This window comes from Anolis sagrei, chromosome 3 (genome assembly GCF_037176765.1).
Source record: "Anolis sagrei isolate rAnoSag1 chromosome 3, rAnoSag1.mat, whole genome shotgun sequence".
Taxonomy (NCBI): Eukaryota; Metazoa; Chordata; class Lepidosauria; order Squamata; family Dactyloidae; genus Anolis; species Anolis sagrei.
Window position 1 is genome coordinate 114626425 of NC_090023.1, and position 490840 is coordinate 115117264.

General features: G+C 40.1%; 5 protein-coding genes across 5 annotated transcripts; 3 read left to right on the plus strand and 2 right to left on the minus strand.

The window, feature by feature from the left end:
- The first annotated feature begins 2273 nt into the window (after positions 1–2273).
- On the plus strand, positions 2274–62178 carry TMTC4 (transmembrane O-mannosyltransferase targeting cadherins 4). The gene is made up of 18 exons (XM_060769567.2): positions 2274–2381; positions 10302–10517; positions 25209–25324; positions 28912–29128; positions 32777–32864; positions 37047–37144; positions 39137–39229; positions 43633–43794; positions 45376–45578; positions 47388–47559; positions 47652–47783; positions 53331–53410; positions 54262–54369; positions 54870–55011; positions 55549–55663; positions 56801–56913; positions 61061–61130; positions 61662–62178. The coding sequence occupies exons 2-18, from the start codon at positions 10356–10358 to the stop codon at positions 61811–61813; spliced, it is 2223 nt and encodes a 740-aa protein (XP_060625550.1). The 5' UTR covers positions 2274–2381; positions 10302–10355; the 3' UTR covers positions 61814–62178.
- Positions 62179–73664: 11486 nt separating this feature from the next.
- GGACT (gamma-glutamylamine cyclotransferase) lies at positions 73665–100558 on the plus strand. Its single transcript, XM_060769565.2, has 2 exons — positions 73665–73788; positions 98147–100558. The coding sequence occupies exon 2, from the start codon at positions 98164–98166 to the stop codon at positions 98635–98637; it is 474 nt and encodes a 157-aa protein (XP_060625548.2). The 5' UTR covers positions 73665–73788; positions 98147–98163; the 3' UTR covers positions 98638–100558.
- An 804-nt stretch (positions 100559–101362) lies between these two features.
- Positions 101363–374693, minus strand: PCCA (propionyl-CoA carboxylase subunit alpha). The gene is made up of 24 exons (XM_060769564.2): positions 374547–374693; positions 356802–356885; positions 354996–355043; positions 354834–354902; positions 320613–320726; positions 317861–317914; positions 296570–296701; positions 290436–290472; positions 277256–277334; positions 269706–269808; positions 268250–268344; positions 263774–263924; positions 250763–250906; positions 249679–249753; positions 242699–242767; positions 237435–237510; positions 221875–221985; positions 218040–218142; positions 198510–198612; positions 176268–176366; positions 167953–168006; positions 122154–122294; positions 105450–105527; positions 101363–101716 (listed from the first exon to the last, which is right to left on the minus strand). Exons 1-24 carry the CDS (start codon positions 374637–374639, stop codon positions 101648–101650), a joined length of 2181 nt encoding a protein of 726 aa, XP_060625547.2. The 5' UTR covers positions 374640–374693; the 3' UTR covers positions 101363–101647.
- Positions 374694–435144: 60451 nt separating this feature from the next.
- On the minus strand, positions 435145–443968 carry ZIC2 (Zic family member 2). Its single transcript, XM_060769563.2, has 3 exons — positions 441738–443968; positions 438621–438784; positions 435145–437672 (listed from the first exon to the last, which is right to left on the minus strand). The coding sequence occupies exons 1-3, from the start codon at positions 442939–442941 to the stop codon at positions 437394–437396; spliced, it is 1647 nt and encodes a 548-aa protein (XP_060625546.1). The 5' UTR covers positions 442942–443968; the 3' UTR covers positions 435145–437393.
- A 14765-nt stretch (positions 443969–458733) lies between these two features.
- Positions 458734–467983, plus strand: ZIC5 (Zic family member 5). Its single transcript, XM_060769562.2, is given in 4 exon segments — positions 458734–458877; positions 458879–458955; positions 458958–460058; positions 466070–467983. Coding segments are annotated over 4 exon segments (1686 nt in total). The 5' UTR covers positions 458734–458839; the 3' UTR covers positions 466540–467983.
- The last annotated feature ends 22857 nt before the right edge of the window (positions 467984–490840 follow it).

The following is a 490840-nucleotide window of genomic DNA, read 5'->3' on the forward strand; positions in this document are numbered from 1 at the left end:
GCTCTTTAGCTTAGAAATGGAGATGAGCATTTTGGATCATCAGCTGATTTTTCAATCCTGGCCTTAATGGCATTGGTTCGGATGGCTTGGTCCTGGGCTGCAAGAATCAGGCCTTCTGTCTCCTTCTTCAGTGATCCATTCATGAGCCATAACCAGGTCTTCTCCCTATCAACTTTTCTTTCAATTTTGTCAAGGAAGTGCCCATGCAATGCTTTGTTGTGCCAGCTGTCAGCTCTGGCTTGTAGTGCAGTTTTCTTGTACTGTTTCTTTGTCTGCTGTGCTTTGAGATGTTTCCAATTATTGACTTCAATTAAAGCAGGTTCTTGGCTTTCCTTTACATATTCTGCCAGGGTGTGTTTTTCTTCTTTGACTGCTTTTTTTACTTGTAAAAGTCCTCTGCCACCAGACTTTCTAGGCAGATAGAGCCTATTATTATTATTATTATCATTATTATTATTATTATTATTATTTTACTGACACAAAAGCACAGTATGTCACAGCAAATGAGATCTATATGCTGGATTTCATATCACAAAATCACAAGTCGAACACTTCCTTATAAATGAAGACAGCAGATACCTTGCCTCCCCTATGGCATATTTAACAAACTTAGAGGTTCCCATTCATCGTAGGGCTTTCGCCCTGGCTCGATGCCATGTTCTCCCATCAGCTGTACTCGAAGGCTGCTACCAGAAGATCCCTTTCCCAGAGAGACTCTGCCCCTGTGACTCGGGTCAAGTAGAAACAATAGAACATGTGCTCCTCCAGTGCCCGTTCTACAGGGATATCCGTGCCAGGCTTATCTTACCTCTGTTATACAAGCACCCAGGCCATTCAGGACAATTTTATACCTCCATGCTACTGGCAGATACTAATTCAGCTACAACATACAATGTTGCAAAGTTCTGTGCAGCAGCATACAAAATCCGTCAGGGAATGACTTCTCCCAAAAGTTAACTGTGTGTCCAGTAATCTTCTTCTCTGAATCTACAATTTGGTGATGGATCTGGGCATTGAATGTTTTTACCCTGTTTCCCCTTCCCTTCTGCTCCCTCACCCATATTGTGCTTCAGTAGTTATATTTATATTTTTAATGTACCAAACATACCAAGTTTGTATGATAATGTGACTATTTCCTGTGCTGGTCAATGACCGAAATAAATGATTTGAACTTTGAAGTCGAACACTTCCCAAGCGTCTAGGACTGTGTGATGTATTTTCGAATGATGCACGCAGATCCAAGTAAGGTGGCCTTTTGCAATTGACAGATCGTGATTTTGTCAATGTTTATTGTTTCCAAATGCTGGCTGAGATCTTTTGGCATAGCACCCAGTGTGCCGATGACCACTGGGACCTCCTATGCTGGTTGATACCAGAGGCTTTGCAGTTCAATTTTGAGGTCTTGATAGTGGCTGAGTTTTTCCTGTTGTTTTTCCTCAATGCGGCTGTCACCTGGTATGGCGACATCAATATGCTTCACCCCCCCCCCCCCCGAAATTCTCATGGTGGCCTGAGAGAAGGCCTTACAGGTGCATTATTTAAACTGTTATATTTATTCAAATCATGATCTGATCACCATACTCAATATATCCCATATGCATGGGGGTATTGGGGTAACGATACAAAAGGTTTGCTAGGGTAGACCCTCTTTCACTCACTCAGCCCCCCCCCCCCCGAAACAAAATCCTGGCTACAGGCCTGCCACCAATTCTTTGCTGCTGGTAGGTGGTACTTGTGACATAAGTTCCAGTGAATCATCTGAGCCACAGAGTTGTGCCTCTGTTTGTAGTTCGTCTGTGTGATTATTATTATTAATAATTATTATTATATCAAGGTAATTCTTTCTTGGAATATTTCCAAGCTGCGTATGGTGGGGGACTGAATTCGTGGATACGGAGGTTGGGCTGCAATTCAATCCAGGGCAACTCACAGGGACAGGTATCATTCCAACACACTGTTTTGGCTGCCCTTGTAACCGTGGAATTAGGAAAGGCTGCGCTTTGCCACTCTGGCTGCGGCTGGCGAGGAGACCCCCAGGGAGAGAGCGAGGCTTTCTGTCTGTCTGTCTGCCCGCCTGCCTGCCTGCCTGCCTCCTTTCCCCTCGCCCCTCCCTCCCTCCCTGGGGCCGGCTCTTCCCTCCGCTTCGCCTCCTCCCGCTCCCGCGGCTGCCCCGCCTTCCCGACGCCACGGCTGCCTGGCCAATGAGTGGGCCGCTCCATTCGGGGAGGGGGGGGACAACAACAAGGAAGCGGGGCGAACCAATGGGCGGGGAGAGGGCGGAGGAGCCAGCCCCCCCCCCCCCGCTTGCTTTCCCATTAGACTTCGCCGGAGCCCCGCGGCCGGGAGGAGGGAGATGCGGCGCGAGCTCCTCTGCGTTGCAGGTAAAGCTGTGTCCGGGGGGCGGGGCGGGGGTCGCGCGGGACCCCAAGGCTCTGCGGCAGGAGGCGCGCCACGCGCTCCCCAGACAAAAGCCAGGAGCGAACAAAAGGGGAGAGGGAGGGACGCCTGGATCCAGGCTCAGGCACTTCGGAAGGAGTCCCTTTGTCATCTCAACTACTCTCTCCTCTTCTTCTTCTGCTCCTTCTCCTTCTGCAAGAGTTGCCTGGCGTGGCCCCGTCCCTCGGATCCCCTTCAGTCTCACTCCAGAGGGGGTGCCTTCACCCCCTGCGCTCTGCTCCGCTTGAGGGGCGGGGCTGGGCATCTTGGTGGGCTTCACGCCTTGTCAAAGGGAGGGAGGTGGGAGATGCAGCCCGGAAACTCTTCAGAGCCCCTACTCCCGTGTAAGCGTGGCTTGGCTGCCACTGAAAAGAATCGCTCCAAGGGCGCAACGGGCACAGTCCCTAGTTTTGGGGCTTCTCTGGTTTCTTCCCAAGAGAAAGCAAGAGAGCCTGGTTCAAGAGCAGGTTTGAACTCACAAGCGATGATCAACCAGACTCGGCAGGGAAAGCGCTGCTGTTCATTAAGGTCCCCCTGCAGCCTACTTTATGAATGGTTTTCATCTTCAGCCGCTTTCCAGGAAAGTGCTGGCTGGCAAAAATCTTTATAGTGGATCTTCCATCTTTCTTCCCAGATTGTGAGGAGGAGCAAGCGGTAGGAACACATCCAGGAGGTTTTGGAAGTTTCAGAAAGTGGGGGCCCTTCCACACAGCTCTATATCTCAGAATATCAAGGCAGAAAATCCCACATTAGCTGAGTGTGCACTCAGATAACCCAGTTCAAAGCAGATAAAGGTTTTCCCCTGACATTAAGTCCAGTCCTGTCCAACTCTGGTGAATGGTGCTCATCTCCATTTCTCCATTTCTAAGCCAAAGAGCCAGCTTGTCCGTAGACACCTCCAAGTAGACGGCATGACTGCACGTAGCACCATTACCTTCCTGTCGGACTGGTACCTATTGATCTACTCACATTTGCATGTTTTCGAACTGCCAGGTAGATAGAAGCTGGGCCTAACAGCAGGAATTCAACTCACTCCCCAGATTCAGCAAGTTCGGCAGCTCAGCAATTTAACCCACTGTGCCATCGCGGGCAGATATTGTGGGATTTTTTGCCTTGATATTCTGGGATATAGGGCTGTGTGGAAGGGCCCTGGGATGCATGATCCCTTCCTTGTTAAAAGCTCTTGGGAAGAAATTAGTCCAAACCCACAGACAGGATAGAAATAAAGCTTTGCTGAGTGTGATGTAGTGGCTTGAGTGCTCTGACTGCAGTTCTGGAGACCAGGGTTTTAATGCGGCCTCTGTCATTGAGATCTCCTGAGTGACCTTGGGCATGTCACACACTCTCAGCTTCAGAAGAAGGCCAAGGCATCCACGTCCCACACTTTTTGCAAAGGAAACCCTGTACTATGTTCTGACATAAGTCAGAAATTACTTGAAGGCACACAACAACAAACCTGTGTTGAACATCTTGGGTCTTACTTCTGAGTAGATGTGTAATTCCATAAGATTGCTGTCTGAGGAAGTTTCAGGTTTTAGATTGCACTACATGAAGTCCTTTCTCACCTGTGTTGCACACAAACGTTTAAACCAGTGGTTTTTAACCTGTGGGTCCCGAGGTGTTTTTGGCCTACAACTCCCAGAAATCCCAGCCAGTTTACCAGCTGTCAGGATTTCTGGGAGTTGAAGGCCAAAACATCTGGGGACCCACAAGTTGAGAACCACTGGTTTAAACAAATGTGTTGTCGAAGGATTACATATACGGAATCACTGGGTTGGGGTGAGTTTTCAGGGCTGTGTGGCCATGTTGCAGAAGCATTCTCTCCTGACGTTTTGCCCACATCTATGGCAGGCATCCTCAGAACCTCTGGGGATTCCTGTCATAGATGTGGGTAAAACATCAGGAGAGAATGCTTCTGGAACATGACAATACAGCTCAGAAACTCACAGCAACCCAGTTTAAACAAATGTATGGAAAACGGAGAGAGAGAGAGAAAGATCCACTCTGGATTGTTTTAGAAAAGAGGCACTCATATCTATTATCTGGTCTATGGGATCTGTGCAGGACACTTTATAGCTCTCATCTTTGTGTTTGGGTTTTAGTTCCTCCAATCACAATTTTGCCCTTTTCATTCATTAGGTTGGTTTTCAGACATCAAGGGAATGGTTTATTAGCATACTGCCAAGGAGGTTCCTGTTACCTCTAGTATGCCACTTCATGTATTATTAATTTCTGCCACTATAAGGGACATTGCTATAGTAACCAGGACTCAGTTTTGAACTGAATTAATACCTGCATGAGAGAACTAGGGGCCCTTCTACACAGCCATTTAACCCAGAATATCAAAGAAGAAAATCCCAAAATATGTGGTTTGAACTGGGATAGCTGAGTCCATACTGTCATATATTCCAATTCAAAGCAGATAATATGGGATTTTATTCAGCTGTGTGGAAGGGGCCTTCGTCTGGTTTGTATTTCTGACACGACTTTTTTGTTTGTTTGTTTGTTTTTTGTTTAGGTAGGACCTGGAATGCTTTCCTTATAATTGATGTGTCGCTCTCAAGCCAGTTCCTAGAAATCCATTAATGACTATTGCCTTCCTTCCTTTTTTAAATTGTTTTTGTTTTCCAAGCTCAAAAACAGAACACAACAAACTTGTTATTCAGAACAAATACCACAGAGTTGAAAAGAAGAAAATGCCTTTTGGAGTAGAGTCTGTTATACAAGGCCTTGAAAATGAAGGTGCGGGCCTTTGAAATCCACATTGCAATATTTCGGGATTTGGATAAAAGATATGTAGATTCTGAAAACAAAGAAAGCCTATACTCAAAATACTTATTCTTATATGACCTTAAGTATAGAGTAGAGTCTTGCTTCTCCAACATTTTTGCTTATCCAACAGAACGTTGGATAAGCGAAAATGTTGGATAATAAGGAGGGATTAATGTAAAGCCTATTAAATGTCAAATTGTGTTATAATTTTACAAACTAAGCACCAAAACATTATGTTTTACTACAAATTGACAGAAAAAGCAGTCCAATACACTGTAATGTTATGTAGTAATTACTGTATTTACAAATTTAGCACCAACATATCGCAATGTATTAAAACAGCTGTGGATCTGGGCTTGTGCCACACTGCGTTGGATAATACAGAATATTGGATGAGAAAAGGTTGGATAAGCGAGACTCTAATGTACTATATATCAGTGGTTCCCAACCTTTTTTGACCAAGGACCACTTGACCAGGGACCGCTCTCCAACATTAGTACCAAAAGAGTTACGAATCAGTTTTTGGTCAACTTTAGATTCAGTTTGGTTATTTGGGGTGCTGATTCAGAAAACTGCATTGGCTAGACCACATCAGCTCTAGTTTCTGATACAGAACATATGCCATCTAGTAGTCACCATCTGCTCACCTACAGAAAACCATATTTAATAAGCCTTGGTACTATAAGAGGGTTTTGCGAGACCAGTTGCTTTCATTGCAACGGTGTAGTAACATTGAGGCCACAGACCATATTTTAGTTCTTGTGGTGGTCCACAGGCTACAGGTTGGGAACCACTGCTGTGTATAAATTGACATGCACTGTATATAAACTATAGTGTGAAGGTATTCATAATTTTGTCACTTTTTTATGGTTTGAGGAATTTGGATTTCAGCAGAGATGGAAAAAAAATATTTATTTGGACTCCCATCCCCAGCATCCTCTGTCACTTCAGTATCTGTGCTGTTTGCAGGATGCTAAAAATGAATTCCAAAAGAGCAAGTTTCCTAAGCCTTGATCCTGAAAGTAGGGGAGACATATGAAGGAAGCATTTTTAGAAAATATGCTGCAGTAAGGATTAGTTTCCTGTATCACACCCACCATAGCTTATTCTCCTAACATATGTGTTTGTAAAACTCCAGACAACCATCAGATTAATGGAGTAAAAGAGCTTCTTGCTGTAGGAAGAAATTGTCTCTATAATCAGTATGTTTGGTAGGATAAGCAGGGTTTTTTTGACAGATGTGGAATTTTTAAGCAGTTGCTGCTTAAAGCTGTGCAACATATAAATGGCTTAACTGATAGTGTGGGAGAAACGATTGCTTTGTTCCCTTTCAGTGAAAGATTAAATGATTTCTGAACTCAGCACATGAAATCTATGCGAGGAAGACACTTGGGAATCAAAGTATTATTCTTGTGGCTTTTAGGACTTGAAACAACTCTCTGAATTTAAAAAAAGTGCATTTTATGTGAATGTTCTGCACATGAGGAACTCTCACTTCCTCTCAGGGGCAGAGTTCTGCCCCTGCTGTATTTGTAGATTGCATACTCTGCGCAAAAGTATGGTTCAGGTAAAAGATTGTAGAATGCTACAATCTTTTTCAGAACCCTTCCTGATCACTGCATGGAAGCTACTGAAAATATTTCATTTTGTTTTGCTCCTCTTGTTAATGAAAGATGTAAATACTTGAAAAATAAATGAATTCATTTCCCAAGCATCCTGTGGATCTGGATCTCTGGCACAACAGTCATATCAGATTGCCTGGGCCTTGCACCATGCTGCTCAAAGTGATGGTTCATGGACTAGTGTCACTCCATAGGCCATCAATTACTGTTCTAAGAAGATTTCCAGGAAAGAAGGAAGCAGTTGTAGCTGATGGATACAAATATGGAACAGTACAACTCCTGTATCCATGGGACCAGTGTTTTATTCATCCTTGTCTGCCTAAATATGTTCTCTACACATTTTGGAGGTCTTCCCTTATAGTATTATTGTGCCTGATTTCCTTTGTTTCAATATGCTTTGCTATTGTCTATGGTTCCATGTATCCATGAGAAGTTTAGGAACATATCCCCTCTCAATATTGGGTCGTATTGTACAGATCTCAGAGAAAAAAAGGAACATTCATCCATATCTAATGGCCTAAGAAGCACTCGTCTAGAATTCTTAATTTCTTTGGCCAGGTCAAAGATGCTAAGTGGTCTCTCCATTACTCCTCAGCCTGCATTGGAGGGATAGAAGGGCAAAAGAGTGATGTAAAGCATTGCTTCTCAGGCTGTTTCATGTAGGGTACCAGAAATTAGTTTTCCAGATTGCCAAGGGCCCACACTAAATTTGTGCTCATTAAATACCATTGTTTCTTTCTTTCCTGCACAGACCAACAGCCAAAGACTCAGGGACCGGCACCAGTCCAATGACCATCGGTTTATCATTGGTGTCCAGCTTGGTTACAAATTGGTTACAAATAAAAGTTACACTTTTCCAGTAATGAACATATACTTGAAACTGCATTACAATTGTAATTTAATGAGTGGTAAATTCAACCCTATAGTGATCTGGCTGTAATTTATAGTAACTGTTATTCTTACATTGAGTTGATATCTCTAAATGGTGGAGAATGAACATCATATGCCTTTGGTGCTGCCTTGGGCTTAGGCTGGATCTACACTGTCCTGTTTATTTACAGTGTTTGTATTCCGTCCTTCTCTCCTCGAAGGGGACTCACAGTGGATCAAAAAACGCATATACAGCAAACATTCAATGTACACTGACAAGACAGATAACTATACATGCATAGAGGTATATGTATAGGCTTTCCCATCTTCGGCATCTTGGAGGCTGTGCTCGGTTCCAGCCACTGGGGGGGGGTCGCTTTACTTTTTCCTGTGCAAGAGCTTTGTTCATAAACTTCCTACTTGATCAAATCGCCTGCATTTTTCTGGCTTCTTCTTATGGGTGCCTTGAATACCCCCACTTAAGCAGTATCTACTTATTTACTCCTGTTGCTTTTTTCAAAACTTCTAGGTAGGCAGAAGCTGGGCTAAAGACCAGGAGCTCACCTTACTCTGGGCTTCAAACTGTGATTAAAAGCAAATGAATCATATAATAAAAGAGTTGGAAGAGACCACATGGCCCATCTAGTCCAACTCCCTGCCATGCAGGAAAAGCGCAATCAAAGCACCCCAACAGATGGCCATCCAGCCTCTGTTTAAAAGCCTCTATTACCTATATTTAACAGTGTCAATTACACAATCGAACAATCACTCCGCAGTTTGTATTCTATTCTATTTCATTTATTCCAGTATCTACAGCATTGCCACTACAAAAGCAGGGACTATATATTGTATTATTTCATAAATACAGTACAAGTTGAGTATCACTCGTCTGAAATAATTGGGATGAGATTTTTTTAAAAAAAATTGAAATGCATGTATTTGCATATACTTAAATAATGAGATATGTTGGTGATGGGGCCCTAGTCTAAATGTAAATTTTATAACCTGAAGGTAATTCTATGAACAATATTTTAAATAATTATGTACATGAAACAAAATGTGTGTACATTGTCATATTAGAAAGCAAAGGTTTCACTATCTTAGCTACCCGTGTGACCAATTTTGAAGGATTTCAGAGTTTTGGGTAAGGGGTGCTCAAACTTTACTTCATTGCAAACATTATTGGTTCAAGTGTCCAATAGATAAATGGGTTAGTGAGGTCTTTGGAAATGTAGGAATGGGTGCAGGGAAAATAGATTAATTACAGTGGGGGGAATAGTGTATTGTCACCTGGTTGGGAAGAAGTTCATTTCATGAGTATGGCACTCTGTTTTTGAGGACCAGAGAGCCCTCATTCTTTCACTACTACAAGGCCATTGTTTACCACCCTATAGTAGTCATCCCCCAAAATAACAATTTTTATATGCATCTCTAACTCCTCCCCCAAAATAACTACTGTTTATATGTATCTCTAAGTCAAGCTCATGTATAAATCGAGGGCAGGTTTTGGGGCCAAAATATAGATTTTGATACATCAAGGGTCATTTTGCAGAGAGGAGAAAGCACTAATGCCAACTCTCAGGACCAGCCAGGCATTCAAAAAATCCAGAAATGATACTGCAGTGGAGATAGTAAAGGGAGTTGTGCTTTTAAAGGGTTTTCTCAGAATGGTTTAACTTCTAGCTGTTTACCCTGTATTCAGAATAGGTGATTGATCCCTTTTTGGTAAGAGTTTAGGCACAATGCTTACATGGACTCATGAATTTTTGATTTTTGACTACAATACTTATATTGACTTGTGGATTTTTTTATTTTTTAGTACAATTTCTACTCCAAAATTTTGTTAAATGTTTCAACAATGTAATTATATGCATGTTTACTCAGGTTTGATTGCCCTTAGTTTCAACAGACTGTCAATTAACTGTCGAGCAAGTGTAAGGAAAATGGTACTGGAATCTGTCTCAGAAAGGACCAAGCATGTGACAAAATTTCTCCCATACCCATAAGGATCATTGGGGGAGGGGGAGAGATGTAAATTTGACAAGGAGTGAGGTCCTCTGGAGGGTCAATGCTGCTCACTAACCTGTGATAGTTGCCCATCCTTGGTATATAGGAATGCAATCTAATACTGTTCAATATCTATGATAGTAGTCACAAGTCCTTTAAAATTTACTTGTGCTCCTTTGATTGCTAAAAGGCAAAAAAACGGTGTTTTCACAGCCAAACCAATTAGTGTTCTTATTCTGAGCAAGACCTTTTCAAGAACATGGGATTTTTAGACTGCTTGGAGTGTCTAATTTAAGAAGGTAGCAAATGGATTTTGAGTTGCTAAGAGAATAGATAAAAGCAACCATTTACCAAATGCACATAATGACAAGAGAAGCTGGTTGCTGTAACCCTTGCATCTGTACCCAGCAGGAAATACTTTTTATGCTGAGAGAAAGTTGATCTGTTCTTCTCTCTTCTTAGAGTACCAGTGCTTCACATAAGTAGCTAATAGCAGTATTTGCAAGCAGGAGGATTAACCAGTTTTTTACAGGCCAGAAAATTTATGGGAAAGCTGAACTTGTGTGTAATAAATGCATGTTGTATTTGTTTCAGATTTTCAACCAGCATAATGTTGGCACTCCAAATCTGGAGCAAGTATTGTACAGCATGGCGCAAGCAGAAAGCAGTCTTGACCATGACCTACCACTGTTACTCCTGCCACCTTACTGGGCAAAAACCGTTGTTGGCCTCCTATCTGTTGTCTGCTTTGTGAACAGCTATGATGGTGATTTTGTCTTTGATGACTCAGAAGCTATCATCAATAATAAGGTTAGTGACTTTTTCTTATAGATCTTTACTACTTAGTCAACTGTGATGAGTAAGAATTTATTCTAGGAACCAGACAGAAAACGTTTTGTTAATTAACAAAAGTAATTGACCAGGAGTCCTTTAGTCTAAGGCTGGATCTACATTGCCCTATATCCCAGGATCTGACCCCAGGTTTTTTGCTTAGAACTGAATTATATGAGTCTACACTGCCAGAGAATCTGGGAGGAGAAGATAATCTGGAATGAGATCCTGGGGTATAGCGCAGTGTAGATCCACCAAACTCTGACACAGTTGACTCCCATAGTCTTCATTTTTAAATATTTGCTTTTTTTAAAAAACTAAAATAGTGTGGAAAGTAGAGAGCAGGTGGGAAGCCACACTGAGGTTTCTGGAGATGCATGCAGCTTGGGAGTGGCACTGCACAGTCTCCAAGTTTGATTTTTACCCTGGGCCCTAGCAAACTGAAATTGCAGAAATGCAACTTGTCCTTTTCTTTGTCAACTTAACATCTGAACATCTTTTGATTTCTACCAATTTGATCCCTAGTACCTGAGGACTCTTGGATGTCTATATTGCCATTTGTTTCCCTGGAAGGTAATACAGAGGAGACTTGATACAAAATGTTGCAGTATAGCTTGCTCCTTTTCGCGGTGCCTGTCAATAAGTTATTTCCTTTTCATAGGGTATTCTGTTCCAATGTCTGCCAGTCACCTATTGCTATTCCATCCCTGTCAGTTTTACTCCCACTAAGCATCTCCTTCAGACATTTGTATCCTTCCATACATACATTGAATTCTTTTTTTATGATTTTTTTTGGTTGGAAGGGAGAATTCTTCAAAGACTGGAGGTTTCTTCAGCTCTGTTGATCCCTCACTCTTGGGGATCATTCCCTTTTGGCCCTGTAAGGAGAAGGATTTTCTCAGTGAGTTTCTGCTTAGTATATAGCAGAGATAGGAAATGGGTGCCCTCCAGATGTTGTTGGATTTCAATTCCCATCAGCCCTAGTCAAAATGATCAATGGGATGGGATGATGGCAATTATATTTCACAAACTCTGAATATCCAGAACTTCCCTATGTAGGAGTAAAGTGCTGTGTGTGGCAATTAATGGGTAACGGCTGATTCAGCATTTGGAAATTGCTCCTTAATGCTACAGTCAACAAGTTTTAATTATATATACATGAACCAGAAATGTAATTGAGATACTAAATGCAGCTGCATCATAGTTTTATATAACAGCATTATACTTGCGGTTCTCTACTGCCAGAAGAAATGAACAATTTAAAAAAAATACTGATTTGAAACTGTGCAGTCTTGCTTTGAAATTCACTTCATCATTTCATTTAGTGAATATAACAAATCAAGGTCTAAGACTATTCATTTTATGATTTAAAAAGTATACCCACATAGGATGGTGTAACCTACTTCAAAATATCAGTTCGGTTTGGCAACTACTTACTGAACTTTTGCCTGTTTTTCAGAATGAGAACTGAAATGAAGAGTTAATTGCCCAAATTCAGTAGTTAGTTCCAATCAAAGTACACTAGTGTCTTGCTTATCCAACATAAAGAGTCCAGCAGAACATTGGATAAGTGAAAATGTTGTATAATAAGGAGGGATTAAGGAAAAGCCTATTAAACATCAAATTATGTTGTGATTTTACAAATTAAACTCCAAAACATCATGTTTTACAACAAATCGACAGAAAAAGCAGTTCAAAACATGGTAACATTATGTAGTATATACTGTATTTACGAATTTAGCACCAAAACATTGCAATGTATTGAAACCGCTGTGGATCCAGGTGGGAGACAGACTGCATTGGCTAATACAAATCATTGAATGAGTGAAGGTTGGATAAGTGAGATTTTACTGTATCCATGTGTTAAGTGGAGGAATAGTTACAAATAGGATTTCCAATGTGTTCATTTTGAAAGATCTGGACAGATGTCTATCTCCTAACTCAGGTCTTCCCAAACTCTAGTCCTCCAGATGTTTTGAACTTGAGTTCCTAGAATATCTGGCTATTGGCCAGAATGGCTGAAGCTGTCATGAGTGAAAGTCCAAAATTCCTGTACAACCAGAGTTTGGAAGTCATGGTCTTGGCTATTCTGCCTCTTAGAGCGGTTGTAACAATATAAAGTAATAAACCCCCTGAACTCACTTACTATCCTTTGATGAATTCTAATAAACATATACATGCATTTCTGCATGTTTAGTCTCCTGTGGGAGATAACAGCTCCAGATTATATTGTTCCCAGTCCTTGTTCCTAATGATTCAACAACAAACTGATTTTTTTCCTATTTTAGTCAACCTTTTGCTCTTTCTGTATTTGTTGATTTTTCTAGTTTTCCACTTTTTATATGAAACACCTTGTTCAATTTATCTGTTTTTCCTCTTCAAAAATGTACTAAAGTTCTGGATTTTTGTGCATTGGAAAATTGAGGGTTCAGTCTTTTTTATTTTTGAATCTCATTTAACATATAAGCACCTTGAGTCTCATATTGGGAGAAGGACAGTATACTAAAAAAAAACAAGCAAGAAAACAAACATTCCTCTTAAAAGTAAGCAGCATCTCTCCTCTTCCATTGTCATGGAAATACTGGGTTGGATTTAAACTTCATCATGCTAAAAGAAGACCCACTGGACTCAGTGAGACTTGAGTTAAATATCCCATTGTCCTTGGCCAGTCTTCTCTAATTATTCTCCTTTTTCTTTCCTAATAGCCACTTTAAAGCTATTTTTTTTTGAAAAATATAAAACTATTGGGTTGCCACTAGACACAGAAACAGCTGTTCCGAAATGAATCTTAGTCTCCTTTTATTGTCAACCCAACATGCAACCTATCTGATCCTTTTTCTCTAGGATATTCAGTAGAAGAGGCAATTTTATAGATCAGTGGTTCCCAACCTGTGGTCGTCCACAAGAATGAAAATATGGTCTGCAGCCTTACTATTACTACACTGTTTTCTTGAAACCATACGGCAAGGAGAGCAACTGGTCTCGTGAAACCCTCTTATAGTGCCGAGGCAACAAGGATGTCAGGAGGGGAGAAGCTGACTACCCACAAAAGATTACTACTACCACATCAGCTCTAGATTATTAAATATGGTTTTCTGTGGGCAAGCAGACAGCAACTACTGGATGGCGTATGTTCAGTATCAGAAACTAGAGCCGATGTGGTCTATCCAATGCAGTTTTCTGAATCAGCACCCCAAATAGCCAAATCAAATCTAAAATTGACCAAAAACTGATTCGTAACCCTTTTGGTACTAAATGTTGGAGAGTGGTCCCTGGTCAAAGTGGTCCCTGGTCAAAAAAAGGTTGGAAACCACTGTTATAGATAGACATTTGTTTATAACTTGGCCATCATTGGGTATCACAGTGTGATCATTTTATGTAAGTTTTGCTCTTCCCTTTTTCTCTACAGTTGTGATGAAAGATACTTTTTGCTGGCTCCATGCCTTTTGCAGCACAGAACAACCCTCTTACTGGATTTTATTGATGTTCAAGACACTTTTAGAGATGTATTCTTGTCATTACAACCAGCTCCATGCTTTGTCTTGTTTTAAAGCCATTTATAGCAGTGATCCATCTTTTGTGTGATTTAGGAAGACAAACATTTGAACAAAGAAAGCAGCTGAGGCAGACTGTCTCTTACATGTGTTAATGAACACAATGAACTTTCCTTGAAATGATAACACCAAATGATGGAGAAAAAACCCTCTGTTCAGAATCAAACACTGCAGAGATTCTAAGCCAACAGAGGAATACTGTATATACATGATTTCCCTAGTGATTATATGCAGTTTGCAGTAGAGAAGGGAAACACATATTTTTCACTTGGTATTGTCTTGTAAAATGAAGTATATTTTTATAAGAAAGCTTTCCTCCTGCAAATGCCCTAATGACTTGTTTACTTTGAATTAGAGCTGATTCACACAACCAGTTCTTGGGCATATGTTCCAACTGTTGTGATAATATATAAAAACTGTCAGCCCAGATTGAATGAGAAGGTGATACAGCTGTCAGCTTTGTGCTCCACACAGAACCATATGTCATTTTATTGTCTCACTGTAACAGCTTCTGACAACTGATTTTGAGCCATGTTCACTCAAAAAAAAATATATCCTGCCGAGTTCAGTGGAAACAAAGGCCAACAAATGGAGTTGGTTGTCAACCACTATTTTTTAGTTCCTCCCTTATATATCAGTCATTATAAAATCCAACATCACCTGGAATAAAAAAATAATTTGGGATAAGGTGGAACTATAGACCAGCTCTGTAACATATTCTCATATGGGGCTTGCTTATACCAGAAAATACATGCTCTGCACATGCCCTCTGGTATTTCACTGATGAAAACTGAAATTTATATGGCCAGAGTGTGGATACGAAGGCAGATGTTAATAATAAGAAAGAACTAGGAGATGCTGCACTAGTTTGCTTTTGCCTGAGGCTACTGGAAGGAGCAGAATCCTGCCCCCCTTTCTCCTCTTCCCCTGCTAAGCTAATAGGGTGCAAATTACCCTTGCACTTTGAAATCAGTTCTGAGATGAAAAAAAGAAGAAAATAGGAGAAAGAGAAAATGAGACATTTTAGAAGCAGCTGAAAAAGTGGGGTGACAGAGGTTTAATTGAGATTGCCCCTGCTAAACCAATACTTTCAGAGAGGGTATGCTCACATAATAGAGCTTTTTAAAATATAAGTGACTTCACATGAAGGCCACTGAAATGCTTAGGAAGAGTGATAAACTTTCCATCAATAAAAAGTGCTGCTTGTTTGTTTGGATTGTTGCCTAAAGATGGTTCATAGAGGTACAAAGGCTTCCCAGCATTTTCAGAAATTCTCTAATAGCAGAGATTGGAACAACTCTTACGAAATAATTATAACAATAACAATATGAAAAAGCTTAATTGCAAAGACTCTGGCACAAACTAGTAAAGGTGGTCCCAGTGGTGATCGGCACACTGGCTACAGTGCCTAAAGACCTTGGCCTGTACTTAAACACAATCGGCGCTGACAAAATTACCATCTGTCAGCTGCAAACGGCCACCCTACTTGGATCTGCATGCATTATTCACTGATACATCACACAGTCTAGACACTTGGGGAGTGTTTGACGTGCGATCCAATACAACATCCAACATAGTGATCTTGTTTGTTGTGTACTAATCTTGTTGTTCTTGTTATTATTATTATTGTTATTATTTATAACACAACAACAACAACTTTATTCTTCTGTCCTTCCACCATCTCCCTGAAGGGACTCGGGGCACCTTACAGATGGCACAAAGAGCCTAAAAACAAACATAATGGGAACACAATATAAAATACAATGAAATAAAACACATTCACATATAAAAGCATCAATTCAGACTCAATCAAGCTGCAATCCTCTAACTGTGGTGGTAAATTAGGCTCTTTATATGCTTTTTTCCAGTTAGTTAGTGATGCAAGCTAGTATAGGGCACCTTCATGTGTAGTAAATTTTACAATTCAACTATGTGAAGAAGTACAGTTGTCCTCCATATCCATAGATTCTACATCTATGGACACACCCATCCACGGTTTGAGAATATTACAAATAAATATTCAGAAAGGGAAAACTTGATTTTGCTATTTGATACAAGAACACCGTTTTACTATACCATTGTATATAATGGAACTTGTGTATCCATGTGCTTTGGTATCCACAGAGGATTCTGGGTCCAAAACTCACTGTGTACGAAGGAACCACTGCACAGCATTTTGTCCTAAATCTTCTTGCTATCGACTTCACTACATTTCTGTGATATCTCCCTTTGTGTGGGTATATGTCTTTAAGTCACTTGTCAACTTATAACAACCCCATAAGTTTCATAGGGATTTTAAAGGCAAGGAATACTTTGTGTTTTGCCAGTTGTTTTCCCCTGAAATGCAGCCTAAAGTACCTTACTCGTTTTACTACAGTGTTACCTTTTCTCATAAACAAGTTGCTCCCTTAATCATTTCATTTGGTTTTTCTTGTAAAATTAACAATACTGCTATAGCCTTTTTCATAACTGAACACTGTATTCCAAGTGTAATCATACTATAGAATTGCAGAAAACTGAAGAGCCACAATCAGTTTTCTGAAAATGAATTTTCTATCCTAAACAATGTGCAGGTGTATGTGCACTTTTTAAAAACTAGAGTAATGCTCTCTAGTGGCTTTTAGAAGTATGGTTCTCCAGGTTTTGGTAAACGGCATTGGAGACAGCCACAATAGCCTAGGATTGCAGATGATCCCTGGCTGGAGAATAACCTGCCCCTGGTGAAGGATCAGTATGATACTATTTGCGGTTCTGTTTTCAGTTCCCCACAGATTTGATGAGACTTACAACTCAGTAAGGATTGCAAATGACAATTTCTTTCCCTAGGTCAGAAACAGCTTTTCAGTAGTAGAAATGTTTTTATTTCTGAAAACACAATGAACAACTCTTTACCTTTACAGGCTTGATAGCACACAGGAAATGACAAGGCTGCTGTTTTTATAGCAGTGTGGAATGACAAACGCTATCAGTGTGACATTACAGGGAGCTGTCTGAGTCCTAAAGTCAAGAGACTGGATGACTCTGGCTCTTCCAAGGAATGGTTCAGTGAACATGCAGACTACAGCATTGTGCCCTCCAAACAAAAAACATTTCCAATTGCACATTTTTGTTAGAGATTTAGCTGCAGCCCTGTTTGTGCTTTAACCAGAATGATATCTAAATAAACATGTACAGGATTGCCCTTTGAGGGACATGAAGATAAGTAAGGAGGCTGTCTGAGTGAATAAAAATCTCAAGATTTTCAGATTTCATTTTCTTCTCACTTTTTCACATGCAAGATTCAGAAAATGTATAAAGGATGCAGCAGCTGGGAGACATGTGGCAGCCTGGGACAAATGTCTGGCTGCTTTCCATTCCCATGTGTCAGGCAAACAAGGAGTATGTTGTTTAGTGTACTGGGCTGTGCTTCTGGAAGAAACATTCTGCAAACAAGTCTGTGCTGCAAACATGCTGCTTTTCAAGTCAGTTCTTGCTGCCTTCTCTTCAGAAGATGCCTCCTGGCACAGTTCCAAATGCAGCCAAACATCTCTTCCTGATGTTCTCTGTCCTGCTGCCTCCTACTGTTATCGGAAGTTCTCCAATGGGCTATAACTTTCCTCTAGGTTGTATTTACAGGTACATAAAGGATACTGTTTTATTGGATATACAGTAGTAGGCTTTTTTTGTGAAAACATGTGAATAGGGGTTGTGTCAAGTCTTGCATTTTGCTCCTAGTGAGTTGAATTCACTCCTTGCTCTAGTATTATCATCTAGATCAGTGGTTCACAACCTGTGGCCCTTGGACCACCAGTGGTCTGCAACAACTAAAATATGGTCTGTGGCCTCGCCATTACTACACTATTACATTGAGGGGGACTGGTCTTGCAAAATCCTCTTATAGTGACAAGCCTTATTAAATATCGTTTTCTGTGGCCGAGCATATGGCGACTACTGGATGGCATATGTTCTGTATCAGAAACTAGAGCTGATGTGGTCTATCCAATGCAATTTTCTGAATCAGCACTCCTAATAACCAAACCAAATCTAAAGTTGACCAAAAATGGATTTGTAACCCTTTTGGTACTAATGTTGGAGAGTGATACCTGGTCAAAGTGGTCCTTGGTCAAATAAGATTGGGAACCACTGACCTAGATAATCCACCAAAGTCTAGGGAAACTAAAACACCAGATTCAAATTTCCCCAGTGTTTTCTGGATAGATGGAAGCTATCCCGGAATAGTTTTTGTTGGGTGGTGAGGAGTGTACAGAAAAGCTAGGAAAGCCAAATTCCTGTAATGTTAGTTCATAAAATCTAGGCTGGGAATGAATTTTCTGAAATTAGCTTTAGCCCTTAAAAGCTAATGCCACACAGTGGTGTAGTAGTAAATTTTGAAGTGTAGGAACTGATAATAATCGCCATAGCTACCCTATGTACTCATGTATATGTTTAGAAATTTTAGTTGAAAAGTCAACCCCCACAACCTAGATTGACTACTGTACTTAAATTTTATCAATAAAAGACCCATCCCCTTCTCTAGATAGAGTGACAAAAGACAAGATCATAGTCTGGGAGAACCTAAAAGAAGCACCAAGTCCATCTAATTTCTCCTCAGTGGTGCTGCTTCTAGCCCCTTTTTACTGCCTAGGTATTGACATGAGGCCAACAGTCTAGGTTAGCTCGCCCACAGAGGCGGCATTGATACTTTCCCTCTTCATGGAATGGCACTCAACTTATCCTGGATCATATCATTCATACATTTGGTACCAAAACTAGCATGAGGTTAACTTATGCAAGAGTATATATTGTACTTTTCCAAATGCAGATGGTTAGATAATCTATGGCTGGATCCAGACAGGCCTTTATCCCGGAAACATCCGTGTTAAAAAAAATGTGGATGTTTCCAGGGACCTGTCCACACCCACCTTGGAAAGCATTTGTTTTCTGGGGTAGGTGTTCAGGCGTTCTTTCTGGGGTGGGTGTCCAGACCCGGAAGTACTGGATTTATCCTGCACCTTTCAAGAAGGCACGGAATAAATCCACTAACAAATTAATTAGCTACAAAACAGGTTTTCCTGGTTTGTAGCAAATTAATTCGGGACTGTACAGAACGTTGTCTGGACAGTCCTCTTTTATTGTAGTAGATCCCACAGTAAACGTCATGTCTGGACAGGACCTTTGTTAACAAGCAACTTCTATCCAGGTTTTCAGCAAACAGAATGGGTATTATTTCCCATTTCAAGGCCAAGATACCCCAAAGCTCTTTGGATTCATTAGCCATAAGTCATAACAATATATTACTACTGGGGAAATCCTTTCCCCCATTCATCAGAGTGTAGTCAGTCTCAGAGGAAAACTGAAAATGGCTGTGGCTTATGATATCACCACTCTTGTTAATCATAAAATCAGGCTTTTTTCCACACTAGACAGTTATACTACTATGATTCCACTTTTAACTTTTAGGGTTGCATTCCAAAAAATCTGGAAATGATTTGCAGAGGCAGTATAATTCTGTGGCAGACAATTCTGAATGTCCCTCTCTAAACTTGAAACCCCAATGTCGTGCAGGATAGTAGTTCCCAACCTTTGGTCCTTCAGGTGTTTGGGACAGAAGTCTCAGCCTGCTTGGCCAACTGTCAGGAATTCTGGGAATTGAAGTGCCATACACCTGGAGAAGCAGTGATGTAGGATCTTGCCATAGAAATTAAAGTAAAATCTTAGTTTTCTAGCTATGTAGCATGAAAGAGTCACTTGTGCTTCAGTCCTACAACCCATATATGCTACAAATTTGTTATTCACCAAGATGTATTACAAGACTTTGTGTTGTTTTCTTAGGTGTAAAGTAAATCCCGAAATGAGTGTTAGAATTCATTCTATTGGAGTTGTATGTAAGAAAGTGAAATCCAATTACTCCATTGATTATTAACTAACTGCATTTGCTAATAATAACATTATTGATGTTTCACAAGTTATTGGAGCATTATTAAAGAAGGCTATCATAGACTCATTTTCCCCCCAGAGCAAAATCCTGTCTCCATGTAAACATATGAAAAAATCAGTTAACTAGAAGGAGTCTTGAATTTAATTTCAATATGTCTCTGAGTCTTCTATTTGCTTTCCTTTGTTTCTTTATTTACAGATTTTTTAAAAAGCCTATAGACATTAGGTTTTCTGGCAGTAATATTCCAGGCATGATGCATGAATAATTTTATTGCTTTTGTTCTGTATATATAATGCAATTCTGGCCATTCTCCACTATGAGTAAAGTTTTTATTAGTTCAGAATAAATATAAATATGTTCTGCATTAATATGATGGGAAGAAGGAACTCTTCAAGTTACAGTCCTGTACATACTTTCTCCCGCTGAATAACATAGGACTTACTTCTGAATAAAGTTCTATAGTTCTCCCTGTACAACTAGAGCTCAGCCTTTGTGAAATATGGGAGAAACACTTGATTTAAATTATCTAAATTAAAGGATTAGCAATGGAGAAACACACATAATTCCGTGTGATTGCTATCTTCCACAAAAGAGACTTTGAGCTACAACAAATTTGGGACTAAAGGTGGAGCTACATTGTAGAGTTAATACAGCTTGATACCACTTTAACTGCCATGGCTCAAATCTATGGAATCATTGGATTTGTGGTTTTGGAAAGTCTTTAGCCTTCTCTGCCAAACTACAAATCCTAGGATTCCATAGTATTGAGCCACGACAGTTAAAGTGGGGTTAAATTGAATCCATTCTACAGTGTAGATGCATCCGTAGATACTTGGTAAACCTATGGTTCTTACTAACTACATCATAGTTGTGTAGATCAAAAGGAGCCATTTCTTGCCTAGAGAGAGCTGCATCCAACTAATGTATGGGGAAACCAATAGGCTGTTAGTGAAATAGCCTGCTGCAGTTAATGGGTCTTTGTTTCATCAGGAATATCTGTGATGGTAAGTAAAGGAAGGCTGGAGCAATGGCGTTTCCTAAGTCCTACAGTCCAAGTGTCCATTCACAGTAAATAATTACACTTTAATAGCCCTGGTTGCATCTTGTGAAATCCTGGGGTATTGTTGCCTGGTGACATTTAAAACTAAAATATCTAGGCAGGCCCGTAGCCAGGATTTCGTTTCGGGGGGGGGGGGCTGAATTTTTTTCAGGGGGGTTTCGGGGGGCTGAGTCTGAGTGAAAGAGGGTCTATCCTAGCAAACCTTTTGCATCATTACCCCAATACCCCCATGCATATGGGATATATTGAGTATGGTGATCAGATCATGATATGAATAAACATAACAGTTTAAATAATGCACCAGTAAGGCCTTTTCGCGAACCACCATGAGAATTTCGGGGGGGGGGGCTGAAGCCCCTCAAGCCGCCCCCCCCCCCCGGCTACATGCCTGTATCTAGGCAATATTAACAAAAGCAATAGTAATAATTTTGTTACCTACCTTTCCTCAAGGTTCATTGCAGTGTACTTTGGCTACAAATTCTGAAAGCCCTCCCTAACCACATATTCCAGCATTCCATAGCATAGAGCCATGGCAGTTAAAGTGGAATGATAGCACTATTTCTGGCCTCTGGTAACAGCATCTTCTTTCATGTAGGGAAGCAGAGCTGATATCATTAACCCTCTCATGTAAGAATACTGCAGTCTGTTAGGATAGGCGGGGAGTTTGGAGTAGTGGCCGGGACAGCTTGCTAGGGTTGGTGGGAGTTCTTGTCCAATCAGCTTCAGATTGGAGAAGGCTGACTGGAATCATAGTTTTGTAATTGTAGACTTGACTCATTGATCTGAGCTCTTGTCTACACCTTCTGTGCAGATGGAAATGATGTCCTTGCAAATGGAACAACTTTGAGCATCTGGACTAGTGCAGATTGAACGGAGGGCCCTTCCACACAGCCCTATATTCCAGAATACCAAGGCAGAAAATCCCACATTATCTGAATGTGGACTCAGATAATCCAGTTCAAAGCAGATTTTGGGGGGATTTTCTGCCTTGATATTCTGGGATATATGGCTGTGTGGAAGGGTGCCCAGTTAGTGCACCCAAACACACAAAGGATCTTGCCCAGATGCACTTCAAAAAAGGCAGTGTGTTTTCTTGCTTTTTGAGCTGTGCCTCATCTCTCTCCCATAAATGGTTTTAAAGAATTTCTCTCCTTGTACCGCATCTATTTGTATTATTTGTGAGCATCTATTCATCTTATTTGTGAGCATGACATTTTGGATCTGACCTATAAGTGTCAGTGTGTGGAACATAAAGTGAAGATTGATAGTTCAGCTGTATGAAAATTACAAAGAATCTCAGCCGAAGGTTGAAGTACAAGTTGATCAATAGTTGCTCTCTATAGTGTTTGTGCTGAGCTTTCTTTCATGGTTTGTCAGTGACAAGAATCTAGGGCATAAATGTTTGCAACACACAAACCTGATATCCAGGGCACAGTACAGTAGTATACATCATACTGAAATGAGAGCTGCAAATTACAATATGTTTAAGTATTTGATATTAAGTTTACAGTTTGGTTGTTTGTATATTGTTTGATGTATTTTTGTTTTGATGTAATTTGTTTATATGTCCTTTGTAGGCATTAAATGTTTGCCATGTGTTTTGGAAACTGCTCTGAGTCCCTTCAGGGAGATAGGGTGGTCTACAAATAAATTATTATTATTATTATTATTATTATTATTATTATTATTATTTTACTGACACAAAAACAAAATTTGACACAGCAAATGAGATACGTATGCTGGATTTTGTATCACAAAATCATAAGTTAAACAGTTACCAATTGTTTGTGTGATTGTGTGATGTTTTTTCGAATGATGCGCTCAGATCCAAGTAAGGTGGCCTTTTGCAATTGACAGATTGTGATGATGATGATTAGCTGGGGGCAGATTTTGAGACCAAAATTATGAATTTTGATTGGATCCATGGATATGTTAAGGGTCATTCCTTTTGCTGCCCAGAAAATTTAAAAGGCCAGAAGATTCATCACAGCAGAGAAGAGTAGAGCAAGTTGGGACTTCTTTTAGGTTCTTCCAGGGCAGGCTATACTCTTGCCTATTGCCACTTTAGTCAGAGAAGGGATTATTTCTTTTTTAGTAAGAGTTATGGTAGCAGGGGTCCCCAAACTAAAGCCCACGGGCCAGATGCGACCCTCCAACATCATTTCCCCAGGCCCTGCCCTAAACTTTATACTTAAGGTCGCCCTACACCTGAAACAACTTGAAGGTACGCAATAACAGTCCTAATTAACTTGGCTCTCTCATCAGCCAAAAGCAGGTCCACACGTCCCATTGAGATATTGATAACTTTATGTTTTTGTTAAAATTGTTCTTCATTTTACATATTGTATTCTTCTTTCACTGACTTTTGCACTACAAATAAGACTATATGCAGTGTGTATATGAATTTATTCCTGGTTCTTTTCAGACTATAGTCCGGCCCCCAAACAATCTGAGGGACCGGGAACTTTTTAAACAAAGTTTGAGGACCCCTGATCTAGACAATACATGAGTATATAGGGTAATTTCAAGTGTGTGTTGTGTTGTAATGACCAAGCCAGGATGTCATGTATTAAAATTTACTTAATTTTTATGAATTCGGAGAACTATGTTACAGTGCATTTATGATGGCCATTTAATAAAAGTTGTAGAACTCCTTTCCCAGGGAAATACAGTTGGTTCCTTCACTTTTGTTTTCCCACTGGTAGATACAGAGGGTTTTTTTAAAGAGCCACCTAGTTTTTAGTTTGTTGCAGCTGATAAAGGTTTTAATGGTGGGGTGTAGTGATTATATGTCATTATATTTTAAATGTCCACTTAATGTTGTTTTATTTCTGTTTTGTAAATCAAATAACAGTTAATTCTGTTTTTAGATTTGTGTTAGCGTTTTTTAAAAAAAATGTGTTTTGCTTTTTAAAAAAGTGCACTCCTTAAATCCCATGCTGGGAGAGAGCTGGGCCATAAATACAATAAATAAGTAAATTAAATAAGCAGAAAGCCTGGGTTTTGTGAAATTAATAGAAAGTTTAGAAATAATGGGATATCATTTTTTGGAAATGATAGAAAGGGCCTTCGGAAGCGACTGAATGAACAAACAACAACAGATAGTGCCTTCTCCATGGCCGCCTCCCACCTCTGGAGCTCCCTTCCTAAAGAATTAAAGATGGCCTTCAAGAAACAGATGAAGACATACCTTTGCTCACTGCCTTATGATGATGAGGAGGAATAGATGGTAATACTACCATTATACCTCTGATTAATAGCTGCTATCCATATCCGTGCCCTGTTTGCCCCACCAGTTCAATAGACATCTTAAGCAATGATCAATCTATTTGCCCTCAAGAAACTGGGAAATTGATGCTTCTGTTTAATGTTTGATGTTATGTTTCATGCCTGATGCTATTATTATTATTATTGTAATAGGTTGCATTTTCCATTAATTTTAGTTGTTAAGTCATAATTGGTTTTTATATGTTGGATTGTCAATTTTCATTATTATGAGTGTATTGTTTTATGTTCCGGCATTGAATGCCTGTCTTTTCTGTTTGGAATACACCCTGAAACCCTCTAGGGAGATAGGGCAGAATATAAATAAAGTTTTATTATTTATTTATTTATTTATTCCTTCATTATTATTTAAAAATCTCAAACAAGTAAATAAATATATTTCTATCCTTACCTATCTGTAGACCAAAAGCACCCAGCTTCAATGTTAGTATGGTTCTTTCAGTGAAATGAATGACTTTTTGTATGTTTAAGAATTGGAGATGAAGCCATTATTTTGTATATAATACAAAAGGGTTTTCATTGTATTTCATAAGAAAAACCTTCAAAAGTACCATTTGAAAATATCTTTGAGGTGGTTCTGTAGAGATGCAGGTTCAAATTTCTGTTCCAACCATCATGCTTACTGATTGACTTTGGGTCTCCAGTGTTGACATGAAGATTAAAAATAGAGTGTAGATGGGTGAGCTTCTTGAATGAAAGGAAACAGGAGCAAGGATGATATTATTGATGGATTAACTCACATAGAGACATGATTTATTTTTTTTTTCAAAACATGAAGAATTGGCTGTTTTGTCTCTCCCAAAGCTATAATTTTTGTTCATGAGACTGATTTTATACATTTCTATTGATTCCAGGACCTCAGGGCAGAGACTCCGATTGGTGATCTGTGGCATCATGACTTTTGGGGCAGCAAACTCAGTAGCAATACCAGTCACAAATCCTATCGACCACTTACTGTGCTAACATTCAGGTGAGCCATTTTCAGATTTTGCTTAAGATCCCTTCTGCTATTAAAAATGCAACAAAGATATTAGAAAGGAAAATAAAAAATAGAGATGATCCCTTGAGTATGAAGGAATGCTCCCTTGATAGTGATAAATATTCCATTTTGGAGTGACATTCTAAGTTGTGGAAGATTGAATTCTTTGGTGTTATATTTGGCTTCTTTAGTCATCATTTCACTGTATTCCTATTTTATTTTGAAGTATTTTTAACTGACTGTGGACTACTCAAAGTGTTTTTGCTATGAGGACTTTAAAATGCATTAAATATATAAATCTTTCTTTTTTTCAAACCTGTATTGTCACCATGTCTGAACACATTTGTCAAGAGTTAAGCATTTACATTAGAACCAACTTTGTTGGCTTAAAGAGGGGACTGCCTCAGTTTATTGGGTCCAACTGGCATAGCTTCTATCTCACTGAGAGCCAATGTGGTATGGTGGTCTGAGCATTGCACTGTGACTTTGAAGACCAGGGTTTGATCTCCATTTGACCATATAGGACAAGTGTGTGACCTTGATCAAGCCACACTCTTTCAACCTTAGAGAAAGGCATAACCCCTCTGAACCATCCTGGTCAAGAAAACCCTGTGGTTGGGTCACTTTAAGATCAGAAACAATTGGAAGGGACAAAACAACAAATCTGCCTCATTTCAAAAACAAAAGGAATTAGAAACAGCCAGTAGACCAGATATGAAAGAAATACTGAATCTCAGGATTTGAAAAATAAATTAACCAAATATATTTCGGCCCAGAAATATTTGTGTGGCCTTTTCAGGGCCTGCTAGTTCTTCAAAGATCTTCTAAAGAGGACCTTACACATACTTTTGGGTTGAGCCCTTTTTAGAAGACATCCTTACATTCTAGTGATCACATTACAGCCTGTGAAGCGTGTGGAAGGGAGGGTCTTTTTCATACTGTCCCAAGAATGCAGAATCCTGTCATTCTGCACTGTAGAATTCATGCGGTTTGACGCCAGTGTAACTGTCATGGTTTGGTGATATGGAATCCTGGTAGTTGTAGTTTGGTGAGGCACCATTACACTTTGGCAAAAAAAAGCTAAAGGCCTTGTAAAACTACAACTCCCATGATTCCATAACATTTATCCTTGGCAGTTAGAACCAAAAAGTTGGAATAGACTACAAGAGCCATCCAGTCCAACCTCTTGCCATGCAGGAACACATAATCAAAACACTCCCAATAGATGACACTTTGAGAAAGTTAAAGTGGTGTAGAATTAATGTAGTTTGACACCACTAACAGCCATTTCCCATTACAAGATGTTTATTGGGCTTTCTATAAGTCTTAACTATCAACTGTTGCTTGCTTCCATTGCTGCTGCTACAAGATAAGCATGCAAGGAAGATGGATGGGGCAATTACCAATCTTTCTCAGATAAGGTTGCCCAGTGACAGTTGGGATGATTTAATGAATAAGCCTGTGAGTGGGTAATACAGTAGCTGCAAGGAAATGGGTTGCAGCAGCATAGCTAATCCTCCCTTCTAGAGGTACTGCAATTACAAGTTTTTTGAAAAATTCTTCTAAAATAAGAAAACCAGAAGAGTGATACTACATCAAACCAAAGTCCTGTTGAGACCATCACTCTCTTCTTGCACATACAATTCTTGCAAATCCCAGCACTTCCTCTAGTAGTGGAGGTCATGTGTATTCATAATGATTGCTCATATCTGCCATGGATTTGTCTAAGCCCGCCAGATGTCACTGGATTGCAACTCTTAGCGGTCTTTGCCATTGACTATACAATTGTTCAGACTTATAGTCCTACAACATCTGAAAAGCCACTCAATTCCTACTCCTGCTATAGCTGACTTGTAACAAATACTGCAGGTTATCTATATGTTGTGCCAAGCAATACTTATACTTTAAAATAAAATTCCTGCTTCTTCCACTCCTTGCCTAGTATTTTCTAGTTATGGACAGTTGGTTGAGATTGACTCCTCCACTCCCAACAATACCTAACCATTTTATTTATTTATTTATTTATTTATTTATTATTCAGACTTATATGCCACAACTTCCCTGGGGCTCGGAGAGGCTTACAAGAACAGGCTAAAATTTAACACAATTTTAAAACAATTTAAAACAATTTAAAAACAGCAATATCAAACATCAAAGGCCTGCCGAAACAGATCTGCCTTAGACCCGTCGCAAACTAGGCTCCTGCGGGAGCAAACCTTGCCAGCACGTCCCTGACGTCATGAGACTCCGCCTCTCGCCCCGCCCCTTTCTCAGCCTCTTTCTCCGTGCCAGAGTGGTTTTTCCTTTGCTAGGGCAGCATTGCCAGCGTATTCTCTCAGTTGAATTCTGCTAATCTTTCTACCTCCAGTTTGCTACCATGTTTATGGCAAATACCCTGCTATAATCCAACACTGAAAATGTGTGTTGTGCCAGGGCTTCTTTACCATTCTCCCATTGCCAGTCACTGCAGATCCCTATCCTCACCTTCATCTTCACCTTTCCACCTGAGCGAGTGACTCTGTGAGGGAATCTGTGTCATTCCTCCTCTTCCCATTTTCTTCCTCACCAACATCTGAATGAGTGAGTGAAGAGTGCATGGCCAGGTTCTGCCACCCCATCAGTTTTTTTTCCTCCCAGCGACTGGCATAATCTCAGTTCTTATTTAAAATAGCTCATGGCAACAGCAGAGGCAGCCACAAATAAAGTAATCTGTGCATAATGAAATCTGTGAACATTTAACATGCAAGTGTGGAGGGACAACTGTTCACAATTATAGTAAGATGAGCCCCCTTTAATTGCCATGGTTGCATCCTAGGATTTGCCATTTAGGGAGATGCATGTAAAACTCTTATCCAGAAAACTCCAATGCCTTCAGAAACTATAAACCCCAGGATCCCATAGGATGCTGCCATGGCTCTTGAAGTGGAACCAGTGTTCTCAATTTGAAACTGTCCTTCATCCACCTTGGGTTTGTTAGGGTGCATTCTCTTCAAGGAGGGCTGTTCACATTACCTATTAGCCTCATTTACAGTGAGCACACAACCCAACATCCACCTATTACCACACATATTTTAATCCCCTGGATTGTAAATGAAAGTCCCTGGTTAATAAACATTAGAACTTCTGTATAAATTTCTACATTTTCAAATAAAAAGAGAAGTACCTGCTGTAAAGTCTGGCCTGTAAATCCATAACTGCTGACAGTAATAGACTGGGGAAAAAGAATCAGATGAAAAATGACTTTTCAACCAACATGTCTTTTTTTGACACACGTTTTCTATTTCTTCTTTCTCTTTGATGTGCAAGATTCTTTATGAATGATCCTTGCCAGTGTAATCACCCATCTAAAAGCTTGGAAGGTGGCTGGAAAAAAGCCAGGATGCTAATTTGCAGAGCTCATTTGGTCTGCCTTGTCTGTTATCCCAGAATCTTTTGCCATCATGTGAAATGTGATCAGCATATAGAATTGGTAGAACTTTAACTACATTTTCTCGGAAGATTTATATTAATGCTTAACCCTTCAGTAAAATTTCATTTAACCTCATTTCTAACAACAGTATTTTTCCCCCTTTGTATAGGATTAATTATCGTTTGGCCGGAGGCTTCCATCCATTGGGCTTTCATATCATCAATATAATACTCCATTGTGTTATCTCTGTCTTAATTGTTGACGTCTTCTCAATATTATTGGGTGGGCTCCAGTACACCAATAAAGGAAGACGACTAAACTTTGTTCCCAAATCATCCCTACTAGCTGCATTGCTGTTTGCTGTACATCCCGTGCACACTGAATGTGTAAGTACCTAATAACTCAAGGATTAATAACTTCTCAAAAATGCCAGGGCTCCATTAATTCTACATGCTGTTTTATCATTTCAAATACATGATGTATAAACAGTCCTCCAAGTAAGTATGTGTGTGTATAAAACATAGATTTTCTGTTTGTGTACCATCAATCTGCATGTTCTATGTAGTGCTTCAAAATAATAAAAAAATATGTTCTGACAGATGACTAATCCTTCAAAAAGAGAAATCTTTTGTGTAAGGAAAGGAGGTCAAGGGTAGATGACTTGTTGCCTCCTACACCATTTCTGCAGACCTTGGGCCCCCTGGATTTTTTTTCCCTTGGCAAATTGTAAGCTTGCAGCTCTTCCTGGAGTAAGAAATTTCCTTTAAAACAAAGAGGTAATGTCAGCATCCTATGCCTTATTTTTCCCTACAGAAGAGGCTTACAAAATACATCGCTCCTGGTTTCATTACTGGGAGTTGCACAGACTGTGGCAGGTCCCAAGAGCAGAGGTCTTGTTGAGGCTTCCTCAACCTGATGTAGGTAGTCAGTAAGACTGATCTGTTCAAAATAACTCTTCCTTGTTCAAGGCAGTATAATATGGAATTCTAGAGGGAAAGCATGTGTTGTGCTTAAAGGTGAGATGCATTAGTGACATGAAGGGCTCTCGTGACTCCTTACAATCTTAACAAGCTTTATTTGGCTTAAGCTTTTGCTAACTGCTTCCCACTTCTTCAAATGTAAAAACAATCTGAAGAAGCGGGGTGTAATCTGCAAAAGGTTCTGCAAAGTGAAGCTTGTTAGCCTTTCCCTTCCTTTTATTTGCAGCAAACTAATGCAGCTACCCCTTTGGACATTAATGGCACGCATGATACCATCTTATGATGGCTTCTCTTCATCACATAGCATGGGACCATCAACTTTCCCTGATCCCCACTACACCTTCAGTCTCCTATAATACCTGTGGGGTTGAAACCACATGGTACAGAGTACTATATCTGTTAAGGAGTTTGTTGTATCTCACTCAATTCATAGCAGTATCTTTTAGGGAAGTGTAGCACTAAAATGAGGACTCAGTATATAATCCAGCCATCCAGGTACTGCTTAATAATAATATGGAAGTGATGTGATACCTTTTCTTATTTTTGCCAGAATCACATCCCAGTAACATGTAAAGCTGGATCATAGAAGTTGAGTATATATCAACCAGTGTTAGTGTCCTGAATCAGGACTTCATAATTTTGAATTCTAGTTTCCTTCTAGCCACCAGTTGGGTGACCTTAAACCAGTCACTCTCTTTCAGCCTGACCTACTTCATGGCATTGTTATCAGGATGAAAGGAAAATGCATCAGCTCATTGATGGAAAAGTGGGGCATAAATAGAACCAATATATAAATAAATAAGGATTCACTGCCGAATCATATTTGCAGAAAATTCCTATACCTTATAGGGCTGTGTTTTGTCTTCAAAATGAGGACAATCTCTATGACCAAGGTCAAGTTTAACATGTTACTGGGATTTGATTATGGCAAAAACAAGGTTGACTTGGATCCTGTGATAAATTTAGTAAGTCCGGAAGAGGTTTATAAAAGCTCCTTTCCCACACAAGAAGCGAAAAGTATATTTGAATAGCTGTAGTGTCCCTTCAACAGTATGGGGTGAGGTGTTTGGGATTGCTGGATGATGATGTGACATTGCCCCAACTGGACTTCTATGAAGGCATTAGGGCAGTGGTTCTCAACCTAGGGGTCCCCAGGTGTTTTGGCCTACAATGCCAAGAATTTCCAACCAGTTTACAAGTTGTAAGGATTTCTGGGAGTGGAAGATCAAAACATCTGGGGACACACAGGTTGAGAACCACTGCATTAGGGGAAGGACACCTTCTCATCCCTTTGGCCCCCGGACTGCCAACTGTCCCTCCTCTGATATGCCTCAGAGCCATATACCCCAATGCATCAGATAAGCATTTTGGGTAGATAATCAGTTGCATGGAAAAGGAGTGGGGGAAACTTTTCTTTTATGAAATATAACTGTTTTAGAAGCTAGACTCTTAGACAAAGCCCCCAGTGGACTCTTATTCAGATTGCTGATGAAAGCCTGAATCCAGCTGTTAGTTCAGTGGATTGAAGAGGCCCATTGAACAAGTTGGATTTAGTTCAGTCCCATAGATCTGATAGGCATATTTGATTTGGGATTAGCAAATGTATTTATACCAAGGTCAGCATCTTCTTAGATTAGTAAAATAGTTGATTTACATGTTCTTAGACATTTCATTGAATAAGCATTAAATCTGTTCTGTAAAAGGAAAACTTCAGCATCACATCAAAACATAATGTAGCTCTTCTTTCTCTTTGGAATACTTTAAACAAAAGAAATCATTGGTTTATTGTTTAATTTCTTAATTATGCAGAATCATTGACTAGGAATGATTCACAACAATCTGATCAAAACAAACATTTTTATATCAAATGCATTTAATGACAGCTTTCATGGAAAAACAGCATTAGAGTCCCTTTTACTTCAAACCCAACACAATGAAAAGCTGCTTGTTTTGCAGTAAGAACAACCTTGATTTTCAGCATAAATGGCATGTTTTGACTCACGGTTATTTGAAATAATCTGTCTCCAGAGGTATATATTGGGTGAGGGGGTGGTTGTGTAATGGTAGATATCAACATCAGAGATTTCAGACTTTTGATATGTAAAGTGTGTGTGTGTAGGGACAGGGAAGAGACATGGTAATGTTTGTGTTTGCTTTCAAGGATGGTACATTTGAATTGGGCTAAATATATATGATTTCAAAGTGTGAGTGTATGTGCCTTCAAGGCATCAGTACCCATTATACATTTTGTAAGAGCCCTGGACATACATTGATCACATATACAATCAATGCAGAAATTGGGAAAGTTACTTTTGGGGACTATTACAATCTCAAGCTTGATACAGCCACTGGCTATGCTGTCCAGAGAGTTCAGAAAGTTGTCATAACATTTGGATGTAGCTGCACTAGTATTGCCCCGTTCTTGATGCCAGACTCTTTGACTAGCTCTGCTCTTAACCTCTTGAAATAGGTGTGAACTTCTGAATAGGAAATTCTGTTTCTGAGCTGTGCTCCTGCCTTGAATTTTCACATAATCTGAGTCCGGAAATATTGTGTAGAGATTCTCTTATAAGTGCGAGTGATAGCATATATACCACATAATGCTGAAGCTAACCTTGGGGTGTGGAGGGGTATATGGGGGTTATTTAAACAATTTTCCTCTAAGAGCAGAGGACTTCAATAGGGAGCCCTCTTCTAGCTTGTTTTCCATTTAAAATCAGGTATATATATGGAAACTGCTAAACATACAGTCAGCTTTTCCTGGGACCTCTTCATCTGTGAACAAAACTTTTGTTTTGACTTCTAATGCTGGATAGAGAACTCTGCATCTTCACCATGGATATAATACTACTAAAGGTGATCACTCCTAAAGGTCCGTTGTTTCAGAAAACTGGATGATGTATTTGCTCTCATATTTGAAATCAAGGGGACTTGGTGTCTGAATGAATTGTGCTCACAATTCACAAATTCGCTTATAAAGGAATGCATGTATTATACTTCACTCTTTGCCTTTTTGGGGGTTGATTTTCCATTCCTCTTCCTTTTCCCTTCAAGATTGCAGGGATTGTTGGCAGAGCAGACCTGTTGTGTGCCCTGTTCTTTTTGTTGTCTTTCCTTGTCTACTGCAAGTCGTTTAGAGAAAGTAAGTACTTCAACACTATCAATTTTGAATATATTTGATGATACAAATGAAAATAATATATTTGTTACCCCCTCATAGTTACCTAGAAATACGCAAGCCTAGTTTGAAGGCACAGACTGGTTTCTACAGCACATATTTACACACTTCCAACAGTTCGGTTTTCCTTAGTTTTCTGCTGCAATATTTGTTCTAAATTGACTCACGTTTGCTTTAGGTTATTTGAATTTATCCTGGATACAAGTAGGAACATGCTTAGATCAAACCTGTTAGCTAATTTAAGCAATGAATGGGAAAAATTTAGCCCTTGTGTCCATTTTTCTGCCTTCCAATGCCCCTAAGGTAAAAAAAAAAAGCCAACAAAAATGATTGCAAAACATTTTATTTTTTCTCAAAATGCCCCAAAACTATTTCCATGTGGAGTAGTAGACATTTTAACATGTTTGGTGTTTCCCTGCCACCCCTGGCGTAATTTTTTTTTTTTTTTTGGTGTTAATTTCTTAAATTAAAAATTGCCTTCTAATATCTCAGGTGTCCTCAAGGGACCCAGGGAGACTAAACATAACCATCCGTAGAAGGTATTTGGGGACAAAAAATTGAATATTATTTTTGGTGGGAGAAGTTCTACCCTTCAGGTTCTACTAGATGTCTAGTGTATCCCCTTAACCTTGTACAGTTATCTATCCCTGATTTAAGGAGTTGCACCAAAATGGATCACAATAAATATTGCTTATCAAAATAAATCACAATTTGGGGAATTGGATCAGGAGAACAAAATGTTTTTTTTGCAATACATAAATTTAAATAAATCAGCAAAAATGATATAATAGCACCAGGATACATTCCATAGTAAAATGAAGCCATTGAAGCTTAATACATAAAGAGTGAAATCTGAAGCTGCAGATTCAAAGAAAAAGAACAAATCTAACTGTCACTGCTAGCGGACTCTGACTATATTCTGAGGTGGTCAGTCTCACCTGGACAATTGTGTTCAGATGTAGTTGGAGCAGGTTCAGGAAATGGCAAAAAGGCTGATAAGAGATATGAAAAATAAACATGTAAGGAAAGGCTGAATTAGTTGGGTGAAAAGAAGGGATATGATTGCAGTCTTCAAATACCCCAAGGGCTGTGACAGAGAAGAGGTGGCAGGCCTGTTCTTTGATGCCCCAGAGAGTATCACCAGCTCTAATAGTTTTAAGTTACAGGAGAATAGATTTCAATTAAACATAAGAAGGACATTCTTGATAGGAAAAGTGATTTGGCAATGGAACCAATTGCCTATAGAGATGGTGGTGTTTTCCTTCTCTGGATATCTTCCAAAAGTCTGAAGAGTTTCCTGCTGGGGATATGCTAGCTGAAGGTCCTGCGTTGATCACAAGGTTGGAGTCAATGGCCCCTTCCAGCTATGTTATTCTATTATTCTAACCTTATCTAAGCAAAGCAGACAGGGTGCCCCCCCCCCCCCCCCCCAAGATTAGATGGCACTCAGATGGCTTCCTCGTCTCTACTCTTGAGAACACCAAATACAGCAAGGATCCTGGCAAATAGCATTGATAATAAGTTCTCCCCAGCCTCCTGAATATTATGGCTGATGGAGCTGGTCTTTCTGCAAAGTACATTACATTACAGACTGCATTCCTCAGAAACTCCCAGAGCTGTGTGTTCAAGCGAGCCCATAACCCAAATAGACCTCTGTCCCACCATGACTTCATTGGAGCATAAAAGTGTGTTCAAGTTGGGTGGCCTCTCAGTATGAGTTTAATCTAGTTCTGTAAACTAGATTCTCTTATATAAAGTGACAGAAACACTTGTGGGTATTTTGCTTTTGGAACACAAATCAAATGTTTGCTGCAATTTTTTGGCACCCATTAAACTTGTGACCATCTGGTGAAGGTGGCAGAGTGCCTTCCCACAATATGGTGTACCAGTTTAAACTAGATTCAGGTGCCAGCTAGGAATGAGTTCCCCTTTCTGACAGGCAATTGTGGTGGGAGAAGCAGCATAGCTGGTTGGGGGTGTGCTTCGTTAAACTGATTAACACACTTGGCACGTGTGTATCTTTGGAGTATTAATTGGCACTCCTTCGTTGCTTTATATTCACACTAATTGATTACTTTGATATGCTGCACTGCAGTGTATATTGTTTTTATAACTTTGTATGTTGCCCATTCTTGGAACAGCACTGAAGACGTGTATGCACATGTGTTCTTAAATTTTGAACATCAGTGAATCAAGTTTCTACAGTGCGTCTGGTTATCAGCTTTATCTGGGCCTTTGTGTTAAATGAGAGCACATTAGAGCCCTAGAATCTTAGTTCTGAATGAGAAAAAAAATGCTCTGAATTCTTCTGTTTCATTTTCTAAAAATATACCTGAAACCAGAGTTTGAAAAGTTTCTTGTCCCACTTGTAATATTTTGTAACTATTCATTATTTATTTAAAGCATTTATATTCCTCCCTTTTCACTCCAAAGGGGACTCAGGGCAGAGCACAACATATAAACAGCCAACATTCAATGCCGGGACATAGATTATACATAAACATTGAAAACTAATGTGGGTATAGAAGATCTTGTTCAGTTCCAGAACTCGCTATAGATATAAAGAAATGCAAACAATCACCGTTATTAAATGGGGGCATTGGGAATGCACATGCTTCAGTGTGTCCGTATTCACAATTTAGCCTTCGACTAATACACATCAAGACAATCAATCTGTAAATCTTGGTTGTGAAAAAAAAAATTTTTAAAAAACAACAACCTCTGATTCCTGGCTTATTGTTTTTATAAGCTCTTTGAGTGGCATTATTGAGGAAAAGGTGGGACATAAATAAATAAAAGAAAGGAAAAATGTCCCATTTCTCCAAAAAGTCTTGTTAATTCATTTTATTTTTTTAAAAATCTGAAAGCCACAGTCCTCTGGCCTGAGATACAAGATATTGTCCTCTTTTCTGCCTCCTTGATATCGTAAAGTTCACAATAGAAAAGCAAGGCACAGCAAGGAACACATGGCATTGATCTATCACTGTTTAGTGAAGCCATATGCTTGGTACCATATTGGGGAAAAGGAATAACCCACTAATTCTGGAAGGATCTAGAAGACTTCTGACTGGACAAGGCATTATTTCCACCATAGGTTTGCTCCCCTGATTCATAATCACCCAATCATATCTTTTTTCTATATTAGAAAAGTTGTACACAAAAGCAAAGGCAGAAAAGGGAAAAATAATTGAGAGTAGTGGCTTGTATGTTGGATTAGGACTCTGGAAGACCAGGGTTTGAGTGTCTAGCGGTAGACTTTGGCCAAATCACACTCTGTCAGCCTCAAAGGAAAGCAAGACAAACTGCTTCTCAAACAAATAATGTCAAGAAAAACGCATGATAAGTTCAGCTTAGGGGCACTATAAGTCAGAAATGACATGAAGGCACAGAGTAGCAGCAACAATGGAAACAAGTTTGCTTGTTTGGGTGTGCACATGTGCAAGGAATACAGCATAGGAAAAGGCATCTTAAAGGCTAGTTTAGGGCCCAGTGGCTGACTTTAAAAGGAGATGAAAGAAATCCATTCACAGATCATTAATGTTGTGTCTGATTTGGCTGCAGGTACTAAATTTTGCATGAACATTTTCTTTGGACTTGCCATGTATTTGTACTTGGCTACCCATTGCAGACTATAGCATGCAAATCCAGCCATACTGAGCCTTTGATATCTCTACTATCTGAAGTAGGAGATTTATAAAGGTGTGAAATAATACATCATGAAAATATGTGGGAGTATTGCTGTTGAAAAATAGGAAATCAGCCTGTGTGATATTTTGTTTCATTAGGATCTGTTTTAATTGTTAGATCATTCAATCTATGTTCAAAATGTGATTACCTCCTGGAAAGCATTTCTAAAATTTGCAACTACAAGCTAAGCTGTGATAGAACCTAACAGAATGAACCAAAACAGAGTGTACTTTCTATTAATACAGGCAGAATATTATTAGCTACATAGATACATATATCTCACTGAAAATTTCTACAAAGAAAGACATTTGCTTTTCTACCCAGAGAACCTGACATAAAATGTGACTTTAAATTATAGCTCTTATTCCAAAAATAACCCCTTTCTACCTAGTACCCAGGTTTAAACAGTTGTAGACATTGTGCGTATATGTTCTTTGTGTCTTCTTTTGAAATTGCTAGGTAAGGAACGGTCCCATTTTTCTACAGCCTGGGTCTTGTTGAGTGTTCTTCTCGGTGCTACAGCCATGCTGTGCAAAGAACAAGGGATTACAATACTGGTAAGTTTTCTAATGTGCTGAGCTCAGTTCAGTAAAATCTGTCCGTATGACAAGATGTGTATTTCTGATACATATCCTTTGTATTATTTGGGTTTGTGTATCCCTTGAGGTTCCTTACTAAATGATTATATAATTCGTAAAGTGCATGACCTCAAAAGTTCCATCAGCCAACCCTCTTACCTGACTCTTGTTCACTTTAAAATTGGACAAAGAGCTATATTTTAGGGTTTGTGAAGAATTCAATATGTCTATAGCCAAAGTGAGCAAAATGTAGTCCAGGATCTCTGTGCTGTTTTTGCAATCCTTGGCCCCCGCGGACACACTTTTTCTGCCCCCACCCTAAGCCTCCAAAGGACTTTGCCTGGAGATCTTCATGGGTGATATTTCATCTTTTAAATATGGTCTTAAGTAACATGAAAAATACCTGTCTTTTGAAAGCAATAATTCAGACCTAGCTTCAGTATAAGGACATCCTCTAAACCATAGGTGCAGAAAAACAGGCCACTGGGCCCTAAAATTCAGCCCCCCTCATCCCAATTTTAAGATTTTATTTTTTTTTAAACTTATAATAGGTCAAACCCACTGTATAAAGTAAGCCAAGTGTCCATATTTTCTGAATATTTTATATAACTTGCAATAATTATTTTGAAATCATTGTTATTTATTTATTTAATGTATCTCTGTATCATCTCCCACCTGAGAAAGGTTCCTAAGGCAATTAAGAAATAAAACAATGCAACAATAAAGAGAATTTTAAAACATATTCAAATACTTTTTTCTACTTCTAATAACAGTCCAAGAATCCAGTTTAACACAGCTAAGTAGCAGTTTTAGATATTGAATGCAATGTACAATAGTATTGTTTTTGTTGCCTGCATTTATTTATTTATTGTGTCAGAAGCAAATTGAGGTTACAGTTGTAATGTATTTAAAAACACAAAGAAAGTTTAAAACTTGGCATTATACTAAATGTCTTTTGACCAGTAGCTGGCCACTTCGAGGGCCTCTGGTGTCGCTGTGAGAAGGCCCTCCATTGTGCATGTGGCAGGGCTCAGGCTGCATTGTAGTAGGTGGTGATTTGCAGCATGTTGCCTGCAAGCATGCTGCAAGTCATCTGCAATTGCCTGCAAAAAAATAAAAAAAGCTTGAATGGGACCAGTCTAACTTGCTTGTGTAGGGAGTTCCACTACTACAGAGGAAACCCTGTTACATGTACCCACCAACACCTAATTTCACATGGTATTGAGAGATGCCACAGAGTCCCCTTTGAAGATGTCAGGTTTTTGGCAGGTTCATTTGGCAGGTTCATCTTTCAGATTTCATGGTCACAAGTCTTTTAGAACTTTGTGTATCAAGACCAGCACTTTAAATTGAGGTTGGAAGCCAGTATAGTACTTGTAGGACTATATTCTATATGGTTCCCAGAGTTATGCCACCCAGAGAAGGAGATGGTTCCTTTTTTAAGTAAGTCTTAGTACTACACCTTAATTTTATTTTATTTTTAAAGGAACCATTCCCAGGAATACATAGCACTGAGTTTGTTTTTAGGTGCTTATTTTAACCTGTTTTGTTGGGCATGTCCCTTTGTAAGCACTCCCGAGTCCCTTCGGAGAGCTGGAGGCAGAGTATAAAAATAAAGATGATGATGATGATTATTATTATTATTATTATTATTATAAAAGGCCTTTTGTCTGGAAAGAAAAATAGCAATTGCCTGCTGATCTCCGTAGGTGATATTTCATCTTTTAAGTGTGTATGTAACATGAAAAATGCCTGTCTTCTAGGTTGGTGGATATCCTGAGGTGCTGCTGGAGTTTCTCTCCTTCACAGAATAATCCTTGACTTATTAATGGGTCATATAAAAATCCATAATTCTGTCCTCCAAACCTGCCCTTGATTTATACTTGAGGTTGACATATATACGACTATAAATTAAATCAGATTATTATCTTTCTTTGGTATTCTTACTTCCTTTATTTTCTCTTATTGTAGGGTTTAAATGCTCTTTTTGATGCTGTAGTGATTAACAAGCTCAATATTTTGGAAATCCTATTGAAGATACTTCGTAAGGATAAGTCATTGGAGGTGAGTCTGTTTCACTTTAGTTGGTGTCCTCACATGGTTAAAGTTTAAATGTTAACATTTGTTAGCGTAATGTTCTCATCTATACTGTCACTTTCATGCTTCAATAGATACTGTTCTTTCACTGAACAAGTAGGCATGTTAGAACTTAAACATAGAGCACACCGTGAATATTCAATAGGCTTTAGTCATGCAAATCCCTGTGGAAAATGAGTTACAATTGTAGTACACCCAGCACTTCTCTAAACTATGAAAATGAAATCCATTAAAATAGCTGGCCATGTGGGTCAAGAGGCTTTATATTGGAATAATGTACAGTATATACTAAGGTATAAGCCAACCTGAATATAAACAGAGGCACCTAATTTTACCACAAAAAAATGGGAAAAATCATTGACTCGAGTATAAGTTGAGGGTAGGAAATACAGCAGCTACTAGTAAATTTCAAAATAAAAATTGGTATCAATAAAATTGCATTAATTGAGGCATTGGTAGGTTAAATGTTTTTGAATATTTACTGTATTTCAAAGAAAAACAGTAAACTAGCTCTGTAAGTGGAAAAGTAGGGTCAACAAAAACAATATGGTATCAACAATAACTTAATAATAATAATAATAATAATAATAATAATAATAATTTAAAAACTTCCTTTGTATCCCGCCCTATTTCCCCCTGGGGACTCAGGTGGGCTTCCAACATAGTAACAGGCAAACATTCAATGCCTATATAAACAATGCAGAGCTAGATATACATGCATTTTCCCCTGAAACATTTGCAAAGCCTCTCTCTCTCTATGTGCATTTCCCTCACGCGATATTTGCAAGCTCTATATATCTATGTTTATATCTATCTAGAAATCTGTCTATGTGTGCGCACTTCCCCTGCCAGTATTTGCAAGCCCTATATATTTATATTCATATCTTATCTAAACATGTCTATATATATATATGTGTGTGTGTAATCCTTTCACCTGTAATATTTGCAAGCCCTATATATCCATATTCATATATACATGTCTAGACATCCCTCTATATGTAGATAATTATATCTATATAGGATTTGCAAAGACTTGCAGACACGTGAGTGGGAAATTGATATATAAAAATAATGTATACAGATAAATACAGATATACAAGTACATGGACAAAGACCTGCAAGCATATGGTTGGAAAATTCATTTATAAAATTAAGGTAGGTAGGTAGGTAGGTAGATAGATAGACAGACAGACAGACAGACAGAATATATCGGTACATAGGGATAGCAAAAGCTTGCAAGGGAAAATGCCTATGTATATGTAGGAAAGATTTACAAATATTTCAGGGGAAAATGCTTTTATAAGGTTAATGGATGTGTGTGTGGATGGTTTGCAAAGACTTCAGGAGAAGCATGCATATATAGAAATATATTTATAGATCTATAGGGCTTGCAAAGGCCAGTGAAAACTTCCAAGGGAACAAAAATGCACATATAAAGTTAATACATTTAGATACACAGAAATTAAGCTTGCAAAAGATTTCAGGGGAAATGCAGATATAAGGTGAATAAGCATATTGCCCAAGGAAGAACAACATTTCCCTCTCTCTTTTGTAATAATAATAATAATAATAATAATAATAATAATAATAATAATAGATATTACAGATTTGCAAGAGTGTTTCTCTATTTTTCTTACCCTCCCACCCATGCAATCTTTTTCTTCTTCCTGACTTGCAAGGGATCTCCCCCTCCTCTTTCTCTATCTTAACAAAATAAGGGTTTCCAAAATGGGCAACTCAAGCCTGGGAGGAGAAGCGGAGTGAGGGAGGCTTTGGAAAACAAAACACATTCAGTTAAGGGAGGAGAGAGAAATATATCATATACAGTGGGAGGGGAGAATATTTAGTCAGATACCAATTGTATAGGTTCTCCCACTTAAAAAGATGAGAGAGGTCTGTAATTGACGTCATAGGTAGACCTCAACTATGAGAGACAACATGAGAAAACACATCCAGAAAATCACATTGTCTGATTTTTAACAAATTTATTCACAAATTATGGTGGAAAATAAGTATTTGGTCCACAACAAAAGTTCATCTCAATACTTTGTTATATATCCTTTATTGGCAATGACAGAGGTCAAACGTTTTCTGTAAGTCCTCACAAGGTTGGCACACACTGTTGCTGGTATGTTGGCCCATGCGGATCTCCTCAAGAACAGTGATGTTTTGGGGCTGTTGCTGGGCAACACGGACTTTCAACTCCCTCCGATGGTTTTCTATAGGGTTGAGATCTGGGGACTGGCTAGGCCACTCCAGGACCTTGAAATGTTTCTTACAAAGCTACTCCTTTGTTGCCCTGGCGGTGTGCTTGGGATCATTGGCATGCTGAAAGACCCAGCCATGTTTCATCTTCAGTGCCCTTGCTGATGGAAGGAGGTTTCCACTCAAAATCTCACGATACATGGCCCCATTCATTCGTTCATATATATGGATCAGTCATCCTGGTCCCTTTGCAGAGAAACAGCCCCAAAGCATGATGTTGCCACCTCCATGCTTCACAGTGAGTATGGTGTTCTTTGGATGCAATTCAGCATTCTTTCTCCTCCAAACATGACAAGTTGTGCTTCTGCCAAAGAGTTCTACTTTGGTTTCATCTGACCATATGACATTCTCCCATGGAAATGCTCTCTGGAAAACTTCAGTCAGCCCCCGGACATGTACTGGCTTAAGCAGGGGGACATGTCTGGCACTGCAGGATCTGAGACCCTGACGCTACCATCAGTGTTACTGATGGTAGCCTTTGTGATGTTGGTCCCAGCTATCTGCAGGTCATTCACTAGGTTCCCCCATGTGGTTCTGGGATTTTTGCTCACCATTCTTGTGATCATTTCGACCCCACGGGGTGAGATCTTGTGTGGAGCCCCAGATCGAGGGAGATTATCAGTGGTCTTGTATCTCTTCCATTTTCTAATTATTGCTCCCACAGTTGATTTCTTCACACCAAGCTGCTTACCTATTGCAGATTCAGTCTTCCCAGTCTGGTTCAGGGTGACAATTTTGTTTCTGGTGTCCTTTGACAGCTCTTTGGCCTTCACCATAGTGGAGTTTGGAGTGTGACTGCTTGAGGTTGTGGAAAAGTGTCTTTTATACTGATAACAAGTTCAAATAGGCACCATTACTACAGGTAATGAATGGAGGACAGAGGAGCCTCTTAAAGAAGAAGTTACAGGTCTGTGAGACTCAAAAATCGTGCTTGCTTTTCCACCATAATTTGCAAATAAATTTGTTAAAAATAAGACAATGTGTTTTCTCATGTTGTCTCTCATAGTTGAGATCTATTTAAGTATATATGGTAATTAAATTCTTCCAAATCTCCTTTCTTGGTATAGTAGAGTAGGTAACTCTGTATTTGAATTTTCCCCTCCTTACCCTTAGCTACCCCCTCACAGTCAGGAAGTTCTCCCTAACGTTCAGATGGAATATCCTTTCTTGGAGTTCGAAACCATTGTTCCGAGTCCTAGTCTCCAGGGAAGCAGAAAACAAGCTTGCTCCCTCCTTCCTATGACTTCCTCTCACATGTTTATACATGGTTATCATGTCTCCTCTCAGCCTTCTCTTCTTCAGGCTAAACATGCCCAACTCTTTAAGCCGCTCCTCATATGGCTTGTTCTCCAGACCCTTGATCCTTTTAGTCGCCCTCCTCTGGACACATTCCAGCTTGTCAACATCTCCCTTCAATTGTGGTGCCCAGAATTGGACATAGTATTCCAGATGTGGTCTCACCAAGGCAGAATAGAGGGGTAACATGACTTCCCTGGATCTAGACACTACTCCTATTAATGCAGACCAAAATCCTGTTGGATTTTTTTTGCTGCCACGTCCCATTGTTGGCTCATGTTTAACTTGTTGTCCACAAGGACTCCAAGATCTTTTTCACACATACCGCTCTCAAGCCACGCGTCCCCTATTCTGTATCTTTGCATTTCATTTTTTCTGTCTATTGGCTATGATGATGTTTCCCTGTTTTCACATAAGATGCGAAATATAAATGCAGTTGTGAATTGCTCATACTGTTACGTATTGCTCCAAGACTGATGGCTTCTAGATGAATATCAGTAAGGTTGCCCATGCCTTCCTGGTCCCAAACAAGTATCCTGTGTTGGTAAAAGCCGGATGGCTTTCTTTTTGATTACACTATGATGGTAGGATGCAGCTTTCAAACTTTTTTCTTTTTTCATATATTTTTATATGCAGAAGGACCCTTGTTGTGCCAGACACTGTGGCTGTCATTTCTTTTTCTACCATTTTCCATCCCAACACATTTATCTTGCAGGGCTCCCACCACTACTCCAGTTTTTAGCAAAGGGTTTCCCAAGTCTTAACAGTTCTACCTTTCTCCTTCCTTCTTTTCTTTTTCTTCTCTCTAGAGCCTGGTGGTTTTTAAAAAAGGACTCCTTTTCAGGATGACACTCCTGTTATCTGGAGGAGCCACCGCACTGTATGTGCGCTGGCGAATTATGGGCACAGGACCTCCAGCATTTACTGAAGTGGATAACCCGGCTTCATTTGCGGATAGTCCACTTGTAAGGGTAAGTTGCCATTGCATTGCTTTTCAGTAAATTAAAGAAAGGGCAAGGAGAACAAGGATCAATTCTGTGTGTGTCTGCTTTAAATTCCCTGATGACTACTACAATTTATGATGACTCCATGAATTTCATAGGGTTTTCTTAGGGAAGAGAACTCATAGGTTGTTTTGCCAGGTCTTTTTTCTGAAATATAGCCTATGACAACTGTAATTTCTCAGCAGTCCCTCATCCAAACACTTTGCAGTACTGACCCTGCTTAACTTCCAAAACCAGACAGGATCTGCTTCCTTCTACGTATTTAGGCTCATCATTGATAGAACAGATGTACTACAATGTGTCCAGTTCATTCCCTGGTAGTGCCAAAAGCTGTCTGGAGAACCGCTGTGAGTCAAAGTCAGTAGTACTAGACCAGATGGACCAGTGTAGCAATGGCCTGTGTGGACTAGTTGGTTTGCCATAAGGTAATTTTGTCAGATGTTGTTTACTTGATAACCCCTCCACAAAGGTTATTCTCTAAGTGTACTGGCTGTTCAGTTCTATGAGTTGTACTTGGAAAGTCTAGGTATGCTGTTGTTGTTTTAAACCTTGCTATAGCCACTCTTATGTTCTGACAGTCTCCTGAGCTGACTTTCCCTTAGTTGCCTACACTGTACAGTTAGAGGATCCAGAAGCTATTTAGATAATTTAGACAGGATGGTACTGATTTTATTGAACTTGTCCTAATCTTACAAACTTGGACAGAGTCTTGTGTTGGTTGTATCTCATTTATGCCCAAAATATCCATTTTCAGTGTTACTTTTAGCAGCCATTCTAGCAAACTGCATTATTGGGGGATGAAGTGGGAAACAGGTCTATTCCATAAGCCATGCTGTAAAACTAGACCACCAACCTTTTAAAACCACCTCACCCCACCACCATCTCTTTTTGTGCCATGACTTTTTATATTGTAAGCTGGGAGCCAATTCTGTTTTTGTTGTTGCTATTTGGGCAAATTGCATCTAAACGTAATCTTTTGGGTTATGGAGCAGGAGTAAGATTCTGTGAATAGTACACATTGAAGTACAAGATGTTTAAGAGTATAGCGCATTCCATAGTCCAAAGTAGGGAAGCCCCTGACTTGTGTAACCTTCCTAAAAACAAATCTTCCTTGGAATACCAATATTTATCATTGGACTTGCTGTGGAAATATGAAACCATGGATAATAACAAACCCCATTGAAATAAGTGACTGTAAGTGGAAGCATGCCATAGAATTGTACTTGTGAACCTAGATAATGCCTAGAGAAAACTGATTTGGGGGGGGGGGGAGTGGGTAAGTGAAACCACAGGAGCCGATCCTGCAGATATGGGAATCTTTTTGTATTGAATTTGTATAATGGGGATTGAGGATAGTGGTGTAATGATTCCACTCAGGTTGTGTTGATTAGTCTAAATATGGCTAGACTTTGCCAAGAGTTCTTTGTTTAGCTTAAACAAAAGTCTTAATATCTGCAAAAGTAGTTGTAAAATTTTATCTCTTCCTCCCTCCCAGCAGCCTCTTAAGTTCTGTATAAAGTAAATGTTTGTTTTTCCTTTGACTGACAGGCTATAAACTATAATTACTACTATTCGTTGAATGCATGGTTGCTGCTGTGTCCCTGGTGGCTGTGTTTTGATTGGTCAATGGGCTGCGTGCCCCTTATTAAATCAGTCAGTGACTGGAGAATAATTGCACTAGGAGTTCTTTGGTTCTGCCTAATTGCTCTGATGTGCCAAGCCTTGTGCTCCGAAGACAGCCAGAAGAGAAGGTAAAAGGCATTGTTGAATTTTAAATCTCTCGTTGGTTTTGTAGGCATTATGTTCTTAAATGTAGAACTGTTATTTTGCTTTCTTGCTTTCTTTTAATGAATTGTTGGAATCAATACACCTTTGCCAATGCAGTTCAAATAAATATTTATAGTGCAGACTAGCATTCCCTTCCCAATTTGGTTCCATCATTTTTAATGCTGCCTCTGGAGGGGGGAAGACTTGTAAAATAAAGGGGGTATGGATGGTTGCTTTATCTTCCCCCCCTGAAATGGCATTTTGAAATCCTTAACTCTGTAGGGGGTAAAAAGTAATTTGAGGCCAGAATGAAGTGTAATTGACGGATGTTGTTTTCGTCACCTCTTTCAACAATGTTCCTTTTGTAAAATAAATAAATAACTCAATCAACTTACAATAACTTTTTTAAGGAAAGAAAAGAAAAGAAAAGAAAAAAAGCATTGGTTCTGGCTGTTGATTTAAGAAATAAATAAATACAATGTTGTTCAAGAAAAAAATGCCATTTTATTAGTAAAAATACATGGAGAAAGTTCTCTCGTTTCACGGAAATGAAAGTTAGTTCAAGAAGAGAAGTGGTACAATCATTTCTGAGATGATGCTACAGGTGTCTCTATGATAACGTTGTATAATTTGGGGATCAAAGATATAATTTTCTTAATTGGGCATTTCTTCATCCACAGCAGGAACATTCTGATTTTATTTTGATTTTGCCCTTTTAAAAATGCAAACACATCACCTAAATATGGCATGGATTCATCCTATGTGGTCTTGGATGAATAATGAAAAAGTGTCATGGTGCCACAGCTTCTGTGCTCAAGTTGAACCACTCTTGAAGATTAATTCTTCAAGATTATTAACAAAGTAGATGTATTCTTGGCCATTGATTTCTTTTACAGAAAATTTGGTACAAGAGGGAAAAATAATAAGCCCCTTCACCACAAAAAGTGGCAAACGTTTTATTCAAAAATAGCAATACATATGTCTGAAATGAAGCAAGCAGCTCATGTAAATCTTTAAGTAAACAAAAATATTTTGCATCTTCTAGAGATCGCTTTTTCCAAAATGCATCCAAGTTTCATGTCTTCTTTCACAAACCTCTGCTTTTCTTATGATTTCTATTTTTGTGGATAAAACCTATAGATTTATGCTCCCTTTCTTTCTTTACTTAGATGTTCATGCTTGCTCAGTAAGGGAATCTGCAGTCAGCTGCTATTTCCTTGTATTGTGTAAATAGACACATATACGAGTACAGTAGCTGCAAAGAGGTATAGCAAGAGCAGAATTACACTCTTCTGTAGCTCACGTTTTTATTGCATTATTTCCTGCAGACACAGTGCAGCAACCCAGTACTTTTTTTTCATGTCAGGAGTGACTTTAAAAACTGCAAGTCACTTCTGGTGTGAGAAAATTGGCCGTCTGCAAAACGTTGCCCAGAGGATGCCTAGACGTTTGAAGTTTTACCATCATTATAGGAGGCTTCTTTCATATTCCCACATGGGGAGCTGGAGCTGACAGAGGGACCTCAACCCACTCTCCCTAGATTCGAATCACTGACTTATTGGTCAGCAGTCCTGCCGACACAGTACTGAAATTTGATGTTTCTCTTCCCCCCCCCCCCCCCCCCCCCGCTTCACTACCCTCCCAATGATGATGTTGCTTTCAAAAACCTCCCAGCTAGACAGAGGATGAGGAAGAAAAGGGCAAACATGCAACTTGGTAAAATGCTTGTATAAGTAGAAACACTGTAGCAAAAAGTTCAGTATTCAACCTGTGATGTCTTTCCTGCTTTGCAGGATCCTCACATTGGGACTGGGATTTCTCATTATTCCTTTTCTTCCGGCGAGCAACCTATTCTTTCGAGTTGGATTTGTTGTTGCAGAAAGAGTCACCTACTTGCCCAGTATTGGCTATTGCATGTTGATAACATATGGATTCAGTCTGTTGAACAAACAAGTTAAGAACAAGGTATTCATAAAGTGGTCCTTATCATTGACAATTGGGGCATGTAAAAGGACCTTGAAGGAGTTGTTTTTAACATGTGTCTCCTTTTTTCCAAGAAATTACTTGTCGCTGCTCTACTGGGCCTCTTGGTGATCAACGTCTGGCGTTGTGTTATCCGCAGTAACCAGTGGAGATCAGAAGAGCGACTTTTTAGGAGTGCTTTGTCAGTGTGTCCGCTGAATGCCAAAGTAAGACTTTCCTATGTTTTTTCACATATTTTATGACAGCAATAATACATTGCATTGCCAGCATTGGCTTCTCACGATATGCATTTGAGAATCTGAGTTCTTCTTCACTTATCAGTCAGTTTGCAGTCACTAGTAATTTAATTAAGACATTCACACTGAGAATTAAAATGTTTAACTTTTCTATTTGTGCTTCCCCTGTTTCACCCCCTTGGATTGGTGACATGAACATGTTGCTCTCTTAATGGTAACTAGAAGCATAGAGCCTGGACCAAATGGTTACATCTTCACTGACAGGGCTACAGAATCCTTGTTATTGCTTGTTACTCATTTTTAGGAAGCACAACACATCCAGTTTTACTGAATGGAGACTCTTGTGAGAAGATTAACAAAGTGATCTTTTCTACTAAAATTCCAGAGGAATGTTTTCAGACGTTACAGAGTTTCTGTGAGACAGAAGTCAAGATGTAGCATTGTCTGTGTGCATGGTATTTGATAAAAAAGCAATCTTAATCTTGTAGTAGAAAATTGAACAAAAGTAAAGGAGATAACAGATGGGAAAGCTATTGTATAGAAATATGATTCCAGTGCTATACTGCTTGAGTTTAGTTTAAATAGATCAGAAAAATATGATAAGGTCTCCTGAATAGAAGGGCTGTAGTTTTATACTTTTTTGTGTGTGTCAGGGGTGCTTGAGAAACTGCAAGTCATTTCTTGTGTAAGAGAATTGGTCGTCTACAAGGATGTTGCCCAGGGGACGCCCGAAAATTTTGATGTTTTACCATCTTTGTGGGAGGCTTCCCTCATCTCCCCACATGGAGAGCTGGAGCTGACAGAGGGAGCTCATCATGGATTCAAACCGCTCATCCGTTGGTCTTCAGTCCTGCTGGCCAAGTGTTTAACCCATTGCGCCACCGGGGGCTCATCGTTTTATACTTACACATGCAGTTATGTATACACAAATCTCATAATAGCACATTTTTTCTCATCATTGATGTTTGTAAGTCCAGCAAACAAATAGTTTCCAGCCATCTGTCGATTACCTGTCACTTACAGTCCAAATGTATGAACTGTAAATACACAGACACATAAAGTTATTTAACTTAAATGGTCATGGCTTGCTACCTAAAATCTTAAGTTGTGCTTATATAAAAGGCATTTGGAGAAATGGCACTGCTTTATTTCTAAATGTAACAATCCCCAAGCAAACTTGTCAATGACAGTAAAGAGGTATCCTCAAACAAAAGCTAGAGCTGAGGATTTCTTTCACTGTTAATGAACGTAAGAGTATTGCAGATAATTCAAGATCTGTTATCATTTTTGCATACATCATATTTCTCTGGAAATCAGGTCAATCCCTGCTTTTATGCATTAATAAAAGCAATAGCAGGATATAAAATAAAATCTTTAAGAGTGTATCATATTTGCCTTCCATCAGAGTGTTACATTAGTCTCAAAAAAGCTTTGCCACCCATCTTGTTATTTTTTTTTAATAACAGTTACTTATGCAGAAAATGTGAACAGATGAATTATTAGTTTTCCCCCTACTTATGCTTTACTTTAGAAGTAGGTTACTGTCCTTGCAACCACTTCTCTCACCCACCCCCCAAATAAAAGAAGTGAAGGAGAGCGCCCAGAATCTGGTGTGTAAGACAATCAAAAGAAAGTTGTAATATAATATGTAATCTTTCCAGGTATATTTTTTAAAATAACCCTTGCAATGATTTTTCTTTGTTGGAGATTACCACTGTTCTCATAGATGTGTCTGACCATTGATTTTCCTTAATATCAAAGTAACTTTTCATCCTATTAACCATGGACACCGTTCTTTGGGTTTTTTTCTCTAATAAAGTATTTTCTGCACATTTTTTCCTTTGACCAAATTTTCAACTGTATATATTTTAAATATTTGCATTTTAAATGTATCATTTTAATGTATTTTATGTATCTGGAGCATACTAAAAACCTTACAAATATGCCTGTTTCTGGAGCAAGGTGTGGTTTGTTTTCCATGAAGTGTTGAGAGATGGTTGGATGGATTTATCCAAGCATCGTGTCTACATGATTCCACAACAACTGAAACTACTCTCAGAAATATGTACTCTGTCTCTTCTGGAAGTGTGACAATGTCATCTAGATTAGAGCAGGTTTTGAACACCCTTTCCCTTCATAGCACCCAGCAATCCTGTCACAAGCTTGTCTAGCTATTATAGCTTCTTTATCACCTGGAACAGCTCTGCCATGCAGCTGATATTACGGGAAAGGCTGAGAAGAGATACCTTTCTTTCATATTGTGTTATTTGATGAGATGTTATTAGCAAAGAGAAAAATACATGTCACTCTGATAGAGCCACTTACTTTGTTATATCATGACTTTTTTAACATCCCATTTTATATTTGATGAAAAAAGTTAGGCATTTTCCAACTTTTCTACATCACACAGTTTTTGACATGACTGGGCTTACCATTTGGAAATAGAATCATAGAGTTGGAAGAGACCTTGTGGGCCATCCAGTCCAACCCCCTTCCAAGAAGCAGGAAAATTGCATTCAAAGTACCCCCGACAGATGGCCATCCAGTCTCTGTTTAAAAGCCTCCAAAGAAAGAGCCTCCACCACACTCCAGGGCAGCTGCTAAACAGCTGTCACAGTCAGGAAAGTTCTTCCTAATGTTCAGGTGGAGTCTCCATTCTGGCAGTTTGATGCCATTGTTCTGTGTCCTAGTCTCCAGGGCAACAAGAAAACAAGCCTGGTCCCTCCTCCTTATGACTTCCCCTCACATATTTATACATTGCCATCATGTCTCCTTTCAGCCTTACATACTAAATGTTTGTCTGAAGCCTCTGTAACCAAAAAAAGTCCTTCCCTCTTACATCAATGGCAGCATGTCAGGTTGATACTTCAGTGGCAGAGGCATAAACCTAATGCAGATTTAGATTTTAGGTGAGGCCGCTATATGGGTTCAACCCTTTCCTGCCCCCAAAGTCAAATAAAGTTCTTCAAGACATCTGCAGCATGGGATTTTGATGTTCACCAAACAACCTAGTAACTGTCCTACAATAAGCAGATTTTTAAAAAATGACACAAATCTGTAAATACATCAGATTAACATAAAAGCAATTTATATGTTAGAACTTTGGCTGGAATTGAAAATGTCCCAGTAATTATTAAAAAATAACTGAAGGCTGACTTGACATTTTTTATTGGGATGTTTATTCTTTTGTTATCTTCTTAATCTCCCTGTTTTCATATGCTCCTTGGCTATATTTTGAACTGTTTCTGGAAGTCCTAGATCAGTGATGGGCAACCTTTTGAGTGTGGTGTGTCAAAATTTGCCAAAAAACTGAGCATAATTCAGGTGGTGTGTCACTTCAAGAAAAAAACCATAATTTCGCAATATTTAGTTTAAATAATAAAAAATATATAATTGTAATTCTCACTTTCTCTCTTATCATGTTGTTCTACCTCTCTTTATGTAAATAATATCCTTTTTGGGGTGTTTAATAAAAAATATAATTTTAAAAACCCAACAAAATATTATTTATTTTTAATTTAATGTAAATGTATTTCTAGCATTTAATATGCTGTTTAATGTATTTCTAATAATAATAATGCAATAATAATAAAGTAACATTGCAAAATAATATTTTGATATTTAATTTACCATTTCATTTAAGGCATATATATATTTAAGGCATATATTAAAATATTAAAAATGCATTAAATTAAAATGCATTAAATTAAATGTCAAATAAAAATTCAATTTACCATTTCATTTAAGACATTCTGAAATATTTGAGTAATATAGAAAAGAAATATTATTTATCATTTAATTTAATTTAAATATGTAACTCCTTAATATTTAGGAAACATTGCAAAATAATATTCATTTACTTAATAATTAAATAAACCAATATTATTTTGCAATTGGTTTATTTCCTTTGCAAAAAGAGAAAACTCATGTAACCAGGAAGAAAGGAACCGCGCGCAGCTGAAGAGGTGGACCCAGGAATGTTTGAAATGGGCGGAGCCTTCTTTCCAGGAGGCCAATGGGAACGGAGATACAGGGAAGAGGCATGGCCTTTCCTGCCCAGGGCTTTTACTTGAATGAAGAGTGGGCAGGGCTTCAGCCTGCTTTTGCGAGCAGTAGGGAAGAGGCCCCTTTCCACGCATGCGCAGAATTGATTCTATGGAGGCTTACTGCAGCCTGGGTTTCTCTCTATGGAATAAGTTATTTTCTTTCCTATCTATTTTTTAAAATGGCATAAAATAAATAAATAATATCCAGCAGGTGCGTGTCAGTAGAAATGGCTACGCGTGTCAGTACTGACATGCGTGTCATAGGTTGGCCATCATGGTCCTGGATGCTACCAGAATGTATTATAAATGCCTAATAGGGATCTGACTATATGGTAGCCCCTGGTGCTCCTACCAATGAATCAAGAAAAAGGTATCTATGAATGCCTCCGTTTTATTTTTCATTTATTTTGTGTCAAAAGCATTAAACAAATAAGTAAGTTTAAAAATGACAAAATAAAGGGATCGCAAGCAGCTAAATAGTTTTAGACCGAAAATGGGCAACAGTGACTGCATTCTCTGTAGCTTTAACCAGTTCTTCCTCTGTGCATGAGGCAGGGCATTGTGGACAAACATACAGATGCTGAGTTGTTTGTTCTGCTCCACAATTGCACAAAGTGGAGGATTCTTCTAGGTAGTGCCATTTTGCCAGGTTGTCTTTTGATCTGCCTACTCCACTTCTGAGTCTGTTCAGGGACTTCTACGTCACCTGTTCTTGGTTTGACCCTGGAGGAAGACGCTCATGGGGGGCCATCCAGTTGGAATTGCCTGATTTTACTGCCCACAGGGCTATTCTTGCTGTTGCTGGAGGAACATTTAGAGGAGTGGTGGTTCTCATAAAACTTTTCCTTGATTTAAGTCTACTGGGAGGAGGCTGATAGCCACACAGTGGGTGGCTTTCATAGTGTTCAACCTAATTTCTCTCACAATTAACAGCAACTTCCTGTCGCACATTGGGGGGGGGGTGCCAGTTCACTTATAAAGTATATCAACAGATGTAGGTTTAAGACATCCTCAGATTATTCCACATGTCTCATTCAGTGCTATTTTCACCTGCTTCTCATGGGCAGATTTATGCCAGATGGGGCAGGCATATTCAGCAGTTGAGAGCTGATGTTCTTATTCTGGGTCTGCACCCCATGAGCTATTAGTAAGTTTCCACAGGATGTTATGCCTCAGTTTAAGAACTACCTGTTCTTGAATTGATATGGCTTTTATAAGAAAGATTAAAGTAGGATTTTTTTAATTCAAACCATTCATTTTTGTCGTTTTGACAGATCATTATAAAATATATTATTCAGAGAAGATATCAATAACTGTACAAACTGTTTTACAAATGTATTGCTGCTTTGTTCAGTCAAGGATATATTTTACAGAGGAAAAATACAGCACTGTACACTATAAGCATCCTGTGTTATAAGAGCAATAAATGAATGTTTGGAACCATTAATGCGATTCCTACCTTTCCTTCCAGGTTCATTATAATGTTGGCAAAAACTTGGCTGATAAAGGGAACCAAACGGCTGCAATCAACTATTATAGGGAGGCGGTAAGGTATGAGTCACTTCATTAAAAATATAGGAAGTAGATGCACAATGTTGATTAACTGAACATTTGGATTGACTTATAAGAGGGAATATAGAATTGTATGTAGAATGTTCTGTAAATTAAATAAATGTTTCCTTAGTGAGCATCATATTAAATGCAAAAACTGAATGTAAATAGTGGCAGCATGATACAGGAAACACTACTTTCCATTCTTTCATCTCTCAATTCAAGTTTGTCTAAGTACTAAAAAACGGTAAGACAATTTGAATTCATTATTTTTGTTGGTGTTGTTGAGATAGGACAAATGCTATAAATCACACATTATAATGTGATATGAAAGCACGGGGGCATAATAAAATAATCAAACAGTTGGGATTACTTTTTCAATGGCAACCTTAACATTAATTGCTTGTGTGGGCTCCTGAAGGAAAGCAACAAATCGCTTTTTGAAAATTGTGGGGATTTCTAAAAATTATACAATGGGAACTTGATATTCTATTGTTAACCATCATGAGAGGCTGTTTAGCTATCAGCATTGTTAACAAAAACAACAACAACAAACCCCAGTTGACAGAAAGCAATGTAGGTAGTAGCAAAACCCATGTAGCAATATGAAAATTGTTGCAATAAGCGTTTTGTAAGAGGCACAATTTCTTGCCTATGTCTCTCTATGTCTTGTTGAGATGATGGTAATTATTTTATACACAGTTCAGGTGTTTTAAATTGCACAAGGCTGGCTCCAGTGGGAAAATGGTGAGGAGGTGGTATTGGGAGCCGTTCTTTGCAGTGACAGATATCACTCCTTCTTTCCAGTAAATTATTATCCCCTCTTTCTTTTCTTGTATTTTGAATCCCAGATTGAATCCAAAGTATGTGCATGCCATGAACAACTTGGGAAATATCTTGAAAGAAAGGAATGAACTACAGGAAGCTGAAGAGCTTTTGCTGCTTGCTGTACAAATTCAGTATGTTTTAAACATAAGAATCATTTTACTGTTGTCTTCCATTATCTAGATTCTTCCCTATTTGTGTTAAATAAGACAGAAACAATCCTGTGTCTAAATTAGCAAAGGTCTGTCCAGATAAGATATATGTATTACTGATTAATAAACAACTGGAATTCAGGATGGAACCTGTAAATAGCCTTGTCCCTGAAGTGTTCGGAAACTGCAGTTTATGAAAAATGTGGCAGCTGGATTGTTTTTTGACCTTACTTCAGTCTTGTACCAGTCTGCATTGGCTACCATTTTGTTTACCAAGTGGTGGTAAAAAAAAAAGCCCTAAATGTTTTGTGGCCAGGGTACCTGAAAAATTATTTCTTCCCATAATCTTACTCCTAGTTTAAGATTTGGTTTGGAGTTGACTTTGGCCAAAGGATGTGGAAAAATCATTTAACAAATGAATAAAGAATATTAAAGGGATGTAGTACTCTATATACTAAAATGTATCTAAACCTTCTTCCTAGACCTGATTTTGCAGCAGCATGGATGAATCTAGGAATCGTGCAGAATAGTTTGAGAAGATACGAAGAAGCAGAGCAAAGCTATTGGACTGCAATTAGGCACAGAAAAAAATACCCGGATTGTTACTATAATTTAGGCCGCTTGGTATGTATATTTCTTTATATTTTTGGTTAATGAGCCAAGAGATTGTGGAACAGATATTTAATTATGTTTCTGTGGCATACACAACATGTTTACTAGGAAATATCCTGTTGAATTCGTGGAGATTTGCTTCTGAGCAAACGTGTTCAAGATTCATCTGCTCAACTTTTTTTTTGAAATATGAGGTGATCATTTATACAGTTTATATTGAACTAGAGATACAGAATTAACAATGGGAGGTATAATAGAAACAAAAGGTTGTTATGGCTTTTTAAAATATTCTGTCAAAAATCACACTCTGTGCTTCCTATGGCAATGTAAAAGAAAACAGACAGTACACTAGAAAGGAGAAATAACTATAATAAGCAAATAAACATAAGCGGGAGAACTTAATTATCTTAATTATGGTCCGTATATTTATGGGAAACCCTGCTGTACAAATCAGCACCCTTACTGTGCAAAAAGAGTCTTCCACACTTAAAGGTAGATGAGTGAAGACTGGACTGTACTGACCTGAACATCTTCCCTTGCTGCTTTCAGTATGCCGATCTCAACCGCCACATAGATGCACTGAACGCCTGGAGAAATGCCACTGTTCTGAAACCTCAACACAGTTTGGCTTGGAACAACATGATTATACTGCTTGATAATACAGGTACAGTGCTTATGAAGTCCTATTTAAGTAAGTGATTTATCTTACATATGTGCCCACTGTGCTGCTTTGTAGAAGAAAGACTAGTGCTCCATCGGCATGGCACCCCTCTTAGAAATGCTGTGATGAGCTCTGCAGGAGCAGCAAAGCTTTCGTGTTGTAGTATCGCCACGTAACAGATTACTTTTGAAAGCTTGCTCATAGTTTGCTGTTCTATACAGGGAAGAAAGAATTGTAAATGTGAAAGTCAACATATTTGGAGATTAATTAAAATGCATATTATCAGATATTCTTGTAGAATTTAGGTCATGTTTAAAACAATCAGTATTTGCAAAAACATAACTGAATTCTGAAAGAAATGATACCTTGATTGCTTTATGCAGTCTGAACTACCACTTTGCTGTGGCTATGCCAATATATGCTTGGAGGTTTTCTTTCCCATTGTATTTACCCTGCCATTGAGATCAATGGAGTGAAACAGAATGCAAGGGAATATTCAGGGCAGAGAAATATGGTCTTTGCGTGGTTAGATGTTCAACTGCTGTGAAAGCAGATGCTTTTTGAAGCAGAAATGTATACTCAAGCCTTAATAAATAAGGGGCTTTGAAGATGAAATCAGATTTCCAGGTGGTTAGTTACTCATAATATGTCCTGATTTGTTTGACATCATTCTTTTAAAAAATCATGGACAGAGGACTAATTAGTTTTATTAATCACCCAATAAATGCTTTCTGTTGCCAGAGCTCCACCTGACATCCTTTTTTCTGGGTGGAAGATACAGAATACTAATAAATACTTTTGGATGTTTGATTTCCAGATTAGGTCCACTGCAGAAAATTGAAATATTTTTTTCAGATACTTTATTGCATGCTGCCATGTAATCACAGTACAAAAATGATGCAATTGATCAAATTGCAATCAATGCAAATACTTCATGAGGTAACAGAATGTTTCTATGAGTAACAATTTAAATCTTCCCAAATTACTTGTCTTGATATATCGATGCATTGTTTATGCAATTTCTAAGGTTGATATTTTGTCCTTTTATGTCATGGTTAATAATTATATTTATGGGAAACATTCAGCACTTTTATCTTGTCAAATATTGGTATTTGCTCATTTCTTTCTCTCTGTTCCTAGGTAACTTGGCACAAGCAGAAGCTGTTGGAAGAGAGGCTTTGGAGTTAATACCTAATGACCACTCTCTCATGTTTTCATTGGCAAATGTATTGGGAAAATCACAGAAATATAAGGTACACACATTTTTTGTCACAAATTTTAAATGAAATATTTGTAACACATTCATTTCACCATTACTTCTAGTTCAATATACCTTTCAAGTTTTTGACTATTGTTAAAAAAAATTACAGCGGCTTTGCAATATTTGTTTTTTTTTAAAAAAAAACTTTTCTTCTTTCTACAGCCTTAACACAGTTCAGTGCTATTAATAATTGTCATAAACAATACAAACAAAAAAATTCAAAAACAACAACAACACTATAAAAGGAGATAATTGTGGCAGATTAAAAACAGAGATACCAAAGGAATCTGATAAAACAAAGGCTTGCCTACATAAGTAGATCTTCACTATACAAGAAGGTTTTTATGGTGTAGCAGAATGCTAATAAAAGGATTGTCAGCCTAGTCTTATGCAGCTGAGAAATCTACAGTTTTGGGGTGTCCATAGAGTATATGAATTCCTTATATGGTTTTTTTATTGTGTCAGAAGCAACTTGAGAATATGCTACAAGTCGCTTCTGGTATGAGAGAATTAGTCATCTGCAAGGACATTGTTCAGGGGATGCCCAGATGTATTACCATCCTGTGGAAGGTTTCTCTCGTGTCTCTGCATGGGAAGCTGGGGCTGACAAACAGGAGCTCATCCAGCTCCCTAGATTTGAACGTCCAACCTTCAGGTCAACAGTTCAGCCGGCACATGGTTTTAACCCATTGCACCACCGTGGTTCTTCTCCTTATATATGTATAACATTTGGCATATTATATTGCCAAATAGGGGATTTTCTTTCTTTTTTTTAAATGGTTATTTTATTGTTTTATACCCACCCTCCCCTCCTTGTACATGCAATTTATACAACAAACTATAGAAGTTACATTTGAAATATCAATCTCAATCATAATTTTTCCACTCCACATCTTAGCTCATTCTCTAAATAATTCCTAACTGGTTCCCACATCCTCTTAATTATTGTAACCTTTTCAATTTTTTCTATATTGTTCCATTTGCAATTTGTTATTTCCACATTTAACATATTAACTATATACTTATACCAGTTTGTCAGAGTCCATTTTGTTTTATCTTTCCAGCCCCTCACTAAAACAACTTGTGCACGTGCTGTTAATTTGTCAACCAATTTTTCTTTTTGTATATTCTTCACTCCTGTTATCCTTGCATGTAGAACATTTCTATTAACTATTATTATTTGTAGATTTAATATTCTATTTGTTTCTCCTTCAATCATTTTCCAATATTCTTGCACTAAATCACATTCCCATATCCCCAAGTAGGAGATTTTTCATGTTAGTGATTTGGATCATGCATATTCTCTTCCGATCTGCCAGATTTCAGTTTCCTGAAATACCACCAGACTTTGTTTCTAGTTTCTCCTCTTTAATATCAGGAAGAGAAAACAGAAGTGATTGTGAGAACAGACTATCATAATAGCTTACAATTCATAATTTCCAGGTAAGGGATCCTTCCAGTTAACCATGCCCAGTTCTCTCAAGCTCTATCAAACAGCCAAGTTTATAGGTGGGTTTTCTTTTGTGAGGGGCTACCACTCCGGCAGGAAGGTAACAGCACTCCATGAAGTCATGCCGGCCACATGACCTTGGAGATGTCTATGGACAATGCTGGCTCTTCAGCTTAGAAATGGAGACGAACATCAACCCCCAGAGTCAGACACAACTGGACTTAATGTCAGGGGAATACCTTTACCTAACCATACCAATTCATCTTAGGGTAGATATCCTATATTCAGCAGAATAAATTGATGACAGACAGAGAAAGGGAGTGTAAATAACAAAGACTGAAGATAACTATAGAAATTTTCACGGTTGAAACAAGTTGTGGGGCTAAACTAACTTAAGATGCAAATTTTAACCCCAAGTGATATACATCAATCCTGTAATAGAGGAATATTAACTTTGAAATGGGTCTCTATTTAGTATCTTAAAAATATTCCATCTTATAGATCCTTATATAATTATAGTCTAGACTGGTAGAATGGATCACTTCATTAGGTCTTTAAGGTGAGGCATTGTTTTGTACAAGTGTGGGTTGTTGCTTTTTAACGCAGTAATTCCTCCTTACATGTTCCACGGCTGTCTTAATGAAGGAGACGGGGTTTTCTGCATCTAATCAGAAAGAAAATGATGAGGAGCTAACTAAAGGGGAAGATTAAATTTAAAAACAATTTGAGGATTGTGTTTATTACAGAATTGCCTGGCTTTGTGGCTTGGGACTGAACAAAGTACTTTACAAACATCCAAAGACTTGAATGTCCCAGAAGTATTCCTGGCATTTTATTTTAAATGGCAGATATCTTTGAGCCATAGCACAGCCTGCTGCTGAAAGCATAGTTGTTGCTTTAAAAACACAAGCTGAAATAAGCCTTGGAGAGTAGAGAAAATTGTTAGTGCTTTGTTCCTGCATATCCATAATTCTTTTGTTCTTATGAATGTTGAAACTTGACTTTACAGCCTTCACATTTTCCTGTCCAACAGGGGAAAAGCCTGTGCAGTCCACACAATGACTTATTTTGGTGCATATTTATACAAGATGCATTGCTGCAGGACACATTTTGCTATTCCGTTTGTTGCATGCTGCTACAACAAATCCAAGAATGTAGAGAAATGACATCCCAACTCCTTTGAGTTCAAAATCCATTAGATTTTAGACAAGATAAGGTGTCACAATATATTTAACACTACCTTCTGATCCTTTTGGAGAAATCCTTTGTAGTTCTTAAGCATCTGATGTAGAAATGTACTGATTTAAATCTGCTTTAATCTTACCATTTTGAATGTTTTAAACATGGCAGTACTTTTATGGCAAAACAAGAACTTGTGTTTATTGCAGATTGAGAAAAGTGGCTCGTTGCAGCTCTAATTGTAGTGATATATGCTGTTATTGGCTTTGTATCATTTGTCTTGAATGAAAAATTAGGTGTGGCCTAAACAGAATTTGTCCTGATAGTTGAACAATTAGAAGAGAACATTCTGTATTTTTCTGTGGCTGAACAGAGACACTGGGCTATTTAATGCAATGTGTGGATACACTTATCAGAGTGGAAAGTCAAGCAAAATAATATTTCAGGATATTTTAAAAGGTGACAGAGACCCACATATTAAAGTATAGCTCCATGCAGTCATGCTGGCCCCATGACCTTGGAGGTTTCTACGGACAATGCCGACTCTTCAGCTTAGAAATGGAAATGAGCACCACCCTCCAGAGTCGGATTTGACTCGACTTAATATCAGGAAAAACCTTTACCTTTTATAGTATAGTATATAGTATAATATATTATGCCACAATCCCAGTTATAGAAGAAGTTTCTCATCGAGTAAGTTTAAATATGACTTCAGTGCTTGTTTATGTCAACCTGAACTGCATAGAATTCATTTTTATTTAAAAATAAATATTTGCTTTTGCTTAACTTTATCTATTTAATGTCGCTTTTCAAAGCAGCAATTACAAAATTAAATATATTCTCAATAATGTTGTATAGAAGAGGTGTAGAGGCTTTGCAGAAATAAATACAAAAATTAGTTACTAAAATATCTAGTGATACCAATTTGTCCAGCTAAGATTTTGTTTGATGCATCAAGAATAAATGGAAAATTGAGTGAGAAACAACAACAGACAGATATCAATGGAACATATTTTGTCAAATATCTAACTTTTTCTGAAGAAAAATGTGTTGGCTCTAAAACAAAGTATATGCTCCATAAAAATTACTGACCGTGAGCTACCAGTGATGTATGTCAATCTATCTGTGTAGTAAAGTTAGCTTATCCCATTGAATTTTATTAGAATTAACTTCACATTAATGTGAGTATACTGGTTTTAAGTGGTGATTTGCATGAGCATCCGGTTTATAATGCCGTCCACAAGTGTTTTTGTGTTCTTACTGGCACTGAAGTAATTACTCCTTAATTGACAGCAACTCCCAGACAACAGCTGGATCTGGCTGTGAATTATATTGTATGTATATCCATTAAAGAAAAGTAGAAGTGTGAATGCACATGAAAAAATATGGTGACATAATCACATTAATAGACCACAGAGCATGAGGTAATTGGCAGTGTTTGCTTGTACTTGACATTGTATGCACTACAAAAATAGCTTGTCCTGTTGATCTCTTTTTTTGAATTATTCAGGAATCCGAAGCTTTGTTCCACAAGGCAATTAAAGCCAATCCAAGTGCAGCCAGTTACCATGGTAATTTGGGTAAGACATTTTACAGCTCCCCTAGTGCAAACTTTTTTTTAAAAAAAAAAATACAGACACATTGCTTGTACTTCTTTTCATGTTCATTGTCTTTAAAAAGTACTGTTTGGAGGCATTCTTTGGCCGGCTAGATTTCTATTCTGCCTGCTTGCTAAACAAATTGCCAACAAGAGAATGGAGCCCTGCGAATGGGGTCCCAAGAATGCAAAGACCGCTGCATTGTATGGCGGACCAACCAAGGCGGTGCACGGCAGCCCAGAGGTAGCTGCGTGTCAGTGGTGGCAAATTGGCTCTTTTGTGTGCCGTGCTTGCAAACCGCCATGAGCCCTCCAGATAAAAACAGCAATTTATGGCTCTCGCACAATCCGCTCTTGTCATTCCGTGGCCCAAATGTGTCCCCTCCAGCTGGCAACAGCGCAGGCTGCCACTGCACCGGTGGCCAACCAAATGTTTTAATGTTTTCTAAGTAATTGGCAAGATTGTCTATTCTTCGGCAACGTTGCTCACAAAAGCTTCTCTTTGCTGTTTCAGCTGTGCTGTACCATCGCTGGGGGAATCTTGACTTAGCCAAGAAACACTATGAAGTCTCTCTGAAGCTTGATCCCACAGCAGCTGGGACCAGGGAAAACTATAGCCTTTTAAAAAGGAAGCTGGACCAACTGCAAAAAAGGGGTGATGTCTGAGGTTGCTTCTCAGGCTTTGAATGCACAGTGCATACCATTTATTAGTAACATGGCTACTAATCACCCGAGAGAAGCATTCAGTCACACTGTCATTTAAAAACAACAGGGGAAAAATACCCTTAATTATAGCACCAGCAGCAGATGCTCAAATATTTCGTGGAGCCTGGCGTCAGAAGTAAATGATTTTTTGAAAAAATAATAATAACCCTACTTTATAAGTTTTCATTCAGAGAATTAAAGGGTTTGTGCTCCTCTTTTTACATTTCTGAAGCAGCTTTACAATATGTAGAGTATTTCCATTCTGATACCCAGAGAGCTTGCTCTAATATGAGACTAAATAAAAATAAAGATCGAGGCATATTCAAGATGATGTGTGGCGTGTGCGAACATGAGACAGTACAACAAGAATGGAAATGAATGGTCGGAGGGTTTTTTGTGTGTGGATGTTGCTTTCATGTACATTTATAAATGGACATTCCAGTGCATTGTTGTGCCCTGTAATCACAGCATCACTTAGAGCAACAAATATTGGTTTCTACATCCATGTAGAGACAATTTTTGTTTCAAAAACTTGAAGGATGCTTTCTAATATTTTGTTCTGCCTGCTGTCAATGCACAGCTTATATACCTGGCGAAAATGGAATACATCCACATATTTTCCAAATCAAGAGAAAACTTTGAATTCAAGCTTTTTATAGGTTGAAAGTCAAGCTATAACTGTTGCCATGTGGCTTAATGGGTTGCAAAAGGCAGTCTTGACATCAGTGTACTTTAAAGTAAAATGCTTTGCAAGCTTGGAAGGCTGCCCAGCATCTTGTAGTACTTGGTCTGGGCAACGGTTATTACATTCTTAGTCAATGTATATGTTTGCTCTGGTTTTTATTTGATATTTTGTTGGCAGCTACACTCATTGGGTTATCAATAGCTCAGATCCATAGGTCATGTCAGTGGTTTTTTCAACTTATCTGGAAAGGACAATGAGATTGTAATTGGTTTGTGAACTTAACATTCATAAAGAAACAAAAGTCCAGGTATGATGCTCAAAAATGCTTCACACGAAATATCTCAAGGATGCAGATGAGTGGAGGAAATGCTGCAATGAAATAGCTTGCAGAGAAGTGTGGTTGCAGTTTTGACTTTGCATTTGTACTGAAAAATCTATATCACCCTTTTAAAAACCTTGATAATATAAATAACTACTATAAACATGTTTTCCAAAGACCATTTAGGAAAGGAAAGAATTCCACTAAAATCCATAAAACCAGGTCAGGAAAAAGTACACTACTTTACTTTTTTAATTCATCCCTTTTCTAATGTTGGACACAAAATCCCATGTTGCCTAATTATTGTTTTGTCATAGTAGAAGTCAGAGGTTGTGGGATTTTAGGTTTGTAGCAGAATCTGGGAATGGAAAGGTATCTGTTTCATTTTTAGAGTATTGTTCATATAATATATGTAACTGCTGCATCTCTCAGCCTTGCCATTCTATCAAATAGTTGAGGGAGGCTGTAAAATCATTTATCTGATATTCATCTCTATTTTAAAGAGAATTAAGTCTAGCCATCAGCAGAGATCCAGGCAGTTAAGACAGTATGCATCAGCTGAAACGTGCAACTTTTAGGATGTGCAACTGGTTCAAGGATTATTTAAATGTAGGGATTGGCAAAGTACAGCCGCCCTCCAAATGACTGCCTGTGCTTGCTAGATCTGATGAGATGCAATCTAACAATATTGAAGGATTGCAGTTCACTAATTCTTGTCCTAAATGCATTATTTCGCCAAATACTTAGTTTCAGTGGTTGTAATGCAAGGTACTATGTCTTTTTAAAAATAAAAGTCTGATGGTGTACATTTGAAAGAATGAATCTGAGGAAAGTGTATAAACTGTATTAATTGTTTTGCAGAGATTGTAAAATGTTCTCTTTTCTTTTAAAAAAAAGGTTTATCATCCCTAACGTATATCACTTAACACATCATTTTGTTAAAATAAGACTTCCCATTACTAAGGATGCGGTATTCTGGAGATGTTATTCCGATATATATATATATATATATATATATATATATATATATATATATATATATCCACACACTCAAAAGCTCCACATTTGAATATTGTTGGTGGTCTGATTTGCAGATCAGCCTGGCTACAGTATATGCAAGCACTAAAAGGGGAAGACAGATGACATGGCCAGGTAATGCTTTTAATTCCCACTAGGCAGATCAGACCATAAGTCTCCTAGCTACCATGTGCAGATTAGGGGTGTCCTTGAGAAGAAGATACAGAAATCACACAGAGCTGCCATGTGCTCCTGAGAATGGGGCATCATGCCATCTAAAGGAAGGGCTAGCCTCCAGACCGATGCTTACATTCACATAGTTCAAGTGACAACCCTGGTGAGACCAATTACTCATTCCAACTCAAGAGAGAGCTACCGCTGTTTATTACATAATCACTTGCAATTTTCAGGGATAATCCTTGTGCATCCTTTTTGTGATCATTTTCAAGTTGCCTCTGGCCATCAGTGGATGTACCTGCACTTGCTCAACTGGTCCTCCATGTTCAAGGCTGAATTCAGGTTTCGTCCTCCAGAGCAGGCCAAAACAGTTTGCAAGTGCAAAAGATTGATTTTTTTTCCTCTTGCGACCTGCTTTGGCCTGAGGAATTTTTATGAGACCCCAAATATATAGGTACACAAAATAAGTATAAGAAATTAAATGTTTACGGATAACAAAATAGGCTGAAGCATCTTCTGCAGAGTCCACTGTAAATACTGCACAACAGATTTGTGTAAATGTCTGAAAAAGTAACTTTTACGGTTGCACAACTGAGCCAAGGGGACCCATTTGGTGTTGGGACCCACAGTTGAAGAAGCAGTGATTTAGAGAACCTGTTGAAATTACAGAGACTTTTAGTTATGATCAATTTAAATTCCATCTACCTCAAGGTGGATCATCCCACTTTTTTAAGAAGAAAAAAATGCAGAACTGGACACACATGCCCTCAGCAACCTGAGCTGGTGATGGACAGAAATAAAGACATTTGACCATTTATCTTCCTGCCATCTTTTTGCTCAAAAATCCATCCCTGTTGCCTGCTGCCAGTAGAAAAAATAATGAACATAATAGATTACTTGTACTTCGCCATTGCATGAAATGTGTTAACTTTTTAATTATGAAACTGTTGCCCAGTTTAGCACTTTGAATCAGTTTCAAAGGACAGCAGTAATTGCCAGATTTATGAATTGTATGCAGTTACTGGCTAATAAACCAAAACGATGGTTTACAAATCCTTATTGGACATCTTTGTCTATAAGATTTTTTTTCGTGTCAGGAGTGATTTGAGAAACTGCAAGTCACTTCTGGTGTGAGAAAATTGGCCATCTGCAAGGACGTTGCCCAGGGGATGCTCGGATGTTTTACCATCCTGTGGGAGGATTCTCTCATGTCCCTGCATGAGAAGGTGGAGTTGACAGGCAGAGCTTACCCTGCTTTCCAGATTCGAAACACTGATCTTTCGGTCAGCAGTCCTGCCGGCACAAGGATTTATTTATTTATTTATTTGGGGTGCTTCTACCCCGCCCTTCTCAACCCCCTAGGGGGGACTCAGGGCAGCTTACAAAAGGCACAATTCGATGCCTAACAATTCACAAAATACAATACAATATACAATACACAAATTTACCATATAATGTCAACAGTTAAAACTAATTAAAACAATCAAACAGTATACTAGCAGCAATAAAATCATCTTGTGGTCAATGTTCACCAATTCAAATCCGTAAACCATCTCACATCGTCATTGTCCTTTCCTACTCTGGTCGTCATTGGTTGTATTTGTCCATCTGCCAGCTTACCTGAAGGCCTGGTCCCACATCCAGGTTTTTAGCTTCCTTCTGAAAGAGAGGAGGGATGTTGATGTCCTAATCTCCCCCGGGAGTGCATTCCTCAGGCGAGGGGCCACCACCGAGAAGGCCCTGCTCCTCGTCCCCACCAGTCTTGCTTGTGATAAAGGTGGGGCTGAGAGCAGGGCCCCCTCAGTAGATCTTAAACTCCGAGGTGGGACGTAGAAGGAGATGCGTTCGGACAGGTACGCTGGGCCGGAGCTGTAAAGGGTTTTGTAGGTCAAAACCAGCACTTTGAATTGTGCTCGGAACTGGATCGGCAGGCAGTGGAGCTGACATAGCAGGGGGGTGGTATGCTCCCTGTATGACGCTCTGGTGAGTAATCTAGCCGCCGCCCGTTGGACTAATTGAAGTTTCCGAACAGTCTTCAAAGGCAACCCCACGTAGAGCGCGTTGCAGTAATCTATTCGGGATGTAACAAGAGCGTGGACCACCGTGGCCAGATCCGACTTCCCAAGGTACGGGTGCAGCTGGTACACAAGTTTTAATTGTGCAAAAGCTCTCCCGGCCACCGCCAAGACCTGAGGTTCCAGGCTCAGCGATGAGTCCAGGATCATTCCCAAGCTGCGAACCTGCATCTTCAGGGGGAGTGTAACCCCGTCTAACACAGGCTGTAACCCTATGCCCTGTTAGGTCTTACGACTGACCAGTAGGACCTCTGTCTTGTCTGGATTAAATTTCAATTTGTTAGCTCTCATCCAGTCCGACACAGTGGCCAAGCACCGGTTCAGGGTCTGGACAGCCTCCTTGGTGACAGGTGAGAAGGAGTGACAGATTTGGACATTGTCTGCATAGAGATAACATCTTAGTCCGAAACTCCGGATGATCTCTCCCAGCGGCTTCATGTAGATGTTAAACAACATCGGGGACAGATGTTGTGCCGCTGTGGGCTCTTCTCCATAAGAATGATTTGCCCTTTAGAAGCCTGGATTCTCTTAACCCTAAGGCATCCATTGTAATCTTACAGTTCACCGTTGAAAGAAGTGGGACTTAGTTCTCTGAAAATGTATAGGATTGCGCCTTAAGTCTTATTCTTCGTTTTTAATACTATTATATAATGTATTTTTTCTTTGAAGATTGTACATTTCTTTGAAGATTGGTTCATGTGTGTCAGCCATTTCTTTAATCTGGATACTTGTGGCCCACGTGATGCTATTGGAATGCAACATCCAACACACTCAGGATATATGGAGTAGAATTGATGGGATACACGATATCTTGTTGTTAACTGCTGTGAATCGCCTAAGGGCTGAGAACAGCGATATATACAAATAAAGTAAATAAATAAATAAATAAAATAATAAGCAATTCAGTAAATGCTTATTATTTTAATGTTTCAGAAGAGTCTGGCTCATTCCTACTTAACAAAAAGATTATTATATAGAAAACTATTAAAATGTCTCAAGTGGGGAGAGTGCTAGAATATGTTATAAAATTATGCATTTTGAAAGTAGACATGAGCATGAATTTTGTACAAGAAAACATTGTCTACAACATGCTGAAATATTAGTAGCTGTTTTGGTAATATGTCATTTATATGTCTATCATGTAATGTGTTCAGGCCAGATGGAACTCTATATGTTTGGGTAATAAAAAAGGCACACATAAGTTTGAAAATATTGGCTTGCAACAAATATTGTAAGATGAGCTGTCCCTGTTAATTTTTTTAAATAAAAGAATTCTGCTTTCTTTTATAATGCAGAGTTTGAAGAAGACATATTTGTAATAAAACTTCGTAGCTTTGTTATTTTGGATTTTTTTAAATTACCCGTAAAAAGAGCATTACTGTAACAGATGGAATAAGTGAAATGGGCACATTTTTTTCTAGGCAACTATGCTAGTTGTGCTTCATGTTTGGAAATCATCCCCACTCAGGTGGCCATGTTGGCTAGGGAGTTTGTGGAGTTGTAGTCCAAAACATTTGCCAAGGTTTGGTTTAGTTTTTTTTACTTACATGGTGTTTACAGATTGGCAATGCTACATTACTTTAAGATTATTAAATGTTGCATGCAGACTTTTAAAATCAAGCTGTTATTCCCCTATTTCCTGTCCCTGGGAAAGAGAAAATTGATTATAGGCAGTCACTGGTTATGAACAAGATAGGTTATGTAGGTTTGTTCTTAAATTGAATTTGTAGTTATATTGCAACAGATACATTTTTCCCCACACCTGCTCCAGAAGCTGAAGGGGTACAGTGACCAAAAAGATCTTTGGTATAAGGGAGACTTCCGAGTCTAATTCTTAGGGAGGCAGAAGATCCACAAGAATGCCCATAGCTGGCTGGGAAGAGGCCCAACTTGTGCTGCTGGCTGGCGGTGCTTCCAAGCACACCTTTGTTTCCACAAATGAAGGGAGCACCTCCACCCCCAGGGGTAGCCAATGTTGGTACAGCCACCTCCCAAACCTGTCTGACAACCACAGCTGAGGTAAGCATATGCGAAGTTGGGGTGGCCAACACCCTCCCATCCATCTTGCAGCTTGTTGCCGCCACAGCCACTCTATGGACCTCCTCCCATCCTACCTTCCTCCTGCTGTAAAACTAATCTGCAACCTGGGACTCCATGATATAGGGCAGGGAAATTTTTTTCATCCAAGTGCTAATTACTGGATGTTGGTAGATTACAATCCCTGACCAATAACCATATTGGTCTCTTCTGGTGTGAGAGAATCAGTCATCTACAAAGATGTTGTCCAAGGGACGCCCGGATGTGTTAAAATCCTGCAGGGAGGCTTCTGTCATATTCTCCCAGTGCTTTAAATAAGAAACAGCTTCATAAGATCTACAGAGATACTCGCAGGAACACCTCAGCAAGCAAGAGTCCAAAAGTGGCAGGTTAAAACCCGGGATCTCAATCAGTGGCTGAGACTGGATGAGAAACTCCCTCCTGGGCACACAGAAAACTGGGTGACTTGGAAGGCACTGAACAGGCTGCACTCTGGCACTACGAAATGCAGAGCCAACCTTAAGAAATGGGGCTACAAAATAGAGTCCACAACATGCAAGTGTGGAGAAGAGCAAACCACTGACCACTCACTTCAATGCAGCCCGAGCCCTGCCACATGCACAGTAGGGGACCTCCTCACAGTAACACCGGAGTCACTCCAAGTGGCCAGCTTCTGGTCAAAGGACATTTAATATAATGCCAAATTTGTAACTTTGTTTGTGGTTTTTTAAATAACTGTACCCTCAATTTGCTTCTGACATGATAAATAAATAACCATATTGGAAAGCTTTTTTGCTCAGGAGTATCTGTACATGGTTCTTCAAATATAAAAAACAGGCATGTGAAGGGAAAGGATTTCAATATTTGACAAGTAAATCAATCAAATAAAATGGCAGAAAGGGAATGAACTAATTACCAGTGTGGTGTAGGAAGAAGAGAAAATATTTGTGCATGTGGGGTAAAGCATGTATGTATATGAATGCACATATATGTGGCCCTAGTCTATCACACTACCATTGCCAAACCCAACCTTTGGAACCCAAAATGTTGTGCATAATACCTTACACAAAATGTTCCAGTCTCACTTGTAAGAAAGTTATGAAACATAAAACATGCTGCAATCCTACAAAGCTAATGTGGGTGTAAATCCAGAGCATAAAATGTGAGTCTGTGGTCAACAACTCAGAAAATTCCTCATCCATAATGGCCACTGGATATGCCAGCTAGGGAATCTAGGTAGTCACAAGCTGACGAATAGAAAATGGTAAATGAGTGTAACTTACTGTACTTTGTCCCTTATGGATGTAACACATTTTTATCATGGCACAAGCTTTAGACCAGTGGTTCCCAACCTTTTTTTGATCAGGGACCACTTGACCAGAGACCACTCTCCAACATTAGTACCAAAAAGGATTTTGGTCAACTTTAGATTTGGTTTGGTTATTTGTGGTGCTGATTCAGAAAATTGCATTGGATAGACCACATCAGCTCTAGTTTCTGATACAGAATACAGTGTTCCCTCTCTTAAGACAGGGATTCTGTTCCAGGACCACTCAGGATAAATGAAAATCCGCAAAGTAGGGATGCCATATTAATTTTAATATTTATACATTATTTTATATATTTTATATATTACTAGCTGTGCCCTGCCACGCGTTGCTGTGGCCTATAGTAAAACTTATCAAAGTTGAGGTAGATATCTGGACTATTATGAAAGAGAGGTACCAACCTATTCCTCCCCCTTTCTCTCCTTTCTTCCTCCTCTACCTCTTTCTTTCTTTCCTTCTTTCACTACTTGGTTTCATCCTTCTCTCTTTCCTTCATTCCTTCCCCCTTTCTTCCTTTGCCTTTCTTCCCTCCCTGTTTGCTTCCTTCTTTCTCTTTTTATTTCCTTTTATTTCACCACCATCATAAGAATAACAATAATGCAATGCATTGCCTCTGGGACCTGACACCTCTCCCATTCCCCCAGGGTCTAATAGGAATAATAATAGCATAATAATAATAGAAATAACAACCTTTACCCGCCACGTGTTGCTGTGGCCAACCTTCCCTCTTTCTCTCCTTCTTTCCCTCCCTCCTTCCTTCCTTCTTTCCTTCCATCCATCCCTCCCATATTTCCTTCTCCTCTTCCTTCTCTATCTCTTTCCTTCCTTCCCCCTTTTTCTTTCTCTTCTGGTCTCTTTTCTTCCTTCTCTCTTTCCTTCTTTCCTTCCCTCCCTCTTTCTCTACATCTTCCCCCTTCCTTCACTCCCTATTTCCTTCCTTCATTCCCTTTTTTCTTTCCTTCTCTCCTTCCTTCCTTCCTTCCCCCTTTTTCTTTCTCTTCTGGTCTCTTTTCTTCCTTCTCTCTTTCCTTCTTTCCTTCCCTCCCTCTTTCTCTACATCTTCGCCCTTCCTTCACTCCCTCTTTCCTTCCTTCATTCCTTTTTTTCTTCTCTCCTTCCTTCCTTCCCCCTTTTTCTTTCTCTTCTGGTCTCTTTTCTTCCTTCTTTATTTCCTTCTTTCCTTCCCTCCCTCTTTCTCTACATCATCGCCCTTCCTTCACTCCCTCTTTCCTTCCTTCATTCCCTTTTTTCTTTCCTTCTCTCCTTCCTTCCTTCCCCCTTTTTCTTTCCCTCCCTCTGTCTCTCATTTCTTCCTTCTCTACCTCTTTCCTTCCTTCCCCCTTTTTCTTTCTCTTCTGCTCTCTTTTCTTTCCTTCCATCTTTCCTTTTCTTTCCTTTTCTTCTTCCTTCTTTCTCTAACTTTCCTTTTTTCCCCCTTTTTCTTTACCTCTCTTTCTCTTTCTTCCTTCTTTCTTTCCTTCCTGTCTTTCCTGGATTTTGACAGGGCGGGAAGGGGGGGTGGGGTTTGGAGGTGGCGTGAAGTAAAAGGAGGTAAGATTGGGGCAGGGGAGTGATGGAGCATGGGGTTGTGTGTGTGTGTGCGGCGGCGGGGGGAGTGATGGAGCATGGGGTTGCGTGTGTGTGTGTGTGGCGGCGGGGGGAGTGATGGAGCATGGGGTTCCGTGTGTGTGTGCGGCAGCGGGGGAGAGTGATGGAGCATGGGGTTGCGTGTGTGTGTGCGGTGGCGGGGGGACTAATGGAGCGTGGGGTTGCATGTGTGTGTGCGGCGGCGGGGGGACTAATGGAGCGTGGGGTTGCGTGTGTGCGTGCGGCAGGGTGTGTGTATGTGTGGGAAGCGGCACGGCGGGGCTTGGAGTGGGCATGGCTTCCGCAGAGGGAAGGTTGGCCGGAAGGCTGTGTGCGCGCCCAGGGAACTTGCGGCTGGGCGCCAATGCGCATGCTCAGTTGTTTTGCCGTATTGTGAGTGTGTTGTTGTGTTGTTTTTCATTTTGAGTAGATATGTTTGTACCTTGTGGGTTGTGTTATGGGCATGGGAATTTTGGTTAAGTTTCGTTGGGGTTTCTTTGAGTTTTGTTGTTTTGCCGTTTTGTGAGTGTGTTGTGTGTTGTTTTTCATTTTGAGTAGATATGTTTGCACCTAGTGGGTTGTGTTATGGGCATGGGTATTTTGGTTAAGTTTTGTTGGGGTTTTTTTGAGTTTTGTTGTTTTGCCGTTTTGTGAGTGTGTTGTTGTGTTGTTTTTCATTTTGAGTAGATATGTTTGTACCTTGTGGGTTGTGTTATGGGCATGGGAATTTTGGTTAAGTTTCGTTGGGGGGTTGTGGAGTTTTGCTGTCCCATTGAACCAACCTAACAGATTTATATATATAGATTTTCTTACCTGTGCTTCCTTACCCACCTTGCAGCCCATCCCAAGGGCACCTGCCTGCCTCCCTGGCCTCTGCAGACCCCGGCAGAGCCTCCAGAGCCATGCAGGCAGCAGCAGGCCAGGGAGGCAGGCCTTCCCCACCACACCTCAGGCTGCCGCACTTCTGGGATCCCTGGCCTCCACTGGACGTAAATATTTTATATTTTATATTTTATTATTAATATTTTCAAAAACCCGCAAAACAGTGAGTCCACTAAAAGCAAACTGCGAAATAGTGAGGGAACACTGTATACGCTTTAGATTCGGTTTGGTTATTTGGGGTGCTGATTCAGAAAATTGCATTGGATAGACCACATCAGCTCTAGTTTCTGATAGAGAACATATGCCATTCAATAGTCGCAGGCATGTAGCTGGGGGGGGGGTTGGGGTTGGGGGGCTTCAGCCCCCCCCCCCCCTGAAATTCTCATGGTGGTTCGCGAAAAGGCATTACTGGTGCATTATTTAAACTGTTATGTTTATTCATATCATGATCTGATCACCATACTCAATATATCCCATATGCATGGGGGTATTGGGGTAATGATACAAAAGGTTTGCTAGGGTAGACCCTCTTTCACTCAGACTCAGCCCCCCCCAAACCCCCCTGAAAAAAACTCAGCCCCCCCCCCCCCTCAATCGAAATCCTGGCTACGGGCCTGAATAGTCGCCATCTGCTCGCACAAATGTGGTCTATCCAATGCTTTAAATAAGAAACAGCTTCATAAGACCATAGAAAACCATATTTAATAATCTAGAGCTGATGTGATAGTAGTAATCTTGTGGGTATTCAGCCTCTCTCCTCGCGACATCCCCATTGCCTTGGCACTATAAGAGGGTTTCGTGAGACCAGTCGCTCTCATTGCCACATGGTTTCAAGTCAATGGTGTAGTAATGGTGAGGCCGTGGCCATATTTTCGTTCTTGCGGACCACTGGTGGTCCATAGACCAGAGGCTGGGAACCACTGATTTAGACACTTGTATTTCTACACAATTTGTTGATAGAGTGAGATTATGAACAGCAAAGTCATTAATTGCCAGTTATATTATTAATATCACTGGACCTTGGGGGTATAAACACAGCTTCATTCCTAAATCCAACTAATAATCTGGGATTAATAACACAAAGCCTAAATTTAGGCCAACATGCTACAACAGGAAAACAATGTAACTTTCCAGTCACATAGTTACATAATGATGATGCAATAATACATTGTAACAACATGTAGCAGACTCTCCAGCATTTCAATGTCTGAAAAGCTAGCAGGGCCAGACTGAAGATGTCCTTGCTGAATGAGGGGAGCTGAAAGTATGTGAGTGCAAACCAATGCGAGATGCACAATCCCAGTATTCAAGGGCTATCATTGTATTACTACCACATGTGCCATGGCACTGCATGTTCAAACCTTTTGCATCTTTATATAGCCAAGGGCACCTGAAATGCGTTGACAGTTTCCCATCTAAGTAGTGACCAGGGCTGACCCTGCTTAGCCTCCAAGAGGAGGTGGCTTTTGAGGGCTATTTACTAGTAAAACCCTTGAAGGCCTTGTTGACACAGTCAGCGCAGCCCAGTCTTAGAAAATTATACCTTTGTGTTTTTGTTAATCTTTTCGTAAGAGCGGGAAAGAGAAATTGCGCTTCCCAGTGCCTGCTGGGCTTCCTATTAAAGAAGGCAGGAAAGGGGCGGGGCAACCAGCCTGGAAGCCCCGCCCCCGAAACGAGAAGCCGCCTTTCTATTGAGGCGCCCAGGCCCCGCCCACTTCCTGGTTCCAAAGGGCAGCGCACCGCCCGGCCGTGGCAGGAGTGCGAAGCTTCTGATTGACAGCGCGCACGCGGTTCCAGGAAGCGGGCTCTCCCAGCTGCTAAACTGGCGGGTGAGTTGCGCTGCTAAGCCTCTGAGGGGGTGAAAGAGAGATCTTAGGCCTTGGACAGGATTGGTTCAAAAGCATCACGTGACGTGCAGGGAGCGAAGTCGAGCCGGGAGGCGCGCTTGGCCGGCCTTCGCTGAACCAATCGTTTCTCTTGCCGGCGTTCGCTTTTCTCGTGCCAGCTGTGAGCCGTCACGTGACGCCAGGAGAAAGATGGGATTGGTCGAGGGGTTTTAGTATGTGCTGAATGAAATACTTCAGTTTCCTGGCGTTTATTTGGCAGTGGAAGGCCGCGGAGAGCTCTTGTCCCCGCTTTAATGCTAAAGACACGGTAAAAAGTGCTTGGACCAGCTGTCTTAAAGTGAGGCCGGGGAGGAGTGACACCTATTGTTATGTTTCCTGCTCCTTGGCAGGGGGTTGGACTGGATGGCCCATGAGGTCTCTCCCAACTCAAGGATTCTGTGATTTATCTACCGCCTTTTCTCTCTTAAAGAGACTCAAAAGGGTGAGCAGTGGTAAAATCAATATGCAAATAGAAACCTAAAGACTATAAAGATTTAAAGCACACACAACACCACAGGACACCCTGTGACTCAGTCTTAAAAACTCTTCTTTAAACGCCTGCCTATCAATTCCTGACAACTCGGCTGCTGCATTATTGACATTTATTTATTTACTTTATTTGTATACCGCTGTTCTCAGCCCTTAGGCGACTCACAGCGGTTTACAACAGAACAGCAAAAATACAGTACACGGTAAAAAACAGTAACATCATAACACCTAAACAATCCTATATAATTAACAACAATAGCCATTTACTGGCATCTCATCACTGAAAACATCATCCATTGTTCCATTCCTATGTTCATTACACTCATTGCACTAACTATTCGAACGCCTGCTCGAACAACCAGGTCTTCACTTTTTTGCAGAATACTAATAATGATGGAGCTAGTCTAATATCTGTGGGAAGGGCGTTCCACAGCCGAGGGGCCACCACCGAGAAGGCCCTATCTCTCGTCCCCGCCAGCCATTTGGAAATAGGTTTGGAAGGTGCAGAGTTAGCTTTTGTAACTTTACCTGACCTATTTGAGATAATTGCCTCCTATTACCTCATAATCCAAAGGGCAAGATGATGTTTGCATGTGCCTTCAAGGGGCTGGTCAACTTAGGATGATCCCATGAGTTTCAGTTTTCTTAAGCAAGGAGTATAATTAGATCTCCTCCCACCTGTTGGAGGAAGCAACCTTCTCAAGCCTCCTCTATATGATAGAATAATACTAATATAACTTTATTTTTGGTATGCTGCCACCATCTCCTGAAGGGACTTGGGCGGCTTACATTGGAAATAAGCTCAGTCATACAGAGTTAAAATATAACACAATAAAATACATGTACACCATCAAAAACATAGTTAAGAACACAATTCATCATACAACAACCAGTAGCCGAGCATAATGGACATTTCCGAGCTAAGGGGCGAGGAAAAGGCTCGTGCAATACAACTGTCAAGACAGGGCTGATGGCAAAAGTGCAAGAGGCAGATGATAAATTAAGGCTGGAAGGGCCAAGTCAGATTTATACAGTACAACTCCAGGCCAGAGACAATAGTAAAGTGCAAGAGTCGAGAATGAAGTTATGGCTAGAAGGGCCAATACTTTAAGTGAACCAATTAACCAAAGGCGCATTGGAACAACCATGTTTTTAGATCTTTATGGAAAATGAACAGGATGGATGCTAATCTAATTTCCTTAGGGAGAGAGTTCCAGAGCCAGGGGGCCACCACTGAAAAGACCCTCTCCCTCGTCCCCACCAACCACATTTGTGACAGATCCACAGATTGTGGTATCCATGGGGGTACAATCAATCCCCAGCAGATACCACGGGCCTACTGTATTCTGATGTGTTTTTGACAATTGGGAGGAAGGGAAAAAATCTCCCTCAATCAACGTTTATCTGTTTTATAATGTGTTGTTTTATAACCTGAAGTATATGTCTTATTTAATTTGCAGTTACCTCATCTCTATATACCTAAAGCAGTGGGAGGGGCTGCAGGTCATGTGACTGACTCAGTGACAGTATAGAATGTTCAGTTTTAGAACAGGGTGACAGGGAATGTCGGTTTAGCCTTGAGTCTGTTAGACCATTAGTTGGAGCTTGAGTCTGTTAGAGCGCAGAAGCTAATGTTAGGAACTTAGAAACTATTGAGGCTTGTGTTTTATTTGAAAGTAAACTCTTACTAAAGAGTGCTGTATAAAGCAACATAGTTTATGAAGAAACTGTTAAAAGATTATAAGCTCAAGATACAACTCCCTGAAATGTTACTGAAGTTTTTAACTCTTGGTAAGAAATGTACCTGTATCTTTACATACATGAAGTCATCAGTAAATAATCTTGTTATCTTTAAAAGAAGTCTGCTTGCATCATTGTTTGCTGAAGGCATCAAACAGAAACAAGATGTCTACATGCCCAGAGATCATCTTTATCAAATAAATTCTGCTACTTCAATTAGATTGTGATCTTAACAGATCATGATCTATACCCTGATCGTCAGTGATCCTAACAGGTCATGATCCATTATTCCCAATACCACCATTCATGGCTTGAAAACATGCATTTTTTAAAATAAACAAAAGAAAACCTTGATTTTGACATGTCATCTAAGAGACGCTATTTTACTATGCCATTGTATACAATGGGACTTGGGGTCCACAGATTTTGGTATCCATGGGAGTAGGACCAATCCCCGGCATATATCAAGGACCCACTGTATTCAGATGTGGTTTTGACAATTGGGAGGAAGGGAAAAAAACCTCTCCCTCAATCAGTGATTTTTCCAAAACTCCTTTGGGAGGAAAAAGAGAGGAGGGAGCTGTGGTTGACTGAATGTTTGCAAGAAAAGCACAGTATTGCTGGCTCCATCTGTCAATATTAATCTTGTCATATAAACCCTTCAGAATCAGCTCAGGTTGTTAAAACAAGCAGACATTTTTGCTATGTGGTAGATTCCCAAAATGTGGCAACAGTAAATGGTTTCTGAACAGCACATAATGACTATTTTCAGCATTTACACAAATTTGTTGTGCTTCTATTGTTCTTCATTAAAAGGGAAATCAGCCTGTTTAGCAAGCATTGCAAATGCTGGTTTGCTATCAGCACATGTTTAGTTTTTACATCTGTATACCTACCGTATCTAGTTGAGGTTATGTCAAAATTTCTTGGGCCAAAGGCAGTCGTGAGTTGAAAAGTTTAAGAAACTCAGGTCTAGATCAGCATCCCCTAACCTAGCAATTTCCAGGTGTCCTGGATTGCAGTTCTCATTATCCCCTGTATCTACTGGGGCATAAAAAGAAATACTCCTTACCTGCTTTCCTATGTGTCTCCTTTACTCTGCAGAAGATGCTTCAACCGTACTTTATAAAAAGGAGAATCAGTCTCTTTAGTAAACTTTGTAAATTCTGATTTGCTAAGAGTAAATATTTGCTTTTTTACCAGTTTAATATACCTATATACCCGAGGTCACATAAAAATGTATTGGGTCTAAAGGGGTCCAGAGTGGAAAAGTTTTAAAAGCCTGGTTCTTGCTGATCAATTTGGCAATGATTATGCTGAACCTTGCCGAATATAAATATGGCCTGATTTCACCTCTATTCACATATTCCCTATATATAAAAGTAAAAAAAAAAAAAAAGACTTCTATGGATTGCATACTTTGATTAACAAAGCTTTTTACAAAAAAAAAAAAAACCCTACTTTTTTTTTGCAAAGGCTTTCCCTTGTGCCTAGCTGCCCTTTCCTCATCCCCACTCTAGTTGTGTGCCATTTTATTAATATCAGCATTGGGAAGATGGTGAAGGTGAATGCTGGATAATAGCAGCATAAGTGCAGAAAAGGTAATCATTGAACTAGAAAAGAATGGGGTTTGCCTCTAGCCAACTCTATTGTAACCTTGTGTGCCTGACTACATCAGTCAGGATAAACAGCAGCTGCCTCCAGAACCTTTAGCATACATGAACAGCACAAGAGAGAGAGAGAGAGAGAGAGAGAGAGAGAGAGAATATGTAACCAGATTCGCCTACTTCACCAATTCCCCCAGTATGCTCAAAAACATGAATATATCCCATAAATCTGAACCCTACAGTTTAGAAATAGTAAGAAAAAAGTGAAAGAAAAAAACAAGATTGCTGGATATGAAATAAGCTTTCAAGTAATCTCTAGAAGGTTTTTAAATGTGCTTGTTCATTTATGCAAGACTTACTTGTTCTGGTTGTTGCACTTCACAAATGCATATTGTTGGTTTTGAATAAAAACTTCACTGAAGGGTGTTGAACTGCTCTTTTTGTATGAATATATCTCCTTTCTTTCCATGTTATTTCTGTCCCTTGTACCACATTCTCTGTTGGAAGGCATGCCAAGGAACACATCTGCTTTCTTCAATGAGATATGCATGTATTATGTGTAAAAGATCTTGTGCAGGTGCTTAAGTTATAATATTGGGTATTTTGGTATGGATAGTCTGAGATCACAATTGTTTTATACATTTCAGAAGGGTCTGATGTGCTTATTCTCTAAGCTTTGATTCCAGATACGGTCTGTTGCTGATTCCCTCAGGAAGATCAAAGGAATCGAAGAGAAGGGCTGCAAACATGTGCCTTGTGATATCACCCTTTTCACCCTCATTGATCCCTGTGTTTGAGGTTTTTGTAATTCTGAGAATATCAATATATACATTTGTAAATGCATATATTTAGGATAGAGAAATGCTGGCATATATACATGCACCTGTATCTCACAGAGTTGCTTCAGCATCTGGAAGTTACTTATATAGAAGAAAAATTTCATTTATGCTTTCAACTGCAAGACTATATATTTTATAACCATACCCATTGCTGTGAATGTGATATTTTGGCAACATCCTTTAGCATGTGTTCTTTATCAAATAAATTGTTAAGATAATATGCTTAACAATATCAATATGCTTAATTTAGGGCAGTCCCGTCCCCCCCAAAAAAACTCCAAACCATTGTTAGTATTACAGGAAGTGACCCATTTCAAAGTTATAGTCATGTTAGTCTGGATTGGTATACAAAGGGATATTGTAACACCGTTGAGAGTGACTGAGGAAAAAGAAGCTTAGAGCATAAGGTTTTGTAGGCTAAGCAGCCTCCATCAAATCCATGGTGTTGAGCTTCAAGCTTGTGCACCCTCTTCTCTCCGTCATATTTAGAAAGAAACTAAAAACTTCAATTCCTGTCCCAGATCAGCTGCATTTATTAACCAAACACAGATTAATCTTAAATATGGTTAGTTTCATAACTTAGAAAGCTTACTTTTTGGACTGCAACTTCCAGGAAACCCCCAGGAGTCATGCTGAATGGGGAATTTTGATAATTGCAATCCAAACAGTTTCCATGTCTGGGTTTTATCAGGCCATCTTCATAATCTGTGCTTGGAAATTGATTTGCTTCCATTAACTGTAGCTAAGATTAATCCCAGTTATCTGGATTCAGTCAAGACAATAAATTGTACTCAATATAAGGAATTTAAGTTTCCAAACTCCTGTTTATGGAATAGAAGAAGGGATGACCCTAAGACTTGTTCTTCTACTCTTACATTGGTTTGGCACTACATGTAGATGAATCTAAAATTTCTTTTGCAGTTAAACAGGTTGCAATTTAAGGAGTAATAGATTTATTGTGACATGAACTTCTCTGGATTGGAGTCCAGAGAATGTCACGCTAGCTAGACTTTAAGGTTCACACTGTTGTTCTTTTCATTCCTGCTTCCTTTAGAAGGGAGGGCAAAGACACCACAGACATGCCTTTGGAAACTTTAGCAGATCCAAACATGCTGCATCCAGGGTGCTTATCAAGGTTGGTTACAGAAAACCTGTAACTCCTGTGTTAAAACTGCTTATTTGGATACCAGTTTGATTGTAGACATGATCCAAAGTATTGTGTTATCTATATAAATAACAATGTAATGTCCGTTCATGGGATTAACATAACTCAAAAACCACTGGACGAATTGACACCAAATTTGGACACAATACACCTATCAGGCCAACGAGTGACCATCACTCAAAAAATGATTTTGTCATTTGGGAGTTGTAGTTACTGGGATTTGTAGTTCACCAACAATAAAAAGAGCATTCTGAACTCCACCAATGATGGAATTGAACCAAACTTAGCACACAGGACTCCCATGACCAAAGGAAAACACTAGAAGGGTTTGGTGGGCTTGGAGCTTTGGAGTTGTCGTTCACATACATCCAGAGAGCACTATGGACTCAAACAATGAAGGATCTAGACCAAACTTGGCACGAATACTCCATAGGCCCAAATATGAACACAGATGGAGTTTGGGGAAAATAGACATTGACATTTGGGAGTTGTAGTTGATGGGATTTATAGTTCACCTACAATCAAAGAGCATTCTGAACCCCATCAACGATAGAATTGGGCCAAACTTCCCACAGAGAAACCCCATTATCTACAGAAAATACTGTTTTCTGGTGGTCTTTGGCGACACCACCTCATGACCCCCCCCCAGGGGTCTCTACCCCCAGTCTGAGAAATGCTACCTTAAGGCCATCCAGTCAAACTCCCTTCACCAGGGCAAGAAGACATAATCAAAGCCCTCCTGACAAAGAGCCATCCAGCCATAGATACAGATAGATATGATTCATTCACACACACACACACATATGTTTATGATATATAGATTTGAATGAGACCCCTAAAGAAGGACAATTATGTGTTGCATGTTCCAGACAATTTCTACATCAACACTGACAAAGAAACAACAAGAAATATTGTTTAGCCACAAACATAAAGAAATTACATATATTAGAAACCAACACTTTCTTCTTACTTTATTTTCCAGATCACAAGAATGGGCCACAGCACAGCATGACAGGGGATGGCTAGTACTCTAAAAAGTCCCAAATAGCTTAATTCCACTTCTGGTCACTTCTGGTGTGTCTGCAAGGACATTGGTCAGGGATGCCCAGATGTTTTACCATCCTGTGGTTGGCTTCTCTCATGTCCCCACAAGATAATTTGGAGCTGACAGAGGGGAGCTCAACCCGCTCCCCGGATTCGAATTACTCCACCACGGGGCTTCTCAAGTTTCTTGCAGTTTCTCAAGTCGCTCATGACATGAAAAAAAAAGCTTATTTTCAGACTACTTCGATGACTCTTCTCTCCCTAAAGAAACCTGATCAAGTTTAAGGTTTTCAGGGCAGGTCTTTTTATTATAACAAACATTTGGTGTCAGTACAGAGAGTATTTTAATGGGATGTGATTGCAGTACTTAATTGTGGTTTTAAAAGTTTTTATTGTGTTCTAAAGTACTGATGTGTGGAGCCCCAGGTGGCACAGTGGGTTAAATCACTGAGCTGCTGAACTTACTTAATGAAAGGTCACAGGTTCGAATCTGGGGAGTGGCTTAAGCTTCTGCTGTTAGCCCCAGCTTCTGTCAACCTAGCCATTTGAAAACATGCAAATGTGAATAGATCAATAGGTACCACTCTGACAGGAAGGTAACGGCACTCCATGCAGTCATGCCAGCCACATGACCTTGGCGGTGTCTACGGACAACACTGGCTCTTCAGCTTAGAAATAGAGATGAGCATCAACCCCAAGAGTTGGGCATGACTGGACTTAATGCCAGAGGAAAACTTTCTTTACCTAAAGTATGGATGTATTAATATGATAGCTTATTTAATTTTTAAAAATCTTTTTTGTCATTAAGCTTTTAAATGTATCTTATTTTAATTCATGCCTTGCATCCTGTGTCAGGAGAAAGATGGGAAATAATTAAATTAAAAAAGGAATATTGAGATAATTGTTTGTGCTTTTTTGAATTCTATGCTCACTTTTCCTCAAAGCAAATTCCCACTGAACTCCATTAGACTTACTTATGAGTAGACATAGGACTGTGCTGTTAAATCTCATTTTTTCCTGGTCTACTTTGAGTAAATTAGGAGTGAATACTGCTTGCTTTGTGTTTAGTTTTAAAATGGCTAGAAATCAGCATTGGTCTGGTTTGAAGTACTGCAGAGCTTCAAATACATTATTGATTCAAGGAGTAATACTTATACCCAGCTAATTCAAGCTTAATGGTTCTAGTAAGCTTTATTTTCCCAAAGGGTGAGCTAGAGTGGAGATTAGACTTTTTCATGGTTTGGTCTATCCCTTGGTGCTAACAGTGTCAAAAAACACACACCCCAATTAATCTTAAACCATAATCTCTAAGGAAGCACAAGCAGTCAGTTATTGCTCTTAATAGAAAAGAGAAGGAGACACAAGTGAATACTGCAAGATAACTACCTATTGGATTACAGTACAAAGTTCAGCTATTGAGGAAGAAATTATCATAAACATGGTTTAAAAAAATGAAATAGAAAATCCACACTTTAAAAAAAAAACCCACACACAACCATGGCTGCACAAGGCTAATTTTTGATGTATTTTTAATTGTTCCTTTTAATAGGAGACAATGGTAACAAACCATATACTACATAATTCACAATCGTGGAAAACATTGGGGCACAAGTTTGTTTCTAAAGATTGGTGGCTTCACTGATCCTGAAAGCTATCAAGGGACTTTCAAGGGGAAAGTAAGACTATTGACCCATAAATCTGTAGCTTGGGCAGGGATTATTTGAGAACTAGGAATAAGTAGAATATTAACAGAATATTATAGCCTCTAATAATGTAAAACAGAAAGTATAAAGTGAACACATAACAAAGGAGGGTGAGACTGTAGTTTAGGAATATAAAATAATTTAACTGCTATTGCTCAAAGGCTAATGTTGGAACACGTTAAAGAATATGGCTGGTCCTGGTTGCTATAGCACAGACAAGAAGGAAACCTGGGCAGGAATGGGAGATAAATAAATGCCAGGAAAAAAACTTTTTTTTACTGTGGACATGTTATGACAGAGGGCATAATTGGGTAGTGATTAGACAATAATGTGGGTTTTTTTAGAGGGCCGTGCAAAATGTTAACAGTTGTGTTCGTTTGGCAGTGAATGTCTTTCATCCTAATGAATAGATTCCTGAAGAACCACCATATTAGGGGAAATGTTATTAAGGGATGAGTTTTCATCTAAACAATACTATATTTTCTATGCTATGCTTCCAAAATCCAAAAATCTATGGTAGATGAACCCAGAAGCTCTCTCATAATCTGCCCCAGATTGCAAATGTACCACTTTCTATGTACCACTTTCTTTATTGTAGAAAGTGGTACATAGAAAATTGTTATTTAAAATATATTCTCTTCTAGGTTAACCCCAACACTCAAATGACAGTCTGAACATAAAAATGTGGGATTGCTTTAGAGCAATACGTTGTGCGCAGTGCAATGTGTAATTTTACAGCTGAGAAGCAACCTGCGAACTGCCATTAAAACGTGGGGAAAGGATAACATTAATATAATGTTACTATCTGAAGAGAAATCCAAGTTCCCTGGAGTGGTTTGAATGGAAATTTTCCCCTCAAACAATGAAGGTGTGATCTCTAAAATATTCAAGTCGAATTATATTACATTAAAAGCCTTACTGTTAGACTTCTCAGACAAGCAGATTACTGTGGTGAATGGTACCGCACAAAAATAGCTTCATGCACTTAGGAAGAACGAATAGAACATTTTCTGGACCTAGTCCTGATGTTTTATAATGGGTATTATAATTGGCTAAAGAAGCTAGGGTTTTCTTTCTTCCTTAGTACATTTCTTATATAATGAGGATAGCCAATGTATAGGAGCTTAATTCATTCAACTTGAGCAATCCTTGCCAAATACATTTACTCCTTTTGGATAACTGGGATGGAGAGCTGCTTTTGTGATTTACTCAGCTTCCTTTTTGTCTGTTTAATTTCTAATTAATAGATTTATTAGTATGCAAATTTTCTCTCAGCAGCGGGCTCAAAGTGGCTTACAACAAAGTACAGCTGGAAAAATTATTAGTCCAAAAATTAATATATGAAACAATAATTCTATTTTTAAAAGTTAAAAAATATATAGAAAAGATAGAACCACAGAACATCCCATTAAAAGCTCCTTCTGCCACCAGAGCCAAAAGCCAAATTAAAAAGTCTTTGCCAGCTGGCAGCAAAAGAACAGAGAGAAAAGATCAACTAAACTTTCTGCATTAAGAATTTCTGCAACTTGGGAGCAATCCATCCAAAATGAGGTCTTAAAACTCAGATGAGCTCATATATTTAGATGTGGTCTTTATAGCAATCATTTTTCAAGACACAAGGCTAGTTGCTTGATTATTTATTTAGGATTCCATAGGGGTATATGTTATATAAATTTACACTAATAACAGAAGAAATCTCTGAGAGGGTAGCCATGGCAGTGTGTGATCAGTTTTTTTCTGGATACACTATGCTGTACTTGTGTAACTCTAGAAATTTTAGTCAAAAATCTACCCACATAACTTTATCTATGGGTCAGTGTGAGTGCAATACCTTAATTCTTTATCAAAAAGGGAACCATCCCTTTCACTGAGTAGAGTGGTGAAAAGCAAAAGCTTAGTTAAGCCCTATTCTTTCTCTATTGTGACCGCATCTCCGTATATGAACCCACGCTCTCCCTCCGTTCATCCGGAGAGGCCCTGCTCACGATTCCACCTGCGTCGCAGGTTCGTTTGGTGGGGACGAGGGACAGGGCCTTCTCTGTGGTTGCCTCCCGACTTTGGAACACCCTCCCAAAGACATTAGACCAGCACCCACGTTGGCAGTCTTTAGGAAGAACTTGAAGACCTGGCTATTCCGATGTGCCTTTCCTGAATAGGATAACCTCCAGCACTACGTCCCAGAAGCACTTTATTAGAGCTTAAGACTCTCTGCACATTGCACTTGCCCAGAATCCCAACATATCATCTCTTACACCCAGCACTTTTTTAACCTGTACCCTTCATTGGCCCGGCCCTGGTTTTATTGCGTAATAGTGTAGTGTTTTGTTGTTATTGCTTATGTTTTTAATTTGCTTGCATTGTATTGTTATTGTCTGTTGTTGTTTGAGGCCTTGACCTTTGTTAGCCGCATCGAGTCCTTCGGGAGATGCTAGCGGGGTACAAATAAAGTATAATAATAATAATAATAATAAAATCCCATCAATAAAAATGTGATATCCAATGATGCAGGGCAAATAAGTGAAAATAAAAGATAAGTGGATGGAAAAGATGACATAATTTTGAGAATACCGGAGCAAAACTGAAAGTAACTAATAGAAAGTTATAACCAGATGGAATCAGGTTGATCTTTATTGCAGACATGGAGGCAATGAAAATAGCAGCCTTTGCTTTCTGACTGTTGTATAAAATCCTAAAAAATAATATCTGTATGCCTGCCTATCTATAACAGTGATACCTTATTGGCCCATATTCTTCAAAATGTGACAGACTTTTTATTGTTGTCCAGTTTGCAGAGCCAACTTTCAAATTGAAAATCCAAACTGAGGTAGAATAAGGATTGCTAGAAGCAGAAAACACTTAAAAAGCACAACTCATTTGGAGATAAGTTTAAAGGCGGTAGAACACAGAGACCACACTATTAGTGAGGTAGGAATGCAAGGTAGGAACACAAGATCGAGTTAAGGCACTGCTGCTAAAATTCCAGAGGTTAAAAGGTGGTGAGAAAATGGGAGAGAGTTCTCTGAAGTAAGATTGCTAAGGTAAAAAAGGGGAAAGAGTGAGAAAAACTGTAACCCCCTGGCACTGGGTACACTTCAGCTAGTTAGACATAAGCCTGTTCCTGAATCACAAACCTAAGAAGATTTTTTTAAAAGCAGAATGATACCATGAAACCTCTCTGTGATTTCCTGGGTTCAGACATCATGATCCAATAAAGCATGTTTATTCATCAAGGGATGGAATTTATGACTATTATGTGCTTGTCACTGTCCTTCGCCACTCATATACAAGTTTCTGCATATATGAAACCACCATTTCCATTGTCATTGAAACTGGGAGACAGTAGCCAACCTAAATCTTTCTTTCCAAGCCACCCTAGACTCAATACATCAAACTTCTCAATCTGTTTATGAGTGATGCTATAAAATACATAGAAAAGATTGAACAAATGTCCCAGTTTTTCCTCCTGTTCTCTGAGGTTTTCTTCTGTCTACCTATATCTAGAATACCATTGCCCTTAAATCCATCTTCAGTCCGGTATCTCATCTCACAATGGCAGTCTCCTGTCTTCCCCTTCATAATGGAAAAGAGTTACATAAAACCTCCCCTCTATATAGACAGGCCTGAGAAGTTATCAAAACTACCCATTCAATAAAGTGAAGTAAATGGCAGCAGTTCCTTCACTTTATTGTTCAATGCATTGTCCTTCACACTGTGGAAAATAGCTACAAGTTTAGGTGTCTATGTGAAATACACATTTATCCTTTAATAACATTTCCCCTAATATGGTGATTGGTTAATTGATTGATTGATAGTTAGCTTGAGACAGTGGTCAAGAATGATGGGAATTGTGGTCCAAACCTTGGATGAGCCAAGGTTTTTAGAAACAGGTTGCTACAATTATCCTATTGGGAATTACTATCATTGATCAAGACAGTTGGCATTTAGGGACTTAGTGATGGAAATTTCTGGGTTGTCATTATTGCCTTTCCTAGTAGGACAAGATCAGTGTGGACACGAACTGGTGGAGCAGCTACTTCCATAGCATCGTAAATTCCAACATTTTCAGGCAGTACGTGTAGTTGGGCTTCATTAGCCATCAGGCTTTTTAAAGTAAACATTGCAAGTTTCTCATAGTGATCAACAACAGAAGAGTTGCCTTTAAGTATGACTAATTCACTGAAGAACATTGTACCTTGGATCTTGATAATGAATTTTGTTCCAGTTTGTGAGAAGACAGTTATTCTATATGTTTCCTTTTTATTTGTTTTCAAAGATAGTTGTATCATTCTTCTTAATGCTCTTACTGTTGCCTCTCTCACCTCTCTACTTGCTGGTGCTCATTTGCATATTTTCTGCCTGTCCTTTTGAAGAGGATATTAATTTGCTCCATTCTTGGCTGGTTTTGTTTCTTCTTTCACACATGCTTTCTTGCTTCTGTTTCTTCCTGTTCCATAACTTCTTTCTCTCTATGATTTTCCTTTGTTGGTGCCCTGTAGATACCAATCCTTCCTATACCGCACTGGCATATTTTGTTGTTGTTGCATTCTTTGCTCTACCTATCACACCAGTAGTCAGTCACAAAGTAGCCTGTGTGACAAGAGCATGTTGGTCAGTAATATGTTTAATCATACTTGTAATCTACTTGTAGTCCAGGCTGCTTGTAGTTTCTGCACTTAAACCCTAAAACTGCTAGTGAGAGAGATCCAGAATCATTCAGTGAGTTTCATTGCACTTTCAAAATCACCTCTCTGTCCTTTATGCTAAAATAGCCCTACAAAAAATCCTGATGCACACTATGAAGGTATTGAAGGATATGCCACTTATACACTATCTTTTAGTTTGTGGAAGGTTGGGGTTGTTGCCTGCAACATCATGATATGTGATTTGTCTTCAGGGTTTGCTAGCATTCAGCATGCTTTAATGTATCCCGCTGTTATTGATCTTGATGCTTAATAATGATTTCATACTGTTAGCTGCCTTGGGGACTGCTTGACCCTCAAGGTATATTACAAACAAAGTCAATAATGATCCTGTTTCAAACAAAAAAAGCTCATCAAATGAACCACCAAATGCTGGCTGGAAAGGGAGGGAAGAGTATGAAACAGTCTGTGAAAGTAAGATACTAGGCAGTGTTACAGGTATCCTCCATGTTATCATACCAGAAGTTGTAATGCTGTTTGTTTTCACAAACCAGGACTTTATAGTTTCGGAGCAGGCGACTGCTGAGAGGGGACTTTAACCTCTTGATTTCAAAGGGATAGTGGTTTCCATTGGTGCCTCCCTGGCTAATGTAAGAAAGGTGTTTTGCCATAAATGGTTCAGAGGTATTTGGTGAGGTTGGAGAGGGGTCGGCCCAAGCAGGAAGCCCGTTGTCTGCCCTGCAAAGAAAATAGCACATTACAAAATGAAAGCATCAAAGAGCCAACAGGATGCAGTCCCTGGAGTCTCTTCTGGCATGTGGGTCCTCCTTGAAAGTTAGCACTGAGTGAAGAGTGACCTTAAAACTCACTTTATTCAAACAGACCGAGCTCAGGTTTAAAGTTCAAGGCATTTTGTTTTTTCACCTGTTTCCTACAGTTTTCAAAAACTTCTGAAGAATTAATATGTAACTATATCTGGTCATTGAGCCAACAGCAAGGATTTTTTGTTCTCAAGGGAAAAGAATGTTACTGTATTTAAAAGAAGGAAGAGAGAATGTTATATTGGATTGTGGGAAACCATTTAAATGCTAGCATCTCTGGAGCCACTGCATCAGAGCACATAGGACTCAACATTTTTCCAAACTCTTATGAATCAGAACCATTTCTCACGGAGTCTTCTGTTCAGGAAGAACAGATTGAGTATAGCTTTCCCAGAGATTCAAAATACTCAGAAATCATCCTCATGGGTGTCTGATGTAGTGACACTTTAGCTTTCTGAGAGTTCAATGTCCATAAACTTTGTTTCATGTACAAAATTATTAAAATATTGTGTATTAAACTAACTTTAGGCAATGTGCATAAAACACAAATGACTTTCATGTTTAGACTTGGATCCTATCTCCCAAATATTTCATTATGTATATGCAAGTATTCCAAAATAATTAAAAAAAAATAAGGGTTTCAAGCATTTAGGACAAAAGATACTCAATCTGTAGTATATGGTGTTATAAGATATTAGGGGAAACTATATATAATCCTGAAACATTTTAATCTCCCCTTGCAAGCAGAGCAGCTCAAAATATAGGAGGTATCAATCTATGAATCTAAAGAAGTTATTCTCATTCCATGACAGATTCAGAATTAGACTAACCTTGCTAGAGTAAGCTATCTGATCTCTAGGAGAAGTTTCGATCTCCACACTTACTTCCTCCCAGATAAGTAAACATTGGCATCCACTGTTCAAGGGATGTTTGGATCCCAACTGTCAGAATCTTCTCACCAGCATGGCCAATGGTCAGAATAAGTGATCTGAAATAAAAAGAGAGCACTACAACTCCCAAATGTCAAGGTTTATTTTCACCAAGCTCCACCAGTGTTCATATTTGGGCATATTAAATATTTGTGCCAAGATTGGTCCAGATCCATCACTGGATCCACAGTGCTCTCTGGATATAGATGAACTCCAACTCCAGAACTCAAGGTCAATGCCCACCAAACCCTTCCAATATTTTAGGTTGATAAACCCCAGCAACTATTACATCCAAATGACAAAATCAACCCCACCAGTATCCAAATTTGGCCGTATCGAGTATGTGTGCCAAATTTTATCCAGTGAATGAAAATATATCATGCATATCAGATATTTACATTTCAAATCATAAAAATAACAAAATTACAGTAATGAAGTAGCACTGAAAATAATTTTATGGTTGGGGGTTACCATAACATCAGGAACTGTGTTAAGGGGTCGCGGCATTAGGATGATTGAGAACCACTGATATAGGTGATTATCTGTCAGTGAGAAGCACACATATTGATGTGCTGACTTTAACATTTAATATTAGTAGTAGTAGTATTTGGAAGTATAACAGGATATTCCTGAGCTATATATGTCCTGTCATTATCAGCACTCTTATGGTGTAAAATAGTGTATTATAATATATGGTTATTTTGGAAATAAGCTGAGTTGTAATCAAGCAAGTGTTTATATTCACTGATAGTTTCTGTAACTCTTATAGCACTCCTTTAAGAGATGGGATGTGGTTTGAAGCAAAGGTGTTGTGGCTGAGAACACATTGCATATTTTTTCAGAACTATACTACACTAGCTCTTTGAAAAGAAGACCCAGTTATAACAATTAAATAGTGATTGACCTAGTAGCTGAAACAAATGCAGAGTATTACAATCTAAGTCTGGATAAGGCCTCCATACTGTGGTTTTCCAGTCATATTTCAGCTGTTTTCTTTTCTCAGGTCACACAAGTTTTGTGCTTTTAACTTTCATCTTCTAACATGTATTGTACATACTAATATGTAATTTTTAAAAAATACCAAAACATCAATACAAAAAAACCTAAGTTGAGTTCTCCATGAGTCCATGCGGGAAGAAGACAACAACATCAATGGCTTGATGAACTCTGTATGGCATGAATGTGGCCTAAAAAAGGAGAGGAGAAGGAGAGCAAGGTAAACAGCAGCCATTTTATTAGGGATTTACCGTAAAAGCCTGTCTGCAGAGAGCATATCACAACAGTTGTTAATAGGGGCTTTCTGTATAACCCTCTGTAGAGAGGCTATCAAACCTTGAAATGCTTATCGAGTAAGCCCCTATTAAAAACAGATACTATCACTCCATTCTACCTTAGATACCCAAAATGGCATGCATACCACAATCTTCGGACTCCCTGTGTTGCTTCTGAGAATGGCTTGGACTGAAAAAGAAGGTGATGAAAGGAGGAAGGGTTACTTTTCTTTCTTTGGTGTGGGCAAAGGTGGGGTAATGGGGTGGTAGGTTTTCTCACCTCTGCATCTTGTCACTACATTCATACTGGATAGAGGTAGATTGCTTTCCTTGTTCTTCTCCCTCTGCCTTTTTTTGTAGGACAAATCCTCATTCTTTTTCCTCATTTGTATTTCTTTCCTGATTTCTATTTGTATACATATAAAATGAACAAAGGGGTGCGTCAAGGAGACACAACATCACCAAAACCGTTTGTGGCGACTTTAGAAAGCCTCTTCTGAAAATTTAAATTTAAAGGCGAGATTTCAATTGATGATGAGCAACTTTCTCATCTCCTCTTCACAGACAATTGCATTCTTTTTGCCAAAAATCAGGAAAATTTACAACATGATCTCCAAGAACTAGCTCGACTCTCAAAACCAGTTGAACTGGAAATGAACTTGAAGAAAACGAAATGGATGAAAAATGAGCAGTGTGTCCAGGGCCACATCATTATAAATGATGAAACTGAGAAATAGATTGAATATGTGTATCTTGGACAGCAAGTACAGTCAAATAATTTAGCAAATGGCGAATAGGCAAGAAAACGCAAGGCTGCTTGGATGGCTTTTATCGAAACCAGACAGTGCTAACAGATGATATGCTGTCAATAAAGGTCAGAGCAGATATCCTCAACACTGCCGTTTTCCTGGCAATGTTATACGCATCTGAAACATGGGCAACAACAACGTTAGAGGAGGAAAAACTGGTGGTGACTCAGAGAGCAATGGAAGGAAGGCATGAAAATAAGAGATAAAGTCTGCAATAAAGAGCTGCATCAAAGAACCAGGGTACGTGATGTGGTCAATGAAATCTATAAAGCAAAAAGAAGATGGGCAGATCATATAGCATGAATAAAAGACAACCGATGGACATGTCAACTAACAGACTGGATGCCAAGAGACCACAAGCGGCCCTTGAGCAAACCTCATATTTGATGAGATGAACCAGTGATTCAGCTATTCAACCAGAAATGGAAAAGAAAAGCCACAGGATCATATATTTTGGCAAATGGTAGATTTGCATGAAGCCCAGAGGAGTGGATCGACAACAAATCAGATAGGATAGGATTTGTATAGATGTAGACATTGTAAACACTCTGATAAAGAGACCCCCTTCTTCTCTTTAGTTCTTCCTAAGTATATTTCCTTCAATGCATTTTTAAAGGAAGAGGAAAATACTTGTTTGTTACATGCCCCTATGTTTTACCCTTGATTTTTACATAAGGTCAACTTATACTTGAGTCTATAAGGTAGTCCTAAGCAAATAAACTGTACCAACAGTTTGATAGACTGTCAGTTGTAGTTAAAAGAAATTGCTGGAAGAGATGACATAAAGATTTCACTCATTTTCCCAGGATATTAAACTTTAATGGCTGTGGCATGAATATTTCATGACAGTATCTTTTCAATAGGTTGTTTTATCCTGGAGGATATTGTATATTATAGGGCTGATTTGTTTCTAGGTAAAGCTGGTGAAATGTTGGGAGTATCGACTTCTCCCTCCTTTGGTTATAATATAAAACATATTTCTGTCATTGAGTCGTCCACTTCTATGGGCTACTATGTATTTTTTTTTAGATGGTTCACTATATAAACCTAAGTATCAAGTACTATTCTTTATTCTTGCCACAAGGTGGCTAAATGATCTTTTAATGCAGGTTGAAAGGGTTATTTTGTTGCCTTTATTTACATTCGTGCTTTAGCATAACATAAAAAACCTACAGAGATATACACATTGTTCCATTAGAAAATATCTAAAGCCGCAGGAGGGTAATTGCTTCATTAATAATGGCAAACATGTCATAGATAGGAGGTCAATAGGTTGGGCTATCACCTTGGATGCTGAGATAAAGACAGTGCTGAGATGGGATCCATGCCTTGGCATTTCCTGACTCTAGTGCCTGCAGTGAGCTAGGAAGAAGAAAAATTAGTAAGAGTACATCTACCCTGTAGAATTAATTGAGTTTGAAACCACTTTAACAGTCATGGTTCAATACTAGTGGTTTTTTAAAAAAATCTTCATCCTTCTCTGTCAGAGTTTTTGTGCCCCATCAAACTGCAACTCCCATGATTCCATTGCATTTAGTCATGGTAGCTTCAGTGGGGTCACACTGCATTAATTCTACACTATAGACACAGCCTAAGTGTCTTTTATCAATTGCTGGAACTTGAAAAAGTAACACTTTGCATTACAACTCCCAGTATTCCAAGCACAGGTAGGGGTCATGCATTCTGGGGGATTCTGGGAGTTATAATACAAGACATTTTTCCAAGCTCTGTTTTGCCCTCCTGAAATTCCACGGGATGTAGTATCTGTAGGAATTAGTGCCTGAAAAAGGAAATCCCTCTCATTTAGCTGTAATCTTTTATTTCGCAACCAAGGGCAAGATGGATGAATGGCATCCTTGAAGTGACTGGATTGACCTTGAAGGAGCTGGGGGTGGTGACAGCTGACAGGGAGCTCCAGCATGGGCTGGTCCATGAGGTCATGAAGAGTCAGAAATGACTGAACGAATGAACAACAACAACAACAAACTGTTTTTGAAGTAGCATTTACCAGCCGCCATTTAGTCTTATTTGGGAATGCTGTAAAACTGCTCCCTGCCAAAAGTGGTCCCTCTCTGAAGGCTGACCCAAACCACAGAACAGCCAGAGTGCCATTGTGGATTTGGAGTTAACTGTGAATTATTTTTAGAGTAGATGAAACTATTACATCTATCAAAGAAAGATGTAAAGACAGCTGCATTTGCCTGTCTTCTCCTACTAAGAACATTGAATGTGTGTCAGTCAATGTTAGGTCACCTTCTTTCAGGGATTTTACAAGTCCTGACTTGTTGTGTTTTATGTCCAGGTGGGTCAAGGGCTCCAGCCACAACCACTGGCCTTGATTTAAATGTCAATTTCCTCACCAGCTTTTCCTTTCCATGAAACAGCATGTCAGCAACTAGGAACCATAATGGAAACCATATTCCTAAGTGTTAAGCAGGACCTTGGAGACCTCGTGCCTCTCGGAATCAATTGTAACAAAATGCGCAAAACCTCTGTTCTGTTTGATAAATGAATGGGCAAGGAGGTGCTATCTGATTTCAGTTGTGAGAAGACCTCTTCCCCCAGAAAAATCTCCCCTTCTCCAAAACCTGCGTAGCTCTATATCCACAGTAGAGAAATTGCATCATGTAAATGAAGTGTATCTTCTTCAGACAGATGCTCTACTTGCAGTGGAGATTTTAAAGCGTGTTTCCATTTTCCCTTTTATATGGTAACTTATTAACTCTGACAAGTAACCTCTTGGTTGTGAACAATTTAATTCACAATTCACTTTTTCTGATTCAAAGTGAACACGAGTGCCCTAATCCCCTAATGGGAATTAATTGCATGTTTCAGTGCTTAACTCTGATCCTTTCTCAATCCCCACTGGGACAAGTTTCTTCCAGAAGGATCTGTGTTTGTTATTCAAAACACAATCTGAAAGGTAATGATTTTTTTTTTTTTGCCCTCCAAAAGGAAGCCAGAGCAAGCGAATATTAATGTTCTCTCACACCCATTTGATGTCATGAAGGGTAAACATGCAAGCTAAATGGGGATGAAATAACAGGGCAAATTGGGGAGGCAATTTGAAAATACCTCCAAAAAAGGGGGAGTATGTGATTTTGAGGGCAGGATCTTGTGAATCTTTAAGAAATAGCATCACTTTGTGGGAAATAACTGAAGTCTCAGTCAGTAGTCAGAAGAAAATGATGGGTTTTTTTAAAGACATGAGTGTTTTGATAAGATTCACCATCTCTGGCTATTTTGAATAGTGTTTTTAGTGGAATACATTATATCCGAAAGGTAAACAATATGTAAAGTGCTGAACCTTAGACCATTTTCTGGAGGCCACCTGTTTCTTTCTTTTTGATCCCACCTTTCTCCCAAGAAGATCAAGGTGGCACAAAGCTTACCTTCAGCCCCCAAATTTCTATCATTGGAGGGTAAGACACTGAAAATTGTTCACATCTAATTCATACATTTCCCTGCCCCTTTTCTAAATGCTCAACTGAAGTTGAAAAGTGACCACAAAGCTAGAAATTTTGGGGAGTGAAGAAGTATTTACTTGAGACAGGATTCTACCTGGTGAATTTTAATCTGTATTTCCTCAGTGGAATTTAACTCAGATTTTAACTCTTTGTGTCTTGTGTGTCTTTTAATAGTGTTCTCTCTCTTGTTTTAATGATGTTGTATCCCACCTCAAGCCGCAGGGAGAGGCAGGTAATAAATTGGTGGTGGTGGTGGGGTTGGTGGTTGTTATTAGAGTGGGGGAACTACATGACTATAGGTGGCCCTCCATTTCCACAGGTTCTGCAAACATGGATTCAATCTTTTTTTTAAAAAATCCTAAAAAGTAAACTCTGATTTTGCTATATGCCAAGCACTACACTTATATGTAGGCATACCATGCTGTAGACTCCTGCCTAAGCCTTCATAGATGCTCAGGCTCTCTCCAGCACTCATTTTGAGTTGTTTGCCATTTTTACAAGGGATGCCACTTTATTATGACATTGTATATAATGGGACTTGAGCATTCATGGATTTTGGTATCCGCAGGGATGGCAGTGTCCCAAAACCAAGTCCCAGTGGATACAGAGGGCCCATTGTACTCTTGCTGTGACACTCTGCAAAATGCCCCACTCTGCTGCTTATTTGAGGCCTACTGAGGCCTGCAGACTATGTATTTAAGTCTTACACAATCTAAAGAATAAGGGAAATTGAAGTTGGGTATGGTGCTAAGAATACTTTACATCAGAGGAAGGGAATCTCTGTCTCCAGATTTGGTTGATGATAAGTTCTGTCATTCCTGAATACAGGTCATGCTGATTGGGAATTGTGAGATTTAGCCCCTGCTGCATAAGAAAGCCACAGCATCAGCTGTAGGGGCGCTCCAAGTGGACAGCTTCTGGTCAAAGGACATTTAGTATAATGCCAAGTATTTTTTGAAACTTTGTATTTTTAATGCATTTTAACTGTACCCTCAACTTGCTTCTGACACAATAAATAAATAAGCTGTAGGGGACAGCAGGTCCAGTGTTTCCCGGAGAGAGGGAAGAACAGTTAACACAGATCAAATCTGTAGTGCCAATAGGCCCTGAGAATGGTGACCTCTACCCTGCCTTTGCATCTGGCATGACTGGATCGTTTTCATTATTCCTGTTCTGACGGACAAAGGCAGTCAAACTGCCCTCAAGAGTTTGCTCTCTGTGTGAGTCATTGCCACTGGAAAACCGAAGAGGTATGTCTAATGATTCCTACAGGAACAGAGAGGGAGTAATTTATTCATAACACTTTCATCCTACTCGTAGCCCCAGCCTTTCATTCGCTGAGAGTAAAGCTACTACAGATACATTGTGACCACTGCACTACTCCACCCTAAACAAATCTTTAAAACGTGTGCCTCCTCTTTGTTTTCAGGTTTTGCTCCTCCTTTGAAATGATCTAATGGCTCCTTGTCTGAATTCAGGGCCAGGTGTCTTGCCCACCTTCGGACTATACTCTGCATCTGGCAATTAGAGACCAAACTGCTGTGCTGGGGAAAACCAGAGACAGTTTCTCCTAGCAGTCCAGTTGACTGATAGCAAAATTTGGGAAAGCATCAGATGTTCTGGGCTTTAGTTCGAACCTTCACAAAGGGAGGTGCAGCTGGGAGGCAGACTGCTTTGAACAGTAGCCAAGGAAAAACATGGGAACTGTTTCATTACTTTAGTAAATAGGAGTCTCTTTTGCCCTACACTGTTCTTATAACGGAAGATGAAAATAATCACCCAGGTGTACTGCAAAATATTCCTTCCATACATGTGCCAAAAGCTAGAGTCGCAATCTGTGACTGATGCTTCCTGATGGGAAACATCAAACATTTTGGAAATATCATAAAGGCATGAAGACCCCATCTTCCACAGGGTATGAGCAGCACCCATTGTGTGAGTCTTGCTAAAGTTAGCAGATGTGATGGACAGGAAAACTGAAACCCAATCTCTGATTAAAATAGGGATGGAAATTTCCTTAGAACTATAAACTGTGTATGTGATGTTTAGTTACAACAGGAAAGAGTACTCTGGATCTGGGTAGGAATGTCCTTTGGGGTTTTACCAGACACATTTGATATTATTTATTAGATCTATCAGAGAGCTTGTGTTTACCCTCTTCTCTGAAAAATACAGATACCCACAAGTACATATACTAAGTGCAAAACCATAATTTGAACCTCACAGTAGCTTCAGAGCCATTAACTGGAACCTTGCTTTGGAAGAACCAGTTCGACAGAAACATCACCGCAGGGAATTTCAAAACATGTTGTGTGGTCAGAAAAATTGGCCATCAGAAACCACCTTAACAGGACTTGGCCACGGGAACAGAAATGGCAAATGCAGATTTCCCCCTACGGGACTGGAATGCTTCTAGTTTTTCAAGGTATTAGCATGTATAAATATGGATCCAGGAAACTGTGGTTTTTAAAAAACCATTCATACATTTAGTTCACCAGTTGCATGCTGAGGTATGTGCATGTTTGCATGTGTGTGAGTGTGAGGTCTGAGTATCACTCGTGTGCAAAAGGAACTTGTTGCATCTTAGAGACTAACTGAGAGAATGAGGCTTTTGTAGGCTAGGTCTACTTTTTCAGATGCATACACATGTATGTAATTTGTTCTAGTATATTTCAACTGTAAAGAATCTTGATGACATAAGAATTTCTGGACTTGCCATACATAAAAATGCTGGAAGTAGCTGGAAGTCCACCTTTATTTTTGAAGAACATGTGCTTTTGTGTGTGACTTACTAAAAGATTAATTCTCATCATCACCCATATATACAAATTCTTTGGGTTAGTTTGCTGAAGGCCATGATCGGACGCCCCTGCTGGAAACATTGTTTACAAAAGTCTTCCTGAATAAGAATGGTGCTAGATTCTGGGTTGTTTTAATTGCTCTTTTATCTTTTAATTGCATTTTATCTTTGTGGGTATAGTTTTAAGTCATTTCAATGCTGTCAATAGTTTCTTCCCATTTTAATATTCACCTTCTTTGGAAAGTTTTTAGCTGGTTTCCTTTTACATTGTAAGGCATCCGGAGCCTCAGTTTTGGGAGAAATCATACCTTTCAGAGTTTGTCCTAAGCAAGCAATGGCTTAAGGACAAATGGTCCCAGCTTGTCACAGAGGGCTCCTACTAATGCTGTGCTTTCAAGTTGCCACTTGAAGCAGTTGCTTAACTACTTGAAATTGGCTGTGTTATCTTAAATTGATGAATTCATATTCAAAAGCCAGGTACATAGTAGCTAAACGGTCTGTTGTAATTTTTGATAATGACACATTTATCACCAAATTAGGAAAACTGGTTGTATGAGATCTGACCACACAGTTGGGTGTTCAGAGTTCAGCTACTTCTGGTCACCGATGCAGTGGCAAAAGAGATTATGATCATGTTTAAAACAGCGCATTTCAAATTAAGATGACCATGTATTCATGGCAACTGTATGGCGTGGGCATTGCATGCCAACCCTTTTTAGTTAGGATAGTAGCTGCTATCCAGTGTATTAAGTGTTTGATTGCTTCTGGGAATTGCTTCCTCTCATTTCAGCTGTTGGGAACACTTCTGTCCATAATAACTCTGACAGATTCCATTGTGTGATCATGAATTGTAGGTTTTACCAGCAAGTTAAAGGCAGCTTGACTTCATCTGCAAACTTTCTGCTGTGAGAGCTAGCTTTTAAAGAACGATGATTATGCAAATAATACTTTTTAATGCTTGTGTTTGTTTTTTTTAGTTCCTTCAGTTAGAAGAATGGCCCGTGTCTTTGTCTATGGCACCCTGAAGAAAGGCCAGCCAAACTACCCACACATGATAAACGGTGCCCATGGGACCTCCTTGTTCCAGGGAAGGGGGCTCACAGTGGAGAAGTACCCCCTGGTGATTGCTGGGAAGTATAACATTCCTTTTTTACTGAACAAGCCAGGAATAGGGCATCGGGTCTCAGGAGACATCTATTCTGTTGATGACCAGATGTTGCAATTCCTGGATGAGTTTGAAAGTTGCCCAGATATGTATCAACGTGCTCCAATGAAAATTGAGGTGGTTGAATGGGAAGACAAAAGCAGTGCACCTGAAGTGAGACCAGGTGTGAACAGCATCCTGGAATGCGATGTGTATAGCACTAGTACTTACCAGCCAGAGTGGATACATCTCCCTTACTACGACAACTATGACTCCTTTGGGAAACACAAACTTGAATATGTGCTTCGGGAAAGCAGAAATTAAAAATAGAAGATGAAGCTGTCCTTCAAAAGATAATATGAAGATATGGAGGAGTTGAATCAAATTGCCAATACTTTCTCCTGGAATACTAATCTTTTTACAGATGTTTTCAATTGTTGGCAGGTTGAAATAGTCAAGTTTGCAAACACTAACTTGCTTAGGCATGCAAGCTAAGGTGCTTTCTGTTCTCTTGCTGTAATTTTCCATTTCTTTTTGTTTTTACACAAGGGAAAGAGGAAATATTGCCTATTTTTAAACCAGGGTATTTGTGAGGAGGAGGGCGGGCATTCTAACTCATTGTAAACTTTTTAATTGCACAACATTTCCATGAGCCAGAAAATGACTCTGGGAAGAAATCTGCTGATCAAACATAGACAAATGTTATTTTAAGAAGCTAATCAGGGAAGAATTATTGCACCTTGTAGGTAAAACTTGATCATAACTTGCTATCCTTGCATGTACAGGACATCCTAAATTTCTTAGCTGTTCTACTGAAGAAATCATGTTTTCTATTTTGCAGTATTTTCTATTTCTTTGTTAGTTTGTTTTTGGTGTTACTAAGTGATAATTTTTTTATTTTTTTTATTTCAGTTACTTCTACCCCGCCCTTCTCACCCCCAAAGTGGGGGCGGGGCTCAGGGCGGCTTACAAAGGAAGGCACAATTCGATGCCTATGTCAAAAATACATACATACATAAAAGCAATTAAACAGTTAACAGATTAAAAACATCAATACATAACACAATAGTTGGAATCCTTTATGATTTTAACACAACTCTGCACATATTTAGTAAGCACCAGAAGTGCTTAGAAACCCAGTTACTGAATTCAGAAGACATATACTGAAATGCCAACAAGAGTGACCGACTGGGATGGATGCCATGTACATCAAAACCAATGTGATGGGTATCAGGACTAATGTGTATTGGCCATCAATGTGCATTACGAACTTTGCTGGCTCTTCTACATAGTAACATTGCAGCAGTCTTCTACTGGATATAAACATTGTGCATTTGCACAATCATACTTCCCACAGGCCTAAGTTTAGTTATAAAGACTTACTGCCCCAACAAGATTCCTGTCATTGTTTTAACGGGATAACACCCATTGTAGATTGGTTGTGATGCAAACTTTGATAGTTTTGTAGTTTATACATGACTGGTAACTGCTACAATATCTCTTTTTAAAAAATCGTGTACTTTGGTATTACTTAACTTTGTATCAGCTCACTTTCTTTTAGTGACATGGGCATATCTAACTTTGATAGCCACGGTGGATACCACATCCATCAGTTGTGATTCCCTCCCTGAGCCACCTTCCTGTTTTCTAATTGGGTGTCCTTCCTTATGGTTATTCATTGACCAGGGAAATACTGAGGATGAGTCAAGCAGCCATTCTGCTCTATTGAATCTGAAGCTGCCCATCTGAGGATCCTCTCCCTAATGGGGTGTCACCAGAGGTCCAAGTAGAGGACATCATCTTCCCACAACTGGCTGGCTGTCTCACTCTCCCCCATTCTCCCTCCCCACTCCCTCATATCCTTCCATGGCCATTGAATGGTTGTAGAAGCTAGGTACATAGTAGCTAAAAGGTCTGCTGTAATTTTTGATAATGACCAATTATCACCAAATTAGGAAAACTGGTTGTATGAGATCTGACCACACAGTTGGGTGTGCAGAGTTCACCCAACTTTTAAAACAAATGACGAGAAGGCGCAAATGACGACAAAAACACGTAGATTGAGTATGCAGGATATGGGATTTCATAACTATGTCTGCTGTAACTGTATGCTTTACAATAGCTAAACACTTTTGTGCATGTTATTACTGGAATTAACATTAGACTCAGGGGTTTGATTAGATGTTGGCACGCTATCATAGATTCATGGTGTGTTATGTCTCAATAAATATGCTCTTAATCTGAACAGTTTTTTGTGTGATTTTCTAACCCTCATTTTAATTGTTTTTGAAAAGAATATTGAGCATCTAGTGGGAAGCAAACAACCCACTGGCAGACATGTTGTCTGGAAGGTTGGCAGTGTGAAAGTTGGATTACATTCTTGAGGCCATGCAGGAATCTGGATATGAAGTGGTTCTTAAGAGTGTATTCAGATGCTGATGCAATAAAAGTGGGATGGAAGAGGAGAAGATGCCTGACAGCTAGATTCCTTGCAATGGACCTATAAAGCCATTTTGTTTTCTTATTGCTTGATTGACTGATTGGCATTAATTAATCAATTTCTCTCTCTCACCAATGCTAGAAATTTGGGGATTGACAGAAAATATTATGGTGATGAGAATTCTCAGCTGGAGGGCCAATGCCATCATTCTTTTCACCTTCACATCAATCTTTGCAGCACAGATTAAAGTTATGGGACGCCTCCTTTGCCTGAAGTGTTGGTTCAAAGCCCCCTCTACTCCTACCACAATTCCTTGCTGTGATCATTTCTGGAGGGAAATATTACATCATGGGGATTGACAAAAACTGCAGTATGGTGCGGCTTATTCTATTACTAGTATCATCATCATCATCTTGCCCTTTTCTCACAAAATGAAGTCCAAGGTGGCTTCCAATAAAAATTAAAAAGACAATAAAATTTAAAACAACACATATAAAACAGATTTAAAGGCAAACAAAAGTTTTAAAAGATGAATAAAGTATCACACTTCCCTATAGAGGCATAGGTTAATTTATTAGAGTTGTGAAGAGGCTGAATAATACACTTCACTTCTATGCCAAAATGTTTCATTTTATTGATTTGTTTCATACCAGTAGAATTGTTGAAGAGAATTACAAATCTTGTATGTACAAGTATTTATAAAGGAGTGAAATCTGAGATCCAGAGGCAATTTCAAGGTGATCTCAATGGCCCCTCACCACTTGTGCAACGTATTATTATTATTTTTAAAAGTCATAACAACACTTGGGTTTACATTATTCTTTTGATATTCATCTGTGGATGACCTAAAAAAAGGCGGCAGTCCAACAATGGAAAGGTATGGAAGAAATGGTTTCATTCCAGCTCCACCAGCTCATCTCCTTCCCCAACAGTTTCTCCAGCTTTGCAGTGCACAGCTTTCACCTACAGTGAGAAAGAAGCAAGAACTACTTTTGGGTCATGCCTTTCAAAAGAAAACAGATGATAGAGTTCCATTAAAAATACACCCATAAACACATGGAAAGCCTGAAATATAAGAGGATCTTCTGGGAAACAAACATATTGTCCAGTTTTTGTACTATGCTTCTATTCCAAGCCAAAAGATTGAAGGGAAATATGTTTTGGTTTGCTTTTATGTATGTGTGTCTGTGTATATCCATCCATCTATCCCAGAATATACTTCTCCCTTTCTGTCCACCCACTGCCAATATTTTTGAAACTTGTGCTTCTCCTCTTTCCTTGCTAGGCATGCAGGAAATGGTCCCTAGGAAAACCAAGAATGAGTCTTGCTGAAAGGGACGGAAGGTGGATTGAGATGCCTCCTTCCATCCTGCCACTCCTAATAGGGTGTATCTAAAGGGGCTAACAAAAATAAAAAGGCAAAAAAGCTTAAAATAACTGATCAACTTTGAGCCATTGACACCCCCCCCCCCTCCCTCTCAGGGACAGCAAGTCTGGAAAGAGATGGTGACCCTTTATTTCCCTGAAAGGTAAGAGAGAACTGTCTATATTTCAGTGGGAAGCACCGTCCTGAAGTGAAGGAAAGTCCTTTGCGTTGTCAGCTGAAGCTGCCTACCTCCCTCCCACCGCCCACCCAACCTTGGTTTCTCTGTGGAAGGAGTAAACATTTCGGAAATAACACATTTACTTATCTCCAGAAGATGTGATTACTTCTGAAAACTGTATTTTCCAATATAAATTAATTAGACAGACCAACAAAAAAAAATTTTTCCCTCAGTATCTTGGTTTTTAGGCCTGTTTCGAGAGTTATTTGGGGCACTGATTCAGAAAATTACATTGGATAGACCCCATCAGCTCTAGTTTTTTTATGGGCGAGCAGGTGAGGATTGGTATATAGCACATGTTTTATATCTCAAAAACAAGAGCTGATGGGGGAAACTAGTGCCACTTTTGGATTCAGCAGATCAAATATACACAGAAACATGCCTCATATTTGAGGTACCAAAATGTATGTTGGCCAGTGTGATTTTATTTGACCTAAATAAATATTTAGCAGGCTTTAAATTGAATTCTGCAATTTACACAAAACCTAATAATTATGTTAGTGTGAAGATCTGTACAAATTTTATGCAGCCTTTCATTCTGTGGTCCAAGCACTTAAGCTTGTTTTAAAATGCCCTCCCCCCCCCCCCCCCATGTCCATATTTCTGCAACATGCAAGACCTCCGACTTCTTCAATACTGAAGAAATGACAAACATTTAAATTCAAATTCACACATCACATGAAAGGTCAATATCATTGAAATCTGCAGTCTGGAAACCAGGTCTGAATCCCTCATTAGCGATGGAGACCTTGGCCTCATAGGAAGGCAACGAGAAACCTCTGTGTAAGTCTTTTCAATTAATTTATATGCTATAAAGTGGATATATTGTAAAGGCTCTAAATAACAACATGTAAAGCTTCACAGATAACAAACAGGCCCAGAATCTACTAAGTAACTTACAAACATGTAACTTAGAATAAGGCATTTGTGACTCTTTTTGTATTCACAATTTCTATGTATTTCCTAGTCCATGGCCCCTTCCACACAGCTGAATAAAATCCCACATTTTCTGCTTTGAACTGGGATATATGGCAGTGTGGACTCAAGATATCCCAGTTCAAGACAGATATTTTGGCATTTTCTGCTTTGATATTCTGGGTTATATGACTGTGTGGGAGGGCCCCAGGAGATTCATGGGGACCATGTCAATCAAGAAGTGGCTAACATTCCCCTGTGTGAGTGGTTTTTTGGTATAAGAGGGGATTGCAACTAGGACCCTGTTTTTGACTGTTGCACTGAAGATCATTTATGAAAGGGAGTGGGACTGCCAGTGCCCTTCCACACAGCTATATAACTCAGAATACCAAGGCAGAAAATCCCACAATATCTGCTTTGAACTGGGTTATCTGAGTCCACACTGCCATATATCCCAGTTTAAAGCGGAAAATGTGGGATTTTAGCTGTATGGAAGGGCCCCCCCGTCAGCTGCTTCCTGGTCAAAAGGGGAACAGACTTCTGACAACTGCAAACAGCTGCTTCCAGTGGAAACTGGGAGGGCTGGGGCATGAGTCACTACATAGATACATTGGTGGTTATTAATTCATAGCTACTCAAATGAATTCCAGTCAATATTATTCGGAATAATAAAAATATAACTTTTTGGCAAAACAGCTGCAGTTATTCTAAGAATATATTTTTGCAAAGAGGAGGAGGAGGAGAAGGAGGAGGAAAAAATATCTGCATTTATCATAACTACACTTTTATGACTAGTTCTTTATACTATTAGGTAGTAGTAGCCCCCGGTGTCACAGTGGGTTAAACTGCTGTTCTGCTAAACTTGTTGACTGAAAGGTCGCAGGCTCGAATCTGGGGAGCGGCGTGAGCTTCCACTGTCAGCCCCAGCTTCTTCCAACCTAGCAGTTCAAAAACATGCAAATGTGAGTATATCAATAGGTACTGCTTCTGTGGGAAGGCCAGCATGCAGTCATGCTGGCCACATGATCTTGGAGGTGAAATGGAGATGAGCACCAACCTCCAGAGTCGGACACAACTGGACTTAATGTCAGGAAACTTTTACCTTTTACAGGTGAAAGGAGGGAACCCCTTTGGAAAGAAAAAGGAGGAAAGACAGAATTTGTAGACATGGGCAAAATAAAAAGAATAGTTCTTCTATATAAACTCTAGGCCATCATTTCTATCTTGTAGTCTATTGACCCAATTTAGAAATATAAGTGACAATAACTGAAAATATAATCTCATGATTTCTGAGATTCAATACTCAATGTTTAAAACAGGATAAAATCCAGATGCTGTTGGAGAAGACAGTGTAGAAATCCGTGATTTAAAATTATTATGGTCAGAGTTCTGAATGGGAAATACGTATACATAAGCGCAGTGGTTGCAGCACTAAGCATTGAAATCCAGCCCAACCTTGCAATCCTCACTTCCTGGGAAGCAGCCACTGCGATTGATGGGAGGGCTATTCCGCTGTTGCTTGGGAAGAAGATGAAGCTATTACCATTCCTTTCTTGTGAGAAATCTCCAGTGTGGCATGCTGAATAGGGGCCCTGTTGTAATCCCTCCTTGCACCAGAGATTGCTTGCAAAGCGGGTGGGTGCCTTTGAGAATATTGGCCAGCTGCCTCTCAATTGACAAAGGAATTGATCCCTGTTGATTGCAACAGCTGCTGCACAGTTACTTCCACAGTTTTTCCCTATACAACCCCTAATCTACAGGCTACATAGGGATTGTGCATACAGAACCATCACAAATGCATAACTCTAGGTTACACATTCATAACTACCATAGAGAACTCCAGCTGATTAATTTAATTTGATTTCACTGACATCTCACATATTTCAATAGGTTTAGGGTTGAGTCTGGATTCAAAACTGTATTAAATTGTGATGTAGATCTAAATCAGGAAAAAAGATGGCAGCCAGAATAAAATCCATCTTGGGCAACTGCTAAACAGTTACATATTTAAAACAACCACAATGACAGTTTCAGAATGGTACCATTGGTTCAAAACCGATGCCAATATTAACAATTTCTGAAGAATATTTTTATGTTTTCTTTTAAAATGAAGCTTTTGTGAAATTTGGCCTCACAAGGCTTGAGTAATAGAACTAAACCATATGACAGAAATATACCTTTCCAGTTTTTGCCGCAACCAAACTGTTCTGCATTTTCATAGCTTCAATGACACAGATCTCTTGGCCTTCTGCGACCTGGCAAAAGCAAAAACATTACATCAAAATATTAACTCTTTAAAAATGCCTGCTGAGAACATTTCCACTCACCTGCTACAGCATCTACAAAAACGAACAACAAAGACCTATAGACCAATGATTCTCTTCTCTGTAACATAAGTCAAAACCCATAAAACTGCATATGCTTAGGTTTTTCTTAATCTCCAATCTCTTCTTTGTTATGATGGATAATAAACACCCCTGCCCTATATGCTTCAACACACAAACATGACATGGGAAAATGCCAGGATGTTCTGAAAAATATACATAACATGAAGTAAAAACAACAACAACAATATATTTCAGAATTTAAACTACAGTGTAGGAAGAACAAATCACATGATATGTATGAAACAGATCACAGAATGGCTCTATACAACATGTAGTCTCAATCCAGAATGCCACACTATAACTTAGCCTTCCACATCAGGTGTTCTCTAGATAAAAGCCTTTTAAAGTGTGGATAGCAACCCCAAACAGGGACCCCATACCTTTATGTTGGGATCGTGACAAATTTCTGAGAGGGTGGGACCAACAGAAAGGAGGCAAGGGAGAGAGAAGGGAGGGAAGAAACATCCTCTTTGGAGCCTGTTTCTCCCCAGAACCCTGTTGCGTCTACTTGTCATAGAGAGAGAAAAGGGAGGGGTAAGGGGGAAGGAGGGCTTCATTGGGGACCTTGGGCTTGAGGCATGTGGATGAGTCAGGATCTTCCCTTCTCATCTTGGGAGCTCGATTTTTTTCCCTTTCCATCTTGGAAGTCTGGGTGTTTTTCCTTATCCTTCCATCTTGGGAGTCTGGGTGCCTTTCATTTCCATTCCTTTCTATTCCATTCCATCTTGTGAATTTTTTTGTGGGGGGGGGGGGGTAGGGTGTTTATCTCTCCTCATCTTGGATGTTTTGGGGGGTGTCTCTCCTTTCCCCCCCTCTCTCCATCCTGTTGGGTCTGTCACAGTGAGAGAGGCATAGAGTCTAGACTGGATTTTTCCTCTCCTCTTTCATCTATTTTGCCTCCTGACTGGGGTGTCCCACTTGTACGTCATACAACTCCCTTTCTCGATGTCTCAGCTTGGTGCTGACATATCTGCCCATGAAGGCACTGGCCATAAGAGCTTATTTTATTTCCCTTTGAATTTTTTGTGCAGAGAAGGAGAAAGATTGTTTAAAAATTACCAAATTGTTTGAAAGTTAATTTGTGATTTGTTATCAGTAAAGGTTTTATTGGTATACAAATCTCATATTTCTGGGGTCAAGTATAAATTTCTCAGAAAAAAATGGGGTCATGAGCTGAAAAGGTTTAAGAAGTCCTGATCTAGAGGTTTCATAATGTAATTTCCAGGACTGCAACCACCTGACTACGTGGGCTGTTGCTCATGGAAGCTGATATGTAAAATATCTGGAGCAGGCCTGTAGCCAGGATTTTGATTGGGGGGGGGGGGGGGTGCTGAGTTTGATTGGGGGAGCTGAGGATCTACCCTAGCAAACCTTTTGTATCGTTACCCCAATACCCCCATGCATATGGGATATATTGAGCATGGTGATCAGATCATGATATGAATAATCATAACAGTTGAAATAATGTACCAGTAAAGCCTTCTCGCGGACCACCCTGAGAATTTCGGGGGGGGGGGGGGGGGGCTGAAGTCCCTCAAGGCCCCCCCCCCTCCCGGCTATATGCCTGATCTGGAGGCATCAAGCTAGGAAAAGCTGAAATAACCCTTCTTCTATGGAAACATAGCTACACATGTTCCTAAAATGATCCTACTGGCAAGGATCTGGTGTGAATGATAAAAAGACTTGGGCAAAGAGAATTAGATGGGCCTCCCCACTAAGTTTGCCATGCTCCATTCCAGACCGCTTTGTCCGAAGACTCAATCAACCTAACATGGATTTGAATGTAACTCTATTGATATTTGTGGGTTGAATAAAGTACCTATACTGAGCTCTGACGTGTGATCACCATCTATGGCATTAGAAAAATGGATTGAGAAGTATTTTACTAATATACTGTCATGCAGAGTCTGGAAGCACTGGTTAGAAGCGACAATGTTACCAGTAATGTTACTACTCTCATCATCCCCAGGCAACTGCAATGTTGGTTGGAAATAGTGGGTATTGTAGTCCAATGTGTGTGGAAGATATCTAGGGTGAGGAATGCTGCTGTGTGCCTTTTTAATGCATACATACACCATGTTACATAAACAGATCTTTAGTGACCTGTAAGAAAATGTCCATACAATCCCTCATGTCTATGAACAGTCTTCAGAAAAGCAAAACCCATAAACATTGACTATATATAGGGTGTTGATGGGATGGGCCTCAGATATTATTCCTTATGCATCGGTGGCCACAAAGACCCATATATATACCCAGTAAACCAGCGTTTCTCAACCTGGTGGGGTTCAGAATGTTCTTTAGTAGGTGAACTATAAATCCCAGCAACTACAACTGCCAAATGTTAAGACCTGTTTTCCCAAACTCCACCATGAATATTGAGGATTTGTGGCAAGTTTGGTCCAGATCCATCATTGTTTGAGTTCACAATGCTCTCAGGATGTAGGCGAACTACAACTCCAGAACTCAAGGTCAGTGCCCACCAAACCCTTCCAATATTTTCTGTTGTTCATGGGAGTTCTGTGTGCCAAGTTTGGTTCAATTCCATCATTGGTGGAGTTCTCAATGCTCTTCGATTGTAGGTTAACTATAAATCCCAGCAACTACAACTCCCAAATGACAAAATCAATCCCTCCTCCCAATCTCCACCAGTATTCATATTTGGCATATTGAGTATTCGTGCCAAATGTGGTCCTGTGAATGAAAATACATCCTGCATATCAGATATTTACAATACGATTAAAAACAGTAGCAAAATTACAGTTATGAAGTAGCAACAAAAATAATTTTATGGTTGGGGGTCACCACAACATGAGGAACTGTATAAAGGGGTTGTGACTTTAGAAAGGTTGAGAAACACTGTAGTAAACCCTAGGAGAAAAACTAAATTAGTTAGTTTCCTGCCTTAGGAGAAAACATGTACTTCCACCGACACCCAATCTTTAAATGCAGCAGCATTACTTCAAATAATAGCCCATTTGTTTAAAACGGCTTTAGAGGAAAGTGTCACTTAAGCACCCACATTTCATAATTGTTCCTTATGACAACCCTTTGTAGCTTTCCCCCACCAACTGTGTCGCAAAACAGCAAATCCTAAAATGAGTCCCCAATATCTCTCTCTTTCCTTTTTCATTCATTCTCTTGGGCTTTGTTCAGCCTCTTTCACTGCATAATTGTATGTATCTTTTTGCCTCTCTGTATTATTTAAGCCGGAAAATGAATATCTCAGAGTTCTCAAAAATATCCTCTTTCCTCATTTAAGGATTAAGTTAGATTTTAAAAAACATTCAATAACTTTTCTAAAGATACTGATCTGGAACAAAGGCACAAAAAGATACTCGATAGTACAGTTTGTAACAATGAAAACCAATTCTAATTAAAAATCCTCTCTCTACTTTAATCGTAGCTTTATCAGTGACCTGAAATAGGGGGAAAGTATCAAACAAACCCCTTTGAATTCTTATTCAACTGGATCCATGATAATCGATTTCATCTATAAGTTCTCTGACTTCTAGAAAAGGCAAATTAAAAGCACAAAACAAAATGCAGATTTTCATTAAACAACTTTTCTCTTCAGGAGAATCCAAACTGAAACTGGTGGAGTTAAAATTAATACGAAAAAAATAATATTTAATTTCATTGTTCATTGGCTAGGAACTAAGATGCATCTCATTTCAAAAATGAAGTGTAACACCAGATTTTTGATGGCGCCTCGCATTAAAATTCTCCTGATTTCCATTTTTAAAGTTTCAACATGTACTTGTAAATAAAAAAAACTCTCTGAGGATGCCTGTTATAGATGCAGACAAAACATCAGGAGAGAATGCTTCTGGTCTGGAACATGGCCATACAGCCCGAAAAACTCACAACAACCCAGTGATTCCGGCCACGAAAGCCTTCGACAATACAAAAAGAAGAAGAATCGGAAAATTCAACTGGGAGTTAGATACAGTAACAGGCTGCTTATATAATGAATTTTAAGGACTTGGACATTCTGGGAAGGATTTCCATTGGCAAAGATGTGATGTCCATGTGCCTTTGATAGACTAATTCTTGAAAAATGCGGCCAAACGGGGAAATAGTACCCTTCTACCTGTTTTCCCTGCCTACAAGAGAGTAACACAAGTGTTATTTGTCCTTCTCTTTCCATTGGGAGGTACAATGCAGAGGGCCCTTGAAGAGATCTTTGTGAGCCTGGCTCACTCCCTTAAGACTTTTGTGAATCATCTGATAAAGACTTAATGATTGTGACAGGATGTCTTCAATGTTAGGCTTACAAAACAGTCACAAGCCCCGCAAGTCTTTTTGATAAACCCAATCGGCACTGATGTATTTCTCCACTCTGTCTAATTGGTGTAAAGTTTGCAGATCTGAGTCTCATATCTTTCACCCAGCTTGCTGCGTCCTCTCCTTTGACACCGGGTCAAGGTTCACATTCGCATCCGATTATCAAAGTGGCATTCATTAAGCAGCGGCCTGCCTTGCACCAAAATGAGTTAGCTTGAAGGGAAGAAAGCTCGGCCCATTTACTCAGCAGATTTTAGCATTTTAAGGAGGCCCAAATGTCACACAGCATTGCTACGTTCTGAAGAGTTTCAGACATCTCCAGCTGATGATTAATTGTGAGTGATGGGAAATAAAATCCAGTAAAGCCAGCTGCTTGCCATGGTCGGCAAAATTACTATAATGGATATAGGCTGCCAATTTTCCAGTTTTACTGGCAAGTCTTCCAAGTGTAATTAAGGGAAGTTATAAATGATATGGAAATCTATCAAGTCCCATTTATTTCCAAAGGACTCCTTCCCCCAGGGACTTTTATCTTCAAGCTTATAGTTTGCTTTGTTGTGCTAATGATTCCAGCCACTTCTTATTGCCATTAAAGCCCCCAATATCCCATCATAAGAAGTTAGATCCACCGGTCTTATAATGGTTGAAAGAAACAGAAAACTTTTAGAAAGTCAATGGCTTTTTATTTGGCCATTCCAAAAGCGAAGGGGGCTTTGCTTAGTTGTTGTAGGTTTTTATGGCTGTATGGTCATGTTCCAGAAGCATTCTATTCTGACATTTCGCCTGCATCAGTGGCAGACATGCTGCTACACTTTCTGGAAACTTCAGTTCAAGATGCCTTTTCAATCAAATAGAGGGGCTTTAAAATGAGCAAGATTTTGAGAGAAGGAGATATGATTTAACCACCTTTTGGAAAGAAAAATAACACAAAATATAAGCCTGGAGGGGGGAAAAGTGAGCTTTGATGCGACACACTTAGCAGAGGGTGGTGTTGCTCACTAATGTCGTTTGATTTGGAATAAAAGCATGAAAATGATGTGCAAGGGCCTAAAATTGGAGAGGTAAAGGATGAGTGCACCGTATTCCATTTCTCAATTTCATCCTTCAGAACCACAAAATGGGGGGTTATACAGTTACTGGATGAGATTTACGGGAACAGCTGTGGTCCTCCCACACAAGGGAGGACCTTCTAATGGGGACCGGTCTGTTTGGAACAGACGGAGGAGAGTTACAAAACAAGGATCCCTATTAAGGATGAGCTCTCTAATATCCCTGGCGAAAGAACAGAAAAGCAGTAGTCGGAGTGCCTTGGAGAAACCCTAAACTGCACATTTTTGCTGCTTCAAGGGCCCAGGCGCTCAAAACCTGGAGCTATTTTGAAAAACGCAAACTGTTCATAAATGGCAGGATGCAAATGCAGGAGAATCCACCCCCCTTGCTCCTCTCTCCAGCCACTGTAAAGAATACACAGGAAACGGTGCCAGTGGCATATGGCTTTCTACTGGGCTAAACATTCATACAAAAGACAGGTTCATCAGTCATTGGCGGATCTGATTTTTTTTTGAAAAAAAAAACATTCAAAAATTAGCTCCTGATGGATGTTGTTTAGAGCTTACCTGCTGCTAATACATTACTGGGGCTAGAAACCCTCATGACACTGGAATGGCAGACCATGAAATACAAGAGCCTGCAGAACATACCAGGTTTGCCAGCTTATCCAAAATAATAAATAAGCGATTTAGACCCTGTGCCTGAGACTGGGCCCGCTGCAAGGAACCCTGGGTCAGTCCTACCCAGGCCAATTAATGCACAGCATCTGCTGCACAGAAGCCGGGCATGAAGCACTTCCGAATGATTTCAGCAATTAAAAGAAAACTGTTTCCTGCCTGTTCCGACAGCAACTGTTTCAATGCAAGAGTGAGCATCAAATCATTGTGTGCGGCTGAAAAAATTAAGCTTCTTTTTTTCTTGCGGTTGGAAAAGGAGGAGGGTGGGGTGGAAATTTCTTACGGTATCGGATCGTTCTTTTGTTGCCCGACATTGTGTTTTTCTGCCAAATTAGACAGAAGGCTCCTAGAGACTTGCAAGGCCCCCTCTACTGTATCACCTTCTGCTGCACTGGGGCTCTCTAAAAAGCAGGATCAATATCAACCCCGCTGACTTGCCTGCAAAAGTTAAAAAAACCATCAACCATATTTATAACAGATCCTTATATTTTGCACACTGGTGCTAGAATAAATGCATATGAAAAATTCAAGGATCTGGACAGGGGTGAGGGGAGAGAAAACATCACAAACAACTTTGAGCAAAAATCCCCAAATGAACAAACCTGGGGACAAAGAGACAGAACTAAGCAATATCCCAATGTCTGCAAGCTTCAGGGGTCCAAGTCCTGAAAATCCTCCAATACAGTTGCAGGTACAGTACTGGGACATTAAGACTGATATCAGACTGAGATACTTTCTGTTTGAGAGCAGTTGCTCATTTTTCATGTCATGAAAAGCTTTGTATTGGGGATTTTGGTGTCACTATATGCTATATGGTCATTACAGTTTTCCTACTGCATAGACTATATTGTGTTTGTTTATACATGACAAAGTGACAGGAGACAAAAGGCTCATCACACTACGGAATGAATCCACTATAAATCCAGTTTGTTTTTTAGTGAGGCTGTGAAAGGCTTCTCCCTAAACTACAAACCCCAGAATTCTGAAGGAGGCAGCAACCGGATTTAAAGTGGATTCATTCTCTAGTGTGATGAAGTAATTTATCAGAGACACAATTAGTGTCTTATTTTATTACTGTTTCTGAACTCAAGGAATGGTGCAAAAGAAAGTCTCGATATTCATAAAGAACAGCGTTTCTCAACCTGGGGGTCAGGACCCCGGGGGGGGGGGGGGGTTCGTGAGGGGGTGTCAGAGGGGTCACTAAAGATCATCAGAAACAACAGCATTTTCTGTCAGTCATGAGAATTCTGTGTGGGAGGTTTGGCCCAATTCTATCATTGGTGGGGGTCAGAATGTTCTTTGATTGTAGGTGAACTATAAATCCCAGCAACTACAATTCCCAAATGTCAAGGTCTATTTTCCCCAAACTCCACCAGTGTTCATATTTGGGCATATTGGGGATTCGTACCAAGTTTGGTCCAGATCCATCATAGTTTGAGTCCTCAGTGTTCACTGGATGTAGGTGAACTACAACTCCAAAACTCAAGGTCAATGCCCACCAAACACTTCCAGTATTTTTCTTGGTCATGGGAGTTCTGTGTACCAAGTGTGGTTCAATCCCATCGTTGCTGGAGTTCTGAGCACTCTTTGACTGTGGGTGAACCATAAATCCCAGCAACGACAACTCCCAAATGGCAAAATCAAACCCCCTGCCAAAAAAAAAACAAACCCAAACAGTATTCAAATATGGGCATATTGGGAATTTGTGCCAAATTTGGTCCAGTGAATGAAAATACATCCTGCATATTAGCTATTTACATTATGATTCATAACAGTAGCAAAACTACTTATGAAGTAGTAAAGAAAATAATTTTATGATTGGGGGTCACCACAACATGAGGAACTGCATTAAGGGGCCGCAGCATTAGGAAGGTTGAGAAACATTGATATAGAATATGATTTAAATAACTTATCTAAATGCCCGCTACGAGTACTGTTACAACCTGATGGCAATCTGTGGGGACAGGGTCATCACTGATTGGGCTAAACATGCTTATGAACCAGGAAAAAGGGCGAGAAAAGCATGTGACTCAACGGCAGGCATGAAGCATCCATTGTACACTGGTCGTAATGCTACATGTGGATCCCCCTCTCCTTCCAAGCGGGTAAATTGTTTTGGCTATTGCTCATCCTTGAGGCTCTCCCTATCTCTGTGACTTGTTGGCGTCAGACACCTATGTAGAAAACAAAATCAGGAGGAACCAGAGACTTGACATTGTCCAAATCTGTGTAAAATAATTAGTGCCGTTTCCCCCTTTCATCCAAATTAATTTTGAAATGGGAGCTACAGAGTTGAAAATATAATTAGCGGCAATTAACAGCGCTTGACAGATGATTATTAAACTTTTTACGCCACACTCCTTTAAAGAATGAATTTCGGTAGAGCGCATCCCAGCTTTTCTGACCCTTGATTAACTAGAGGTCAGTGACGTTCCCCTGACAGCAATAAGCACCAATCATTGTACCCCCACTTATCCACAACAGAAGTGCTCCCAGAGGTTCAAGAAATGTCCAGATTCCCCTTTGGGATCGGGGCAAGGTTGACAGCCAAAGGGGGGCCAAGACACTCATTTAGAAATAGTCTGAGATTGTTGAGAAATGTTCATATGTTCAAGGGAAGTTCGCCTATATCTTAAAAATATGAAACAAAAATGTCATTGTTTCGCCAGCATATGAGATTAAAAGAAGGCAAACCCACAATTCTGCATTTCGAGCAATGTTTCTCAACCTTCCTAATGTTGTGACCACTTAATACAGTTCCTCATGTTGTGGTGACTCCCAACCATAAAATTATTTTTGTTGCTACTTCATGAGAGTAATTTTGCTACTGTTATGAATCATAATGTAAATATCTGATATGCAGGATGTATTTTATTCACTGGACCAAATTTGTCATTTGGGAGTTGTAGTTCCTGGGATTTACAGTTCACCTACAATCAAAGAGCATTCTGAACTCCACCAATGATGGAATTGAACCAAACTTGGCACACAGAACTCCCATGACCAACAGAAGATACTGGAAGGGTTTGGTGGGTATTGACCTTGATTTCTGGAGTTGTAGTTCACCTACATCCAGAGAGCACTGTGGACTCAAACTATGATGGATCTGGACCAAACTTGGTACGAATCCCCAATATGCCCAAATATGAACACTGGTGGAGTTTGGGGAAAATAGACCTTGACATTTGGGAATTGTAGTTGCTGGGATTTATAGTTCACTTACAATTGAAGAGGATTCTGAATGCTACTAATGACCCAATTGGGCCAAACTTCCCGCACAGAACCCCCATGACCAACAGAAACTACTATGTTTTCTGATGGTCTTTTCGCAACCTCTCTGACACTCCTTCACAAGCGCCTCAGGGGTCCCGACCCTCAGGTTGAGAAACACTTAGAGGGATGTTGTGTTAAATCCAACAACTCAAGCAGAAGGAGGTGGAAGTCACATTCATATTGTATTTCGTCGATTCAAAAACATGCCCTCCCCACCCGTATAAACATCTCTAAAACAGGGTGTGTCTCAGAATCATGGATTATGTGTGTGTGTGTATATTTCCGCTGGTGATACTGAAATTAGTGTGCACCTTATAATCAATAGCATCATCGAATTGAAGAATACATACAGTGTATATGATACTAAGCCTGGCCACTTTGTCCCCCAAAATAAATCAGGAACTGATTCTTTTAGGCATCAGCACCATTTTCTTTTCTTTAAGTGTTAGCGTGACAGGTAACTATGTGTACATAAAATTAACACCAAACTAGAATATCATTTGAAACGCTAACCCTTTTCTTTCTTCAACAAAGGGCTACAGTAAAAGAAAGGAGAAAACCGTGGGCTGTTTACACAAGAGTGACAAGTGCAGCTAATCAATATTTGATGCCCATTAAATTATATCACAAAACTACGTAAAAGGCGTTTTTTCCCCCAAAGTGTGACTTCATTAACTACTATTTTCCTAGGCTTTCATTGTTTTACAAAGCATTGCTAATTAACAGAGGCCATGAGAATTTATTTCAGACTTTTAAGAGCTGAACAGCGAGTCAGGTGTTAAAAGAACAGGGAGGAGGTTACAAGCAACAAGTAGTATATTAAAAATATAACCTTACATTTTACAAGAAATTGCAGCCTCCTGCGGTGAGCTTAGTGAAGTGAGGGAAAGAGAGCGGATTGTAAGGTGTTTTTCGGTTTGCTACATTTGGACATTTTGAAAGACAGAACAATGGCTGGACATTATCTGCAATCTCAGCAAGACGTTTTCCCCTAGGCTTTTAAAATTGGGTGTTTTGGAGCAGAGAGGTATTGGCCTAAAATTAAATAATTCTGAAAACAGACACCTATCATTTGACTAGCGAAATACTTCAATTTTCCTTTGACATAACACGTAAGAAATCTCCCATGTTTTGTTTTGGATGGAAACCTATTACTGCAACATATCAAGCATATTTGGGCAATTTCTAAATTAAGAATTGTCTCTAAACCATTGCAATTTTACTCCAATATGCCAGGTACTGTTCGTCCTAATGAAATGTCTTTTTCCGTTGTTCTAAATTGAAAAGAGAAAACGAGAAATAGAAGTTTAAATGTACATTAAAAGTAAATGGAAAAATAACATTTAAAAAATATCAAGTTTGCACTATAAGACATATTTGTAAATGATTTTTTTTAATTGCATCAGTGAACGTAAATGTATATAAGAACGTAAATTGATGTGTCTATCCCAGAAAAATCAATTACTGATTTATTTCAAGTTTGTTGATTTTAATAAACACTTTGCTAGTACACAGCATATTATTTGAGAACATAGAAATGATAGACCGCTCTAACAACTACCACGTCAGAGAAGCCACTGAAATCCACAAGCATGTGGACAATTTCAACAGAAAGGTGGAAACCATGAAAATGAACAAAATCTGGCTACCAGTATTTTTTTTTTTAAAAAAACCACTCTAAAATCAGGACAATGAAGAAAGAACAACACTCAAAAACAGGGGAATTCCAGACAAGAAACAATCTGTGCCAGCTAATCAACTCCCAACAAAGGATTCCCCCAGGCAGGAATCAGCCAAGCTTTGAAGCTGCAAGGCTATTCAATGCTAATGAAGGTGATCAATTCACACTTTTCTCAAACAGACAAGAAGAATTCTTCCCCCCGCCCTGGACATTCCACAGATATACAAATCCGACTTGCCTAGTTTCCAACAAGCCTCACAATCTCTGAGGATGCTTGCCATAGATGTGGGTGAAACCTCAGGAGAGAATGCTTCTGGAAAACTCACTCAACCCACTTTGCTAGTAATTTTAGCAAATTTCACTAAAGAAAAGGTGTAGCGCCTCATGTGGAAAGACAATGTTTATTAACAGAGAGAACATGAATTTCAATAACAGGAGCCACTCAACATAGAACTAGGTGGTGGAAGGCTATGAAGATATTATAGAGGCCTCTTCACCCAACTTCCATTTTATTCTTGTCATATAATTCTATATCCCGTCACCCGGAGCACCATTTTATTTGCTCATGAGCACAGTCCCGTTTGCTGACTTTCTAAACCAGGCTTTCCTCCTCACCATGGCGTGTCACAAAGCAGCATGTTAAGCTTGGAAGTTATTTTGTTTCAAAAATTTCTTCAATAAAGGGGAAAAATGGAAAACAATCAATTTAATACATATACCTGGATAACTGTAATTTCCGAACCATTGCTCTAAAAAGGGTGATCATCCTTAACAAGGTGGAGCTGTGGTGGCACCATGGGTTAAACCCTTGTGCCACTTGAACTGCTGACTTGAAGGTTGGCGGTTTGAATCCGCGAGATGGGTTGAGATCCCATCTGTCAGCTCCAGCTTCCCATGTGGGGGCATGAGAGAAGCCTCCCATAGGATGGTAACACATCCGGGAGTCCCCTGGACAATGGCCCAGCAGACGGGCAATTTTCATACCAGAAGCAACTTGCAGTTTATTCTCAATTTTCTTCTGACATGACCAAAAAAAAATCCTTAACAAGATTAAAATGGGTGAATATTCTTGCTCTAGGCAATCTGTTTTACAAAGCACAGCATACTTTGTATCTGAATTTCTTTTTGGTCTTGTTGTTAAAATGGAACGTCACTGGAAACAGAATTAAAATCAAAGTGTTTTGTCCATCGCACATCAGACATAAACATGAATCTAACAAAATGGAATGCTGGATGTAATGAGCTAAAAGAATATTCTTGAAAACTGCTTTTAGCACACAAATACGTTACTTAATGTTTGTTTGTTTACTATTGCCCATCCTTGGAAACACCAAAGGAGTCTTTCAATGCCAATTAAAAATATGTCCTACCAGTATTACTCAAACTATGAGGGAAAGTGGCACTTGCACACATATAAAGATCAGGTGAAATCACAAAATGAGATTGTCTTGTTTTTAATAGAAAACATCAGAGTTTAACACTCCTAGATGACGATCTACTTCTGTACAACCGGTCATGAACTAAAACGAATGGCACCAGATGGTAATGTGCATTCCTATCAAAAGATGCATTCTGCCAGTTCAACAGGATTGGATTAGCATCCAGATGTGCATCGGCTGTGCACAGGGATCAGAGTGCATCGCCTTTTTTGCCTTCTTGCCTGAGTTTTACAAACTCTAAAGGAGTGAGTTTTGTTAATGGCATAACAAAATATTCTTAGTTTTTGCATCTAACGCCTTAATTCAAAATGGATTGAGCTGGACCAACAGAACTGTGGGTCATTTTCTTCTATATCAAAACACATTTGGTGAAGCAATTATTTAAAGATAATTTTGGGCTTTCACTTGAAGGACAACAAACCACCTGCACATATGGTGAGAACACCAAACTGGGATCGAGGAAATGTTCCAGATGTGTACACACTGAAATGCTTAGACATTCATTTCGACAAAGAAGATGTATGAAAAACTTGTTCACACTGAAGTCTCTTTGCAATCAAAACTCAGATTTTACACAATACAAAGAAAGAGTTGTATTATGTAAAATCTAATAAAATCCTTTTTTTAAAAAAAACAACAACTCAGGTTCTCTATATCCAGCTGAAAAAAACCCATGTGTAGCTAGCAGCTCAAAAATGTGGTTTCTTGCTACAGCAGTCAATCTCAATCAATAGATGGGTACAAGCTGGAAAAGCAAGGCAGTCTTGCTATCGGTAATCAGGTATTGTTTCCTTCACATAATACATTCTTGAAATGTGTAAAATTAAACATTCTTCTAGATCAGAGTTTCTCAAAATGTGCTCCTCCATCTGTTTTGGACTTCAGCTCCCGCCATTCCTAACAGCTGATACTGGCTGAGATTTCTAGGAGCTGAAGTCCAAAACACCTGGAGGAGCAAAGTTTGAGAAACACTGTTCTAGATGGTCTAAGATTGTTTCTAGGGATCCCAGCTATTATATAGAAATAAATCCCATATATTTCAGTATAATGTGATGGCTGCCTTCTGCCTATCAATTATGAGCTCCAAATTCCTATTTATTTCAGTACAACTAGCCACTTTCAAGTAAACATATCGGTCTAAATTCAACTTCTAGTATCAATCAGAATCAAAATAATTTTACATGTGCTTCAAGCCTCCTATGGTGACCCAATGAATTTCATAGGGCAAGAAATACTCTGGTGTGGATTTGCTAGTTCCTTCCTTTGAAAAGTAACCTACAACATCTTCCATCCAAGGATTAACCAGGGTGATCCTACTTAGATTCCAAGATCAAAAAGTAATTGGATACCTTTAGGGCATTTAGGAATAACTAGTACAAAATTGCTGATTTATCATTCAGCAACTGATTCACTTTAGCTGGAAATAGTCATTGGATTATGCTATATTTTCACATTGGTGCACTGAAGTGCCCCATACTTTTCAGCTCCAAAATAAAAAATGACATGAAATGCATTATTATGCAACAGAACCCCAAAGTTTTCTTATTGATGTTAAGCAGACAATGTAATTTAAACATAAAAATAAAACACGTAAAAGCATATTGGCAAACACTTCAGACAAACAGACCAAAAGGAAAAGAATTTAGCAAAAATCAAAGTAAGATGTTAGAAAGCAAGCACAAACATAACATTTTACTCAGCCTAACATTACTCATTCCACAGTCTAAAACCCTGGCCATAATCAAACAAAGATGGTCAATCATCCTAATGTATTTCTTTTTCTTAATTAAAATGCATTCTGGAAAAACATACATCTTTGTGTAAGACACAATGTAATACTGTTTGACCCTGCTTCTCAAGATTATCATGCAGTAATATTTACCAGAGTTTACGCAGACAAAATAGGTGGTATTTCCTAAGTTTTAGTATAGCCTTCAACTCAAAACGTTTTTGCCATTTCCCAGTAATATTGTTTCACAGGCTCATTATATTATTAACTGGTAAATACTCTAGCAAATACAAAGGGTACTTAAGTACTCCTTAGGCTGCCTGAAATGTAGAGGGAAAAACACTAAATCAGGACACATTCAAACACTGGGACAAAAAGAAGAAAAAAACCCTGAATGTATAAGCGCTCCCTTCCCTTGTTCTTTGAGGCTTTGAACCGCTTCGATAATGATCCTTCTCCTGATAGACAGCCAAAACATGTAAGCTGCATTGCACCATCTCGTCGCTTATTCAGTCTGGATGGCTGATACAACCTCATCTCCTTTCAAAAAAACTTTTTGACATCAGTCCTGGAAAGGAAGGATTTACGCTAAACTCCCTTTCAACGCCACAAACGTGTTTTTGCAATTAAAGCTGCCCAATTACCATTGACAAGTCCAAGTCGGCAGAACAGAAGCCTGGGCTGTTCAAATGCTCTGCCTCTTCGTGCTTCATGCAAAAACCCACAGGCAGCGAGAAACAGGGGCGGCGGCAGGAGGAGAGAGCAAAATCTTGTCTCTTTGCTTAACAACTTGTTTGGTTTTGGGCTGCACTTCTTTTAGGATGTTTGAGTGAATGGAAAGAATGTTTTCCCCATTTTAATTTTCTGGCTGAAGGACCCAACCTCTTGCGGACTGTTCTGCTTCTTCATGTACACAAAACACACACCAGAAATATTAAAAAAAGAGACACTACAGCATCTTATGATTTTCAATCCACCTCAATATGATGAAAATAAAAATGAACAGTTCTGTCCCCAAAATATTTTTCTCTCTCAATCTCACCCTCTCTCAAAAACACAAACATATATTTGTTTAATTTTTCTGCATGAAGGAATGGGAGGATTCATCCTCCAATGACACAAAGAAACTAGCACTCAGTAGTCAATTTACAATCTTGTGAAGTATTTTATAGAAATTATCAGACAAAACATTTCACAATTTTTTCTAGGTTAAACTCAAGTGTAAGAAAACCTGTTCACTCAACAAATTTCTTATGTTGATTTCAACTGAAGCAACATGGTTAGATTCCTGTGTTCAAATGTTGCGTATGTATTTTTTAAATATCCAAATTTACCTTTAATAATACATTTCCCCCTTTGCTGGAGTATTCCATCTATTAACACAATGGGTGAAGAGATACCTGGGAGTAAATGAACTATGTGTATCAACATACTGTCTATTCAGAGTAAGCCAACACAAGACAGGAATCCTCACTTACAAAGTCCTTATGTTCACAGAGGTAAATATTAGGGGTCCAGATTTGATGAGCTTAATTGGTGCATTTAGTGGGGTAATTTATATGGCTAATTGTAATAAGTGGTCATACTTTTAAAAACAGAAGATTACTATTTATCTGGGATGTTTTTATAAACTGAACTAATATTTACATATGGTTTTCCCCTGTGCTAATGAAAAAAACTGAGAGAAGTCTGACTGATTCCTTTTTAAAAAATACTAGTAGTGAGTCGCTTAAATATTCAACAAAAAGGGGGAAGTGTTTCTTAATTATTGGTGATATAAAATGTATCTTGCCAATATCTTTAGAAGATAATGCACCACCTGAATAAATTTGTTTTCTACTAGCTGACAAAGGCTATGCACAACACCAAAATTATTTCCATTCAATATTTCTCTAAACATTAGCTGTGGATGATTTTTTTTTTTTTTGCCACCAAAATCTCAAAAGAAGCTGATCTGTATTTTCAAGAGGAATCAAAGAGTGGAGAACTTGCAACCACGAATGCTAGCAACCACAAATCACAGCCAGGGCTCTCTGTTACACGTAAGGCATTTGCATCCCTTCTGTTCACAAGCATACATTTTTAGGCAAACATTTATTTTTAAAAAAAATAAAATATCCCAGAACTGTCCTTATATTTATTATTTGTTTGGTATTGTTTCATATCCCACCTTTCTCCAGGAAACCATCTAATATTGTATACATTTAAAAAAAAACAATTAAATAATTCTATTAAAACCACAAAGTTTCATATTTTTATGTATGCTCCCGCCATGGACCCAAGTTAAAACAGCTTAAAATGTATTCTAATCTCTGTTGTCCCTGTAAGGAGTAACAGAAAAAGAAGAAAATGCTTTACCATGTCTCCTGGCTTTACGGAAACCGCCACCACCGCTCCAGGCATTGGTGACCTCACAATGCTGGTGGTATCTTCCACCACGTTTTCTGGCATGTATTTGCTCAGTTCTGCAGCAAGTTTGGTCAGGATATGTAACTTGTACTGGGAGCAAGGGAGGAGAGAATGAAAAAAAAGTTACAAAACCAAACAATATCAAATAATATCTAAATGATATGACTAATCAAATAGACACCAGGCATATACAGGCCGAGTATGCCTCATCCAAGATGCTTGGGACCAGATGAATTCTGTATATCAGACCTTTTTGGATTTTGGAATATTTCCAAATGCATAGTAAAGTATCTTGGAGGTGGGACACAAATCAAGACACAAAATTAAATTATATTTTATATACTTGAAGGTAATTTTATACAATATTTTAAAAATAGGTTTTCTACATGAAACAAAGTTTATGTACATTGAAACTTCAGAAAGCAAAGGTATACGTATCTTAGCCACTTCTGCAGATAATTTTTGGGTTTGGATCCTTTCAGATTTTGGAATTCCAAATAATGGATTCTCAAGCTGTAAACATACTGAATTTTCACATTTTTGTCTAATGTAATGTTTTGTATTTGTATGTGACTTGGAAACTTGCTTTCTTGCTTGTAATTATTTATATTTTTAAAAAAGAAAATACTGGAAGCAAAACGAGTATGGGTAACAACAACAACAACAACAATAATAATAATGTACATATCTGCTGAAATTTGGTTAAAAGCAGTGCTGTGTTATATCATAAGGTACAAAATAAGATAAACAATTAATACAGGGAGAAGTACTTTAAATATTTCAGCTTATATATATGTGTGTGTGTGTATGTGTGTGTAATTTTATCAAACAGAATGCAGCACTTATAGTAATCAATCCTTGGAGTAAAGTGTAGAGAGAAACACTGCACAAACTACAATCTATAATTTTGCAAATATTCAACAACTTAAAATAATTTCCAGCTTTGTTGTAGAGAACACACTAACTAAAAATTATATATAATGTGGTGCACTTTTTAAAAGGGAGGTATTTGAAAAGAGAGCCATTTAAATGAAAGTTTAGATTATCAGAATCCTGACCATTTTATTTAAAAAAACTGAAAACTTAAATAGCTCTATTTTCAAAACTGCTAAAAGTAGAAGCTATATTGAATCTTGTTTATTCGTCCAGTCACTTCCGACTGAAATGGACCTGCGCCACGCTATATTGAATAAGGGACATTAAAGGGACATCATCATTGTTGCCATTATCATCACCCATCAAGTTCTTTGCTCCTTCAAATAACTATTATATTCATCCTTATCAAGAAGTACACACCTTTTAAAAAAAGGAAAATAACATGATATTCTCCTTAAAAATTATCTGTAGTGTTTTTGCAATGTTTATGTGTTTTAATTATTCTGTAACCCACCCCAAGCCATGAGGAGAAGCAAGTAAAAATAAAATTTATTATTATTTATTTATTTATTTATTTATTTATTTATTTTAGCAGGTCAACAAAAAGTCTGGAATTGCTTTTTCCGCCGGGTTTGCATTTTTCTGTTTTAATCCAAAAATATTGTTCCAAGTCAAATTCCACTTACATGGCACTAATCTTTTTAGCCATCCCTAGGACACTGCTTCAGAAAACCAGTAGATGGCAGCAAGTCTCTGTGAGAAAGGTACTAGTTTTTGGCTTCTACACGCCAGTTTATTATCAAAGGTATTGATTATAAATGTTGCCTTGGAAGTGTATATAACAATCCTGTTCACTCCAACATCGGCTGGCATGGTATCTCGGGTTTTGGTTATCGTTATTTTCTAAAATTGGACTTTTAGTACTAAAAGTATGTGCACTTTTCATTCCTGTTGTGCAAATTGGCTGAAACCATGTTTCCAGTTCTGATCTATGGTGGAGGAGTTTCAAATGCTCATGGCTTTCTCTGCATTGATCTATCTGCTAAGCGATACCTACCTATTGTAGAATACGGGTTTTGCACTACATTTTCAGGCTTAATGTATTGTCGAAGGCTTTCATGGCCGGAATCACTGGGTTGTTGTAGGTTTTTTCGGGCTATATAGCCATGTTCTAGAGGCATTCTCTCCTGACGTTTCACCTGCATCTATGGCAAGCATCCTCAGAGGCAGTGAGGTACCTCTGATGATGCTTGCCATAGATGCAGGAGAAACATCAGGAGAACATGGCCATATAGCCCGAAAAAACCTACAACAACCCAGTTTTCATGCTGAATTCTCAAACGTACTGTTTTGAGCAACTGTATACTCCCGAGGATACGTATTTTTATGACATGTTCCATTGTTTTGGCATGCAGTGCTTGTTCATAAACCAAAGCAGAGGGTTTCCTAGAATCTGTCCAGTCATCTAATACAAGTAAATACAATGGCTGGACAAATGACAACTTGTTCATAATTTTCAGTTTTCTGAGTCAAAGACACCTGTGTTCTGAAGGGTGCAGCTTGAAAACATCTGATTTATGGTAAACAAAGAGAAAATGCAAGTGAAGCAAGGTTAGCTTGTCCATTGTTACCCAGCTGAATAGACTCTATCCCTATTCTTTCTGCTTTTTATGTTTTTGTTTTTTAAACAGCGCATAAAAGATGAATGTAAGTCAGGAACGGATACATATCTTAACCACATGAACACAATCCACTGAGAACTGGCACAACATCCAACCCTCCCTCCCCTCCATGCATAACAATTATGGTAACCCAGATCCATGCCTTTATGTAATGCCCACTCAGTTTAGTGGGGCTTTTTCATGGTTGCTGTCCCACCCCCCCCCCACCCCCCCACCCCGATTTATGGAGAACATATCAAACAGAGGTTCAGCAGGAGCTTTCCTTCGCCTTCCTGAGAAGTTGACTTGCCCAAGGTCTCCGAAAAGGTTTTCATGGCTACATGGGATTTGAATCCTCTGAATCCTAAACTTCATGACACTAGAGAATGAATCCACTTTAAATCTGGTTTCTGCCTCTTTCAGAATTCTGGGGTTTGTAGTTTAGGGAGGAGCCTTTAACAGCCTCACTAAACTACAAAACCCAGAATTCTGCAGGAGGCAGAAACCAGACTGAAAGTGAATTCATTCTTCAGTGTGATGAAGTAGTTGGTCTAGTTTTTAAATCACTACATCCACTGGTTCTCAGGGCTTTTATACACCTCCCGAAATTCTGCAATATATCACATACACATACAAGAAGAAAAAATAAACACAAAGGCATGACTTTTTATAAAAAGTAAAAACCAACACTAGCAATTTTGAAATAGATTGCCGTATTTGTCCATTTCAGGATTAAAAGGAGAAGGAAAGTGGCATTGCAAGGATCTTGTGGCATGTTTAAGTCTAAGTGTTTTATTTTGGCATGAGATTTTAAGGAAAGCAATATATTTCTTCAAATGCATTAAATAAATTTTCAAATTTTCAACACAGAGAAACAATATCTTTGGACACTGAGTAAAGTATCCATGTGGATAAGTCTGTTAAATCTGACAAAAAGACCAAAACAAACCAACGCATCAGCAATAGTTCGATGCCATAATAACATTTTGTGAATCTGCTTCACCACTTATTTTAAAATAATAGTATGTATTTGCCTTATATAGGCTTAAGATCAGTATTGCTCAGATAAAAATATGATCGCTTAAAACTGTATATAGATTTATTTACATTGTACATATATTCAAAAAGATCTGAAAAGAAATAAACTGGAGAAGACTAATCAAGTTCTTCATCAAATGCACATGCAAAATAAATTATTGCATTAGTTTTGGTAAAATCTGTTCTCTAACTTTCCCAACACAGCTATATAAAATCCCACATTTTCTGCTTTGAACTGGAATATATGGCAGTGTGGACTAAGTAACCCAGTTCAAAGCAAATATTGTGGGATTTTCTGCCTTGATATTCTGGGTTATATGGTTGTGTGGAAGGACCTCTAGAAACCTCCTTATATGGAGGAACAAACCCAAGTAGAGCAAAGGAGGGAAGCACATACAAGAAGGACAAGAGGCACAATAAATATTCTGAAAATGCAGCTCAAGCAACCCACACATGTGTCCTGCAATTCTTGAACTTAAATCACCTGCCCAACATAGGTTCATGTCCGTGGGTTTATATTTTCTTAAGAAAAGGGATATAAGCAAAATGGCTGCCTCCAGAATCTCTTTTTCAAATAAAGCACCCACCATCACACCATGAACACTTGTTTACACCTTAGAGAGGAGAAAAAAAAAGGGGGGGGGGTTGATGCCTTTTTATAGCAAAAGTTGCCAGAAGAATTGCTATACTCAGTGACAAACCAAATAATGTCTTCTGCTTGTTCCTTTGCTCTTGACTGTTTAGCCATCAAGATATACAAGTGCCTGTCAGCTTTTTAAAGGATATGATCCTTCAGTGAAAATTACAGTGCCACAAAAGCTTTTTTGCTTCTATTAAAATGAGTCATGTGACAAGGAAGAAAAGCTTGTAGAGTAAATTCTGCTGTCAGTCTAATACACAATCTATGCAGAGGGCATATTTATGAAAAGATACATTATAGTTAAAGGTCCTTCATTAAACCTAGACGGGGAATGTAACAACATCAAACTGCACAGTTTTGGTATCTATAGCAAATGTCTTCCTTCTACAAATCGTTTCAAAATAATAATTTAAAAACCTGCATCTTGGAACATATATCAATTTATCTTTTCTAGATGGACATCATATTTTCCACAATATTTAGCTATTGATTGCAAGGGGTGTCTTGATAAAGCTTAACCTCCAGTATAATTTTTTAAAACATGATCCAGCTTGAAAACTATGTTGTTTGTTCTTCCCAAGAACAATCAGGCCTGTAGCACTGCCTGTTAAAACGGGGAAAGGGTGAGGAAACTGTTCCCAACTGTTGTGTAATAAAAGGCTTCCTTCTCTCTGTCAACCATCACAGACCCTACCAACCATTCCGCTTTTTACTATTTTCATATTTCCCTATCTTCTGGATTCCTTTCTCTGCAGGACTCCTGCTTTCCTTGGAATGAGATGTGAGAATCAGTAAGCCAAAAGCTTTCAAATGCAGCCCTTTGTTACTGATGAGCTGTTCCCTTTCCTTTTGTATTTGTTTATTGTTCTTTAGACTGTTTTGAGGAGGGAAAATGAGCTATTGTAATATTTGAAAAGCAAAAAAACAACAGTCAACTTCTAAGGAAGGTCTTTTGGTTGGGGGCACACTTGGGGACAAATGACCTTTCTGAATATAGGGTGGCAAAGTAGTATGGGGAAGGGATCACTCTCTCTCTCAAACACACACAGAGACACACATAAGTTGTACCCCTGCTTTTCTACTGTTACCGAGCCCCAGAAAAAAATCCTCTCCCTCTTCCCAATCTTGAAAGCATTCCTTTGTAAAACAGTTCCTCGGCATTAAAAAACAGCCTGACGGAGGGGTGCCTGTGAGCTGCAGAGCACATACCAAGGATGTTAACATGGAGGCTCATCTGAGAAATGTGCTGGGCTTTGCAAGACCAAAACAATGCCTGGATCAGAAACACAGATGACTGAAAGCTTACCAATATCACCAAACCATGATCCCTCTGTAACAGTAGTAACAAAGCCTTGCATCTTTAGTTAAACTAAAAGGTGACCAAGCCTTAAAGCAAAAAGGACTCCTAAATATGGATTTTTAAAAAATGTACTTTAAACTTTGTGAAAGTGGGTGACTAACAAAGTGGCACCCTGTAAATACTGCAACAGCTGGTGGGCTTTCACAAATACCTCAAATTGAATAACTGCAGAATGAAAGAGTAGAAATGTTTGATTCAAGCAAACTACCAGTGTGCCATTCCAGGTTATGTCTAATCTAGCCATAGTGACACATGCCTTGATCACATCCTGTCTGGATTACTATAACATGTTCTATGTGAGGATGCCTTTGGAAATGGTTTAGAAATACAGTGGGGCCAGAATACTAACCAGGGGCAGCTGTAAACATCATTGATAAAACAACTGCACTGATTACGACTCATATTTACTTGAGTATAATGTGCCATTTTGAAGGTGTGCATTACAAAAAGAGGATTTGCTGACCAATGTAATGCAAGGTAGTGGTGGTTGTGAAAAGGCTTAGGGGAGCTGCGCCCCTCCATGTGGCTTTCTCACCATGTTTTTCATGTCCACCTTCAGGTTCTCACCAGACTTCTTGCAGCCATGACTGACTCTCCCTCCTCTAACCTCTGCTGGGATCTCTTGCCCAACAGTGCAAGAAGGCTTAAGTGTATGATTCTAACGTGCCATCAAATCTAATATGCATCTCAATTTTAGCAATGTAAAAAAGTTGTTAGACTCAAGAAAATATGGTAGTTTGTCTCCAGCACAACTCAAAGTGCCAGTCATGACTTATAAAGACCTATACAGCTTAAGTCTAGACTATCTAAAAGACTGCATCTCCCTAAATGCACCTGGCAAGGATGCGAGAATGAGCTTTCTTGGCAGCTGTTCATACCTCCTGAAGCAACCTTATGGGGAAGCTAGGCTGGACCCTTCCCTGCTTTCCTTTCCCCACCAGGCAAATAGAATTTCTCTCAGGGATGAATTTTGGGCCCCGTGGTCTCCTTTTTAAAAAATGCTTTTAACTTATGTATCTTTCCCCAACTATTTTTAAATGTTTTAACTGGAGTTTTTTTATGTCAGAAAGGATCCCATTCAGAAGAAAAGCAGCATAACAAATAAATCAATCCTTGAATAACATGATACGGGATATCAATCCCACCTTCCTTTATCATTGTTGAGTCCAGACGTATCCAATCAGTTCACTGGCAAAAGAAGAAGAAAGATCCTAAATAGAATACGAAACTTCTTGAAATGTAGTAATGGGTCCAGTATTGGCCTCGTATGTGTGAGTTCAAGTTGCCTGTCAATTTATGGGGATTTATTATGCAAATATTTAGAAGTTTTTTTTTCATTGTTATTCTCTGCAGTGCTTGGTACACCTTGGCAATCCCTCCTGTTGAAGTACTAACCAGAGCTGACCTTGCTTATACTTTTTCATTTCATAGATGAAAACTAGTACATAAATGCCCAAGCTACACTAAAGTGTATTCAAGATGAAAAAAGTTATTAATCAGGAAGAACGCATAAACTGGGAGAGGCTCCAGCAATTTGCTTTTGCCTAAAGTTTAGGCCCTAAACCAGGAACCATGGTGGAGCAATGGGTTAAACCCTTGTGCTGGCTAAACTGCTGACCTGAAGGCCTGAATCCACAAGATTGGGTGAGCTCCCATCTGTCAGCCCAGCTTCCCATGCAGGGACACAAGAGAAGCCTCCCACAGGATGGTAACACATCTGGACATCCCTTGCAGACAGCCAAGTCTCTCACACCAGAAGCGACCTGCAGTATATTCTCAAATTGCTTCTGACACAATAAAAAAGCCCTAAACCAACAGAGACTGTCAAGATGTTGCCCTTCCTCTCCTTCCCTCTGATCTGCTAAATTAATTGAGTGCAAGCTTTTTCTGTATTTTGACCAATGGAAATAAGCTAAAGACAAAGGATGAAAGGAGGCAGAAACTGGGGCATATTAAAAGCAATTGAAAAACTGGGATGACAGAGGATTATGTTCTTGCCAAAATCAAGACATTTGGAGGTATGTTGCCCGAGTCCTTTCCTGCATAAACTTAGCAATGCTAATGTTTCCGGTGCAAGTCTTGAATGCAATTTTTTGTGTGGATACTAATCTAGTGAAATAATTATTACCTCACAAATATCTTGTAATCATTAATAATTATTACCTCACAAATATCTTGTTGCTTGACAGAATTTATGTTCTTTCTATGATACTTGCTTACTGTATAATAGTTCGTACAGTACAGTAAATCTGAAATCTTAAACAGGATGAAGGGATGTTGGAGGATAAACAAAGACACCATATAGTTACTCCAGACTGTCCTATGTCAGCATTGATACCAGGGGCGAAGAAACCATAAATTCTCTGGTCAGAGCTAAACTGATATATCAATTCTAATTCAATTCTAAGTTCCATTAAATCAAAGGGGTTTACAAATGTTGATACCTCAGAAGATAAGCATGGCTATATCTGTTGCTAAATTTGTGGGAAAGCTCCTGATCATGATCTTGATCTAGGCTCGGTTCCAGCTCTCATGATCCCTACTAGCAAATGGACTGTGTACTTTAAAATTCTTTCACCTGGCAACTAAGGAGAGCATAGCATGCATGCCCAGTCTCTGAAAGCTGGTGCTAAACTCAATGTGTAGTTTTTAAGGTGGCACAGAACCCCTTCCCTGCTTTTGCTTTCCACCACATTTTGATGTGAATCTAATGAGTAGATGCACTTAAGAAGTTAATAAGAGGTAAGAAACCGTGCACTGGAGTGGCCAGTGCTTCATGTCTCTGGTTCAATACTATAGAATCATGGGAGTTATAGGCTGACAAAGCTTTATGTGCCAAAGAGTGCTGGTGCCTCACCAAACCTGAAATCCAGGGATTCTATACCACTGAGCCATTGCAGTTACAGTGGTGTCAAACTGCATTAATTCTACAGTGTAGATGCATGTTTAGATGGCAAACAACTGTCACCCATTTCTATTCTTCCCAAGTATTCTGATGGAAGTCACTTTAAATTCTCTTACAGATGTTCTCTTTTCACTTCAAAGTTCTCTTCATATATCTGATTAGATAGCATGGCATAAATTGAAAAATAAGTTTTTAATTTACTCAATTTATACAGTAGTCTCACTTCCAACATAAACTGGCTGGTAGAACGTTGGATAAGCAAAATGTTGGATAATAAGGAGGGATTAAGGAAAAGCCTATTAAACATCAAATTATGTTATGATTACATTATGATTTTACAAATTAAATACCAAAACATCATGTTTTACAACAAATTGACAGAAAAGGCAGTTCAATATATGGCAACGTTATGTAGTAATTACTGTATTTATGAATTTGATGTTGAACATAAATTTGGGGGGCCCTGCCTAGGCAGAGACCAGCCAGACCTTAAAAGAAGATCCGGAACACCTGGCGAGACAGCAAGATTTTTCCCTCAATTTCCCCAAATATAGTCTCACCAAGTTGAAGCAAAGCCACTAAGGTTTTATTTGAATTCCATCTAGAACGGATTACGGCTGCACTTATCTGCCCAGGAGCCGACATGCTGACTGGGCAGAGAAACATAATATTTATAGAGCTGTCAAATTCAAATTTCCCACACCCGCCTCCTGGGCTGGCTTTATTCTGATTGGTTGGGAGTATCAGCTGGCCAGGAGGAGTGGCTGGGGGAGGCTGTGCTTTGTCCAATCAGAGCGTGATTTGGCTGCTCAGTCAATGAATAGAGAGGAGGCGGGCCAAAGGGGAAACAATGAATAAATGAGTACAGTGATGAGATTATGAATGGCCCTTTCTGCGCCTGCATTGATAAGGGACCAAAGCGATGGCTTAAGCTCTCCAGCCTCGGTCTAGAGTACTGTCTTGAGTTTTGAAACAACATCTTTTGTCTGGCCCCAAAGAGCCAGTTCCACGGTCTTACAGTCCTGTAATATTGACTTGATGATGGGAGTTGAGATATCTTTTCAGGGATGGGGAAATAACACAATGGGAGAAGCAGTGACACATCCCTGGCTGCTCGCATTTGGGGATGTGTCCTTTGTGTTGAATGTTTCCACATGTCCATGGGCCACATTATCCTGGATGGTTTGGTCAACAAGACCCTCCAAAGTCCAGGAAGAAGGGGTCATTTATTTATTGTCCATGCAAATGGGTTTCTGCCAAGTCCTTTTGTTAAGGGGTTATTGGTTCAGGGAGTTCTGAAGTCCCTGGAGTCATGAGTTGCTGGTACAGTTCATTAAAAGGTTACCTTGCTTCGTATTTTATAAACATCCATCTAGATAATGGAGGATATGGGGCACATACAGAGTTCATAAATGGGTCTGTTAAGCAAAAAGTAAGATAGCAGTTAGTCTTAGAATTAAACAGGGAGGAAGATAGCACCAATTTGAAGCCAATCGGTTTACCCGCGGATACCAGGACCAGGCCGGTTTCCGTATCCGCGGTTTAAAGGATCACAGTTTCGGCCTCCCTGGGATGCTGCAGGAGTGTCCCGGGTGAGCCAGTGCAGTTCTGCAGCTCAGAAAAAGGAAAGTTCATAGGAGAAGTGAAGTTAGAGGCAGGAAAGGACACAATGTATCACTTCAGAGAGAGAGAGAAGTTGAAAGAAAGGATACTTTTTATTGGGGGATAGTTACAAGGAGGTGGAGGGCAGTTAGCAGAGGGAGAAAAAAAGAGTTCTTAGTTGATGCTATTGCTGGGGCCACAATCCTGCTGTGACTTGAAATTTCATGCTTTCAGAAACTGTGGAACTCCCTGCTGTGTTCAGATCAGTTTGAAGGCAATGGTCTCCGTGCTTGGCATCAAATTTAGCACCAAAACAGACAAGGATTCTTTCTTTCTGGACTTCGTTGGATAATGCAGAACATTGGATAAGTGGAGGTTGGATAAGCGATACTCTATTGTAACTATTTTGAGTTTCATTCTACAAATCACCTAAAAACCATGAACTGCCTTCCAACCCACAACTCTAGATTGATACATCCTCCATGACCAGGGGGAAATGTCTATGACTGAGGCCAATGAAAAAAGCACAGTGCTGCAATCAACAAGCAAACATAGGGGGTTAATTTAAAGCAGAAGATTCCAGTTTTTGTGAGATATCACCCATGTAAACATGTTCTTAGTCCTCATTTTGCTAAGAAAAATAGGCTACATCACAGAAGTGTCATTGAAGGGTCTTTTGAGGCAATGTATAGCCAAAGGCAAAGGTTCACTCATTGTTCCTGTGTAAAATAACTCTTAGTTCTGGCAGGAGGAATTGAGCCCCGGAGGCACAATGGGTTAAACCCTTGTGCTAGCAGGACTGCTGATCAAAAGGTCAGCGGTTTGAATCCAGGGAGAGGGTGAGCTCTCACCTGTCAGATCCAGCTTCCCATGTGAGGGCATGAGGGAAACCTCCCACAGGGTGGTAAAACATCGAAACCCCTGAGAAATGTCCTTGCAGACAGCTAATTCTCTCACATCAGAAGCTACTTGCAGTTTCTCAGGTTGCCCCTGACACACACACACACACACACAACCTCACTGTCCCTGCATAAAACAACTTGTAGTTCTAGCAGAAGAAACAAACTCCTCACCTAACATATCACACACAAGGGGCTGCTAGAAACGCACATAATGGTTGGAAGATAGAAAAGAGAATGTTCTCACCATGCAGCATGTGTCCCAGGAACAAAAACGTAATTAAAATAGCAATTAATTTTGCTCACACTTCCCACCTTTAAATCCACCATGTAATACATCACACCCCAGTGGGGAAAGCTCCCCAATACGGATTAAGGCTTCACAAAATAGATTCCTTCCACTTTAGGTTAAGGTTGAGCAGTCAGAGTCAAAAGCATACAGGAATAAAGCTTGTAGCTGTCCTCCTTGTGCGGAGTTACAACACAGTCAGACAAGGTAAAATGAACTGATAGCAGTTAGAAAGAGGTCTGAATAGCAGCACTCTGTACATCTGCAGTCGCTGGAGCAGCCTGTTAGCATAATGCCTTGACAACTCCATCAATGTAGTCTCAAGGTAGCTGTCAATCCGGATGCATCATTTAATACAACAGCACTCCGAGGATTTTCTTCCTATAAACCACATGACAGTGCATCTACAGCTCTATTTACACCGGCGCTTACTTCTGTTTACAAGGCTCTTGTAATTAGAAAGCATGCAACAGGCAGCAATATTATCCAGATCTCCATTTTGCCAGCTTGCCATGCAAAGTGTGATCTTGCTTCACAGAGTCATGCTAAATGACAAAAGCGCTATTTTTTGTCAGCCTCTGTGCTCAGACAGCACTTCATTTGCAGCTATCTATAATTAGATTAATGGTGTAGTGCAGCACAAAGCAGGCCCACTTCACATCAGATAGCATATGAATTAGGACAAACACTTATTTCAATTCCAGGCAGAGAAAGCAATGACTGGGGTATTTAGCATACCCTTTATGGTGGAATGAGATGTTAATTGTGTACCATTTACCTCTAAACTGCTTGCTTGTTGTATAAATCACTGGGCTAATTGATGCAGAGATAGAAACGTAGCCACAGGCAAGAAAGCAAGGGAATGAGAGCTGAAGATGGTGGATAAAGGATAATCCAGTAAAACCATATGGAGATGAGGTTTCTTTGAAACCTGCTCATGAGCTAAAGACTTCTTGAAAAAACTACAAAAAACCAGTGCCATACTGATGTGTTGAGAAAGAGTTTACCTCATTGCTTGGGAGCAGGATCTTTAGGCGGGCAGCAGTGTCAACAGAAAACTAAATGAAGGCATGTGTTCAATGAATTTGGGAAAGGGGAGGGGGGGTGGCGGCATGGTAGTCTGTTGCAGCCAAGACAAGAAAGCGTCCTGTGGCACATTAAAGACTAACTGTTTTATTGTGGCATAGGCTTTTATAGGCAAAAGAACACCTCCTTTATCAGATTCAAGAAATAGATTCAACTCTATAAAAACTTTTGCCACAACAAGATTTTTTTTCTCTTTGGTAGCACAGTTTATTTATGAACAGACGTCTTGCAAGAACTTGTGACAAACAAAAGCCAATAGGATGAAATAAGGGGGGGGGGGATTCAATGTAATAGCTTTAAATAACACTGAGAAAGTTACAAATGACAGTATCTTCTGCAGAGAAATATACATTCCCATATATAATACAGGTAATGATGTTACTTGTGTGTGTGTATACATACACACACACACTTATCACTTAAGCAGGCTAAAGGCAGCACAAAGCAATAAAGAAACCTACAAATTGCAGTATCTTCTGCAGAGAAATATAAAGTTCCATATGTAATACAAGTAATGATGTTACGTGTGTGTGTGTGTGTGTGTGTATACATACACACACACACCAGAAGCGACTTGCAGTTTCTCAAGTCCCTCCTGACACGGAAAAAAAAATCCACACACACAGTTCTCACTTAGGCAGGCTAAAGACAGCACAAAGCCAAAAAAGCCTAAAAATGGCTGAAAAATATAAAGTCCCATATATAATACAAGTAATGATGTTACTCGTGTATGTGTGTGTGTGTGTGTATGTATGTGTGTGTGTGTGTGTGTATATATATATATATATATATATATACACACACACACACACACACACATACACTTCTCACTTAGGCAGGCCAACAACAACACAAAGCAAACAAATTCTAGAAAGTACTCTATATAAATATCAGATCAATATTGCTTTCTTATTGTGGGCCTTCAAAGCAATTCCAATGTCTCGCAACCATTTCATAGGGTTTCCTTGGCAAGATAGATACCATTGCCTTCCTCTACATCTGAGGGAGATGACATAATAATAATAAATATAATAATAATAATACTTTATTTTTATACCCCGCCTCCATCTTCCCGAAGGGACTCGGGGCGGCTTATATGGGGCCAAGCCCAACAAAACAGTTAAAACATCTCACATTAAAATTCAAATAAAAAAAATAACAAAAGCAATATAATGAAATAAAAACAACAAACATTAAACAGTATATAAAATGAACATCAAAACTATTGGATGACCTTGGGGATCCCATTGGATGCCCAAGATCATCCAATGGGATTCCATGGCTTCGAGCAGGGATTTGAATTCTGGTTTCCAGGAAATCTGATGCAATATTTAAACCACTGTATCACTCCCAATCTAATGTAGCACAAAACAGTTTCATGCAAGAAATTTATTAAAAGCAAGAATGTGGCATATCACTTGCCAGAGCTGTAACTTCTCCAGATTCTGCCATTTCTCAGCTACATCTGCTACAAAGATGTTTAAATTTTGTACTAAAACAGAGCATTAATTTTTATGTTTTGATTAAAATATTTCTACCTTACTCTTTATCCTGATATCTGAGTACAGTGAATAATGAAAAAATGAAAAGAACACTATGTGTGAAAAAAAAACTGTTTCTGGTTTGAAAGTGCTATTTCCTGTTTAATTGTGCAGTATTTATTTTGAAAGTAGTTGTTCTACTCCTGAAACTTCATTTTTGCGACTGCCACAAACTATGTTGAATTGGTTAAGACTTATGAGATATTCAATAAAAAAGTATAGCAAAATGTGCTTCAGGATGCCCTATAAACGTTTTCCATGTTTTTATGAAAGAACCAATTAGGAAATGACATTTATAACCCAGGAACAAAAATCATGTTACATAGTGAAATCTGACATCATTCCAGACAAAAACATTATAATTTAAGTAGGGAAAATGCATATTAAAAAGATCAACAAGTTAAAACAGCCAAAAAGGCAAAAAACTGTTAAACCCTCCTATATGTATGCTTAAAAAAAATAAGATTATGTCCCAAAGGCTTTATATAAGCAATTTTTTAACTTGGCAGCTAAAAAAACCCCAACAAAATATTTTTACCATCAGTTTTCTAACAGTATACACTTTCTTTGTGGTCACATTATAGTGGGCCTTCAGTTTCCACAGATATTGATTCCAGAGTACAAATATCTGTGGATGCTCAAGTCCCATTATCTTTATTGGCATAGTAAAATAGTGCCCATTATATAAAATGTGTTGCACCCCAGCTGTGTGGGACACCTTTTTCATCAGACACCATGCAGGGACAAGAGAATCCACTGAGTAAAGTTTATTCAGAAGAATATAAAAGATAAGAAGAATCACAATAAAAAGAACCATCAACAATCCAAAAGACAAATCCAGAAACTCCAAAGATGTAGAGTAAAGGTGACAATCAGTTTCATGAATCAAACCACAGGAATTCAAAAATTTGGAACTACACTTTGAGTCAATACAGTGAATCAAGGCAAAATCCATACACTTGATCAAAATTATATCCAGAACTTGAGAACAAAACAGAGAATAAACCAGACCAAAAACCATGAAGACATGAACAGGCATTAAGATCCAAGAACTTGAAACTTAAACAAGCAAACATGAACAAGACCCAATATCCATAAATCTGAAGCAAGAGTTGTTCCCACTTGAAATGCAACATTTTTCTCACAAAGAGCAATTCGCTTGGAGCTGACTTAAAAGCCCCAGTTCCCTCCCATGACATCACTCCTTGTATACCTGGTTCTTCACTGCTTATCTCAAAGCCACTGGGAAAAGCAAGTCTGTCTCTCGTTCACACTCTTGCAACACAACTGCAACCACTCTGACCTAGGGAAATACTCAAATGCCCCCACATTACTCTCACAGCAAACTCTGGCAAATTCGAATGGGAACAGATTTCGCTTTCTATACCACCCTGAGAACTACCAGGATATTCACTAGCACATCTCTCCATGCCACTTCCATCCCCCAAAAACCCCTCCCTCATCCTCATCATTCTTCACAAACCACAACAAAATGGTAAACAGCTCAAATGAGTGCTAAGGAGAACCTAAGGATCTGTGAAAAAAAATGGGAGGTTACAGCAGGGTTTTCCTACATGGCGGCATAGTGCTCAGCATCTGGAAAAGTCAAGATTTTGTTTTGGAATTTCTTTCTTTTCAAACATTTTTGAGATGTGGTTGATTGAATCCATGGTTGTAGAACCTGCAGATACAGAGGCTGACTCTATTTTCCTTTCATGGAATTACTGTAGAAGTAAGAATGAATAAACACCTTATTTAAATCAGGATGGGAATTATGCAGCCCTCCAGACTGTAAATCCCAGCAGATCCCAAAGATTTATAAGCCAGTCCTCTTTTAATAAAATAGTAACTTCTTCCATACAAGTCTTTGATTCCCAAAATAAAAATCCCTAAATAACTTACTCCAATTGATTGCTCCTATTTCTTTTCCTTCTCTTTTTTCAGCTCTTGAGTGGAAACGATAAAATCCATACAAATTACGGTAATAACCCAGGCACAGATTTATGAGAAAACATTATGCTCCTTAGACACCAAGTTTAGTTTTGGACCGACCAATCAACCACAAGCTCAAGTCCTTTCTCAATCATAGCAAGTTTCAACCTTTGTTAATTATATTTTTGAGGAAGAGGAGTTGGGATGAGAAATCAACCAGCATGACTTCACAGTTTTGCTATTGCCCATTCAATTTGGAGAGAGCTTTCAGAGGTTTTGTAGTTGTCATCTTGAAAATTTGGAACCACCCAATAGTTCACAACTGACTCCAGATCATTTGTAATGATATAGCAGACACTCTTCTTCTTTGGTCTCACGTATGCCAATATCACACACATGCTCTCCTTGCCTTCTGTTTCAGGCAGGTACTCACAATTATTCATACCTATATGAACACAAATAGTCATTTCCCCTCTCCCTGAGTAACTTGAAACAATACTTCAAAGGGGTGTGGGTGTGTGCAAGCAACATTTTATACTGTTATTGATGGCCTTCGCAATATTGCTTTTTCTTGCTGCTCTGCAATGTGTGTGTATCAGTTATCTTAAAAACTTGGCCCTCACCAAATATCACTGCCTGTTCTTTAAGGCAACATGTAATGTGTTCCCCTCTGAATTGCTTTGAGGTAGATTTGCAGGAGTCCCATATACAACAAGAGTTTGCTCATGCAATAACCAGGAAGTTGAATGCATGAATCCCATCTTATTGTCCTGCAGGTTTTATAAGGCAGCTTGACAACATATCATAAATCCACTACTGAGAAACTTACCTGGTAGGTAAGTCCAATTCTATGTAAAGTTATTATGAGATAATCTCCTCCACGTGACTTTGGCTGTTGCCAAGTTTCTCTCTGAGGTAGCCAGGATAAGACAGTTTCCTGGATTATACTCAGTGTGAAACTCGCCTCTGTATTTATTTGCAGTGTTCTCACTCTTGTTCATATTCACCTTGTATAGCACGCCATCCTGCGTTTTAATCAGTTTATTAATCTGTCTGCTCTTTGTTTACCTTTTACCGCTACTCTATTTGGGTCTCTGGACTGTAATAAATCTTTGATTGGACTTGATATATCATTACATGTGGAGGTGTTTCTGTAAATAGGCCATTCAGCAACCATGTCACCAATGCCACAGCCACACAAGAAAAACAGCCAGTGTGACTGACAACCTTCTTTTGCCATCAACAGTCAGAGATCTGCTTCTTCCAACACATCATGAAGGAAACCCTTGAGAGACCACAGGATCAGTTGATTATATGAAGGCTCATCCATAAGCCATGTGCTTAGAAAGGAGGGAGTCACTCCATAAATCCTCTTCCTCCTTCATTCAGGGAAGTAGGAAGGAGAAGCCAGAAGGACATTGAGAGATTCTTGTTTCCTTCAGATTCAAAGGCAAGATGAGCAGAAACCAAAGGATCACACTTTCTGGGTTGCTGTGAGTTTTCTAGGCTGTATGGCCATGTTCCAGAAGTATTCTCTCCTGACGTTTTGACCACATCTATGGCAGGCATTCTCATAATCTCTGAGTATGCCTGCCATAGATGTGGGTGAAACAGCAGGAGAGAATGCTTCTGGAACGTGGCTATGCAGCCCAGAAAACTCACAGCAACCCAGTGACTCCGGCCATGAAAGCCAACGATCACACTTTCCTTTCCTTGCATGAGAGAACTTCATGTCTCCAGATTTTGCTATAGTTGCTTCTTTTGATGCTGGAGTTCGGGGAGGGATACCACATGCTGATTTGGCCATTTGGTGAGCAGTAGCAAGGAAGGCACTTGCTCTACCACCATTTAAGTATGGTAAGAAAATTACTGGCACTCTCAAAGAATTCTAAAAAGTTGCAAGAGGAAGTTCAAAGAAGGATAGGGATTTCAATATTTCGTATATTAACAAAAGGGTACTAATGTGTATTATCATACATGCTACTGTTGCAATTTCTTGATATGTAGCAATTATTGTTATTACAAGATGACAGCTTAATACTCAACTAATTTCAGTAGTGCTTTCCAGATGTATTGCACTCTCCTGGCACTGATGCGCAATAAAGAAAGGAATCCCCCTGTGTCTGCCATGACACTGAAGTTCAGTAGTTGAAATTTTTTGTCAGTAGACTAATGAAGAGTGGTACATAATCCTCTTTTATCATTAGCAAAGCTGACAGCTCCAAAGAAATGTGAGCTAGGGCTGGGCAACTAAAGGGACTCATGAAAATGGAAAGAAGTAGCAGCAGAAATAAACTATGTTGACTATGTGGAAATAACACCTCCCAAGTGTGCAGCTAGTTGACACAAATGGAAATGCATGGAGAAAAAAGGAGCTGTGAAGCTGCCTAATAGCCCCGTTCCTAATCATTAATCACTCCCCACCACACACACCATTTAAACTAGACCATTTATGCCTGCAGCAATAGGGTAACACAGCTATCACTTGTACGTCCACAATGCTGGTGTTAACAGGAGAAAATATATGGTTAGTTCACTGATGCTCAAGTCCCACAGCACTTGCTACCTTTAATTGAAAAAGGCAGTTAAAGATGAAGTAAATCATTCCATTAACTTAAACTGTTTGATAACATCCAATTGATAGTGTCAATATGTTATGCTAACACAATCCATCACTTAATCACTGCTGGGCCTATGTATGGAGACTGTCAGTTCATGAAATCACTTAGCTTCTTCCTCAGGCTCTCTTTCATTTAACAAATATAAGTAATAAGGACACCGCTAACACAATCAATAATAATAAAAGCTCTGTTTCTCGCAGTTTTTTCTGCACTAAGGAGGTTATATTAATCATAAAACCAATTAACAATCTAGCTTCTGTAGACGTAGGATATAAACTATGCATACAGCGAGATGTGGACGCCCATTTGCTCTCAGGCTTGCATATCTTCCCCTCCAAGAGATTCTTTGCCATAATTATGAAGCCCCAGTTGTGTCGTCTGTTCACCCCCTTTTCTGTGATGAATTTATTGCACAAGTAAGGTCTACTTATATAGTTGTATGTAGACTCTAAAATACACAAAATGGAAAGGATATGCACAGTGGGGGAAAGTACAAAATACCATTTCCAACTCTCACATTGTCATAAGGCAAGTTGGGTGTAATTAAGACATCAGATATCACTTCTTGGAAAAAATTATATCTCTGACCTGGAATTAAGAAGGATGGACAGCTGATATGCTTGGAGCCATGGTACTACCCACTAGTTGTGTCAAGTTTGAGCATGCCTTAGATTAGTCATACCACCAAGGAACTTTGCCATAATTCACAGTCTGAAAATATGAAATATGGAATTTGACCAAATACAGGGTTGAAATGCTTGGGACCAGAAGTGCATTGATTCAGGGCAGTTAAACTTGTCCGAACGCATCCACCAGCTTACTTGTCTGAACGCATCCATCCTATGTCCCACCTCGTAATCTAAGATCATCCGGGGAGGCCCTGCTCTTGCTCCCGTCAACAGCACAGATGCGTCTGGCGGGGACGAGAGACAGGGCCTTTTCGGCTGTGGCCCCCGCCTATGGCACACACTCCCAAATGAGGTAAGATCCACTTCCTCCCTCCTAGTTTTTAGGGGGAAAAATGAAATCATGCTTTTGGGACCAGGCCTTTGGGCAGTAGAAGTAAATGTATGCAGCATTTTGGAAAGACAATGACTGGAATGGCGATTTGACGAATGAGACTGTTTTATTGTTTTAATGATTGTTTTATTGCTCATGGATGTATTTTTAATCTGATTTATGTCTAATTCTAGTGTGTAATTATATGTCCTGGCATTGGATTTTTGCCATTACTTATGTGTAAACCGTTTTGAGTCCCCCTAGGGATGAGAAAAGCAGTATACAAATATTGTAAATAATAAATAATAACAATTAAAGTAGATTCATTCTACAGCATATGCACCCAAGGTTTTCTTTTCCATTGCTGAAAGCTTTGGTTTTTAACACTTTGTTTTTAAAGGAGGAATTATAAACATGCAGCCACTGTAATGCACACCGCTGTGCATTACATTCACTGGCAAAAAATATTATTTTTTGGTTTCAGGATTTTGAAAATTGAGGTGTGTATTAGATTTGATGGTGCATTAGGTTCGAGTAAATACTGGTATATAATGAAAAATCTTGGAAATGGAAGCCAAGTCTAAACATGAAATTCATTTATATTTCATACACAGCTTATCAACTTAGCCTGAAGATGCTGTATTATTAGTCAAAAATTAACTGCAAAAAACTCGTCAACTTATTAACGAGTCAATGTAAATAGTGTATAGTCATTTATGTATATAAAAAATGAATCCTACCATTGCCTGAGTAGAGAAGTGAAAGGCAAGAGTTTAGTCCTAAAATAAGCATTGGCATCTCTACTCTGTGCTCTGCTCTGCTTCTGGTCTTTTTTAATGCCCAGGTGGGAAAATGATGGTGGTGAACAGGGGCAGGTGATAACCCTGAGAAGATGCTAACACTTTCCTATCTCTGTGGAATGACCTTTGACCTATTCATGAGTCATAGAAAATCTGGATTTCTGAGTATTTTTATTTCATAATTCCAGTTAAGAGATGCCACCCTGTATGCTCAATCTGTACATGAACATATGACTTGCTTATGAAGAGGTAATAATCCTGCAAAAGACACATATAATTCATATGACTTTGACAGATTAGTTAGAAACAGAGTATCATACGTGCCATATGAGATGCTAAATGAATGCAGGCTCTAATCCCTTAAATGTATATTTAAGAAAAATGATACTATGTGCAATCTCCTGAATGACAAAAGGTGTCCTAACTGTTTTTATGACATCAAAACCCACACATATCTGGGCAGGTGAATTCAGTTTTAGTAATTTTGCCCATTATGAATAACAAGAAATAATCATTTGGTTTATAATAGATAGGTCACGCGCAATATACAGATGGAGTCTTTCCTTTTCATGAAGACAATTAAAAGGATTACAATGAGCTTTTCCTCCATTTAAAAAAAAAGCTGACATATGATGAAGATGTTATCTGGAATGGATTGGCTATTACAGTATAATTGCAATAATCCCTTCAAAACATGGTTAATGAATGTCAGATTCTTGTTGAGTAAAAAATAAGAAGAGGTTCAGTCATTTTTTACTCACCAGCTGACAAAGGATTTTACAGCAGTTTTATTAAAATAAAGAATGTCCTCAGGCTGGCCATTCTCGGCTGATTTTGCTATAACCCTGCATAGTGACTTATATTTTGTACAATTATTATAAGTGTACAAACATTAGATGCGTGAAATGTACATGTTTTCACTATGTGTCTTCATTATATGTCATCGCTCCAGAGCACACCACAAGCTTCCAAACATGAAAATAATTAGGATACATTAATTTACAAACATTATTTTGTGTTCCCTCTATTTTATCAGCTTTATACTAATGTATTTATGCAATCCTTCGGACATGAAATAAATTAAAAAAATTACAAACACAGCCTTTTAAAAATGGATGGTTGTGATGTTGTCACTTTGTTTTATAAGATGTTCCACTAACTCAAGACGTACATACAGTTACAACAGCATATCGCTCCATATATTAAAGTTAGCAGCACATATTAGTCAGCAAGTGGAGTAAATGTGGTTCTTTTCTGAAAAGACAACCAACTGTTGCAAAAAAGAAAACCCTGAGCAATGCTGATGCACTATGTATTTAAAACAAAAATATATCACTGACAGTTGTTCAGGCTCTATCATGACTGTCCTGGTTTACTAAAAACAAGGCCTACAGAATGATGAAATGTAATGGAAGAACCCTTTAATTTGGCCCACATGCAACAAAACTGACTTTTTCCTTTGGAAGAGAGAAACTTTCAGCCTTGACTTTTCAGATTTTGGGATGAGGGAAAAGAAAGAGAAATAGTTATTGTAGTGACAAGGTGGGGAACAGTGTCTGGGAAGCTTCAAAGTTGAATATTTCTAACGGCTCTATGGTCAAAGCGTATTCTCATAAGGTCATGGGATCATATTATTTGCTCCCAAACAAACATATTCTGTTTCTGGACAGAAACGTCGTGTATTTTTTTTTCTCCTAACTCACCATGTTTGCCTATTTGTCTGTGTGTACAAAGTTTGAAAACTTTTCTGTTCCTGGTTTAAACGTGTTACATCCTGTTTAATTGTGTGGTACTTAAAGTATTTGTTATACTCTAGAACCTTTTTTTCTGGCTGCCACAAACTATGTTGAATTGGCTGAGTCTTTATGAGATATTCATTGAAAAACTATAGCAAAATGTGTTGCAGAATGTCCCGCAAAAACTAAGTTTTTGCAGTTTAATAAACTTTCCCCATAATAAACCTCACCTCTGAGGATGCTTGCCATAGATGCAGGCGAAACGTCAGGAGAAATGCCTCTAGAACATGGCCATATAGCCCGAAAAAACCCACAAGAACTGAGTGATTCCAGCCATGAAAGCCTTTGACAATACATTGAACTTTCCCCATGTTTTTATGAGGAGATGACATTTATAACCCAGAAACAAAAAAGTGTCATCAGTCAACATTTCATTTTTATACCGATTTGTACTGGGATTACATTAAAAATTCTCAGACGAAAAGTGGCCATGAGTGGAAAAAGTTTAAGAAGCTGTGGTTTTGATCACACTGTTATAATTATTTGGAAATACACTGGTTTATGCTGGTTTCTGGCATATTGTGTCTCATGGACTTGGTTCAGGTTTACCTGCTTTGGTTTAAATAAAACCTTAAAATAATCAATGTATAGCTCCAGGTTGTTGTTTTTTTTGCCCTGTGGCAAACTGAAAATCCAATTCTCACTGATTATGGCACTCTGGTGATATCATTATCAGTGCTCCTAATATGAGCACTTCCACCATTCCTTGAGAAAAGCTGTAACAGTTCTTTCTTTGCTCAGTGTGGTGTAATGGTTTCAGTGCTAGATTAGGGTTCTAGAAGATCTGGAGTCAAATCCCCTCCTGCCATGGAAAGTAGTTGGCCAAACCACATTCTCTCGGGCTCACAAGTGAGAGTTCACCTTAGGGTTGCCCTAAGTCACAAAATACTTGAAGGTACAAAACAACAAAGTATCCCAACAAGCATAGACAAATCTTTCACAAATCAAAATTTAATAAACACTTCCCCTAGGCAGAATCTTCCTTGTGATTCAACAAAACCTTACTTCCATCATAGATATCCTATCATACAATACTTAAATAATAATTCAGCTTTAGGGTCATTGCAAACCACTTGAACCTGCAGATATTTACAGACATCTTGCATCCACATCTCACCAGGTGGTCACATTGGCAACTCTCAAAGCACTTTTAGATAATCACTCTTCTGTGTTTAAAGAAAGATCTTTGTAACTGTACTGAAGGTTAGCCGTCCTTTGTAATCAGCCATCCCTTATCTAGACAGTCTGAGAAACTAACAACAGTGTGCATTATACCATGTTCATTCAGTTGCCCATGAAGACGCATACACAATAATATCACGTCACCATATTTGAAAATAATCACTATTTATTAGCTTAAAATGGTGCAAATTTTGTGTTTTGATAAAAAAGTACACAACGCAGGGTCTACGTCATGACCTTGATGCACAATTATTTGTGTACCAAATTCAAATATTCAAAATATAAATTTTAAGGAGAAAAGTATATAAAGTGCAAATAAAAGTGTAACAAGAGAGTTTGCAATGCTTTCCCCCCTGCCTAGCCAGTCTCCAAATTGAAGCTCTTTCTGCCAAGCATTTCACATTAAATTATGGAGTTTTCTCAAGGGCTAAAGAAAACAGTTATTAAGTGTGTGAGCTTTGGCCGTTATTTCACAACTGAGTTAACCTCCATCCTCGGGGCAATATTTTGCAGCTGTTGTTTGAAGTAAGTCAGCTTTTTGTTTTTGTTTTCCAATTAGACTTAATTTTAGTGTATAAGAATTAAGAGCACAGTGAATGGAGAAGCAACCTATATTCAGGGAGTCATCTTGTTTTCTAGGTCATTACAAAATTAAATATGATCTTCTCATCATGATTTGGTCAATCAAAATTGGGACTGTGTTTGGGGAGACAGTAGAAAGAAGGATGGCATTTCAATGTTTAATTGAGGCTGAAATAACGGTTTTTGCATTCTGAACCAAGCAGAATAATGTCTGATTTATGCATTAGTGCCCTTCTAATGCATTTATTATTTGTTTTACTGTATGGCATATTAATGACTATCAATGTGCATATTTTTATAATATTTTACATAAATAAAATGCTATCCATTTCCACATTCTCCACAGTTCAGTCGGCCGATCAGCTTAAGTAAGGTTTGAGGCTTGAAACAAACATCTAAGCTCTGAGAGCAGGTTTTTAAGGTAGAATAGGAAAAAGGCAAAATCTATGAATATATTTAAAAGACAGTGTCAGCACATTGCAGACAGCATTGCAGACAACACGCCAGAATGCATTACATAAGGAATCATAATATGACATAAAATACTACAGATAAAATGCAGAAAAAATAAGTAATTCCAGTATTTGATATTAATGGCAGTTACTGGACAGAACGAATAAGGGAAAACATTATTGTGAAAGGGCTCTTTTCAATCATATACCTATGACCAGGATCTATATTCCAGTTAACAAAAGTTCAAAACATTTCACAAAAATATATGAGATGGTTACTTTTTTGATAAGAGTAGAGTTGTTGCTGTTTATATGTTCAGTCGCTTCTCTTTGTGACCTCATGGACCAGACCACACCAGAGCTCCCTTCCAGCTCCTTCAAGGTCAAGCCAGTCACTTCAAGGATACCATCCATCCATCTTGTCCTTGGTCAGCCCCTCTTCCTTTTTCCTTCCATTTTCCTTAGCATCATTGTCTTCTCCAAGATTTATTCTCATTATGTGGCCAAAGTACTTTATCTTTGCCTCTAATATCCTTCCCTCCAGTGAGCAGTCAGGCTTTATTTCCTGGAGTATAGACTGGCTTGATCTTCTTGCTGTCCACGGCACTCTCAGAATTTTCCTTCAACACTACAGTTCAAAGAGTCTATCTTCCTTTGCTCAGACTTCCTTATGGTCCAGCCCTCGCATCCATAGGTTACTATGGGGAATACCGCTGCTTTGCCTATGTGGACCTTTGTTGCCAGCGTGATGTTTCTACTCTTCACTATTTTATCGAGATTGGTCATTGCTCTCTTCCCAAGAACTAAACATCTTCTGATTTCCTAGCTGCAGTCTGTGTCTGCAGTAATCTTTGTGCCTAGAACTACAACGTCTGTTACTGCCTCTATGTTTTCTCCCTTTATTTGCTAGTTATCAATCAGTCTGGATGCCATAATCTTAGTTTTTTATGTTTAACTGCAATCCAGCTTTTGCACTTTCTTCTTTTAACTTGGTTATAAGGCTCCTCAACTCTTCCTAGCTTACAGTAAGTAATCAAAGTGGTATAATCTGCTTATCTGAGGCTGTTAATGTATTCACATTGATTCATGGATAAATCAAACCAGGTTTGGGGGGTTGATGTTTTTATTAATTTTTTTTAGACTTATACATGAACATATAGGGCAAATATAATCTTTCTTGAACCCAACCTAGTGCATCCACAAACTTGTCTTAGCTACAAATGTGATGATCCTTGAAAACACTTTCAGCACTACTGGCTCACATTTGTGGATTCAATTTTCCATGTCTACAATTATTCAAAAAGAGAGTGGTTACACTTTATTTTTATTACAGGAGAAACAACCAGTCTTTTCGTTAACTTGAGTTCCTCTTTTCTAGATCTGGCAAAATGATGCTATTTGCTGGGAGGTTCCTCTTTATCATTCCTTATAATGAGCCAAAATATCAAGTCTTTATGTGAAAGGTTCAATTAATTCTCAAAACACATCTTAGGCTGGCTAATAATTTAAAGAAGTGCCAGGGATCTTTAAAGCAGCCGCTTCAGTTTCCCAAACAAAAGCAAGCCACCTGAGACCCAAGAGGACAGGATATGAGCTACTTATAGCAACCAGTGAACAAGAATAGCAGGAAGGCTGCTTATTTTGTTGTTGCAAAGGCCTTTGAAGCAAACAATTTATTAAACATCATAATACTCGAAACAAAATCTTTGAAGGCAGGTTATCCTCCTCTACCCCACGTCCCGTTGTGAGAGAATTGCTTCCTTTTCCTTTTCATATTTTTTTCACTTGTGACACTGACACTCAAATTGTTTTCCTGAGCAACTTGGGTGAGCTACTCTCTCTGACATTAATAGGAATAAATGGGCCAGAGCCAAAACACAGAAAACAAAAAAAAGGCCATTTTAATTATTTCAGCACTATGGTGACATTAGCAGCCAGATGTATTTTTCCAGCAATGTGGATAAAATTTAAATAAATAAATCCAGCTCTAGGTAGAAATATAAACACACACACATATATCCCATAAAAGCACAGAAGGATTATTTTAATATGACTTTATTTTCATATTTTGACACTTTTATTATTATTCAAATTTTTCTTACTTATCACACTTCTACTTTATTTTTAAAATAGCTCACTATGTCTTCCTATATCCCACAATCTTTATATAAAATAATAATCCTTTTTAATGCAATAAGCACAACAAAATTTATCAATAAACCTATAAAGAAGTGGAAGTGAATGAAGGATAATTTCTAAATAGTTGAATTAAACCAAGCTAAAGATGATGTCATTGGAACAGAAGCCAACAATGAGGTGTCCAGCAACTCTGTGAGTGTAATTACACTGGATCAGTTTTAATTGGTGAGGCCTGTTAATATGGGCAAGCAGCTGAGGCAAATAAGGACAACCTGCCTTCTTGATCCCTGCCCCTCTTGGCTGGTTGCCCAGGTAGGAGATGCAATTTGATTTCAAATGTAACAAATTATCAATGTATTTCTCAGGGAAGGGAATTTTCCATCCTGTTTAAAACAAGTAGTTAGATAACTTCTGAAAAACCCCTCTCTGGATCCCCTGGAACTTAATAACTATGCATCAATGTCTAATCTTCCTTTTGGGGGAAAGGTGATCAAGAAAGCAGTTGCTCTCCAACTCCGGGCAGTCTTGGATGACAAACACTTCCATTACCCATTTTAAACTGGCTTCAGAGCAGGATATGGAATTGAGATTGCTATGCTCACTTTAGTGAATAATCTCCATCTTAAGGGGGAGAGTGTCCCTGTTGGCACTTCTAGATTTCTTAACAACATTCAATACCTTTGACCATGTCATCCTTCTGGAACACCTGGAGGGGCTGGGAATCAGAACCATTGTGCTGCAGTGGTTCGAGTAGTACCTCTCAGGTAGGTTCCAGATGGTGGTGCTTGCGGATAGTTGCTCCTCAAAAAAGGAGTTATGTGATATCCCACAAGGGCTATTCTATCCCCAATACTTTTTAACATACCTACCCAGTAAATTTTAACTTGTGAATTTAAGTCTACATTTCATCAGTAGATTTAACTTGTATTTTAACTCTATGTATCACGTGTGTGTTTTAATAGTGTTTTATCTCTTGTTTTAACAATGTACCCCACCTCAAGCCACAGGAGGGGGTGGGTTGTTATTATTATTACTATTACTATTACTATTTAGACAAATATTTAGTCAGTCCCAAACTCAAAGAGATACCAATAGTACACAAAATCTAAGATATTCTGTAGGTTTCAGATGAACTTCTTTTAAAATAAATCATTACTCATGATTTTGGAAACACACAGCCAAGTGGTTTAAAAGCAACAGCCTTCATGACTCAAATGAATGTCGAAGTCCAGTTCTCAATTTGACTAAGAATTAGCATAAAAACCCAAAAGTGGAAATTTATGAATTGGTAGGGCTGAAGCAATTTTACAAAGAGAGGAATAGACAACTGCAGAATACAGAGGTATAAAACTGAGAGACCTGCAGTTGTAAGTGCTGCCAGATATATATTTTATGAAGTATTGGATATCTAAATACTTAAACAGCCAAATAAATGCTAGTTGGCTTATGTTTAGTTTTGTGTTGAGAAATATGTGCATTCCAATTTCAGGTTATAACACTATAAAATATGGAAAGGTCAAAGGAAATTCCTTTGAAAGTCACTGTTGACATGTATCATGAATTGTCCTCAAGGTCTAAAAACTGAGACATATCAGGTAATACCAAAGAGCAGAGGGGAAAGATGGAAAAAATGTGTTCCTTCTCATAGCTAAATACAAGCTTATAGATTCCATGTTCATTTGAAGAAGTCATATTCACATATTAGCAATATTCAGACAGTAACGTCTATGCAACTTCCAGTGACTCCCAATGGAATGAGTCCCAAAGTCCCTCTCCTCGTTTTTGAAATTCATGTCACAGTTTCACATATCAATTGATAATTTTAAAAAACAGTATTTTTCTTTGCTCTTTTTAGGGGAAAAAATCAAGGTTAGTAATACAGAATACATCTGAGATTTCAGATTACTGTTCTTAAGAGAGAAAATGGTAAGATAATAAATAGAATGCAAAATTGAGTTAGGAATTATATGTGAACTGTCACAATGAGATCTGGACAAGACATTTTGATATTTGCCCATATAAGATGATTATATATTTAAACACTTTAATGTTTGCTTTTATAAATTTGCCATACTGTCTCGTGGTTGGAACCCAAAAATCTAATCTGTTTGGAAATACTATTTTAAAATTCAGATTTAAAATGCTAACTGGTATGTATGTTTCATCTGCTTTTTAAATTTTGTTATTTTTTTCTTTTCAGTAATGTGGTTATGAGCTTAGAATCTGCAATATTATTGTGTTGTGTAATTTTGCATGTTCCCCTACAGAACATTATACATGGATGAACTATATTTGTGTGATGGCATGGGCAGAAAAGTAAGAAGCAGGGAACATTGTGCTTTAGCTCTTCATCAAGTTGAGTGGAAGTCACATCTCCTTTCGCTGGCATAATATCATATCATTCTAAGAACCAGGAATGGGCTGAGTAATGGTTTCAGGATTCAGATTAAAATTAATCCTCCCTTGACATCCCTCCATTGACTATTTCTGATCCTTCCACAAGCCAGGTTTTATAGATATTAGGGGTCCCCAGCCATATATTTCCACTGGTCCAAGGACAATAATGCCAAATAGTACATCAGCTTGCATAGTTTTTGCATAAGACTGCATCCTTTAATGGAAATGTTCACAAACTACGTAAACTATCAATCTTGATCTCCAAGTTTATATTCGTTATTGGCTCTATTGTGGTGGTTGTCCATCAAAAGCCATCTCTTGTGACCTGATAGAAAATTTAAAGCTGAAAGATAAAGAGTTTGAGTAATAACATAATGGACGCTTTTTATGTGGCAAAGACCTATCCAGAATTGCCAAAGAAAAGAGAATTCATATACAGTTATCTTCAGTTATTTCACTTTTCCTTCTGAGTAACATGAAGAAGTCAACTGCCCAGCTAATGTAAATTACATTTACAGCTTTTAGAGCACACTATTCTAAACTGTGTACAAGGAGATCTCTTCCTATGTGTTGTTATGTTTAAGGCAGCGAGTGACTGAGCTAAGGAAAGAAAAATCATAGGGCCACTAGTCAGAACACAACTTGTTTTTATTTTGTCTATCAGATGAACTTCCTTTATTTCTTGTGCTAATTGTTCCCTTCAACCACACTATGAATTGGAGATGGACTTTTGTCAAGCTGGAGAGGCAAGGCTGTATTCACTCTAACCCTGTCTGGTACCTTTCCTGTTTTAGACCAACTGCCTCCAGTTCTAAGGACGTATTTTGGGCATCTATGCAGAACCACACACTATTGCTATGGGTTTAGCTGATCCATTGATTCATCTCTTTTCTTGCTCTGTGAGGAAGGAAATGGAATTGGAAAAGCTTAACTACTTCCTGGTCTCAGAAGGGTGCAATTAATGCTACTGCAGCTAGCATGCTTTGACATAGATCGCTGTGGCTCCCTCAATGCCGGAGTGAGACTCCGATGTTGTGTGAAGCTATGGAAGTGGCTGAAGATATTGTCGAGTTTATGCCCTGCATGCTTTTGTTAGCACTCAACAACATGTCAAATCATCACAATGCTAAAGATCTCAGTATTCCTTACTTTAACTGAGAAAATAAATAGTAAAGGGAAAGAAGACATTTCTGTGCTCAAAACCACTAAAGAGTTGGGTTTTTAAGAGCATTTAAGAGGAACAGCCCCACCCATCTGTAGTCTAGGAAGTGGGGTGGCCACTCCGGCAATAAATGATTTTAAATTCACTCTGCTGATTTGCTCCAGAAAGAAATGACATATAATTCTTTCCATGCAGCTCAGAAGAAGAGATTAATATTCAGGAAACAGGTTTATTCATTAGAATCATAGACTTGGAAGGGACCACACAGGCCATCGAATCCACACCCATCCTCCGCCATGCAGAAAAAGCACAAAGTACCTCTGACAGATGGCCATCCAGCATCTCTTTAAAAGCCTCCAGGGAAGGAGCTTCCACCATAACACCATGACTTACAACTACCCTCACTGTTCATTTGGTATCCTTCTGTTGCTTTGACTCAGCTTTTGGTTAGAAGGTTTGGAAGAGAGGATCTCTCCAGCAGATCTGTAATTATATCCAACTTATTTTGCTTTAGCACTTGCCACCGCTTTCCCAGTTCCAGGAAACTGGATTAAGACAGGACCACTGCCTCTTTTTAGTAATGTTCTTCTTTTCTCAATGGACGTTTTCCCCCTTTGACTTTGTAGTCAGAGTACAATGAAGAACAGTTGGAGTCCTTGTATTAAAAAAAGTCCTCTCTCACGCAAATGAAATAAGCTGTAGAAGATGAAAATCTTATGACACATCAAAAGCTGGGATATAAGCCATGCTAGAAGTCTGCTGTCCTGCAGATAAGACTAAGTCTGGGAACTATGGAGAAGCAAGTCCTGTCAACCAAAAAATAAATCATGTTAACCATAAAAAAAGGAGTATCAGTGATATCCTGGTGCTAAAAAATACTTGTCCCCAAGTGTTTTGGCCTACAACCCAGAAATTCCATCTAGTTTACCAGAAATCTGGGAGACCCACAGGTTGAGAACCACTGATCTAGATGTTACATTCTGACAAGTCTAAAGGCCAATATGTTTCCGAATTCCAGTGTAATGCAGTGAAATCCCAGGTCTAAAATCACAAACAGTCTATCCATATCTATTAGCAATGAGGACACCTTTAGTATACTGTTCTGTGATTAATGGGAAATGTCTTTTGTTAAGAATGATGGGGGAATGGAAGGAAGTATTTGTGCTGTAATCATTTTTGTGCAACAGGAGTGCATAGGATATGTTGCTCCCCCGATTTATGCCAGGATTTCTTGCTGAAGGTGCTTAATATTAATTTGTACATCACAAATCACTTCACTCAAAAACTAACTAAAATGTTTCATTTGTGTAGATGGTCTCTTACCCTAAATGGCATGTTTTATGGAAGCCCATTCACTACACAATGTTACAGTACTATGATTCCACTTGAATTCTTATGGCAATATTCTACAAAATCCTGTGGTATATAGTTTGATGAAGCACTAGGGTTCCATGGCAGATAATTCTAAATGCAGCCTCTAAAGTGAAAATCCCAAGATTCCCTAGGGTTAGAAATATGGGATTTGAGAGTGTATTGTGAAAGGGGCCCTGGTCTCCCAGATTCACACACACAGTGGTAAAATCACTCCACCAATGCAGGCAGGTGCTTCAATTATTTGAAGAATTTATTTTTCATGACCCTGGCTAGCACTTCCTAACTAATCACCTTTCTTTTTCATTCCCTTTGTGTGTCCCCCCCCCCCCTTTTAACAGTTAAAGAGTGAACTCATTACCCCAACACCTTATTCCTGTGCAGATGCATTCAAATAAGAATCCTTATGATCCATTAATGCTCAATTAGTCCCACATGTTTCCATTTTAATAGTTAAAACGCTATCTAATAAATATTTGGATCCCTAAATGTAACTCCATCCCTATAAATGAAAATCAGCTCAACATCCATTTACAGTCTCTGGCCCCAAGAAGAGATGGGGAAAATGAGCAGGACACAAAATGAAACATTAACAGACAAGACCTCTATCTTCCCAACCTCAGAGAGTAGGAATTAGTGGCCTCCAGTATTTTGTTTTGTTTTTACAGCTGGAACATATTACAAGTGATATTCCTTGAAGTGTATAAAACAAGTAGTTTGAATAAATATAAACAGATGTGACTATGCAGTGGGCTTTTACTTTAAATAAGAAAACAGATCGATATTCTCTACCCTTTGGGCTGGTATTTACACTAGCCATTCTTTCAAAGAGAAATGCTTCTTCGTACTGAAGGATCCCATGAAGTAACTGTCCGCACATTGCAACAAATTATTTCAAGCCCTCATTTGGAATGGATCTCAACACATTCCGGGAACCCTATAAACAAAGACAACATGTGCAATGTTAACTTTCTCTTTTAAGCTGACAGCTTTGCTCCCCCTTCTTTGGCATAATGACTTTCCTGCACAGTGTGTGTTGCCATAAAAAGAAACAGAGCCCCGTAAAATTAGAGGAACTGTTTAATATCAAATCGTTTTATCTAAGGAAGACACCAATTCCAAGGTAAACACCAAAGAAAAAGCAGAAGAATTAGAAATATTTGTTTTTGCTGCTGATTCTTTGACTTTACATTGTTCAAATAAACCCTGGCAGGTTTTTCAGTCAGCACTGGTTAGGCATTCCAGGGTGTAAAAAGTGTTTGTTCAGAAAGTTGGGCTAGAAATATGGAATACTTCTCATCTTCTGAAGAGCATTTCAGTTCTTTCACACAGGAACTACAAAAAGAGATTAGGAGAAAACCAAAAAGATTTGCGAACCAAAAGAGAATATGGTAGAATTAGTAAAATTAACAAAGTGAAAAAAAGGACTGATTTTATACACAATATTTAGGGAAGGTTGGGAGTGAAGATTCTAACTTAAATTTAGTTGAATACAATGATCAAACAGAAAGAACTTAGTGACATGTTTGCATTAAAGATAAAGGTAAAGCTTTCCCCTTGACATTAAGTCATGATTGACTCTGGGGGTGGTGCTCATCTCCATTTCTAATCCAAAGAGCCATCGTTGTCCATAGACACCTCCTAGGTCATATGGCCAGCATGACTGCATGGAGCGTCATTACCTTCCAGCTGAACTGTTACCTTCCAGCCATTTTGCTGTAATATGTTGTTTGGGCTTGGTCTCATGGAAGCCGCCCCGAGTCCCCATTGGGGGAGATGGTGGCAGGGTATAAATAAAGATGATGATGATGATGATGATTATTATTATTATTACCTTCCAGCCGATCTACTCACATTTGCATGTTTTCAAAATGCTAGGTTGGCAGACTAACAATGGGAGGCCACCCTGTCCATGGATTCGAACCACCGACCTTCTGATCAGCAAGTTCTGCAGCTTAGCAGTTTAACCCACTACGCCACCCTGGCATTCATGTTTGCATGTTTACTATTATTAGAGTCGTGAGTTAAATTAGTCATTGTCTCAGCATCAAACACATTAAAACAACAAATATATTCTAAGTTGATGAAAACAGAAACAGTTTTGATTTAAAAGACACACTTTCACAATTTTACCCACATTGATTAATGCTGTAATAAAGGAAGGGTTAGAAGCCCAACATTCTGTAGTAAACACAATGGTTTCCTCCCCATAAAAACTGGCATTAAACAGTTGACTAACACTCACTAAGACAATTATAGCAGGACGTAATTCTTAAAAGTCTTAGGTTCTAGCACAAATGAAAATTTAGCATGACATCAACTACCTATATGCTTAACTTAAAAAAAATAGCCTAATAAAATCCCAAATTGAAAGATCTTCTTCAGCCCCATCACTGAAAAAATGGGTATCGGTTCCCTTGTGGCACAGGACAGTCAGACAAGGTGGTAATTTTTTCATGTGGGGAAATAACCAAAGCTCTAGATATTAATCCAGGTTCATCTAAATGAGTTAATGTGCTGGATAGTTCGTTATGGCCTTTGACTTTTGTGAATGACCTGGAAAATAGAGGAGGAGAAATTTGTGTTTGTTTGTTTCCAACTGGCCACAAAATGTTGGAAAAATAATCCATATTCTCTGTAACTCTAGCAACATAATTTCTAGCTCCAGCATCCATGGGAACGAAATAACAGCTTTGTGATGTCAGTAGGATTGGATTGAATTGCTCAGCTAAGTTTCCCTGAGCTTGCTAGAAACCCGGGAGAAGGGAACAAGAGTGATTATGTACAGCTGAGCAAGCACAGTGCTGAAAGCTCTGACTCCTTGATATGGTGCTCACCGTTGGTGTTCTGCAGCAAAAATGTTTACCATCTGTGCCAGTTCTGAGCTGCTATGGAGCCTTTAAAGCACAATAAAAGGAGAAAGGGCAGGAGGAAAGGGAAGAGATTACTCCTAAACCAAAAATCCTGCCTTTTAGCACACCTCACAACAGAATACCAGCACACCATACCTATTGCAATTTATTTTTGTTTGTTTTCCTCCTGATTTCTTAAGAACTATTGGTGCTGAAAGAACTTTGGAGCAAAGGAACACATTGCACTTAGCCAACTGATGAATCTGTTCTGCTATATTTAACACTCATATCTATTAATATACAGTCTATTTTAATATTCTGCTGTTTTTAAAGGTAGTATCAGTCAACATGTGTCCACCCAACAAAAAGCAATCCTATACAAAGCTTTACTGGGTAAACCAAAAGGTAAAAATACATCATAAAACTGCACTGCCTTCCCCATCAGACAAAACATAAACGGAGATAGGAAAAAGAGTGTGACACTACTGTGATACCAGCATCTTCACTTTAGGTTATGATGCTATAAGAAATATATTAACATGCTGATTCAATAGCCAGGCATGCATAAAAACAGGTATTTAATGCTATTTATTAACATTATTAACTGTTGTTAGAGTTCAACATTATCCTTCTTGCACAACATATAACATGTTGAAAGAAAGCATTGAAAACATCACAATACTAATTGTGTGACATTCAACAATTTGTCCAGAGACCATGCCATACTGCTATTCTGTGTTTTCCTGATGACAAGGTATGGTGATGCAAGAAAAACAATATGTTTATTTTATTTCACATTCTTATTTGCTTTATACCTCACTTTTTCCCAGTGAGACTCAACGTGGCTGTTGGTTTTCCTATTATCTGTTGGCTTAGCTAATGGGGATGTGAGGTTTGCCAAGCTAAATAGCAGGTTACTGGTCCCATTTAAAAACCATCAAGTAAAATTTTAGGGAATAGCATAGTTAGAATCTGAGATTGAAAGAATAAATGGGCCTTTTCCCCAGCATTATTACATTTCATCAGTCATATAGGGCTGCTCACCAGGGACTAAATAAACCTCCTATTTTTATCGCCCAATGAAGAAAACATCTATTTCTGTTTTATTGACTATTCTAAAGCCTTTGACTGTGTGGATCATAATGAATTGTGGCAACTTCTTGGTGGTATGGGCATACCAAATCACCTTGTCCCTCTCTGAGGAATCTGTATAAGGACCAAGTAGCAACAGTAAGAACTGACCATGGAACAACAGACTGGTTCTAGATTGGGAAAGGCTTATGGCAGGGTTGCATACTCTCACCTAACCTATTCAACTTGTATGCAGAACACATAATGCGATGTGCGGGGCTTGATGAATGCAAGGCTGGGGTTAGAATTGCTGGAAGAAACATTAACAACTTTAGATATGCAGATGATGCCACTTTGATGGCCAAAAACGAGGAGGAGCTGAGGAGCCTTCTAATCAAGGTGAAAGAAGAAAGTGTAAAAGCTGGGTTGCAGTTAAACATAAAAAAAACCAAGATTATGGCAACCGGACTGATTGATAACTGGCAAATAGAGGGAGAAAATGTGGAGGCAATGACAGACTTTGTATTTCTAGGTGCAAAGATTACTGCAGACGCAGACTGCGGCCAGGAAATCAGAAGACGCTTACTTCTTGGGAGGAGAGTATAAAGATATCAAAAGAATATCAAGGCAGGGGGGAACAAACAATCCCACCAATTGTCCCTCCAATATAAAGAATTTACACCATTTTGGTACCAATAGAACGTTTGAGGGGATTATCTCACTAATTAACATCCGCTGCCACCATAAACAATTATACAGGAACACTCTAGCTGGTTTTGAAAATATTAAAAATGTTTTTAGACCACCAAGTATTGTGTTTTCTTATTTTCTTCTTTAAAGGGAAGCCGGTGAGGTTGAAAAGGAAAAGGGACTAAATCCACAAATGTACACTTGACTCAGGCTTTTAAGTTTCAAAATAATCAAGGAAGTTTATTTAATATAGTACAGACAGAAAGTGTAAATGCTGTTTAATAAGCTTGGCTGTTACAGATAAAATGTTCTGGTTCTTGAAAGCATGACGGTTGCATGAGAATGATTCTTTCTTTGTTACTAATATAAAGATTTACTTCTCTTTAAACACAAGTACTCTTGACAGGATCTGAAATCTCTTGCCAAGATACAACTGTAGCCTAGCTACCCACAAAACCCAGCTATTTTTTTCCCTAAATAGCTGTACCCAGTTTGCTACAGCTTACTTCGCTGGCAAACTTCAGGCAAACTGCCTATTCTTAACACGAACTCCTAAAAACTTCTGTAATCCTGCTCTAAACTCTAACATCAACAGACTGCCTGAAAAAGCCTCTTTCTTTCCCTCCCAAACAGTCTAACTCCGCCCCCCTTTAATAAACCAATCCTGGCTGTTCTAAGGCTGGCTCAGGCCTAGGCCACACCCCCTCTCTGAAATGGAGCTTTCCCTAAACTAAAATGGCTCCTGCTGCCCTCTGCCAGGCCCTCCAAAGGTAAGGGATCTTTACAGAGAGCAATGTCCAATCTCGATAAAATAGTGAAGAGTAGAGACAACACACTGGCAACAAAGATCCGCCTAGTCAAAGCCATGGTATTCCCTGTAGTAACCTACAGATGTGAGAGCTGGACCTTAGGGAAGGCTGAGCGAAGGAAGATAGATGCTTTTGAACTGTAGTGTTAGAGGAAAGTTCTGAGAGTGCCTTGGACCGCGAGAAGATCCAACTAGTCCATACTTCAGGAAATAAAGCCCGACTGCTCATTGGAGGGAAGGATATTAGAGACAAAGATGAAGTACTTTGGCCACATGATGAGAAAAAAGGAAAGCTTAGAGAGAGAATTATGCTGGGGAAAATGGAAGGAAAAAGGAAGAGGGGTCGACCAAGGGCAAGATGGATGGATGGTATCCTTGAAGTGACTGGCTTGACTCTGAAGGAGCTGGAGGTGGTGATGGCCGACAGGGAGCTCTGGCTTGGGATGGTCCATAAGGTCACAAAGAGTCGGAAGTGACTGAACAAATGAACAACAACAAGAAGAAGAAAATGAGAGCAGTGGAGTGTTAGACAAGTGTCTATCAAGCCGAAAAGAACACAGAAGATATGGGTTACTGTGAGTTTTCCGGGCTGTATGGCCATGTTCCAGAAGCATTCTCTCCTGACATATCGCCCACATCTATGGTGAAACATCAGGAGAGAATGCTTCTGGAACATGGCCATACAGCCCAGAAAATCCACAGCAACCCAGTGATTCTGGCCATGAAAGCCTTTGACAACATATTACATGGAAGATGTTTGGTGCGTCACAGGTTTGCAGCCCTGCGCTTTAACTTATTTCTTCCTTTAATCTAATCACCTATACATATGAAAAGGAACAAGCTGATTCAAAAATGAACCCTCCCTTCTCAAGGCAACAGTCACCAACAAACTTAGAAGCTAACAGGTACTCTCTTTGATCCTGATTATTACAAATTCTCTGCAGCTGTCAGTTTTTTTAAAAAAAGTACTCTTCTAGATGTGATACAGTACCTGACCTTCACTGCATGCACTGCTTTTAAATGTATCTCCTGGTCCTCTGATCCTCAAAGGCTCAATTAATAGGTAACTGCAGCAAGCCAAAAATATATATATTCACACATTGTTCTCCAGCAGCATGTCTGTATTAAAAGAAGCTAGAGGCAAATTCAGGTCAGTTGAACTGTAGTCTTTAATAAACTTCCATAATGAAGGAGGAGTACCAGACTTAAGCACTTCCAAAATTGATTTAAAGTATTTTTGCTGTAAGTGTTGCTAAAGAACAAGACAAAGAGAAGGTCTGAACAACCTCTTGAGGTTGTGGAGCTCTAGTGGCTTTCCTAGTACTTGTGGGAGCTGTACACCCCGTCCAACACAGACCCCGCTAAACAAAATTCTAGTAATTTTTTTCAGAAAGCATGATGGACCTGGTTTCCTAAAAGAATCATACTTCTGAATATTCACAAGGAGATTAACTCTGCTGGAAAACAGATTTTTCCTCATACGCAAAGCTGTCTTGCAGAATAGATGAATGAATCAGTTTATTTTAGTTATAAACAAGAGCACACACAACCAACAAAGTCAGCATCTTATCTACAAGGTATTTACAACATGTCAAAAATGTGGACTTCACTTGGTACACACAAGTGCAGCAGTAATTATTATAATATATAAACGAAAAGCAGTCACCATTTGTGTCCTGAGCTTTATAGCAGTTGCACAAAACTTAGTCACATTTAATGTGTGGTGCTCTAAGCTCAATTAACGATTTTAAATTATAATCATCACATTTCTCATCTAGAAGATTCACCACAGAAACACTGGGATTTTGGTAGTAGCAATGGAAACTCATGGCGAGCAGCATAAATATCTAGAGAGGGGGGTTAAGCAAACCTCACATGTTGACCACAAATGACAAAGAGTAAAAAACATTTCTTTCAAATATAGTTGTATATATGTTTACATACATTCCTAACAATCTCACCATTAACATCCAATTATGGGTTTTAGCAGATCTGAAGTTGTTAACACCAGGCATTTGATTCCTTGAAATTCCCCCTTATATTTCTTAGATATTTTTGAAACATACACTGTTTTTACAATACTTAAGACGTACTATTGTGAATAATTCCACTGATGAATAAAAATTAAAAATAAAAATAGAACACATTTACATGTTGTTTAACATACTGTGTTAGAACTTTTCACATCAATTCAAGCTCTAAAATGTTGGTACACTTCAGGTCTTAAGGACCACACCCATAAGCAATACTCTATTTAGGTAAGATGTATATGGTATGGTATTGTTTACTGGACTTAGTTCCAGTTTCAATGTCTGAGGACCTCTGAATTTCAAATTACTCAAGGACACTGTCTAGAAATGAATCCATAATATTACACAACCCCACCAATTAACATTCTAGAGTTCACAGCACAATAATTCCATTCTGTATTTATTTTTTGCTGGAAATCTAAAATTATTGTTCCTTGCTAGTGAACATTTATAGTAATATAGACAAAACAAAAATACATTTCCTATGTTGACGATGACTATCGAGGTATGCACCAGTGAACTACAAAATGAGAGTGCTTATATCCAGAGACACTGTTTCATAGCTTGCCTGGGGAAACATTATAATTCAGTTGGAAGATGTTCATCCTGAAGTGTTAAGAAAGATATGATTCCAAATCAAGCCTGGAGAAACCTGTTTGCCATTTTGGATACGGACATGAATTATCAGTATCTTAACTTTAGAAATTTTCTTTAGATAAAGCAACGAGGATGCACACACAACGTACAACAGAAATCTACTCATCTCCAATACTAATCTGTGCTTAACCTTCTCTACGGTTTCCATCACCCCTTTCCAGATGGATTTTGACAGGTTAAGAAGTATCTCTTCTGTCACAATATTTCATTTTGAACAGTGTGTACAATTGTTCTATTTCTTCTCTGATAAAAAACAGTAATTGATTTCTTTTATTTGATTTCAGAAGTGCCTTCATAAATAAAGAAAAATGATGCCCTTCTTTCCCAACACATTCCCTAAATGACATTGAACTAAAACAAAGATACACATATTTTTTTTCTTATTTTGTTGGTATGTATTATCTCCAAACTCATGTGCAATTTCAAGCACATCCAGATCTGTACCAGAAACGATAGCTTTTACACAGATGAATACAATCTTATTATCACTTATAATTTCAACTTATTTGTCCCCCCAAAGATACTTAGTACAAATCATCATGTAAGGACAACTGCTAGAAAGTAATAAGACTCCTGTTACAATTTTGCTTATGTGTAATGTTCTCATACAGTCAATACATGACAATAAATGCTTTGTTGTTACTCAAATCCTTTATTAACTCCTCTTCTGCCTTTTGCCCATATGGGAAAGCAAATAAGAAAAGACACAGGAAGGACAATGTATGAATTTCTGCTACTCACGTTACAATTTGTTATGCTAATGTTCGCTGTGTTTTGGACTGATTTTGGGAGATGGGTCACACGTGTATGATACTTCCTATGCTAATCAGACTTTCCACAAGAGGCCTGCCTTATCAACTTCCTTTCGAAAACATTGGACAGCACAGCATGACGACCAATACATTTGAAATCACAAGGATAATGTTCGCCAGGCTGAAATATATTTTAACTTATACACTTTTATCACACCTTTCATTTCTAGAAAAGCAACCCACAGATCCAATCTTTTTGTTCTTCTAAGAGAAAGAAACTGATAGGACTAAAGGAATAAAATCAGAATTATTTTTCATGCAGTTGTTACATAAAAACATCCCAGAAAGCAGTGAAATCTTAACAGAATTCAGCTAAGTATCTGAGAAATATAAATATACGGGTTGAACTATAAACTACATCACCTTGGGTCTCATACTAGGAGGAAGGCAAAATATCAATTAAATACATATATGCATATACATGTACGTGTAGCATGCTTGGATCTGGACATGCTTTAATTTTAAGATAGAAAGCAAACAATAGGCAGATTTCCACATTTGCCTGGGTTAGGGGCAGAGGACTCACGTGAAAGTAAAAAGAAATGAATTAAGGAATTGCTATATTTTTTACCTGCAAGAACACCTCTCTAGGAATGTCTGCGCTTCCAGCATCACTTTGTGGGTCAACTTCCACTGGAAGTTGAACGCAGAATCATACTGGAAGAACCCTAGAGAAGTGGTCTCTTTGGAAATCTCCAGATCAGTGGTTCTCAACCTGTGGGTCCCCAGTTGTTTTGGTCTTCAACTCCAAGACATCCTAACAGCTGGTAAACTGGCTGAGATTTCTAGGAGTTGTAGACCAAAATACCCAAGGACCCACAGGCTGAGAACCACTGCTCTAGATACTCCAGAGATTTCCTGAAAGAAGTTGACTTCAGTCACACTGGAGGACATAGAGATTTCCTAGAGAAATCAAATCCGTGAATAATCAAATCAGCAAAAGTCAAAACCATAAAGGTGGAGGAATAACAGTACTGCTGCTTCTCTCCCAAAGTTGTTATATGCCTCCAAGACACATGGCAATGGTAGAATAAGTCCTTTGCTGAAGTGGGGCAGGTTAATTTCAGCAGGGAAATAGAATTTGTAGGGTTCTTTTAAAAATACTTTTCCTGTCCTGCAAGCCCAATTTGGACTAGTTTTGTTTGTTTGCTTTATTTCGTTAGGAAAGAAACATGGTCAGTCTTACACAGCTGCTTAAAACTATCATTCCTGTAACAGAACCCCCTGTTTCCTGTGTATCAGAGAAAAAAATACACTTTAAAAACATTTTCCTGTGGATCAGAGAAAAATACACTTTAGAAACTGAGCTACTATGACATCAAATAGTTTTTTTGCAAAAAGAGATGGGGAAAAGTAGTTTGAGTAGTAGCTGCCTTTAAAAAAATAGCTTAGTCGAGAAAGTAGGAGAATTACACCTGCATATGTCCCTTCTCAATTCCTTTCGGCTGAGCTCTGTTTTCAAAATAACAATATGTTTGTCCAGATATTGCATCTGTGGCAAACCAAGCAAGTATGGGGGCAACTAGAAGGGTGGGAGATAGACCATATCAGCAGGGATGGAAAGAGATCAAGGCAATGACATCCTCCTAGAACAGTGGTTCTCAACCTGTGAGTCCCCAGGTGTTTTGGCCTACAACTCCCAGAAATCCCAGTCAGTTTACCAGCTGTTAGAGAGAGTATGTTGTCCAGCATCTCTTTAAACCAGGTACTGCTACTGCATGTGACATCTTAGCCCATTCACACTACAGAATTGTTGTGTTATGATTCCACATTAACTGCCATGGTTCCGGCCAATGGAATCCCGGGATCTGAAGTTTGGGAGAAGCATTTAGAATGACCAACCAGAAGCCTTTAATGCCTTACCAGACTGCCATTCGACAAGAGTTTTAAAACTGATTTTTTTTTTCAAGAATGGGCCAAAGGTGCTATACTCTTTTAAACTGAACTGTTTTAATTGCTTTTTATCTTTTAATAGAATTTTATCTTTTTAGTTTATATCATTTTAATATTGCCAATTGTTCAGTTCTGTTTCGAAGTCACTATTTTGCTTTAGCAGTGTTATTGGGTTTTTTTTTATTTGTTGGGATTCAATTTTTGGGGAAAGGTGAAATATAAATAAATATAACAAATCATGATAATTATTCTAGTCAGGTGAAAGAGTAAGTCACATCTTTTAAAATTATCTTTTCCCATAATCAAAACATTCCAGTCTCTGGTCAAATGTGGGGAGAAATTAGCTACAAATATTTCCAGATAAAAAATAAGATATAAAGAAAATGTTTCCTTTGAGAGAGGATTATAATTCCAGTCTTTTGGGAATAAATTCAAGATAAAAGCAGTTCCAAGTATAATGTGAGATTTGTGAAGACAGAGCAGTGTTATCTTATCCCAAAACTAAGCCTCGATAAGAACAGGAAGTTGTCATGCTAAAGCTACATCTCTATTTCTTTGAATGGCAAATATCATGCATCACTATTTTCATAAGAAGTCTTTGGGGAATCCCAACGAGAAAAGCAATCTCAGACCAGACACATGCTGCCTCCTGAACAATGTGGTCAAGCTCATTCCCAATCCAGAGGGGTGAAGTGAGTGATGGAAAAGCAATACAACTAGAACAGAGCCACAAGGCAGATGGTCAGTTCTATTAATCTGACCTTATTTGTCCAAGATCAGATCAACAGAATTCTTAAATGCACTGATGATTCAAAAATAATCCACAAGCCCTGCAAATCTTAGATTTGCATATTTTAGGACAGAGATGTCAAACAAATGTGATATTCATAAATGGCATGTAATCATTTCTATACAACGCAATAGTCTTACTGTCAAATTAGTCAGAATCAATCAAACCCTGCACATTCTTGCATCCATTTTAAGGTATGGTTAGAAACTTTTTTTTCACTATACTTATTATATGTAAAGAATTGAATGGCAAAAGCAGAGTCTTTGTGTGCGTATCATCCCCCATGATCTCAGATGACAAGATGCAGCACAGGCTTCATCTCTTGCTAATTAAACGAATCAATTAAGAGACTATTGTTGCAACTGTGTAACTGCTGTTCTATAGTGGCAATAACAACCCCACAGGGAGGTCTTTTACTACATTAAAATGCTGTCCTCCACAACTCCATCTGATATTATTAGAAACAGTTATTTGCGTCTTGCTGTCATATTAGTAGCAGCAGCAAATTATGGAAATATGCAGACCAGAATGGTCCCAGTATGAGATCAGGTTCGGTTTTCAGCCTCTGAGGGAACAAATGCTGAAAATTCCAAAGTTCCCCAAAGTTCATTAATGGAACTGATAAATTTACCAGCACAGCAGCCATTTAGATGCTAGGTAAGGGTCACATATTTGCATACTTTCCCGCTAAGCTGATACAATTCAACTAGATAAATTATCATATTAAGTTTACCCTCCTGAGTTAAACTGATGGAGTTCAAAATTGTTTTCGATGGTTGTCATTAATCGTTGTTACATCTTAAATGCTTGCTTTGAAATCTAATTGTGATGGTGTGCCAAGGGTCATATTAATAGCATTCCTAATGCTGAAGCCTTGTAAAAACATGTTTATTTTATCTATATTACTGAGGCTTGAAAGATGAATGAGTGAAGTGTGTTTTTATTATCAATAAAAAATAAAATTAACATGTACTTTGCCTGATTTAAACTAAGCTTATTTACTTCCATTTCATTTTGTTTATTAAGAATCTCAATTAAGCTTCAGAATAATATAAATTAATATTCTTCTACAAAACTTGAAGAAACACTTACAAAACATTTACAAATATGATAAGAGACAATAAGTGGAAAAGCTACTACACATTTTCTTCCACAGGCTACAATGGTTCAAACTCTATCATAGCCATAAATATGGCAAGATTTTACAGTTCTACAATCCTGCAACAGTAACCCATCTTTCTCCAATGACAAAATTTGATTGCAACTTCAATGTCTGTCTCCTCTTCTGAGATCTTTGCATACATAATTAAATATAAATATTTTAATTCAAGACAGCAAGAACATCTTAATGGACTCCTACAAGGGAGGCTGATCCTTTGCAGAGGATGGGTGCAGAGGTTCATAGCAGAGGTAAATACCTAACCCTTTCGCTCTCTAATGTTTACCTCCTAAAACTCTTACATTTCTCCCAGGAGGGTTCCAGCTGTTGTTTATCCTAGCAAACACACTTTTAAGTTAATGAGAAACAAGCAGAGGAAAGGTGACATGCAAAGAAGCAATTAAATAAACCTTCTTCAACTATTTCTCTCAAAACATTCCCTTCCAAAGTCACTTTTCTATAGAAGTAATGCAAATTTGTCTCTAAACAGTAGTTGTAATATATAATTTTGATGAAGTCAATTATAAAACACAACACAAAAAGATTATTGTTGGATTCTGAGTTTCATAGAAGGTGGTCTGATTTTCAGAAATGGGAAACAATCAATATTTGTAACCTGTTGGAATCAGTAGTATAGTAATGTATGTTCATAGAATTATATTTTAGTGTATTTTTACAAGATTAATGGTAATAACTGGTCTAAAATATATAATGAAATGAAATCCTGTTGGTTTCGCTTTACTTTTGGGGGGCTTAAGTCCCTGATCTCTCCCTATAAACTGGTGAGAGCATTAAGATTTGCTGGGGTGGCCCTGCTCTCGGTCCCACCCCTCTCGCAAGCACTACGAGTGGCAATGAGGGACAGGCCTTCTCAGTGGTGGCCCCTCAGCTGTGGAACCCTCTCCCTAGTGATATTGGGTAGGCCTCCTCCCTCCTTGTTTTCAGGAAAAAAATTAAGACCTGGCTGTGGGAGCAGGCATTTGGATAACTGAAATAGTGAATCGGCATAATTGTAGCAACACAAAGGACTAATCTGACTTGGTTTCATGGTTTTTTAACAGTTTTATAGTATTTATGTTTTTATTTGGTTTTGTATATGATTTATTGTATTTTTACCTGTTTGTATATGCAGCATTGAATTTTGCCATACTGTAAGCTGCTTTGAGTCCTCCTCGGGGTAAGAGAAAGCGGGATATAATTATACTAAGTAAATAAATAAAAAAATAATACTCTTGGGTTTTTGGTTCTTCTGATCAATTCCACTGTGGCTCCAGGGGCTTACTATGGAACTATATGATCACTGCCACTCTGAAGTCCACTTTTCCCACCCAGGAATTTCTGTTTTCCCATTTTATTGCACCATAGTTCAGAGCCAAATAGCAGATCTTTGCATATCAATGCTCTGAACTTTAACAATGCAATATCCATAAATATGTATTTATTGAATTGATATCCCATCTCATCACAAGATGAGAACTTAGGATATGAACATGTATTAGGCAATTAGCATACAATAACAGTCTTCCCCATTATTTTTAATGTACACAGTTACAAGTCCAATAGAAGTAAGCACCTTGGAGTAGCAAGTATTCTTCTTTTTAAAACAAACACACACACATACACACATATGGAAAAGGAATATATAATAATACTCACCACTGTGCCAAGGAACTGAATACTAAAAATTCCACTTGCATCCCGTGAAAGGCACTAAAAGAAACAGATTAATAGGCATTAGATTATATTACACAATCCGATTTTCCCATAAAGCATGACATAACATAGCACAGGTTATGAGGTTCTCAGTCACACATGTATATATCCTGACAAGGAAATGTACATGCATTACAAACTGATGTGTAATTAATGATTTTCGGTGTGCCCCAGGAAACTCCAACCTAATAAAAAATATATAAGCTATTTATATAACTTTAATATTTAAGAGGAAGGCAATGGCAAACCACCTGTGATTGTTTCTTGCCTTAAAAGACCTATGAAAGTTATAGGATCATTATGTCTTGCAGAGAGAGAGAGAGAGAGAGAGAGAGAGAGAGAATGGCAATGCTGGCAAAATAAACCAGAATAATCTTAGATTAGTAGATAGATATAAAGATAGCAGTTTCCAAATAGAAGTAGTAGTAGTAGTAGTAGTAGCAGCAGCAGCAGCAGCAGCAGCAGGAGGAGGAGGAGGAGGAGGAGCAGCAGCAGCAGCAGCAGCAGCAGCTTTATTTGTACCCCACCTCATCTCCCTAGAGCAGTGCTTCTCAACCTGTGGCTCCCCAGATGTTTTGGTCTTCAACTCCCAGAAATCCTAACAGCTGGTAAACTGGTTGGGGACCCACAGTTTGAGAACCACTGCCCTAGAGGGACTCAAGGTGCCTGGGAACAATGAAGAAACAATGAGGGTGCTAAGGATGAAGCAGATGGTCTAAGACATGTAGTCACAAGGCTGGGTAACACAAGTGATATAGCAGAGAGATGAATATGGAAAAAATATAAGGTTCTATTTTCAAGAGTTATCTCTCCATAAGGGATAAGTAAGAGTGGAAAAACTCTTGTGAGCAAAGACATAGGTTTTCTGGAAAACTGTGAAGAATTCGGGGTGGGGAGTTGTTTTGTTTATTTATTTATATTTATTTATTATTTAAACTTATATGCCGCCACTCCCCTGGGGCTCGGAGCGGCTTACAAGAATAGCTAAAATCTAACAAAGTTTAAAAGCCATTTAAAACAATTTAAAAACAACAGTATCAAACATTAAAAGCCTGTCGGAACAGGTATGTCTTGCATGCCCTGGGGAAAGCTGGTAAGTCCCGCAGGGCACGAACCTCAGGTGGCAGAGCATTCCAGACTGATGGCGCCACTGCTGTGAAGGCTCTGCGTCTGGTTGCCGCTAGACGCAAGGTCTTGACACTGGGGACCTCCAATAGATCTTGGTCCTCAGAACGGAAGGATCTCTGGGGTTGGTAGGGGGTGAGACGATCCCTCAGATACATTGGCCCCAGACCATGCAAGGCCTTAAAGGTGAGTACCACCACTTTGAAAGTGATCCGGTGCTCAATTGGTAACCAATGCAGCTGTAGTAAGATTGGTGTTATGTGGCATCTCATCGGAATTCCCGCAAGAAGCCGAGCAGCTGTGTTTTCTACCAACTTGAGCTTCCAAATCACCGACAGAGGGAGGCCAATGTCGAGGGCGTTACAGTAGTCCAGTCTTGAGATGACCGTGGCCTGGATCACCGTAGCTAGGTCGTCCCTGGACAGGTAGGGGGCCAGCCGTCTAGCCTGCCGCAGGTGAAAGAAGGCGGTTCTGCTCACGACGGAGACCTGGGCCTCCATTGTCAGCAGAGGGTCCAAAAGGACTCCCAGACTCTTTACCAATGATGACAGGCGTAGCGCCTCGCCATCCAGGGTGGACAGATGGGTGTCCCCACTGCCCGGTCGACCCAGCCATAGGATCTCCGTCTTTGCTGGATTCACCCTCAACCTGCTGGCACGCAGCCATCCAGTCACGGCCTCGAGGCACTGATGGAAACAATCGGGTACAGAGTCCGGTCGGCCTTCCATCTTCAGCACCAGCTGAGTGTCATTGGCATACTGATAACACTCAAGCCCAAAACCTCGAACCAGCTGAGCAAGTGGTCGCATATAGATGTTAAACAACAGAGGGGAGAGAATGGCCCCCTGAGGAACCCCACAAGATAGAGGGGACCTCTCAGAGACCAGGCCTCCCCTCTCCACTCGCTGTCCACGGTTGTGAAGAAAGGAGGACAGCCAGTTTAAAGCTGTCCCCCTGATTCCAGCAACAGCAAGGCGGTGGGTCAAGAGATTGTGGTCGACTGTATCAAATGCTGCTGTGAGATCCAATAGCACAAGCAGCGCTGACCCGCCCTGGTCAAGCTGGCATCGAAGGTGATCCGTGATGGAGACCAACACAGTCTCTGTCCCGTGACCCGCACGGAAGCCGGATTGGAAGGGATCTAGTCCGGCTGTGTCGTCTAGGAATTGCTGCAACTGCTCTGCTGCTGCCCTCTCAATCACCTTGCCCAGGAACGAGAGATTTGAAACTGGGTGGTAACTGGAGGGAACCGAGGGATCTGAATCTGGTTTCTTCAGCAAAGGAGAGACCACTGCCTCTTTTAAACCCTCTGGAAAGACTCCTTGCTCAAGGGAGCTGTTTATGATCTTCAACAGAGGGTCACGTAATCCCTCCAAGCAGGATTTCACCAACCAAGAGGGACACGGATCGAGGGAGCAAGTGGTCGGTCTAGCTGCAGCTATGAGCCTATCGACAGCCCCTGCATCCAGCGGGATGAACCGGTCGAGGACGGGCCCAGCAAGTGGCCACGGGGTCTCAAGTTCTCTCACTGTATCAATTGTGGCGGGGAGGTCCCGGCAAAGTAGCGAGATCTTGTCTGCAAAATAGCTCTGAAAAACCTCGGCTGGAGGGGCCTGATCACTACTTTTTGGGACGGTAGGAACCATTGTTAGAGATCGAATTATTTTGAACAATTTTGCCGGGCGAGAGCTAGCAGACGCTATCAAAGAAGCATAATATACTCGCTTAGCCTCAGTGATAGCATGCTCATAGGATTCCCTGAATGCTTCATAAGCTGATCTCGATGCTCCGTCGCGGAGTTCTCGCCACATGCCCTCCAGCTGTCTCTTTTCCCGCTTCATCAGTCGAAGTTCCTCGGTGAACCAAGGAGACCGATTTCGGCGGGGTCTGAGAGGGCGTCTAGGGGCGATCTTGTCAAGTGCATTTGATAGCCTGATGTTCCATGTGTCCACCTGCACATCGATCGAGTCGTTGGCAGGCTCCAGATCCCTCAGAGCATTCCGGAACCTACTGGGTTCCATAAGTCTCCTTGGGCGAGCCCAAATTGGCTCGGCACCCTTGCAGCATGGGTAGGCGTGCTCCAACCGGACTCTCAGGGTGCAGTGATCCGACCATGGAACCTCTATTGTGGAGACTTGGGTCACTTGAATTCCTGCGCTGAAAATCAAATCTAACGTGTGCCCCACCCGATGCGTGGGCCCAGTAGTACAGAGGGAGAGTCCTAGTGTCTCCATGGTAGACACTAGGTCCATAGCTGCTGATGAACAAGAGTCTGCATCAGCGTGGATGTTGAAATCCCCTAAGACGATAAGTCTGGGGAACCTCAGAGACCACTCTGACACAATCTCAAGCAGCTGGGATAGGCTGTCCGCTGGTGCGCTGGGCGCACGGTACACCAGCAGAAAGGCTATGCTCTCACAGGAATCCCACACCAGGCCAACACTTTCAATGCCAGAGATGCTCAGCCTCCCAGTCCGCATCTGGTGAGTGATTGCATAACCTGGAGATGTTATTTCCTGGAGTAGGATCTCATCCCCCTCTTGGATCCAAGTTTCTGTAATACACACTAGGTCAGCTCCCTGATCATTAAGAAAGTCCCTGATGGTAGCAGTTTTGTTCCTTATGGACCTAGCATTCACTAACACCAGAGTAGGAGGGGAGGAAACTGGTTGCCTGTCACAGATGTACCTGGGGATAGGCCGCAGGTTAGAGGGGGGCCGAGTCTCCCGCCGACTCAACCTCCCTCTAGTATTTGGCCTGCGCCTACCGTTGTACCTCTCCCTCCCAGAGATCGTAGGAATCCCCATGCATAGACCTACTTCTCTTGGAGGCTCTGCAGCACAGATTAGGTGCCCAACGTTTGACTGGCCATCTGAAAAGGAGATGGGGCATGGCCAATTAACAGTGAACCTGTGAGCAAACCTGGGAGCAAATGTACTCCCAGAGGGATCTTCCAAGTCAGCAGGTTCCTAGGGGAGGAACCAAACCAAGAATGATCCAAAGACCTCAATGGCGGAGCAGGTGGATGATAACATGGCACATGCTACACGGCTGTGATGGCAGATGAAAGCTGCAACAAATGAGAGGCCACCAGTCGTTGGGTTAACGATTTCACTGGATCAGAACCTCTATCTGTGAAGACTGTGTGTTGATCAGGTGTGCACTGATCTCCACACATAAATATATACACAGGTATCTTCCAAGACATATCAAAATGAATAGAGGGTGAAAAGGAGAAATGTGCCAAGAGGAAGGTGTGTCAAGCAAACCCTTGCTAGAACTGCCATACATCTGGAAATGTATGCCCTCACTGTGAAAGACCATGCAGATCCAGAACAGATCTCTATAGTCATTTGAGGCCCCACTGTCAAGACTCTACACTTGGAAGACAATCATACTTGGTCACAAGTGTTAGCCTATGATGATGGTTTAGGGTGAAAGTGAGAAAGGAACAGCACTCCCCATCATCATCCTGCAACAATGGGTGGGTTTTTTTCTTTATATGTTGGACTATTTATATCTCATTTCATATCTACAGTGTCCCTTTAGCCTCTTCTGTCTACCCAAGCTAATTCCCTCACCATTAAGTCCACTCACTTTTGTCCATTCATTCCTGTGTTAGAAATGTGGGCAAAGATTTGTGGGGGAAGAGAAAATGGATGTAGAATTGTTTCTTTCTGAGGTCAAATCCTGAACTCTAACCAGAGGGGGAGTTTCCCATAGCCTCTGGAATGCCATCCTAGAGACAATAGGACTGCAGTTTGAAACCCTTCTTCAGGATGTAGCCTACAACATAAAATATGTCTCTTGGCAGCAAGTCCTTGTTCTAGACATCACCTCATCTCATCTAAGTGAAGCAATACCTTTTTTAAAAAGCTATTATTTCAACTATTGGGTCATTTTATGCCACTCTGCTCTGCTTTGCACAACTATAAGAAAACAAAGTGGAATGTGCCATGCCTTGACATATTTCAACAGAAGTGATTAATGGAATGGAAAATATGGGAAATAAAATTTAATACAAAAATCCTGACGTTTACATTTGTAAAGGAAACAGGAATATACACTTTTCCCCACAGACGAAGAGAAACACAATCACGTTTTGGAAACTACACAGAGAACAAAGTACCAGCTGCCTACAATGAAGCAACCGCATGCCAAAATAAACAGGTATAAACTACCTGATAAGTTTTCAAAATTGGTAAACTGAAAAAAGAGACTAGATTTTTTAAAAAACTGAATACTTTCTCCCTTATTAGAGTCTGTCATAAAAGCTGGTATTAAAAACACTAATTCAAATCTGGACACCCCCCCCCCCCCTCAAAAAAAAACATATGTGAGGAAAAGAGAAATAGAGAGGAGCCATTAAGTTGTGCTCTCATGTATGTGTGCAAGAAAAAAACGTTGTTTGTGTGAAAATCAGATTCTGTTGGAATGGAATATTTGGCACAAATGTCATTCGAGGTTTAAAACTGTATTCAAAATCTATGTTGATACACATATTGGAGCAATATATCAAAGAAGATAAATTCTGGGGGAAGTACAAGGTTCAATTGAGATCTTATTGCTTTATGACAAACCTTTGGAATACATTTTCTTACTGAATTTATTAGGTTTCAATCATGACACTTTTTTTTTTCAGAAAAAAAAACTGATAACTAATTTGTGAAAATTGATAAAATGATCACTATGGAATAACCTGACACATACAAACTATGAATGGGAGGGAAGAAAGAACATAGCCAATTTAAAGGCATAAGGACTCCATTTGTATTTCAGAATTTGAAGATGTCAATTACTATTATACTAATGTTGTTATGCCATCTGTAGACGTGATGTTATTGCATCAATTTGCATCAGCTTCTGTTATCATATCAATTGTTGCCTATGGCAAAAAAATTACCTATTGCTCCATAATCCTTTGTTATTTTTGCCATGTTGTTAGAAAATGGTTAATGATTATTTAAAAAAAAACCCGGAAAAATTGAAAAATGGGCTGTAAGATAAAGCAAATGCTATTAACACCTAAAGAAAAAAAACCCTGCAAAACCCAGTGTCTTTAATCATATTAAATGTTTTGCTTTACATTACAATCATAAATAAATATCAGCTATTAAATGTGATTATGCTTTAGGCATATAAGACCAAGTTTCAACAGAAGATTGGACTTTGGAAATGAGACTTTTTTCCTGTTCCCAGCCCTTGGCTCAAGAAGCCAGCTCCAGTACATTGAGATTTCTAGAAAGTGCTTCCACATGATTTCAGCCAAAACATATTTAATTTTCCCCCAGCATAATATAATGGGAACACTACAAACAGAAAAACTGAGAGTTTCAGAGACACCCTGTTATCTGCTTCCTCAGATGTTAATGTTGCTGACTAAGATTTACATTGAACTGCCAATCCCAATTGCAGTGGCCCTAATAAATATGCAGGAATTTGGGTAATTCTACATTTTTAGTAATTCAATGGGCCTACTTTAGTTAGGACCACCAGTTGGATTATGACCCATATTTCCACCCCAGAGAGGGGGTGGGGGCATGCAGACAATATTCTGTCCAGTTGCTCAGTAGGAAATAACTTACTCTCAGTGTCCTGGCTAATGAGTACAAAATACTGTGGAATAGCTGATAAACACCTACTTTTAAATTTTATTTTACACAAAAGATTGAATACTGGTACATGGCAGAAGACAGCATCTATGGTTGGATAATATATTTATTAAGACAACCCTAATTGCATTGAAACTATGCCAGTTTTCTAGTCCTCCAGAACTGTTCCTCAGGCTGTGTAGTACAATTTCATAGGACTACTACTTCACAACTTTATAGACTTTTACAGAATGCATTACTTTTGGATGATAATATGTCTTGAAATTGATTACATAACTAAAAATCAAGGACAAGGCACCACAGGCACCCAAGCTAACTCAATCAGCAATAAGAAGTATACTAGTTGCTAAAAGACATCTGTAGCGACTGCTATTATCAGGTGGCCTAAGCAGGTTTGGACCATTATGGACTGCTCATTTCCTGGAAAAACATTACACTCTTATGACACGGTGCCCTTTTTCATTGTGACTCTGGTTGTTTATTCTTCTTTCCATAACGTTCATGTAAATAAAAACATTAAAATTCAAGAACAAGTCTGAAATATCCTTTACTTTTTATTAACTTCTTATTCGGGGAGATGAGGAAGATGGAATATCCAAGAAACATCTCCAAACTTCTGTCATTCAAGTAATATTGAAAATATTAACAGATGGCAACATAAAAATGTGGGCGGGAACTGCTGCCTGAGTTTGCAAAGCCAGTATTCAAACACAATCCACAAAAGTGCCAAAAGATAAAGAATGTTTTCATTTGTTTTGACCTATTTCATATTAGAGAGACATACTTTGGTTAGCTTGGCTTAGCTATTTAGCTATTTTTTGTAAGAGTCAAAAGTAGACAATCTATTTTGTGGTTCACGAATTCTGACATCTGATTCCATTAGTATACTTTCTGAAAAAGATTTCAATCACTGAAAAGTATCAAAAATTGAGTAACATAAAGCAATCTTCACATTCTTTATTGAGCAGCAATGTAGTGGATTCTTTCCTATTGGAAATAAGGCAGCCATCCTGATTCCCAATCCTTCCAGGTGCTTTAAAAGAACAGCCCAAATCATACTATTGAGAGAGAAAGTGAAAGACTTCCCCTCATCTGTTCACTGGTAATAGTCGAGGTGTATTGTCGAAAGTTTTCATGACCGGAATCACTGGGTTGTTGTAGGTTTTCGGGTTGTATGGTCATGTTCTAGAAGCATTCTCTCCTGACGTTTCACCTGCATCTGTGGCAGGCATCCTCAGAGGTAGTGAGGTCACAACCTCTGAGGATGCCAGCTACAGATGCAGGTGAAAAGTCAGGAGAGAATGCTTCTAGAACATGGCCATACAGCCCGAAAAACCTACAACAACCCATGATAGTCCAGATGTATGTGTGGAAAAGCTCATGTCTACAGAACAAACCAGCTTGCAGTAATGTCAGCTTGTTTCTTCTACCTTCACTACAAATGCATGCAGGCCTGCAGCCAATGTTCCAGACCCATAAAGGTATAAAAACATTTAAAAAACAACAGAAGAAGGGGATTACCTGTATACTTCTCTGAACACCATCGACACTGACGGACAAGAGGGGTGAAGCCAAATTCCACTCACCGGTCACACTAAGTTTTATTCCATCAACTTCCACCTGTTGAGAAAGCAAGGAAAACTCTTATTATAGAGTCAGGCAAGAAACAGTTCTCAAGTTCATTACTGCATACAAAGGAGCAGCCGTATCAAAACAGATGGCTCCCAAGCAACCTGTCATGTTTACCATTTCTGCCACAAAAGACAGGGTCTAACAACAGAGTCTTCTGAGCATCCCTAGGGAAGAGGTGAAGAACCTGTGAACAGCTGCCTGTGGAGGGATGCAAGTAATTTCTATGAAGTAGCAGAACAGCCATCCAACTTTGAAACTGTATCTGGACATGGTACATTTACCGTAATTAGACAACCAATGCATATGAATTCCAGTGACACTTGGCAACCTACACAACAGGCCTTGCATATAATATGCTCTCCAAGGACCAAAGAAGAACTTTCCTTATGATTTAATGAAGGGCTTAAAACATTGTTTTCTTAATTAATCTAAGTTCATAATTAATTGGAAAGTCCAGTCAAACTTTCTAGTTTGTGTCACATTCTTCAAGTATTATGCTTATCAGAAGAAGATGAGTGGGGAAAGAGGTGGGAGAAACTCTAGGCCAGAAAGATCTATCAGTCAGGAAGAAATTTCTTTCTCTATTTTCCTTACCTTCATCCTCTTCCTGAGCAAAGTTTGTTGTTCATTTTTGGCACTCATCATGGTGCAAAGACTACTGGAGATTACCTCTCAGCCTAAGGCAGGAACTAGAGCTGGGGTCTGGGATAGGGAATGGCCCTGTCTACTCTGTAAAGCTACAAGATAGAGACTGTGTGCCTAATAAAACCCTTTATCAGAAAGTGAGAGTTAAAATGTTTTAAACAAATGCATTAACTGAGTTGCTTCCTCAGTGACAAGCAAAACCACCTATGATAACATGGAAATAGCATACTTGTACTGCTGTGCTATGTTCAAGGCACCTGACTACTTTAATTAGGACAAATATAAGCAATTTAGACAGAAAAAAGGATCTCCAAATTAGAATAGCATGATCATTTCCCTTACATTGTAACAAAATAGCTTTTAATCCAGGTAGTAAAACTATTTTACATAATTGTTATTTTACTGTAATTAAAAAGCAATCATGTAGTATTTAGATTCTAAACTTTAAGATGTTCATCTTTTTTTCATTCAATGTACTTTGAACCAAGCATTCACATAGCATTATCAAGTTCAGATAGACCACCACATTCCCTTTTATTTTTCTATATAATTGTAAAATAATAGTCAGCGGAGCCCCAGTGGTGCAGCAGGTTAAACTGCTGAGCTGCTGAACTTGATGACTGAAAGGTCAGCAGTTCAAACCCGGGGAGTTGGTTGAGCTCCTATTGTTAACCACAGCTTCTGCCAACCCAGCAGTTCAAAAACATACAAATGTGAGTAGATCAATAGGTACCGCCTTGGTGAGAAGGCAACGGTGCTCCATGCAGTCATGCTGGCCAAATGACCTTGGAAACATCTACAGACAATGCCAGCTCCTTGGCTTAGAAATGGAGATGAGCACCGCCCCCCAGAGTCGGATACAACTAGACTTATTGTCAAGGGGAAACCTTACCTTTTGATCATCAGTAAATTTTTATAAGAGTAAGAACAAAATATACTGGATAAAAAGTAACATTTTAAAAAATGTAATTACTCTCCACATTATTGCAGGTATCTCCAGGGTGTTCATGAAAGATAGGCAATGGATCTTGTATGCTTCCCAGAGGTGACTGAAAACTACTAGTGTCCACATATTCATTTGCTAAGGCTGAGCTACGAGTTATTTCAAGATTTGGAATTAACAGTTTAGCCTATTTTAGCCTGTTGTACAATTACACCAGCTTATTCTGACCTATTCGTACCAAAGCAGACATACACACAACCACAACCAACAAGGTGATGTAGGATATTCCTAGGCAGCCTTACCTTCATCTGTGGTTTTGGGGTTTTCTAGCAAAATATTTCACTCACAACTCTTAGTAGTACTCAAGACTATCCTTGGGGATGACTACATTGCATGCCTGGCCTAACAGCAGTGGCGAAGCAGACTCCAAACCATCCAGTGGGGCCGAAGTGATTTCAACCCTACTGGACCACCACCTTACCTTGGGGATCCCCACTGCCACTGCTAGATGGCCACAGAGCTCCTCCAGTTAGCAACAGCAACCAGGGAGAAAGAAGAAGGCTGATGTCAGCAAAGGTGCCCAGAAACAACCAGGAGCTCTCCTAAGTTCCCTGCCATCTGCTGCAGCAACGGGAGGGTGACAGAGGCCTGATTTATTCCCTTTCCCCCATATTGTTAAAAAAAAAAAAAAACAACCCTCTATGATAAGTTTGACATAAGTCAAAAACACAGCCACAATTTTCAAGATATTTTTAAATTAATTCAATCTAATTATTTGTCAGTGGCTTCATTTTTGCTACATTCTTGTTGACATGGGTGCACTGAACTTTCAATTAGAGGGAGTAATTTTCAAAGACTATAAATAATAAACTGAAATGAATGTTACATATCAATTGGATTCTGGATGCCAGCTGTGAGGTATCAGCTCTCAGAATAAGAATATCAGAGCAAAATTGAGTTTTATTTACTGAATGCAGAGATCTTAACAATAAAAAACTGTATGAAGGGAATGTTGATTTTAAAAAAAGCTATAATGGTAAAATGCATTATTTGCTTTCGGTTGTTGACAAAACGTGGTACCGCTTTCACCCAAAGGTCTCACATTTCTCTCTTACAGATAAGTAGGAAGGTCAGCTTTAAATGGCTTTGAAGTGATTATTGGTACAATCTCAAAAGGAAGTTCAAGTACATGGGGTTTCAATCTCATTAAAAAGAACACTTTTTTTCCTTTTTGCAAACTTTCCTTTTGTTCATATTTGCACTTACATCTAAAAAAGACCCCAAGAGAGATACCCATTCTATGCACTCCTTATCCTAAGGAAAGCTCAGTTGCCTATTTATAGATCTTGCCCTTTTCTACCAAACTAGATCAAGCGTTTTATTCACTTCATGACTGCAGGAAAGAAACTCATTTGCTCTGAGTGTCATCAAGGCAGCCTTTTACCTGCTATGAATGAGACCAGAAGATTTCTTGAATCGCTGGGCTTCTGTTTCAAATGTTTTTCTACATTAAGAAAGTGATCACAATTACTTTTTCATGTGAGACAGATGCGTGCAAATAATCTGCAAAAAGCTGCAAAATAGGGGAAATGTGATCTCCTCTTCTTTGCCCAAATGGAATCAAAATACACTCATTTCAAAAATGAAAAATACACTTCAAAGTATTCCTGTGGAACACCCTTCCAAAGAAACCTAGATTGGCCTTCTCTCTTTTGTTTTTCCACCTTTTGAATTCCAGCAGACTTACAAGCAATTAACTTCCTGTTGGGGAAAGGAGACTTAATGAATTGGTGACAGATAGATAAATAGATAGATAGATATTCTCTTATTATTGCTGATATCTTTGGAAATTGTTCTTTATTCAAAAATGTTTTAATGTCATAGCTTGTTTAATTGTGATTTAACATGATAACATTTTGCATATTGGTTGAGTTGGCAATAGTTCCCCTTTGGATGTTGTTGTTCTGCAATTTCTAAAATCTCCACCAGAAAAGTCAAGGATGAGGGTTAATGAGAGCTGCAGATCAACAACATCTGGAGGGACAGTTGGTCACAGGTTGATAATGGCAATTATTTTAGAAGCCAATAGTTTTGATATTTCTAGTTTTAAAAAAATACTCGAGCAGAAATATCAGTATCACCAAAGTCACAACATCATAGGTTTCTCAGTTAGAAAACTGTACTTGTTTCATGCTAAAGGAAGTAGGTAATCCCACTCTGATGCCAATTTTTTTTCTAGGGTGTGCACACCTTTTCCTCTGCATTTACGTAAGTTGGAAAGCTCAGTGTTCCAACGAGCCTATGGAAATATTTTCACATTAGCTTTTTATCTACTACTAATATAATTAAATATTCTGAAGGTTAAACACATCAAAGTCCCAATGTGGGAAAATTATTTTATAAAACTAATCATTGCTGACTGGTTCTATCTGATATGAAAAGCCAAAACATCAATGGCAAATGACACAAATCTAGTTAATCTTCCATTGTTGAAGACATGAAAGAAAAGGACTAAGGGTCAAATTATTCATTACAAAACACTCGACACATTCCAAATGTATTACTGGAAGGGAGTGGGAGAGAAAATGTATCTTCCATATAGGAAAAGAGTTCTACATAACAAAGCTAAAAGAAGCTGAATACTACTTTTATGAAATGTGAAACAATGGTTTCATTCCAGGTATTATATTACTGGGGCTTCCCAACTGAACTGACACTAGGCTGAGGCATTTCATGTGCCTTGATCTTCAACATATAAACTAGAGTGGATATCATTTGTCCTTTCAGATATTGTCTACTAGCAACATTAATCATCCCGCACCATCTTATTATTTATTTATTTATTTGAAACCTTTCTAGTCCGTCCTTCTCACCGACTCAGGGCGGAGCACAACATATAAATATAAAGACTTTCTGTATATATTTCAGATTTCAAAATTAATGTCAAAAATACCTAGTGTGATTTTACATAGGATTTGTGTTACATTAGAACAATAAAGACAAATATCACTTAAGTAAAATAAACATTAAATATTAAATAACCAGAAAAATAAAATAAGGTATAAACATTAAACTAATCTGGGAATCTGCTATTGCAACACATCCAATGAAGTGGTTTAAAACCAGTATTAAAAAAGATTTGGACTAAGTATGTTCCAGTCTACTTGAAATACATAAAGCTCATTCCATTCAATGCCAGGACATAAATCGAATATGCACATAGATAAAAATTAAAAATATTAAAATCATTTGTCTCAACATTAACATCTGCATTGAATCTGGTAGCATGGTGAGGTTTCTTATTGCTGCCTTATTGCACTGTCTCAAAAGCTTGGTTCTTATTAGGTATACCACTATTTTGCCTATTAGACATCTTATCACTAAACAGGGGCCCCCAATGGTGCAATGGGTTAAACCCTTATTTTGGCAGGACATCTGACCAACAGGTTGGTGGTTCAAATCTGTGTGGAGCAAAGTGAGCTCCCATCTCAGCTCTAGCTTCCCATGTGGGGGCATGAGAGAACCCTCTCACAGAATGGTAGAACATCAAACATCCAGGTATCCCCTGGGCAAAGTCCTTGCAGGCAGCCAATTCTCTCACACCAGAAGCAACTTGCAGGTTTCCAACCCACTACTGACACACACACAAAAATCTTACCACTACACTGGATGTGGCCTATTTCAGAAAGGAGATCTGCCATGATTAATCAGTGAGACAGAACTGATAACACAAATCATGAACAGTGGATTTTAAATGCCTTTAAATAGATGCCATTTTAATCCCAAAGTCACCCCGAATACCTCTTGGAGCACTTATCTCCTGGTTTGTTTTTCACCTGCCTTATAAAACTTTACTCCTTCTACTTATGCTAATCCTCCACTTACAATCTACTCCATTATTTGTCTCTTTTGCTTTCATCTTCTCTACATTAATTCTGCACATTTCTTTTGATCTTGCCTGTTGGTTACAATTTTTCTACCAATTCCTCCTGCTAAAGAAATGTAAGCTATGTTATATTTATTGTTATAGAGCAATATTTTACTGATTCACTATTCTCTCCCTACTTGCTTCTGCATAATGATGATGCAAACTAAGGTCTACAGCTCCTTTGATTGAATCAATCCATCTGCAATATGGCCTTTGTCCTACTTCCTTCAACTATTCCTAGCATTGCTGTCTTTTCTAAGACACACATTTTCCCATAATATGCCCAAAAAAGCTTTAATCAAGTAATTTTGCCTTGTAGGTTTCCCATAGGAATCCAGCCAGCATGGGAAAGGAATACTGGTCTAGATATATAGTTTTTCGGTCTGATCTAGTATAGCTCTTTTCATATGCCTAACTGATCAATCAATAATCAACCAATCACTGCTACTTTGGGTATTAGGCTGTTTTTTCCCCATTAATAAAAGTTCTGTTTTGCAACAATCATAATCATATTCTTGAGGCAGTATGCAGACTCACAATGTATTTCTTTTATGTCTCAGTATATCATTTTAATATTCTTGCAATTTTGTTCCAAATATAAAAGCAATGTATTAAGCTGGAATTTTATATTACCTCCACAGGTATTATGAGGATAAAAAAATTCCTTACATATATGGTTGAATAACAAATCATAAAAGTAGTTCTTCAACAATGCAATCCTAGATGAGTCTGTTCAAGAGAAAGTCCAGCTGAGTTCAATGAGGTTTACTCTCAACTAAATGCATTATAGGATTACTGCCTAAAGCATGAGCTACTTTCTAATTTGCAGGTACAGACAATTTTGATGTACCTGAATATCCTGTTAAGATTATACTACCATCTACTTATTCTGAAAAAATGCTTTTGTACTTGATGCAGACCTCAGTAGCAATGACCTTGAAGATTTAAATCTACAAAATGCACACTATTTCCACAGAGAATATTACTTTAAATATTTTGTCATAGTTATAGTTAAGACCTCTTATTAAAGCATATGTGTAACACTAGGACTCAAAAAATAGTCAATGAGTTGGGTGTTGCCTTGCTCTTGTGATTTGCCCAAGATCTCCAATAGTCCAGCAGAGATTTGATTCCTAGTCAGTCTAAGACCCAAACCACTATACCCATGCTAGCTCTCTCTTACACATAATTAATATTTTACAAATATTACTGCCAAGTGAAATGTCCACTGGCTTATATGGGTTTCTAAAGAGATTATTTTTAAAGATAGATTATTTCACATAATGCAAAATGAACCTTTCTCGCAAGATTTGGTAAGAGCCACTGGTGAAACTCTGTTTTTAAAAAAGACTTGTAGGAATGTACAAAGGCTGTATCTACTGGTGGCTATACACCAAGAGAGTTTAATTGATTTATCAAGGATGTATCCACACTATTGTTATAGCAGTTTGATACAAATGTAACTGCCATGGCATCCTAGGGAATACTGAAGATTTGCAGTTTGGTGAAGTACCTGGAATTCTCTAGCACACTCCCCTGACCTACAGCATTAGATCTCTATGGCAGAGAGTGGAGGATAGACCAATAAAAGGTATAGTAGTGCTTAACTACAGTAGTACAGTATTATTTATTTTATTTATTTCAAAGTTTTATATAGATTCATAGAATCATAGAATCAAAGAGCTGGAAGAGACCTCATGGGCCATCCAGTCCAACCCCCTGCCAAGAAGCAGGAATATTGCATTCAAATCACCCCTGACAGATGGCCATCCAGCTCCTGTTATACCGAGCTTCTCACCTCATAAGAGGGACTCAGCCCGGTTTCCAACCATAAAAACACATACAATCGGTAAAATATCAAAATACACATTACAATAAAACATTTAAAAAGCACATATATTTAAAATTACAGTAGTCAGTCGTCATACTAAAATCGAATTACTATGTGGTGTGGATATACCATAGGTTCAAAGGCAGTACAGGCCACTCTACCTTGTTCCCCCCGCCCCCACCCAGGCTCTGCCCATGATTGGAAAACCATGAGCGGCTCCAAAGGCATGCAGCATAGGTTGCATAATGGTGCTGAGCTGCTGCTGCCACTGCCTGTGTCTGTTGGTGTCTGTGTTCAGCCCACCAAGCTGCGTACAAGGGGAGGGGGCATGTAATTTCCTCTGTCAATCAAGGGCTCTTATGTGCAAGGGGGGGGCACACATGCTCGGGTTTGGAGGTATGTAATCTCCCATCAGTCAAGGACTCCTATGAATAAAATGGACCCTTCCCAGTTGGGTTTCTTTGGAGGTTTTTTGTCAGATGTTGTAAGTTTAAAAGTAAAAAGTAAAAAAAAGTGTTTGGATTGGGGAGGGGGAGGACTGTGTGCATGCATGTGCACACTGGCTGCCTCTTGTGCCCCTGTCTCAACCAAAAAGGCAGCGGAGGCAGAAGCGCAGCAGCGGCCATTTAGGCCTCTCCAGAGAGCTTCGTAAAGGAAGCTCACAAGTCAGATTTCGGTTTGCATTTCAAAGCCAAAAATCAAAGGAGCAACGACTCATATCTTGGAAAACTCATAAGTTGGTGTGCTCATAAGTTGAGGTTTCACTGTAGTTATAGGTCAAGCAGCACTGAAAAATGCTAAGTTTTTTTAAATATAATGAACATCTAACCATATTGTAGCCTTGCAGTTCATTGTTAGAAAGAAGCTCTTCCTGTCCATGAGTAGATGATGTTCCGAATAAATGAGCTTTGATGCCTTGAAGAAAAGTAGAAATTCTGCCATTGAAAAAGACTAAAAAAGAATTTCAGTGACCTTGCTGTAGAAATCATGGGAGACGGGAGTGTCTACGATTATTAGTTAAATAATGAACATAAAAATTCAAATTTACTCAAAATGTAGAGCACATCCTGTAACCAGGAAGCCCCGCCTCTCAAACAAAGCAGTTAATTTTTAAACTCAGGAAGCCCCACCTCTCAAACAATGCAGCGCTGAAAGCAGTTAAATTTAAACAGAGCTTATCCTGAAGCAGAAGGAAACAAAATGGGTTCCTGCTTCCTCAACTTCTGTGGAAAGCCCAGCTGCCCCTTGGGTTCAGACACTGGTTTATATAGGATAACCAGGAAGCCCCACCTCTCAAACAAAGCAGTTAATTTTTAAACTCAGGAAGCCCCGCCTCTTAAACAAAGCAGTTAATTTTTAAACTCAGGAAGCCCCGCCTCTCAAACAAAGCAGCGCTGAAAGCAGTTAAATTTAAACAAAGCTTATCCTGAAGCAGAAGGAAACAAAATGGGTTCCTGCTTCCTCAACTTCTGTGGAAAGCTCACCAGACTCACCTTTGCCATGACAGTACAAGCAAGGGCAAAAAGACCTTGAGGAAAATTAGTCAATATTTAACAAGTCTTATGACCCTGGAGAATGACAGTCAGTTATAAAACTAGGCTAAAGGGATATAAATCTGAAACATTATAAAGTAACATTGTGATAATCAGACTTTAACGCGCCAACACTGCTAGTATTTACACCATTACCAAAACAGTTTAAAACACAAGCCTTCATAAGCCCTGGAAATCTATATTGCTTACTCTCTGCTCTCATCCAGCTACTTCAAGACGGCAATTTTGTCCTTCTAGTAAATTGGTTAACTCTATGAGAGACATATAACTGACCCTCATAATCTATTGTAGCAAGATATTTCACTCCTACTAACAACCAAAGACTGATACAAAATGAATTCTCTTGAAGGAAACTATGTTTTCTTAATAATAACAGTTGTATAAACACAAGGTCTTCTCTGTTAAAGGGAAACAGACATCAAAAAGCAGTAAAACATGGAACCCTAAACCCTTCTTTCTTTGAAGAAATGTGTTTGAAGCGAGGTGTTTCTAGTTATGGGTGAATGAAATGAGAATTCAGCTGCAACAAACGGACATCCAGCCCCTATGAAGGACTAATTAGATCCATCTGAGAAGCTGTGTCTACACCGCTTTACACATTTCAAAAAGGAAAGCTCTGGTCTCGTCTTTGAAAAGACTACATCAAAACAGTTAGTCACAGCTGACGTACATCCAGCCACTACAGCTAGCCAATATTATTTTCTTTTTTTGACAAAGCATTAAGAACTGCATTAAAGCCATGTTAATATGCCTGTCCTGCCCCGGGAAAAGCAATGCAATTTGGAGCAAAGAAAGCAAGTCTCAGCAGCATCATTCCCAGCAATCTCCCCATTGTGCCCGGATTTCAAAGATGCTGCCACAAGAGGAAGTCATCCAGCATATTAGCTTTGCTCAATCCAACCAAAAGCTTTAAAAAATTCAAATGCCAGCACCCAGGACCTTGAGCCCCACAACATCATAGCGAATATAGAGGAAGTCAATGGGAAACCTCTTCTGAAAAAATCTTGCCAAGAAACCTTATGATAGGGTCACCACAGATCATAAACGACTTGAAAGTACACAACAACATACCTGGCTGGGGTAACCATTAGGAAAATCTCCTACTGGTTTATTGTTACTGTCTACACAAAATGAAACATTTTTTATTGATCAGCAATTTGGCCTTATCAAGACGCACATTATAAAAACAACGTACAATATACATCTCGTCTGAATAAAAATATAAATATACAAACAAACAAAGAAAATTTCTTACAATATAATATAAAAGTAGAGATAGCCAAATGGAAACCATATATACACTATCCTAAATGTGTGCCTCAAAAGTCCTCATCCCCCTTACAGTGTACACCAATCTGAACTATATACTCTAATATCCTTTTAGATGCTTTATATAGGTAGGGAGCAACTTCTGATGTTACTGTCTACACAATATATTGACACAATCCATCTGCCTCATCATTATGCACTATGTAGAACTTTTGGGATACCACCAATACTCACCCAGGAATACCACCTAACTTCCATGGCTGTTGTGGCTCTTTACACCAACTTCAGGAATCATTCCCTAGGAATATCATTATAGGTGGCATTGCAGAACATCTAAGCATTAAGTCTGCCCATTGTACATAACTAAAATAATATCGGTTTTAGGGAGGATAATGTAGTTTCAGATCAAGGCATTTGCGCATATGGCAACAGTGTGCCAACACATTCCAAAATAATTTCAAAATCCTGTCCAAAACTGTTACCTTTTCATGACATGTATGCATATTCTTATCATCTGGAATGATGGGCAGATACTGGTTGATGAATTCCACTTATACTTTAGTGCAGTGGTTCTCAACCTGTGGGTCTCCAGGTGTTTTGGCCTACAACTCCCAGAAATTCCAGCCAGTTTACCAGCTGTTAGGATTTCTGGGAGCTGAAGGCCAAAACATCTGGGGACCCACAGGTTGAGAGCTACTGCATTACTGTCTTTCACACACATCAATCTATGCCTAAATTGTTTCACACAAGCATTTCACTTCTCAATACCACTGTGCAGCTACATGAACAGTATGGTGAAAACCTGCTGTTACACAAACTAGTTCTGTTGTGTCCCTAATACTTGTAATGATCCCCAAGCTCCACCCAACCAAAGAAGGGTCAACAGTTGCCTTTCTGTCAATTTCACTGAATTTGAAAGCCTTTGGAGCACTCTCCTTTTCCTAAGCCAGGATTGGGCCTTTCTCCAAGCAGGAAGTGAGTATCCAGTTACTTCCGTTTGAGAAATAAGATCTAAACCAGGGGTCCTCAAACTTTTTTTAAAGAGAAGACCAGGTCACAGTCCCTCAAACTGTTGGAGGGCTGGATTATAATTTGAAAAAAGCATGAATGAATTCCCATGCACACTGCACACATCTTATTTGTAGTGCAAAAAAACACTTAAAAACAATACAATAATTAAAATGAAGAACAATTTTAGCAAATATAAACATATTAGTATTTCAATGGCAAGGGTGGGCCTGCTTTTGGCTGATGAGATATGATTGTTGTTGTTGTTGTTGTTGTTGTGTGCTTTCAGGTCATTTCAGACTTAAGTTGACCCTGAGCGAGGGCCGGGTAAATGTCCTTGGAGGGCCGTATCTGGGCCCTGGGCCTTAGTTTGAGGACGCCTGATGCAACAGTAATCCCAGACCATTTAATGACACCTTGCTGTTAAAGTCCTTGGATGGTAGGGCTATGAATGTTATAAACACATACTCACTAGCAGCAACAAAACACATAAGAAGACTCGGGGGAAGAGGGCTTATAACTCTGATGTCATATCTTACTCACATAACAAATGTACTGGATTTAATAATGTCACAGCATCACATGCTTGTTCACTTGTTCTTCTGACAACATGACATATGCCACCTCTAGTCTGTAATGCTGTTCTGTATTCTACATAGGTCAAACAGGCCGATCTGTATCCCAGAAAATAAATGTGCACAGATGTAACTTTAGAAATGACCCACATTTTTTAAAAAAACTGAGAACAATTCAGCCTCCCAAGAGACTGTCACCGACCTTAAAGTAGCCACCACAGAGCAAACCAACTTTGAGGAAAAAATATTGAGTTACTATGTATAAGGAAGCTGTAATCTATCCCTCAAAAGTTCAATCAGAATAATTATTTCTTATGTCAATATTCAGTATTTGGATTTTTGAATTATAAACAGTTATGAGATGGGCCACAATTAATTATATTATTATCATCATCAGTTTTTCTGCATTTACTTTCCCTCTGACTTTATTGTCTACAATCCGAACCCTAACCACATTGACGGCATATACACCTGATAATATGAAATGCCTCTGAATTCTGCAAAGCTATATTAGCCTGGAAATTCCCATAAAGGAATATAAATTCCAGCATTCATAATTTGCAAAATCTCTGCTATGCTCTTTAAATCACCTATATTCTCATGAATGAGTCTATACATTTTAGTTTTTAAAAATTCAAAATAAAAACTGGGCTGGCTTATCCATGGGTCAATGTGACTGCTGTACCTTAACTTTTATCAAAAACTATTCCCTTCTTTGAGTAGGGCAGCGAAAGGCAAGAGCTTTGTTCATTCCAAGAGAACCTAAAAGAAGAACTGACCTCTTTTCTTCTGACTTTTTGAATGCATTGGCAGGGAAATTGCAGCAATAGCTAGGGGCAGCTGTCCCCAAGATAGTATTGTTGCTTTCCCCTCTCTGCAGAATGACTCTCAACTTACCCATAGGCTCATATCAAAAGCCATAATTTTGGTCCCAAAGCCAGCCCTAAACTTATACATAAGCAACTTATGCATGAATATATGCGGTACCAAAGGTTTCATGGCCAGAATCACTGGGTTGCTGTGAGTTTTCCGGGCTGTATGGCCATGTTCCAGAAGCATTATCTTCTGACGTTTCGCCCACATCTATGGCAAGCATCCTCAGAGGTAGTGAAGTCTGCTGGAAACTAGGCAAGTGCAGTTTATATATTTGTTCAGTGTCCAGGGCAGGAGAAAGAACTCTTGTCTGCTTGAGGCAAGTGTGAATGTTGCAACTGGCAACTTTGATTAGCACTGAATGGCTGCTTCCTGCATGGGGGAATCCTTTGTTGAAAGGTGTTAGTTTGCTCTGATTTTTCATGTCAGGAATTCCCCTGTTTTGTTTTTTTAGTGTTCCTCTTCACTTACAAGCATGTGGACAATTTCAACAGAAAGAAGGAAACTATGGAAATGAACAAAATCTGGCTACCAGTATTTAAAACTCTAAAATCAGGACAGTAAATAAAGAAGAACACTGCAAAAAGCAGGGGAATTCCTCACATGAAACAATCAGTGCAACTAACACCTACCAACAAAGGATTCCCCTAGGCAGGAATCAGCCAGTCTTTGAAGCTGCAAGGCCATTAAATGCTAATCAAGGTGGTCAATTGCAACTTTCACACCTGCCTCAAGCAGAAAGAGTTCTTTCTCCCACCCTGGACATTTCACAGATATATAGCCCTTGCCTAGTTTCCAACAGACCTCACAACTTCTGAGGATGCCTACCATAGATGTGGGCGAAACATCAGGAGACTATGCTTTCAGAACATGGCCAGACAGCCCAAAAACTCACAGCAACCTATTTGTGGTACCTTTCCCCCTGAAAACTTTTAAGTCCTAGTTTTTGATGACTCTGGATAACTTTTTTTCTGCATTTTATTGTTAGTGATAATTTTCTTCAGGAACAGGAAAAAAAACAGAATGTGCAGGGAATTTCAAATGTGGCCTTCCACTGCAGCCTCCCTCACCCCCTGTCTAATATATAATATGATAACAGACCCCTACATCGAAATACAGGGTTAGTCAAAACGCATAGGCCAATAAGCCATTCAATTGAATGGCTTATTGGCCTATGCATTTTGACTAACCCTGTACTTCTCATTTTCCTCATCTAATTTTTGATTATCTTTATTCTGAGTACACAAGATGCAATGAATCAGCAAGGAAGGGTGAATATGTTCCCTTCCAATAATAGCAAACACTGAATATAGAAAGATTATTCTTGAATGGACACTATCGAGTCCACGTACACCTGATGCCTGCCGTAAGGCTCACTTGAAATCTACTTCTTGAACTCTTGTGCTTCCTTAATGTGGCCAGGAAGACTACATGAAGGAGGTCAAGTTTCCATTCATTTTTAAAGCAACAGTGGGGGGTGAGAGGGTAGAAAGAACAAGAGATATGGTTGGAATGTATACTAGTTAAAAAGGTCGTCACCATGACACAAAAGGACATAAGATTCCAAAACAAAATGGTAAGCATGAAAGGCAAGAAAGAACAGGAAGTTGCTAAAACAGAAAATATTTCACGACACTATAAATATTTATGTGGATTGAACCCTGCAAAGCACCGGGTACTGCTGAAGCAACAACTGCATATATTTAGACAGAGAAAATGCAGACGTCTAAGTAAGCAAAATCCAAAATCTGAAGATTGTTATCCATATAAAATTATTCAGGATGTTAAAAACATTTGTTCTATTTAATTTTATTTCAAACTGGTGCTCCAATATATACAGGGAATTACTTATGTTTGTGACAAGACAATGAAGGAAAAACAACTATAATGTTGTTGTTGTTTTTTTTAAAAAACAACAACAGTTATATTATTTCAACTTTATTTTCATTCTCAAGCCAAAAAGATCATTCAGCCTTTGCTAGAAAGGAACTCACTGAAGAAACAGCTCTTCAACACTCAATTCCAGAACACACCTGATGTGCTTGTAGGCTTTGCAAAATGGCAACAGCATCAGTAAAAACTTAGCAGACTTTTTAAGCTTAAAAGATTTTGATATTCAACCTGTTCAAAGTAGAATGTGTGTATGTGTATGTATGTGCCTTCAAGTTATCTGTCCATTTATGGCAAACATGGAGCTAACAATCTCTATCTCTTTATTCATGAGACTTTTGCTATCAGGAGAATACCAAAACATATGTACTTTCTAGCTTTTCAATTCAGGGATATTCACAGCAGAGAAGGGAATAAACCAAATAAATATTGAAAGGAAATAGTGGAGCTACAGAATGAAAGCACATTTATCATTCATTCTTTCATTCCTTCCTCAACATTCTTCCTTTAAGGGACAAGAGCAGAGAAGTTAAATTGAACCTTTTGCAATATTTGGCTATTGTATGCAGATTGTATGCAGATTCAACATGCAGAGCCAACCTTCAGAAATGGGGCTACAAAGTGGAATCCTCAACATGCAAGTGTGGAGAGGAGCAAACCACTGACCACCTGCTGCAATGCAACCAGAGCCCTGCCACATGCACAATGGAGGACCTTCTTGCAGCAACACCAGAAGCACTGCAAGTGGCCAGATACTGGTCAAAGGACATTTAATCAACTACCAAACTCACAAATTTTGTATTTTGTCTGTTTGTTTGCTTTGTTCTGTTAGAAATGTAATATAATTTGACTGGTTGCTCTGACACGACAAATAAATATCTGTATTTTTCCTAGCTGCTACTACCACTAGTTTTACTATAAATTCAACATTATTTTGCTTGGCAATGTATCTTAACATAAAGATGTTCTTTATTCTTTCAAGGTGTCGACATATCATGATCTGATGTTTCTAGATACAAGTTTGCAGACAGCTCAAATCACATTGCTCTCTATGCTTTGAATGCAATTTTCCTGCTTCTTGGCAGAGGGTTGGGCTGGATGGCCCATGAGGTCTCTTCCAACTCAATGATCCTATGATTCTATAACTTTGTCTAGAAATCTCAGATCACAATTCTACTGGTACCTTAGAAAAAGGTAAGTGGGACCACTTACTGATGAATGGCGCAATAATGAGTTAAGTCTGCCATCCCACCAGAAGCTCAGAATACTTAATACCCAAAACCTTCTGACATTTTGTTTGCATTTGGAAACAAGCATAAAGAATGTATGGTAGACACCTGCAGAGGTGAGAGGATCCCTCTTGTCCTTTGCTGAACATAGCATTTGTTGGATTTTCTTAGTGAGTCTGTAAATTGTTTGGAGGTTGTGTTTCTTCAGCAGCTTCCCTATGCTACTGTATACCATACAGCTGAGGACAAATCTACATAGGGACCACCAAACGCAGCATTGCCCAAACACGAATCAAGGAACATGAAAGGCTCTGCAGGACTAACTCAACTAGAGAAGTCAGCCACAGCAAAGCACTTGATGAACCAACCTGGACACAGTATATTATTTGAGAACATAGAAATCTAACAACCACCATGTCAGACTACACAGGAAAGCCATTGAGATCTACAAGCATGTGGACAATTTCAACAGAAAGGAGGAAACAATGAAAATGTACAAAATCAGGCAGCCTTAACTTTTATCAAAAACGGTGAATGTTACAATTGGCCACCTTGATTAGCAATGAATGGCTGTTTCCTGCCTGGGGGAATCCTTTGTTGGAAGGCGTTAGTTGGTTCTGATTGTTTTGTGACAGGAATCCCCTCCCCCCCCCTTTTTTTTAGTGTTCCTCTTTATTTACAGGCATAAGGCCAATTTCAACAGAAAAGAGGAAACAATGAATATGAACAAAATCTGGCTACCAGTATTTAAAAACTCTAAAATCAGGACAGTAAATAAAGAGGAACACTTAAAAAGCAGAATTCCAGACATGAATCAATCAGGGCCAACTAACACCTCTCAACAAAGTATTCCCCTAGGCAGCAACCAGTTAGGCTTTGTAGCTACAAGGCAATTAAATGCTAATCAAGGTAGCCATTTGCAACATTCACATTTGCCTCAAGCAGACAAAAGTTATTTATTTCACCCTGGACATTCCATAGATATATAAACATCACTTGCCTAGTTTCCAAAAGACCCCTCAACCTCTGGGGATGCCTGCCATAGATGTGGGTGAAACATCAGGAAGGAATACTTCTGGAACATGGACATACAGCTCAGAAAACTCGCAGCAACCCAAAATGGGCCCTTTGCAACTGACCTCAGCTATACACAAAAGGTTTGTACTCAAATAGCTGAGTTCATGAGATTTGTGTTTAGAAATTTCCATTTATATTTTACTAGGTTAGGTACCCAGCGATGCCCAGTTTGGGTAACTTGTAATGCCATTACAAAAAGACATTGTTTATTTTGGGATTTCATTAATGGTCCCATTAGAAACTACCACTCCCATCATCCCAGGTCCATCCCCCCCCACCCAAACCATCCTCAGTACTTAAAGTTGGTCATGATAGGTATGTGTGCCAGGTTTGGTCCAGTTCCATCATCGGTGGGATTCACAGTAATCTCTGGATGTGGGTGAACTGCAACTCCAACTGTCCCAGGTCAATTTCCCCAAACCCCTTCAGTATTTTCTGGTGGTCATTGGGGAGGGTGTCTTTCTGCCAATTTTGGCCTAATTCCATTATCGGTGGGAGTAATCAGACTCTCTGGATGTGGGAGCAGTCTTGGAAATTACATACAAACATACATACATACATGAAGGGAGTAAGGCAGAAAGTAAATTCAATAAATATCAAAACGTGGAAACTGCTTCCTGGATCAAGAGGACATGATGCAGAAAGACTCTCCTGTTTCTGATTGGAAAAATATAGTGTGAAAGGACAGATTTTTATATTCACTCTGGTTTGAGCTGTGGATTCCACACAATATGGCATCAGACAGGTCACTCAGGAATAATCAAAACACAGGTAACGAGATTAAGAACATCTAGTTGATTGAACACACAACGGATAAAATGTTTCAGCCTGTGTCTAAAATTGGGAAATGTCTAATTCTGGCTGCTTCAGAGAAAAACTTGGCAACCGCCAAGGTCATGTGGGGAAGGTTGTCACTAAGTAGGAAGTTCACATAAAATGTCACTGGACTTGCTGCTAAATTCCTCAGTAGGGGGTTGATTATGTCTGCTCGGGCCTGTTCATAGAAATTGCATGACAGTAGAATGTAGTAGATGCACTCTACTTTCTGTTTGTTACATGGGCACAGTCTTTCATTATATGGGGTACCATTAGTTCTGCCCCCTTATCTCACCCAGGGTTTTTAAAATCATTTTGTGTACATGTGGCCGGCCCTCTGTCATTTTGTTATTAAGTTTAGTTCCGATGTTCTGTGTATATTGTTTGATATGCTTTGATGTTTTATATTAATGTTATGTTGTTATTTTATTGCAATTTCTATTGTTATAATGTAATTCTTGTTCGGGCTTGGCCCCATGTAAGCCGCTCCGAGTCCCCATTGGGGAGTTGGTGGCGGGGTACAAATAAAGATTATTATTATTATTATTATTATTATTATTATTATTATTACCTGCAAATCTCCCACACAGCAATTCAGACGGGAGCACATTGCACCTTGCTTTGGAAAATAGGCAGCGATATTTGACTATCATCAAATTCTCTAGATAGTTGGCTGCATGAAAAGACCCAAGTGCCCGATGGACAGGGCACTAGGGGAGCAAGATACATAAGAGCAAGAGTGCAGCTCACAAAAGGCAATGTCTCATAGTATCTGTTTGATTGATTTGAAAGCCATGTCTAAACCCAGATGAGTTAGGAGGGATGTGGAAAAGCCAATGGAGGAAGCTTTCTTAGAATTGATCTTAAACCAACTGCTTATGTACTCATCCTTGAGCTAAGAGGTGCATGAAACCTGACCCCAAACTAAAAACTCTAATCTTGATCCAATATTTAAGTGCCCACCACCAGGCTCTTATTGACAGGGATGCTTCTCCAGATTCAGGTACAAAACTTTATTACGGTCACTGACCAGCACAAAGTGGGGCACAAACGCCCTGGGAGGGAAAGGGCAACTCCCCAGTGAAGCAGTTATTTAAAAGTAGATTAGTAGACAGTTTAAAATCACATTTTAAAACACAGGATGTTGTAAGTGGTATGGAACCAAATGGGGAGGGGAGAGATCGATAGGAGGGGTCAAAAACACTGGGGAGGGCACTAGAGGGGAAGGGAGGGGCACATTGCGAGTCTAGTAGCATTTCAGCTGTAACATGTTGCTCTAACTACATTTCCAACAGGGTGTTGCCTTGTGGGGTTAATCATCACCTGTCTAATTTTAAATGCAGCAGCACAGAACTTAGCAGCACTGTAAGTTATTGTAGTGTTAGATTGTGCTTCGATTCAAGTAATAAGGCACAGGATGGGACACATCTGGGGAGCTGAAAAGGGGCCCTCAAAAACTGTGTTTACCGTTGGTCCATTTTTGATGTTAGGCCCCCAATCCAGATACTGGAAGCATACAGCAGCTGGGAAGCTATCTTAGCATTGAATATTTTAGTTGCCGAAGGTATGAACTTCCTCCCTTTAGTAGCAGTAAAACACAAAATGGCAGAACTGCTTACTTGAGCCCTGAGGGTAATGGAAGCAATATAAGCAGACCAGGACAGTCTGTGGAGAGAAAAAAGCCCCGGATATTGGAAACTTCTGACCTGTTCTAGGGTATGCCCATCAAGAGATCAACGGCAGGGGGAAAATCTTTTTTTAAATACAAGAACTTTAAATTTCACATAGTTGATTTTTAGGTCGTTCTGGGAACAGTAGTTCAGGAATTTCCTTAGTAGGTAATTTAGACCTGCCCTGGAGCATGAGATGATGGCAGCATCATCTGCATAAAGCAGTAAGGGGATTCAGCAGGAAGAGACTGCAATCCTCAGGCCATTCATAACAGTGTAAATACACAGAGAGAGAGAGATTCCGCTCCATACCAGATTTTCCGCAGATTTTTCAAGTAAAACCTACACGGCTCACTTTGCATAGTGGACAGCACAATTCTCTTTTGGATTGGCTTTAAAGGGGAATGATTTCAGTAAAGAAGACAAAAATACTTAACACAGAAAAAGGAATAACACTAGAAGAAGGAATAACTTTGCTTGTGCTTCCTAGTCTTTTGTTTGGCATGTACTCTAAGGGACTGCTCATCTTTGAAAGCACTTTTTAATGAAGAGCCTCAAATTAAGCTAACAAACAATTTGCAATGACATTGGTATTGACACTGAAGGTGGGGGGTACTCATCCTGTCCAATTTAACATCATCCCCAGTGATGTAACAAGTATCTACCCGCAATCAATGCAATCAATGACAGAGGTATGGTCCTGGTTCCTCATACAGCAATATGGAAGTTATCCCAAAAAAGACAACTGGATCACCTTCAATAAATGCATCATAGCTATACATCAGTGCAGTAAAGAATGATGATTTGGAAAGGGGCCTCTCTCTCTCTCTCTTTGACAAGACTGTTGTAAACAGTACCGTTCAATAGGTTGCTGTGAGTTTTTTTGGCTGTATGGCCATCTTCTAGTAGCATTCTCTCTTGACGTTTCGCCTGCATCTGTGGCTGGCATCTTCAGAGGTGCTGATCAATATTAAACATGAAATCTTCAGGTACAATTTGGCAGATCTCCTAAATTGACTGAACTGGGCTCAGCAGCATTCCTGTTACATTTCCTTGGCACATGGCCATTCACCACAGACACTTTTTTTCTTAATGACGGAATCACTGCTGGTTCTACCTCACAACTCCTTCTCTCATGAGGCAACCTGTATAGCTTTCCATGAGAGCACTTGTATAACTTTCCATGTGTGCCAATTTTCCTGGAGTCTACCATTCAGGCTGCAATGGGAGGAATTTTCCAAAACAACATTTAGAAAAAACTACCTATACACAGGGAGAGTTAGAACGATAAGGAAAATATTAGATTCCAGTTTCCAGGCATACTACATTCTGGTTTAACCAGTTCCGCGCTCATTGTTTTTGTTTTTTTACATAGGAAAACAATCACACATGCTATTCTCAGCCTGCAGTTTGAAATGGCACAGCACATCATGAACAAATTTACACCATTCCTTAGAAAATATGTGTCAATTCAAATTCTTTGACTACCTTGCCTTGTTTGCCCTCAATTCATTATCCAAAGCAGCCAACAAAACTGCTTGATACAAACATGTCTACACATATATCATGGGAGCCTTTTCCATCTTTGGAAAGTACATGTCACCACCCATCTACTATGCGGCTATTCTGGACTCCCTTCTCTCTTTCCTCAAAGTACCAATCAGTGTTGACCATGCAAGTACCTTCTTTCCATTCTATCTCAGCAATATTCTATCTTAGCTGCTGCCTTCCATCAGTGCACCTTTACTTTCTATGCCAGCATGACTGGAATTGTGTATGGTGAAGTTCCTTAAGGTTTAACTTGAGAGAAACCAGAGAGGAGAGGAAGCTTACATAAAACTCTAAAGGTGGTGAAGTTCTAAGATGGTAGCCATGAAACTGGGGAAATGGAGTGGATGAAGAGATGAGGAAACAACAACAACCCTTTTTCCCAAGGATCATGGTGAGAAAATTCCACTCTCTTTTTCCTCATCCTCTAAAAAAAAAAAAAAAAAGACTTCTGAACACATGAGGAAACTACTGGCATAACCCACCACACACTTTCGAGGCTGCTCAGCTCTGCGGATCCCAAAGGTGCAGGGATCCACTGATGAGAAAAGAAGCAGTAGCAGCTCATGCAATGATTGTGACTTAGCAAGAAAATTAGTAGTTCAGGCTCAGTACCCTTCCAGAGAACTCATGAGAGGCTGTAAATAGCAATGTAAAGATGAGATTATAACTTGCACCACTTAACTTTAATGGATCTTGTTAAACAGCACTGCCAATCCTACAGCATTTTCCCCCTTCTGTGTCAGCCATCTGAACTAGCAGCATGCAAATACAGCAAAGTGTGGCCCAGTTTTCACCATGACACCAAATGCTTGCAATAGGTGATCTACACAAGGGGTAGGACCATCCAAGAGCCTTTGAAATGGTATCTTCAACTAGCCCTCACCATTGTCTATGCCAACTCAGTATTAAGGAAGCTGCACCCCAAGAATTGCCATTTCAGTATTATCAAAGCACACTATCAACCCTCAGAGTATCTAGTTTCTGGTCTATGCCAGCCACTATCTTCAACAGGCAGTGAGAATGTCAATAGTTAAGACACATATATGGATTCATCTTACTGCACACTGATGATGCTGTAAGAATTTCAGCTTATTTTGATATCACAATAAAATTAATGTATGTTATTATCATTGTGTTTCTGCAGCATGTGTAAATAAATTAGTACTTCAGCTTAGTTTATTTTTCATTCCAGTTCTAAGATTTGGAAGCAAAATCAAGAATACCACACAATCATAAAATATTTACTGTTTGTTACAAATGACTGAAGGCTTACCAAGAATGTTGACCCTTGGCATGATGCTATGACAGAGTGAGCCGTATCTCCCAGCTGGACAGAAAGCTCCCAATTGTTTGCATCAGGATGAATAACAGAAACTCTACAGTAACAACAAAATGAAAAAGACTCTTTTAAAAAACCTCCAAAATATATTTCATCACAGCCTATTACTATGTTTTGTCAAAGGATTACTTTTAATTAACAAAGACTTGGGCCTTGTTCTGTAGACATCTGCAGCTGGCCCTTAACTTTTTCAGGAGTTAAGGGTGCAGGACCTTCTGTTATCCCATTCTTTTCTCCCATCCTGAGTACCCAACCAAGCAAGTGAAAACACACATATTCAATCTCATTTCTTGTGCTGTCCAGTCCCCTTCCCCCTGTTTGCCTAAGTAAGTGCATAAGGAAACATACAAGCACTCTACCTCTGTGTGCTGCACCTGTCCCACGCCATTCCCCAGATAATGCTTAAAACTGCAGCCAGACCACTATCTTTGTCCAGGAAAGGCTAAAGTGATTGTATGGATCTTTTAAATTAACCATTATTTCCATTTTGTAAAATTTATTGCTCTTGTTAATTTTATGTTTGGTTTTAAATGTGTTATTGTTTTAATGTTGTTGTATTGTTTTTTATATGTTGTATGGCAAGACTGTGTGCTTGTAAGCCACCCTGAGCCCCCAAGGGAGATGGTGGTGGAGTATAAATAAAACTTTATTATTATTATTATTAACTGCATGAGAGGCCAAGGGATGACACACAATTCCCCCAGTCCCTTCCCCTCCTCCAACCACCTGCCTGAGCAAGTAAGTCACAGGGGGACACACATTTGTCCTACCTCTTTGCACTGCCTCTGTCCATTCCCCATTGCCACTCATCCAAATACATGCATATCTTTCCAAAGATTTGACTGCTGACTAAACCTGATTTAACTGAACACAACCCAAATAATAAAACAAAATACTGATAAAACAATTAACATATTATTATTATTATTATTATTATTAATAATAATAATAATAACAACAATAACAATAATAATAATTTATATACTGCCCTATCTCCCCAAAGGGACTCAGGGCAATTTACAACAAAAGTGTTGCACTCCAGGCCAGGAAAACCCTCTGACGTTAAACACCGCACAGCTGAGTAGAAATGCAAGTGGTTTATTGGAGATATTTTAAAAGCAATAGAAGTAAAAAAAAAGAAAAAAGAAAGAAAGTACTCCATAAAAATTGGTAAATCCAGTTAGGTAGAAAGATGAGCAGGAACAAATAGTCCAGGAAATTAGTCCATCGGAGTTCATGAAAAACAAATACAGAAACTTCCAAGGTCAAACTCCAAACCTTGAATCATGCATCAAAAAGGCACTTAACACATGAATCTATCCAAGGCAAGGCTTCCAAATATCAGAAAAGATGCTTTGGCTCAATTTCAACGATGCTTCATCTGAACTATATATTCTGTACTTGGCACTTTTATTCCCTAATCTACTCATTGTCCCAGGTGGCCAGGAATGGATTTCATTTCATCCTTGACTTTGTTATCAATCTCTCTCTCAACCTTGCAGAATGCCTAACAGATTGGTTGTTTGCCTGTGCTGACTAAAAGAATGCTTTCTACCTATTGGCTCATTAATTTCTGCATCTGGGCCAGGTGCCGAGCTATTCTCAGGCTCAAAGTCATGGGAATTATCTGGTAGCAATTCAGGACCTCTTTCAGGAACCATATCATCATCCCCAAACCCTTCAGGAACATTCTCATCTGAAAAGACACTTTGAGAAGGAATCCTATTGTCATTCTCTGCATCAATAGCAACCTCATCATTAGAAACATCATTATATACATGAACCTCATTGTCATTCCCAACATCCAGAGTAATCTGATTATTAGGCGCAATCACAGGCTGAACTCCAACAAAAAGTAACAGAGCGGCAAACATTCAATGCCAAAATGGACAAAGGACAAACCAACTGGAGCGGCAGCGGCCTGGCGGAGAGTGATGATGAGACCCTCTGGGCCCAGTTTGGAAGAGGGCAATGACGAGGCCCTCCTGTATCACTTTTATGACAGGTAAGATTGGGAGTAATATTTCCATGCTACTTTTGAAACCAGTGAGGAAAATAAGAATTCTGATTTGCATCTATCTCCCCCTTCAATATACCCAGGATCAGGACTATTGCTATATAAAATATCATGTAGAGCAGGCATGGGCAAACTTCGGCCCTCCAGGTGTTTTGGACTTTAACTCCCACAATTCCTAACAACCCATTGGTGGTTAGGAATTGTGAGACTTGAAGTCCAAAACACCTGGAGGAGCGAAGTTTGCCCATACCTGATGTAGAGGGTACTCCAGTACATAGTCTTTTAGCAATATTATGGATTCCATTAAAATAGTATGGATTTAATCAAAAATTAGTTTTTCCTGTGGATCACTCTTGATATTAATAAAAAAACAGCAAGATAGAGATAAAGCTATGGGAAAAGTTTCCCATTTCCTACAGCTTTGTAACTCATCTAATCTTCCTTCCATTTTATTCCTAAAACCGTTTTGAGAAAAAATCAAGTTGCCTACTTCAAGGGACAAAAAGAAGTCTAGAAGTGAGGCAGAGATCTTAATACAAATCAGTAATATCACAAGCTGTCAAAATGAAACTTTCTGGGAGTTGATGGTCTCCCAATGCAACCTTTATATATTTCAAGAACTCCCTGTAGAAATACACAGACTAAGCAGTTTGTCCTTTCAACCTGTCCTTAAGCAGCATTCTGCCATGATATCCCAGACATATGACAACAATAGTTAGGCTGTGCCAGCTGCTTACTGTGCTAATCATACTTTCACATTGTTACCCTGTGCTCTCTTCCATCCTTTTTATTTGGCTACCTGTTCATTACCATAATTGGCCCACTTTTCTCCTTGAGTTCTTTCTCTGCGATAGTATGCCCCCGTTATCACTCAACATATGCTTAGTGATTTCATTATGACAGTAGCCTATTGCTTCCTCCTCGCCACATACACCACAAATAACGAGGTATAACATTTTCTCTACCACATTTACAGAAAGTGAAAAAGTACCTTAATTTCAATACATTCAATTGCATAAAAAGCAAAAATGCTACCATATAAGCCTACCTATAACCATCTTGCACAAACTGTACAGTTTTGTTCGGGGAGGGACAAACAATGAGGTTGAGTGTATGATATGCAATGCCTTTCCAAACCTCAACAGAATCAGCAATCTGTGTTGTCTAAAGTAATTTGTAAGGAAGTCTCTCCAGTTTAAAAGGCAGTGCTGCAAAAGACATTCTGAATGAAGGCTGTAGAAATTTACTGGCACTGTAAATAGTGGACAACATGGGTCAATGGCCTAGCTGACATAAGCTAATCTGCAGGTTGTTGTGAAAGTTTCCCAGAGAAACTAGAAAACAGACATATTACAACTCAGATGTCATTGAGTAGTAGCTTTACTACTTTTTCTAACTTTTTTTTCACTCTACATTTGTTCTGAAATTAGTTTTTCTCAACCCACTAGAATCAGATTTAACTGACCTTCTTGTGCATGATGTAGGCAGATGAAGACAATAGATGACGTTCTGTTCAATAGTTATGAGACTGTAAACCAGATGTATAATGCTGTAACTTTTTAGATTTATGTTTATGCTTGTAATGACAAAAAGTGACCCCAACAAGTGGAGCTCCAACTGAAGATTTTCAGAGAATCTGAAGACTGGGGAGCTGAGAAATGACATTTGCAGCACTTCTGGTCATGGGGCACATTGAAAGAAGCAGCTTCCAATTCTTAATGTATTGAGTGGCCGGGGGAATGCTGCTAATGTCATTTCCCAGTACCCTGAGTTGGGGTGCTCCCTGGCTGAGAAGGTAGGATGGCAAAGCTGTGTATCATAGTTATATCTCAAGAGGTAGGATTTTTAAAATAAAAGGACATATTACACATACACCCTTAGTCTCTCTAAAATAGGCATGGCCAAACTTCATCCCTCAAAGTGTTTTGGGCTTCAACTCTCACAATTCCTAACAGTCTACCCAAGCCTGGTTAAAAATACAAGACCTTTTTTGTTTTCTGTCAGTGAGAATTAAATGACTTACTATAATCCTTAATTAGGATACATTCCAAAAGGCATCAGTAAGAGAGAACTGAAAGGATTTCAGGCAAGATTAATATATATTCATGCTTGATAGTAAGAAGACATTCAAATATATTAGTGTTTTTCTTCTTCTGTTTTTTGGTCTGCTTATAGAGCTCAATATGCTTTTAGTTTGGATTCCCATGACTTCCTCCAATAAGGAAAAACATAATCTATCTTGCATTCCCCAGGCTGCTGTTGCCATTCCCCCATCCAAATATTTAAAAAGGCCAGAAGCAGTGCAGAGTGGAGAGGATAGAAGGGGTCTGTGCTTCTTTGAGGTTCACCCAGGGTGGACTAAACTTGCTACTCAGACTTAACCCAGGTTTTTTGGATTAATTTTTGATTAACATTTCTAGACTTATCTACAAGTATAAAGGATACTATTACAGTAAGAACAAGTCCTATGGGGATTGGCTTAAAGAGCTGGGGATGTTTGGCTTTCAGAGGAGAAGGTTGAGAGGAGACATGATGGCCATGTATAAATATGTGAGGGGAAGTTACAGGGGGGAGGGAGCAAGCTTGTTTTCTGCTGCCCTGGAGACCAGGACACTGAACAATGGCTTCAAACTGCAAGAAAGGAGATTTCACCTGAACATTAGGAAGAAGTTCCTGACTGTGAGAGCTGTTCAACAGTGGAACTTTTTGTCCCAATGTGTGGTTGGGGCTCCTTTTGAGGCTTTTAAACAGAGGCTGGATGGCCATCTGTCAGGAGTGCTTTGAAAGTGAGTTTCCTGCTTCTTGGAAGGGGATTGGACTGGATGGCCCAAAAGGTCTCTTCCAACTCAGTGATTCTATGATTCTAAGAAAACTGTTATTTTGTAAATAGCACCTGCAAGCATGCAAGATCTATAACAATCTGCCACCAGTATTGAACCCCTCCACCTCAAAAATTGTTTGCAGGTCCCTAGGGCCAAACTATCTGAATAATTGCATCTTTTCATATAAATATGCTCAGAATCTTCACCGAGGGGCTTTCTTTCAGCCCTGACATCCCCATGGCTGTTGTGAAGAGTCTTCTCAATAGGAGCCTCCAGGCTCCAGAATTTGTAAGATACATCAGACTAGCCTGTCAGCAACTAAAAACATTTTTATTCTGACAGCAAGGGGTTTTAATGATGTGCTGCCCAAGCCCTTTTGTTCTTGCCATATTATGTTTCAAATCTGACAAATGTTTTAAATGATTTCAATTCTATGGATAGTTTAATTACCTTTCAATGATTATTTTGCATGTTTTAATGTTATTATTTGAACTTGTTTTATTTGTAAGCCACCTTGAATGCCAAAATCTGTGGGGTGGGGACATAAATGAACAATATAAAAAAAGATAAACAAAAATAGTTGCTTCAATGGATTATCAATTCACATAGGCCTGAAACGGGGGGACTCCATGGCCCTACCACCCTGCCGCCCAGACAACTGCTGCCCCACTGTTGGTGCTTTGAGTTCAGGCAGATAACCTCACTCTTGGGGTTGCCCCTCCTCGCCTACTGTCCACTTTGACTGTTTTTATTCCATCAGCCCACTTTGGCTGGGATTGAATGTATGTTTTTAAGATGTTGTATCATACTTATATTTTATTGTACTTATATCTTAACTGTACTGTTTCATTGTACTTATATTTTAACTGCTTGTATTGATATGTTGTATTTATTGTTGTTGTATATGTAAAGTGGCTTTGAACTTGCCATAGTCTGTGAGCCGGCTTGAGTCCTCCTAGGGGTGAGAAGGGCGGGGTATAAATATAGTATAATAACAACAACAACAACAACAACAACAACAAAATTTTAAAAAACCAAAGTATGGATCATCGATTTTGCAATCCCAGGCGACAGCGGGATTGAAGAGAAACAACTGGAAAAACTGACACAATATGAGGATTTAAAGATTGAACTGCAAAGACTCTGGCACAAGCTAGTAAAGGTGGTCCCAGTGGTGATCAGCACACTGGGTGCAGTGCCTAAAGACCTTGGCCTGCACTTAAACAAAATCGGTGCTGACAAAATTGCCATCTGCCAGCTGAAAAAGGCCACCTTACTGGGATCTGCACGCATTATTTGCCAATACATCACACCGTCCTAGACACTTGGGAAGTGTCCGACATGTAATCCAATACAACAGCCAGCAGAGTGATCTTGTTTGCTGTGGATTCATCTTGTTATATTTCAAATAACAACAACAAAAACAGAAACAAAAACAAATCTATATAATTAAACTAAGCTCTCAATTTAAAAGTGATAATGTACAGTTTTCTTCAAATATCTAAGATAACTACCTAGGCTTTGATAGTTACCAACCAATCAGGAGGGAGGAACTTGATAAACAGTGTTTTTCCCCACCCCTACTTGAAAAGATTTTAGATGATGCAATGGGATGTCACCAAGAGTTATGAAAACAAGAGTATGAGTTTCTTTATTAATATTCAAAATATCAGCTGTGTGGAATTAAAGCATACCAAATCTATATTAAAATGTCGTTTGTCTTCAGACTCTCAGGTAAAAACTGGCACAGCCCCAGCCCTGTAAAAATACATTGTGTGGCACTCCACAAATACACGAAGCCATTTTTTCTGCTACACAATTACCTATTTCAGCAGCTAAATAAAAGTGATATATTGACTTTAAACAATATTAATGGTCAAAGAATAATTAAGAAATCCTTCATCATAACTTTCACAGTAGGAGGCCTGTAAGCGATCAAGAATAATGTGCTGTATTCTTTAGCCGCTGAGGTCAATTCCTGCATACAAATCTTTAGAGCGGAAGGGGGAGAGAAACCCTTCAGAAAGTGGGCCATTCATTTGAACCAAGTTCAGAGAATTTTCAGCACTGTGAAAAGATATGTTATGCAAGCACATAGATGTATTCAGTGGGGGTAGACTGAACCAGCTACATGGAGACTACAAAGAAGCCCTCCCATGGCTCATGAATAAGTCGAGGAAATGATCAGAAAAAAATAGAGAGATGTTTAGACAGATGGCCCACTTAAAATGCCTGGGACAGGGCATAAGCAATTTTAATGAAACTTTAGATCTAGCGTAGAAATTGTGGTTTTCTTCCAAAAGGAAGGGATGGGGAAAAAAAGAAAAGAAAAAACAAGAAAGGCAAATAGAAATTTAGCAGTTCACACAACAGTCCATTTTATGGTGTAAGAAAACAAAGCCTTTTCCAGCATTATTTGTTCAATAAGTTCATGTAAAGGAGGATCTTTCATAGTGCCTTTAGCTATCAAGAGGAACACAGAAGCATGCAATAGATAGATTAAAGGAATTTTAAACAGAAGCTGACTGCCAAACAACAACTAAAAAAACCCAAAGCTTTCCTATTCAAGTGCTTTCAACATTTTCCAACATAAAATTCATAAAAGTATAAAAAAAAGATAAAAGCAGAGCTTTCATATTTTTGAGAATTAAAATATGTAAAATATTCTGCTCACTTTCTTATGGTTTATAAACACATACAGACACCCAAAATATGCTCCTCACACTCATCTGCTGAAAACACCAAGTATATGTGTATATGAAAAAAAGGATATTAAACTACAATATGAATTAATTCCATCTCTTGAGCATGTATGGAGCACATTATCCAGAGCTTGCCGCAATAGGTTATTTTTGTGTAGTCACTATTCAATAACCATTGTAAAATAAGTTTTTAATTACACGTTTTCATAAAATAGCATTAAAGTGTACATCAATATACAGATGGCATTCGCTATCTCCTTCTCTCTCTGGCTGAGAACTTAATGGTGCCAGTTGATCCTTCTAAGCTTCTCCACCATATCTTATAGGTAAGGGATCCACACACACCTGTGTCTTCAAGTAACAAATCTGGTTTGTTTGCAGAATTGAAGGTCTCTAATTTCCATCAGACAAAACTAAGCCCTCTTGAGGACAGAAAAAGGGAGTACACTGGAAGTACATGATGATACCGCAGAAAACAAGAAATAGGTTTTTAATTTGCAACTCATACACATCACAGAGAAATGTAATACCCTACATATTATACATATACAAACTGCATTAAGTAATCTAATCAAATCAAATCATTGACCAGCACAGGAAATAGTGTCACATTTTCATACAAACTTGGTATGTTTGGTACATTAAAAATATAAATATAACTACTGAAGCACAATATGGGTGAGGGAGCTGAAGGGAAGGGGAAACGGGGTAAAAACATACAATGCCCAGATCCATCACCAAATTGTAGATTCAGAGAAGATGATTACTGGACACACAGTTAACTTTTGGGACTAGTCATTCCCTGACAGATTTTGTATGCTGCTGCACAGAACTTCTCTAAATGTTAATTCACAGGTTGCAGTTCGTAGGGAGCTGTCAAACCAAGATAGCAAATCAAAGTTTGGAGCTTATTTGCAATCCAAGGTCTGAGCTGGGAGAATTCACTACTTCTGACAAACCAAAGTTGGAGCCACTACTCCACCTCAAGGCACTGCTTTACCAGGGAAATGGGAATGAAAATAGAAATTTGAGTATCAAGCAGTTGGAATACAAAAAGAGCCCAGCAGCTATAACTCATGCTTCACCCGTTGTATATTAGGGAGTTCAAACAATGGCATGAAGTTCTCAACTAGAGAAGACAAGCAAAAAAATAGCCAAGACATACACACAAGGACATTCCTTAATTCAGCAAAGATTTTCCAAATTTCTTGTTGTTACATGCCCTCAATAGCAACCTTAAGGCAACCCTATCACAGGGGTATGTGGAAAGATTTGTTCAGAGCATGACCCTCAGATCCCTTCTACATGCCATATAATCCAGGGACATCTTCACATGGGATATTTTTCAGTGGTGGTAATAGATTTTTAGCAATTTTGCCAGGGAGCCCACTGGGTCCCATCACACTCTGGAGAAGTACTTCTGGGATGGCTCCATGGTGAAACTGCAAAAAAAAAAATCCCTGCTGCCAACTTTCGATAGAAATCTATTGGTCAAGCCGCTGCCTGACACCCCCCCCCCCCCCGCCTCTCCTGATGAGATAGGAGAGAAGCCAGAATGGTGCAGGGCGTGGAGTAACAGGTCCCCATGCTCCCAGGGTGGGTGCCGCTATACTCACCACATTTCATGGTGATCCACAGCTATTCCAGCTGCATGTGTGAGGAGGTCTTAGGTTATCAAAGCAGATAATCCACATTATCTGGTTTGAACTGGATTATATGAGTCTATACTGCCATATAATCCAATTCAAAGCAAATAATCTGGATTTTACATGGCAGTGTAGAAGGGGCCTCAGCGTGTAATTTTCACTCAATGCATCTCACAGGAGTTTTGTAAACATAAAGAGGAGAACCCTGCAGATAATGTAAAATACTATAAATATATGAAAATTACAACTTATTACATTATGAGCACTACTGTAAATATCCCAAATACAACGCTGAATTAAGAAGTTCATTAACAGAAGTTGCTATAAAGAAAATAATTATAGTACTTACCATTATTGTTAATTGTGATTGTTGTAATTATATTCTATTTTACAAAGTAACACTGGCCAAAATGCAGCACATTTAGGTATTAAGAAGTGTTACAGGGTCAACAAGGAAACTATTACTCCCTCTGTGCAACATGAGGACCAGAAGTCTAACGAAGAAACTATAGATCATTCAAAGCCAAGTCATACAGTTTAAAAACCACATTGTCAGTGGATCCTAGAATGAAAAAGGCATGACACCACTTAGAATTTAGCTCCTGCGTCTGCTGTCTGAAACTCACAGGTAACTGAAGGAAGGGCTGGCTCTCAAGGATTTCAGACAAAAGGCTTTTCTAGTTTTACCTAGAGACTGAACCTGGGACCTTACACACATAAAAGATGTGGAATACCACAGATCTCTTGTTCAATACTATCTATGACTGTGTGGTTTCAGATAGGAGCCTGGAGATGCTGTAGACTGAACCTGGGGTTTGCTGAATGCACAAAATGTGCTCAGCCACTGAGGTACTATTTGTTCCTCCAAATAACTTCTGCATTAGAAACAAGTAGTTTTCAAGTAGAACAATGAAGAATGGACCCAAACAGGCATAGGGTTACTAGATTGAAAACTGAAGAGGGCCCTTTTGCTTTTAAGAATCATGTATTTTAAAAACTGTTGTTTGTAATGCAAACCAGGTAACAAGCAACACTTTCTGAAATTCCCTCTTCTATACAACTATAAGGGGGAGGAGCAAGCTCCTGGGACGCAGTAAGCTCCTGTTGTTAGCTTCTGTGGGTAGATCAATAGGTAACAGTGCTCCATGCAGTCATGCCAGCCACATGGCCTAGGACTTGTCTACGGACAACGCCGGCTCTTCACCTTAGAAATTGAGATGGGCACCACCCCCCACCCCCTGAATCAGACTCGACTAGACTTAATGCTAAGGGGAAAATTTACCTTTACCTTTATACTACTATAAAAGCCACAAAGCCATCTCCAAAACCTTTTTTGGGAGATGCGGGAGGGTATAAATAAAGCTTTGTTGTTATTATCTCTAGTTTTCAAACTGTAGTACATTCAAATAAGGCAACCCTCAAGGTGACTATACCACAGGCTTTTCTTGGCAATATTTCATAGAAGCATAGAAACATAGAATCATACAATCACAGAGTTGAAAGAGACCACATGGGTCATGTAGTCCAACCCCTGCCATGCAGGAAAACCACAATCAAAGTACCCCTGACAGATGGCCATCCAGCCTCTGCTTAAAAGCTTTCAAGAAAGGAGCATCCATTACACTCCAAGGCAGAGAATTCCAGGAAGTTCTTTTTCTTAATGTTCAGGGGAAATCTCCTTTCCTGTAATTTGAACTCATTGCCCTGAGTCCTAGTTTCCAGACTAGGCTTGTTTTCCAGGCAGAAAACAAGCCTAGTCCCTCTTCCTTATGACACCCTTTCATATATTTATACATGTCTATCATGCCTCCTCTCAACCTTCTGCAGGCTAAACATACTCAGTTCTTTAAGAACTCCTCATAGGACATGGTCTCCAGACCTTTGATCATTTTAGTTGCCTTCCTCTGGACACCTTCCAGCTTGTCAATATCCTTGTTCAGAGGGCCTGTTTCAGCAGCAACTCACAAGCAATCCAAAATTACATTTGTTCAGTGGGGGCTTGCCTTTTCTTCCACTGAGCCTAAGAGAATATAACTTGCCATCTAACAGGTCTCCAGACTCATAGTCAATATTCACCCAACTACACCACGCTGACAACCCTATTTATGTGAAACAAAAGAGAGAGAGCTATTTACCCATTTTTGAGAGGAAGAAGGTTATTTGGGCTCTCTGTAACAAAACCACGTCCCAGATCAAGTATTTACTAATTTATGCATTTATTGCATTTGTATGCCAACTTTCTCCCTGTGGGGAACCAAGGTAAGAAGCTGCCTCGTTTCTGAATAGCTTATATTATCAGTGAAAACTATTCTTAAACATATTCTTTAAAATAAAACAACGTTACAAAAACGGAACATATAATGGCATTCATTTCACAACTAAACAAATATATATTCCAATAACTCTCATTAACTAACTTTTAAATTTCTCTCAATAATTTATCAATATTATGCAAATACCTTTAATTTTTTACTATTACATTTTGTAAAGAACTCTGAGGACCAGGATAGGCTTTGTGACTAGACAGGAAATATGCAAGTAAAAGAAAAGAATATAAAAAAATATATTAAACAACAAACCACAGATCTGAATCCAAAGGGGTATGACAGGACTACTCAAAACGAGATTATTCGGTAATGCTGAGAACTTGTTATTTGGTAGGAACTTAGTGGCTTCAAGGACTATGAATTTACAAACCAAGGGAAAAGAAGGATTCGGCCTTCTTTGCCTCTTTACCAGCCTGTTGTTAGCTGATACAGCTAACAAGATGCTAAATAAAAGTAGGTACTACCAATGCTTAAAAGGGGAATTTGCCCTTGACTTGATGTAAATTTCCTTTTAACAACTCACCATTTTATTCTGGCCTTGGCAAATTGGCTTCCTACTTTCTGATTTCCTTGTAATTCTCTTTTGATTTGCAAGTCTTTGGGTTACTGAGCTGAATTGTTTTGGGAACAGAATTTATACACATGTAGACACATGTATATAAATAACTGTATGTGAGTGAAGGAAGAGGGGGAAAGAAGTGTAGAATAATAGGAAAAATGAAAATAAATGTAAGATCCTTTCTGATAGCTCTATGTGTATGTATGTGTACAAGCTTTCTATAAAAATTTAAAAAATCTATCAATAATGCAATAGATTCTCAGTTAACCAGAACTCAAGCAACTGGAACTCTTAAGCAACTGGGGTAAAACAGAAGAAAGAATACTTCAAATAAAATTTAAAATACAATACAAGAAAACTGTGTCACATTAAGTTAAGTTTCAGTTTGCTTTTAATTATTATATTTTAATATTAATATCAAGTCTATACAGAGTTTGGCCCCTTCTATAGAATCCGGTTTCTGAATCCAGATTATCTGATTTGATCTAGATTATATGGCAGTGTGGCCTCATATAATCCAGTTCAAAGCAGATAATCTGGATTTAGAAACTGGATTATATGGCAGTGTAGATCCAGCTTTTATGTATGGTATAGCAAGGAGAACATTATTAGTTAGGCCGGCAGGCAACCAGAAATTAAATTTATCCAACATCTACCAATTCCCATGACTCTACTGTAATAACAATAGTTCTCCCAGTCTCTAGAAAACACAAGGTAACTTTAGGATAACCTATCAGCTTTGAAGGAAATGCATGTATGTGTTTCTTTGATTAATATGAATGACTATTCTGAGCTTACATTTTATTTAAAGGTCTACTTCTACACTGGCATATCACATTTCAAATCAACAGCCTGTGCAGCTAGAGCAAGTTAGATAAAAATACTAAATGCTCTCAGAAGAGTTCTCATGAGGGTACAACTACCAATAAATTAACTGCAACCATATGTTTGACATTTTTGGCCAAAATCAGTCACAAACTCTTGCCAAACCACTTTTTGGCAGAGAACAGAATAAAGTAGCTTTCACTTAAACTTAAACAAGGAGACTTCAAAAAGAGCTTGAAAATTAACAGAAGAAACTGTTTTAAAGCCTGCCATTAACAGAATACAGCTTAGAAAAAATTATATGAACAATGAACAGAATATATCCAGCTGACCTTGTAAAGCATATGGATAATCAAAAGAAAATTGCACTCTGGAATTAATACTAAAAAGCTAACCGTATTTAAAAGAAGCTAATACAAGATACGTGATTATAAGCAATGTAAGAGATTTTATTTTTGAAAACAGGGCTTATTAGAAGGTGGAGGAAGAAGTTGAGTATTTCTGCAGCAAAATTTCTACAACAATATGACAAAGCATACTTTTTGCAAATCTGGAAGAATTTTTTTTTACATATGGTATCAATTATTCCTTACTAATGGATTCGAAAGTGTCTCATATCTGAAAGCCACAAAGGACCACAACATACTTGCAATGTAGGGTATGCAACTCACCTAAGATGAATTTAGGCTACATATCTTACTTAGAAGTAAGACCTATTGAAATTAAAGGTGCCTACCTCTAAAAACACATGGATAAGATTACAATACTAATTATAAATGTCTGCTGTGAAATTACATTCTCTCTAAAAGGCTTGGAATTGTTTAATAACCCATTAGAGCTCATGTGAGCTTACCAATGAGCTCTGACATTTAAGAGATCGTTTTCAAAAAGTATAATACCGAGACAACATGAGACTGCAAAAATATACCCACTGTTTTAAAGAATTTAAGGGGTTAAACAAAAATGCAAAAACATTTAATGCAACAATTAAGCATGCAAAATTTAAAAAGCTGATTCTCTGGAAAAGGTCTGCTATACTGTTATCCTAGTGACAAGTTCAAAATAGAGAGGACAAGGACTGCAAGCCAAATGGTTGTATGATATGAAATTAAAATGTTTTACAGTGAACAATTCAAAATGAATTGGGAAAGGTTGGAGCAGGGGAGGGAGAAATCAATTCTCCAATGACAGGGGTGAATAGAAGAAAAGTATGAATAGGATTTGCCAGTGGGGTGCAACAGCTGCCAAATATCCTGCAGCCAAAGAACTACAATAATACTGATGAAGAGTGCAAGAGCTTTTGGAACCATTGCAAGGAGCAGAGGAGTACTCCAACAATAATGATACCATTCTGTCTCAACCAGCTCCTGCAGCAAAATCAAAGGAAAGATTCATCTGCAGCAGTATACACGCCCCACTGCAACTAAGAAATATGTATATAAATGTTCACATGCAAAATTGATTTTCCTAACAATCAGGTTCAAAAGCACTACAGAACGTGTTTCATGAATCTAAGTGTTGTTTAGATTTCCTTTTCTTTCAATTGCAGCTTCTCTGCCACATGGCAATTCTAAAAATATATTATTTATTTATTCATTCATTTGAAACATTTATATTCCGCCATTGTCACCCTGAAGGGGACTCAGGGCGGAGCACAGCATGTATACAGCAAGCATTTCATGCCGGGGCATGAAATTACTATAAATATATACAACATTAAAATCAGTTATAGCTACATTCATTAAATCAGCTATTTAAAACCATCTCAAGATACCATGCTGGCTCTGGTCAGCGGAGTAGGTTTCCTATTATTGCCTCATTGCACCGCCCCAAAGGCTTGGTCCCACAATTAGGTCTTTACCATTTTTCTGAAGGACAGGCGGGAGGGGGCTGATCTAATCTCACCAGGAAGGGAGGTCCATAGCTGGGAGGCAATCACTGAGAAGGCCCTCTCTCTCATCCCCACCAAATGCGCCTGTTATGGTGGTGGGACTGAGAGCAGGGCCTCTCCAGAAGATTTCAGTCTTCACGGTGGTTGGTAAAGGGAGATGCGTTCGGACAGGTAAACTGGGCCAGGGCCATTTAGGGCTTTATAGGCCAAAACCTATATTGTAATATTTTAAAAAAAATACAATATGACATTATTGTTCATTCGTTCAGTCATTTCCGACTCTTTGTGACCTCATGGACCAGTCCGCACCAGAGCTCCCTGTCGGCCATCACCACCCCCAGCTCCTTCAAGGTCAATCCAGTCACTTCAAGGATCCCTTCCATCCATCTTGCCCTTCGTCGGCCCCTCTTCCTTTTTCCTTCCAACAATATGACATTACATGGGATCAAAACAAATAATTAAAAATTCCCTGACATAAACCCAAGGCCTCAGGAATGATGGGCAATTCATGAAAAGCAGATATTAAAACAATATGTGTTTCCTCCTCTCTCCCCCCCCCCCCAAAAAATAGGCATATGTAAACATGCAATAATTCCCACATCACAATTAATAAATACTGTGACTTGTTGACAAGATAGTTTATTCTGGGATGACCTCTGGTGTTTGAAGGAGTTAAAGAGACTAGTGAATCTAATCATTTACATGCTATCAGAAATGAAGTCTTACAACCACTTTTATTTCTTCTAAAAAAAGTGGTTATGAAAACAATAAACTGATATTGAAAGCACGTGTGCCAGACTGTTTATCTATACAAAAAGTTGAAACTTGAAATAATCAACGGAATGCTATTTATATGCTATTTATATGTGAGCTAGGATTTGAAGAACACATTTCAACAGCAATAAGGCTCTCAAATGTCTGTAGGGAAATCTCACATGATGCCTTTCTCTGGCTTTTCTGGTTCTTTTGGACAGAAATAATCTTCACATTTGGAAGATTGGGAACATAACTTAGATGGGGAACATAATTTAGTAAGCTACATTAAATGGATATACTACGTATACTGAATGCATCCCAACACACAAACAAAATGAGCAGCTAAAGAAACCTTCAACATTAAAAAAGCAGCGGGTATTATACCAGTATGGTGTAATGGTTTGAGAGCTGGATTACCACTCTGGAGACAAGAGTGCAAATCCTCGCTTGACCATGGAAAACCATTGGTGTCCTTGGACAAGTCATACTCTCCTAGCCTCAGGGGAAGGCAAAGGAAAGGACAAATCGGAACAAATTCGGAATTGTGGCACAGCTGGCTGAGTGTCAGCTGCATTAAGATCACACTGACCAAAAGATCATGAGTTCGAAGCCATCCCGGGTTGGAGTGGGTTTCCAACCAATTGTGTAGCCTGTTGTCGACCTTTGCAACCCGGAAGACAGTTGCAACTGTCAAGTAGGAAAATTAGGTACCACCTTAAAGTGTGGGGAGGCTAAATTAACTGATTTATGAGGCCATAAAGAAGACTCCAGCAAAGCATTCCAGCGGGGAAGCATGCGGGGAATGCGGAAGTGCTTCATCAGCATCGCAGATGGACGATGAAAGCGACAGCTCCCCTGGCGGCCAGAAAAAGTTAAATAGCCTCTGTGTATGTCTGTATATGTTTGTATGTCAAAAATTGGCATTGAATGTTTGCCATATATGTGTACACTGTAATACGCCCTGAGTCCCCTGTGGGGTGAGAAGGGCGGAATATAAAAGCTGTAAATAAATAAATAATAAATACATCCTACCAAGCAAACCTCATGATTGGGTCATCATAAATTAGAATTGACTTGAAGGCACATAATAATAGGTATTGTGCTGGACTGAATTGAAATTCTTTGTTCTATAAGAAAGTTCTCGCATTGTCTAAAGCAGAGGATTTACAGCCCTTCATATGTTGCTGGACTGCAAGATCCATGATCTCTCACCACTGTCTGTGCTGGTATTGGCTGACAAGAGTTGTAGTTCAGCAATACCCGGAGGGCCCCAAGTTCCCCACCTCAATTTAGAACAGTGGTTCTCAACCGGTGGGTTCCCAGATATTTTGGCCTTCAACTCGCAGAAATCTTAACAGCTGGTAAACCAGCTGGGATTTCTGAGAGTTGTAGGCCAAAACACCTGGGGACCTACAGGCTGGGAACCAATGATCTAGAAGAGCAGATAATCCATGTCCATTCTAAAACAATTAATGTGTAAGTTTTCAGTAGCTTAGACTAGAGTACATGGACATTGATGTGGGGAGATATAAGATTATATATTACAGAAATGATGTGAATTTACAATTTATTGCAGCTTTTTGTTTTTGTTGATTTGGGTGATCTCTCCTAGAATACTTTTTCTAGGAATAGTTCATTGACCATGAATACAGAAGGGCAAAAAGACATGGAAATAACTGTGGCTATTTCATCTAAATTATCTACTTACATTTAAGTAGATACTTAACGTTTTCCATTTCTATCATTTCCAACTATGGTTTTTAATGTTCTGATTATTCATAAAGAAGAGTATATTTAAGTTTAATTGAAATGTTCATCTAATATTACAAAATCAGTCCAGAAGGATGTGGAAAGCATGCAAAATAGACAATATATATAATCTAAGGCAAATACTGTACATTTGTATTAATATTGTTAAATTGGGGGGGGGGGATCTGCTGTTTTGGGGGAAAATAATATAGCCTCGTTTTAAATACACAGCAAACTTTCCCTACCACTGGGTAATTCACGCATGCAGCAAATTGTGGATTTTTCCAAGCTATGAATGATGGGAAGCCAAGACCAATAGAGAAATTAGGAAAATAAGCTTGGCAGCCAACACAAGCAACACATAGGAAGTACTGTAGGCAATTGGGTTTAGAAGTGTAAACATTACATTAGTAGACCCATGAGAGAGCCACACCTGGAGCATTTGCTCTCCTATTCCCCTTGTCTAAACTACTAAGAAAAATAAGACGTTAGCCAATACATCAGTTGAACATCACTTTTTGTTTGAGAAACTTTGGCTACATCAAGCAAGATTCACTTGTGCCAAAATATTCCACTGGATACAGTATCATGTTCTAACATGACAACCTCAGGGTTTTTGTTTCACTGGATCACGTAAAACTGACTTGCAGAATTGGGTGGTACTCACTTGATTGTAATCCAGGCTATTGAGCAAATAGATGAAAAACTATGCAAAATCAATTAAATACTGAATAACTAAAAATACACATAACATCCACCATTCACAGTTACTTCCTGTAGGAAAACTGTACCCCTATTATCTTAACAGCACGTTATCTGCTTGACCCCTGTGATCTTAAACATTTGGGTGATTAATTTGAAAAGGGAAATCTATTGCAATTTGTGGGTTTTTTTTTCCTATGGAAAGAAATGTTTGAAAACCTATAAAACAGAAATACATTGTTGTGATTTAATTCTAAACCAAATGATGGAAACCAAAAATACACATTTCCTTTATTATAAGAGCAAAGCACACCATAGTCACACCAGAATGCTTCCAGATTTCTCATATAAACATGGAACAATTGCAGTAAAGTATTGATCCTCCTTTTCTGAAGTACACATTGGTGTATATGCTGATATCCATATAGCATCTATACTAGGAGGCTTTCAGTTGAGCATTCAATTTCCTTGGGCCATGATACTGTATATCCCCACCCATCCAGCTGCCATGCAAGCTTCAAAAAACATGCATGAGACCCTTATGCTTCTTGAGGGGGAAGCTGCTTAGTGGATGGTATGGGCATAGTGCAGCTAGACATCCAGCTCATCGAAAAAGAAGAGCAGTTATCCTGTTCCCAAATTTCCAGTGCATTCCCTGAAGACCTTGTCTTATAATTCCTATCAGGGCATATTTGCAACCAAATGCTGTCCACTCACCTCATGTACTCCCTGGCCACTAAATGGCTCTGGACATGTCATGGTCAAGCAAACCCATGTCACCATGAAGATATAGGTTTCCACCTGGAAACCTATGACTTAGTTGTGAAAGAACACGTGGATCCAGAATAAGTCTCCACACTCATTTATGGACCTGCCACCAAGGCTCTACTCTTGGAAGACAATCATACTCGGCTACGAGAGATCGCCTGTAGTAGTAATCACTCTACTGATCACAATGCTGTAAACTCTCAGCCCATGTATCCCATTCCCTTACACCTCCCTTGTGCAGCATCGCTCTACTCGAGTCAACAAGGGAACTTTACAAGTATAATTACTTGAACCTTGGGGTGCCTTGTCCTGACTCAAAATATCATCCAGTTCCAATGATAACAATACAAATTGCCTCTAGAATTCTTAAGTTTGTAGTGTGATATAGGAGGGTGCTAACCCAGCTTAGACAACAGAAAGCTGAATGCTCTTTTGATCTTTTTTCTAGGTAGCTTTTATGATTCAGAATCCCTTCAGCACATTATGTTTAAGATTGCTTGTATCTGTCAGCAGAATAAGGTAAACTGAGAAATCTTTGAAATTATTTTTTATTTTAGGTCATTTTTATTGTAGTTTTCAGATGAACAAGTTTGCATAAAAGATGGGTAACATGTATCTCTCAAATTCGTAAGGTACCTTCTGGTGTATATGAAAAGGTAAAATTACTTGAGCACATATAGCAATCTAGAAACAAGCTTACCTTGGAGTGCCCAGAAATCTTTGTGATCTAAGTTGTTCAGCCACATACAGAGACGCTGCTATAACCAGAAGCTCCTTTTTCTCAGAGTCTTTCAACTTGTGTCCTACATTTAAAATGATTTTTCAGAAATGTTAAGGTAGCATTAATGGGTGATACATATACCATTTTTTTTGTACAATTTCATATCCCATCATCTGCCTCCCTCCAAAGGTTGAAGTACTGAGGCGCCTTCTACACTGCCATTTAATCCAGATTATCAATTCAGATAATCCACATTATCTGCTTTGAACTGGATTATATGAGTCTGCAATGCCATATAATCCAGATTAAAGCATAAAATTTGGATTTTATATGGCAATGTAGAAGGGGCCTGAGAAATAGAGCATTGCAAATTAATGCAGTTTAACACCACTGTAACTGCCATGGGCCAATGCTATAGAATTATGGGAGATGGAGTTTTACAATTCCTTTCGCCTTTTCTGCCAAAGAGTTCTGATACGTCAACTACAATTTTCATGATCCCATATTATTATTATTATTATTATTATTATTATTATTATTAATACTAATATTTAAACCCTGCTTTATCTCTCCATAAGGAGACTCCAAGTGGCTTAACATAAAAGCATTCACATACAAATTAAAATATACAAATATACAAACATTAATACAGAATTAAATATAAACAGTGTTTACAAAAACATTGAAACATGGCAGTCACAGCGTTGTCGAACTGCATTAATTCTACCATGTGGAATTTTACCACCTTATGTCTATGACAACTGCTCAGTACAGCATGCATTTTATGAAATGAAATGCCCTCCGCATGAACACTATCACATTCACACACTTCTCTCATAATATATTGGCATCGTTTTATTCCTTTCCCAGTCAACTACAACTATATTTCATCAGATTTTTGGAAAAGGAGGGGAAATAAAGGAAAGTATTTCTAAATTTCAGCTGCCTAAAAGATATTGGGTCTTATTGGTCATAGGACATGCATTGTTACAAGCTACAAAAATGATGGAATATCCATAAGGCCAATATGGAAACCACAAATAACTGCTGCTTTTAAAATGCTGCTTTGTGTTGATGAAGGCTGACAATTAAGAAACATATATATGTGAAAATGAGTCTGAACATGTGTCAAGTACTATACTCCAAGTAAAAATTTAATTAAAAGTTGCCAACTGAGGTTAATGGGAAAGCTGTCAGGATATTTCAGAGAATTAAGTGAAGTTATTAAGATGTTTTATTTATTGATTACTGGTTTTTTTTAAAAAAAAATCCTAACAAAAGGGTATTTTGTGTTTTATGAGACCTACATAGTCAGATAGCATTGTTGTTGTTGTTATTATTTTAACAACCAACAAAAGAATTCTATATTCATTAGAAAAAAGACAATTTTGTCTTTCCGAAAGAAATAATCTGTACAAGTAGATATAAATTTGACATATCTAGAACAAGGGGGCTATATAGCTTCAGCTTTTTAAATATGATTTTCATTTCCCACTTAACCTTAAGGAATTCATGGCCTATTTATTGATGCTATTTGCTTTATACAGAATTACAAACAGACAATACAACAGAGAACTAAAGTATACAAATGTAAACAGAAATTACCACATCTCTAAGAGCACTCAAAATTACTGCCATAATCACAGTGGATGTGTAACTTCACCACGTGTTTTCATATCAGAGTTAAGTTAGAGTACTCACATTGATCCATGGGAAAGAAGACCCAGGTTTTTGGGATTTTTTTTTTTTTACTAACATTTCTAGACTTATACATGAGTATATAGGGTAGATTTTGTTAGATGCTTAGTAACAATAACAAATTCAGTTCACATTTTTAATAAGAAAAACATAAATACAGCTGCTGTACTAGTTGTGTCAACAATACTGCAAACAGAGCAGTATTCATTCCTGGTCATAGGGGTAATAATTTCCCCTCCGACTTTATCCACAACTGGACAAACAATTACCACCAAAACATGGAGGGGAGGTTTACATGAGCCATACCAAACTTTTTTTCAATTACAAAATTATTTGGAACCCAATTGATGAAAATATTCCCCTTCATGATAACTTATCTAACTTAAGACTTGTTGTTCTGAGTCTTCAAGGCAAACCTATCACAGGATTTTCAGGGGCGGAGAGTATGTATCAATGAAGCATCATAACCCCAGGCATTAAACAAGCATTGCTTGGCAATCACAGTGTTAAAGAAACAGGTGAATTGGCACAGTTATTTCGAATTTAACACTGTTAGATGAGTCTTCAGTTCCGTATACATTTCACTTCAGGCTATCATTTCCCAACTGGAATCCTTAAAAACAAGTTGAATTTAACTTGAAAGAAATAATTTTACCAAGTGCTGTTTTCTCAAAGTGCATAAAAGGAGGGGGAAAAAAACATTTCCTTTGTTGTCTTGTAGACATCACAGTTTCACATTCGATCTAAAATAGTTTTCAAATAAGAAATAATTTGAAAACTATTTTAGACTCAATGTAAAACTGTAATGTCTGCAAGACTACAGAGTAAATACATTTTTCCCTGTAGTTACTTTGCCAGAAGAAAGGCAAGACATAAATAATTTATATAGAGGCAGTCCCCAAATTACAAACATCCAACTTACAAATGACTCATACTTAAGAACAGGGATGAAACAACAGGAAGTGAGAGAAATCTACCCCTCAGAAGGGAAATTCACTCTTGAAAGAGTTATCATGGGGAAAAGGTGTATCAACTGAAGCTTTATCCCCCATCCTTGTTTCCACAAGTCAAATTTTTCAAAATCCAATTATCACAGGGATAGAAAGTGCGGTGAAATCTTCTAAAGAGGAGCACAAAGCACAAAGGTGTTAACCTTTCCCTATGCTATGCAAAGCTAATATATGTGCATACATATATTGGCTGGAGTTACACCGAAAAAATGTACTTATTCCAACTTAAATAGATATTCAACTTAAACACAAACCTACATAACCTATCTTGTTTGTAACTTGGGGACTTCCTGTATATATACATGTCTGTGTACACATACACACACCTTTTATGTTTAAAACTCAGTATTGGGGTTCAGCCTGAGTTTGAACTTGAACCTGATTCTCTGTTTGTTCCTCCTGTTGCTAATGAAAATATATTTACTGATGCTAATGGAAATGTACCTTTTGATGCCAATGCTCCTGAAATTAGTGGGGAAGAAACTGCTGTAGGTTTGGAAAATGCCAATGTTCCTGAAATTAGTGAGGAAGGAACTTCTGTAGATTTGGAAAATGAAAGTACCAGTGTTCATGAGAATGTTTCAGAGGGAGACCTTGAACTTTCCCTCCCTTCTGCACCTGTTAACTGTAATGACAACAGAAGGGGCCAAATTTGGGAAGACAGAAGTAAATCACTCAGTTTGCGTCGATCCTCCCGAATTCAAGAATTAAAAACATTGGCTTCAAAAAAGAAGGGCGGTTCACGGAACCAATTCTTGAATTTTAATTGCCTTACGCCGGGCTGACTGTCTCAGTTCAGGCATCGTTTCAGAATTGAGGAAGACCTTGGCAGTTCTCCCGGTTCCCTGGCCATAGTTTGGGAAGATTTCTAGGATATCAAGTACGGTTAGTGGATTGCTAACAGGTTCCAGTATTTCACAGTGAGGCTTTTGGTTTTGCTTTGTCCATTTAAATTCATGTTTGCTGATTTTGCTGTGGCTTTTGACTTGCATTTTTCCTTTATTTTGTAACCATTTTTCTTCAATAAAAAGGATTGTTTTTCACAGCCAAGTGTGGTGGATAGTTATCTTAGGGCCTCGTTCCCTGCTCTGGATTGCAACACTCACCTTTAAAGCCATCAGGATACACTTCAGGAAGGAATTTGGTGCTAATGTCTCCCTGGACAAAGCGTGGATGGGTTATCACTTCACGCAGCAAGGCAATGTTGTGTGCTACACCTGAAAGTAAAGTAACATTTAGCCTGACAAATCAACAGTTGAAATAGCTATCAACATGAATATGGAATGGTAGCAGCAAGGAATGATTTCTCTGCTGCCTACATTGCCATGGAGTATGCTTTCAAATATACTCTAGCCTGTGCTTGGTCAGATTTGTTTTGAATCCTCCACCAACACTACTCTAGTCTCCATCTCACTCATATAAGTGCGACAACTCCTTAGAAAACCAAGGGGCTGGTGTGGCTCTGCTCCATGAGAGGAGACATTCAGAAGCAATTGCGTCCACCATCCTGGCCATTTCCCCATTCCAGATGTCAGCCAGAGCTCCGACAGAACTGCCTGCCAAGGTGACAGGAAAATCCCCAAGAGCGATCAAGAATCCATCTGGGTCATGGGCGGAAAACTTAAGGAGACCAATTCAATTTAGGGAGTGGGAACAAATGTGGAACAAAAAGTTAAAATATACGTATGCTATGGACTTGAAGGAGAACTGGTTTAAAATGTTCAACAGATAGTACATCACTCCAAAAAAATTAAGCCATATGTATAAAAATACATCGGATAAGTGTTGGAAATGTGGTGAAGAAGTAGGTACATTCTATCACATGTGGTGGACTGTAAGGAAACAACTAAATATTGGTCTTTAATCCATGAGAAAACACCAAAAAAAATTAAACAAAAAGTTCAAGAAAAAACCAGAATATTATTTGGTGGGCTTCACTGATTTGGAATTACAATTGGATGAAAATGAAGACAAATTACTGACATTTATTACAACAGCGGCTAGAATCATTTTTGCAAAACTTTGGGGAAAAAAGAGCAATCCCCATGGTGGATGAGTGGGTGGATAAGGTAAAAGAGATAAGAGACATGGATGAGCTAACTTTTTTGCTAAAGAAAAATACCGGGAAACCTATAAAAAAGACAGATTGGGCTCTCTTTTATGACTATGAAATGAAAAGAAAAGAGAGAGAAACAAAGAAGAGGTAAATAAACAATGAAATAAAAGACAAGAAGATCCTGAGATTGGAATGGAAGTCATTTTATTTTATATTTTATTTTTTGTGTTTTTTTGTATTTTTGCATTTTTGTATTTTTTCTCTCTCTCTCTTCTTTTTTAGGTAGCTGTTTTGTTGAGTTATTGATTGTATTTCCTACTTTTCTATCTTCTTTCTAAATATTCCCCCTCTTTCCATGTATTTATGTGCTAAACTGTTTAATAAAAAATAATTCAAAAAAATAAAAGAATCCATCTGGGTCCACAAGCTTTCTGGGGCAGACCATCTTAATCGGTCCCTCACCCCTGCGGACGTTTGAAGACCCAGCAAATCTAAACCTGACCAGGTAGTGATCTGACCATGACTAGAATTGTGCCAAGTTCTTCCACATCACCATCATCACCCTATCTTCAACAGAAAACAAGGTCTAAAGTGTGTCCCGCAACATGGGTAAGGCAAGACACCACCTGGGATAGCCCCATGGTTGTCATGGAGTCAATGAAGTCCTGAGCCACTCCTGACAGGGCAGCCTCAGCATGGATGTTGAAGTCTACCAGCACTATTAGCCATTGAGATTTCAACACCAATCGTGAGACCACCTCGGATAGCTCAGGAAGGGAGACTGTTAAGCAGCAGGGTAGACAGCACACCAACAGAATCCCTATTCTGTCTTGGTCACCCAACTTTAGGTAAATACACTCGAACACAGTTGACTGTGGGATGGGGAAACCAGTCACGATAGACCGCTGCGACTTCACCTCCCCGCCACCCCCCAGGCCCTGCCAGCTGTTGCACAGAGAATCCTGGTGGGCAGAGCTGTGAGAGACTAACCTCTCAGTTTCATCCAGCCAGGTCTCTGTGATACAGACCAGGTTACAGTATATCTATAATAGGAACAATATTCTACAGGACAAATGAGAGTCATTTTACTTTTCTTTTCCAGTATCTTAGATAACGTTCCCATATTAAACATTATAAACAATTTTAGGTTTCCATACTATTTTCTCCATTCTTCACCCCCACTCTCCAAGCCCCAACACTGAGAGATGGCTAGTACATTACTGATATAACATTACGGTTAACTCTTGAACACGTCATGTCTCATTATATTATGAGAAACTGAACATTTGGTTAAGCTGCATTTCTCTCTAAGTTACACTACACAGTATCTTATGAAACTTGCATTCCTATTCTAATTTTACTTTTTGAAAAATCCTAGACTGTATAGAAAATAATACTAAATGAGTTAACTGAAAGTTGTTGAATCAAACCATCCATATTTAGCGTAACAAAAATCCCAGAGAAAAATGTAAGATTAAGGAAGTAAACTGTAGACATTTCTCTTGTGAATAAGGACAGCCACCTATGAAAATATTGGAACAGAGATTTTTATCCTAAGTACAAATTCAAAAGTTCTGCACACATAGCCTCCACATGTTCCAGACTGAGTGAGCACAATAATATATTACACACTACAATGGAGGAACTGAATGCTTTTTCCACATGCTTTTTCTTGCTGAAACCACTCTAAGATCCCTGGTGAGATTATAGTTGATGACTGATGAAAGGAATCTGTGTGTCTACTGAATGCCACAATATCTGAAATCAAATATTATTTTAATTATCTTCAAACTATGAGCATGAGAAAAAAAATCATGCATTTCTGCAATAAGTTCAGCTTCAACTAAAGGCCATTTTACAGAGTTCAAGGAAAAGACAAAGTACTCTGAATGAATGAGTGTCATGAAAATGTAAATTAACATTCTAGCGTGTGTGTCCCCCCCCCCCCTCCTGTAAGTGCCCAAAACACTATTTTAAGCTATCTCTGTATCAGATTTGGATGCTTATGCACACCTATTCTGTCAAGTGAATTAATGGCTACAGTGTTATAACCTCAACCACAAGGTATCTCGGACCAAAGAGTTCAGAAATTTCAAAGTATGATTTGCTGTTTAGCATGACCTCAGTGAAAGTTCACAAGGTATCCCCCATCTGTGTGAATAACTATGAGGCTACAGAAATCTGGACCCCTAGAGGAGTTTACTCTTGGCTACCTGCTGCTACCAAAACACCAGCCAGACATTAACCCCCACATTCTCACAGGATCAAACAGAGGCCAGTCCAACTATATATTACATCCATCCTGCAATGATATTTCCTTCTGCACAACTTTTCATTTTTTTCAGAAAAGATAGATTTGGCAACTGAGAATGAAGTCGCAAAAGCTAAGAGAATAATGAAATCTATCACTTTGGTACAGTTTATTCAGAATGCAAAAAGAACTGGGTAACAAGGGAAATTATTTTACAGACTATGAGACAAGAGGAGAAAAACACAAAATTAGGTTGATGATACTATGGATTTTAAACCAATTTTTGTAATTTCACTTAGCACATTAAAACCACCACTACAATAATCAGACTTTGCATCCCAAATGTCAAGAAAATATAGCTAGTTATCCTATTTTTGAATTATAATACATGCTAAGCTATAGCTAAACATTTTACTAAAAAGGAACCCAAAAACTCTGGGTTGACTTATCTACAGGTCAATGTGAGACTCTTTCTGCAATGGTGCTATTTATTTATCCATGTGTCATATTGAAATCCATAATTTTGGACCCGAACCTGCCTCTGTGATCAGCTAGTACATGGGTATATACACAGCAATGAAAGGCATCTTTATGCCAGATATTTCTGGTCCAAACTAACTGGACAGGAGTGCAAAAGTTTCTTCACTAGTCTATTGTGAAAAGCATAACACCCAAGTAATCAGACAGAATAATATTTCTAAATAAATGGCTTGGAACTATTCAGAATAATTTAGTTCTAACAATAAATGGGTACATCATCGGCAGTAAATTAGTAACAAGTTAAACTATAATGTCAGTGGACATCTTGCAAATCTACTTGTACTATCTTAGTATTTCAAATTTATATTTTATGAGCATTGTCAAATTACTGTTGTCAGCAATTGTAGGACATCACCCAGGAACCATTACCTTTCTACATATAGAATCATAGAATTGGAAGAGACCTCATGGGCCATCCAGTCCAACCCCCTGCCAAGAAGCAGGAAAATCGCATTCAAAGCACCCCTGACAAATGGCTATCTAGCCTCCAGCCTCTGCAGATGGCCATTCAGCCTCATTCTGTTCTAAACAGAATGACCAAATGTTAATCCTAAATTAGTATTTCTTGTTAATGTTTTGTGCATCTTCGAGTTACTTCTAACTTATAGCAACCCTAATGTGAATATGTTGTAGGGTTTCTCTGAGACAGAAGACTTGTCTATACCTGCCACATACCAGAGCTTCTGGATAATATCCAGGGACTTCTGGTCATAAACACAGGGTGAAGCCAGTTTACCTGTTTTACTGGAAGTTTTATTATGAAAAACCACAAAGTACTCCAGAGCTACCCTGAGACTCCAGAGCAGCGTTGCACTTCGGGATGTGTGTACAGAGTTGGGCCATTGACCCCTCCTTTCCCCCTCCTCTCTCCAGATCCTATAATCACCTTTGCTGACATTGGCAGACATATGGCAACACCTAGAAGTTCTCTGGAGCTCTGTGGTTATCATTGTGGTGACAAAAACATCACAAGTAAGGGTGACCATCAGGCCTCCCCTCTCACCACTGCTGCGTTTTGGTATCAGAGTGGTGAAAATACTATGGCAGGATTCAAAACTGGTCCAAAGCACCAGATATTGTGGCCCATGTAGATGGGCCCTAAGAAAATGCAACTTGCCCTAGATCACCAGTAAGCTTTTATGGCCAAGCACTCCAGACCCATAGTCCAATGATCAAACCACTAGACCATTCTGGTCCATTCACCTATACATAGCCAATTTCAGGTACTGGGCCAAAACATCTCTAGTCTTTGATCTTGAGTTAGACATCCTCCTCCTACAAAGATCCATAAAACTTTCCACCAGCTTTTGTACAGACGTTGAAAAGTAATGAGGAATTGACCCCATAAAAGGCTGAATGACAAGATACATCCCTGGCTTCTGCTGCAGTCATACTGGATAGTTTTTAGACATAGCTGCCAAATGTAATAAGGGATGGATACAAGATTTTAATTGGCAGCTTTTCTCACCTGCAACCTACATTCGTTTTTCTTTTCTATAAGACAAAGAAAAAGAAAAACAAAAGACAAAACTCCCCCAAAAATCTAAAAGCCAGCGAATATAATCAGAGAAAAAATATTTCATACCTCTAAAGCAACAGTTTTTCAGATAGATGCTAAATTTGAATAAAAAAAGAGTGTGTCATCAGCCTTTAATAGAGCTTAGTGTGACATACCAGAATGTTCTTTTATCACCACGTCTTTATATTTGTAATATAAATTATGTGCATTATATAAAATTAAGTAAGAATTATATGTACGTGGTGATCTACATGTCATAGAATTTAATTAGTAAAATGCAAAATAAGCTGATTGTTGTACTTCATCATTCATGAAAAACATTCTTCAGTATAAATATTTACTGACACTAAACATATTCTGTGTTGATTAGCCCTTTTTACAGTATTAAGCTTCTGTCAACTTGACATTCACAAAACGCAAATCTGCATTTATCCATGTAAACTTAATTGGTATCCTACATGTCTCTCCATAGATAAACAATTCAATATATTTAACTTGCTGAGAATTTTAATTGTGTTAAGTGGAATGGAAAGAACTTTATTTGCATAGTTATTAGTTGGGAAAGCATTAAATTCATTTTTATGAGAGATTTAAACTGCATAATGATAATTGAGCATTACTATTTTGCTAGACAATCTTAGAAATGCACTGTATGAGTTGACATTTAATAATAAGACTGCAGGAACAGCCCGGTGTTAAGGTTGGGTCAGATAAATCACATTTTATCATTTTTGTGGATAGAATTCGTTGTCAGCTGGATACCTCTACATGGAATAGTAGCTTTAGTAGCATGATAGCTTACATTGCATATAATCTATGTGACTATTCCAGTGAACAGGCTTATTTGGGACTTGGGTCCAACAATTAACAACTGGCAGCCATTTAGTTTTATGACAGTCATGAAGCTGGAAGAAATCACAAAGTAGGTCACCATATCATACCATATTGGCTAAATAACCATCTGTCAATGGTGTGGCCCTTAGCAGCTGCAATTTTCCAATCTTTTGGACCCTGAGTGAACATGGAAGCCCTTAATGCATGTTAAACTGAAAACTTTTTGTTAGGTGATAAAGCGTTTCATTTTGTTTAAATAGCTCTAACATGGAAAGACAGATATCCTAGATACAGGTCTGTACAAAACATGTTAAAGGAAAAACAATTCTTACTCCCAGCATTAGAATAACCTCCAAATAAGCCTGTTCACTGGAATACTCACGTAGATCATCATCCCTTCGAATCTTCAATTTTTACAATTTTATTCATTTGATTGTTTGTTTATTAAGAACTATATATTTTTCCCAATATGGGACCCAAGAACATTGAATTTTCAAATAAAGACATAAGGTAGCTATAAGCCTTTTATATTAATTAAAAAGGTGCAAGAGAAAGACTCCATGTGGATGGATGTGCTTTCAAAGTTCAAAATAACTTATCACCAAACTACCAAGATTGCAAGCCTGCCCATTCCTTGGAAATAGCTGCACACATTATACACTAGAAAACCTCAGGAATAGGCCACAAAGGAAAAAAATTAATGCCTGGGTAACTTGCTTCTGCATCTAGACCATGAGCTCACTTTCTTAAGTTTCATAATGGTCAAGTGGCCCTGCTTCTTAAACAGCCAAGAGCAAAAGGGGTGCTTTGAATGCAATTTTCCTGTTTCCTGGCAGGGGTTTGGACTGGAAGGCCCACGAGGTCTCTTCCACCTCTATGATTCCATGATTCTATGAAAAGAGGTTATTGAGAGACTAGCCAATGCTCATCAAGGTGGCCAATTTTGAAAAATTCAACATTCTGGTATGACGTAATATATTTTACGTAAATTCAAAAGAGCATTACAAGCAATGTAGCTATCATTTCTGTAAAAGAAAGAAAAAAATTGCCATACATTTTTCAGACATTATGAATTTGTTCATTTTTGCTGTTCCTGTTAATGTAATTTTTATTACATTTCCACAATATATACACTATCACAGTACGGCAACTAATCACAATCTAAATTTTTTCCTTATCCCATCCACCTTTTCTCCCCTTCCCAAGTCCCCAAGGTGTTAGCTGGTTATAATTGTTTTATGTCAGGAATTCCCATTTTTTGAAGAGAAACACTAAAAAAACAAGGGAATTCCTGACATCAAACAATCAGGGCCAGCTAACACCTCACAACAAAGGATTTTCCCCAGGCAGGAAGCAGCCAGGATTTGAAGCTGCAAGGCAATTCAATGCTAATCAAGGTGGCCAGTTGCAACATCCACAGTTGCCTCAAGCAGACAAGAGTTTTTTCTCCCACCCTAGACATACGACAGATATATAAATCTCACTTGGTTTCCAACAGACCTCACAATCTCTGAGGATGCCTGCTATAGATGTGGGTGAAACGTCAAGAGAGAATGCTTCTGGAACATGGCCATACAGCCTGGAAAACTCACAGCAACCCAATTATTATTATTGAAATTTTTAATTTTTAATTCATGCTGCTGACAAAACAGAGTTGAGCATTAAGAAACTGATAGCAGTGTACCAGGTTTGTTCTTCTAATTTAGCATTATTTTAATGTTATTCATAACTTTTATTTTAATATTATCTTTGATTATCTTAATTTTATGTGTGTAGCGTGCATGTTGCTGGGCTTGATTTTAATACATTTTATAATTTCAAGCATCAAGGCATCTAATTTATAACACATAAAGGAATGCAAATTCGTCACTAAATCTACCTTAAAGAAGGTAGATTTCCAGGGAGGGCACTCTGTAAAAAATTTTTCTGGAAAGGGAACAGTAGGCCAAATAGGTTTGGGAACCTTTGCTCTAGACTTAACAATTTAAAACTCCTCTAAGTGTCTGAAATAAATAGCTGAATACCCAAATTGAGTAAAAAGGAAGTGATTTTAGCAAGTCGGAATCTGCCATGCTGTAACTCATTCATAACAAGATCCATAATGACAGATGTGTCAATTAAAGAAAAATACAAATAACCATAATGCTCAAATGAAATTACTCTTCAGCTGTATCTTCTCCTCCCTGCCCCCTCCAAGATGATTTTGTGGAACTTTCTTCACTGCTTCTGCTACCACAGCTCTTCTTTGTTCCTATTTAATCTACTCTGGGTCGGGTTCAGTCTTATTTTATATCTCTTTTCCTTTCTCCCTACTGTTAACCTCCCCTACCCCCCTGGGCTTCTATTCTTTGAAATGCCTGTTTTTGTCTTCTCTTGTTCTCTTCTTCACTGTGCCCTCTAATAATAATTCCTGATCTGCACCCCAATTGTTTTCAGTGCAGCTTCTAGTCTGTCATTTATGATTGACTTGAGGGGGAGAAAAGAGAGGGGCCGCTTTGATTTACCCCAGGGTCTGTATCCCAAGCTGATCTAATCAAAACATTTCTGTGCACAGTTGAGGAGCACTGAGTGGGGAAACTATGAACTTATCCTACTCTTTTTTAAAAAATTCCAACTATAAATGGACTGAAATGATGGCTAGAATCCCAACATCATTTGTAATTGTACAGAACTATATTAGGGTCAGAAGACCTGGTTTCAAATCATCACTTCCCCAGAAACCTCACTGGTAACCTTATGCCACTTACTCCCTTAGCTTCACCTACCTCACAGGGTTGTTGCAAAAATAAAAGAGAAGGAGGAATGCTTTCTTTATTTTTTACAGCTGCCTGTAAAATGCTTTCCAGAGTGGTCTGGAAAGTATACAGGTAAATTGTATAAAGGCAAACAAAATGAACAAACAACAAAACAAGCAAGAATATTTTCTTCAGCTTCCCCTTCAGATAGTAAGATGGCCTACCAGAGTTGATAAATCAGGTGGATATGCTCTGTGATCTTAGAACACTAAAGACAAATCCCTCCTGGTCAGGCCTGTAGCGAGGGGGTGGTTTTAGGGGTTCAACCCCCCCCCCCCCCCGAAATGTTTCAGATTTTTTTAAAAAAACTGGTTTACTCATGAATTTTAACTGGTTAACCAAATCCCCATGCTGCTAAGTCTATGAGATGCAAAAAATTAAGAGTCCCTCCAGAACTGTAAGCACTATCTCAAGCAAATATTGACAATTTATTCACACTGTCATTACTTGCAGCCATAGCCGATGTAGTGAAGCAACCAAGTTGGGGGGGGGGGTGTTTAATGCTCTCATTAAGGAGGACAACTTGGTGGAGGTGGTTGACAGGGGCGGAGCTGCAGGCTATTGAAGGCTGCTCTGCCCCCTGCTGTGCTCTTTGCTTCAGTGTGAGCTAGGAGGCAGGTTTCAACCCCCCCCCCCCGAAATTTTCAACCCTCCCCAAAATGTTAACCCCCCCCCCCCCCCGAAATTGTCAACCCTCCCCGAAATTTTTTTCTGGCTACGGCCCTGGTAGGCTAATTCAAGGGATTTTTCAATCATTAATTTTAAAATATGACTTCAATACATAGTAGCCTTCTATGATCTTCTAACTAGTAGGTCTAATTTGATATTGATCAATAATCAGGGGCAGATAAGAAATGTATTATATGATGATTTAGAGCTCAAAATGGCCAAGGACCTTTATATCTTAGGGACCGCCTCATTCCTTTTCCCTATCAGTGGTCACCTCGATCCACCCAGGAAAATCTCGTATACATACCGGGTCCTAGGGAGGCACATTTGGAAGCTACAAGGCGTAAAGCTTTTTCGATCTGTGCTCCAATTCTGTGGAACTCATTGCCTCCATATATTAGAGCAATGTCAGAGTTGCGACCTTTTGTAAAGGCGCTCAAGACTTGGCTGTTTGGTTGTGCATTTAAGTAATCGGATCAAATTTTGCCATAGTCACTGCTGAATGTTTTATGTTGAATGTTTTTATGTTGAATGTTTTTATATTGAATGTTTTATATTGTGTATAAGCTATTTTAAATTGTAAGTCGCTCGGAGCACTTTGGTGGTGAGCGACTAATTAAGAAATAAAGTGATGATGATGATGATTAATGATGATGATGCCTGGATGAATAAGAACACTTTCATCTTGCAGCACAAACAACACACTACAGATAACAGAGTGCATCTCTCCATAGTGGGTGTTGCCCTGTTCTGTCCCAGAAACAGCATTACAACAAAGGTTAAAGCAACTAAAAAAGCTTTACTTCAGCAAAATGATAATAATGTAACAAACAGCAGCAAAGGAATAGTAGGTAAATCCCACAAGCAAAGCAAAAGTCTTACATCAGACATGAAACAAGAGTCTTTGCGAGGTTCTTTGGAGATGTTGGGGCTGCAAGCAAGGAAACCAGAGCACAGAAGCACTAAGTAGAATGGTTTCTGCCAGCATTGACCACTTTCCTTTCTACTAATTTACAGCCCTCAGCTCACAGCACAGGTGTTCCTAGAGTGAGGTCTGATTGCTCAGCGTCCTTGCATCAATTCTAGCTGACCTTCTCTTTACTTCTTTTGCCCTTCGGCATTCCTGAAACACAGTAACCAGCAGCATGCTTTCCTAGCCTTCTTCTTCTTCCTCAACACTTGCCCCCAAATTCCCATTTCCTACATCTTCAGCCTCCTGTTCTACCTTCTCCTCCTCAGAAGAGGAGTACGCAACAGGAGTGTCACAAGATATTGCACCACCATTCTAAAGGCCCTGCTCTCATAGCTACTTGAATTGTGTCATTTTGCACCTTTGGATGTTCCCTTGGCAGGAGATGCTCCTACAAATGACCTTGTCCGAAGCTGTCTAAAGCCTAAAAGAGTAAAATGGGACTTTTATTTGGTTTGGCACCCAATGCAGTGTAATGTTCTCATAACTGTCACTTTACAGTCTAACCATCTTAGAGCCCATTCACACTACACAGTTGTAGCACTATTGCTCCACTTTAACAACCATGGGTCCATCCTATAAAGCAGTGGTTCTCAGCCTGTGGGTCTCCAGATGTTTAGACCTTCAACTCCCAGAAATTCTAACAGCTGGTAAACTGGCAGGGATTTCTGGGAGTTGTATGCCAAAACACCTGGGGACCAACAGGTTGCAAACCACTGCTATAGAGTCTTGTAGCTGGTGAGATATTGAAGCTGATCATTCTAAAGGCCCCTCCCTAAGCTACCAATCCCAGGATTCCATGGGACATAATCATGGCACTTAAATGTGGAATCACAGCCTAATAATTTTATGCTGTGAATAGAACCCTGATTCAAGTTATACTTCTGGATAATATTTGAAGGTTTTGTATAATTTATTTTAGAATGCAGGGAGATGAGATCTAAGTCATTGAATGTCTCTCCCTTTATGCTTTGTCATCAATCCATGATGCTAACCAAATGGATCTGGGGCATCAACTATGTGTATTAGGTGAAAAGGGGAAGAATACAAAGAACAGGCATCAACCACTTAATAAACATACTCACATAAACTCTCTCAACAATTAGAGTAGATGCTGATGCCAGACATCAACAACAATCCAAAATTCCCCAGCCCAATCTCCTGGAATCACCCAAAACAATGTCACCACATCATCACCTCAGAACCTATTCAGAGGAATACAATGACCAGAGATTAAAGTCACTAATAGGTACATGAGAAACAGCAGAATCAAATTTCTTATGTTCTCGTCCAGCTCAAGTCGTCACACATAATATTCCAAAACGAGTCTTGAAGTTGAAAATTTCTTTCAAGAGCACCTGGACATGATCAGTAACCATGTCCAGGTCTTGATCACCATGTCTAGGAAGAGGATTTTGTGGCTTAAAGTTGTTTCATCTTATGGATCTAGGTCAGTTTTTTTTCATCAGGGGCTTGATCATCAATTCTTTTAAAGCAAACTAGAGATTTTTTTAAAAAAAATTGATCCAGAGAGTTACTCCTATTATCTGAAATAAGGGGTTATGAGAACCATCAAATGATCTGCTGAATATGACTGAACACCTTGTCCCTTTCAAAGTATATTCAACAAACTCATCTGATGCAATTGGATGAGGCATGGTTCTGAACACCTTTGATCTTGAAATAACACTAACTATGGGATCAAAGTTGTGGCTTTATCTTCTAAACGCCTCACAAAATTGTCACAGCACGCCAGCAAAATGTGTAAACTGCCTGGAGCTTGCTGAATGAAAGGCAAATATACATGTATTAATATGAATAAATATTATATATTATTATTTCTCAGTGCAGCTGTTAGTCTACTGTGGCCAGACTGGCACTTGTCACATAATTTCATTCCAGTTATTTTTTGTGTTAATTATTCTTGTACAAATCTTTGCAAATTTTCTATAGATACATATGGAGGATGTGTTCTAGTTTTTAACAGTTATTTCAAATGTAATGTTTCCCCAACTGTTTCTCACACATAGTCCGTGTATATGCCATTATATTTTGATGGAATTTACTTAAGGGTGGAGTTTGTTTGGCATTAATATCTAGGTATAGTATCAAGATGCAGCCAGATTTTTCTGTCACCAAAAAGGTAAGAAAGGGGTGGGAAAAAACCCAAGTGGAAAACAGGAACAATGCCAAGTTCACTGTTGTCTAGATTCAGTTTACACATCATGTGTATTTCTTTTTGAAGGATTCCATAAAAGATGGGGAGTATCAAGAATAGCAACAGATCACAAGAGATAATACCGTCTGTGCACCTTCTCACATGGCTTTCTATAGTGGATCATACACATACACAAAAACCCTAGTAATTTTGATATATCTTTTCTTCCAAATTACAAAGAGATATTTACCTTTTTCTTCTGGGGTTTTGCCAGTGCTGATAAAAACTGTCAAATAAAAAAATCTCTTGCCCCTACTGCTGCAGAGATTCAGCATTTTTGGTTGGCCATACTGTTATGAATGAATGACATCAATGTGAGGAAAGCCTTTCAAATCTACCTGCAGTCCCTAAAGGCTATTCCTTGCTCATAGCATCTGTACGCAATGAACATATTTACAAATGTTATTTTTTAAGAAAATGATTGGATCTATATCTAAGATAACTGATCTAGAGTGTATCTTTTTAAAAAAACACATGATAATCATCTTAAATTATTTGCCTCCTCTGACTAGGCATTTAGTCATGCAAGACAAGAGCATGCACAACCAAAACCACTGATTGCCAATCGTTCAAAATCATTTTTGCTATAGGGAAAACCTAAATCAGATACCAAGGAGAAACAATGAGATACAATATACTACATATATTTGAAGAAAAGCCTTAAATAGTCTTTTCCATTAGTAGCAATTATCCAAATGACTGGCAGATTAAGATTGCTAAAGAAGAAAAATAAGATTGCTAGTGAAAGTCATTTATATTTTTAAAAATCCACTTAAATATGCATTAACGAAGCATACAAAAACTGAAGATGTAATATAGTTCTTTCTTTCACATTATTTTACATGAAAGGAAAGTACTCCTAAGAAAGAGACCAAGAGGATTTTGTGTGCGAATGTAGGTTTTTTAGTGTTCTGATTTCTTTTTCATTCACGCAATATCATAACAGTCAAATTAGAAAGTTGTTGCCTAAGCAATCTTATAATCTTATACATAAATATAAAATGCCACAGCAATATGGTCATACACACCTAAACAATCATAGGCACATGTTACAAGTAATCCTTAATGAATTCAGTGGCATTTATATATAAGTAAACCTACTAACTGCGCTGAAAGAAAGAAAAACACCCAGTTCTTCTGATAGGACCATTTGGCTTATCCGATCCTGAAAGGTTATTTTGTATTCTCATTTCAAATTCTAATGTGCCTTTAAAAAAAAGTCAATCACAGGAATAAACAAATCTTCTTATTGGGATATACATTTGCTTCCATATAACCTTTTGCCCTTCAAGCCAACTCTAGCAAGTTATCAGATCCAGAATAAAGAATAAAGCACAGTGCATTGCATTACATTCATTCTGTCTTCCTGCATAAAATTCACCAACCTCAAACTATTTATTATTTTTCAGCTGGCAGATTATAAAACTGATTCTGCATCACAAATTTTAAGTTTTGTGAATCTACAACCTTTACAACAGAACTCTAAACACTGGCAATACTCAAAATACTACCTATACTAGCCATACCCACTGAAGTGGGCTTTCTTAATCTTCATTTACATTTAAGACATTTAGAAAATCAACACTATCCTTTTTTAAAGCTGCAGAAAGCAACAGAAGAACTGAACAATAATAAAGTTTGTATATTTTCTCATAACATAAATATATTACCATGCTTTACACTCCCAGCAGGAATATATTTAGCCTGGAACACCCAGAATTTATATTACAACTTTGATCCCAAATCTAAAGTTTACCAACACACACACACTCACTTTAGAACAAAGCACTAGGAAGATCTGGGAACAAAGCATCAACTTCCCAATTCACTGCAAATACTTACAATGGGAAATGTACATAAAGCTGACACCAATATTGCAGTGATTCTGAACTCCTTGGACATCTTCCAGGACTTGTGTGTGCCACCTGAGTGGCCTTGTATACAAGGATCAATGCAAGTTTGGTTTCGTACTGGTTCTTAAAGCAATCGATACTACAGTTTTTGTCACATATTGGTTTGGTTTGTATCTGAGAGGCTAGAGAAAGACTAGTCCTGCCAGAAATGGCAACAGCCCTGTTACATCCAATGCTTACTAGAGAGTGATGAAAAACATGATGTCTGCAACAAACACATAATAACCGCATTAGGAAAAATTATTTAAAACAAGCGTAATTTCACATGTGCTCAGCAATTTTCAGTAGTAGGATAGATTTCTTTAGGAAAAAAAGACATGTTGAAGCTCTCAAGTTACTAGTCTCTTCTTCCTGTATAGAAAAGGTCACATAAGCAAAAGAAGAGTGGGGGGAAGAGGAGCTTTCTACATTTCTTTCTTTTAATACACTGATTTATCGGAGTTTAGCAATGGGGGTCCAGTAGAAAGACATCAAGGAACTGGAAATCCTGCAGTGATGGAATTACACAGTTATCTCTAATGGCAAAAAGTACATTTAAAGACAGACAACTTATTTTGTTAGATGAGGAAAAAGAAACAACGCTATTGATGTGCAGTATCTAAACATTATTAGATCATTGTCCTTACTGATTAGTAAACAAATACTTATAAGTTAGCAGTTTTTAAAATTGTAAGGAAAGAACATTTAATAAGTCTTAGGAGAGCCAATGACCTTCTGCATGTGGTTTATGAGAGTGCTGATTATTCTCTTCATTGTATCATGCCTACATTCTGTAAACATTTTTATTAGTAAGCATGTCTCAAAACTTACGATTTGTTGATAGTGTCACCTAGAAGCAACAATTTCTTAAGTGTGCATTTTCATGGACTATCACATTTATATCCCATATGTTTATACTTACCCCTTATAACGTAATTATCCAGGGCTTTTTCCATGCTTTGTAAAGCTTCGGATCTGTTAGATCCATAGGTTATCAACTAAAACAGAGAGAGAGAGAGAGAGAGAGAAAGAGAGAGATTATTTTCATTACATGAATCAGTTTGACTTAAACATACTATCTATTATTTCATTTTTAAAAATATTCTAACACTGTGAATGTAAATGGTCCTGTGTTTTCTGCACCACAATTCATTTTTTTCTACGTTAAAAAATACAACATATTAATGATATCCAGTATTATGAAGCAGAAGCATGTTGATAGAGACTTGCCATGTACCTCCATTTCATATGGTAATCTGATATATTGAACATCACTTTCAGATGTGTCTTTAGAGAAGAGATTTTCATAAGTAAACATATTTCATCTGCTTTTTTTTGCTTTCCCTGAAAGTCTACAGTGTAAACTAGAGGTAAGGAACGTTTTTGGTGGGGCAAGATAACCACCTGCTACGTAAGCCACATAACATTTTGGGGAAGGACCATATCCCCTAATCTAGTGGCTGGTCTACATGCTTATGTTCAACTAACCATCTACAGAATATATTCTATGGAATAGGAGCCCCCCGGTGGCACAGTGGGTTAAACCCCTGTGCCGGCAGGACTGAAGACCAACAGGTCGCAGGTTCGAATCCGGAGAGAGGCGGATGAGCTCCCTCTATCAGCTCCAGCTCTTCATGCGGGGACATGAGAGAAGCCTCTCACAAGGATGATAAAAAAAAAATCAAAATCATCTAGGCATCCCCTGGCCAATGTCCTTGCAGACAGCCAATTCTCTCACACCAGAAGCGACTTGCAGTTTCTTAAGTCACCCCTGACACGACCAAAAAAAATCTATGGAATCAAAGCAGTCTCAACTGAACACAATAAACTACAATTGATGGTTATGAACACAATAATAATAATAAAACTTAATTTGTATCTCGCCCTATCTCCTTATGGGGACTCAAGGCGGCTCCCAACATGGTAACAGGAAAACATTGAATGCCTATATAAACAAAAAACTAGAAAATTTAACTAAATTTACAATTGTATAGTAAATTAAAATAAACAGTTACATTAAATAATTATAATTAGAAGCAATTTTTAAAAAACCAGCCAAGGTGTTATATTAATTCTCTTTCTGTTCCAATTCATCTGTGCTATGAGCTCCTTCTTATTATATGCTTGAAAGCAGAAGAACGTTTTAAGTTATTTCTTAAAGGAGAGTAAGGAGGGGGCCATCCTGATCCTTGGCTCTACACACGCCATCTCTCCTCGAGCACAGACACAAGGACTTCAAAAAAATTTAATCCTACCAAAATTTAATCCTACCAAAGCTTTGGTGCTATCCAAATTTGGACAACCTGGATAATTGTTACTGTGGTCTGTTGAAACAAACCAACAGAAAACAACAGTTTATGAAGAAATCTAAAGTTAGGATTAACCACAGTGCATGTTCAACATTTGAATGATATCAACTTCACATGGATCTTCATCTAGGAATTTGGTAACTTTTTATGGAAATCTCTTCCTCCACCCCTATATATATACATATACATACACACATATATATGTAATGCTTTCAATTATTGTATGCTATTTTTTGTATATTTTAGTTTTTATGTTTATGTTGTTTTCTTCCATGTAGGCAGCATTTATGTTCTTTTCTTCCATTTTTCAAAAGTTTATATACATTTTGCAAAATTAAAAGCTGAGAGTAAAAAAAATGGATTCATCTGAATCTGGACACAAAAGGGATCTGATCTAAAAAAACAAATTCAGTCTTTCAATATTTTTTCTTGTCTCTGCCAAGGAGTAAAGGATGGATGGGAGCATGTGAGGTCAAAGCTCTCTACAGCTCGTTCACACACAGTTTAGCGTTACATCCATATGCAGCCAGCAGCCTGTTTCTGATTATATATTTCTTAAAAATCCAAGTCATAAACAAATCTTTGGCCCAGGTACATAAATCCAAGCCTTTTACCCAAAACTAAATCAATGATGTTGGCCATTGGTATTTAGAAAAGTAATTCACCATAATAAACATGAAGAATAAGCATTGTTTAATACATTTAGATATTGTTAATTAACTCACTAGTGTTGAGACAGACCATGGAGATTACGGTGAATGGCATGGATTTTGTTACTGCTGACCACAGTATTACTGGTGCCTTCAAGAAGTCTTTTATATTCTTTTAAAGTTGCATTCTTCCAATGTAGAGCTTTTCCCTCATGGACTACAAAACCCATAATCTGATTGCTGTCTAGGTGAAGTGGAAGTTCAGCATTCTTGGGAAGTGTCAAATTGCAAAAGACTGTCCCACACTATGGGGCTACATCATAGAATTACTTCAATTCAAGTTTTCATTTGTCTGCATTCATTTTTCTTTCAAAACTCAATAAAGACATACACTCTTTTTGTCCAAGGCTTAATAAATGTAGACCTCTTAATGTATGAACAATGGGGTGTAACAAAGAAAAAGAAGTATTTTACTATAATGCAGGAATACAATTAACTATTTATTGTTGAAGGCTGTCACTGCCAGATTCACTGGAGTGTTGTGAGATTTCCAAGCTGTATGGCCATGTTCTAGCAGCATTTTCTGGTGACGTTTCACCTGTATCTGTGGCTGGCATCTTCAAGTAGTCAAGCAAGTGGAGTATATGTATCTGTGGAATGTCCAAGATGGGAGGAAAGGAACCGTTGTCTGTTAAACTAGAGTGAAGGGTGCAATTAGCAAGCTTAGAAGTAGCCTGGTCTTTGTTTCGTTTGAATTGTTTGTTGCCTAGAGGAATCTTTTGTCTGGGTAAACCCTTGATTTCTTACTGTATGGAGACTTCCTGTATCTGGATGGTTTTCCTTATTCACTTTCTTGAGTCTAGTGTTTTTCAATACAGGTAACCACATTTCGTTCATTTTCATGGTTTCTTCCTGTCGCTGTGCTTGTGGATTTCAATGTCTTCTCTGTGTAGTCTGACAAACTGGTTGTCCGAGTGGACCAGAATTTCTGTGTTTTCAAAAAATATTATCTGCCCAACTTGGTTTATCATATATTCTGCTATGGCTGATTGTAGTCTGCAGTGCCTTTCATGTTATTTGATTTGTGTTTGAGCGCTGTGTTTGGTGGTCCCTACGTAGACTTGTCCACAGCTGCACGGTATGTGATAGATTCCCGATAAGGTTAGACAATCCTGTAATTGAGGACCCCAGACCCCCTTAGTAAAAGATATACATAATTCGGGCTCCACAATCTGTAGTTCTCTCAAGGACGGAGGCCATAATGAACTGAAAATGATCTTCATCTCCCATGGTCCCTCGGGAACCACCAGGACCAGCAGAAATCCACCCGTCATGACTCTCAGAGCCCCACACACCCATCCCAACAACTACAGAACAGCAGCACGGCTTGGGCCAGTCAATGCCTGTGACCCTCCGTAGCTGCAGAGGAGAATTGCTAGCTGACTGTATTCCCTCTCTCCACCAGGAAGCCGACCCTCCTCAGCTTCTTATCAGCTTTGGCAAGACCCCCATTCTCCCCCTTCTGTCATATCTCTCCATCTCTCTCCCCATTTCCTTACTAAGCATAACTCAAAGACTGTTTCTCTTCTATTTTTATTATTTTCATTACTTTTTATTATTATTTTATTATTAAATTCTGTAAAAGGAAGGCAAATGTTCATGAACTCAAAACTGTAAACTCCAGTAACCTCTCCCCTTGACCAATCTTCCAGACACAGCATCCACACACCACATGCCAACCAGAGATCGGTCATAATCCCTAGACAAAGGACCTACCCAGATCCCAACAAGAGGACACCAGTTCACAGCCCCGATATAGCTTCTTGGAGATCTTGGACAGGAACAAGATGAAGGTCCAGAGAACTTTTGTGTATAGAAATGTCTGCTTGTGAATGTATTTTTATACTTGTACCCTTCGAGCACCTGTGCTGTACAAGTGTCCCTTTTGCACAAATGGAATGAAGTCTCTGTCATTTGCTTTCAACCTGGTGGAGTCTTCCGTTTCTTATTCCTGATTCTTTATCCACACTAGCTAGCTCGCCAGGCATTCCTCGGGGCAAATTCTGATATCAATCCCTCTTATCCTTTGCTGACCATAATATTTGTTGAATTTTCTTGGTAGGTCTGTAGATAGTTTGTAGGTTATGTTTCTTCATCAGTTTCCTTATGCGGTCAGTAGTTCCCTTGATGTATGGTAGGAACATCTCCCCTCTAGGTGGCTCTTTATCTTTATTCTGGTGGCTTGCTGATGTCTACAGAAGAGTAACTATTAGCCTGTAGAGCCCAGTTTAAGTGGTTTAGTTCACCTTGAAGGAGGTAGGGTTCACAGATTCTGTTTGCCCAGTCCACCAGAGTTTTGATTGTGCTCCTTTTTGGTTCTGGGTGATGATTTGAGTTTTTATGTAGATATCTATCAGTGTCTGGGGGTTTTCTGTATACTTTGTGGCTCAATTGTTGGTTTGGTTTGCAGGTGATTAGGACATCTAGAAATTGTACTTTTCCTTCATTTTCTTTTTCTATAGTAAATTGGATGTTAGGACAGATATTGTTGATATGGTCCAAAAACATGATTAGTTCTTCTTCTCCTTGGCTTCAAATGGTGAACATATCATCCACATAATGGAAACATATAGTGCTGCTGTTTCCAGCACTTGTTTCTCAAAATATTTCATATAAAATTTGCTGTTACTGGGCTAAGAGGGATCCCCATGGCTACCCCATCCTTCTGTTCATAGAATTCATTGTCCCACTGGATGCAGGCAAAACGTCAGGAAGAAATGCTGCTATAACATGGCCATACAGCCCAGAAACTACACAACATTCAATTATTTCTTTCATTTCTTTAAGTGGAGGTGGAACTCAAATTCTGGAGGATTACTTTCCCCTACCTCAAAAAACAAGTCTGTTATCAAAACAAAAATGTGTAATTATAGAATCCCTGGAACCAATTTACTCAAAAAGGCTGATGTTTACTCAAAAAGGCTGATGTATGTTTACTCAAAAAGGCTGATGTATGTTGAACTACATAATGTCACCAAGTTTAAAAAGAGTAAGCTCACTGAACATGAATACCTTTTCTTCTGAGTAGACATGCACAAGATGGCATCACAAGGATTGTCCAATTTATATTATCTTTGAAATCTTTAGATTTGAAACATTGCCTTGCTCACTTCTGAAAAAGGGATTAGTACTTTACCAGACCCTCTTTAAAAAATGTATGAACTCACTTTTGAAATCATGGGATCATAATAAATGCTGATTTCACTTCCCTGCTGTACACCACTGTCTACACGGACCTATAAGAAATGAAAACAAAACATTTTTAGTTTTAGTATGCAAAGCACTACTTCTCCCACTCAGATTCCAATTCATTGCAACAGACTTCAGACAACACATTTGTAATAGATGGTGTTCTTTGTGTTATGAAGTTCTTCAAAGAAATCTCAGCATTAGATTTAATCACTGCCTCAGAATACATTTATTATTGCATCAAAAATGGACCTGTTGCAATAACATTGTCACAATATACAATTCAAAAGGACTAAGTCCTCCAGAAGGGATACGAATGTTGTTTAACAGAAACTATGCTTATTTGCTTCACAGTCATTCTGATCCTCCAACTTTCATGTTTTCAAAACTTTCCTTTTCTGTCTCATCCTGATCTTAGCATATTTTTCTTCTGATGATGTCATTCCCCAACATCAGCACAGCTTTTGCCATGACTTTACTTTACAACTGATTCTACAACTCATGCGAGGGAGAAAATCACAAACACGCACATATTTATTTGAAGAATATGATATATTTAGTGAGTATTACTGTTGATTTTTGTTTTCATCTCCTGGTTTGATTTTTGCCAGTGGAACGCTGAAGTTATCTTTACTTTTATTTTATTTTATTTTTAAACACTAATTCCTGAATAAATAAATATGTTAGACTTGTTTTTGAAACTTGGGAAGCACACAATTACAACACAGGACAGAATATTCAAGGCCATGCAACATTGTGTGACAGTTTCAAGAAGAAAAGGCAAATGGGACCTGCTGGAGTGGAAGATGTGTGATACAAAATACTATGCTTCGGTTTGGCTGGGAAGGGGAGCAGGGTCTCAGAAACTCCCTTCAATCTTCACCTGGGGGAAGAAACCCTTGTAATAAAACAGCAGCTCATCTGTCTGCAGTAAGGCAGAAAGAGGTCAACCCAACGGCTGTTAGGCTTTTAGAATTTAATTTAGGCAATTATCAAGGGGCCAGATGTAGAACCTCTTGTCTACAGTATCCACATGAGGTCACACTGATGACTTTATTATCCAAATGACATCTCCTAATAGGCTTTATTCTCTGCCATGAAAACCACATCACATTTTTCTGATTTAAAAAAAAAAGATAAACTATGTTCCTACAACAGTACGATTACACGTTCATTAATGCAGGCCTCATAACTGCAATGGCAGCTGTCAAACATCTTCATTTAAAAATATCAAGATGCCCTAGAGATATTCAGCTATCAGCATGTTGGTTTTAGCCATTCCCATTGCACGGTGGAAGATAAAAATTAGAAGAACTCAAAGGTCAGGAACAAGAAGAAAACCAATGACAAGACTTCCAGGTCCTGAACCATCTTCATTCCAAAAGTTATCAGTCGCAAGTAGATGCCGAAGTAAAACAATCAAAGAAACGTGTCATATTGTTTGTAAATATCAATATTAACAACCCAAAATTTCCTGAACAGAAAATGATAAACAGGTACAACCATTTTTTCATGAAATATAATCACAAACAACTCCTTCGTTTAACGCTCAGATCTCAAAATGGTGGACAACTTGAGATTCCACAAGGACTTGGTGCTTCATTAAATATATTCCTAATTAATAAATTTGGATTGCCTGATAAAATCTTGATCAAGTGGGAAAATGTTCAGTTTTGAAGTCCATACATCAATTTTGAAAGGCCAATCAGTACATTAAAATCCATTTATTTATTTATTTATTTACTTTATTTACAGTATTTATATTCCGCCCTTCTCACCCTGCAGGGGACTCAGGGCGGATTACAGTGTACATATATATGGCAAACATTCAATGCCAATTTTCACATACAATGTATACAGACATACACAGAGGCTATTTTAACTTTTTCTGGCTGCCAGGGAAGCTGTCGCTTTCATCGTCCATCTGCGACACTGATGAAGTACTTCCGCATTCCCCGCATGCTTTTGCTGGAGTGCTTTGCTGGAGTCTTTTTTATGGTCTCATAAATTAGTTAATTTAGCCTCCCCACATAAGGTGGTACCTAATTTTCCTACTTGACAGATGCAACTGTCTTTCGGGTTGCAAAGGTCAACAACAGGCTACACTATTGGTTGGAAGCCCACTCCAACCCGGGCTGGCTTCGAACTCATGACCTTTTAGTCAGAGTGATCTTAATGCAGCTGACACTCAGCCAGCTGCTAAATAAAATTTAGCAAAATAACAAACATTCAAAAATTAGTACTGTACATTTAGATATATCTTATATCTAAATGAGAGAGCCGTGCCTATTGGTACCAAAAAGAAAATAACACTTTTCATAATTACTACTTAAATCTCACTTACCAATAAGCACCAAGCCCATAAAATCTTCAACCAAAACACCTTCTAATGAATGAACTATGAGCTTTCATTCTTTCAGACGTCACCATCACTCATATTAGTGAAAGCATTAACTAGCTCCTCATAAAGAATCCATCCTGCAATAACTACATATAAAATTATTGAACTGAAGCAAACAAGATGTTCAAGGCTTAAAGGAAAACTGAACATGAAACTAGAATGTCCTAATTTATGCATATCAACAGAAAATAACTCTAGCTTTCAAATGTACTCTGTCCTTAAACCAAAACCATGTTCAAAGCAACAAAAATAGAAAGCACAGAAGAACCATGTTGGGTCAGAGCAAAGGCCCAAGAATTCCAGAATTCTGTTTAAACAGTGACCAACCAGATGCATAAGACGCTCATAAGCATGGAATGAGTGCAAAAGTACATTTCTTTGTGTTTTTCAGTCATGAATCAAGAATCATATTGCTTGGTAACGCAACTTCTTGCTATTATCTACCAATTGCTGGCAATTCTACTCACTCTTCTCAATAACTTCACTGAGCTATTCACCACAACTTAGGTCCTTCTTCCTAATCAGTCACTGTCAGCAAAAACTCAGTTTAAATGTGCAAAAATAAGTGCCCTGCTCAAAAGGCAAGACCATGCTGAAGTGATCGTAACAGCAATGGAGGCAATACAATACAGCTGCTTTGCTTCTTTATTTAATTTCCTACCAGGGCTCCTTCTCCTTCCCATCGAAAGATGTGGTACCACCATCCAGATCCAAAAGTGCCAAAATATGAAGTGTGTGTGTGTGGTAGTGTGTGTGTGTGTGCATATTAGAATACATTATTCCACACTTGGGAGTACACGCAGCTACAATGTGTACAAAATAAAACATAAGGTACATTTATGATCCACACACCTATACCAAAAATCAAAACTCTCTCAACTTAGTCTGAATCCACATGTATAAATATGTGAGAGGAAGTGATCGGAGGAGGGAACAGGCTTGTTTTCTGCTTCCCTGGAGACTAGGATGCAAAACAATGGCTTCAAACTATAGGAATGAAGATTCCACCTGAACATTAGGAAGAACTTCCTGACTGTGAGAGCTGTTCAGCAGTGGAGCTCTCTGCCCTGGAGTGTGGTTGATGCTCCTTCTTTGGAGACTTTTAAACAGAGGCTGGATGGCCATTTGTCAAGGGTGCTTTGAATACGATTTTCCTGCTTCTAGACAGGGGGTTGGACTTGATGGCCAACAAGGTCTCTTCCAACTTTATGATTCTATGTATCCCAGCAATATCCTGTCCTGGTTTGACACTGATTAGGTCACACTCACCATTTTAAATCTGAAATCAAATTGGTCTTGAAAGCCACACAAACCTCCCTCCCCAAATAGTAGTTTCTGGCATGTCTACATGTTCACAATTTCAGGTTATTTTAAGACACCCAACCACTGAGGGTGTATTTTTTGTTCTTCTCAGCATGTAGACACCTATGAACAGCCTTTGTTGATTTCTTGTCAATCTTAGCACCTCCACCCTTGATATTTACTTATTGATTGACTGACTGACTGATTGACTGATTGATTGATTGATTGAAGGGATGCCCCCTTTCTTCCTCCCTCCTTTTACCTTAAAAGACCCATCATCATCATCATAAAACACCCAAACCTCATATACGGAATAGAATTTAATCTTGAATTGATATATCTTTTAATAAATCTGCATGTATGAGAGTCCACCTTCCTCTCCCCATCTGATCTGCTTACACCCTCCCACCCCAATGAGATTCAGTGACCAATCTTCCCAGACATGTCTGATCTGCTTACAGTGTTACTTCCCCAGTGAGACCCAGTAACCGATCTTCCCTCCCCACTTGATCTTATCCCCACCCACCACACTGATACTCGGTGCCTGATCCTCCCTTTTTCTATCTGATTCGCTTACACTCTTCTTACTCCAGTGCCTCATCCTCCCTCCCCCATCTGATCCCCTTACAGTGCATGTAACTCATTGAGAGGCTCATGCAATAAAATTTAGCAAAATAACAAACATTCAAAAATTAGTAGTGTACCTATCCCCCCAGAGACTACACAGTCTCACACCTTTAGAAACAAACAAAACATTTGCAAAACCGAACTACTAGGGGAACAACAATCAACATGTACCACCCTCAGTCACTCCACACAATCTGGATTCCACTCTGATCCCAATTGGGGGCACAGGGCACACATGTAGAAAGAATTTTTTTCTTAAAATCACTGAGTTAAAAGTGAGGTTTTCAAAAATTGCAACCAAACCTTTAAAAGCCTAAAGTACATCCACTCTGAAAACAGGAACATCACATGTTCCAACAGCACCTGGACTGAGGCAGGGCTTATTTTACAGATATGCATCAGCGTGGCACACTTGCATGCACCAGTACTCTTTTTTAATACCCTGACAAGTGGGAACTTGCAACATACATTTACTCTCATTCAACCAAACATACTTTTTAATCTGTAATGTTTTATCACTTTTGCCTTCACAACTGGTTTTCCCTGTGGCCACTGACCAAGCTTAACCCTCAGTGGGCTTTTTTAGATCCCATCTCCTTTTCAAGATTCTTCTGCTTCTGCAAGCCTTGGGAATATTTGAAAACATCTTTATTTTATGTGGATGGTGATGATTTGGCTATGTAAGAATCCATGCTTACCACTGAATTTCAAACAGAGAGAAATACAGAGTTGATAGAAGGAAAATGCTAAAACTTTTTACTATGTTATGAAACTTTCCCAGTCCAATAAGTTTCTTTGTATTGTGGAATGCTCTCAAGTTGCCAGATGAATTTCTTCTTTTCAGAAGTTCCCTGTCACATTACAAAGAAAAAAACACAACCAAGCACTGTTTGTAAAAAACAGAAAAATAGCTGTTGTATTTTAATAGGAGATTGGGAGTACACAAAAAAGGGAAAGGCGCAGGCACTCCATATGAGACCCTCAAAGTCATTACTCTCAAGCTTCCAGCATAATTAAAATGTCTCCCCTCAGTACCACGATGAGCCACGTGAATATATCAGGCATCGCCCACCCTTCATTTTCAATTCACCTCTCCCCTAAGCACAACTCCCAGCCCGCCATGTCTACCTGACAAGTGACAGCCCAATCTGATTAAATGCTTGCAAAGGAGGGGACTCGTGGGCCTCCATGACAGGCCAAAAGTGATCACCATGGAGATACATAATTACAGCTGTCAACGCATCTACTGTCCTGCTGGCATCAATTTGATTGCTCCCAGCAATAATGATAGACAAAGCTTAGTATGCACTCTCTTGCACCCAATCACTTTATCTATTCCGTGGTCCATTTAGCTGACATGCAACATTCGCGCAAGCAAATAACAGCAGTAAGCAGAACATTTAAGGCATTTTAATTGTTTTTTTCCTTTCTCTGGATGGCTCACAAGTGCAAATGTTATTACATAAAACTCCTGCTGCAGCATTAATTGAAGAAAGATTTGGTGGGACCAAGACTGTAGGGGGTTACAGTTTGTCCATTCTCACTTGTATTTTCAACAGGTCCCATGTTTAGAAAATTGCAAATTGCAAAAACTTGCAAGGGCAAAATATTTGACATCCTGTTAGCTATTACAACATGGTGAAAAACCTCAACCTGCCCCAAGAGTAATGACAGAAAAATTTCCTTAGTTCATTTGAGCTGCATTAAAGATACTTCAGATACATTCCCCCTGTAATCACTGGTCTGTTTTTTTCATCTTCAATTCAACATCACATCGTGCCTGCTAAACCTTGACAATTTGTATTTCTGCTTTCATGCTTTGAACACAGCATGGAGCCTTAAAGCCCAAGAAAGGGTCAGGTCCACTCTAGGAAGCATATGGGCAAAAACAATTTAAGAAGTGAAATAAATCCTATATCCAATAACATCACTAAATTCAGGATTCGGCCTGTAATCTTTCACCATTTTTCCCATGCAAGTAATCATGGCACATAATCGTATTCACAGATGGTATCAGCTTGTCATTTCACAAAGCAGACACCAGGCCATATATAGACACACTTATTACTTTGACTACCTTGATTATACAGAAGAGCAAATATGTCCTTGTCCTTTTTGTACTGGTTGTTAAACAAGCACTCTAAACAGACAGTCGACAACATGAAAATGTGTGATAATCACGTTTCATCAGCAGGAGTAAATTACATTTAGTCTTTAAAGCTTGAACGCTAAACAAATAGGACCACTTCTCATTGAGACCTTTAGCACTTTGCAGGGATAGGCAATTAAATATTTCCTTTTGTTGGCTGCTCTTATAATTACTACAGCAACAAAAATGAGTAAAATATAATGGTAGCCCAAACTATAACAAACAACCACGATAAGTATAAGGTAAACTAGTTCAACAATTCTATTCAAAATCCAAATCCCATTTCTTTTGCACTTTAATGCATTCCTAATTACTAGAAGCTAATAGAATTAACTACTCTCCCTTACTATACAAAAGAGTTTAAGGTGGTTGGTTTTAAACAGTGCTGAACACCTACAACTTATACTGAACTCAATGAGATCTATGGTTTTGTGTTGCCTGTGAAAATGAGAAACAAGGAAGCATCAAGAATTACTTACATTGGGCACATGCAGTGGCTCTTTGTACTGAGACAATCGACCAATAGATGGCAGCCCAAAAGATTTGTAAGGATCCTGAAATGAAATTCAAACACAGGGAGGTATTAACTTTGTAAGACAAAGCACAGGAAACAAGGTTAAGTCACTGGGAAGCCAACGGTTTCCTCCACTTTAATTTTGGACCAACTATATTTTGCTTTCAACAGGACTTATTTTGAGGGGAATATGAATTTGCTTCTTCCATTCAAGTCCTGGAAGGTTTGTTAAAGCTAAACCTTCCTGCTGTGCCTTTATTAAACTAAGGGCAATCTTTCTAAGAGAAGACACAATGGTAGGAGCATGGGCAGAGAACAAAAACACAAAACATAAAAAGAAGGCCCCCTTCCCCCTCCAAAAAGAAAACCCCACAGACAAGTACTTGTGAAGTTGTGCTCCCTATCAAATCTTTTCAGGATCCAACCCAAATAAATCACAAACATTTTAAGACACAACAGATAGCAGAAATGCAGGTTTCTGCTGTCAAAATGTTTTTGTTTATTGCTGTGCTTAACGCCTCTGTTCAGATTTAGTCAGACATTCAAAGATGTGTATGCACACAATTTAAGCTGAAGGTAACTTTAAAACTTTAAATTTAAATAGAGAATAATTTATTTGTCTTGATTTTAATCTCCATCAGTCAATGTCCAAGAATTTAATTAGTTCTAAGGAAGGGCAATTCTTTATGTAACAGATAGCCAATGTTAAATCTACTCATACTGGAAATAAAACTGTGTATCATTTTCCACATCCACTTAAAATGCTATCTAATGTAAGCACCTGACCAAACTCATTATGAAACTGATGGAATATCATTACAGAATATTCTTCTTCCAAATACAGGGTTGTTGTTTTCAAAATTCCCCACTCAAAAGAATTTTTAGCTAACTGAAAGCAAACAAAAGAAACAAAAGAAAGCGGTCCAGAACTTTGACCACTTGCATATATGGAGCAAGATGAAAGCATGGAACTTGGGTATATTCCTCCACCTGACATAACAGCCTCCTCCACAACCATTCATCCTCCCAGCAGTTAACTATTCTTTTACCTCAGCATATACTCGACATTCAACTGCCCAGCCGTTGATGGGAATATCATTCTGCTTGTGCCTGAGAGGGTAACCCTTAGCAACACGGATCATTTCTTGGACTAGATCCAAACTGGTAATGCATTCTGTGATGGGATGTTCAACCTGCAAGGTCAAGAACTGTCAGTCAGTAGGCAACAAACCAACTAAATCTAGACACCCCCGCCCATACACACACACACACACACAGAGAGAGAGAGAGAGAGAGAGAGAGAGACTGATAACACAAAAATAACTGAAAACTTGAAAGGGGGCTTTAGAATACGGACTATTATTTCTGTCATATAGAGAACAAGCTTCCCACTCAAGATGTATTGCAGAAATCCCACATGAGAAATCAAGCCAAACATAATTGCGAGTAGTGGCTAAAATGTAAATATATATATATATATATGTAAAAAAGACAAAAAGTTCATATAAACCATAATATTTTCTGAGTCTAAATTTGTTTTCAAAGTATTTGGGACAAGAACTTTATGAAGCGGGAGACTGCCTTCCAATCTACAAATATAAAGTATTTTGACCGAAATCTCAAAAGTAGCCGGCTGATAATCAACCCGTTCTGCTAGACTTAACATGGCATGCACAGGAGCAGCCTACAATCTTCCATACAACCGGACTAGCCTAAGTCTCACCCATACGCCTGCTTTCACTAACCTGTCCTGACAAGCAACCAGATTAGCGTAATCTTACATCAGTGCAGTGTAGCAGAAATGAGCAGATGGATCCTTCAGGTTTTTTCCCCCTCCAGACTTATCTGTGTAGTGCTTAGCATGCACAACGGCTGAGCTGGACCAGTAGAATCACTGTGTGCTCTCAGCAAATAGCTGCTAACGGCTCAAGATGATGCTGCCATGGGAATACCCCTCATTCACAGTTAAACCAAGCAGGAGAGCGAGTGCCCAAGTCTCTCATGTTAAGATGAATTTATATACATGTGTATTTAACTTAGCAAGTGTAACCTAATCAGCATGGAGGAATCATAAACCAAGCACATTTGCAGAGAGTATGTTAAGAAACACAACGGCTGAGTTCTACAGTATCAGCATACACACGTTAAGGCTTTTGTTTTTCAAATACAACTGATCTGCCATATTTTTGTGCTGCTGAAACCATACATTGTAAGAAACCCAATTTCACAAGGGTGTTTGTATCCAGAAATGTCATACAACATGTAATTTGTGACACAGGAAAAGGTCACTGAACAAACTAGGATCTTCCTTCAACTACATTAATTGGAGGAGAACATTTTGTCTACTGTAATATCCTTGCAGTGGGTCTTGGGGAAAAAAAGAGTAAAAATAAACAGATGGTGCCCATAATTAGTCCTCTGTGCATTTAGGAGTTTTACAGCACCGTATTTTAACACAGCCTGACAACTTTAATGACATCACTGAAATAAGCATTTTTAAAAAAATAAACGTCACGCCAAAAACCAAGTTTGACCATGTTGTTTTTGGATTGATTTTAAAACAATCAATCTATATATAAAACTTAGCAGTACTTATGAAATCCAGCATTCAATTGAAACAAAAAAATTTCTACAAGAAATGTGCAAATTATCAACATCTCAGGAATAGTATTTTCTCGGGACTTTCATCAGCTTTTTCTTAAAAGTATCTTCGAGATAACTTTCAGCCTCAAAAGTGTGTTTTGGAAAACAACTGAAATCTTTGTAAAGATGTTGTCATTATTTGGTTTTATCCTTCTTTTCCTTTGAACTATTATCATCCCAACATGATGTACAATAGCCCCACAATGGAGTCAAGTTTCATTGTTAATGATCAAACTAGGATGAAATTCCTCCGGGAAGCAAAATATTTGGATGCTTCATTCTCAAAACACTGACAAACATTTATTTAATCAATTCTTCAAAAGAAATATTTGGCTGTATAAACATTATTGTCTATTGCGTCAATATACTTCCTTTGTACAAAGCCATGGCAGAGTGGTGGGGGAAGAGAGAAGAAGACAAGGAATGGAAAAAAAGTTGAACGTTTCAAGAACATTCAACTGCTGAAACCATTTTTAATAATGCTTCCTGTTTTATGTAATAAATATGAAACAGAAATAATACATTTATAATTTATTATTTGTACGATGTGTATGTATTGTACTGTTGGCTACATTTCAGATTAAAGTACTGGCAAAACCACCTCTGAATATTTCTTGCCTAAGGAAATCTTATGGAATTCATGGAGTTGTCATAACTTGATGGGCAACTCAAAGGAACATAAACACATATACAATACGAAGACTAAATGTATGATTTTTATTTTAAATTTGATTTATTACCTTCTAATAAAACAGTAAGAATAACAATATAAATCTAGCATGAGTTTGATTATGCAGAGTGAGATTAAATAGTCACCCTGCCATTACCACCTCCCAAAGTCTCTTGATAATATGGTGGTTACGGGCAAAAACTGTCAAAAACAGTTTATAAAGCTACTACTGTCTTCTACACAGTACAGTGGCTTGGATCAGTCATAACAAATGTGTTTCCCAACTCAATGAGAACATCAATTTGTGCATCATTGCTCTAAGTGATAAAGTTGTTTCTCTTTCCCAGAAGCAAACACTCTTTTTGAGGCTATAGGGAGACTGGGACGGTCAGCCAATCAGAGTCTATTTGGCTGGCAGGATTTGGAAAAGATTTCACTCAGGTCCACTCCTGGACCACACAGGCTGCTTCCCATGCCACCATACCAACAGTTAGCTAGTTTGCTCACCATCCTTACCCATGAATTTCTGCATAGATAATTGTTTTATCAATATGATATCACACTGCTAACAGGGACTATCAGGACTTTGGTTTTGTCATAGGAGCTGGATTCAGTTTGTGGGAGTGCTCTCATTCTATCTGCTACAGAGGGTTCCTTTAAGGGACATCTTGGCAACCAGGTCACTTTCACCTTAGTAGCAGATGGTTCTGCCTCACTCTCAGGTGGAAAAGCAAAAACGCAATGGCTTCTGCTCGAATGGATTTCAGTATTGGTCATACAGTGGTACGCTGCAGATAGGCTAAACAGTTGAATTCCCATCAGTGGGCAGACAGATGCCTGAATCCAGACCCATATTGAGGAGCAAGCTGTAATCAATGATGTTGTGATCTTTTCTATTCCAACAAAATGTGGCTCAGGTTCATTTCTGTTAAACATAATTGTGACTGTGAAAACAAGTTTGCCACTGGGTTCATAATCATAAAATGTTATGGCATAGCAACTCTCTTCCCTTTTCCCTCAGATGTAACTAACTACATATAATTCAAATACTGAAAAGTGTGGTTTGAGAAAACCATAAATTGTTACAACAGTAGAATATCATGGTTATGCATCTTGGGTGATTATTCTGGAGTATAAACAAGATTAGGTTACTGAACTATGGCTGGTTCTTCTAAGGGTGCTTCCAGACAGCCCTTTATTTTAAGAAAATTCGCATTTTAAAAATACAAATGTTCTCCGGTCCCCATCCACACACATCCCAGAAAATGAGTGCTTTCTGGGGTGGATGTCCAGATGTTCTCCCAGAACTTTCCAGAAGAACACCCAGATACTCTAACCTCCTCCCCAAAAGCCCCCAAAAGCCCTTTAAAAAATAAAAGAACTTACCCGGCCTCCATTTGCATGGTGCCCTTTCCTCCCCCCCCCCCCTTTCTCTTGGTGCGTCATTCCTATGTGCCAGGAGAGCTCTGGCACTGCATGAACAGAGGCTGGGTAGGTTCTTTTTTTAAAAAAGAGCTTTGAGGGCTTTTGGGGAAGGTGTTTGTGTTCTCATGGTTTTCCGGGCTAATTTAGCCAGAAAACCAAAAGTCTGTTGTCAAAAGCCCAGAACTTTGGAGGGAGCAGTCCAGAGAGCAGAAGTAGTGGGTTTATCCCGCGCCTTCCAAGAAGGCACAGAATAAACCCACTAACAAATTAATTTTCCACAAATTCATGTTTCCTAGGGACGTCATCTGGACAGCCCCCTTTTAACTGCAGGAACTCCCACGTTAAAGGGGCTGTCTGGATGGGCCCAAAGACATGTGTTTGTAACATGGCACAGCTATCCATGTTTGTTCATGCCTTCCAATTGAGGATTCTGATCTATTCTACACACGCACACGCACACACACACACACACACACACATTAAAAGTTGGGGACAGTGAGGACATTGTTGCAATTAATACCATGCCATAAGTATCCATTAAAAAAAGCTAAGAACATCCCACCTTGGAAGGAATGAACAGGGTGAACTCTTTCAGAAAACAGGAAGAAAGTGGGAAAGAATGACATCCCAGCTGACATAACTATGTGAGTCTGCAGAATTTTGCACTTGACAGCTGTTCAAAACTGGAATAGGAACTCCAGCTGTCAGGTAAGTCTAACATTATTTTTTGGTCTTTAGAAAATACCGTCATTGTACTCATCATATATATTCTGAGTACAGCTTTAAAATTTATAAATCAATAGGAGTTTCTGGTGGCATAGTGGGTTAAACCCTTGTGCCAGCAGGACTGAAGACCAACAGGTCACAGGTTCGAATCCGGAGAGAGTGTGTGGATGATCTCCCTCTGTCAGCTCCAGCTCCCCATGCGGGGACATGAGAGAAGCCTCCCACAAGGATGGTAAAACACCAAAACATCCAGGCATCCTCTGGGCAACATCCTTGCAGACAGCCAATTCTCTCATACCGGAAGCGACCTGCAGTTTCTCAAGTCGCTCCTGGAAAAAAAAACTCCACATATATAATCTTTACTGCATATAGCTTATGAAGGGTAACTATATAGACTAACTTACAGAGAGTCAGCTCTCTCTCACCAGTTTTTCTTGATCTTAAAACATCTGGCATGGCCAAAAGAGCAGGCCTCCACAAGATTTTCAGAAACACTATTAGTACAAAAGTTCATTAATCGGACTAATCACTTCACAAGAATACACATGAACTGTGCTGGCATAATATAGCGCCCAGTCATTATGTATCTAATTTCATTGTCATCATAAACTAAGTGAAACAGTCTGTGCCCTTGCACCAACTCTCATCAGCATCTTTGTTCCCATTGTTACTCAAACATGTTTTTAATACAGTTGTGGACTGGCAGAAGGGGGAGCATCAGTTTCCACACCAAGTCAAAAGGCATGCTGTAGAATACAGGTTTGCCCAAAGCAAGACAAAGCATGGCATATTTCATTCAGAAGGAAAGCTGTGTTTCTAGATTTCAAGGATAGTTTGTTTTGCCTAAATATACTTTTCTCCTACTTCTCTTCCCTACCTAATATGTCTTCTCTTTGTCTTTAGACTGATGCTGGCAGGCCTTTTATACAGCATTCTGCTTTGTAAAAGAACAAACAAGATGATGAGGACAATGAAGATTTATCATTGAAATCATTGCCTTCTTTGCACATGGTCAAACAACCAGTTAGTAGAACTCCAGGCAATTCTTAAAACTCTTGCTATTCTAGAGTGATTAATAACCTGTCATTTCAACAGCAAATAACCACTTACATCAAGATATCTGACACCATTTTCAGAAGAATTAAGAGGTGTGCCTGGAAAAATACCAGACCTAACTACATGGCAATGGGACAAAAGTCACTATTAATTGGGAAAAAATGAAATGCAACTGCTTCCAACTTTACTGCTTTATACTGCAATCTTGAAATAATCTGGCAAGATCAGATCACCAAGCTATATATCCTTATCCAATGCCTTGATTCCTCTCCGGCAAGGAAGCTGATTTGCCTTTACTATGCATATATAGGATGAAAGATCAATGCAACCAAGCAAAGATACTGATGTCACCCTCAGATATTTCTGATGATTTTAGTAGAAATGTAAGCATTCAGATTTTTTTCTACCAAACAATATAATTTTCCAAAGAGGTGCTATATGTTTAGCACAACTTGTATTTTATCTTCATTTTTTTTAAATGACATAAACTTTAATTTGTATAGGATTTCAAACTTGTATGGTAAAGGTAACTTAATAGAAACAGAAATATGCTTCAAATTTTGACCTATATCAAGGGCCTCCAAAAACCTCTGATCTCATTTACCTTTTTTCCATCTTAAGCAAAGCAATTCTCTGTATACATTTGCACGTGCACACATCCACTCATGATCCTGTGTCAATGAAGAAAATTTCAGATTTCCCCCCTTATCTAAGAAAAAGTTGCTAATTTGCATTTTATGGCACATTTTTTCTTTTTTGTAATTCCTTTACTGTATTTTTGCTCCCTTCCTTCCTACACATTAAAGCCCCTAAATCAAAACTTAATTTAAAAAGCTAAATCAAGCATACTGTGCCATGAAAAAGTGCCAATGAAGAGAAGGGGCACTCTGCTATAGAAAGACTACACTATGTAATACAAACTGAGAAATTTTCTGTTCCTGGTTTGAAAGTGTTATTTCCTTAATTGTTAATTGTGCTATACTTACATTGAAAGTAGTTGTTACAATCCAGAAACTTCATTTTTTGTGGCTGCCACAAACTATGTTGAATTTGTTGAGACATTATGAAATATTCATTGAAAAACTACAACAAAATGTGCTGCAAGATGTCCCGCAAAAACAAAGTTTTTGAAGTTTAAAAAACTTTTTCCATTTTTTTATGATAGAACCAATTAAGAAATGACATTTATTTTTTTTAAAAATGTGTTACATAGATTTATATGTCCTAGAAAGGACAAGCTTAAAAGGAAAAGGATTCCAATGTTTTTAAGCAAACAGTATGAAAACTGAATGCGATTTTTGTTGTGCTTTCGCTTTGTTGTTTTATTAACAAATAACTGTTGCTCTCCATATGCTAGGTTAAATAAATTTACAATCATTACGTTTATTAACAGTAACTGTTGTTAGCAAATAACATTGTAAAATGATTTCCCATAATGTATAATGGCCTAGAGTATGCAAATTAATCTATACTATAAAACAATAAGGATTTTGTGAAGGTCAAGTACCTGGCAGTGAATTAGCTAAGGTGCCTAAGTGTCATGAAAGGGTGAAGGAAACAGAAAGGCTTAGGAAGGGAGGGAGAGAAAAATAAATTGAAGGAATATAAAAAGATTTGATAGGAAAGGAAATGTCAGAATATATGGCAGAAGAATAGACAATGGAAAGCAACACTACGAAAAAGGAAGGCCAGGAATCATCCCATGAGCATGGGACAGTGGGGGAACGCAGAGGGGACAGTCTTATCCCTTCCCTTCCGTCTTTCCCTGTGTTCTGGAATGGACAGTCATCTTACATGCTTTCTGTGTCACTGTCCATCTTCCCCCTGATTTCTCTCACTTTCTTCCATTTGGAGTCGGGTAACTCCCGAAGACGGATTTAGGGCTCCATTTCCATGTGCTGAGGAACTGGAGCCCCATTGAGTCACATTGGAAGTGCCCGTATGTCATGTGATGTCCTCCATGGGAGTCCATTTCCAAAGTGCATGGTAACGGACCCTTAAACCCATGGGATTCATCTAAAGCTAAAATTTACGTATTAATTTGAAATAAGCAGCCAAAATATTAGATTAATATATTCTACTTCTCTCTTAATTAAAGGCTGTTCACTTTTAATTATTTTTAATTTAAGTGATCAGGATTAATACCAGGATACACACATCTATGAGTGTAAAAATGCACTTCTATCTTTTGTGACATTCCTGCTGAAATTGTGATCCTACAAGTTTATCCTGCATTCAGTGTAATTATTCAAACGGTTGGCTTGTTCTTCATTACACTTGTTGCACCACAACACATAATAGTGAAAAAGAGTCTAAGGGACACCAATATTTGCTAGAAAAGTTATAGTCACCCAAACTAATCCCTCAGTCAAAGGATTTTGTTCCTTTTTCTTCTTTTCAGCCTTATGGGGTGAGCAAGAGGAATAAGGAAGTGCTATTTCAGGCACAATTTCTAGCAAATGTCAGTTTTCCACTGTATGTAGCTATGGTACAGAACTATAGACAATTCTAGTAGCCTCTATTAACCATGTGGTAGAAATATGATTGCCAGGTGCAGTTTTCTTGTATAATTCATATACAATATGCTTTGTTACGCTTGTTTTAAAGAACAGCATGTGAGAAGCAGCCATATGCTGCCCGTCATTGCTTTGTGTCAGTTAATCTAAGTGGCCCACTATTTTAATACCTATATATCTTTTTTGAGCAGTCAGAAACATTTTCATCTTACTTGTTTAAAAAAATGTGTCAGTGTGTGCTATTCTAAAATTATATTTTAATATTTTGTGATAATATCAAAAATAGTCAAAGTATTATGTACTGAAAACTATTAATAAAAAATACTGTAATACTTTAAGATGAAAATTAAGCCACCTACAATTAAGATGCGGGTTAAAAGGGCCAGTGCTTGTAGAGCATCCAAACTCAGACCAGCAACAATAATACAGTAGAATTGTATTTCTAGGCAAGGAACGCCATCAATATTGCGGATATTAACAGATGGAATAAATTAAAGGAACCGGTTCAAAGAGCTGCAAAAACAAACACATCTGCATAGTTCCTTGGCTTTAAAGTTAAATTTAGAAAAGGCTGCATGAGAATTGTTAAGTTTGCTCTTAATAAAAGAAAGAAAAATCTAGTTTGAGGGCTGGAGAAAGTGACAGACCAATTGGGAAAACTGTGGTGCTGCCCAATAAAATTACTACTCACCTGTCTCAAACTGAAGCATTAATTATAGACCATATAATGCCAAGATAGGGGAATAAGAGAAATATATTGAACAAACATTTTAATTACAGGTTAGTGCATTTCTGATAAAGTTGGAAAGTGCAGTTTTCCAAAGTTTCGCACAGTGTTCTCTCAAACTGGGACGCTTTCTGTAGCACTTTTATAATGAAATAGTTGAAATGACACTAGCCTTGATATACCAGAGGACAGTGAGTCAGTACAGAAACAAACAAACAAAAAAAACCCAGCTTACTCTTATAAAAACAAGCAGGAGCAACCCTTGGGTTCAGTAACTCCTTTTTGTCATCCCCTTCCTTTGCTCATAAAGAGCATGATTTTCTATGTCTAGTTTGCAGTAAAACATTTTTTTTGCTATTTCATCCCAATAAATGATGGTTATCTGTATACTACCAGGAAGTATCAAAATGATAGACCCAATTTCATACTATACGGCTTTGAAATTGAGTCCATCATTTTGTAATACCTTCTATATGAAGACATTTATAATCTTTTTTATTTTGGGTGTTAAGCATGAGGGAAAGTGAGCAGAAAAACATAAAAACTTGCTCCTGAACATTCTCATGTGTTTGTCATGATATAGTAATTTACGCCAATATCTGCAAAGGACATTTAACTTTTGCATACAGAAACACTGCAAAATTAACTTGACAAAAGCTAATGTAACAATAAGATGAATGATGGCAATACTTAAGCAGCTAAAGGAATTCACGGGATTGATGCAATGGCTAATTTTTTAATGTTTTATGGCTCTGTCTGATGGTTTGTATAAATTTTAATGGTTTCAATTTATAGCCATGTTATTGTTTAGCTGTAATGTATTGTGTTATATGATTGTGAAGCATTGAATCTTTGCCATTTATTATATGGGGACCGCCTTGAATCCCCCTATGGGTTGAGAAAAGCGGTATAGAAATACAATAAATAAATAAATAAATAAATAAATATCATAGTCAATTTTATTTTTAGTGCAAGGAAGCAAAGTAAAGCCAAAAAGGCTGCCTTTCCTCTTTAAAATAATGGCCTCTCGCCATTAGGAGAGGGAAAGTAGGGAGCAGAATTCACTGGGAAAGAAAGCACAGAACTCTGGGAAATGTAGTTTTGGAAGTCAAGGAGCCCTATGGCAGAGACTGCAAAAGGTCATGCCCTAAACTACATTTCCCAGAATTCTGCTCACATCAAAAAGCCCCAATCAGGAGAGGCAAGAGATTTGTCCTTCCATAGCAGCAGCAGCAGCAAGCCAAAGTTCCAATGAATGATTGAATATGCAAAGAGGAGGATTGACTGAAACTTATAGTAAGTAAGTAAGTAAGTAAGTAGGTAAGTAATAATAATAATAATAATAATAATATAGACCTTAATACAAACAACAATTGAAAAGTCCTACAATGACCCAAAGTGCCGTCTATGCAAAGAGAGTGATAGTAGAGCACCTCATTTGCGTTTGCAAGAAAATAGCCCAGATTGACTATATTGAACGTCACAACAGGCTAGCAGCAATGGTGCACTGGAACCTTTACAAAAAGTATGGCCTACACTGGTATGAGCACAAAAGACCACAGAAAACGAAGAAGCAAAAAAGCTCTGGGATTTTAGAATCCAAACAGTTAAACACCTGCCACATAACACATCAGATATTACGGTTGTGGAAAAGAAACGTATTTTATTATAGACATTGCAGTACCAGGAGACAGTACAGTAAAGGACAAAGAGCTGGAAAAGATCACGAAATACAAGAACTTACAAATTGAAATTGCACTACTAGGAAAAAGAGAACAACAATGGTACCAATAGTGGTTGGTGTTTTTGGAGGCATTCCAAAAAACCTAAAAACCATAATTTGGACAAAACATCAATCTACATGCTGCAGAAGGCCGCACTTCTCGGAACTGCGCATATTCTACAAAAATACCTCAAATATCCTAGGCCCTTGGGAAGAGCCTGATATTCAGAGATTTTATTTTATTTATTTGTCGTGTCACAGAAACCAGTCCATTATATTACATTTCTAACAGAACAAAGCAAACAAAAAGAGACAAATACAAAACTTGTGAGTTTGGTAGTTGGTTAAATGTTCTTTGACCAGTATCTGGCCACTTGGAGTGCTTCCGGTGTTGCTGCAAGGAGGGCCTCCATTGTGCATGTGGCAGGGCTCAGGTTGCATTGCAGCAGGTGGTCAGTGGTTTGCTCCTCTCCACATTCGCAAGTCGAGGATTCCACTTTGTAGCCCCATTTCTGAAGGTTGGCTCTGCATCTCATGGTGCCAGAGCGCAGTCTGTTCAGTGCCTTCCAAATTGCCCAGTCCTCTGTGTGCCCAGGAGGGAGTCTCTCATTTGGTATCCGCCATTGGTTGAGGTGCTGGGATTGGGCCTGCCACTTTTGGACTCTCGCTTGCTGAGGTGTTCCAGCGAGTGTCTCTGTAGATCTTAGAAAACTATTTCTAGATTTAAGTCGTTGTCGTGCTGGTTGATACCCAAACAGGAGATGAGCTGGAGATGTCTCTGCCTTGGTCCTTTCACTATTGGCTGCTACTTCCCGGCGGAAGTCAGGAGGTGCAATACCGGCTAGACAGTGTAGTTTCTCCAGTGGTGTAGGGCGCAGACACCCCGTGATAATCCGGCATGTCTCATTAAGAGCCACATCCACTGTTTTAGTATGGTGAGATGTATTCCACACTGGGCATGCATACTCAGCAGCAGAGTAGCACAGCGCAAGGGCAGATGTCTTCACTGTATCTGGTTGTGATCCCCAGGTTGTGCCAGTCAGCTTTCGTATGATATTGTTTCTGGTACCCACTTTTTGCTTGATGTCCAGGCAGTGCTTCTTGTAGGTAAGAGCACGGTCCAGAGTGGCTCCTAGGTATTTGGGTGCGCTGCAATGCTCCAGTGGGATTCCTTCCCAGGTGATCTTCAGAGCTTGGGATGCTTCTCTGTTCTTGAGATGAAAGGCACATGTCTGTGTTTTAGATGGGTTAGGGATCAGCTGGTTTTCCCTGTAGTAGGCAGTAAGAGCACCTAGAGCTTCGGAGAGCTTCTGTTCTACCGTCTCAAAGCTCCCTGCTTGAGCAGTAATGGCACGATCATCAGCATAGATGAAACTCTCTGTCCCTTCTGGCAGTGGCTGGTCATTTGTGTAGATGTTGAACATGGATGGAGCAAGCACGCTCCCCTGAGGTAGGCCGTTCTTCTGTTTCCGCCATCTGCTTCTCTGGCCCTGGAACTCAACAAAAAAGCTCCTGTTTTGTAGCAGGTTTCCTATGAGGCGGGTGAGGTGGTCGTCCTTTGTGATATACATTTTTCTCAGAAGGAGGCGGTGGTTCACAGTATCATAGGCTGCTGACAGGTCTATGAAGACAGCTCCTGTGATCTGTTGCCTTTCAAAGCCATCTTCTTTGTGCTGAGTCAGGTTCAGCACTTGTGATGTGCAGCTTTTGCCTTCTCTGAAGCCAGCTTGCTGTGGGATCAGACATGGGCCTATTTTTTCCGTAATTCTATGCAAAATAAGTCTATCCAGAACTTTGTAGAGGTGGCACAACAGGGAGATTGGTCTGTATCTTTTTGGGTCACTACGGTCTTTGCCTGGCTTCAAGATGGCGATGACTCTTGCCTTCCTCCAGATTTTGGGGATCTGACAGGATGCAGTGCAGTTGTTCATCAGCTCCAGCAGCCAGCGCCTTGCTTTGGGACCAAAGTTCTTGATTTGTTCCATCCGTAGATCATCCAGGCCAGCTGCTTTGCCATTTTTACATTTATTGAGAGCCATGTCCAATTCAGTAGATGTAAAGGGTTCATGAAGGTTGTTGTTCTCAATCTCTGGTTGTCTGGCTATTGGTTTCTTTCCTACTTTGGTGGTAAAGTTGGGTTTCCCATTCTTCAAGAGTTGGTGTGCTATCTGATCTGCCTTTCAGAGATGAATACCAGACTTTGAACTAATATGCATGTGTGCTATGTTGTTATATACAAATAAATCTATAATAATAATAATAATAATAATAATAATAATAATAATAATAATTTTATTTATTTAAATCAGTGCTGAGCTAAGAAGAAATCCCTAAATGGATGGCCCTTGGGGGTCATTTCCAACTCAATAGGGGAAGCATAGTAAGTTATAACTAGAAAAATAGATTCCAAAATCTGCCATGGGGGCAAAATTTTCTCCTGCTATACTTTGCTATGCCTTTACTGGCCCAAAGTGAAAAGCATGCATGTTTCTTTTTATTAAAATATATTTTCACCCTCACCTGCCTCTGAAAGGCTGCACTGTATGATAGTCATCACTTTAACTAGCACAGTACCTGAAGTCGAGTATTCATTTCCAAGAAGTAGAAATTCCTTTTTGAATCCACAAGGAATTCCACTGTCCCGGCAGATGAGTATTTCACTGCTTTGGCAAGAGCTACAGCTTGTTCTCCCATTGCTCTGCGTGTCTCTGGATCCAAGAAAGTGCTATATGTGTTTTTAAAAAGAAGAAAAGGTTTTGTTTTATTGTTTTGAAACCAAAGAAAAGTAATGTCAAAGAACTGCAATTCACATTAGGAAGTGAAAACACTGTATTAAGTAACAATGCTTAAAAAGCTATATTTTGTATAATATTTCTTCAGACTGAAGAAAGAAAACCAATTCATATCTCAAAAAATGTTAATTTAAAAACAAGGAATATGACCAAGAAATGTATTCACATTTGCTGTGGGAAGAGGCATTTGAAGCAAATTCTATAAGCTACAAATTTACAGAGAAATAAATCAAAATTACAGTACAAGATCCATTTTTGCAGGGGATATGTTCCTGGACATACAAAAAACAGGAAAACCAAATCCAACTGAGCTGAATCACTTCCACTGAAAGTTACCAGATGTGCTGGAGGATCTCGAAAAACTTTGAGAGGTATCATCTTTATAATTTGGTACGTCCTCCAGCATAACTCAATGTTAATTTCCTCCAGAAGCATACCACAGAGTTACATTTTTTCCATGTCAGAAGCAACTTGAGAAACTAGTGTGAGAGAATTGGCCGCCTGCAACAGCATTGCCCTGGGGACACTCGGACGTTTTACCATCCTACGGGAGTCTTCTCTCATGTTCCTGCATAAGGAGCTGGAGCTGACAGACGGGAACCCACCAGATTAAAACCACAGACTTTTCAGTCAAGAGTCCTGCCAGCACAAGGATTTAACCCATTGTACCGCCAGAGCCACACTGAAGATTATATATTTTGTTGTATGCAGATAGATGAAACCACAAGGACGCTGGTGCTGCAGGTCTTGGAGTTGTATGTATTAAATCATCCTCTACACTTAACTATCTCATACACAAGTATGAGCACAAAACCGATGAGTTTATGTCTTATAAATATTTTAAGATATTCCGGAAATATTTTAAGATATTCCGGATACTATGGCTCCTAGTTCTGGATTGAGGAATGGATGGGCCTCCAGATGTGGCTGGGTTACAACTCTCACATATCTTAGTCAACACAAACATAGGAGAGGAATACTAGAAATTGCAGTCCAGCAACATCCAGAGAGTTGCATGTTCCCATTTCTGCTCAAATTCTTTAATACCAATTCATAAAAGTTATAAAAGATAACATATTCTAATCCAATACTCTAAGTACATTACTGGAAGGGGGAAACAAAGCATTATCTGTGTTCCTGACTGTTCAGAATAGCTTTTCAATTCAAATGCTCACTGATATAATCCAACTTTCTCCCCACCCCACCCATTTTTAAGTGAATATTGATAATTTTTGCAACATCTCCACAACGCAGTATCTTAAAAATATCCACACACATTTCTGGTTTTAGTTAAGACATTAGAGGTAGCCGGATATTCCAGTGAAAACCTTGAAATGAAGCCTTCATGCTTCAAACTATACTGCCTTGCCATTTAAACTCTAGCCTGCAACAGTGAATCTGACATACAATGACAGTAACAGCTTGTCTCTTGAATTATTCTCTCAACTTTACCCTAAAGCTGGAAGTTTTAATTTTCTGTTTTTCTTACTTTGATTCATCTGTTCCTCACACCAGGGTTTTCCCTCCCCTCCCTGGACACAGCTGTTTCTTCTGCCCTAGAGTGCCTTTGGAGAACACTTTTGGGATTCACTCTCAAGACTGCTCCTCAAGCAGTAAGTTTCCTCACTACAGGACACGAAATATATCATTTTCCAGAGGCCAGGGGCACAGAAAAAAAACATTTTATCAATGCTTTTCCACACTATTCTGATGGTATTTCAAAACTTTTTGTTAACCTTTGCAAACATTCATAACTTTTACCTATTGAACCACAAAGGAAGTTGGTCTGTCCTTCACACTTGAGCTCCTGGTACACAAACATGTTCAGATTTTTAATTTTTTTTAATGACAAAATTGTTCCTATTCTTATACATTCACCAATTTCTAATATACTCTAATATAATTTCTTATATTAGAGTGCTCAAAGGAATGTAATAGTCTCAACCTCAAGGAAGTCAGAAAACTTCCTTGATGTACAGCCGAAAAGAACTTCCTTTATGTACATCGGAAGGCATGTCCTGTGTTTTAAAAAATATTTTAATCAGTATTTACAAAGCTCCTATAAGCAAAATTCAGGGGGGGAAAGAGCTTAAGAGTGAGTAGAAAAGGTAGTGGATTCCCACCCCTACTGCTTCGGTACAATAGAACAATAGTTGGCCAACAGTCAGGAATTCTGGGAACTAAAATCCAAAACTTCTGGAGGACCAAAGTTTAGGAAACAGTGCAGTGGAGTCTAGTGCACATCCCACTTTTCGAATGCACCCTACTATCCATTGTCAGGTTCTCTAATATACTAACTCATAAGATGATCTCGGGTCATTCGCTGTGGTTGATGTTTATATTCTTTAAACGAACATCTAACATTCTTGAAATCTAAACAAATCTTTCCCTGTCTTTTAATATACAAAAATTGATAGACACTATAATAAGTCTTAGTCTCTATATTTTACCTCCTAAATATGTCTGTCAGATTATATGTCCTTTTTAAATGACAAAAAATATTTTAAAGTTATATGCACAGGCTGAAGATTTACCAACAGAGACTTGTCTGACTTGTAATAGAACGACCCTACTTATTAGCAACCCATTAGAAAAGGAAAGAAGCTGGCAGAGGGCTGAAGAACAGGAATGAATTTCAAAAACATCTGCATGTTTCATATTCTTGTACTCCTGGTCCCCAACTGCTAGATATTCAATGTTCACCTTGAAACAATAAAGCAAAATCCATTTTTTTAAACATCTTAGACTGGGTGACTGAGGGCCCAATCCAAAAATATTCACAGATATGCAGAGTTAGATTAGAAATATCTCTCAGACTCACACAACTTTCTACATTGATCTTACACCTAAAAAAAAGCTTTTATATACATGCAACCAATTTTATTATCCCCCTACATCTTGTACAATGTATGTTCTTGTGCCAAAAGCTTTGAAGGGAGGCTTTTCACAGAGATACTGATAAAAGCAGTAGGTCCATATTCAAGTAGAAGCAATGTTGTACTTCTTCGAATCTGAACAGTTAAATATAATTCCTAAAAAGCCAACACTTTGGTTACTGGGACTTGGCGGAGTCATGAAACTAAGTTGGTGACCTTAGAATATTCATTGGGACTCAGCCTAACCTATTTCACATGGGGTTTTGTGTGTGTGTGTGTGTGTGTCAGGCGCACCTTGAGAAACTGCAAGTCATTCTGGTGTGAGAGAATTGGTGATCTTCAAGGACATTGCCCAGGGGATGCCCAGATGTTTGATGTTTTACCAACCTTGTGAGAAGCTCCACTCATGTCCCCATGCAGGGATCTGGAGCTGACAGAGGGAGCAGAACCTGCTCTCCCCAGATTTGAACCACTGACCTATTGGTCAGCAGTCCTGCCGGCACAAGAGTTTAACCCCATTGCACCACCAAGGGCTCCATTCACATGGATACAAAACAGGAGGATGAATATAAAATTCACTGCAAGAAAGGTAAAAGGAAAGGCATGTGTCTTATCCTTAGTTCAATGGAGTAAAGGTGGGCTACAAAGTTAATAAATAATAAACAAATAAACTTCATTTCACAGAATCATAGAGTTGAAAGAGCCCACATGGGTCATCCAGTCCAACCCCTGCCATGCAGGAAAAGCACAATCAAAACACCCCTGACAGATAGTCATCCAGCCTTTTTAAAAGCTTCCAAGGAAGGAGCTTCCACCACACTCTGATGCAAAGTGTTCCACTGATGAACAGTTCTTACTTCAGTTAATCAAAGGAGCTAACGGATTGTCCAGTTCACAGTTTAAATGAAACCAAACCACAAACACATTCAAGGGGATTACAGAATATGAACAGGGGATCCATTGTACTGGCAGTTTGGTTTAAGCTTTTATAAAATACACCATACACGTTGTGTTACTCATCAGCACATAGAAATGATGTGATGGTATCTCCACTTTGAGTCATTCAATGTATATGTTTAGTTTACGTATTAATTTCTAAAGGAGTTGCTATATTTCAAAATCTGGAATGCCAAACTTCCGAAGTCTGTATCAGTCATTTCACAGGGCATGTTATTGCTATTGCTACAATTAGAAATTATTGCTATTGCTACAATGAGAAAGTTTTAGCTAGCCCTGTTTAATAGCAGTTGAGAAAAGAAATATGAAAGACACTCAACTACAGTTGATCACTGATAGTCATTTATCTTCAATATCTACTGTTAACATTCTATGCAATTGAAGGTTAAGCGTTATTTACGGTTATAACAGGTATATACACTCACCTTGGGGCTTCTTCAATAACTTTCTGATTTCTCCTCTGAATAGAACACTCTCTCTCATTCAGCCACAGTGCGTTGCCATGTTTATCAGCCAATACCTAGTAGAGAGTCACTGTTAATAAACAAATGCATTGCTTCTCTCACCATCTCGGAGCTACTAACAGCAGTGAAAATATTACAAGAGATTTATAAAATTATGCACATATTTTAAGTAAGTATCAGTTATGAATATGCAGTAGCCAGAATACTTTATATAATAATAATAATAATAATAATAATAATAATAATAATGGTTTGAGTGGTGATTGGCACATTGGGTGTATTGCCTAAAGACCTTGGCCTGCACTTAAAAACAATTGGTGCTGAAAAATTTACCATTTGTCAGCAGCAGATGGCCACCCTACTTGGATCTGCACACATTATTCGCTGATACATCACACAGCAAACACAGTCTTGGGAAGTGCCCGACATGTGATCAAATAAAAAAGCCAGCATGGTGATCTTGTTTGCTGTGTACTAATCTTGTTATGTACCTTGTTTATTTCTATCCCACCCTATCTCCCTAATGGGAACTCAGTGTGGTTAACAGGTCTATATCCTATTCAGTTCTTTTTTTTAAAGTCTCTCATAATGCAAAGGCCAAATGATACTTTGGATACGTCTAGTGAACAGAAAATAGCCATCTCATACAATGAGCGTGTTTTTCCCCCTCTGTTTTGAAAGTATTATTCATGTTGCAAGGGAAACGTAAGATTTAGAACCTTTTTTGTTGTGGATTACTAACTGCCTAATATTTTGGCTATAATTCAATTGAATTAAGAGTGGGTGAACTGAATGTTTTTCCCTCAAAACGCCCCCACTAAAGGCATTGGTGGGGGGAGGCAATTCTGATAAATGCCCTCAGTCCCTTTAGGCCCAGAAGAAGTCCTTTTTAAACAGGAGGCTTGGAAGACCCCCAACCCTGCATTAGAATAGCTTCCTAGCTCATCCTAAGGAATTATGGATCATAACAGTACAATTTTATTGGCAGTGAATAGGTTAAACTGCTTCTTATCATCTGGCTTCCCATACACACAGTACAGTTGCTGTGATATGAAGTTATTGAACTGCTGTCACAATATATTCCAAGCACTAAAAATGAAATCCTTATGACAGAAATTACAAGAATTCTGCATTTTGGACCAGAAAAAGTAGAACTTTAAGGACTATATAAACCATAGATTTTTTTTGTCAGGAAAGATTAACTCATCACTGTCCACACATTCAATGGATTGTGTTCCATAGACCAAAAAAGAGAACCCAATATTCAAAGGGTAAAGTTCTTCCAACTTAAAGAAGAAACATTTCCTTATTAAACTGAAGCATGTGTGCTGAACTGGAGGAAAAACAAGAGAAAGCAATACTAAATATTCCTTTGCAACCCCAGAAAATTGAAAGCAGTAGAGAAAGGGAGACACACCTGAATTTCTATGTGACGCGGATTATCTATAAACTTTTCTATTAACAATCGATCATCACCAAAACTTGATGCAGCTTCTTGCGATGAAAATCTAAAACCTTCCCTGTAAGACAAAACAAATTAAAACGTACAAACACAGTCAGTATGTTATTCAAATGTTCAGTTTTCTTTTTTGCACCCATTTCTGGAGGTAGTTTTCCACACTGTCAATCAAGCCCTACCTTATGCTCTAACATTGGTTGTCAGAGTCTCATCACAAAATAAGCAGCTGTAAATTGGCATATTCACAGCAAATAAACAAGAATACATTTTGTTTGTCTGTCACCTCCACAAGGAGGGAAAAAATCTGATAGGTATCTTGAAGGCTTTTTGTAGTTTATTTGTTTGTTAGGGGGTAACAAGAGTGCATTTGAGATTATAATTTTTGGGAAGGTATGCAATGACTTCCACAAACAACTACATGCAGCCCCTCCCCCCCCGGTTAGTCATTAAATTGTTTAAGTTTTTATTTTCATCCTCTCAAATTATGTTTCCACTGAGCAACTAACAAAAAATGTTATACAATAAAAATGCTAATTTCAAAGCAAAAGCAAGAGGAAATCAATAGCTATCTAATTGGAAAACAACAGAATTTATATTAGCTCATGCAGTCCGCATGGCCTGATTTTCCACAAAGGCTAAAAAGATGGCTTTTCACTTCTAAAAAATTCTATATTAAAAAAAACCCAAAAAGCTCCACATGTAAAATGTTGGGCTGTACTAAGCTCGTGCGATGTATCGCTTCATGATTTCCATACACTCTCTTCTAGGGATTTCATGTAGTCATAAAACAGCATCTGTCAAGATGGAATGCCGCAGGTTGCTACTACCTTTGTGGGACAGAATAACAAACAAACAGCACCACTTCCAAGGAGTATGCAGAAGTAGAACTACTAGATCACCGAGGATACTGAAGGAGCCACAACACAATAGTAAAATGTATTGGATAATTATGACACAGGTCCACTTTAGTGTTTCTTTCTGTAAACTGGGAAGAAAGGCATGATCAAATATTTCATCCATCCTCTATGCCTAACCAGCCAGGATACCCATGTGTTCTCCAAAATACACACAAAATTCAATGCACATAGGTACTTAGTTAGCATCCCACATACAAATCCAATGAATGCTATTTGGTCTTATACATGTATCACTATGTTAAAATGTCCGAATTATGACATCCAGAGATTTTGGGAATTTGGACAGGCATGCCTGATAGACATGTGAACAATCCACTGGAGAAGAGTTATGCTCCATATGGGACAGCATCCTGTTCAAAACATAGAGAGCTTCCATGAGGCCAAAAAAGTAGAGGATAATAACACATCATCTCCTTTATTATCCTACACCCTACATGTAGAATAATCACAGCTTGTCTTAAGCCTACACCTGTTGATAAGACTCTATAAACTAGCTGGCATTGCCCTACCCCCACCTCCAATGTGCAACAGGAAGTTGCTACCAATTGGGAGAGAAATAAGGTTGAACACTGTGAAAGCCACCCACTCTATGAATATCAGCCTCCTTGCACTAGACTTAAATCAAGGAAAAGTTTCACGAGAACCACCACTTCGCTAAATGTTCCTCCAGCAACAGCAAGAATATCCCTATGGGCAGGAAAATCAGGCAATTCCAACTGAATCGCCCCCCCCCCCCGAGGGTCTGCCTCCAGGGGCAAACCAAGAATGGGCAACTTGGAAGCTCCTGAACAGAATCAGAAGTGGAGTTGGCAAATCAAAAGACAACCTGGCAAAACGGCACTACCTAAAAGAATCCTCCACCTTGTACGACTGTGGAGCAGAATAAACAACTGAAACTGTATGCTTGCCCACAATGCCCTGCCTCAGGCACATAGGAAGAATTGTTTAAAGCTACAGACAATGCAGTCGCTGTTGCCCGTTTTTGGTCTAAAACTATCTAGCAGCTTGTGATCCCTTTATTTTATCAGTTTTTTATAAGCTATTTTATCAGTTTTAGCTAAACTATTTTATGCAATACTTTTGTCATGAAAAACAAACCTCTACATCCCACAAACTATTATTCAGAGGGGTTACAGGCAGTCACCAAGTTACAAACATGATCGTTTTTGTAGGTTTGTTCTTAATTTGAAATTGTTTGTGAGTCGAAACAGGTACATTTCTTAAGTGTAATTCCAGCCGTGTGTGCATGCATGCGTGCTTTGGATAGCACAGGGAAGGGTTAACACCCCTTTGGTGTTAGTTTTGCTTTCTGTATTAGAATGTAAAACATATTAAAAAAATTTAAATCTAGTATGTCTGATAGAAATATATTTGCTCATCTCCAAAAAAGATAACCATTTGGTTCCAAACAAGCCTCTTCAGGGAGGACATTCTATAATAAGGTGCCATGACTTAGAGGTTACTTTCTCTCATAGCACCCCAACCCCATTTCACTCAAAACTGTCCTGTGCATAGAACAGCTATATGGGAGATTGTGGCTCTTTAGATTCCACCACAAAATTTAAGAAGACAGCAACAATTGATACACCCCACCTCACCCCACCCCGTGAGAACAAGACCTCAAGGGGAACACATAGCCTATAATTCTCTCAGATGCATTCCAGAAATATTATTCACCTCAGAAAAACGTGTCTCATGTTTATGGTGAAAAGTTAATCTTGTTGAAGCCATGACGAATTTTGAAATAAAATCTAATCAAAGGAGTAGAAAAATCAGTGCAGGACATATAGTCAACTGCATGTTGCCCCTCCTTGTTTTGATACTATAAATATAAATCTCTTTAATGGTTTTTAAGTTTATATGAATGGTAGTTCTTTTAGTTTTCTCTACATTTAAGTGCTTCATTATTCTTATATGATTTGTATTAATGTAGTCACATTCTGTAACAGTTAAAATGACTCCAAAAGCATAAACAAAAAACTCTACAACTAAAAACAACGTAAATGCAATATTTCCTAATGATTTCTACAATCAAATAGAGTATGAAAAAATTAAAGCATAAAGAAGTTTAGAGATAAGGACAAGTTGCACCAAGCAAATCTAACATCCAAGGCAACCAAAGTGTCCACTAATTCAGTAACTTCTTACACACTCAACTCAACTACTTAAATATAGTTGAAACAATTAGAATCAGTGCTATTTTCACTGTGAAAACAAGAGTAGTTCAATTCTTTGACTTCGTTCTCTAAGTGTTTTGTTATTTGATATTTGTAACTGTTTTTAATCAATTGATGCGTGTACTAATTAAAATTATTGATTGTAGCCCTTGTTTGTTTTTGTTTGTTAAAATCAATATGCTTAATTATATAATCCATAAATCTTTGAAGGCCAGAAACTATGTGCTTAGCTCAAACTAAGTATTCAAATTCAATTTCAGATTTCTTTTATAAAGATCTGCTTGCCTCTACAAACTTGCCCTTTACCATGAAGAGAAAGGGAAAAGTAAAAACCCCGAATGTGATCTTTCTGTCATTCTGAATTTCAAATATCCTTAAACATATCCATTTTGCCCCTGCTTTTCAGAGAGTCACAGATAGTGAGGAAAGCTAGATTACTCCATCTGCCTTGGCTGATTATATACCACTGTAAACTGTGGTAGTAGCAGCCTATTGCTACTACAGCTCAAGAGGATCAAGCTGTTTCACATTTCCACTAAGCTGTTGGTCTTCAAGTGGTACAGCATGACCCAAAACTGGGTCATGAACTGACCTATGATGGATGCAAAAACCACATAACTAACTACTCTTTTCATGTTCACATTTTAGGGAAGGGGGTTGGGAGTGTAGGATGGGAGATAGATAGGAAGAGGAAAGATAGAAAGAAGAAAGGGATAAAAATAGGCATACATGTTTAAAAATAGACTATTATTTGATTCTATGTTCGAGATGTAGCACATTTTTCTTTGCTTTGTCTTAAACTCTGTTGGCAAACTGTCATATGTTGTAGACATTAAAATGATGTTATTTGTTGGCTAGATCATACGGACACCAATTTTTTAAATGAGAGAGCTAATGAAAAAGTTACACAGATGATAGTAGATGGTGTTTTTAGTGTTATACTAGATATTTGTAATTTTACACAGTGAAGTAACAACCATTTTTGAACCTTTACATCACTTCACTTTGTTTTTGTATCTTATTGTATGATTTCAAAAGTTCATTGCTACAGAAATGGGTGTGTTGCTATTGAAAATGTTTCTCCTAAAATGATAAAATGAAATACTTTTTAAGCTAAGCAACCCACATGAGAGGACAACTGTGTCAATTATACTCAAGTTCAAATCAGGAGGGAGAAATGTGTGTGCTTGCACCAAGACTCCAGACTTAGGACAAAATATATTGACATCACTTTAATAATAATATTGCAATTAAAAATATTTATCCTTTAACAAATTTGGCAGAAGAGTCTGGAACTGGAATTCCATGTCTACAATCCTTTCTACCCAGGTCCATCTATTATGTGGGCAATTCTAACAAGGAGTAAAACAACTGCTAAAAGGGCACAATCTGTTAACATCTTCCAAAATCCAAGTTGTTGTGACATGAAAGAGCTGATAAGAAAAGGAAATTAAGGTGAAATACAGCTACAAAAGAAAGCTATCTTCTTACCACTTGAAATGACATCAGTATAGGAAGGAAAATAGAAAATAAAATAAATGAAAATGAAATAATAAAATATATCATAACGCACTATAAGGAGAACCACATTCTAGGATATATGGAATAGGCTGGGTGACAATAATTTAGCAAAAAGCCATCAAGGAAGTCTCACACTTGAACATGGATGTAAAATTGAAATGGCTGTAAAATTAGCAAAATTTGCTACATAAATATTTAACTAAAATAATATCTCTAGAAATTTTACAAACTCAATTGCAGAAAAGTGTCTAACCAACCTACTTGAGGGACCGTATTTCCTCCTATCAGCCCACACGAGCCCTGAGATCATCAGGAAAGGCCCTCCTCTCAGTCCCACTATCGTCACAAGCACGGCTGGTGGGAACGAGAGAAAGGGCCTTTTCAGTGGTGGCCCCATGGCTTCAGAACTCCCCCCCCTCCCCCACCCAAAGAGGTGCATTCAGCCCCCTTATTTATTTGCCTTTTGCTCCCAGGTAAAAACTTTTTTATGGAAGCAGGACTTCCCCATTAACACATAACAAAAGTTTTCTCAGTCAGACAAGGCTCACATGGCCAAGCCTTGGAAGTCTGAGACATTTAGTTTAATATTCTTCATAGTTTAGGATAACCTCAGTGACCTGATGCATAGGGATTTTAATGATAATGCTATATGTGATTATTTTAATGCATGTAATTTGGGTTTTTATGCAATACGTTGGTTTATTGTTTATGTGTTGGGTTGGTAGGATGATGGGTTTCTGTGTTATGTAGCTTGTTTCCTCTGTTTTGTTTGCCACTTTGAGCCCATCCATAGGAAAAAGTTGGAGAAAAGCAAATAAATAACAACAACAACTCCCAGGAGAACTGTATAACTCCTGAGAAATGAATCACTAGGAATCATAATGCCATACATCTCTACTCAGATGTTCCACTGGGTTCAAATGGTATTGTTCACAGAAGGACTGAGTCCTAAACAAATACAACTTAGTTCCCCTTTCCTAAATAGTTTTTTAAAAAACTTAGATGTCTGAGAAAACGAATTACAACAGATACATTCCTGATTTTGACACACTTGCACACTTATCCCCAAGCTTTGACCACCAAATTATGCATTTTTAAACGGATCTCCATGAAATTATATCCTCAAGCATTGGCTATCAAATTATGCATTTTCAAATAAGAAATCTCCATGAAATTATATAGATGGCTCCTTTTTGTCCTCAATAAGTTAAACTGCTCTTTCGCCACATGTCTGTAGGGTAAGGAAAAGGTGTGACTGTAACATCAGTGAGAAGACACCTGGCAGCAATGGAAACAAACAGTGACTCAGTTTCCTGGGGCTTTCTGCAAACAGGGCCATCACCAGTAGCTGTTATTCTGATCAACACCCTTCTTTTAGGTCAACAAAAATTAGCATGTGTAATTAACATCTGCTGATGACAATTTAAAGGAGTCTTTAGTAGGGATCTTCCTGGTGCTGTTCTTTTTTCAGCCATTTTTAAAACCAATTCACAGTCTCACTTTCATAAGATGATTGTGTTCACATCCTTCACAGCACTTAAAATTTACTGATGGTGATGCTCATGCAGTCAGAAGCCTTGCCCTTTATTGAGATGAACCTGGAGGTGACCTGTATGTGCCAAACACATGTACAGCCTCTAATTATATATATATATATATATATTGCTTATTATTTCTTCAGGCATTTTAAATGAGTCAAACGGTGCATAAGACAATGTTGCGAGTTTTTTATATTGTTTCTGTGTGTGTGTGTGTCAGAAGTGACTTGAGAAACTGCAAGTCACTTCTGGTGTGACAGAATTGGCCATGTGCAGGGACGTTGCCCAAGAGATGCCCAGGTGTTTTATCATTCTGTGGGGGATTTCTCTCATGTCCCCATATGGGGAGCTGGAGCTGACAGAGGGAGCTCAACCTGCTCTCCCCAGACTGGAACCACTGACCTATCGGTCAGCAATCCTGCCAACCCAAGGGTTTAGCCCATTGCACTACCGGGGGCTTTTTTACCTCAGAGGTTTCATCAGACAGAATTTTTCAACTCAGAATAGCATTTTGATTTTGTTACCTAAACATGAAATATAGATGGAAACTCATGTTCAGAGACACTGTATCTCTGAATGCCAAACATGGCAGATATTGAACAGTGGGAAAGATGCTGACTTGAGATCCTAGTTACAAGGTACGTAAATAGGATCATAAATCAGTGACAAGGAACATGTGACGCTCCTCAGATATTCTTCAACTATAGCTCTCATAATCCCTTACCACTGGACTTTCTGCAAAGGGTTGACTAGTTCCAAAATCCTTTGGAGGGACACAAACTTTGTGATACAGTCCAGAAAGGTTCTTCTTATTACTATGACATCATTGAAAGTAGACAGAATGTGATCATCCACACTTCATAATAACAACAGGGGGAAATTAAAAAGTTTTGCAGATAATTATTTTAATGTTATAATACCTTGAAATTAAATATATTTGTACTAAAATATATTTAGTAGAAAACTAAAATTAGACAAGTTTAAATTTCCTTACAGAGCTATGTGGCCAGGAAGAAAACCCTTAAATGCAAGACAAATACGTGGACTAATTTTGATTTTCCAGTGGCAAATAATATATGTTGTGTGTGTGTGGGGTCACAGGAAAAGGGAGAAATCACAAAGCTATTATAGAGTTATATTCTTACAGAACATTTAATAACACTTTGGCATATGGATCCAATTTGCAATAAAAATTGTAGCAAACTGCAATATTTAAAAACTGCAAAGCTGTGATGGCATAAAAGCTCAGTTTCAGTCTTCTGTTTGATATCTGTTTGACTGTCAGTTCACAGTGGTTTAATGGGACTTTGGAAACAGCCGTATTCATCAAAACTAGATTTTGGACAGCATCTCACCTGGTCTCTTCATCATCCCACGCAATTCTCATGCCTTTTCCTCCACCACCTGCTGATGCCTTGATCATGACGGGGTAGCCTAGCAGCAGGGAACAATTAGACAGAAGTTCAGACTTTGATCACTAAGTCATACAGGCATGACAACTGACCATACGTCCAATAACATGGCAGACAACAACACGCTTATTAAAAGGCTGTTTGTTGGGAAGGAAGTTTTAAGGCTGCATATCGCGGATAATAGTTACCTTCTGAACTTCAGTATAGCAACATTAACTAATAACATTTTACATAAATAGTAAAATCAAAGATACGACACGTTTTGTATTATTTAAGAGTTTCACCTTCTTCCTTAAGAGATTCTCTAGGCAACACTTAAAGATAATCACAATAAAATTATTAAAAACATAGTCAAGAACTCAACCAGCCAAGAATAGTCATAGAAGCGGAACCACAGTTTCAATTAACCCAGTTCACCTAAGCCAACTGCAACATCCTCACTGCTTGTTTCAAAAAAAACAACTACAAAGGTAATCGAGCAAGCTGCTCTGGAGAGAGTGCATCACAGCTTAAGCACTACAAATGAAAAGGTCTTCTGTATTCCCAGGCACTCAACTTCAGAAGGAGATGAGGGGGATGTTACTTTTAAAAAAATAGCTATATTTATAGGAAAACACAAGGACCCTTGCATTATTGGCTATTGCGATTTTTAAAAAATAACTATTTACTTTTCCAGTTCTTCCAAGTAATTTACATAGTTACTTTTAGTTGTTTTATCTGATTCTCACATTTTGCAGTGCAAGGGACAACACGAGTCAGTGGAGGAATCAGGTAATGCTTGCCCCAGCTGTTTAGTGAGGTCACATGCCATAACATTAAGACTTACATTATGTCACAGAAGAAGAGTTATTACCCTTGCTATGAGCAGCTATTTGTAATTAATTACTTCCAAGTTCTGGATGAAAGAGTTGTTAAAAAGAACACAGTTGAACGCCATTTGCTAAACAGGGTACACAGAATACAACTAAATTGCACCTATTGAACGTGTAGGGATCCTGATTACTTGTTATGTTTTAATACCATATTAATATGATTTTATTAGACGTATAATATGGGATTCAATGGCTAAAATGTAACAGCTGAAACGTCTTGAGTACAAAAGTTTTAAAAGTACTTCAAATCAGAGAGTGGCATCCAATGTCTTTGTTCAATGAAAACAAAGAACTTCCATTCAAGAAGAGAACCCTATTGGATTTAAACTACATATTCTAAAAGAAAGCCTGGAGAATGGCAATTGACATTCTGTCTCATCCGGTTGGTGGTGACCATGTTGAATGGGATCAAAGTGAACAGTTCAGGACCAATAGCACAGTATAGGCATACTTCCATTAACAAAGCCTATGACAAATAAGTTCTTTTTATGAACTCTTTTATGCCACCTTAGCCCCTTTTTGTTCTTTATCCTCTGTCTAGACAGTTTTTAGCAGTGTCAGCAATCAGAATATCATGAAGGACCGCTGGAAAAACAGAATTTTGGTGTTGGACATCGGCAGCTAGTCTTGGAGTAAACAATACAACAAAGCTTGAGTTAGAAAAGAATAAGATTACATTCTAGTCTATGCTAATATAGTTGTGCATGCCTTTCTACAAAAGGCAAGGTAGACAGCAGCTTCCTCAAGAATCCCTTACTGAGCGTGCATGAACAGCAAAAGAGGGAGGAAACCACCAACCAATCACATAGATCTATAAATCTGACCACCAATGGAAATCATTTAAAAAATTAGGCTGGTGAAAGAAAGAAAAATCACTCCTAGATTAATTGTAGAAACAGCTTTCAAGTATTCTGTAAAAGGCTCAAAATGCTTCTTTAACCTATGAAAGGCTTTGTTGAACAGGTTGTCTCTTTTCACAAGTGCATACTGTTAGTTTTGAATAAATAGTTTGTTGAAATCTGCTGATGTGCACTTTTTGAGACAAGGAAAACTATTCCTGTTCTTTTCAAGTTATTTCTGTCTCTGGTACCAAATTTTCTGTTAAAGCGTAAATGTCCAGGATCCCATCTACCAATACTTCATTTGCTGGATATGCCCAGAAATCTGCATGTAGATCTATGCCAGACTGAGACTTATTCCACCTCCATGGACTAACTATACAAGCTCTGAAGTGCCCCTGGACAACCACTGTGTGCTGCCACTGTGTGACGCAGACAGAGACTCATCTGGCTACATCCCACTGAGGTCCACAGGAATGGTTCAGAAGTTCTAGTGCTGATATAACCGTTTCACACCTGGCCACAGCAATGTAGCCAATAGAGTGGGCAAAATGGCAGAAATCCATTCTGTTTTCATTGTTTTTGGGTGCGCCGCCACCCCCACCCCCCCATTCTGTTTTTGGAAGTTTTCTGGGATATTAGGAAGGGGCTGTTCTGATTTGTAATTCAGGATCCGGAATCTTCCCCAAAATAGAACGGGGACCCAAAATTCGAAACGAAAACAGATTTCTGCCGTTTCGCACACCCCTAGTAGCCAGGTGCTTCTCTGATAACTCCTTACAAGGCATAAAATGGCAATGTGGGGGTGGGGCTACACGGGAAGTCAGAAGAGCTTTGGGAAAGGGAATGCCAACCTCACCAAGACCCCATAGAAGACATACGTAAGTGTAAAAGAAACTTATATACTGTGTGTCATTAAAAGGATGACAGCCACAGACTTCCAAAATCTTCAGAGCCAATCAGGTACATAATATCTGCAACTCCAATCTTAACAGTATATTCAAACTACAGTTAGGCTACCTCACAACCTCTGAGGATGCCTGCCATAGATGTGGGTAAAACGTCAGGAGAGAATGCTTCTGGAACATGGCCATACAGCCCAGAAAACTCACAGCAACCCAGTGATCCCTCGTTATCCGAGTATGAGGGCCTTCCAAATGTAGTGTATTGACAGTGGATACATAGTTAGTTAGTTAGTTAGTTAGTTAGTTTATTTAGAACTTTTATATACCAGTCTTCTCACCTCCAACGAGGGACTCAGGCCGGTTTACAACAAGGGGGTTCATACACAGTAGTTTAAAAACATCACATCAATAATACACTAATATAAACACATTAAAGTACTATCATATAATTATATAAAGCCAAGTCGTTAGCATAAAAATCACTATTCATCCCCATCCATCCGTGTTGTCAAAAGCCATTGCCTCACTCATCAAATGCCAGATTCCAAAGCCAGGTTTTCACCAACTTTCTAAAGATCAGGAGGGAAGGGGCAGTTCTACTCTCCAATGGGAGAGAGTTCCAGAGCCAAGGGGCCACCACTGAGAAGGCCCTGTCCCTTGTCCCCACCAGCCGCAATTGCGAAAATGGTGGGACAGAGAGCAGGGCCCCTCCAGAAGATTTTAACAACCTTGATGGTTCATAGGGGAGAATCCGTTCGGACAGGTAAACTGGGTCGGAGTCGTTTAGGGATTTATAGGTCAACACCAGCACTTTGAATTGTGCTCGGAAGCTAATTGGCAGCCAGTGGAGCTGGTGCAACAGCGGAGTAGTATGTTCCCTGTACCCCACTCCTGTTAGTAATCTGGCTGCCGCTCATTGGACTAATTGCAGCTTCCAGGCAATCTTCAGAGGCAACCCCACGTAGAGAGCGTTGCAGTAGTCTATACGGGATGTAGTTTACTGTGGAGCCCATATTCTTGATCTGCATGCGAGGGCATCAGTTTCCAGGTGGAAAGTGGTCCCTGTCAGGGTTGGCTTGACACATCTTTCTCTTGGCATGTTTCTCCCTTTCACTCTCCATTCATGTCTCTTCAAATTCCACAACACTGCTAGTCACAGCTGACCTCCAGTTAGAGCACTCAAGTGCCAGGGCTTCTTGGTGTCTATGCCACAGTTTGTAAGGTTAACTTTAAGCCCATCTTTAAATCTCTTTTCCTGTCCATCAACATTCCATTTTCCATTCTTCAGTTGGGAGTATAGTAACTTCTTTGAGAGTCAGTGATCGGGCATTTGGAAAACGTGGCAGAGTTTACGGCGTAGGAGCATCGCTTCATTGCTGGTGGTCTTTGCTTCTTCCAGCACACTGACATCTGTCTGCTTGTCTTCCCAAAAGATTCTATGTCATCTGTTATAGAACTCCAATATGTTGATAAGAACGTAGTTTATGCGTATTCAGAAGAAGACCTACAAGCCACTCTAAACACCTTTGCAGAAACATACAAGAAGCTCAGCCTCTCAATGGACATCAAGAAAACCAAAGCCCTTATCCAGAAAGCAGATGGTAGCAACATGAAGATGTAACTTGATTACCAGCTATACTGGCAGGGAAATACCCCAATACAAGATGACTCTGTCAGTCTTCAAAAACCTATCATTTCAACTGGTCTATTCCACTCCCAGAGCAAGAAAACCACAGAAGAAATAAAATTTGTCAGGCAAGGATCAAACCATAAGAAGGGAAGAAATATTAAACCCTTCATCTTCAGCTCTCCATCCTCCTGCCCAAAAGAAAACATTACATCCTGAGTGTACTCTGGGCTGCAATATGAATTGGCTCTCCTTAATGATTAAATGGCAAAGGATTTGGATTAGGATTTTATGTGGCATACCACGTGTGCTCCTTGAATATTCCTATTTGTGCCTATATTGATAACATCTGAAACTATTAGTATTCGTATTGCTGTTGCTGTCCATTCATACCTTTCAAATGTATTCTTCAAAAGAATACATTTAAAAGTCCAAAGGCTCACTTTGTTCAGAACGAAGCAGACCCAAATTTTAAAATCTTGGAGCAGCTGATTATTCTATTATGCGTGTATATTTTATGTGACATGGTCATCCAAATTGCTCATTTTCATATTACTTGATGGATATTAAATTCATAGTATGCAAAACTATCTCACTTTGTGAGATTACAATGAGATTCCCCCTAAGAAGAAGACCCACATGTTATGAGGAGGATTAGAGGATGTAACGTAATAATATCAAAGTGGCCAATAAAATAATGTCACTGAAGAACTCATTAACAACCATGGGTCTCACTACACTTACTCAAATGACTGCAGTATTTTCAAATGTTGCAACTTCTAGAACTCTATTTGCTGATTTGCAAATAATATTACAAATTAGAGTAAATGTGCTCATCCAACAATTTTGTTGCGCCTACTTACATTCATTCATTCATTCATTCATTCACTGAAAATTAAAATCATTTAATTTCTCTATCTATCTTTTTGGGGTTTTGAAAAAACCTGCCAAGATAATATCCAATATATTCAGACATAACAGTCAAGCCTCAATTTTGAGGGGGAAAAATACAAAAACTGAATAAAAATTAGCAGTAGCACTAACAGAAATTATCTAGTCCAGTAAAGCACTATAATTTGCAATATATAATTACTGATGAAAATCACTTTATATATGTATACAGCAATACAATAAAATTGTTTTAAAAGGAGAATTGTACTATAAGCAGGAATGGAGGCCTTTTCAAAAGCTAATAATGATGGGACCTTATGTACCCACACAGGAAAAGCATTCCACAAACAGGGAAGCCAAAAGCTTCCATTCCATTATGCCAGCCAACGTAATTATTTTCATAGGCAGGGATGCAGATGGAGCTCCTGAGGTGTAGGCAGGCAGTTATGAGTCAAAGTGGCCCTCAAGGAAACTGGCTCCTAAACTCTCCCAACGTTCTATAGTTTTATAATTGAACTTGAAAGCCCATTTCCGATTAAGTTTTAAAAATCTAGTTCTAGTTGTCTAAAAATGTTTTATATATTCTCTACAACACATAACGTAATATACCACACACACACACACACAACATAGTTTACAAGCTATACACTCACTCACTTTTTTTCTCTTTACATATATAAGCATATAATACATATTTGATTCAATATGTGAACTGTGCATATAATCTGAATGTTGTTGTTCATTCGTTCAGTCGTCTCCGACTCTTCGTGACCTCATGGACCAGTCCACGCCAGAGCTCCCTGTCAGCCATCACCACCCCCAGCTCCTTCAAGGTCAGTCCAGTCACTTCAAGGATGCCATCCATCCATCTTGCCCTTGGTCGGCCCCTCTTCCTTTTGCCTTCCACTTTCCCCAGCATAATTGTCTTCTCTAGGCTTTGCTGTCTCCTCATGATGTGGCCAAAGTACTTCAACTTTGTCTCTAGTATCCTTCCCTCCAGTGAGCAGCCGGGCTTTATTTCCTGGAGGATGGACCGGTTGGATCTTCTCGCAGTCCAAGGCACTCTCAGAACTTTCCTCCAACACCACAGCTCAAAAGCATCGATCTTCCTTCGCTCAGCATTCCCTAAGGTCCAGCTCTCACATCCGTAGGTTACTACAGGGAATACCATGGCTTTGACTAGGCGGATCTTTGTTGCCAGTCTGATGTCTCTACTCTTTACTATTTTATCGAGACTGGACATTGCTCTCCTCCCAAGAAGTAAGCATTTTCTGATTTCCTGAATACAAACAGTTAAATTTAAACAGTCATATAGCATCCAACTTTTATCTGCAGTGTTTAAATATATACAAATTCACACTGTAAACAAGTTCAGATATGCAAAGGTGAGGTGGGGGAATCCTTAAAGAAAAACTCATCCCACATCTGGCTCCACCCAGTTTTACTCAGATTCATCATGGGCGATCACTCAAGGACAAGTATGCTTGTTTCCTAGAGGTAGAGTCTTGGCAGTGGGTCCATAAATGACTGTGAAGACCTATTTTGGATCCTCACAGACTTTCACATTGAGGACATCGATTTCCAGATGGAAAGCTATCAGAATAAGGATTTGCTTAACACATCTTTCTCTTGGCACATTTTTCCCTTTTTACCTGTATTTGTGCCTCTTCAAAATCCATAGAACAGTCAGTAACTTTGACCTCCAGTTAGAACGCTTGAGTGTCAGAGCTTTCCAGTTCTCAATGTTTATACCACACTTTTTACGGCTAACCTTAAAACCATCTTTAATTTCAAAGTAGAGTCCATGACATGCGAGTGTGGAAACCATCTTTAATTTCAAAGTGGAATCCATGACATGCGAGTGTGGAGAAGAGCAAACCACAGACCACCTATTACAATGCAGTCTGTGCTTTGCCACATGCACAATGGAGGGCCTTCTTATAGGCACTCCAAGTGGCCAGCTACTGGTAAAGGACATTTAGTATAATGCCAAGTCTTTAAACTCTGTGTTGTTTCAAAATGCTGTACCCACGGTTCGCTTCTGATACGATAAATAAATCTCTTTTGTTGTACACCGACATTCCATTCTCCATTCTTAAGTTGGGAATAAAGTAACTGTTTCGAGTGACAGTGATCAGGCATTCGGACAACGTGGCCAGTTCAGCAAAATTAATGGCGGAGAATCATTGTTTCAATGCTGGTAGTCTTTGCTTCTTCCAAAACGCTGACATGTATCTACCTGTTTTCCCAAGAGATTGGCAGGATACTTTGAAAGCAACACTGAGGTAATCTTTCCGAAGTTGAGAACAACAATTGTAGATGGTCCATATTTTCAGGCATACAACAGAGTTGTAAGGATAATCATTTTATAAACAAACATCTTAACATTCCTACAAATGTCCCAATCCACAAAGATTCTATGATTCCTTTGAAAAAAATGCTGCTCAGATGGTGTTGTATTTCAGTATTGATGTTGATTACTCAAAATTATGGTCATCCTCATAGAAATTAAAAAAAACTAATAAGGGATCTCGTCCCCACCGCTTACAAAAAAAGGGGTTTAACATGAATAGTCTGAGGAATAGATAGCCTGAGTAAACAAAGAATGCAGTAGAGACTAGGTGTCTTCCTTATCCAGGCACAAAGCCATAGGGCAGTGGTTTTCCACCTCTGGGTCCCCAGATGTTTTGGCCTACAACTCCCAGAAATTCAAGCCAGTTTACCAGCTATTAAGATTTCTGGGAATTGAAGGCCAAAACATCTGAGGACTCACAGGTTGCGAACCACTGCCATAGGGAGAGAAGACCAGGCAGGAATACCATGGAAGGTCTTTGAATGAGACCCTGAATCATTCCCTTCCTGCATAGTCCCTTATTCAATGATTGCAGTACAATTCATAAACCACAGTCAGAACTTTTATATTACCTCAAATGCTATATCTATCCGTGGAGTGTTTCTACATGGAATTGTCTATATAAATGAAACTTCTCTAAAACCTGTCACATTTTAAGTGTGCTTTTTCTATAACCAAAAGGAAATCACTTAAGAACCAATTGAAAAAAGGTCCTTATTCAGCCCTTCTGTTGTCTCAGTCCTGAAACATGTCTTGTTACCTCTGTTTTAGAAGTGTAGTTCTTTGTGTAGCCTAAATGGCAAATCAATACACAAGAAGGGTGGAGCAGGGTTGGGAGAAAACCCAAGTTTTACAGAACTATAAAACAACCTTTAGGGGAAAACTCTGTGGGGGGTCCTAGACCAACCCAATTAGGATTGTGTGTGTTCACTGGTTGGGGAGAAGAAGAGAATTTCTGGAGAACAGCACACTGATGACTGACTAGATCACAGGACTGGAATAACACAAAGTGTAGGGGAAGGAATATCCTCCTCTACCAAATCTGTTAAAAGCCCCAGTGGTTACGGAACAAATAAAGTGTGACTCCCATTGAAATCCTGCTTAACAAATGAACCATCAAATTAAACGAATAATGACAGTAACCAAACCTCCCTCTTCCAAAAACTTTATTTGAGAAGCTCACTTGCAAAACAGTATCTCTAAGGAAAGTGTTCCCTATATGACAAAATTTTAACTCAATTTCCAAGTAAAAACTGGCTGCTGTTGCATCGTTCCAATGTAGGGATGATGAATGCAAAGTTACCCATTGTGTTCTTAGGATTCTTTGCAAGGTCTATTTTTCTTGCCTTTGGTCAAATGTGTTCTAAAACTAAGTTAAAGAAAAAGATCCTTAGCAACAGGGTCCCGATTTTTCCAGGATGGTCACATTTAGACATTTAAGTAAGGAACTACCCCATTGTTGACTATTTTGATAAGAATGGCTCTGAAAAGGGAGTCCACGAAAGCCAGCATCTCATACTTACAAACTGATTTTTTGTCTTAACCGCAGCATAATCACGGGTTTTACAACAAGGCTACAAAAAGTGTTTTCTTCTCTAGTGTAAGCCTTTTAATTTTAAAATGTAAAAAGCAGCAACTGGGTATTCTCTGCTGCCCCAAGAAATTTATGATTTATCACACATGTAGTCTCCCTATCTCACAAAATAGGATTCTTTAGTATTATCCCCTTTTATGCACACCATAACCATGCATGGTAGGTATCTTAAGGTAAGGAACAACAACTGGTAAAAAGCCATTCAGGGAGCTGAGAAATGGAAATTTATTTCTAGTTAACGTCTTTGTTATACTTTTTACTCAATAATACTGGCCTAGTTCTTAAGACACAAAACTTGTTTGAGTTGATAATTCCCACACCCAGCTATACCCCAACTTAAAAAAAAGAACTTTCTTTACCTAATAGAATTTCCTTAAACATTAGCTCCTAAAGAACATATTTATGAACTTAATGGGGGGTCCTACTGGATTCAGTGCTGACACTTGATGCGCAGGTGTCAGCGGTGGCTGGGAGGGCCTTCGCACAACTAAAACGCGTGCGTCAGCTGCGACCATACCACATAAGGTCTGACTTGACCATGGTGGTCCATGCTTTAGTTATCTCTAGACTGGACTACTGCAATGCACTCTACGTGGGGCTTCCCTTGCAGGCGGCACGGAAACTCCAATTGGTCCAACGTTCAGCAGCCAGACTACTAACTGGGGCGAATTACAGGGAGCGGTCAACCGCCCTGTTTAAAGAGCTCCGTTGGCTGCCATTCATTTTCCGGTCCCAATTCAAGGTACAGGTTATCACCTATTAAGCCCTAAACGGTTTGGGACCTGCCTACCTTCGTGACTGCATCTCCTACCACAAACCTGCACATTCCCTTTGATCCTCAAGGGAGGCCCTCCTTTCTCCCCTTCCTTTATCACAGGCATGACTTGTGGGAACAAAGGAGAGAGCCTTCTCCGCTGTGGCCCCCCCAGCTATGGAACTCGCTACCTGGTGAGATTAGGCAAGCCCTCACCCTAGTAGCCTTTAAGAAAGATCTAAGAAATTGGCTTTTCTGATGTGCCTTTGGAGAGTGACCAGATATTCCAGTCCTGTTGTTTCACCTACACTGTTTTCCTCATATTACACTTTCCCCCACCTTATTGAAAGTCTAATTACACTGTTCAGTCCCCTACGAGCTCCTCCCCCACAAATATACTTTTCCATTGCTATCTTATCCAGAGTTTTATTATTTTGTGTCGTGTATTTGGCCCACCCACTGTGTATGATTTTCCAGTATTTTATTTTGTACTGTTTATTTTGCTCGATTGGTTTATTTATTTTATTGTGATGTTATTTTGTTGTTTATATTTTATTTGCAGCTAAACATAAAAAACCTAGATTATGGCAACAAGAATTATTGACAACTGGGAAATAGAGGGAGAAAATGTGGAGGACGTGACAGACTTTGTATTTCTAGGTGCAAAGATTACTGCAGATGCAGACTGTGGCCAGGAAATCAGAAGACGCTTACTTCTTGGGAGGAGAGCAATGTCCAATCTCGATAAAATAGTAAAGAGTAGAGACATCACACTGGCAACGAAGATCCGCATAGTCAAAGCCATGGTATTCCCTGTAGTAACCTACGGATGTGAGAGCTGGACCTTAGGGAAGGCTGAGCGAAGGAAGATCAATGCTTTTGAACTGTGGTGTTGGAGGAAGGTTCTGAGAGTGCCTTGGACTGCGAGAAGATCCAACCAGTCCGTCCTCCAGGAAATAAAGCCCAGCTGCTCATTGGAGGGAAGGATACTAGAGACAAAGTTGAAGTACTTTGGCCACATCATGAGGAGACAGCAAAGCCTAGAGAAGACAATTATGCTGGGGAAAGTGGAAGGTAAAAGGAAGAGGGGCTGACCAAGGGCAAGATGGATGGATGGCATCCTTGAAGTGACTGGACTGACCTTGAAGGAGCTCGGGGTGGTGACGGCTGACAGGGAGCTCTGGTGTGGGCTGGTCCATGAGGTCACGAAGAGTCGGAGACGACTGAACGAATGAACAACAACAACAATTTTATTTGCTGTAATGTATTGCTGGGCTTGGCTTCATGTAAGCCACTCTGAGTCCCCTTTGGGGAGATGGTGGCGGGGTATAAATAAAGTTTATTATTATATTATTATTATGAACTTAAAAGTGGAAAATTTGACACCTTGGTAGATCTGAGACCCCCATTATTTACCCCACCCAAAATCATTTTGAAACACCTTCGGTCTCAAAACAGGTTTGTTACACAACACAAGGGGCAGGTTCACTCCTTAAATGCAACTAAAGATTATTTAAATTCACAGCCCAAATTAGATTATCGGTTATGTTCTCACCATAGCATATACAGGGTTAGTCAAAATGAATAGGCCAATAAGAAAATTAATTTTAGACGAATGTATGTTTATTGTAACCAAACTACAGCTACGTATCGACAGATAAATTATCAAAGTTTTGTCTCACCTTCAGAGATGTTCGATATGGGCGCCCCGTGTGACACGGCAGACGTCCAAGCGATAGTCCAGTTCATTCCACATCCGTTGCAGCACATCCGACGTAATGGCATCGAATGCAGCACATATGCGCTGTTTTAAGTCGTCCAAGGTCAGCGGTAATGGAGGTCGGAACACAGTGTCTTTCACATACCCCCAGGGAGAAAAGTCGCATGGTGTGATGTCGGGGGACCTGGGGGGCCACAGGAGGAATGGAAGATCAGTCACTCCAGCACGGCCAATCCAACGTCTGGGAAGGTGTTCGTTGAGGTACTCGCGTACACTGTTGTGCCAATGCGGAGGGGCACCGTCCTGTTGGAATACGAAACCGGGCACTTTCTCTTCTAACTGTGGCATCAACCATTCAGACAACATATCAGCGTACACTATGCCTGTTACGGTTTTCTCCGCGAAAAAGAATGGGCCAAACACGTGACGGTTGGTTATTGCACAGAAAACGTTTACCTTCGGCAAATCCCTTACATGTTCCAATACGGCATGAGGATTTTCAGATCCCCAAAAGCGGAGATTATGCCTATTGACCTTCCCACACAGGTGAAACGTTGCATCGTCACTGAAGACCAGTCTGTTGGCAAAGCCTTCCTCCTCTAGTCTTCGCTGCATTGATTCGCAAAAATCGTGTCGTTTCGAATAGTCACCTTTTTTCAAAGCCTGCACCATTTGCAATTTATACGGCTTGAATTGCAAACGTTTGCGTAACACGCGCCACACAGTTTTTTGCGGAACGTTCAATTCCATGGAAACACGATTTGTCGACTTCTGGGGACTTCGTTGAAAGGATGCATGAATGGATTCCACTGTGTCTTCGGAGACACGCGGTCGTCCTGTGGTTTTACCCTTGCATAAGCAGCCCGTCTCCTCAAATTGCTTTACCCACCTCGCAATGGAATGTCGATGAGGTGGTTCCTTGCCATACTTGGCTCGAAATTCTCGCTGGACCGTAATTACTGACATTGTTTTAGCAAATGTCATCACACAAAACGCCTTCTCTTTGCCTGATTCCGCCATTTTGAAAACAGCGACTCCTAGCGACGCCTAGCGGCATTAACGTACATGTGTGTTGCTCAAAAAAAACTTTGATAGTTTATCTGTCGCTACGTAGCTGTGGTTTGGTTACAGTAAACATACATTCGGGTACAATTAATTTTCTTATTGGCCTATTCATTCTGACTAACCCTGTATTACAATATAGTTCAGCCAATGATTTTAGAGCTAACAGCATAAACTCTAATAAAATAAAACTATCTATGTTTTAGCACCCTCATGAAAAAGGTTTACACAAACACAAGAAATGACACTTATATTCTGGAGTAGATTAGGATTAACACAGATGGCGTCACATCTATAATTTAAATATTGAAAACACTACTTATAACTAATACATTAGGGTATCAAGAGACTTAACAATCAGATTCTTCCAGTTCTGGTGGCAACTGAGAATTTAAACATTTAAATCATTAGTTGTTCCATGGAGACTACTTATTACACAGTTAATTGAGTCCACAGCATCTTCTGAAAGGCATACAAATCTCACAATAGCCAGTTTCAGAACTTACCAATTTCCCTTGCAATTCTGACAGCTTCATCTGCATCCTGTAAAGGCAGGAAATTAGACCCAACATTAATCCCATCAGCTACTGCACTGTGTCTCAAGGGCAGTCGTATATTGCACTACTGTCTCCTCCGATTCATTTAATGTTTGATTTTACAACCTTCTGACCCGCTTCATTCAGGGGAATGTAAAATTAATACCATAAGTGGAATGTAAATTTTACCTCTTCACTGCATAACGTTCAGGTTCTAAGCAGTGAAGAATCAGCTGACAGGAAAAACCAGCAGGACTACAGAAGGATTTCTCAAGTTGCTAGAATTATAGAATTTAGACCATTTCACTGAGAAGTAAATATCAGGGCATTGGAACATGTCAACTGTCAGCTTACTCCTGTCTTCTCAGGTATATACACATGTTTTCCTGGATACAGTCAGCAGGGGGAGTTGATTCTCTATTGTTTAGCTAAACATCTACATCAAAACAAATCTTAAAAATTCATTGAAATATTCAAATGTAGTGTTTACAGGTAAGGGTTGCTACTTGTTTTCCTTTTCTTGTAGCACAAAATAACTATGACAAAAAACTGACTCAAAGATGCATAACGACAGATATGCATATATATTTAAATAGTTTAACATTATTTTAAATCTCAGCTTTTTTTCTGAAAATTAAAAGTCACTGCAGCTTACAAATGGAGAAAAATGTAATGTAGGAAAAACAGAGCACAAGTTAATACTAAATGTTAAAAAAACTATCAGAAATACGGAAACTGATTTGGTGGAAACAAATTAGTGGAATTGTTATATTTTATCATTACACTTTACAATTAAAACATTGAATGTGGCCCACAAATGGAAAGAATATTCTAGCAATATGGACAATAAGCATGGTCCCAATAAACCAGCTTCCATATAAACTGCAACACAGTCCTTTCATTTTTAGACCATTAACTCACTCAAATCAAGAGTATCAAGTGAATTGAAGGGAGGAGGGAAGGAAAAAGAATACCGGTAGGTCCCTTGCAAACAGCTGTATAAAATCCCACATTTTCTGCTTTGAACTGGAATATATAGCAGTGTGGACTCAGATAACCCAGTTGAAAGCAGATATTGTGGGATTTTCTGCCTTGATATGGGTTATATGACTGTGTGGAAGGGCCTACAGATTTAGTTCATAATTTCTCAAGAGTTAGTTTGTTGTTGTGTTTTTTGTTTTTGTTTTTTGCTTGTATCAGGAGTGACTTGAGAAACTGCAAGTCACTTCTGGTTTGAGAGAATTTGCCATCTGCAAGGATGTTGCCCGGGGAACGCCCGGATTTTTTTGTTTTTGTTTTACCATCCTTGTGGGAGGTTTCTCTCATGCCCCCACATGAGGAGCCGAAGTTGACAGAGGAACCTCATCCCTGCTCTCCCCAGATTCGAACCTGTTACCTGTCTTCAGTCCTGCCGGCACAAGGGTTTAACCCACTGTGCCACGGGGGGAGGGGGGTGAACAGAAGCCTGACATAAAACTATTGTTATAAGTAACTTAACTTTCTCTTAACCTCAAAAAATATACTTTCCATTATCTGTTATTATATGGAGCTAGTATGGTGTAATGGTTTGAGTACTGAAGTATGATTCTGAAGACCATGGAAATCCACAGGGGACTTTGGACAAGTCACACTCTCTTGGCCTTGAAGGAGAGCAAATATAAAGCCCCTCAGGTAAGTTTGCCCTTGGGTTGCCACAATTTGGAAACAACTTCATGGCACACAACAACCACCTTCGTATTATATAATATCCATCAAAATGTGAATACATCAAAAGATTTAAGAGCACATCATGCCTGAAAACGTCCAGTTGCTCTATGTGGCTGAATCCATGGGGGTGACTTTCGAGCATTAAAATGAAAACTGATATTTTGAAACATCTTAAGGACGTTTTCCCCCTTCCTTTTCTTAAAAACAACCCTATAAGAACTTCTCCTCCCACAAAAAGTTTTTAAAACACTCTGGAGGCTTTCATAGCTGGGTCTTTTTTTGCCAAACAATAAAACAAAAATTTCTTAGTACTGACTAAGAGTCCAATGAAGAATAAGGAAACTGGTACAGGAAGTTGTCAGAAAATTTAATTTCCTTTCATTAGCTAGTCTGCTCCACAAATCGGTGCTTGTTAAGTTCAAAGCAACCCTGAAAGCAACATCAGCTTTAAGTCTTTCTTTTTTTTTTAACTTCTAGCAGGCACATCTGTTAATGAGATTTGCCAAACAACAATTGTTTTTAAGCCAATGATAAGTCTACCAAAAATGAATAAAATCCAGGTTTACTGTTACACCTTGTTACCTTCCACAACCCTGCAACCTCCACACGCTTCCAAGTTGTAGCTTAGAAGGATTTTTTTTTTAAAAAAAATGCATGAAAAGGGCCATTTAAGAATGTAGTGGTTTCCACACATTGAGTCTGAAGGTTCTTTGTTCCTGTCGGTGACAGTTATGCGAGAATACTTCCTCTTAATAGCCTCTCTGTCAGGAAGTGTTAAACCTGCCAAATGCAGACAATTAGAGCCTCTTGAATAAAATGCAGGAAGAGTGATGACTGATGAAGAGCCTCGATTAGAGCCAAGGAGGAAACTTTTTACGTTTCTTTTCTCTTGCAGATTCAGGCATAGATTTTCTCAACAGAATTTTAACATGCAAGCAACAATAAATAAATAAAAGTCACCCCCTCCCCAACTCCATTGAGTTTCCTACAAACAAATGATTGGTGGGTGTAGTTTTGCAAGCCTGCAAGAAGGCAATCTGACTCTAATTTCAAGAAAGCTGACAGATTTGTGGTTTGGATGTGTGCTACCAGCACTACCAAAATGTAAATATTAGAATATGTAATCTACAATTCAGAAGCCGCATAAAACTGAAGAGGCAGTGCTGAAATCCAAGTAGCTGTTATTTTTGTCTTTCATTTTCTCTGTATGCCTTCAAGTTTTGTCTGACTTATGGCAACCCTAATGGGAACCTCTTGTGAATTTTCCTGCCAAGGTTTATTCAGAGGTTTACCATTACTTTCCTCCAAGGCAGGGAGAGTGTGGCTTGCTCAGTGTTTCCCAGCCAGTTTCCATGGCCCAGTCGGAGTTCAAACACTGGTTTCCCACAATTCTAACCCAACAAAGAAACCACTACACCATGTTGACTCTCTCATTTAGGCATATGTATTATAAATACTGTCTTTCTTCTATCAGGGCATATATCTAACACTAAATGATGCAACTTGCTTCACGGACACTGTTTCTGTGAAATCTCATATACTATCAGTAGTAAGAGTCAACAATTATTTTTATTTTGTTGTTGTTTATTGTTTGCATTTTCGGTTTTATTCTGCTGTAATTTGTTGTTTGGGCTTGGCCTCATGTAAGCCGCCCTGAGTCCCCATTGGGGAGATGGTGGCGGGGTATAAATAAAGTTTGTTTATTTATTTATTTTCCAAATAAATCCATGGAAGCTGAGTATATTTATATTGTTTCACTAGCAGTCCCCTGCCGCGCGTTGCTGTGGCCCAGTCTGTGTATATATGTTTTGTGTGTGTATTTATGTATATGTCTGTGTGTATATGTTTGTGTACTTACTTACTTACTTACTTACTTACTTAAGTGATCCCTTGTTGTCTGAGTAAGATTGTCCTCCAAGTTCGATGTATGTGTATATATGTGTGTTTGTGTATATATGTGATTTTGTGCATGGACTGTAATGCTTTTTTTTGTTTTTTGGTTTTTTAAGTCTCTTAAAAAAGCTCCAGCTCCAGCTTCTCATGCGGAAACATGAGAGAAGCCTCCCACAGGATGGTAAAAAATCCGGGCATCCCCTGGGCAACGTCCTTGCAAACGGACAATTCTCTCACACCAGAAGCTACTAGTACTTTCTCAAGTTGCTCCTGACACAAAAAAGGCACAAATACAACTACATGAGTGTAAGTTCTCTACTCATATTTTCCCACTCCAAATAATTAGACCTCTTGTGATGCACTATGCTCAAACTGTCTCTCAGAAACTTTCTTCAGTTCCTGAAATTGATCTGAATTGGAGCATGGATGGCTGCTATTCAAGAAACAGAATTCCAAAGTAGTTTTGTTGTTCTTTGGATTCCAGCTCAAGTATTCATTTGCAGGTCAATCATTTGGTAAACCAAATCTATAGCATATTAGTGAGGCATTTGAATACTTTTCTCAAAGCCAAATGTTGCTCTCTATCTATAAAATAAATTAAGTTCATATTGTATTTGAGCATGTGTCCACAACTTTAAAAAACATATAGATTTTATCTTCCAAACATTTAAGTCCAGGATTCACCACATTCAAATTGCACCCTTTCTCAAAAGGAATTCTGAGCTATAATAAAAAGAAGTTCTGGACAGTGTATTTGCACAACGTTTTATATAACACTGTTTAAGCTGCGAGATTGTAACTGGCCCAAGAATGAAAATATAGATAGCTCATCCAATTGTATTTTGGCATATGGCATTAGAGAACCACACAACTGTTATCTCATCACCAAAATATAGAAAATTAATATTGAATGAAATAAAACTAAAATTCTAGTAGAGACGCATTCAAATGATATTTTTGAAAATCTTATTAAGAACTCAATTGCCGTGCTCTTCTGATGAGAGGACTGGAATAGAGCAAATGGCCAATAATATAGTTGGAATTGAAAATCAGTTTGAAGGTGGATTTTTTTTTCTTTTTCCTTTATCAAAAGCTAGCTTTTTAAAGGTCAAGCATTTAGAACAGCAGACTACTTTCAGGTACCTGAAGATATTGTTTCACGTGTAGGTCCAAAGAAAATGACACGAACTCTCAATGGTCCTTCTTATTTAAGTGAGCAAGTAACAGAATCAAGGCAAGAAGAAACCTGATTCTTAAGGTTTAACAAGGAAAAAGTAGCTTTTGTAATTTCTTCATCACACCCCAGAAATATATCTAAAATATTTTTACAATGTTTTATATTAGGCAATGACTGCCATTTTCTTTTATGTGGATAAAAAAACCCCACTGCATTAGTAATATTGTGGAACACATCTCACCATGCTAAAACAGTAGATGTGGCTTAATGAAACATGCCGCATTATCACGGGGTGTCTGCGCCCTACACCACTGGAGAAATTACACTGCTTAGCCAGTATTGCACAACCTGACATCCGCCGGGAAGTAGCAACCAATAGTGAAAGGACCAAGGCAGTGACATCTTCAGCTCATCCCCTGCTTGGATATCAGCCAGTACGTCAACGACTTAAATCAAGAAATAGTTTTCTAAGATCTACAGAGACACTCGCTGGAACACCTCAGCAAGTGAGAGTCCAAAAGTGGCAGGTTCAAACCCAGAACCTCAATCAATGGCTGATACCAAATGAGAGACTCCCCCCTGGGCACACAGAAAACTGGGCAACCTAGAAGACGCTGAACAGACTGTGCTCTGGCACCAAAGGGGCTACAAAGTGGAATCCACAACTTGCGTGTTTGGAGAAGAGCAAACCACTGACCACCTGCTGCAATGCAACCTGAGCCCTGCCACATGCACAATGGAGGACCTTCTTGCAGCAACACCAGAGGCACTCCAAGTGGCCAGATACTGGTCAAAGGACATTTAATCAACTACCAAGCTTGCAAACTTTTTTTTGTTTTGTTTGTCTGTTTGTTTTTTGTTTAAAAAATGCAATGCAACTGTCTGGTCTGCCCCTGACGCAATAAATAAATAAAATAAAGTAATATTGTTGTGGTGAAGGGAAAACTTGCTTTTCATTACTGACACTGCATGAACCAGACTTTAATTACATACATATAGGATCAAAATACACAAACTCAATTTCTCCATGTGTGGTTGAATGATGCCTTCCATCGTTTCTTATCACTAGGTATGTTTCCTAGTCTAGCAGTCCTAGCAGCTGCTAAGAAGGCTCCAAGTTGCCCACTTCTGGTGCAAGAGGTGGTTTGAACCTTTATCAGAAGAACAAAATGGGATACAGTCATGTTCCACACACTTCCACCACACAAACCCAATTTGTGATAGGAAGAGGCATTGCACTAATTCGGATTATCAATCAGAAACATTTTGAATGAAACCTGATATGGGGGGAGGGAAGGAAGTACACTATTTTTAAAGAGTTTCTTACCTTGACTACCCCATCATAACCAGGTATTGTGTTGACCTTTGCATTCTTGGCTAAGATTTTGCTTTCTATCTTGTCCCCCATTGCCTGAATAGCATGCATGTCTGGTCCAATGAAAGTAATGTCTTCAGACTCCTGAAGAGACAGGGAATGCAAAAGAATTTAGTCACAGAAAAAAATACTATGATGAAATTGTGCACATAAATATCCCAAATTCATGTAAGCAACATAACTTGAGCCGGTACATTATAAATATATATGAGCTTGTTAAGCCTATAAGGAACACAGGCTCAAAGCTCCTATAATTACTGTTTGTGTAAATCAAAGCCAGACCAAGGAAAAATCGCTGAGAGCTGTAAAATATTTCAGTCTTGAACATTTGTAGGATCCCTTGGGTGAGGGGGGGAAAGCAGTTAACTCACAATTGAAGGAGCCACAAGTGGCTTACAAAGATATGTTCAGTAATGTAAAATACAGTTCAAGATTTCATTTTGTATTCTTTAAAACACAAGGCTCACACAAAACGGAAATGAAATTCCTCTTCTAAGCGTGCAAGATGTACCAAATAGACTTTTAAAATGCTTAGGTCCTGCACATATACTCAAAGGCTTAACTATGCACCAACTTACAGACCAGACGAGCATCATAACATAATTCTACTCATTCCACTTTAGGTCCACTTTAAGCTAAGGTCCTAGTAAGGATTTAAAAACAAACCTTACTTCTGTACAGCTAACAAACCTGAGCAAGAAATCCCCATAACACATTCACCTTAGGATCACCCTAAGTCAGAAACAACTTGAAGGTACACAGCAACAACAAATCACAGTTCTTATAACACATTTTCATTATGCAGTAACAATGTCTCTTATGATATAACCTATTCCGGTTTGTTTTTTTCTTTCTGTGGGACATTATAGAAATGTTTTATATAGTGGCCCTCCATATCTATGGCCTCTAGATCTCTGACTGCAGATCATTATGTCCCCATATTATTAGATGGAAGAAATGTAAATATGGACATGCTGAAGCAGGCACATTTATGTCACTGCCTTTTAATAAGATGGGCATGATCAGAAAGTGCATGTGAAAATGATCATGTAGATTTTTCCACCAAAATCAGCTGTGGTTAGTGATGCCTGGGTCCAAATCCTTTTCCACATTCCCCTTCAACCGCTGTTTTATAACACACTAGCTGTCCCATGCCACGCGCTGCTGTGGCCCAGTCTGTGTATATGTGTTTTGTGTGTGTACATGTGTATTTATGTGGTTATGTGCATGTGTTGTAATGGTTTTTTTTGTTTTTTGGCTTTTTAAGTCTCTTCCATTGTGTTTTTAAGTGTTTTTATGAGTGATGGTCACTTGCTGGCCTGATAGGTGTATTGTGTCCAAATTTGATGTCAATTTGCCCAGTGGTTTTTGAGTTATGTTAATCCACAAACAAACATTACATTTTTATTTATGTAGAAAATAGACTGTGGCAAACTGAAAGCAACTTTAACATGCCTGATAAAGAGATACTAAATGATGAAACAAATGAATGGGTGTGCTTGTAATACAATGTTAAGAAAACAGCTATCTATTTGCATACAATGCTACCTCTACTTCTGACTCAAGGAAAATTGATACAAATAAAGTGCAGATAAATAACAGAATAATAAGAACAACTTGTAGTTGTAATACAATTGCTTCGGGGGGGGGGGGGGGTTGAAACAACAAGGACCGCTATGGCAAGATGAAGAGTAAAAGTTATATTGTTGTTATTACTATGTTTATGCAAGTTGACTCTGACTTATGACAGTCTGTATTCTTAGCAAGATTTTATTCAGAGGATGTTTGCTTCTGCTTTCCTTAGACTGAGATAGTGTGACTTACCCAATGATTTCCATGTTGAGTAAGGATAACGAACCCTGGACTCCCAAAATCATAGCCCAACACTCAAAATGCTATACTGGCTCTCAACATTTCCATATTCTGCAAATAAACTGGTTTCACATCACAACCAGAAGAAAGCACAGTTTCTCTGCTTTCAAAACTCTATGAAGAACAGATAACATTAAGTGTGAAAAAATGTTCAGTGACATTAGGGATCATATTTAACTCAACCTCTGAAAAACTGTGACTACTTGGGGCAACTATTTTATGCTATTGTCATGCTCCAAGAGGACTCAACCAGATACAGTAAATACAGTGCCCCCATTATAAACACTGTTCTTTCCCAAGACAGCTTTTGAAATGCTGGACATTCCTTCTAAATCAGTATGAAAGACTTTGGACTGCATGTAAGTGCCTTCCTAGTTCAGGTAGAAACAAAGTGAAACATGTTAAGAATTTTCTATAGATGTTTTCCATATAGCATTTCTTCAGTTCTTGGCATGGAAATCAGTCCTTGGCTTTACATGATAAAAGAGATCTGTGGAACTAATCCTAGAAACCTCTTTCTGTGTATTAACACCTCCAGGCGACAGTGGAGACAAAATGCTTCATTTGCATCCTTAAACATTAGAAACTGAGAATGAACCTTTTCAGCTGCAAATGTTATTGCATCTACATTTCCAGAAGAGGATGGGGGAGGTTAAACACTCCGCTTAGGTTTATGTTAACTTCTCCCTTCTTAGTTCCACTGATCAATACAAAAAAGACAATGAAAAGGCAGATGTTAGTAGCTAAACAGCTGATCATTAGCTCAGTAGAGTACAAATCTGTATATAGTACAGCAAATTTTTTCTCTTGGGAGCACACAGGCCTGGTGTGATAAGTTTGGCGAGGACTGCTTTTTATGAAGGGCTGGTCAGTTTGGGTTTGTGCCACACGAGGTGTCCCCTATATCAACTGAGCCTCCTTATGGGCCTGTCCACAACAGCTGCCAACATTGGAGGGCTAGAAGAAGGAGAAGGAGAAGGAGAAGGAGAAGAAGAAGAAGGAGAAGAAGAAGAGGAGGAGGAGGAGGAGGAGGAGGAGGAGGAGGAGGAGGAGGAGGAGGAGGCGGAGGCGGCGGAATAAAAAGAAGAAGAGGAACAACAACAACCTCATCTCCATCTCCCTGAAGGGACTTGGGGCAGCTTACATGGGACCAAGCCCAAACATATACAGTTAAAAACAAAGCAAATAAAATATTTAAGCAACATAAAAACAACATTACAACAATAGTAAGACAAGATAAGCAACAACCAGAAATACTTCTAGTCTCATTTTGGGGGGGGGGGGGGGGACTGGTGTGCAAACAAGTTAGAAGATAGGCTGATCAATAAAGTGCATAGATCATATAGCAACATAGGGATAGGGCAGTTGTAATGGGGTCATTTTAACTTTAAATGTGCAATAATCAAATACAGGTACTTGATTTTAGGACATGGTTAGGAACCACCTGTGAAGGGAATTGTCAATCGAATTGTCAATCGAATGCTAGATGAAACTAAGTGACATAAGTAAGTGACAGATCGAGTTTGGATCTTTGTCTTTTGCCCTCTTCTTTTTGAGAGTCACGGAGTGTGCCACTCTTTTCTTATGGCCCTTGTGCAATTTTGTCTTAAGTCAAAAGGGTCCAAGTCTTCTTAAGCCAAAGAGACTGAGTGGATGGAACTGGGAAAACTTCTAAAGTGGATGGGGAAGCCATATCGTCAACTCCTATAACAGTGGAAGGGCTATCTATAACCAACACAAAGGACAGCTATTTCTAAATAGTACCCAAGCTGATACAGAGAGGTCTGTTTTTCACAACATTGTCAACAATTCCAAGAGACTTTTCGAAGAAAGAGTTCTTAAACAGGACTGTCAATTTTAAGGGCTTAATTGGTAAAGTCCTTGCAAAAGAGCCTGTGTTAACACAATGACCTTTCTTAAACCAAAAAAGGCACTCCACATGGCTGTCTGAGAGGGGGATTACTGTCTTACAGGAAGTGCAGTTTTTGCACAAGATCCTAGATGCTACACAAAAAAGAACCACCAACAAAGTCAAGGGGGGGGGGGACCCACAATTTTTCTAAAGGTAGATTGAAGGAAATGGGAATCATCTATTCAAATGAAGATTCTCAAATGAGGATTCCCAAGTGAAATTGCATGACACAACTAGAGAAATGGAGGGCAGTAGCTCTTAGTGGTAATTATGCTTTGGTCCAAAGGGGTGGGAGTACCACAAAAGTTACACAGTGGGAGTACCACAAAAGCCATGGTATGTTTTGGAACATACCATGGTTGTATTTGCACTGGTGCAGGTGTGAGACGCAGAGACCACAAAGAAGAACATGCTGTAATGCATACCTCAACATCAACCCACCTTTAACAGTGGCTGGGCCAAAAGATTTTATTCCACTTTCTCCAGTACACTATAGCTATATCAATTGTAGACTGTTTGCCATTACATCTTGTAAAATGGTTACACTTTTTCTTCTTGTGTGCCTTCAAGTTGTTTCTTAGCAAGATTTGTTCAAAGAGGATTTTTTTTCTTTGCCTTTCTCTGAGGCTAAGAGAATGTGACTTACCCAGGGTCACCATGGCTGAATAGTGATTCCAACCATGGCCAAGCAGGGATTTGAATCTGTTCCCCAGAGCACCACTCACTACACAATGCTGGCTGTCCCCCATTCTTATTTTATTTTATTTTTAAAAAACAGAAATCCAAACCTCAATCAATAAGATTTTCTGTTCTCAGACTAAATAAGTGAGATTGACTCTTAACTCAATTATATGATGTAAATTGCCTTATTTCACTGTATTATATACTGGATTAAATATCTACAGTAATCTAAATCTATTAGAACAGAATTCATAGAATGAAATATTGTCCTTTTCAGGAACAGATTTTATGGTTATCATTTCAATGGCACTATTTGCCAAGATTAAGGTTTTTAAACTTTATATAAAGGAGTTTTATATAAATTCCAGGAGCCTTCTCATTCAAATCTCAACCATGAGCATAAGAGATACATGGACCACTGCTTTGGCTCCAATTTCTTCCTGCTGTGGTACTCCTTCGTGTCACTGGAAATTCTCTTTAACTCCTTCCTAGTCTTTATCCTTCTTCCGAAGTTGAAGAGGATGGACGTTTCTATTTTTGCAGTTGTTTCTCTAGAAATGTGCCCAATGTAAGCAGAAATTTCTATATATTTGGAATAAGATTTAGGAGTCTTTTTCCATTTAAGAATCGATAGCACCAATTTGTCTTCCAAGGAGACTTAAAGAGTTGACAAGAGTGCATCATTGTTGCTTTATAACCAAAGATAGCAATTGAGGCCATATGAAGTGATTTATTGCAAGCTGCAAGTTCCACAGTCTGCAAGACCCCCTTCCCACTGAAGATGCTTAAGATGGAAATCTCAGTTATTCTTCGTTTGTTGTGTAAAAGTTGAGGCAAATGGGCATGGGTCAACTGTATGGTCCTTATCCAGAGAGAGAAGACAATTCAGATGACTGTTCAGAAACAGGATCTTCACCCCACAGGTGAGACATTTATTTAACGCAATTGTTCAGAGACATAAAAGACCTCAGAGAACAAAAATATGGACTGGTGAACTCATAAAGGCCAAAATGCTGGGACTTCCCAATAACCCTATCATGATGGCAGATAAAAATGAGCTGGGTTTTGGCAGGACCATAAAGCTTGTATGGATGAGTGGGGTGGGTTACTCTTAAGATGCAGCTCCAGAAGCTTCCTAAAACCTCCGCACAGATCCAGAATAACATACACACACCACACACCATGAGTTACAGAAACTAGGAAGGAAAAACCAACATGCATACAAATGTTAAGGCTGTTAACCTATTCTGTTGACGAAACTGCTTTAACCAGTAGAATGAGGAAGGCAAGCTAACGACAATCTCATTTGCTCCTGAGGGCTGAGGGACTCCCCAAAGGAGATAAAAGTGAAATAGGAAGTATTTGACAAAGTAGACGTACACATTGATTATATGATTCTATTGTCTCTCCCACAGATTACAATAAATATCAGATGACTGTTCTCAAATCACCTACTTCAGCCAATGTGATCCAATAGAAGAACGTTTAAACAGAGTGCTGAGGTAAGAAAGTCTCTAGCAAATATTGCTAGAGAATACAATCCTTAAAATTCATTGTTCCCCACAATTATAATCCCTAGCAATAATGGGATTTCTGATATGAGGAATTTTATAAATGCAACATTAGTAGAAAACCACACTTAAATGTGTTTTTGCAAAACAGGAAGCATTTTCAGAAGCTTCTGGCAACTCATTAGAAATAAATGGAGCAAGCACACTACAGGAAACCAAATACAAATCTGTTTTCAAGGGAATCTTGAGCTTTTGCACTAGAACTGTTTGAACTTCCATCCTGTTAATTGTGAAGACTACTTAAGATATTCTGTGTCAGCAGTCAGGGCCAAGAGTGGAGGCATAACTATAGTAGACCCACATTCAAAATTCTTGAAAACACATTTAAGAATGTCAGTAGGTGGTAGATTAAAGTCATATGCATTAGGAAGCTAATAATTTGAAAAATGTACAGGAGCAATGAACCCTGAAGTTTATCAAGCATGGAAATAACTATTAAGAACAATTTTGTGTAGTTCTAAGTAAGAAAATAAAACCAAAATGATACGAGCTTAAAAATGACTAACCATAAATGCAACAATCCAAATCTCATTAGTGGTATGTATTTGAAATGTGGCATTCAAACCTCAGTAAAACTTAGAACTGATTGACTGCAAGAAATGTTGATTCCATTCCATTTAAGGAGTTGCCATTAAGTAATATATTTACTGAAAGTATTTCTGTATCACCTTCCAACCCACAAGGCAATTAACAAATAACAACCAATTAAAACAATCATAAGATAAACACACTTTTAAAATTAAATTAACACACCAAACAACATTTAAGCACTTGGGTTTCCTCACAGTCCAATAGTCCAGAAAGAATAATATGACCTCACCAGAGTTTGGAAAAGTTATTTTTCATGTACCATATCCAGAATCCCCCACTCAACATGCTATTTGAATATGCTGGCTAGAGAATTCTAGAAGCTTTCCAGAGAGTGAGGAGACAAGAAGGCACACAAGAATAGAAAGCAAGAGAATGTGGTTTGAAAGTGGAATTTCAAAAATTAATGTACCCTAAATAATTCATTTCCCCCAAAACTCAGGTACAAAAGGCAGTTGAAGTTGAATAAAATCCCTAATGGCACTTTTCACATTCACGTAATGCACAGATATCTATGTATATCCCCCCCCCCCCAAAAAAAAACACAGTACGTATATATACATACTTTTCACATGCATTCTGGAAAAGGTTTTACCATTGGCTTTTAACTGAAACCTAGATGGCAATAAACCACAAGCTTACTACATTTTTTCACATCTAACACATTGAATAAGATTTTGTGAAGCTGAGCAAACCTGGTCAGAGCCAATCACAACTTAAAAAATGCTGTGAAGGGAGAGGTTACACATTAGAGGCATAACTAGTAAAGAACAAGATAGGGAAAAGAAGAAAGTAGATTAGGGAAGTCAGAGACAAGTGAAGATCTGAATAGATTTTGGGGAGCTGTCAATAAGGAAAGAGTTTAATTTATTTATAATGTAATTAATCTTTAGTTGTTATATTTCCAAATCTATATCTGAGTGTTTCACTTAAAAATGAATAGAGAACTGGTCACACATTATTGCACTGAACCCAAGGATCAACACAGCCCAGAACAGCAGTCACACTGAGGCCTGAGTACCAAATATAGAGAGGAATCTTAAAGATCAAAGTATAAGATGAGGGTTTTTTTTCATGTCAGGAGCTACTTGAGAAACTGCAAGTCGCTTCTGGTGTGAGAAAATTGCCTGTCTGCAAGGATGTTGCCCAGAGGACACCTGGATGTTTTACCATCCTGTGGGAGGCTTCTCTCATGTCCCCAAATAAGAAGCTGGAGCTGACAGACGGGAGCTCATACCACTCCCCGAATTTGAACCGCCGACCTTTCAGTCAGCAGTCCTGACCACACAAGTGTTTAACTGCACCATCTGGAGCTCGGATGATGAGCGACAAGCCCTAACTTTGGAACTATGGAGCCAGCTTGGAGAGAAGAACCATCAGATTTTTTTTAGCGTATTAATTATCTAAACACATTAAGCCCTTTCTATTTTTTCTGTCATGGATTACAAGTCAGCAAAGATATTCTTCATTATTATTTAATGGCATCAGCAACAAAATGACTATTTTTTTTCTACTCTAACCTAAGGGGTGAGAGTCAAGAGGCTAGCCTATTGCTTCAGCTCCCAAAACAAAACATTTTTTAAATGCTCCCATACTCACATCTTGGGCCTACGTCAAAACAATTGAGTGTGCTGGGTAGCCCTGGGAAACACAGAAATGGACTTTGGATTCACTATCCCTACCCGAGATGATACTGTTAGACTCAGAGGAAAGAGGAACAATTTTGGGGAGGGGGGTGATAAAAGAATAAAATGCAAAGGCAAGTTTACAGCTGAACATGAAGAAAACAGACTGCATCTTAGCCCTGTCATTATTCAACCTATACATCAACTCTGTGCACAACATAGACTTTCACCCTCCAAAACTTGCGGAGAGACATATCTCCACCCTACTTTATGCTGACGACGCAGCTCTGATTTCAAGAACACCAATAGGTCTCAAAAGAGCACTAAAAGCATTGGCACAATATTGTAGGGTGGATCAGTTACAACTTAACTATCAGAAAACAAAAAACATGGTGTTTGCCAAAAGATCTAAGTTTCACCACTGGAGTGTAGATGGAAATAAAATTGAAAAGGTCCCATGTTTCAAATATCTGGGGGTAGTCCTCCACTCTTCCAGGAGCAGAAAAACACGTTTATGTGGCTAAGAATGCACAAAGGAGTTCGTCTGCCATCAACTTTTCAATATATTGCTTACTCTTAGTTTTCATTAGTACTCATATTTATACACCTCATTTGCAAGTAACATTGCTTTTATCTGCATCCTTTCTTTTATATACATCCTTCCCTTTAAAAAAGGAAAAAAATGGGGAGGGAGGGGAGGGATAGGTGGCCTCTAGTCTATCCCAATCTAGTCACAAAGAAAGTTAATATCATATGTTTTGCCCTCTAGGCCTTTCTTTACTAACTATTTTCTCATATTCCAACATCAACAAAAAAAACCCTTTTAATTTATTATTTAAAACTCAGAATTGGCAAGCCCTTCTCTTCTTCATGTAAAAAGTGAATAAAAAGTTTCTCGTCTTTTTTAAAAAAAAATAAATGTCCCTTCTTTTAGTAGATGTGTTAATTTGTTAATTTTGACCAAGTCTGTCATTTTTATTATCCATTCCTCTGTTGTTGGTATTGTTGAATTCTTCCATTTCTGTGAATAGAGTAGTCTGGCTGCTGTGGTCATATATTGCCATACTCTATCCTGGTTATTTTTATCAGTCAGACCAAGTAGAAAAGTCTCCGGAACACTTCTTAATGCAGAAGGCAATTCACTTTATTATGGTCAATGACCAGTTCAAGAGAAGAGGGACATAGTCCCATACAAGCATATCACAGTTAAGGGTTAAGAGATTTAAAACTTTATAATAAGTGTATCATTGTTAGGACATTAAGATAATTAACTTAAGCATCTAAACTAAAAGCCATGTACAGGATTATATTAAAACCCAAGACAATTTATGGAATTAAAGGAAAGGGAATCTAAACGGAGGGAATAAGGATGCTCAAGTGGCGAAGGGAAGGCCTGTCAAACTAGTATGAAGTCCTAACTTGTACTAGCTTGTGCTATCAATCATCGGCCACCAGATTTTAATTGCTGCCGTGCAGAACTTGATAACATTATAAGTTATAGCCAAGTTAGTGTCTGAAAGAAGCTGGGAGATGGAAAATTGTCCAGAGCATCCTGGGTGTTTGTATAGCAATGGCATAATGAGAGGAGAGGACAGTTGGAAAAGTGGATGGCCACCTTACAGATGGATAGACTCAATCAAGGAGGTCATGACCCTGAGTTTGCAATACCTGAGCAGAGATGAAGATGCGGATGATGAGGATGGTGTGGTGACTTGGAGGTCTCTCATTTATAGGCTCACCATAAGTCAAAATTGACTTGAGGGCAGTCTCTTGCTTTAAGAGTGAGTCTTGTTATCCTGTTTTAATAGTTTACATAAGGCTATATTCAAATAATATACTATGTCAGCAGCACGCAGTTAGGTAAAAGTAAAGGTTTTCCCCTAACATTAAGTCTAGACGTGTCTAGGGATTGGCCTCATCTCCATTTCTAAGCCGAAGAGCCGGTATTGTCTGTAGACACCTCCAAGGTCATATGGCCAGCATGACTGCATGAAGCGCCATTACCTTCCCACCGGAGCAGTACCTATTGATCTACTCACATTTGCATGTTTCCAAACCAGCAGACAGTTAATGTCTTCTATTTCCAGCAACAGAGATCGTGGGAGGAGGGGTTTGAAAGATGGAAGAGTTAACTGGCCAGATTGTTGTAGGTTTTTCAGGCTGTATGACCATGTTCTAGAAGCATTCTCTCCTGACATTTCACCTTCATCAATGGCATGCATCCTCAGAGGTTGTGAGTTCTGTTGGAAACTAGGAAAAGTGGGTTTATATATCTGTGGAAAGTCCAGGGTGAAGTCACCTCTTAACAAAGAATTCCCCCAGGCAGTAATAAGCCACACCAAAAAAACTGTCAGACCATCAAGGTGGCCAATTGAAACATTCGCACCTAGCTCCAATAGGCAAGAATTCTTTCTCCTACCCTGGACTTCCCACATATATATAAAACCAATTTTCCTAGTTTCCAACAGACCTCACAACCTCTGAGGATGCCTGCCATAGATGCAGGCAAAATGTCAGAAGAGAATGCTTCTAGAACATGGCCATACAGTACAAAAAAACCTACAACAACCCAGTGAGTCCGGCCATGAAAGCTTTTGACAATACAGTTAACTGGCCTCTATTAACATTTGAAAAGGAGGAGAAAGATGTAGTCACATTAGAAGGAAGGCAAAAAGCAGTCTGAATGAAAATGTAATCAAGCCCTATAATGTTGATTATTAATTTTGTTCTGATTGACCAATGAATAGGACATAGGAAAACTCTTTGCTGCTCACACTGATAACAGATTTAATGCTAGATGAAACTGTGCAAACATTTTCCACAGATGGTAATGCCTCTGCGGAGCTCAGCAACAACAGCACTCGCAGCATCGTTACCCTACCATGGTGCCACCACATTCCCCCAGTTCATGCCATTTGTCTTCTCCGTGACATACATGCCTTCAAATTAAGAACGCTACAACAAGCTGGTACCAATCAGGCAAAATGGAAGAAATGAGTCCCAGAGCAAGAATTCACAGGATCTCAAAGCTTTATAATTTGATCCCAGGGAGCAACAAAGCCTATCAAGTCCTTTGTTTCCTCTGTCCCCATAACAATCAGACTTTACTAATAGGTGGGGAGGGAAGAGAAGGGGGAAGGGGGGACCAAGGAGCCTGGTGCATGGTGCATTGTTCTCTTGTTTTTCTCTCTAATATGCTGTGGTTTTCACATTAAGAGGAGGCCTGGCAGGAGAGAAGAATTTAAGAAGGATGGCTGCAAAGGTAGCAACAAAAGGAGATTTGAAGTAGGTACCTGTGATATTTTTACAAGCCTTATCTCTTCTTTTTTTTCACACTGCTCTGCACACTGCTAATCAGTGATCTACTGGAAACTTCAGATCCTACTGAAAAGCCTGGCAGGGTATTTGGCTTTCCATTCTTCTACTCTGTTTATTCCCAATACAAGTATGTTCAACAGCCTCAGAAAGAGCCCTTGAACAACAGCAGTCACTTAGCAATGAAATGTAAATTACTGACATGGGCTAAAACTTGGACTTGCCACTGCTAATGAGCACATTTTTTTAAAGGGAAAATGCACAGTAGATTACTATAACCTTTTCACTTAACCCTCTATGTACTGAAAGCCACAATTCAGCATCACATAGAAGGGTTTATAATAGAAGTGCTACATAGCAGCTTTTAAAACTATCAACTCAAGGTTAACCAAAAAGCATGTAAGAAAACTGTTGGGCATTGATTGAAGTGGAGGTTCAGATCCAATGACACCACTCATGTAAACCACATAATTAAGTGCTATGGGACTAAAAGGAAAGTTTCTATTCAAGATCATCTATGCTAGGTCCTATTAACTATCCATCTAGCCAGGCATGCTTTCTCCCAATAGTGGCGGGGCAAAAGCCTTAGAGGGGCTTAAAAGCATGGAATGGCAAACCACCATCTCCTATTCTGATTTATAGACATGTAGTAGCACCTTCTTTGATCATTTGATGTCATATTGCCTTTAGACGTCTATGAACATTTCTGTACCATTCAACACCAGCATATTTCTTTTTTTTCTAAATGACAAAAACATTAAAAGACATTTCACTTTCTTCTTCAAACAGAAGAAGTAAAAGTCAATTCTGATAGTGTCAGTAATGATGATGTCTTCCATTTCATAATAATTCAGTATTTGGATCCAATCTGTACATCAAAAGTACTGAAAATTATTATGCCTCCTCACAATGTTTTTCTACCTTGTGTTTTTCTATAAATCACTTCTCAATAATGAAAAAGCACCAACACTTTTCTTTTATCAAAGATATAGGGCTCATGTACACTGATAATATAATGCAGTTTGAAGATAGTTTAAAACTTCAAACTGCATTACATGGAGCTAGCTTCAAAACTATAGCACATCACCAAAGTGTGATGCAATGTGGGTTAATGACAGTAAACCTTATCAAGGAAAGTCAGAGGAAAGTCTGAAATAAGCCTGGTAATCTGCTGCAGCAAGCTCCAAATCTAAACCACATTGCACAGCAAAATAAGCTCCACAGAAAGTGAAGTTCATTGTAGACATGCACTGTGCTGAAGCTCTTTGTAAAATTCAGAAAATGGAAACAGAGGACTGCTGAAAAATGTCCCAAGAGCATAGTTGAGTGGCAGGGGGCCCATGGACTTCCTGGGACAGGTAACAGATTACCTCCATTGCTAACTGTCACCTTTCCTCCTTGTTTCCTCCTCATATCCCTCCTGAGAACTGGTGTGCATCTCACCCAGAAATGGGAAAAAAATCTACATTTTCCAGCACCTGTCAAACCAAGGATACTGCAGTTTCTGGAACTGGTTCAAGGCCACCTTCCATGGTTAATGTAATCATCTTCCTAGCTTCGAAGCTGTTCTAGAAATAGCAATCTAATCATTCACAAAGAGAAACCAATTTCTGCCAAACCAGTTCCAACTAATCAAAGAGGTCAGTGTAGAAAGGCCCACAGTAGGATTACATAAGACGTAACCTTTGGTATGGTAACCAAGCTTCATAACAGGGTAATTTCCAACATTCTGAATATTTATCCCACTCCATATTTTTGATCTAGAGCCTCAGGAGCCACATGCATACAACAAAGTTGTCTGTCTGAAATGCCCACATCACAGACACCAGATCCAAGATCAGAATGGTGATAAACACAAACAGAATAAATATGTTGAGATATATAAATATTTTGAATTTATTATTGGTGGCAAAGCAGTATTATGCATAAACCTGAAGGCTTAAAAAAGATGCAAAAGTGGAGTTTTTTTCAGGTCGGAATTTAAAGACCACCTAAAGTCACATTCTTCTGGCAGGCCTACCCAGCCAATTTTAAGCGTGAATTTTAAACTCGTGTCCTGTGCTTTAATCTCTGTCCTGTGTGTTTAATATGTATTTTATAAAATTACATTTTAATATGTATCTTTTATTGAACAAATTTTAATATGCTTGTTTATAGAATTCTTGCAATGTTTGTGTGTTTTAACTGTGCTGTGACCCACCTTGTGCCACAAGGAGAGGCAGGTAAGAAATAAAATTATTATCATCATCATGTGCACCCCCTTCAAATGCTCATGCTGATGAGTTTGAAATCAATGGAGATCTATTTTTATTGCCCTAGGCTGGCCATGTGGCCATTCGCCACCATTGTTTCTTCTGCCTTTTTCTTCCTTCCAGTGAGGATCCACATTTTGCCTCTCACATTTTGCTTCTCTCTTTAGGCAAAATGTAGCTGTGTTGATTTTTTTTTTTTACCTTTTTACCCTTCTACCTTTCTTAGAAGATGAGCCTTAGTACGCTAGTTCGCTCCAAGACCTTTTTTTATCAAGAATGTATTTCTTTTACTTCAATAAATATTTTTGAAACTAAAGTTCTGACTCTGCCATCCTGTTCCATTCTATGGAGAGAAAGCTTATCCTAGCTCACCACACATACATTTCTGCTGGTAACGAAGTTTGCTTCTGGTACTCTATTTATGATGGAAGCACCCCAATTGAGGGTTATTTTTGAACCTAACAGCTCAGATACCCCAGCAGGGGGAACTTACTTTTTTATCAATGATTTTATAGTATTTTTAATTTGCATTGTTAACCACAGCGAGTTCCATTACTGGAAGAAAGAGAGGATATAAATGAATAAAATACAAAAGGAGACTCCAGATATTGATGGTCAATCCCTACTTGAGCATATTTTTGTACTGTCAGCATTTGTTCTATATCAAGCTTCAATTAAAGAAGTTTCACATAAAACAGATAATCAAACACATATCTCTGCATCCATAATTTTCTTACACACCAGAGTCAACCACAAATTACCTGTGTATAAGAAATTATTTTGGGGTGTGGTAGTCCTAAACTATAAACTAAGTACATGGGAGCTATGATTTTTCCCATTTATACAAAAAATAAATATCCTACTATAGTTTTTTTTGTCACAATATGCATCTTAACATCCAAGAATATATTTAAGAGTAAAACTAATCTTGTCTGCATTGCTATAAATCTGGCCAAGGATATTGTTACCAAGATTGAAATCCAAACCCACCAGATTGCTAGGAAGTGAGCCGAGAGTAGAATAATGATTGCAAAATTGCCAAGTTTGGCAGCAACACAGCAACAAAACAGCTTCACAACAACATGAACAAATGCTTTTATGTCATTGTTTTATATTTTGGGGATATGTCAAAAATGTCAACTAGTTAGGAAAATCGTTTGCCTTGAGAGTAAAATATACCTTTTATTAAAGATCAAAGTCCTTGAATTCACGACTTCTTTTCTTCAACAAAAAAGAGATTCAGTTTTTTAAGACAGCAAGCCATACTCCATAACACATTAAAATGACAAGCAATCGCTAAGAAGCCAATTCGATACACCAGCTATTTCTACCAATTTAAGAAGAAAGCTCAGAATCATACAAACAAGATTTGGTTCCCAAGAACTGGGCTGCCATTTGATCAAGTTCCCCAACATAAATAAGCATGTAGTGTTTACGATTTGAAAAGCAGGCAGCATTAACTATGTGTTGCCAAGGCAGTCAGGCACAAACATTCTGCATCTAGGAACATGAACAAGGAGCATATAACTCAGATGGCATAAATGAAGCCAAACAACTGTAATCTGAGAAATTGTTACTGTATATGATTACTATATCTGACTTCACAATATAAACCCAAAGAAAGTAGTTACCTTTAACTAATATACTTAAAGGCAGGAAAACCTGGCATATGACTCCCAACCTGCATTTTCATACAATAAACAGAACCTGAAGCATGATTTGCTAACATTGTAAATATAAAATACTAGCAGACTCCTTGCAAATTTTCCATACGCAGGCTAAGACTTCTTAGTTATTTCAGCAGGACTTTAAAGGTGGGTTGCTCAAGATGAGACATACATTTTTGTGCTATACTTCCTCTGCTTTATTTTTGGTTTTTAATAGTCATATTTTAAAGTGCTTTTAATTTTATGGTTAGTTTTACATTTGAAATTTCATATTTGGTATCTTTTTTAATTTGCTATTTCTCTTTTATTGATTATAAGACACCTTGTGCCCCAAACTGGGAAGATGGCAGAGTGCATGGTTATACGCATATGTGTGTGGGCGGGGAGGGAATGGATGGATGGATGAATAGACAGACTGACTGATTGATGGTTGGAAATAGCAACCTTCTCAAGTCTCCACTAGTTATTTCTTATGTACATAATTGCTTACTGTATTGTATATGTGTACCTTAACTCTTTGTGGTGGGAGGGGATGCAGATCATGTGATCAGGTCTGGGCTTGTTCAGGACTCAGACTCCATTTTAGAACATTACAGTTTGGACTTCAGTAGGCATAGTTCAGCTTTGAGACTTCAGTAGAAACAGATGTATGCTATAAGAAGTTAGTTGAAACAGACTTCAGAGACTCTATTAGACTCTCAGAATAGAGAGATGCTTTGGACTTTGGACTAATAAGATTCTAAGAAATATATCCTGTGTTACCTACACAGAGAAACTACTTCAAATCGTATTTGTAACTGGATTAATAAGCAAAGGATCTGTATGCTGAATACATGAAGTCTGTGAGTAAACCAACTCTGCTACTTTTAAAGAAGGCAAATATATTTTAAGGGAGAGCAGATGTTTTAGGGCAACTAAAAAAGAACACTTCTGAAACTCTGCTCTGTGTGTGTGTGTATGAATGCCGAGGAATGCCATTTTCCCAATAGGTTATGACTCGGGTTACACTTTTTACCAAGAGGTTGTGGCATCATTTTTCAAAAGGTTGTGATTTCTAACTTTTCTAAAGATCATAAAATCTCCAAAAGGTTCTGGAGATTTCCATTTTCCAAAATAGATAGATAAATAGATAGATAGATGATAAACATTGAGATGATTCAATTTCATTTTTCTGAAACATTTTTACCAAACTGGATATATGTAAATTGCTGGGTGGATACTTGGCCTTAATTAACGTATCCAATATCAAGGGAACTTTAGATGCACCTAAAGCTACAGAGCCTAAGCTGAATTATAATAATTGTAAAAAAAAATCAATGAAGCTAATAGAGGTAGTTTTAACTGCTCCAACAAAATTGGAAAAGATAAAAAAAATTCAAATGAGTATATTATATTTGCCACACAGTTCTGACTATTGAAATTGTTGGCAAAACACTACCATTGTCCACTTAAACAGAGGTGCAAAAAATTAAGGCTGACCATGTGGCTTTACTCACTTTAAAAGGGTATGTCCAAAATTCAATGCAAGATAATAGATATGCCAGTGGTAAGACTCAGAATCTGAACCCTCCATCTTTGATCGGAATTTGTATTCTTTTTACTGAATTTCTAAGAGAAAACAAGCCCCCCTTACCCGCCAAAAAATACAGGGGTTGCACTGGGATTATGATTTGCATATTTTTAAAATTTTTGAGAAAAACAATTTGTGTGTACAACTTGCCTATTAAGTATCCAAGATTATTCAAAGTTATCAAAATTAAACAGCACATTAAATTACATAAAAGGCAGTTAGGCATTTAATATCAATATATTATTTCAATTCCTTCATGAATAAAACTCTAATCTCAGTTGATTAATTATAACTATATTTATGTATAAAAACACTAAATGTCTTTAAATTTATTAGTTTTAATTAATGAATATTATTAACTTTTATTATCTAATAATTAACCTTAATTATTGACTACTGATACTAAACTAAAAATTTAGAAACCAAATTATGATATTGTTAATACTAATTTTATTACATTTAGGTCCTCTGCTTTTGACTATAATCTCTTTAAAAAAAAATTAAAATCAATTTTAAAATAAACGGCAATACCATAAAAATTGGGAGAAGATGCAAAACCAGGCTTATGGCGATTCCATGTAACATATTTTACTCAGAGTCACTGGAAGATACAATCAGCACTTTGAGCCTTGAAAAGAACCAGGAATCCATCAGTAAGAACGGCATCATCTAGGTGTAAAACCACTATAATACCACATTCCAATCAATACTATTGCCCAACAATTTGCAGCCAAAGTAATTGTACATTTACCCTGGGAAATAATCTGACATGCAATATAAAATTACTTTGACAGGGATGTTACTTAAGGGCTCCTTTTTTTGTCAGCTATAAAACACCCACTGGTGTACCAAAAAAGAGCCAGGGTATGGCAAAGGCCTTTCCCAGTGGGCAGATACCAAAGCAGCCATCTAATGATGAGGTCTTGTTACGCTAAATGGTACTTCATATTTGCCAAATAATCTCACAGGGAAGGCTACAGACTGGGACCATGAGAGAGCTTAAGTTTCCCTAGTTCTCTGCACTAATGGCTATACGATGGGCAAGCAGTTTGCTTACCATCTGGATTTTCCCCTCCTCTTTCACAGCCACCTTGCTGAAAGAATGAAACAAGGAGAGGAAGAAATCAAAGCAGCCCCACTAAGTGGAAGCGGACAAGGCAACTGGCAAGACATATTAGGTTGATAGTACAGAAAAGGAAGCCTGGGTGACCAAAACAGCTAGTAGAAAAAAATAAAACACTAACTGTCCACAGACTCCCATCTCTGGAGGCCTCCAACTCAATATGTAGTATTCCATGTGACATTCTCATGAGTGACACTTCCTTATACCTAAGCTTTGATTTTATTTGAACTCCGGGTCCAACTGGAAACTGTAGATTACTTCCAGGTTAAGTAGATTTATTTCCATATATTTTGTTCTGTAACTATTATTTATTATTATTTATATCCAACATTTATACCCCATCCTTCTCAACCCCCAAGGGGGGACTCAGGGCGGCTTACAATGGCAGCAATTTGATGCCAACAACATACAAACACAATTACATATAGCATTACACAATAAGTAAAAACATCAAGTTAAAACCATTTAAAACATTATTCACCATATGTCCATATCCAAATCTGATCCAACAACTACATTCTCTCACCCTCTTTCTTCCTCACAGTTATGAATAAATCCTCTCCAATTTTGGAGCCTGATGGTTTAGTTGGAAACACTCTAAAGTAACTCTCCCAACAGTTTGAATATGACTAAAATATTCCAGGCTATATCAGGCATGGACAAACTTCAGCCCTTTAGGTGTTTTGAACTTTCACAATTCCTAACAGCCTATCGGCTGTTAAGAAATGTGATAGTTGAAGTCCAAAACACCTGGAATCCACGAATAAGCAGAAGACTTTTCTTTTTGTGGGATGATGGGCCAATATTTATTTTGAACAGAAACAATCCCTCCGTATAGCATCAAATCCTACTCTAGAAGGTCCCCGAATTTGAGGAATAGATTTCTGAGAAGGAGAATTTGAGGATGAGTTGTGGAGGGACCAAAAGGGTTAAGATGCCAAAGACTACGTAGATGCAGAAAACACCATTCAGCTCTTTAGATGTCAGAAAGAGTTTGCTTATTCAAACTCCTAGAAGTCACTACACATTCTTGTTAATCTGCATTTTAAAAGGAGTGGGCAAAATACAGACCCCTGCTGATACCTTTGGAATCCTTGACCACCCTTTTCCTGGACATTAAAAGAGGAATTAATTCCCTCTTAAGGAACAGTTACTCACTTTTAAAATAGGGAGCAGGGCTCTCTGCATGTTAAAAAAAGTGGTCCAAAATTAGAAGTGGATTATACATTTGTTGTTGTGTTTGGGTGACTTCAAGTTGTTTCCGAATTAGGGTGACCTTAAGGCAAACCTATAATTCACTCTAAATAAATCTTGGCAAGATTTATTCAGAGGAGACTGATCACTGCTTACTTTGGAGGCCGAAAGAATATGTCTTGCCTAAGGCCACCCAATGAGTTTCCAAAACTGAACAAGATTTGAATCCTGGTCTTCTGGAGGTCTAGACCAATATTCAAATACCTACACCATTCTGGTCCAGAGAGTACTAAAGGCAAATAAAGTGCATCTCTCTGATCCAGCATAAACTACATTATTGTCTTAAGGAAAAATGTTACAGCACTGCTGACCTGAGCATTAAATGGTTTGGGTCCTGCCTGTCTTCGTGACCCCCCCCCCCCCCCATGAACCAGCACAGGTTCTAAGATCTGCCAGGGAGAACCTCCTCTTGGTCCCACTACCATCACAAGTGTGGTTGGTGGGGATGAGGGAGAGGGCCTTCTCGGTGATGCCCCCCCCCCAGCTTTGGAATGCCCTCCCCAGGGAGATTAGGCAGGCCCCCACACTGTCCTCCTTCTGTAGGGACCTGAAGATCTGGCTGTTCAAACAAGCTTTTAAAAATGCCTAGTTGTTCTACGCAATAGTTATGCAGCCTTGCACTTCATCCCATGCCCTCGTTCCATGGGTACAGCTCTGCACTTAACCTATTCCTTTGTCCTATTGTTTACAGCCTGGCCACATTTACAGTAGTTTACCACAATTGGTTGATGAGAACTGTTTTAACTGAGTCTTCAATTGTTATTTTATATGTCTATATGTTTTATTCAGTTGTATTTTATACTTCACTTTATTTTATGTTTTGTTTTTAGACACCTTGTGCGGTATGTCCCTTTGGGGAGATGGTGGTGGAATACAAGAATAAAGTTGTTGTTATTGTTGTTGTTGTTATTCCATACAAGTTTACTTAGAAGTCGCTCCAATATATTTCAGCGTGTGTAACCTCAGTTGTTCAGTCATAGCTTCCTGAAAGTATGCTAGATGTTTAAAGAATTAAATAATGTCAGGCTTTAAAATGTTTGCTCATTTTGGTTTAAATAAATCCTGTTGTTGTATATGCCTTCAAGTCAATTTCAACTTATTGCAACCTTATTCTAGGGTTTTTCTTGGCAAGATTTATTCAGAGAGAAATTGGCTTCTTCTAAGAATGAGTGTAATTTGCCCAGTCACTAAGTGCATTTCCACTGCTGAGAAGGGACTCAAGTTTCCCAGAGTTCTAGTCAAATATTCAAACTGATACGCCATGCTGGCTCTCTCTTAGATAAGTCCTCATAAGGCAAATTTAATGTAATATCATATTTGTATGGTGCTTCTAAATGCAAACGCCTCAAAGCAGATGAAACTAATTAAAAGCATTTGACACATAGGTAAGTATAATAACATTAAAACATTATCTCATCCCAAGAGGTGCATCAATGCTGTTGCCCAGCACATCCTATTATCAAAGAGTGGTTACAACAGTTCCACCTCATGTGGCAAGTTAACCAATACATTTTGGAATGAGTGCCGTTCAAGACCCACATTGGGGCGGGGGGGGGGGGGGCAAAATGTCTTCACATTCTAATCCATCTAACGACAAAATAAAATGATATCTTATGGAGGGGGCACTCCTCCAAGAGTATTAATTTCTGAAGAATCTGCTTTTTTCGCCGTTAATAATTAAACCATTTATTAGTATGACTAATGCATTGAGGTTTGTATGTTTGTATTGTAACAACTTACCTGATTGTGATTTGTTAAGAAGAAATACTTATTACCCACCCCCACCCACCCCGACTAAAAAATAAAATCTTACCAAACGCTTGGAAAATTCTTTATTTTCTGAAAGGAATCCATATCCTGGGTGGACCTTTTTAAAAAAGTAAAAAATAGATTTTATGAATTAAGACATCTGTGATCATGATACAGACAATATTCCTATAGTAATTAAAATATAAGATAAAATTTCAATACTACTTCATTATGTAAGTACATAGATTTTGCTGAATCCCGTAGCACTGCTCTAAAGATTATGTGATTTAAAATTGTTGTTTTATTGTGATGTTTTTAACTGGCTGGTTTTAATGCTTGAATGTTTTTTGGTTATTTATCGATTATTTGTGCACATGCGCCATCGAATTATTGCCTTTGTAAGGCTGCCCTGAGTCCCCTTCAGGTTGAGACGGGTGGGATATAAGTGTGGCAAATAAATAAATAAATAAATAAATAAAATGATTGTGTGTCACTGAATCAACATTTGCTAAAGTAGAAACAGAGCTTGGAGAGCTAATACTTTTTTGAAAAAAAATTACTGTAATGAGTAATCATCCACAAAAAGTCATAAATGTTGTGATTAAAACACTTGTTTACTGTTGCTCTGACATCATGAAAATAATTACTTTTAGCTACTTTTTAAAAACTGAATACAAAGAATGATGTATTATGTGTTTTATTCATCTATATTTTAGCAAGGGTAGACTTTAAGACTATATAAATTAAAAAGTTACAGATATACACTATTGCAAAAGGGGCACCATTATCTCTTATTAAGTTACAGACCACTGTCAGTTGTTAGATGTTTGTTTTATATTGTATTATGTGTGGTTGCTTTTATACTACTTGAAATTGTTTTTATGAATTTTGCTGTGTTATATTTTAACTATGTTGAATGCGGGCTCATCCCCATGTAAGCCACCCCTAGTCCCTTCAGGGAGATGGAGGCAGGGTACAAAAAAAAGTTGTTGTTGTTGTTTTTGTTTTTGTTGTTGTTATTACAGTCTTAATATAGCTCAGATATACCTGTGTTTTGGATGGAGAATTATTACAAATAACTAATCATTTTTAACTAAATACTTCCAAGCTCTGAAGAGCAATAAGTACATTTTGATTGAAGTAAGTTTTCTTTCCAGTCTCAGTTTTACAGAATTCTGTGCAACTAAAATGTTTACAGTAACAACATAAAAATTACTTCACCTGTTTTCCAATTCTTTGCTAAAACATGTAGCTTGTTTAATTTTTAAAAAAATCTTACCCTCTAAGAGGTTACTACATATCAAAAAATACAAATAAGTCAGTGCCACCGCCAATATTATCAAATGAATATCCCATTCTACATACTAATGTTTTTTTAAAAAACAAGCTTAAACACAAAACCTATCTTGTATTCTCTTGAATTAATGCATTGTATACAGACTAACCAGGGTAGGAAGCCCAGTCTGAGACATACAAAGAGATGGGCATTTGATTTCTTTTCCACCTCTTCTTTTCAGTTTTACTTCTATTCAAACCAAAGAACTATGGAGGCTGTTCTTGCATTTCTCTCAGGATTAGCCTCTTTCTCCCAGACTGTCCTTTTTCCAAGCATCATACTCTTCTCCTGAACATCCATTGCTGATTTTCTGAGTTAGCAACGTTATCATGTCCACATGTAACAGGACTGCTACAAATCCCACATCAAGTGGAACAAAATATAAAACCCGAACACCAAAGGATACAAAGCCATATGCCCCAAAACCAAAATAATACATTGCATTTTGCAATTCCCTTTGCTACAGACAGGATGGTATATAATTACAGCAAACAGTAATGTGGGAGAGCATTGGTTTCATAATTTATAATCGCATGTAAACTCACAACTAAGCAATATACATGGCAGAGTAAAGATGAAAGCCCAAGCTATTTCTATCCCCATTATGCCTTCTTAACTAACAATGTAAACATCTGCAGTGTCTGTTAGCTAATTAATGTTCTTTGCCATTTTTCTTTCCCCTTCCCCCTCCCTTTCCAAATGCACCATACTGAAACATTTATTTCAAAAGAAATGATAATGCTAATTGAGACACTCCAGGGTAATTGCTGGCAATGGCCGACTCCCATCCATCGAATTTAAAGATTTTTTTTTTCATTCAGCAGATCTGAGGACCACGACTGCATTCACTGGAGCAATAAGAAGTATTCTTTCTATCATTTTTCTAAAATACCAATCATTTTTGTGAAAGTTTGAATCTCTGGTCTAAATCAAGGGAGAAAAGGCAAGAGAAGAGAAAGGCTTGCTCACAGTCATCTAGCCTTAATGCATTTTGTCAGCAACATAAAACCCTGGAAAATAATTCCTGGATGCACTATTTCCCTTTATGCGGGGGTATCAACTGTGTGCAAATTTTCACCCATGCCAAATTCAAAATTAAAACAAAATCATCACTATATTATAAAAGACACACAGAAAGAGAGAGTATGGCACAGAAAGGGTTAGTGCTCTAAACTAATTGGGATTTTTTTTCCCCCCAGCAAATTTGGAAATGAACTGAAGCTGCTCCCTGGTGTGAAAGCTGAATCCAGCAGCCACCTGCAGGATCAGCGGCCGGCACTGCCAGATGCTACAAAAGCCTTTGATTTCCAGTAGCGATTTCGGCCACATTTAACTCATGTGACATGAACTAAACTGGAATAGCATATTCAATCATTCTCCCCCTCGCTTTCTTTTTTTTTTTAATCTTTAAATACAAACTCAAGCTTCTTTGCTTTCTATATATGAAACAGCTGCAGAGGAGAGACTCATTCAGACTCACAGCTTGGGCCCGGGTTTTTTTAATGGCTTCCATGATAGCATCCATGTTGAGGTAGCTTTTACTAGTGGGAGCTGGGCCAACACAGACTGCTTCATCCGCCATTTTCACATGGACCTGAAAAGACAAAATGTCTACATTTTAATGCACATGCGCCAGCAAATCCGTTCCCCCATCCCTTAACTATGCATGGAAGAGTATATGCATGTATATTATTGTATACATATGAAAAATAAACACAAAGACAGAGAATTCACATTTACACTCACAATAAGAGGCAGAAGAGCGGAGAAGGAATATCAATAATGAACAGATATACGTTGGTACATGCAGGGATCTGTGACATCAAATTTCATTTTAGACCAAGTGTGGTTTGCATTTAAACAAATACTACAAAGACATATAAATTCAAACATGCTACACAGACCATCTATATGGAAATCTAAAGCCTAAAACTACTACGTTAAATGTAACAGGGCCAGCTAATATCTTGCTACTTAACAACAAACATTTGCGGCCAGTTCCATCTAAGCAGGCTCCCCGGGAAGTTGGTGATAATTAGAGTGAATTGAATGAAGGGATGCAGTGAGTGTCCCTGCACAGCATCAGGTCAGCACCATGCACAAATTAAAGCCTATGACTAAAGAGTTCAATATCACTACACGTGAACCAGAAAATCTTGAGAATTATTTAAGCAGGCTTAGGTTCCCCAAATCATTCTTATCCTTATTCACATGGACAATTGTCAAAAACACTTTTTATAGCAAGGCTGAGCTATACGCGACAGCCAGGGAAGTCTGCCACAATTGAGAATTTTCTGAAGGGGAGGTCTTCTAGAGCAGGCAGCTATAAGAGCTAGTCTCTGGCAATAGTTTGAGGACGCTTAGCTAATCTTTTTAAAAGACACACACAAAACCCTGCTTAGGAAGCATCTGTCATTTTAATAATTAGGAACGGAAGGAAGCCGTGTGTTTTATTCAGTGTATACTATTTAATAATATTTGTCTAGACATATACAGTCAGGCATCTGCAACACAGTTCTATTCTTTCCTTACAATAGTACTCCAAGGTAAACTAAATAAAACAAAATAATTGCAGAAAAAAAGACAGTTAGTGCTAACCTCTTGTTAAGACTAAAAATATCTATGGCTCTCTCAGGTAGAAATAAATTTGATTTTCACAAGATCAGGGAGGTATGTAAGAACTGGGGCAAGGGGGGAGAATTAAGCTCTAAAGCGATAAGCTTTGAGCTTTTAAAAAAATCAGACAAAAATATAGCCACTGAATTTCTATTATATACTGTTTAAGCCTACTTTTCTCCCCATTCTAGATGTCAAAAACAGCTTAGAAATATATCTGCCCACCATGCAACATATTAGAAACATTTCTGAAATCATTAATGCATTAAGAGTAAATTAAATGTATATTTTAATACACACACACACACCACCTGACAACAGGTCAAGTATCTTCAAACCTCAAATGCAGAAAAATAGCCAAGTTCAAAGATATGAATAAATACCATGACTTAAAATTTTACCATGACTCCCTTGAAAATTAGTGTGAGTTCACCTGTTGTGAGTGTTATATAGGCATTCTGCCTGTGTATGTGTGCACAAGCAATTCTAAATTCAACTAACATTTCTGTAATCATCTTCATCTCAGATACAAGAAGTGCCAGAGCGGCATTTCAACTGTGTATCTCACAATTCTTGCAAGAAATACTCTCATAACAATTGTTATATATATGGACCTCAGGCAATAGATGGATTCAGTCAATTCAGACAACTCCAAGTGGTTAAAATTTTAACTTCCAACATACAAATCAGTCTGCCTAATAACATATTAACCCATCCTACTGATGGAACTGCCATATTAAAAAGCAATAGAAATACAAGAGCACAGTACGCAGTCAAGTTTGCCAAAAGTAGTCTTTTGGAGTCTGACAAAAGTATTATTAGGGATGTTGTTAAATGTAAGGATACCAAAAATTGCAATCCACTTTTTCCCATCATGTGTTAAATCTGCCGCAACCTGTGTACTATTTATTGTTAGTTTCCCAACTTCCCTTATGCAACCACCTTCCTAAATTATGAATCCCTCTCTCAGCTCCACTTGGATGCATGTGGGTGGGTGGTTAGTTCCTCAAAAAGCAAACATTCATTTATATCAAGCTTGAAGGGTTTTATTACACATGTGCACACTACACAAAAAATCCAGTTTTTTTACAAAATGCACACATAAAACAGATTCAGCTATATTTAAAATTAAGTTAACATGTTGAACTAGGATTCCAAAGGCGTCTGAATGCCTTCCATTCCATAAACTGGGTTCAGCAATCAACATACAACCTCTCTTGCATACCGACAGTTGATTTTCCCTCAGTTGGGACAGCAAGAAATGCTTCAGAAGCTGAATGACACTCAAGCAAGTTTGTACAGTAATTCTTCATTAAAAAAATTCTATTTCAAACTTCCAGAGCATTTAAGGGCATGAAAGATGGCAAGAGCTGTTTGGCAGTGGAATATACTGCCTCAGAGGAGAGTGGTACCTCCTTTTATGGGTGTTTTAAGGAGAGGCTGGATGGCCATCTGTCAAAGGTGTTTTGATTCTGTGCTCATGCATGGCAGGGAACTGGATAGAATGGCCTTTGGGGTCTCTTCCAACTCTATGATTCTATGCCAAAACCAACACTTCAATACAATGAATAGAAACTGTGTTAATATGATCCATGGTCAGATCTGGCTCCTTCAGAGATACATGACAATTGAGCTGGCTGAAGGTACTCAGTTTCTAATGAGTATCCAGGAATTCTCTTGAACTATGTAAGAGCAATGTAACTTCATCCAGACAAAGCTAAATAATTCATCCAAGATTACCAGAACTCTCCCAAATCAACCACACTTCCATTTCATCTGCATTAAATTTCTGTTTATCCTCATCCATTCATTAATGTTTCCAAGATGTGTCCAAGATTAGAATGAATTTCAAACTATAAAATTATTATTCCATCTGATAGACCGAAAGTGAAAACAATACCAGAAAAACTCTGATGGCATGAAACCACGTTAAGTGAACACACACAAGCATATGCACACATGGTAAATGCTTCAGTTGGAAAACTTGGATATAGGAGAAAACACTGAGAATGTATCTGGCACACAAAATTCATACAGTACACAATATTAAATGAGAAGTCAAATGACATAGTAAAATCTGCTTTATAGACTTGGCAAATTTCTATTTCAAATGTTTTCCAGAGACTATGTTTCCCAATTAAAAGAATGATCACTTTAAAAGAAATCAGGAAGAATGGAACAAGCCAAATCATTTAAAAATTCAATATAAAATGGATCTACCTTTTCACCATTTTAATCTACTTTAAGAAGACTAAAAATCAAAGCATTATTCTGTGCTATATTGGCTTTAAATCTGCAGCAGAAAAGGGAGGATGACAGAAAGAATATACTGATAGATAACACCTTTACATTTTGGCATACTTGTCAAGTCCAAATAAGAGATGCTCTAGCTCAAATGCAGTTTTATGTGCTTTGGAATTTCTGGTGTGAGAGAATTGGCCATCTGCAAGGACGTTACCCAGGTGACACCTCGATGTTTTACCATCCTGTGGGAGGCTTCTCTCACGTCTCTGCATGAGAAACTGGAGCTGATAGTCGGGAGCTCACCCCGCTCCCTGGATTCAAACTGCCAACCTTTTGGTCAGCAGTTCTGCTGGCACAAGGGCTTAACCCACTGCGCCACTGGGGGCTCCATCATGAACCAGTCACTCAACCCAATAAAATAGTTATTGTAATAGATGACACAGGGAAGATGAAAACTATGTACCTCACCTTCACTTTATTGGACATAAGGTAGGATTTAAATGTATCTAATAAATAAATTGACAACCAATTCAACATGGAGAGATTGTGAAATTTGGACTCGAAATACAGTTTGAGGGCTGTATTTGCTAATCTGTTTCAGAGATCTACAAAATCATGAAAACTTTACCACAATTAGATCCTAAGGGAATTGATACAATTACTGTCACACATGGTTGTCAAGGCAAGCCAGCATCAACTGGATATACTTTCATTTTCTTGATTTTTAAAGATGTGAACTGCATTGATGCAAGCAAAGTGATTGTGGAGACAATAAATTAACTAAACACCTATTTCAAAATACTGTATACGCTCTACAAACCCACCATATACTCTATAAAAATGTCTCTGGAAAATGCAACAAATGTTTTCCAACCCCCAGATATTCTTGTTTCCTTTCTACCTTGTCACAATAAATGACAAATGGAACAAAATCTGATCAGCTGCTTACATCAGTTGTCAGAACCAGCCACCTGCACTGTTTTTATAGATCCCCTTCTGCACATTAAATAGGTCAAAATGTTTTCCCTTCAACAGATACCACTTACCTGAACGCTATGTCCAATTAAAAGCGCACACACAGCATAGTACACAGATCTCTCAGTAGCAATGTGTGCCTAAGACCATTCACTGTCTCGGCTTTTCAGAATAGGTCAACCTTCGCATCTTCAGGCATTAACGGACAAATTCATAAAACTCTCTCCCTCCCTCAATTTATCTTCCAAAATAAAATGTGTTGTTGCTATATGAATTATACATACAGCCAGTTCTGAGCATTAGCTTGGATCTTAAACATTTACACAAAGCAACCTATTCAAACTAGCCATCCTCTTTTTTTAAAGCTTGCGTCAATATTACAGAGCAATGAACAGAGTTTCAGTGTAAAGTGGATTCACTCAATTGACCCAAACAGCATAATACAGCTCAGCAAGACAAACTACAATTAGCTTGTCCCATAAAATGAGGGTAATGAGTAAATCCTTTGTAAGGTTGCTTCTCACACTCTCACACACAAAGGCATGGCAAAGTCCTGAATTAAAAATCAATTGAATGCAAATTAGCTTTGAATCTACTGTTTCAGCTGTTAAGTGAAGAAGGAGGTACATTGCCAAGCCTTGTACAAGAAATCTAACTATATTTAGGCAGGGAAGGAACAGTACTATAGAATATGGAGATCAACAGCCCTAGCTAAATGTGTAGGCTCTGAAACACAGTCTCATGCATGCTAGTGTGCATGTGTTTGTGCACCTGCTTCCAAGTCGCCTGTTGATGTATGGCATCCCTGTGAATTTCACTGGGTTTTCTTGGGCAAGAAATATTTAATGGCAGATTCTGCTAGTTCCTTCTTCTGAAATATAGCATCTGGCATTGATTAGTGGTATCCCATTTAAGTGCCAACCAGGGCTAACTCTGCTTAGGTTCCAAGATCAAATAGGATCTGATTCCTTTAGGATTTACCCATACCAAAACAGGAGCTCAATCCCGACATGTTGCTTTGAGAAAAGCTAAGTCATGAAGGCAGATTAATATTACAAAATCAGGAAGTGCACAGAATAATTGGGAAGGGGAGAAATAGATAAGGAATTTATTAAGATGCAGAAACATCTTTTTTCTTATTTGTGTTTTGAAATAATAAAAGGGCTATTTATAAATGAAGGTGAGATGACATAGAAGCATTTCTGTAGCTCTACAATAGAGGTTTTCAAACTATAGGCCATGAGCTTCCCTTTTGGAGCCTGTGGAACACTGGCAGTGCAGGCAAGCTATTTTGGCATCAGAGCCACTGTTTTGGCATCACAGTCATAAACAATAATTGGACCTTCATTCAAGAATATCTAGCAATAGCAGAAAGTGGATTCCATGTCTATGAGACAACAAATCCATTCCAGGTTATCATCTGAATTCTAAAGGATCTATCCATGGTGCTGAACATATTTAATCGCTAGGATCAAAATCTTGGATAGATCTTTTGACTAAAACTCAAAACACAGTAAAATAAAAGTAACAAGTTAGACTGCCAATACAGCCAACAACTTTCAGATGATCTACAAAGAAAGGAAAAGCTGCTTCTTTATAAACTGAGAACAGAGCTTTGCCCCCTCTCTGAAATACAAGACATCACTATTTTATTCACTTTAGAAACAACAACAAAAATCTAAGATGCCATTTTTTGTTTAGTTACAGAAATCTCCAAAGCTTGAAGCTAAAACAATTATTTCCATGAGACAAACCTATTATTTATAATGCAATAAACCTATGACTGAAAATATCAATTTAAGATCTGGCATCCAAAGAGAGAGCAAAGAGACCATGGGTCACATCACTTCCAGATGTAATGAACAATGCACTCATGAAAATTTGAGGCCAGATGTGGCCAGATGTTAACCTGTCATTTTGATGTTGAGGTCCTAATGGTTTGGGGTAAACACAGAGCAATGGATTCAAATTGCAGGAAAGAAGGTTCTGTCTAAACATTAGGGAGACTTTCCTGACAGTAAGAGCTGTTCAGCAGTGGGATATGCTGCTTTGGAGTGTGGTCTCCTTTTCTGGAAATTTTTAAACAGAGACTGAATGGCCATCTACCAGGAGTGCTTTCATTGTATTTTCCTGCATAGGGGGTTGGACTACATGATCCTTGTGTTCTCTTTCAATTCTGTGGTTCACTTAGGACTTTATGGTAATAGACATTAACGTGATTTCTGCTTAAATATCTACTGAACTGCAGTCAAATAACAGATTAATATACCCCAGGAAGCATATTCTAATTAACACATGTCTGTTCCAACTTCAGGTGCAATAACAGAACCAGACATTTTGGAACATTTTTCAAAGTCACCCCTCATACTGTATTCCACAAAAACACACCTGTTCTCTTATGGGGGAATTCCCATAAGAGAACAGGTGTGTTTTTGGGGAGTACAGTATGGTTCTATTGTCTGTGGAACTGGTATCTGAGGTTTTATTTACTCATGTCTAAAAAAAAATAGGTTCTCGCTAGATATTTCCCAGGTCCTCCAGCACATTTCTATAGTGAGCGTATGTTGGAAAATGACCATAGAAATGTTAGAGAGGTGTTCTCACTGCATGTTCTAGGTCTCCGGGACAATTCTATGATATACTTCTGCCAAAAATAAATCTTTTTAAATACAGTTCAATATTATCTACAGTTGTGCATTTCCACGATAAGTCCAGCAACATAGTTCCCACAATGTATATCACATGGATACAGAAGTCTGGCTGCACTTTTAGGTCCATCTTCCTCACTGGATGTCGGGGGGGGGGGGTTCATGGCTCTGATGCTTTGAGTGCTTCCTGAATAGAGGCTCACTGCCCCACTAACACAGAAACCACTCATGCCACTGATGAGGAAACAGAAACAGAGACCCTACTTCTTTGTACTGTAAGAAAAGGAAATTAATTTGCTGCAGTTGGTGAGCAGAGCCTCCCTCTTGGAATATACAGATCAAGAAGAGCAGTATTGAAGAATCCAGTCTCTAAAATAATGTGTTCTTGAGCAGTATATGGTCTTATAAATATAAAGTGGCATCTTGACTTTCACTTACAGGCACAGCTTTTGACACAAAAGTTACACATGTGTTGTAGGAGGCTTAACATGGCTTCCAATAAAAAAGAGCAAAAAAATGTCTCTTTTGAATGTACCACTGAAAACCAGACATACCTCCCTCAGACGTGCTAGAGCTTTGGCATCAACACTTGAAAAATCCTCATCCCTTGCCGGCATCCTCTTAAGGTGGAGATACATCATCTAAAGAGGATATCTGTTGACATTTCTGGCATGTTGGCAATGTGCTCAGGGAAGAAACATTCATTCGGTTATAGGTATACCTCAGTCAATAAAGTGAATACGTTCCTGAATAGGTCTTCTTTGGGAGAAAACTTGGTACTATGAATGTGCACTTGTAAAATGAAACAACCGGGTTAGACAAGCTTTGCATAAATAAGCAAAATATTTTGGAACTTCTAGAGACCACTTGAAGGCTTGTTCCAAAACGGATCTAGTACAGGTGACCTTTTTCTTTCATTATCTCCACTTTTCTTATGATTTCTATTTTGCTGAACTTACAGGCTCATGTTTCTTAACATACAAGGGGGAGCTGGAGAGGCAAACAAATCTGTGGTCCCCTTTTCTCTCCTTTTATGGTTCACACATATTCTTTAAGGGATTCTACAGTAGGATCTCCTAAAACAAAACTCCTGATGTTTCCCTGGTCAAGTTTTATTTATTGTATTGTTTACTGAAGATATGCTGCGGCAACCTGATGCTGAACGTCTGTGCTTTCTTAATTCTCCTTCAACAAAGTGTGCTAATCACACTTTGAAAAACTCTTCCAGCTAGGCAGAGGATAAGGAGGAAAGGGGGTCAAGACTTTGTAAAAGACTTTGTAAAAAGGAGCTTCTTTTGCAGAGGCTTTGTTAACAGAGGTATGGCTATACTTTGGGTCCCAGGTCCCTAAGAACTCTTGGACCTATTAAATGGGTCCAAAGCTAAAAGGCAGTCAGTGAATCTCTTTTAACAACTGAGACAAATGACACAAGTGGGCAGCACAAGTTAAATCTTTCTGAAATTTCTGAAATGTTTTTAGAGTCTGCCAAGCAGAAATCCTGATGAGATCTAAACAGTGTTTGAATAACCATGTCCATACCAAATGTACCCAGACTTCTCAGCCATCGCTGATGAAGTGACTCTTACATTACAGAGGTCACCTGCTTCTCTAAAGATAAAACGAGGGTCCTTTTCACATACTACAATTATAGCATTGTAATTCCACTTTACTATGGTTCCATTCTGTGGAATCATTTTATCTATGGAATCGTTTGGGAAGGTTGATTGAGATTCTCGGCCATAGGGCTCTTATATCTCCTAAACCACGAACCCCAGATTTCCACAGGACACTGCCTGGACAGTAAAAGTGAAATCATACTGCTATAGTAGTGTAGTGTGAAAAGACCCCAAGTCAAGGAGAAACCCCAAACATAAATATTCATTCAATGGCATATAACCCCAAAGTACTGTGGTCTGTGGTCATGAACAACTTATCTCCTAGAGATCAAGGAAAAAAGGCATGCCATCTGAAGTAAAACTTTCAAAGTTGTGAACACCAAAAGGTATATGTGTGTGTATTAGATATGAGCATATATTTAGTCATGTCCACAACAGTTCCAACTAAATCCTCTTTCCTGTTAGCAATTAATTTTTTCTTGCCTGCTAAATAAAGTCATATTCCCTGCTGATGGCAAATGATTGGTTTACCTATAACTCCAGGGAGCTTCGCTATCAGTCCCTTTAAGAAGCTTTGACAGTTTAACCTGCTGGGCTCACAGCACCCTTGGGAGGGCCTTGCCCGCAGTTCTGCTCCTGATACTGCTGACCACTAATACTGGCTCAATAGATAATGGATTTCAATAACAACCTCCTACAGGTTAACACTTTTGGGAAGCATCCATGATACTGCTTTAATTGAGTTAATACATGAAGGTCACCGTTCAGTAGGAAGATTTAATAAATTTGGCAGTGCTTACATATTTTTTTATTATTGTCCGTTCATCCATATAGCAACTCTAAGATAAGTTACCTACAGATATAATCCAGTCTGCTTGTGGGTTTTACGAAATGTTTCATTTTTATTAGCTTGACTTCCTAAAAACATGTACATTTTGGACAATTTCCTGAAAGTAATGAAATGCATGATTCTGCCCTGCTGGGCACACAACAGTTACCTGGTCCACTATACAGATCATCTACTACCACCATATTCGAGGTTTAGATTAATGCTCTCACCTGAATTTAGATGACATGTAATAATAAAAAGCAGATAATCTTTACCTTTTAAAAGAGAATTTATAGTTACCTGTTGTTAGGTGTAATAGAAAATGGCTAGGTAAGGCTAAGCTAGGGTTGTTTTTTTTAAAAAAAAGTAAATTTGATAGCAGGATTTGCCACTGTCCCCATTTTTTTTAGTAATATAACTTCTGAAAATGTTATGTGCCAGAAAAGGGTTATATTTTATTTAAGATTTAATATGCTACCTATACACTGCAAATACAGAACTGAATGGGGGAGACATCCCTCCCCCTTAAATCCAAAACCCTGACAGACAGTACAGAGGTTAGTAAAAACTCAGCATGGGAGCTATTTAATATACTTCTTGATTAACTCGTTGCCTGTCCACTTCTCTCACAGACATGTACTAACATGTCATAATCGTCATAATTCCCATCATCCCCACAGCTCACACACAAGCTCCTTGATTAGTGCACAACTCCCAGACGAGCCATTGCTAATGCTAAATAATTCCCTTCAGTCTCCTGCTACTAGACCACAGGCTCCCCAATTAAACATAATGCTGCTGATTAGCCATATTAGTCCGGACAAATTTCTACCCGAGATTCTGTTCTAGTTGTTTGCACCCATAAAAAAACCCAAAAGAAAAAAGTCTAGCAAAATACAGAATGGTGGTTTCTCAAAAGGTATCTAAGTGTTTGAAAATGCATTTTAATAATGATACTATAGCACTAGAAAATTACGTTAAAAGTTTACATTCTGCTTGAGTCAGCATATATTTTAAAATTCAACACTACAGTTTTAAAAAATCTAATAATACAGTAGGTTTAATAGAGTAGACAAGTGCAGAGCATGCTTAAGCAATGCCGAGCTAAAGGTCTCCAGGCATATACTAATTTCCTCCATATACTTTCTTAGCCATACATATCCATTTAGCTTCACAAAAATTGACTGTGATCAACATGAACCAGAGATTATTTCTAAATCAGAACCTAAATCAGATCCTAGAAGACAAACTGAGCCTGCTTATGTGTTTTAAGTCTATACTATTGGGATAAGCATAGGGGTCAAATTGCAATAAACGAGACAATATTTGCCACATAGTTCTAATTGCTGAACATTGTTGACAAAATACTACTATTTTTTTTAAAATGAAACCATTGTTCAGAAACAAACTAACAGAAATGAGGACTCTAAGGCCGAGCATATGGATTCTTACTTTATGTGGGTATACTGGTATTCAAAAATTAATATAATAGGTATGTTTAATGGTATATAAGAAGATCTGGAAAGCCAACCCTCCTATTGGAATTTGCATCCTTCTCATTTAAATTCTAGCATGAGATGACAACCCCACACCCCACCCCACACACATGCACACAATGTCCTAAATACTGCATTCAGTGTTTGAAAACACTAGTAGAGGAATTCCACAAATAACACAAACTACTCTAAGTACATATACTCTTAATTAATCAGTAAATGCCATATACATGTAGTTTCTGGTTCCTTGAGAATTACTATTAAAATAGGTCCATACTATATGCCATACTATACCACACCATAAACTCTATAATGGTTTGATATTAATGTGGAAACATAATAATGCAGTAATTAAAAGCAAATAACATTTCCACTAGAGACAGATTTTAATATTTATTCTAATTTCAAGTATTATTTCTTCATTTTTTTACCAGTTACTTGAGGTGAGTTTTGGTTAAGTCATACAGACTTTACCCAACTGACTCAACTTTAAGACTGCCCATCTCTCTAAATCTTTTGGGAAAATCAGCTTATTTATATTAAGGTTAAGCATCTAAAACAAATCCCTAGGAATAAATACACTCAAATACATAATAGAATTTGGGCAATATCAAAACTGCCATGTTTTAAAAATGCTAGAGTCCAAATATTTTATCAAACCACATCCCCACTCTTATGAGAGCCTCAAGGCTACCATAAGTCAGAAACTACCTGAAGAAACACAACAACAACTGCAACTAGCCGGAAGGAAAGCTTTAGGTTGTTAATGTTGAGGAATTCCAAATATTTCAATTAAATATCACTTCATTCAAAATTTCTGGATTAATGATCACGGTTTGTTGCTGCCTCTTGCTAGATTAGAGTATATTGTTAGGGAAATTCATTGGGATACGGGTGAAGAAAGCAGACAGACAGCAGATGATGATTTTAAGAAAGTTTACTGTTGACCAAGAGTGGTGACAGTCTCCAACTTGTGCTAGGGCAAAATAAACCACCACACCCAAATTAGGTGTGCAGGCTTGATATAAGCTTTTTCTGACATGCACGCACTAAACAAAGCTTGTGTATTTGTTTTCCAAAATCACATGTTATTTCCAATAGGCCGACATATTAATGAGTAAGCAGAGCATTTTGTTGTCATTCTAATAAGCATTACATTGTAGTTCAGAATGAAGAAACAAAATATAGAAATGTGGTAAGACCCTAGGAAACAGAGGAGTTTCACTTCTGTTCCAAGCACCTTATCAACTTAGCTGAAGACTGTGCCCTTCAGAGACGGCTAGAAACAGCAAATGGTTGTTTAATATTAAGCCTTAGTCAGAAGCCATTTATGATTTTTGGACCTTTTAATTTCAGCATTATTTTGAGATCCTTTTAACCATTTCTCTGGGAATTTCTAAATACAATTAATCGTTAGAAGCAGTTCCACCTTATTTTGCAGCACTCTCCCATTTTTGCAAGCAACATCAATTCACCCATTTTATTCTTGGACTGAATGCAAATACCTCCTAACCCACAGAATCAATACTGGCAATTTCACCAAGCCACATCTAACAAATTATGTCTTCTCTAAGATTCTTGTAGGATTTTCAAGTGATGATATTATATGCTACTATAGTCACCCTAGAGGATAAAATGCATTCCTATAGAAGATAATATCTGTGAATTTTCTAGGTCCTCCAGCACTTCTGGTAAAAGTAATAAAAATTCAATAGGGATCGCTATTATCCCTGTTTTCACGGTAAGTTCAGGGGTGTATTAGCTGCAGATACGGAAGTCATGCTGTAAGGCCAAAGGATGCAGGCTTTCATTGGCACATCTAGACCTTAGAAGGATATAGAACGTTTTTAACTGTAGAATACCTTTGTGATTTTGGCTATGCTATTATTTTTGTTTGTCCTTATTGTTTGTCCTTATTGTTAAAGTTTCTTAAATTTAACTAAATGTTTCTTGTTGTTGTTGGGGGATTAGGAAAACTCCGAATTAGAGTTCTAAGTCTTCCTGAGTGTGGGCTCAAACTGATACAAAAAAAAGAATCTATCTTCTAGACACTGAAACCCGTCCTAATAACTCACTAAAGGACTAAGATATATTTAAGTAAAAACATGATGCAAGAGCAGTATGTTAAAACATAAACACTTATTTCACACACACATACCCTAATTCTAAATTCAAGTGGAACATGCGAAGTCCTAATAGGACTCAAGGCAAAGAAGGACCTCTTCAAAAAGAGGATGTTGTAAGTATAACTGAAGTTGTATGAAATTCAATGTTCAAAACCCGAAGAGTACAAATTCACTTCCTTATTTAAAAAAACAACAACTAGTATAGCCTGAACAGATACCTCAACCATGAAATAAAGAACTCTGTTCAGAAAAAAAAAGCAGAAAGCAAAGAAAACATGTCCACATGAAGCAACCTGCTTTGGGTAATAATACACTAAAGCAATTTGTTGTTGTTCCCAGTAGTGAAGAACTATATGGTCATGTAATGAAAACATATGATGAAATAAGAGCATGGTCAACCAACTCTCATAAAAAATAGTCTTGTGGGCCGAGGGATTGGGAGGCTTTTATAACTGTACAGTTTTCTAGCAGGCACAGGAAACGTCTCCAACAGTCATACTGTGTCTATCCTTTTCCTAAAACAGCCCTGAAATGAATATGGATACCAGCATGCAACACATATAAATACCAAAAACGTTTTTAATTTATATTAGTAAGCCACATATTACACAAGATACCTTTGCTATTTGATTATTCTAACTGTTTAGCTCAATGCATGCATCACAGACAGAAAACAAGTAATGATGGATAGTTGTTTATTGAATAAATGTATATATTACAGCACAGCTCTCTCAGCTGTTTATCTTACATACCATTTATTAAAGGCAAAATGAGTATAAGTGAACAATTAAAAAGAGCAATCCCTTTTTTTAAACCTATGAAAATTTGATAAGCTTTCCCAGAAGTCCTCTCACCTTTGTCTATACTGATGCATTCCATCTTAATTTACCTGATCATTAGCTTCCAGTTTGTTCAGCTGGAAACCAAAAACAAACACTAATTACTTTGACATCCCAAAGTCCTTGCTGTCCTCACCCCTCCCCAGACAGCAGGGATAAATTATAAAGGGTCGGCATGATAATATCTCGGTAAGTGATGAGTCACATCACCTCTTTGTCAATCATCCATGAGGGCTCGCACAAGATACCACTCAATCTCATTACTGAGTCCTAGGGCTAGGAAGACAATACACACCAGGAGTCATATTTCAAACAGCAGGCCACCATGATAAGATACAATTCAGTAGATGGTTGATAAATTCCCACTGGCTTTTAACACAACTGTCAAATGTTTATACTTCTTAAAAGAGAGAAAAGACATGGTGAAAACCAAAGATAATGCCTCATAGAAACACATAATATTCTGCAAATATGTATGAAAACATAATCCCCAAAAAATTATAAAATAACAATAATTGTCAAAGATAGGCACCAGTGCTTAACACTGCTACAGCCTGAGTTGAACTTCTTACATTCTTTGCACCAAAAAAAAAAAAAAAGTCACAAGCTCCCAACTTCTTGTCCATTTTATATCTTTACCAAGAACACCAATGATTTTACAGTATGGACAGTCTGTGCAAGAGTTTCAGCCTCATATACTGCCTATATGAACTTTAAAAAATGTTATCTACAAGCCAGAAATTGGACAACTACTACCAGAATCCCCAGCCACTAGTCATGTTGATTGGAGGTTTCTTGTAACTTTCCCAAATTGTCTAGAACACATCTGATTCCCTCCTGTAGTACTAGGGAGACTTAAGTGATGGACAAAACACCTTTCAAGAATGCTTACCCACCATTATTAATCTTTTCATTAAGGAACCCATGACAAACACCCCTGGAGGAAAGCTTGAAAGCCACTGACCTACATCATTAGGGGTGTGAAGAAAAGTGGAGGAGAACAACTATTGGCCATGTGATTGCATAATTATGGCCATTTACTACCCAAGTTATAAACAATGTCTATAGAAAGCAAACATTTTGCTTCTCTTAGTTTCTCTGAACCAATACTGTAGTACTACTTTCTTCTTCTTCTTCCTCAGTAATATTATCAGTTTATTCCTCAACTTAATTATGTAAGTAAACTTCAACTAAAAGAAATTCTCAGTGATGTCAATAAATGATGAAATTCCTCCTGGACATTTTCTGCCCATTGTTTACATTCAACCCATAATTTCAATGCACAAGCTATAGAATCCAGATCATACTGATGCTCTAGTGGAATTTCTATGTTCCCGGTATAACAAAATAAAAATAAAACAAGATCATTCATGGGTTGCTGGCAATGCTTGATAGCTTTGTAGGCTGCTTGTCATCAACTCTGCTTTCACACCTCCATTTACAATAGTGAAATATATTCTCCACTAAAAATGAAAAATATGGTAATCACCTTCATCAGTGACATTTCATGGCAGGAAGACATTACACTATTAAAAGGCACAGACTTAATAATGTGCCGGCTAACAAGCTTGTGTCAAGTTCAACAAGCTCAACATATTCCATTCCCACCTGGAAACAAGGAGGCTGGCCCTTTTATTTAAAAAGCTGAATGTTCCGTTTAGCCTTGATATTTTTAAAAAAGTACTCTACATACTTAAGACATTTCAGCAATGCTTCCAATTTTCAGTTTAGATAAAAAGATTAAAATATAAACAGTTCAAGTCAAAAATGCAAGACCTAAAAAGCAGGGAGATCTTATAAGTCACATAAAAATAGTGAATAGTCATACACATGTCTACAATTCTGGGAAAACAGAACGTTCTCTCTGTGGAAATAAAAGGAACAGCCAAGTATGTACAAAACAGACCTCAATGAGTTATCATTCCATGATGGGACCTCACCAATAGCAAGTCCCTCTCCCTGGTATCCAAACTGCCCACCACAGAGAGTAGGCAATATGCCACAGAATGCCGACATACAGAGCCTGGCATTGAATACTTAAATAATCCTGAGGAGTTAAAGTGCAATGAAGAGATGTCCCTTGCAGAACAGCAGGTGTCAGTCCCAGGGTTACAATGACACTTTCCATTTTCTAAGATTCATAAGCAAACTGGACAGCATGTAGGCACCACCTATATAATACAAAACCAGCTTGTGGGATCCAACTATACAGACAAGAACGGCAATGACCATCAGCCAGACACAATCCTCCCCTCTCTTTTTAGACAGAACAAGAAATGTGGAAGTTGTTTATTATTATTATTATTAACCAGTTTCTAATATGCCACTGAGTTTTGAAATTAACCATGGTGAGTTTCAAACAGGCCATCTTTAAAGCATGGTCTCCAAAGCTGCCTTGTTGAAGCTAAAAGGAATTAGTCTTAGCTAGTTCTGAGTTCAGAAACGGGAAACTGCAGTTAAATACAAAACACAATGAAAATGTAAAACCATCCTCTAAGGCTTAAACCATGTGGCAGAGGGTTGGGAACTTAAAGCGCAATGTAGCTTTTCCTTGCTCATGAATGTTACACTTGAGGAAGACTACAGAATAATTCACAGTAGGATACAGAATGCTGTTCTATCAGTCCTAAGAATTATAGGTTATTGTATACCCTTATTGAAGCATATGCCATTGCAACATGATGAATTATTGGGCTATTAGAAGTAAAAACATTGTGAGAAGGAAGAATACAACCTGAAATCAAGGAGGGGCTTTGCCTCTATACCAGTGGTTCTCAACCTGTGGGTCCCCAGATGTTTTGGCCTCCAACTCCCAGAAATCCTAACAGCTAGTAAACTGGCTGGGATTTCTGGGAGCTGTAGGCCTGGGTACCTACAGATTGAGAACCACTGCCCAATACCAACAAGATGATTTTCTGCTGCATAGCACTCTGGTGGATAGCTACAAGAGGCGCAACATGGGAACACTGTCCCCCTATAAGAATTTTGCCTCTCGCAATGAAAATTTCCCTCAGTCCTGAAATTTCTAGCATTACAGAGAATGGGACATTGACAACTATTCACATCTAGAACTCTTAAATCAACTTTGTTCTTGTTCCCTTGGTAACTTTGCCTGCTCCTTTTCTTTGAATGCCTAAACTGTATTTTCAAATGCCAAATTTAGGTTACAACAATTTGGAACTTTGGGAACTGAAGAAAATTTTCACCGAGGGAAAGAATACTTTATTGAGATAAATCCTTCCATTTTACCATTCTGCATAACTAAACTCCTAATAACATGACACACTCTCCCAATAAAATAAAAACTGTGTATGTGACAATGAAAAAAGGCCGTACTTCATCAATGAAAAGTTGCTGACTATTTCAAACATGTGCAAATAAGATGGAATGCCTCAGTGTAGCCCAGACAGTACATTCTGCTTCCCCTTTTATGCTCTAGCGATTGCCAGAGCTGGTTGTCAAAACATTCGCTATTTAAATGTCCTTTTAGAAACTGCACCAGGCGCCAATAAATAGGACTTGGAAGGAACTGAAAGGGTTTCCACCAACAGCTGCTATGAAAGACAAATTGATAAGCACGAATATTCCAAAACACTGCTACAAATTAAGAAAAACCAGGCTGATTTTAGTTATTATATGCATATTCCACTCTTCCTTCAAGTAGCACAGAATGATATTCATCTGAATTTTCCCACTCAACCATTGCAACCAAAATTAAGTTAGGTTGGGAGATGTTGGCTGAGCCAAGGCCTCTTGCTGAGTTTTGTGACCAAACAGTAGAGGTTTCAAGGAAGAATGGTCAAGGAAAATCAGCATTTGAGGCAGCTCTGCTGAGGCTAATTTCACATTTACAGAACTTGGCAACGTTGTGGTTAAATACTGAACACGTGGACTATGCAGCATAACATTAAACTCTCAGCAATAGGCACCTGTTTGGGGGAATATTGTGAACATAAAGATAGGGTAAAATGCAAGACTAAGTTGACAGAGGTAGAACCTCTCATCTTTTTAACATAAGAAATTGTGTCTATATGCATAAAAATAATACTAAATTGAGATAAGGTTCCACTTCATAAAGCTGCCATAAATAACAAAATACAAAATGCACGAAGAAGTTAAACATTTACTGGACAATCTCCAAAGCATGAAATACACTGTGCAAGTCTTCAAAGTTTCTCTGGCTTCTTAATCAGGCAAAGATGTTAATAAAAACCATACATGACAACAGGGATGACAATATTAGATTGTCTGAACTATATTCTATCTCAGATGTTGCTCTGCTGTCAGTTAAGATGCTACTGATGGAATTTCAATCCTGGCAGATGTACTCCCCTTCTTGGCCATATCAGGACTTTGTTGAAGGTAGAGACCTTGCAAGAGTTAACTTCCAAGCATTTAGCTCCCCCTTATGATTTAAGTTTCCCTTATTGTGGCTATGGCTAAGCTGGATATCTTTAAATCCAGGAAACATTTTTTGGGGTAGTTGTGTTGGCCACGCAGCACAATACAACAAAATCCATTTTCAGGCTACCCCTGAATACATTTCCTTGATTCAAAAACACCCAGTTTAGCCTCAACAGGGACACTAAATTTTCAGATAAACAATGATTTCAGCACCCAATTTTTACAAAATTCCTCCAATATCCTGCCTGGACCAAGGGACATGCCATTATTAATTTTATGCACAGCCTTTTGAGGTGGATTTATTGAATTCATTGTGGTTTTTAGTTATCATTTGCATATACCACTCTTCCTTTTGGGGGACAAATATTCAATTATTAAAATACTCATTTAAATTTCATTTTACTTTATGTTAAAATGCATATAAATGCATTTAATTGAGGGATACTACACACCAATTTATTGATGATTTGTTTAAATATTTTCAACAATTATGCTTCTCAATATACTTGAATAACAGCTGCATTTTTATCCTATTCATAAATCTTTTTAAGCTCTTCCAAACTCCATACTCTTTATTACACATACAATATTTGATCAAATCAGGTCCATAATTCCATATATTAGCACAGACTTTTATAATCCTTAATCTTTTTCTCTTCATAGTTTTAAAAAAGTACTCACACAAAACTTCCTTTAAAATATACGTAAAGACATCTTTGGGATTTACAATGTCTTCAAAGTTTTTTTAAGAGTTCCTCAAATCACTGATAGTATCTAGTGAGAGTAGGTGTACTTGCACACCATATACGTGTGCCTGCTTACACTATTGAAAAATGACATATGAGTGATATAGATGATGGTCTGAAGGCAGTGCTGGTTAAAAAAAATTCCATTTTTTTCCAGTTGATATCTTCAGAAATCCAAACCATGATCTATTCTTGAATAAGCACTATATTTTCCAGAACAATGCATGAACTCCCTGCATCTCAGATAATTATATTTTGAGACATGCAAATAAGCCATAAGTAAGTATTGTAAGCTCTCCCTTTTTAGATCTGGGGCACTTGATAATCCAGTAAGATTCCTATCTATAATGGAATGTATATCACCTCTCATATAATACCACATCTGAAACAGAAGCTTCTATTTTAGGTAAAAGAAAATTGTGATAATTGTTTTTTGTTTACAATGCAATTTCAAGTGAGAATATATCTACTCTCAGCACCTATAAGCAAATCTTCAACCTCTATTAAATATGCATGTGAAGTTATGATCACAACCAGACTGCTTGCTTCTGATCATTCACCAGAACAACAATTACCCCCAAATTTAGGGTAACAATTTGTAACATTACTGAAACGATGGGTATCCTGTAGAAATAAAATTCTCGAGTTAAAGGAGATTGTTCTGTTAATGCCCAATTCCTTGGGTTTTTTTCTTTTTGTTTTTACAGAACTCACGTCATTCAAACTTGTAGATAGGACTGAAAGCATTTCATGAGCTAAAAAATATCCTGACAAGTCATTTATATAAAAGATTATTTATTTTCCTCATCCATTTAACATTCAGAATTACAAACAAAATCCAAACATAATACCAACAAATACAAGTCCTAACATACAGCTGAAGGGTTTGTCTCTCAAATGTAATCACGCCACCATTTTTCTTTGTGAGACATAATTCTCACAGGTATATTTTCCCCCAAATGGTCATTTCCCCCTGCTTCCATGTAAGTAATTTGACATTCTTATGTTTTTCAACAGGGCAAAGACAAGAAACAAAATGGCAACCGAAGCCTCAGCTCTCCATAACAGATCTTCACAACCAGGATCCCTTCCATCTCAGTGTCACCAATTCTTCCAGCCAGATGAGGTATTCTTCTTCTAACAATCTTCAGGCTCTTTAGCCAATTCCTCTATCTTCCTTGGCATCTGGATACCTATTCCTTCACAGTTTTGTAAAAATTGTGTCATGGTCGGTGTGATCATGATTTTCTCAGCATGGCAATTTAAACAGAAACAGAAAACCCCACAAGTAAGACTTCCAACTTCTCTCAAGAGCAAAGTGAATGATTTGAAATTCTTTTTCCTGGCATGATACCCTAGGAGATATCTTGAAATATGAGCACCACTGTGTCTGAATGTTTCAAAGGAGGTAGGCTACTAAAATCTTGCATGACCTGAACTGAGGATTGGGGGAGATCTGATAATTCTTATAAAGTTATCTCTGAGGCCATCTCATGTGTTATTTTGAAAACAACGCCAACAAATCAGAGATTTGGAGAATATGTCAGTCACTCAAAGGGAATAATTAGTAATCAAGACTCTTCATCATCTAGCACAGTACCTCATCGAACATGCACTCAGCAATTTCTATCTTCTAAATGCCCCAATTTAATGTTGAATATAAAGTGCAAGATCTTTAATTCCCTATATCATAGCATCATGCGAAAAGCCCAACAGAAATACTTCATTAACTCTATTTTTTCATTTTGTTGATGAGACTCTTGATTATTATTTTTTTGTCAATAGGCTCTAAAGTGGTGGCTTAGTACTATTTCAGAAACTGCTTTATTGTATCTTGTCCTGTACCTGGAAATTTCATAGAAGGATGACAGAGAATGATGGCAACAACAGATGGAGCAGTTGTATAGCCTTGGCTGCCATGAATAACCTTTCCCTACACAGAACATGTCAAAGAACATTGTGATGGTGTGTGCAGTACTGCATAAAACAGCACTAGGGAACACAATTCTCTCACCAGGCCTCTGGATTTGTGGGATTGGGAATGAAGCAGGACAGAATTCCTGTGGGTTGTTCACACAGGGCTGTTCAGTTTGTTTTTATATTTTGGTCCATAGGCGGCTGCAACTTTAGCCTCCCAAACACTTTGGAGCACAGAGCCACCCTGATTTGGACAGAGGTTAGGAAGACTATCCTGATATCTAGGGTATCATGGGAATTGAAAACCAAACAATATAACAACAACTACTACTACTACTACTGCTACTGCTACTGCTACTGCTACTGCTACTGCTACTACTACTACTTTATTTTGGTACCCTCCCCCCACCCCGCTCCATCTCCCCGAAGGGACTTGAGGCAGCTTACATATAGCACAAAGTACCAAGACAAAGCATAAAATAATCACATAGTACAATACAAAGTAAAAACTACAGCATATAAAAACAGCAATTTAGAACAACATCTAAATTAGTGACAACTAATGTAAGACATGGCCAAACTTTAAACTAGACAAGATAATATGATAGTGCAAAATGTAGCTAAGGAACAGTGCATGGGATGAAAGTGCAGTGCTGTGTCATTGATTCTGGACCATTGGGGTTAAACGTTCTCAAAGGCTTGTTTAAACATCCAAGTCTTCAGATCCCTATGGAAGGAGGGCAGTGTGGGGCCCTGACTAATTTTCCTGGGGAAGGCGTTCCAAAGCCAGGGAGTAGAAGGCCCTCTACCTCATCACCACCAACCGCACTTGTGACGGTGGTGAAACCAAAAGGAGAGCCTCCCTAACAGATCTCAACACCTGAGCAGGTTAATAGGGGGGATGTTGTCGCAAAGATAGGCAGGGCTAGAACCATTCAGGGCTTTATAAGTGAGGACCTGCACTTTGAATTGAGACCGGAAACGTATTGACAGCCAATGGAGCTACTTTAATAGGGGCATTGTGTGCTCTTTCCTGCGCTCTAAGCTTTCCCAAACTCTGGCCTAAGAGATAATATTTTGCTCATATTCCTTCTTCCCTCTGAACAATGATCCAACATTTATCTCTCTTTCTTTTGCTCCCCCTTTTAAGCTTGATAGGCTGTGTGTGACTTGGTTTCTCCCACTCTGCCTCAGGAATTGGATGAGGGGAGTTCAGGTTTGTCTCTTCCCACTTTCCTCCCTTCAACAACATGCCTGGAACTGAGAATGGGCCCTTCCCATTATTTTCCCTTTAAATATGATAGGGACATGCCCTTTCATTCTCTGTCCGTAGATTGTGTGGAGGGCACTGCCACTCTACATTGTGCCCAAGGACTGTACTGAAGACCCCCATTCTCCACTGCCCCATGACTGGGGCTATGTAGGAATCCATGTCGTCCTTCCTTATGACTGGGGATCATGTTGAAGCCTTTCTTTCCCCTTTCCTTTTTGTTGCATAAAACTTCGGTTTTCATCCCCTGGCTTTCCTACCTTTCTTTCTGCTGGAATGTATTACATCTGTGCCAAGTGGAAATAAACAAAGATTTTCTTGTATCCAGGGAAACAAATAAATATGATTCCGATGTTATACATAATATTTTATTCTGTAAATGAACACTAAATGGATTTGCAGACAGAACAGCATGCCATGTTGTTAGCAACTTTCAGCAAGTTTCCTGTATATTGGATAACGAGCAGATTGACAGTAAAGATATGTGCAGAGTGCCTTTATGTAGCCAAGCTACATAAGCTTGTGTTGCATTTAACCCATAGCTGTCCAACCAAGGCACTGCAGGGATACGTGAACACAGAGATGACAGGTGGGTTGGCAAAACTACAGGCAGCAATCTTCTGATCTATAGAAGCTGAACTTGTGGATCATATTCCTGTGGAGAACAGAAAGAAACAAGAGACGCACATTATTGATAAAATATTGGTAAATAATCTTATCACAGCCGCTTTGGGTCTCAATCAAGAGAGAAAAGTGGGGTATAAATAAATAAGGAAATAAATAAATAGAGGAGGAGGAAGACCTTTATTTTATTAAGGTAGCAGTATACTCAAAGATTCTGCTGGGGTGATATGGGAGAAGATTCAAAGAAAATTTGAACTAACCTGTTTCCTTCTCTCCATTGTTTCTATGGGTCCTCTTTGCACATACAAGATTCATATTTATCAGGTCAAACTTCCTATGCTCCTAAAATACAAAAGTGGGAATAACTGTTTGATAAGCAGCAAGGATGCTTTTGAGAAAGGATGAATATCTGTTAACTGCAAATGAAACATTGGTATCCTATTCTCCCTTGTTTACAGTAAGCCCCTGATATCCACTGGGTTTGTTTCCAGAACTCCCTTGGACATCAAAATTTATGGATGTTCTAGTACAGTTATATACAATGGCACAGTTAAGTGATTTCTCTTATATAAAATGGCAATCTAAAGCTTTGCTACTTGGATTTTTTCTTTAAAATGAAATTTGTGGGTGTGGAATCTCTGAATACAAACTCCATGAACATGGAGAAACATGGTTACAGGTAAGCAACCCAACCATCTTCTTCATGATCCCTGTGAAATCGCACATATGGTAGACTAGCAAGCTAATGACTTTGGACAGCAAGCGTCATGCCACTAATGACAGTAGTATCGCCCTTCCAAATGTAGTATCGCCTAAAGGCCGCATCCGTCTTGCAATGCGTTATGAAGGTAATTAGGGTAGCCCAAATAGCTGAACTGCAGATATCTTGAAGGGAAACACCCTTCAGGAAAGCAGTGGATGTGGCCACTGCCCATGTGGAATGGACCCTGACATGAGTTGGCAGGTCACTCCCAGCAAGCTGATAGGTCAACAGGATACTGGAGACAATCCAGGAAGAGTCTCTCTGAGGAGATACAGGAAGGCCCAGCAAATCCTCCCTGTATTTCCAATATAATTTGGGTGACTTCCTATGGTCCTTTGTTCTGTGAACATAGAAAACCAGAGCCCTTCGAATATCCAGAATTCTGGACAAAAGCAGGCAATATTATGCCCTGCGACATGTGAAACTTAGAGGCAACCTGTGGGAGAAACAAAATATCAGTCCAGAATACCACTTTGTCCTTATGGAATCAAGTGCACACTCATAGTGCACACAACTCACTTTCTCTTCTGGCCATGCGTTGATGCTCCTCTGGGAGCTGGTTAATATAGGGTGCCATCTTATCCCATAGGAAACACTGATAGGCCCCCATCTAAACCTCATAATGGTCAAACCGTGAAATAAGCACCACTGAGAAATACACCTTCCTGCCTATGGAATCTATTTTTCGCCCCTCTTTATCCAACGGGCTAACAAGGGCTCTCCAGGCTCGATGTGGCTGAGTGACATCTACCACCACTGAATTTGGTTTGGATGCCTTCCCCAATCAACTCACTGATGGCCAGGTCCACCTGTACATGTTGTCTATACGTCGTGGTACTGCTGGAACTACAATGGGGGCTAAATCAGGACACTGAGTTAGCTAAAGACTGGGCTGCTGTTCTGATGGGAAGAGCGGATCCCCCACTGTATCGGCAGTACAAGGGGCGTTGATGCAACCTGCACTTCCACTCGAGCCCTCTGGAGGTAAATGGCCATCCTGTGACTTCACAGCTTCTACCACAGCATAAGTGCTGGGTAGGGGGACTGGTTTGGTTCCACAGAAGTAAGAGGCGGCGTAAGAGCATGCCCAGAAGCTGCCGGAGGTTTTTGCTTCTCCCATGGTCTCTGCCTCTTTTGGTGTCACTCTGCTGCTGGGCGCTACACTGCAGACACCAGTTTAGAGCATTTCGCCACAGTTGGAGCCATCCCAACTGGTGAAGAGGCAATGCCTGAAAGTGAGCGTATGTTTGCCTAAAAGCAGGCATCTCTGATGCAGCTACTTTCAGTGACTGGGAGAGGTAGGGAATAGAGCCTGCTCATACAGCATGGCCCTAAGGCGCAGGTCTCGATCCTTCCTGGCCTGGGGTGTAAAAGAGAAACACACCTCACAAGAGCCTACAATACGCCCTTCACCCAGACAAAGCAAAAACATATGTCCATCAGCATCTAGCAACTTAGTACCACAGGATGCACACTTCTTAAAGCAAGAGTCTGAGTCGTTCACAGTCCATGTCAAACTGTAATAGAGTTGGAGTATACAAAGAGTAGTCAAAGAACAGCCCGAAGGTCAATAAAATAAGTCAGTCAATCTAAGAGATTCCTCAGCTTGCGGCTGAGGTGGTGGAAAAAAGGAACTGAGGCTACATCCCCTCACACTGGCTATATATCATCTGGTGAGTGTGGGCAGGGCTATAGCCTTAAAGCCAAAGAGCTTTCCAGAAGATTCCAAGACTTGCTACGCAGGTCCAGGAAACTACAATATGAGTGGTTTCACAGAGACCACGAAGAAGAACTGACTTTACTTATTTGTACCCACCCCATTCTTTTAAAAGTCAGAGAGACAATCTTATGGTTATTACAGAAACATAATCTTACAGCTATTACAGAGACACAAAGAAAGGGCACAAGGGAGACAAATCAGTATCTTCAACATTGCATTTTCTGCATCTCTGTCATTGGACTCACCTGAATGGTTTGTTGAAAGTTAAAAGTTCCAGGTTTCCAGGTGGGTGTTTGGTGCTTTCAGCTGCATTTCTGTTAAGAGTTTAACCTGTATGGATGCTGGAGAGAGAAGCATTAGAAGAGAATGTAGCAATTCTCTTGCTTCCTTTGGAAAGTTTTTGTTTGTTGGATGTCTTGTGGTAGATTGCACTGTACTAATTCCCACAGTGTGCAGCCAGTGTTATGCTACTACAGAGAACACAGTATCATGCTCCATACCCCATGTCTGAGTCAGGGCCTGTTTAGAGGAGGTTATATCCTGGCAGAGATGTACAGTGACTGGTTGATGATATGTGTGCCGTCCAAACTCCATCACTTTCAGCATGCATGTGGTTCCAGCAGGTGGACTAAGACCAAGGAACTTTAATTGTCAAGAATTCCCACTGATTTCCATGTGTTAGAAATCACCCAGGTCTACCCTGATTTTGGCCAAACCTTGTACCAGTAGACTGGGTGTGTCCATGAACTGGGTGAGGCTTTCACCCTTTCTCTGACCATTCTGGCACATCTGTCTGTTGACATTTGAACCATCTGATCTCTGAGATAAACGAGCAGAAGGGAGTTATGCCACTATAATCCAAGATATTCTTAAAACAAGAACCAGCTTCAAGCCAGAATTTATATTACTCGGACTGTTGGACAATGAAATAAAAAGGAGCACGAGAGAATACTGTTGTACATATTAACAGCAACAAGAATTGTATGTGCTCAACAATGGGAAAAAAATGGAAACATCAACTACAGAAGACTGGACAAAGAAGATGTGGGAATTAATAGAAACTGAAAAATTAACAATGTTGTTGAAGGATAAGTTTCGATGCATTTATAGAAGAATTGAAATCATTTTATCGATATATATCTGAGGGAAAGGAAAAGACATTATGTATAAGCTTGGAAATATACACTGTTGATATATTTATTTGTTAATGTTAAAACAAGGATAAGTAAACAATTTGTTGAATATACACTGAAAGCAAAACATAAAATGAAAAAGAAACCGGCAAAAGGAAAACTGGAAATCCACTTTAAAATGAATGTATGTATATAATGGCAGTTTTAGAGTTCTTTGTAATTAGATTAGAGATGGGTTTTGTGCAGTTTGTTATGTAATTGTTGTCTAAGTATGTCTATGTTTATGTACACACAAGAATTGTGACTGAGATGGGAGAATTTATAATGACTCTTGGTTTTACTGGTGGGTCTATGGACCGTAGTATTAAAATATTGTTGCTGTAATTAAAAAGAAATAAAGACAAAATGGCATTATAGAGAAAGGTCACCTGGCCTAAGGCCAGTTCAAACAACATAAATGCCTTAGGATTTATTTAAATCCACTGATGTTCTGATGTTCTGAGAAAAAGTGGCAACTTAATTCAGGATTTTTGTAAACCAATTCAAACATTCAGTGACCGAATGCCTCTTAGAAGCCCCCCATCTCTATATGAAATTGAATTTTGAAGCTGACAATCCTATGACCTGTATTATATTTGTGTTACAAATGAAGCTTCAAAACTCCTAAGTGAAAGAAACACCTGAACTAAAGAAGCCCTTTGGTGTTGCCAGTTTATTAGGAGCAGGAAAGAAATGTAAGAGACTGTACATAGTTTTACATAAAAGTCTATAAATATATAAGCACTAGGCTTGTGAGATAAATTATAAAATGTTTCAATGCTCAATACTAAATTAGGGGTGCAAATCATTTCTAAAGTGTTTCTAAAATATTGTTAGGGGTCCATATCATAACTATAAAGATATGACAATTTTTTCATTACTTTTTTGTTAAATAATTGTGCCAATGGGGAAAATTCTGAGGCTGCTTTCTTCTTTGTTGTTAGAGCTATCAGCATGAAACTTCCTACAACATTTACCACTGTTACCCCCCCCCCGCCCCCCCCCCCAAAAAAAGTTTCAGCACGTTTCACTCATCCACCAATTTTGGGGATTTTAAAAAGATTTTACAAACAACATTCTTAAAAACAACTACAAAAGCTATCTGCTTAATTTAAGATAACCAGGGAATCATCCTCCCCCCCCCCCCCCCAAAAAAAAGTATCAGAAAGATTTGCACATCTACTTGGGGAAATTTTAAAGTTTTGACAAAAAAACCTTTTTAAAAAGCCACAACAGTTATCCCATTGATCTCCCCCTTCCCCCCCCCCCCCTTCTCTCTTTATGACACACAGCACATACCATAGAACTTCAACTTAGGGATTTTCCTCCCAGTCCAACACAGATTTACTTACTTGGTCCTCTTTGCAGATTCAATAATTTATTGGAACTCTGCTGCTGCTACAGACGGATATTGAGGATGTGAGCAGAATTCTGGGAAATGTAGTTTACGGCAGGGCCTTTTAAATTCTCTGGCACAGGAATTCTTGGCTTCCCAAACTACATTTCCCAGAATTCTCAGTCTCTCTCCCAGCTAGCTTGCCATCTCAATGGTGACAGGCAACCTTAATTTAAAAATAAATTGCATCTTTGGCTTCACACCAACTAACTTTGAGAAAGTAATGAAGTTTATTGAACTATAACAAAAAGTCATAGATGAGTGTTTTGATTCTTAAGTTTCTTGCGTGGCCGCCCTTCGTGTTTCTTAATATCACCTTGTAAGTATGAATCTTATGAAATAGATAAAACAAATGAATTACAAGGTTTTGCATAGCACTACTAAACACCTTTTCTTAAATATTTTATTCATCATTCTAAAATAAAATGTATTGCTGAATTTCTATCTGTGTTTTCTTCCTACATTACCCCAAGGACTTCGTATCTCTATGAATTAGCAAGGTAAAGAAAGCAGGATGTAAAAGAGGTGAGAAGCCAGGAGAAGTAGAAAATAAAACCAAGACAAAAATTCTGGTGTCGTGGATGAGAAATGGGTCTCAGACATACATTCAGCTAGTTCCTTCTTTGCCAAGCTCAAGATAAGACAAAATGGATGTTGATAAAGTCATGAGACACAATTTTTCAGCTTTACATAGATAAGATTTTGGTACACGTTTTTAATTTAAACTCAGATATGTTAAACGTTTTATTCCTTTCAATATATATGTAACCGAGTTAGACACTGCTTTAGTCAGGAAAATAAATTTAAATGACTTAATCCATAAATAAATCCTAAAATATTTCTTCTGCAGTTTGTAGAGAGGCAACCCTTTGTGTGTGTGGTTTTAAAAAAGAGAGAGAGAGAGAGCAGCATCTTCAGGCTCAATTTGAGAACTACCTGGTCATCCAGCTTTATCCAGCTCTCATTTACACCCATATAATATAGAATGGAAATATGAAAGGGTTGATTTTTGGTCAGAACTTGTCAGAAATAGCATGTAAAGCAAAACAGACAAACTGCCACATGGTAGCAGTCCGCTTGCACAATCATTATTGGGCACAGCCTTGCAGAAAATAGATGTTAGGAATTAACATTTTCAGGATTCAAACTTGAAGATCTGGATGAAAACTACTTCATTCTAGTAGATTTCTTCCCGGTATAGTAGCATGTCTCCAAGTGGCTGGATCTACAGGTAACATTTCCAGAAACTTGGGCCAAATTCAGAAACCAGATCAATTTTTAATTTTTGTCCATTTCACCATGAAGTATCAAGCTCAAATTAAATTTATTTCATTTTGACACTTTCATGATCAAAATACTCCTTATCACCTGCCATCCGCTCTTGCATCTGTTCCACTTCCAGTTTTTCCATCACATATCCAAAATGATCCAGTACCTGTTTCATTTTACTCAATGAAGGGGAGGAGGTATTCCTCTTTTGTATTTTTTTTCCTTCTCTTGCTACCACATACTGATAGAGGTACTTTGTAGAAAATGAAAAGGTTGACAGGAAAGCCACAACAAGAGAATGCTCATAGGCTGGTGGGTCAGAACCAGTATCTTCAGCCCATCTCTCCTTAGTTCCTCCACTTAAGGTCTTACTTTCCACTATCCCTAGGCCTATGATAATTACCACAGATACTTATATTCAAGCCTAGTTTTGGAAATAGTCTCAATTATCTTCTCTTGTGGCTTACAGCTCCAGACTGCCTTTTGAATAGCAGGTTCCATTATATTATTTATTGATGACCTCATTCCATGGTATCTATAGAACTCTCCTTCAACTTCTATTTCAAATGATTTGGTTTTCTTCCTGTCCGTTTTCTTCACTATCCAATTTTCACAACCATATATAGAGATCAGAAATAATGTGTCATGGGTGATCCTGAATATTCAATCTTTACACTTTTTCTGAAGAAAGTATACATTTCTACCACAAAATGGGCACAGACAGAATAGGCACAAAACACCACATAAACATCTAACCAGTTCGGATTACGAGATGTATGAGATGTTATTTCATATGAAATTAATCATACACACCTTTATTCCACAATATACCAAAAGAGGAAATAATCCCAGGATGCAGAAAAACCATATGACACCATCTACAAATGTTCACTGTTTGTATGCAATTCAGTCATAGCTACATATAATCCAACCAAAGACAAACACTTATCAAGTCTTACAAATTTCAGTAGAATGAGTTAAGCAGTAAAGTAGCTTCCAATCTTACTATGAGATGAGTGAACGATACATAGTTTTTTATTTGTAAAAAAACATGTAGCACATAAAGTTCTCAATAGGATGGCATAAGTAATAAGAATACAACTTCATTGGCAAATACACTAATAATCTTTTACTCCACCAGATTCTTGTAATTACTTTCCCATGGGACTTTTCTAGTCATTTATAGTTCATTACAGTCTAAAGCTAGAGAGTCCCTGCTGTGTTAAAAATGCCAAATAAAATTATCCCTCATTCACTGCCTTATGCTATAACGTCTTTTGTTCCCATTCAATTAGCGCTAGCCAGTTCTTTAGTTATCATAAAAAATTTAACTACATGTACGCAAGGCATTAAATAAATGTTAAAGGTCTGTTATACTCAGTCACACGACCAATACTATAGTCATGGTCGAGGAAGCAATTCAGTACTTAAAGTTGTTATTTTCTACACAAGAACAGAACTCTAAAGACTGAAGCATCTGCTTCTTTGCAGCCCGCAAAGAGGCAGAAATGTATTACACATTGTAAATGATTAATACTTAAGACCATTTTACTAACCTTTAAATACAATTTTTAAAATTTTAATCCTACTTTCATTTCCACTACATTAATAATGCTGGGCACATTCACACACAAAAATAAGCAAGAATTCCAGGGAATCATGTATTGATCCAAAGTGGCTGCTTTTGACAGTGGAATAATCTTAAAAACCAGAAATTCAACACAAGGCAATAGTCTGGTACTGCAACTGAACTGGGTTTTTTGTTTTGGCACTTTCCAAAGAAGCCAAAAGACCTGCACAACTTCAAAGAAGATAGGGGCAAGTATTAAAACAAGCTAGATTTCTTCAGGCCGCACGCCCAAGACTGAGGCTGGAGTCATTTTGTTCTTGGGAAACCTGTCCACGGAGCCTTTGCATCCCTTCCGCAGTCCTAAGCACAAGGCCTCCTCTGTGCTCTCCACAACCATATGGGAAGCCACCTTTGAGCCCACTCGCTCTCTGCCCCTCCTTCACTTGTGTCACTTGTGGCTTGGTGCACTCATTCCCCGACACTGCAGAGCAGATACACACTAATTCCATGTGCCATCCAAGGGAGCCTGAGCTGCCTGGCAGAAGAAGGACAGCATCCCTGGTATCTCCTACCCACCCTGCAGAACATTGGAAGAAGAAGAGGTCTGTGAACTGGGGCCTGGCTCGTGCTCTTGGTCCTGGTTTTGGGGGAGAGTCAAAGCTTGCTCATGCACTGATGGCTGCATTGCTGTTGCCCAGGGTGTGCTCCACCTGGCAGCCATCAGAAGCCAACTGAAATGCAGCCAGAGGATCATATATTGTGCAATCTATTCTAGGAGAATGGTGAGTTGCTAGTTTTCGTATACCAAGTTGCCACACTCTAATTAAAGACTATGTCTTGTTAAGTTAAAGGGCTGACATGTTTCCGGTTAGCAGGGACAATGAAGATCAACTACATTTTTCTCCACCCAGACTTCCTCATTCACTCTGAACATAGCTATGATACAAAGGCAGGAAAGAAACCAATTTTTCACTTATGCTAGAAACAAAGGTTCTGTACATTCTTAAACTAATGCTCCCATGATAGTTACAGACACTTTCCCCATGTAAATACAGGTCTCCAGTGGAAAACCAACGTGCTCACTTCTACACTGCTCTTTCAAGCTCACTATACCATAATCCTACCTTAAGAATTGGATAATAGTTGATGGACTGCTACTTGAGATACTTATAGATACGCATGCACACTCAATGGATTAACAACAATTCCTTGGGGATATGGCTATGTCAATAATCATGAGCAATTGCACTTCAAAATTATCTTCTACCTTATTGTACTCTACCATTCTTCTTCAAAGCAAAGAAGGCATGGTGACTTTACCACCTTAAAGGAGTGAAAAAAGAAGCAAGGCAATTACAGAATGAAACCTGTTCATTCAGAATGTTTTTTCCCTTTTTAAAAAAAGCCACAGTCCAATATGTATCGAAGTGGCATGGTTCATAGTATTATTTAGCTATGTTTGCCAAGGAATATCATACCAGTTTTATTTTTATATATTTTTTAAAGGAATTATTATGCTATTGACATTAGAACTAAACTGTGAGGAAATTATTAGAAGCAGAAAAGTTGGGAGTTGTACTGACTGGATTGCTAAATATTCATATAATAACAATGTTTTCTCTAGAACCTAAAGTCCTATGTCTTCTTCTTTCATTCTGGTTCAACTGCAATTGAATTCATTAATGGCTTTTCTCTCTGAATGATATTACCTTTTAGAAAAAATATCTAGGCCCAGTTCCTAGAAAACAATAGCTGTTGGGTACCAAAGGGCATCCTATTTCCATACTATTATGGTAATACTGATTCAAGGAATCACAAATCATCATAGTTGCACACTGTGATACTTTCCTTGATTGACCCTCCATTAGCCCATTATCATCATCACTGTCATCATATTTATTTATGATAAAATTATGTCTTCTCAATCTGGGACTCAACAGCTAAAGGAAACATTACCAAAAAGGACACCAACTAAAACCTTTTTAAAATACAATCAAAATAGTCGTAAATTAAATTCCATTAAGACATAGCTATAAAAAACAACAAATAAATCACAGATTGATAGTACCACATGATTCTCTCATGCAGACATGATCACAGTAAAATCTTATTCGCACTAAGCAAGTGTCGGCAACACTATTGGAGCTACAAAAAATAGCAATTTGAATTTAAATGTATTTTAAGACTAAATACAAAATACAATCAACATTATCAATGAAATTAATGATTATAAAAGAATGAAATGGCACACTTAAAATAAAAATAATCAGAATACTACAAGTATATTATTCACCCTACTCTATCACTCATTTCCCCCCACTTCTAACCGTTTTCCGTAACTTTTACAACAGATCACTTGCAATTGAATAAAACAACCCATGTGAAAGAGCCAACAGGTCCTTGATCACAATGGCTGCAATCCAGAATTTCCTCATCACACTTAATGCCAGCACTACACAACCCCAATGAAGAACAGCATACTTTAAAACACACACCAGTGACTGGCTGTCACTGTACAATGTACCACTGTAATATGAAATATGCAACTGAAATGCGCAATCAAAATGTATAATGCACAACTGCACTGTACAACATCAATGCACAACACTGTTGTATGCCCAACTTCACATCTGCCACTGTCAGCAGAATAAGTCTGTTGCACTATGAACTATGCATCCATAGTGTTATTTACTCATGCATATGTCACTAACAGCCCTAGTCTACTGGCATACATTCAACAAGTTTTGTTTACTTCACTTGTTCTGAAATTAAATCCATGTCACTTGGCAAACTGCCAACACATTCAGCATTACTTGATGTGTGTAGTTTTTAAAAAGTGTTTCATAGTCTGTTAAACATCCAAGAGCATTTATTTAATTGTTTGCACCCCAATTTGGACTAATACCCGATTTCAGAGTGAATTCAAGTTCTCAACCAGGATGTAGAAAGAATATATGGAATATTCCTGTGCATTTCTTGAACACAAACTTTGTTTCTAAGAGCATGAAGCTCTGACTCTGAGCTAGAGTTTGTTAAGTATAGCTCATGCCTGTAACCAAATTTAGTGAGAAGCAGATGTCTTATTTAATGTCTCTTTGAGTGGAATGGCATATTATTATAAATGGCAGAAATAAAATTCTATGCAATTCCATACATAAGACTGCAAAGAGACCATGAAGTAAAAGAATGCAATCATCCATGGCACTAGCTTCCTAGGATGCAAGTGGAATGTGAGAATTAAAAACGTATTATTAATTTTGTTATTGGCATGGTTTCTTCCCTTATTCTACCCACCAAATATCTGATAAAATTCACTTTTTCAAAGGAAGCATGACCAAGTGATATTTGTGTTTCATTTTAAAACAAAGCATTAACATTTGACTTGATATAATGATGGAAAGTGTGTTACTTAAATGTTTAGATTTGACCAGCTAGTAAGAAATTGCACAGCCGTTACTTACTGCATTGGAATCAACATCACTGTGGATAGCAACCGTTTTAATCCCCATCTTCTTGCATGTTTTGATTACCTAGTGATGAAAAGGGAGAAAGAGGAAAACAGCTTTAAACTAAGAACAAAGGGTAGAAAATAGATGAATTACAATACAGTGTGTTATACTTACTCTACAGGCAATTTCTCCTCGGTTGGCAATAAGAAGCTTCTCAAAGGTCTGAAGAAAGAAAGTGGAAAGAATGAAAGATAAGTCCTATGACTACAACATATCTAAATATTGATATTTACATTTACATACATTTAGTAATCCAAATACAGAGGGCTTGCCAAAGAAATAAACATAGATTATCTGCCACTGTCGCACAATACAATAAAGCCAAGGCCCTACAGGAATCTTGGCTCATTCAGTTACCAGCAACATGCAGATGATGTGAAATCACAGACTTTCCACCAACAAACAAGAGATGGAATCCAGGGTTCTTTTTTTTGGTTTGTTTCCTTGGTTTATTGGGAAAGAAGCAAACCACCGAGATGAGAGCACTCATATTTGGATAATACACTAAACAAACCAAAGAACAAAGCTTTCTGATTTGAAATTACTCATTCTTGCTGCACAAGTTAAGTAACATAGTGCAACAAAAAACCCACATTTTTCATGGTGTCTTGGTTTTTAGGTCTGTTCCTGTGGTTCTTTGGGGCACTGATTCAGAAAATTGTATTGGACAGAACACATCCCATCTAGTTTCTTGTATAAGTTTTCTATCATGTTTTTTATGGGTGAGCAGATGACAATGATAAATGGCATATGTTCTGTATCTCAAAAATGAGAACAGTTAGGGGAAAACTACTGCCATTTTTGGAATCAGAAAGTCAAATACATCCAGAAACAGGAATAACATTTGAGGCACTAAAATGTATATTGACCAGTGTAATCTAATGACACTAATTTTGGAAACTGAACTGAGTCAGCCCTGGTTAATATTTGGCTAAGAGTCTGCTGCCAAATACCAGGAGCTGTGAGCTGGAACAGCCTATAGCAAAGAACTACAGAGAAAAAAATCTGGCAATCCATTCCTGAGTATTCTCTATCTAAGAAATCCCTATAAAATTCATAGAATAACTATAAGTCAACATGCAACTTGAAAGTCTACACAAACACAGGCATACATTCCTACTGCAAGCAACTGAACATCTGCGCACTGCATACACTTAGCGCACTGATCAAAAATAAGCATCAGTTTCCCCAGAACCTTGGTTTACAGTTTCATGTAGGAGTTGTAAAAAAATTGAATTGGCTTTGCCCATGTACACATGGTTTATGCATATGTGAGAGGACTGATTTCTTAATCACTATTACAAGATATTGGAAGTTAGGTTGTGGGCTAATGTTCTTCCTTCCAGGGGGGTATCCCTCATCCAAAATACATGTAACTAGAAGTGTTTTGGATTTTAGCCTTATTACATATGCACTAGTTTCAAGGAGAATCCAGACCAATCACATTATATATTTCCTTTGTACTGAAAGTTATATAACATACTTACGTTTTTTTCTTTGTGTATATATTCATAAAGATAACATATGCCAAGCTGTAAGCAGAGATTCACTATTAAATGTAAGAACAATAATACTGCTTGACTCTTGAATTCTGTTCTCTTTGATGAGAACAATAATTTAAGCCTAGTGGTATCAAGCAACCAACATCCCAATATGCATCCATACTACAATCATTTTGGACTTGCCAGATGATCCTCTGGAGTGGTCCAGAAGAAAAGCATCTGTAGATTACAAAAAAACTTTGAATGCTATGAACCCTACAACCCCAAAACCAATAACTGGAAATCACAGAATTAAATGACATACAATTTGTTCTCTGGGTCAAGTTTTGCTGCCAACTATGTAATTGAAAATCTTGAAAGCTGGTAACCATAAGTAAGTTGATACTAGAGAGCAACAAATTAGCACCCACAAAATTACCTTTTCATTTGGATCATATACTGCTGACTGAAAAGTCCGAGAATTGATAAGGCACCATCTCCATCTTGAAATCTCTGCAATACGCTGTAAAAGAAAGAAGCCAAGTATGAATTATTAAATCATTCATAGCAAATATGTTTGTTTTTGTTTATTTTATGCTATTTGTTATAAATCATGTTACAAAATAAAATGACAGAGCTCTATTTTTACTTTTTTTAAAAAAAAATTGCTAGCACTGCATTAAATTTAAACAGCTTCTAAAGAAAGTCGGCACCATATATTATTTTCAAATTCAATGTGTTATAAAATTCCTTAAAGTGTTATTTATTAATTTTACGGCTTATAAAAACCTCCTCACATATCAAAAGCAAATCTAGTGGAGTCCAATGAGGCTTATTCCCAGCAAAGAAGCACTACTTTGAGCCTTAGATTTAATGTTCTTGGCTTGTGACAATAGGTTTACTGAAGCATAGGCAATGTTGAACAATGATATATCACCACACTACAGTTATGCCCCCACCAGTTCCATTAAAAGACTTTCCCTACACACTCCATCAGTCAGAACATCTCAGCACTGTCTTGCAAAAATTTCTGGAATTATTAAACACAGAAACACTGTTTCAAATGCCAGGTGTGCCCCGAAAGACGTACAACTAACCTTTTTTAAAATACAACTAACTAGATTATACATATATATATGCACACACTCTCTCACACACACACACACACGTATGTCAGTAAAATCCCACAAACAAGAAGATTTCAAGTACAGTTATCTGCTTATGTGCTTTCACACCCTCTTCCTGAAAATCAGAATGAATGTGAAAAATGAAAAAAAACAAAAACAAAATTAATTTAAGCTTAAAGGTGATGTTTTGTTGTTTTCAAGAAGACTTTAGGATTCGTATCACTTTCAAGATGTAAATTAGTTCATAAATCCATAACATCATCCCAAAGGATACAACAAATACACCTTTAAAAAGAGTGTTACAGAACTACGAAGATAGAAGATTCATTTAGAACTACGAGGATAGAAGATGCTACGTCCCGCTTCAGAGCTTAAGATCTTCTGGGGAGGCCCTGCTCTTGGCCCCACCTCTATCACAAGTGACGTTGGTGGGGACGAGAAGCAGGGCCTTCTCGGTGGTGGCCCCTCACATGTGGAATTCACTCCCCGGTGAAATTAGGTCATCAACATCTCTCCTCTCTTTTAGAAGGAAATTAGAAACATGGTTATGGGACCAGGCCTTTGGGTAATCTGGCAGATAGACAAAGGACAAGCGATGACTAGAATTGATGGATTTGACAATGTGGAATGAATTTACGGACTCTGAGCTGGCAAACGTTGAGCACTAAATTGGTTTTTATTTATTATGATGTATAATTGATTGTTTTAATTGTTTTAATTACTGTTTATATATGTTTATTTTTATCTTATTGTTGTGTTGGCATCGAATTGTGCCTTATGTAAGCCGCCCTGAGTCCCCCCTCGGTTGTTGAGAAGGGCAGGGTAGAAGCGCGAGAAATAAATAAATAAATAAATAAATAAATAAATAAATAAATAAATTGTTCCCTGACAGAAGATTTATTGTTACTGACACATGCAAATTAAATAAATGAAGCATCCATAAATCTGGTTCTTCTAACCTATAAAATTGTTCCACTCCTCTAATCCAATTCTCAATTTGTATGTAGACTTTTCATAAAAAGCATCTGGTGAAATAGGTTTCATCCAAGATTTATTCAGGAAGATCTTCTAGAACAGGAATGGACAATGTGCAATTTGTGGATCACATGTGGCCCTCAGGAATAAAAAAAGTTACAAAACCATAATTTGGGGGGATTTGTGGGGTGCGCAGGTACAATGAAGGTACCCCTCCAAAGCTTCTTGGTGGCCAAATGTGACCACCTGATCTTCCACAGTTCCTTACCCTGTTCTAGGTCTTTACAAAGTGGTGATTACATCCTGACAGCTGTCAATATTAGACAATTAATTCTATCTGCAACAGCACGTATTATCATCCGAGAAAATTCACATCAGTACACAATAATCCATTATTTTATTTGTTTAGAAGAGGAAGCACTTTTTCCCATAAAACCTGAGAACATTGTAGCCAAATTACCTCTAACTCCTTTAGCAGTGTAAGACAAACTTAAGTTTTTGCAGATCTCAGCTCTTCCAGCTTGTTCTTTTTCTGGCCCAAATAAAGGTGAACCTCCAGAAGCAACTGTTTGGCTTTTAAATATATTATAGTCTACAAGCTTCCCTATACTATTTAATAATTTAACAATGCCTCCTTTTGCAAACCAGAAAAGGACTTTTCTGGAATATATGGCTGGTTTAACATCATTTTGGAAGTATATAAAGCTCCCAGAGAACATTGACACCGGTGCATCTTAGGGCGTACTACAATTACTCACAATTGCTTTCTGCAGATTAATTTTAATTGCCACAAAACCATTTGGGTGATTTACAAAGGACGAGAACTAAGATTTTCACACAAGTCCCCAGATACTGTAGCCAGGCATTAAGAAAGTTTTGTCATATATGTATATTGGGGGGGGGGGGGGTGAGAGAGAGAATAATGACACAGTACTGTATATTAAGATCCAGAAAGCATACACAAACCTCCATTTCAATCCACTTGGGAAAAATCACTAGGGATACATGGCATACGAATACAGCTGTTATATGACACAAATACATAATCCACCCAAATTGTAACAAAAATGTGCTAACAAATATGGCAAATGAAACAATGGCCCATAGACTGCAAACACTCAATATAGGGTCCTTCAGAAAATTTCTGCACGTTTACATTTTCTGTGGAAAAGGTGGGGGGAGGAGAATTGGTTGTGTCTAAGAGTGTCATGTGACTAGCTTGTCTAGCAAGCCAGATGAGCTTGTAGCTTAATATAAAAGTTGTCACACTGTGATGAAGATGTCTGCGAAACTTATACCGTGTACAAAAAAGATACAGCATTCTATCATATGCTTTTCATGGGCAGAAGCTATACTAGGAACACAAATTCATCTCCCCATGTGTGTTCAGCATGGGGATAAAGTTCTCTCTCATAGAGTTGTTTAGGAGTAGATTCAAATGTTCAAAAATGACCATCCTACTATGGCAGATACAGAGCTACAGCTACAACCACAAGGAATGAAAAAAGAACCATGGAAGTGAGTCACAAAAGCAGAAAAATAACAGTTGAAGCTGAATGTGAGTGCTGGATCTGCCAATACCCTGATTCATGACAGCCTTAATTTCAGTAAAATGTGTGCCAGGTGGGTGCCTAAGCAACTGGCAAAGGAGCATAACCACAAGCACTTGAAACTTGGCTCATTATCATGAAAATGGTGACAATTTTCTGCAACATAGTCCCTGGTGATGAAAAGTGAGTTCACCATTATGAATACAAAAGCAAGTAGCAGAGTATGCAGTGGAAGCATCCATCATCACTGTGCCAACCATTATATTACTCTAACATGCAAGCACTGCAATGCTCAATATTCTACATTCTCATTTTAACATAATGAGAAATGTAGGACCTCAAAACTGAGTTTAAAAAAAGAGGAGGCACTAGGAAGTATAATGTAACCATGTACTGAGCAATGGAGTACATAGAACAGGAGTCCTCAAACGTTTTAAAGAGAGGGCCAGGTCACAGTCCCTCAAACTGTTGGCGAGTAGGATTATAATTTGAAAAAAACCATGAATGAATTCCTATGCACACTGCACATATATTATTTGTAGTGCAAAAACACTTAAAAACAATACAATAATTAAAATGAAGAACAATTTAAACAAATATAAACTTATTAGTATTTCAATGGGAAGTGTGGACCTGCTTTTTTGGCTGATGAGATATGATAGTTGTTGTTGTGTGCTTTCAAGTCATTTCAGACTTAGATTGACCCTCTACGAGGGTCAGGAAAATGACATTGGAGGGCCGTATCCGGCCCCAGGGCCTTAGTTTGAGGACCCCTGACATAGAATATGGTTAAAAAAATCACCATGTGCATTATACAATCTGCCTCAGATAATTCTCAATGCAATTAATTTTATTCACTGGATGAGCTTCAGCAATGAACTCAAGATAAACAACAGCCTTATGAAATTCCTTCTTAAATAGTAAGTATAAATGATGTGGTGAATCTCCAAATAGTGTTAGCAATTTATCAAGCATCTATAGTAGTGTAAACTGTCTTTGCAAAGTAGTTCTCAAACAAAATGCCAAGCCTCATTTTAAAACTCTGGGCATTTAAGAACCCATATATCTTCTTATAGGAATAATTTAGTATTAAGGAAAACCGCCATCCTAGATTTCATAATAGGTAGCTAACAGCAAGAACAAAGTCTCTTGTGGTGAAACATTATTATGGCATATGATTTGTGGACTATAGTCTTATTAATGAGCCATATCTGTAGAAAACTGTTACTATAACTCAAAGAAATATTGCATGGGGGGAGGGGGCTAGCATTTTAGTCAGATGCCAAAGATGAACAATGGGTAAAGATAAAATGGCATATATACAAAATGCTATTAGGCATTTTTACAACTCTAGCATTTCACCAAAAAATTATTCAGAGAAAATATAGAGCATTTGTTTGTCAAGTGAAAAAAATTCAAATGAATTTACCATTTGACTAAACAAAGAAGATAAAGGAATAGTTTGCACAAACAGGAAAAAGGAAGTCGTTCTTTGACACAAGATTGCGGGAAGAATGAAAGAAAATAATTTTCTTTGATGGCAAAAGTTAAAGTCACTGTAGGACACTTTTTCTGATAGATACAGGGATAGCATCACAATTATGTTTAGACTGCATGAACCTCTATTTCAGGTTGTTTAAAGAAGAAGAAAAGCAACATCAGTCAGAATGAAAGCACATGGTTAGTAAATCCCCAATTCTTACCACAACACCAAGCCCATTACTAAAAATTACCCAGATTTATTCATGGTTTTATATATATATATATATATATATATATATATATATATATATATATATATATATATATATTGTTCTATTTTCTTCATATATTTCTGCCCTGTGAGTTGAATGGTTCAAATTTTTAGTTTATTGATGCTATTTCATCCATTACTATTTCATATAAACATGTATTACTGATCAGCATTCTAATAGAGCATGTAAGGGACAAGTACTGGAAGAAAAACAAACAACCCAACATACCAAAAGAATCTTTTAAAATGAAGTTTAAAAAATTAGTCACAAAATCAGTCCAGAAATGGTAGTGGTAGCTTGGAGCAGTTCCTATTCTGGCTCCATGGAATAACTATCAACAAATCCACAAGTTATACAAAAATCCGTAATTTTGGCCCCAAATTGGTCCTCGACTTAGATATGAGGTCAACTTATACATGTGATTATACAGCAAAACAAATGTATTTCTATGCAACAATATAACTCTTTCCTTCAAAGAAAAAAATGAAATGTTTTCTATCGTGCTGTTCAATTTGTTAATGTTTAATTTACAAGCCGAAATCATACTTAGTAATAGTTTACACAACATGTAACTAACACGAATGATTCTGGCCTCTAAACAAAACAGTAATCAACTATAACAGCAAGTCAAAAATCCCTTACGGTATGTACATTTAAAATGTCCATCATGGACAGTAAGGACATCTTACTTAAGGCACAAGTTTCAAGTTTATATGACAGCCTTTCAAAATACTATTCATGTTTTATCCATTTTATGTGGATTAGCAATAAAAAGCAAACAATTCATGCATTTACTAAGTTATTAGATGGCCACGGTAGTACACACTCTGGTCACATCCCGCCTGGACTACTGCAACGCTCTCTACGTGGGGTTGCCCTTGAAGACGGCCCGGAAGCTCCAGCTAGTCCAGCGCTCAGCAGCCATGTTACTAACGGGAGCGGGACGCAGGGAGCACACAACGCCCTTGCTGTACCAGCTCCACTGGCTGCCGATTTGCTACCGGGCCCAATTCAAGGTGCTGGTGTTGGCCTACAAAGCCCTAAACGGTTCCGGCCCAAAATACCTGTCTGACCGCATCTCGGCCTATGAGCCCACGAGGACTTTGAGATCGTCCGGGGAGGCCCTTCTCTCGATCCCGCCCGCCTCTCAGGCACGCCTGGCGGGGACTAGGGATAGGGCCTTCTCGGTGGTGGCCCCCCGGCTGTGGAGCACCCTCCCTGTGGACATCAGAGTGGCGCCCTCCCTTATGACATTCCGCAAGAGACTAAAGACGTGGTTCTTTGAGAAGGTGTTTGTGTAAGTGCTGCAACAATTGGCAATGACGATTAGAACGGAACATGGATAATGAGATTCGGATTATGATTCAACGATGAGACGTGGCGAATGATTTAGTGTAACTGTATTATTGATAGTGCTGTTGTTTATTGTTGATGTGTAATTGCTTTGCTGAAATTGTACCTGGTTTTTATATGTTGTACACCGCCGTGAGTCGCCCTAGGGCTGAGAAGGGCGGTCTACAAATGTAGTAAATAAATAAAATAAATAAATAAATACTCATCACTGCTTTTCTCTTTGTACATGACCAAAGAGTTGCAACACTGGGGCATATATGGAGATAGATGAAGGCAAGTATTCATATCTAAATTACACAGGTATGCTTGTTAAAGCACTAGTGTGAGTGGATGCATGCTATATGGCAGTGGTTCTCAACCTGTTGGTCCCCAGATGTTTTGGCCTTCAACTCTCAGAAATTCTAACAGCTAGTAAACTGGCTGGGATTTCTGGGAGTTGTAGGCCAAAACACCTGGGGACCCACAGGTTGAGAACCACTACTATATAGGATATAATGGGCAAACCAAGAATAGGCAACTTGGAAGTCCTTGAACAGACTCAGAAGTGAAGTGGGCAGATCAAAAGACAACCTGGCAAAATGGAACTATCTAAAAGAATCCTCCACCTTGTGCGACTATGGAGCAGAACAAACAACTCCACACCTGTATGCTTGTGCATTATGCCCTGCCTCATGTACAGAGGAAGAATTGTTTAAAGCTACAGATAATGCAGTCACTGTTGCCCAGTTTTGGTCAAAAATTATTTAGCCGCTTGTGCTCCTTCCAGTTTTATCAGTTTTATACTTATGTGTGCAATGCTTTTGACACAAAATAAATAAAATGTAAATTAGGGAATGCCTTTGACTGCCAATGTTTTTAAAAATGCAAATACCACAGCTGTGTGTCTGGTATGTACAGTATTTTTAGAAGAATTCAAAATTAGTTTTGTAGAGCAGTCCAAGTTCTGCAACTACTATAAATTCTTCAAATAAGCATATTTATCATTTCTTCGCATAATATATTGTGCTACTGCTAGATATTGGTAAGGGTAACTAACTAAAGTGGCCAATTAAATCCTTCCCTGGCCAGTGGAAATACAATTGAAACCACTTGCAGTTGGAGGATTCACCAGCTGCAATCCACCTATTTCACTACAACCATAAGGACTAAATTCTTGTCTTAAAGGGAAAATATATATTCACATGATAAATGAGTATCAATTGCAATCCTCTATACACTCTTCAGTGGAAATAAGTCCTTTCTGAAATCAATTGAACTTACTTGTAAGCAGACATGTTTGTAAAGATTATATGTACTTGTACAGAAATCACATAGGGTAAAATGCATATCTCTATTTAATATTATAGAGAGTAAGGTACTTATAAGCACAGCACTATATATCAGAAAACCTGATTACATATCTAATACAAATTCATTACTACTTTTGATAAAGACCGCCTTAAAATAGTATTTAAAGATTCCCATAAGTTCAAACTTTATCAAAGAAAGAAGAAAACAAATATTGTAGCTTTATACAGCAAACTTGTTTGATCATAACACAATGAGTTTATGTGAAGAAGAGCTGTTTCCAATACAATTAATGAATATGGATGGATGGATGTGCTTTTTTCTGGTGAGGGACCTCTATAGCTTTCCTTGTTCTCAAAAGGGTGTATAATCCAATACAGGTTTTAAAATAAATTCTGTACAAGGAACTGTAAGCAAAAACTTTTTTCCTTCTACAAACCCTTATAATACCCATTAAAATGACCTATAAAAGTCACCATCCTTGCTGAAAATATAGCTGCCAAGTTGACTGGCCAGTATATTATAAATTGAAATGTTCAAGATTATAGATGAGTCTTAATGGAATCTGTTTACTATTTTATCATCACTGCTTCTAACTTATGGGACCCTAAGGCAATCTTGTCATGGGCAGGCATGTAGCCGGGGGGGGGGGGGGTTGAGGGGCTTCAGCCCCGCCCCCCACCCCCCGAAATTCTTATGGTGGTTCGCGAAAAGGCCTTACTGGTGCATTATTTAAACTGTTATGTTTATTCATATCATGATCTGATCACCATACTCAATATATCCCATATGCATGGGGGTATTGGGGTAATGATACAAAAGGTTTGCTAGGCTAGACCCTCTTTCACGCAGACTCAGTCGCCCCCCCCCCCCCCGAAACCACCCTGAAATTTTTTAGCCCCCCCCCCCCCCCGAAACGAAATCCTGGCTACGGGCCTGGTCATGGAAGTTTCTTGCCAAGATTTGTTTAGAGCAGTGGTTCTCAACCTGTGGGTCCCCAGATGTTTTGGCCTTCAACTCCCAGAAATCCTAATAGCTCCTAGCTGGTAAACCAGCTGGGATTTCTGGGAGTTGTGGGCCAAAAGACCTGGGGACCCACAGGTTGAAAACCACTGGTTTAGAGGGGCTTTGCCCTTGCCATCCATTGAGACTGAGAGAGTGTGATGCCTGATATCAGCTGATGGGATTTTATGGCTAAGCAAGGATTTGAACCCTGGTCTCGTCTCAAACCACTGCACCCCACCAATTCTGTATTACTGCAATTTAGAAAAAACTTTAAAGTTTTTTTTCAAGATGCTGGGAAGGTTAGTTTTTTTGTAAATTCCTCTCTGTTACAAAATTAGTTTGATGCTGTTCAAGAAAAACAAATGGAAAGCTGGCCTTTATCCCAAGACAACAAATGGTTGCATGATTTTATCAATTTTTCATTTGTAGTTATATTGTACTACTAATTTGCCTTTATAAATTTTTTCCATTTGTAATATTCCATTGTCATACCATACACAATAATTTGCTGTTTTGTGTCTTCAAGTTCTTTCCAACTTAAACCTAAGGAGAATTGATTATCGAGTTTCCTTGGAAAATCTGTTCAGAGAGTGGCTTCCCTTGCCTTCACTGAGGCTGAGACTATGTGGTTCCCATGGGTTTCCATGACTGAGCAAGGTTTCGAACCCTGGAGTCCAGAGTCAGAGTCAAGCACTCAAATCACTATAACATGCTGGCTCTCATGCAGAGTAATAAGCATCCTTCATCTACTATGGTTGCATCATTATACAGGGTGAGGCGGCATAACTTTCTTTTTTAAAATGTGCGCCATTCAGTCAGTTAAAGACGTAGCGGAGTGCTAGTGGTCATGTTCGAGAGGCGGGAGTATAAAGTTTTGTCCTGACCCAGTTCAGTCGCCATCATGCGTTGGAACAGTGAGGAGCATGCTTTTGCCTTTGAGGCCTACTTTTAGAGTGGATTTGGAGTGGTCAGCCCACTCTCCAGATTTGGCCCCTTGTGATTTTTTTCTATGTTTTTTTTTAAAAATCCCGTGTTTATGTGAACCGTCCAAGGACCCTACAAGATTTGAAGACCAACATCCAGGAAAGAAATTGCCAACATAACGCCTGCTATGCTGGCAAGAGTCATGACAAACGCCAGAAATCGGTTTACTCAGTGTATGGAGAATGGGAGACATCACCTACCTAATTTGATCTTCAAAACTACGTAAAACAAAACTTTAGGTATGCGCCTACATTATAATAAAAATAAAAAATTCTGATTCATGCAATGGGTTTTATTAAGCTTTGAAAAAAGGAAGTTATGCTGCCTCACCCTGTAATTTGGAAGATACAGACTCTAACAAGTAACATTTCTAGTTGTCCATTCCAACATAGCTTTCAATTCTTGAAAAAATAGGTTTCGATTCTACCATTGCTAAATCACAGTCTTTCAGCCAAATTTTCCTCAGTGGTAGTGTTGAGATCTGTTATCATTTGGAGAACAACTCATATTCAGGCCTGTTTTTCAGTGTAACTCTTGGTCTCAACAAGGTAGTTTCCAGTCTGGACTGAAGCATGTGAACTGGAAAATTAATGGTTAGAGAAAAAGTGGCCCTTATATTGCATCAAAGCCAAGAATAGATAATTTCTGAAGGAATATTTCATAGTAATTCAAACAAACAAACCTCTCTGCTATTGTACCATTTATAACCCTTTAGTACTGTTACATATGGATGTTTGCAACAGAATGGAGTAACTCATGAAGATAATACTAATATAACAATTGATATTATTGCAACCAAGGCAGTTGTTACATTTTTATTGAATATTGCATGTCCAGCTGTTAATTTGTTTTACTTTACTTCAAACCCACCTAAACCCCTGAAATACTTTTTTGCCGTGTATGCTTATCTTTCTATTGTCAAAGGACTTCTTATGTAAGGGCTCTCCTTAACAAATCTGGGACTTGATGTAAGCTATTTAGTTTATACAGTTTTAAAATATTTAATTCTCAAATTTCAGTGGTTGTTTATATTAGTAGGCGCATACATCTGTGCAAGATTTGAGTTAGCGTAAGAAGTTTAAATATTTGGTAATCTGAGTGGGGGTTTTTTGCCTAAGAAAAAAGTGTGTTAATATGTGCAAGAATCTTATTGACATTCTAATGACCCTATGGTGACTTCTATTACTATAAGAAAAGCAGCTCAAATAACCAAAGCATTTCTACAAATCTTTTCTCCAGATCTGTTGAAACCAGATGGTTTGGTTCTCCAAAGGTCCTTCTCCTTCCTCAAGCCTCTGATGTATTCCATGATATTATAAGCATTCAAAATGTCAGGATGGGGCTTCACATTCATTTCTAATAGGTTTTCCTTGATTTTTGTTTTCCATTCCCTTCCCCCATAGGGTTGGCTTCCAACATTTTTTTTCTCTGGGGTGGAAAGATGTGATTTCAACTTTCCCAGATACAGGCTAGCTGACTTAGCATTTGAAGCTTACTTTGGCACTGGTGATGGGGCAGTTTCCCAATGCCCCTAAAGGCAGCAACTATTCAAGGGACAAAAAATGCAAGGCAGGTACCTTGTCATTCAATGCTTCAGCCATTCTTTCCTTCTAGTGCCTTCTGCCCAAAATAACTGCTTCATTTTGCCAGATGGTGTGAACAGTTCTGTCACCAGTAACTCAGCATTCTCACTGAGACTTCACTAAGTAACTTTTAGAGTCCTGCCTCTCACAAGATTTTAATATGCAGACAGTTCCCAAGTTATGAACAAGACAGGTTCTGTAGGTTTCTTCTTAAGTATAATTTGTGTGTAAGATGGAACAGTAACTCCACCGAATACATAAACATACATATACAATATATGGACTGCATAGTGAAAGCTTAACAACCCTGTGGGGTTTGCTTTGCTGTTTCTGCCCCTATTCTGAAGATTCCACCTTCTGTCCCTGTGATAATTGGATTATGAAAAATTTGGCTTTTTGTGGAAGCAAGAATTCGTCTAAAAGCTTCAGTGGAGACATGTTTTCCTTATAATAATGTAGGGATAAATTTCCCTTCCTGGAAGTAGATTTATCACGCTTCCTGTTGTCTCACCCCATTCTTAACTATTACACTTTTGTAAGTTGGATGTTTGTAACTCGGGGACTGCCTGCATATTTTTCTGAAAGTCTCGGGGCATTCTCAAGTCTACTGACACACTTGTATTGTGTTTAGATGTTTCCATTAAGACTATTTACCCAACAGCACTCAAAGCAAAAATAATATCACTCATTCCTTGCCTTAAAAAACAAATGGAAAAATAAAATACAGAATCTCTTTGTAATCCAAGACAGGTCAAACAGAAAACAGATTGGTAGAACTGAGGATATCTGCACTAAAACAGCAAGGGTCTCCGATTATGGTTGCTTAATGACAATAAGGATGCTCACCGATGAAAGATACTTCACACCCTCCAACATTTACAGATGAAAACCAAGATGAACATGACCAAACAACATCAAGAGTGGTCAAGAAGACAAGAGCTGCTCATGAGGAAGATCACACAGCCTAAGAGAGGCTGCAGCAGTTTGCTTTTTGCTGAGCTTTCTGAAAAGGGTAAAAACCTGCTCCCTTCTTTTCTCTCCATCCTACTGAGGTCCCTTCTATACTGCCATATAACCCAGGATATCAAAGTAGATAATCTAAATTATCTGCTTTGAACTGGACTATAAGGCTGGGGTGAAAATTGCTGGAAGAAACATGAACAACCTTAGATATGCAGATGACACCACTTCGATGGCCGAAAGTAAGGAGGAGCTGAGGAGCCTTCTAATCAAGGTGAAAGAAGAAAGCGCAAAAGCTGGGTCGCAGCGAAACATTAAAAAAACCAAGATTATGGCAATAAGAATGATTGACAACTGGGAAATAGAGGGAGAAAACGTGGAGGCCGTGATAGACTTTATATTTCTAGGTGCAAAGATTACTGCAGATGCAGACTGCAGACAGGAAATCAGGAGATGCTTACTTCTTGGGAGGACAGCAATGTCCAATCTCAATAAAATAGTGAAGAGTAGAGACATCACACTGGCAACGAAGATCCGCATAGTTAATAGTATTCCCTGTAGTCACCTATGGATGTGAGAGCTGGACCATAGAGAAGGCTGAGCGAAGGAAGATAGATGCTTTTGAACTGTGGTGCTGGAGGAAAGTTCTGAAAGTGCCTTGTACTGCGAGAAGATCCAACCAGTCCATACTTCAGGAAATAAAGCCCAACTGCTCATTGGAGGGAAGGATAATAGAGGCAAAGATTAAGTACTTTGGCCATATCATGAGAAGAAAGGAAAGTCTAGAGAAGACAACAATGCTGGGGGAAATGGAAGGAAAAAGGAAGAGGGGCCGACCAAGGGCAAGATGGATGGATGACATCCTTGAAGTGACTGGATTGACCTTGAAGGAGCTGGGAGTGGTGACAGCTGACAGGGAGCTCTGGCGTGGGCTGGTCCATGAGGTCATGAAGAGTCGGAAATGACTGAACGAATGAACAACAACAACATATGAGTCTACACTGCCATATAATCTAATTCAAAGCAGATAATCTGGATTTTATATGGCAGTGTAGAAGAGACCTGAGTTAACTGAGGCCCCTTCTACAATGCCAGATAATCCAGGTTATCAAAGCAGGAAATCTACATTTTCTGATTTGAACTTGATTATTTTAGTCTGCATTGTCATATAATTCAATCCAAATCAGGTAATGTGGATTTTACACAGCTATGTAGAAAGGGTCTGAGAGCAAACTATTTTAGCATCTTGAGCTCAGTTTGCACAAACTGAAGAAAGCAGAAGGCAACCAGGAGTAATAGGGAGAAAGAAAGAAAAACTAGGACATTTTGAAGTTGAAAGGTAAAAGGATTGAGGATTGATTTTGGGACAGTCGGAAGAAACAATACATGTTTGCTCCATTAGTAAATTGCTTATCCCTAGGTTCAGCATTGTTCAGTTTATACAGTAAAACTCAGTTTGAATGACACCACAATTTGCTGATTTGTAAAACTGCAGTGTTGTGTTAAATTGCTATTTCTTTAAGTCACAATATTCTTCACTTTTAAAGTATGGATGTCAATTATTTGCCTGTAGCTAGGTTTTGTCCCATTCAATTACTGATATTAAGAGTTGTGTGTTACAATCTTTGGTTTGGACAGTCATGTACAAATCTGTATTTGCAATAGCATATTCAGGTCACCCCAATGAATTACTCATAGGATACAGCAGACAATGGAGTCAAACTTTTCTGCCACTATTTTGCATCTTGTTGTTCCTTATAATTAGGCTACAATTGACTACAATTGGCATGCTTGAGTTAAAAGAAAGAAATCCTACAAATTTAAAGTTTGACGTCTTCTATGATCCTCATTTTTCCATTTTAAGAATTTTGATTCCTGGAGAACTGAAAAAATCAGAAAATGCTACACACAAGCAAAATCTAAAGGACTACTACAAAGGACACTTCATCCACAAATGTTCCTTAACAAGATCACAGCATGATAACAATTTCCTGTCAAGCTATACAAATGGTGGCATTGCCCCACACAATACAGACTTGATTTGATGTATTGCCATACTGAAGCTGTCATTTTATCATAAACTTTATGCACATTACAGTCCAAAAAGCAACAACACGACTTGATGAAAAGAGACTGATTTATGTAATCATCATAAAATTGAATGTTTCTTGGTAGGCTTAGAATAGCTTTTCTTCCCCAAATATGCTAACAAACTTATAGAAGAAAACACTGGGATAGCCCACTTTACTGTACTTTACCATCCACCTGATATACATTTCAAGTAATCCCTATATTCTAACTAGAGTTATTTATTTATTTATTTGCGACATTTCTACCCCGCCATTCTCACCCTGGAAGAGACTCAAGGCGGCTTTACATACAGGCAATGATACGATGCCTTAAAACACAATGTACACTTAAATAAATATTAAAATAGAATTTAAAAGTACATTAAAAACAATTAAATCTTTTAAAAACAATTCATTCTGAGTTAAACACATAATCCACGAGCGTAATCCAGGTTGTTCCAATGCTCATTGCACATTGTTCCAAGTCTATCTATTGCACAAGTTATCTAAAGGCTTGGTAACAAGGCCACATTTTCACTCTCTTGCGGACGATCAGGAGGGAGGGGGTTTATCTAAAATCCCTGAAGGGGGAGTTCCACAGCCAGGCAACCACCACAGAGAAGGCCCTGTCTCTTGTCTCCACCAATCGCACCTGTGAGGGAGGTGGGACTGAGAGTAGGGCCTCCCCAGATGATCGTAAATTCCGTGGTGGGATATAAAGGGATATACGTTTGGACAGATAAGCTGGGCCAGAACTGTTTAGAGCTTTATAAGCTAAAGCCAGCACTTTGAATTGTGCTCGGTAGCAGAATGGCAGCCAGCGGAGCTTACGTAACAGTGGGGTTGTATGCTCCCTGTACTTCCAAACAGTCTTCAAAGGCAGCCCCATGCACAGTGTATTGCAGTAGTCTATTTGGGATGTAACCAGAGCGTGGACTACCATGGCTAAGTCTGGCTTCCCAGGGTACGTGCACAACTGGCATACAAGTTTTAATTGTGTGAATGCTCCGCAGAAACCTGGGGTTCCAGGCTCAGCAATGAGTGCAGGAGAATTCCCAAGCTGCAAACAGTTCTACAGCAGTTAGAATACAGGAGGAGAACTAATGAAAACTTTATCATAAGTTGTTGAAAGACCAAAAAATGCACTGCTGTAACATGAAGAACAACTCATTGAGCTAGTAATATAAATACAAGAACCATTCATATAAGCAAATCTTATTGGAGCATTAAACCTTAAAGGCAAATGCACTCTATAGCAGATGAAATGTTGGGACTATTCGTAACTGAATTCAGGGAGGAGCATCACATAGGGGAAGGTAACCAATTAGAGTGGAGTTAGTACTGTATTATGGGAATGTATTCTACTGTCCCCCTGACTGGCTTACCCTCTCTGTAAGGTAAAGCATGCAAACACATGCAGATAGCATTGTTTCTTCCAAAAAAAGAAAGTAGGGGAGGGTCTCCAAATGTGCTGTACTGTAACCCTCATCATTCCACTCACTTTGCCCAAGGTAGCTGGGCCAGATGACAGCATACCAATATACCTTTAATGGGCTCACACTAAGCAAGGATGATTTAGAGAAGTGTTTCCAAAGTTATCTGAAATGGGGACCCAGCATTTTTTCCATGGAGGCAGAGACCATTGCCATATTTGTCCCCACTGGCTACCACTATCTTTTTTTTTCCCTTTTTCCCTTTTCCCTTTCCCCCAGAGGCCAGCTGGCAGTGAGTCAGGGGCAAACACTACTTTGAGATGCCCCGATTTAGACCACTCTCTTGGTTGCTACTGACTAAATCCAGGAGCTCTGACCACAGATCTCTCAGCTTCTCATCTGGCTCTGCCCTGATAGACACTTTGGCATGTAATCATAAGATGGCATGTAGAGAATAAGGCCTATCCTTGCCATTCAATACATATGTCTTTTTCCTCATATTTACTGTCTTCACTTCCTTGCCACTACCAAGCCATCAAGATCCAATTGCACTCCTTTTATACAACCAGCAGCCGTGTCACCCTTTTACATTTCTAGCTTCACTTTATAATACAGTATAAAGTGTTTCTGGATAATTATGTCAAAAGTCAGCAATTCAACCTTGGGTGCAAATGTCTGCAGATCAGCCGGTTGGAGAATTGAGGAGGACAAAGGCATGCTCTCAACTTCCTTGTAACAAAATTAATAGTTCTGACAAGGGTTAAAACTGTACTTATTACCTTCAGTTTAATATTTAATTATAAGATAGCAGTTTGCCAATGAAAATACTTCCAAAATGCTCCATAAACAAGTCAGTCCCATTAGCTGAACCTCTTCCAAGTATTTACATAGAGTTGAATTCATGAAATACAAAGTTAAAGGCACACTGTAGTGAGTGTTTTAGTAACAGCAAATAGATACTGTTAAATAGACACAGAAGCCAAGCCAAAAGGAATATGCACATAAGCACTAGGAAGGAAATTCAGACTTCTTTTTCCTAAACACAAACACACAGAGAGAGAGGGAGGAGATTTACTCTCCGGCATTTTTGGTTGGTACTACAATTGAAGTTCACCAGTAAACAAAACCTTGAGTTTGTGGAGGAGGCTCCCAAAAGCAGTGGCGAGGACCACTAGCTCCTTTAAGGCAACACATCCACTGACAGGCGTCACAGGAATTGACAAAAGCACACAAAGCACCTCAGAAGGACTAGCCTTGGCCATTTGTCCTGATGATGAGGATGAATTGCTGATGCTGATCAGGCAGAAGGCCTCGTCCTGTCTCGCTCCCTTAGACCCCCCCCCCCCCCCCGGGATGAACAAGGCACAGGTCTCTAGGCCTGAAGGGCAGAGCGTCTCCTATGCAGACAAGGCAGGATAAGATCCGTGACCCCCATGCGTGCAAGGCATAGCATACGCGTGAGAGGCAGGAGCAAACACGTGTTGCGTGGGAAAGCAGGACAGGGGTGGACGCGGATTGTGTATGTAAATAAGGCAGAAGAAAGGCATCCAGCACGAGCAGGCAAGCAAGGCACAAAGTGTGTGTTCATGCAGAACTGGAGCAGACTCCTGCTGCTCCATATGCAAGCAGGACAGAGGCAGACACGTGTCCCCCATGCATGTAGGGCATGACAGGCACGCATCTGCATGCAAGGCAGGAGCAAACACGCGTCGCGTAGTCAAACAAGTCAGGAGAAGGCACGAGTCACCCTTCATATGCGAGCAGGCCAAGGTCAGACGCGTGTCCCCCATGCATGTAGGGCATGGCACGCACGCATCTGCACGCAAGGCAGGAGCAAACACGCGTCGCATAGTCAAACAAGACGGGCAGACACGAGTCAACCTTCATATGCGAGTTGGACAGGGGCAGACACGTATCTCCTATGCATGTCAGGCGGGAAAGACCCGTGTTGCAAATGCATGCCGGGCAGAAGCAGACACGCGTCACCCACGCTGACAGGACAGAAGAAGACACGCGTTCCTGACCTCCCACTCCTCTTCGGAGCCCCTGTCCAGGAGAAGGCCGCCTGCCCTTTTCTCCGCCCTCTCTCCCTCCTGCTTCTTACCGTCCGCGCCACGAAGAGGCGCCCCAGGGCCCTGCCGCCCTCGCCCGCCCGGCGAAGAGAAGACACTCCTCCGGCTGCCGCCGCCGCCATCATGCTTCAGCTCCGTGCTCTCCCCGGCACCTCCGGGCGCCCTTTCACCTTGCGCGCTCTCGGCCAATCAGAGCCGCCACAGCCTGGTGACAGACAGGCGCGGGCACGCCCCCCTCGCGCCTCTTTCGCCGGGCAGAGGGGGGCGGGGCGATCGGAGAGGAGGGAACCCGGGGAGTGGGCGGGGCTTCCGCTGGAGAGGGGCGGGGCTTCTCGGAGGATGACGTCTCCTGACAACAGCGTCGGAGGTTATGCCGTTTAGCACCGCTTTCCCTGGCGTGGCGCACAGGCTGTGGGAGGAGGGGAGCGGAGGCCTTGCAAGGGCTGCTTTCGCCTCCTCTGTCAAAGAGTGCTGGGGCCCCAACAGACTGCAAATCCCAGGATCCCATAGCGTGGAGTTATGGCATTGACAGTGGTGGGGAGTAAGTAGCCAGGCTAGGGACTTATAAGGGTAAAAGTAAAGATTTCCCCTTAACATCAAGTTTAGTCGTGTCTGACTCTGGGAGGTGGTGCTCATCTCCATTTCTAAGCCAAAGAGCTGGCATTGACTATAGACACCTCCAAGGTCATGTGGCCGGCATGACTGTATGGAGTGCACTTACCTTCCCGCTGGAGCGGTACCTATTGATCTACTCACATTTGCATGTTTTCAAACTGCCAAGTTTGCAGAAGCTGCGGCTAACAGCGGGAGCTCACCCTTCTCCACAGATTCGAACTGCCAAACTTTTGGTCAGCAAGTTCAGCAGCTCAGCGGTTTGACCTGCAGCAGCACCAGGAGGCCATAGACTTATACAAGAAATAAATATAATAATAACAATAATAATAATAATAATAATAATAATAGGGTGATGATGATGATGATGATGATGATCTGATATCACTGGCATGGCCTGCAAAGGAAATGGATTACAGGCAGTTCCCCAAGTGACAAACAAGTTAGGTTCTGTAGGTTTGTTCTTAAGTTGAATTTGTATGCAAGTTGGAATAATTGCATTTTTAAGTACAACACCAATCATGTACACACACAGCTTTGAATGCTATAGCGAGGGGTGTTTGTTTTGCTGTCTATGTCCCTGTTCAGAAGATTTCACCTCCCTTTCTGTCCTTGTGATAATTGGATTTTGAAAAAAAAATGGCTTGTTGTGGAAACAAGGCTTAGTGAGAAAGCTTCAGTGGAGATACCTTTGTGAGAGGATTTGAAAAGGTACGCCATGATGTAAATGAAAGACATATGTGGGCAGCTGATTGACTGAGCATGAGTTCTTATTGGCTGCTGTCTCTGGCTTGCTGCTGAGACCAACGGTTCTAACTGCCATTTTTATCCTCCATTTTGGACAGTGAAGAGATTGCTGATCATTTTAAGGCATGAGACATATTTAAAGACTATTTAAAGAGGACTGTTTTATTCTCTCTGTTCTCTGTGTGAACTCAAAGTTTGAACTTTTGAACTTTTGAATTGAAGTAAAGATACTGTCACTTGTTACACAAGCATGAGTGACACTTTATTATACTGCAGGGTATATCTTGGTTTAAATATTGTGGCAATGCTTCTGTTTATTCACATTTACCAACCCCACAACTTTTTCCCCATGATAACTCTTTCAGGGGTGAATTTCCCTTCCAATTGGTAGATTTCTCTCACTTCCTGTTGTTTCAGCCCCATTTGCAACTATGAGTTGTTTGTAAAGTTGCCTGTACAAGAGCATCGGTCGCAGAGTTTTCTTACACTTTTATAATAAATAATAATAAAACTTTATTTATATCCCACCCTATCTCTCAGTGGAGAATTGTGGTGGTTTACAAAAAATTGTGGCAAACATTCAATGCCGTACAATACTAAACAAAAAACTAACTAAACCACCCCAATCCCAAATCATACCCAACATCTACATCAAAATCATAATAAAGACAGCACCAAACATTATACAATGACATGTAAACATTAATAACAGACTTTTCAGTAAATATAGTACAAATCTTTGAAAGTCCTTCCTGCATATAAATGGATGGGTTCATCTTCCTTCTCTTCACATAAGCAAGGTGCTCTGAGAAAATGTGCTCTGTACATGCTCAGATCAGATTCATGTGCATGCCTGATGACTTACAATTTCACATTTGAGAAGCTGAACCATAACTCAAAGCCTAGCTAATAATAATACCTGATTTCTAGGAATTGTGCTCTGCTGATGTGCACCATTCATAAATAAAGTATTGTCAAGGGCAGACTTCCTTCTTTGTCATTTGCTGCCAAGCAAAGATCTTTTATTCAGGCAAGCTCTCCCCTAAGTATTTTTCAATTACTTTTTTTCTTCAGTTGTTTCAATTAAACTTTCTGTAACTGTATTTTAATATGTCTCCCGTTTTTAGCTGTTTTTAGCTAATTAAGTTGCAAGTCACCTTGGGTTACAGTGTTGGGGAGAAGATGGCATATTATATAAACACATTTAATAATTGAAAACAGTGGAAGTAGTAAATTTTAATAGAAGCAAGGGATGTTGCCTTCACAGTTGCACCAAGGAAGTTGTATTTTCTTTTTTTGTGCCACCCGCACCCTGCCTTTTGCAATGAAGCACTAAAAGGCAGTTTGCAGCATACTAATTAAAACCATAAAATAAACTTCACAGGCAATCAGAAGCAAGAAAGAATATTGTGCTCCCCACAATCACACAAAGGGGACCCAAAGGACTCTGAAATCAAATCGTCTCAGGTGCTGCGAGAAAACAATCTGGAGAGAATTTCAGAATTGTGCTGCTGTGCCAAAATAACTTCTCTACTATGGTAAAACGACAAAATAACTTCTCTATTATGGTAAAAAATCCTTCTTCAGGGTCTCTGAAGAAGGATGTAAAGACAGAAGGAACTCCAGAAAAGCATAAAAAATGTGCATTTCTGCAGTGGAGATTTTGTGCTACTTTTTAGATTTTGGAAAGAGAAATGATAACGCATTTCATACTAATGTTCCCAGATATTGACTACATATATCACTAGTAGTAATAGTAGTACAGTGTTCCCTCACTTATCACAGAAGTTCCGTTCCAGGACCACCCGCAATAAGTGAAAATCCGTAAGCAGGCAGCAGCAGGCCAGGGAGGCAGGCGTTTCCCGCTGTGCCTCAGGCTGCAGCACTTCCGGGGTCCCTGGCCTCCCTGGCCTCCACTGGACATAAATATTTAATATTTTACATTTTTTATTAATATTTTCAACAACCCGCGAAACAGCGGTTCCACTAAAAGCGAACAGCAAAGTAGCAAGGGAACACTGTAATACTTTTCCCAAAGCTGCGCAATAGCACCAAAGGAAAGCAACTCCAACATTGTCTGCTTTCCTCTAATTCCTTGCTCGTTCTATGGCTTCACGGCCTATTGGATATTTTTCTCCCTAGGTTTCTGGCCAGTTTCTTTTAATTAGTTATGATCTATATGTGACTTTCTTTCAAGTAGCTGCAGGTTCCTATGGGTGGAAGATGCTGTCTCCTTTCTCTGGTGCCATTTATGTTTAAATTCTTCTAAAGTATTAAGCAGAAAGAAAATATCCTTAAAGTATCTGACCAAAATGGTTTAAGTTTAATAAATTATGTGAACATGATAATATTCCGCCAGCAGTGCTGCTCCAAACTACATCCATAGGTGACCTGCTGGAATCTATACTGCTTTCTGGATTGCATTGAAGTTTTCCTTAAATAGTTTATCAAGTATGACTACCAATGACCTCTTTTGATTATTTATTTGCCTTTGGCAGAGAATATCTCACTATCTCAGTTGAGGAAAGTGTTTTAACCAGCCTTCACAGTTATTCAAGATTGGTCTAGAATGCCTCCAAAATTAAAGATTAATCTTGCAGAACAGTCGGCTCACTTGGATGAGCTAAGATAAACCATGTCACATACAGTTATCAGCCAGAAAGCTAAAGGGTGGTAAAGTGGATTTGTCTTATCAGCTTTCTGTTAGCTTAAAGGTTCACAGTGACTCTGCAGTCAGTGACGTGCTTCAATATCTATACATAGAAGCAATGGCCAGCTGGTGGCTCCCAGGTCAGTGGAACACGGAGTCCACTGTAGGATCAACTTTACACAAGTTCATGAACCCTTGGCTAGCTCCTTTAGGTAAAGCTAAATCCCAGAATAGATTTGCCGCTCCAGCAAAATGCAGCAACCACTGCATGGAATAGAAAAATTAAGGACTAGCTTGAGGGCCTTCCACACAAGCACTAAAATCCAACTCGAAGCCAGCTTAAGGTCAGAGTGTCTATAAAATGCACACCTGCAATGTGAGCTGCAATATGAATCCAGTTGGAAACTGTTTTAAAAACTCACCAGAAATTCCAGATCAAACCATAACATCCACTGAAGCTGATCTGTGTATAAACACTGCACAGGAGGAAGCTAAATGTCAAATGAAGGGTGATTATGTAGGCAAGGATAATGCTATAGCAGTCGGAGAAAGAAACCGGATACACAGCTCAGTATAAAGGTAACAAACACCTCCTTCCTGAAAGAAAACCACAGCATTCCCACAGGAACTTAATTGCCATCTCTTACCCTGCTTGCTGAAGTCAAGCACTCCAGCCTATTGCTCCAAGAAAAGAAGGAAAAACAATGCATTGATCAGGGGATCTTTGTGGCCTCCATTGCAGCTAGGAACTAGTTCCTGGGATGCCTGTGTAGGCACTCTGAAATGAACCCTGATCTGTTTAATCCATGTTCTGACCCAAATTACATAGCTGTGTAGAATGACCGTAAGCCTTTCCAAACTGCTATATATAGAGGGGGGGGGGGGGGAGAGAGAGAGAGAGAGATTATGCAAAAAAAAGCATATTGTCTACACAAGCCCAATAACATAAAATAGACGAGAAGTTGCTCCTGGATGTCCACACTAAGTCCACAATTTCCAGTCCTTAATGTGGGGTAAGCCAGGATGAATCAGTTCTGCCCCAAATTAAGGAAAGTCAGGGCACCACACTTTGGGCAGAGTGTGAACAATGCACCAGCTCCAAAGTGGACTGGTCTGCTGTCCACAAGGGCTGGCACCACCATTCTCCTTTTCAGACACTAGGCAGCACAGGGAAAGAGAACAGATCACACACACACACACCATCGCCACTTCAAATCCCGGAGAGATCCTGGTTGTCATGGGTGCCTTCGCTGAGGTGTTCACACAATCAGGGAAGGGAAGTGAGTGAGCCATCTGGGCAGAAGTGGTTTCAGCCTGACTAGACCATGTAGGCTGCCACTGCCACAGGTCAGGAACAGATCGTCTGAACAGTTCCAGGGCCTTCCAACCCTCCCATTTCTTTTTTTTTAATGGGCATTGTTGTTTCCCACAGTCTTCCAGTGACAACCTGGTAAATGTATTACTGAATGGGAAAGGAATCTAATTGTCCAATAGTCCATGGAATAGTCAAGTACATAGTCAATTTCATTTCTTTTACTTGAACACCATATTAATTACAGTCAACGTACACATAGCATCAATATAAACATAAATATAAATGTAATAATATAATGAAATATGAAGGAGGGACATCTATTGTTTTTAAGAATGAATGGGAAATATTAATGAATTGAACATCACATAATAAAGACAGGCTTTAATTAATTTCAGTTCAAATTTATTTTTAAGATACAGTATAACTAGTTTTTATGTATTTTAACTGAAAACATTGAAACATAAGAAAACCCAAACGTATAAAGCCATTGAGTACTATAAAGATGAATAGAAATGAATAGAAACTTTTAATATGTCTCTGCATACACTGTAATGTATATTGCGATGTCTGGCTAATTCCATTAAAACCCACAAGAATAGTCAATAAGCTGTGGGCATTACAGCACTCATTATGCTTCCTTGTGGGTGAAATATAGAAACTCAAAATGCCTCACATGGTTACCCTTGATGAAATTTCATCACCTGCCAGACCAGTTCTTTGCAAATCATAGTAGATCTGAATATCCACGCATTAAATGGGGAAAGCAGTGGGTAAGCTACTAGAGAGAAAAGAAAGAAAATGTATTATGTGTACCCAAGCTCTGATCTTTATTTTACACTGAAAGCAAAGTGCTTTTCCATAGTAAATAGATTTCAGGGCTGCTCAGTTCTTAAAGGTTAATGCCTGCAACACAAACAGCATTCAAGCGATAAGCCACTTTCTCAGCACGTGGTATCCTGAGTTGATGTTGTGTCAATATTTTTAAAAGGGCAAGCAGACTGACCTCATGGAACTGCCAGCCAGTTAGCTTACTATCAGAGCAGTCAAGGACAAAATAATAGGAAGGTGAGTGTAAGACTCCAAGAAAAAGACCTCTAAGGATATGAAGTAATCTTCTTGATCTTATTCACCTTTCAGATTTAATTCATGAGGTCAAAGTGACATGCTTTGGACTTGCATTTGGCTAAAGAGTCTCACTTCATCCCCATTTCCAAATATCTTTCTGTAATGTTTAGTATATAAATGTTTTCATGTAAAGGTTATTGTTGTTGTTGTTGTTGTTGTTGTTGTTATTATTATTATTATTATTATCTTACTTACTTTATTTATTTATACCCCAACCTTTCTCTGTGGGAACTAAAGGATGCTAACAATTACACACTTTTCAGTCACAATTTAAAACAAAGTGAATACAAAAAAAAAAACTATTCCCAAGTGGACTTAGGTTAAAATACAGGTAAAATATAATAAATACAATTTTATGTGTCAGGAGCGACTTGAGAAACTGCAAGTCACTTCTGGTCTGAGAGAATTGGCTGTCTGCAAGGATGTTACCCAGGGGGTGCCCAAATGTTTTACCATTCTGTGGGAGGCTTCTTTCACGTCCCCACTTAGAAAGCTGGAGCTGACAGATGGAAGCTCACCCATCCTGAGGATTCGAACCACTGACCTTCACATCAGCGGTTCAGCCAGCACAAGGTCAGCAGTTCAGCCTTCCCTCTGAAGTGGATGGAAAGCCCCACTTCACATGGCAACCACTATTACTATCCCATTAGAGAAGAATAACCTTGCAGTGAAGATAATTGATAAGTTCTATCAAATTCAATGACATCTCCTGCCAGAGAAGTATTTCCCTAGGAACTGAAGTTTTCCAAACAATAGGAAGCCATTCCTCAAACATTGGTGACTGTTTAGGAACAGAATGGTGGCTAAAAGAACACTGGAAGAGCAGAATCCTTCTCATGCAATTAAAAGAAGGGATGAGATTTTTTTTCTTCTGAGGAGTTTGAGGAACAGTCCTTCTGACATACTCTATTCAGTATAAAAAGGGCCTATAGCTTCTCTCTCTCCCCACTTCTTGCTCTTCATATGTAACATGCAAAGAGAAAGGACAAACTCTTTCCCTTCTTTTTACCAGCACTGGGAATCAAAATAGTTAACAAAAATGCAAAGAATAGGAGTGGGGACTCGATCCATTTCTTTTTTCAGCATCTCCAAGATCCCCATGTCACTGAAAAACTGTATTGGGAGATGGTAAGTGGTGTAGGGGTTAGGGTTAGGGTTAGGGTGTAGGGGTTTGAGCATTGGATCAAAGTTCAATTCCCTTCTCAGCCATGGAACCCATTGGGTGACCTTGGGTGAGTCATACTCTCTCTGCCCCAGAAAACTCCATAAGTTGGAAACGACATGAAGGCAACACCAATGAGATTTCTCTTTCCTACCATGAAATTAGATATACAAGCACATTCTGTCCTTACCCCAACTTCATGGTCTTACTCCACTCACTTTGAGAGGCAATTTCTGCTACACTTCCTCAACTGAGACAGAAATATGTTGTGAAACACAGCAAAATGTTAGCGCACACAGAGCTGGGGGTCACTGGGCATTGCTCATTGGTACTTTCTATGGCCACTACTGAACTCCAGCCTCTTAACTGAGATACACCACCTCATTTGTAATGTGTAGGAGAAATGGAATAATGCTAATCCCCCACTCCTCCACTATTCCATTAAATAAGTCAGAGGTGGTATTGGGAAAACACAAGGGACTAAAAATTGAGAAGAAAGGTAGACTATCCTCAATGAGCAATGACACTTTTTAAAATGTCAATACATCCTCAGTTGGAAAAAATCTTAATATATCTGTTCTTAGCTATAGAGAAATTCTAATGCCAATGGTTAACTTGTTGAATTGGCAAAATGTCCACTGCTACAACTAGATGTGACAAGAAGATTGTAACACAATGCATAGATACAATGAGAGCTGCAGTGGTAGCCTGGTTGTTCATTGCTTACTTATTGTAATATTTATTTATTTAATATATATCCCACCTTTCTCGCCAGATAATCTTAGAGGTCTAATTAATCTGTACCTTCTTCAAATATCATTGTTGCATTTAAATTTATTTGAAATAGGCCATAGTATCCATGAAACCTGGTGGCTTCCATGCCATTGAGATGGTAAATCTCATTTGGCTTTGAGTCTAAACTTGCTATCCAAAGTGCTGAATCCCATCCCCAAAATAGCTTTGACACCTTGCATAGCTCTCTTCCCAGAATCCATTCATCAAACTATCTACATGATGGCCAATCAGAAGCTAGTACCAGAACTGACAATTTGAAAACTGCCATCTGAATGGTACAGACAGGAAAGAAGCTGATTCTTCCTTTCTCTGAGCCAAGCTCTACTTCAGGCCTCTGCTTGAAAGTACTATCTGCTAATGATACCAGGAAATGCCGAATTGCTTTGGGCATGAAATGACTTAGATGGAAGCATGTGAGCATATTTCCAGGATCTTCTGGAAGTAGAGATAACATTGACTTTCTCGTGCCCAGAGATCCCAAATAAGTAAATCTGTGGCACATTTGGGATCCCTGGATACAAGTTGTCTTTCATTTATTGGGTTTGACCTAATGGGAAAGACCATTGTCATGTGAGCCATTTAGTGCTTTTGGGCAGGTAATAGGTGTTGCTGGAAGATCTGTATTCTTCAACATCTCCAGACCTGGCTGATTCCACAAAGCAGCACACACAATACACACACAATAATGTGGGCCACAGAATGACAATCATCAGAATGACATCATAAGAGGAGCCCCCGGAGGCACAATAGGTTTAAACCTTGTTCCAACAGGACTAAAGACCAACAGGTTGGAGGTTCGAATCTGGGGAGTGTGCGGATGAGCTCCCTCTGTCATCTCTGGCTCCATATGTGGGGACATGAGAGAAGCCTCCCACAAGGATAGTAAAACTTCAAAATATCTGGGCGTCCCTTGGGCAACGTCCTTGCAAATGGACAATTATCTCACACCAGAAGTGACTTACAGTTTCTCAAGTCGCTCCTGACATGAAAAAAAACATCAGAATATGAGTAAATAAGCACATTTCCCTAACAAATCTACCATGAATGAGCAACAGAAGCTATAATGATATAAAAGTAAAAAAATGGTCAGGAATAATTTTAAACCTGTTTTAAAAGATGGCATTAAAATATTGTGATCAAACAACTGGTGTTGGATGGGCTTGTGGTCTCCAATCAACTTTATGATTCTATAAAAATTTAAAGGGGACATTTTAATCTAAATAATATCAGGCAAATTTTCTAAAATTGCCTTCATCAGTGATCAGCACATCCACCGGTGAAGCAATGGGTTAAACCCTTGTGCCAGCAGGACTGTTGACCAACAGGTCAGCAGTTCAAATCCAGGGAGAATGGGTTGAGCTCCCTCTGTCAGCTCCAGCTCCCCATGTGGGGACATGAGAGAAGCCTCCCACAAGGATGGCAAAACACAATATCCCCAGCAATACAGATAAATTACTTCTATTTCCTCCTTACTAATTAATATACAATTCTCTGTTTTCATTCTATAGTGATTCACATTATGGGTCAAATACTTAAGTATTCTCAAGATGTAATTCAACCCCTGAACTCAAAATTTTGTTTTGTTTTGTTAAAAAACTTTACATAGCTGCACAATGAGTAAAGGAAAATCACATTATTTCATGCAATTTTTGTCAGAAAAGGACACACACACAAACATGTCCCAGCTGCAGGAGTCTGAGCATGTAAAAGCTACCAAGCCAAAATAAATATTTATGCTCTATAGCTGACTTGTACAGTAATTCATTCGTGCCCAAACCAATCAGTTGAGGAAGAATCCAACATTTTATTTTCAAAATCTCTCCCCCCCCCCCCTTCTTTCTAAACATTCATATAAGCTATCTTTTATCGAAGAAAAGTGGATCACATTCACAGTACATATTTTGTCCCCTCTGTAAAGTATTATTACATTACACAACAAAATCCTTAGGCACTGACGTCAGTTCCTCCCATGTATACACGGCGCAAAGGCACAATGGCACAGTCTCTGTGTTTTCATTTGCTCCTCAGAAGGGTTTCTGCTAGCAGGCCCCCATATTATACATAGGCAACCACCTGCAGAGTGACATCAAAGGAAGCTCCCCACCACGGCCACGGGAAACTGGCTACGATTACAGAGGCAGAGAAAGAAGTCTGCGACCAGAATGCCTGCAACCAGCTGGATTGGAGAGGAAAGAGCTTAATGCAGAAGGAAACTGCCTGACCCAAGTCATTTCTCTTCCCTTGCAAAGGAACAGAAGCGCTTTACGCATGGAAGAAGCTCATTATTACTGAAAAGAGGAGGAAAATATGACACACACTCATTCCCAGCAAACGGTAGTTAGTATAGTTCTTTACTTGCAGCTCCAGGCCTCTAATCTCATTGAAACCAACAGAATTTAAGAAAGTTTAACAAGGAATAAGCATAGAATCACAATTAATAATATATAGCATAATTAGAGCAGCATAAAAGATGTCAATGGCGTTGGCATAAACTGCAAGGTGATATTGTAATACTGTGAAAAAACACATACATTTAATAGAAACTTTGTGTTTATGGTTAAATGATATAGGAACTACATGTCTTTGTGGATATTGTAAATTTAAAAAATGAAAATTATCCTTAACATGGTGGCTTACTGTGTTACTGCATAAGAAAGGGGTAGTAATCATCATTTTTATTTCTTTTTAAAGGTTATAATCTGGTGTCTATATTCATACTGCCATAAATTGATCTTTCCTTATTTGTAAGGCTTTGGATGAGGTCACATTGGCATTATAAAATGGAAGCTTTCATCTCTTTCTAGCCCGGTTGCTTCCTGCACAATTCTGGGAAATGTAGTCCAGGGTGTGGCCTTTAGAATTCTCAGCTAGAGAAGCCCTCGTCTTCCCTAAACTACATTTCCCATATTTCTGCAAGCTCAAACTGGGTGACAGGGAGACAAAGGCCTTTGTTCCATAACACGAATGTGATCTTGTCCTATTAGTCTGGAAGAATGTTTGAACCAAAACACAAAATGTTAAAAGGACACAAAGTGATTGAGGCATACTAAAGGAACAGTTGTTTTTGAAGGTCACCAATAGTTATACAGACAAAGTCCAATGTGTTCCTGTTTCACTGACAAATACAGCGCATTTCAGGGTTTGTTTGTTGCCATCTTTTAGAAACAGAAGCACTATGCTAAACAAACCATGTAGAACCCGAGAAACTGAATAGCGACTGCATATTGTGTGGATCACTACCTTCTTTGGGCTTTAGAAGCTATGTTGGCATGCCATGTCTCCCAGTGGATGGCATCATAGGATATTCTGGATCTACTCACAGTGCCTCAGGGTGTAGGTTGCACTGACTTCCCGGTCATTGTGCTCAATTCTGCACACTTATTTACCCATGCAACCAATTCTAAGGTCATGCTGAGGAACTGTGGTATTTGTGCATATGAGGAAAAGTAAATAAGCAAGTTCCTGTGTGGGTCAGTTTGATCAAATATTGCAGAAAATTGGTGTAATTCCAAGCTCTTCAGCCTAGCTAAGCCGGAGCGGTTGAATGTACACTGATTCATTCCATTGATTTGATCAAAATATTAAATACAAATTCAAAGTGGGAGAAGTTTCAGATAAGGCTTTCATGATAATTACTCTGCTTCAGTGGCTACAAGGTAACACTTTGTGTTCTGCTCAAAATTTTCTCATTAAAGAAAAACACACAGAATAACTGCATAATGCCTTGTCCACTGTATAGAAACACAAGGGTCAACTGTTTGCCAGCAGCATATTTTTACATCAGAGAAGGGCTGCCAGTAGGTAAGTTTATAGTGGCCAGCCTGGGACGTGACAAATATAGGGCAAGCAGAAAAGGGGCTCCCGGTTGTGCAACAAGGGAGAAACCCAAGGAAGGATGCTTCTCCCTCTCCCTCCTTCCCCGGGGTCAGACTCTAGAGATGTACTGGGAAAGGGAAAGGGGGTTATTTGGTAAGGAGAGCCTCCTAAGAAAATGGAGGAGACTCTCTGGCCCCAAATACAGTTGGGAACCTGGATTATTTGGAAACAGAGAAGCTTTGTTTTCATGAATGGGCCACTTGGTTACTAACTCTCTCAAAATGCACCACACTGGAGAGCTTGGATGAGGGGTTGCTGATAGAGGCTTAGCAGTAGAACTGGAGCCTAGCAATGAACAGCAATTCTCTCAGCCATGTCCTGAAGGAACATCTGTAGAAGAAATGACAACTCAGCCTGCTGACCAAATGTAAGAGTCTCCTGCTGAACAGGCTGAGGAGAGCCAGAAACAGGTAACACCTGTGATAGTAGGATTTAAGAGAGTGGTGTTTTTTTATTTGACTGCTTGAACCAAGACCATGGACTCTGTTATGCTGTCTAGAACCTGGACTATCTTTGGACATTGGTTTTAGAATTGTGGACTCAATCTTGCATCTCAGATATTAGTGGTAAATGGATCTTGACCCTGGAATGGACATTTGGATTTCCCTCTTGCATATTCCTCCCTCTGATATCTTTGGCTCCTTCTATACTGCCATATAAAATCCAGATTATCTACTTTGAACTATGGCACAAATACCACAGCTCCTCAGCATGACCTTAGAATTGGTTGCATGGGTAAATAAGTGTGCTGAATTGAGCACAATGACCGGGAAGTCAGTAGACTCATATAATCCAGTTCAAAGCAGATAATGTGAATCTGGATTATATGGCAGTGTAAAAGAGGACCTTAGTGGACTATTCAGCTAGACCCGGGACTGTTCATATAGACTCTGCCTGTATTGACACCTGGTCATCTCTGGTGATTCCTTATTGACCTGACTTTATTGACTTAACCGTTCCGTTTCAAACGTACACCGTAGGTCCAGGAACACAATCTCAATATAACTTGAGATTGGCCTGCAAGAGACAAGGCAGTAAAGAGACTTCAACATTAGAGCCACTTCATTAGGGATTTTAGCTTGGGAAAAAATATGCACCAGTCTACATCAGTAACCAAGAGGTACCATGGGCTTGAGTCAGTGGCTGTGCAACAGTGAAGTAGCTCCACATTCACCATGTCAAAAGTGGCAAAGAAGGGTGTATTTGTGCTTCTGTAATTGACTGCACAAGGTATCCCATTTATACATTTTTGACAAAGTGTAATGACTTAGGCTGGATTTGCATTATATGGCCTGTGTAGACCAATATAATGCAGTTCATAACTATTTTTAAGCTAGTGTTATACCCCAACAAGCTATATACTTCATACTCAACTGATTACACATTGTAACACATTAAATGTATTTTCAAAACTGTTAAGCAACATTGTTATAGAAATTGTATAATTATATAATACAGGAAACAGTCTTCTTGATAAAGAAACTTCTAACATGTTAATCTCCTATTGCCTTGTCCTTTCCAACTTTCCACAAGTTGTCACTCTTCCTCCCCAAATGGGGACCTGCTGAGGTCTGGAGTCAAAGGTCAACAGGGTCAGGCAACTGCCACGGCTCACAGTCCTACAGGGGGTCCATCCACTAACTGGAGATAATCCTCAGGGAATGCTTTTTGCCCAGAGACCGCAAAAGCTTGGCAACAACTCTGTAAATTTACACTCCTTTGACCCATTTCTCATATTAATGCTTTCTTTCCCATGGCTCCTTATGTGAGCATGATTATTAGACCTCCCTCTTGTCCTCTTTTAAGGTATTGTTAAAAACCAATTCTTTTTCACTTGCATTTCCGTCTTGATGATATTTCATTTGAACCTTTTTAATCTCTGAGTTGGCTTGTGCAAAGACTTTCTACTATTCTGATTATTTTCAATGTTCCTTTTGGCTTCACTCAGCAAGCATGGCATTTTTTTATTTTCCTCAGAGGAGTCCTCTTTTTCTCTCTTTTGTCCTTTTAGTCTGGAAAAGATTAATTTGTTTTCGTCATTTTCTATATTTTATTTTTTAAAACTACTTTATTTTCAGGAAGCAGCCTGCTAGGCTTGAATATGCTGTGTGCCTTCTATTTGTTTCCAGCTTATGGTGACTCCAAGGTGAACCTATCACTGTGTTTTCTTGGAGACACAATTGTTTTTGCAGGTCATCTGAAAGACTTGTTCAGAAAGGGTTTGCTTTTGAGGCTGAAAGTGTTACATGTGTATGGTCACCTGATGCCTTTCCATGGTCAAGCAGGGTCTTGAACCCTGGTTTTCAGAGTCATTCAAAAGGCAGATCAGGGAATAGGGATTTATCCTGGATGAAGCTGTACTCTCCAAAAATCATAGGTTCACAATCTGGATATATTTCTTGGTCTGGAAGCTTTGTTTTTTCAGCAGTCATGAGTATATTTGTACTACTAAAGCTAAGGTACTAGCTATGCCTATGCTTAGTGATATCTGCTCCAATCATGAAGACTCATACCTAAATTACATCCCATTTGGATTATTGTAATGCACTCTAAGATCCCTGAAGGAAATCCTTGTCTCAGTCTGACTGGGAGCACAGATCAAAGTCTTCTAAGGGTTCATCTGTACATACCCTAAAATGCAGAGGTCATTGCAGAGAAGCAGTACACCATCTTTGCCTCAGAGGTGGCATCCCAGTCTGTCTCCATCCTACAGCAACAGTGGGATGGAATCCAGAACATCCATCAGAGCCTAAACTGGTTGAATTCCATTGCCTTACCAATGCTGTTCCCATTTATGTTGCTGTATGGCAAAGGAGCCCCAAGAGAGCTCATGGCCATTGCCAGGTGCCATTGCGATACCAGCAACATCCAGGAGCTACCTGGATCTTTGTAGCCATCTGTTGTGGCAACAGGAGGGAAATCTGAGCCCGATCATTTCCCTTTTTCTTGCAACACAAAGTGCAGGGGATAAGTGTTATCGGTCCATATGAACAGTGGACTAGTTTAGATTAGAGCAGGTCAAGCTGTAGTGATTTCAGTTAGGACTGCAGATAAGGAGGTTCATTCCAGGGAAGCCTTCACAAAACCAAATCAGCCAGGACAGAGTACAGGCACTCTGGGTTGAAGGCAAAGCTACAGAGGTGTATTACAATTTGGCCAAATAGGATGCGAGTACAAGCAATTTGCTTCAAAAGGTACAAGCACAAATTCACAGAAAATACATCTTATGCCATTCTGACAGCTATTTAGACTACCCACTCCCTCACCTAATTGGCTGGAAAGAGAGGCAGGCAAGGATCCACAACCGTATTGACCAAAGGGTCCCTTTACATCACAGGAGGAGATTCCCATAGCGTGAAGGAAGACAGCTGGTGGTTGCATAGTTTGAAGAGCCACTCCATTGTAGAGACGCCCCTTGGGAGGGTGCAGTCCAGGAAGAAATGGTGATGTGGGCATGCTGATAGAGTACTTGATTAACTCAGGGCCCATCCAGTCAGGCCCAAAATGAAGGACATGTATTAGTTTTTACCAGAGGTGTCCAAATGACACCACTGGTAAAAACGAATTAATTCGTAATAAATCAAGTGGGTTACTTTAACCCATTTTGGTGTGGGTTTAGGGTTGTCTGGAAGCACCCTCTAATGTCCAGTTCCATGTGAAACAAAGGGTGCAAGACCCAAGAGGCAAATGAGATTATTCTAGACAATCAAGGGTTGACTGCCTATATAGAGTTAATGTATTCATAATTTGCTGAGCCCCCTCTTCCAGGGAACAGCAGATTCTCAGCCTTAAGTTGAATGAATAAATATCCTGAGCGTATTTGGTGACAAAGAGGATTATCTAACTGCATATATTCACAAAGAGTTTGATATTTATCTGACTTGGGAAATAGCTGGAGGGACCTGGGCTGTGATTTCCTTTCCTCAGGGATTATGTAAACTGAAGACATGGAAAGGTAGCTGCCTTCTAGATACATTTCATTTGATACAGTTTATACAGTTATACTTTTAGGAATTGACACAGTACATAAAAGATACAAGTTACACATAAAATCTCAAGTGTTTATATTTATTGAAGAGTGAGATATGATAGGGGTTTCAGGGTACAGCTGCTGCTAGGTCCATTCCGGAACCTCTGGTGCTTCAGCATTTTACAATTCTGGAACCACATAAAATAAAGGAAAAATCATATAACTTGCTTGGAGTCTCTTGATAATCTATATATATTCCCCTGGGGGGTGGGGGTTGCAGGGGCTTGACAGCAAAGTTATTCACATTTACTCCAGATTGTGGGGGTACTCTACAGCATTCTTGACTTTGCATAACATGGGGTAACACTAGGTTAATATATTTTCTCTGACTTTATGGACGAGAAGTTCCTGGTCATCATTTAGACATTTAGATTCAACTTCTGGACAAATGTGGGGTAAAAGGCAGTGTACACAAGCTCTTAGGGTACTCTTGGGTTTGGAACTCTTTCCTTAGAGATACTTCTCCCTTATTGTCCTTATGTCAGCAAAGAAAATCAAGATTTTTAGGACTCGACTACAAGACTTTTTGTGGATGCACTTTTAATGTGTGCTGTTCTGCTGATTTTGATTCAATTCCCCTAATGGGTTTGTTTTAAAGGGTTTTAACTGTATGGATTTTTAAAATTTCATTTGATAACACCTTTCCATAAGATTTGAAAATGCGTTTAATTGTATTTATTTTATTATGTTCAAGCTGTCTAGGGGAAAAGTGGACTATGAAAAATGAATGTGTGGAGGGGTTGGTGGTGGTTTGAAAACAGAAGGAGAATTAAAATAGTTTTGGGGAGAGAATTGTCAGCTACTTGAGACTGTGAACCCATTCACACTACACAATTATAGTACAATTATTCCAGTTCACGTCCTATGATTCATCCTATGGAATTCTGAGATAGGTAGCTTGAACGGGGAGCGGGGGAAGCAACTAGAATTCTCGACAAAAAACTCCAGGATTTGATAGGATGCAGCCAGGGAAATTAAAGTGGAGAAATAGTGCTATAATATGTAGCGTGAATGGGCCATATCTCAGCCAACAAATTATCCCAAGTTATCACTACCTAGAAAACATCATCATTGCAGGAAATATGGTATTTTCTATAAATTACATCTTGTGCACTGCTCCGCAATAGCATGAATTGAATCTGTTTATTATTCCACTTTTCTTCAAATGGCATTCATGAAACACGTTAGAGTTGATACTTCTGATATTTTTCTGAATGTCTGGATCTACTAAATGTAGAAATTCTGCTAACTTGAGGGAGCATGTGAGCTGAATCCAGATCATTATCCGACCATGGAATACCAAACTGCATTATTGTATGAGAGTATGCACGCCTTGTAGTCTTATTTCTGAATTGGACCCACCGCCAACATTTATCGAACTAATACTAGCCGTTGAAAAGTTGTTTGCATTTGGAGGGGGGGGGGGATTAATAGAAAAGCATAACCAAAATATCTTATATACACAATCACTTAAAATAAAATAATAAAATATGCTTCATGCTTTCTATTTAAAAGGTGAAGAGAAAATCTAGTACAACATAATAGTGGATATTTAAATATCCAAGTCTCATTTCCCAAAGTCATCCAAACCAAATAAAATCTGAAAAGCAAGTTTTAAAAGGTTGTCTAGCCCTGTTACCAGACTGATAATAGCATACCTGAAAAAAACATTGGGCATGTAGTCTTGGTGATCGTTATTTAATTTGTTTAAGCAGAAAAAGCTCATTTCTACAGCAGAATACAAATTAGGGTAATTATGTTGTGATGGAGCACTGCATGTTTAAGATGAAAGGTTTTCTTTACAAAAGCGCCTTCTTCACTTCAGTAGATGAATATAAAATCCCACTTAAACAACATAGCATTTTCCATATTTCCATCTCATCAAAAAGCCTGCTAATCTGTCATTTTTTAATTGTATGGTAAAGTAAGGGTGCCCCCCCCCCCAATTTGTTAAAAAGACTGTTTGTCATTTAAACAATTAACACAGATGCAAATGTGTACACAAGTATAAGCAGGAATTGACATTTGAAAGTGTCAGTTGTGCAACGTGTAATAAAATGCAGCAGGCTCTTTATGCTGCATTACAAGAAGGAGCTTTAGACGGCAAAGAGCAGCAAGCCAGAAGGAATGGGCGTGTGAATGCCACTCATGAAGTTGGGCACAGAGTTGTATATGCCCTTGTGCCAGCTACATACATTGTTAAGGCGAGGAGCAGACCCCTCCATACAGAAAAGGCAATTAATATATAGTTTGATTTCTGTGTGCAAAGCTGTTCAACAATGAAATAACTGCTCAGTATGTTTCTTTTCCCAGCAGTAAAGGTTCATATTTTTCATTCATGCACACTAGACTGCTATTTCCCTTAGAAAGTTATTTCCCTTTTCTAAGTTCAACTTCTATTTTCATCCCATCATGTCAGATTAATATATTATTATCACATATTAATTTATATCAGATTATGAAACTTTTGCACATCATGCGATGTGTGGGGCTCGACAAATCCAAGGCTGGAGCTAAAATTGCTGGAAGAAACATGAACACTTTTTTTCCTATCGACAAAAGGGGTACACCTGCACTTATTTTTAATTGGCACATACTTTTATCATTTACCTTTTTAAAATGTACACGTGGTTCTGCATATGTTATTTATTTGAAAGCTACCCCAAGTATCACTAAGGTTGAGATTTTGGCTGACAGTTGCCTTTTGTCTCACCATGAATTTCAGAAGGTGAAAAACAATTTCTTTCACCAGTTATCTCATCATGTTTCATAGCAGCAGATGATGAATTATCGCCTTGTGATTTATTTTTGGGTCTGAACTTGACCCAGTATTAAAGCTAGGACTGGATGTCAAGGGGCAAGTTCTGGACCCCACAGCCCAGGAGGCTTTTTAATGCCTACCAAAACAGCAGTATGCATATGCTAGGAGCAATCACAAACAGGTCTTGTTTGCACATACTAGAACCCACATGGACCACTTTCTACTATACTTTCTACTTTACTCTTTTTAATATATACATATTATGCACACACATATATATATACACTTAGGAGCTAATTGTCTGGATATGTATGTGCCTAATATCTACAGTCACCCCTCTACATTTAAAGATTTAACTTCACAGATATGATTAATGTGTTTTCTCAAGGAAACTCTAGGTCCTTCGGTGCAATTTTAGCCAGAAGTTGGCCATAGTATGGGAGAACTTAAAATTCCTAGAGTATGTGTTCCCTTGGTTTAAAAGATTTTTTAATTAGCCATTTTTCCACTTTGGTAAGGATCCTATGCCCCCAGGCCCATAGCCAGCATTTCGATTCGGGGGGAGGGGGCTGAATTTGTTTCGGGGGGGGGGTTGAGTCTGAGTGAAAGAGGGTCTAGCCTAGCAAACCTTTTGTATCATTACCCCAATACCCCCATGCATATGGGATATATTGAGTATGGTGATCAGATCATGATATGAATAAACGTAACAGTTTAAATAACAGTTTAAATTATTTACACTGTTATGTTTATTCATATCATGATCTGATCACCACACTAAATATATCCCATATGCATGGGGGTATTGGGGTAATGATACAAAAGGTTTGCTAGGCTAGACCCTCTTTCACTCAGACTCAGCCCCCCCCCCCCGAAACTCACCCCCCCGAAACCCCCCCTGAAAAAAATCAGCCCCCCCCCCCCCGAAACGAAATCCTGGCTACGGGCCTGCCTGGAAGCATACCCTTCTCCTGATTTGACAGGAGGAGTCCTGATTGATCGTATGTCATCCCAGTATTTCACCCTGAGTAGACATAATGCAAGCTTGCAGAGTTAGAGTGTGTGTACAATTTAGAATTAATGCAGTTTGACACCACTTTAACTGCCTCACTCTATGCTCTAGAATCATAAGAATGGTAATTTCCATGAGTCACCAACACTCTTCGGCAGAGAAGGCTAAAGACCTAATAAAACTACATAATGCTTCCATAGCATTGAAACACGGTAGTTAAAGTGGTGTCAAACTGCATTAATGCTACAGTACAGATGCATCATTTGTAAATGTATTGACTCTGTGAACTTGACAGGATTTTGTCTGAACAAAAAAACTGAACAGAACAAGAAATCAGAAACAAATTGGGGTATGAAAGGATATTCTTCCCCTGTTCCCCTCTCTCTTTGGGTAGATCTGTTCGGCCTTTGTTTCTTTCTCTTGGTACAGTGGGGGCATATGCAGCAAAAGAGTCTTTTCATCTCTCTAGGTGGGTTGGTGAGGAGAAGTTGAAACAATTTTCATATTTACTTTTTTTATTAAATTGCATCTACCTTGATAATTAATTATAAATATACCACTTTCAAACATGTGCTTTGATCTACTTCCTTGGTAATTAAATTACTTTCCTTTAAATTCCCAGCATTTTAAATGATCTTTATTAATACAGTTAATAGTTTTGCCCCTAAACTTCAAATGTTTTGCCCCTAAACTTCAAATATTGATTTAAAAAAATAACGAGTGTGAAGAAAAGAAGATATTATTATAAGTACATTTGCTTAAACACTCTGGTTTCTCCAAACTAGGAAATTGATTTTCTTGCCTCTCAAATTAACTGATGGTTAAATCCATTTTTAAAATAAAAAGGAACTGAACAGGCTTACATTGACTTATAGACCTGTTAACTGACATGATGTATTGAAACTGCTTTTATTTTGGGAAGTAGACATAGTGGTTCATCTCATCCGTTCAGTCCAAAAACAGTTGGAGTTTTAGTTTTGGATACTGATGGACCAGGTTTTAGATCCCCAAACCATGATAAAGCCCACTGACTAGGTTAAAGGTAAAGGTTTTCCCCTGACATTAAGTCCAGTCGTGTCTGATTCTGGAGGTTGGTGTTCATCTCCATTTCTAAGCCAAAGAGCCAGCATTGTCTGTAGACACCTCCTAGGTCATGTGGCCAGTATGACTGCATGGAGCGCTGTTACCTTCCCGCCAGAGTGGTACCTATTGATCTACTCACATTGCATGTTTTTGAACTTCTAGGTTAGCAGAAGCTGGGGCTAACAGTGGGAGCTCACACCGCTGCCCGGATTCGAACCTGCGACCTTTCAATCAGCAAGTTCAGCAGCTCAGCACTTTAACCCACTGTGCCACCGGGGCCCCACTGACTTACCTTGCCTTCCTCTGACCCCTTGCTCAGAGGAAGGCAAGGGCAAACCTTTTCTGAATATTTTTTGCCAAGAAAACCTCAGGATAGGATTGGCATAGGTTGGGGTTGATGGCACAGAACAACACAATTATAGAGAAATTGGTGCTGATAGAAAGCTGTCATGCAATATATAAAGGCTATAACTTGGAGAGGATAACTGTCTATTTTATACAATCATTTTCATACATTGTCCCTAAGAACCTTGGTTTCAAGTATAATGACAAAGCTACACACAAGGCATCTTGCTGTCCTATGTGCACCAGCAACCAGGTAGTTGGGGTGTAGGAGCCAGCCAGGAGTCAATTCAGTCAAGCTGCATCACAGGATATCCAGCAGGACAAAGGAGAAAACAATCAAGTGATAATCAACCGATCCAGAATTTGTTGAGCAAATCAGTAGTCCAGATAAACAGAGGAAGGGAGAAGTAAAACAGTCGTAAATCATGGTCAGTCTGAGGTCAGGAAAACACCAATGCCTAAACAGTAGTGATAGTCACCAAGAAGGAGGACTGAAAGCAACAAAGCTGCCAGAAAGTGGATGGGAGATTTATAGACTGCTGAGTCCAGACACAGGCTCCTATTTTGTCCTACTTAATAACTTCTAGGAGTTGGCACAATCTCTCCTTGTCCCTTTGTTGCTAGGAAAAGCTAGTTCTACATATATTTTTTCCATCCAGAACAGGATGCAGGTACTGGCATTTAATATTTAAAAAGATGTGGGGCTAATTCTAAACAAATATTTCACACAAAAAGAGAAAAGAATGCTCATTGTGGGATGGTTCGTTCATTAGAAAATATATTGTTTTGCTTTTGAATGCAGTCCAAGGAGTCTTCAACAGTTCTCTCATTTCCAGATACAGGCACACTGCAACACTGTACTGCTAAAGCATAAGCTTTATTGATGGTAAATGATGTGATAGATGTTGCATATCAGAGAAGCATTCCTATCCTTTCACTGATGAAGGCCAACATCCATCCCCGCCAATAGCAGAATTGGGCCCTTACATAAAGTTTACCCAGACATATTCCTTTGGTGGTCAATAAAATCAAACAAAATCCAACAGAACATATAGATTACCAGGGTCAAGGTGCACTTGGTCCCAAGCTGAGGCAAAGGGAAGATGGATTCTCAAGGGCTGTATCGTGGAGCAAGCCAAAATCCAACCCATCTTTCTCTTAATAATTATGAGATTGGTGTGAGTAGGGTAGCAACAAAGAAAAATCCCTTGTCTATTCTCAGTCTCACATTGCAAAGCAAAAACAAAGTAGTATCCAAAAAGATCACTAATACCACTGGACAGCAGTTAATGTTTGACCAGGATACTAGGCTTTGCCTCCTGATCCATCTGCCTGGTAGCAGGGACCCACCTTATCAAATATATCATAGACAGAAAAATCAAGTTCTGAGAATAGTAACACTGCATCAGTCAACTTTATATTTAAAGCTCTAATGGTCAAAGCAATAATTCTCTAGGAACAGACAACATATACATACAACCAATGAAAAACAATACAAGCAATTAAAGTGTCGGATGAAAGACACACACACAAAAAGTGACATTTAAGGGGTGACAGTGTATACAGTTTTATATGCAAATGTTGGAAGCCTAGAGCTAAGACGAGTGGATCACAATGTCTGCTGTTAAAAGTGAATGTATGGCAGGTATAAACATATCCGACATATCATAAAAGATAGAATAGGTTGAACTATTGTGCTTGGTATCAAAGAAGATCTATATTCAAATGTCAGGAATTGGGGGGGGGGGGTCACAATTTCACAGAATGGCTATTAATGGATATTCTGAAAAGCTGAAAACAAAGATTATTTAGTAGGAATAGCTGCTAAGTGATTTGAGTGAAATAAAGCATCCATTTTGAATCCTGCAAATGTCATATTTGAACACTTTTTCAGCCATAGTCAATCTTCTTGGGAAGTGTGCCATACTTTAAATCCAAATTATAATAAGTGCTACTGCAGTTCAAATGCAGGCAGAAACTCCATATCCTGGCTTGGTTTGATCCCTGATTTACTGGGAGAGAAGGGATCAATAAGGAGTGCTGGAGAAACAGATGTCAATGTATTCTTGATGATATGTGGGGCACTCCAGTTCCTGCCCAGAAATGCCAACTTTTGCATGGACCAGCCCTGTCTTGAGACAAGTTCAACTACTCATTTTAGACAGCAGATTGTGGATATGGGCACCATAAATTTAGCTGCACACTTCCACACAGACATATAAAACCATGCCACTATTTCTTCCACCACTTTTCAGGATGAAGATCTATGGCAAAGATAGCCATCCATAGCATTACCCCCATAAGAATTCTGTTCCCCTGGCCCAAATGTTTTTTTCCCCTTCAACCCCTCAATTTCTAGCACTTAAAATTTTGATCATTTAGAAATACAAGCTGGGCATCCAACAAAAAGGAATAGACAAAGTTGCCAAGGAAAAACAATTGTCAGAGTCTCACAGAACTTGGAGAGAGAAAGATGAGCAGCAGCAATCACAACCTATACAGTTTTTCTTTCTCACACCCACAAAAATATACAGTATGTTCCCTGTACCCATGGGGGGTATATTTCCTGAATTGTGTGGATATAAAAATTCATGGTAATATCAAAGTCTTGTGAACAACTTCTGGCCCAAGTATACCACAGAGTTGTTCTTGAAGACCTAAAAAAATCTAAAGAAGACATATTTGTTGAATATTAAAGCACAGATAATGCCTTGCAGATACAGGGGTTGTACTGCATTCCTATTGAGAGCAGTCTCTTTCATGACTTGAGACTATATCTGTCTACAATAGGCATGTACACTATATGTATCTTACAACCACACCACACTGAAGTATTTACAGCTCCGTTTCTCTCTTCTGGACGGTGCCTACCGAGCGCCATCAAACGACACTGGCTTGGCCCTGCCCCCATTCTTCCTGAAGTGGAGGGGAAGTATCGCAAGATGCTTCCTCTGCCACAATGGAGAGGAAAGTATGTTTTTTGCCCTTTCCTTCATCTGATGGGGAAAGGGCAATGCGGCAATGCACATTGCCACCCTTTCCCTCATCTGACGGGGACAGGGTGCCAATGCACCTTGTCCCGTCTCCATCATGTGATGAGAGAAAGAGGAAGGGTATGGGACTGTGAAATGGCATGGCCCCAGGAGCCATGTGAAGAGGTCATTTTACACCAAAACCCAGAGCTGGTCCTACCATTAGGAAGAGTGAGGCAACTGCCATAGGAAGTCAATGCTGGGAGTGAAAAGCAGTTGCAAGGGACTGGAAGAAGAGGATTAGTGTGCTATGCAGGCAACTTTGTGCCCTCTGAATTAGCCTCCTTCCCTCAGGTGCAGGAGAAAATTCTGTCCTATCACCAAAGCTGAAGATTCAACCATCAGTCAAGTTGACTTCTCAACACAAAATAAAACACGAATCAAATCTTATCCTTTGTTTTAAGTAGAAATACTTCTTGATCTGGTCCTGTTCAAACCATCCAGTTATTTCATTTATTCATTGAAGTCGATATCCTGATCAGTTTGTGCTTTGGTAGCCAGCACTAGCACCTTAATTTTGCCTGTCTTTCTGTAAATCAATGTGGAATAGTGTGTGAGAGAATATGTGAACCGTTATGGGTGAAAGAAAATGTAGATGTATAATAATTCCTGTGTTACTTTACTACAAATAGTGATAGACAAGAGAAAATCTAAAAAATGTATCTGTCTTTTGATTCTCTGTATTTGCTCGCAATTGAGTAAATGCTAAAATTAAACAGAATATTCAGCCCGAATAAAGTTGCTCACTAGCAGTGACTGAGGTGCTCCATCTATATTCACATCACTTGACAGGAAATCCCATCCATCGCCACGAGACTAATTATTTTGGAACCTAAGGGAAATGCAGTCTAAATAAGAGAGTGATCTGCAGTTAAGGATCAGTGAGCCAGCTAATGGCTGGTTAGTCAAGAAGAGACAACTCTAGAATTTTAATAAAACATGCCTCAAGTCCAACACCTCAGGGACCAGACTGAAATACTATGTGAGATGAATGGCGCCAAAAATACTGTTTGGAATTACAAGTTGTGACAGCAGGCATATTCAGGAACATGACAGTGAAAGTATGCTATTATAAGTTTGACATAAATTTTGCTAACCAAGCACTCATCATCCTAAACCCTAGAATCTCTGGAGTATTGCCACATTTCTTTATTTAAATCATCAAGCTCAGTCAAATGTAAGTGCACTCCTCATTGCAGACATTAATGCTTGAGGCATGTAAATTAGGAATGAAGGAACACTTCCCTGTAAAAAGTCCTCCCTGTGCAATATAGGTGCATCACTATTAACCATGATGAACACTAAACAAATATATTTCTTTCAAACCTTAGTTTAAAATTTTTAGAGACCGATGCTGTTTAGCAATACCCATGACTGGCACTGAGGCTCATGTTATACAAAACCCAGTTTTCTGTGCAGTATATACATCTAGTTCAGACTGATAAACTATCCAACAATTGCTGCAATCTGTGGAAGGACTTGCTCAGTTAATTAATTTTATGCCTTAAGCCTTCTCTCTATAAAACTGTATTATGGTTCATTTCCTTATGTTTCTCATACTTTGTCATCATCATAGGGGATCAACAGTGGCCAAGTAAGATTGTCTTCCAAATGTAGAGTCTTAGTTGTGGATCGGCAAATTACTGTACAGACCTATTCTGTATCTGCGTGGTCTTTCACAATGAGGATATTATTTATTTATTTATTTATTTATTTATTTATTTACTGTATTTAGATGCTGCCTTTCTCACCCCTGGGGGGACTCAAGGCAGTTTACAACATACTAATGACAAAAAATCAATGGCAACATACAATACACAAAGAAATCATAGTAACTAATTACTACATATAACTATGAATTTTAAATCAATTAAAACCATTAAACTTAAGACATACATAAAATTTAAACATTCAGATAAAGCATAAAATCATCCTAGCACAAACATTAAAATCAAATGAGCCAGAAATTGTATAGCATTCTAAATTGTCATTGCACATGTTCCTCGGTTATTCTTTGTACTACATTGCCAAAGGCTTGATCCCACAACCATGTCTTTGTTCTCTTTCTAAAGGTCAGGAGGGAGGGCATTGATCTAATTTCACTGGGTAGGCAGTTCCAGAGCCAAGGAGACACCATTGAGAAAGCCCTGTCTCTCGTCCCCACCAACCACACTTGTGACAGAGGTGGGACCGAGAGCAGGGCCACCCCAGATTATCTTAATCTCCATGATGGTTCATAGAGGGAGATATGTTTGGACGGGCAAGGTGGGCTACATAACAGGAGCTTTTTTGATGAGTTCCAGGGCTAAAGAAGCAGATGGCAAAAACAGAAGAACGGCCTGCTTCACATCAGTGTTCAACATTTACACAAATGACCAGCCACTGCCAGAAGGGACAGAGAGTTTCATCTATGCTGATGATCGTACCATTACCGTTCAAGCAGGGAGCTTTGAGATGGTTGAACAGAAGCTCTCTGAAGCTCTAAGTGTTCTTACTGTCTATTACAGGGGGAAACCAGCTGATTCGTAATCCATCTAAAACACAGACATGTGTTTTTCATCTTAAGAACAGACAAGGATCTCGAGCTCTGAGGATTACCTGGGAAGGAATCCCACTGGAGCATTGCAGCACACCCAAATACCTGGGAGTTACCCTGGACCATTCTCTGACCTACAAGAAGCACTGCCTGAATATCAAGCAAAAAGTGGGCGCTAGAAACAATATCATACGAAAGCTGACTGGTACAACCTGGGAATCACAACCAGACACAGTGAAGACATCTGCCCTTGCACTTTGCTACTCTGCTGCTGAGTATGCATGCCCAGTGTGGAACACATCTCACCACACTAAAACTGTGTATGCGGCTCTTAATGAGATATGCCGCATTATCACAGGGTGTCTGCACCCTACACCACTGGAGAAATTACACTGTTCTGTCAGTATTTCACCACCTGATATCCGCTGGGAAGTAGCAACCAATAGTGAAAGGATCAAGGCAGTGATATCTCCAGGCCATCACCTGTTTGGATATCAGCCAGCATGCCAACGACTTAAATCAAGAAATAATTTTCGAAGATCTACAGAGACACTCGTTGGAACACTTCAGCAAGCGAGAGTCCAAAAGTGGCAGGCTAAAACCCAGAACCTCCATCAATGGCTGATACTAAATGAGAGACTCCCTCCTGGGCACACAGAAAACTGGGCAACTTGGAAGGCACTGAATAGACTGCACTCTGGCACCACAAGATGCAGAGCCAACCTTAAGAAATGGGGCTACAAAGTGGAATCCACGACATGTGAGTGTGGAGAAGAGCAAACCGCAGCCCACCTATCACAATACAACCTGAGACCATACCTGTTTTTCTACATTTACTGTGTTTCCTATCGTTGTTGTTAATAAATACAATTCTATTGTTATTAAAATATTTGTTAGAAATATTTCAGCATACTTTTTTCTTTTTTAAATTCATAATTAGACATTCTAAATGATATTCTAGGGGGAAAACATTTTCTAAAATCAAAGCTTAAAACATGAAGTGCACCATAGTTTGAATGGCAACTTAGAATAGGTGAAATGCGGTATTAACCCAAGCCCAGGAAAAAGTTCTGCAAATTCACTAATCAGGATTAGGTTATCAAAATATATCCCAAACTATAGATACACCCAGAACTTGACTAAATACACTACTACAAAATGGAAAGAATACAGCTGAGCTGTGATTCTTCCCAGAAAAGACCATTTACAAAAACTCAGTGGCTACATATAGACAGCATCAGTCAAAGAAGGCCAATGGTAACTCTGAAGGAGCTGAAGTGACTGAGGGCCCTTCCACACAGCCCCATATCCCAGAATATCAAGGCAGAAAATCCCATAATATCTGCTTTGAACTGGGTTATCTGAGTCCACACTCAGATCATGTGGGATTTTCTGCCTTTATATTCTGGGATATAGGGCTGTGTGGAAGGGTTCCCAGAGCTGAGATGGGACAACTGTTCCTGGGAAAACCATTATCCAGATATTCCATAAAGCTGGCCTTTAGAAAAGAGTAGTAAGAAGCAAGCCAGTGCTGAAACAAAACCTACTTAGAGTTTTTTTTAAAAAAAGCATATGTTATAACTGTCCCACATTTGTTTGCTTTTTAAACATCTGTTGTGGTATTTATAAATGTCAAACCTGAAGGTTTCATTGATAGAATAATCAACTGAAGCTGAAGTTCATTAATCAGACATAATTGGTGGCACTTGCTAATAGTTGAGGGCTGTTCTGATTAATGTGTGATGCTATCATGTGGAAGAGAAAAGAAAATGGTCTTGATTCTTCATTGTAACTTTACTTTGTTACAGAATTGCAACATTATAAAACAAATACACATTGTGTATTGATGCACAACTGTGCAGTTGGTGTATAATGCTCAAAGATCAGCAGTAGCACCAAATGCATAACTGTTTTTTTTAATCTTCAATTGAATATGGAAGTTACACATCAGCCAAAAAAATTACAATCATATTTAAAAGGGAGTATATGCACACATAAGACACAGGTTGAGCATTCCTTATTTGGCATCCCAAAATTAGAAATACTCCTGAATCTGAAATTGCCACATGGTTGGTGGAGATAACTGACACGTTTACTTTCTGGTGTTTCAGTCTACATAAGCTTTGTTTCATGCACAAATGTATTAAATTATATGCTTTTATGGTTTTAACCTGAAATGTTTTAATATTAATGTTGTTTAATCCTGTTTTAATATTTGTGTATTTTTACATTTTAGGTTATATTGTAATGCTTTTAGTTGTGAGCCACTTAGAGTCTCTGTATGGAGAGAAAAAGCGGGATATAAATAATAATAATAATAATAATAATAATAATAATAATAATAACTTAAAATCTTGTATATGAAATTATGTTAAGGCTATGTGTATAAGATGTATAGGAAACATAAATGAGTTTAATGCTTAGATTTGTGTTCTGTCTCCAAGATATCTCATTATGTATGTATATGCAAATGTAGATTTCCTAAAGTCCAGAGTCCTAAACATTTCCGATAAGGGATACTCTCAACCTATACCAACAGGATGTGAGCCAACACTTTACAAAATATGAGGGCTCTTTCTAATGGTTGGTGGTAGCTTTGACGTTAAATTCTTTCTTCAGGGTTATCCAGAAAGTAAAGTTACAAGGCATGTAGCTCTCACAGGGAATTTTCTCTGGGGAAGTTGGTATCACTGCCATGTAGAAGGAAGCCAGCAGAAGCAAACGAGCAGTGCCAGTCATCAGTAGCTCATCGACTGGCATTGTAGTGAAGGTTAGAGATGAGCATCCTCCTTCTGTTTCCCTCCAAATGCTAAGTTCACACTGTAATACGCTACCTAAATGCTAAGGGCATGAATGCTGCTGCAATTCATTGCAAAATCGTTTCATTTTATGAAAAGGATGTAACATCAAGACAGCATGTGACAAAATGGGTACGGAATATATTGTGAGACCATGAAGAAACTTCACAGAGCCATTCAAAACAAAAATCATGGGATGTTGCCTCCTTCATGACAATGCACATCCGCACACCACTCATGCAACACAGGAGTTGTTGATTTCATTTGGTTGAGATGTTTTAAGCCACCCCTCCCACAGCCCCAATCTCGCTCCCAGTGACTATCATCTGTTCACTAAACTGAGGGAACATGTTGGTGGAAAACACTTTTCCAATGAGGAGGAGGAGGTGAAATCTGAAGTGACAAACTGGTTGAAAAGGCAGAGGGGTACTCTATGACACAGGCATCAAAAACTCGACCCACAGATAACAAAATGTATAGAACTGAATGGTGATTATGTGGGAAAATAATGTAATACCCATGCTATAATCCATGTAATTTTTATTAAAATACATTCTTTATATTAAAAAAAATGTAACCTTACTTTCTGGAATAATCCTCGTATTATGAGTTTTGTTTATATACAAATGTGGGTAATAAATGAACTTGTTAAAATTTATAAATTAAATTAGATTATTCCATTGGTTGAAAATCATTCCTAAATTTATGTTCCATCAATATTTAAGGCAGACTTTGAAAATGAACATACCTTTTGACATACACCTCCAACAGTCCCCAGTGTTTCCAGAAGTAGACTGTTGCCAGTGTCCACTGAGGCCAAGGAAGTTAGTTCATCTCTGTGATGGCTCTTTGGATTTTCTATTCTTACAGATTCATATGGCTACTTGTCCAAATTAGCATCCTCACCATCTTTCAGAGAACTGCCTGGTGCTTTGTGAAAAGGTTTAGGTTGCAAAAATGTTGGGACCAAACCATGAGACTCTTCTTTCTGTCTCTTTCGAGCCATAGCTGGCTCTTGTCTAAATAGTCCCAAGTTCACATTGGCGTACTCTTGTCTCTGTCCATTCAACCACAGATGTGCTCTAAACTGGGTCATGACCTGACTCCTTCCTGACCTCAATCCTGCCTGTTAGTTCAACTGCAGAGCAAAAGAAACCTCCAATGTGGTTCATTTGTCCTGAGTCAGGGATGGCATGCGGGGATGGCTTCCTTGCTTTCCCAATCAAGGAAGAGTTATTTAGAAAGTGATGATCAAGAGAAAAAGATGAGGGGCTAATTAATTGGAATGTATAGACATGTCCGTGCATCCTTTCCCATACGTACATTTTTCAAGACATTGCAAAAAAATACTTTCCATATTCTCCTAAATCTGATTTATTTCTCTTTATTTATTTGCACCTTTGTTACCCACAATATGATCATGGAATTAAACTTCCAAATTATCCTTCTGTCCTCAAGACAAGACTTAGGTGGCTTACAATTGAATCAAAATGATATTTCTTCAGACTGAAATGTTATGCTAACATGGAGTGATGAGCTGTTGCATTTCAAATTTGTTTCAAAGCCACACACTATCTCTGAAGCATTCCAATCTCTTATTCTGCTTTTAAAAATTAAAAACTAATCAAGCCATTCAAATCCCTCTGCAGGATGCTATGCATCTGCCACAGGAAAAAAATGCCTAGTCATGTATGCATGGTTTCTGTTACTACTTAAATTGGACTATGTTAATAAATGAAAGGGCTACACCAGAAATAGCCTATCATTTCTGAAATTTCAGGTTATTTGTGCACTATCTTTCTTCATTCACACACAACATCCAGAAAAGAATACTTTCCGGTAACAAAACCAAACATAACACTGTACAAATAATGCTAAATGTGTCCAGTGCCGATTTCTAGTTCTGTCTGTGAAAATAGCAAAATTTTCTAATGGGTTCTGGTACATACAGGAGGATTTTGACACTGCTCCCTCCAATAAAAATTCCCTCTTAATGAAATTTTTCATTGAAATCCCAGATTTAAAGGTTTGCAAAGTATGTAACGTGGAAAACCATTTACACCTAGAATTCTTAAATGTCTATTGTTTTCATTCCTTTAGGAACTTTGCCTGCCCCTTCTCTTTAGATGTTGTTGTTTATTCATTCAGTCGCTTCTCTTCATGATCTCATGGACCAGCCCATGCCAGAGCACCCTGTTTGCCCTCACCACCCCCAGCTCCTTCAGAGTCAAGCCAGTCATTTCAAGGATACCATCCATCCATCTTGCCCTTGGTCGGCCCCTCTTCCATTTTCCTTCCATTTTCCCCAGCATCATTGTCTTCTCTAAGCTTTCCTGACTTCTCATTATGTGGCCAAAGTACTTCATTTCTTTAGATACCTAAACTCTATGCTCATCTCACATTTCAAGTTACTACAATGCTAGTAATGGGAGGAATAAGTGAAAATTTCATGGGGGGGGGGCATAATTCTTACTGTAAGAGAGTGATGCCCTGATTTTGCCTCACCCCACAACTATATCCTAGTTTCTGGTGGCCAGAATGAACATGTTTCATAATGTATGTGGTATCACAGTCACCTGATCATATCAGCAGTAACATAATCCAGCAGACAAAAATGTACTGTAGCATGGAACAGGAAAGAGAAAAGCTTACATTTTCTAAAAGTTATCCATTGTTATCCTCTCTTTTTCTGTGGGCATGGAAATTTAAAAAAATAGGAATAGCTCTTCAGGTGACTTATTGTAGATCAGAAGGGTTTCTGACTGTTGCTGATCTTGCTGACCTTTGATGATCTACAAGTCACCTGAAAATACTCTCTATTGCTCTCCTAAATTAGGTTGCTAAATTAAGAATGGTGGAAGATGTGGATAAATATACAATGATTACCAGCATAGTGTAGTCATCTGAACACTTGGTTATGACACTGGGGACCAGGGTTCAACTCCCCCACTCAGCCATAAAAACTTACGGGGTGACATTGGGTGAACTACTCTCCCTCAGCCTCAGAGGGAGGCAAAGGACACCCACCTCTGAACTTCTTGTCTGAAAACCCTGTGATAGAGTGACCATAAATTAGAAATGACTTGAAGGCACACAACAATAATATGAGCTGAGTTCCAATACTGAATGCAAGTTGTTACTGGCCTTCTTTTCTTAGGGTGCTTTCAGAAAGGAGTTAAAACCACGCCAAAGCAGGTTGAAGCCCCTATCAGTCACCAAAATCCAGGCTTTCCTGAGGAGGGTGGTTCTTCTGGAGGGGCAGAAACCATCCCAATTACTATTGAAATGGCATGCAACCACCCCAAAACCTCCCAAAACAGCCCCTTAAAAGTTTTTTTTAAAACTTACTCTGCCACTATTATGTTTCTCCTCTCACACACACCCTTTTTTGGCACATCATTTCCTCATGCCAGGAGGGTACGAGGAGGAACATAATGGTGGTCTGGCAAGTTTTTTCAGCTTTTTAGAGGAAGGGGTGGCTGGGGGAGGGGGTGGGTGCCATCCTGTACCTTTGGGCTCCAGAAGTCCAAAGGGTTTGGGATGGCAAATGGAGACTCACCCCCGGAAAGCCCCAGGACTACCAGGTAGTGAATCCCTACTGGCCCAACACCCCATTACACCTGGGACTATTTAATTAATTTGGAATAACCAAGATTATGCTGAATTAATTTGTTTTTACTGGGAGCATTGTTTGGTAAAATGTTTGGTAAAAACCCAGACAGGTCCCACATTTTGGATCAGTCTGGATAGGCCCTTATGGGTCTTTTGTTCTACAATTCTATGAAGGTATTCAAACTGTTCAATTGTACCAGCTTGATACTATTTTAAATGTCAGGGTTCCATCCTATGGAATCCTGGAATTTGTAGTTTGGGCAGGTACATTGAACTACAGCACTAGAACTCAAATCAATGGAACATACATTATTCTTGATTTACCAAGATCTAGTTGATCCAATGGTTCAGCACTAGGAGGATCCAGTTCTATCTGAACGTAATTCCTCAATAGCTGATGAAAGAAAGAAGGAAGAGGACCCAGACACTGAGCCAGCTCTTCTCATTGTAAGAGATGCCTGCACAAACAACAGCTGGAAAGAAGCCATCATGCACCCCATGTCAGGAGAAAAGTAAGTATAAACTCAATCAATCAATCAATCAAACACAAAGGAGTGCCAGGATTCAAGAGAGTCTAACAAGGCAGAAGCAACCCAATTAACATCAACTGTCTTCTCCCAGTTGGCTGGACATAAAAAACCCACACTGGAGACATGAGACTGTTGGTTTTAAAATTCATGCTTCCCATCTGTGTTGCCTTGCTCCTGACTCATGAACTTCTTTGGCTTCTTGACCCCAACATGCTCTTTGGAGTCCTCTCATTCTGGCTCCTTGATTACTTCTGAGCCTCATGGGATTGTTCTTTGTGTCTGAACTCAAGCTGCCTCTGGACAACAATGTGCCTGCTCCTTGAATTACTTGGCTTGGAGCTGGTGTTGATTCATTCTTTGGCTGCACTGTCTTTTCTCAGATTTGTCTCTTACCCAATCTCCCCAATCTAGAGCAGAATAATAAGAAGAAATGTGCTTTCTTGTGTGTCTCCTCCTCCTGCTGCTCCTATCCCACTTTTACCTGTGGAACAACATGGGGAACAACAACATCATATAACATTAACTAAAAAAGCATATAAAACCAATACATATTAAAATCCACCAATACATACTTTAAAAACAATAATTTTAAAATAATCTTGCTTCCCATAAGTGGCTGATCTTTCCTGCTGGTTTAAACTCAGATATCATCTTGAGGCAACACATCCCTTCCGGAAGGCCATCCCACAATCCTGGAGCAACAGAAGAAAAAGTCCCCTGGGTATCAGTCAATCTGAGAGTAGGCCCTTCCATACCACCCTATGTCCCATAATATCAAGGCAGGAAGTCCCACATTATCTGAGTGTGAACTCAGATAACCAAGTTAAAAGCAGATATTGTGGGATTTCCTGCCTTGATATTCTGGGATATAGGGTGGTATGGAAGGGCCTACTCTCAGATTGACTGATACCCAGGGGACTTTTTCTTCTGTTGCTCCAGGGCTGTGTGGAAGGGCCCAGTGTTGCTAGGTCCTGAACTGTTCAGTGTATTCAAGAGTTTCCTTCATTCATTACTGAGACCTAGATGAACCGTTGTTATTATTGTGTGCCTTCCAGTTATTTCTGACTTAAGGCAGGATTTTCTTGGTAAGATTTGTTCAAGGGAACTTGTCTTTACTTTCCAGGGAAGGTTGTGACTTGACCAAACTAACCAGTAGGTTTCCATGGCTGAGTGGAGATTCAAACACTAGTTTCCAGGATTGTAGCCCAAGTCTGATCACTGCACCACATTGACTCCACATGGATGAGAAGAACTAACTACTTTCTGAATATTCACTTTCCTAGTTGTTATTCAGAACCATTTGGATTTCTGTTCCTTTCTTCCAGCTGTAGAAAATTGATATTAGTGTGTTTCTATACTTTCTTCCACTTTTTAATATAAAAAGACCAAAAGTCTTATGGGCAAACTTCATTCTGAGAAGAATTTTATATCTAGTTTATACCCCAAATATAAATGTCTTCTCTGTTTTCTTCTTTTCTCTCTATCTCTTGGCTTGACCTGTCTCACAAACTTGTATGAATGAAGGATGGGATATCAATATATCTAAAAATAACTTCTCAATATAGGGTGTAGCGTAGGAAGGATAAGATTTCCTGAGCATTTGGGATTCAATCCTTTTGCGCAAGTCCCTAACCCATTCTAGCTCTCCCACCAAGCTCTCAAATAGAAAGGGCTGGGCTATCATTATTTCTCTTCACCTGCACTCCTCTAAATGCCCCTCCATCTTAGACTTTCTGGTCCCAAAATAAAATCCTGCTGTGAAGTAAGGAACCCACCTGATTGATCCTGTTCCATGAGAGGTAATGCTTTGACAAAAGGGCTGTTCTTCCTCAGTCCACATTTCTTCTGACCACTACATAATGACTAATGTGAGAACAAGTTCTCAATAAGTTAAAGGAAGAGAGCAGCTCCTCTTGCTGATCAGTATTATATTCAAGAGTAAATGTGGAAAGCCCAGGATATCCCATCATTTTGCCCAGTCAGTCAGTTTTTCTTTTATCTGATGAGTATTTGATAACACATGACCAGAGGCGGACCTAGGTAATTTTCAATGGTAAGCAAACAATATTTTGCCCCCCCCCCCCCAACCAATCACTGATATATATATATTCTGTTCGTTGTGGGAATTCTGTGTGCCATATTTGGTTCAATTCCATCACTGGTGGAGTTCAGAATGCTATTTGATTGTAGATGAACTATACATCCCAGTAACTACAACTCACATATGTCAAGGTCTATTTTCCTCCAAGAGCGCCTCAAGAGCGCCCCTGGGCAAATGCTTACTTTGCATAATGGTTGAGCTGCCCCTGCACATGACTCATATAATATAAATACTTAGCTTGATTCTGAACTTGCAGATATATAGTTTGCTCTTGTTGTTGTTGTGTGCCTTGAAGTGTTTTTCAGCTTATGACAACCCTAAGACAATCCCATCAAGAGTTTTCAGAATTTGTTCAGAGGAGGCTAGTCTTACATTCATCTGGGCGGAGAGAGTGTAACTTACCCAAAGTCACAAGTTTCCATGGACATACATGCTATGGAGACAGGTTCGAACTTAAGCAACGTGCCACAGCCAGGCAGCCAAGAAGTAAAACTAGCCCACAGCTCCTTTCAAGTCCACGAATGATGAATCTGTGGCATCAAAAGATTCTAAATGCATCTATAAGGTGTGTGCATGCATGTGTGTGCTTATATATAGATGCAAACAAACTACAAACTGTGCAGGGGTGGGAAACACAACATGCCTCTAACAAAGTAGCTGCTGGTCCACAAAAGCTTACACTATAGGAAATTATGTCACAAGACTGTTGTTTTCCCTGCAACAGACCAACATGGCTACCCCTCTGGTGACATTATACTTCATTCTACGCAGGTGTCTAGTTAGCAAGTTTAATCCATCCCCAGGTATTGGTTGAAATACAGTATTTGACTACACACATAGCTGGGGTGTACTGGACGCCAATTCTCCTGACTAGCCTGTTTCTATTAGTGTTGTTAGGATCATTGGCTCTGTAGAGAGACTCTACAACGGAGTCTTTGTGGAGCACTCAGCAGAGATATTTACTCTTCTAAGGGCTGTTTCCTGTGTGGGAGTTCTCTCAGTGCCTTAGAAAGCATAATCCGGGTAAACAAAAATTAAAGCAAATTGATGTATGAGGACTCCTTAATATTACTCAACTCTGGAGGCTGAACATAAACATTGGAACAAGGATACTACTATTATTAGCTTGTTTACCTTTCATTCCTTTTTTCTCCCTCTTTCTTTTCTTGTTTTCTTTCTTTTGGTCAAATCAAGGCCAGGTCTCTTGGCTGGAGAAACAAAATCAAGTTGCAAGTGGGAAATGGGAGGTTCCCATGGGAACTGCTGATCAGCATGATTGGCAAACCCATTAAATTGCTTATTTGGGTTTAAGCCAGGATAACCCCTACAGCAGTCTTTGCAGTTGAAGATTTTAGGATCAGTTGTGAAGACCCAGCAGCTCGAAGAACTGGGCACTTGGCCCATGGATGGAAGCCATATCCTTTTGGTAACTTTAAGGGAAGGTACCATTATTCTGGGGCAAAGTGTTTTCAGCCACATTTTCTGGAATCCCCTGTCTGCATGGATAGTGGCTCTGCTATTTGAGGTATTCTTGGAACTGAAGTCCAAAATATTTGTTTCAGAGCTCTGTGGCAGAAAGCATATGTTTTGCATACAAAAGATTCTACATGCAGTGTTTGATGTCTCCAATTAACGAAGGATTAGGAGCCATTGATAACCATAGTCTTGCTTCTCCCTTCAATCTGTTATACTCTGGGACTGAATTGGACTGGATCAAATATTCAGTGACTCTGGCATTCTAACCTCTTGTTTCTCGGTGCACTTGTAGACTAGAGCATAATACAAAATAACAGTTTCCTTTTTTCTTTAAAGCCTACTCAGCAGTCCTTGGAGAAAAGACCTTCAAAGTCAGTTTTTGGTTTGTAAAGTAGACTTGGATATAATTCTTGCTTTTCACCTCAGAGCCTTATAGTATAAGGTTTAGTAGACACAAAGCTATAGGTTTTATCATCAAAGAGACTTTCAGTGGAATCACATAGAATGAAAAGGCTCATGTGCTGAAGCAGTTTTTTCTGTGGGCTCTTTTTATTTGAAGTTGAATATTCAGGCAGCTCTGATCCCAAAACCACAGAGTGAAAGGTTGGCTAAACAGAGACCACATACCTTAACATGCCAAATGATGAAGGCAATCTGGAACAACTACTTTTCCTGTTTCTAAGAATTCCAGTGTCATTGGATTAGAAACAGAATTTTCACCTAGAAGATCCTATAACACTATGCATGAAAATTTGAATTTTTTTCTGTTCCTTGTATGAAAGCGTTACTCCTGTTTATTTTGGAAAATGTGACTCTCCATAACCATTTGGGAAATGGGATTCATAACCTTTTTGGGAAAACCACTGGTCACAGGAAAGGCATGGCCTTGTTAGAAGTCACAACTTTGTTGGGAAAATGGCATTCACCAGCAATCATGCAAGGCAACTAGATCTCTCTGCTGTTAAACTGATGTACCTAGACATGTCTTTGAATTGCTAGGGACAAAGACATGCCAATGCAGAAAAACATATATATTCAGCAGAGTTTTGGAAGTGTTTCTTTAATTGCCCAAAAGCATCTACTCTCCCTTGAAATATGTTTGCCTTCAAAGCATGTCCTCAAGAGACAAAATAAGCAGTCTTCTTTAAAAGTAACAGAGTTGGTTTTCACTCAAAACTTCATGTATACAGCACACAGACACTTTTCTTATGAATCCAGTTACAATAGGATTTTAAGTAGTTTCTCTGTGTAGGTAACATAGAGCATCTTCCTTCAAAGCAATAGTCCATAGTCCAAAGCATCTCTGTTTTAAGATCTAAGCATACAGTTCCTGCACTGAAGTCTAAACTAAACACACTGCTTCTGCTCTTTCTGAATCTAATGGCTCCCCAAAGCAAGCTGTTCTTATTGAAGTCTAAAGACATCTGCTTATCTAAAATGAGATCTGAGTCCTGAACATATCTAGTTCTGATCTGGTCTGCAGCCCCTCCCACAACAAAGAGATTAGGTAAAATTACAAACCAATACCCTATACAATACAGTAAGCAATTATATGCATAACAAATGACTAGCTTTAGAAGGTTGCTATTTCCAACAGTTTAATTATGCAGGATTTACTTTGAAAGTAGTTGTTATACTCCAGAAACTTTGTTTTTGTGGCTGCCGCAAACTATGTTGAATTGCTTGAGACTCAATGAGCTATTGTTGAAAAACTAAAGCCTGTGCCCATGAAAACAGCTTAATAAACGTTTGCAGTTTAATAAACGTTTTCCATATTTTTATGATAGAACCCATTAGGTAGGTAAAGTTTTTTTCCCTGGCATTAAGTCCAGTCATGTCTGACTCTGGGGGTTGGTGCTCATCTCCATTTCTAAGACGAAGAGACGGTGCTGTCTGTAGAAGCTTCCAAGGTCATGTGGCTGCCATGACTACATGGAGCACCGTTACCTTCCTGCCAGAGTGGTACCTATTGATCTATTCACATTTGCATGTTTTCGAACTGCTGGATTGGCAGAAGCTGGGACTGACAGTGGGAGCTCACGCCGCTCCCCTGATTTGAACCTGCAACCTTTTGGTCAACAAGTTCAGCAGGTTAGTGGTTTAACCCACTGTGCCACCGAGGGCTCCATAACCAATTAGGAAATAGCATTTCTAACCCAGGAACAAAAATTGTGCTACATATTGTGATCTGACCAAGAAGGCTCTTCTTAATGTCTTATTTCAATTGACATATTCACACTCAGTTCTTCTGCTTCCATCTCCAGTATAGAGCAATATGATAAGTGTATAAATGATTCAGCTTACCAGTTCATTAGCATCTCAGATACATATCACTGAGTTAGGTAAGGTTTGCTCATTTATCTTCTCAGACAGAGAAGATACTAAGCAAGTGAAAGTGATTTTTTTTCCTTTCAGGGTCAAAGCAAGATGTTTTGACAGTGGCAGGAAAATATAGGATATACTCTAGACAAATTTACATTCAACATACAAAGCCAAAGTAAACTATTATTTCATCTAAACATTGTCAATGGGACAATGTTCTTTACTATATAGTTGCTCACTCCATATCCATGGATTCTCCACGCATTGATTCAACCATCCACAGCTTAAAAATATAAAAATGAATTGAAAAAGCAAGCCTTGATTTTGCCATTTTATATGAGGGACAGCATTTTACTATATCATAATATACAATGGGACCTGAGCATCGTGGATTTTGGCATCCACAAGGGCCCAGTAACCAAACTTCAGTGGATACCAATGGCCCACTATATTTTGAAACAATTGGCTAGCAATTCAAGGAAGATTCCATGTAACCACAGAGCTCTTTCTTCCAACCCTTTGCTGGCATATCTCAACATTTACCATCTGGGATAACTTCCTCATTCTATCTAATGGCTGGAGTCACTCTGATTTCTTCTACTGTCTTTTTCTGGAAGCTACACCTGTCCTCATAACTGCAATCAATGAAATTGAATTTCATGGTTTGGCTCCATTTTACACACAATACATGTTGCTTGCTGTCTTTTAGTTATGGAAAAAATGCCCTCAGGAAATATGTCTCCAGTGGCAACAGCCTTCCATTGGAACATAAAAAGTGTACAAAAAATTGCCTTTGTCTGCAAGTAACACATCATCTATTTAGGATTCTGTGCAACTAGTGGGTTTGAACCAGAGACAGCTGGGTTGAAATCCCTGCTTGGCCATAAAAACCGCACTGGATAACATTGAACTGTTCGCGATCTCTAAGAGTGCACTGCACTGCAGAATGAATGCAGTCTGATACTACTTTAATTGCCCTGGCTCAATGCTATGGAGACCTGGGAGTTGTCATTTGGTGAGGTACCAGCACTCTTAGATAGAGAAGGCTAAAGACCTTGTAATGACAGCTCCCATGATTCCCTACCACTGAACCATGGCGGTTAAAGTGGTGTCAAATTACATTCATTCTACAGTGTAAATACACCATAAGTCTAAACTTACCTCACGGTTGTTGTAGGTATAGTGGAAGAAGGAGCTTCTTGCCCCAAGTTATCTATATAAATAAAAATGTAATATTCGTTTGTGGGATTAACATAACTCAAAAACCACTGAACAAATTGACACCAAATTTGGACACAGTATACCTATCAGGCCAATGAATGACCATCACCCATAAAAACACCAAAAAAACACAACAGAAAAGTCTTTAAAAGCCCCAAAACAAAAAAAAATACATTACAACTCATGCGCAAAACCACATATAAACACATATACACAAATATATACACACATAAAACACATAAACACAGAGTGGGCCACAGCAATGCATGGCCAAAGACAGCTAGTTTAGAATAAGTTTGGAATATAGAATTATGGTTTGTTGTCATAGACATAAATACACATATATGACAACAAACCCACTTAAATAAATAATAACTGAACTAAGTGCTTATGGCTCTAAACAACCAAGGCTTTTTTTAAATTAATAAACCCCCCTCAAACCTTCAAACCCTCTATTCTCTCTGCAGCTACTTCCAGTCCTCCTATTGTGGGTGTGCAATGGATTTCCTGAACATGAGTTCTTCATCTGCACATGCAAGAGAGCACACACAAATCTAAATGTACTCCACATAAAGATACAAATCATTACACCACTAATCTTGGTCTGTGTATGTTAGAAAGCATTATGTGATAAGCAACTTCACTTTAACTTTTGGTACCCAGATACTCATGAGCCTTGGGAAATTGGGAGGGCTCAGCACTTTACAGATATGGTGACTCCACTTTTATGACACAGAATCCTTAAAATAAGCAGTGTTCTGAGTAACAAATATATCTCAGATTTTGTCAAATTAATTCAGTATGGTTTTAAAGAATGTGGGTTTAATGTTATAAAAGGTAGGACTGCAAACACAGAAAGGCAATAATCTTTAGTTGTTTCTCCCCAATTCACCTTTACCTGGAAATAACAAAACCAGAAGGACTTAGATGAGAGAAGGAAACAATGACAACTGTCAGTTGATTTAAGGAAGTTCTGTTACATGTCATAACTTTTCCATTCATCACTTTGTGAGTAATAATAATGAAAACTTATTTTCATAATATCAAGGCTCCAAATATGGACCTTTCTGAGAAATATGGGAGGAAGTGTCAGACAACTTGTTTGTTGTATAAAAAGGCATTGAATGTTTGCCTGTTTGTGTACTGTAATCCTCCCTGAGTCTCTCTGGGGAGATAAAGCGGAATATAAATAAAGTGTATTATTATAATTATTTAACTTGAACCCTAGGAAAGGAAACTGAAAACTGTAATTAAGGAAAAATCAGCCAGTAATTGCTTGAAGTGGGGGGGGGGGGGGAGATTTCACTGGTCATCTTGGTTTAAAACTTGCATTATTAGGAAATATTGCTTGTTTGGATTAGAACACCCAGGATCTCCTAGTAGCAATACTGGCTGGAAGTGTTGGTATTTAACACAACAACATTTGGAAACCAAAGCATTTGAGTCTCCTTGTGGAGAGAAAAAGCGGGGTATAAATAAATGTAATAATAATAATAATAATAATAATAATAATAATAATAATATAATGGTGTAAACTTCCAATGGTATTTGGATATGTCTCTCTCCTTCTTTCCTTTCCTCCCCTCAAAGCCAGCCTCTGCAGTGCTTTGTGTGCTGTTGTTGTTATTATTATTTTACTATCACCAAAACACAGTATGACACAGCAAACAAGATCTATATGCTGGATTTCGTATCACAAAATCACAAGTCCAACACTTCCCAAGCTTTAGGACTGTGTGATATATTTTCGAATATAGCGCACAGATCCAAGTAAGGTGGCCATATGCAGTTGACAGATCATGATTTTGTCAATGTTTATTGTTTCCAAATACTGAGATCTTTTGGCATGGCATCCAGTGTACCGATTATTACTGGGACCATCTGTACTGGTTGATGCCAGAGCCTTTGAGGTCTTGATTACGGCTGAGTTTTTCCTGTTGTTTTTCCTCAATGCGACTGTCACCTGATATGGCAACATCATTTTTCTTTTCCACAATTGTGATGTCTGGTGTATTGTGTTCCAAAACTTTGTCAGTTGGATTCAAAAATCCCACAGTATTTTTGTGTGTTCATTTTCCACTACCTTTGCAGGTTTATGATCCCACCAGTTCTTTACTACTGGCAGGTGGTACTTGTGACATAAGTTCCAATGAATCATTTGGGCCATATAGTTGTGCCTCTGTTTGTAGTCTGTCTGTGTGATTTTCTTGCACCAGCTGAGGATGTGATCAATTGTTTCATCAGCTTCCTTGCACAGTCTGCATTTTGTGTCATCAGCTGATTATTATTATTATTATTATTATTATGTTTATTATGTTTATTTATACCCTGCTTTTTCTCACCACAAGGAGAAAAGTAGAGTGTACATTTAATAAAATGTCCTAGGCTTGAAATGCCACTGGGTGACTTTGGACAAGTCCCACTCTCTCAGCCTCAGAAGAGGGCAAAAGCAAAACCCCTTGAAAGGGTCACCAGAAGCCAGAAGTTACTTGAAGGTATTACAAGGACAATCCTGCTGGGAAATCAGACAGGAAACAGAGTGGTCCATTCACAAGTGCAAATGACACAAATTTGTTTGTTTGTTTGTTTACCATATTTATATCCTGCCTTTCTCACCCCCTAGGGGATTCAAGGCAATTTACATAATTTAGAAGCAAAGTGTATATAATAACACTATGTAACAAAATTTGGGGGGGGGGGGGAATCTGTTCCTGGTTTGAAAGTTTAAGGTAATTACTTTGAAAGTACTGTAGTTGTTATACTTCTGAAACTGTGACTTGGTTCCCCCACAAAGGAGAATGGGGACACTGTCAATCTAGGCAAATGACAGGCAGAGACACAGACCACAAGCTGACAGGGGTGAGGGATGGCATTGGCCACCCCACTGAAAATTTAAGACTAGCTTCTTGCAGGAAAACTCTGCTCTCCCCCCCCCTCCCCCACGCGTGAAATTCCCCCACGGAGATCAACTTTGGAGGGAGCCCCGTCTGCGCATGCGTCTTGGAATGCTTCGACATATTGTAGAACTGTGATGCCATTTGGCGCAACATAAACTGCCTGGTCTCAATGCTATTGACTCTTGTGAGCTACCAGCACTAGAGACCTTGCAGACCTACAAATCCCAGGGATTCAAAGCATGGAGCCATTGGCAGTTACTTCAATCGTGCTGCCGAACTGCACTCATTCTACAGTGTAGCTGCACCTTTGGGCACCGTTCTCGTTTGTGGAAATATATCAAAACATGAGTTTTTATTAAAAGAGAGCATGCTTTTTCCTCCGTTGAAAGAGTCGACCTGAATTATAATTTTGCATTCAGACGCGACACGGGGTGGGGCCAAAGGGAGGGAGTCACAGTGCCTTTCAATCTGAGTTGGCGGAGTGTGTTCCTAGTCGGAAACGCATCCTGGCTGCTTCCCAGTCCATGCCTTCGTTTGGAAAAGAGCAGCAAGGAAATGAAGAGAGACTCCCGCCTCCTTGCCGTGACCGGAGCCTTTGGGTTTGGGCTCTCTGGCCTCCTCTCCCCGAAGCCCTTTCGCCTGGAGAGAAGACTTCCGGGCTGAAATCCTCGAGGTGCCGGCGCCCGTTGTGTTGGCATCTTGCACGTTTCCTTTCTTTGAAATCAAGGGACGCAAAGCGGGCGCGTGAGAGGGTTGAGCGTTGAGCGGGAGGTCCCGATCCAAGATGAACGTGCTGTCGAAGGCTTTCATAGCCGGAATCACTGGATTGCTGAGAGTTTTCCGGGCTGAATGACCATGTTCCGGGACATACAGTCCGGAAAACTCACAGCAACCAAGTTGAACGCTCTGTGCGGAGGGATGATGATGATGATAATGATGATGATGATTGAGAGAAACTGTACTGGGCGATCGAAACTTGTGCTAAGAAAACAGACACGCAAGTTGGCTTTCACACTGTTCGCTTGGCCCCAGGTTTGGTTTGGCGTACCCTATTCCGAACAAACTGGTGGAGAAAGGGAAGGGGAAGGGGAAGGGGAAGGGGAGGAGGAGGAGGAGGAGGAGGAGGAGGAGGAGGAAGAAGAAGAAAAGGAGGAGGAGATGAATATCGAACTGCAAAGGCTCTGGCACAAGCCGGTAAAGGTGGTCCCAGTGGTGATCGGTACACTGGGTGCAGCGCCTAAAGACCTTGGCCTGTACTTAAAAACAATCGGCCTGAGAAAATTACCATCTGTCAGCTGCAAAAGGACCCCCTACTCAGATCTGTACACATTATTCACAGATATATCACATAGTCGCAGACACTTGGGTGTGATCGAATATAAAAGCCAGCATAGTGATCTTGTTTGCTTTGTACTAATCTTGTTATGTATCTAATCATCGTCATCATCATCTTTATTTATAACCCTCCCTATCTCCCCAGGGGACTCAAGGCGAGATGAAAGGAAGTTTTGTTGTTGTTGTTTTTAGTAAACCTGTTTTTTTTCACTCCCGCTTTGGCTCACAGTTGGCATTCACACGTGTCCACAGAGGCGCGTCGGAGTGTCACGTGCGAAGGGCTCTTCCTATTCCCGCCAGGCCTCGCCGCTCCCTTCACTTGGGGGGGGGGGACAAATAACAATAAAGCCAGTGCTGCCAGTGTCCCATTTGGAGTCCAGCCAAAAGAGGCTATGGGCGAAAGGGCGGGGGGGGGGGGGAAGAGAGAGAGAAGTTATCCAAAAGGGAAGAAAAAGAAAGAGAGAGAGAGAGAGAGGAGGGAGCGGAGAAGGAAAGGAAAGGAAAGGAAAGGAAAGGAAAGGAAAGGAAAGGAAAGGAAAGAGGAGGGAGAGTGAAGAGAGGGGGGAGATTTCCTCCTCCAAACCCTGTCCCCTTGAGCTGAATGACCCTCTTCTCCCTCTCCTTCCCTCCCTTCACCAGGCAGCCCTTGACCTTGAACTCCAGGCCGGCTCTGCAAGAGGGTTGACTACTACTACTACTACTACCACCACCACGGATCTTTCTTTCCAACTCGGCTCCGGATCTCGTTCCTTTCTTCGACTGGAAGAGATAAGCCAGAGCAGCATGGCTACGGTCCTGGTGCCCTCCTTCTCCAAACTAAAGAGATGGAAATCGGGTGGCAAAGCTAGACACGAGCAGAGAGAGACACACATTGGGTTTCCTGGGAAAGGCTTTTGTTCGGTTTTTGTTTGTTTTGTTTTTCTAAGGGAAGCCACAATCGGCGAGCTTGAAGGATGGCAGAGGAATTTCGGGCAGGAACAAAAGCACCACGGAATATGAGCCACATCACTGACACCAGCCCCTTCCTTGCCTTCTCCTCCTTCTGAAAGTAAAAAAACGAATATCGGTTTTGGAAGGGGGGAGAAAGCGGGTTTCTTCTATGGTTGGCCCCAATTTCTGGCACCGAATGCGTCCTGGTCTTGTGTTTTAGCTGAGTTGCCTTTCCCCCGAAAGGGCATTTCTTCTCTTCCAAAGCGATGAGAGAGAGGGCAGGATTGGGATCCTTTTCGATTCTCCCGCGATGGAATCGCAACAGCGGGATCCGGAATCTGACGAAGATTCCCCTCCCCTCCGCCCCAAGCTTGAATCTTCCTCAATCTTTCCCTTTCCTCCTACGCGGCCATATAAAATCCAGATTATCTGCTGTGAACTGGATTATATGGCAGTGGAGACTCATATAATCCGTTCAAAACATATCACGTGGATTGTCTGATTTGATAATCTGGATTACATGGCTGTGTGGAAGGGGTCTGAGAGCCCTGAAGACGCAAAAGAGGAACAGTTTGGTATGGAATCCTGGGAATTGTAGTTTGGTGAGGCATCAACACACTTGGGCAGAGATGGCGAAAAGCTTTGTCAAAATGACAACTTCTTTGATTCCCTAGCATTGGGGTCCCTTTCACACAGCTGAATAAAATCCCACATGATCTGCTTTGAACTGGATTATATGACAGTGTGGACTCAGATAACCCAATTCAAAGCAGACATTGTGGGATTTTCTGCCTTGATATTCTGGGTTATATGGCTGTGTGGAAGGATCTTAACTGCCATGGCTCAAATGCTATGGATCCCTGACTGTGATTCAACTAAAAGAAACTAAAAGAAAACATTGAAGTCCTTTTTTGCACCCCTGCCTGGAAATATTAGAGGCAATAAGTGAAAAGGCGTCAGGCTTAATAGATAAACACTCTAGCCTTATTAGTTTATAAGGTTTGAGTTGTATTATTATATTAATAATATTGCATTTGATAAATATATGACACAATTATATCAGGATATGGGGTTGGTTTGCCCTTTGTAGTCACCTGGACAGAGGTGCCTTGAAATCCAACAGATAAAGACACACACACACACACAAACCCCAGATTCATAACACTATGTAACAACATTTGAAATATAATAGTAATAATAATAATAATAATAATAATAAACCCAGCATATATATCTCGTTTGCTGTGACATACTGTGTTTTTGTGTCAGTAAAATAATAATAATAATAATAATAATAATAATAATAATACTTTGGATTGCTGTGGATTTTCCAGGCTGTATAGCCATGTTCCAGAAGCATTATGAATAAAATATATTATTGTTGAAGGCTTTTGTGGCTGGAGTCACTGGGTTGCTTTGAGTTTTCCGGGCTTTATGGCCATCTTCCAGAAGCATTCTCTCCTGACGTTTCGCCTGCATTTATGGCAGGCATCCTCAGAGGTTGTGAAGTCTGGTATGTCTTGGAACAGTTTCTCCCCATAGAGATGTTCAATGTATTGTCGAAGGCTTTCTTTGGCAGGCATCCTCAGAGGTTGTGAGGTCTCACCAGTTTCCAACAGACCTCACAACCTCTCAGGATGCCTGCCGTAGATGTGGGCGAAACGACAGGAGAGAATGCTTCTGGAACTTGGCCATACAGCCCGGAAAACTCACAGCAACACAGTGACTCCAGCCATGAAAGCTTTCTACAATAATATACTTTATTTGTAAACCTCCCTCTTTCCCGAAGGGGCTCTGTTCCTGGTTTGAAAGTGTTACTTCCTATTTAATTCTGAAGTACTTTGAAAGCAGTTGTTACACCCCAGAAAAGGGGTTGCCACAAGCTATGTTGAGTTGGTTGAGGCTCTGTGAGATATTCATTGAAAAACGATAACAGGTTTTGCAGTTTAATAAATCTTTTTCCATTTTTTTAAATGAGAGAACCAATTAGGAAATGACATTTCTGACCCAGGAACAAAATTCGTGTTACATAGTGCAATACAAGCCTAGACAAAGTCTATTTTGCATCATGGAGGGATTGATTAGGAGGTTCTCCAAGGAGGACTTTCTAAGGGCCCTTCCACACAGCCCTATAGCCCAGAATATTAAAGCAGAAAATCCCACAATATCTGCTTTGAGCTGGGTTAACTGAGTCCACACTCAGATCATGTGGGATGTTCTGCCTTGATATTCTGAAATATAGGACTGTGTGGAAGGGCCGTTAGATAACCCAGTTCAAAGAAGATATTGCGGGATTTTCTGGCTTGATATTCTGGGATATTAGGCTGTGTGGAAGAGCCTCCAGGTCACACAAGCCCACACACAAAACAACCCTGAGCCCGGTGTCCTGAGCTCAGGGTTGGAAACAACGAATTGCCACACTTTCCAAAAGGTGATCAAAACGTGGCATAAACGTTTTGGAGAAAAACAGATAGCAAGGATTTGGCCCTTCCACACAGCCATGTAACCCAGAATATCAAGGAAGAAAATCCCACAATATCTGCTTTGAACTGGGTTATCTGAGTCCATACTCAGATAATGTGGGATTTTTTTTCTATAATATATATAGAGCAACACAATTTCAGGGAAGGAAAGGGAGGGCGGGGGTAACAGATCTGGAACAAAATAAACTCAGATTTTGCTCCAGATCTGTTCTCCCCCGCCCCCCCTTTCCTTCCCGTTTGCCTCTTAAAGGGGGAAGAAAAGGTTCATAATGTAAAGCACGCTTCTGTTCCGGATTATTTCGGTGCCTTGCTTTGATAAAGCTCTGATCAAACAAGGATGTCTGGGAAGAAGGAGGAGCAGGAACTTCCAAGGCACAACACCCATGGAGGCGGGGCTGGGACCCCAGGACTCGCGCCCAGTCGCCCCTCCATTGAAACCAGATCCGCAGGTCTCTCCACTTGGACTTGAGGTGGGGGGCGGGCCATTGCTTTTGAAGTCCCCTGATCATTTCACCCTTGATCCCTTCCATCCCCTCCTAAATGTCTGGTCGCACTCAAGGGCGTGAGAGAAGCCCTGGGCAACGTCCTTGCAGACGGCCAATTCTCTCACACCAGAAGCGACTTACAGTTTCTCAAGTCACTCCTGACAGGGAAAAAAACTCAAGGATACCTGCTACACCCTTGGGGGGTGGGGTGGCGGGCTCTGGTTTAATAGTAAAGATTGTTTACAGGACTAGAAAGAGTGTCTTCTTTCTTGTTTCTTTCGAGTAAAATATTATTATCATGGGCCGAAAGCAAACACACGGCATTAATGGGCGTTAACTACCGACTGTGTAATAATCGTTTGAATGGGTCTGTTCTATTTGGGACTGACCAACACGATGTAACAAAATTTGAAGAAGAAAAAATCTGTTCCTGGTTTGAAAGTGTTATTTCCTGTTTAATTGTGCGAGACTTACTTTGAAAGTAGTTGTTCTGCTCCAGAAGCTTCGATTTTGTGGCTGCCACAAACTAGGTTGAATTGGTTGAGACTAGATAAGATCGTCATTGAAAAACTATAGCAAAATGTGCCGCAGGATGTCCCGCAGAAACAAAGTTTTGGCAGTTTAATAAACTTTTCCCACGTTTTTTCAGATAGAACCAATTAGGAAATGACCCAGGAACAAAAATCGTGTTACATAGTGTTATTATTATTATTATTATTATTATTCTCCACAATTATTATATTATGCTATATTGCCTGTCATCTTGTTGGCTAGTAGTCAGCGTTGCTGTTCCCCTCTTCCTTCTTTTCTTTCTGAGCGCTTCTTCTTCTTCTTCTTATTCCCTTTCTCCTCCTCCCCTGCTCTTCTTCTCCTTCTGCTTCTTCTTCCTCTTCTTCTCCTTCTCCTCCCCACTTCCTATTTTTCTTCTCCTTCCTCTTCTCCTCCCCTGCTCTTCTTCTCCTTCTGCTTATTCTTTCTCTTCTCCTCCCCTCTTCCTCTTTTTCTTCTCCTTCTTTCTCTTCTCCTCCCCTGCTCTTCTTCTCTTTCTGCTTATTTTTCCTCTTCTTCTCCCCTCTTCCTCTTTTTCTTCTTCTTCTCCCCCTTACTCTTCTCCTCCCCCGTTCCTCTTCTCCTTCCTTCTTCCTTCGCCTCCTCCTTTCCTCTTTTTTCTCTTCTACTCCTTCTTCCCCTTCTCCCTCTCCCCTACTCTTCTACTTCTTCTTCCTACTCTTCTTCTCCTTCTTCTCCTCCTTCTTCTTCTTCCCCTTCTTCTTCTCCCCTGCTCTTCTCCTCCTCCTTCCTCCTCCTCTTCTTCTCCTTCTCTTCCCCTTCCCCTTTCTTTTTCTGTTTATCCTCCTCTTCGCTTCTTCTTATTATTATTCCCCTTTCCTCCTGGTCTTCTCCCCCTTCTTCCTCTTCTTCCTTCTCCCCTTCTTTTCTCCTTCTTCTTCTCCTTCTTCTCCTTCTTCCCCTTCTCCTTTTCCCCTGTCCTTCTCCTCCTTCTTCCTCCTCTCCTCCCGCTCCTCCTTCCTCAGTAGCTCCCATACTGTTATCCCAAGAGGCTGGGGAAACCTCACTGGGCATGAACCTTCCATCCTACGGCAGAGCCACCTGTAGAAGAACTCCACAGGCCCTGAAGGCATCACTGAAGATGCAAAACCTCTCACCAAGTGAGGAAACCTTTTGTTTGTTTTGGAAACCACAACGCTACGGGATAACCTACTAGCATCCCTTATTCCTTACTCCCGTCCCAAAAAAGGCCACTTTTTCAGTCCTGAAATCAATGGGAAAGCGGCTAGCAACTCTCCGGCTTCATACGCCTCGGACTTGATGGAGCATAGTCCTTGTATCCATATATGTGCTTATCCATATGGGTTGCCGCCCCTCTGGTGCATAGATCCCTTCCTTGGCTCTGTGAGTTCACGTGCAGCATTTTACGACTGCGGGCATTAACGATTCTGGCACAGGCACAAAGGGCGAGGGAATCCATCGTGGTTTCCACGTTTTCCGAGGCTTGGGGAGGAGGGGGGGGGGTTGATCGCCGACACCCGAGGTTCAAGGTCTCGGGCGGAGTCTCTCCCTCCCAATTCCTTGAATCCGGAGAGAGAGAGGGGGGGGGTGAGGCGCTTCGGCGCTTCGGCTGGGTCTGAACTGAAAAAGAGGGGGGGGGATTGGCGAGGGCCGCCTCCAGAAAGGCGTTGCTGTGTCAGCCGGAGGTGTTCCGTCTAATAACTCAAGCCGTAAACCCGATCCCTTTGCATTACCCCCATAATAAATCAGGCCGCAAATGTAAAGGGGAGCCCGCCAGCTACTTGGGCGGAGGGGGGGGGGCGCTCCTTTGCGTTGAAAAGCGCGCCGGTGGGTTGAGCCCCAGGTTTAATGGGAGGGGGGTCGATAGGGGCGCCTCCCCCCCTTCCCCACTCCCTCACCCCCTCACTTTCTGAAGGATTGGGATTGAACAAAGGCGGAAGGGGAAACAGGTCGGGCGTCCAGGAGAGAAAATTGCAAGCAAGTTCTCTGCAAAGCCGAGCCACTCTTCAAAACAGCTGGGAGAAAAAAAGAAAGGGCAGCAAGCAACGAGAGAGGAACTTTCCCTCCCTTCCCTTCCTTCCCTCCTCCTTCCCTTCCTTCATGTCTTTCTCTCTGTCATTTTCTCCTTTTCTCTCTCTCTCTTCTTCCCTAGGATAGAAGGAGGCGGAACCCGGATTGGGTCGGGCCCAGTTTATTCTGCAGAGGGCGCATCTACACTGCAGTTTAGCACCATTTAAGCGCCACTGAAGGCTATGGAATCAGTTGTCGTTTCAGGAAGTCTTCGGCCTTCTCTGGCGCCTCACCAAACTACAAGTCCCAGGATTTCATAGCATTGCGTCATGGCAGTTCAAATGGGGTCAAACCTTGTTTATTCTACAGTGTAGATACTCCCTTGGAAAATGCATATTTTTAAAGAATCTGTTGGGTTTCATCCCTAGACTCCACAAGTCTCTTGTGTCATCAAGTTTCCAGACCTCAGTGAGTAGCTAGACTAGAGATAGGATTAGGCCACATTCCTATGCAATCCTGTGCCATTCTAAGAAATAGAAGCTTATCCCAGCGCATCCATGTAAGTTTCTGCTGGTTATGAAGTTTATTTCTGGGACTCTGTTGTATTTAGAATCATAGGATCATAGAATCATAAAGTTGGAAGGGACCTCATGGGCCAGGGGTCAGGAACCTTCGGCTCTCCAGGTGTGGTGGACTTCAACTCCCACAATTCCTTGAGGCTCGGCATTCACCCCAAAGGCTTACCTTGGCCTCAAGGAATTGTGGGAGTTGAAGTCCACCACACCTGGAGAGCCGAAGGTTCCCCATGCCTGTCATGGGCCATCCAGTCCAACCCCCTGCCAAGAAGCAGGAAAATTTCATTCAAAGCACCCCCTACAGATGGCCATCCAGCCTCTGCTTAAAAGCCTCCAAAGAAGGCGCTTCCACCACACTCCAGGGCAAAGAGTTCCACTGCTGAACGGCTCTCACAGTCAGGAAGTTCTTCCTAATGTTCAGATGTAATCTCCATTTATGGTGGAATCACCCCAATTGAGGGTTATTTTTGAGCCTAATAGTTCAGATTCCCCAACAGAATCTAAACCCCAGGGATAGTATTTCAAGTTCCTCGGATTTGTTGTTGTTGTTATTGTTATTGTTGTTGTTGTTCTTATTACTTCGGTGGATGGAGCTGAGAAGAGTTCAAGCAGCTTCCGATTTAGGGCGCTCCTGTCACGTGGTTTTCAGAGGGGTGTCTTTGTCTGCCTCTGAAGCTGAGGGTGTGGTTTGCCCAAACAGTGGGTGAGGATTCGAACTCAAACCGTTACACTAGGCTGGCTCTCTGAAAAGATTGTGTATGAAACAAATTAGAGCAAGGATCTGGGCATGAGAGGGGGTCTTTTTCAATTTTAATGTGAGGTGGGGCCCAAGAAAGGAGAAGATGGGGAGGGTCTTTGGCCTCTTTGGGTCTGTGCATTCCTCTCCTGGAATTTGGATTTGGATTCCATGAAGATTTTTGAGAGTGGTGCTCCATCTTCATTATTGACTTCAGTATACATATAGCCTCATGACTCTATGCTTACTTTGTGTATGATTTATCTCATTGTATGTATCCCTGAAGCCTATATACAGTGGTACCCTTGTTTAGACCTGGAACTGTTACATTTGAGAGCGGTTGCTCCTTTTGATTTTGTTTTGGGCCACTGAATTGAGCTATATACTCGGGACTTTGTTAAATAGCATACTATATGCTCTTTTGACATTATATTTTGACATTATACATAGACTGTTTTGTGTTTGTGCTGATACCCTACAAGTACTCTGGGATATTGTATAGCATTCCTCTCCTGGAGCAGCCCCTCAAAAAGGATGATCCGGAATAAATCCCTAGGAAGAAATTCTGCCACTGTAGTTGACACAACCAGTGTGTGTATGTGTGTGTGTAAAGTGGGGGCAGCACTGCACCCATAGCTGGCAGTATGAAGAAGTTGTGAAGAAAACTAATGGGGAAATGATCCATTGAGATTCAATGCCTTGTCCTCTATGAGTATCCCTAGTCTGGGAAAACTCTATTAAATTCTTGGGGTCACCATAGGCCGACAATGTACTCAGGCACTGTATTTGAGGTTCGTGTGTCTGTATTTTGGCTTCATTTGGAGTGAGGTTTCTTTCCTCCTGCTTCTCAAGATTGTCTTGAGACTAATGTGGGGAGAAACCTAAATGCCTTGCTCTGAGGTTATAGAAAAAACATGGTAGAATAGGTTGGTCTCTATACATAAACTCATGATATAGCAACCTCTGAGGATGCCTGCCATAGATGTGGACAAAATGTGGGGAGAGAATGCGACTGGAACAATGCCATACAGCTCAGAAAACTCATAGTAACCCAGTGATTCCAACCATGAAATTCAACAACAGATATTGATATAACCAGTATTTGAGAACTAGATGAATGGATGGTATCCTTGAAGTGATTGCTTGACCTTGAAGGAGCTGGGGGTGGTGACGGCTGACAAGGAGCTCTGGCGTGGGCTGGTCCATGAGGTCACCAAGCGACTGAACAAATAAACAACAACAGAATGGCATAGTACTTCAGTTGACTATGGGTGCACTATAGAAACAACGCGACTGGTCTCCACTCTTGAATTGCCTTGGATCAAAGCTATGGAATCCTAGGAGTTGTAGTTCTGGAAGGTTTTGAGCTTTCCCTACTAAAGTGTTTGTGCCTCACCAAGCTGCCACTCCCAGGATTCCATAGCGTTGAGTCTTGGCAGTTCAAGTGGTGTGCAACCTCTTTCATTCTACAGTGCAGATCAGGCATGGGCAAACTTGGGCCCTCCAGGTGTGTTGGACTCCAACTCCCACCATTCCTAACAGCCTCAGGCCCCTTCAGCTGAGGGGGAAAATAAAGGGGCCTGAGGCTGTTAGGAATGGTGGGAGTTGGAGTCCAAAACATCTGGAAGGCCCAAGTTTGTCCATGCCTGGTGTAGATGCACTTGGCCAGATATGTTCACCTTTGCTTCCCTCTGAGGCTGAGTGTGACTTACCCAAGGTCACCCAGTGGGCTTCATTGCTGAGTGGCGATTCCAATCCTGATTTCCAGAGTCGAAGCCCAAGGGAACTCCACCGTGCTTGGCTCCATCATAGGCCAGCCACAGACAGAGTTGCACTCTGAGTTATACTTGATAGGAGAGTGTTTTGTGAGCTGAAGGTAAGTGAAGTTTATGACCTGCCACCTGTACCAATGTCAAGGGCTCATTTCTTGGTAGCCAAGTGTGGTAGAAAAAGTCTGGTATCGCTTGAAGGGAACTATTGGCTGCTTTGGTGTCTTACCTCCCCTTCTTCTTCGTGTTTCTTAAACAAGGACCATCCTTGAGATTGTAAATCTGAGATTCTCCGGGTGTCCCAGAGTGGGGACATGGAAATATGGAGTCTTCACTCTTCTGGCCTTTACATTGTTTTGACTGTTTTAAATATAGCTTTAAAATATTATTTTATTGATTTTTCACCATTCCCTTTTCAAAAGTCCGTTTTTATTTAAATTAATTATTATTATAATTTAATAATTTTAATTAATTATTTAATTATTTTAATTAATTCAATTAATTATTTATTGGACCTTTCTTGGGGGAAACTGGTGGGCTAATAGGGAATCAAAGAAAATAAAAATATGAGTGCTTCACGATCTGTTTCAAACAGCAATGAAAAAGGGGGTGGGTGGCTTATTAAATACACTGCATTTGGTTTGCCGCCTGTTGCGTTCAGGACAGACACTCCTCGAGGGTGCAGGCAGAATCGGGGAAACAATGCAGCCCCAGAGAAGCACTGAGGTCCCATTGATCCCAGGGGTTCGTGCTACAACCTGCCCCCCTCGTCATGGATCATGGGCTTCGAGGGTCTTCCCTTTCGCGGGCTCCTTTGGGCCCCTCTTGCCCTCAAGGCGCACCCCAAAGGGAGCAAAACACGCCCCTAAAAACCACCCCAAGCCTCCCAAAGGTCTCCCTTAGGCTCTTTCCTTTCAGTCGTCTTGGAGCAAACAGGCGAGAGAAGGGGAGCCCTTCCGAAAGGGAAGGGACTTCCTTGGGAGCCCGTGGCGCTTCTCCTGCCCAGCCAACGGAGGAAGAAATCTGCTCTCCATCCGCCTTACGCAAATGGAGATCAAGTTTGGAGGCCCAAACACGTGCTTGGCTAGAATGGCCGTGTTTCCAAAGCGCCACACTCCGGCTGGGCCGAGGGAGAGCCATGTTTGCTTCTTCGCCGAAGCCTCTCAAACCCGAATTCAGAATGGCAGCGGCTTCGCCTCCAGGCCCCTTCTGGCCACGTCCTTGTTTACACTTTGGATTGAAAGTGGGCACGAGAGAGAAGGAAAAGGAAGAAGACTGGAGGGACTTCGTGGCCACCGCCTTTCTCAAAAGTCCCCTTCTGCCTGATGGAGTGAAACTCAAATGGGACCTTTGGATCCAAAGTCTCGCTTTGGCAACGAAGAATTCCTGCTGCGATGGCGGGAATGTCGCTTCTCCTCCCCACAACTACTCCCGGCTTCTTGTCATTGTGACCTTCAAACCGCTTAGTGATTTTTACCACTAATTGTTCAGAAAGGGATTGCCTTCGCCTTCCTCTAAGGTTGAGACAGCGTGTCTTGCCTAAGGCCTCACAATAGGCTTCCACGGCCAAGTGGGGATGTTAAGCCTGGCCTCCCCGAGAGCAATAGTAGACGAGCCCTCCGTCCTCCTACTAAACGGCTCAGGGCATGTTTATTTCCACTGCTTATGGACACCTGTCGGGTGGACTACTAAATCCTCAGTGGAGTATTCTGGCTTCTTGGGGTCGTGCTACACTCCCTGAAGTCTGGGCGAGGAGGGGGGGGTCAAGTCAAAGTCAGGGAGACCTCGGTTGGAAGGAAGGAAGGAAGGAAGGAAGGAAGGAGGAAAGGAAGGAAGAAATGAGAGAGGGAAGGAGGGAAAGAAAGAAAGAAAGAAAGTAGGAGGAGGGAGGGAGGGAGGGAGGGAGGAAGGAGAGAAGGAAGGAAGGAAGGAAGGAAGGAAAGAAAGAAAGAAAGAAAAAGAAAGGAGGAGGGAGGGAAAGAACGGAGGGTGGGAAAGAAAGAAGGAAGGAAGGTAGGAAGAAGGGGGAAGGAAGGAAAGAAAGGAGAGAGGGAGGAGGGAGGGAAGGAAAGAAGGAAAGAAAGAAAGAAGGAAGGAAGGAGAGAGGGAAAGAAGGAAGGAAGGATAAAAGGAGGGAGGGAGGGAAGGAAGGAAGGAGGGAAGGAGCTGGAGGAAACGGTGTAGAGAAAGTGCATTGCAACTATTCTCTAGCTTAGAGTCTCTTCGATCAGCCTCGGATCCGCTCTTGCAGGCACTGAAGCAAGACTGAGTCCATACTGCCATGGAATGCAGTTAGCCTGCGATATATGTTCAGTGTAGACTCCCCATAATGCTCATTGAACTGCATTATATGAGTCTACAGTGACCACATCATCCTGTGTGGATCCAACCCAGGCCTTTCTCTTGCCTGGACGTAGAGGCGGCTCGCAGTTCAGGTCTGAATATAAGCGTGTGTTTAGGATGGGCACCGGTAAAGAAAGAAAGAAAGCCCGGGATGTTGTCGGCTGGCATGATTTTTGTCAGCCTTGCCCTGCCTCCATTCTTCTCCGCGCCGTCCATGGCACTGCCTGATGGAGGCGCGGCCTGTCACCCGGAGGTGTCTCTATCGCCGCCGAGCTGCCTGGACACACGTCCCTGTCGCCTTTCCCCATCCGGATTGCCGGAGGGAGGGGGAGGGGGAGGGGGAGGCGGGGTGCATGGGAATGAGCGGGAGGGCAGCCCAAGGTCAAGTTCACGGCGAGGCCCGGAGCGGCGCAGGGAGACCTCGGAGAGCCCTCCTCGCCTTCCTTCGCCCTCCTTCCTCTGAAGGCAAAGGGGACGCCGAAGGTCTTTCTCCCCGTTCTTGCCTCGCTGGAGGCTGAGGCCCCTCTACACTGGCCTTTAACGCCGCTCGAAGCTAGCCAGTGTAGAGGGGACTCTTGATTCCCCACATAACCATTTTCACGGAGAAGAAAGCTCTTCCTTCCATTCCGCTTTGAAACCACCAGTCAGATGGGGCTGGAGAAACTGGAAAGCGGCTCCCTCGCCAAGACCTTCACCCAAGGAGGGGGGGGAAAGCTTTTCCTCGCTGCACTCGCCGCCTTCCCCAGCTTCTTCCCATTTGCTCCAAGGCCAAGAAGGAACCCTAGGGAGAGAAGATGCGAGAAGGGACGGCGGCACCCCCAAATTCAGACCGAGTTGGTTTAGACAACTAAACCAAAGCAAGGAAGGCTGCCTTATTAAGAGGGGGAGAGTGGTGATTCTGGCGAATGAATGGGGCAACGGAGGAAGGGGTCTTAAGGGGGAGAAGGGCGCAACCCAAAATGTAGCCTTTCGGAAGCATTTTGGGGTCTCTCTGTTGCCCTCCCTGCCGCAACTCACCAACCAGAGCTATCGTTAACTATTGTAATTTTAACAATTCGGGGAGAATGGTTGGGAATCATGAAATAATCATTAAATAATGAAATGAGATTGTAATAGTCATTCGGGGTGTTGGCATTAGGACGTGAAGGAGAAGGCGCGTGCCAATGAGGAAGGAGAAGGAAGTTGGCCAGGCTTGGGCCCTTTTCTCTCCCTTTTTTTCTGGCATTTGACTATTTCAAAAGGAGCTTTGGCGAGGAAGGGCACACAGCCCTCATTCTTTCCTTGGAAAGGGGGACTCTTCTCCCCCGAAAGGAGCCTGTTGCCAAAATCCCATGAAGGAGGGAAGGAGGAAGCGGGCCGTATGGGCTGTGTGTGTTTTGCAGGGCGAGGGGCTCGAGACTGGCGCGAGGCTTGCTCCTCTCCTTCCCCAACAGGAGCCAAGCGGGCAGGGAGGGAAGGAGGGAGGGAGGCCGGCCTTGGAGGCAAAGCAAGGCAAACGAGGGAGGAAAAAGGCATCCTTCGCGAGGCTTTTGCCCGGCGCCATGCCAGGAGCACACTTCCGAGGGCTTTGGAGAAGGAAAGGAAACTGCGGGCCTCTTTTTCAAAGGGATTTCGGTGCCCAGGTGGCTGGCACCGGCTTTTGGGCAGAGGCCAGGCTTTCGAGGGTTTGGAGCCCACTCCACATCCTGATTCCTCGAAAGCTTGCCCTGGAAATAAAACAGAGCTGGATCTGCACTCCCAAATAATGCAGCTTGAACTGCATTATAGGGACAATGCAGATCTACTCTGAGCATAGGATGTCCTTCTCAGCCGCATTATTTAGCAGTGTAGATCCAGCCCTGGTTTCGGATTCCGAACAAGAGAGTGGATGAAAACGAGAAAAGAGGAAAGCTGAAAATATAGGGAAGGTTAATATAAATTGCCGAAAAGCCCCTCATGCCCTAAAAGATTTCCAACCATACCAAATGAGGTCTGGTCTTCACATTATAAATATCTACCCTTCGAGGTGGCGAGAGAGCAGCTGCAACATCAATACCATCTAGAATATACTGTGTATCCCTTGTATCCCATCGTGAGTCCACTTTCTCATCGGAGAGGTATGGTTTACAGGAGTTTAATCGGAAGTGACTCCAGTTTAAACACTGGGATTCATGCTTCACGCTCTGTTGGAGTCCTGACGGCCCTTAAAAAGAAGGGGACGGGGTTTAATCCGGGAATAACAGTGATCATTGTTAGTGTGGTTTTGTTTCATTTGGTATATTTTTTTCTGGGAAAGAATTAAGATAAAGAAGAAAATACATAATTACATAAAGAGGTGAGTTTTGTGGAGGGGGGCTATTCTAGCAATTTGCAAAGCAAAGGGCCGGTAATGTATATAGGGATATAAGGAGGGTCAAATTTAATGTTTACATTGAAATACTAGGAAGTTTTAAATGTTTGTTCTAGTCAATTGATTTCCAACAGGGAAGGTGTGAACGACCTAGATAACTGGGTTGCTGTGAGTTTTCCGGGCTATATGACCATATTCCAGAAGCATTCTTTCCTGACGTTTCGCCCATATCTAGCCTGTCATAGATGTGGGCGAAACGTCAGGAAAGAATGCTTCTGGAAGATGGCCATGCAGCCCGGAAAACTCACAGCAACCCAGTAATTCCGGCCATGAAAGCCTTCGACGACCTAGGTAAAGTTTCCACTTTAACAGGGCTCTTTTTCCAAATCCTGAGTGAGCCAAAAGACTATCTATAGTATATTCACTCAGGTCCCTTCCACACAACCATATAATCCAGAATATCAAGGCAGAAAATCCCACAATATCTGCTTTGAACTGGGTTATCTGTGGGCCCTTTCACGCAGCCATATAACCCAGCATATCAAGGCAGAAAAATCTCACCATGTCTACTTTGAACTGGGTTATCTGCGTCCACACTGCCATATATTCCAGTTCAAAGCAGAAAATGTGGGATTTTATTCAGTTGTGTGGAAATCCTAAAAACCATGATATTAAATCAGACTTCTTGATAGGGAAGTCGACACGGGTTATGCAATTTTGCTTTGATTTTAGGTATTATTGAAACCATTATGCATTTAAATTGTGTGTGTGTGTGTGTATGATTTTAAAATATATGATTTGTTTAAAAATTATATGATTTTTAATATAAATATATATATGATTTTTAATTTTTTAAAACTGAAAATAGTTAAATGCAACTGGTTAAATAGAACCAATGCTATTTCTCTTTTTCTGCTATCTATCATTTATATACTTAAATTTTGACTATTTTTAAAAAATAAAAGAATTTTGTAGAGAACCAAACCTGTTTTTAGACACACATGAACCAAAAATAAGAAAAATACATGGCATCTCAAGAAATACCACAGGGAAAAATACCTGTGACTAGTTTCCAACACATTTTATTATATTTCTGTATGCATTACTCTCAAAAAAACAAAAAACAATATCACAAGAAATGAAACCACATAAACCTTCAAATAAAAAAAATCCGAAACAGTTTATGCTCACAATTGTACATATTTATAGTTAAGAAACATTCTTTATAAATACTGTTTCATCTGTAGCAAGTTAATACCATAATTTAATTACAAATGGATAAATATGGCAACAGGTATTTACACAAGGAAGGTCGCTTTTTGGATGGGGAAACCCTAATGGCACTATATTGAGAGAGAAAAACGCCCCCCTCCCCCTCTCCCGACAAACTTCCAGACAGGAGCTAACAAACCGGACTGGCAAAGAGCACTAAAACATCACAGGGAAACCCAGCTAACAGAAAAAAATACATTCACAAGCCTTGGAAGGAAGAGGAGGGGGCAGGGCGGGGAGGGCCTCGGGGGGGGGGGGGGTTCTGCAGAAGAGCGCGCGCGCGGAGAGAGACTTTGGCACGTGTGTTGGGTTGGTTTGGGTACTTTTTGTTTGTTTTTCCTTTTCGCTTTTTTGTTTTAAAAAAATCTTTCCAGTCTAGAGCTGAACGACGTTTACAATCAAAAGTTGCCTCTTTTAGAAAAAAATTTAAATTAAGAATAAAAGGAAACACAATATTCAATACCACGATTACAAAAGGAACCATTGGCTTCCACGTTACTTCCCTCCTCCCTCCCCCCAACTCCCTTTCCCCTTTTTATTTCATTTACTAGTTTTTTTAAAAAAATGAGTGAATGGAAGATCACAGAAAGGGGGAGGGAGAGAAGTGCAGGGGAAAGGCAGGCAGGTAGGACAAGGATTGAAGAAGGAGAAAAGGAGGAGGAGGAGGAAACGAGGAGGATCATGATGGTGAAGGAAGAAGAGGGGAGGAAGGGGGCAAAGGGGAGAGCCAGTCGGCCGGTTTGGGGATGCAAAAGAATGGAAAAAGCAGAAGGAGGAAAAAAGGATGGAGATGTTGGAGGAGGAGGAAAAGAGGAGGAAATGGGGAGGAAAAGAGTATAACGGTAATGAAGAAAGAGGAGGGAAGGAAGGAGGCAAAGGGGACAGCCAGTTAGAGGTCTGGGGATGGAAAAGAATGGAAAAAGCAGAAGAGGAGGAAAAAAGGATGGAGATGTTAGAGGAGGAGGAGGAAAAGAGGAGGATAACGATGGTGAAGGAAGAGGAGGGGAGGGTGAAGGCAAAGGAGAGGGCCAACGTCCTACCAAATAATTGAGATAGAAGAAGAGAAGGAGGAAAAACGATAATGATGTTGGAGGAGGAGGAGGAGGAGGAGGAAGAGAATAAGTAGGCAAAGTGGAGAGCCTACTTTCTCCCAAATGATTGAAATAGAAGAAAAAGAGGGGAAAAGGATGAAAGGAGGAAAAGAGGAAGGCCATGATGAGGATCGAAGGGGAGGAAGGAGGCAAAGGGGAGCGCAGGTCGCGGTTTAGGGATGGAAAAGAATGAAAAAGGAGAAGAGAAGGGGGAAAGGGAATGGTGATGTTTGAGGAGGAGGAGGAAAAGAGGAGGATAATGAGGGTGAAGGAAGAGGAGGGGAGGACGGAGGCAAAGCCTACTTACTGCAAATAATTGAAATAGAAGAGAGTTAAATAAGGATGGTGATGTTGGAGGAGGGGGAAGAAGAGAGCAAGCAGGCAAAGTGGAGGTCGGCTGGGCGGTTTGAGGATGGAGAAGAAGTCCTTTTCAAAAGAGGATGGAGATGGAAGGAGAGACGGGCTAGAGAAGGCAGGCAGGCAGACTGGAGAGCAGAGCAGGTTCTGGGTTGAAGAATCCGTTTCCAAAAGAGGGAGAAGAGAGAGAAGGGGGTCCAAGGGGCGACGATGGAGGAGGAAAAGGAGAACCCAATGCATGCTTTCCCAAGGCAAACCCATCTCTATACACCGAGAAAGCTTCGGTTACCACCTCGGAGGCCTCCAGCGTCCACAGAAAAGCTTGGAGAGAGATGGAGGGATGGAGGGAGAGAGAGGAGCCGGTCCAAGGAGGCGCCTCCATCCCTCCGGGTCTTTTGTTCCTCAGGCGCCGGGGGCGAGGCGAGGCGAGGCGGGAAAGACCCCTTTCTGGGCCCGCTTTTAATCCGTTCTTTCTTTCTTCCTTTGAAAGACCAGGCGAGGCTCCCCCTCCCTCTTCCTTCCTTCTTCCCCTGCCCTCCCCTCCTCAGTCAGTCGGCGGCGTCCCGATCCGCACAAAAGGGAGAGAGGGGGGGCCTCAGACGTACCACTCGTTGAAGTTGGAAGTGAGGCCGCTGTGGGGGACGCCGCCGCCATTCCCGGTCCCGCCGCCGCCGCCTCCGCCCGAGGCTCCCGAGCCGGCGCTGCTCCGGTGCGAGGCCGCCGCCGTGGCCGGGGACAAGTTGCTGCTGCCTCCGCCGCCTGCGTTGCTTTGGGCCTCGGCGGTGGGGGAGACCAAGCCCGGCGGCGTGGAGGACTCGTAGCCCGAGCTGGCCGCCGGGGAGGACTCCGAGCCCTGCGGGGAAGCCTCGTGGACCTATGGACCAAGGGGGGGAGGGGTAGAGGGGGAGAGAGAGGCTCAGAAGCTGCCTCGGGCCCAAGGAACCCCCTCCCCTTCCCTTCTTTCTCTCCAACTCCACTCCGCAGAGACCCCACTGAGACTGGCCATTTCAAGCGCTTTCCAATGTTGTGCAGAGGACTCCAGAGGAAATCCTGGAACCGCTTTGAGGCCCGGGTGGTGATGACCCACCCGGGCCAAACCGCAGAGCAGCGATCCGCGTTAAAGGCTTTATTTTGCGGCCTGGAGGCTTCACACTGCCTCAAATGGTTTGTGTAGGTGGGGCCTCCTTTTCCTCCAAGCCATGCAAAAACAGGGAAGGGCTTTTCTTTTCCCAGCCCCAGGAGCCAAACCCTAAAGCACTCAAGCTAAGCCCCCCTATGGCAATGGTTCTCAACTTGTGTGTCCCCGGGTGTTTTTTTAAAAACTTTTTATTTGATACATCCCAACAATCAACAAAATTTTGCCACACAGGACTTATTTCTATATACATTATTCCAAAAATAAATATTCCTTAAATGACATTTTATACATTCCTTAGTTATGGGACAGTAGTTCTCAACTTGTGGGTCTTCAGGTGTTTTGGCCTCCAACTCCCAAAAATCCCAGCCAGTTAACCAGCTGTGAGGAATTCTGCGAGTTGAAGGCCAAAACATCTGGGGACCCACAGGTTGAGAAACACTGTCCTATGGCCTTCCCTTTCCTCTATTATTTTTGTTGTTGTTGCCTTGTCTTCTTAGGTCCCCCTCAACCCGCAGCTTCCCGGGGACCTCAGCGCTCACTCCCCAGTTTTCCCGGACTTTCGATGAGGAAGAGGAAGAGGAAGAAGAGGAAGAGGAAGGAGGTACCTCCCCACAGTCTTCTCCAGTTCCTCCTCCTCCTCCTCCTCTCCCCCGTCCTCTTGGCTAGTCCCTGCCTGCGGATTACCTTCATGTGTTTCCGCAGGGAGCTGGGGTGGGTGTAGGACTTGTCGCACATCTTGCACAGGTAGGGCTTGTCCGAGGTGTGGACGTGCATGTGCTTTTTCCGGTCGCTGCTGTTGGCGAAGCGCCGGTCGCAGCCCTCGAACTCGCACTGGAAGGGCTTCTCGCCTGCAAAGCCGCCGAAACAACAACAAGAAGAAAAACAACAGCCATTAAAAAAGGGGAAACAAACACGCAGAGAGACAGACACCTCAAACAGCCTTCTCCAGAAGCAAAACAAACCGGGATGGAGAGCGACCCCTGAAGCAGTTGAACAGCTTGGGTTGCTTTCCTTCCATCGAACCATTGATGGCTAAGCCTGCACTGGCAAACAGTGCAGTTTGAACTTCTTTATATAGTCACATAAAAATGTAGTTCAAAGTGCAGGATTATACTGAGGAAATAAAGCAGTTGAAGCTGCACTATTTGACCATGTAGATTCAGCCACAGTCTTCGCAAGAAGGGAATCAATTGCATAGGATCCTGGTTTCAAAATAAATCAGGACAGAATCATAGAATCATTGAGCTGGAAGAGACCTCGTGGGCCATCCCCCCCCCCCCCCGCCCAGAAACAGGAAAATCGCATTCAAAGCAAAGCCAAAGCCCCAGGAAAGACCCAACAAAAGCCTAGGCGGGAATATTTCCTTCCAACTTTAGCTTTAGCTCGGAGGAACACGCATCCCAAATGTCCACAGTGTATCAAAACAACCTGTGGGGGTTGCTTCCCGAGAAGCGAAAAAGGAGAGGATGCGAGATATATGTCCGCCAGACACATGAATATTTCATCTGGGGCTACACAGGGACGCACAGGCTAGAAAACACCCCCCCCCCTCTTTCAAGAAAACAGATCTTGCCACATCATTTCCCCTTGGTTTGACCCTATCCACAAACGAGCCAAGGTCTGGAAAAAATGCCCCCCTCCCCCAAGCAAAGATTAGAAAGGGGAAAGAGATCTGGGGAGAGGGGAAAGAGAAGGAAAGGCAAAGGAAAACAACACATTTGGCCTTTTCCCAGAATTGCTGGCCAGATATTTCCGAGTCATTTAAAGGTGTGAGGAATCAAACACGGCCGGTGTGAGGAATTCAGGAATTCCTTCCTTCTCCCCTTCCTTCCCCCCCCCCCCCAATTCCTGAAATCGTGGGCGCGATTTCGCGTGGAATTCCATTAGCACCTCGATTGTTTCTGAAAGACATTCGCTCTTTAAGCGGCACCGAATCCACGTCTCGGGTTTGGTTGAGAAAACCCGTCTCGCACCTCAGTTCCGTTCTCAACACTCACACAATCTTCTTTTCCTTCAGTCAATATTGACGCCCGGAAATCGCCCAAATATTTAGCTCCCCGTTTGCTCCCCCCCCCCACACCCTGTTGTTAATTTTTGCCCACATCCAGACCCATTTAGGGTGAGGAGACACAGATCCTCACGTTGGGGGGGGGGGGGGTCCCCGCGCTAAGGTTTGCCAACCCTAAACCCTCTTGCAGCTTATACAGTGATGTAAATGCAAAGATGCAAAACTGCCTTCGCCGGCCTCAAGTGAGATTTAGTTTTGGAAATGAGAAAGTTTTATGGTTTGGCCTCGTCCCATTTAAATTTAATGAGAAGCAGCCCCTATTTTAAAAAAAAACTCGCTTGGGGAGTGGGGAGCCAAGAGAGAGAAGGGACACCTCGAAAACAGCATCTCTCTCCCCAAATGCAGAGTGCTTCCAAATCCCTGCTCCAAAAGGCACCTCCCCTTCAAGGGCCAATGCGTTTGTTTAGGTCACTCTCTAGGCCCGAATAGTCATCTCTTCGGGGGAGGAAAACCCCCCAAGGAAAACGTTTCTTAATAGGTCTGCTCAGGAGGTTTCCTTGGAAAAAAATCAGTTTGTTTGAGAAATTAAAATTAAAAACACTGAGCGCCGAGGATTGCAGGGTTTAAGGCTCCCCCGTCCTCGGACTTTCCCCGGCATGTTGTGACTTGTTTTGTGTTTTCTTTCCCTGTTTCCTACTCTCTTTGCAGACAGATTGAGAAAGTGAAATAGTTGCTTTGAGGGGGGAAGGCATGCAGGCCGGAGGGGAGAAGATAAAACACCTTGCATTTTAAAAACACTGCATTTCCTCGCTTCTGAGACGCACCTTTCCCCTCGATATAAAAATCTCTAAACACGAGATACGATTTTGAATCGCTTTGTTATAATTTATGATGCCTCCCCCCACCCCACTCTGTTGTTACAACTTAAATGAGTTTGCCTCTTAGACTCAAGGAAATACAGATATACAGGCAGTCCCCAAATTACGAACAAGAGCCGTTCTGTAGGTTTGTTCTTAAACTGAATTTGTTTGTGTATTTCGTATATATAAGCTTTGGACAGCATAAGGAAGGGTTAACACCCCAGTGGGGTTTGTTTTGCTGCCTGTGCCCCTCTTCAGAAGATTTCACCCCACTTTCTGTCCCTGTGGGAATTGCACGTTGAAACATGTGGCTTGTTGTGAAAACAAGGATTGGTGAGAAAGCTTCACTGGAGACATCATATTCATATGATAACTCTTTCAAGAGTGAAATCCCTTTCCTAGGGGTAGATTTCACCCCACTTTCTCTCCCTGCAAGAATTGGATTTTGAAAAACGTGGTTTGCTGTTGAAACAAGGAGTGGGGATAAAGCTTCATTTGAGGCACCTTTTCCCCACTCTGAATTTCCTTTCCTAGGGGTAGATTTCTCTTACCAACTGAGTCGTCTATAAGTAACTCATGGACTGCCTGTATATACACATCGCCTTTCCCCTTCCACAACTCCAGGAGAGAAGGAAGGAGGGAGGGAGGGAAGGAAGGAGGGAGGGAAGGAAGGAAGGCATACAGCCCGGAAAACTCACAGCAATGCTCTTTCAGAAGTTAATTCTCATTTCCTTTCCTCTTACCCACTGAGTCCCTTGTAACTCGGGGACTGCCTGTATATATAGACATCGCCTTTCCCCTTCCACAACCCCAAGAGGGAGGGAAGGAAAGTAGGAAAGAAGGAAAGAGGGAAGGAGGGAGGGAGGGAAGGAAAGGAAGGAAAGAGGAAGGGAGGGAAGGAAGACAAGCAGAGGGAAGGAGCGTGCATCCCACCTGTGTGCGTCCTCTTGTGGATCTTGAGGTTTTCAGAGCGGGCGAAGACCTTTCCGCATCCGGGGAAGGGGCAGGGGAAGGGCTTCTCTCCCGTGTGGACGCGGATGTGGTTGACCAGCTTGTACTTGGCCTTGAAGGGCTTCCCCTCGCGGGGGCACTCCTCCCAGAAGCAGATGTGGTTGCTCTGCTCGGGCCCGCCGACGTGCTCCACGGAGACGTGGGTGACCAGCTCGTGCATGGTGCTGAAGGTCTTGTTGCAGCTCTTCTTGGGGCTGCCCAGCTGCTCGGGGTCGACCCACTTGCAGATCAGCTCCTGCTTGATGCACTGCTGGCGCATGTAGCGGAAGAAGGCGCCCGGGTGGTGGTGGTGGTGCGGGTGGTGGTGGTGCGGATGGTGGTGGTGGTGGTGGGCGTGGTGGGGGTGCGGGTGGTGGTGGGCCGCCGCCGCCGCCATGTTCATGTTCATGTTCATGCCCATGTTCATGTTCATGGGCGCGTACTGCCCGTGGAGTTGAGCCGCCGCCGCCGCCGCCGCTGCTGCCGCCGCCGCGTAGGGGTCCGCGCGTGGGCTGGAGACCTGCCGGTACTGCTCCGTCCGCCCGAAGACCTCCCCGGCCAGGCCCAGCCGCATCTGCCCGTTGAGGACGTTCCCGGAGGCCGAGACTCCTCCACCGCCCACGCCGTGCTGCTCGGCCAGGCCCGGGAAGAGCAGGTGTCCCTGCGCGGGCTCGCCTCCGTGCTGCGCGTGGGCCGAGGCCGCTCCGAAGAGGCCGTGCTGCGCCCCGCCGCCGCCGGCCCCGGAGTCCCCGAAGCCGCGGCTCCGGTACAAAAAGTCCCGGGGCGAGTTGAAGGGCGGCGGGGGCGGCGGTGGGGCCGGGTAGGAGCCCACGTGCGCGGCGTGGGAGTAAGGCGAGGCCTGGGAGCTGAAGGCCGAGCCCTGCCCCACAGGGGAGAGGTCGTGGGCCGCTGCTGCTGCTGCCGCCGCCGCCACATTAAGCTTGAAGGCGCCCAGGTGCGCCGCCGCGTCCACGAAGCTGTTCTGGAGGCTCAGCTCGCGGTCCTGCATCTCGGAGGCCGAGGAGGAGGAGGAAGAAGAGGAGGAGGAGGGGGGTCCCGGGGCCGGAGGGGGCGGCGGAGGCGGGTGCCGGGCGAAGGAGCCCACCCCCAGCGCCGAGGGGAACTGCGGACCCGCGTCCAGCAGCATCGCCCCTCCGGCGCCTTCCTTCAAGCCGAGGCCGAGCAAGAGAGAAGAGGAAAGGCTGGAGGTGGTTGAGGAGGGGGCGGGGGAGGGGGGCGAGAAGAGGGAGAAGCACACAACGGCACTCACGCCTCGCCCTCTCCTTCAATCTCTCTCTCTCTCTCTGGCCAGCAAAACAAACCCGAAGGAAGCAGAAGCAGAAGAGATGTCACCGCAGCCTCTCGCAGCCCAGCCTCTCCCTCGCTCTCTCTCTCGCTCTCCGTCTCCCTCGCGCACGCACGCACACAAACAAGCCAGGAGGAGCTATATAGCTACAACACGCCCCGCGCGCGCTCCCGAGCAGCCTTCCCCCTCCTCGCACACGCCGCACGCGGGAGCGCGCCCGGGAGAGAGGCCAGCGCGGAAAAAACAAACACCGCCCCACCCCTTCTCCTCTTTCTTCCCACCCTTTCCAAAAAACAAAACCAATTAAAAAGGAACAGGAGGGATATTCTTATTCCCGCTCTTCTGCGGCTGAGGCTGCGTCTTCCTCTTCTCCTCCGCTTCCCCCTCCTTCTCCTCCTCCTCCTCTTCTCCTCCCCGCCATTCGCCTCCAAAGAGTCCAAACTTGCCGCCGCCGGGAGAGAAAAGGGAATCCGGAGCCTCTTTCTCTCTCAAGTTGGGGAGGAGGAGGAGGAGGAAGAGGAGAAGGAGGAGGAAGGGGGGAAAAGACGAGGATTAAAAAAAAGGAGAGAGGGGGGAGAGAAAGGAGCGCGGCCAGGCAGAACAATAACCCGGGCGCGGCAGGAGGGGGCTGGAGAGAGAGACAGAGAGAGAGGGAGCTCAATGCCCGTCAGTGCTCCGCGGGTCCCGCCATGGAGAGGTCCTCCTCCTCCTCTTCCTCTTCCTCCAGCCCAGAGGGGCGATGCGGCGGAGCTTCCTCCTCCTCCTCCTCTTGGAGGGAGGGGGGTGCAAGGGGGGAGCGGTCCTCCCCGGGTGCTAGGCTGCTTCGCTTGCTGGCGGAGGATCTCGCCTTGCCTCTCCTCCTCCTCTTCTCTCCTCTCTTCCTCTCCGGCGGGTTGCGCTGGGCGCCGCTGCTGAGGCGGCTTTTTATCCCCCCTCCCACCCCCTTCCCCTCCCCGCCTCTCCCTCTCCCTCGCTCTCGATGGCTCCCAGGCTGGACTGGCAGCTCCTCTCCCACCGCCCCCTTTAACAGCAGCCGGGTCGGCCTCCAGGCGCCCTCTCATTGGTCAGAAGGGGGCTGTCAATCCAAGCCCTTCTCCCACCCCTACCAGAGCGCTCGCTCGCTCGCTCCGGTGGGCTAATAGCCACTCGCTCGCCCCCCTCCCCTCCTCCTGGCCAAGGCGAGGGAGAGAGAGAGAGAGAAATAAAGGGGGGATAAGGGGGAGGAGAGCAGGGTTGGGCCTCTGGGTGGAGGGGGAAACAAAGGTGGAGGGGGGAAGGAATGGGGGGCAAGTGACCACTCCCCCCCCCCCGGTTTGATGGGCAATCGGACTATTTGTTGTACGTGGAAGTGATTGCAAAACAGTCCTCTTCCAGCCAACCAAGTCTCCCAGCTTCCTTCCATGGGGGGATCTCGATGGCTGCTGACACTTGTGTCAATGGAGAGGCCTGGGGCGGAAGTGCGGCAGAGAGGAGGATTTGTGCCCCTGGCTCTCAGGAGGGGGCCTCGGGGCCAGGGAGGGAGGTGGCAGAAGGAGCAAACCACCTTTTCGCTGTGGCGTGTTGGTGGGCGCTGGTCACCCAAATGAGCCAAACCAGGCTTTAGGGTGATCTGTGACTTCAAAATACACACGACACTTTGACCTAGAGAGAATTTCCGAATGCTGTAGGGGGAAAAGATAATCACCTGGGGGGGGGGGGGTCACATTTTGAAATCCAGGGATGCGTTGTTTTGAAAACAAAATGCCAAGCTGTCACTGGGGCTGGGTCTACACTGCCATATAGTGCAGTCCCAGAATTCAGATTAACTCCATTGATTATAGGCAATGTAGAGCTCCCAGTAGTTGACTGCTGGTTGGAATCGGGGAGAGCACGTTGAGCTCCCTCTGTCAGGTCTAGCTCCTCATGCGGGGACATGAGAGAAGCCTCCCACAAGGATGGTAAAACATCAAACATCCGGGCGTCCCCTGAGCAACCTCCTTGCAGAAGGCCAATTCTTTCACACCAGAAGCGACTTGCAGTTTCTCAAGCACATTGAGATATAGGGATGCTCGAGATGGGGCTGGGCTGTCTTGTGTTTCAAAGGTATCCAAATAACATTCCCAGACCAACCCGGGACTGTTCTTAGGAGCTTCTTGTGTTGTTCTACTGTGCTAAACCGAGGTGGCCTCCGAGAAGAAAGGAAAACAAGAATAAAAAGGAAGGGTGGTGGGTAAACACATAAATGAACCAGACAGTCAAACAAACATCAAACGAACAGCCAGACAAGATGCCAAAATGGTTCTTTTCGGGTATTCAAATAAGGGTTCTTTGTCTATCTCGCCATCGACCTGGATGGACCTACTTGGCACTTGCAGAGCTCTAGAAGACAGACCCTTGAAGGTAGAACAAGACCAAGGGGTTTCCAGAAGCAGAGCCCATGCCCTGCCTTGACTTGGCCTCCTGCTTCCCTTCCCTTTCCACCTCGCAGGCTCCTCTTGACCCGGTTTTTGGGCAGCCTGGTTTTCACCCCGTTTCCAGCAGTCAGAAACACCTCCCTCCCCCACATTGGCGTGGCTGTGTCCGCACTTTCCAAAGTGACGACAACTTGTGTGGTGGGCATCGCTGGGCGGGCAGTTCCCAAGAGGCTTGGACATCAATCTCACCGGCATTAATTCCTTTGGAGGAACAGGAGTCATGTTTCCTGTGTTTGTAACAGACTTGGGAATTTCTTTACACATACAGGACATAGAATATGTGGATATCAACATGGGTTTCAATATATATATATTCACTCAGCTCCTCTTCCACCCTTCCTTCCTTCCCTGTCTCTCCTCGTATCCCAGCTTATAAGGCCCATCCGGGACCCCTCTTCTGGGCCAAACCCAGAGCACCCACCCGCTGGGACTTTGCCTTTCCTTTCAAAACTTCCCGTTTCTTCCTTCCCTGCAGGAAACACAGAGGGGCTGATCCAAGTTCAAAGCTAAATCGCCGGCCCTTTCTCCCCCCCCCCCTTTTTTTTTCCCTTCTCCTCCCGGGGCTTTATTTCTCACCAAACCGCCAAAAAAAGCCTTCAGGGAGGGGGATTGAGAAGGAAGGCAATGGAAAGGGCTCAAGGGGTGGAGAGAGAAAGGGCTGGGCGAGGAACCCGCCGTCCCTTTCATAGGGGCCATTGGCCGGAGTCTGGTGGCTTTATAAAAACGCTCAGCCCTTCCCGCTCATTCTTCGGCCGGGGAAGAACAGCCACCCTTCGGGGAGGGAGGGAGGGGAAGAAGGAAGGAAGGAAGGAAGAAAGGGGCTGGGAGGTCCGAGGCGAAGAGGGACCGGCGTTTCCGCCGCCGCAACAGGTCTCTCCCTCTGAGGCCTCTCGTCCCTCCTCGCTTTCCGCTCCGCAGCAGCTACGACCGCGGTTCTGGGGGCCTCTGGTTCTGTAAGTGCTCCTCCTGCCTCTCCGGTGCGCTCCCGCTTGGGGACATTTCCAATTAGAAAAGGGGTGGGGGCGGGAAGTGGGCGACCCCACGCGTTGCCTTGGGGGCGAACTTCCTGGGTCGCCTCAGGTGCCAGCCTTGGTTCACTGGGTGGCCCCTTGGAGCCTGTGTCTCTGACTCAACTGAGGACACAACAGGCATTTCTCTTCTCATTTTAGAGGCGTTTCTGCCTCGTGGATCCCTTCTTTTCGTGTAACCTGATCCTTACACGCAGTTGCTCGAGAGGCAATCCCCGTGTTGGACTGAATGTACTTGCAGGTTCGGGTGGAGACAGGGCTAAAATGGAGCGGACTGGATTTTCTCCCCAATTGCTCTGCAAAATGTGTTGTCGTAGGCTTTCATGGCCGGAATCACTGGGTTGCTGTGAGTTTTCTGGGCTGTATGGCCGTGCTCCAGAAGCATTCTCTCCTGACGTTTCGCCCACATCTGTGGCAGGCATCCTCAGAGGTTGAGAGGTCTACCTGCCACAGATGGAGGCGAAACGTCAGGAGAGAATGCTTCTGGAACATGGCCATACAGCCCGGAAAACTCACAGCAAACCAGCTCTGCAAAATGTAGCAAAAGTGTGGAGCTCGAGAAAGGCATCCGTAGGCAAAATTCAAGACTGGACCTACACCTCCATATACTGCAGTTTTAGAACGGCATTGAACTGTATTATATGAGTTTACACTGCCATACCATCCAATTAATCTGCATTCTGAAGCTGCATTCTATGGCAGTATAGATCCAGCTTTAGGCTCTCCCAAAATGTCAACAAATCGGTTGAATTTTAAGGACTTAATTTAGGCTCCTTCCACACAGCTGTATAAAATCCAGATTGAACCGGATTATTTGGCAGTGTGGATTCAGATAACCCCGTTCAAATAAGATATTAAAGCAATTTTATAATTTTTATAATTTTTATTTTATTATTACTTATCTATTTTATTATTATTTATATATTATTATTATTATTATTATTATTATTATTATTATATTGTGGATTGTCTGCCTTGATATTCTGGGTTATATGACATATATATATATATATATATATATATATATATATCTCTGATACAAGTACCATTAATTTTAACTGGATTTATTGACTGCTAGGAAAGGTTGAGATTGAAGATCGCCTTCAAGGTATGCATGGAGGAAACCAGGCTGTTTCTACCTCCTTCCAGTTTCAGCCTAAGGAGGATGACTCGAAAGGTGCTTAATTTTGGCTTTAAGGGCCCTTTCTGATTGTTTTGGGATGCTATGAGCGCTGCAAACGTGCGTCCCCATTGTTTCCAAGGCGAAGGATGAAGTGTGTGATCAAAATAGGTATGTCAAAATGTGAGCGAAGCCAGGAAAGCAGGGAAAACATCGCCCGATTGACCCCAAAAGACCCCGCTGGTGGGTGGGGTGAGGGTTGGATGCGGATCGCCCCCTCCTCCACCTCCCCCCACTCCAAGCCGTGGCCTCGTTTGGTCCCCATTGTGCCCGGTGTCATCCTCGACCCTCGTAAATTCAACAGGCTCATCAGCAGAATATTAAGTTGCAGGTCAGCTTTGATACCCCGAGCTCCGCCACTCGAGGCCGCCCGACCTCTGACCTTTCGGGACCTGATGGGTGGGGCGGAAAAAGGAGGTGTCAGGGATATATTTGGAGGGGGGGGGAGAAAGAGGGCACAAGCCACCCGTCCCTCTCTCCCTGCCAGACCTTTGGCTGAAGGGAAGCCTCCAGAAGCCAGGTATACAAGCCAAAAGGGGAAGTCATGAAAGTCTCAGCCAGAGCTGTAACTTTTAAATGCCTGTTTGAAAAACCACGGCGCCCGAGGTGTCCAAAGAGAGAGTGGGGCTGGGGGTCAAGGCAGACAAGGGTGGGTTTGGTTAACCAGGGAGCCACCACACCCCCTCGGGATATCTTTCTTGGCATTGTGGAAGCGATCCCCACCGAAGCCGCCATTCATTTCTACGCGTTTTGCCGCTGGAAATCCGACTTGCGTGATGGCTTTCAAAAACCACTCTTCTCCGCCAAGCCATCTTTTTTCCCTCCTCTTCCTCTTCTCCTTCTCTATAACCACCATCATCTTTAAGGCCTCCAGGTTTCTTTATTTGTGTTCAAATTCCTCCTCTTTGCCCTCCGCTCTCGGGAGAGGCCGACACACAAACGCGTCGCTTCCCTCGCCCTCGACTCCGCCGCGATCACACTTTTCGGCTGTCATTCATCAATAACCGGGACATATGGGAGCCATATTGCTTATACAAGGCGAGCCGTCAAAATGTCACCGTTTGATTTATATCGAAACAGCTTCTTCCAGCCGTTGGAAAACAAGAAGGGAGGCCGAGACGTTATCCTTACACGCAGAGAAAGGGGGCCAGCGGGGTTGAGTGTCCTAAAGGCAAGAAAACGCATCTGCTCAACACATATATATGAATATCTATACATTAGAGAAGGTGTGTGAGGGGAGGGGGGAATTAATATCAGGAAGCGAGTGTGAGTAGAACTAACAAGGATGCTTTCCCGCGTAAACATGCAAGATGGTTCAGCCCTCGCCTCATCTTCACAGTCAATCTATGCGAAGCGTTTCAAAGGTGATCGGCTTTGCCCGCTTCCATTTACTACTTGGGAAGGAGTGCGGGACACTCCACCTGAGAATAATCCGGGATGGCGGCAGCGGGGCTTACTCCCGAGGAGGCTGCAAGGATTGGCGCTCCTTACGGATTTTTTTAATGCATAGGATATCAGTTCCCGAGGGGATCTATAGCTGGATCCACTCTGTCAAATAATACCGTTTGAACCTCATGATAGAGTCAGCGTAGACCCATTTAGTTCAGTGCAATCCCAACTGCATTATATGGGTCTACACTAACCTAACAACGCATTTCAAATTGAACTATTTGGCCATGTTGCAAGAGGAGATATCCTGTTCGAAATACCCAGAAGTAGAAAACCATTCATGTATTCGTAGGCTGTGATAGCCCAATGTGTTGTCAAAAGCTTTCATGGCCGGAATCTCTGGGTTGCTGTGAGTTTTCCGGGCTGTGTGGCCCCACATCTAGGGCAGGTATTCCACAGATATATAAACCCCAGTTTCTTAGTTTCCAACAGACCTAACAACCTCTGAGGATATCTGCCATAGATGTGGGCAAAACGTCAGGAGATAATTCTTCTGGAACATGGCCATACAGCCCGGAAAACTCACAGCAACCCAGAGATAGCTCACTTCCTTTCTATTTATCTCTCTCTCACACACACACTCACTCTCTCTCTCTCTATATATATACATACTCTCTCACACACACACACTGTGCGTATGTATACGTGTGTATATGTGTGTGTGGGTATATATATAGAGAGAGAGAGTGGGGGGAGAGAGAGAGACTTAAATAGAAAAGATGAAGTGAACTGATACTGGGTGCTGTGAGTATATATATATAGAGAGAGAGAGTGTGTGTAAGTATGTATTCATGCTCTCTCAGAATATCTTAGATGCCTGTTTTCGAACTGTCCGTTGTTACAGCAGGCATTCAATAATGTGGGCGAAACGTCAGGAGAGAATGTTTCTAGAATAAGGCCATACAGCTCGGAAAACTCACAGCAATTCAGTGATAGCTCACTTCTTCATCCTTTCTATTTATCTCTCTCCCTCTCAACGTGCGCGCGAGTGTGTGGATATGTGCATATGTGCACATACTGTGTCTATGTATGTGCGTGTATATATATATAGAAAGAGAGAGTTAAATAGAAAGGATGAAGAAGTGAGCTGACCCGGGGTTGCTGTGAAGACACACACACACACACACACACGCACTATGAGTTTTCTGGGCTGTGTGGTCCCACATCTAGGGCAGGCACAGTGTTTGTGTGTGTGTGTATCACTACTCTCTCAGAATATCTCAGATGCCTGTTTTCGAAGTGGCATTTGGCAAGATTGTGTGGTGTCCGTTGTAACAGCTGGCATTCAATAAAAATACAAATGCCTGACACCTGTAATACATATATCCGTCTTCCTTCACTTGTTAGATACCATCCACTGTAAGATGCACCCTAATTGCAGTACCAACAATACTAAGATACACCTGCCATTCTAAGACACCCCCTATTTTTAGAATGTTGATATAGGGAAAACATGGAAGAAATACAGTGTATACAAAAGTGTATACAAAAGTGTATACATCCGGACAATCATGGGTCAAAGATGTTGTTTTCTCTCCCCTTCACCTCGCCCTACTACTAACCCATGTATTTCAGTCAAACCATTTCATGTTCAGTTGGAAGTAAAGCCCACTATTGGGTCTTATTTACTCCTAAATTATTATCGAATGCTTATGGGACTGAAGCGGGTTTGAGCCCCAATCCTGGCCGCATAAACCTGCCAAACCGAAGACGAGGAGAAGATTTCTCCCCTTTGCAAAGACCTCGGAGGATGCAAGGAGAGTCTTCCCTATTTCCTAGTCTGAAAATTTGAAACCGGAGGGGTTTACTTATGAGAAGAGGGGCGTAAAAGCGCGGAGTGAGGGAGCAAGTGCTTTCTGGGCAGTTTCCTTGAGGAATCTCGAGCCAGTTTCCTTTCCATTGCCTTCACGACAGGATAGTCAGTCTACATCACTGGAAAAATCGCCAGGAGTGAGAGCCTAAGGCGCCTGAGGCTGGATCGACCCTGCCCTATAGCTGCATGGTCTGGTCAGCGTGGATCCATAATCAAGCCCTTTCATTGATCGAGGAATGGGGCAAAGCATTGAGGCGATAAAGGTAAAACACCCTAGCGTCCCCTAGGCAACGTCCTTGCAGACGGCCAATTCTCTCACACCAGAAGTGACTTGCAGTTTCTCAAGTCGACAGGAAAAAATAATTGGGGCGATCTGTGACCAGAAAAACATGGTTGTTTGGCATCCAGATGGTCACCTAGTAGAAATGACTGTCTCCTTTTCAGTTCTGGGTGCCCTGAGTAAACACCGAACCGAGCCCTGTCCTACTTCAAGAAGGCCTCTTAACCCGCTCCTTGCCATTTTGCATAGGCAGGGATAGATATAACCCTTTCCTCTCCTCCCCCTCCTCATCTTCATCCTCCGACCCCTTTCTGCCTCTTTTGAGCTGGAATCGGGGCCTGGCATTTGGGCAGAGTCCATAGACATGACAAGGAAGGTTGAAATGGGTGCCACTGGATACAGAGATGGGAGTGGGAGGTGTGCACATCTCTCCGTCTTTCCTGCCGTGGGGAGTGTGGGAAAGGAAAGGCTGTCATGGGGTACCTGTGAAAGAGCCCAAGAGTGTGTTACCACGGAATACCCAGTCCAGAGGACAATGAAAATTGTACAGTCCAACAACAAAACATTTTTTCTGGGTGTCTTGGTTTTTAGGCCTGTTTCTTTGGGACTTGCATTGGATAGACCACATCAGCTCTAGTTTCTTAGATATGCTTATCATGATTTTCTATGGCAACTGGTAGGTGGCATATGTTCTGTATCTCAGAAACCAGAGCTGATAGGGGAAAACTGGTGCCAGTTTTGGAATCAGCGGGCCAAACATTACCGAAACAGGGCTAATATTTGAGGCACCCAAATGTATGTTGGCCACTGTGTCGTCTTCCAATCGCCTGTCAACTTATGACTAGTTTGAGCTTGCTTTAGCTCAGTGCTAGGGAGTCTTGGAAGCTATAATTTGATGTGTTGTTGAAGGTCGGAATCACTTATGTTTTTCGGGCTGTATGGCCATGTTCCAGAAGCATTCTCTCCTGACGTTTCGCCTGTATCTATGGCAGGCATCCTCAGAGGTTGTGAGGTCTGCTATAGTTTAGTTAGGCACCAGCTCTTTTTGTCAGAGGAGGCCAAGAGCCTTGTAAAACTACAACTCCCACAATTCCATAGCATTGCGCCAGGGCAGTTCGCATCCAACCAGAGAGGCCCGTGGGGCAAGTGGCGCATAGGATTTCTATGTGTGTTTGTTTATATTTGTGTGTGTCAACAATATCAGGCTGTTTTGTTTATCAGGCTTTTTCTCTCTCCCCCCCCCCCTTTTTTTCTTCTTTCTGGTAGAAAAGAGAGAGAGAGAATGAGAGAGAAAGCTGTTAATTGCTCTCTGGTTTTAATTGTTCCCCAGAAGGCATTTGCCCTCTCCTGGAACACCCTCCCCTCCCCCTCAATATCAATAACATGTGTGCACTAAAGACAACTACTTGCAAATGGGCTTCGGGGGTCATTAGCATATATTTGCATAATGCCGTCGTCAAACAAACGCCTTAAGCAGCAAGCAAACAAAAACACGAACTCTGGAGGGCTGATTTACTAAACGTGGCGTGAAGTGAAATTAAAAAAAAAATAGAAAGGAAGGGGAGAAAGGAGGGGGGGGGATCCAGGAAAAGCTGGAAGGAAGATAAAAAGAGAAGTCAGGCTTGATAGAAGACCTGTTCGATAGGGAATGTGTTCGTTCAGGTATTTCGAAACGGCCTTCTGCCTAGACTTCAGACAGAAGGAGGCAGAAGCCACCAAGGTGAACTAACCATAGATAGTGATGGGCGAATCAACGGAGACTATGACTTCCTGAACGCCTACCTCAAGTCCAACTGTAACATTGATCTGCATCCTTAGATGCAACATGCATAGTTTCGCCATTTCTCGCCATAACAAGGTGATAATAATGACGTTATTGAGTCCGAGTTATGGAGACTCTAAAGCAAACCCATCGCGGGATTTTCTGGGGCTGAGAGAGTCTATGGCAGAACAGGATTTGAACTCTGGCCTCCAGAAAGAAGCCCAACATTCAAATCACTACACTGACTCTCAGATCATGACATTAATATTAATAATAACCATCATCATCATATTATTATTATATTGTCGAAGGTTTTCATGGCCAGAATCACTGGGTTGCTGTGAGTTTTCCGGGCTGTATGGCATTCTCTCCAGAAGCATTCTCTCCTGACTTTTTGCCTACATCAATGGCAGGCATGCTCAGAGGTTGTGAGGTTTGTTGGAAACGGGGAAAGTGGAATTTATATATCTGTGGAATGCTTGCCATAATAGTGGGCGAAACGTCAGGAGAGGATGCTTCTGGAACATGGAAAGTCCGGAAAACTCACAGCAACCCATTATTATTATTATTATTATTATTATATTTATTAATATTATATTACTATCTTATCAATATTACAGGACTCAGTGGTTCTCTCCAAGTATCCCTCATGTCCTGTCATTGGCAGCAGGGGGAGTCTATTGATTTAAATCCATCAGGCCTCTAATAAAATCGAGCAACCCCATCCCTTCTGTAATGTGATGTTTACTGTCGTGAGCCGACACTTATGTAAATTATTACTTTTATTTTTTAAAAAAAATCAGTTGGTTTACAGTTTTCATAAGCGAGGGAATTGATCAGGGCGATAGATTTGAATCAGGACGTACTGAATCGATGGCAGATCCATATCCCGCTGGGCTTCACAAGGGCTCAAGACGGAGGCCGGCGCAAGGTATCTTCTAGCTACAACAGTGTGGAGCCCCTATACTAAACTCGGGCATTCAATTAAAACTTGAAGGTGCTTTCTGCCTCCTTTACAAACAAAAAGCCGAATTCTGTTTGTATTTCACTCGAAAACGACCAAGGTCGGGGCTTCTTTAAACCACTACCATCAAAGACCACAGATATTGGCGTCCTCGGTCAGCAGAGGCTTGTTTGGGTTTCTGAAGCAAAATAAAATAATTCCTTGTATCCGAAAGGGCTCCATGGAAACTTCAGTCCTTAGCAACTAAGGCCCTTTCTACACTGCCATATAAAAATCCAGAATATTTGCTTTGAACTGGATTATATGGCAGTGTTGACTCATATAATCCAGTTGAAAGCAGACAATGTGGGTTCTCTGCTTTGATAATCTGGGGCCCCTACACAGTTGAATAAAATCCCACATTATCTGCTTTATATGGCAGTGTGGACTCAGATAACCCAGTTCAAAGCAGATATTGTGGGATTTTGTCTTGATATTCTGGTATATAGGGCTGTGTGGAAGGACCCTGGATTACATGGCAGTGTAGAAGGGGCTTTAGTCACTAACGTCTTTAGGATCAGCCATCACTATTCCAAATCCTATTGGTTTTAGTGCGTCTGATGAAAGAACGACTAAGGGTGCGTCTACATTGTACAGTTAATGCAGTTTGACAGCACTTCACTGTGATGGAATCCTGAGAGTTGTAGTTTTGCAAAGCCTTTCTTTGCCTTCTCTGCCTAAACGGGCCGGTGCCTCACCAAACGACACATACTAGGACTCTATAGCATTGAACCATTTCAGTGTAGCCCTAAATCTGGCCCCAGTCTGTTGAGCAAAGTAGGGGTTTCCTCTTGGGTCAATCTGGGCAGAACTGTGCTGTCAGGAAAGAGGATCTGGCAGCAGGATGTAGCACTGATGGGAACCTGATTGAACTTCTGGATTGGTTTTGAAGTCAGCTCTGATGTAGGGTGACCTAGAGTTTTTCTGTCTAATGTAGGGGTCCTCAAACTAAGGCCCGGGGCCCGGATACGGCCTTCCAAGGTCATTTACCCGGCCCCCACTCAGGGTCAACCTAAGTCTGAAACGACTTGAAGAAGCACACAACAACAATCCTATCTCATCAACCAAAAGCAGGCCCACACTTCCCATTGAAATACTAATAAGTTTATATTTGTTAAAATTGATCTTCATTTTAATTACTGTATTGTTTTAAAGTGTTTTTTGCACTACAAATAAGATATGTGAAGTGTGCATAGGAATTCATACATATTCTTTTCAAATTATAATCTGGCTCTCCAGCAGTTTGAGGGACTGTGACCTGGCCCTCTGTTTAAAAAGTTTGTGGACCCCTGGTGTAATATGTCCATTGATACTTGGCCATCTCCTCTTCCTATGGCTAAGAGAAGGTGATTTGCCCAAGGCCCTGCCTGGGGCCCCTTCCACACTGCTCCTATATCCCAGGATAGGATCTGATGCCATATTATGTGCTTATCCCAAGTTATCTGGCAGTGAAGAATGTGTGTGTGTGTGTATATATATATATATATATATATATATATATATATAATAACTGAATATAATCCAGTTTAAAGCAGCTCAGATCCTGGGATACAGGGCAGTGTAGGAGGGGCTTTGGGAGATATTAATGGCCTTTAAGAGCCATGGCTCTGTTTTATGGAACCATGGAAGTTTCCCCAAGTCTGAAGCCTTCTCTGGCAGATTGCTGATGCCTCACGAAACTACAACTCCCAGGAATGCATATAGCATTGAGCAAAAGCATCTGAAGAGTTGTCAAACCGCACCAATCCCACAGTGCAAATGATCCCCTAACGTCCAACATTCAAGCCCCATCTACACTATATAAAATCCAGATTATCTGCTTTGAACCGGATTATATGGCAGTGTAGACTCATCTAATTCGGTTTAAAACAGAAAATGTGGATTTTATAGCACAGTGTACATGGAGCCTAAACTTGCATTGCTTTGAGTTTTCTTGTTTAACGGAAAATGGGGTAGAAATAAACATAATCGCTCACTACTTATGGGTTTGTTTAGCTGCGTTTTTCAAGGGCTCCCTAACAGGTTGAAGTGTCTCTCACAGCCTCACAGCCTCTGAGGATGCTTTCCATAGATGCAGGCGAAGCGTCAGGAGAAAATGCTTCTAGAACATGGCCATATAGCCAGAAAAACCTACAGCAACCCCGTGATTCCAGCCATGAAAACCTTCAACAATACATTGTCTCTCAACGCTTTTGCGGTTTCAGGTACTAGGTTAAGAAGTAGACACACGTCTTGGTGCTTTTTAAGGATACCTAGATAGATAGAAAGAAGGAGGGAGCCTTTCCCCTTCTCCAGTCTGTTTCAAATTAGGCGCAAAACTACTGGAGAGCCCTTGTGCCAAAAAGTCTGCCTTTCCCGTCGTGGAAGAAGAAGGAGAAGCCAAGGCTAGCGCCGCCCCGCCCCAGCTTTGCAGCTGCCCTTTCCGAAAACGAACTCCTTCGCTTTCTTGATGGCAAACGCTGCCAAGGCCTTGTTTCAGCTCCAGGGCTGAAGATTAAGCGCTGTTTGGCTGAGGAATTTCATACGAGGCGAAGGAGTGACCTTTTCCCTTCCCCCTCCTTGATATTACTGGGGATACCCTTTCCCATTCGTCCTTTAATCCCCCTTTTTCACAAAACCATGCACCCGTTTTCTTCGCCTTAATTTCGTTTAATTTAGGTTCTAATTTCAAGCGTGCCGCCCTCCACCTGTTCCTCAAAGTAGTTCAGAAGAGCCAACACGTTTCTTTCAGATGCTGAGATCTGTATCCCCCCCCCCCAACCCGAAAGGGGTTTTTCTTTCTCCCCTTAAAGAGAGAGAGAAAAGGAGGAGAGATCACACTTTCTATGCCGAGGATCCGTTTGGAAAAAGAGGGGCGAGCGCTGACTGATCTGTTCTGAGGTTTCTGACCCGAAGCACCGGATCTGACGTTATCCTGCGTCGCTTTGGAGAGGCTCACAACCTCGGAAAGGCTGCTTCCAGGCACAGCAGCAGAGACTTGATGCCGTTATATATATGTTTCTACTTGGAAATCTGCAAGTTGCTTCTGGTGTGAGAGAACTGGCCGTCTGCAAGGACGTTGCCCAGAGGAAAGGGATTCGGAGGTCGAGGAATGCGCATCTGTTGCGCCGCTTTTGCGCAGGCGTTTATTCCGGAGTCAGACCACATTGCTCCCTGCTTTTCTCTTTCTTCAGCAAGTATTTCCCCTCCTCAGCATTTCCGCCTTTGGTCCCAAGGTTGGGAGGGGAAAAATAAAGAGGAAAGTCACCTCACACCCTCTGAGGATGCTTGCCATAGATGCAGGCGAAACGTCAGGAGAGAATGCTACTTGAACATGGCCATATAGCCCGGAAAACCTACAACAACCCAAAGAGGAAAGTGCATCCCAAGGCGCATCCTCTTGTCAAATGTGCCTAGGAGCTTGGCTTTGGCTGGACCTACGCTGCCAGGTGATGCAGTTTGAACTGCACGATATAGGTCACTCTAAACGGTCACGCAGTTCAAACCGCATTATATGGCAGCGTAGACTCAGCCTTTGCAGCCCAGTCTTTTACGCTGAGCTAACGGACCTCAAATCCTTAGCGGGTGGCCTCGGGCGATACTCTTAAGCATCCTTTTTGGTGTCGGAGGGGAAGAAACCCGGAAACAGAGTGGTTAATAATGACTGTGGAGGGACTGCGTTGCTCTGAGTGGAAGGATTGCGCCCTTCTCGTTCGCGAGGGTACAAAAAACCAAACAAACCCCAAATCATGACATTTTAAAGGCTGGGGACCTGAGGCTGGAGCTACACTGCCATATGAAACCCAGATTATTTGCTTTCAACTGGATTATCATCTAGCAGCGTAGATTCACATAATCCAGTTCAAAGCAGACAATCTGGATTACATAGTAGTGTAGATCCAGCCTGAGGATATGGAAGTCCAGATACAACCAAACACTTAAGTAAGGGTCCCGTCTAGATTGACCATTTCATGCAGTTTCAAACCGGTATTGAAGATGGGAGGCCTAGATGGTGATGACAGAGACCACAGAGCACTGATGGGCATTTTTTTGGCGTGTCAGGAGCAACTTGAGAAACTGCAAGTCGCTTCTAGTGTGAGAGACTTGGCCGTCTACAAGGACATTGCCTAGGGGTTGCCCGGATGTTTTGATGTTTTACCATCCTTGTGGGAGGATTCTCTTACGTCCCCGCATGGGGAGCTAGAGCTGACAGAGGGAGCTCATCCACGCTCTCCCCGATGGGCAGGAAGGGCTTCCTTTCTTTCCTGCGCGTTTTTTGTGGGAGTTTATTGCCTGGTTACTGCAACCTGAAGCGCATTAAGCGGTCAATGTGGATGGGGACAGGGTGAAGGAGGAGAAAGGGCCTTTCTCTTGGCTTCGGATTGTGGCGAAGCAACCCGCGCTACAGGTGGCTGGGAAGGCGCGGCTCCTCCTCCTCCTCCTATTCCACGCGTGACCGCGCCGAGGTTCGCGCATCCTTTCCTCCCTCTCTCCCGGGGCGCTAACTTTCCCCTTCTCTTTCTCTCTCTCTCTCTTTTCCGAAGTGCAACTTTTCCGAAGAGGTGAGAAGAGGGAAGCGCGAGAGGGAGCGCGCGGAGGCGAGGGGAAAGGGGGGGGGGGAGAGGGGAGGGGGTTGCGGAGGCTCGGGCGGGCGCGCGAGGGCGGTCCCCCGCCGCGCGCCCGGCCTGAATGGGAGCCAATCGCGCGGCCCCGGCCCCTGCCAATCACCGGCCTCCCTCCAATCCCACCCGCGCACACTTCCCAAACTCGGGTGCCCCACCGCGCCGCTCAAATGGGCCGAGCGCTCTGCCAATCGCTGGAGGCCAGAGCGGCGAGAGGAGAAGGATGGGAGCAGGCGCCGCCGACGCCGCCGCCGACAAAAGAAGAAGAAGAAGTTCGAGCGGCGCTTGAGCGCTCCATGTTTGGCAGCGGAAAGGAGGAGGAGGAGGAGGAGGAGGAGGAGGAGGCGGAAGGGAGGAAGAGGAAAAGGAGGAGGAGGAAGGCCGGAGGGGCCCCCGCGGCGCTGGCCCAAGCCCGGGCCGCCCCCGCCCGGCTGCATGGCGCCATGGAGCCCGCGCTGAGCTGCAAGAGGAGCCCCGGCTTGCGCGGCGGCGGAGGCGGCTTCCAGGCCTTGCTCCCGGGAGACTTGGGCTCCTCGGCGCCTTTCGGGCCCGAACACGTGGCCGCGGGGGCGCTCCGGCTCAGCCCCGAAGCCTCCTTCGCGTCTTCTTCTTCCTCGCACTCCCTCGGAGTTGGCAACAGCAACCCTTACTCGGCAGCGGCGAGCTCTCCCATGTTCATCTCCTCCTCCTACGGGGGCGGCGGGGATCCCCCTTCGGCCGCCTTCCCGGGCCTCCACGAGCACCCCACGGGCGCCCCGAGTGGGCCGCACCCGCCGCCGCTCAACGGGCAGATGCGCCTGGGGCTGGCGGTGGCAGCGGCGGCGGCAGCAGCAGCGGCAGAGTTTTACGGCCGCGTCGAGCCCTTCCGACCCTCCTCTGCAGCAGCCTCCGAAGCTTCTCCTTATGCCTATCCGGTCAACTTGGCCGCCGCGGCAGCTCTGCAACAGCAGCAGCAGCACTCCCACGCACCCTCCCACCAGCACCACCAGCCCCACCACCACCCCCCCGCCTCCGCCACAGCCTCCGCCGCCGCCTTCCTGCGCTACATGCGGCAGCCCATCAAGCAGGAGCTGATCTGCAAGTGGGTCGAGCCCGAAGGCCCCTCTCCGCCGCCGCCGCCGCCTTTGCCCTGCTCCAAGACCTACGGCACCATGCACGAGCTGGTCAGCCACGTCACGGTGGAGCACGTGGGCGGCCCCGAGCAGAGCAGCCACGTGTGCCTCTGGCAGGAGTGCCCCCGCGAGGGGAAGCCCTTCAAGGCCAAGTACAAGCTCATCAACCACATCCGCGTCCACACGGGAGAGAAGCCCTTCCCTTGCCCCTTCCCCGGCTGCGGAAAGGTCTTCGCCCGCTCCGAGAACCTCAAGATCCACAAGAGGACGCACACAGGTGGGACGCACTCTCCTTCCTTCCGTGCCTTTCCTTTCCCCCTTCCTTCCGGAATAGCTCAGGCTCTATCCTTTCTTTCGCCTCCTCCCTCCCTTCCTCCTTCCCTTCTCTCCCTCCTCCCCGCACTTCTTTCTCTCCTCCACCGGCAGTTCTGGACTGGTTCCTTCCCTTCTTCCTTTCCTCCTCCACGATAATTTCCGGACTCCTTCCCCTTCTCCTTCTCCCCCTTTCCTTTCCTGCTTCCGCTACGTACGCTGAAACATGTGATTTTCGGTCATGAATAAGTAATTTCGATTTCGCGGGTGATGGCAACTCGAGCGAGCCAGTTTCTCCGTGGACACGGCTCCGCGTGTTTGTTTTGGTCTAGTCGAGGCCCCGTGATCCCGCCCACAGCGCCACCTGCAGTCGCGGAGCGGAAGGGCAAGGCAGCTTCCCAGGATTTGGTTGTTTATGAGTTTTCCGGGCTGTATGGTTATGTTCCAGAAGCATTCTCTCCTGACGTTTCGCCCACATCTATGGCAGGCAGCCTCAGAGGTTGTGAGGTCTGTTGGAAACTAGTGAGGTTTCTATATCTGTGGAATAATGTCCAGGGTGGGAGGAAGTACTTTTGTCTGCTTGAGGCAAGTGTGAATGTTGCAATTGACCACCTTGATTAGCATTGAATGGCCTTGCAACTTCAAAGCCCGGCTGGTTGCTGCCTGGGGGGAATCTTCGGCAGGCAGGTTGTGGTTATCCCAAAGCAGAACAGTTGGAAACCCAGAAGAAGGATTCTTCTGAGCAAAGCCTTCCTTCCTTCCTTCCTTCCTTCCTTCCTTCCTTCCTTCCTTCCTTCCTTCCTTCCTTCCTTCCTTCCTTCCTTCCTTCCTTCCTTCCTTCCTTCCTGACTTCTTCCCCCTCTCTCCCTCCCTCTTTGGTTGAATATGAAGGAACCCGAGGGCGCAGTCTTGCAATGGAATCCTAACTGATTTGGATGATAGATAATGGAGGGAGCGGGTCTTCACATGGGGTCAAGCCCTTTCTACTTTTTGTTGCTGCTGCTGTTCTCTGGAAGGAAGGAAGGAAGGAAGGAAGGAAGGAAGGGAATGTAAGCGAGCGAGTGGGAAAGTCAAGCCAGGCGGGTGAGCTTTTGTGGCAGGAGGCGGCGAGAGAGTTTTGTTCAGGGCGCCGTATTTTTACAGCTCGGTTTTGATTTGCAGCCGGCCTTTTGGCTCGGCTTAAAAGGCAGCCGGGATTTATAGTGGCGCGGAGAGACAGATATTATCCACCGGAGGCTGTTTATAGGGGAGGGGAGGCAGGCGGGGGGCTTCCCCTAATTGTTTTCCTGATTTATGGGGTGTTTTTTGCGAAGAGAAGGTGCGCTGGAGCCAAGGAGGGAGCCAGGCTTACATGGGGGGGGGGGGGGGGTCTCCCGGAAATCAGTGGTTTGCTTAAGAAGAGAAAGGGCCCCATTTCTTTCCGTCCCTCTGAGAATGTTTACTGCCACCATCGATAACAGAGGCAGGGCCTTATGCTCAGAGGAGGGGTTCTGTGGACCCCAAAACTGGCTCAAAACATCCCTGAACCAAACCCGTATAGGGACGTTCCCCCTTGCAGTATTTGGGCCATCTGAGTATCCCTGTGTCAGAGCAAGGGACTGACCATTGGCCAAACTACCTCTGAGTTTTCCTTGCCTAAGAAAACCTTGAGAAATTAATGGTCCCTCGCTATAAATCGATTGCAGGCTTGAAGGCACACAGAAATCGGCCTTCCAGCTCTCAAGAATCTCTGCTTGCTTAAGGCTCGGCCCACAGGTCAAGCTGAGGGAGAAAGTCATCTCAGACCCCCCCCTCCAACCCCACCCCAGGCTAGCTTCTGTCCAAAGAATTATTTCCATCGTCTTAGAGTCCTTGGTAGCACAATGGGTTAAACCTTTGTGCCGGCAGGACTGGGAGTGGGCTGAGCTCCCGTCTGTCAGCTCCAGCTTTAAAACATCCGGGTGCCCCCCTTGCAGACAGCCAATTCTCTCACAAGAGAAGCAACTTTCTCGAGTTGCTCCTGACACGGAAAAAAATCTGTTTAGAGCAGTGGTTCTCAACCTTATGTTGACCAGGGACTACAAAATTAGTACCAAAAGGGTTAGGAATCAATTTTTGGTAAACTCTAGATTCGATCTGGTTATTTGGGCTGCTGACTCAGAAAATTGCATTGGATAGACCACATCAGCTCTAGTTTAATACAGAACCATTCAGTAGTCGATTAACTGCATTGAACTGGATTATATGGCAGTGTAAACTCATATGCTCCAGTTCAGTGCAGTCAATATTCATTCTGAAGCCTCGAACCAACACTCGTTTTAACCGCTACCAAAGGCCCCATCTACCCTATTATCTATCTATATAAATAAAAATGTAATGTTCGTTTGTGGAATTAACATAACTCAAAAACTACTGGACGAATTTACACAAAACTTGGACACAATACACGTATGAGGCCAATAAGTGTCCATCACTCATAAAACACTGAAAAACACAACAGAAGAGACTTTAAAAGCCATTTTTTTTAAAAAAAATACAACGCATGCGCAAAACCACACATATACACACAGACTGGGCCACAGCAACCCGTGGCAGGGGACAGCTAGTAGAATGTAATTTCAGAATGCATTGAACTGCAGTGAAGATAGGGCCTTGGACTTCCTCGCCTAGGCCCCAAGGAGCAGATGTAAATCCAAACGCGAGCTGGATTTTTCTTTCTTCCCTCGTGACTTAAAATCTCCGGCGAAGAAAGGCAACCCCCCCCCACCCCCCTCCCTCAGTGTATCACCCGGGGGAGAATCCGGCGTGGCCTGGAGCTGTGGGCAGAGGATGTGTGTCTCGGGGCGCATTCATGCTCGCAGGGCTTTGGAAGAAGCCAAAGGCATATCTCCCGATCGATGCCACGCGTGGGGCGGGCGCTGCCTCCGAGCCATCTGTGTCGCGCCCCAGGGCTTTCGGCCTGGAAGGAGACACGGGCGGAGTGGGGAAGGGTTAAACCAGGCGTGGGGCAACTTGGGCCCTCCCTCCAGATGTTTTGGGCTCCAACTCTCACCATTCCTAACAGCCTCAGGCCATTTCCTTTTCCCCCTCAGTCGCTTAAGCGGTTGAGGGGGAAAAGGAAGGGGCCTGAGGCTGTTAGGAATGGTGGGAGTTGGAGTCCAAAACACCTGAAGGGAGGGCCCAAGTTGGCCCATGTCTGGGTTCGACCACCAAGCACAGCCACTGGAAGAAAGGGAGATGTGTGTGCGTATATGTCTTCATATGGTGAGCTTCATAGGGTTTTCTTAGGCAAGGGATACTCAACGACGGGTTTAGGGGGATTCTTTCTTCAGAAACATGGTCTGCAGCACCTGGTATTCCTGGGCAGTCCCCCATCCGACTGCTAACCAGAGCTGACCCGGTTTAGCTTCCATGGTGACAGGTTCTGTTGCTTTTAGGATGCTTAAGAAAATAGATTCTGTAACTTAAGAAGACGCTGCTTTCCCCAAATTAACATAGTAGCCCGGAAAGCAGAGAATCCCGTTTCCAACCATAGTTAAATTGGGAAGAGTGCGATCCTTATCAAAGGCTAAGGTAGGGATTACTTTTGAGTCAACCTGCATAACATGGAGCTGAATGGAGCGCTTGTGAACGAGCGCGTTTGAATTAAAGCACGGGTGGGAGCCTTGATACTGATATTGCATTTTAAGCAAAACAATGGGGAGTGCAGATTTCGTATTTGGCTAGCCACATATTATTATTATTATTATTATTATTATTATTATTATTATTATTATTATTATTATGGAAGAGCCATTTTGAATGGAAGAGCCATTTTGCTGGCCTGTGCCTTAGCAACCACAACAACAACAGGGCCAGAGAAAGCCCTCTGGCTGGCAAGGGAGGCAGGCCTCGGTGTTACAACAAGCCGGGATCTTGCTTTCTGCCTCAGAGCCAGGGCTCTTCCACACAGCCAGAATATCATGGCAGAAAAGCCCACAATATCTGCTTTGAGGTGGGTTATCTGAGTCCACACTCAGATAATGTGGGATTTTCTGCCTTGATATTCTGGGATAGAGGCTTGTGTGGAAGGGCCATCAGTGAGGCTTCAAGGTAGGCCAGCCCCAGAGGCCTGGCGTCCAAACGAGAGCCCTGGAGTCTGAACCGGGAAAGCTTCCTCGCCATAAACTGGCCCTAGGGTGTGGGAAGCGGATATATTTCAAGAGGAAGGACCTGGTCAAACCCTCTCTGAGAATTCCTCGCCTAAGAAAACGCGATGAAACCCGTGAGGTGGCCACAATTCCACGGACAATGCGGACCTTGCCTTGCCTTTCTTTAGAGAACCTTTCCCAATGGATAGTTTCGGTTCTAATCTGCAAGTGGTTACAAATGGCCCTTCCACACAGGCCTATATACCAAGATATCAAGGCAGAAAATCCCATATTATCTGAGTGTGGATTCAGATAGCCCAGCTCAAAGCAGATATTGTGGGATTTTCTGCCTTGATATTCTGGGATATAGGGCTGGGTGGAAGGGCCCAAAGTAGACATAGGAGGGTGAAGGAGAAAGATTCAGAGAGGGGGGAAGCTGAGAGTGAAGTCTATTGAAAACATAAAAGAGGAAAGGAAAGGAGAAAAGGGGGAGGGATATGTTTAAACAGGTGTTAGTGGTATTCTTGAAAAAAAGAAGACCCATATTGTGAACTACTGGAAAGGAATTAGAACAACTCAGATTCCTCTGGAGACCAGGGGACCTTCCACACAGTCCTATATCCCAGAATATCACGGCAATACATCCCAGATTATCTGAGATATTGTGAGATTTTCTACCTTGATATTCTGGGATATAGGGTTGTGTGGAAGGGCCCAGACTCTCTGTATTTCCATGGCAGCTTCTATGTTGATCTAATCCTCCATTCCTTTTCGAGATAAATATGGAATAAGGAGAAATATGTGTTGGATGTGGTTCTCTGAGGCCCCTTCTACTACACTTCCTTATAAAATCCAGATGATCTGCTTTCAACTGGGGGCCCTTCCACACAGCCATATCACCCAGAATATCAAGGTAGAAAATCCTACAATATCTGCTTTGTACTGGGTTATCTGACTCCACGCTTCCATATATTCCTGTTCAAAGCAGAAAATATGGAATTTTATTCAGCTGTGTGGAAGGGGCCTGGATTATGTGGCACTGTAGACTTATATAATCCAGTTCAAAATTTATTAATCCAGTTCAAAGCAGATAACATGGACTATCTACCTTGATCATCTGGATTATATGGCAGTGTAGAAGGAGTGTGACCTATTGTGTTTGTTGTTTATCTGAAAAGTGTGCTTCTTATCACACTTGAGACCCCGGATCTCAACATATGAAATTCTATTGCTATGTTTTGTTTTGTGTTTTTTTTTTGTTTGTTTGTTTTGCGTTGTCATTATGATGATTATTATTCTGGAAAATAAGACTAGATAAGAAGAGAGGGGAGAAATGAGGCCGAAGCAAACTTGTTCTATATGGCTTTCATGGCCGGAATCACTGGGTTGCTGTGAGTTTTCCGGGCAGTATGACCATGTTCCAGAAGCATTCTCTCTTGATGTTTTGCCCACATCTATGTTATGTATCCTCAGAGGAGAATGCTTCTGGAACATGGCCATACAGCCCGGAAAACTCACAGCAACCCAACCTTATACTTCATCATACTAGAGAACGAATCTACTTAAAATTCGGTTTCTGCCTCCTGCAGAATTCTGGAGTTTGTAGTTTAGTGAGGTTGTTAAAGGCTCCTCCCTAAACTACAAACCCAGAATTCCGCAGGAGGCAGAAACCGGATTTTAAGTGGATTCATTCTCTAGTGTGATAAGGTTTAAGAAGGAAAGCCAGTCTTTCCGAGCTCTTGTTCTCCTTCCCTCCCCACTTCTGTGTTTGGTTTAACATGTAAATACGAAGACTTGGGGTTCCTTCCTTCCTGTTGCCGAGGAGGTCCCACGACGGCTGTTTTTTCTCTCCCTCTCTCTCTTTCAGGGGAGAAGCCTTTCAAGTGCGAGTTTGATGGCTGCGACAGGAAGTTTGCCAACAGCAGCGACAGGAAGAAGCACTCCCACGTCCACACCAGCGACAAGCCCTACTTCTGCAAGGTGCGGGGCTGCGACAAGTCCTACACGCACCCCAGCTCCCTGCGGAAGCACATGAAGATCCACTGCAAGTCCCCTCCGCCCTCGCCCACGCTGGGCTCGCACGGCTACCAGCCCACGGGGACGCCCCTGGGGGCCGCGCTCTCCCCGCTCCAGCGCCCGGCCAGCCTCTCCTCCCCGCCGGTCACCAACCTCAACGAGTGGTACGTCTGCCAGGCCGGAGGGGCGCCCAACCACCTCCACACGCCTTCCAGCAACGCCACCTCCGAGGAGGAGGAGGAGGAAGAAGAAGACGAGGAGGAGGAAGACGAGGAGGAAGAAGAGACTTATAGGCACTCTGAGGCCAGGACGATTCGTTAGGACTGGGAAGGAGGTAGAACTGACTGCGGGGATGGCATCCGGTGCCATCTTGGTTCACTTGGGCTATTTATTCCTTTATCTATGAAACCCTATGGTGTTTGTACATGTAACTAATTTAATTAAGACATTGGACTTGCCTCTTTGGAAGCTGTGTTTGATGAAGGAAAAGAACACAAACCAAGCCGGACAGTCAAAGTGGCCCTTCCGCCTTTCTCTCTCTCTCCCCAAACTGTAAGGAAGGGGCAAAGGGATATTTTAAGGGCCCTTCCACACAGCCCTCTATCCCAGAATATCAAGGCAGAAAATCCCACATTATCTGAGTCCACACTCATTATCTGAGTCCACACAACCCAGTTCAAAGCAGATATTGTGGGATTTTCTGTCTTGATATTCTGGGATATAGGGCTGTGTGGAAGGGTCCTAAATTCATACTCAGATAATATGGGATTTTCCGACTTGATATTCTGGGATATAGGGCTGCTTGGAAGGGCCCTCTGTGTGCATCGCTCAATCTGTAGTTCATGCATTCGACCATTGATTGCAATTGTTTCCCCCAAAACAAGGCCAATAAATATGGCTTGTGAATGTAATTAGAAAAATAATGGGCCTTCTCTATCTATGCCAGGTGTCATCCTTGTAAGCTAGTCTGCAGATTTCTTGAAAGGTACTTCCTTCTCTGGGCGCTTCCAGACAGCCCCATATCCCAGGATATCAAGGCAGAAAATCCCACATTATCTGTGTGTGGACTCAGATAACCCAGTTCAAAGCAGATCATGTGGGATTCTCTGCCTTGATATTCTGGGATATGGGACTGTGTGGAAGGGCCTGAAGACAGGCATGGGCAAACTTGGACCCTCCAGGTGTTTTGGACTTCAACTTCCACAGCCTCAGGCCCCTTCCTTTCCCCCCTCAACACCTTCCTTTCCCACCTCAGCAGCCTGAGGCTGTTCGGAAATGTGGGAGTTTGCATGGGCAAACTTGGAGGGCCCAAATTTGCCCATTCTTTTTCTAAGCCTCTGCCCCATCATGACCACCTAGGAAGCTACCATCTGATTATTTCTATCCAAAAACTGTATATGCATAAGAATGTATGTGGACAGTGAGTGCACTGCCTTTGCATTTGTTTTTTCCCCAACTGAAAATGTAAACATAGTATTTGAGTTACAGACAGCATCACATTAAACCCATGTCCAAACTAGTGTGCACCCTTACAGATCAAGGCTATATTAATATGCTAACTTGGAAGATGGGTCCATTGTTTTAAATGGAGCTCAATTCCAACTAAATGAACTTGGGAGGTGATAGAACAAGCAGAATGGGATTTTCACACACACAAAAAAAACACCTCTTGAATAGTCTTTCTTTTGCCCACCTAAACTATACATGTTTCTTAAAAGCAAGGCCACTTCAATCTTAGATGTCTCAATTGTTTTAATCTAATTTTTTTTTAAAAAAAATATCCCAACCTTTGAGCTGAATGAAAAAATAATAGCAGCTTCTGTGTGTCAATACTAATGCTGCACCAATATTGACATGAGGGGGACAAGAGAGAAGCCTCCCACAAGATGGTCAAACATCCAGAAGTCCCCTGGGCAAAAGTCCCTGCAGACAACCAACTCTCTCACACCAGAAATGACTTGCAGTTTCTCAAGTTGCTTCTGACATGGTAAAAAAACATGAATTTATGGTATACTGAATGCATTTGGTCAACTGATTTAAATATCATTTCCAAGTGAGATTGTGATACATGTTTTCCCCCCACAAACATAAATGAAAATATCGGTCTAGTGAGATGTGTAGCAAAAGGCCACATCTTCCTTATGAAGGAGTCACATTGAATCAGAGTAAATTGGATTTCTGAGTAAGCAATATTTGGGAATGAAGCCCAGCTCTAGCGTTAGGTCAAAAGTGTTGTGTGAACTTCACAGCTGTGGTGTCAAAGCTTCCCTCTTGATGCTGGGGTGACACATATTCTCTGGAAGGTATTATTTTTACTCTTCCACTTTTACACCCTTCATGTATACAAATGGTTTTAAAAATGACTTCTATATCCCGCCTGCCCAGGCCAGTTTCTGACACCCTGTTTTGTATGCAATGTACCAATGACCAAAGTGTCTTGTGGTTTTATTTTGGTTTCCTTAAGGGAGATAACTTGTCATAAATGTATACAATGGAACAGTATGGCAAGGGGAACTGCGCAGTAGATCTGCCAAGAGACTAAAGAGAGAGGACATGCAAACATGACCATTTCTGATGCAGTCAGTGCAACATATGTCACATGCAAAATGCTGGTTTATCATAAAAACTTTACAGATTACCTTAAGGCCACTAAGTTATCCTCAGAGACCACTGAATATGTAACTGGTTGCCTGTCTATTCCCAGAACTTGTAGAAATGTATGGGGATTTTTTTACAGTCTGTGTTGTGATACGTAGTCTTGTCATCTTTATAAATTGTATGTGGAAGTGATTTATTTTGTACAACTGAATTTTATTTATTTTTTTTCATTTTTAGATGTGAGACCTCCCCCTCCTCCTCCATTTCCCTCATGCTTTTCTGTTTGCCAAGTACAGAGCACACCAAAGAAAATTATTATTAATTTTGGTGATAGGTTGTCTATACATTCTGTGGTTGCTTTTGGGGGTCGGCGGGGGAAGTCATTCTCATTTTCAGGTTACTTGAATGAATAATGTAATGTGAAAAACAGGTCCTTCCTGCATGTCTCCTGTGCAGTGTGTTGGTGATTCAATATAGTTTATAGAGATGTTTCTTAGTACAGTGCATGGTGCTGTCTCATCTGGAAGCCTTTACATGTCCCAATCATCCTGTTATACAACAGGGGGGAAAAGACATTTCTTTTATCCACTATATCTATAAATATATAAATGAGAACTTGAAATACAAAACAGGTTTAAATTGTTTTGTTTCTTTTTCATTCCTTGTACAAAACCCATTCAAATGATGAGGGGGAAAATACAGTCATGTAAAAACACAAGCCTAAATTCTGTGTTTAGTCCTACCTAAAGTAGCCCCACTGAATTCATAAAATGTACCTATCAGCCCTCGGTGGTGCAGCTGGTTAAAGCGCTGAGCTGCTAAACTTGCTAAGTGAAAGGTGGATGGTCTGTAGAACGGGATGAGCTCCTGCTGTTAGCTCCAGCTTCTGCCAACCTAGCAGTTTGAAAATATACAAATGTGAGTAAAGTAATAGGTACTACCCCAGTTGAACTTGCTGACCAAAAGGTTGGCGGTTCGAATCTGGGGAATGGGCTCTTCTGCTTAGATATGGAGATGAGTACCACCACCCCAAAATTGGACACAACTAGACTTAATGTCAAGGGAAACCTTTTCCTTTACCTACCTATGTGTTGACTTATCTTTCAATAATTAATTGAAATAATCTACTCTATTTGGGATTAAGCAACAGAATCCCAGCCATGAATTCTAAAAGGGTAAATAATGTATGCTTTGCCAAGTTGTTGTTTTAAAGGGGAAATAGTTTAATTGATACATGTTCTTCTCCTGCCCTCCTCTCTACAAAATAGATTGCACTATCCACCTCTCCTGTTTTGTTTAATGTGAAACATCTTCAAAGAAATACATGCACTTGGAAGTACTTGACTTGAGTGAATTTACTTGCAAGTTTTGGTGTTCATTGTTTGGAGGTGCCCAGAGTAGAGACTCTGCCATGGCTTTTATCTCATTTTTTAAAACATACAATACCTCCTTCATATCTGTAAACATGGCCACAAGAAAGCAAGAAAGGTCAAAGTGAAATAAAAATATTCTTCTTATATCTGATGTATATTTTGTTATCTGTATGTGTGCACGCACAGGGGATGGGGGTAAAGATGTGGAGCACAGATCACCATTTCATGTGCCACATCCATGTGATATGAGTTCCCCTCCATGGAAGAAAAGTATTTGTAAACAAAGAATTCTGATACCAAAAAAATATTCCCGTGATACTCAGTTTGTTGGTCTGTAGGAAAAATGGGCCACAGATTATTTTATTTGACCTACAGTGAGACTCAAAGTTAGTCTACCTACTTAGTAGCAAGAAAATGGCTAGCAGATTTTAACTCTTATGTTGGCACAGTTCTTTACTGAGAAGTAGGACCATATTTCACCTTACATGCAAGGGTTTGACAAAACTAAACATACTTATAGCATGTAATCCTAGAGTAGATCTATTACGTATTGAGTCAATATGTTGAGCCAATGGATCTACTTTGGTCTTTTTTCCCTTTTCTGTGATTTATTTATTTTATTATTTTTTTATTTTTTGTGATTTTGTTTTTATTAATATAAGAGTTCACTATAACATTCAAACAACATTCAAACTGACACCCCTATCCCACACAAAATAAAATCTCTTCCCCACTCCTGTGCACCCTTCATCATGACTTCAAACACTGAAGCACTATGGAGCCTTTAAGCGACTTTATCTAGCCTTATTAATAGTAATCCTTAATTTCCTAATGGTACTCCTCTATGTCACTGACTCTCCACTCAGATATGCCATGGCCAACTTCCACTTTTCCCAAAAGTCCTCATTACTTTTGTTCCTCCTAATATTAGTTAATTTGGCCATTAGCATATATTTCCTCATTCTTTCCTCCAATCCTTTAACCCCCCCCCCCCTTTTCCAGTCTTTGGCTATGGTTAATCTTGCTGCAGCAAAGCTATATGGGTATATTTCTTTGCCCTTCTGAATATTGTTTTCTCCATGTAAACCTAATAGACACAACTGGGCTTTAAAAAATCTTATTATGTACCATTTTATTTGTTCCTTTAGTTACCTTATCCCAAAATGCCTGTGTGGTCTCACAGGTCCACCACATATGGAAGCATGTCCTTTTCTGTTTCCTACATCTCCAGCTACTACCTTGTTGTGATTTATCTATTTTTGCCAATTTGCTGGGGTGATATAACATCTATAAAACATTTTATATATATTCCCCCTAATTGATCCAGATAGTGTCAATTTGAATCCAGTAATGACAATAATGATATACTGACCTAGGTAGACTAATAGAACTGGATAACTGGGAATATTTATGGATTTTTTTCCCCTTGCTTCAGGAGCTGCTTGAGAAACTACAAGTCACTTCTGGTGTGAGATAAAAGATCTACTTTGGTCTTAAGGAAGTAACAAGATCATTTAGGCACCTGTGTGTGGACCAGACACAGGTATGCTAGAAAACTGCTGGAAGCTACAGGTTTTGGTCTGTGTAGTGTGCAACACAAGCTGAACTGATGATCTCCCCTCTCTAAATTGAGGGATTTAAAGAGGTACCATAATATTGGGAAGCAGGTCTATTTCTGCAGGCCGGAACCTTGAAAATGGCAGAGGAAGGAAGTTGCCAGCACTGATAAAACCTTTCCAAGGAAAGGCTTGATCTGCAGCATGTCAGATGTGGTCAGCCTGGCTCACATGATTGATCTCAAGGAGCTCTTCCTGCAGCCTTTCTGATATGAATTTAAATTATAATTAGGACAGAGGTTCTGCATGGCTATTTTCTACTAAGCACTACATAAATAAGCACCAAACATCATAGCAAGATTTATTTATTTATTTACAGTATTTATATTTCGCCCTTCTCATCCCGCAGAGGACTCAGGGCAGATTACAGTGCACAATGCCGTTTAGACATACAATATATATAGACAGACACAGAGGCAATTTAACACTCCAGCTTTTTTTGCTTCATGAGGGTATGTCATAGGGGGAAGTGCCGCATCCACTTGTGACACCCGGGCCTTTGATGGAGTACCTCCTCATTTTTCTGCATACTGCTGGAAGGTTTATGGCGTCTTAAACCAATTAAATTAGTCTCCTTACATAAAGCGGTACCTAAATTTCCTACTTGACAGATCCAACTGTCTTTCGGGCCGCATAGGTCAACAGCAAGCTAGACTATTAATAGTCGGGAGCTTACTCCGACCCGGGCTGCCTTCAAACTTGTGACCTCTCGGTCAGTAGTGATTTAATGAATGCCAGGAGTGAATGCTTCTGGAACATGGCCAGACAGCCCAGAAAACTCACAACAACCTATTGTAGCAAGAGACTGAACTCTTCATATATTACAATGGGGCCTCCTAGCCACAGATTCTGCATCCATGGATTCAACCACACTTACCTTAAAAATATTTATACGAATTCAAAAGAGTGAACCTTGTGCTTATTTTATATATGGGACAACATTTCATTATGCCTCTATATAAAACGGGTCTTTAGCATCCACGGATTTTGGTATCCACAAATGGTCCTGGAACCAAACCTCAGTGGATATCGAGGGGGCATGGCATCATTGAAATAGATGAAATAATTGGGATTTGTCTAGTTGGTGAAAAGAATTGCAGAAACTTCCTCTTTGTGTGTGTATGTTAATGATAAGGTCAGGAGCCCCCGGTACCGCAGTGGGTTAAACCCTTCTGAAGGCAGGACTGAAGACTGACAGGTCAGAGGTTCGAATACGGGGAGAATGGGGATGAGCTTCCTCTGTCAGCTCCAGCTCCCCATGCGGGGACATGAGAGAGGCCTCCTACAAGGATGGTAAAACATCAAAACATCCAGGCGTTCCCTGGACAACGTCCTTGCAGACGACCAATTTTCTCACACCAGAAGTGACTTGCAGTTTCTCAAGTCGCTCCTGACACGCCAAAAATAAATAAATAATGATAAGGACTAGCAACCCTCCTCTGGCTCCTTCTCCTTTTAGAAAGGACCATTTCTCCCAGCACTTTTTCTATGGGTGCCGGATCCAAACATCAAAGCAAAGGAATCCTCGCACTTTGGGAAGGCAACGTTGAAACAGGAGAGGAAATTGAGGGCATTGATTCAGGGTATGATGTGTGGGATCGAAAGAGAAGAAAAGTACTGGCCAGGAATATTATTTCTGGTGGGAAAGAGTGCAACAGAAGCACATCCCCCTTTCCTCCGAAAGGAAAGGTGACAAAACGACGAAGTAGATCCAAAAACAAGTGTTCACGTTCCTAGTGGCTGCGTCCTCCCCCCTCTCTTTTTCTCCTGCTCCCCCCTCTCTCTGGAGTCTATAGTGTTGAAATTGGCCACTGCCCGCCTTGCGCCACTTCAAAGTAATTTGGGCCAGAAACGGAAGGCTGGGCGCTTGGACAATCTTCATGGTGCGTTAAGATTTCTATGGCAATGGGCAAGCCAGGCTTTTCCCATCTGACTGCGGCTCAAAGGGGCGGGAGCGGGGACGGGGTGGGGATGGGGATGGGGGGGGGAGCCACTTATTGACACGAAGTTGGCCATCTTCAAAGACTTCATTTCTCGGAGGCGAAGCCGGGAAGTGGGGGAGGATGCCTGCTCAGACAAACAAGACTTTCAAAGCAAGCGGGGTCTGCTTGGGCCTTAGATCCCGGCCGGGGGAAGGGCGCGTGTTGGGAGAGAGGAGGGGGGGAGGTGGGCTGAGAAATGCATTGGTCGCTCCTTGGGATTTCTTTCAAAGCAGAAGCAAGAAAAGGAGAGAAGCAGGGAGGAGGCTGCGTGTGGAAGCATAGAGACAATTCATCCTACTTCCAAAAAACCTCCATTGAGGTCTGGAGAGCTTAGGATCTGGATGGGTTTCGGAAAGCAGCCCAGGGGATCGGTGTGTGAGGTTCAGACGAGCGATGCATATACGTGTAGGCACTCCCACGCGCGCATTCTTAGCCTAGGTTGCTTTATCTTCTCCTGCAATGAAGCCTCTACAAACCCTGAGAGGTCTTCTCTCAGGCAAGGAACCAGAAAGGACAGAGCTCTCACGATGGGCTCTTACAGGCCAGCTGAAACTTGTCGAAGGCTTTCATGGCTGGAATCACTGGGTTGTTGTAGGTTTTTCGGGCTATATGGCCATATTCTAGAAGGATTCTCTCCTGACGTTTTGCCTGCATCTATGGCAAGCATTCTCAGAGGTTGTGAGGTCACCTCACAATCTCTGAGATGCTTACCATATATGCCAGGCGAAACATCAGGAGAGAATGCTTCTAGAACATGGCCATATAGCCTAAAAAACCTACAACAACCCAACTGAAGTTTGCTTATGATCTCATTCAGGAGGAATTGTACACACCAAGGTATTAGGTGTATACAAAAAGTGAGATATCATAGTTTGATAATGGAAGCCCATTGGACCACCTCTTGGGCAAGTAACACCCTTAAAGAAAGGCAAAGACAAGAAAACTGCTTGGCAAGGAGACACATAACTTTTACAGTAGTGGCTCTCAATCTGTGGGCCCCCAGGGGTTTTGGCCTATAGCTCCCAGAAATCCCAGCCAGTTTGCCAGCTGTTAGGATTTCTGGAAGTTGAAGGCCAAAACAATTGAGGACCTACAAGTTGAGAACCACTGTTTTAGAAGATAGATGAGGATGAGGTAGAAATTGGATGCCTTAATTATGCCAGGTCAAAAATTTAATTTGAAGTAATATGGAACCTCTTTTGTCTATTCATTATGTATTCATTTTATCCCTACCCCGCCTTTCTCCCTATAGGAACTCAAGACAGCTCACCATAACATGACACAACCCAATAAAATTTAAAAACACAGCAAATACAAACATCATAAACAATTAAATATTTGTGCCATGAACAGAAGAGTTAAAATAAAATTAAAATTACATTTAAAAGTTAACCCCCCCCCCCCAATTCCATCCATAATATATTCAGTAGTCCCCCAAATGCTTGATGGGAGAAATATGTCTTCACTTCCCTGTAAAAAGCAAGCTGGGATTGTTGGAAATAGTAATCTTCTTCAAGCCTCCTATACTAGTTATTTGCTATGTATATAATTCAGATTGCTTACTGTATTGCATATGCAGTTTTCCTTAACTTTATGTTTTGGGAGGGGCTGCAGATCAGATCTGGGAGTATTCAGATCTCACACTCCATTTTACAAACAGAATGCTTTTAGAAGTCAGAAGAAACAGAATGCTTTAGAGTCGCCATTAGACTTTTAGAACAGAGAGACTCTATTAGACTCTCAGAACAAAGAGATGCTTTAGACCAGTGGTTCCCAATCTGTGGGTCCCCAGGTGTTTTGGCCTACAACTCCCAGAAATCCCAGCCAGTTTACCAGCTGATAGGATTTCTAAGAGCTGAAAGCCAAAACTTCTGAGATCCCAAAAGTTGAGTACCACTGCTTTATACCTTGGACTTTTAATTATAAGAAAGATGTCCTGTGTTATCTGCACAGAGAAACTACTTCAAATCCTATATGTAACTGAATTGATATGCAATATCCTTGTATGCTGAATACATAAAGTTTGTAAGTAAACCAACTGTGTTACTTTTGACAAAGACTACTTTCTTTTTTATTTACTCTTGAGAGCATGATTTAAACCAAGATGTTTCAAGGGAGAGTAGATGTTTTTGGGCAACTGAAATAACATTTCTAAAATGTTTTTGTGCATTGGCATATCTTTGTTCCCAACAGTTCAAAGAGATACCTAGGTATATCAGTCTAACAGCCGAGAAACCTAATTGCCTTGCATGAATACATGTGGATATTTACCACTAAGGAGAAGGTTGGCTCAAATGAGTTTTTAACTCTTCTCAGGAAGATCATAGTTTACAAAAGGTTATGATTTCTAACAAGGTCATGCCTTTCCAAAAGATTCCAGGTTTCCCCAAAAGGTTATGAATGCAATTTCCCAAAAGGTTTTGAAGATTTCCATCGTCCAAAAGTTTTCCTATATAAAAGGCATGAAGCCTAAGTGTTCAGATAATATACCTACCTACGCAAGAAAGGGTGAGCAAAGTGGATTATGCATTTATATGACTGGAGAACTCTCTGGCCTCTTAAGAGCCAGAACAGTACCGAATACACACAGCCCTCATACTGAGCACAAAGTATTCTAGCACAAGGATAACTCATGGCCTGGCTGTTAAGCCAATAGAAAGGTTTCAGGTTTTTCTAGATCACCAATGGATGTAGAGGGAGAAAGATACATGTAGCTTTGTTTTACTTCCAACCAATTCATCAAATGCTACCCCAATCTTAAATTCTAAATGGATTTTTAAAATGTTAATAAGTATGTTAAGAACTACATCCACCCTAAGAAATACTGGGAAAGCTTTCAGAGTAGAAAGAGTTTCAGATAAAAGATGAACCACTATAAGAGACTGATGCGTTTGTACATATAAAAAAACATATGGATTCACATAGAATTTATATTACCGGCAAACAGGGAAACAAGCAGCCAAACAACAGAGATCTAGTAAGGTTTTTACAGATCTGTGTGAATAGATGTATTGATTTTCTAAGTACAACTGAGCATGAGGGCATGTTATGTTCTTCTTAGCGCTGTTAAACTGTTCGGATTGTGAAATGCATTCTGTAGGATACATGTTACTACATACATGTGTGTGCGTGCACACACAAGATAAGTTGACTCATACACATCACTGTTTGTTAGGGACTGATAGGAGAGGATGGAAATAAATGGAAGTAATGAATAAGATACAAAGATGTCATAGAATCATAGAATCATTGAGTTGAAAGAGACCTCGTGAGCCATCCAGTCCAACCCCCTGCCAAGAAACAGGAAAATCACATCCAAAGCACCCCTGACAGATGGCTATCCAGCCTCTGTTTAAAAGCCTCCAAAGAAGGAGGCTCCACCACACTCCGGGGCAGAGAGTTGCACAGCTGAACACCTCTCACAGTCAGGAAGTTCTTCCCAATGTTCAGATGAAATCTCCTTTCCTGTAGTTTGAAGCCATTGTTCTGCATCCTAGTCTCCAGGGCAGCAGAAAACAAGCTTGCTTCATCCTCCCTATGACTTCTCCTCACATATTTATATATGGACATCATGTCTCTTCTGAAGCATGCTCAGCTCTTTAAGCCACTCCTCATAGGGTTTATTCTCCAGACTCTTGATCATTTTGGTCATCCAGCTTGCCAACATCTCCCTTCAATTGTGGTGCCCAGAACTGGACACAGTATTCGAGGTGTGGTCTGACTAAGGCAGAATAGAGGGGTACCATGACTTCCCTGGATCTAGACACTATACTCCTATGCAGGTCAAAATCCCATTGGCTTTTTTTTTTTTTTTTTTTTGCTGCCACATGACATTGTTGGCTCATGATTAACTTGTCCACAAGGACTCCAAGATCTTTTTCACACGTACTGCTCTCAAGCCATGTGTCCCCCATTCTGTATCTTTGCATTTCATTTTTTCTGCTAAGCGGAATATCTTGCATTTGTTAGTGTTGAATTTCATTTTGTTAGTTTCGGCCCATCTCTCTAATCTGTTCAGATCATCCCTAAAGGCATATAATTTACACAATTCAAACTAGTGTTGCCACTGTGTGTATGTATACATATGGACACATGTGTTTGAGTTCTGTAAGTGTTTGCATCAGTCAATGTGTCCATGTAGGCTAACTGGGAAAGATGGGCACTGCAGTCCTACACATCTGGAAGTTGCCAGGTGCCCAACACCCATAGGATATCTTGATTTCAGTAAAGCTTTTGAACGATGTCTCACTTTGTTCTCTTAAATATTTACAGTATAGTTTTCAATGCGTTTTAATATTTTTATGTACAACGACACAACTATTTAATCTTTTTTATTTTGCATTCATATTTAATGCATTTGCCCTGTTTCAATTGTATTGTGTCATATTTGTTGTTAGCCACCTTGAGCCTCTAAATTGAGAGGAAAGTAGAATAAAAATAAAGTAAATACATAAATGCATGAACTGCAGAAAAGTTGTTAAAATATGGCCTGACAGTGTAACTCTTAGGTGGATTCATAACTGGCTGCTGGATCAAATCCAAAGCATACTCACCCATTGTTTCTCTTCACCACAGAGAGAAGTCGCTCTGCCCTGGGCCTGGTGTTATTCTACAGCTTCACAATGACTTGGATGGCTGAACAGAGGGCACGGTTATCAAATCTGCAGATGACACCAAATGAGAAAGGGTAGCTAATACCCAAGAGAACAGAATCCCTATTCAAATGACACAACAGACTAGAGAGCTGGACAAGGAGAACTAACAACATGAATTTCAGCAGTGATAAATGTAATGTTTTACATTTTGTCAGGAAAAATAAAATGCAGCTGTATAATATGTGTGATGCTAAGGTAGACAAACAGTAACCTGAAGAAGGTGGAATCACAGAATAATAAAGCTACAAGGGGACTGATGGGCCATTGAGTCCAATTACTTGCTCCATATAGAATCTCCACAGAAAGCAGTGGTTCCCAACCTATGGTCAGTGGACCAGTAGTGGTCCACAAGAACTAAAATATGGTCTGCAGCCTCACCATTACTTCACTGTTGCCTCAAAACCATGTGGCAATGAGAGCGATTGGCCTTGCGAAACCCTCTTATAGTGCCAAGGCTTATTAAGTATGATTTTCTGTGGGCAAGCAGATGGCGACTACTGAATGGCATATGTTCTGCATCAGAAACTTGAGCTGTTGTGGTCTATCCAATGCAATTTTCTGAATCAGCACCCCAAATAACCAAACGGAACCTAAACTTGACCAAAAGCTGATTCATAACCCTTTTGGTACTAATGTTGGAGAGAGGTTCCTGGTGAAGTGGTCCCTGGTAAAAAAAAAATTGGGAATAACTCAGCTAAAGCATTTCTGGCCATATTTATTATTATTTATTTAAAACTTTTATATCCTGATCTTCTCTACCTGCCATGTAGCAGTTCAAACTCTTTTTTGAGATATCCAGAGAAGGAGATATCAAAAAAGATATCTAGAGAGTTGGTTCCATTATTAAACCACTCCTACTGTCAATATGTTCCTTCTAATGTTGAATTGTATTCTACTCTTCTATCATTTCAAACCCTTCAGTGTGGCCTTGTCCTCTCTGCAGCAGAAAATAGGCTTTGGTCAGATGTCCTCACCTGAAATACTTTGTCCAATTCTGGGCACCGCAGTTCCACAAAGTCTATTGAAAATGGAATCTGTGCAAAGGACCAAGGCGGTTAAATGTGTGCAAGCCAAGCCTAATAAGGAACAGTTGAGAGGGCTTGGAGAAGAGAAGTGATATGACAGCCAAGTTTAACAGCCTGACTGGATATCATGGAGAAAGTGGAGCAAGTTTATTTTCTGCAGAGCCAGATTGGAATTCACATCAATGGATTCAAGCACCAAGAAATGAGATTTCATCTGAGCACCAGGGCCCCTTCCACACAGCTGAATAAAATCCCACATTTTCTGCTTTGAACTGGAATATATAGCAGTGTGGATTCAGGTAACCCAGTTCAAATCAAATATTGTGGGATTTTCTGCCTTGATATTCTGGGTTATATGTCCGTGTGGAAGGGCCCTGGGAAGAATGTCTTGACTGTATGAACTGTTCAGGAATGAGGATGGGACTCATTCCTTGGAGGTCTTTACACAAAGGTTGGAGGGTCATTCTCCCAAAGTACTTCTGTTGACATGGCAGACCATTGACCTACAAGACCTTCCCATCTCTACAGACTATGTTGCAAGCATGATTGGGTGGATATATTGACAGATATGGAAACGTAATCTGCACACTAAGAAAATAATATTGGATATGTATTTTGAAATGGTGATGGATTGTGATATTATTCTATCTGTGCAATAAAAACATATTTTTTAAAAAAGAAAGAAAACATGCAATTGTGAGTAGATCAATAGGTACCACTTCAGCAGGAAGTTAAAAGCGTTCCATGCAGTCATGCTGGCCACATGACCTTGGAGGTGTCTACGGACAACGCCAGCTCTTCAGCTTAGAAATGATGAGCACCACCCCCAAACCTGGACACGACTAAACTTAATGCCAAGGGGAAACCTTTACCTTTTACACCCAACTGAGGATTATTTTGAGCCTAACAGCTCAGGTTCCCAACAGGTTCAAACACCTGCATTCTACCAAGCTCTACCAAGGAAGGATGAATACACATGTTAATTTGATAACCAGAGGCATAAACATGAATAGGTTCTCTCCCTTTCCTCCTTCCCTTCCAGCAGAAGCAACTCAGTTCCATGGGCAAAGCAGAGACCTCCCGATTCTTCTCCCTCGGTTCAAAGTCCTGCTCCTCCTGAGGGAGGGGGGCGGGGAGGGGGGCTCAGAGGAGGCGCCGATTCGCGACACCCCATTAAGCGCCAGTGGCGGTGACCTCGCGTTTCATGGCCGGTTAGCGCCGTCAATTGACGCTTCGTCATCGGCTTGGGAAGGGCGGAGGGGGGGGGGGCTGGTGCTCCATAGCGACACGCCCCCTTTTCCAAGCCCCCCTCTTTGAAAAAGAAAATCAAGATCGACCAACTGCTCCTCCCTCCCCTTTCTCCCTAGGCACTTTTCTGGGCGAGCCCTTTGTGGGTTGAGAGTGCCAGGCCGGAGAGAGAGAAGAGGGCGCAATAAAGAGAGTGAAGGAGAAGAGGAGGAGGAGAGAAGCGCCACCAGAGAAGAAGGGTTTCCGCCGGGCAAGGACAAGCAGGAGAGAAAGGCGGCACTGGCGGCGGCGGGGCTCCCGAAGGAGAAGGGGGGCCCGAGCCTTTGAAGTGGGGCCTTATTATGGCCGGCATACTTGGGGGTTGCCCTAACGACGCGGCTGAAAGCAAAGCGCCCGCCTTTGTCCCCGATTTGTTCTCCTTTGCTGGGTCGCCCGCAGGAATTGCCGGCGTGGGGGCGGCCTCCGAGGGGCAGCCCGCCGAGCCCCCGGCTCCCAGCTCAGACTCCGAGGCGCCGCTCTCCTGAGGACAGATTGAAGGGGGGAGGAGGGGAGGGGAGGGGGGAGGGGCGGGCAAACCCCAGCGGGAGGGCGCCCCCAAACTCCCCTCCCGCGCCTCCGCCCTCCCCGAGTCAGGTAGGGCACACACAAGCCTGACTCCTGTCCTTCACCCTGGCTAGAGGAGACCCATTTCATCTGCAGGGTTTGCCTATGTGTGACTACTGAGTGAATGGGCCTTCTCTAGATAGACTCAGAAGACCTTTCCTTCTTGGGAGGAGAGCAATGACCCATCTCGGTAAAATAGTGAAGAGTAGAGACATCACACTGGCAACGAAGATTCGTATAGATAAAGCAATGGTGTTCCCTATAGTAACCTACGGATGTGAGAGCTGGACCATAAGGAAGGCTGAGCGAAGGAAGATAGATGCTCTTTAACTGTAGCGTTGGAGGAAAGTTCTGAGAGTGCCTTAGACCGTGAGAAGATCCAACCAGTCCATACTTCAGGAAATAAAGCCTGACTGCTCATTGGAGGGAAGGATATTAGAGGCAAAGATGAAGTACAGTACTTTGGACACATCATGAGAAGACAGGAAAGCTTAGAGAAGACAATGATGCTGGGGAAAATGGAAGGAAAAAGGAAGAGGGGCCGACCAAGGGCAAGATGGATAGATGGCATCCTTGAAGTGACTGGCTTGACTCTGAAGGAGCTGGGGGTGGTGGCGGCCGACAGAGAGCTCTGGCGTGGGCTGGTCCATGAGGTCACAAAGAGTAGGAAATGACAGAATGAATAAACAACAATAACTAGATAGAAGTCACCAACAGGATATCAAACAAATCTCTGTTCTTGCCATACATCAAGGGAACCACTGACTGCATAGGGAAGCTGATGAGGAAACACAACATACAAACTATCTACAGACCTACTAAGAAAATCCAACAAATGCTACATTCAGCAAAGGACAAGAGGGATCCTCTCACCTCTGCAGGAGTCTACCGTATACCATGCAGCTGTGGACAAGTCTACATAGGGACCACCAAATGCAGCATTGCCCAAATACAAATCAAGGAACATGAAAGGCACTTCAGACTAATTCAACCAGAGAAGTCAGCCATAGCAGAGCACCTGATGAACCCACCTGGGACACAGCATATTATTTGAGAACAAGGAAATGCTGGACCACTCTAACAACCACCATGTCAGACTACACAGAGAAGCCATTGAAATCCACAAGCGTGTGGACAATTTCAACAGAAAGGGAGAAACCATGAAAATGAAAATTTGGCTACCAGTATTTTTAAAAAAACCCACTTTCCAACAAACCTCATAATTTCTAAGCATACCTGCCACAGATGGAGGTGAAATGTCAGGAGAGAATGCTTCTAGAACATGGCCATACAGCCCAAAAAACCTACAACAACCCAAATCTCTTTTAGGCCAACTCCCCTCTGTGTCTCCCTGTCCTCTTGTCTCACCTTTGTTGGTTCCTAGAACTGCCGCTTTGCTGGACCAGACCAGTGATGAAGCTATGTTTGTAGGATGAGTTCCATCCCTGTTTATATGTGCTACTTTCTCTCCACTGAGTCACCAACTTCTGCACCAAAGCAGTATGGGGCTGTCATTCATTATGGCAGGAAAAGACAAACAACAACAGAAGTGTGCTGTTGAAGGCTTTCATGGCGAGAATCACTGGCTTGCTGTGAGTTTTCCGGGCTGTATGGCCATGTTCCGGAAGCATTCTCTCCTGACATTTCACCTGCATCTATGGCAGGCATCCTCAGAGGTTGTGAAGTCTGCTGGAAACCAGGCCAGTGGGGTTTTTACATCTGTGGGATGTCCAGGGTGGGAGAAAGAACTCTTGTCTGCTTGAGGCAAGTGTGAAGGTTGCAATTGATCACCTTGATTAGCATGAAAAAGCCTCACAGCTCCAAAGTCTGAGTGCTTCCTGCCTGGAGGAATCTTTTATTGGCTTTTCAATGCTAATCAAGGTGATCAATTGCAACATTCATACTTGCCTCCAACAGACAAGAGTTCTTTTTCCTATATTTAATAGGCCTCGATACTATAAGAGGGTTTCATGAGACTGCTCTCCTTGCAACGAGGCAGTGGACCATATTTTAGTTATTACGGACCACTGGTGATCCACGGACCACAGGTGTGGAACCACTGCATTAGACACAGTGGTGAGTCCATTGGAGGTATAAAGAGTGGATTAGGCTAGATCCAGCCTAATCCAGTACTGGCAGTAGTCCCACTGCACCCTTGGTGCAGCTGGCTGTGTAGCCCCTTTAGCCCAAATTAATTGGCTAAATGCAGAAAGCCTACACCCTTGTATCTTAAAACATGTTGCACATCTATACAACATGTGTACAATAAAATTTCTTCATATTTATTCACATATGAGTGCATATCTTAACACCCAGAGTTTTAAATTAAATGTACTTAACTCTATCTTTAGAAACATATCAAGTCAGCACTTGATTTGGAACAAATGAATCCTGGAGTATGCACTCTGACATAAGTGCTTTTTTGTTTGTGCACTCATGCACCACACATTCAGGCACGAGATTGTCACTTCAACACACATAAACAAACAGAAGAGTTAAATGGCTAAAGTAGGGAGAATCCAGATTACTCAAGTTCCAGCTCAAGAATGATTTTACATGGAAGCACTATATCAATGTTCACACCTTTTCAAGGGTGTAAGGAGGGGAAGGGGGCAAGATCTGCCAGCTTCAAGGAGCTCATTTCTCTAACATCTTATCCTTTTTGTTGTCTTAAGTCATTACTTCCTCATTTGTTGTGTGTCCTCAAATCAGTTCCGCCTTATGGCAACCTTCCATGATATTTCCTTGATGAGATTCCTTCAGAGGGATTTTACTTTTGCCTCCCTTGGAATCTGAGAGAGTGTGACTCCTCCAAGACCAAACAATGGCTTTCCATGGCTTAGAAAGATTCGGTAAGTCCTACTGGAGAACTGAGACTGATGTAATAAGGCTAGATTCTATATTTCAGTAATCTTGACTAATACAATGCACCATTGCTTTCTCATTTCATTTACTTCAAGGTAGGTAGGTCCTGTTGTAATTGTATATTTATTTATTTATTTATTTAAGACTTCTATATGTGCCGCAGCCGCCCTTCTTCCTCTGAAGGAGGCTCATAGCTGCTTACAATATATATATATATATATATATATATATATATATATATGTGTGTGTGTGTGTGTGTGTGTGTGTGTGTATATATATATATATATATATATCCACACACACACATACACACACACAATATTATATTATTAGCACAGTACAATATCAGTATTAAATATTACTATATTGTACTATACCATTATATTGTAATATTATTAGTAATCTTACATGTAATATAAATATAATTATAATATCATATTATTATAAGTAGTATTATATTGCATTACATTATAATATTATAAATATTATAATATTATATATACACACTATGTAGGGGTGCTTATCCTTTGTCCCAAAGTCCCATCTTGAGAGCACTATTGCAAGCAACAACATTGAGAAATATTGAGAAATCTGTGGCTAAAAGAAAGCAAGTGATATAGTCTTGTCTCCTCACCTTGTAGAAATTATACTACAGCACTTGTATGTTCTTGGCCAAGAGCCTTGAACTGACACACAGCACCAAATGGGTCCTGTGCCTACCCAGGTATGCCATGGTTAAATAGTACATGCGATGACTTGGTACTTTGCCATTCTGATACAGGAGGCAGCAAGTTCCACCCTGCTTCCCCCATTCCAGTAAGTTATCACGATGATCACTTCAGAAACTTATAGTTTGCTGTCCATTCATGGCATACAACATCTAGTGCTGGCTCTGCCTATCTAATGGTAGGACTGAAGTCTGAATCTCCTCCTCCACTACTTTGTCCTACTTTCTTGAAGGTGTCATCTGACATCTTCCTTATGTTGTTGAAGCCTCATTAATCAGGTAAGCAAATGATTCTCCATTAATATCTTCCATTGTGGGAGAAGGGCGGGATAGAAATGTATGTAATAATAAATAAAAAATAAATATTAATGGAGAAGTGAGTGATATTCCTTCACTCAAAATTGAGGGTCCATAAAGCATACTTTCACTTCCACCTAGAGAGGAATTTCCCTTCTCCCATTAAATCATGGAAGTGTTTTACTTTTGGAGACCACTTTTTCCAGAATGCCCATGTCAGCATACCAGCTTGGAGATGGTGAAAGCTGAAAACAAACAAACAAACAATAAATAACTATTCTGAAAAGTAATTTTCCCAACATGTCCCCATCAATGCTTCCCTCCTTGCATTGTGGAGAAAGGGAAAGGGACATGGTGGATCTCTAAACATACCCGAAATCTCACCTGCAAGCAAATCACTCTGCCTTCCTCACCCTAGGGACTTAGCTGTCCAAAGTTCTATTTAAGCTGCACTACATTATCATAGTAGTTTGGTACCACTTTAATTGTCATCACTATTTTTTTAATGGAAGAATGCTGGGATGAGTGGCTTAGACCTCTCTGCCAGAAAGCTCCAGTATTAATAGTTCAAGGGAATGCTGTGGAATTAATTGTACAGGTAGTCCCCAAGTTAGGTTCTGTAGGTTTGTCTTAAGTTGAATTTGTATGCAAGTTGGAACATGTAATTTTTAAAGTGTAACTTAAAAATTACATTTTAAGTTCCAAAATTACACTTTTGGAAAAGGGCATTCATAACCTTTTGGAAAATGGTTTTTAGAGTAGAGCCAAAAAACCTTTAGAGTATAATCTTCTCTTGTGTTATACAACCAGATATAATTATGCAAGGCAATTGTTTCAGTTGTTAGACTGAATAACCTGTTATCTCTGATCTGTTAGGAAAACAGAGATTTGCCAGTGCATAAAAACAGCAGAGCTTTAGAAGCGTTTTTTCAGTCCCCCCCCCCCCCCAAAACCCAACTTGCTTTATATCATGCTCTCAAGAGACAATAATGAAGTAGACTTGGATAAAATAACATAAAATAACTCACTACCTTTATGTGTTCAGCATACACAGGTACAAAACTTATCAGTCCAGTTTGAGATATGTTTGAGATAATTCTCTGTGCCATTCGACCAGGGTATCTTTTAAGAAAAACAGTTATCAACAAGTCACATAGTCAAAAGGAGAGAGAGAGAGAGAGAGAGAGAGCATGTGGTCTGCAACCCTTTTAATAATTTCTTGGGAACCATAGAGTAAAGGAAGCTGCAAACCAGAACATATGTATAGGAAATGGGATCATACTAGACATAACTAGAGAAGGCTTGAAGAAGTTTGCTTTTTCCAACACACACACACAGCATAGGATAGGATAGCATAGGGAAGAGATAACATCCTTGTAGAGTTTCTTTTGCTGTCCGTGTCCCTGTTCAGAAGATTTCTGTCCCCGGGATAGTTGGTTTTTGAAAAATGTAGCGGGTTATGGAAACAAGGATTGGTGATAAAGCGTCAGTAGAGACAGCCATTTTCCCTTTCCGAGGGATAGATTTCTCCCACTTTCTGTTGTCTCACCCTCTTCTTAACTATGAGCCATTTATCAGTCAGATGTTTGTTACTCAGGGACTGCCTGTATAACCAAACTACAAATCCCACCATACAATCAGATGAAGCCAAAACAGTTAAAGAGGAGCCAAACTATGTAATTACATGGTGTGAAAACACTTGGTAGATTAGGGCAGCTTGGCCATGGGCTTGGCAGTGTTGGAAATGGCAACCTCCCAAGCCTTTCACTATTTATTTGTTAACTAGCTGTGCCCTGCCACGCGTTGCTGTGGCCTATAGTAAAACTTATCAAAGTTGAGGTAGATATCTGGACTATTATGAAAGAGAGGTCCCTACCTATTCCTTCCCCCTTTTCCTCCCCCTTTCTCTCCTTTCTTCCTTCTCTACCTCTTTCTTTCTTTCCTTCTTTCACTACTTGGTTTCATCCTTCTCTCTTTCCTTCATTCCCTCCCTCTTTCTTCCTTTGCCTTTCTTCCCTCCCTGTTTGCTTCCTTCTTTCACTTTTTATTTCCTTTTATTTCACCACCATCATAACAATAACAATAATGCAATGCATTGCCTCCAGGACCTGACACCTCTCCCATTCCCCCTAAAAGGGTCTCATAGGAACAATAGCATAATAATAATAATAGAAATAACAACCTTTACCCGCCACGTGTTGCTGTGGCCAATCTTCCCTCTTTCCCTCCTTCTTTCTTTCCCTCCCTCCCTCCTTCCTTCCTTCCTTCCTTCCTTCCTTCCTTCCTTCCCATCTTTCCTTCTCCTCTTCTTTCTCTATCTCTTTCCTTCCTTCCCCCTTTTTCGTTCTCTTCTGCTGTCTCTCTTTTCTTTCCTTCCATCTTTCCTTTTCTTTCCTTTTCTTCTTCCTCTAACTTTCCTTCCTTCCCCCTTTTTCTTTACCTCCCTTTCTCTTTCTTCCTTCTTTCCTTCCTTCCTGTCTTTCCTAGATTTTGACAGGGCGGGAAGGGGCGGGGTGGGGTTTGGAGGTGGTGTCAAGTAAAAGAAGGTAAGATTGGGGCAGGGGAGTGATGGAGTGTGGGGTTGCGTGTGTGTGTGCAGCAGCGAGGGGAGTCATGGAGCATGGGGTTGCGTGTGTGCGTGCGGCGGCGGGGGAGTGGGGTTGCGTGTGTGTGTGCGGCGGCGGGGGGAGTGGGGTTGCGCGTGTGTGTGCGGCGGCGGGGGGAGTGGGGTTGCGTGTGTGTGCGGCGGTGGGGGGAGTGATGGAGCGTGGGGTTGCGTGTGTGTGTGGCGGCGGGGGAGTGGGGTTGCGTATGTGTGTGCGGCGGCGGGGGGAGTGATGGAGCGTGGGGTTGCGTGTGTGTGTGCGGCAGGGGGTGTGTGTGTGTGGGAAGCGGCGCGGCGGGGCTTGGAATGGGCATGGTTTCCGCAGAGGGAACGTTGGCCGGAAGGCCATGTGCGTGCGCCAGGGAACTTGCGGCTGGGCGCCAATGCGCATGCTCAGTTGTTTTGGCGTTTTGTGAGTGTGTTGTTGTGTTGTTTTTCATTTTGAGTAGATATGTTTGTACCTTGTGGGTTGTATTATGGGCACGGGGATTTTGGTTAAGTTTTGTTGGGGGATTTTTGAGTTTTGTTGTTTTGCCGTTTTGTGAGTGTGTTGTTGTGTTGTTTTTCATTTTGAGTAGATATGTTTGTACCTTGTGGGTTGTGTTATGGGCACGGGGATTTTGGTTAAGTTTCGTTGGGGGATTTTTGAGTTTTGTTGTTTTGCCGTTTTGTGAGTGTGTTGTTGTGTTGTTTTTCATTTTGAGTAGATATGTTTGTACCTTGTGGGTTGTGTTATGGGCATGGGGATTTTGGTTAAGTTTCGTTGGGGGATTTTTGAGTTTTGTTGTTTTGCCGTTTTGTGAGTGTGTTGTTGTGTTGTTTTTCATTTTGAGTAGATATGTTTGTACCTTGTGGGTTGTGTTATGGGCATGGGAATTTTGGTTAAGTTTCGTTGGGGGGTTTTTGAGTTTTGTTTCCTCGTTGGATGCCCCTAACAAATTTATATATATAGATGTATATATTTGCTAACCTGTATTCTATATGTATGTTGATTTGCCAGTTTTACTTGCATCTTTGGTGTGTGTGTGTGTGTGTGTGTGTGTGTGGAGGGGGGAGGGGGTTATAGACGTATCATTGTACTGAGCATGTTCAGACTCAGGACTCCATTTTGTATCCAGTCTGCTTACCACCTCATTGGAGGTGGATGAATCTGCATTGCACCTCAATGGAGGTGGATGCATGTCTGTTGCCGTTTGGACTTTAATGAAAACAGTATGATTATGGGCTTCAATGAGTACAACTATGCCTAAAGACTATGGGCCATTGATAAAGAAAGATATCCCGTGAACTCAAACACAGAGAAACCTACATCAATCATATCAATAAGAAATGTGCCTGTATGGTGAATTAATACAAGATACACATCTCACAACCTCTGAGGATGCCTGCCATAGATGCAGGCGAAATGTTAGGAGACAATGCTTCTGGAACATGGCCATACAGCCCAAAAAACTTACAAAAACCCTGTGATTCCAGCCATGAAAGCCTTCGACAATACATTAATACAAGATGTTTGAAAGTAGAATCATAGAATCATAGAGTTGGAAGAGACCTCATGGGCCATCCAGTCCAACCCCCCACCAAGAAGCAGGAAAATTGCATTCAAAGCACCCCGAGAGATGGGCATCCATATTCATTTTCAAAGAAGACTGTTTTTCTCTCTGAGTAAGAGGTTTTAAGGGAGTGTATATATTTTGGGCAACTGCAATTTCAACTTCAAAGAAACAACCATCCTCTGGTAACCCAATATATTTTTGTAGTGGCAGGTCTTCATCCTTGGCAGTTTAAAGACATGGTTCTTCAGTTTAACAGCTGAGTTACCTGTGTGCCATTACACGAATGCTTATGAATATCACTTGTTCAAAGAGTTGTCTTCTAACAAGGTTGTACTTTTCTGACTATTGGTTTTCAAAAGGTGGTCCCCAAATGTTCATGGAGATTCACATTTGCCAAACGGATGTGACATCATTGTTACCCTTTCAATAAGGTTATGGTGCAGTTATTATTCTATGCTGTGGTTTTATATTATCTTAATGTTTTAATTGTATTGTAATTGTATTTTATGGTCTTGGTACTGATTGTAAACTGCCCAAAGTCGCGGGTTGAGAGGGCCGATATATAAATGCAGTACATAAATAAATAATAAATAAAATATTAACAATAGGCTATGGAATTTCCAATCGACAATACTGATGTGTTGGCAAGGAATTACAGATTTCCCTACACCTAATTCCAGGATTGGATGTAAGGTTGTGGTCGCCATGGGATAGCTGAGAACCTGTTGAGCTTTAGAGCAGTACCGGTGCCCTTATAAATACGAAGTGACCCTCCAACAGGGAATATTTGGGGGTGAAGGGAAAAGCAAGGGAAGCACTTGCTGCGGCCACCACAGCGCCCTGCAAGTTCTTCTGCTCTGTCGCTTTTCCTTTCTTTCTTTCTTTCTTTCTTTCTTTCTTTCTCAAGCAGCTGTTAATTAAGGCTGCTCCGGCTCCTACTCGCCCTCCTTTGTCTCCTCTCAATGGTTTGTGGAAAAAGCCCCTCTCCCCACAACCCGAAGGCCCAGCGGTGGATGTGGGGGGAGTTGGCGCTGCGTGTGTGTGTGTGTGGGGGGGGGAGGTGTGTGGATTTTGGGGCGGGGGGGGGGGGGAGTGTGAAAGAAAACGTCGAGCTGGGGAGCAGAAGAATCCCTTCTTCGCCTTTAAAGGAAGAGGGGGAATTGGATGTTAAATATAGAGATCAAAGGACATTTACACAGAGAAGACAAGGGGGGGGGGTGAGAGAGAAGAGACCCCTCCTCTCTTGGAAAGGGGTGCCGAGGAGGGTCCTCGAATCAGGACAAACCTGCCTGTTTGCACATTTTCGAGGGCCTTGTGTTGTGCAAACAAGAGGCACGCGGGCTCCCTTCGGCCTCCAATTAGGAAACCCCGTCGCCTCGCGAGTCCCTCCCCGCCAAGAAACCCTGGGGCGAGTCACACTCTCTCGGCCTCAGAGGAGGGCCATGGCAACCCCCCTCTGAACAAACCTTGCC

Coding starts and splice junctions, on each gene's coding strand:
- TMTC4 (XM_060769567.2), top strand. CDS start 10,356: ATGGCGCAAGCAGAAAGCAGTCTTGACCATGACCTACCACTGTTACTC. Junction 43,795..45,375: donor CGGATAGTCCACTTGTAAGG/GTAAGTTGCCAT, acceptor TTTGACTGACAG/GCTATAAACTATAATTACTA. Junction 45,579..47,387: donor GAAGACAGCCAGAAGAGAAG/GTAAAAGGCATT, acceptor CCTGCTTTGCAG/GATCCTCACATTGGGACTGG.
- ZIC2 (XM_060769563.2), bottom strand. CDS start 442,941: ATGCTGCTGGACGCGGGTCCGCAGTTCCCCTCGGCGCTGGGGGTGGGC. Junction 438,785..441,737: donor CCACAAGAGGACGCACACAG/GTGGGATGCACG, acceptor GCGGCTTTGCAG/GCGAGAAGCCCTTCCAGTGC. Junction 437,673..438,620: donor CCCTGCGGAAACACATGAAG/GTAATCCGCAGG, acceptor CTTGGTCCATAG/GTCCACGAGGCTTCCCCGCA.
- PCCA (XM_060769564.2), bottom strand. CDS start 374,639: ATGATGGCGGCGGCGGCAGCCGGAGGAGTGTCTTCTCTTCGCCGGGCG. Junction 296,702..317,860: donor AAGAATTTTCCAAGCGTTTG/GTAAGATTTTAT, acceptor CTGTCTCTTCAG/GAGTCTGAAGACATTACTTT. Junction 249,754..250,762: donor AATGTCGAGTATATGCTGAG/GTAAAAGAATAG, acceptor ATTTCATTTCAG/GATCCTTACAAATCTTTTGG.
- GGACT (XM_060769565.2), top strand. CDS start 98,164: ATGGCCCGTGTCTTTGTCTATGGCACCCTGAAGAAAGGCCAGCCAAAC.